The sequence below is a fragment of the Equus przewalskii genome, chromosome 5 (assembly GCF_037783145.1).
Source record: "Equus przewalskii isolate Varuska chromosome 5, EquPr2, whole genome shotgun sequence".
In the NCBI taxonomy this organism is placed as follows: Eukaryota; Metazoa; Chordata; class Mammalia; order Perissodactyla; family Equidae; genus Equus; species Equus przewalskii.
The window spans coordinates 19,605,181-20,145,797 of record NC_091835.1 but is presented as its reverse complement, the minus strand read 5'-3'; the positions used below and the strand labels follow the sequence as shown (position 1 = coordinate 20,145,797).

The 540,617-nt window shown below is 46.6% G+C and overlaps 8 protein-coding genes, 1 long non-coding RNA gene and 2 other non-coding genes across 28 annotated transcripts in view; 2 read left to right on the top strand and 9 right to left on the bottom strand.

The window, feature by feature from the left end:
- The window catches only part of ATG16L1 (autophagy related 16 like 1), a 37,647-nt gene extending 2,923 nt beyond the window's left edge, over window positions 1-34,724 (bottom strand). Inside the window, exons 1-17 of one of the 3 annotated variants that reach the window (XM_008527822.2) lie at window positions 34,401-34,724; window positions 30,337-30,430; window positions 26,005-26,110; window positions 25,180-25,253; window positions 24,021-24,272; window positions 19,905-19,970; window positions 17,421-17,507; window positions 16,703-16,759; window positions 16,433-16,483; window positions 15,702-15,804; window positions 12,510-12,615; window positions 9,041-9,111; window positions 8,294-8,365; window positions 3,028-3,148; window positions 2,651-2,756; window positions 389-538; window positions 217-264 (exon numbers count right to left, since the gene is read on the bottom strand). In XM_008527822.2, coding sequence (XP_008526044.2) covers window positions 217-264; window positions 389-538; window positions 2,651-2,756; window positions 3,028-3,148; window positions 8,294-8,365; window positions 9,041-9,111; window positions 12,510-12,615; window positions 15,702-15,804; window positions 16,433-16,483; window positions 16,703-16,759; window positions 17,421-17,507; window positions 19,905-19,970; window positions 24,021-24,272; window positions 25,180-25,253; window positions 26,005-26,110; window positions 30,337-30,430; window positions 34,401-34,515 — 1,679 coding nt within the window. In that variant the 5' untranslated portion in view covers window positions 34,516-34,724. The remainder of the gene's footprint in view (window positions 1-216; window positions 265-388; window positions 539-2,650; window positions 2,757-3,027; window positions 3,149-8,293; window positions 8,366-9,040; window positions 9,112-12,509; window positions 12,616-15,701; window positions 15,805-16,432; window positions 16,484-16,702; window positions 16,760-17,420; window positions 17,508-19,904; window positions 19,971-24,020; window positions 24,273-25,179; window positions 25,254-26,004; window positions 26,111-30,336; window positions 30,431-34,400) is intronic. The other 2 variants (XM_008527823.2, XM_008527824.2) reach the window with 2 other exon arrangements.
- Window positions 3,662-3,923, bottom strand: LOC139083734 (small Cajal body-specific RNA 6). The gene has a single exon (XR_011540641.1). It is a non-coding gene; the product is annotated as a small Cajal body-specific RNA 6 (non-coding RNA).
- Window positions 14,497-14,772, bottom strand: LOC139083736 (small Cajal body-specific RNA 6). The gene has a single exon (XR_011540642.1). It is a non-coding gene; the product is annotated as a small Cajal body-specific RNA 6 (non-coding RNA).
- A 21,041-nt stretch (window positions 34,725-55,765) lies between the features above and the next one.
- LOC139083680 (uncharacterized) lies at window positions 55,766-58,257 on the bottom strand. Its single transcript, XR_011540591.1, has 2 exons — window positions 58,057-58,257; window positions 55,766-56,235 (listed from the first exon to the last, which is right to left on the bottom strand). It is a non-coding gene; the product is annotated as an uncharacterized lncRNA (long non-coding RNA).
- A 2,015-nt stretch (window positions 58,258-60,272) lies between these two features.
- Window positions 60,273-183,378, bottom strand: INPP5D (inositol polyphosphate-5-phosphatase D). Its single transcript, XM_070618576.1, has 27 exons — window positions 181,754-183,378; window positions 165,744-165,807; window positions 131,079-131,229; window positions 128,607-128,778; window positions 124,624-124,764; window positions 116,186-116,273; window positions 111,970-112,050; window positions 111,762-111,833; window positions 110,543-110,666; window positions 101,490-101,596; window positions 99,329-99,431; window positions 97,185-97,381; window positions 96,609-96,726; window positions 92,845-92,941; window positions 92,128-92,266; window positions 89,485-89,593; window positions 89,232-89,320; window positions 84,778-84,859; window positions 80,863-80,952; window positions 78,486-78,599; window positions 77,210-77,292; window positions 74,319-74,406; window positions 71,188-71,337; window positions 68,783-68,882; window positions 66,509-66,775; window positions 62,444-63,029; window positions 60,273-61,425 (listed from the first exon to the last, which is right to left on the bottom strand). The coding sequence occupies exons 1-27, from the start codon at window positions 181,885-181,887 to the stop codon at window positions 61,423-61,425; spliced, it is 3,549 nt and encodes a 1,182-aa protein (XP_070474677.1). The 5' UTR covers window positions 181,888-183,378; the 3' UTR covers window positions 60,273-61,422.
- Window positions 183,379-195,766: 12,388 nt separating this feature from the next.
- Window positions 195,767-213,364, bottom strand: NEU2 (neuraminidase 2). Of its 2 annotated transcripts, XM_008527834.2 has the most exons (4): window positions 212,828-213,364; window positions 207,934-208,018; window positions 201,300-201,504; window positions 195,767-200,016 (listed from the first exon to the last, which is right to left on the bottom strand). In XM_008527834.2, exons 3-4 carry the CDS (start codon window positions 201,498-201,500, stop codon window positions 199,078-199,080), a joined length of 1,140 nt encoding a protein of 379 aa, XP_008526056.1. In that variant the 5' UTR covers window positions 201,501-201,504; window positions 207,934-208,018; window positions 212,828-213,364; the 3' UTR covers window positions 195,767-199,077. The 2 variants fall into 2 exon arrangements, with proteins under 2 accessions (XP_008526056.1, XP_008526053.1); XM_008527831.2 differs by lacking the exon at window positions 207,934-208,018 and having other exon boundaries at window positions 212,828-213,058.
- An 11,361-nt stretch (window positions 213,365-224,725) lies between these two features.
- On the top strand, window positions 224,726-328,420 carry NGEF (neuronal guanine nucleotide exchange factor). 6 transcript variants are annotated; one of them, XR_011539827.1, is made up of 16 exons: window positions 224,726-225,200; window positions 254,946-255,273; window positions 259,009-259,123; window positions 289,520-289,662; window positions 295,036-295,355; window positions 314,873-315,033; window positions 316,371-316,523; window positions 317,794-317,923; window positions 320,728-320,802; window positions 323,120-323,209; window positions 323,983-324,146; window positions 324,640-324,795; window positions 325,606-325,685; window positions 326,181-326,285; window positions 327,449-327,909; window positions 328,180-328,420. XR_011539827.1 is itself a non-coding variant. In XM_070618573.1 (15 exons), exons 2-15 carry the CDS (start codon window positions 255,021-255,023, stop codon window positions 327,637-327,639), a joined length of 2,136 nt encoding a protein of 711 aa, XP_070474674.1. In that variant the 5' UTR covers window positions 225,048-225,200; window positions 254,946-255,020; the 3' UTR covers window positions 327,640-328,420. The 6 variants fall into 6 exon arrangements, 4 of the variants coding, with proteins under 4 accessions (XP_070474674.1, XP_070474673.1, XP_070474675.1 ...); XM_070618573.1 differs by having other exon boundaries at window positions 225,048-225,200; window positions 327,449-328,420; XM_070618572.1 differs by having other exon boundaries at window positions 225,057-225,200; window positions 326,181-326,518; window positions 327,449-328,420.
- A 2,106-nt stretch (window positions 328,421-330,526) lies between these two features.
- Window positions 330,527-337,580, bottom strand: SNORC (secondary ossification center associated regulator of chondrocyte maturation). Its single transcript, XM_070618640.1, has 4 exons — window positions 337,445-337,580; window positions 336,992-337,154; window positions 330,757-330,939; window positions 330,527-330,681 (listed from the first exon to the last, which is right to left on the bottom strand). Exons 2-4 carry the CDS (start codon window positions 337,062-337,064, stop codon window positions 330,572-330,574), a joined length of 366 nt encoding a protein of 121 aa, XP_070474741.1. The 5' UTR covers window positions 337,065-337,154; window positions 337,445-337,580; the 3' UTR covers window positions 330,527-330,571.
- Window positions 337,581-348,523: 10,943 nt separating this feature from the next.
- GIGYF2 (GRB10 interacting GYF protein 2) lies at window positions 348,524-481,096 on the bottom strand. Of its 5 annotated transcripts, XM_070618635.1 has the most exons (31): window positions 480,966-481,046; window positions 480,028-480,066; window positions 477,658-477,727; window positions 475,919-475,984; window positions 455,368-455,451; window positions 438,558-438,687; window positions 437,533-437,628; window positions 432,660-432,771; window positions 428,139-428,250; window positions 427,246-427,286; window positions 403,848-404,027; window positions 399,967-400,184; window positions 399,716-399,878; window positions 399,437-399,625; window positions 395,955-396,151; window positions 394,797-394,956; window positions 388,448-388,614; window positions 386,046-386,137; window positions 384,619-384,726; window positions 383,479-383,579; window positions 381,638-381,738; window positions 379,551-379,712; window positions 378,198-378,356; window positions 375,207-375,443; window positions 363,871-363,993; window positions 360,523-360,729; window positions 360,189-360,394; window positions 358,844-358,998; window positions 356,829-357,031; window positions 354,314-354,461; window positions 348,524-350,362 (listed from the first exon to the last, which is right to left on the bottom strand). In XM_070618635.1, exons 5-31 carry the CDS (start codon window positions 455,406-455,408, stop codon window positions 350,295-350,297), a joined length of 3,876 nt encoding a protein of 1,291 aa, XP_070474736.1. In that variant the 5' UTR covers window positions 455,409-455,451; window positions 475,919-475,984; window positions 477,658-477,727; window positions 480,028-480,066; window positions 480,966-481,046; the 3' UTR covers window positions 348,524-350,294. The 5 variants fall into 5 exon arrangements, with proteins under 5 accessions (XP_070474736.1, XP_070474737.1, XP_070474738.1 ...); XM_070618636.1 differs by lacking the exon at window positions 480,028-480,066 and having other exon boundaries at window positions 354,314-354,458; window positions 480,966-481,096; XM_070618637.1 differs by lacking the exon at window positions 480,028-480,066 and having other exon boundaries at window positions 354,314-354,464; window positions 356,838-357,031; window positions 480,966-481,096.
- On the top strand, window positions 413,386-423,507 carry KCNJ13 (potassium inwardly rectifying channel subfamily J member 13). The gene is made up of 3 exons (XM_008541669.2): window positions 413,386-413,547; window positions 418,402-418,877; window positions 421,114-423,507. The coding sequence occupies exons 2-3, from the start codon at window positions 418,418-418,420 to the stop codon at window positions 421,734-421,736; spliced, it is 1,083 nt and encodes a 360-aa protein (XP_008539891.1). The 5' UTR covers window positions 413,386-413,547; window positions 418,402-418,417; the 3' UTR covers window positions 421,737-423,507.
- Window positions 481,097-491,233: 10,137 nt separating the features above from the next.
- EFHD1 (EF-hand domain family member D1) lies at window positions 491,234-530,230 on the bottom strand. 6 transcript variants are annotated; one of them, XM_070618571.1, is made up of 6 exons: window positions 528,329-528,427; window positions 522,388-522,543; window positions 520,912-521,038; window positions 505,628-505,775; window positions 498,376-498,510; window positions 491,234-492,566 (listed from the first exon to the last, which is right to left on the bottom strand). In XM_070618571.1, the coding sequence occupies exons 3-6, from the start codon at window positions 521,022-521,024 to the stop codon at window positions 492,432-492,434; spliced, it is 531 nt and encodes a 176-aa protein (XP_070474672.1). In that variant the 5' UTR covers window positions 521,025-521,038; window positions 522,388-522,543; window positions 528,329-528,427; the 3' UTR covers window positions 491,234-492,431. The 6 variants fall into 6 exon arrangements, with proteins under 6 accessions (XP_070474672.1, XP_070474671.1, XP_070474669.1 ...); XM_070618570.1 differs by lacking the exon at window positions 528,329-528,427 and adding an exon at window positions 527,935-528,047; XM_070618568.1 differs by lacking the exons at window positions 520,912-521,038; window positions 522,388-522,543; window positions 528,329-528,427 and adding exons at window positions 529,484-529,888; window positions 530,112-530,230.
- Window positions 530,231-540,617: the final 10,387 nt, after the last annotated feature.

The following is a 540,617-nucleotide window of genomic DNA, read 5'->3' as shown; positions in this document are numbered from 1 at the left end:
TTCATGCAACAACAAGGAGACACTAGAGAGAAAGGAGACAGTGACGGTGACCCCAGTACTGAACTTAACAGGTTCGCTCCTGGACACTCACTTGGGCTGAGACACCGTACTTGAGCTCACTCCCCCGTGGGAAAATGCCCACACTCTAACCTTGGACTGACCCAGGCTGGGGGGGGGAGGGGGGGGCGGGCCAGGGCAGGAAGCAGCACCACGAACCTGAACACAACTCTCGTCCAGTCAGAGCCGCACTTGAACCCAGGCGCGCTGAAACAGACGACAGGGCACTGTTACCCCGGGAGCAGCACACGCAGGACGTGAGGGCAGGGGCAGGGCCTCCGGCCATCATGCAGGCCTCAAGTGAAACCCAAACCAGCAGGCCCTCAGTTACCTAAAGGTCTGCCTGACCGCGTTTATCCGCAGGTCGATAATTTTCAGCAGGTCGTCACGGGAGCAGCTGAGGAGCTCAGTCCTTTCTGGGTTCAAGTCCAGGGCAGTGATCTTCCCCAGCAGCTCCATCTCTCGGACAACACTCTCTGATCTAAGAAAGAGATGCAAAGTCTGAGAAAATGTAACAGAGAAAGATCACAACTCTCACATTTTAACCAGGACGTTGTGCCATGGAGAAAAGCAGGGAAAAAGGCAATTCAACTAGAACGCGATACTCTTCAAGGGCGGGGAATGTGCGCCAACCTCACAAAAATAACGTCCGTGACCACTTTAATTAGTTTCCTGTCAACAGGTTCTATGGTAGTAGTTTTGAATACTACAACTCTGAACTGGGTAAGAATTAATTTCCTTGTCCATTTTGGGAATGACACAATTAACTGCCAATCAGAGCTTCTGATCAGCAGGAGCTAAGCATGGCCACTATCCCATTAGAGCTATTTCAGTTTCATCATTTCAACCCTTCTGGAGGCACACAAACTTGATCAGGTCTGGACTGTCTTACATGGAAGATGTGTGCTCTCCCGCAGGCTTCCTACCATTTGGAGTTCAGCTCAGGGGCCCTCCAAGGCCAGCTCAGTGACTCGCAGCATGGACCTGCGACTCCACGGCAGAGTCACCACCCTGAGTATCTCCTTCCTTTCATTCTCCCTGCTGCTCTCTGGGCCCCAGTACTCACCAGGTCTGTGACAGCAGTCCTGGGCAGGGCCCTGTTGCTGAGACAGCCAGAGGACGCACTGACCTCTTCTAGAGTCATTTTGCTGTAAGCTTTCAACGAAATTATTTCCTGCCTCAAACCTTAACTGAGTTTATCTTTTTATTGCTAAACACGTGGCTGGAAGCAAGCCACTCCACTTCCCTGGGACTAGAGAGTGTTCATCTGTCAAATCAGGGGTGGGCCAGGAGACTCCCAACATCCAGTTTAACTCTACAAAATTCCACGTTTCAGGTTCAAATTTCAGGTTTAAAAAAGCTAGCCAAAGGTTACGATTGCACCGTGAAGAGGTGTCTGGGAGCCCTTCTGAGCCGCATCTATAACCACAGGCTCTTCATGCCCCACTCTTCTGCCAATCAGATCACCCACTTATCTCCTAACCAAGAAGCCTCACCCTACTGGACTCCTCCTGCCACCCGACCCCTCCACGCCCCTAACTGTGGCTGGCATAGGGCTTTCCGGCTGGCTCGCTTTCTTCCCATTTCTGGCCGCTCCTCCCGGGGCAGCTCCCTAAGTGCTGGCCTCCCGTGGCTTTACGCGTCTTCAAGTAAGCCGTCCCCACGTCTTCAAAGGCCTCCTGCTCACTGAGGCCTTCTGATCTTTTCCTCCCATCCAGCTTCTCTCAAAAGTTCTGCTCCTGTTTTTCTGAACATCTATTAGAAACCACAAACTAATGTCCTGATCTGAACACGCTCTCTGCACCCCACCCCCATGTGTCCTGTATTCTCCGTCCTGCTTTACTTCCCGCTTCCTCACCCTCCACATCCAACTTCTCAATAAGCCCCGTCCAAATTCTCCCTCAACTGATGCCCCCTCCACTGCCTTGAGCTCAGATCCTCACTCACTCTTTACCATATCGCTGCTCCCCAACGCACCCTCTAAACTGCCACCAAACCCACTTGGCTCTGGGGAGCCATCCTTTGCAAAACACCCAATGGCTTACCAGATCAAGTCATTTACAAATGGCACAAAAAGCCTGTGGCAACCTGATCCCAACCCACTCTATTAGTCTCATCTGCCCGCCCTGACGTGCCCTCTCCAGCCACCCCCAGTGGCTCTGCTGTTCCGGTCGGGAACGTCTGTCAGGGCTTTTCTGCAACGTGAAGGCTGCTTGCCTGTCATTCTAATCCTGGGAGGCGCCCTCCACCATCCTAGACAAAGGAGCCCAGCTCTGCGTCAGCACACTGTGCAGACCCGGGTGTCTTGCCTGCCAGACTGCAATCGAAAGCACCTCCTACCGAGTCGTTCAACTGTGTGTATTTAGCAGCTGGGAAAGAGCCCAGTAAGTACACAGTGCATGCTCACAAGCGACGTGGAATGCAACAGTCGCTTCATGGTGAAGAACAGCACACGGTTAAGATAAACCTGAGCTGAAGCTCATTTCTGCCATTTCCGGGGAATTTAAAAACAACCCGTATACAAAGCATCATCATGGTTGTACCACGTACAGACCCCCTCATCTGCCTCCCCACCAACCTCTTGAGTATTTACCGGATGTCCCAGAAACGAATTTTCTTGTCAAAATGTCCACTCATTACACACTGCTCCGTGCAGACTATATCATTGCAGCTGGATCCTGCAAACACGGTCTTTATGCCTGAAAGAAAACCGAACACTGGTAATCAAGCAGAGGCCCCTCCATGGCTGTGCAGACAACATCCCGCCCTCTGACCCTGAGCAATTAGAACCACCCATTTGAATGAAGCCTCAGACATGAGACACTGTCACTGCCCCAGCGCCACTCTGAACATGAAACTGGACTTGAAATTCCCACTGAATCACACTAAAGGCAGGCTTTGACAGGAAACAAACACCTCCCTGGATACTGTCTCGTCATACAGATAGATAGAGAGAGTGAATTTCCTCACAGACTTTGCTGCGTAGATCCCAGAGTTTGAGGGTCCGGTCATGACTTCCAGAAACAATGCGCGCATTGTCCAGCAGGAACTTGGCCGACAGCACTTTGCCGCTGTGTCCGGTGAGTGTGTGCTGGGAGAGAGAAGAGGGCCAGGCTAAGCCTGGGGGCGCCACGTTGGGAGAGTCAGCTTCTCCGACGCCCCCAGATCCAGTCAGGAATGCTCAGAGAGGACAGGACGCTGGGGAAACACCCAGAAAGCCATCTCTGGGTGCTGTCCAGAAGTGAGTTATCAAGAGGAAGAGGATAAACCTCCTACCACAAATAACACTGAAAAAGAAAGTCCAACACTAGAAGTACAAATGCCACGTGTCCCCATCCTCAAAAAAAAGAGGGGCAGTGGGAGGACTTATTTGAAACAAGCTCTATTACAGACACCTGTCTGTACTGTTCTTGAAGCTTTTTTGTAAGTCTGGATTATATCAAATTATAAAATTCTAAAAGCCTAGATTTTACCCAGCGCCTCTGAAAGTCAGTTCCCTATCTAAAGTCAGAGTAGACAGGTTCCCTGCAGGCATAATTTACAAAAGGAAACATCAGGACTCTTTAAATAAACAATTAACCTCCCTGGGGGTTTTTCAATCAGAGGCCTCAGCTTGAACCTTCCGATCACAACCACAGATACCAGCACTGCCAACAATCAAATCCCTTCGTGACAAGCTGTGGGACGCCAACTACGCCATCGGCCCTGGGCTTGCCAAGAACACAGAACTGGGACCTCACGGAGTGTCAGCTGCCCCTTTGCCCATCAGAGCATCACTGGAGCCGGATGGAGAGAGGCATCTGGGGATGATGAAGACGCAAGGAGGGGACCTGGGGAGTCAGCCTTTTTACTACTCATCACTGACCTCTTTTCAACGTGGATCAACATGTTTATATGTGCAAAATTTCAAAGGCTCAGAAGGTATTCACTGACATTTGTTAATTAAAAAAAAAAAGGAAAGAAAAAAAGCCTTTAAAAGACTCTAATAGACTTCCCTGCAAGTGCTGACTTCCTGAGTTCCAACCCCCACTCTCGAGAGGCTCCTAGTTGTTAAACTTTGGAAACTGATCTTTCCCCTATGCGCAGTGGAGCGACTCCACGTTACACTAGAACAGAAAACTTAGGCCACATGGACTTCTCCCTTTTCAATGGGCGATGTCTGCAGATTCTAAGACTCATTTCTCCCACACTTAAACCTCTCTGAAACCGGAACAGCATCTTCCAACCGCTGCCAGCCAGGTGGCAGCTGTGCCAGAGCTGTGTGAAAACCTCCCGACCCTTCTGGTAAGATCAAGAATGCTCCAGCAACGAAGTGTACATTAAATACAGCACAGGAAGAATGATTCTGTGCAGTATAAGGCACTGTACAAATCACGGGGAGAGACAGAACAGGTATGTGTAAATTCAGTTCTACTTTAGTAAAGAACCATTTCATCATAAAATGCACTATCTTCTTTCTTACTACAAAAGGAAAATTACATTTCACAAACACAAGGAGGAAAAGACATTGCTCACAATGGGCTATGCGATTGCACTCATTTTACATACTCTAAATGCACATGTTAAAAGTTAATATTTCCATAAATTTCATGTGAAATATTCCGAAAATTTATCCATTGCTCTTTTGACATTATAGCTTAGGCAATTTTTCATGTGACAGCTGAAAGGGCATGGGCTTCGGGGTCACACTGATTTGACTTTGAACGCCCTGGGTCTCTAACATCTATGAGACTAAACCCGTCCTCAGGCTGTTTCAGTGAGGATGCAACACGGTGCCCTGTGACAAGGCACACAGCTGACAGCGTTATTTCTCTTCCTTTTTGCACACTCCCTCTTAAGAGTCTTCATAGCTACTTTAACAGCTAAATAATCTTCACGTGATGAGACCACAACTGAATTGAACTGTCCTTGGCCAGCACACACTTAGGTCACTTTCAAAGTTTCAGGATCACAAATGATGCTGTAATGAACATTTCTGAGCATACATCTCCCTCTTGACTTACTTCCTGGTGGACTAACGGACAAAGAAGAGAGACGTTTTTATTTCCTGGCGCTCCATACAGAACACGAGCTTGCTTCTGAAAAGGTCTGGACTCCTACTGATCTTGTTCTTGGTGGAAACCGAGTCCCCGCCTGAGGCCGACCAGGCTCCACCTCCATGCCCTCATCACCTGGAAGCCAGCCCTAACGGGGGCCACCTCTCCACATGACCGTCAGAGAAGGAGCAGAGCGGTTTCTCCACCCAGTGCCTCAAGTCACACCTTCGAGAGCAGCCAGGCAGTTCTGCACTATCCTTTTAGTTTTTTTAAGATTTCATTTTTCCTTTTTCTCCCCAAAGCCCCCCGGTACATAGCTGTGTATTTTTATTGTGGGTCCTTCTAGCTGTGGCATGTGGGACGCGGCCTCAGCATGGCCTGATGAGCGGTGTGTGCCATGTCCGCGCCCAGGATCTGAACTGGCGAAACCCTGGGCTGCCGAAGCAGAGTGAGTGAACTTCAGCACTCGGCCACGGGGTGGCCCCTGTCCTTTCGGATTTTGAAGGGAGTCTGTAACACCTGATACTGAAGAGTCCTCCAACAGACTCCTTTCAATCCTAGGCTGTTCCCAGGACACCTCCACTGAAAGCACGCTAAAGCACCCCCAAGCAGCTGCTCCCTGCATGCGAGTCTTTCCCAACACCACCGCTCCTCATAAAAGCTAAGGAGGCCCTGCCCAGGGCTTGGATCTGGAGTCTCAGAACATGGGTGTCCATTCATGTCCTCCAACATCCTCTGCTCACTGGGGTCTAAGCAGAAGCCAGAACCTCCCACCGCAGGGAGCCTTCTCACTTCCTGGAGGTGGGTAACAGCTCCCTGCACTTTCTCTGGGCATGGAGAACCTGTTTAAAAGGCCTCCTGATCTCCTTCAGACATTTACCGAGGGACAGGACACAGGTGGGAGCAGACAAGAGGCCCTCAAGACCAGCCAGTCCAGCAGACAAGCCCCAGCATCACCCCCCAGTTCGTCAGCCCACAGCCTGCACATGGTGCCCCAGCCGTGGAGAGCACCCTCTCCAGTGAAACTCATCCACCTCTGCAAGCTGGCCGAGTAGGAAAGCTTGCCACATGACCTGTCTCCCAGGTCTATCCTCCTGCCTCCTCCAGGGCCCCTTCTTGCTATTTCGGACCCAAAGGCTGATGCCCACCTAAAATATAAGGAAGGCTGCATGTTCGTCTTCACTAATTAGACAGATTTACTGTACCTCAGTCTAGGCTAACCCAGGCCAAGCAAACAGAGGAAAGAACACAGGCCTCAATTCCAATTCTCATCTTATTTGTTAACTGTGTGACTAGGTAATTTTATGGGCTTATCTGAGCCTCAGCTTCCTCATCTACCTACCCCACCTGGCTCCTCCTGAGGATTAAAGCTGTAGGTACACAATATACCTCAGAACTGGGTCAAACGCACAGAAGCCACTCAAGAAAAGTCCCTTCTCCTTTAGGCAAGAAACATCTGCAGAAGTACTCAACCCTGTCTTAAATGTCCAATAAGAGACAGACGCTTAAATCAAGGATGGCATACCGCAGGCCAGACTGGAATGCCGCCCTGAGAACAGGCTGGGCATCTTTTCCGCGTTTAGGGTGCAGATCTACAGGCCTCCCACTGAGACCTGTGCGAGCGTTGGCCAGATGGGAGCTGGTGCTTGAGCAGTCCTGGCCTGCCCGCAGGCCTCCACAGTCACCTCTCTGCGCCCTCATTCAGATGAGAACACAGGGCAGGCCCTTCAGCCTTCACGAGAGAACATCATGTTTGTCATCTTCATGTCTCATACTCTGCAAACCTAGCCCTGGACCTTCTTTCAACTAAGAATAAAGAATTACCACCATCTTTCAGGTATTGGCTAGCACCTAATACTGGTAATTTTGCATTTAGCTGCTTCAAGAAGATGGAAGGCCTAAGTGATGTTAACTGTGTCTCTAAGGATTTTTCCAGCTCCATCCCTACATCATCAAATCAGAACACCAGAAACCACCTAACGGACCATTCTAGCGCAGCCCCCGACAACCTCCCTGTAGATTTATCTTTAAGAAGTTCATCTCAACATCACGCCATTTTCCATGTGAGTTGATACACAAGAGCTTGTGTCAAACATTTTTTGGTAAAAAGCCTACCAATGTCAAGTTCATCCTCCATTTTCTCCTTCAGTAGCCTTTATTTAGTGAGCTGAAGTGAAGACTCCTTCAAGCTTAAGGAGAAAAGCATGTCCACATTAAGCTGTTTTTCATTAGAACAAGGCGATATAACCACCAAGTTTTGGTCTTCATCGCAGAATCCAAGAGACTCCTGGGCAGGTTTGGGTTCAGATGCAGATTTCCTGAACATCTGAGCCCCTTGTTCTCCCTTCCTGTACACTTTGTCTCCTAGCTTTTATTTCAGAGCTGTTTCTCTTTATCACAAGCGCATCCTATTATGTACTTACACGTCCTACTTTCCAGCTATACTCCGTTGGGTAATTGCTAAGTCTTGGAGCCCATAACAAACACAATTCATATGCTGGTGTTAAGATTGCTGAAGTTCAGCTAAAACTGGTAACTATCAAGTTTCTGGTTCCTATAAGCAGGAGTATCCCAAATCTTTCACAGAAATGTCAGTGTTTCCTACTGCAATTTTCTTGTTTGCTTTTTTGTGAGGAAGATTGGCCCTGAGCTAACACCTGCTGCCAAACTTCCTCTTTTTGCTTGAGGAAGATTGTTGCTGAGCTAACACCCGTGCCAATCTTCCTCTATTTAATGTGGGATGCTGCCACAGCATGGTCTAATGAGCAATGCTAGGTCCGTGCACAGGATCTGATCCTGCAAACCCCAGGCTGCCAAAGCAGAGTGCACAAACTTAACTACTATGCCAATGGGCTGGCCCTCCTACTGCAAATATTTTTAACTGAATCTTGGACAAAGTAAGAGTATAAAGTAGAAATACAAATTTTTCCAATGAGAAAAGGCAGGGGGAATCAAGTATGGTTTTCAGGAAAACACACACTATTCTCTTCATTAATCAACCTGCCACTTCCCACATTTTGTGCCCCAGTAACCACTTGAAGTTTGGAGATTATACTCTCGGCCCTCCCTACCCGCAGATGTGGAACCTGGGGACACAGAGGGCCAAGGGACTCGGGCATCAGTGGATTTTGGTATCCACAAGGGTCCCTGGTACCAATCCCCCTCAGACAACTGTACTAATTTTCTTAACTGCATCTTACCCGCAACCGATAATCATCCACAGTCCAGATTCGGCTTGCAAAATCATTTGAAGCTGCTAAGAGGTAAGATCCCTATAGGAATAAAGGGGGAAAACAAATTTTAGCCACAATAGTGGAATTCAGTTCACACAATACAAACTCCCCAAGAGTCAAGTCCAAGGAGCTCTAGATGCCCCAAACCATTCACCTGATCCCAACACCAGGCATTATCACTGGTGTGCTATCAAGTCCAGACCCTTCTGAGCTCACTCAGCCTCGCCTGAATGCTGCAGACCCTCCAGCTCAAAGTAGAACTCGTCCTCCCTTGTTCATTTTCCCCGCCACATTCATGAACAGCAAATGCTGGTTTTCTCTACACACTGTCAAAGCCGGAGAGCCCAGAGGCACTGACTCTCCCCTTGCCTCTCTTCCCAATTAACCCCTGGGAGACCTGCTCATCTCCAACACATCTAGCTAGACCCTCTCCTCTCACTTGCACTGCCCTGGCCCAAAGCGGGGCTTTTCTCAAGTCTGCAGACACTGACTGCTGGGTACCGCAGACCTGCCTGCCCCACCCAGGCTCCAACATGGTAATGGTCAGCATAGGATTTATAATCTACCTGCATCCTCCTCTAACACTGATTTGACTTAAGACAGAGCATAGCAGAAAAATCAGATGAGTTACGTTTAAATTTCAACAACGAGACATCTTAAACTATTTCTAAAAACCTCTAAACTTGCCTGTCTCCATGGGTATTAGATACTCACAGCACTGTCAAATTCAATGCTTGTAATGCCTGCGTTGCTGCCGGAGAGGGAACCCTTGAATTCACATTTGTCTGCATAAAAAGAAAGATTGAAGAAAGACAGAAAGGTAAAGCTAACAGGTAAGTTAAAACGGAGCACCTGAAATACAATGGGAGCCGATTACTTTGTTACAGAATCAAAAACAGCAAGACAGACTACTAGACAAAAATATACCATTCGTCAGTTTCGAAGAGCAAGGAAGATGGACGCAGAGGCAGAGCCTAGCATCCTGCACGTGTCCTTAAGCTGTTCCTTTCAAGAAACTTAGTGCCATAGATTCTCTTCACAAAGAGATAAGTGCAGGATTTTGAAAGCATGTCAACAGACCTAGAGGCTGAGTTTATTCAGTTCTGTTATTTCTCAGTAAAAATTTTTCTTTTTTGAAGATCAGCCCTGAGCTAACATCTGCCGCCAATCCTCCTCTTTTTGCTGAGGAAGACTGGCCCTGAGCTAACATCCGTGTCCCTCTTCCTCTACTTTATACGTGGGATGCCTGCCACAGCATGGCTTGCCAAGTGGTGCTGTGTCCGCACCTGGGATCCGAACGGGCGAACCCTGGGCCGCCGAAGCAGAACGTGCGCACTTAACTCCTGTGTCACTGGGCCGGACCCTCTCAGTAAAAATTTCTAATTTACAGAAATACATCTTTGAATTTGATCAGTATTTGTGTCAACTTAACAATCCCTTTTGTAGAGCCTGACCATTAAATTTTCAGAACCCAAGGTGTGGTAATTCTCATAAAGATCTGAAGAGAAATTTTTTCAGTTCTGTGTTACTGGCTAGTCATTAGAATGCCAGTAAAACTAGTCTGGAGTTTCTGGAATTTTTCGTTACACTTACTCTATCTCCAGGAACCATATGCTGGCAATCTAACTGCCTGCCAGGGCGCTCCCCGCTCTCTCCCCAGACCCGGCCACCCACTCCCGGGCCCTGCTGTCAGACATCTTTGGCCACCCACACGGGAACTCTAATGACGATGCAGGCACAAACTCAGAAGTGTAACAGTCACAATGACGATGTGATTAAGTTCCTTTTTTAAAGGGTAGCTTAAGGATGACCTATACAGACAAGCTAGGAAAACAACTAGGAAACCACTCTAATGAAATTCATAAAAGGGGCGCAACAGAATAGGGAACATTTCAGTGAATACTCAGTACCTCTAAATAGTAATAATGATATGAATGCTGGTTTGGAGCTGTCAAATACATTTTAGGGCCAGGATTATTAACCTGGTCAATGAACCCCTCCTCTCAATTTACTTGCAAAATATAGCAAATTTAATGCCTTCTCCTGGATCCTAGCTTTCATTAGATTTTCAAGAGTCAAAAAAAAAGTCACCCACTAATTAAGGTCTTCGTTTAGACTAGACCTTCACAGATAGAAAGATAACAGCAAATTCTAAGAAATACCTCTTTGGCTTATGCCCAAAATATCGGTCTATTTGTTTGGCAGTTAACACAATGCCAAAATGCAACAAATGACCCATAAATATCATTCTACACAAGAGACTGATCTCAGAAGACCAAGCTCCTTATTAAAGCTGTTTTATCTAGAAGGCGCCAGGGGAGACTGTCCATACCATCTGTATAAGTAATTCCCAATGTTTCTCCTTTTGACAGAATGAGCAAGGACACACGCTCTACTGGGTAGAAAGTGCCATTCATCTGATGTTTTTAAAGGGTAAAAAACAGGACCCCTGAACTATTCCATAAAAGGCCTCTTGGACTTGGTCTCTTTCAAGATTCAATAAATATTAGCCAAGGGGAAAACCCTGAAGACTCAGGAAGTCCTCTGTGGAAGAAAGGCCCTATAAAAAGCTAGGACATGACTAATATTTGTTCCTAAAGACTATAAAAAATGCTGCCAAACATTCTGTTATTTCTGTAGACCGAGTAGAAACATCTCAGTTTATTAACACAAACTCTGTTCTGGCACAAATTATGTCAATATTAATTTTGATTAGTGTTGATTTTCTCTTCAGCAGCAAAAAGACAAGCCTATTACTAAAGGTCGGTATCCCTAATTTTCTTACAGGTATTTTTACTGACCAAGGAGTAAAACAAAAATACCTCCAGCGTTTTCTCTATTGAATTGCAAGGCATAATCAAAACAATCCGCTTAGATTTTTAAAAACCAAATTGCATAAAATTCCTATTCTTATGATATGGATTCTAGCATTGTTTTCTGTAACAGTTTCAGCAGTGATCACTTATAAGGTGTTTCTGGGCACAACGCACACATTTTGATGGGCTTCAACCGGCTGTAACGGCCAGGGATTTAATTACTGAGTCACTTTCCTGAAAATCAAGGCCAGTGAAGACAAGTGTGGTGCTTTACTGATAATCTATTATAATCAAAGGGATAAGAGACTGCTTTTGCCCTGAACACGTCAAAAGCAGCAACCACGCGCTTCTTGAGCGGCTCCACAGCTCAGAGGAGGCCACAGTGGAAAGCGAGGGGCGCAGTCTGAACACCCAGCTCAGGTGCTGGTTCTACTGCTCCCTTGCCAAGGGAATCATTTACTAGCCACGGAAATCAAGCAACTACGGACAAGCAGTGCTTCAGAGTTTCTGTGCTTTCACCTAACAGGGGCGACGCCCACCTTTCTAATCACACAGGGCTCCTGAGATCAGAGGAAGTAACGTGGACACAGGCGCACTGCTGCTCTTTGTGGCCAGACAGTGAGCAGGTATGTGCTACAACTAGGCAAACCTGACAAAGTGGCTCCCATGGAAACCTTCGGCCTCACTGGTGACCTTGCTTTATTGAAAATACGTGTATACTTACATGAATCTCAAGAGGATGAAATTGGGCTATGCCCAGCTTCAGAATTCTGAGACAGGGTTTCATTAACTCCCATTTCCTGTTTTAATGCCATCCCATTTCTGAGTATCTGAGGTCATTTCTGAAACAAGGTCTAATCAACGAGACTGAGTCTTGAGCTTAGGGCCCTTGTCTGAGAAGCTGTTTGTTCAACACATTTTTCCTAGTGACACACCCCTCTTCTCTATTCCCAAGCTCAGATACGACTTGAGTCACTTTTTTCTAGGCTATGGCCGCTGGCATTATTAACTGCATAAAACACAGCTCAAAGCATAGTTCAATTATAGAGTCCATGACTAAGATTTTGTATTTTCCTTCTAAAACCAGTACTGTCTGGGAAGAGGTTCTGATCAGTATATATCTGAGAAAACACAAACACAAACCTATCCATAACTTAACAGCATTTTCCAGTCACTACTTGGAAACCGAGCAGACATCCACTCAGCTGTCAAGAGTGACTGAAATGGAATGATGCTTTGGTCCCATGATTCTTTACACAAAATGCTGGATGTTTTGAGAAGATGAGTGATTCAAAGAATGTGTGAAAGCAAAGTCACCCAGATGTCACCAACACAACTTCCTTCTGTGCACTCCGATGGCATCTCACCTCCAGACACTTCCCAAAGCTTAACCCTCCGATCCATGCCTCCTGTGGCCAGCAGCCGGGAACCTGGACTGAACTGCACAGCGTTCACCTCCCCGTCGTGAGCATCCTGCAAGACAAGCGTCTGTGTCAAACCCAATCACTGTCATTCCCAAGAGGACTGAGCCTGATACAAAGGAACACTTTGGACACCTAATCAAAGGTTAATAAACACCCGCCCTTACAGAGAGGGATCCAATCATAAACTGACTTGGATTCCTAGCCCAGTGTCCCCTAAGATTCTATGATCATTGTATTGTTTTTTTTTAAAGATTGGCACCTGAGCTAACATCTATTGTCAATCTTTTTTCTTCTTCTTCTTCTCCCACACCCCTCAGTACGTACTTATACAGTCTAGTTGCAGGTCTTTTTGCTCGGCTATGTGGGATGCCACCTCAGCATGGCCTGATGAGCGGTGCCACATCCACGCCCAGGATCTGAACCGGCAAAACCCCGGGTGGCCAAAGCGGAGAGTGCGAACTTAACCACTGGGCCACGGGGCAGGCCCCTGATCATTTTATTCTTACAGTTACTAACTGCCTAAAGCTTTTCTTTGCATTAATTTTATTTCTTCTAAAAATAATGCAACTTCAACCTATACTCTACTATGATCTCAACAGCTCAAAAGTAAACCTATGATTAAGTGCCTCTCTTTGGTCTCAAATGCATTAATACTACACACTAAACTACATATGTCAAGTATAGTATGGCTTCTCATGATAAAGCAAGCTTTTATGGCTTTCCGGAGTATATGCAATGCAGTCCAAACATGAGCAAATGCCAGTCCACTGCTTCCCCTCGGTATTATAGTGGGATTCTACGCAGCTCTTTCTGGAGACAACATGGCACTAATGCCTGCAAGCAGTGTGACCACTGCCAAGTTTCATAACTTCCCAAAGCCTCAGTCTGCCCATCTATTAAAAAAAGACTTTGTAAGGTTTGCAGCCTAAGACTGTGCCTGACTGTGAGTAGGTCTTCAATAAAAATAACGGGTTATTTTGGGAGAATTTAAATTCTTCAGAAGGAAATTTCTGAGACTAATATCCACCCTGGAACACATAATCTGAGAAGATGGCTTCTGTGTTCAGGATAAGAAGGGAAACCAAGTAAAAAGCATCCACTCTAGAATGGGAAGAGAATACTAGAAGATGTTGCCATAATCTCTCTCAGAAGACCACGGACACTGAACGATTTATGGATGAGACACAACCTCTGGGATTTGTTTTAAATTGCTGTAGCAGAAGGGGGACAGATACACGAAGATGGGCAAATGTGGCTCACTGAAGCCGCTGACTGGACGGTGGTACCTGGAAGTTCTTTCATCTCTACCTCTGCCTATAACTGAAAAATTCCATATTAAAAAGAAAAAAAAACCCAAGGAAAACGTGGATTATAAATATTAGATCATTAAACAGGTCATCAGGGGGCCGGCCCTGTGGCCTAGTGGTTAAGTTCAGCAGGCTCCTGCTTGGCAGCCCAGGTTCAGATCCCGGACTCGGACCTATACCACTTGTCAGTGGCCACGCTGTGGCGGCGACCCACATACACATGTACCACATGAAGACTGGCACAGATGTTACTTCAGGGCAAATCTTCCTCAAGCAAAAAGAGGAAGACTGGCAACAGATGTTACCTCATGGTGAATCTTCCTCAGCAAAGAAAAAAAAAAAAAGGTCATCAATCACATGCCTAAAAAATCATTTTGGGAAGATAAAATCTAATCTTCACATTTGCTTGGGACTGAAAAACTGTAAGATGCTTGAAATACTGAGAGTGTGACTCTATTAACTGACAGGGGAATAAGCAGCACTTTATTATTACTTTGCTTGGTGACCGGATTTCCCAGCCCCCTCTTGTGGCCCACTGCTCAAAAGCTGTAGGACAGGTCACCAAACCTTTACTCCCCGCAATTCCCTTCTTTTTCTTTTTTATGCTAACTTTCTAAGCAGGAGGTCTCAGATTGAAAACTTGAGATCATGCACCGTCACACCCAGGGCTGCCGCTCATCAATCTCCTGCAGAACTGGTTCTGTTGGATACTTGTCAGCTGTGACCCATTCTCTCTCAGAAACACATGCTGACAGAATCCCCAACTGTCAGCTGCTCCATTATCCCAGACACATGACTTCAGTGTGACAGGAGGAAAAAAATGGGCTGCTGGGAGTTGAGGGCAAGGAAGGGACTGTGACATGAAGTGCAATCAGACCTTTTACCAATCATCATCGACCTCCAGGAGCCCAGGCCCCTTAGGGAATCAGAGGAGCGGAGTGAGGACGAGAAGCAGCCTTAATGGCCCCCAGTCCAACTCTTCCTCCAGAGCAGACTCTCTTGACAATGTCCCAGATGGTCAATCGCTCAGCCAGTTCACTGTGTGGTCATATCTAATTATTAAAGTTCTTCCCTATGCTTGGAACTGAACACACCCCCATATAACTCCATCCACTTTTACAAGAAGTCTTCTCTCCGAAAGCTGGCTCCTCTGACTCACTCTACACAACCCAAGTCAGCCCAACTACCTGGGCTCTCTCTGCTTTTTCTGCTTCACCTTCCACCCCAAATCCCCCGACACATCTGCTAGGCCTGTCCAGGGACTCTACATGTCCCCAGGCTGGTTCAATCTCTGCTCCATCACCCTCGCTGGGATCGGATCATCCTTTAGTACCAGGAGGCAGCTCTGAACTCCAGCTGACAGCCCTGGTATCACAGTGGCTTCTGCTCAGGACTATGTCCTGATTCAAACCATATGCTCCTAATGGTCAGAGGTCATACAGATACAGGTGTAATTCAGGAAGCCAACAGCTGTCCTACTGGGCTTCCATAATAGACTGCCGTCTACGATCTCACTCTAAACTGGAGCCAACTGGTGACAACTGGATGAATTACTCCCCAATCTCTCACCATCCCTGATCAGTCTTCCCTTGCCCCATCTCTCATCGTACTGATCTCTCCCTCAGCCAGCCCTGTGTTAGGAAGAATGGTTGCAACAAGTTCCGTCCTCCACAAATATCAACCCCTTCCATCAGTCAGAGCCAACAGGTGTAAAGCCTGATAGAAATAGAACAATACAAGGCTTAGCTGCAGCAGTGGAAAGGATACTTTAATTGTCGGGCTGTTCCCATACGGAGCTTGGACAGGTTTGGGGATAAACCATACTCACAAAGACGCACAATGCAGTCGTTGGCACCCTCACTTCTTTACTAGAAGCAGGATGAGCATCCACGTTATCCTGGGGTGCTGGAAAGGAAGAGACAGAGCGCCTCCTGAGGAGTAACACGAAGGAGAACATTAGAGAGGACTGCCCAGGCTTACCGTCCGTCAAACCTCAGAAGGGACTCAAAGATGACCTTGGTCAACTGCTTCTTTTCCCTTCTCAACCCTTCAAACCACAGAACAATTCACCAAATTAGAAGCAGCCTCACTCAAATGACAGCTGCTAAGATAGCATATAACCTGCACGCTGCCTGCTAACTCACGGACTCCAAAAGTCAACACTGAAAAGCAGTCCTCAGGAACAGCTGCTTCCTCAGTCAATTAACTGCTAGAAAACTTTCTCAACAGAATGTAACTGCTAGCTCTGAGGAAGCTTGTTGGTATTTTTGTAAAACCACCTTGAGATGATTTCTATGCCTAGTTACAATCGTCCTCAGTATACACTTGTGGTCAAGGCGGAGTGGAACACATGCCAAAAGAAAGAGCAACGAGAGCGTGATTACTGCACAAGGAGCTCCATCAAATCGCCCTGCGCAGAGGGCAAACAGCAGTCCCAGCGACATGCAAAGCACCGGGTTAGCACAGGTACACTCGACGATCGAGGCAGTGAAGCGGTGATCAGTATGATTACCAACGACCCACACTTGCATGCTGGGCTAAGGAGGATAACGTTTTCACCTGGCAGCATCAGAAGAAGAGTGATGTCCCAAAAGGGGAGACTCGGACAGACTAGAGAGTCAGGCCAGAGATCAGCGCGCAGCGAGGTTAAGAGAAGGGAAGTTGAGGAAAAAAGGAAGAAGCTAAATGAAAAGCTGAAATCAAGGCATCTGTATACTCTGCACCACTGAAACTCTGGTGTACGTTTAAAAACGGTAATAAATCATGTACATATACTTAGGTATATTTACACACACAGTAACAAGGGAAGGCGAAGGTTTTCTAACCTACCCAAAGATATTAGTGATAGAATCCAGAAGGCCTCCAGCAGGCTGCGAGAGTCGCTTACTAAAGAGGAGGGGAGGATAGGTTTAAACCTTAGAAACACTTTGCCCAAATAATCAATCAATAAAAACAGTCCACAAAAATAGGTACCAGGGTGCATATTTTCCATTGAGTTCCCAAACCCCAGCCAAGAAACCCAACACAGTATTGAATCACCAGAAAACAGTGGGAAGGTAGGAGGGAAAACCCAGCTGGAAGTTTGAAAAGATACAAGGTTCCCTAGTGTTAAAATAATGTCCCTGGAAATAATGTTTTAGACAATGAAACTAACTGACCTAACCACGTCTGGCTGTCAATAACCAATCCCCATTCTTTTGGTCCTGCTTTAGCAAATAAAAAAAATCCTGGAGCTCAAGTATGAATGAAACAGGACGATCTAAACAATCACCCTGCCTGGGTTTAACTGTCCATCTTTCAGGAAGCCAGTACACTTTTTTCTGTTTACCGGCTAGTAGCAGCACTAAGGGACGGCTCGCCTACCTAAAGGTGACCTGAGACAGACAGGGACACTCAGGAAGTCACAATCCCTGTGGTTGTGCAGGAGGGGCCAGGTGTTCTAGCAACGGGGTCTGAGGGCATCAGACTGTCCTTCTGTTGTGTCCATGAACGTCCTCTGTCAAACTACAGCTCAAGCTCCCCTCTCAGGCCCAACCCGTCTACTTACGTGGCTGCCCTGCTGATGGCTCGCACGGGAGAGGTCTCCTCTGCATGATCGGTGGTTTCATCCACGATGACTTCAATGTCGTCATCCCTGGAAAGAAGGGTGAGAGGCCGAGTCTTTGATCCTGCTAAACAGGAGCTTTGTGATGAGTCTGTCCTGCCAAGGCCACACCATTTCCTAGTCACACACAGCCTACATGAGCTGGCTGTGGTGGTGACGGTTAAGAGGTCTCTGGAGAAAACGGAGGCACTGCCATGCTCTGAGCAACACAAGGAGGAAAGGTTTAACCTGTTCCAATCAAATCCAGAATTCCAACTGAAAATCACCTTAAATGTGAGCTTCTGATCCTTTTAGGTCTAAACACAGCTCCCACTTGGAAAGCAATCAAATAATGGCTTATTAAGTCTATAACCACTAACCAGTACCAACGTAGATTCTGCACATCAGAAGAAGTCTGGTTCGCAGCTGAAAGGCTCCTGCACGTGAACAAGTGGATGGCAGCCCTCATGATAAACAGTTCCCCTGAGATACGCTGAGCGGCACAGAGGATCGGTAGCGGTAGCTACGGAGTGCTAGGAAATGACAGTGTAGGGAGAAGGCCCAGGGGACTAAGAAAAGGGACTGTTAACAGGGCAGGGAAACTAACAGCTGCATTCACATCCCAGTCTTAAATATAACTTTAATAATAAAAACCAGGAGAGCGAAATCTAAACGCAGTTCATTGTTGCCTCTGGCTATTTTGTGCTTAAACACTAGTGCCTCTGACATTTGGGGAGCCCGTCACAGTTCACACGAAGTAATCAAGTGCTAGGAACACGCTCCTTTGCTGTTGTTTATCCCACCGGATGCAAAGCACTTCTGGAATTCCCCCTCCTCCCTGTTTTCCTGGTTGGAGGGAAGGCAAGTAATTATTTTGGTCTTAATGGACTCCCACCAAGTTGCAATCTGCATGGAGAAGTAAAATAACAAAATGTAATAACCTAAGACCATCTCACCTAATTTCCGGATTCATAAGAACCTGAAAGCAAGATTTTCCCAGGATTTATTATCTGGATTACGTAAATATAGACTTAAGAACTTGTTACCTAGCAAGTTAAACTAGGTCGAAGTAAACTTATTTTCCTTGGCTCTTGACTCTCAGATTCTGTGTAAGTGAACCCAGTCTTGGCCAGGATGCAGATGAGAACAAAGGCAGGCCTGAAGATACAGAACACGGCTGAGTGCTCCTTCCTTCTCGGCTGTGGTATGGGGCAGTCACTTGTGTTCACACAAGGGCGACAGCGGACCAGTGGAGACGGTGAGAGTGGCAAATCTTAGCTGAGCCCATGGAAAGGCTTTAAGATAGAATTTTACAGTCATAAAGGTACTTGGAACTGTGCAAAGGCCCAGGGCCATGAAAACCACAGGATGTGGCAACTGGTTATCAAAACCCATCAAAGATGTAAATGTCCTTTGCCCCAAAAACTCTACTCTCAGGGAAGCAAGAGATCAAGAACAGGCCTGTACAGTCTGATAGCCCTAGGTCTGCATCTTAGCTCAGCCCCTTCCTGTGTGATCTTGAGCAAGATGACTGACCTGTCTGTTATACCTACTCACCTGTTTATGCTGGCAAATAGGAGGCAGACAAATGCTGCTTTCGTAAGCTGTTATTTTTACGGAACCGACTCTCATTTCCAGGTCAATTATTTATTTACTCTGTAGTTTCGGGAAAATAGATGAGATTCATTTTCCACATCTGAGAGTATAGAAGAAATGTACATATGCTACATCTGAAGCAGAGGCTTGGTATAAGAGCCTTTGTTTTCTTATAAATGAAGAGCTTTGTCCGGTAGGCGACTCCTAACTGAATTTAAACCACTCTCCTCCATTTATAAGGAAGCAATCAACATTTAAAAAAATAGTGGATCATAATTCTAACACTATATTCCAGAATATATTTCAATAGAAAATACCTACTGAACTAGAGCAAAGGGAATTTAGTTATTAAAATATCCACCACTCTTAAAACAAAGCTTCAAATCTTAGGGAAGATCTTCCATCCCAACTCCAGATGAGAAAAAGCTCCAAACTGATTCAATTCCTTTTGTTCCAAGAGATCCTAGTTTTCACTTACGCTTCAGAAGTTTGTCCAAACCTCCACTTAAAGTCACAAACCAAGGAGAGAGCAAGAGAAAGAACCCAGGCCCAGCACTACACTGCAACAGCCCCAACGAGGGGCAGAAAACGGATCAACATGTCAACAGGAAGACAGTGATGCTGCCACTTGTTAAGGCTGCAGAAGTCAGAACTCATGCAGCTGATGAGGAGCATAAACTGGAACAACTTTCTGGAGGGTAATGAGTTTTTTAATTTTCTCCCTTAAACCTTCTGGCTTTCTTTCTCAGATCTACACAATGGTTTTATAGCAATAAAAATATTATAAAACTATTTAAAAAGAGCAAATCAAATTATTAAGAGCACAGTTTTGATTCATGTATCTCTACTTACTGTTCAACTGGTAGAGGTTCCTTTGCTGCTTCTGCAAGCTCTTTCTGTAGCCGGGCTTGGCGCCTCCTATTTTTAAGAAAGCCCATTATTTATGTCTGCTTAAAGAAAACATAGAGTTTTGGCTCTCAATAAACTACCAGTTCTGATAACACATTTGAATATTCAGTGCTTGTTAAATAACAGCTACCTTGGACAAAGACACCAAAGGCCCAAAGCCACGCCTGTAACATGAGCAGGGCTCCCATTACAAAGGACTGCAGAGCAAAGCCTGGAGGGATTATGTTATTAGAGAAAGCAGAGACCCAGCAAGGGAGACGCCTGCCTTCTGTGGGGACCCAGGCCCTCAGGACAGGAAGACCCATGCAGTTTATCCAGGGTCACTCACAGCCCACTTAGTTTTCTACAGCAAATCATCTTACACTAACATACCAAGAGCAAGAACAATAATAAAGATTTACTTAGAACTTCCTGGTACGTGGCACGGTTTTATTGTTTGACAGGTTTTAAGTTACTTTTTTAATCCTTATAACAATGCTTTGAGGTTAAGTTCTATTATTCCCATTTTACAGAGGAGGGAACTGAGGTACGGTGAGATTCCTGAACTGTCAAAGTGTACACAGCTTCCATTTACTAAGGCTGGACACCTCAGTCTCAGCTGTAGCAAAATTTTTCCGCAGTCAGCAGTCGCATCCGCTCTCCCCCCTCTCAGAACTATTTCTGGCTCTCCTTCCCAAGTCCTAAATTCAGCAGCTCCCTAATTTCTAACCTCGGCCTCGTTCTCTTTTCTGTGGCAGTTTCACCTCCAAGTGTGGCTTTACTCTCTTTGTGAAGGACCCCCAATCCAGAACGCTAGCACTGCTACTGAGCTCCAGTCAAGAATCCTGCTGGAATTTTTTTTAAAGCTTCTACCACAGTGATAATTCCCAAAATGAGGAAAAGTGCTCTGGGTGGCATATCAGAATCAGGAAGGGATGAGGTTGTAGCTTGAAAAAGTGCATTACACTCTTAATTTTATACCTGCAAGATGAAATGTAAGGGTTTTTGTTGGTTTGTTTTTGGTGAGAAAGATTGGCCATGAGCTAACATCTGTGTCCATCTTCCTCTATTTTGTATGTGGGATGCCGCCACATGGCTTGATGAGCAGTGTGTAGGTCCATGCCCAGGACCTGAACCTGGGAACCCCGGGCAGCAAAAGGGGAGCACATGAACTTAACCACTACGCCATAGGGCCAGCCCCTGAAAAGTAAGTTTTACAAGACAAACAACAAAAAATACAGCTTAACAAATTTTTCTTAGCTGGAATAGAAGACCTATGAACTATTTCTGAAGGAAAACCAGAATCTTAGTGGTAACACTCCTCTACCAGAAAGGCACCTGTCTGAAAAGGCGGATAAGGAGAGACCCAAGGTCACAGAGAGAAGACACACCTGCAGGCTGGCCTTCAGCTGAAAGGAAATGTCCTTCTTTAAGAGCTCACACATTCCCCGAGTATGTCTGCCACAGCAGCCACCGTGCCTGACTGTGGGGACACTCCTCAGCCTAATGAGGGGGGCAGAACATGAAGAGCTATTTCAAAACAGCGTGCTCTGCAAGGACCCAGGGAAACAAAGGCTGCTGGAAGGAGGACATCCAACCTGGGGGGTTGGCAGGAAGGGGCGAAGCTTCTGAGGAGGAGCAGAAGCCATCTGAGGGAAGGAATGAGGCAGAGAAGTCCCGTGCCTCACATCCCATTTTCATGAGAAAGTCTGAATTACTCTCCTGCTCCACTGTGGAGCTCAAAGCCGCCTCCTCAGCCTGCCCACTGCTCCCTCAAGCAGCTTTTCAATACGCAGCACGACAACTCCCAGGTAACCCTGCTGTCTTCACCACCCTCAGCTGCCTACGAGCTCCACGGCATAAGCCAGGCCATCTGACTGAAAGTAGACATGAGACAGAAAGAATACAAAAGTCATGTTTTCTTAACACAACAGAAACTTAAGAAAGTTAGAAAATATAGAAAAGTGTGAGAAAACAGAAACTATAATCTCGCCACCCAGAAATAACACTATTAACAATATAATTCCTTCTAATCTAACTCATGTAAAACATGGATGTTGTAGAACAAGATTTTATATTAACATTATATTAACTTATGTATTTTATTATACATATTAATATGTATTTACTATACATATACATACTGAGGGATACACTGCTTGTAATTTGTCACTTCCATGAATAATGTGCTAACACAAAATATTTGTGAACAAGTCTCATTACTTCCTTAGGACGAAGTCCAACAAGTTGGAACACTTTTCAGGCCCCCGGACATCCCCAAGTGCCCTTCAGGAGGTTGTAGCAGTGCCCTTTCCACCAGCAACATGAGGAGCCCTTTTCCCCGCCTTCTATGAATTACCTATGCCTTATGTCCACCTGTCTGAGTGCTCACCAATTCCTTACTTTATCCTAAGAATATTTATTTTATAATAGCATATCCTAGCTGACTGTTTTAGTGTTCTTTGATGTTAAGAAACCTAAAAATTTTATACAGTCCACTCTTTTTTTTTTTTGAGGAAGATTAGCCTTGAGCTAACATCTGCTGCCAATCCTCCTCTTTGTGCTGAGGAAGACTGGCCCTGAGCTAACATCCATGCCCATCTTCCTCTACTTTATGTGTGGGACACCTGCCACAGTATGGCTTTTGCCAAGCGATGCCATGTTCACACCCAGGATCGGAACTGGCAAACCCTGGGCCACCGAAGCAGAACCTGTGAACTTAACCTCACTGCGCCACCGGGCTGGCCCCGACAGTCCACTCTTTATTTCCATTACTTTGAAAGTTTAGAAAGCCCTCCAAAACTCCTCTTTAGGAATTTTTCATAAAATAGTCACGTTTTTTACTTCTACTTTATGGTTTCAGCTTTTCTACAAATTTTGAAATCTACTTGACTATATTATTTAGTAGGGTTAGTGCCCATTATTCTTCTTTAAGTCTTATTTTCAGTTATTCATTCCCTCAGATTAACTGCAATAATCTTTTCCAATTCTAAACTACTGGCGTGGGGATTTAAACTCTTAACGTTCTAATCTCTGTTGAACTCTTATTACTAGTTTCTCAGTTGGTTTTCTTAGATTTTCTAGGTGGATAATCATAACCTCTCCTTTATTCTAGTGACCCCGCATTTGGTGTCCTATCTGGTTGATCGGCCAAAACACCTCTCTGAGTCTCGAGAGGGCGCCCTTCCGTCTCCTGCTGCTGGTATTGACGGGCGCGTCTGGAGGAGGGCGCCCTTCCGTCTCCTGTTCCTGGTACTGATGGGCATGTCTGGAAGAGGGTGGCCCTTCACCGCCCATGTACTAGACTCTCTGGGGGGAATTTTCAACACACAATTCCCTCCATCCAGACTCCAACTCCAAGTGTCCTGGGTGGGAGGCTTCCCTGCTAAGTACACTACTGGCTCTTGGTTACAAACAGGTGTTTTTATTGAAAGGTACCACCCCCCCCCCCAGGTTAAGGGTTTTTATCAGAACTAGGAATTGAGTCTGAGCAAATGGCCTTTTTCGGATCTACCAAAGTGGTCATATAGTTTATCATCTAATGTGATACATATAATTGATTTCCCAACAAACCATCTTTTAATTCCTGGCATAAATCCTAGCAGTATTGCAGTCAATTTTTTTAAAAAGCACCACCAAATTTGATTTGGGAATTTCACATCTACATCCATGTGACGCTGGACTATAGCCTTCTTGTATACCAGCAAGATCAGAATTTTTGGTACAGGTCTGAGCAGTTTTATAAAATGGAGGGAAGGGCAATTCAATCTTTTTCTAATTTTGGTTTAATTTATATTGTTCAAGAATGAGCTTTTCTCCTTGAAACAATAGAACTCCTCACTGGCAAAAATAGTAGGAGCCAAAGCCCTCTGGGGAAGTAATCCTTTGCTGAGCTGTAAGAATGTTCTCATAAACCCCAATCTCCTTTATATCCACCAGTGCAATTTCTAGTTTTGTTAGTGTTTTCTGGTTTCCCCCCCGACCTGTAGTTAGAGCTGTCGGGTTTGTTTCCTTCCTTTCAAAGAACGAGGTTTTACTTTCCTAACACTGGACACCAGCAACTGTGCACTGAGCTCCCACCTTGAATCCTTCTCATTCTCTGCATTTAGGCGGTTGGCTTCCTGGGCTTTCTCGGCCATCCATCGGGTGACCAGCTCCTGGTTCTCCTCAGTGGTTTTCCTCAGTTTCTCCTCCAAGGCCGTAAAAGTGATCTGCAGGGCATCATATTCATCCTTCAGGGTCTGATTGGCTTTCTCAAGGTCCTGCAGCTTACTGCGCAGTTCTTGGCACTCTGTCTCTAGGTCAGAGATGGTCTGCAAGCATTCTGCAATTCTGAAAAGCATGATATGCAGAGGAGGGATGGGACCGTGCAGGAGGCTGGCACCGATGGCAGAGGGCCAGACCGGGTGCCCGAGCTGCGAACCTGGGCACCAACAATAACCTCAGCCATCACACAGGCATGACGTGGCACACTCATGTTTATCACATCTCACTTAGCTAAGCCCAGCCCCACTGGTTCACAGGACAAGCCCAACAGGAGAGGAAACACCTAGGGTGAAATTCATCCAGACTGACTAGTTAAAGCACCTTTCAAAAAGCAGGTTTGAAGAGGGAGCTTTCGATACTTAAACAGAGTGGTAATGGGGGCTTCAAAGGAGGCTGGCAATCCACCAGCTCCATCATTCCCTGCGTGAGAACATCTGAGCAAGTCCTCCACCTTTCCAAGCCTCTAGACACCCTGTTCTGCACAGTACGGAAAGAGGCACAGACGAAACCCAGACTCCCCTTCCAGCTCAAAGTCCTAGGACTGAGAGCCCCTGTTTATCTTGTCTATCAGGCTTCTCCCTGGTCAACAATAATCCTGCTCACAAACTCATCTCTGTTCCCAAAGGCCACACACTCGGACATCTTGGCACAATCTCTACCACACAAGATACCAGCCCCCATATGCAGTGGCCACAGGGAGAACCGTGAATGCCTCGGGGACACCTCCAAGGGCCAAGGTTACTTCCCAGGCGTATGCTGGGAACCTGGAGCCTGAGGGCACTGTCCCGGCCTCTCCCACCCTTGGAGCAGGTAGAACAGGATCCCAGCTGTGCACGCACAGAAAGGAAACTCTTGCTGAGTCCAGTGCGGCTACTGTTTGCCACCAGTCACCAGTGGCCCGCTCACAAGAGTACAGTAAAACAGGAGTTGTGATCCCAGAACCAGTCCCAAAAAAGGTGTCGTCTCTACTCACTTTGCTTCATTCATCTGCATCTCCCGGTCCTTCTGCTGCATTTGGTTATTCAGGTCAATCACCAACTGAGCTAACTTTGGAGTAAACAAGAACATTTTCATAAATTAGCACCTCAGTTGGGAACTAAGTAATAGTGGGTTATTTCATGTGTAAGAAAGAAATGTTGCCCGTGGGGTTGGGCCAAGGCGCCAAGAAGAAAGAAGCTGGGTGGCAGAGAGGAGCTGAAGGGCCTGGGTTCACTCACGGGAACAGTGTGTGCTGTTCGCCGCTGAGGGCAGCCTTGGGTGGGTGAGAAGTGCTCTAGGTGACCGCCAGGTTCCTGCTGAGGACACCTGTCTAGCCCTCCACCCTGGCAAACTATTCAGACTCTTCAGCTGATGAAATGATCCATTCAGCTGAACTGACAGTAAACTATTTTTTCATAATTTGCCATCAGACCACTGTCCAGAGTAAACACGGCCCAGGACTTAATCCTTTCTCATGAGTTTTTCTGAAACTGCAGGGTTCATTCTCAAAAGCTTATGAAGGTGTAAGACCTTCAGTGGCCCAAGCCTCCTTTCATTACAGTTTCTCCACTCGTACCTTTCACGCCATGTTGGAACATGACAACCGGGTAGTTATCTCAATAGCTGGACAAAAAATAACCTCTTACTGATGGAGGTAGAGACATCATATCTTTCCAGTTGTTTCATTTCCACAGATGGAGCTGATGATGCCATATGTAGCCAAGACAGCTGCAAATTCTAGTGGAAGGGCCTGCCCGCCCATCCTCCCCACCGCAGGACCCGCACAGAGCAGAGGACAGACGAGAGCAGCTATCTCTACCTCTCCACGTTTCTTGTGTAATTCAGTCAGTTCTTCCTGGTGTTTAATCCTCAGCTGGGCCATTTCCTGTAGCTGACTATCATTCCACGCACCGTCATGTCCAGGACTAAATCCCCAAACCAGGCAGATGAAAAGAACATCCAAAAAAAGAGAGGAAAAAAAAATCAGACCCCAAACCCCTTCAATCAGGCAGTGGAACAAGAACTTCAGAATTTCAAACCTTTACGTGACAACACAGCCACGAAAGCCATTCAATTCCTCCAGGCAAATGCAGTTTTAAGCCACTACAACCCTGAAGTAGAAAGTAGGACATATGAGGCCCGCGGTAAATAAGCCAACCACAACCCAAACCACCAGTCGTGTCAGCAATGAAGGACGGGTTCCAGAACGAAGTTTTGGTAAACAGGGAAGAGACAAGGAGGTCCACCTACTCGGTAAGTATCTGAGTGCCAACTATGTACCAGGCACGGTTCCTGGAGCTGGGGGGAAGGCAGCGAAGACAATCTGCTCTCACGCAGCTGACAGTCAGTGAAGAGCAGACAATGAACAGTGCATCCAGGTGGTCAGATGTGCTGTGAAGGAAAACTAAGCAGGGTAAAGAGGGGAACAGGGCGACAGGGCTCCCATCCTTTGGAGGGTAATCAAAGAAGGCTCCAAGAGGTGCCCCACGATTGGAGAGTGGATAGAAGCGAGGAACAAGTCACACCACCCCTGGGGGTGGAGCCCTTGTGAGCAGAGGAACAGTAAGTGTCGGAAAGGCCCGGAGGCAGCCACACAGCCAGTGTACTCAGGAGGAAGGGCGACTGGAGCCCCTGGCGCAGCAGGCGGTACGGGAGATGGGTCAGGGAGGGGTGGGGAGATCACGCGGAGCCTTAGAGTTCCTCTGAGGACCGTGGCTTTTACTACACACGACTGGAAGCCATTGGAGGGTTCTGAGCAGAGGAATGCCGGATCCAAGGGATCGCTATGTTGCTGGGTGGACGGCAGACTGCAGGCGGCACGGGTAGAGGCAGGGAGACCAGTTACAGGCTACCACACAGTGCAGACTCGAGAGGGCAGCTCCGATCAAGGTGGTGGCAGTGGAGGTGGGGAGATCGGGCAGATCCTAGCTAGATCGATTCTGAAGAGAGACCACAGAATTCGCCTTTGATGAGAGGTGGGGTATGAGAGAAAGATGACTCTAAGGCTTTCAGCCAGAGCAACGTTTCAGCCAGATGAAATGGAGGCGTCACCTCCTGAGAGGGGAAGAACGACGGGGAAGAGCAGGTCTCGGAGGCCTGAAGGATTCAGTGTGGACATCCAAGTGGGTATGTCTAGTGTGAACTGGATGTTAGAACCTGAACTTCAAATAAAGAGGTCCAGGCTAGAGACTGACATGTAAAAGCTGTCGGCAAACAGCTGTACCTGAGGCCATGGACTGAGTTCAGATGACCTCAAGAGTCAATGGAGTTTTGGAAACTCTGCAGGGGTTTGCACACTAAATCAGAAACAGCAGTAGATGAGTAGACCTGGGGATTCACAGTTTAGGAGAAGGGTTTGGGCTGGAGCTACAGATATGCATTATCAGACTATAGCGAGTAGCTGACACCATCATCCAGGGAAAGCAGAGAGAGAGAAGAGGAAAAAAGCTGGAAAACTACGATACCGGTATCTGAAGGGAGGGGAGAGAACCTCCTCCTCTACATGTCCTATCATAAATAAAGGGGGCAAAGGGGGCAGGATGATGCTCCCTCCTAATTTTATGCTTGATCTACACTAGTATTTACTACACGTTCTAAGCAAATATGTCACCCTCTGAGGCAACCCAGTGCTTTCTCAATCTCAGCCCATGATGCAGAAGCCAAGAGAATAAAGTGGAACATCCCTTCCAAGAAACCATCCTAATTAGGCAGAAGAACCAACAGGCCTGGGTGACTGACTGCATATGGCGATTAGAAGGACTAGAAATTATTTTCATCAAATCCCTTTATTTTAATGCAAAGCAATGTGGAATATGCAAAATGCAAAGCTGGTCCCTTCTTCCAAGGAGCTGGGATTCTAGAGAAGAGATTAAGGACAGCAGAGCAAGGTCACTCATTCCACAGCTCAAAGCCTCCTACCACTTCCAATCTTAATCACAATGAAGCCAAATTCCTTACAGGAGCCCACTAATAGCCTTCACCAGGGAGACAGACAAATCACCCAGAGGGCAGGTCTACACACAGAGTCCTGGGCCCACCCCAGGCGCAGCAGATGTGAGATAAGGCCAATCCCCTGTGTTTCCAACATGCCCTCGGGTGAGGCAGCTAACTCACAGGCACTCAGAGTGCCATGGACTGAAGCAGTGGTTCTCAGATAGTCAGACTCACCTAAAGGGTTTCTTAGAGCGAATTACTAGGCACCACTCCCAGAGTTTCTGATACAGTAGGTCTGGGGTGGGGCCCAAGATTTTGCATTTCTCACAATTTCCCAGATGCAGTCCAGGAAGCATACTTAGAAAACTATCAACTATTTCCAGGCTGAAGAGTTTAATCTATTCAGAAGCAAAGGGATTAAAACACTTAAGAGGGGAGTCAGATAACTGATGCAGATAAAGCTTTTTAAACAGGGTGTGTCTTAAGATTAATTAGGACAGAGGGGCAGGATTTAAGGAGAGACAGAAGGAGGGAGAAGAAAACCAATTAGGCACCCATCTTCCGTGGTGCACTATCACACTAGCATTGGCCTCCCCACTAGACTCAGTTACTTGAGCAAGGACTCTGCCTTGCTCCTCTCTGCAGCCTTAATGCACAGCTCACACTGCAGTCACCAAATGTCTGAGTGGACAAGACTCCTGCCTGCCACAGTCCAGGGATGAACACATAGATAATAAACCAAGGGGGTGGCAAAATTAACGTAAACTAAGAGACAGATGCACAGGAGACTGTGGGCAAAGCAGCAACGGGCCTGGGTGACCGACTGCGTGTGGGCAGGGGGAGGATACTGAGGGAAAAAGGAATCATCGATGACTTGTGGAAAATACGGATCCCATTAATAGAAACAAGGCAGTCAGGAGGAGAGGCCTGACTGTGGACACAAGTGTGCAGGAAAGGAAGGACCCCCAACTAAGGAGCTCTTATCACCCCAGTGATGTCCAGTCAAAGGAACTGTCAGATATAAGATACAGGAATAGTCACCGAGAGTCTAACCAGATAGAAGTAAAACGTTTTAAGTTTCCAATTGATTGAATTTAGATGAAAAAGGTAAAATGGCACTCTCTACACCTAAAATTGACCAAACACTACAACTACTATTTTCAATACTACGGAAGACCTCTCAGAGACACAGCCAGGCACGGTCTCCTGTGTTGTTACGAAGCAGGGACAGAACCTGGGCCGGGCCCTCCATCCGTCTTTCCCACTCTGGTCTGCCAGGAGATGTCCTCAGCAGATGAGGAAACATGGACGGCAGGTGCTTATACGGCAGATTCAGCTACAGGAATAAACACACCGCGCTATCCCTAGCATTTCTGGGTTTTTAAAAAAAAAAAAAAAAACCCTAAATTACTATCAACTTTATTTTCACAATTGCTAAATGTTAACTGATATGCAATACACCTAGGTAGATTTTAGAGCAATAATGGGTACCGTTCCCATACAAACCATCCAATTTAACGTGCAAACACGATGAACATACAGAAAAAGAGGGCAGTAAGACTCTAGAGTGACTCCATTTAAGCTGTTTTGATGAAGTCTGGCCTTCAGATTTTTTGAATCCTGACCCTCAAAAAAAAAATACAGTTTACAAGAAGAGCCCAAGTAAATACAGCAAACTCTCTATCACAAACACATAGGTGCATATTTAATGAAACAATACCCTTCCTATTACAATGCAGATTTTTCCTGTTCTTAACAAAAAAAGCTTCTTGCAACCTGCTAGTCTGATTTCACAATCTACTAAAATATGTTGAAAAACTGAACTACAGACCTATCTTGTATAAAAACCAATTCATGTTTCTGAGTCAATCAATCCTGCATTAACAAGATCCATGTAAATCTGCTTAAGAATGCTTACTTGTCTGATTATTTCGAAAAAGTGAACTCTGGTAGGCCAGAGGAGGAAGTGGCCTAGTTACCCACCTAAAGCAGCTTCTCAATCTTACAGCATTACGATCAGCCTTCTGGGTGGGCAGGGACCTTCAGAAAAACCATTTTAGTTACTTGGCTTCAGCAGTTCTTATTTGAAAGAAGCTGACAGAAACTGGAGCACAGAAACAGAACCTGGTTTGCTTCTGAGTTAGAGAAGTGGTAAGTGAACCGAGACAAATTTCAATTAAGGAGGAGATACAAGCAAGACAGGATAGTTTCAAAATACCTTATCTCATGCCTGTTTGGTGTGTCATGCTTGTCAGCTTGTAGCTTATGGGCCAGCACTGAATGAAGATCTGACTTCTCCAGCAACTTGTTATCTAAAAAAAAAAAAAAATCAAGTAATTTATTATAACCTATGTACACTTTATGTTTACTATCTTATAAAGATTCAGACTAAAAAATAACCAGAAGATGACTGAGTAGTTTTCACTTTTATTAGGTGTCAAAGTATCATGTACTGCACTTTGTCACCGATTGTAGCAATCGTCCAAAATGCAGACACGCACACTCCTTGGATATACCCCAGACTAGGCATGGGCAGCCCTGCCAAAGGAACCTGTGGGAATACCCCTGCAAGAATGTCCCCCTATTAAAGGCAGTCAAACATGCTTTCTACTCCCAGTCACCTATTTGTACCCCAGGAGGAAAAAGTAAAAAACATAGCAAAACACAATGTAAACATGAAATGCTATGCACCTCTCAGTAATACGAGAACTTTACCTTATTATTACATTTGGAAATTTTTAAAAAATTTTTCCTTTCTATCCCAAAGCCCCCCGGTACATAGTTGTGTATTTTTAGTTGTGCATCCATCCAGTTGCGGCATGCGGGATACTGCCCCAGCATGGCCTGATGAGTGGTGCCATGTCCGCGTCTAGGATTCGAACCGGTGAAACCCTCGGCCGCCTAAGCAGAGCATGTGAACCCAACCACTCGGCCATGGGGCCAGCCCCTACATTTGGAAAATTTAATTTTTAGATCAGGGCACTAGGGATACAAATAGGAACGAGAGGCCCTGACCTCAAGGAGCTCAATTTCTCGGATGGTTTCACAAGGGAAGATGACAGTCCAGGCAAGACTAGAAGAGTTGTCTAAATGGCCAGAAAGAAACGTTGGAGCCAACACACGCACGGGCAGGATGAGAAATTCAGACCTTTTCTCACTGGCAATGGGGAAATAAGAGATTTGACAAGCAGGCAGTGACATGAACAGGTATTTATTAGTAAGAAGTCAAACATCGGGCTGTGTAACGGTTAAGTTGGTACGCTCCTGCTTCAGTGGCCCAGGGTTTGCAGCTTCAGATTCCAGGTGCGCAGCTACACGTGGCTCATCAGGCCATGCTGCGGCGGCATCCCACACACAAAGGAGAGGAAGACTGGCAAGAGGTGTTAGCTCAGGGCCAATCTTCCTCACACAAAACAAAAAAGTCAAAGATCATTCTGAGGTTTCTTACTCAGGCAACTGGGCAGAAGATGCCAAGGTTGTCAGAGAACAACAAGAGTGGACAGCGTAAGGAAGAAAATGAGTTCTCTTTCTGAATGTGATAAATGTGAATTCCAATTCTTGCTAGAAATGACATGTAAGAATGACAGGCACACAGGGGGCCAGCAGGTCAGATGTGGATGGGAGTTACGCTAAGGAGAACAAGAAAGCAACCATGGGAAACTTGCAGAAAGGCTACACCTGATGGGGGTGTCACATCTCCCAAAAGTCTGAGATTAGAACTGCTCTAGAACAAAATTTTGATAGGGTTATGCCAGTGACTACTCTTGTTAGAGGAGCTTATCTTTTCTCTTTTTTTTTTTTTTTTAAAAGATTTTATTTTTCCTTTTTATCCCCAAAGCCCCCAGTACATAGTTGTATATTTTTAGCTGTGGGTCCTTCTAGCTGTGGCATGAGGGACGCCACCCCAGCATGGCCCGATGAGCGGCGACATGTCCGCGCCCAGGATCCGAACCAGTGAAACCCCAGGCCGCAGGAGCGGAGTGCGCAAACTTAACTACTTGGCCACGGGGCGGCCCATATCTTTCCTCTTAAAGTAGGACCCTCTTGAGTCCTACTTCTCCTTGATATCTGAAAACGGAACTCCTGGGCAGAAATAGAACGACTCTCTTCATCTCTATTAATTTAATGAATTAGCCCAGCAGAACAGGGAAGTGGTTTCAATCTTGGATATTCACCAGTGTCAAAGAATTCTAATAAGATCTTCAAAATGTTACACCAGAGCTGGGTGCCCTAGGATTACATTAGGTCTCTCAAAAGACACGAGGTATTCAAGAGGGATCCTTCCTACTAGTTCTTCTCACTAAGAAGAAGAATGGAGACCGAGGGAAGCCACTCCTGTCCCCACAGCCTCTCTTCAGGCTGACAGGCAGGAACTGCACAGGAAACACTGGGTTGAATGAGGGTCAGAGCGTGACTGGCCTGGGAAGGCTGGAACGAGGAGTGGGGGTGTTCCACAGTCAAACTTTGAAGTGATCTCTCTATTGTCAATCCCCAGCCTAAAGAGATTTTAACAGGCAGAAGTTGTCTTACTCTCCTGCCCCCGTAACTGGCTGTCACTCAGTCTCCTCTCCTAGCCCCTCAAGCACACACTAATCGCCTTTTAAAGCTATTTGAAGATGTGTTCCCTCTCTAGGATCCATTGCTCCCCACTTTTCTCCTGCATCCTCCCACCCCATCAATATGTCCATTTTCAATGCAGAAACACCATTCCACTTGTGTCAATGCAATTACAAACGCCTTCCGTTTATAGACAAGTACAGAGATGGCTTTGAAAGCACTCACACACTATTTTTATGAAGCAGGTAGGGCAGGTTTCACCCCCATTTTATAGATGCAGCAAATCAGACTCAGAAAGTAAGTGAAAGAATTAATAAAGGAGTGAGTGGAAGCACACCTTCAGCCCAATTTGCCTTGCAATGTGCACCAGCTTTTAAAGAACAGGCATTTAATAAACACCTGATGACCTGAGTGTACACAACCTATGAGAGCATCACGATTGAGCAAGAGAGGTTTCTTATGCTTCTGGCTTTCTGAAAGAGCACTTGTCTGCCAGGGCCTCTTAGAGTATAAGGAATGAGCACAACAGCGGAGCATCGTCCCCCTTTCTTACTATCTTTGTTAAGAGAACGGGCTCAGCGAAAAGCAAGGAAAGGACATTTCCCGGGGGGACCCAGTGAGAAAAGTAGATACCAAATGCCCAAGTTAGGAGCCATTAAGTCTGCGTTCAAATCCAGGCCCCACCATTAACCTGCTGTGCCTCCCTAGAGAACCTACTAATCTCTCTCAGCCTTGGTTTCCTCATGTGTGAAAACGGCAACAACAGGACCTACTTCATAGAATTTTCGAGAACATAAAGTGAAAAGCACATGCCAAATATTTGCCACAGCACTCAAACTTGTCTGCACATTAGAATTACCCGGGGAGCATCAAAAAAATACTGACACCTGTGTTCCAGCCCATATGCTGCGATTTAGTTGGTCCGGGCTTAATTTTTAAAAGATTCCCACGTGATTCTAAGGTGCAGCTAAATTTGGGAACCACTGATTTAGCACAATCTGAATTCAATAAAGGCAACCTATGACTGTGAATCCCATCATCAACATAACGTAAGAGACTTGTTAGGCTTACTTCAAGGGGTAGATGGAACCATAGGACCGAAGAGTACCCGTTTCTGCCCCCAAATGGGTCATGACCTACGGTAAGATTGGGGGGAGCGGCAAGGAAATGCTAAGACGTATCCAAGGGTACAAACGTTTTTGTACCCAAATTGCACCGGGAATGGGGGGGGGCACCATCTCTTTCATATAGAAGTTTTCAGTAACAGTAAAGACTATCACGTCCCTACTAAAAAAGGGTGTTAAGAGTCACATGTCTAACAGTCAAAGAACGCCAAGGTGGAGTTAGGACGAGAGGTCTGAGGAAATCAAGGCCGAACGTTTCATTACACTCAGAGCACGACGTTAACCGCGCGAGTCGATGCTTAAAATCAGCGCCTGTTTCAGTAACACGATGCGCGCAACGGGACGTTTCTGGAACCTGCCCATTTAAGTGCATCAGCACTGTGCGAGCTGCTGGGATTTACAAACAGAAGCATGAGCGGTGCCCGCCAGAGAAGAACACACAGCTCAGAAAAGGAAACCCTCTGCGGTCACCCCAAAGACAAAGTGAAGAGAAGAGGAAAAGATGTGAAAAGGGGTGGGGCGCCGGGGCAGCGCGGGGCTCGGCCCCGGGTTCCCGCCGGTGCCCCGCGTGCTTCTGCCCGACCGCCCGCCAGCTGCTCACACTGCAGGATGATCTCTTCGAACGCCTGCCTCTGCAGCCGGTCCCGCCGCCTCAGCTCCTCCGCGATGTGGCGCTTCCAGCGGGGAAAGTCGGCGGCGCGGAGGCCCGACGACATGTCGCGCGCTGCCCCGGCGCCTTAGCGCCACCAATCCGAGCGGAGGCTGGCGGCCGCGGCCCGCGGCATGAGGCTACCGGCGGGCGCGGGCCGGCAGCTTCAACACTCAGCTCCACGCACAGGCCGCCCCCGAGGCCATCCGGAACGGCCTTCCGGCTCCCGCCGGAAATGACTTTCGTGAGGACCGGAAGGCCCGCCTCCTCGCCGACGTCTTGCGCCCACGCACGCACGAGGCCGGCGCCAACGGAGGGCGCTCGCTAATGACGCCCTCCCGAGGCCGGAAACTCGCGGGGCAGAGAGGCGGCCGCTGGGAGGCGTTCGGGCCGCGCTGGAGGCTCAGCCCAGGGCGGGAAGGAGACAGGAAAGGGGCCGCTTCCGCCCGCCTGCTTGCCTTTCCGGCTCTGCTCTACCTCATTTTATATTTTCTTTCTTGGCCTGCCTCCCTTTTCTTCATCTCTCTTTGCAAGCAGAAGTGGGGTCCATCCCCACATTGTAACCGTGTGATCGTAGATGAGTGACAACCTCCCTAAGCCTCAGTTTCCTAATCTGTAAAATGAGGACCGTGATGATACGTACCCCACGGGGTTGCCGTGAGGACGAAAAGGCATAACCTATGTAAGGCAGTTAGCACTGTGCCTGGCACACGATGAGCCTAACTTTACCTGGACACCAGGTATCCTTCCTAGGTCGACCCGGAGTCTGGCCGCTTTAGCAAGAGCGACCCACTGACCTTGGAAACAGGTTTTTTGCAATGAAGAAATGGAATGCAAAGAACAGCTGAGAAAGAAGGGAAGAGATTGGCCATGTTAATCATTAGAAGCCTAGAAATTATCTGTGATCTCACAGTAAGTGGGTCCTTGGAAAGTAATCTAGGGGTGGGGATACACACAGGACTTTGAAAGAGGAAAAGGACAGTAGATGTTGAAAGGAGTCCATGGAAGATGCAGACTCCGGAGAAGATGGCGTTTGTCAACTCAGCGGAAGGGAAAACCACAATCTGTTATAGAATCATCTGAGCTCCATCTGCCTTTGACAAGTTAGTGAATTTACTGCAGGAAAATGGAACTGGACAAAGTAGGAGGCCAGAGGAGAGAAAAGGAATGTCAGAAACTGCCTTCTTTAATAGTGTGTCTCAGACCAGAGGGAGATCCTTCAGAGACAGTTAGGAAAGCCTTTCCTCTCCTATGGAGCCCCGGAGTGGGACAGCCAGGCGTCTAGAGCTGAGGTTACAGATATTTCGTTGGCCGTCAGTATGGTGTGATCTGAATTTGTGGAAAGGACTCATGGGGATCAGAAATAGAAGGGAATTCCTCACACGGTGAAGACAATTGAGAAGTAGGTTCTTAGAGTAGGCACAACAAGAGTGCCTCCAAATTTGATGGTGGTACCAATCTCAAAAGACTGTAGCCTCATATAGCATCAAACCTTGACCATTCAACATGCTAATTTCCCAGACAAGTTATGATTAAAATATGTTAATGAATTTTCAGAACTAGCAATTCCTCTTGTAGGGATTTATGCCAAGAAATATTTGAACAAATGTCCAGATAAAAAAAGTTGGTCATGCTATTTTTAATAATAGTGGAAAGTTGGAAGTAATCTGTAGATCCAACAATAAGAGATAGGTTTAATAACTGTATATTTATTGCTCAAAAAATATTCCTAATAAAAGCAGCATATGGAATGAATCCAATTTATGTAAAATAAGCGTGTTGGTGGCTCCTCGTAAGCAAAATTTGTTGAGTGAATAGGGAATATAGTTTCTAAGCTATGGATACTAAACTCTGCTAAATTCTGCCCTCTCCCTAACTCACCAGCTTTATCTGGTGCGCACTGCGCCCCACTGGGCCCTCTTACTCCCTTCTGTGCACCATGCTCCCTCCCATAGCAAGGCTTTTGGATTTACTGTGCTTCTCTTGGGTACACCCTTCCCTTCTGACTTCTCCAAGTTAATTCCTATGATTTAATGCTCAGCTCGACTGTCACTGCCTCACAACCTTCAGATAACAGACTTTCACGGCTAGGTCAGATCTCCCTCCTGCACGGAGAGGTTAAGTTACTTATCTGAGGACACCTCGCTAGTTAGTGGCAAGACCTAGGTTCAAACACAGACAGTTTGACTCTAGCGTCTGTGCCCGTAACCATTGCCCTCCACTGCTCTGTCTCTATTTCAGCTGACGTTGCAGTTTGGCTTGACTAGAATATGTAAAACAGAGAATAATTTGAAATGATATGTAATTAATTCTTAAATTAGCCAATAGGCAGGGCATCCCGGTGAAGAGCAAAGTCAGTGATGTGAAGGCCTCAGGTGTGTTCCCAGGACCTTGATGGGAGTGGCTGGAGGGGGGATGAGTAATAGGAAGGAGGAAGAAATGAGATTGTCTGAATATTCTGGAAACAGATTATGGATCTTAAGAGAACAGTTTTTCTTTTTGTTCTGGGAAATAATGAATGTCTAAAGGATTCAGCATGCTTTGCTGGAAAACAACATCTATGTTCCAGAAATGGATTCTGACTGCCTATAAGGGATGTAAGAGAAATATAAAATATCCCAAGATTCCTGCAGCAGTGTGTTAAGCAGTGCAAATTTGCTCACAGAAGAGTGGAAGAGGCATTGCCTGTCCAAGAACTTTCTTTGTGGAAAATCCAGTCTCACTAAAGCAAAGTATGAACAGATTTAACCTAACAGCATTTCCACTGCTAAAACGTTCCAGGAGATTTTCGCCTTAACCATCAGTGCCTCCGCATCCCGTCTGGGAGATCCTCTAGAGATGCTCCAGTTCTGAGAAATTCAAGACTCACTTTCAGATAATTGTCTTGTTTGCTCTTGTCCTTTCCTTTTGGTCTTCCTGATTTCCTCCATCTTTCAGTCAGATGGGAACAGTCTGGTCCTAGAGTGGATCAGGCTCAGGGGTGAGCTCCCCGTGGGAGACAACGATAGCCCAGGCTCAGATCCGGACCTCAAGGAGGTCACTCTTTGGCAAGGGAGATCCGCATCTATGAGTGTAAGGAATGTAAAGTAAAAGAGGGCCGGCCAGAAGGCAGTGCCAACAGATTTTCTTCTGTTCTTTTTTTCTCTTGCTTTTATTCCTTTCTAAAATACGATTTCTTCTTTTTAAAAAATTGCTCTTGATCTTTAATTCTTTTTTTTTTTTTGAGGAAGATTAGCCCTGAGCTAACATCTGCTGCCAATCCTCCTCTTTTTGCTGAGGAAGACTGACCCTGAGCCAACATCCATGCCCATCTTCCTCTACTTTATATATAAGACGCCTACCACAGCATGGCCTGCCAAGTGGTGCCGTGTCTGCACCCAGGATCCAAACTGGTGAACCCCAGGCCCGTCGAAGTGGAATGTGTGAACTTAACAGCTACGCCACCAGGCCAGCCCCGTGATTTTTAATTATTTCCACTCCTTTTCAGCTCTTGCCAAAATCTGATCACTAAAGGTGAGAGTAAACTAAGTTAACCGTGTGGCTGTGTTAACTGTCTGCTGTACAAACCTATTACCTGGTAGAACCAAAGGGTAGCCAAGAAACCAACCAACACAGGTTTTCAGACACTGATGATCCCTCCAAATGTGGTTTTTCGTGACAGTAATGATGCTCCCTTACAACCATATGTTGCCTGACATTTGGCTTTTCTCCGTTCTCCTTAGTATTGTTGCATTTGCCTATGTATGATACTACAGAAAAATCTCATTAGCAAGCATCTCTTTGAACATAGTAAATCACATGTAGGTCTTGTCCTCCACTCCATACGTGTGCTGACACTCAGATTTGATATTTTAATAATGACAGTGTCTGAGATGGGTGTTATCCTTATACCCCAATACAAGCATTATAGGAAAGTTCAACTTTCTTAGAGGAAGTCCCTGTTAACCCTTCTATGTGTTGGCGGCCAAGTATTGGGAGTGACACTGGAGTGGTCAAAATGACACGTCTAACCACCTGGGAATATGACTCCTGGCTAGAAAGTATGCGTGTTGAGGGGGGAGTTATCTCCCTTGTTTTGCTTCTTGGATCTTTAAAGAGATGGTAAAATTTCTCCCAGACACTACTGCCCTCTTCCGCTATCAATAATTGCTATCGTTTATTGAGTGATTTTTATATGCCGTGCACTGGGTTCTACAAGGATTAAAATATAGAATTCTCCCAGCACTGTAATGTAGGTGCTATTAACACTTCCTTTTACAGATGAGGAAACTGACACAGAGGTCAAGTAACTTGTCTGATGTCGCAGAGTTAGTAAGAGACATAACTCGGATTCATTGAGGAAAACTGGCAACAGAACCCACCCATTAAATCGTGGCACTGTGCCGTGTGTCAGGGTACCAGGGTTGTGACTGTTTTTTAGGATTAAATAGAGTATCAGTTAGAATACTTTTTTTTTTTTTGAGGAAGATTAGCCCTGAGCTAACTACCGCCAGTCCTCCTCTTTTTGCTGAGGAAGACTGGCCCTGAGCTAACATACATGCCCATCTTCTTCTACTTTATACGTGGGATGCCTACCACAGCATGGCTTTTGCCAAGCGGTGCCATGTCCGCACCCAGGATCCGAACCGGAGAACCCTGGGCCGCTGAGAAGCGGAACGTGCGCACGTAACTGCTGCGCCACCGGGCCGGCCCCTGTTAGAATACTTTTGATTGCAAGCATTAGAAGTGAAATTTGAGCTTCCTTAAGGGAAAGTGGGGGGTTATCAGGATATGAGGTGTTGCACAGAGCTGGTAGCAGGGATGTGGCTGGACACCAGGAATCACTGGAACCAGGACACAAATCCCATCAGAACACTCAGCCCTTTGCATCTGCTTCTCTCTGTAAATTGCTGCTTCCTTTTCCTCTTGTCTTGCAGCCCAGCTCTTTTTGTTTCCCAGCCCTCCCATCCTGATGGTGAAGAAATGGCTCCTTCAACATCTCCTCAGTACAAGCAAGCTGCATACTGAGCTGGTATCTCCGAACCCCAGTTCTTAATTCCTGGGAGAGGATTCCCATGGACCAGCAGATGCCCATATCTGACAATCAGGGTGGCAAAGGGGCGGGATCAGTCTTCCCTCCTCTGGATGCGGGAGGAGGGAACAGTTCCCAGAAGAAGGGAGATGTGGGACACATCATCTGTTCAGACTGCCCAGCTCCATTTCCCTCGTTGTTTTATTAACAGATTCCACCCTCCTGGCTACATTCATGGTATTTCCATGCCCCTTCGTGCAACAAATTGATCCCAGGAGTGGGCACAGGAAACCTTGCCAACCACTGTCTTCCATGGGGACTTTTAAACTAGATCTGGGAGAGCGGAACGATTTTCTCCTTTGGTTAGGAAGTCTGAGGATATGCAGCAGGATCCACTAGTGGCCATGCCCCCTCTGATGTCTCGTGAAAAGTTTAGTCTGAAAACAATGGAGCAAAGGCACAGGGAAAAGAGGAGACGAGAAAGCAAGAATCCTGATGGCGTTGCAGACCCTTGTTCCAGCCACTCCGGCAAGGAGCCCAGCCCTGTTCTCCTCCCAGTCTGGTTACGTGAACCAACACATTCCTGCCTTTCATTAAAGCTGGTTTACACTGGGGCTTTATTTTCGCCTGCCACCCAAGAATCCTGACTAACACAGCAGGCTAATACCAAGACGAATGGCATTGCCCCCACAGGTGGTCACTAAGTCAGGGTTTTCCCCTTTAAAATCTTGATGAAATGGGGAAGGACAATCCACTGCCCTTCTCACCATGCACTTTTCATGTTCACCAGCAATCCTCATCCAAATTCTCTGGGAAAAGTTTCTGGATCTGCGATCTCCTGAACTGCTGAGGAAGTTAAGCTGCCTCCTAAATACTAGTGTCTGTTGGTGATAGAAAAATTTTAATAACCCAAAGTTATAATTAGAAATATGAGAACAGACCTGGAATATTAGAAATTACTCTTGCCATGTGTTAGAAATATTTTCTCTTTCCCCCTAGAAAGAAAGTGAAGGGATACCATTTCCAAAAGCACTGTTCAAATGACTCACGAGATATTAATAGCTCTGCTGGGTGTCCCACCAACACTGGCTTCTCACGCAGGAGAATGGCACACAGCAGTGGAATAGGATTTTGGTTAAATACATAGTGCATGTGATGAGATTTTTTTTCTGAGGTTTTAAGTTGATTTTGTCTTTAAAAAGGCCTAAAATTGAAACAGCAATTTATTGGACTTGCTCCCCAAATCCAAATGCTAGGCGTTTTCCCTTTGGGAAGCCAATCCCCAAATAAGGAGGAACCAGCCAGGGGTACAGCATCCTACAGAGATGGGGCTCAGGACTGGCTGCTCTGTGGTGGGTGACTGTACATGCATTCCAGCTTTTTGAACAGAACCTCTTTTTTCCAATAAGGAAATTTTTCTATCCCAATGTACACACTGGACCTCAGTCTCTGTTAAAGATTCCTTAGAAATCCTTGGCATGGCCCCCTTAATTTTGTCGAGGACTACACATGGATAAATGGCTGCTCCACTAACCTGGGTAACCCCAGCACAGCGCTTGTTCTCCTGGAGCGGAAGCAGTCCAGTCCAGGGCAGAACGGTCTAGCCTGTGATGCCTACGTAGGATCTTGGAAATGTTCGGTTGTCCTTCCCAGCAGCTTCAGGTGGTCTAGTCCAGCCCTTGCAGAGTCTACCTTGAGGTGGAGATTCAGGAATGGCTCCTCTGGTCTTTCCAACTTGTCTCTGAGATCTCCCATGAGTCTTGGCCCTGCCCTGGACCTTGGGGGTGCACCACTTGACCAAATCTGGGGTGAAGTACCCCACACTCTCTTCCTTCCACAATCTCTCATTCTCTTTCTTCCCTCCCTCCAATTTAATTCTTTTTACCTTTTTTTTCCCTCAAGGCCCCATCTCCTTGGTGTCCAACACGACTTCTGCCCCCATGAAGATTAAGTTTATCAACCATTCTCTGCTCCATTCATTTCCTCAGTTAGGAGTATGTGTATGTGTTTGTGTGTGTGTGTGTGTTAGTATGTTGGAGGCAAAAGTAAGTGACCTTTCTGGTCTGGCCGGGAAGTGGGGCAGTGGGGAAGTATCTAAAAGACAATCAGATCTTTGATTCTTGCTAGCGAGCCCCCCATACCTTATTAAACTGTAAGATTCTATTTCTCTTTGCAGGTCTGACTTCTGTTACAGAAGCCCTGCCCCCACCCCATACCCATTACCTTAACCTTAAGTTAGGAGCTTCAAGAGGTGAGGAGAGGATGAGAGGAAAAGGAAAATACCCATTCTTTCATGCAAGCAAGAAGGAAAGTAAGATAGGGTCTGCAGATTTGTGAGCCTGAATGTCGATGGACCAATTTCGATGGGAATTAGGATGACAAGCAGCCCTAAGTCAGCATCCCTGTGTCAGTGGTACTTACCCCTTGTAGAAGTTAGGAGGGTTTTGTCTGCAAGCAATATAAACCTTAACTTGTAACTTAAACCAGGGGTCAGCAAACTCTGGGCCATGGGCCAAATCCAGCCTGCCTTCTGTTTTTGTACAGCCCTTGAGTTAAGGAGAGTTTTTACATTTTTAAAATAAAGGAGGGCCTATGTGTTGGCGTTGAACTTGTGCCTCTCAGATCTCCTACTGGGGAAGTGTAATGGACTGACACCCCAGCTGCTGTGCTCTGAATCCACCACCACAGTCCAGCATGTCCATGCTCCCATGGATGCCCCACCAATGGCCAAGCATGGCTGGGATGCTAAGGCAGGACTGCTTCTGAGACACGTGGGACTCCTCGCATGCCCCCAAATTTGTGTGCCCCCAAAATTCATGTGTTGGCGCCTTAACCCCCAATGTGATGGTGTGAGGAGGTGGGGCCTTTGGGAGGTGGTTAGGTCCTGAGGATGGAGCACTCATGAATGGGATTAGTGCCCTTATAAGAGGGGACACCTGAGAGATGACCTTTCTATCAGTGGCTGTCTGCAAACCAGGAAGAGGGCTCTCACCAGATTTAGAACCTGCTGGAAACTTAATCTTGGACTTGCTGGTTTCAAGAACTGTGAGAAATAAGTCTCTGTTATTTGAGGCCCCCCGTCTATGGTGTCTTGTTATAGCATCTGGAACTAAGACAGACGCCTCATTGGTCCTGCTGAAACTTCGTTAAAATGTACTGCAGGCTGACAATCTTCCTACCCAACCTCCTTTCTTCCCTCTTTCCTTCCCTGGATTCCGACCTGCATGGTGGTCTGACGGTTCTCCTAGCCTTGTCTGGCGACCCCGCCATCTTTCCTCCCAGGCATCTCCCTCAATAAATCTCCCGTATTGAATTCTCCTTGGCATGTGCTTCTCAGGGAACCAGAGGAGGCTGCTGTGAACCCCAAGTGCCAGGAGAAGGGTGGGAAGGAAGGAACCGCCAACTCTGCTGTAGACATTTGGGGGGGCCCTGCCCCTCCCCAAGTCTGTCCTCTTTCCCTCTAGTAACATCATGTGCCTGGGTGGTAATGTTTCTACCACGTGACTGGACCTTTCTGACCAATCATTCATTGGACAAGCAATGGACTCTTGACCCAAGCTGGGTCAAATTCCTTTTCCAGGGGTCTGAATGTGGGGAGCTGGACTTCAGGGTCTGGAGCAGCCACGCTGAGCCAAGGCAAAGCCAGGGAGACTGGCAATGCACAGAGGACCATCTGTGGGACAGGAGCAAGAAACAGGTGGGCAGAGGAAATGTCCAGGGAAGACCAGGGTCCAGGCAGGAGCCACCCGCAGCCCAACAGCCCTGTTCCCAGTGTGTGTGCCTGAGGCCTGCTCTTCTTTAGCTCTCCTTAGCCTTACGTTGCTTCATCTCCATCTGTGGCTGGTTTCTTTTCCTTGACTAAATGGAAATTTAGAATTTTACAGCAGGAAAATCCCTTAGACATAATTTTATGGCAGAGACTCAAAGCAGGAAATTTCCACCCCATCCTGCCTATCTTTGCCAAGATCTGAGGAAATGAACCCATGTTTCCTGGAAGTAGCACTGAGTGCAACTCCAGGCCCTAGGTCAGGCGTAGCGAGGCTCCCCAGCAGAGGGAAATTGGCGTTGCTGTGCCCTTTCTCAGGCCCTGATCCATGGTGGGGAGGTGACGGCCTCTCACACAGCAGTGGATAAGGGGAGACGTCTGCCTGCCGTTTCTCCCATATCTTAGGATGACCTCTCATGTGAGGGCCAAGAGGGCACGTCTCCTGCTCGGGATGAGTGGAACCTTCTCTGCTCCTCCCCAACATCCCTGCATCCCATGTCTCATGATTCCACAGCATCTCCGAGATCAACAGCTGAGATTTCGCTTTACCATGAGGAACCAAACAGCCTATTTCCGTTAATTTTTCCAAAGTAAATGAAGTCTGAGTAGACATTTTTATGAAGTCATCAGGAGGGCCTCTGCTACAGAGGTGCCACCTCCAGAAACTGGAAACTGCCGACAACCGTGTAAATAGCTTGCCTGATAAAAACTAAAAAAACAAAAACTTAAATCCCATTTGGGATGAACACGTGTTTTACGGGCTGAAGCTACTTTTTTTTTCACGAGTGAATGTCTTTCCTGAAAAATAAAGTATTCATTGTTGATGCATCTATTCTAGTTCAGACAGAAAAAAACTCCACAATTTTGGTTGATTTTTAGTGAGTGAAGTTCAAAGAGAAAGAAGATCAAGAGAATTCAGAGAATTTTTTAGATGGTTGTTTTGAATTTTGAAAATAGACTAGTTACTAACATGGCTCCATGTTAATAAGAGCCATGCACAGGAGGAAGTTTTTAGAACTATTGGAAACATGACCCAACTGTCAAAAGCACAAGAAATCAGCAATTCCAATTATGAAACTAAATGACAGTATTCTATTTGTCGGGCCACAGGGAAATGTGACAAAAATTGTCCTTGCATGCACGGGCGCATACACACACTCACACACAATGTTTTGTGAAGTCTGTGTCTGCCATATCTGGCATTTGTATCCCGGGGGAAATGGTTTGCATATTTTGATGCTGTATTCAGCTTCATCATCTGACTTATGGGCAAAGTCAACTTCAATGAAGAAAATGTGTGTAAGTGGCATTTCAGCCTGAGTTGATGGAGAATGTGGCAGCGTCCCACATACAAAATAGAGGAAGACTGGTCCAGTTGTTAGCTCAGGGCCAATCTTCACACACACAAAAAAAGTTGTCCTTGTGAAAGAAAGTTAAACCAAAGAAAAATTTTGAAGGAATCTGTCACCAGCTTTCATGAGTTTTCTCTCTCTCTCTCTCTTTCTTCCTTCTTAGTCCTGCTATAAACCCCTATGGCTGGTTTCAAAAGGCTTTTCTTACCTGAATTTCAGGTTATTTTGGTAGGATAGGGTTCTGACTCTAGTAGGTCGGAGGTTATGAAGATAGCAAAGTCTATAAATACATCTAGCACGTAGTTTTCCATTAGCCTTTACCACTTGACACTTCCGTGCATGTGTGGAAAGATTTTCTTCACCAGTTTGTTAGTACAGTACAAAATCTTTCCTAGTTAGATAGATGACAATCATGTCTGACTGTTGTTTTAATTTACATTTCTTTGGTTAAATTGAGCATTCTCCCATCTACCTGTTCATTCATCATTCATTCTCTTTTGGGTGATGTCTGTCTAATCCTCTGCCCGTTTTCTTTAGGCAAGAGATAAACAATTACCTGGGAATTGTTTGGGACAAGGCTAAGAACAGATGATTTTTGAAAAAGCATTTTTCTCAGCATTTGTCTAAGACACCTTCTTTGTAAGACAGACAAGACGTGCGTCTCAACTTGGTCCCTCAACTTCTGAGCGCATGCACGTTAGTAAGCATCCTCTAAGGAAACTGTGAAAATTCCTCACTTAGTGTTTATGAAGCATCGCCGTATCTGAGTTATTCCATATCTTAGCATTTCCATATCTTTGGATGAAAAGTTCTGCTACCTAAGCTATTATCATCAGGGTGGTCACACTTTTCCCAAGCTGAGACTTCTGAGGGAGGGTAAAGACAAAGTTGTTTTAGAAGAGCAAGTAGAAACTTCCCACCTTCTCAAGTACAGCAGGAGGGTGGAACAGCTTTGAGCCGCCACTCAGAGTACATTGTAATGAGGACTTTGCTTTCATTTGGACTCAAAAATGATACCATCCATGTCCTCCTGGAGGTGGGGGACTCCTCCTGTAGGCCCCACAACACGCCTACTGGCTGGGCTAGTGCCCTCTTACACCATCTATTTCTTTAGGCTCTTGACTTTCTCCCTTCTTTGGGTCAGGGACCCTTTGAGACTTAATTAATTAATTCAACAAGTATTTATTAAGTGCTTAGTATACGCCAAGCACTATTCACGGTGCTAAGGCTAGACCAGTATTTTTGTCCCTAAAGAGCTTTCCTTCTAATGGGGAGAGACAAGCCATAAACAACTGAACGGGGCCAGCCTGGTGGTGTAGTGGTTAAGTTCACATGTTCCACTTTAGTGGCCCAGGGTTTGCAGATTCAGATCCCAGGAGCGGATCTACACACTACTCATCAAGCCATGCTGTGGCGACATCCCACATACAAAATAGAGGAAGATTGGCAGATGTTAACTCAGGGCCAATCTTCCTCACCAAAAAATAAAATAAATCCAAAAACAACTGAACATACCAAAGAAGTAAATTATGCATGTGTAGGGTGGTGAGTACTGTGGACCAAAAGAAAAAGTGGAGCAGAGAAAGGGTGATGAGGAGGGGGTGGAGGTGCAATTTGCACATCAATAGGATGGCCGGGGTAGACTTCACTGAGAAGGTGAGGTTTTAGCAAAGACCTGAAGGAGGAAAGGGAGTGAGCTAAGAGGCTACCTAGGGGAGGAGCATTCTGCGCAGAGGGGTCAGCTAGAGCGGGCTCTGGAGCAGGTGCACTGGAGCCCAGCCGGTCCTCTTAGCAGCCAGTGCACCCGGCCCCTGCTGGAATGGGTGTTGGCTGCTAAAGGCTCACGAACTTCTCTGGAGGCTTGCCCTTGGCTGACCAGAGCTGGCTCCCCTCCTACAGATGCCTGGGAGGTGACCAGTAACTGACCGGTAGGAGGGGGCATAGGAGCCCAGTGCCCTTGCCTCTGAATGAGACGCTCTCTGTGATGTGATGTATGTTCTGGAGCTCTGCACAGGACAGACGGAGGCTAGACTCCTAAAACTACAGTTCTGCCTAACCTCTTCCCCTGAGCCATCCTGCTTCCCTTAATGCCTACCCTGCTGTCTGGACTGAGAGCATTTCCTCAATAAATCAATTGCACAAGAATCCCAGTCTTAGGCTCTGCTTCTAGGGAGCCCAGCCCAAGGCAGCCCTACGGCCAGAGCTTGCCTGATATGTCCGAAGCCCAGCAGGGAAGCCACTGTGGCTAGAGCATGCCTCCCCAGGAAATGTGCACACATACACACGTGCAGACCGTTCTGCCTGAGGCACTATGGAACCAGAGTCAGCCGCCACAGTGTCTTTCCGGGCCCTATCTAAGGGCTGCTAACCCTACTGTTGACTTCCTGATCCACCACCCATTTCTCCACAAAAGGGTTGGAAGGGGACCTCCTCAGATAGAGTTTTCTGTATTCAGTTAGGAAAAGCTGCCCATTTGCGTCTTTCTGAAGCTGCTTTCCTGAAAAATTACTGGATCCATTTCCTATGAACTGAGTTGAGTCCCCCTAGAAATTCATGTGTTGAATCGCTAACACCCAGCGGGACTGTATTTGGACATAGGGCTTTTGGAAAATAATTAAAGTTAAGCGAGGTCATAAGGATGGGGCCCTGATCCAATAGGATCGTTGATCTTATAAGAAGAGGAAGAGAGAGAGAGATTTTCCCTTTGTCCCTGCCATGTGAAGACACTGAGAACACAGCCGTCTGTGAACCAGGAACTGAACGGTACAGTGTTTTGTTATGGCGGTCTGAGCAGACCATCAAAACTACAAACCCATCAAAACCACTAAAGTCAGTTTGGGAAATTCTGGAGTTAGGTTTGTGAAGATTACTTTTCTGATCCACTTGGGAAACAGCTCCTGCAATGCCACCGCCCAGCTCCAAGGAGCCAAGCCAGGGTGTCCTTCAGCTTTGACAGAGGATTTGAGAACCAGGGGCACATCAGGATTCAACTTCCTTTTCTATTTCCATACTTAACCATAAGATGGAAGCATTGTAAAAGGTCTGAAGATGGAGACCAACGCAGACTTTTCTTAGAATTTTAATTATTTCCTGTGTAGCTGCTGTTCTGTGAATACAGAAGTAATCTCCTCTTGTATAGAAAATTCATTCTGAGAGGTAATTGGTTTATTTTTTTATGTAAAATGCTTAACCCACCTCCACATATCCTGGCATTACAACCAAACTCTTGACAAGGGATGGAAAGAACAGGTTTGGAGACTGGAGACTCAGCTCAGCGACTCGGCTCTCCACTTTTCTTGGGTGACTTCTGCCAAGTGCACCAACCTCCCTGACCCTCAGTTTCTTCCTCTATAAAATACACATAAGACCCACCCTACAGAGTATTGAGGATCAAGTCAGGAATGTGTATGACTGCATTTTTATTTGGTCCAAAGGCATCCAGTATTCTCACCTCTCTGAGCAATCCCTGAGGTGGGTAACCTGCTCTGTTTGTGTGAATTTACCTTGTTTGTGATTAGATTGTCATGTGGTCAGGCCAGGAGTTGAAGCGCTTAATCAGAGATACGCACCTGCCTCCAGGCCAGCGCTGAAAAGGATGCCTAGGTTGGGAGTCTGCTCACAGGTGAGGGAATAGGCAGGTACAGTGAGGGAGAAAGAGCACCTCCAGGAAAATGGACTAGTTAGTCCCCAGCTGGCTCCATCAGCATCACTTGGGCACTTGTTTAGAATGCATGTTCCCAGGTTTCACCTCCTCCCACCCGGAGCTGCTGAATCGGACTCTCTGTCTGTGGCCCCAGAGCCTGCATTTCTAAATGGGCTCCTCGAGCGATTCTTCCTACACCCAAGTTTGAGAAGCGCAGATCTGGTAGAGTTACATCAGGTTATATAGTCACTAACAGGTTCCTGTAGATTTTGTACCTAAGTTGTAAGTGAATGTTCTGAATGGTTTGCTTAGGATAGATTGCAGTTCAGTTATTCCCCACAATAAGCAGTATTCGTAGGCTACTTATTGAACAAAAAAATTGGAAGCTCATTATAGGTCATCTAGGATTAGTAATTACATTATATCAAATATTCCTCAAGTCCATATTATCACTACTCAGGTCCAATTAGGGTGATTTAAGAGGAACAATTGGAAACTCTTTTTACATTTATTCACTGAAAGTCAATTAAGTAAAAGAATAGGAGAGACCCGAAGTGTTAGTTAGAATCTGGGCATAATCAAAACTGTTGCATTATGAGTTCTGATAGTCGCTTTACTCCTTGGAGGTCTGAAGCCGAGATGCACAGCCAATTAAATGGCAACAAAACGTGTTGTGCAATGAACAGAGAGCAAAGGGCTCACTTAAATTTAGCATTCTGACTTCATTAAAAATTTTTATTCCAGCACATAGAACACGCTGTGAAAAAGAAATCAGAATGACATAACACAACCCCTCTGTCATCCGGGAGTCTATATTTAGAATCATTTCTAACTGTTTCTGCACCACTGGGACTGTGCAAAAGATTTTCCTTTTCATTATGTTACATTATGAACCAGAACCAAAAATTTAAGATGGCTAGTTTTAATATTTTTCGTTAACAACATATTGTTGAATGATATAATGCCAACGGCGAGAGAGAATGGGTAAAAAAACCCTGTTGTCCATATGCTTGCAGGATGAATAATAATTTCTTGAGTGGAAACAAGGCAAGAGTGAGTCTCAAAAACTATGAAATAGAGGAAAAACAGTGTCTCATGGTGGGGTTCAGTGAGGGCAAGGACGCAGTGCTGGACATCAGGTGTCATCCTCATGGATCTTTGAAGGGAGGGCTCCCAGAGCCCCATCATCTTGAGAAAGGCTGGCTCAAGAAGCTTCTGGGTACCAATAGGCGGCGCCACTATGTATTAACCATGATTTTTGCTTTTCATTTATTACCTCCAAGTGTGCCCTTACGTACATTTGTTACCCTTCCTGCAGATGACAGTCAGAGATGGTAACTGGCCTCAACCAACCAATGGCGAAGTTGGGATTTGAACCCAGCTCTGACTTCAAATCATTCCTCCACTTTATCTCTCACACCACTCTCCCTCCTCTGTGTCTGAATCATGTGCCCAGACCTTGGGACAGCATTTCCCCAAATGCGATGCCCTGAGCACCAGCATCAGAATGATCTGGAATGCTTGTTGAAATTCAGATTCCTAGGCACCACCCAGACCAAGGGAATCTGTCATTCTGACGGGCCTGGGAATCTGCAGTCTCATAAGTTCTCCAGGTGATTCTCACGCATAGCAAAGTTGGAGTGTCACTATTTTTGAGGAATCGAGAAGAAGCGCGAGATGCTCTGGCTGTCCTTCATGCTTTTATAGACCAGGTGGAGAGGGCGGCCCTTGTGAAACCAAAGCAAAACCTTCCATTTATTTTTGCATCATCTGCAGCGAATTGTGAAATATCAGCCTGGTTTCCACCTGGCGCTCAGTGTACTTTTGCGCCATCCTGCTTTGTGATGAGGTGGTATTTACTTGAGGAATCAAATCCTTCTATTAACATAAGCAAAACATAATTAGAAAAATCTGTTATAAAAACCATTCTGCTTTCCAAGCCAAATATAAATTACTTTGGAGTAAGTCATGCCAGGAATCCCACTTCATTAGTTCATGTAATTAAGAATGAGCGTCACGCCAGTTGCTGTCAATGTCTATTTTTCTTAATTGTTTGGGCATGTGCCCCCCACCCCATCTTTTACTCCCAATGTATGCATAGTTTGAAAGAGTTGCCGTCAAAAGATGATCTTAATTTTGAAGCAAGTTGGGCTGTTTTTTCTCCCTTTGCTCACCCTCCTCCCCATCCATTCGCTGCCCTTCCCAGTGTGTTCCTAGTCTGGAGGCTGAACCCTATGAGCAGTATCACCACCTGGGCTCCCTTACCCTGTGGCCTCTAGTTGGTTTGGCCAATGGGAAGAACCAGCGAGGGGTAAATGGGCAGGAGAAGAGGGAGGCCAAGGGGTTTTTAACCCAAATCCTTCTTTACTGTGCTTGGCTTCTTTCATGGCCGCAGCTTCTGGCAGGGGCCCCTCTTCCTGGGTCCAGCTCTCACTGCCTTGGGTAACACCAAGCCCTGTTCAGATCTATGGGAGGTGATGGCTTCCTGCTGTTGCTAGTCCCTGGGTGCCTCAGCATCCTTTTCTGGATCTCTTAACTCTGCCTGCACCTCTGTAAATAGTGTCTTCATGAGGATGTCCCTTGAGTGTGCCCTGTTTCCTACACAGTCAGGTGCACCATTTCTATTCATGGGTTATGTGCGCACAAAGATGTCTAGTCTATCCAAATTACTGGGCTAACTTGCAAATATAATTACTGAGTTAAAAAAGTTCTGGGTTTATTTTCAAATGTATAAATATACATTGTATACATGTACACACATATACATAAAAAACATTAAAGAGTGACAACCTAGCCCCTTCCAACTTCTTAAGGAGGAAAGACTTCGTTGGTTCCATTGAGGAAATTGACAGAGATGAACTATGGGGAAAGGGAAAAGGTGAGAGTCTAAATTTAACTTGATAAAAAAGGGATTGCATGAGCTAGGACAGAGAAAGGAAAGTGGAAAAGAATAGGTGTAGAGGTGGGTGGAGAGGGGAGGGAGGGGCAGGTAGAGAGGAGCGGGCAGCAGGGTGCCATGAAGTGTGGACACATGGTTCTTGGGGAGAGAAATGAGAATGAGGATTTTAAAGAAGCTTTCTGTGGATTGTGTAGTATGACTCCTCTCCTCACTGCCTATCAGTTGTGATCAACATTTCTCTTCAAGGCTGTGGGGTTTTAAAAGGTGTCTGTGAGTTCTTTGACACTTCTCCCATCAGAAGGTGGAATCTAATTCTCTTCCCCTGGAATGCGGGCTTACTTAAAAAGAATGAGGGAGGAGTTATTCTGTGTGACTTCAGAGGCTAGACATAGGTCTTCCAGCCATAACTGAGGTCCCAGCTGACAGCCTGCATTAACCACCAGACCTTTGAATGAATGACCCTTCAGATGGTTCCAGCCCCCAGCTTTCAAGCCCACCCAGTGATGGTGAATGGAGCTGGGACAAGCTGTCCCCAACAAGCTCTGCCCAAATTGCAGATTTGTGAGCCAAATAAGTGTTGTCGTTGTCTTAAGGCATGAAGTTTTGGAGCAGTTTGGTATGCAACAACAGTTGACTGGAACAAAGCTTTTACAGTCAATTTGGGTTTTTTAAACTGGCCTGAAGGTGGCCTAGCGTTTATCAGTGATAAGATGCTATGGAGAGAACAGTTTTTATCCTCTTAGCAGCCTTTCAAAAAATCTTTCTTAGGGAGAGTTATATATGTAATATTAGGATGAGCACCGTGTGACCAGCATGTGGGAGGTGCTTAATAAATTTATATTTTGGATGAGCAAAGAAGCCACGTGGAGTGGGGAGTGGGACCTTAGGGGGGATACTTCAGTAACAATAGCTATCAAGGGAGGGTTTTGATGCCTCTAAGGCACTCATTTAGCTCAGAACCTGGATAAGTAGATGATGTGAGTTTGGGTTGAAGCTCATTTGCTCTGTTTAATCGAGGAGGGAGCCAGGAGACAGCGCGATGGTGTATCTCTATGTAGGAGGAAGGAAAAATGAGTTTAAAAGCTACTAGTGGATTTTTCAGAGAGAAAACTATTTTTTTGTAGCAGAACGTTTTGGAGAGTGGTAGCTGTTTTGAAGTGATGACCCCTGAGACATGCCCACGATGGGCTTTGAGTGAGATGGAGAACCGTGTTGCTCAATAGGACGAAGCGAGAAGATTGTGGAGAGTTTCCAGCAGAGGGAGGGCCAGTGCAGGGGGCAGGGGGGCCTCAGAGAAAGTAGATCAGAGAGGAATTTCTGGTAGCCAGACGACTGAAGAGTTTTAAGGGCAAAGATGTCTAGTCGTTGTTTGTAAGTTGCTGGTTGTGATGTTCCGTGATGTAGCAACGATCCATTGCCCCAAATTTTCAGTGAAGTCTGTCTTACATGTGGATTTTTTTGATGGTGTTTTATGGAGCGACAGAATCAGGGCAGGGTCCAGCATGGGACAGGAAAGGGGCAAAAAGCCAGACTTATGGAGGAAATATGCATGTGAAACTGGAGACCACCAGAAGAAGCAGAAGAATCCCCTTCTAGAGATTAAAATATACATCTTTAACACTTCACAGTCTATTTAGAGTTAATATTGCCCATTTCACGTAAAATCTATAAACTTTGCAATCGTACAGCTCCATTTCCCACCCTCCTCTATGCTACAATTGTCATAAGTATTTCACCTATATGTTTTATAAACCCTAAAATGAAATGTTATAATTATTGCTTTACGCTCATATTTTAAAGAAATTAAGAGAAAAAAAGTCTTTTATATTTTTCCATAGATTTCCCATTTTCCATGCTTTTCCTTCCTTCCTGAAGATCTGAGGTTTCACCTATTGTCATAGCCCATCAGCCTAAAGAAATTCCTTTAGCATTTTTCAGGAGTAGATCTGATAGCAACAGATACTCTCAGTTTTCTTTGATCTGAAAATGCCTTTATTTCACCTTAGTTCTTGAAGGGTATTTTCACTGGGACTAGAATTCTGGGTTGACTTTTAAAAATGTCTATCGCTCTGCTAGATTTCCTATCTTTTTATTTATTTCAGGAGTATTTTCCTTTATGTCCTCAGGTGTCATAACATCCCATAACATCTTTGTCTGCTAATTCCAGTATCTGGGATGGAGTTGATCTCTGTGGCTTATTGTTTCTTTTGAGATAAGTCACATTTTGCAGATTCTGTTTATATGAGGCAATTTTGGATTGCATCCTGGACATTGTGAATAATAAATTGCAGATCCTCAGAATTCTGTTATGTTCCTGAAGAGTATTGACTGTTTTTTTTTTTTTAAGGCAATTAGTGTGGGTAAACTCGAACTACAAATTCTATTCCCCCTGAGATGTTAAATAACTTGTCCGAAGTCATGCAGCTAATAGGTAGCTAACTTTAGGTAACTTATGAGTTAAATGGAACTTTGACAAGGAATATTTACTTTTCTCAGTTTTCATTTATCTTTAAAAATTCTTCCCTAAAACAAGAACCCCCTTAGCTTCCATTTGGTTCTCTTTGTTGAGAAGCCAGAACTTGCAGTCTGATCTGCAGTGGTGTTATTTACCATCACCGCTCTTTGCTTGCTACAGGCTTGTACCTTATACATTCGAAGATGTAGTGCCTCATTCCAGCTGTGGAAGCACAGTAGTCCTCCGACTTCAGGGGAGGGAGCATTTACCTGGATCCTCAGATGGATGGACCAGGGTTAGGGCGGCCAGAAACAATTCAGGATTCTCGGTTAAATTTTAATACCAGATAAACATATATAAATTTTTAGCATAAATTATTTGAACCATACTTAGTGTAGAAACAAACGGAGGCCAATCAAAGGAGAAAAGCAAAGGTTATTTATTCAGAGCTCGCAGCCACCATCCCTGGCGTTTTGGCAGAGACTCACAGGCGGACACAGGATGGGGAGAACCTTCTGGTGGAAAAAGGGAAGGAGCCAGGTGTGCCCTGATGGGAGGCTGTGGGCCTGGGGAAGCTGGGAGTGGCCAATTAGAAGTGGGGCATTCCATGTGGCTGGTTAGGGGTGAATATTTGGCTTTCTCCAATTGATCCAAAGTTGGAAATGGGGACAAAAAAGAGGGAAGCTGTCAGTTATTAAAGCTCTGGCCATTTGGGGCAATTGTTACAGGGCTTGTGGTTTGGCTTCCTGCATGGTCATAGAGACAGCGGTCTGACTTACAGCCGGCTTCCTTCCTGCCCAGTTGCTGTAGATACAAGGCAGGCTGCTGCAGGTTGTGGGTCAGAGTTTTATTTTTGTGTATAGTCTGGCCACTGTCCATTGGTATATTCACGCTCTCATTATACCGTTTGGGATGTGCTTACACTGAGTATCTCTTCAGAGATTTCTCTCTGAGCACCCAAGAATGTCAGCCCAAAGGCACAGAGTAGCAATAGGAGAGGCCAGTGGCCGGTGGGCTGGCGTGATTCCAGGACTCTGTCCCGTAGTGCTGATCCTATGGGGTGATGGAGCAGACACATCAGTGCCCCACCCATGCCATTCCTGTCAGTCCCACCTCCCACGTGTGGATCTTCGGGCCTGAGAGCTCTCTCTGGCCGCTGGAGTTGTCTGTGCTGCATAAGTCGGAAGAGCTGAGGAATGAATGCCTCCCAGAGGTAGCCCTTCACTGGGGCTCGTGCGAGCTGGTGGGTAAGCACCCGCTCTGTCCTCTCTGGATGGAACAACGCAGGCATGTGCTCCACACTGGCATCCACCGATTAAGCCCCAGTTGGTCACCACAGCACCCTGCTCCTGGCGCATCCTTTCTTGGCTTCCTTCCTCTCCTGGTCTCAATTCCCTGCTCCCTTACTAGTGTTTCCTGGAGTTACTTCCAAACACTTTCTTTGCACTTGAGTCTTTGTCTCAGAGTCTGTTTCTGGGGAGCCCAAACTAATAAGACAGGTGGAAACTACCCAAGCCCAAATTGACCTCCTGGGAGTTTTAAATGTAGGACATCTCACAAAAGGGCCAGGACTGTGGACCAAGTAGGGACAAGAGGCAGCAGAGTGGTGAAGATGGTGGGTCTATCACGGAGGGAGGAAGAAACGCTGGCTTCTGATGGGATCTTGAGACGGGGGCCCCGGGCTGACTCTGAGCGTATGAGGGCCTTCTGTACCCTGACTGCTGAGGGGGCGTTATTGCCGTTCCCCTGAGGCAGGACTGTGCAACATCCTCACTCCCGTGCACCCTGGTGACAGACCCTATTCCCTGAGGTGATGCCCCACATCTTTGTCCCTTGAAATGGAAGGAGCCTAACAGGCCTGGCGATGTTTCTACAGATGTGTGGGGAGCACCTTCTTCCTCCCTGTTTCCTGCTTTTGGCTGCTGTTGTTAGGCGTTGAAATTAGGATCCTTATCTCCTTCGAGAATGAATAGCTCTTTCTCAGGGGAGGTGTAGTATGGCAGTTATTCATTTCCGGGGGTCATTTTCCCCTCCCCCTCCCCCATTGGGGCATTTGGCAATGTCTGGGGGGTGTACTGGCATCTAGTGGGCAGAGGCCAGGGATGCTGCTCAACATCCTATGATGCTCGGGACAGCCCTGCCGCAAAGAATGGTCTAGCCCCGAATGTCAATAATGCCGAGGCTGAGAAACTTTGCCCAGTGGTGAGAAGCCTTTTTCTTTATTTTTAGTTCTGGATGGGTTCCTTCTTCCAGGAGTTAACCTGAAAATTGGAACTTGCTTGAGCCAGGTCTGCTGTTGCTTTGTTCTAGTCCATCCATGGCCAAGCAGGATTGGGAAAGCATAGGAGGACCAGGGGAAGGAGCGAGAAGACTGGTGCTTATGGAGCCTTGCTGGCACCAGGTGCTGGAGCCGGGGCTGGGCTTGGCAGCTTGGGCTGGTTGGTGCCTAGTGCCTACGTCATTTCTGGCAGACACAGGGCATCCCAGGCATCATGGGCGCGTCCTGAGGGAGTGACCAGGCTAAGGCCATGCAGCTTTTCAGATTTGGAGCCAGGACCTGGCCCAAGAACCCAAGCATGAAGGAGTCACCCAGAAGAGGGTGTTGTGAATGGCAAAAACTTATAGGAGCTTCTACATAAGTGGCCTTTGTAGCAGCTGAGGCTGAAATGGAAACATGAAGAATTACATTGTTTTTGTCAGATCATCATGTCAATGACAACTCATGTATACTGAGGGTTCACGGACAGTCAAGGTTATTTATCACCAGTAGTTCGTTTAATTCTTACAAGGACCCCATGAGGCTGATGTCATTATTCTCTTCTTTTTACAGATGGAGAAAAGGAGGCAATGCCAGGTCAAGGACTTAGCCAAGGTCATACGGTGGGGCAGCGGTGGGGCTGAGATCTAAACCCAAGCAGTCTGACCCCAGAGCCCAAGACCCTCACCACTAAGGTAGTGATCCCTCTAAACACTAAATCATCAAACGTTTTCCCAGCTAAGTCTTGAAGGAAATTCGTCTCCCAGGGCTTTCGTCCGCAAACCTCTTACCACGTGGCCACAGAACTGTTAGCTGGGTGTTTGCCTCTTGTGGAAGATGGGGGTATTGCCTTATTCCTCCCGGGTGTTCACAGCCTGGCATGGAGCCTGGCACCTTTTGAGGGCATTTAGGCAATCCGGCTCCAGGATTTGTGCTTTTAGCCACCGGAACTGAACACTATTTTAAAATAACTAAAGCAAGACAAACCGTTTCTGGGGATATGCTCAAAATTAGGCAGGAAAATTGAATTTGCATCCCATGCAGTAAAACACGATTCCGTGTAATGCAGAGGGCGGCTCTTCTGTGTGCCCCTCCACCCCTACCCCCTCCTTCACAGGGCCACTGTCGGCTGCAGGTGGGAGGTCTCTGCCTGTCACTCACAGTCATCCAGCTCCTCCTCCTCCTCCCGGCTAGGCTGAGGCCAGCGCTTCATTCAAGGTGGCGCAAGTTCAGGTGGGCACCTGTACCTTTCACACCAGGTGCCTCAGCCTATTCTTGACCTTCCTAAACACATGGGCAGCACATCACTGTCTGCTCGAGTCCCTGTGGCCCCCCAGTCCCTGCAGGATGCAGCACGGGCTCGGAGTCATTTACTTGCTTAGGGAAGTAGGAAGAAGAAGCCGATGGAGGGAGAAACAGAGGTGCCGGAGCTGGGTCTCACGTGGGACAGGCGCATCCAGAACTGCCATTGGTCATGGGCTGTTGTGTGGTGACTGGAACTGGCAACACGTCCCGAACGGCAAGGAGCGCTGGCGGGCACTGCCCTTGAGCTGCGGCTGGGTGCCTTTCCAAGACTTGCCACGTCCGCTCCCACTGGCTCAGGCAATCTGAGCAGCTCTGGTCTGTGTAGCTAAAGCAGTCCTACTAGCCCCTGGCCTCTACTAGTCCCCTGGATTCAGCTACCCTCTCCTCAGCTTCATCTAGACCATCTGGCCTCAACTAGTCGCCCGTCTCCAACCTGCCCCTGGTTTCCTGCCTTGTTTAGTCATGCTCTTGACCACACCTGTGAGGCTTTCACCTACCTCCTTCTAGAACATTCCTACAGTCCCTGGAGGCCTCACTGCCTGCACCTTTTCCCTCCTGCTCCCTTACGATGATCTCCGAGGGGCCCTCCCATGCTGTCTCATCTCCCAGGCAGGGAGGGGGCTAACGACCAATGACTGACTAACCTAGTCAGCACAACCGCACCTGCAGAAGCCATCTTTCTCCCCGTCTTACAGACGAGGAGACTGAGGCTCAGAAAAGCTGAGGGCCAAGTACGAGATCAGATTTTTAGGAAATGAAAGACAAGACATTTAAACCCCATTCTGTCTGATCCCACAGCCCAGGATACACCACCCCTCCCCACCATGGGCCCCCTTAGTAAACGTGCTGGCCCCTACGGCCCAGCACATGCCACCAACATGTGGTTGAGGGAACGAAGGAAGACCCTGAGCTGTACACACCAGGTATGGAAGGACTCGCTGACAAGCCCAATGGTTTGGTCCCCTGTGACCTGAGAGAGAACCGACCAGTGCAGACGAGTCTCCCAAACAGAAAACAAGAAAACAAATTGTCCTGCACTCTTCCTGGCAGTGCTGGTCCTGGCACAGTGCAGATATTCCAAAAAGGGACCTTTCAGGGGGCGGGAGGGGGGAGTGCCACTCTCAGGCTGAGGGTGGGGTTGCCTATGCGGGTGAGACCAGACATTTGCATCATAAAGGGTCTCTCTGTTGGAGTGAAGGCTGGGAGCTGGGCTGCTGCCTTGCAGAAAGCTCTCAGGCCTTCAGATAGCTGCATCTCCATGGAAATTAGTTTGCCAGAGAAAGGAGCTATTTTAAGCCCATGCGGAGAAGACGAGAACCTGTAGGCTGGGGTTAGGGAAGGTAGCTGTGGGAGAGAGCTTTTCTGAATGACTCACTGATTTCCCTCCTATCGAGCTGGAAAAACTGGCATGGAAAAGCAAGCAAGACCCAGGATGGAGGGGGAGCCTGCAAGCCGACCCTTTTGCTGGGCCGAGGGCACCCAGTGCCGCAGCTGCCCCCAGGCCACGATGATGACAACACCTTCCCATTGGCATAGAATCTGCTGTTTTCAACCAGCTGTCATAGCATCATGCAAAGAAGGAAAATTTTGCTGCTTAAAAAGTGCGTGCAGCAGCTCCTGCAATCTCAGAGGGCGACAATTCAGCTTAGAGGGGTAGGGAGCAGCTTTGTAGGAAACTTGTTAATTAATCTGCCTTCTTGGTTAGGGCGCTGGATGAGGAGTAGCTGAAATGAAATAGAGGTGAATTCCTTAGGCGGTAAAGAGGTGGGAATTTCTAGGTCCCCCTCTCATCCTGCTGTAGGAAGGGGAATGGGGTGTTTGGGAGGCCTAGGGCCCCAAGAGATAGTGGTGGACCAGAGCCCAGGGAGAAAGGTGGTCAGGGACCCTGAGGGGTGGGCACAGGGCTGAGCAGTTGAAAAGACAAGGATGAAAATTCTTAAATGGCACTGTGCTTCCAGCTTCAGGCGTCGCAGTGGGCCCTGTGGTTCATGAACTCACAGTCAAAGCCCGGTTGGTGCTCAAACGGCCTCCTGGAGCTTCGGGGAGAGGAACAAGGGGCACCGTGCTTGCTCAGGCGACTGGAACTCAGAGCAAAAGTGATGGGGAGTGCAAGGTGCACCCCCCACTGCTGCCTCTGGGACCCCCTCAGGACTGGCGAGGAGGGCCTGGATGTCCATTCTAGGTGGGCATGGGAGCGCACGCTCTTTGCTCTTGCTGTGGCTGGGTAGCTGCAGGCACCTGGCAGCCCAGCATGGCAGCCACAGGCTTCCCCAGGTGCCACGGCCTCAATGCCCTGGGATGATGGATGTAGGGGGGTCGGCCTAAAGGATGTTTGGGTGTCTCCAGCTGTCCCTCCGCCCTGGCCCTTGGCCTATTGAGTCAGAAGGCTAGTGCCTGGGGCTCAAGTCGGGTTCGGTGGGGGGACTGGGAAGTGAGCCTGCAGGGCGAGGGGATCCCATCTGAGTTGGGTGAGGGGCTGCGGTTGCAGTGGGTTTTCAGCCCGGCCCCTGCTAGTCTCCACGTGCCATCGTTGAAGGGCACAGAATGGTTTGCTCCGTGGCTGTCAGGGGCACCACTCCCTCAAGCTCTGCCTGGTGTCCAGGCCTGGTGTCTGTGAACCAGAGCAGAGGCCAAGTACCCTGAGGTGGTGGGAACAGGAGCCCAGGCCACAGCACCCTGGAAGTGGGGCCAAGCAGAGCTCACACTGGCCTTCCGGGCTGGGGACTGCTGCTTGACCCATGGGCAATGCAAGCTGCCCCTGAAAGCAGGGAGCTGGGGGTCCACCACCTGGGGGTTGTTTATATCTGTTTCATTTCTGCAGTTTAGCAATGAACACTTGTAAAAGCCAGGAGGAACTTGTGGCTGCAGGACAGCTGGCGGTGGGGGGTGGAGGCGCAATGCTGGTGGAAGTTGGATGGCTAGAGAGTGCCTGGGGTCCCACAAGGATGTGTGGTGCTCTTCCTGGTCCGCGTCCAGCGTCAATCCGGTTCTCCGGAGTCCTTCCTGGACAGGGCAATGCTTGCCCATCGCCACCATGAGCCTTGACATCCTCCGCTGGTGGCTGCTCCTCAGTCCCAACAGCCTGGAAACATGCCTGTGGCTGAATGTCAGGAAAAAATGCCACACAGACGGGAGCTGAGAGAAAGGCACAATTTATTGGTCACACAGACTGACACACATGGGCTGTGGGGTGCGTACCCATCCTCCTTCACTCACGCACTCTTCTGGATCTGGTTTCCTACATTAATTCTGTTATGTCAAAAAGCAACACAAGAAAAGACATCACCAATCTATTCTCCTAGTAACCAAGGAAGCAGGGCCGAAAGCCATGGAGTCTGGAAAGGAAAGCCTACCCTGCTATGAGAGCTGGGAACTGAGATGCCAGCCGTGCCTGGCAGCCAGGCGGGAGAGCTTGGCTTTCAGGAGCAACAGCAAAGACTCTTCTATTAGCTTGATAAGTGTTGGGGGCTCTGCTCGACCCAGAGCCTGGTGGTGGCTGCCCATCTGGAGGAGGGCATGGGGGACCTGGCACGGGCCTGGGCATCTCTAGCCTGGGCTGAAGCCGGATCTTTCCCCCAGAGAGTGGGAGCTGATTTTCCCTCTCCTTCCAACTAAAGGACTGAGAGGACCCAGAGAGGTTGCTGCTCTCCACACCGGCTCTGTGGCATCCCCCCTGCTTTAGCTGAAGCAGCGGGCGTCACTGAAGCTAGACGAGGCCAGGTTCGCAGTACCCTAAATGAGCCACTCGCTCTTCAGCTCCCTACAGCTGGCCCCGTCTCACTCCAGGAGGGCACCGGCCTTCACGTTAATGCTCTGTCCAAACCACTCAGGACATAGCGTCCTGAACGGGGAGGTCTGGGAATGTGGTTTTGGTTGGCTGAAGAAGACTCAACTCAGAATGTTCGGAAAGCACTTAGCGGAGTACCTGGCACGAGGCGAGTGCTCGATACACGTAGCCATTATTATTATTAATATTATTATTATTATTTATATGTCCACCCAGAAATCCGCACTTGAATTCCTTTCTTCAAAATGGTGACCGGAACAAGGCTCTGGGGTCCCAAGTACCAAGATCAAGCTGGGGGCCCAGGTGTGCGGGTCGGCTGCTGTCCAGTGGGTGCGCTTGTCCTTCCAACCTTGGCACTTGGTGCCAAGTGTCGCAGCAGCGCACTCTGCTGAGCACGCAGAAGCTGGGTGGGAGGAGCCAGCAGGGGGTCCCGGGAGAGGGTCCGAGCGGCTTCGTGCTGCTCCTCTGGCTCCATCTCGCTGGCAGCTCCCCAGGGGCTTCACTGTGGGACAAGAGCAAAAGACAGTCAACGCCTTCATCCCACCAGGCCAGATTTAACTACAGGTCCCCGCGTGCCTGCACACTGTGGGCTACGTCGGGCTTCCTTTAACAGAGCGCCGAAAAGAGCCGCCACGCTAAGTACTTCAGATATGTTCTCATATACACGTACATATGTTGTATATATACACAGTATATAGGAAATGATACATAATGTATATATCCTATAGATACATTGTATATTTATATATACAAATATATAATGTATATTTACATTATAACATATAGTGATAATATATAGTAAGATTTACTCTTCCCTCTAAACCTATAAGGCTGGCCCATCAATAACTCCCCTTTTACAGACGAGTAAACTGAGGCTCAGGACATAGAGCCAGGAAGTGGGAGAGCTGGGATTCAAACCCAAGGCAGCCTGGCTCCAGAGTCTGTTCTTAACCACTACTTGTTTGCTCAGAAAGAAATCTATTTTATAGGAAGAATGGGGACATTGCAGCTGAAGTTTCCAAAATATTGGGAAAATTTGATGATAACGAAATATGTGATTTGAGCTCTTTGTATCTACGGAAGCTTATGCTATGGGTGGGCACACGAGGGCTCAGAGTTGATTGAAACCACTCCTTTAGCACTTTCAATGTAGGAGCAAGGACTGTGGGGACACACAGGCCTGGGTTCAGATCCTGACTCCACCCCCTTCCTCAAGGAGCCGCTTCCTGAACCACTGTTTCTCGGAACCCACTCCTGGGCCAGGTTGGCATATTATGCACATGCACGTGCACACACGCACTCACATGCATGAGAACCCATGTGCACTGGAGCACACTCCTGGGCGCGGTGGTTGTATCACATGCACGCACACATGCATGCATACACACTCACATGCACCCAAGCACACTCTTAGATGCGGCAATTGTATCACACACATGCACCATGTGCACCCGAGAGCCCTCCTGGGCATGGTGGTGGTATCACACCTGCACGCATGCGCACCACACCCCTGAGCGCACCTGCATGGCGGCCCTGGCGAGCGGTGGGTCCTCGGGCCGGGGCTTGCCGTGGTGGGGGAGCTCGGTGTTGTCGCGGTAGTCGCGGCCCTTGGAGTGCTGCAGGTGCAGGACAGCAGGGCTCTTGACCGGGAGGGGCGGCCGCTGCTGGCTCAGTTCCGACCTGGAAGGCTTGATGGGCCTCTTGGCGGGCACTGGGACTTGGGTGCCGGTGGGAGCCTTGGGCTTCCCCTGGCTCTTGTCCCCGCCCGCCGGGCGGCCGTCCGCGGACGATGAGCAGGTGAAGGAGCGGAGCCGGGGCGTGGGGCTGAGGAAGGGCGCTGGCGGGGGCACGGGCTTGCCTGTGCCCTTGTTGCCTTCGGTCTCCTGGGCTTTGGAGAGCAGGATGCTGGGCGACGAGATTCCTGGGTCCGGGCAGGGTGGGGGCTCCTTCCTTGGCATTTTGGGGGATTCCTGCTCTTTCCTGGGAACCAGCTTAGGGAAGGAACTCACAGACCCATAGAGCGGGTTCTCGAACATCTCGGGCTTGGTGAGCGGTGGGTCCTCCTGAGGCAAAGGTTCCGCCATATTCTTCCCCACGTCGCTGGGCCTGGAGGGGGAAAGAGGAGACATGCAGAAGAAACGCACATGGGGAATGTCTGCTTAACGGGTATAGGGTTTCCTTTGGGGTGATAAAAATGTTTTGGAGCTAGATAGAGGGGGTGGTTGCACAACACTGTGAATGTACTGAATGCCACCCAACTGTTCACTTTAAAATGGTTAATTTTAGGTTCTGTGAATTTCACTTCGATTAAAAAAGTTTTTTTAAATTGGAGAAGGTACTGTGTTACTCAGATGTTGATGATCTCGCAGGTAAGCCCAGTTCTTGCCTCGGAACTTTTCCGCCATAGAAACTGTTGACATCAGAGCATTAGGGAGCAAGGAGGGCTTTACCGAAGGGAAGAGCGGGGTTCCATGGCATCCCAAATATCAAAACCACCCCCTCAATGCTCACCAGAGAAGCCTGTCTTCCAGTCCCTGCCCCTCACTGCTGTTAACAGATCTCCCTTCCTGGCTTCCCCCCAAAATCCCACAGCCTCTCCTCTGCTGCCTCTGGCAAATTCTGTCCCAATGCTCAGGGGAACAGAATCCTTGCAGGTGACCAGATCTCCTCCTCAGTGACCACCTGTGCTACTCGAGGGTCCCAGGTCAAGGAGCTCCATTTAACAGAGGTGTAGGAGGCTCCTATGTGTGAGATGCTGCCCCAGGCACAGTGAGCCATGCAAAATCTGTGCTCAGGAGGCTAACATTTCCCAATTAACCCAGTATTCTTCCCAACGGAGTAAAGTCCTCTCCCTAGAGAGCCCCTGGGGGGGACGGTTTCCTTCACTTCCTCACATAGAGCCGGAGGGAACAAACAGCAGTCATGCTGAAAATACGAGGGAGCCTGGGGAGATGTGATCCATTACCGGGGAAAAGAGCCAGTAGCCAGAAAACAGGCCAGTCTGACTTCTGGGCAGAGAAGGAAGTGCATGCTGTAACCCAAAGTAGGTAAGAGCTGCTTTGTTTGTTTCCTGATTTATTACTGCTCTGAGTGAAGGTGATTTCCTTCTGAGCAAATCATGAGGACCAGGTATGGGGACACATTTTGCTTTCTGTCCAATGTCTTTATCTCCCAGGGGAGCATTCTGGGTTCTGGTTTCTGCAGAAAAGGAAGCTGTCATGAAGAAAATGCTGGTCCCTTGGAACCCACTGAACTGTTCAGGCCGTGACACCTCTTACTGATGGAATGTGTGCTGAAATGCTGCTCAGAAGTTGCTGAATGGCCAAGGCTAATAGACTCTCTGGGAAGAAGGTGTGGGCTCAGGGCACGGGGTGAGACGGCATCCTTGCACAGGAGCCAATGAGACAAGATGACGTGGGGTGTCAGGGAGGGTAGCCTTAGGGATGTGCCAAAGGGGGCTTGCCTGTAGACTCGGGTTTTGCTCATTACTCTTTGGAAAGACGTGGAAGCAGCTTCATAAGCAGAAACGTCAGGGCCTCGATCCAAGATTTTGGAAAGCCCCCCTGCCCCCCGCACCTCAGGCCATCCTCTGCACCCCCGTCTGGATCCTCAGAGACCTCTGCTATGAGTTAGCCCAGGGAGGAAGGTGAAGGAGGTACCAGTGGCACTGACTAGAAGTTTCTGATGAAGAGGCAAGGAGAAAAGAAAAATGCACGGCTGGACACCCGCAGCCCACTCTCAATGACTGAGATAGGAGGAGGGGCCTTGCCTCAGAGAATTCCATGCAGGGCGGGGAAGAGAACCCTGGAGGCGAGTCAAGTCTTCCCTCCAGGAGGGGGCTTCTCAGAGAGGGGAAGGCCCGGCGGGGGCAGGGGAAACCAGGGAGAAGCACAAAGATTCCTTTATAAGTCGTTTCCTTGACCAATGCTAACAAGGAACTGACTGCCATATAGGCCCCGGGGGTAGAATAAAGGAGCCAATATCCAGGGCACTGAGTTCATTCCTGTGGCCAAATGAGTCCCCTTTCCAGATTCTGGAGCATGTTCTTTCCTAAAGAAGTGAAGCATGAGCAGAGTCTGAGAAGGGCCTCTTTCTAATCACAGGACTGTAGTCCAGGCTGACCAGTCCAAGGCTTTTTTGGGACGCGGAATTTCTAGTGCTGAAATGGGGACAGTCTGGCAAACCGGGATGGCTGGTCACCCTACTTGGGTCTGCGGCAATGGAGGGAGGACACAGAGGGTGCTCCAACACCCCCTTTTCCACAGCCTTCGCTCAGGCTGAGCCAGGGGCCGGGAGCAGTAAAGAGGGCTGCAGGCAGGTGTGGAAGCTGCCGGCTTCTGGTATCTAATCACCTCCTTGGTGAGAAGGGAGCTTAGCACCTGACTCCGGGGCCCCTTGCCTACTTCTGCTCCCATCCTGAAGTTGTCACCCGTGAAACACATTCCCCGCCCAGTTCTAAGCTGTGTGCTGTGTTCCAGCTGTTAAGCACAAAGATACATTGACTTTGGGAACTCAAAAACATTCCACTTAATAAGCTCCGTGTTCTTTGCGGTTGTTTGCAGCTCCATTTCTTGGGGGTCACCAGAGATGACCTTCACCAGAGAGGCACATGACCACCCACCATACGGTGGCTTCTGTCCTCCTTTTTCCAGGGGAAGAAACTGAGGCTGTTTCTCCTTCCCCCATATTTCCTACAGAATGACCAGAATCCCAGAATATTATCAACAAATTCTGAAAACTAGAGGTACAGAGAGACGGCTGAACTCGGGGGCAGGCCTGTATATTTATCCTGTTCTCTCACGTCCTCTTCTCTTCCTCCAGCCCTTCCTTTCTTCCACTCATCTCTCCATTTTTTTTTTCTTTTTTTTTTAGAGAAAAAGCTTAAGAAATAAAATTGTAAACCGCCCCTCCATCCAGAGGACTGACAAGTGGCTGTGGCTTTGCCTGGCCAGGGCTCCTCCTCGGCTCCCATCCTCCTAGCACCTGCTGCCTGGACCAGTTCTAGACTCAGGTCAGCTTTCTCTAACTCCTGGTCTTTCTGGAAGTTTCAGAGCCAACCCCTTCCCTCTGCAGGCTAGCTGCTCTCCCTGCCTTTGGCGTTCCCACCCCCAGCTCCTGCTTTTTCTAATCATCCTCAACAGGACAGACGGAAAGTTGCACACGGGAACAGGTCCCCTCGTGCATGAGGAGAGGGAGGACCCTGGAGCTGGGGAGGCACAGCTACATGGAAATTCCCACCTCTGTTCCTTGCAGCCTCCATGGAGTAGGTCGTGCCTAAGGGTTCACTGGTTATAGAAATGCATTTTCCAATAAATGTAGTTTTTACAGGAGTGTGTTTTTCTTTGTCAGTATGTTTAAAATTGTGTATCCTATTTTAAAAAAATCTTTCAAGTTTACACCAATAGGGTAGGAACTGGAGATTTCCACACGCAGTTCTCGAGTGCTACCGTGTTCCAGACCATGAGGGTGAACCAGTGAGCAGAATGGACACACAAACCTGCCTTCACGCAACTTCCACTCCAGGGCCGGGTTTCCTGGTGGTGAAAACCAGGGCAGGGAGAGGTCTTGGTGAAGAGAAAGCTCACCTTGACTCCTGCGTCCTGGGGCCGGGGATTCGGCTTGTTGTCGAGGAGGAAAACTTCTTCGGTGATATGGGCGGCTGGGAGGGCGGTGTTGGTGGGCTCTCGCCCCTGCCAGGCCCCAGGGAGGAGTCCTTGAGCGGCTGGTCATAGCTCCATGCTGTGGGCTGCTGGTCGGGGGACAGGGTCTGCTTCATGTGCCCGAAGGGCGCCGCCCCTATGTAGCCGGGGTTGATAATTTCAGTGATGCTGGAGCCACCACACGGAGGCATCCTGCGGGGAGACACACAAAGTTGCACCTCAGGGCTCTCTTCCCTCCTCCGGGTCAGCACCAGCCTGAGGACAGTGTCCCCTGATGTCCCTCGGGGCCCCTGAGGTTCTCCTCAGCTACTTCACTTTTTGGTCAGGAGTCATTCATTCATTCATTCATTCATACAACAAAATAGTTACTGACTGCCTTGTAAGCACCAGGCCCTGGGGCAGGAGGAGGGAATGTGGTCATGAGCGAGGCAGCCATGGTCTCTGTTCTCAGGGAACCCACATCTGATGGGAAACATGAACAAAACAAGCTCAGTGACTGAGAGACACGGTATTTTGACAGTGCTGAAGTCTGACTGAGAGTAACCAAAGAGGCAGAGAAAGACCAGTTGAGGGTTGGGACCAACTGGGAGGGGGTGGCCAGAGAATGCCTAGCTGAGGAGACAAATAAGAGGGAAGGGAGGGGAGACAGTGGTCAGAGGAAGTGCAAAGGCCCTGAGGGGGGGGGCCTGACCTGTTCCAGGAACCATCTGAAGGCCTGTGAGCAAGCAGGGAGAAGGAAGGAGAGGCTGGCGAGGCTGGTGGGGCTGAGTGAGTGTGAGGGGAGGACAGGGTGGCACGGAGGTAGATGAAGAGCTCCATCTGGGACAGGTCAGCTTGCAGGTTTGTGTGTGAGGCATCAGAATGGAGATGGCCACGCGGTTGGAGTCACAGAGGTCAAGGCTGGAGCCTTGAAGGTGGGGGAGTCAGCTTAAGGCTGTCGAGGGGATGGCCCAGCCCTGGATGAGGTCACCCTAGGAGACACACACATTGGGCTACCTCTCAGAGATGGAAGGTTATCCTTTGTAAGGCAGTGCTCACATGAGAACTAACTAGTAGAGTTCTGAGTCTGTAGGTTATAATGCTCCCCAGTTCCCATCTGCTCAACCAGCCTGGTTCGGCACATCTCACCACCATCCGTAGACGCCTCCTTAAGAAATGTGATAATTCTAATATCAGTCAAATGGAAAACCATTTGTTGACCTACACTGATCCTGATTCTGGAGGCAAGCAGACATTTGAGAACTAGGAAGCCTTCACTGATGGGATAATAGTGGGAGAAAAAGATTGAAAGGGAATACCTTAGTGCCCAGGCTACAGCTGTCAGAAGCTGGAAGTGGACTGGGGAAGGGGCTGGAGAGCGGAGTTCCAGGGTCCTCAGGGGGTGGGGTGGGTGTGAGGGCGAGGGCTGGATGGCCAGGGAGCATGGGGCCGAAAGGAGAGGAGGAGTAAGCTGGGCTCTGCGGTGGCTTCTGGAACTCTGCTCTGGCTAACGGGCACAGCTTTGCCCCCTCGGCAGGGAGGCTGGCACAGAGACCGTGACAACCCTCCCTGGCTTGATTCTGGAACTTGAGACCACATCAGCGAGCTGAGGTGACCCTGCTCTTTGGGGACTGCTATCCCGTAGTAAGATGGACTTTAATGTCTGGATTCTTCCTAGTCCAGTCTCTGCCAAGAGCAACCTACATGCATTCTCCCCTAATGATTCTTCCCCGTAGTAAGAGGATGGGGTTTGTTGGCTACAGAGCCACGACTGCTGATGTCCCCTGTCCAGGGGAGACACGGCACCCATTCCATGCACTCATCTCTGCAGATGCTTCCTCCTGGACTGGGCATCTTTCCACTAGGCTGTGAGTTCCTGAGTCCAGGACTGCACCTAACTTGCCTTGGTTTCTCTGGAACCTGACACATAGTTGGTGCTCAACCAGTGTTTATTGCATGGAACTGAAGAGTCCAACACAGAAGGTTCTCCCAGGCCCCGTCATGGTCACGCCAACATCCCCAGAGCCGTGGGTTTGTCGTCAGAAGCCTCAGAGCTGGACAGCTCCTCTCCTGGCCAGAGCCTCCTCTCTCCTTCTGGGTTCCTTTCTCTGTCTCCACTTACCTTCTCCTGGGTCCCAGGTCTGCAAAGCCAGACTAGTGTGTAGTGATGCCCTGCAATCCCCATGCTCTACCTGTTGGCGGGTCCCCCACCCCCCATACCTGTTGGTGGGTTCCCACTGCTTCATGGGGTCGTGGCTGGTGAGGCTCTTCAGGGACTTGGGCCCACTGGACAACTCATCTCGCTCAGTCTTCACAAAGTCTGCAAGGAAAGGGCCAGGAAAGATCATGTGAGGGCCCAGAGCCCAGAGTTTGGCCAGGATGGAAGAGAGATTTCCATTGGCCAAAGCTGGACAGTGACTAACGGCTGCCTGGGGAGGCAGGCTAAGCAAGATGTTGAGGCCTCATGAGTTCAGTGATTGATTGGTCATGCCTGCCATGGCTCCAGAGGGAGGGGTGTTGGCCCGTGTGACGCAGAATTGTCGTATCCTGGGACATTTCTAACTTGTTGGTGTCAGCAAGGCATAAAACAGGCAAATATTTCTTGGCAGACCTGAATAAAATTTAACAAGCTTGCTCCACAAGAGCATTTGGACCCAAAGCCAACAGAGCGGCCAAGTGCCCCTCACCCCAACCCACAGTCCTGCTAGAGAAAGGAGCTCCCACAGGGCAGAAGGGGGAGCCACACCCATGGGAGGCAGCACCCGTGACGGCCCAGAGCCTGCCCAAGAGCCGAGGAGGCCAGAAGGTCCATATGCAGGGAGTCCTACTGTCTCGCTATTCACATGAGAGGCAGGAAGGACCCCATCACGTGTATGAATTCCAGCTTAGCAGTGGATGAACTTGCATTCTCACCTTGGGCTAACTGCTTACTGGGTACTTGATCTTCAGCCAACCCCTTAATCTCTCTGTGCCTCAGTTTCCCCATCTACCAAACAAGGATGATACTTGGCTGTCAGGGCTATTGTGAGAGATCAATGAGAGGACATTTCATACATTGTCCAACTGTATAAAGTTAAAGCCCAACTCATTTTAGGCATTGTTCCTGGACTGCTTTTGAGCAGGAATTAAAGCGAAGAGGAAAAGGAAAAAGAAAATCACCTGTTGCCTGTGTGAAAAGGAGGAAATGCCTGATCAATAAATTTTGAGCAGTTCTGTACTTCTCAGCTCTTTCCTTATTTCAAGCAGAGCGGTTTTAGCGTGATGGATACTATTGAGAAGGACACATGTTAATTGCCAACTTTCAAAATTTTATGCAGGATTCACAGAACATGACAAATTCCACTCTGGACACTTCCTTGAGTTCTCTCTCTGTTAGTGGGGTCTCTGGGGCACATTTCAATATTCTCACGCAACGGAGTAGGGACAATTCTTATATCGAAGAGATGCAGCATCTGAAACTGTCTGATGGGAACCAGCAGGGTCTTCTTTGGGGACAGAGAGGGGATGACTCCCTGAGCTTGGCATTTCACATGGGGTTAGGAACGCCTGTGATGAGCATTTGTTCCCAGGTGTTGCTGCTTTGGTGTCATTTCTGAAGGCCACGATAAACGCATCCTCCCAACAGCCAGCCAAAGTAAGCAAGTGGTGTTTAGCAGGCCAGAAAGATTTGAGTGCAAGTTAAAAGAGGTGTTGGGGACCCTCCCAGGGAAGATAGGGCGACAGGTGCTGCTATTTTGGAGGGTGGCTGGGGCTAGAGGAGGGAAAAGCCAAAGAAATGTGCTAAGGATGAGAACAGAGCTTCTAGATGCATATGGGGTGTGTGAAAGCAATCTGGAAGGTCCAGAAGCCCTGGGTGGGTACCACGAGGGCAGGGTGCAGGGTACGTATATATATATATATATATATGAGTGTGCACCATCCGGCCACGAGGAAGAACAGGGATCACATGGGAAATTTAAATTTCACCTGCAGCCATAGCTCCAGAAAGAGTTTCAGGGTTAGGGTTATTACACAATCTTGGTCCTTCTGGTGGAGGTGCTAATAAGGAGAGATAAGGCCTGAAAGACTGATGTAAGGTGAGAGCAGAGACCAGGAAAATTCACAAGCTTCACATCCTTAAAGACCTAAGTTAACTGGGGTCGGGGAAGGGTGATTTGTGACTGTGGGGCATTTTGGTTCTGCAGGGAATTTTTTTTTTTTGTGGCAAGGAGGATTGGCCCTGAGCTAACATCTATTGCCAATCCTCCTCTTTTTGCTTGAGGAAGATTGTCCCTGAGCTAATATCTGTGCCCATCTTCTTCTATTTTGTATGTGGGATGCTGCCACAGCGTGGCTGGATGAGCAGTGTGTAGGTCCATGCCCAGGATCCGAACCCACAAACCCTGGGCGGCTGAAGCGGAGTGCATGAACTTAACCACTATGCCACCGGGCCAGCCCCAGTAAGGAAATTCATGAGACAGTGAAGGGTTGGGCCAGACTGTCTCTTGGGATCCCTTCTGATACTGGGTTTCTGTTCTGAGGCCATGGCAGAGAGACTATTCCGCGGCTTTGCCAAGAGGAACTTCACTCCTGTCCCTAACCCAGCATCATAGATGGGGAGCAGGGTGGGGGTGGTGCCCACTTACCATAGAGCTTCTCCCTCATCTTGCCTTGTGAGGTCTGCAGCTTAATCTGGCCCCGGAAGTGACCCATCATCTCTCCGTGGTGGGTGAGAGGCGTGTGGATGGGCAGCAGCGTCTCCGTGGCCTCTAATCGGAGAGCAATGCAGCCCTCGCCTAGGGAGGTGGGGGGACACAGTCACGTCAAGACCCGGCCATTTCACAGGAGAAACTGCACATTCGGCTGGAGATTTAGCCCCACCACCCAAAGACGATCCTTCGAAACAACGGCCAAGGCAGGGATTATCAAATAAACCTTTTAGATTTTCTCAACAATTTGGGGAAAACATCTCAAACCTTGCGGCAAAAACCAGCTCCACGTGGGTTAGTCAATATAAAAAGAATTAAATCGTACAAAATCCAGCAGAAAAACGGAATGAAATATTAATCTGACTGCTGGAGGGAATAATAGCTTTCCAAGGTCTGAGCAATGTAAGAAAGGACAAAACAAGACTGACAGATAAGAGGATGTAAAAGTTTAAAACTTCTGCCCAGAGGAAAAAGCGAAAATGAAAAGGGGATTGGAGAGAGAACATTCCCTGCAGTGGGGGGATAGTCCTCAAACTCTTCAAAATCAAATCCCCTGCAGATAAATGGGCAGAGAACCCAAACAGACGTTGGGCACAAAAGAACTGTAGCTGGTTCATTTCAATAAATGGAAACTAGTGCAGCTTCCCAGCCATCAAAGATGCAAATTAAGGCAGCGCTCGGCAACTCTCTCACAGACGTGAAACTGGCACGAAATAGGAGAAAAAGAACACCCAGTGCCAGTAAGGACCTGGGAAACCTGTACACTTGGACAGGGTGGCATCAACCTGGCGACACAGACCCTTGACAGTGATCAGTTTGATAACAAGTGCCAAGAATCCCGAATATATTTATACGCTTTGATCCAGCAAACACGGCGACTTTTCCTAAAGAGATGATCCAAAAGAAAAAAAAATGTGGCTGAAGGAAAATAAAAGATGTTCACAAAAGAGATCAATCTCAGCGTTATTGATAACATTAACAGAAATAACTGGCAGAGCCTCCATAATAGTAATAAGGAATACTTTTGAAAATGAGGATACGGGAAATCCGTGGAATATTATGAAGCCATAAAAAGCAACAACCATGAAGTCTGTGTAGGAGGATCATGGAAAATGTGCATTATCTAATAATAAGTGAGGAGAGCAGAATATAACATGGTATCTTTGTGATGATTATAAATATAGAAATCTATGTATGTCTATGATGAGGATGGAAATTGGAAACCAAAATAAAAATGACTCTGGAGTGGGAATGAGACTGTCAGTTGACTTTTATTCTTTGTTATTACTATCACATGCTGTTTGTGAGCATGAATATCAAGAGGAAGAAATAAAGGAGGAATACGGTATTTGAAGAAGAAAGTGGAATCATTAAGACCTGTGTTCCTGTGTCCTGCCACTGAACCATCAAACATTCTGGCACCAACATGGATCCTTTCTCTCTGTCCCGTCACGAGGGACAGGAGATCCCGATCCAGGGCCAGCACACCGCTCTGGCTCTGCCTGCCCCCGCCCTGGCTCAGGGACCCTCTTTCCAGTGCTGCACTGGGAGTGGGTTGAAGAACATCGTTCTGGAGCTGGGCTGCCTGGGTTCAAGTCCAAGGTCACACAGTAGCTTGTCAAGTCACTCAGTGGCTGTGTGACCCTGGGCAAGTCCCCTTAAGTCCTCACCTCTGCAATGAACGTACGTACACCCCAGGGATTTTGGTGGAGTCTGCACAGTGTGGACCCACGCACACGGCGACCCTTGACATCTACAGCCTCTTTCTGTGTCCTGGCTTCCACCAATCGGCATTAAGCACCACCTTCAAATCCCTCCCAGGAAAACGAACACCCTCCCTGGAGCCAGGTTCGCATGCTCATCTGCCTCACGGCCTCTGCCTCCTCACCCCCATTCACTCCCTACCTGCCTGTGAACATTGCTCTCACCAAGTCCACACGTGGTCCCTGAGCCACTGGGTCTAAAGGACACTATTTGGTCGGCTCTCTCGGCCACGTTTGCTATCATAACCATGCCCTCTTCTCGAACCAACTCTGACAACGTCCCCAGCACCACAGCCCTTTGCTCTCCTCCCACTTCTCCGGCCGCGCCTTCTTAATCTCCTTTGCCTGCTCCACCACAGCTGACCGGGTTCAGGAAACGGAAACATTAACCCTGCTACAGAAACCAAGAGCGTGGGGCCATCCTCGACTCCCCTTGTTCCACAATTCCCATGGTCTAACAATTTCCCTTCTCAATTCCTCTCTGTTTTATCCTGCCTCTCCATTTTTACTGTCACTACTTTCATTCTGGCTCCCTCATCTCTTATCTTGATCGTTGCAAACACACATTCAAAGCTGATCATCTCACTGTCTTCCTTGATCTTCAGTGGCTCCCTTCCCGACTGCCCCCAGGATAAAGTAGCATTTACCCCTAGCCTGGCTCATAGGGAGCTGCCTGATCTGGCTCCTGCCTCCAGCCTCTCTCTGGCCGCTTGGCCCTCTCACTCCATGCTCTAGCCACACAGAATGTACCAAGCATAAGGCTCAACCTGACACTGGGCTGGAGCCACAGGCAGGCTGAAGAAGACGTTACAGAAAACGGTGTCTCTCTAGTAGGACAGTTGGTGGGGCCACAGGCTGCCACAAGCCTGCCTAGTCTGGGCACTGAGCCATGCTGGGCAGACCTGGGTTCAAATGAGGGCCCAGCCAATTAGTACTTGTATGACTTGGGAATGTCCCTTAACTTCTCTGAGACTCAGTTTACTCATCTACTAAATTGGGAGAACAGTATCTGCTTCATAAGGTCTTGTCGGGATTAAATTCAATCAGACCTGCAGAGCCCGTGGCCCAGAACCTGACACAGGAAAGGCTCAACGAACAGGAGGTGAGTGGCTGCTGGTGTGACTCCCAGAAGCCCGCTGGGGAGGGAAGGATGACTGACCGGCAATTGTCGCACCACCAGCCCTGGGATGGGGAAAGGAGTGGCAGGCGGACTTTGTGTGAAGGAGATGCCACCACCACCCTCACGTCAGAGGCCACCGGCCAACAGCAGGTGGGGCACCTGCAGCCGCTGTCCTGGGGTCTTACCATAGGATTCGTCGCTGTCGGAAGACTTAATGCTGATCAGGATGTGCTGGTCCAGCAGGTACTCGGGGTCGGAGATAATGGGCTTCAGCTGCAGAGAGACGGGCACAGCATGAGAGTCGACAGGTGGGGACCGGTGGGGGAGGGTTGCTGGCCCAGATGAGGGGAATGCTTGAGAAAAGAGGACTGTAGATATTCTTATTAAACAGATTCGAATCTCTGCTTTTCCTGCCCCCGAGAGCGGGAAGGAACCCATAGGTCCACACTATCCAGCAAGATGGGTTAACTTCCTTTCCTGTCTCCCCGTCACACTGCACCCCAGGCCCCAGGGAGAGGGCCTGATCCTCGCTCCATCGCCTCCCTTCTCTTCCTTCCCCTCCTTGGCAAACCCCAGGATCGTGGGGAGGGGGCCAGGCCAATTAGCAAATGGTAATGGGACCAGGAGCCAGGTCTGAATGCACCCCACTCCCCTCCCCTTGCTTCCTCGAGCAGAGAGCAGTCCCCTCCTCGGCCGTTCCAAGGACCACGGCTGCATCAGAGGTGGCACCGCAGGCCTGCCCTCCATCTGGCCAGGAGGGGGCCTCCGTGTCCACCCACAGCAGAGCCCCCCAGGTTGGCCTGGAGCATCCTGACAGGACAGATCCAGAATTCCAGCCTGTCCCCGACTTCCTGCTGCTCTGGCTAGGGGCATGTTTATGTCGGGCTTTGCACACTGGGGGAACCCAAACCTCACCAGCGTGGGGCCGGGTCCCCAAGCACAGGGAGGAGCTGTACGTGTGCACAAGCTCCTAGTGCTGGCTACATTGGTGACTTTTCCACAACTTCAGGCTGTTCCTCACGCTGACTCCAACACAGAGGGGCCTCCTAAAAGGGTCCTACGCTGCTCCAGGCTGGCCTCTTCCTTCCCACCCGCAAATACTGAGAGACCCCTTGTGCAGGCCTCTGGGCACCATATTGACTAACAGGGTCGACTCTATCTCCATTTGGAAAGTTCCAGAACAAATGAATGAAAATCACAGTGGGCGCTTTGGGGCATTCCAGGCTTTCAGGGCCACCAACCACTCGGTTCACTGACTTGTAGGGACGGCTGGCTGGAAGTTGGACCCAGGGCTGGGGTACTGTGGATGCGGGAAGACCCAGCTCTCCTGGGCAGCAGTGGGAACAGAATGGCAGACCTCTGAACAAGGCTGTCTGTGGGGGACAGAGTCACCATGGTGGGGGTGGGAGGTGGAGGGGAGGGCGCTTCTGTCTGGGCGCCTCGGTGGGGTTTTAGAGGGTGAAGAGAGAGGAGGCCATACATGACAGAGGCAGGGCGCAGGCTCAGGGAGCAGGAGGGAGTGAAGGCCCCCCTGAGGTGCTGTGTGAGCAGATGAGGCTGGAGAGTGAGGAGGGGGCTGGGAGCCGAGCTGAGGAGCTTGGGCTTGTCCCATGTGGTACCAGTGAGTTGACCGGATAAAGAGGGGGATGCCAGTATCAGAGGGGCATTCCAGAAAGATCCGTCAGGCTTCAGGATGCCTCAGCAAGAAGACAGGAGGGCTTGGAGACCCCCAGAAGGGGGCAGTGGGGTGGAGAGGAGGGGACAGAGGCAAGAGGAGGAGCGGGACTTTGTAGCATTTAGGAGGTGGGGACAAGGATGCCCTAGGGGTCCCTGGACTGGGCCAAGGGTGGCCCTGTGTGGACACTGGGATGCTGGTATATTTCCCTACTTGACTGAAGGAGGAAATAAGCCGGTTGGGTGCTGCATGGGAGAGGAGGAGCAAGGGCATGGGGAGGTAAGGCAGATGTCACCTTAGACTCCAGAGCCGCCAGGACTCAGATCCCTAAAAATAACCCCAAGACGGGGACTTCTGACAGCTACGCTCGAGCCTCACGGAGGACCAATCAGAACTGTACCCGAATTAGGAGATGCTCGTCTTCAGGCAGCTGCTTCTGAGATGATACGGCCTTCTTGTATGGCCCAAGAGTTGGCCCCAATCAACAATTATGCCAGCATGGTGGCCCAGCCGCCTGAAACCAGCCTGTCCACCCCAGCCTGAGGAGAGAACAGGTCCCTCCACCTGTAGAAGCCACCCTTTAAAACTCAGCTTGGGCATCACCTTCGAGAGAATCTTCCAGGAGAGCCCCCGAGACCCCCGCCCCGTGCGACAGATCTGCCCAGCCCTGGACTCCCCCTCTGCATACCCTCCATCATTATGTAACAAAGAAACAAGGTCCTACTCCACGGTGTACCCGGGATGAACTTTGAAAGTGTCCACTGTCAATTTAACATCACAGAAGCATTTGTGAGTTCCAGGTAGGAAACCATTTTTTCTGCAATAAAGACGGATGTGTTCCCCCTAAGGTTTGCCTACATGTTTTCAATGCGGGGCCACAGACACGTCAAGTTCTTTCTGCGTTCACGGCATTTGAGTAGGAGCCACTGGACTCCTCACAACTTTGCTTGATCCTCTGAGCCTGGGCTGAACAGGCAAAGGAGGATCACAGGGGAATCTGGGCCTTGGACATGGGTGCTGAGTCTGGCACTGCAGCTGTGTGATGGTAACAAACCTCTCTGGGATCTGCCTCAGTTTCCCTCTTTGCAAAGTCACATGGTTAACTGAGGAGATCTCTAGATCCTTTCTATGATCCGTTAGGGGAATTGAAATCCATTTAGGAATCTTGGGGCCGCAAGGCACAGGCCCAGCTGTAATGACTGCTGAAGAGTGTGTCTTAAACCGCCTCGAAAGAGAGCTCGCCCTAGGTGTCGGCACGAGGTCAGAGGTGGCCTCTTCTGCATTTGGCCAATGGGATTCCTGCTCCCTCTGGCCAGGCCTGGCTGGAGCTCTGCCACTGGCCAGCACCGCTGCCCTGGTGATTGCGAAATTCTCCCTGGGGACGTCCTGCTCTTGAATTACCTTTGGAAGGGTCTCTCCAAACTTCACCACCAACTCCCCTTCACTTCCTTCTTCATTTTCTCCTTCTTGACTCTTGACAAAGCCTGTTGGAGGACAAGAAGGCTGGCTTTCAGAAAACAGAACAGGAACCAGACAGAAAAGTCTCCTTGGGTTGTTCCACCCGGACCAGCGACGATGCTCTCCCTCCTCTTGTGTCTGTAGGGGCCTCAGCATCTTTAGGAGTCAGGCTGGTTGGGGATTCTGTTTTGGTGCAGGGGATGGTCATTTGCCAACACGGTTTAATTATTTTTAGGAGAATCAAAGTGATTCCCCTCCTTTTTGGCTCCTCTTTGCAACAAACCAGGCAACAAAGAAATCATCACCTCAGAGGCAAGGAGACTGGGAAACATGACAGCTCGTCCCACGCCACTCAAGATAGCAGCTTTTTGAAATGCTAATTTAAGCTGCCTAATATGCTGTTTCCATAGAAATGGATGCAAATGTCTCGACAGTTTATTAAAAACACCCGCATAAAATCCTCATCATTTTTGGAAGAGCTGTGCCCCTGCTCGGTGAACTGGGACCTAGGGACTTCACGGAGAAGGCGGGTCTGCCACCAGGACTGAGCCCGGGGTTGAGTTGGTGGCATGCCTCTTCCTGATTTCTGGAAGCATCCATCATCCCGCCACAAAATGCCTCGTCTCGTGGGGTTGATTCTGCACCCCCTACCCTCAGTATCCAGACCACCTCAGCGGAGCTAGAAACCACATGGATCTTCTCACCGTGTAACAGCTTTAGACAATATGCCTAGAAATGTCACCCAGAAAAGGTGTTTCTGAGTTTGTGCTAACTGTTGCTGGCCGAGAGAAGCCATCATCTCTAGCCTGCTTTCGGATGCTCCAGATCAGCTGGGAAAGATGCCTGGGATGAAAGAAAAAGAGGGCCTTGGGAAGAAGGGACGGCTGCCGGAAGCTGCTCAGGCCCCGGCACGGGCCTCCACTCGGCCTTGGGGGCAGGGAGAGCATCCAGCTGTCCAGTCGCCTAGAAGGAGCTGAGGGGCGCTGCATCAGTGACTGTTCTGTCCCTCGGCTAGAGCAGCAGCATTGCAGGCCACTGGGGGACCCCCCACAGGAACTGGCTGTCCCCTGTCCTCTCCACCCACGTCTCTGACCCCCCTTGTGGCCCATCCGTTGAGTCCTTCCCAGAGAGAGAAATGGGCAAAGCCATCAACGAAAAAGCATTTATGAGAAGATGTGCCTGCCCCAACCTAAAGGCAGTCCCACAGCTGGCCACTCACTCTCCAAGCAGCTCGAGTGCAACTCTAGGTAGAATTTGGTCTGCGACTTGGTCTTCAGTGTGGCGTAGCATCGGAGAAACTCGATCTGCCCTTGGCTGTCGACAGTCCCGGGGCCTGGAATGGGTGAGAACAGAGATTCGGTCCCACAACGTGCCTGGAGATGGAGCGTTGCAAACCAGCCCCCCAGCACCGAGCTCCTCCTGAGGGTCCAGGGAAGGTGACAGTCCAGGTGGGGGAACTTTCCCTGACATCCCACCACCCACAGTGAGCCCCTCGACGAAGGAAGAGCCTCTGACGAATCACAAGCTGGTGCAGAGCAGAGCGGGAGGAGCAAGGAGTGAAGAGCCCTGCCCTCAGCTTTGCTACTAAAGCAGCGTGAACGCCCTTGACCTCACTACCTCGGTCTCCCCGTTTGTTCCGGCACAGAGAGCTCGTGTGATGGCTCAGCCGCTCGGTACCCAAGTCTGTTCCGTTTCTGAGTTCAGGTAGGGAGGGACACCCGCTCTTCCTTCCCAGACATAGTTACCTCCACTCCTCACTCTCATTCACGCTCAGTTAACTTGCCTGTAACGCTATTCATTTAGATGACGCTCTTACAAGCGTCCTCAGGCTGACTTTGAACAAGTGTTGTCCTTCCATAGAAATTCTGAGCCACTTCAGAGCAAGGACGGACATTCCCTTCCTCTACGCCCCCCATCCTTCCTTCTTTCCTTTTTTTTTCCCCTCCAGCTTTACTGAGGAATAATGGACAAATATAATTAGTGTACAATGTGATGATTTGATAAATATATACAGTGTGGAATGACTACCAATATCAAGATAATTAACACATCTGCCACCTCACATGGTTGACTTTCTTGTGTGTATGGTGAGAAGGTTTAAGAACTACTCTCAGCAAATTTCAAGTATACAATACCGTATTATTACCTGTAATCACCATGCTGATATCGGATCCTCAGAACTTATTCATCCTGTAACCGAAAGCTTGTCCACTTCGACGTACATATCCTCATTCCCCCACCATTCTATTCTATTTCTATGAAATCAGCTTTTGTTTTTTTTAAGATTCCACACACAAGAGATATCCTAAGTACTCGTCCTCATCTGCTTGGCTTATTTCACTTCGCTTTCCTTTCTTTTTTCAAACCCCACAGCACCTAGGCCAGGCTCTGCTCAGGGAGACATTAAACCAACATTCAACCCAGGTAATTGGTATTTGTGAGCATGCACTCTGTGCTGACTTCCAATGGAAGGGAAGGAAGCTAAGCAACACTGAGGGTGCTGTGATGGTCTTCATCGAAAGTGGGACAGCATGGGCTATCCCATCAATGCTGCAGGAACTCAGAGGAAAGGAGAGATGGGTGGAAGCCAAAAAGGAAGTGGAAGGTTCTGGAAAGGCACAGTGGCTAGAGCTAGGAAGGAGACAAGATGGTGGGTCAAAGCTTTCACGGAGAGCGGAGGACACACTGCTGGGGCTGCAGACATTAGACCCAACAGCATGGAGAAGAGAGTCCAGGAAGACTGTCTCAGCCTCACCACGTCCCATGTGTGCAAAGGACGTAGAGTGATAAAGACTTTCCCAACCAATACAGGTTGGAACCACTTAGCCTTCCAAAATGAGCCTGGACTATCTGCCGACCACAGAAGTGGGGAGTGAGCAAAGAAGGTGACAACACGGCTGCCCAGTCACCCAGACCCAGGGCTGGACATGCCACAGAGAATACCCGGCCCGTGACGGGATGAGGGTAGCCCGGCGACCAGGGCTGAGCAGGATTATTTGAAAAATTACCTGCAAATCTAAGTATTATTTACTCTAGCATTTCCCAAAACTCAGTCCTCCACAGCCCATCTTCACAATTTTTACCATTTCCGCCTACCACGCACCTGCACTAACATTGACTTAATATTTTCTTTAAATAGACTCTGTTTTGGAACTTAAATAAATGCATTTAAATAAGAAAGTATATCACAAGACTAAATGGGAAACCAGTGTTGCTTGCCTTACACAGCTGAGACAAATTTAAAACATATTAAAATAAATGCATTACTAATAAATGTTTATCCATGGCCCACCCAGAATCATCTTTGGTGGCAGACACACTACACCTTGGAAAACATTTATTTACCCAACTTTAAAGACTGTATGAAAACCAAGGCTTAACAAGCTGTCATATTTGCCAGAGAGAGCAAGAAAATGCTCTGGACTGAAACCGTGATGTGGTTTGGATGTGAAGAGACCCGACCGACGGACTGAGGACTTGTCTGGAAGGATGGGCCTTCCTCTAACACAGAGGACTGACCGCTCTAACCAAAGATGAGTGCCCACAGCCTCCCATCTTTGTGGAGAACAGAGGGATGGACACCACCCACGACTTACCATTCTTGGAAACAAACTGGGAGGTGACTCCTGCCTCAAATGTGGCAAAAACAGGGCTGTGGTCACTCGTCATGATGTCGCTGGTGCTGCCTGCAGGGGAGGGAAGGCATTTCTGATTAAGGAAGGGGAAACTCTTCTGGTCAAGCCAAGGATGGCAAACCCAACTTACACTTAGGGAAAGTTTCACGGTTTTGCACCTGTCGTCCAGTTGGCCTTCCACAACCACGCTCAAGAGGCTCAGTAAAAGTGTATGACGTTGTCTCTTCTGTGACTAAAATATGCTTGTGCCAGTTTTTCCTAAGACTTGTGAGTTTTTAAATAGATCGTGGCGTGTGAACCGTGGAGGTTTTTCTGGTCTAAGCACTTTATTTTATTGATGAGGAGCCCACAGTCTAGAGTGGGGTGGGAATTTAAGGTCACTGAACCCATCAGTGAGAGAAATGGCACCTTCCTCTATCCCACAATGCCTTGCAGGGGCAGGAGGAGTGGAAGGTGACGATGTCTAGACACTGAGTGTAGACAACACGCTTAAGGAGCTTACAGCCTGGTTGAGAAGGGAAGGCAGCAGAGCATATATGAAGGGGCTAAGAGAGAACACAGTTCTAGAAATACTGAGTTCTAAGTGCCTTTGATACAGCCAGGGGCAGATGTCCGGCTGGGTACACAAGGATGGAGACTTATCTTTAGATTTGGAGTCATGAGTTTAGGTGGAAGCGGAAGCCGTGAGGATGTCTGGGCTCCAGAGGGAAGACATGAAGGATGAAAAGAGACAAAGATGAAACTCCAGGATACACCAGACATTAACGGGCAAAGGAGAAACGGCACAGGAGACCGAGAAGGCCACGAAACAGATTTATATCCTTTTCGATAAAGCTTTTACAAATCGGCAAGAAAAAGATCAACATGCCACCTCTCAACCAACCAAAGGATATGGCAGAAAATTCATAATGGCTAATAAGTGGGAAAAAAATGCTCACTCACTAACGACCGTCAGAAAGACAAATGGAAACAATGAAAGAGAAGACAACAATGAGATGGAAAGGACAGAGCAAGAAGAAGGAAGAAAGTGGGGATAGCGGGACTGGGGGAGAGGGAGGGACTAAGGGCCCAGGTGACAAGGTGAGCCAGGAAGGGAGGAGGGCTCCCCTTCTCTGAGACACGAGGGGAGAGGTGGGAGGGACAGCAGCCTAAAACACACTTGGACATGGGCAGGAAGGAGCCAGAGAGGGTCCAGTGCTGCGTGGAGCAGGAGAGGATGGAAGGAGGGGAACGGGGCTGGAAGCATGTGGTGGCAATGGAAGGGGGGGGTCTTCCAGTGAGAAGTGACAGGGTTGACAAGCAATTTAAAAAAAAAACAACTCTCAAAACATTTTAGATACGTATTGCAATATATATAATATATATGTAATATGTAATATTACATATACATATGATATATGTAATAGCAATAGTCCTGTACTAACTGGGCCCTGAGACCTCGGAGGTGACTGTCACCTGGGTCACCTCCCTGTAACCACACCCTGTGCATCCCCCCTCTCCCAGGGAGTCTGGGCTTGGCCATGGAACTTCCTTTGGCCAAAAGGACATTAGCAAATGTGAGGCAAGCAGAGACTTAAAAAAAAAAAAAGCACTTCTACATCTGGGACTTGCAGCTGGGAACCTTGGGGACCAGGAAGAAGCCTGGACTAGGCTGCTGGATGACAGCAGCTCATGGCCCCTCCCCAAAGCCAGCCAACCCTGGATGTGAGTGGACTCCGGCCTGCGTGTGCCCAGCCAACCCCAAACAGAGATGAGCTGCCCAAGTTCAGCCCAGAGAATCGTGAGCAAATAAATGGTTCTTGTTGGAAGCCACCAAGTCTTAGGGTAGTTGGTTACGCAGCAATAAATAACAGACACATCCTGTTTTTGTCAATCACCATAGGAAGACCCAGGCCCCCATGGGAACCCCCATTTCCTGAACTCTGGACATCCATTCCCTGTTCTTTCCCAGTTCCTTGTCTCTACACCCCTTCCCGACTCGTTAAACACTTCTACTGTGGCCTCTGCCACTCAGTGAAACATTATTAGCAGCATTCCCTTTATGTTCAACTTGCCCTTCACGTTCCAAGCCTGGCCCTTCTGGAAGACTCTGCAGCTCCAGGTGAGCTCTGGTTTCCTCTCCCTCCCTCATACGTGGGCCCAGAGCAGGGGAAGGCGTGTCCTCCTTGCTCCTCACCGCTACTTCCAGAACAATCTCCCTCCTTTTTCCTAAAACCTTCCATTATGGAGCCATTTTGAACGTCACATTTAGGTTTAAAAAGCGGTCATGCTATTAAGTCAGCACTTTCTCCTGAAGCTCTGCAGAGGCCAGCTGGAGGAGGCAGACAGTTCAGTCTTCCTAGAGAGGAGAACTGGCAGGACTCATGGAGTTGCAGGATGTGAGAAACAGCCACTGCTGAGAGAGGACTGGCGTGGCTGACCGCGGCGTCCAGGCCCGGGAGGGGTCAGGGGCCTGGAGAGCTCCGGCGTGGAGAGGGGCGAGAAGGGAGTACACAGGCGAGGAGGCTGCGGGACAAGGGTGGGATATGGGCCTCTGCGGGTTTTGCAGGTGGAAAAATTCCTTGGATGTGGCTGCGGGGTGGGTTGCCTTTCCGCACATCTAAGCTGTGTGAAGTTTGTCTAGTGAAGTCGCTTCTGGGAGACACAGCTTAGGAGCGAGGGGAGTGCAGGGTGCCTGTCTTAAACTATCCCAGAGGAGTTGCTTGGGTCCCTTCTGGACATGAGGAAGCACGCACAGAAGAAAATGGAAATCAGCTCAACTTTACGGGGCTGGAGTTAAATGTGGGAGTTTGTCGGCCCCCCAGAGACAGGGTGGGAATCACAAAGGTGGCCACTGGACAGAGTAAGCCCCCCTTCTCTGGGGGGTTTGGACAGGGCTGGAGGGCCACTGTGGGACAGGCCTGGGGTCCTGAGCAGCCCATTACAGGACCCTGGCCTGTGACTTGGTACATGAGGTGCATGCCGGCGACAAGGATGGCCCTCCTTTGGATGTCAGTCTGGGAATTTGCAATGTTTTAAAAATAATAACACAGTTCTGAGTCAAATGTTCAAAGCAATTCTGCTCTGTGAATTTTTAAGGACACAGAGCGGAGCGGTTCCAGATAATGGAAACTGACAAGCAGCTTTAGAGGAAGTCCCTGGAGCAATTAAGAATTCCTTCAGCAAATCTTAAATTTCTGGGGTCAACAATTATTTGTTTTGATAACTTTTCCATAATTATTTATTTTAATATTGCATATTCTGCCTTTTTCATTAATTTATCTTTAAATCTCCCCAAATACGTGTGTGTAACCTTAACGATACGTATAAGGTTGAACCATATGAATGTCCTATATTTGACTCTTTTTGACCTACAAAAATACCACTTTCGTATGGTTCAAACTTAATATGTTCTTTTCAAAAGAAAACTGGGATTTCTTTTAAACAGTGTCCCATAGGGGCCGGCCCGGTGGCTGAGTGATTAAATTTGAGCGCTCTGCTTTGGTGGTCCATGGTTTTGCCAGTTCGGATCCTGGGCGTGGACATGGCACCGCTCATCAGGCCATGCTGAGACGGCCTCCCACACGGAACAACCAGAAGGACCTACAACTAGAATATACACCTAGGTACTGGGGGGCTTTGGGGAGAAGAAGAAGAAAAAGAGGATTGGCAACAGATGTTAGCACAGGTGCCAATCTTTCAAAAAAAAAAGTATTCCCTAATTCAAATGTTTCCCAAACCAGGGGATATTTATTATGTTGCAGCCCACGATGGGGGAGGGTGCATCAATTCTCTTAGGTCACCTGACCAGGGTTGCAGGGAGTTCTCCCATTTCACGGACGGATGGACTGGAGCCCTTCAGTTTAGGGCAGTTGAACCTCCCACCTTGCCACTCACCATAGGACTGACACACCACGTGCACCAGGGGGTAGGACTTCCAGAGGACCCGGTCACACCAGGAAGGCAAGTTGTACTTCATCTGCAAACAGAGCCACAAGCTTTGTCAAATGCCTGCTATTTTTCATACGTGTCAGTAAAAGCAAAGATTAACTCGTGGCCTCTGTAATCCTTGAATTCATCTGCTGTTGGTTCTATAAAGAATTTCCCCATAGGTGACTTTAAACCCTTGTCACTTGCCTCAAGTTCCAACTCCACTGCCACGCCCCGCACATTCAGATGCCCTGGACTCATGTTGTAGAATAAGATTGATTCACCTGGCTGTGCTCCCTTACCTGTCCTCCTCATTATTTCAGAATCTCTTGTATTTTTACATTCTCTTACTTTTTTTCTGACTCAGAAGAACCCCACTACTTGTATTTTTCAACCCAGTCTGTGCTTATCTTTTCCAGCTACTTCCTTTAATAACACATTCCAGCCACTCTCCTATCTACCTATTCACACATCCATCCACTTATATACTTATCCATCCCTCCACCCATCCTCTTATTCATCCACCAACCCATCCATCCACCTATCCATCCATTTATCTATCCACTCATTCACACATCCATCCAGCCATCTACTTATCCATCCATCCACCCATCCATCCACATACCCATTCACACATGCATGCATGCATCCATCCATCCACGTACACATTCACACATGCATCCATCCATCCATTCATCCATCCACATACACATTCACACATCCATCCATCCATCCATCCACACATCCATCTAGCCATCCAACCATTCAAACAATATGGACTACAACGAGCCCTCTCCAGGCTACACTGGTGAGCAGGATGTCCACTGGGAGTGATAGACATGGCAAACTGGCAATGATAATAACCCTCCTTAATCAATATCCTTATCCCCTTCAGTTCTAACTCTTTCTCCTCTGCCTATCAACATAAAGGTACTCATTCTAAAAGAGCCCACCCCTGCCATCTCCCTCAACTACTTTTGTCTTCTTTTCACCAATTTTCTTTCAAGAATATTCTATTTTCACTGCCTCTACTTCTGAACCACCCATCTACTTTGTTTTTTAACTTGAGGTACAACTTGAATACAGTAAAGTGTACAAATCTTAAGAGTATAGCTGGAGGAATTTTTACATTTGTATACACCCATTTAACCACTACCCAGATCAAGACAGAGAAAATTTCCATCATTCCAAAGCTTCCCTCATGTCCTTTCCTTGTCAAGACCACCACCTCCCAGAGGTGAACAGTATTGTGACCAATGTCTCCACTGATTAACTTTGCCTCGTCTTGAACTTGTAAATGGACTCACTGAGTATATATTCTTTCCTGTCTGGCTTCTTTCACCCATGTTGTTGCTTGTAGGAGTTCTTTCATTTTATTGCTGTGGTTGCCTTCCCCTGTATGTATACACATTTATCTATTCTACTGTTGACGGAAGTAGGGTTATTCTCAGTGTTGGACACTGTGAACAAAGCTGCTATAAACATTCTTGTACCTGTCTTTTGGTGAACAAATGTACTCATCTCTCTTGGGTATTCAGCAAAGCGGAATTGCTGAATCATAGGGTAGATGCGTGTTTAGTTTCACAAATGCTGCCAAACTGTTACTTCTTAACATTGCAGTTCTCGGCATCGGCTGCCCCTGAGAGTTACCGGTGGAGCTTCACAAAGAGACAGAAAGCGGGGCCCCACCCCAGACCTATCGTCTCAGAGCCCCTGGGGATGAGGCCTGCACATCTGTATTCTGCAAAGCTCCACCAGTGATCCATCCACACCCTTGGTAAGGAGCCGCCCTATCCTCTTGAAGTCTGGATTTCACCTCCAAGACTCTGTGCAAACTGTTCTTTTCAAATGCACCTTTAACCTCTGGAGCACAAGTCCAGCCCCTTATGCAGGGTTCACAGGAATGGCCCACGTTCTCCTTGATTCACATTCCATACTGGTGACTACTGATTCCTGAGGGTCGCTCACGCTGCCCGGCTTCTGTGATACTGAGCTGCCTGGTTGGTCCTCCTGCCACCAACCTGAGCACTCTTTTTCTGTCTCCTGTGTTGTCTCTGCTTCTTCCTCTCATCTCTGAAGGTAGATGGTCCCCACATCTGTCCATAGCTCTTCCCTTCTCATCTTCCATGCCTTGACAACTCATCTACCCCTATCTTCTCTGTTCAGACAGCTCCCAAATCTATGACCCAGCCCTGGCATCTCTCTTGAGCATCAAGCTAGTATGTTCAACTGTTTTCTGGATGTTTTCTCTGAGATTTTCCACGAATGTTACATAAGTCTGAAAACAAGCTCTATTTTCTCCTCCAAGACAGCTCTGCTTCTGACTTTCCAGTTTTTATCAGTGTCAAACATGTCTACCAACATATCCTGATTTTCTCTTTTTCTTTCACTTTCATTATTTTTCCCGGTCCAGGCCCTAGTCATTTCTCAGTTGGAACCACCACACCGGCCTCCTCCTTGGTCCCCTGAATCATTCTCATCTTTACAACAGGGCAGACCAGTCTTCTCTATGTATCACTGTGACTTTAGAACTTTCAGTGCCTCCTGTTGTCACGGGCTAGTGACCCCAAGGAACTCAAGGGTGAGTTTCGATATTTTAACTTTTCCCAAATTCTTCTTTTTCCTGCTGTTATGTTAAGGAGATGCAATCACCAACCTCCCTGAACCAAACCAAGCCTCACCACAAGCTTTGCCTTATTTGAAATGCTAAGATTTCTCCAGGAGTAGCTTAGGCCTTATTCCCATAACCTGCGGTGTATGTGGAAGCGTGTTTCCCAACTGAGCCTGCGTAAGCGAATACCCACCTCTCCCTTTTGAATATTCATTCCCCATCCCAAATAAAGTTCCCTGCTTCCCTTTGTTTGGGGACACCAGGACTTTGGAAATGACTCCTCATGGTCTCCTATTTGCCGCATATATACTTTACTTTGTGAGACAACTGCTTCTTGGTGGAGGGTCTGGTTTAACTCACCAGGAGGGAACCCACTTTGGTTTCAGTAACCCTGTTGCCCATCAAATAGCTTTAAACGCCTAACCCGGCACCTAGGACCTCCCTTTCTCCCACTGCAGGCACCAGTCTGTTCCTCCTTATACTCAAGTCAAATGGGACCATCCCCTCGCCTCCCCCAAACGTGTCCCCATGGAACTGCCCTGACAGTGCCTTTAAACCAGGTGACCCCACTGACACAGGAGCCAGCGGACAGCTCTTGAGAGGGTGTCCTGCCCTGGGGGTCTCAGCCTGGTTCATGGCAGCAGCCACATCTTTTCTCCTCCTCTCAGCTTTTCGGTTTCTTCTCTTTACCTCCTGCTCTCTTCTGGCATCTCCCCAGCCCTTGGTCTTTCTCTCCCACTTCCAGTTCCCCACTTGCGCCTGAGGCCAGGTAATGCCCTGAACTCTCTCCGACAGCTTTTGCACTGCTCTCCATTTCCCTAGGCCTCCAGTGGCGCCGGAGGACTCACTGCTCCAGCACCTCTAACCCTCAGGGCCCCACCATGGGCTGGCTTCCCTGGGTTGGGCCCTGGGAGGTGACGGACACCAGAAATTCCTGCCTCGGCATCTGCTCTGGCAATTTTTTCCATCTTAAATAGATCAGCCCCCCTAACCCCACGTCATGTCTATTTGTCAAAATCCAAGATGTCCTTTGAGGTACCACAAATGGCCCTTCTTTAAGAAGACCCCCCCCCCCATCCTTCCCTGCCATAAACGGTCATTCCCTCTTCTGACGGCTCCTCACTGCATTTGGCATCAGTATATTCCTTCTGGTCACAGTTAGTTGCATATTTGGCTTGTGTTTCCTATTATCAACTCCTTGGGGGCAGACATCGCACTCATCTGATCTCCCACCACCCAGGGGAGTGCCCAGCCCACAATAGGTCATCAGTAAATACTGGTTGAATAGGAATAAATGAATGCTTTATTGCAGCTTTCCCCAAACATCATTCTTTGGAACACAATTAGCTTCATAAGCTATTAATTGGTATTCCATGACCAACCGTGTTTGGCACACAAATTCCTCATGGAGAACCACAATGCGCATAAACCCATAAAGGCTCCGATAAGTCCTGCAGTGAAGCTTGTTTAATGATGATTCCCTCAGCAGATTAGCAGGTATAGTTGATCAGAGGACTTAAAAAAAAAAGAGTTCCAGAACCCAGTTAAGGAAATAACACTTTAAATCCTCTCAAAATCTTAGAATATCTGGACAGAAGGTTGAGTCTGGTTGCCCAGTCTCTCCTTAGGGGAGGGTTTTGCTCCGTGACACAAATCAACATGGGATTTCTATTTTTTTCTGTCTTTTTTTATTGCCTAGTGGACAAGGACGCTCTTCATTTTCTGCTCATCTTTGTGGGAACAGACACAAGAGGGTGAGACGGGCAGGGGGTGGAGGTGGAGGGCAGGGGAGGCGTCTATGAGGACTCACCCCAGTGGCTTTCTGCTTAGTGTAGGCGTACTTGTCTCGAGTCAGTCTTTCAAAGCGGTAGGTGGGCGCGAACGTGATTTCTTCCTCCTCTGAAACCAGACAGAAACGTCGTTTTGGTTTTGACGCCCCCCATTTCACATCCGGTCAAGTTTCCTTCTTCTCCAGGCATGGTCGTTCCCCCATCAGGATATTTGGGGAAACGGGGACAGGACGAGGGCTGGCGAGGGCCGGGGAGAAGGGGTCGGGCTCTTACCAAAGTGCAGGAAAACCTTCTGCTCCTTCCTCTCCATGAGCAGCTGGTCGTGGGACAGGAGGTCCGCGTACTGCTGCTGCCTGATCTTCTGGATGATGGTCTCTGCCTCCTGGAGCAAGGACAGGGCCAGCCTGCCGGTGAGACGCCCCCTCCCGCCAGCGTAACAAGGAGGCGCCGCCACCCGTCTGCCCGCCGTGCCAGGACCCAGAGCCCCCCAACGCTGCCCCAGACCCTGGTCCCCGTGCTTCTTAGCACTCAACCGTTTTATACAGGAAATCCAGCGAGAGTGGTCAAATATCAACCCGATAACATAAGTTCCTGGCTGTTCCAAATTTGCAGAGGGACATTTTATTTTTCCAGACAGTCTTTTTTTTTTTCTTATTAAGGTTATGAAAGTTAACATCCTTGTGAAATTACAGTTGTACATCATTATTAGTCATGTTGTAGGTACACCACTTCACCCCTAGTGCCCTCCCCCCACCCCCCTTTCCCCTGGCAACACCGATCAGTTCTCTTTGTCCATATGTTAACTACCACCTATGAGTGGAGTCATACAGAGTTCGTCTTTCTCTGTCTGGCTTATTTCACTCAACATAATACCCTCAAGGTCTGTCCATGTTGTTGTGAATGGGACGACTTTGTCCTTTTTTATGGCTGAGTAGTATTCCATTGTGTATATATATATATATATACCATATCTTCTTTATCCAATCATCAGTTGCTGGGCACTTAGGTTGGTTCCATGACTTGGCTATTGTGAATAATGCTGCGATAAACATAGGGGTGCATGGGACTTTTGGAATTGCTGATTTCAGGTTCTTAGGATAGATACCCAGTAGTGGGATGGCTGGGTCATAAGGTATTTCTATTCTTAACTTTTTGAGGAATCTCCATACTGTTTTCCCTAGTGGCTGAACCAGTTTGCATTCCCACCAACAGTGTATGAGGGTTCCTTTTGCTCCACAGCCTCTCCAACATTTGTCACTCTTGGTTTTGGATATTTTTGCCATTCTAACAGGTGTAAGGTGATATCTTAGTGTAGTTTTGATTTACATTTCCCTGATGATTAGTGATGATGGGCATCTTTGCATGTGTCTATTGGCCATCCGTATATCTTCTTCGGAGAAATGTCTGTTCATGTCCCCTGCCCATTTTGTAATTGGGTTGTTTGATTTTTTTATTGTTGAGTTGTGTGAGTTCTTTGTATATTATGGAGATTAACCCTTTGTCGGATAAATAACTTGTGAATATCTTTTCCCAATTAGTGGGCTGTTTTTTTTGTTCCAGACTGTCTTTTAATATCATTTTTATTAACACTTCATTAGATAGGTAGGCATGTCTCCTACTCTTTCTTGTTCTCTCTGTGGGAACTGCGAGCCTGTTGGAAGGTCATGAAAGGATCTGGAACCCCAGCCCTCAGATCTGTGAGCATCAGGCCTCCCTGATCTGGGCTCGGACCCCGAGAGTCGGTGTGACACCAATGGGGCGTGCTGGCCTTGGAATCCAGCCGTCCTCTCTCCCTTGGCTTATGTTACCTCTGCTCTGGCGAATACACTTGGCTGAGCTCCTGGTGAGTGAATGGCTGTGACAGCCCCTTAGGCTGTGAAGGGGTGGGGGTGGGGAGGGTCCCTGTCCACCTCGCTCCCATCTTCCCACTCAGTCAGGAGGGCGAGAAGGAAAGCTGCCTGAGGAGCATCTTGGGAGGGACGGAGTGGTCGGGGAGGGTCAAAGGGCACAAACGGCCCCTACACTCCTCCTCAGTCTCTGCAGAGCCGCGAGGCCCAGAGGCGGCTGAGGGGTGTGGGGTGGCTGGGAAAACATCTGGGAAGTGGAGTCAGAAGGTCCAGGCTCAATCCCAACCATTGGAGATCTGTAACTGACCCAAGGCCGTTTTCCTAGCCTGTCTGTGCTCCAGGCTCTCCCTCTGCTGTAAGGTCAGTTCAGTTTCTGCCGACCTCCCCTCCACCCTCACAGGACGGCAGTGCAAAAGTGTTCCACATCTCTGTGAGACAGCGATGCAACGGGCTATTAACCAAGGCCTCTGGGCAGACAGGCACGGTTCTGCTCCCATGCCCGGGCCCTGTCTCATCTTTTAGAAGCACCAAAAAACAACCATGTCTGATTCGAGACACGTCCGGCAGCCATGCCCACCCACCCCCGCTTCCTGGGAAAGCCTTCACCCTCCCTGAGTGAACAAGGTCTCTGACCACTGCTCACGGGACCGGGTTGGGCATCCAACTTAAGGAATGTCTTCCTTAGGCTGGCAGATGACCTGTGATTTGGGGAGAAAATTGAGCTGGTCTCCTCAGATTCACCTGCCTTGGGGATTTGAGACCAACCAGCTGGAGGACCAGAGTGGCAGGTGGTGGTGAGGGGCAGCCAGGACAGTTATGTGGGATCTAGGTGTGAGCAGAGGTGAATCATACAGAAAGACTCCATAATGGAAACAGCATCGAGTCCCAGACGGGGAGTAGCTGCCTTGGCCCAGCTCGGTCTGTGGGGGTCCACGACCCTCTGCTCTGAGTGGACTCAAGGGAGCCTCTGTGTGCAGCCCAGCCCCGGGCAGAGAGCTCCTCACTCGGGGGGCAGCCACAGCCCCAGCCCCAGGCAGGCAACCCCAGCCCCACGCGGGCAGCTCCTTACCCAGGTGGGCAGCTCCACACGGTAGTTGAGGTCCCCGAGCCAGAAGAGGTGGGTGAAGCGGTGAGTGATGTTAAAGGGACTCAGTTTCTTGTCTCCCAGAGCCAGAAACCGGAGAATGTTCATATAGTTTTGGTTTCGCCTGATTAAATGAAAAAGCAGCCATTTAGCATGGGGTCGTTGGTTCCCTACTCCACCATGGGTGCTGGGGAGTGGGCGGGACCGAGACCTCAATCTCCAGCCCCTGCCACAGCAATCCACCCTTACGTGCCGGTGGGGCATGGCTGAGATGCAAAAGGGCCTTTTGGGCTGAACTGGGAACACAGGGCAGGGGCCCTGGGAGCATCTGCTCAGCAGGACTTCGGAATCAGGAATATTCTAGATGGCTGTCTTCATGACTGGGCCACCCAGAGGCAAAATGGACTTTGATCTGTAAGGTCCCCCAGATGAGATTTTCCCCTGGAGAAATGAAGGGGTATTGGGTGTCTACTAGGTTAATGATACAGGAAATGTCTGTTCTGTCCATCACGCAGGCTTTATCCACACGGAAGGTCACTCTTGTGCTAAAGCTGCCTTTAATGAGACCATGGAAAAAGCCCTTAGAGGCCAACAGGACCGGGTCCCAGCCTAGGGCTGGGCAGTCCTTATGGTATTGAGGGGGGTGAGGTCTACCTGGGCAAATGACCCCAATATAGGTTCTTGGGGGAGGAGTGCCCTTACCTGAGTTTCTTTTCGCTGCCGGAAGTCAAGTGGCTGTTGACAAATCCCAAAGAGGTCCCATTGAACATGAACGACACCCCCACAGCTCCCTTGTTCCCTAAAGAGGGAGGGAGAAGGAAGAAGTCAGAGTAACAAACAGGCAACCTTGCCACAGGGCAGGAGATGAAGATGAAGGAACCGTTTTAATAAAGAAGGAGAGAAGCAGGTGCGGGGAAGTGGAGAAGGAAGAAAAGAGAACAGGTTCCCTTGGGGTGGGAGATGCAACAGGTGACAGGGAGTCGGGGCTGAGATTCCTCCAGGACAACGAGAAAATGGGGTGAACGGCCAGCAGCCTCGGGGCTCTCCGTGGGGCTGAGGGAGGGGGCTGCTGGGGTGACCATCCCAGCATCTCTCTCTAAGGGGGCAATCAGTTACCCACCTGCCAAGCAGGCAGGATAACCAAAAGCAGCCAGAAGCCTTGGAAGGAAGATTCAGGAGGAAGGGGAGGCTGCAACTGGGTGGCTGACCTCCCACCCAGCTAACTCCAGGTTCCTGGGGAGACCAAAACGCTCACTGAGACCTCACTCTTTTTCCTGTAGAGTTTTAAGCTACCAACCAGGGGTTCTCAAAGTGTGTTCCCTGGACCAGCAGCATCAGCGTCACCCGAGAACTTGTCAGAAGTGCAAATTCTCAGGCCCCACCCTGGACCTGCTGACTCAGAAATTCTGGGGGTGGGGCCCCGTAATCTGTGTGTAACAAGTCCTCTAGGCCGGCGGTGGGCAAACGCTGGCCCCCTGCCAGCGAAAAATGGGTTTTACTTTTTAAAATAATAAAAAAAAAATCAAAAGAAGAATATTCTGTGACACGTTAAAATAAGATGAAATTCAAATTTCAGAGTCTGCAAATAACATTTTACAGGAACACAGCAACGCCCAGAGACAGAGTGGAGTCGTTGCGACAGAGGCTGCCTGAGCCACAAGGCCTAAAATCCTTATGACCTGGCCTTTTAGAGAAAAGAGTTTGCCAACCCCTGCTGTCAGGGGTTCTGACACATGGCAAAGTCTGAGAACCAACGCTGCCCAACACAGCAGCCATGAGCCCCACATACTGAGCACGTGACAGGCGGCTGGTCCAAACCGAGATGGGCCGTCAATGTTTCGTCGAAATTATAAGCCTCAGTAAGAAACTGAATGTGCAATATCCAAGTTTTTTATATTGAATACCTACTGAAATGATAATATTTTAATGTATGAGGTTTGATAAAGTATATTATTAAAATCGACTTCACCTGTTTCCTTTTAATGCGGCTACCACAACATTGACAACGACCTCGATGGCTCGCGCTCAGTCTGGCTGGACAGCACTGGGTAGGGCCTAAGCAAGAGGACCTTGGACACCACCAGAGCCTGCCTCTTTGGACCCGGGGGGAGCCGCAGCCCGGCCAGTGGTCCCCGCTCACTCTCCACTGCCCTGAGCATGACCAACAGCCCTGCTCCCCGCCCCCAGGAGGGCTCCCCTTTTGGCTTTCTCCCCCTCCTGCAGCATGGCCTGCATCTAAATCCCCGCCTACCACTTTCTTGTCGCTGGGCCTCCGACAGGTCAGGGAACATCACGGTGGCCTCCAGTATCTTGTCTATGAATGGGGTGAATGATGGTCCCTGACCCCACAAGCATTTGTGTTAAATGAGATAATACTCTTTTTTTTTTAAAGATTGGCACCTGAGCTAACATCTGTTGCCAATCTTTTATTTTTTCCTTCTTTCTCTCCCCAAAGCCCCCCAGTACATCGTTGTATATTCTAGTTGTGTGTCCTTCTAGTTGTGGCATGTGGGAGGCCACCTCAGCGTGGCCTGATGAGCGGTGCCATGTCCTTGCCCAGGATCTGAACCGGCGAAACCCTGGGCCGCTGAAGCAGAGGGCATGAACTTAACCACTCGGCCACGGGGCCGGCCCCATAAATGAGGTAACACTCTTAAAGCATTTAGCACATGGCCTTGTACAGGGTATACATGCTAAGAGGTCTTAGCTCTTTAAGATCAGTGTCCCAGCAGTCAACCAGCCTTCACCGAGCTCCCGCCCTGCACTGACCATGGCTGGGAGCCATGTTGGGGGAGCAATGGGGTAGAGGCCAGCCCCAGGGGAGGTGAAGGAGGGGCCGGTGCGTGGGAACTCCTCGCCTCCAAGCTGCCCTCCATCGGCCATAAAGCTTAGACTCTGTCCAGGCCTCCTGCCTCCCTCTCTGGCCTTACTCCCATCACCCACTGAAGCTGCAGCCCAGCGGCCTCAGGGCCCTTGCTTCACCATTTCTGCTGTGTGGAATGGTCTTCCCACACTGACCCCTCCTTACCCCTCAGACTCAAGTCCCAGTGCCCCTTCTCAGAGAGGCCCCTCGACCCCCCATCTCAAGAAGTACCTGGAACCCCTGTGCCCTACACACCACACACTCCTTTGCCAACACACTCACTCGCAGAAGCCATCCTGCTGCCTGTCTGTCCGCGAGAGCAGGCTCCTGTCTGCTGTGGTAACCAGCCAGAGCCTAGCACGGTGATGGGGCGGGGGTGGTGGGTACAGAGTTGCTCGGTCACAATGGAAGAGAGCTGGGGCAGCAGCCGGTGGCGAGGTCTGGCTGGGGAGCGGGTTCATCTCTTAATGGAAGGTTCAAGAATATCACACGCTGTTGGGAAGGGGCCAGTGGGAAGGAGGCAGGCAGCCCTGGCAGAGATGGAACAAAGTCTAGAAGGAGGTTCCTGGGCAGCAGAAGGGCGTGAGCTTCAGAGCAGAGCAGCCTCTGTGACAGGAAGGAAGGAGGGACAAGGGGGTGTGGACACGGGCAGTTTGCGGTTTGTCAGCAGAAAAGTTGAGCTTTTCATGTTCGATTGCCGCAATTATTCTGTTTCCTGTTATCTCGGGGCCTCTGTCCTGTCCCTGACTCCAACCAGCAGAAACCGCTGGCCTTGCCCTCAGCTCCACCCACGGCCCCTGTGTGGGTGCACCTGCCCACGCGCACTCATAGACTTGCACACTCACATTCGTACACCTATGCACACACTCATGCACAGGCTCACACACTCCCAAACACAACTCATAGACTCACACACACTCACGTACACACCCACACACAGACTCACACACTCCCAAACATGCACCCTCACACGCAGACTTACACATTCACTGACACACACACACACGTTCACACATGTTCATGGGTCCTCCCCTCTTATTTCAGTTCTCTGAAGCACTCTGATTGTCCCCACTGGCTCACAGCTGATACCACTGTTTCCAGATCCCATCCGAGTGGGTCCAGATCTAGACCAGGGGTTGGCAACCTACAGCCTGTGGGCCAAAAGGAACCCACAGCTGGTGCTTGTAAGCAAGGTTTCACGGAACACAGCCGAGCCCACTCATTCTCATGCTGTCTACCGGTGCTGCTGTGTGAGGGCTGCAGGGGTGAGGAGTTGCAGACGGCCTGCTAAGCCTGTAATATTTGCTATCTGACTCTTTACAGCAAGTCGGCCCACCCTTATTCTAGGTCCCGGATACTCAGGGCCAGCAGCACCAACACCACTGGAGCTTCTCGGAAACACGGAATGTCGGGCTTCCCCTGTAGCCGGGTCCCGATGTAGACCAGGTGATTAAGGCTGGGGGACAACCCTCCCAGCTTGCCCAACACTGAGGGGATCCCAGGACTTGAGACTCTCAGTTTTTAACCCAGGGAAGTCCCACTTGGCCCAGATGGGACGGACACACGAGGCAGCTTTGGAGAACATGGCCCCCTCCCTACTCACCCAGCGTGTTGGCGATGCCCGTCTTCACGTTGTCTGTGCAGATGTGGCTGATCCGGTTCTCGTGCTCCGGCTTGGCCAGCACCACGATGCGGATGTTCCAGAGGGTGTGGATGGCGATCTAGCAGGGAGGAAACATTGTGACCCTGGGCCACGGCACTGTGCTTGACCCCAGAGCAAGTGATTCACACCCAGCCCTCACCCTCCAGGTGTGGAGTATCTGCCTGTAATCCCAAAACTTCGGGGGACTCCTAATGATGCCCTAGAGAGGAGACACAGCATCTTAAAGATGAGAGTGAGGACTGACAAGATTTTAATGAAGGAAAGATGATCTATGAGCCCAGGCAGGGAAGAGAAAGCACTCCAGTGACTTTCAGCAATGCCCATGGGCCCCATCAATTTCTGAGTATATGTGCCCTCCTCTAGCCCTAGAAGGTGGGGGGCACCACTGAGCACCCAGGCGTCTTTGGAAGTTGAAAGCCGATAGGCTGAGCGCGCCCTTGCTCTGAGATGCTCCCAGCCGGTCTGGCGGAGCTCACTGCCCCAGAGTCCCACCCAGGGCCGTGGCCAGGTGCTCACTGTTTTAAAAGTCATGCTGGTGATTTCCTGAAGGGAGTGTTTGAGGATCTCCAGCCACTCCTTCTCTCCCAGGGGGTCCTCCTGGGTGCCGATCACGTAGATGTCGTGGGGGATGTAGTCAGCAGAGTCATCCCGCGTCTTCCCCTGCCCCTTGGAGAGAAACCAGGACGTGATCTTCTTGGGAGGGGGGGCGTTACCTTCAACAGCAAAACCCAACACCAAGTGAGTCAAACGTACATCAGTTTTGAAATTCAAATTCAAAACAGAGGTGGGGGGCAGCGTCAGGGGGTGGTCACATAGTCACTGAAAACCATTCAGGCCACCCAACGAAACACTTTAGGTGGAGAACTGGGTACCAATATCACCCAGGATGTCAGATAGGGTCAGAGGTCAGTTAAGTTTCTTTTTAAAGATAACGTTAAGTTTCAAAGACCAGGAACACCCGAAGATTCCATGTGGTGCCTTGAACTAGCTGCATGAGATGTCAAACACTGCCCCAGGCCTTGGGGCGACACTGGGAACTGAGACACAGTTCTGGAGGAATTTATATTCCACTGGCAAGACAGCCCAGCAGGCTGACAGGTTTAAGATGGAGGCTTCTAGCCCACAGTGGGAGACAACACTGGCTTCCTTGCAAAAGAGAAATCTTAGCCGAGAACAGAGAGATGTGCAGGTATTAGCCAGAGAAGTGGGGAGTCTGGAAACCCTCCTCCACCGCCATTTTGAAAAATGAGTTGAAGCAGCTCAATAAAGAACTGATGAAAGATTTATTTCTCCTTGCAATGCCCTTGAAGGTTGAGTAAAATTTTTCCCCAAAGACATAACCTTCTTGGCTCACAAGCACCAAGAAGCCGAGAACTGAAGTGCCTTGACCATTGCTGAGTTCTGTTCCCCTCTATGGTTCATGTTGGGTGCACAAGTGTTGGGGTCTGGTGGCCTCCTTTTGGGGAAACCCTCCCACCCCACCTAGTATAGTCAGCTCCTTCCACACTGTCTTCTGTGTGAAGGGCCCCTCCTGAAGTGGTGCGACAGGACGGCCTTAACCAGGCCCAGCCAAATCTAAGACCTCCAGGCTCACAGAGGAAACATCGGAAAGGGGGCCATGTGCCCACGTGTGTGAACACCAGAGGTGATGAAATCAGGCGGCCAATTAGAAACACTGGAGGGGATAGATGGGGACATGGGACCCCAGGGCACAGACCAGAGTCCTCCTTCAGTGCCACCGTGGCCCCTGGAATATCTGGGCATGAAGGCCTGGGGAGGGCCGGTGGCCGGTGGGATCAGGTAAGGAGATCTCCTGACCGCCCTCCAGGGAGCCTGGCCCATCCTCCACTCGGCTGACTGGCCAGGAGTCAGTACTGTGCTTTCATTCCAGGTGAGCCCCTGCCCCTCCACCGTGGGCTGCTGCTCACCCCCTCCTCCCCGACGCTGCTGGGCATTCTGTATCTACTTATTTTTTTATTTCTAGCTGAATACTTACACTCAACAATTACTTAGTATAACTTACATGTAGTATATAAAAATATATAAGTATATAGTAGGCATATTTAGTACAGTATATATTTGGTATATATTCAGTAGTTATTTCTAGCTGAACAGTTACACTAAATACTGAGTATAATTTATATTCAGTATAGTATATTTGTATTTTAGTATATACATATATATAACAGCATATATATTTAGCATAATTTGTATTTAGTATGTACGTATTTATTTCCAGCTAAATACCTATACTAAAAAAGTATTTATTATTTACATGAAATTCAACTTTAATTGGCCATCCGCTCTCTCTGTCTCATTCTGACAACCCCACTCAGGGAGAGTTCCTTATTCCAGGCCTGGGGTGCCCGGCGAGCAGCCTAAGGCTGGCAGATGTCCAGGAGCCCCTACACCTAGATATTCAGACTCTTTACTTAAAATTTTCCAATTTAGACACGCAAAGCGGCCCACTTCAGCTGCTCTTGGGATATGAGAATCCCAAAGCTCGTTTCTCCTGCTCGGTCTCAGGGACAGTGCGGAATTCCCTAGACAGGAGGCTGTGCAGGTGGGCTGGGGACAGTGGGTGGGGAGAGAGGATGCTAAGGCAGCCACGCAGAACCCAAGGAGAGGTGACGGGCGGCAGGGCAGGGATGTGGACCTACCCATGTTCCAGGTGCCGATGAAGATGGTGATCATGTCAGGCTCCGGCTGCTCCGAGTGCTTGTTCTTCATCTGCTGTAGGAGCTGGCAGAAGCCTTCTCTCTTCTAGGGATGGAAGGGCAGACAGACTCAGAAAGGCTTCTGCCTCCCTGCCCATTACACTTTCAAAGGACTTGGTCAGCTTCAAGAAAACTGAGAGCAGCGCAAATCAGTACGAACTTCCAGGAGAGGAATCTGGAAACACGTGTCCGGAGTCTTAAGAAGGTGGCTTCTCTTTGACTCAGCCATTCCTCTGCAAGGACCTGACTCTAAGAAAATAACCAGGAACCATACAAAGACCCAACCACATCACGGGGACTGCAGCACGTGTCAGTACAGAAAAGATTAGAAACAACCTTAATGTCCAATCTTAGGGGATGAATTCATAATTGTATCATGGGCCATCTATACACTAGAATACCATAGGGTTTTAAAATTTTCGTGCAGAAATACTTTATCAACAAGGATAGATGGTCAAAATATATTGTTAAGTACAAAAGGCCAGTTGACAAAACAGTATGAAGAGCATCACTGCATTTTTATCAAAAAAAAAAAAAAAATCGGGAAGGGTATAGTCCCAGCTTCCCTAGTGGTATACGGATGTATTTTAAACTTTTTGCTTATTTGTTACTTTTTCACCAATAAGAATAGATTACCTATGTAATGAAAGAAAATTTAAAGAAACCGATTAAAAAGAAAAGGACACATGAAGGCTGTCAGAACTTCCTCAATATTCCTCCCTTTATTTGCCTGGTACACAGGAGGCAGGCACAAAGCAGACGCAGCTCTCTCTTAGCTTACAGTCGAATAGGCCAGGTTGACTAAACAAGCGTGCACAAAATTTTAGGTTGTCCCTGGTGAAAAGACCAATTTTTGAGTGTTTCAGATCTACAAGGATGGCAATTTCACATGATTCAACCTAATAATGGCAAATCTCACTAAGTCTCCTAAGAAACAAACTTACAAAGATGTTATGATGGCTGTCTTTGTAGAAACCTACCCTTGGCTGGGGATGGCTTAAAATTCGGTGCCTGGGGCTGGCCCTGTGGCTTAGTGGTTAAGTTTGACGTGCTCTGCTTCCACAGCCCCAGTATGCAGGATTGGATCCCGGGTGCAGACCTACACCATGCATCGGCCATGCTGTGGTAGTGACCCACATACAAAATAGAGGAAGACTGGCACAGATGTTAGCTCAGGGCTAATCTTCCTCAGGAAAAGAAAAAATTCAATGCCTCAGTTTACCACTGTGTCTCGATCCTTCTGAGCTTGCAGCAATGGCAGAACTGGGTTTTGGACCTATGCCCATGTGCCCAGAATGCTGCCCAGTGAGATCTTTCTCTCTGCCTTCCTCTGCATCCTCGTTTCTCCCAGTCCCTTCTCTATCCTTTCTCTCAGTCCTTCCCACCCTCACAGCCAGCTCTGGACACCCCCCGGACCTCCCACTGGCCTCCCACAGTGCCTTGCTGCGTGGTCAGCCAACACCTGATGTGGTGGGAGCTTTGTGCCCTGAGGTCCATTTTCAGTGCCTCAAGGGAGCCGTACACTAGAGGATAAACAGGAAGGAGGTGATTGTGAGTTCTGGCCCCTGGGTAGCACATCAGAGGTGAGGGATCAGGTCACAGAGAACCCTGTCTCTGGCTCTACTCAGGTCCCACCTTGATGCCTGCAGACCCTGGGTTCTTCCCACCTCTTACCCACACCACCTCTTACTCCAGGAGCCCATCCTGGCAATGCATCCAACTTCTGCAGAGTGGGGCAAAGTGTGGAGATGAGGGAGTGCTGGTTGGGACTCAGATTCAAATCTGAGGTGCTCCAGCGTGCAGCCTAGCGAAGGGGAAGCCTCCCAATGGGGCTTGGGGCTGGATAAGATGCAGGGAATAAAGGATGCACCCTCTCAGGGGCAGGTGGCGTAGCAGAGGGGGAAGATGGAGCAGTGACTGCTCACATCCCAGCTGGCCTGGAACATGTCCCCTAACCCCTCTGGGTTCAGCTTTCCCAGGTGGGAAATTGGCTGTGAGAACTTAGCGAGCTGATGGAGCCAACTTGTGGGCACGTAGCAAAGCACAGGAAACGTGCGTCCCTCACTCCCTTCTCGGCCCCTCTTAGAAGTATATTGTCACTTACTTTGGAGTCAGCAAAAACGTATTCCTTCCGCAGGGTCTTCTCCTTCTCTGTTTCCACCAAAATCACCAACTTGTTCAGAAATTTCTGAGACTTGATGAGCTGCAGGACTTAAGACAAATGCAAGTTCGTTTATTCATTCATCCGCTCACTGCCCAGTGTGTTCAGTCTCCACTATATTCCAAGCAACTGACCAGCCTTCCCCACCTTTCCTGTCCCCAGGCTGAGCCCAGAATGGGTGTTAGTCTCCAGGTCCCTCAGGTCCCTTAGCTCCCAGCTGCTCTTCCAGGGAAGGGCTTATGTGTGAGAAGGGTGGTGCCTGGAACAAGCAAGAGGTGGCCTGGCCAGAGCAGAGACAGTGGGACTGTCCGTCTTTTTCATCTTCTTCCTTCCCTCCCTTCTCTTTATCCCTCACTCCTCCTCCTCCTCTTTCTTTCTTTCTTTTTTTTTTAATTGCTTCATCATCTCTAGTTCGTGGCATTGCTGCTGAGAAAATCAATGTCGTTCTGATGCCCCATGTGCAGAAGAGAGTTAACACGGCAGGTCTGGCTGTTATCCTGATGGGGAGATCTTTGGGGAGGGCTCCCAGGGTCCCCTGAACTGATGGGAGCTGCTCTCTGTGCCTGCGCTGTTGGTACAGACAGTGTGGTTCATGCCTAACACCCGTGTTCTTCCTGGGAGTCTGGAATCTGGGTAGTGCCAGGCAGAGGGTGCCTGCACGACCAGCCCCCGGTAAAATCCCCGAGTGCTGGGTCTCTAATGAGCATCCCTGGTGGACGACACTTCGCACGTGTTGTCACAGCCCGTTGGGGAAGGAATTAAGCACATCCTGTGTGATGGCATTGGGAGGGACTCCTGGGGTCCTGCACCTGGTGTCTCCTGGACTTCACCCTGGGCGCCCTTCCCTTGGCTGATTTTGCATCATATTCTTTTGTTTTAATAAATCACAGGTGCACGACGCCATGCTGAGTCTCGAGTCCTCCTGGCGAATCACTGAACTTGGAGGTGGTCCTGGCCGCCCCCCCACCCCGACCCCGGCATGGTCTGTAATCTACCTTTTGCCTTGAAGTTTTAGATCTTTCCTTTGAACCCAGGGTTGTAAGACTTTCCAAGTTTGTGTGCGCTCCAGGGCAGATCTGTTTCCCTCCATTGTGCTGGGCACCTGGGGGGCCATTTTCAATCTGGAAACTGGCGTTCTTCAGTCCAGAGAATTTTTCTTGTGTGGTTTCTTTAATGAATTTTCTCGCTGTTTCTCTGTTTTCTCACTGATGCTTGTTATCTTGGTATTGGATCTCCTGGATGGGTCTTCTAATTTTTAAAAAAATCTCTTCTCTCCTACTTTCCTTCACTTTCTCTTTTGTTCTGCCTTCTGGGAGCATTCCTTGACTTTCTCTCTCCACCTTTCCACTGAGTTTTTATTTTTCTAAGTTTCCTCTATAATGTTTCATAATGTTTTGTTTCCCTTTCTTCTTCTCCTTCCCTTCCCTCCGCCCTCCTCCTTCTTCACTTTTATTTTGTTCTCGAATGTTCCTTTTTGAACAGCATTCTGCTCCTGGTTCATGGTCCCGTTTCTTTCCATCTGCATAACTTGTCTCCTCCAGGTTTTTCACCTTTTTGCTTTTTTTTTTGCCTTGCACCTCACTGTCCCCTATTCTAGGGTCCCCTCCAGGGTCTGGTGATCCCTGGCTGAGAGTTCCCGCAGTGACGGTGGGGGTCTGTTGAGCAGGGCTTCTCCACTGGGTGGTCTCATGGGCTGACTCATGGGGAAACCTAATGGCAGCATCTTTAGATCTTTGCCCCTGAGCTGGTCACGTGTTCCAGAGAAAAATCTTCCTGCCTCCCACCTGGAGGGTGTGGGCTTGGCTGGCAGCATGCCTGGACCGGACAGGGATGAAGGCTGGGGTCTCAGCATCCAGAAAGAGACTGTTATTTAGTTCTCTATCGCCAGTAGGCTCCTTTGTCCTCATTAAGGCTGGCGTCCCCTCATCCTTTCCCTTCTCCAGAGAATAAACGTCCCATCTTCCGCCTAATGAGTGAGGGAAGCCACTGGCTGTGTGGAGCGGAGAGAGATCTGGTGCGTAGAACTCTTTTTAAAAAGATTTTCCTCTAAGCCTGCTGTTTATAACCCCATCTTCACCCCCACTCGAGGGGCCCCTGATGCTATCAATTCCTGCGCCCTTTGTGGGTTCTGTGGTATGAGTCAGCTGTCTCAGTTTTTCCTACTACACGCTTAAAATTTAGCTTTTTTGGTTTCCACAAGTCGGTTATTACTATCTGTCTGCTTTTTAGCATTCAGAACTTCGTTGCCATCATTTTCTCTCCTTCTCTTTGCCCTTGTGAGTTTTGCCTTTAGGAAGGGAACCGACAGTGTGTGCATTCAACCGCCACCTTGACCAGAAGTCTCACCGAGGGAAATTGTGGACATCCTGTGCTCTCAGAAATCCCTCCAGCCTCGTCAGCAGCCATAAAAGTCCCACGGCTTGATTCCCGCCGCTGCCAACCGGGACACCCCGAGACTTTTCCAAACATGCTACTATTACGCCACACCTCCTTCCCTCTGAATTTCTGGCTTTCCTTGACGTCCATTTGCAGGACCGTGTGGCTGCCCCCGAGATGGGACTGTGGGAACCTGGAATTGGCCACCCCAAGATATGTCTCTTTGGCATCAGGATTATTTGAGGCTGATTACTTTTGATAAACTGGGACAGGGAAGGAGGCTCTGAGGAATGGAACTTGCCCTTCCTTGGGACACATTTACATTTGTAAGGTAAATCTCTATCTGTAAAAGCTGCCTCCCTCTCTGTACCAGGAAGAAGAAAGGAGATGACCTTCTCTCTAAAAACTCTTAATCAATACCAAAGGCAAAGACTTAAATCTGCATTTTATTGTGCTAGTCTGGTAACCTCCTGTAACTGACTTCCCTCCCCCTCCCAACGCTGGCATCTCCTTAAAGATTAAGCATCTTTCTTTAGGCTGGGAACCGATTGCAGCGCTCATCTGTGACCCCCCAGCCCTAGGTAACACACCTGCCACCCTGCGGCGCTCACTGAGACAGCAGACCTATCTGCCGTTTCCATCAAGAGCTATGCTGACATAGCAACCTCGTGACTGTTGTAAAAGGGACATTTCAATCACATGTGAAACACCTTGTTTGGGGGTATATATCCACTATGTGCACCCCACTTTTTTGGTGCCCTTTCTTCCTTCGGGAAGAAAGGCCCAGGGCCATGGTTCCTCATAAAGCTTTGTTTAATTTTCTCTTGCTATTCTGTCTCATGTGAATTTAATTCATTCTCCGGCCAGACGAACCCCCATTTGGGGAGAGGAAATGTCCTCCTCCCCTACAGGACATTTTGCTTGACCAGGATTAGCGTTCTCCCAGGGCCGCTAAGTGACCCACTTGTCCCCACACCTAGTAGACAAGTCCCCATTGGCCTTGCCCCTCTGCATCTCATCCATCGGCAGGTCCGAGAAGTTCCACCTGCAAAACATTCACAATCTGTCCATCTTCCCAACCATCTCAAGCCACCAGCATCTCTTGCCTGGCCACTGTCATGGCCTCCTAATTGGTCTGTCTGTCTCCACCCACCCCCTGCCATAATTTATTCTCAGGAGAGCAGCCCGAGTTCATTTTAAAGTGGGATCACACCATGCCCCTGCTTAAAACCTCCTAACAGTGGCTCATTGCACTTAGGACGTACCCCAAGCTCAGGGGTCACTCAGGGTGACACTCAGGTGTCTGCTCAAATGGCACTCCTCTGTCATTGTCATGTCACCCAATCTAAATTTCCAGCCTAGAGTTTATGACTCCCTGGCACTCTCTTGTTTTATAGATTTGTGTCCTCACTTATTTTCTCCTCAACTCTTACTTGAATGTAACCTCTTTCAGAGCCAGGACCCCACCTGGTTCGTTCACTCCTGCATCCCCAGCGATGACCCATAGAGCTGCTCAGTGAGTGAATATATTACGATTTCCTCATACGGCAACTGGCTTCTCCTAAGCACAGAAGACCTTGATGCCAAAGCTACTAATAAACATGCTGACAGGAACAGGGCAAGGAACTCCAGCACCTGAGGCCAAAGATTTCTGCCGGGTGGACAGCACTTCACAGCAGCCACGATTCAAATTGACTGTGTCCGGGACAGGTAAGGACACGCCCTGTCCCGGTAGCCCTCACAACCCTACAGGAAGCCCCATTTTATGGATGCGGACCTTGAGGCTTCATGCAGTTAAGTAACTTACACATGGCCATACCGTTATTAAGCCATGGAGCCAGGACGTGAATCCAGTTTACCCGGAGCCCCTCACCCATGAAGCACACCGTCCCTCAGTGCCACTTATAAAGAAGACACCTGAGCACACAGCCGCAGGAACCGTGTTATTTCACGGGTCTAGAGTTCATGCATTCATTCAGTACATATGTATTGATCACCTACTCTCCGCCTAGCACCGTTCTAGACTCTAGCAATTTAACAGTGAATAAAAAAGACCCAGGTCTGGCCTCTGTGGAGCCCACCTTATTGGGGAGGGGGCAGGGATTTATGAGCAACCTTGCAAGCGCTCCAGCCAATTGGCAACCCGAGATGCACCTGCTGGGTACAAGGTCCTGTGATTCCATGGTGTGTAAGATAAAGACCCTTCTTGCTTTGGGGGAGGTAATTGTGTTCTGATGTGACAGATGCCAGGACAGAGGGTGAGCAGGGCTCCATCAGGACAGGAGCCAGGTAGGCCAGGCCCTCAGAGTCCAAGCTGGCAGGCTCTGGGCATCTACGCTTCTCACAAACCTGCCCCGTAATAATCCATTCTTGACTTAAGCTGGGTTTTTGGGGGGCCTCTCATCTCCACCTTGGCTCTTCTACCCATCCCTGATTGACGGCAACTTTCCAGCTGTCCAGAATTCCACAAATGTGTGTATTCACCCTCCAGCCCATGGGAGAACATCTCCAATCCTTACTTTGGCATTCAAGGCCCTGCCCACATCTGGGACCTCATCCCCCACTATTCCTCCCTCCAGGGCCACAAGTGACATGTGATTTCCTTAAAATCCTGTTCAATTCCTTGCACTTGTCATTCTCAGTCCAGATGCCTTCCCTTGCCTCATGGTTGGTGAACTCCTATTCATCCTTCAAAGCCCCCAGACAGAGCCATCGATATGGTGTTGTCTCCCAGCACCACCCCACAACAGAGCGAATCGGTCCTCCCTCAGGGCTCACCTTGCATCTGACGCACGTTCTTACACAGGCCCACCTGTCAGCTTTCACTTCTAAACTGCAAATTCTTTGAGGGAGTACTGTAACTCAGTGCTGGTCCTTGGAAGATGCTCAAAAGAAAAACGTCCATGGAATTAAACTGCCAAGAGCTCGCAGTGCTTCTCAGAACCCTGGGAGACATGTCTTTCAGCCCAGAAGCGTTGAGTTTTTTTATAGCCATCAGGCACTCTGACAATCTCTTCACTCATCTTAGGCTTCCATTTCCTCTTGTCAAAGTTGGGTCCACCCCTTTCAGTGGTAACTCATCCTCCACGACAGATAACAGCAAAGTGTGGTTCTAAGCTGATCACTTTCAACATGTTCCAGTCCTGCTCAGACCCTCAGTAAGTCCTGGTTTCTCCTGTCCAACTTGGCAGTGGACAGAGCGGCCCTATGATCTCAGCTCTGTGTGGATGACAGCTTGTCACACTCCAGGCTCTGGGGACTTCGCTTCCTGATCCATCCTCCTTGCCGCTCTGTTCTGCCTTCCTCAGTCACCTGGGAAGATGACCGTAATGATGGCAGTGCTGGGAGACAGTTTTATTGAGCATCTGCTGGATGCTGGGCACTGTGTACTTTGATGTTTACCCATTTAAGACTAAGCAGCCCTACAGGATGCTACTGTACCCATTGGACAGAAAAGTAAATTGAGGACCAGAGAGAGGGCAATAGGCCATAGGTACAGGTGGCTGAGCTGGGACTCAAGGCTGGGCTCCTCACACCTCCTGTGCTAGCTACACTCTTCCCCTTGCTCCATCCCATTTCCTGCAAAAGGCCGGTCCCCAGACTCCCATCCCTCCTGCTGCCCTGAGGGCAGCCCCTGGGCCTTGGTGCCACAGCCCAGGGGGGATTCAGGAGCAAGTGGTTGTAGGACGGGGCAGACCTCTCTCCCTGGCCTCTGCCTGGACATTTTGCCATGGGGCCAGCGCTGCTGCTGGGCACACGTGAGGTGCTGTCACACGCATTAGTTCATCTCTGCTCAGACAACCCTATGAGAAATCTCTTATTATTATCATTTCCATTTCACAGATGAGAAAATGGAGGCACAGAGAGGTTAAGTAACTAAGCCAACATGATACAGCTCGCAAGTGGCAGAGCCTAGATCTGAACCCGGGCAGCGTAGCCCCAGAGCCCACCTGTGCTTTTATCCTCTGTCCTATTGTGCCCAGCACAGGGTCTGGCACTGAGTCGGTGCCGAATATGACCTCCCTTCTCGCCCCTCTGGAGGTCCAACCCTAGGGGCTTCTAGGGGCAATGGGCATTATTTATAGGGCTTGGCTGTCAGGCCAGATATTTGCCAGCTGAATTGACAGCTCAGACAAACTTTCTGACGGGGTGAGGCTGTAGCGCGTGTCTTGGACCCTAGAGACCCGCGTGGGATGGATCCTGAGGTGCTGCCATTTGCCATCTCTGCTGGAGCCTGCTTCAGAGCTGGCGGTGCTGACCCAGGACAGTCTCTGAAGGCCACTCCACTCCTTGGGCTAAAGGCCGAGGGGGACAGTGTGGAAGTGCAGCCTGGGCTCCTTACAGGGCACCTGCGTGGCAAGGCTGGTGCATCAGGATTCTCTCAACTTTCCAACTCTGGCCATCGCCAATGGCAACTAGAACCTACTTCCAGAACATTCCACCCCACAGGCAGGCTTCTAACATAACCAGACGAGTCCTCTGCATCCATACAGCAGGAGAAAGAAAAGCTTCCAGCTCAGGGGCTTGAGTCCTTTTATATTTTTGGCCTGTGACCCCCAGGAAAAATGTTTCACATGATGACCCCAGGCACACAAATTTGTTATGTGTGTGCGTGCACATGTGTGTAACTCCAGCACGAGTTCATGAAAAAACGTTTACCTTTATTCTTCACAAAACCACTCTGATATTTTCTATTTTATCCTCTTTTGTTCTTTCTTTCTATTTTTTTTCTACTCCCATACTACTTTATTAAGAACAAAAGATGCTGATCATGCCTCGGATCGGCAGATAAAAGATAGGATGCCCAGCATTTTTCAGAAAAAGGAATAATTTTTTACAAGTATGCCTCAAATATGCCTGGGACACGTTTATACTAAAAAACTACTTGTTGTTTATCTGAAACTCAAATTTAACTGGGCATGCTGTATTTTTATGTGCTAAATCTCACACCTCTAGTTATGTGCTGCTAACCGGATTTTGAGACCCTCAAGAATGAAAAATACTGTCTGTAGACCAGAGGGTCTGAAAATGTCTTGAAATGGGATATAAGCTGTTGTGTAAAGATGGGAATTTCTTTCAGGGGAGAGTCCACAGCACTTTGCAGTGTCTCGGGGGACCTATTGGCCCCATACAAAAAGAACCACAGCACAGCAAGTGGTGACACCTGTCAGCCAGCTCAGGAAACTCAGGTGCTTTCCCAAGTCTTCTCGTCCCCACTGCTGGCAATCACCAGCCCATGTGGCCTCCGGCCGGGAGCTGGCATCTCCCTGCTCCTGAGATCCTGCTCGGCCTCCCTCACCTGGGCTCCTTGCCTGCCAGCCCCTGTGGGGACCAAATGCTGTGCGTCAACCAGACCTGGAACAGAGATGTCCTCTGAGCACCATCTCTCTCCTGCATCCCCTCAGTCCAGGCCGTGTGTAAGTCCTCCATCCCAGGCCAGCAAGGCCAACTCTTCCCACGGTCCAGAGGATGCCCCGTCTGAGCTGGCTTCTAGTAACTCGCATGTCCCCAGGCAGCGGGTGGCAGGGCCACATCTTGGCATTTTTCACTCCTCTGTGTTGCCATCCAAAGCCCAGCTGTCCTTTAGGGGTCGCTCCTCTGAGCCTCCCTCCAGGGCTCAGCCTTCCTTCTGAACCCTGGCCACACTGCCTGGCTGTCACTTGCCATCCTGCCCATCAGGGCTGCCAACTCAGTACTCTGCCCCCTCTAAACTGCCTTCCACCCCCGCTTACTCTCTACCGTTACCCTGTTTTGCTCAGAGCATTTACTCAGTAGCTGAAATCATCAAATCCATGTGGTTGAGTACTTATTGGCTGCTCAATGCATCGGAACGTAGATTCCAGGTAGGCAGAGGCCTCATCCATCCTGTTCACCCTGGATCCCCAGTGTCTTGCCCGCAGCAGCTTCTCCATAAGCATTTGGCATGTGAACATTTTCCATTTTATTCATGAACTCGATCATGTAAAATGCAAAACCTCTGTTGTCTAGATCGGCTTCTGCATGCTAGGCTCTTCCCTAACGAGCCTTATATGTCGATTATTCACTTGATCCTTATGATCCCCAGTTTACAGATGAGGAAACTGGGGCCCCGAGAGGTTAAGCAACATGTCCAAGGTCACACAGCTGCTCAGTGGCAGAACTGGGATGTGAATTTAGATAGCTTGGTTCCAGAGCGCATGTCCTTGAGCGCCACGCTAAACTGCTGTTTAGTCTATGCTACACTAAAGAAGCTTCCAGATTCTGTCAACAGCCCTTGTATGTGCAGCACCCTGGACCAGGCACCGAGAAGTGACTACACGTGTCAGTCTGGCTGTTAGTGGGGAAGAGCGCACATACGTGGAACTGCCACCAGGGGCAGGACATGCCCAGCGTAAGCTCATTTCCCCAGGTTCGGAGGAAGGAGAGAGAATGTACAGGGAAAACCTCATGAAGGAGGGGGCATGAGAGGTGGGCCCGAGAGCTGGGTAGGAGTTCCACAGGCGGGGTGAGGGGACGGTGGGTACCCCAGCACAGGGACGGGACATGCCTGGCAGGACTTGCTTTTCTGGTAGTCTGCCCCGACCAGTCATCAGTTAGGACACCAGCAGAATGAGAGCCCTGTGGGGGTGAGAGGGTCTTACTTTTCTTGTGGCTGTAGAACTTGTCCTCAGAACCATCCTTGGACTTCTTAATTATCAGTTTCCCAGACTCAACATCGACTTTCAGCTGCAATTTCTGAGGAATCCCGAGAGATTCTGACTTCACCTGCAAAGAGGAAGAGGAGGAGGAGGGGAAGGAGGAGCAGGAATGGGGAGGAGGAGGAGGAGCGGACGAGGGAGGAGGAAGAAGAGGAGGGGAGGAGGAAGAAGAGGAGGGGAGGGGAAGGAAGAGATGCTGGTCATCCCCTCTGCCTGGGCTTTCACGGTGCTGGCCCACAAGTCCCCTGTCTGTATGGCTGGGCGGCCCTTGGCTGGTCCAGCCCTGGAGTCCCGTGTGGGGCCATCGGGCTCCTATTTCCAAGCCTCCCTCACCCCAGCAGCACATGTCCACGTTTCCAAGGGCAGCTTCTGAGAATCGCTAAAATGTGGGAAGGAGCCCAGCTCATCCATTGTGTGCACGTCAGCTGTTCTGCCAACCGGTTTTATGGAGGAAACAGATGAACTACTGGAAACGGTTCATTCATTGCTGAATTTGACAACATTCATTAATCCGATGTATCATCCACTTCCAGAAAGGATGTTAGTAATAGATGTAAGCTCTTGGGCCTTGTTCCAACTAATAATTGAACACTTACTGATAATTAGGAGAAAAGATAAATGCTTAGACATGCTCAGAAAGTGGAACTGCGTCCTAACACAGAATTATCATCTGGGCTAGAAAGGACGTTGGGGTGAGCGTGGGGGCAACTCATCCTGTGTTTCTGAATGTGGGACCAGTGCTGGGCTGCGGGCACCAGATCTCTGAGGATCATTAAGAAAAACAAATCTCTGGGAATTTCTGAGAATGGAGATTCTAACTCAGTCACTCTCAGGAAAATCACGGGAATCGTATTTTTTTTCCTAATCCCCGCTTGAGGCACTATTTTGCTGCCCGTTTGGGGGCCCCCTGTTTGATGTCACTCACCGCCGCCATTTTGAGAAGGGCAGCTCTTCCCTGGGGAGCCTCGATGTGAAGGAGACTCCACAGAGTCATCTGGGTGCCCATCTAACATTTAACCATCTTCACAGGGAGGTGGTCCCACTCACCGCCATTATTGGCCATTGGGTTCCTTGTCCTTGTACAGTCGAGCCAAAAGCTTTCCTTCCACAGGGACCAGAACCCCGGCCCCCAACTGTAGAGGAGAGGGCCACAGTCACTTACCTCAAAGGTGACAGGTGGGATGAGCGAACGCCGGTGGGGAGACTCAGGACCCTCATGCAGCAAGGCCTTGACCTGTGGGCGTAAATGCATAGGGCTCTTCAGGCTGGGAGGTGAAGGAAGGAAGCACAGAGCCTGCACACCTGGGCATTCTCTGAGTGAAGAGGGGACCAAAGAGGAGCCCAGAGAAGTTGCAGGATCCCCCAAGTACCTTGTCTTCGATGGAGGACAGTAGACTTGTCAGTTGGCTGAGCTTGGCCACCATGTTGACGAGATTGGCCTCGCCAGGCACCTGGGAGGTGAGAAAAGAGCCCATAAGGACAATAGTCGGAGCGCCAGCTGCGGAAAGGCATCAAGCTGGGCATGCTCCATGCTTCACCTCATTTCATCCCCCAATAAACCCGGAAGGACTGTTATCATCCCCCTTTGCAGACGAGGACATCGGGGATATCTCAGTCATCTCAAAATTATCATGACCAAAAACCACATCTTCATTTCTTCTTCCCTCTAAATCGGCTTCTCCCCCAGTGCTTCTCCTCTCATGCACCCAGATGCTTAAACAAACCTCTGGGATTGGCCTTTACTGTTACCTTTCCTCCTCCTCCATCTACGGCATCCGTGCTCTGGCTCTACTTCTAAAATACAGCCAACCCCACTGCTTACGACCCTATTCTGGTTTCTTCCCGCTACCGGAAGGAAATTATCCAAACTCTGCACCCTGCCCCCCTTGGGGTCTTTATGATCTAGCCCTCACCCCAGCCACGCTCATCCTCACTTCTGAGCTGCCCGTGGCCTTGAGCTACACTTTCTGAGGAATCCCCAGAGACGTGGATTTCACCTGGGAAGGCCACCTCCTTGTCATTCAGTCTCAGATGCAGGAAGAGCCCTTCCTGACCGTGTTGGCCACAACAGCCACCAAACCCCCCACCGTGTTGCTTCACCACCACCCCGATCATCGCTGTGTTCTTAGTATGTATCCCCCGCTAGAACGTAAGTTCCAGGAGAATTGGGACCATGAGTACTGTGTTCACTGCTGGGCTTGGTGCTTAGAACGGCGCCTGGCCAGTGAGGGTGCTCAGTAAAGTTGTTCAATGCCTATCTGAGGCCCAGAGAGCTGAAGTTACTTGTCTGAAGCCACACAGCTAGTAAATGGCATAGCAAGACTTGAATCCATGTCTGCCTGGCACCAAGTCCATGATCTCAAGCATTTATTCACAGAACAAACATTTATGAAGCAGCTATTCTGGGCCAGATGTGCTACCAGGTGCTGGAGATGTCGAATTAACAAGATACCATCCCTGCCTTCCAGTAGGACAAGAAAATCAGACACCTGTATAACTTGAACATGGAGCAGAATGGAATGAGGCTCAACACCAACCACGTGACATCCCTTTACCCCACTCCTTGCTTAATGTCAGCCAGGCTGCACTTGCTTTTGACCTCAATTTTCCACCCAGCCACTTTAGGATACCACTGCCACCATCACTTGCATCGCCACCACTACACCCTCACCACGACCGCTATCACCTCCATTATCACCATCGCTCCACCAGCACCCACCACCCCCAACCACGACTCTCACCACCATCGTCACAGCAGTTAATATTGACCAACGCCTTCTCTCGGATTACTTCTTGGTTTTGCCCTTGAGCCCTAGTAAAGCTCGCCATCAGTCTGTGCTTATTACTGATCAGGGGAAAGGCTCGTGGGACCGCAGCTGAGACTTGGGTAAGGGCAGAGCAGTCAGGTCGTCAGTAGATGGGACTGGCAGGATCCCCTTGTTTTTCTCACAAAGAATGAAAAGGTGACGGATTCAAGCCTCCTCTTTCTCCTATGTGGACACCTGGAACGATCGCTTGCTGCGCAGGGCAGTCGCCTTGAAGTGTTAGGATGGTGTCTTCCCTCTTCTCTGAATCTGTGTCTTTTGGGGCAGGTTTGGCAAAAACTTAAAAAGTATAAATGAAGTTATTGACCAACCCGGACTTAGTTCTTGGAACAAATGGATTAAAACAATGCTGGAGCTTTGCCTGCCTGTCTGTCTTGGATCAGGCAGAACGCAGACGATGATCTGATGAGCTCTTATGCCCCGACACCACGCCAAGTATATTTAAATGTGTTCACCCATCTAATCTCCATGTGTATTGATTCTTCTAATCCTTGTTTTGCAGGTGGGGAAATTGAGTCAGAGTTGAGTCAACGTGTCCCAGGTTACACAGCTAGCATAGACCTGAGATTTGAATGTAGATAAGTCCAGTGGGTCTCAGCTGGTAGTGATTTTGCCCCCCAGGGGACATCTGACAATGTCTGGAGACATTTTGGATTGTCACAACTGGGGGAGGCTAATGGCATCCAGTGGGTAGCGGCCAGGATATGTTAAGTTCTACAGGGCACAGAACAGTCCCCCACAACAAAGAATGACCTAGCCCCAAAAGTCACCAATGTCAAGACTGAGGGCATAATTCACAGCTTAGCCTGGAAGTGGGCAAATTGATCTGAGCGCCACCTGTGGGTTGACATAAGCTGGCCCAGTGACTTGTTTGCTTTTCAGTTGAACCTTTCAAAGGAGGATGTGGGCTCAAAGGTTAGAGACTGTCTTGGGTCTCTCCCCAAACCTCAGGCCAGCAGTCTTTTTGCACCTCCCAGCAGTTCTCAGATAAATTCCACATGGGGCTGCAGGGGTCCCCATCTTGTCTCATCCACAGAAGGGGAAGGGTCAAATGTTGATCAGAGTCTACCCAGGTCAGAAGTCTCACACACGCCATTTCCCCTCCTCCTCACTTAGTCCAGAGTGTTGGGTACCACCACACCCATTTCGCTGATGAGGAAACTCAGGACCAGTGAGGGTGAGTCAGAGGTTTCTGATCCAGAGGCTTCATGCAGCCTCGGAACTCCCTCCTCGATTCGTGAACTTCTGAAGGCATCAAGAATGACCTTGTCTGCTTTTCCTTGAAACCCAGGGTCTCCTAAGGGAAGGTGGGAGCGAGAACCCTTTCTCTACATTTGCGTCTGGCAGCGCCTGCCATCCTGTCCAGCTCTGTCCTGCCACTGGACATCTTTTCATATGTATATGAAGTTGTACAAATGGAGCACACATACATTTTCTCAGTAAAGACATCTAACAAACAATTTGGGCAAAACTGAAGTCCCCCTTGGCCCAGCCCCCTTCCGCCCCGCCCCACCTCCCCGGCAGTGATCAGAGTAGCTCTTTGGGTATAAATCCTTCCGGTACGATTTCCACGCCTCAATTGCATCATGGTTTATAAGATTGCATCATGGTTTATATACGGTTCCGCCAGTTGCTTTTTTCACCCAACAGCACGCCCTGGAGATCTTTCCCCATCGGCGCACATACCTTAGAATAGAATTCTGCACCATACTTTCTTTAACCATCTCTCTACGTCTGTGTGGTTTCCAATGTTTTTGCTTTTAGAGACAAAGCCACAATAAACGTCTTTGTCAACATCTCGTGATGCAAATGTTTGGTTGTTAAGATAGCTGCCTACGGCTGCTTGAAGGATGCGTGTCACATTTTCATGCAAATGGCCAAACAGCTTTTCAGAAAACCCATTTCCACTCCCAACAGTGAGCGGTGAACACGCGTGAGTCCGACTCCCCACTTCCCAGCCAAGCCCTGACTCCGCCAGTCACCGTTTTGCCCATCTGATAGGCAAGCAGAGATCGCCCCACTTTGAAAGTCACTTTCCAGTCACGGAGGTGAGGTCGAACATCTTTTCATATGTATATTGGTCATTCCCAGTCCCTCTTTAGTAAAACAGCCTTTTATAGATCCTTTCTCCATTTAAAAAATTGGGCTGCTTTTACTTATTTGTAGAAGGTTTTAAAAAAAATTAATCCCTGGTCCCTTATATTTGTTGCAAGTACTCTCTCTCCAAATACTGCTTTTGCTTGTTTTTTGACTTTACTGATGACACCTTTTGACACATAGGTCTTTGCTCAATGGACAACTTGGCCTTGGCTCCCTGCCAGAATGTGAGCAGGTGTGCGAGGGGGGCGGGGGCGGAGGGACCTTCACTTTGCCTTTCCTGGGGCAAGGGGTGGCATCAAGCTTTTAGAAACCTCCTGTTTTTGTTTTTTCCAGTTTCTGATGAGAAGCGATGGGAAAACGCCCCGGCTTGGCTCATTCAGCACTAATATGTAGTTTGGCTGACGGGTGCGTGATTTGATATCTTTATTTCTCAAATCAGAATCAGGCAATGGAAATGCCTTACTGGGGGCGGGGGTTGGGGGAGGCACGGGTCCTGAGGCTCCCACTCCCCACCTCATGCTCTGGCTGTCCAAACAATGAAAGGCAGAGGGGGGTGGGGGGCTCCCTGAGCCCTCGGGACACTGTCTACCCACCTCCGCTCACCACCCCCACAACCCCCACCCCGCCCTGGTTTGTCAATCTCGTCTTTCCAACCCTTTACCTGAGGCCGTGGACGGAGGCCCGGGGAGAGCTGCTGGTCAAACACCCTCTGCAGAGACTCCAAGGATGGGAGAGTCCGGATGACTTCGCTGGGGGCAGGGGACAAGGTGAAGGTCACAGATTAGTGAGGACTTGGCTGAGCATTGCTCCAGCAGGAGATGCGGTCCCACCAGCTCTGGCCAAGGCTGGGATCCTCCCCAGAACAAGCCCGGGCAAAGATCCAGGCCTGCCAGCTCTGGCCCACCCCCCAGACTCCCCCCTTCCCGTCCCCCACCCTGGACGAAACTGGAGTCAGGATGCATAGACCTGGTTTACCTCTCTTTAGCCACACTCAGCTACGCAGCCCACAGAAAATTTGGATCTAGAATCCCAAAGCTATTTTGAAATCACTTAGGAGGCCACAGGTCCCAACCTTTAGTGTTTTTAAGAATCACACAGACACCAGAGTGTTAAAAATGCAAATTTCTGGGCCGAAACCTGGTTTGGTCTGGAATCTGCATTTTAAATGCGTGCCCCGGGGGCTTCCTGTGCTCACCATCCGCCTTCTGGTTCAAGTGCCCCCCAGCCACTGAGAAGGACGCTCTGGGAGACTTTCTTATCCAATCCATTGACAATTCCAATCCAAGCGCTTTGCTGTGTCTTTGTTCCTGTCTCATCTTTTTCTATTGTCTTCACATTATTTTCAGCATGGTGGGCAGACAATTTCGAGTTCTATTTTTCATTTATTATTATACCAAAGTGGTTCATATTTTTACATATTTACCATTCTAATGGTTTCAAAATACTCAAACCAAGTAAATGTGTCAAAGTCCACTGCTAGATCTTCCGGTTATTTTGGGAGCTTGGTGATTATAAGTAAAGGCTGCTCTGAACAGCTTCGTTCACATAGCTTTCCTTATTTTCAATTCCAGTTTGAGGATAACCAGGGACTATGGTTCTTGATCAGTAATGCCAAGCCATTGAGTGATGGTACCAATTACGGGGCCAGCAGTGCTGCTGGAGCCCGCTCATGCTGTGTGCTGTCTGAATTCTTTCTATTCTTTTCTTTTTCTTTTTCCTCTCTCTCTTTTAGAGAGTATAACACTGCATTTCAATATTGACAAGTTGATTTACATGTCTTCAGTTTCTCGAATGTTATAAGTGTGTTTCTACATGGTTGGTTTCTAGTGTATTTTTCTCTGTATAAGCTATGCTTGTCTATATCAGTTTTCTGTTGAGAATTTTGTTAGCATTTTTATACATTGGTACAAACTCTTCACCCATTGCTTTGCTTTTTATTTAATCTAGGTGTTGTAAGCATTTTTTTCCATTCTATCATTTTCATCGTAGGTGGGCTGGATCTCATTATAAAGTGATTTATAATTTTTTATTGTTCTGTTTTTCACCTTTTCCTCGGTAATTTTTTTGCTTACCTTAGTTAAAAATTCATCATCAGCATTTACTAGGGAGCAATTCTTGGCTCATTTTAAACTGGTTTCTTACTTACTCTTTTTAAAGCTATGTTATATATGGGTTTTTGTGGTTGTTATATATTTTTAATTCCTTACCTCATCTAGAATTTTTTTCTTTCTTTCTTTCTTTCTTCTTCTTTTTTTTTTTTTGCTGAGGAAGATTCGCCCTGAGCTAACATCTGTGCCAATCTTCCTCTGATTTTTGGTATGTGGGCCGCCAGCACAGCATAGCTGCTAACAGAGCAGTGTAGGTCAGCACCCCAGAACCAAACCTGGGCTGCTGAAGTGGAGCACACTGAACTTAACCACTAGGCAACCAGGGCTGGCCCTAAAATTTTTTTTAAGAATGTGGTAAAACTACGTTCATCTTTTTCCAGATTGCTATTCAGTCTCACTCAACAGCACTTGCTCTTTTTTCCCCGCAGTTCTCTTGGGCTCATCCATTGCAGGAGGTCTTCTTGAACACGGTAGGACTTGTTTCCAGGCTACTTATCACTCATTCAGCTGAAAGTCCGGAGCCCCCCGTGTGCACTAAACAATGCCGTGTTCCCAGATTTACGATATCTCACCATTGCAAGGATGGTGTTTGAGCCGACTGGCTTGAAGTGGTCATCCTAGGCCTCCACTGGCAGGGGAGAGGGAGGGAAGTGCTGGGCGGACAGGGTTCTGGGTTTCCATCCCCCTTCCACCAGAGCCACTCTGTGCATCTATTCACACAGCGGTATTCCATTTACACGGTCATTTTACAAAAGAATTCCAGGCTAAAAAAAAACTCGAAAGCACTAATTCAGAACATGTGTTAACACCAAATAGAGCTCCCTCATTGTTCTCCTTTTTCAAAATGCTATCCTAAAAACACAAATACACAAACACAAACTGAATCTGTTGGATTTTCTAAGAATAATGCTTTATTCCTTGTATTTGTAAACTTTGTAAAATTTTGAGAAATCTGACTGGCTCCCAGACGTGTCTGGAGGTGTTGGTTTAGGGTCGGAATAACCAATGACACATGGGAACTTCAGCTGGAAGATGTAAGAAGAACTGCCCTTATATACAGAAAGGATTTGTCCAGGGAAGTGACCGTCCGCAGGGGCCCTGGAAAACTCACCGAGCCTCCGGTCACCAGCTCAGGGGAAGCTGGAAGCAAAGACACAAAAGGCTGCAGTCCTGGGGCAGGTCAGACCCCAGAGACAGCTCAGAAGGAGCCTAGGCCCCCTGCACAGCCATCCCGGAAAGAAAGCCACCTCCCACCTGGGTCTCCAAGAGCTGGTCAGTTTCCCCAAGATTCCCATTCAGTTTCCGCTAGCCCGTCCAGTTTCTCTGAACCCAGAACTCCACGCTCAGAACGAGCAAGTCCTGGTGTTTTTTTCGTTTCCTTAATTTGTGCTTCCCCTATTTTTTGCTTCTTTTTCTCATCTTGCTTTAGCCAAAATTTCTCATACAGTATTAAATCATCAAGTGATAAAGGGCAACTCTTTTTCTTTTGTTAAAATGTTTTAAGGGAATGATTTTAATGTTTCCCTGTCAGGTGTAATTAGTTTTACATTGACACATAATGCATTATTAAGGAGATATCTTCTGTTTCCTTTTTTTAAATGATTTTTATAAATTAGAAATGATTTTTAAATTTGATCACATCTATTGAAACATCTATGCAAATGACTCCTTTCTCTCAATCTTCTGCTAAATTATGGTGTTTTCTTTACACTGACTCATCGTTGAAGTGATTTCTTAGATAAAGCCTACATTTTTCGTATCACTAAATTACAGTTGCTAGAATATTACTGAAATATTATACATTTATTTTAATAAGTGAAACTATATAGTTTTATTTCAGGCTATTATCTTGATGAGGTTTTTGGATTTGAATTATATTTTTCTTGAAGATTGATTAGGCAGTTTTTGTCCTTCAGGAGTGGTTTATAGATTATGATAATTTTTATTCTTTGAAACTTCAAACGAGGGCATGCATGGTGATTTTTTTTTAATTGTTTTTCTCCCTTTATTGATCTGCTGAAATCTATTGAAATATCAATGACATTAAGGCTTTGGGCACAGCAATTTTTAGGTTTCATATTATGTAAATATTTGTTCTATTTAATTATAATTTGAAGATTTAATAGCCATGTAATGGTGCATTGTATTCTTTATTGACTTGCGAATTTTTAACGCAGATTATTAAATCTCCTACATTTCTAATTTTAAAAATTTTCTTAATAGATTTTTTCCTAATTTATTCCTGTTTTTTATCTTACTATTTTCCTCCTATTCTCTTCCTTTCCACTTGTCGTTATTGTTCATTCACTCAATGGCGATTTCTGAAAGACTCTGCTCTGTTCACTGCTTTATCTCCAGCTCCTAGAACAGTGCCTGGCAGGTGGCCAGCATACATGTAATCTTTGTTCACAAATATTGAATAAACAAATGTTTCAAGTACTTTGCTGGATGCTGGAAGTAGCAAAGTGATGAGGACGTGACTCATGATGCTGTCAAGAGACTCACTGTCTGGATTCACTTTGTATGTTTGACTCATTTTTCTACGCCTCTTTTCATAATAGAGCATTTAAAGCTACGGCTTTTCCTCCAACTTGTGCTTTGGCTGCATCACACAGAGTTCTGATATACAGTTGTTGATTACTCTACTCTGTGCCCCCACATCTACCCCCTGTAAGCGATCATTGTGTCAGTTCCTTCCTTAATTCAGCTGAGATTTAGGAGACGATCTAAACATGTCCAGATGGTTGGGTGGTTGTGGTTAGTTTCGTTATTTATTTCTATTTTTATCATATTGTCTTCAGGGAATATAGAATGAACAATTTCACTTTGGGTGTATTCATACCCAGCTGCTCAGTAAGCTGCTGGGTTCTTATTTTTAGGATCATCAGCACTCTAAAATTTCTGGAAAAAAAATTCTTGGATCCTTTTTGAAGTAGAGATGCGTGATTAGTACATTTTCACAATTTGTTTTAAATCTGCAAGGACTCCCTGTGCTCTTGAAAGACGTCTAGGTTGAGTTAACCCCAAGTCAGTAGACTTTCCCTTGAAGGTATTGCTTCAGAATTCACATTGTATCATCAAGGAGTGTGCATACTATTAAATATTGTAATTTTTAACAGTAGTGATGCTGTTCCTAATTGGTTACTTTCTGAATTCATCTTCCCTGGTGGTTTAGGAACATCCTAAGAAGGGGTTTAGGTGTTGCTCTTGGTTGTTCTGATAACTGGATCTTTATGAGGTTTCTCAATACTTGGATTTAGCTCCTTTATGGGTCTGAAAAATTTTTTGTCTTTTATATATTGAGTCATCAATTATGCATCATTTTTTCCTGGTTCTTTGAGAGCCCATCCTACCAGCTATAAGTGGAATCTCTATGCCCTCTTTCCAAAGACTATCGATTTTTTATTGCACATTCTGTGCTCATGCTTCTTGGGTCCTCCTGCTTTTTTCTGTATATGCTTCCCTGAGACTCTGCTCTGTTTTGTGATTTGATTTTCAAATTTGACTTAAAAACTACAGGTTTATGTTATAGCTTCCAATGACACAGTTATAATGATGGTGAAGGATTTCTGTTTGGGGTTTATTTGTTTGTTTACTAAAACCTTTACCCTGCTCTCACTTAATGGATAAAACACCCTCTTCCACGCTTGGACATTTTATCTTAAAATGCCACTTGCAATCCTTCCCATTTCTCCATTCCAGCGGTTATCAAATATTTCCAGACTCTGGTGACTTTCTTCTTCTTCTCTGGAAACGTTTCTGTCGGGTTCCAGACAGCCTAACTTGGGGCTACAATCTTCCTCGAGCCTTTGTGCAGCTGAAGTGCTGTCTTTCAGATGCAGTACTGACGTCATAACGCCATTTTTGCAGACGAGGCCCTCGCACTGTTGCTCACTCCTCAGCTCTGTGCAGCCTTCCCACTCTCATCCTGGGTGTTTGTGTTGGGCCAAGTGGTCAGACCTAGCCACGCTTGGTGCCATCCTCTGCTCCCTGTTGCACCTCCTCCTCCTCTATCCCATCTCTACATGTTCAGCCTGAGTCCCCTTCTCTTTCACCCCCACTCCTCACTGTGGTGTCCTTAGCCCACTTGTCTCCCACCTTTAAGTGACAACTGCTTGCTGATGAATCCCAGGTGTATAACCCCAGTGCTGAGGTCTCCCAGGCTCTAACTTCCAGCACTAACTCCTTGGTTGGCAGCTCAGATGGCCAGATTCCTCATAGCAACTCAAGCCAATCGTAGCCCAGAGAGAGATCTCCCCACCTCCTCCAGCCCCTCCTCCTTGACTTTGACCTTTCAGTAACTGGCATCACCATCCACTCAGTTGCTCACACCAAAAACCTAAGGGTCACCCTCGATTCATCTTCCCTTCACCCTACCCCCCACCAGGCAGCAAGTCTGCCAGCTCTACCATCCACACATACCCCAGGTCACACCAGTTCTCAACACCCACATGCCTCCAAGCCCTCAGGGCATTACATTTAACTAATATCTATTAGCTGTTCCCATGTGCAGGCACTGTCTAAACCCCGGGACTCGGCAGGAAGCAAAACAGACACAGATTCCGCCTCTGCTCGCTTCCCTTCTGGCGGGCCACCATCATGCCACAACCACAGTAGCTCCGAACTGGTCTCCTGCTTTGGGTCTGCTTCCTGAGATCCATTCTCCACAGCCCGAACTCGGATCATGGCACAGTCCTGTCCAATCTCTACGGGGCCTGTGAGGCACACATGCTGTGGCTCCCATATTGCAAGGGATATACTTATACTAAAAACACATTTCCTATTTATCTGAAATTCAGTGAACTGGGCATCCTGCGTTTTTATTTGCTAAATCTAGCCACCCTATGCCTGTTTCTCCCCAACCTCCACTCCTAACAATTTCCTTCCCTCATTATGCTCCAGCCACACAGACTTTCTGTTTCTTGCAATCCTGCCTCAGGACCTTTGTACTTGGCATCCCTTTGCCGAATGGCTGGATGGCTAGCTCCCTCTTGTCACTGAGGTCCCAGCTCCATCACCACCTCAGAGAGGGCTCCTTGACCCCCAAAGGACACTGGCACCCTCCCACCCCATGTCTCTGTGTCTCTTTCTCCTGTTTTATTTTGTCATGATGCTTGCTAAAATCATCTTGGTTATTTACAGACTTAATCTACTGTTGCCCTCCTCACAGAGGCATCGGCCCCTGCAAGGTCTGCAAGAGCAGGGACCTTGTGCGTTGTGTTTATTGCCGTATCTGTGTCAGCACAGAGCTCAGAGGAGGCCCTCCGCACACACTTCTTAAGTAAGTAAAGGAATTAATGAACTGAAGACCTGTTGCAGTCAAAGCAGTCTAAAAACTATGAGTTTACAGTTAGTTTCATGGAACAACATCCACAGGGGCGGCAGGGGTGATGGGAAACGTAATTTTGTTCCTAAGATTTTCTAAAATTCCGTCCCTGGGTTAACAGTCTCTAAGCTTGGCTATCACTTTGCCTATGAAGGTGAAGACAACCAAAGTGTGCAGGGGGAATTTAGAACGTCACAGTGTCCCTAATTGTAACTGGACGTTAACTGTTCAGTAAACAGAGACATGGAACGGCTAGAAGCCGACACAATGTAGCAGAGAGGCAGGCATGTTGGAGAAGCTGCTGTCAGCATAAGGAAGAGGTGACCCAGATCCTACGAAAGTCCAGGTGGCAGTGCAGGCTTGGGGAAGGTGCCCATTGACTAGGGGAAGCTCAGGGCACAGACTTACAGGTACGTTTCCTCCTGGACAAGGAACAAGCAAAGAACTGGGTCTCCACTGGAGCAGAAATCAAAGCTTGTTAGCAGTCATCACGAAACTGTGTTTCTTAGAAAGTGCCATGTGTGCTTTCCCCAGTGATAAATGATTTGTAACAACAGCATCAAACGGAAAAATATCCCTCCGTGGAAATCTATAAAAATGATGGCTGTGGGTCCAACTGGCTGAAATTGCATTCATTGAAAGCCAATTCATTGAAATTAAACCCGACTGGCCAATTTGATGACTGCTCAATTTGTCAAAAGAAATTATTTGTCAAATTTACCAAATGTACGGATTGTGCTTTTAACAGCTTTTAAAAGGAAAGTTCAGTTTGATTACCGATGATGAAAGATTCTTTTTTTGCCTATTAGCTAAGCTAAGATGAATAAGGCACCAGAGAAACAGACAAGAGAATTTTGAAACTGCTGTCTGTGTAATAAAACACAAAACAGTATAGGCTGAAAAAACCTCACCCACATGAAACGCTATTTTTCCAACCAAAATGTTGACCTTTCATTTGTGATGGGATTTTTTTGGGCTCTTTATGATTTCTTTCAGATGCTTTTGACTGTTATTTTCTATTTTTTCAAGCATTTAAAATATTCTTCTGCCAATTCTTCAGATAGCATATCAGCTTTAATTTTGCACTTATAACAATTAAAATGTAATTAAACTTGAAATACATTTTAATATTAATTAAATTAAAACATAAAATCAAAAAAAATCTAAAAGAAACCGGAATTTTTGCCAATTGGTCATTCGATGAATTCAGTCTGGGAAAATTGAAGTTTTGGTGAATTGGCTCACTCTAAAAAAACTGCCACCCCTGGCAATGGTGGGACATCACCGCCCACACAGAAAATAGGCTGACTTTCATTTATTTCTTCGTGGTGCTCTTATGTGCTCGTTGAGTGTGTCGGCTGGAGCAAGAAGGAAGAAGAGCAGCCAGAGTCGTAAATGCTGGATCCTGAGCAGTGTGAAAGGGCTGGCAGTGTCCTCCTGCCCACTCCTTCCCATAGCAACTAGCCTCAAATTAACTTTAGTTAAAAAAAAAGGTATAGTTCAAATATCATGAAAACAAAACCTGAAAACAACGACAAAGATTTCTAAGCCCCTCCAACTGTGCAACTATTCTGCAGAGGTATTTGGACAGCCAGAGGTCACTCTATGAGCTGATTTCTTGGCCGGGGTGGCCCCTCCCTCCCACACCCCCGGGCCAGCCATTACCCATAGAGCTCCTTGCAAAGGAGCATGGTCAGTTTCTTGAGATGAGGGAGATTGCTGGAACCCGTCTTCACAAAATCAGAATCCAGGGCAAGCTGAGTGCTTAAATAATCTTGGATGGCTTTAAGATGCTCTTCTGGAAGCCTGGAAAAAATAGAAACATGCTTATCCTGTTCCTTTAGCCCCAAACACCAACAGTAACAAGAAGAATCAGTATTCTGAGAGCCTCGCCTGAGTCACCATCCTTCAGAACATCAGCACACCTGTATGTGCCCCTTGGTCTTACTGAATGGGTAGAGGACCAGGTCCGAGCAGGATTAAAGGGTGCCTCTTAACTGACCCATAGATTTTCTTCCCAAGATAAGACTTGGAAGGAAGTGATCTTGGTATAAACTTGGGCCCTCCAGGACCAGTTCAACTGACCCCATCTCCTATCAACAGAGTGATTAAGAATTTCCTTTCAGAAAATGTGCAAGGTCACATAGCCGGAGCACATGCAGAAGAAGAGATCTTGACCTGAAAGGACCTCAGGTCCAAAGATCCTCCTCCTCACAGAACCAGAGGACACGGACCCAACCGGAACTTGAAAGTCGGACTCTTATCAGAAGCGAGGGGTCCATCATTCAGGAAGATCTGGTGTTAAAAATTCCTTTCCCACCTCATCATAAATGTTTAAAACCTTACGATAAATGCTTGAAGCCCAGCAATCAAAGCCTGTCCCACCAGTGTTTCCACATGCCAGCCCGTTCTCCCTAACCTCTTAAATTTGCCCAAATCCTGAATCCGGGAAACAGATCTGAGGGCACACGCCCCCATCTCCCTGAGGGTCTATCTAGCAGAATAAAGCTGATTTCTCCCCTAAAAGCTGATGCTGTAATTAATTAGCTGTTTATGCGCATTGGGCAAGAGAACTCCAATTTTGTGTGGTAACATTGGCTGGAGACTGGGAAATGTTTATCCTTTAAAAAGGAGACAAAACAGCTTAGAAAATGGACCACGGACTTGTTCCCCTACCTCATCTATTCACAAAGACAGGATCTGAGGGCCAAGGGCTGCTCGAGTCTAGAGATGGCCAACGGCTCTAGCTCACATGCCAACTCTGAATTCACAGCCAAAGGCCACCTGGAGCTCGGTGTCCAGGAGGTTCTGAGTCTTCCCAGGCTCCATGGGGATGTCTCTGCGATGAGTGACAGGGCTGGGAACCCGGTGGGGGCAGCCCAGGTACCCTGCTCTTGCCCTCCAGGGTCTGGTCCAGCCCCATCAATATATGGATGAAGGGCATGTGACTGAGCAGGACTTGCTTACTGCACATGATGGCCCAGCAGAGGCTTAGCCCAGGGGCATCATGCCAGGGCTGCCACCTAGGTCTGGTCACACCTCTACATTCTATCTCCCTGCACTTTTTTTTCTGGATAACTTTTGAGTCTTTGTTCCTTTAATAATGAAAATTGCAATCTGAGCAAATATTTCCTGAGCGTAACGCACCAGTCACGCTGCTAAGCACTCAAGGCTCATTTTCTCCTTTAAGCCACAAATCAACGTTACAGGCAGATAGTATTATTATCTCTGTTTTACAAATGAGGAAACTGAGGCTCAAGGATGTTGCTTTACCTGTGTGAAAAAATTATTACAAGCCTTCGATATCTTTGTTCCAGCCTTGACATGTAAGCAAGTTGAAATTAGAGGTCACAGGTTTTTTCTGCGGGATTCTTGAAAGAATGAAGAGCTGTTGCTCTTAAGACTGGAAAGAAGTGGATTAGCCATTCTGACTTGTTTAGATTGAGAAGTCAGCAACTATTTACATACCGCTTCTCATAACATTTCAGTTTAATTTATACTTATTCTGGGTCTTGACATGGTAAAAATCCAGTTTCTGCTTAAGGGTGTTTTACTAAAAAGGACAAAAATCCCTCTTAGAGCATTAAGATACGTATTTTGACAGTTCTAACAACTATTGACTCGTAACTCTGAGAACACGAGTACTTGTTATAGGAAGCTATATTTGTTAAAATGTCTGTTGTAGAAAAGTGTCGACATAATGTAAGATGTAAACTCTGTTTATCCGAGAAGGTTGATTTTGCTCAGGAGTCTTGTAATAACCTATTAACTATGACCTAACTGATTAGATCTAATTAATTTGCACAAAAGACTATGCAGGTGTCTTATAATCAAAAAGAATCTAAAGGCTATTTCGCGGGTGAAATAGACTAACTTCAAGACACAAGGCAGAATCTGTTTTTCATGACCTGGAAGAGAACTAAGGGCAGGCACGGTGTCATCATGGTCCTTCTGCCCATGCTTCATTGACTCATCTGCATCTCCAAGCAGAAGGTTTAGGAAAGTTCCACTGCCATAATTAGCTAGGAAGCAAAACCAGAGAGAGCCGCTCCCCACCCCTCTCAGGAGGAAGCTTGGCTCCATGCCTCCTACTTCCCACGGGGCCCTGAGGCCTGAGGGAACATCCTCCACTCAAGAGGAGGGACTGACAAGGAGCTGGAGTTGATACAAGGTGTGGGAGAGTCGGGGGGAGTGGGCAGATGATCGGGCATCCTTGCCTGTTTCCCTAAGGAGTTCCTGCACGTAGCATCTAAACCTGGAGAGAACTAGAAACTCAAAGAAACCACGCGATGGGCTCTCCAGGGACTATTTTAATAAGCATTTGTTGTTTAGACACATATTTTGGGATAATCATGATAACATATCAACATATTCAAAACATTGGCTATTTAGCTGCTTGATAAGTAGCATGGGAGATTCAAGGAGCGTGCAGAGAATATAACCTGATGGGCCTGGGGAAGAATCTGAGGATATGTCAGGTGGGAATGAAAAACAACAGGTATCTTAGCAACCAGGTGGCTTATGTGTATCTCGGGCATTTCTTTTCTATTTTGCCAAATCTCAGGTAGGCCAGCAGCACGAGGAGTCTCAAATTGATCTTTCAAGTTGCATATGCTGCATTAGTCCTACCACTAAGATATTCTTTTTCTCACAAAGAAACAAAGAATGTTTTAAAATTATGAATGCATGGAAGTTACTGGGTACTAACTAATTAATTCATTCAACACGTATCTAGTGAGTGCCGGCTGTACGTCAGGCAATGTGCTGGGCACTGGGGACACAGTCCCCTCATAGAGCTTCCTTCTTGTTAAAGCCACCCCCTTGGCCTGTCTTGAAGTCAGGGTCTCTGATTTGCAAGACAACAAACACCCTTCCCAGGAGATACCCCACCGCCCATCACTCAGCCAGGGAAGTGCTGGGTCTGCTAAGGGAGAAGCAGGACCCTAGGGCAAAGAAGATGCAGAACCTTGTCAGTGTGGACCAGCAGGAGCCAGGATGGGACCACATATGGGACCAGATCCTGGGAACCCTGGATCAGAGCGAGGAGAACGTAAAGCATCAGAATGATTGCATTTCACACCTTCCACCGCAAAGAAAGGAGCGCCATGCTGTGTAGACTATGGAGTTCATACCACACAGGGAAATACTGCTCTGACCCATTTACTGATGACAAGGAAGGTGGCCCCCTTTGAGTGAGGCCCAGAGCAGGAAAGGGCTGTGTGGTGGGCCCAGGCCGCAGTGTAGGCAGCTCCTCTGCTTGGGCCATATGACTCAGCAGACCCCATGGCATTAGAGGAATCTGTGATGGGCAAAGATGCCATGTGCAGTTTGTGGCAAACCCCATTAAGGGAATCACATCGTGGGCCCCTAAAGTCTGGAGCACACCATGCCGTCTGCAGCAGAACCAGCTGTGTCATTCCAGACCCAGCTCCTGCCACGCTGTGGGGCCTGGTGGGGACGAGCATCTGAGCAAGGCCATGCAGTGCCCATGCGGCCAGAGCTGCCGCGGGAGCCGGGCTCCCTCAGACTCTATTGCAGCCCACCATGGAGTGGAAGGGGTGCCTTCGGGAGTGAGCGCAGAGTGAGCTGCTGGCGTGTTGTGGCGCCTGAGGCTGGCCTCGGAGGGGACCCTGCAGGTGGGGACTCACCCGCTGGTGTCCATGCTCTGCAGTCGCTGAAATAACGTCTCAGAGAGGCTCGGCCGGCTGACCTCGGTGGCTCTCAGATTGTCACTCAACAGAGGGACCTCCTTGGCCTCGCATGGCCCAGCTGATAAAGGGATGTTTCTCGGTGGCAGCTCCGGCGGAGACTGGATACTTTCTACCCAAGAGAAGAGCAAGAATGCCATTTGGACTAAGCACTAGCTTCTCTCAGGATCACCTGCCTACAGAGAGGGCCCTGTGGCCGACTCCCTGCGCCCTCTGTGCGGAGACCCTGCCCGACACACGAGGTCCAGGCCACTGTGCCCCATCTGTGCCCACACTGACCCTCCCATCCCCACTCCCTTGCCGACTCCCTGATTGGACAGGGAGCCTGCTGAGCGCAGGGACCTGGTCTTAGTGGTCTTTGGTCCCAGGCCCTAGCACAGTTTGTCCCACTGAGGCACTCAGCAGACACCTGTCATCTGGGGTCAGGTGGCTGTGCCAGGCAGGGCGGCTGGTTGGGCAGGTGGAGCCAGCAGCCTCAGGCAGCTCAGCTCGGGGCTGAGTCAGGGGCCCTGGACGCGGCAGAGGCCCAGTCCCCAGAACAGGAGGAGCGGGCCAAGGGGCAGGTAGGCCCCAGCCACACTGCTCTTCTCTCTCTCACTCCAGCACCCTGTCTCTGCCCTCTCTGCAGCCTCCGCCCTTCCTTCTCTCTCCCGCCAGCCCCTCCGAGACACATAAAAGAAACTGAGGGGGGTCCCTGAACCCAGAGAACTGAAATAGGAAACCAATGACTTGAACCCGGCCTGGGAGATGGGACTCCTGCCCACTTCCCTTTAGGAGAATGTCTGTCCCGCACGGTCCAGAGATGGGCAAGGGTTCTGAGCCCCTGGGGTCCAGGACCTCCTGCCTGAGCCTCTTCCCACACAGAATGGCTGCCCCATGGCCTGGTCACGGTGCTGCCCAGGGACACTCTCTTTAAAGGACGAGCTGTCACTCCCCACCCCACCCCCACCCCCCCCAGTCTGGGGTGCTGTAGACAGTTGCGAGTCTGCCTGGAGCCCCATGGGGACTGGCAGCACCCGAGGAGACCTGAGCCGAAGGAGACGCTTGGGCTGGGGGCGAATGTCGCGCTGCTCTGGGTCAAGCTGACAATTGGGCCTCATTTGGGGAAGTGAAGCCAGCAGTCACGAGATGAGACGGGGCTTCTCTCTCCAGCCCTTAGGGAGAGTGCAGCGCGGCGAGCTTTCTCCAGATGGCCATCCCCGGAGGGGAAAGCAGCCAGGCTGGCGGGGGGGGGGGGGGGGGGGGGGGGGGGGGGGGGGGGGGTGGGCAAGGGAAGGGAGGATGCCAGTGTGGGGGACATTTCTGAGGACAGCTCTTCAGCACCAAGGCCATCCCTGGGCCCCTGGGGACAACTGGGGGACGTGCAGCCGTGGGGCAATAAGGGACACGGGCTGCCTGGGTCCCTCTGAGCCTCCACGGAGCTGTAGTCCTTTGGAAACTCTGCCTGGCTCTCACCTTCTCCACAAGGGGGTGAGGATGCCCCACAGAGGTCAGCCACTCAAAGTGGGTGTTCAGGGAGAATTAGGAAGATGGACAGGTGGCCCACAAGCCTGCCCCCGGAGTGGGATGATAAGGGTGCCCAGCATGTGGCCGGCAGCGGCCTGCCAGGGACAGGCCGGGAGCCAGGCCAGGGACCTCGGCATCTCTGGTCTCATCTGCCCTCTCTTGGGGGCGACCCTGGAGGACCTGGTTGTTCCCAGGCTCTGGGATTTCAGAGGAGCCCTGACCAGTTGAGGGGTCAATTATGTTTCTCAGGGTTTTCTTTTAGGACATGAACTTTTGAGGGGAAAGGAGGGCCCCCCGGCTGAGCTCCCTTGCTGCCCTGCCTTTCCCTGTTGGTCTCTGTCCCTTCCCCCGACTCTCGCACACTTTTTAGGGGGTGTACTGTTTTTTCTTTCAATGATGATATAAAGAAACACCTTTTTCATCCTTCCAGTGAGGTGCAAGGATCTCCTCCTTCATTCTCTCCACAGTGAAATGCAGCTAATTATTTTGATGATGATGGTAGCTGCATTTATTGAGGGCTTACTATGTACTAGGCTCTAGGCTTTACATTCATGGACCCTTTTGATGACTCCCTGAGAGGTAAATATAAGTTTCACTGTCTCTTTAAGGGAAGTCTATGGTTCAGAGAGGTTAAGTAATCTACCCAAGGTCACACAGCTAAGAAGCTGGGGAGCAGAAAGCCCCACTCAGGTCTGTCTGACCCCAGAGCCTGTGTTCCCAACTTGTCCTTAACCACTGTGTCACCCTCTTTCCCTCTGATAATTGGACCCACTTAATCTACAAGCACTTGTGGTGAGAGAAACTCCCCAGGACTTCTCCGCCACGGTGCTGGCAGGGAAGGTTCCAGAAGGTACCTCTTGCCACAGGCAGCTGCCAGCCTCCTGCCCTCAGTCCATCCCTTCCTACCTGCATCCTCCTCTGGCTCATCGCCCGCATCCTCCTCCTCCAGGGGCACGGGGTATTGCAGGTGGGTCACCAGACCCATGTTCTCCTTCTTGTAAAACTCGATGAGCTGGTCCAGCTTGGTGAAGAACCTCATGGGGACGCCTTCGGATGCCTGAGGACAGAACCCCAAACAGAGGCACGTTTGAACCGGCTGGAACATCACCCAACCACAAAGGTCACCTGCCGCGGAGACCAGCGAGGCCGAGGGAGTGACCACGATCCAGAAAAAGCCCTGGACTCCTACGCGGTGTCTGCCCGACACACCCACACGCTCACACCCTGTAACCAGCAGCCCTAAGAACCAGTCTGCAAAAGGCACAAATAGGACACTTTTAAAGTTTTTTTTCTTTGTTTTTTTTTAACTTTTATTTTTAAAAGTATTTGGTTATACAAGTAATACATTTTTATAATGGCAAAATTAGAAAATACAGAATTTTTTTGAGAAGACATCATCTGTTGTCCCACAACCCCAAGAGACCTATTTTCAATAGTTTAGAATGTTTTTCTAAAATGTGTGTGTGTGTGTGTGTGTGTTTGATGCTGGCAGTTATTTTTATTTCTCCCCCTCCAAAGATAACTTATTTTTAAACAGAGGAAAACCTATTCTAGCAGTTGCTTTGCTTTTATTTTAATTTTTTTTCATTTGCTATAATTCTGTTTTATCAAAACTCAGAAAACGGTTGCGGAAGCACAAAAATCTTCCCTGATTTGTGTCTCTGTTGCTAATGACTGAGGAGCCTGTGGGTAATTCTGCTGAGCTGTTCAAATGCTCTGGGGCCAAGTCCCCTTCTGCTGTCCCTTGGCTCCAGCAAGAAATTTTAGGTGGTCGCTGGGCAGCCAGCCTCCCTCGCTGAGGCCCCGCCCACTGAGGCCCCACCCACACAGACACCCCGCCCACCTAGGTCTCGCCCAGCGGAGCCCCGCCCCTGTGGGTTTCTCCTGAGAGGGTATCAGGCAGCAGGGCAGGATGCAAGAGCTGTAAGCATCCTGCATCCTGATGAGTCTTAAGTTCTCATCAATGCTGTACCCTACAGTTCCTAACTCAACGTGTCCCAACATCCTGTCCATCCTCTTCCACCAATCACCTGCCCTGTCTCTCCGTGGTGTGTCCTGTCTCAAGGAATGGCACCCTCATCTCCCCACTGGCCCAGCCAGAAACCAGAAGCATCTTGGACTTTTCCCTCTCTCTGGCACAGAGGACAAAGGAGGACAGTGCGAAGCAGGACCGATCCAGCCAAGAAGATGCTGACTGGGGCTGCAGCCCTGTGGAGGGGGAAGATGTAACCAGGCTCCAGGGAGGAGCAGTGAGGCCGGGGCAGCTGGACAGGAGCAAGGGATCAAGCTGGTGGTGGGTCCAGGGATGAGCGCCAAGGAGGCGGCCCCCTCTGGGTGGGGCTTCCCTGGCCTTACGGGAGCACAGCACCCCGGGTCCTCACACTAAGTGCCTGTGATTCACACCCGTTATTATAACAACCATCACATCAGTGACAGTCACGGAAGTTTAAAATGAGTTGAGAAGGTGCCATCTTTGAAGTTGAAGGTCAGGGGTCCAACTGCTCCCCTGGGGGCTACTGTTGCCTTCTGGAGGAAGGAACTGGGACCACCGCACGTGGGAAAGAAGGCCACTAGGTAAATAAGGTTGGAAGGCCCAGCCAGGTTGGTGTACAAGAGGAGCCTGGGCTGATTGTGGCTGGATTGTCTTGACTGGCCCACCTTCAAGTCAGATGCCTATTGCTGCAGCATGGTCGGGACTGACGTGGGAGGCTGGGGATGGTGCCTCCCACCCCAGGTAAGTGGGATGGAGAGATCAGACGAGACAGGATGACCCAGACAGACATGGGTATCTGGGAACGGAGCCAGACTCAGACCTGTCCCTGCACCCTTGCTCGTGGGGTCAGCCCCAGTTGTACTGAGGATGCATTTGCCTTCAAGGAGAATCCGCTGCCATCTTTCACCTTGACTCAGGACTCTCCACTTGGCTTGTCTCTGCTTGTCTCTGTCTCTCTCTCCATGTGTATTTGTGTGTGCACGTGCGTTGTCCACATGTATCAATCTGTCCATGAGGGTATGTGCCTGTGTTTGAGTGTGTGGCTTAAGCTATGTAATAAATTCGTAGAGAGTTTAACAAAAGGTTTTTTTTTAAAAATTCTTTCTAATAAATTCCCTTGTTTTCCCAAAGCCCCATGTTAAGCAATCTCTTTCAAACATTATTGAACCAGAAATACCTGAGCAGTGGCAGCCAGGCCTTCTAAAAAGTAGCTTGAAGAGGTTCAAAGCCAAAAGTGAGCAGAATAAGAAAAATAATTTGACACGACACAAGATGGATGAACTCAGTTCAGATAAAGCCATCGTGGTAAGTGTCATCCTGCCAAGAATTTACAGCTGATGGATGACAAGCCATTAGGCATATGAAAAAAGGATATGAAAATCTCAAAGGAAGTCAAAGTGAAACGACTCCTGTGTGAGTCTGGAGAAGGGGCCGCGGCTGGAGGCCGTCTGGGGAACACGTGTTTGAGGGAGCACACGAGATATGAGATTTCAATGCACGGATGCGGTCACATTATTTTATGTACCACTAAAAAGGTAAAGCATAAACTGTGATACGCCATCAATTGTGGACCCATTCGATTTCAGAGATGTTAAATGTGAAAAAATAAGCATCTTGGAATTGATGAAATTTGCTGTGTACTCATTCTGCAGAGGAACAGGATGCTCTAAAATTAATCTAATCCCTACAGATCCAGCAAGGAGGGAGTTGGGCGAGAGGACCCAAAAGCCAGTGGCAGGAGCGGAGCGCTGTGGGCAAGACAAACTTGCCAGGACACTGCTTGTGCATGGACTGTTCACGGAGCCCGGGGAGCCTGGTGCACCATGGCTGCTGGCCGCCCGGGTGGCCCAGGTGCCCAGGAAGGTAAGGATGAGGGTTGAGTCCAACCTCAGGGACAGTGGCGCAGCCCGTCTAGGGGGCTGGGTGGGCAAGCCAGTGAATGGCCACTGAAAGGCACTGCTTGGGCGGGATGCCTTCCCACCCCTCCCCTACAGCTCACGGGGCGGAAGCCCCCAGGAAACGCATGGAGCTCTGCAGGGAGCAGGTCTGCAGGCAGCACATACCGCCTGAAGCGAAGACTTGCCGTGTGCATGGGGTCAGAAGGGAGCAGCCTGTCTCAAGGACCAGCGCACGCAGACGCACAGACACAGAGGAAATGGTGAAGGCAGGGCGCCCACTAGCCAGAGTTATGGTCTCCTTGGAGGAACTGTTCCCCAGAGGGTGTCCTCATCAGTCTTTGCCCTGGCACTGAAATGCAAAGGGTTTCATAGAGACTCCTTTGAGAACTTATGTTCAAAGCACATTCTAGAACAGGAACAGGAACAGGAAAAGGTCAGAGTGCCCAGGGCTATGGAAGCTCCTTAGCTGATCCAGACTGGGGGCGGGGGGGGGGGGTTGGGTAGGGGTGGGGGTGAGGCGTATAGTCTAGACAGCCGTGGGGGGCTCCATATGCACAGGGCAGAAGGGAACAGCCCAGCCGCAGTGCTCTCATTCCTAAGCTGGACCTAGAAAGGTCCCCTGTCAAGGCAGGACAGCCAAGAGGGCAGGGCGGTGTGGCCGGCGAGGGGGTGGGTCTGTGCACAGGGCAGCCGTATCTGGGCCGAGTCAAAGCTGAGTCAGGAGTCGGTGGACAGTGCATTGACCGTGGGCCCGCAGGAGCACTGGGTTCTTGTGGGGATGGGGGCCTGGTCAAGTCCATATCTGCCTGACTGTGCATCCATAGTCAGGGGCCGGCTCTGCTTACTGTTGTATCCTCCGATGGCACCGTATGGCCTGCCAATCGGAGCTGTTTGGCGATAGTGATGGATGGACCTGCTGCACTGGGTCAGGATGACAGCTGTGCGTTTAGAGCCAGGAGGAAGGATGGCCCGAGAGGACCCTGTGTGGGCCTGGGATAGGGGATGAAGAGAAATGGGGGGGCAGGGGAGGCAGCAGGAGGAGTACCCCCTCTCCCCAGCCCCGACCTGATCCCCCCAGTTGGAGCCTTTTCAACAATAAAATGTCAAATGTCGAGAAGAAGGTTGTCATGTGTATCAGTCAGGTCCTGGCAGGAAGCGGGTGTCAAGTTAAACTGGGGGATTTGGGAGAATTTAGCGGACGGGATGTAGGGATGTAAGAGGAAGGCAGCACCTCGCAGCTACCAAAGCAATTACCCCCCATGGGGGCAGCAGACGCAGGAACTCGGAGAGGGCTGGCAGGCAAGAGCTGTGGCCTTCTGTAGAGCCGACCCCTGGGACCTCCCATCTCCTGGCTGTGCCTCCCATCTGCCACCCAACTGCAAACCTGGGGCCAGGGAGCGGGTGAATCTGGGCTGGAACAGAAGACACACAGTACATCAGGTCCAGGGTGACGGGACGCCTGTGGGACAGGTGGGACAGCCAGGCCTGTGTGTTCTGCGTGCCTTGGCCAGGCTCCCAGCAGGAGGGGGACTGGCCACACTTCCGGGGAAGGGGGGCTGCCCTCCATGCTTAATGGTGGAGGCCTCCAGACTTCGTTCCTCATTCCGCAGCCGCTGCCTTCCTGAAGAGATTTATCAAGTCATTTTGAAACAGAGAAGGAAACCCTGAAGCCCCACATTGGGGGCGGGGGGGCTGCGAACGGGAGCCTTGCTCATCACAGACGTTCCCCGGGGGGGTGCCCATGGGTGACTGGATTTCTGCTCCGTGGCAACTCTCCCCCAACCAGGAAGGAATTCCTTCTCTCTTTGGCACATACCTAGAGCACACGACAGACAGCTTGATTTTGTGAAAGCAAAGAGCAGCATTTCCTACATTGTTAGTCTATTCACTTAATGGTGTGTACGCACAGAGCAGACGACCCTTCGGGGTTTGTGGTGTCAACAGAATGGACATGAACTTATCTCCATCACCGAAAGTCATGCAGAAAAACACGTGGTAAGAGTTAGTTCAGATTGTGAAACAAAATACCTATCTCTTCTCCAGTCTGTCATTAAAATCTCCAGGTTATGGAAAGTTCCAGGCACTTTCCAGCATGACCATTTCCGTGAGCCCCTCTAGACAGCTCCCTACAAAGCCCAGCTGTGTCTGCTTCCCCACAAGCTTGTAAGTCCTTGTGGGAAAGGGACCCTGCTTGGCTCAGCCAGCCTGTCATAGTCCCCCAAACCCCTTGCAGGCATAATGACAGCCCCCCCCCACACACACACACTGTTTGGCGAGACGTGCACATCACGTAAAACAGACCCCAGCATTGAAAAGTCATAGAAGGAAACGGATGTGGAATGCCAAGCTGGGCCTTTCAGGGAGGGGCCCCTTCACCCCATCACCTGGCGCCTGAGCTCACCCGGGTACCAAACTCCCAGAGAAGGTACAGAGTGAGGGGGAGGGTGGCCCTGAGTCCCAGGGTTTGGGGAGGGACAGCCAGCAGGATCTTTAAAACAAGGGACAGCTGAATGTCCGGTCTGTTGGAGGCCCAGGGCTGTGCACCCTGCGAGATGTGTTTCCAGAAATGGTTCTGAGGCTCTCACTTTCAGATGCTCTTCAGAGGAAGGGGGAGCACTGGAAGGCTGAACTTTCCCAAGGGGTAGCTTGAACTTCAGCACTGTCTGCTGTGTCTAAACGGGGAACTGAAACAGGGCTAGGGACTCGGGAGGAAGCGGGCACAGGCAGCCGAGGGGCAGCCGAGGGGCTCCGGGAGGACACTGCTGCAGGGCATGCGGCTCTGCCAGCCTTCCCTACAAAGGAAAGAGCACATACAATCGTTCTGGAAATTTTACAGATGATGGGAAAGTGTTAAAGAGAGGGGAGAAAAAAAGTCTGCTCGCTATCCCACTGCAGCAAAGCATTTCTTTCAAGTTCAAGGAGAAAGTCACTAAAAGGTCTTAAGCAGGGTGACAGTACCATTTGGCTGCCATGAAGAGAATGGCAGGGAGGGGTGAGGGATGGCTGGGGGCATTATTATTTCTATTTTCCTGGTGACGAGACCCTGGGCCCCTGGAGGCTGTGGAGGAAGTGTGCAGAGCTGGATTCAGCCCAGGCCCAGGGTTCCCACATCCCTGGAGGCACCACACTGATGCAGAGTGAGCATGGAATTTGGCTGTCCAGGCCCAGCCTCTGTGTTCTGGAACAGTCCCTCCCATCCCTGACAGCTCTGAAGCATTTCCTCCACTCACAGATCAGATTGGCAGGGGCTGCACGCCCCGTCCTGTCCACCTCTCATTGTCGCTGGGACCCACCTCCTCCTAGCCCTGCTCTGCCCTCTCCGGTCTCTGCCAGCCCCGGACATGCCTTCCTTGGTTTCCCTTCTGCCCTCAGGACTGTTCTCCCTCTTTAACCAGCTCCTCTCCCGCAAACCTCTTCCTAAGAATTGCAGACCTCAACGTGGGTGAAGAAGGGAGAGACAGAGAGACCAGACGGTGGGTCTCTCGGGTCTTTTGGGCCCTGCAGAGTTTGGATTTTGTTCTAAGAGTGATTTGGAGCCGCTAAAGGCTTTTAAAAGCTTGTGTGTGTGTGTGTGAGAGAGAGAAACTTGATAAGATTTACATTTTAAAAAACATCATGGACTATTGAATGGGGCAGGAGTGGAAGCTGGGGACCCCAGCACCTCCCCCCGCCCCGTGCTTGACCTGTGGAGGTGCAGTGGAGGGAGAGGGGCTGGACGGAGCTGGAACAGCCAGAGAGCTGCTTGTGAGAGACAGGGGGCCAGGGAGCTCACCCCAGATCTCCAGCTTTAGGGACCTGGTTGATGTCAGTGCCGGTTAGTGAGATGGGAGAGGCCGGCGCAGACAGGTTTGGGAAGATCTGGAGGCCAGCTTCAGATCCAGAAATCCCTCTCCAGCCATATGGCTGAGAATGGGCCCCAGGATATGTCTCCTGAAAAGTCAGCTCTTCCGCTTCCCCACCCTTCTCCTCTTTTCTTTAAAATATATTTATCCGTTTGTTTCCTTCCCCTTCTCTTCCTTGAAGTGGCCAGGAGCCAGCAGGGCTTCGGGGCTGGGGCCACAGAGGTGGTCGGCAGGCAGAGGATGCAGCTGGAACAAGGAAGTGGTCAGGGCCTTAGCAGCTGGCCTGGCTGGGGCAGGAGGCAGCAGAGACTGGCTACACACAGGGAAACGAGCAAAGGATGAAATATATGGAGAAATGGGAGCCAGTTTCTCACTGTCAGAGAGAGGAGCTAGGCTAGAATGAACTCGGTCTGCAGTGTCGCATCGGAAGGGGAGGCATCAGTGTGAACTCAGGGTTTTTACCACCTATAGGTAAACACCGATGCATGTGTGAGTGTGTAGGTGTGTACACACACATTTCACTGCTCTGTCTTCCGAGAGGACCTAGAAGCAACAACACCCCAGTTGCAACTAGCACATTGAAATACAACCCTCCACTAAAGAGAACCAGGCTCCTTGGAGAGACAGACGGTTCTAGGGCTGGGGCGGGAAAGGTGTAAGGTGGGCCTGGAACATCCATTACCCAGAAGGTAAGGAAAAGCTCAAAAAATGACAAGGATTTGTCAAAAAGATCCAGGAACCAGGAGACAACTGAAAGGACAGTTGAAAGGACCATCTGGCACAATTTCAGCATCAAAATGAATAATAAAAATAATTACAATTCATTGAATAAAATAGGAACTCATGAGTCTGTACTGATGTAAATAAGTGAGAAAGGAAAGCTCTTTCTCACGGTAGAATGCCGATTAATAACTGTCTAACGAGTGATGGGAAAAGTCACCTTTCAGCAACTGATTCAGGCAAGAATCAACGGATGCTAAAGATGCTGAAACTAGTGGGTGAGAGACTGAGGAGGGACGGGACATCTAGATAGTCTCAAAGCATCTCCCCACAGAATAGTTAATAATTTAAAAGGGAAAAATGGTAACTTGACAACGAGGACACCTGGCAGACACCACCTTAACCCAGTGACAAGGTTGACTTCGCGAGTAACAGGACAAAACGACATCGTGCGTCTCCTGAGATGAACGCGGAGAGCACAGCAGTGCCTCTGTGGTACCTGTGTCGGAAATGCAGCGCCTGGACCCAGTCAAGTGGAAACACCCGAAAACCCCAAATCAAGGCACGGCCTACAAAATTACTAGCCTGTTCTCTTCAAAGATGCCAAGGTCATGAAAGACGAGGAACTGTGCCCAGTACAGGGATGTGGTAATTACAAGTAACTAACACATAGTGCCCCCACCCCACCCACCAGCTGGTCCAGAGGCGGAGATTATAAGTAGAATATATAAATATAACAGTTACGTATTGCTATAAAGGGCATGGCTAAGACAACTGGAGAATTTTAAATGGTATCTAAAGATTAGGTGATACTATTTCATCAATGTTAATTTCCTGATTTTGACGATTGAACTGTGGGTATGTAGGGGAGAGGGCTCATCTTTAGGGAAAACACATCTTTAAGGTTAATGGGGCATTGCCAGCAACTTACTCTCCAATAATTCAGAATAATAATAATAATATGAGAGAGAGAGAATGATAAACTTCCAAGGCTAAAATGTACATTGGGGAAAGTGAGTGAAGGGTGCACAGGAATTCTTTCCACTCTTTTTAAAACTTTTATATGTCTGCAATTATTTTCAAAATAAATAGTGAAAAAGAAAAAAACAGTTTGGAAATGATCTATATCTTAATCTGGATGGTGGTTACATGTAAACATTTTTTTGAGCGTAATAAGAAAGATTTTTAAAAATTAGCTTATGTAACCCCACTCATTTAATTAACATGCACGCAAGAACACACACACACACACACACACAAACACACAAGGGAGTGGGGTTTAAAAGGCATGCTGTCTAAAAGTGTCAGATTTTTTTTTAAATGTACAAAAACATTCCTGGCCTATATACTTCTGCAGGTTTCTGTACAAAAATTACATCTTAGAAACATCTTCAACGTCAGATAATCGTAATAATACTGACGTACCAAGAATAGAAAGACAATCACAGAGAGTCCCTCAGCACGAGCGGGTGGAGGTGAGGTGGTGGCCACGGCCCCACAACAAGACACATGGCGGACGCAGCCTCTGGGCTGATGTGTGCGTTCTTGGGACTGACCAGAGGGGAGGGGCAGCGGGTTTTGTGGGCTGGGGCTGGACATCCAGGTGCACTGGGCATTGGGCGTGGCGGAGCTGGGTTCCTGGAAAGGTCCCATGCATCGGTGAGCAGGGCGGGTTTTATTTTGTGAGTGGGAGAGATGGGAGGCTGGAGGAGGAGGAAGAGGAGGGGCCTGGGGTAGATGTGGACACAGCTTCTGTTCTCTCCCAGGACCCAGGCACTTGGTTTAGATTCTGGGGTGGATGAGAGAGAGATGGAGACTGATGGCATGGAATTTGGGGGGAGCAGACCCTGGCAGACTGGTAGATGGGGCTTTTGGCCCCTGGTACAGAGCCCCAGGCCGGCACAGGAACCCTGGTGTTCTCGTGGTGCACAGGGGCCACACGAAGCTTCAAGTGTCCTGCCGCCACAGCCCGCACGAGCAGGAGCTGACACAGGAGAAGGGAACAGTATTCTGTGTGGCGCCTGCAGGTGGCCGGCCAGCAGAGGGCACATTTAGGGGTCCTCCAGAGTGTCTTAGAACTATTCATGGGACCTTTGAGGGGTCATTTTCTGGTAGGCAGGCTGCAGGTTGCTGGAGCTGCCATGTCTCGTGAATGGCCTGGTGTTGTGGCCTCATGGGGCTGGAAGGCTGTGAGCTGTAAATGGCACTAGGGAGGTGAGGGAAAAGGGGGCTGGTGCAGGTGGGACGTGGGCTCTTTGGGTCCCGGGGAGTGGGGTCTTGTTCGTCTTTCCTCAGGTCTTGTCTTGCAACAGTGAACAGTACCCTGTGTCAGCCACTCAGGACAAAGGACAGGTCACGGTGGCAAGAACACTGTTCCCCACCATGTGTCCTGTGCCAGGGGCAGAGGAGGTCCCTCTGAGGGCTCTCTGGCTCTTCCCAGGTGAGGATCCCACTCCCCAAAATGGAAGAAACTGGAACTGGGCCAGCGGTGTTAGGTATGTTATCTACTTTATATTGTATCTAACATCACAGGTGGGTGCCACAGCTCCATGCTACAGACAAGGAAACTGAGACTCAGATATGTTGAGCAACTTGCCTGGGTGGTCAGAGGCGTTGTCAGAAGAGCAGCACCCAGGGGGACGTTTCAAGATAAGAAAGAAGATAGGAGGCGGTGGGTGGGGACCCACAGGCTTTCTAGCTAGACAGGAGGGAGGGTACCAGACACAGGGAGCTGCCAGCTCGGGGTGGAACCAGGTGGTTAGAGATTCTCGGGCAGGCAGACTCAAGCCTGCAGCAGCTCAGTGGGTGGGCTGGGTGGTGTGAAACCCGGTACGTGGGAGAAGCTCGTATCCCGGGTGGCAGCAGGCCTGGCCTCTGCGCTGTGGTGGGCGGTGGGGGTGGGGGTGGAGGCGGCGAGGCTGGCACTTGCAATCTGTGGTCTCTGTCCTGTCTCCACTGGCTTGCCCCAAGGCAGAGTCCCCAAAGCCACATGTCTGAGGGCTTGGAAAGTGTGAAAGCCAACACCAGGCTTATTTAGAGTCTCGTATGTGCAGAAGAGGGTGATGCGGCAGCTCTGGGAGGAGGTAAGAAGCTTAAAGGAATAAAAGTGCAAACTGAGCGCCAAGCCTGTCCCAGCCCCACCCGCCAGCTGTGGCAGTGGGACATTGGCTCCAGCCCAACCGTGCTCATCCCCAGCTCCCTGGCGGGCACCAGCCAGCCCACTGGCCCTGTCTGCCCGGGTCCAGTAGGCCTGGCACTGGCAGGAGTGGGCTCTGTCTTACACCCAGCCAGCAGGCTGGAGTCTCCCATCCGCCTTGTTCCAACCAGCCCGCACATCCCAAAGAGGGTTCTTCAGCTTTTCTCTTGCCTTATTTTGGGCAGACTTCCCAGAACAGAACGGCTCGGGATGGGCTCTGTTCGCCTGCCAGTCTCTGTAATCGCTCCTAAATCCACACCCCACCCTTGATTCTCAGAGCTGATGTCCCCATTTCTCAACCCATGCTCCTTCCTTGGGCTTGTCATCCCCACCTCTCTACTTCTCAGTCCCTGCATCCTGTGGCCACTCCTCCCCAGGCTGGGTGTCCCCTCCTCCCCCACCAGCAGAGCCAGCGGCCCGCAGCGCTGCCTCCTGCCTTCTCCCACTGGGGAAACCCCCGGATGCCAGGTCATCTCCCATACTGGGCACTCACAGAGGCTTGTTCCACTCTGTCGCCTCTGAGCTGGGATCCCCATTGGGATGTTGAGATCATGAAGCCCCAAATCTCTGCCTTTCAGTCTCTGATATCTGTGCAGTGGGAGTCAAGTCGCTTGCTCTCCTCGCAGACTTGAGCGGCCTGTGAAGTGCTTTGAACTGCTCACATCAAAAGAGCTGCAGGCGGGAGGTCTGGGAAATTTACACCTCTGGCTGGTACTGAAATGACAGCTCTGAGAGGCATCGTCTGAGGTCTCTGTTGGTGTCACCACAGCTGGAGCGAGGGGCAGGGGATGACGATGCTCTGTCTGCCAGCACATGATCTGGGTGTTTAGATGGAGGACCCCCCCATCTGGGGAGAGGATGGGTCTTCTGTCAGTAGAGTCACAGTTGACAGCTAGAAACTATCCATCACACCCAGCATCACAGGGAGGTTGTCAGATAACTATGGAAATTGTTTCCAAGCTTTTTCCAAGAGCTCGTGTAAACAGAAGCCTGGATGACAAGGAAGGGGGGCTGGGGCAGAGGGCCCTCCCTGCCATTGAATCTTGTGGCCACACCCTTCATCCTGGCACCTTGCAACATCTTGCAGAGTGTGAAGAATTTACGTCTTTGCCCCACTGATGTTGGGCATGGCCATGCAACTTGCATCAACCAATGGATTATGGGCAAAAGCACCAGTTTCAAGCTCAGGGCTTACCGGGCTTGTGGGTTTCTGCTTGCCCCTCCTGGGTCCTGTGATCTGACATGAGAAGACATGCCCCAGGGAGCCTCTGGCCCTTCAGCACAGGCTGAGAATAAAGACATGAGGAGCAGACCTGGACCCAACCAAAAATCTGGAGTCCAGTCCAGTCCAGTCCTGCTGAGCCCAGGAGAGCCCGGCCTAGATCCCGCAAGCACAGCTGAGCCTCAGACCCAGGAGAGGAAGAGAAATGTTTGTTGTTATAAACTATGAAGATTTTTGAGCACTTGTTATGCAGCAAACACTGACAAATAGACATTTGAAGGGAAGAATGAACTTCTCCTGAGAGTCTTCCTCTTATTGAAACTTCATGACATGATTATCTCCGTTTACCCACGAGAAAGCTGAAGCTCCAAGAGATGAGGTGACTTGTCCAATGTCACACAACTTGTTTTGTCACCAGGACCCATCAAAGGGACACACCTTCAGGTTCCATGCCCTCATTCCCACCACATCAGCTCTCCAGCATCCCAGAGGCCACCACCCTTTGATCTTGTCCTCTGAGCAGCCTTCAGGACCCTCTGGGCCCACCATCTTTCTGATGAGCCTGAACCCCACTGTGGCCACCAGAGCTCCTGTCTGCACGGCACCCTGCACTCCCTGTACATCTGCAGGCCCTGAGTGTCCAAGCCACTAGCCAGGATCAGCTGCCCAGTCCACCCCCTGCGCCTGAGCAGGGCGGCCCATCAGACCAGCCACCACAGCCCCCACACATTGACCAACCTCTCGCCACACACCCCCCTCCCCACCCCCGGGCTCACTGTGGGCTTCTAGCAGGGACAAACCCAGACCCAGGCCTTGCCCGCAGTCTAGCAGAGAAGCAAGACATGGTACAGTAAACAGTTAAGTAAATAATTACAAGGTGCAGAGGGTGTGAGGAGAAGACCGTGCTCCGGGAGGGTGTTACAAGGGGACTCAGCTTGGTGGGTCAGGGAATTATTTTCCAGAGGACCAACACTTAAGCTGAGATGCCAAGGATGGATAGGAGTGGTCCAGGCAACAAGAGAGGGAAATGTCACGGCAGGAAGAGGGAGCAGCTTGTGCCAAGGATGGTGTTCATATAAATTTGTGGTTTCTAATCACAGTTATTAGGTCCTTATGGCACGCTGTTGCTGCCCTGCCCAATTCTCCCAGGATCCCTCTCCTGCTCTATGCTCCCATCCTCCTCTCTTCTAGCGCCTCTGTGCTTTGCTTCTGAAGGATTGAACCTGCAACCTTAGATGCTTCCCCTTGGGTGCTGGAGTCACCTCACTTATATGGAGATCCTGGAGAAAATGGAGAGTTCTATGTTCCCTGTGCCCATCCAAGTGGCCAGCGCACACCTGGAGTGTGTGTGCAAAAGCCCAGCTCTTTGCTTCGATGCAGGACAAGCCCCGAGGTGTAATTTACACTCCAGAGCTCCCTTAGGCTTCACCCCAAATTACACCTTTGCTTGGCTTCTCCCCTTCTCTGTCCTGCACCCCTTACTCTCTTGCAGGCTTCTCCTGGGAGCCTCTCTTTAGTGAAATACTGGTACCCACTCTCAGGGTCTGCTTCTGGAATAATTTGACCTATGACAGTCAGCTCCCCAAATCAATCCTTCGTTGGTCCATGTTGAGCCCTCTCTCAACAGGTGATGCGAGGATTTACCCTCATCCCTCAACCCAAGCCCCAAACAGCAGACGGTCTGGACCCCGACTTTATGGAGCAATTGATCAGACGTGAGGGCCTAGCTTCCTCTTCCTCTCCCTCCTCCCCCAAATGTGGCTGCTCACGAGGACCACCACCACCCTCCCTGCTCCCTGCCTCCTCTTTCCCACCCTGCCTTCTGCACGGACCATCCAAAACCCTACTCTGTAGCTGGGCCTCTGGTCCTGTGACTCCCTGAGCCAGCTCGAGGGGATATAGGATGCCCTAAATGAGGTTGGCCACACTCGGAAACTTGGTGTTTAAGTGACAAAATGCATCGCATATTTACCCCAGAGTTGAGAGTGAATGAATGAAAGTTTGACTATTTTTTCAGTATCCAAACAACCTTACTTAAGTTTCTCTTGGTCTTCCCATCTTGGAACAGGTGAAGAAACTGAGGCTCGGAAGGGCCAAATGACTTGCCCTGTAAGTGGCAGCCCCAGGACTTCAACCCCAGCCTCAGGTCCCTGGCTCTAAGCTCTGTGCTCCTGGCCTCTGAAAGGTTGCCGTCTTCCAGTTTCCCTGCCTGTGTGTTCTGGTACCTTTGGTACAAGGAAAGCCTGTTTTGAACTCCGTCTATAGGACTTTGTTTACTAATGGATCTTATATATTCAAACGCCCTCTCTCCCTCCATTCCTCCCTCCACATCTGTATTGTATAAAGAATCCTGGGAGTGTAGACGGGTGAAGCCAATCTGGAGAACAATCCCACACAATTTAGACAAATTAAATATAGGTATATTCTATGACCCAGCAATTTCACCCCTGGACGTACTCCTCAGGGCTTACAATAACCACCTATAGGATGGTCATCATAGGTTCGTTCATGCTGGCAGAGATTCGCAGGGAAACTGGGTGCCCATCATTGGGAGAGTGGACAAGGTAGAGTGTGGTCAAGGGGCACATGGGGTGTTATGCTGCAGCCAGAAGAAAAGATTTGACGTGTATGTTGCAACATGGTAGGATCTTGCAAAAGACCCTTGGGTGAAAAAAGTAGAAAACAGAATACGAGCTATGATATCACTTGAGTAAATGAAAAATGGACGCACACAACGCAACAATACACATTTTGTAAGAACGTAGTCAAATAAAAAGACACCCACTCAAATGGTTGCCTATTAAAGGGAGGGTTAGCCAAGTGCAGTATGGGGATAGAAGGGATTAAAACAGTATAAAGACATTGCTTTACAGTGAGCATGTGCTTTGGTTTTGATCATGTAGTCTGATTGTGAAAGATGAGTTCTCAGTTCTATGGTGGCCTCTCTGATTTGACCTGAATTAATTACAAAAATCTTCTGTCTCAGTTTCTTCCTGGTCAAGTGGGGAGGAAGGTGTGGGCAAGGGGAAGTAATATTTAGACAGAAAGCAGTGTGGCCCATAAGTACAAGCAGAAAATCTGAAGCCTGACACATTGAAATAGGCAGGGTGTGAGACACTAGGGAGAAGTGGGGACTGTGACACATTGGAGAAATGTCCCTTTAAAGGGATCAGCTTCCACTTAGCTCCAGTTATATCCCCATGGGGTCACATGGGACTAGAGTTGCCAGGATTTCAAAATATTCAAGAGAAGGTAAAAATCTAGATTCTTAGATGAAATCTCAAATTTTTTAATGCCTGCAACTAATTTTTAAAACACCGTGTCAGCCACCAATTCAAATCTTAGCCCCACCACCAACTAGTTGGGTGACCTCAAGTATGGTATTTCACTCTCCAAGGCTAAGCCAATTTCCTTGTCCATGAATGAAGCTTCTAAGATTTAGTCAGCCAGGTGTTTAAATGAGTTCATATGAGTCCAGGGCACGGCTCACAGTAAGAGCTGTTATCACCATGGAGAGCCTAGCTACGTGTTGAATATGCTAAGAGATCATCAACTTCTATTTTTCAGATGAGTCAATTAAGGAGTGGAAAATTAAGTAGAAGAGTTAGGTGGAAAAAATATCTTCCCCAAATGTGATGAAAAGGAACGGGTAAAATTGAATTAAAGTAACTTATAAATAAGCTTAAAGTTGAGGTTAAAAGGGCTTAAAGTAAAGCAGAACTGATTCTTGATCGTCTGACCCCTAACGAGCCACAGGAGTCTTTAATACAGACACTGACGGTTGCAGGGGCACACACATGCCCCGAGGGCACTAGCAGGTGGGAGCTGATGATACACGGGCCCCTCGTGTGCTGCTGCTGGCTCATGCCAGCTGGTGCCAATTTGTGCTGGCTCCATCTTCCCGGAACCCCAAGAGCTGGTTGTTAAATGTGGCCGCTCTGCTGGGAGCCAAGGTGAGAGGATTTACACCACGGCAATGGGCAAACACCGTACGTCAGGGCCTCGCTGTCTTCCCTGGAGAACTGGCTGTCAATGTCTGCCACTGATGAAGCCCAGCAACATTTACCACTTTGGCAGAATCATCCATGCAATTCTTAGAAGCCTGGCCTCATGTACACACTTCCATTTCCCTCTGCATGGCCCCAGTCTCTAGAAGCAACACTGGATCAGGAGAAAATACAGTCATGCATCGCTTAATGACGGGGATACATCTGGGAAATGTGCCATTAGGTGATTTCGTTGTTGTGCGAACACTGTAGAGTGTATTTACACAAACCTAGATGGTAAAGCTTACTGCACACCTAGGCTCTATGGTACTAACCTTAGGGGACCACCATCATATATGAGGTCCACAGTTGACCAAAACATCGTTGTGTGGTGCACGACTGTATCGTTGACACAAGATGGTTAATTATTCATCAAGGGGAACACGGAGGGAGATACTGTTCAGTGAGGAAAACATTTTTGCCCTAAAAATGGCAATGGCCCAGATCAAAACAGGAAGCTTCCAGCCTGTCTTGATGGGTAGGTGGGATTGTGGAAACTACGGGAAGCTGAAAAGGGACAGGAGCAAAGTGTTCTGTTGTCAAGATGTGGGGACAACTGTGAGTCTCTGGTTCCCCAGCCAGGCTCGCCCCGGACCTCTAGGGGGAAAAGGCTGAGTTTAGGCAGACAGGAGTGGACGGGCAGCCCGGGGTAAACATCGTGCCCTGCAGAGGAACCGAAAGTCACCGTTTGCAGGCTCCTGCTGCTCTGAGGAAGTGATCAAGGCACCCTCCATCATGGGACCGAAGCCCAAGGCAGAGGAGGGGCACGCAGCTATACCTGCTTCTACAAAATCCCAGCCTCATCCTGAGGAGGAGGGGAACTCGGAGTGAGAGAGCAACCTCGGGTGCTGACGAGCTGGGGCGGCGGGGGTTGGGGGGCGGTGCTGGCAGGTAGAGCAAAGAGGAGGGGGGTCAGGTGACTGAGGGCAGGCCAGGGAAGTCATGATTTTCACAATGCATAGGATGGGTTCTTCTGTAGTTTTCAGTTTAGAGAGCTCTGTGTCCATCCCAGAGAAGATTCTAGATCAGATTTCTAAAAGCGTGGGTTGTGAGATGTACCAAAGCAAGTAGCACCCCTAGGAGTTCACTGGGAACAGACCAAGTCAGGTGAACCTGTTTTTCTTATTTTATTTACAGAGTAGAGGCAAATGCATGTTTGCAAACCAAATAAATTAGATCATTTGTTGCCTCTGATGGAGATCACAGCGCAGTCGCCTACAGAGGTCAGGCAGGTGATGTAAGTGAGTGGAACAGGCTGGGAGTGAGGCAGTAGGGAGAGGTGGGGACTGTGGCACGTCAGAGAGAACTGCTTCATGGAAAGGGGGAAGCTTCCACTAGCTTCAGTTATCATGGGGTAATATAGGTCAAAGGTTATCAGATCCTCAGATTTTTCAAAAGAAGCTGAAAACTCAAAATGTTACATAAAAATCTCTGAACTTGTAAAAATGCTTTTTTAAATTTAAAATATTTTCTTCAATGCTTTTTATTTTATTTATTTATTTATTTTTGAGGAAGATTGGCCCTGAGCTAACACCTGTGCCCATCTTCCTCTATTTTTCATATGTGGGACACCACCTCAGCATGGCTTGATAAGCAGTGTTAGGTCCACGCCAGGGATATGAACCAGCAAACCCTGAACCTCCCAAGCAGAACGTGTGAACTTAACTGCTATGCCACTGTACCGGCCCCAAAAATGCTTTTAAGTGGTTGATAATTTTTAAAAACATATGTCAGGCAAATAGAACACTAAATTCAACACAGGGGCTACCAGTTTGTGGTCTTTGATATAAGAGATATAGATTTCAATGGAGCATATTGTGATATTCATCCGTGATTTTTTGTTGAGAACCACACGGAGGAACATAGCCCAGGGGGCGAAAACACTGCTGTCAGCCTGGACATGGGTTTCCGGTGCTGTGGGGTTCTCCCTCTCATTTACATCAGTGATTCAGACTAGGACCCGGGAGGTGGGCTTACCAATGTGTGGCTACCAGCAAGCGAGGAGGCATCTTAAATACGCTGGGTGACAAGTTGAAGCAGAGCTCAATGGGCTGGAGCAATGGGCTGGGGCAGAGAGAAGTCCCCATCGGGCACTGACCGCCTGGCTATACGTATCAGCTTTCCATCCACTCTGCCATTCCAGCTTGGGCACCATTTGGTTGATGCCCTCCTCTCGGCTCTCCCATCTGACTCCTTGTCTTTGATCTGCATCCTCCTCTCAGAGCAGAAATCAGAAGCAAGACAACACTGAATGCCATTGCCCCTGATCTGCGTCACCACACCACGGGTCCCAGCCAGCGCCAAACAAACCAAAGCAACTCCCCTCCCCACAAATCAAGGTATGGGAAAGAAGAGAGAAGTCTATCAACATTGGCAGGCATCAAGATCATGTCCTTAGAGAAGCCAAGAGAATACATTAAAAACATGACTAAAACGCATGAGATTATTCAGAAGGATAGGAAAGTGAAGCCTACAGAATCGTAATTTTCTTAGACATCTGCAAAACTCAATCAGAAAATGTCGTGGAGAAAACAGATTCTATTTGCCAAAGAAACTAAAACTATATCACACCCAGCAACAGGGAAGATTAAGAACTATATGGAGAAAATACAAAAGACAGCGTAAAAGATATAAAAACAAATCCGAATAAACAGACAGAGATGCCATGTTCCCAAACAGAAGGTCTCAACAGGATAAGGATGTGAGTTATCTTCTAATTAATGTATAAGTTCAATGTAATTACATAAAAATTCCAACTGGATTTTTAAGGGAACTTTATAAACTGATTATAAACTTCACCCAGAAGAGAAAAATGCATGGAAACCACAAAGAAATAAAGAGAAAAATAAATAGGAACCCTAGTCTACCTGATAGGAACACACACGATAAAGCCACAGTAATGAAAACACTATGGAACCGGGGCAAGAAAAGATTCATCAGTCAGGGGAACAGAAGAGTCTAAATTCAGATTAGGACCATGCATATGAGGGATTAGATTAGATTAGAGAATTTAGCACATAATATGATGGCCTTGTGAACCAACGGAAAAAGGACGGACTATCCAATATATGATATGGCTATCCATTGGGAGGATGGGATTATATTCCTTATTTTATGCCAAATATAAAAATAAATAAAGAGCTAAACATAAAATTATACTACGAAAGTGTAGGAAAAATGATATTTTCCCTGAATAAATAATATTGAGATGAGCGATTCACAAAACCCAGAATCTATAAATGACTACGTAATCCATAAAAGTCGCAAACTTCCATATGATGAGTGAACCATAAACAAAGTTTTTTTAAAAATGACAGGCTGGGAGAAAATATTTACACATAACTGACCCCCCAAAATTAATGTGCAAAATATATGAAGAGCTTTTTTAAATCAGAAAGATTTTTATAAAGGAAATAAAACTGAGAAAGAATAGAAATAGGCAATTCACAGGAAAAGAAATACAAATGGCCAATGCACATATGAAAATAAGCTTATCCTTTTTAATGAGGGAAATGCAAAATAAAATATTGAGATTGCATATTTCAACCACTGTGTGATAAAAATTACAGACACTGGTAATGTCCAGTATTGAGACGATTTGGGGACATGGTGGGTGCCAAATGACATTAGAGAGAGATGGCTCATTGGATGATGGCAGGGTGACTTGGCTGTGTCCACAATAAAAACATGCATTCCTTCAACCTAGTAATATTTTATCTTGAAGGAAATTTGCGCATGTGCACAGAGGCACACACAAGCCTTGCTTATTATAGCATTTGTTTTTGTAGCAATAATTTTAGAAAAGGGAAATTGTCTATATATCCATCTGTAGGAGGATGGTGAACCGTATTGCATGACAGTTAAGCACAAAGTTAAAACATAACAGTTAAAAAACTAGAGTTAACAGTACCGTGTTATATATTTGAAAGTTGCTACAAGAGTAGATTTAAAAGTTCTCATCACAAGAAAAAAATTTGTAACTATGTGTGTTGTTAACTAAACTTATTGTGGTAACCATGTCACAATACGTATCAAATCATTATGTTGTCCACCTAAAATGAATACGATATTATATATCAATTATATCTCAATTAAAAAAATAAATAAAATAGGCTCCCACCTCCCCCAAAAAAGCACAAAGATGTGTGAACTGACTTGGATAGATCTCAATGAGAAATTGCTAAGGAAAGAAAACAAATTGCAGGACAATAGGCACAGCATAATCCCACTTATTTTTACAAAGCCTGACATATTTGTAGAGGCTCATCTCTCTACGAAAATGCACAAAAAATGGCAAATGTCACACCATTGGCAGTGGCTGCCCCTGCGGAGGAGAGAGGGGTGTGGGGATGGTGAGGTCAGGCTTTCACTTTCTCCCTCTGCACTTCTGTTTTGTTTGAACACTTTTAAGAAGTATATTTATATTTCACTTGGGTTGAAAAAAAAAAAAAAAGGAAAATGAGAAAGAAAGATAACAGGACCTACCGCTTACAAGCAGACCTGCCTTCCTCCCAACAGGGGTCTTGATGCCCGGGGTCCCTCCGCCTGCAGCTGACCCGGAAGAGCTCCCGCCTGAGAAGAGCATTCCTGACCTGGGGACCTGCCTCGGAGACCCTATTCTTACTCACACAGCAGTGGCCGCCACCAGCAGGGCTGTACACAACTACAAATTAAAAAAAAAAAAAAAAAAAAAAATCCCCCCCACCACCCAGTTTTTGCCTTGAAGGGTTTAAATTCAGCACATATGCTTTTCCCAGACGGGCATCGGGAATAAAAGGTATTCTGTTTTTAAAACTAACTTTAAAATTGCTATTGTATGAGTATGGGGTTTTAATTTGGAGTGATGAGAATGTTCTGGAATTGGATAGAGACGGTGGTTGCAAAACACGGTGAATGTACTGAATGCCATGGAGTCATTCGCTTCAAAATGGTTCATTTTGTGTTACGTGAATTTCACCTCCACTAAAACCAGCAACTAACCAACCGACTCTGCCCGGCCCTCTGCAGTCTGCAGAACAGACTCCAAGCTCCCCAGCCCAGCATGCAAGCCCTTTTTCAATCAGGTCTCCACCTCCCCTTTCCCGGTCTTCTCTGCTGGGACTCCCATTTGGGACCCCAAGCTACGGCAACCTTCCCCCATACCTTCTGAGACGATCCCGTTTCCCGCAATGATAATTTTAATAAAGACAAGAAGTGAAATGTAAAAGAGAAAAAAAAATTATTGTTATAAAAGTTATATCTCTGCCACAGTTCAAAAAAATTAAGACAGCACCAAAGGGTATAAATTAGAACGCGGAAGCCTCCTTTTCTTATTGATAACCCCCAATGGCCCGAAAACCCCCATTCTCGTCCCACTGTTATGAGTTCCTTGGGTATCTTTCCCGTCACTCTGATGCATGTGCAATCCTGAGTGTATAATCTACCCTTAACAAACAACTCCCCAAATTCTCACAGTATAACAGCACACTGCAACTTCTTCTTGTTCTCTCTCTTTTTTTTTTTTTTGAGGAAGATTAGCCCTGAGCTAACTACTGCCAGTCTTCCTCTTTTTCTGCTGAGGAAGACTGGCCCTGAGCTAACATCCGTGCCCATCTTCCTCCACTTTATATGTGGGACGCCTACCACAGCATGGCTTGACAAGCGGTACCAGGTCTGCACCCAGGATCCGAACCGGTGAACTCCGGGCCGCCAAGAAGCAGAACGTGCGTACTTAACCGCTGTGCCACCGGGCCGGCCCCTTTCTTGTTCTGTTTTTAATTTTGGAGATATTTCCAACTTACTATGCACAGCTCTAATTTTTTAAACAACTGCATAGTCTTCCACTGGCCAGACCACAATTTATTTAAAGTCCCCTATTAATCACATGTAGGTTGTTTGCTGGTTCTTCTTGGTCCCCGATTTGAAGTGATGCTGTGGTGAATGTCCTTGTACATATCTTTGCCCATGTGACCTGCTGGACACAGTCCTGGAGCGGAGGGCATGCCTCGGGGGGCCCGGGCACTACGGATGTTCATGGATATTGGCAATTTGCTCACCGGAGCATTTGTCCCTATTTACACTCTATTTCCCCCACCTCTAAGCCAATCACTTGAGGATCTTGTTCGAATGCTAATTCTGAATCAGGAGGTCTGGGCCTGATTCGCTGCGTTTCTACTAAGCTCCCAGGTGATGCTGAGGCTGCTGGTCCGTGGGCCACTCTTTGAGTAGCAAGGCTCTCGGGCAGTGCTGTCCAATAGAAGTATAACGTGAGGCTTAAATGTAATTTCAACTTTCCTAGTAGCAACCTTAAAAAAAGTTTTTAAAACATCGGGTGAAGTTAATTTGATGAATATATTTTATTTAACCTAATATATCCCAAATATCAGGATTTCACTGTGCAATAAAAAGTTATTATGAGATATATTACATTCTTTTCTTCTTTGTACTAAGTCTTTGAACTCTGGTGTGTATTTTACACTTTGTACATCTCAGTCTGGACTAGCCACATTCCAAGGGCTCGATGGCCACATGTGGCCAGTGGCTGCCACATTACCCAGCTCTAGGGAACCTCTTGGTCTCTCCCGGGGAGGGGACCAGGGCAACATCTGTTTCTCGGACCCCAGGGAGTGCAGGGCTAGTAGAGTGGGAGGCAGAAGAGGGACGCTCAGGAGACGCTAGAGAGAACATATTCTTCAGCTAAGGGGAATGTTCCTGAAGCCGCCACGGGGCCGGCAGGAGGAGGGAGCCCTGGGCAGCACAAAGACTCCAAGTACGGATGCTATTATTAATGTTATTATTACTACCTGTTCCTAGGCAACATTCCCAATAACTTTATTTTTCCATTTTTTAAATTGATATATAACTGACATATAACATTATATTAGTTTCTGGAATACAATATAATGATTCGACATATGTGTCTATTTCGAAATGATCACCACAATAAATCTAGTTAACATCCATCACCACACATAGTTGAAAATTTTTTTCCCTGTGATGAAAACTTTTAAGATCCACTCTCCTAGCAACTGTCAAATATACAATACGGTATTATTAACTATAGCCACCATGCGATGCATTACATCCCCGGGACTTATTTATTTTAAACCTGGAAGCTTGTACCTTTTGACCGGCTTCACTTTTAAAGGGAATCACAGTGCACTGAAAATCGTGCATAGTTCGCTCTAGCCGACCAGGCCTGATACTATTAGTGCCGAATTTCTGCAACTCTTTTTCTCCCCAAAATATCAGAGGGCTGTCGACATTGACAAAATGCTTCAGTGAGCGCTCGATTTGCTTAACATAAAGTCACTAAGACTATTTTTAAGGTGCCAAATATATTACAGGTTCTAAAGTTAAATTTTAGAGAAACATATTTACATTGACCGTTTCCCAAGAAGCAAGGCCTATTTCAACGTCAGGGGATTTTATTTCCGTTTTGTGTTTTCGGTTTGAACTTCCTCACCCTCACTGATGACTTTCCTAAGAGAGAAAGCAGAGATGACAAATACTGATCTGCAGTAATCCTCCTTATTACCAAAAAAAGGACAGTGAGCTGAGAGAGTAATTCAGCGGGCCAAGCTGGGCTGTGTGAAGACGCAGACCTCACGCGGCACACAGATCAGAGTCTGCTTATTTCTCCATTTTCCTTGGGAATGCGTTCCTTGGTTTAGATGATTCTGCTGCTTTCTCTGTAACCATTTTCACCATGGGGTCGAAACCACGCCAGCAGGAATGTACCCTTTTAGATGCAAAACGCCAGGTGGCTGCGGGGTGCAGAGAGCTGGTTGTGGGGTAGGGAAGGGGAACACCAGAGACCATCACAGCCCTGGGGCTTCTCCGCCTGGCTCATCTGTCTCAGGTTTGAAGAGGGGGTGGGAGATGGGGGGAACGGGTGCTGTTGAGAGTCTCTAAGAGCTCCTCCACCTTCAATGGTTAACAGTTGCCTTTAAAATAGCCATTCCCTCCCCGCCTGCAACGAAGGAAGTTCAACTTGTTCACTGTTTCCATTTCCCCTTTTCTCTCTTCCCCCAAGCAAAGGGCCTGTGTTTAAGAGGCTGCCCGGATGAAACTCCTCTCCTTCAAGAATTTAACCACACATCTTTGGCAAAGCCGGGATACAAAGGGTATATATAATTGTCAAGGCTTGTGGATACTAAAGACCTGTACTAATCGTTGTCTTTCAAAAGCCTTCACAGTTCCAGGGGTCCCAAGAACTGGAGCGTTCTCAACTTCCCCATTGCCAGGAGCCGAGGAGGGATATTTTTATCCTTAATTACATATCTCCGAGACCTCTTCTTTCCAACTTGCTTCTTTCCTTTTTGTAAAACTCTCGAGGTTCTCCGGGGGAGACAGGAATGACAGCTGGCAGACAAGCTCTGTGTCCTCAGCCTGCGAGTCAGCCTGGAGAGGAGCTGCCTCCGGGAGATGAAGCCTGGGGCGGCCCCCTGATTGACTCTGCAGCTCGCCCCCAAACTCCCTGCCGCCCTCACTTCATCCCAGACCCTGTTCCTGCTGCACCCGCGGCGCCCCGACACCGCAGGGCGGCTTACGAAACAGCCGCCCTGAACAACCCCCTCTCCTAAACCTCTGTTGATGTCACTGTTAGACGAGGAATCGTAGAGTTTTAGAGCATGAAGGCATTGGGAGGTCTCTAGACCATTGTCCTCCTTTTAGAAGTAAAGAAATAGAAAAGAATTTCCTGCCTCGCTCGTTTTGCAAATTTACCCCTTCATTCAATCAGTTAGCAAATATTTGTTGAGGACCTACTACGTGCCAGGGGTTCTTCTAGGAGCTGTAGATAAAGTGGGAGCAAGACAGACAAGGTCTTAGCTCCCCTGGGTCTTACATCCTCGTGGTGGAGACGGAAGACAGAGGGAGTCAAGAAATCACGAAGATAGTTGCTGTGGGGGGCAGAACAACAACCCTTCAAAGCTGTCCACGTCCTGGTCCTGTAACCTGTGAAGATGTCCTGTTACATGGCATGCGGGAATTAAGATCGCTAATGTGCTGATCTCGATATAGGCAGATTATCCTGAATTTTTCAGGTGGTCTCAAGCTAATGCCAAGGGTCCCCTTAAGGGAAAGGGAAGGCGGAAGAGTCAGAAGCAGAGAGACGGCATGGTGAAAAGCCTTGACCAGCCATTGCTGGCTTTAGTGATAGAGAAATGGGCCACGAGCCAAGGAATGCAGGTGGCCCCTAGGAACTGGAAAAGGCAAGAAAACAGCTTTTCCCCCAGAGCCTCCAGAAAGGAACACATCCCTGCTGACACCTCGAACTGTAAGGTGATAAATTTGTGTTATTTTTAAACCACTGCATTTGTGGTAATTTGTTACAGTGGCAATAATAGCGTTGCAGATGGTGATAAGGGCTACGAGGAAAAATACAAAAGTAGATGATGGAGAATGACGATTGGGGGTAGGACGTGACTCCAGATGAGGGGAACTGGGATAATGTCAGGGCGGTCAGTTACATGGTGATCTGGGGGGACAGAGTCCTAAGCAGAGGGCAGGGCAAGTCCAAAGATCCTGGGGCAGGGAGGAGCTTGGTGTTCTCAGGAGGAGCTATCTCCTTGGTGCTTTCCCAGGGAGAGAGAGCCACGCCATTGTCTGGTTTCCCGGGAAGCCAATGGTCTCTCCCGCAGACTTCTGAGTAACCTTCAAATCTACTTGTGTGAATGTCTGATTTCCCTCTTTGAAGTCCCCGTGTCCTGTTCTTGTCACAGCGTGAGGTTCTGGGGCCTCTTCTCAGAGTGTATGTTTGCCAGAGACATTTGGATTTTGGAAAACACACTTCATCTCAAGCCTTCAGAAGCTTTTCCCTGAGGTCACAAGGGAGCATAATGACAGGGTCAGCCTCCCGGGGTTTCTTGACTCGCACAGTCAGGAGCAGCTGGAACGAAGGGACTCTGGGTACTCCCTACTCTCTTACGACCAATCTCTTTGTAAAAATGACAAACTGATCACCTACTAATTAATTCAGTGTTGGGGGGACAAATTTGGATTTTTCTATCCCGAGATTGCTCAAAATGGGGTACACCTCTGCCAAGAACAGGGGGCTTAAGGTTAACCTCGAAACGTTCCTGAGCACCAAGTGGTAAACAGAAGCACCCATCTCCAGCCGAGTCCACCAGAGCCTTTTATTCAATGAGTGGTCGCGAACCTTCTGTCCTGTACCAGGCTCTGGGGCAGACACAGAGGCAGAGGAGACCCTCACCCTTGTTCCTGAGGCTCCCACAGCTCACCGGGGGGGACAGACAGGGGCCGAGGACCACCCATCATGGCAAGGGTGCGGTAGCGGGAAGAGAGGAAGTGTGTGGGGAGCCCAGAAGAAGGAGCAGGCTCCCCCCATGACTTTTTTGAAGGATTGGCTGGGCTGTTCATTTCCTCTCATTTGAGGGGAGCTCCTTTCACTGTGGAAGTCTCCTGCAACACCCCTACTTCAAGATATATAAATTTGAGGCTCAGGTGATAATCTTGAGAGTTGCTTGTCATTGGTCTCTAAACTGAATATCCCATGAGGGCAGAGACTGTGTCCATGAGGTTGACTGTTGTACCCCCATTGCCCAATGAATATATGCTGAGTGAATGAGCAGAGGAGCCAACAGCCAGGGGGAATCTCTGAGCTGGGTCATGATGACCCTCAGGGTATGGTCAGGAGATATGGCTGTAAGACTGGCTGGACTAGGCTGAAAAGTAGGGTCATCTTGAGCCTCCCTCAGGAAGGTTAATGGCTCACATCCATACCACTCACAGCTGGTTCCACAGCTGGGGCCAACCTTCAGTTAAACATGGGGGCAGCATCAGACTCGGTCTGGCACCCACCTCCCAGTGGGGGCCCCAGGCTCTGGGTGCCTCAGTGACTAACAGCCAAGCCAAAGAGAGGCAGGGCGGCCTGGCCCTCAAGCCGCAGCATGGCAGGTCAAATGGCATCCCCAGTCTGTCACTGACTAGTTGTATGAACCAAGCAACAGTTTATCCCATCCGAGCCTTGGTCTCCTCGTATTTAAAATGGGAATAATAATAATGCCTCCCCACCTAAGATTAAACTAAAGAACTTATATCAAGTGCCTGGCTCCTAATGAGGGATCAATAAATGGGGGCAATGGTGAAATGGGATGATGAGGTAGGCCCCATGGGAGTTGTGGGACCTGCCGCTCGACCCCTTCAGCATCCTCACGGCTCTCTTTTATTGCTGCCTTGTGGGACCCCAGACACCAGCCCCCTGCCCTGACGCCCTGCCTCTGTCTTTCCCAGTTCTTCAAGACTGGGTGACACAGACTCAGTGAGCAGGCACGGGACAATCCCAGTTCTCTGGTAGGTCCCAACACAGACAGGACAGAGAGGCCCCAGCTTGGTCCCTCTTACCCCCCTTTCTGCTCCTGGGCTGTAGTCTGGGGCCAATCAGGATTCCTGGCCCCTCGTTCTTCTTCCAAGTCCCCCTGACTATCTTGTACCAATCCCAGGACTCCTGAGTCTTTTGCGTCCCCAAGTCTCAGCACTTTCTCCCTCCCCTGCGCCCAGCATCCTCCATCCTTGGCCAGTCCACAGGCCCGGGTTTCTGCCCGGGTGTTGCTTAGCTGACTGACCTTGGTGCCTCTCTCCTCCCTTACTCTTTATTGTAAAACAATCATTCACTGAGTCCTGCACACGTCAGGCACTGTGCTGCGTGCTGCACACCAGCCATCTCTTACAGTCCTGGAAACTTCCCGACGTGAGAAGTGCCGCCATTATCCCAACATTTCAGACGAGGACACAGACGCCAGAGAGAACAAGACCCAGAGGAAGCCTTCTCTGACGATGCTACTGCAGGAACTCGTAAAATATTCTGGGAAGCATCTCAGACATCCTCAGATGGATGTAAAAAGGCAATGACCCCGGAGTGAAAACCCACAAGAAGAGAACAGGAAAGATGAACAGACCATAGGACCGGTTAAAGAGGGAGATCAGCCAGATAAGGCAGGCTTGCACCAAAATGACAAACTTGATGGTGACATTAAAATCCAGGTTGGAGGGAGTTACAGCAAACCCAAGACTGAGGAACAGAACACCCTGCCCAGCAGGCAGAGGAAATTGACCAAGGCATGAAAAACAAGAGCGACAAGTCAACAGATACGGTGGATGCAGTGCAGACCCAATTTAGGAACGATAACTGCAACCAGGGCGAAACCAGTCACGATCGTAAATGAAACACGTGGCTCCTTTATATTCCTAAGGGTGGCAGCAGAATTAATTCATTCAAGAAATATTGATTGAGTGCCCACTATACGCCAGGAACAGTTCTAGGACAGACAAAAAATAAATAAATTAAGTAATAAGTATATAAAGTCAGGTAGTTACAAGTGCCACGAAGAAGGTGGAGCAGGGTGAGGGGCTAGGGGGTGACAGGTGGGGGGCAGGCAGATATTTTTATGGGGTAAACAGGGGAGGCCTCACGGGGTGAGGTGTGTTCTTAGAGGAAAGGCTCTTTTCTGTTGGGTGACTTTAAGTGGCCTCTTGCATATCAGAAGGTTAGAACCAGGACCTGACATTGAAGGGCGAAGTTGAGAGGAGCCAAACCCATTCTGCAATAAGCAAGTAATTGATAAAATATTGATTCGTTTTTGTGCATTTTCTAGTTTGAGATGGAGAAAGGGAGGTTGAAGCCCCGGATGTTTGCTATGGAGACACGTCACAGGAGATGTCTGGGAGGGCTGGGAGCCGGTCCTGGCAACGTGGTGCAGGCCACAGCTAAGAAGAGGGCAGAGTCAGGGACTACGTGTGTCAGACCGTGGTTTGTGGGCTTTGGGTGCAGTGAAACTTGACATTCAGTTGACAATGTTCATTTTCTGCTTTGCAATTCCCCTAAGATAGTCCAAACCTTTGCATGTTGAGATACTTTTACCTGCAGGCAACTAAAAACCCTAATTCAACTACTTGAACAAAAAGGAATTAATTATCTCACAAAACAGGAAGTCTGGGGGCAGGGCAGTGAACAGGCTGGTTAGTTCTGCTCAGTTAATTCAATGGCATCATCGAGGACCCAGGTTCATGTCATCTTTCTGCTCTGCCCTCTCTCTCCAGCTACCTCTCCTCTTGGTTGCAACATGGCAGCAGCAGCTCCAGCTATCACATGCTATGACAGTTTCCAAAGGTAGGAAAGAGACCATTTCATTCTTGTGTCTCTTTCTAAGACAAATAAACCTTCCCATGCCTAAACCACCAACCACAGCTGGTATTGGTCCCATGTGAGCTCTGCTTTAGGCAACGAAGAGGAAATGGGCCCAGGTCCTGGGGCAAGGTGGACCGGAAGGCTCTGGAGCACGAGAAGAAGGGACAAGATGGCCAGGGGGGCTGGGGAGAAAGTAAAGGCAGTCATTTGGAGGCAGAGATGACAAGTAGAAACCACAAGAGCTGGAATAAAAACTTAACTCAAAGAACAAACAGAAGAAAAGTCTTTGGAGACAAGACCCAAGTTTGCAAAGTGAACAGGCTGTACACATTCCAGGAACTATCGATGAAAGGGAAAATGATGAAAGTGGAAAAGAATTCCCAGCAGCTTCGAAGCAGAAAAAGAAAAAGAAAAAAACTGGTTCCCTGTGACGGAACCAGTGCCAGTTAGGCTGTGGATTCTGTATTCTGGGGCCATTTGTGATAACTTCTGAAGACAGTGGAACAACACCGCTATAGAATTCTGGGGGAAAACTCGGTCCCCAAGAATTTTATCTCCATCAAATTCCCTTTTGAGTGTCAAGGCAACTGGAAGATGTTTTGAGATAATTAGAAGCTTGGAAGACAGACCTGTCCACGCTCTACAGCAGACAGAAATAGAAAAAGTAAAATGCAGTCTTCTTGAATGTGCAGACTACAATGGCATAAGGGAAATGTCTGGCCACTGTGGACCCACCCCAGGCCTGCTGTGGACCCCCACCAGGCCCGCTGCCCTCGGTGTGGCCATGGAGTACTGCAGGGCGGCCCGGGCACGGTACGGCTTCTGTCGCCTGTGCCTTTTCTGCTCCCTCTTGTTGTGCAATGTCAGGAAGTGTGTGTTAGAGGCACATCCTTCGCCCCGCGGCTCAGACGGAATCTTTACCTCACTTGGTGACCACTCAGAACAATAACAGCTGCCACCCTCTTCCTGAGCTTAATAACAATGGCTCAACCGTTTACCCTCCCGGACACTTGTGACGGAACAGCTTTAAGAAAGTTGTTTTGTTTTCTTTCTCCAAAAGCCACACAGCCCAGGGCGACATGACAGCCACCTTCGGGGACCAGGAACTGAGTCATGAGTCTCTCACCCGAATGGCTGGAGCCACCGGGTTTTTCTTCTAAATCGGGAAAGAACACCGAAAGAGTCTGCGAGGCAGATGGTTTCAGATTCCCTCTTCACCTGCACTGCGTTAAACCCATGCGGGTTCCTGTCTTGACTTAAACAGTCAATATCCTGGATCCTGTCTCAACCAAAAGAAAAAGACAGGAAGTTCACAGCGAATGGCGACGTGACAGGGGACCAGGGGTGGTTTTTATTTTCTGCTTTCTTCTTCTTGGTAGGAAGGATGTCAGAAAAAGAGCGAGGGGCGAAAGGTTGTAGGAGTGTAGCGGAGGGCCCCATTTATTAGGACTGCAGCCTTGGGTTTGGGGCGGCCACTTATGTGCCGGCTCTGAGGGCCTCCCCTCGCTGGCGCTCAAGCTGGCCCAGCAGGATGCTGGTACTGCCTCCAACTGGTCCTTGATCTCCCGGCGGGGGCAGGGGGCAAGGTGGGGAGGGTCATTTCAAAAGGGTCACTTCCCTTTCCAAGTCAGGAAAAGAGTTGGGGCTTTATAGGAAACCCGCTCTCTTGGTGCTGGAGACTCAGGCCTAAGGGGTTGGGCCCACCCGCCTTCCTCCCGCCTCACACAGTGCTCAGAGGGCTGCCCATGTCCAAGGACCAGCAGCCCAGGCTCCAATCTAGAAGGTTCTCAGCACCTGAGGGTCAGAGCAGCTGTTGAACAACTACTTAACAATTCCACTGGCTGCTGAGACCGGCAAATCCACAGCTCAAGGAGCAGAGCTGAGGGAGACTGACGGCCACAAAATCTGGCCTCCTTCCCGCCACCCCAGGCACTGCCTAGAATCTTCTAGAACATGGTCTATCTCCCTCCGTCACCCTCTGCTGTCTCTTTGTCCTGAGCCCTCTCTTCTCAACTCATTTTCCTCCATTCTTCCTTCCTCCCTCCGCTGAGCACCAGGTAGAACCGGCCTGTGTTGGTTAGCAGACACGATGGTTTTGCTTGATGTCTGCTCCCTCTCACAGTGAATAAAGACAGTGATGGTGGCAGGTGGCGGCTCCCCCATGCCGGCCACTCACCTGGGCTGGGTATTTTATCTATAGTGTATCATTGAGTCCCAACCACAGCCCTGGGAGGCATGTGTGGGATTTCCATTTTCCAGCAGAGTTTAGTCCTCGCCCAAGGCTGCAGGGCTGGCAAAATCTGGACTTGAATCAGCTGGGCATGGAGGGGTCTGGTCTTAGCTCCCAGTACCTCACTGACTTACCACAAGGGCCAAATGCCGTTTGTGACCAACGTTATCTACAGCCTCTCTCTGTGAAAGTCTATATCGCCCTGCCTCCTCGTCCTCCTGGGGCAGTCCATCCTCCTCCAGGGGATCCAAAACCCAGCCAGGGTGGGACACACTTTCTGGGGTCCAAGAAAGAAGGTTTGGCTGGGGCGATCTGGAGACCTGCGTGTGAGCCCCAACTTCTGCAGGTCTCAGCTGCGTTCATGCTTAAAATAAAGGTGTCAAATGAAGTCACAGTTCACATCCTTCCTTCTCATTTCTGATTTTTCGTAAGTCTGAGAAAGATGGAGTGAGGGAGTAAGGTCACCAGGTATCAAGATCACCCTTCTTTCTGACCGAATAGGGCTGTCAGGGGCCACGGCGCACAGACCGACTTCACGAGGACACTCGGCGAAGAACAAAGATGGAGTGGCTGTTCGGTTTCTCAGAAAGACAGAAGCCCCAGGGAGAAGAGCTAAGGTAATTAAAATAAGAAAGCGATTGGAGCCTTTGGTGCTTTACTTGGCAACGTTTCAGGCCAGATTCTTATTTTGGGGAGCCTCATATCTGGTGGCACTGAACAGACTCAGGTGTAAGGAATGAGTTATTTAGAAACTGTGGCTAAGCTCAGAAAAGAGTATGAGGTTTTGCTTCAACATGAAAAGAGGAACTCGCCTTAAAATAAGCAGCCATCGATAATTGCCAGAGCTCCGTCAGATCTCAGACTTCGCCTAAGCTGGCGCCTGCTGTCATTTGCTCCTCAGTAGACATCTCTCGTTATTCTAGCGAGGTGTTGTATTTTTATGGGAAGGCGTAACCTCAGGAGTGGAAACTTCCCCAGGCCCGCCTGGGCCTCACGGCTCTCTGGACCCTGGCTACCTTGCGTTGGCTACCAAGGAGGTCACAGCCTCAGTGCTGGGTTTGGAGCAGACACGTCCAACAGGGCAACAGCTCTTCTACGAAACCTGCCTGCTTGTCACCCTAGTTGAGCGTGGGCCTCAGGTGACCACACTCTGCCTCCACAACTTGACCTCCATCTCCGAGTGGGCGAGCACCTGCTCCCAGACAGCCGATTCATACACAGAATGTGGCCACTGAAGAGAACGCCGTTGGTGGTGGAGCCAATTAGACTCGCTCTTGGGACTGGTAACTGAGAAGTGAGCCTGTTGGTGGGAGACAAGCAGACCCACAGAGAAGGGCTGAGCCGTGGCAGGTAGCATCCAACCCTCTGGGCCCGGGCCCTGGGCCCTGTCCTTCCGTGTCCCGTGCATCTCCATAAAGGCTGCAGGAGCACACGCTGCCACGGCAGCAAGGGTGTAAAGATGGGAGGGAAGAGATGCTAGACACAGTCTATACGTTTACAAGCTGTGGGTACAAACCCAGTACAAGAAGCCACAAAGTCATGTCTTTTCCAGCTTAAGGCCTAGTCATACTTAAAGTCTTCTTCCCTTTGAAGGAATAGAAGAAACCACAAGGGGAAAAAAGATCAAAAGCGTCGACCAACTTTCAACTTAAGAGACTTCAGACTCCTTTCAGCAAACCACCCGTCAAGGATGCCAACCCAGCTGGGAAAGTTCACACAGTCTCAGACTTGGAAAAAATGCCATGGAGGCCCACCGCCTGCCCCACGCGGGCCTCCCCTCGGGCCGCCACGTCCCTGACAGTGAGAAGCCCACAGGAGGGACAGCCATTCCCATGATAGGCAGCTGTCAAGTACTTGAAAGGACAGTCTCACACTGTGTGTGCCGACATTTGCTCCTGGTGACCATGCTGAGACATGTGGGCACCCAGATCAGCTAAAAACATTTAAGTGGATTCTCCTTAGATACGGGTGCAGATGCACAGACGGGAAGGACAAAGAAGCCAGAAGTAACACTCAGCCTGACCTCCACGGGGTGGAGCCATTCTGCTTGGGCCCAAACTTGCATCTTTCATGGAAGCCCTTCAGCAAATAGCCCCAACCTCCTGAGAAGGCAGCTTTGTGAGCACCTGGGCTGGCTCAAGCATGCCCCTGAGGGTGTCACTCTTTGTCCCCAGTGGCTCATTGAAATGAGTCTCCCCAGAGGCATTCCAATCAACACAGCTTCTCTCTCTTGACAGGTTTCCAGTGACTTGTGCCCAGGGACCTGCCTATTGTCCTCCCCTTGAGTCCAGCTCTCTTTCCGCTACTGCATCCTAATTCTGCACAAAATTCATCTTTCTCTTCAGGTTTTGGAATTAGAGATTGTTCCCCTCCTCTCTCCTTCCACTGCCACTTTCTGTTCTGCTAAACTCCACAGACCCTGTCACCGCTCCTCTATGACACGGTGTCGCAATCTTTGTCCATCCCAGCTGCGCTGCTCTGCACGTGGGTGCCCTTCACCTGTTGCTGCCTCTCACCATGGTCCCGAGAACTGAGTGTGGCTCTTCTGCCCACACTGAGAACACTGATAGTGTCACCTCCTTCGTTCTGCCCACCCCTCATGCTCTCTTAATGCAACCGGATAAAAATAGCTCCCCGGGCCTCCACGTCACTCGGTTGTCACACACTGTGGTCGCACAAAGCCCGTGGTGTTTGTCACACAAACTGTGCATAGGATGGCCTTCCCAGACTTGGACTGGTGCAGCCGATTTTTCTTTCAAGTTTAACGGCAAGTTTTACTCATATGGGACTTTAATGGCAAAATCAGATGCCACGAGCGTCGGCCTTTGACAGAAGAGGTCTCTACGAACGGAGAGATACTGCTTCGTGCCAATCTTTGGGCCGTCTTCGAGCCCCTCAGAAAATGCGGTCTGTCCTCCTGCAATTCCCTCCTTCTCGCCTTCCTGGTCCACTTACTCCTCTGAGCGCAATGAAGAAAATAACCAACAAGCCACATCCCTCTTCCTTCATCTCTGGGCATCTCCCTTCACCATCGTTTTCCCTTCACAGCCAGGAACACAAATGATGTCTGTCATGCCCGCTCCATCATGCCACGGAGTGGGGTCACTTTGCAGGGTCACAGTTCACCCGCTAAGCCAGCCCCACCCATGGGCTTCTAGGAGAAAGACATGCTCAGCCAGGCCTTTATGTCCAGGCTGCTCAGCGCACGTGCTTTCTTCTCTTCTTCCCCTTTTTCACTTTCTCTGCCAATACAGGCTCCAGACAGGCTCAGCTTTCTAGTTTGTGGAGGTCTTACCTGAACGGTGAATTTATCCTCTTCGTTGGGCAGAATTCTGTACGTGTAAACGCAATTCCGATACCTGAAATAGACCAAGGATTTTATTAGATCCCGTGTGGGAAAATTCTTTTTTTCTGGTGACTGAAAAGACGAGACTTCCTGCCACGGCTCGAGGAAGCTTGGCGTGAAGTCTCTGCGCTTTGGAGCCGACCCCGTTCTGAGGTGGAGATCCATCTCAAACAGCCTGGCCTGAGGGGCTGCTTGTCCCTTCCCCACCCCTTCAGCACCCAAGGAGCTTCAGGAAAAGGCGGATGGGGTCTTTTGGGTGTGATTTACAGGGGCGCTTGACAGCCATGTGGCCCGATCTAAAGAATTCCGCCATCTGGAAGGGCTTCCTCAATATCTGAGCTGTCATGTTGGCCAAAAGAATAGAGCTAGAGGGGGTGTTTCAAGAAGAAGGAAGACTCCAGTGGGGCTGAACAAGGTGGTGACATGCCGAGTGGGTGTTGGGCACAGCCACAGAGAGGGGCCACACTGGCCAATGCAAAGTTTGCTCAGCTTTGGGTGGAGCATCACTCTTCTGATGAGGTCCCCCCACACCCTGTGGCTTCCTTCCCTGGAGACTTTGCCCCATAGGTTCATTTTCCCAAAAGTCAGCCACCATCCCTGCAGAGACCTGGATTTTCCCCAGTAGCTGGTTAGTGCGTCTTAGGGTTGCTTCTAACAAGGAAACGCTAGAGGTCCCAGATTCTCTCCTTTTTCTAGAAACTCTACCTTCCTCCAGTTCAGGGGTCCCCGGTGTGAGGAGAAGGAGGAGCTACTTTTTTCCTTTCCTAAAATCTTTGAGAGGAAGGGGAAATTGTCAAGTCTGAGGACCTTGTGGGCACATTGGTGGGTGGTCCAGCCCGCAGAGGGCCTGGTGGCAGGAGATGGCCATGGAAGTCCACTGGCTCTGCCGCTGAGCCCAGAGGCATAGGAGTTTGGGGAATGCTATTGAAGTCTTATACTTTTAGTTAAACTGCTGGTCTGTCCTCTCAGCACCATAATCTCCTCCCATTTCCTCCACTTGGTCTTCTTCTCCTGAACCTTGAAAACTTACCCACCCACACTCCAGCTCAACAGATACTCACATTGTTTCTGCAATCAAGACAACGCTTCCTCACAAAAGTTTCACTTATCTAGGTCTTCACGTGTGCCCGGCACTTCACTAAGCATTTATATATGTCATTGCTTATTAGACAGTAGTTTAAAAATTTTAAGACCACACAGAAAGATATAAAATGAAAAATAAATATCTCTTTCCCCTGCTCCTGTGAGTTTCTCTTCTTAGATTTACTACTCCTTTTTGTAAATCATTTCAGAACTTTTTTTTTCTGGTAAGGAGAATTGGCCCTGAGCTAACATCTGTTGCCAATCTTTCTATTTTTGCTTGAGGAAGATTGTCCCTGAGCCAACAACCATGCCAATCTTCTTCTATTTTGTATGTGGGATGCTGTCACAGCATGGCTTGATGAGCCGTGTGTAGGTCTGTGGCCGGGATCCGAACCTGCGAACCCCAGGCTGCCGAAGTGGAGCACACGAACTTAACCACTGGGCTACCAGGTTGGCCTCCAGTACTTTTAAACATATGCACAAACTGATACATGCATATCTTTTAAAATGCAAATAATATCTTACGTATATACATTGCTCCGAAATTTGCTTTTTCACCAAAAAAAAATCTTAGAGGTCTTCCCAGGTGGTGTTCCACCGTGGGGTGGTACGGTCATTTATTTCACTGGATGGCAGTGATGGACAGGGAGATATCTTCAGCTTTTTACTGTTATAAGTAATGCTTCAGGGAACATCTCTGTCCCCATATCTTGTGTATATTGGGGAATTCATGGTTTTAGTTTCCCCATCAGTAAAATGGGACAATCAAAACCAACATCTACCTGTTGTTGTGTAGATTAAGTGACAACGTAGGACAAGCATTTAGCATAGTGCTTGGGACACAGTGCACACTACACGTGCTGACATTTAATAGTGCTTGTGGATAAATCGCTAGAAGGAGAACACCTGGGTTACAAGACATGGACACTTTATATTTTGATAGAAACTAACAATTGCCTTCCAGTGAGGTTGTGTCATTTTTTTCTCCTGCTAACCGGATATGAAAGTGTCGATTTCCGCACACCCTGCCAACTGTCTGTTATCAGTCATTTTAATCTTTGCAAATCTGAGAGGTGAAAGAAAAATGATAGCTGGCTTCAATTTGCCTTTATGAGAAAGGTTGAACATGTTCTCATCTGTTTCACTATTTGCGTTTCTTTTTCCATGAATTTCTTTTCATGTCTTTGGCTCACTTTTTTGTTTTTGATCATCTTTTGTTTATTTGTAAGACTTTAATATAGTCTACAATATGTTTTGGAGTGATTAATTTTTAACAGTGTTTGTTGATTGCTTTTTTTTTAAGCAGTGTAGAAGTTTTACAATTTTATGTGGTCAATTTGACAGCCTTTTATGGCTTTTGAATCTATGAGTGTTGAGAGAAAGTTTTGGAGAATGTTTTGGGTAATGTTTTTCACTTCCACATGTCTCTTCATTTCTCAGAGGAATGTTTCTGTTTCTCTCTTCCTCTCGTCCCTTTAATTCACATCTTTCTGCTCGCTGTCCTGTTTCCAGAGCCTGGATCAACACCACAATCGGCTTCTCTCGGCCATGGCAAGGATGAGCCCCTAGCACAGCAGCACCTCACCTGCCGGAGACGGAGACGTCCCGGGAAACAAGGACCACCCCGCAACCCCAGCCTGACTCTTCCACTCTCATCACTTCCAGCCTCAACTCCTTTGCAGAGCCTGAAGGCAAATGCCAGCTCACCCTGCTGTGCTCTTATCTTTCACCGCTCCATTCTCATGACACTTCCTCCTGTTGATATGCAAACGCAGCCAGGGTGAGAATAGTCTCTTCTTTGGCTGAGGACAGCTAATTTGTGGAAGAGCTCGGGCAGGCCCAAAACATCAGCTTGTACACAAAGAGAGAACAGAGAGTCACAAGAAGAGGGACAGGGACAGCCACACAGAACAGGAAGGTCCCTTAGATAATCAAGAGCAACAAACAAGTGTTACGGCTTTTTCAAAGATATTCTAGAAACACTGGAACAAAGAAACAGCTCCATATTACTCAAACAGATCAGAATTCAAAAGCAGGTGCAATAGGAAGTAAGGATATTTTCCCTTTAGACAGTAACATCTCAGCATCTCCAATGCATGGGGCCGGATATACCGTCTCCTGGGGTCAAATCAGTTTAGATCTTCAAGGGAAAACGTGGGTTACCCCCACCACCACACAACCCATGGAGAGTAGTGGTTCCCAACTGCATGCCATGGGTGCTGAGGGCTCTGCGGGGAGCTGGTGGGGGCACTCCTTGGGCTCCCCCACTCCCCAGAAGCTGCACTTCACTCTGGTCCTATATGCAAACACATACACACATCTATATGCGTGCATGTGCATATACAGATAGGAACACACATATACATACGTGTGCACGCACACACACAGAGCCATAGTATACACACATGTGTGTTACATACACATACAGGCACACATATAGATACACAATACACACATGCATATGTATGTACACATACATATTTATAACATACATACATCCATGTGCATATACAGATACTAATATACACATATACGTACATGTGTGTGTACACACACAGATATGTAATATACACATATACATGTACATACATACACATAAAAGTCTTACATACAAAATGTTCAAAGCAAATATTCCACAACTAATGCAAATAGAATGCTACCCAGACAACATGCTTGTTGCTATCTGGGGCAATGGGTCCTCTCCAGCCTATTCCCAGCTCTCTGTGGTGGTTTAGTAACAATTTAGCATGCTAACACTGGTTTCCAGCTGCTACTTCTTCCACTGACTGGGTCACGTTTCAGGCCAATTGCGTTAGGAGTATTCCCACTGAAGACCCGGTTTGGGATGGCGCTAGGCCAGGAGCACGTACTTCTGCTACCAAAAGAGATCGCTTCAATCTCAAATGAAGTGGGGCTTACAGCAAATTTCCCATGAGACTCCTGACAGCTGCTGGGTGACGACAGGTGCGTACACTGTGCTAAGCAGGAAGATGCTTCCCCTGGGAAGGGCATTTCCAGATCAACCGTAATATGGTTCGATGTTTTACTCGAACGTAAGAGGACAAGCAAACACAAGTAGGAAATGCCGTGGCATTTTATTTATTCTCTCAGGTAAATATTACTATTTCTGGATGACCATTCCTAGCCAAACAAACACTGACAAGATTGCCCAGAAACATCCTTTACCATGGTGAGCCTCACAGAGACAGAAAGAGAGAAATCAAACTCTAAAGTTCAAGAACCTCGTTAGTGTTTCTGTCTCGCTCTGCTGATCAGTTTAGCACGCTCCTATAATTGTTTTTAAATCCCTCTGTAACTATCAAGGGTTTTCTCATCATGTGTTACAGACTTCTGGACAAGATGGGCTGGGAGCACCAGAGTTGGAAACTGCATTCGAAAAAGCCACTTGGATCAACGTAGAAATGAGAGAAAATGTACGTCACTCCTAGGAACCAAGGGTGTTCACCATTCACCACCAAAACCTCAAAGAATCCCAGCCAAAGAGAGTAAGAAAACGGATAAATTGAAAGAGGCCATTAGTCCAGAAGAGAGAAGGCAGGAGGAGGCAGCCCACGTAGACAGGTGAGAGGTGAGGTGAGGCAGCCAGGTGCTGTCGGGGGCCTGCTGAGCACCCTGCCCCAGCAGCATGGGGATCCAGCGAGTCGTTCCTTGCATGAGACCCCTGGGAGGGAGCCCACTCCTCCGTGCACCACACCACCCCCTCATCACCTGCCTCCGTCTTCTGGATCTTGGATCAAGGGGCTCCCCACCCCATCCCTGCCAGTCCTCTTTTATTTTGGAAGAGGATTGGGACATAAACCCACTCCAATCTCTAAAAGAATCTGATCCAATTTTTCCCAACAGTTCTTTGTTGAAAAAGAAAAATCACCAGACTTATGAAAAACGATCGCCGCTCAAAAAGAAGGGGCACCATTTCTCTAAGGACTCAAAGGTGTTCCCTTCATCTTACATAACATCACTGCAAAAAGGAAAAAGAAAAAAAGACATCCTGGAGAAGTCTGTTGTGTGAACTCACTAAGATTTAAGAGCCCACTGCCTCTCTGAAGCTGGAAATCTCAATTGTGAAAATTGAGTGAACTGAGACAAGGAAAGTGGATCAGCAGTGAAGAGCCTGGAGTTCTAGAGTCGGCATTAGACACGACAAGAGAGGCAGGAAATAGCAGCTTACGTACCAGAGAAAGTTAACAAGGAAGAAGACAAACTCGAGAAGGTCAGTACCGAAGGAAAAGACAGATTTTACAGTGAGAGGGAAGATGAGAAATATAGAAAACAGATCTCTGTCCTCAAATATATACACCATAAGCGTTCCTGCAAGGACAGGTAATTTTTTTAATATGAAAACAAAAAGCAGACTAGGTAAATAAATCTAAGAGCATATGACCTGAAAAGTAGAAAAATTAAATGGACAACACTTTGACAAATAGAATAAAGAAAAAGAAACGCAAGTGAGCTGGATAGTCTCCTTTTATCCTCTCCCCTTGCAACCAACCAGACCCACTCTATCCTTCTCCACCTGCCCTGTGTCCGAGAGGCTGACCTGTGTGGGCTGCTTCACCCAGGTTTGGCCAATGGGAGGCATTGGGAGAGGGAGAGGAGGAGGCGATGGGGGTGTTTGTTCCCCTGACCCCAACCTGCCTGCTGCAGATCAGCAGGGCCTGAGTTCCTCCACTGGAGGCCACAGCTCAAGTCAGATGGCTTGGTGACACAGCCCTGTCCCCTGCCTCTTCAGGTCCAGGAGTGGGAATGGATTCCCATGGTTGCTGGCTCCAGGCTGCTTCACCATCCCTAGGCATAGCATCCCTTTGGAATATGCCATCTATTTCCTGCTGGGATCCTTGCCACACAAGTAAACAAAAGTAGAAATGCGAAAAGGAAGATAGCAACAGCAATAGAAGAGAAACCTCAAAACTATAGAAAACCAAGCGTAATTGTATGCCTGAAAATTTGAAAATCTCAACAAATGGACTATTCACTGAAAATATATATAGCTTATCAAAAGTGACTTGATGGAAGGTAAAAAACAAGAATGAATGAATACCAATGAAGAAACTGAAGTAAATACTAAGAATCATCTCCACAAACAGATCTGAGGAAAAGCAGCTTTACCAAAATTTTTTCAATATTTCAAAAAATCAGATAATGATGATGCTACATAAATATCTTCAGGGTATTTTATAAAACTTACATGACTCTTAAACTATAATATGACCCAAATCATAGAAATAACCTCACCTATGAATATATGTGCAAAAATCCTGAATAAAATTCAGGATACAATGGAAAGTTATCATAATCTAGAATACTTCATTTTAATCATGCAAAAATGGTTAATATTATAAAATCTATAAAATTAAGCTATTATAACAGAAAATCAAATGAGGGAAACAACATAATCATCTCAACAGATATCAGAAAGCATTTGATAAAATTCAATACTCAGTCCTTCAAAACTGTTTACAAAACCAGAGAAAGACAGCTCCTTCTTTGACATGACAAAAAGCAACAACTTTTATCAAGTGCAAACTATGTGTCAGATGCTGTATCAAGCCCTTCCCAGGCAGTAACATGCTAGATCCTCACAGTACTTCTCCCCAAGGTGGATATTGTCTCTTCCCAATGTCCTCCACTGTAGAAATACTGGCCAATGTAATAAGTTACGAAATCTGAATAAGAGTAATCAGCATTTGGAAAGTAGACCACAAAATGATCATAATTTGTATATGATATGATTGTCTATCAAGAAAGTCCAAGAGAAGCAAATGGAAAACAATTTGAGGTAGTGAGGCATGAGTTAAGCCACAGAATAACAGGCAATTTTATAAAATCTGTAACTTCCTTGTATGTTATCAGTTGCTACAACTATAGGGGAATAAGTACCATTCCTAACTGTAACAAAATTATAAAATAATCAGAAGTAATCATAACAAGAAATATGCAGGATCTATATGAAGAAAAGTACAAAATTTAAAATAATAGAGATAGCTATGTATTTTTTTTAAAGATTGGCACCTGAGCTAATATCTGTTGCCAAGCTTTTTTTTTCTTCTTCTCCCCAAAGCCCCCCAGGACATAGTTGTATATTCCAGTTGTAGGTCCTTCGAGTTCTGCTATGTGGGACGCCACCACAAAATGGCTTGATGAGCGGTGCCATGTCCGTGCCCAGGATCCAAACTAGTGAAACCCTGGGTCGCTGAAGAGGAGAATGCGAACTTAACCACTCGGCCATGGGGCCAGCCCCGAGATAGCTATATTTGTTGTTAAGACAATAATACTATACTGTCCCTTTCCACAAGTTGTATTATGGATTTCATGCAATTCCAATCAAAGTCCCAATAGTGCTTTTTCCAACTTGACAAAATTCTTATCTAGTTGACCTGGAAGAATACTTGAAAACAATACACGTGAAAATCCTAAAGTAAAATAGTTTATAAAATTGTGGTAATGCACTTGGTATGATATTGGTGTAAGAAAAGCAGACATCCGTGGAACAGGGTGCACAGGCAAGAAAGAGGCATAGAAAACTTAGCATATGGTAAAAGAGGACTCACAAAGGGAAAGGGATAAATTACTCAGTAAGAGGTTGTGAGAAAGATGGTCACTTGAGACAAAGACACCTAAATCTTAGTCTTAAACCATTCATTAAATTAATTCCAGAGAGATTAAAGTGTTCAATGCTAAAAAAAAAAAAAATCCAAACAAAAAACCAATAACATCTTCATCTGTTTTTGCTAAATTCTGTGCTAAGCACGTGATCTACACTTTTCATTCAATCTGCCCAGCAACACTACTACATTAGTCTTCTCAGCTCTGGTTTTCAGATGAGGAAACCAATGCTCTGCGGAATTAGACAACAAGCCAGAGGTTGCACACACAGAGTCATCCTTAGCCTGAGTCTATACAGCTTCAAAGACCCTGACCCAACCCTCTTGCCTCCCACAGGAAGAGGGGAGAATCGAATTTCTATGCACAGAGGGACTCTCTACACTGAAAAGCAAAGGGGAAAAAAATCACAAAAGAAAAAGATTGTTAGACATTATGAAAATTCCCACTCTCTGAATGTCAAAAAAAATCATAAAGTTGAAAGGCAAACCACAGTGAAAATATTCACAACAAGCGTGATGCAAGGAATTCGTGCAAATAGGTAAGGGAAAAACTGCAGCTTCAAACGAAAAATGGCAAAGAGAATTGAACAGACCATTCACAAAAGAGGAAATTATGAAGGTCCATAATCTACTAACCAAGCTGGCCATGATCACAGTCCAGAAAGGCAGATCAAAATGAGCAGAATCAACCACCTTTCACCTTACAACTTAAAAACTTTTTTTTTTAAATGAAAATATTCAGAATAGGGAGACTGGAATGAGGTGGGCACTCTTGTATTGCTTACCGGAGCATAAATTGGAACAAAATTCCTGGAAAGCAATTTGTCATTCCGTATCAAGAGCCTTAAATACATCCCTATCCTTTGATCCAGTAATTCCACTCCTGAGAATCTATAACCGGAAGTGTCACATTTCTGCACAAAAACCTTCATCACTATCATATTTATAACAACAAAACACTCTTGGTAACTCAAATGTCTGACGAGAGAAGAATCATTTTGTAATTATGGTCCAACATGTATTAGAATTTTGTGCACCCATTAAATATGATATTTAGGGAGAAATTCTAACTAAATGGGAAAATGCTATAGCTGTTAGAAGACACAGCCTAGAACTATGTGGTTTTATTTCTATATATTATGGAAATTTTACATATACATGGAGAGAGAGGGAGAAATAGAGAATGAGGAGATGCACCAACAAATTAACAGATTTATGTTAGTCTCTCAGTGATTGGGAGATTATTTTCTTTCTTTCCACTTCGTGCTCTTTGTCTGTTATACTGAATTCTGTTTTTTTTAAGTTACTTGAAAGAAAGCTGAACTGTTTATCAGAAGATCTTTGTCACTTCTACTTTGCCACTGACGTTTGTGATGGCCTCAGCGAGACTCTCTCTGGAGAGCGGGCTCCTGATTGGCAAGCCAGGGGGAAGGACCGGCTGATCCTTTGGGGTTATTTATAATAACTAATTGAACCTGAAATGTTTGGGTCCTTGTACTTGTTAACAGAATGTTTCTCTAATCAGTGGGGGCAAAGGGAGTGTGAAATGAGCAGGAGAAAGAGGAAGGATCTGGTCCCACAGAGTTACAGGCTTGTTGTCCCCACCTCCCAGGGGTCCTGGGCTGCCTGTGGCCGTCAACACGCAGTCCCCACCTCATGGAGCATGCTGCGCTCTTCCTAGCTTCCTGAGACCTGTGGGCCTTTAGTCCCCTTAGTATCTTGCTCCTCAGTTGGAACCAGTTAGTCACTCTCAAGACGGCCTCCATTTCTTCTCGACTTTGTCTTCACTCTACCTGGTTTTCTTCAGTGGTTCTTCCTGGCATCCGTACCTCTCTCCCTCAGGCCTCCAGGCACTCAGCCCTGACCCCAGCAGCCACCGGCCACTCATGCGTCATTGAGTCCTCTTCCTGCCTCATCTCTTTGAGTACTTCCTCTGAGGAGGCCCCACATGACAGCTCAGTGTCTCCCGGAGGCTCCTGCAGCCTCTAGGAAGTTCCAGAAGTGACACGCTGCCTCTGCTCTCCTTTCTCTTTCTGTGGAATTTCCTTCACAGATGGGTCCTATACTTCTCTGCTTCCAAGACGTCACTACTCACTTGTTAGCTTGTAAAAAATAACGGTCGGCATTTAGTGAGTACTGACCATGTGCCAGCCTTGGGTTATACATGTTGCCCACACTCTCCCATTTTATCCTCTCAATAATTTGATGACAACAACAGAAAGACAACTCAATTTTTTAAGTGGGCAAAGGATATGAATTGACATTTTGCCAAAGAAGATACACAAATGGACAATAAACACATGAAAAGATGTGCAAAAATATTAATCATGAGAGAAGTGTAAATCAAAGTCACAATTAGATGTCACTTCACACCCACTGGGATGGCTATTATCAAAAAGATAATAACAAGTGTTGGTGGGGACGTGGAAAAATTCGAACCCTGAGTCACCACTGATGGCAACGTAAAATGGTGCAGCTGCTGTGGAAAACAGTTTGGCGGTTCCACAAAAAGTTAAACATAGGATTACCACGTGACCCAGCAGTTCCGCCCGAGACAGTTGAAAATATACGTCCATGTAAAACTTGTACATGAATGTTCATAGCAGCATTACTCATAATAGCCCAAACGTGGAAATAACCCAAATGCCCATCACTGATGAATGGAGAAATAAAATGTGGTGTATCCATACCATGGGCTACGATTTAGCCATAAAAAGGAACGATTCATGCCACAACATGGGTGACCCTCGAAAGCATTATACCAGGTGAAAGATGCCAGACACAAACACCACATATTGTATGCTTTCATTTATATGAAATACGCAGAGTGGGCAAATCTATAGAGACAGAAAGTAGATTAGTGGTTGCCAAGGGGTGGAGGAGGGGGAACAGGAAGTGAGTACTAATGGGTACAGGGTTTCTTTTGGGGATGATGAAAATGTTCTGGAATTAGATAGTGGTGATGGTTGCACAACATTGTGAATGTACTAAACACCACCGAATTGTACACTGTGCAAAGGGTGATTTTACAGGATGTGAGTTATACCTCAATAAAAAAAATTAACCCAACGAGCGGGCATTTCACCAATGAGGATGTTGGGTGGGCACAGGGAGGTTCACATCTTGCAAATACTAGAACTCACATCAGTTCTGATCAACCACACAAGGCTTGCCTCTAAGGACTGAGTCACATGGCGTCAATTAGGGAGGGGAGAGCAGACGTCCTCCATCGCTGGGGCAGAGAGGAAGGCCTGGGGGAGCACCACGTCTCATCGCGATGTTTGGGTTCACACGCCAGGAGACGGGACCATTCCATGGAGAAGCACTGATGGCCGGCCGCAGGTAAATTCAACCTGTCAGGTAGCGAAGCTTGCAAAACACACCAAAGCTGGAGCCTACCCTGGTTCTGGATGGATTGCTCTGGGGCACTGGGCATGGGCACCAAAAACCTGGAGACACTCAGCTTTAGCACCGTGGTTCTGAGTCACTTCACACAGAAGACACCATCAGTCAGTTAAATACATAGGCCTTCCTGGGCACACCGCTCCCTCCTGGTCTTGCACACACAAAGGAAACTCCAAAGAATTGACCTGGGACAACCTCTTACGTAAACTGGATTTCAGAAGCCCATGATACTCCTGGCTACTGTCTGTGCCAGCGTTTTTCCACATTTTCTGTCAATACTAGATACGAAAAACAGCGCTTTTCTGTGCATTTGCCCAAAAGTAATGAATGAGCAGGGTAAACTTTACTGAAACTTTGAAAGAGCACTGGAGGAAGCAGGGTTATGTCACACCCATTCGTACCACAGTCACTGGCTTTACACCTCTCCTGTCCTTCTTTGTGACTCCATCACCAGGGGTCTCGTCTCAAGGCCTCCTGACCCCACACATACCCAGGCTTGCTGGCTCTTCTCTCTTTGTGCCTCCCAAGAACAGCATGAGTTCAAGTCCCGGCCCTGCCACTGTTCGTCCTGTAAACGTGGCATGTTACCCAACTTCTCTGGGCCTCGCTTTCCTCTTCTGTAAAGTGGAGGAACAATAATACTTCCTCCAAAGGCCATTGTGGACCATGAGTTAATATGAGTGAAGAGCCTAGAACGGTGCCTGGCACACAGTAAGACCTTTATAAGTCTTTTGCTATTATTTTTAGGCAGAAGAGGTTAGCAACCACCTTTTGTTAGCAGAGCAAAGCTTGGGGCCTGCTCTACCTCAAGTGCTGTCACACTCTTTCTTCCCAAGTAGAATGCCTTCTCAGAGGGGACTTTTGGTGACTAAATGTCCTTCTTGTGCTTCTTCATCTTTCTGGCTGTGCTGACAAGGTCACCAAGTCCAGGCTGCCTGGTATACTGTCCCCGGCAAGGAGACTGTTCCAGACACTGTAGGTGGGCCTGGGCAGCTCATGGAAGGCCATGTGCTGGGGGAGACCAACACTGCCTCCCTCCCACAGCTGGCTGGACCAGGCGCTGGTTTCTGAGCCAAAGGCAGCCCACGCCTGCCCCCTCCCTCATGAGGGAAGCCGACTGTCTCCAGTGTGGTTTGGTAGGAACACCACCCAGCTGGGCAGCTCCATATTGGATGGTGGCTGACGGCCCCAGTCATATGTAGGCTCTCTCGGGGCCTGGGTTTCCTTACAGAGAGGGCATCCCCTACATGCTGGGCTATGGTTCTAGTTCTGCCCGGGTATGGGAAAGCCGGCCCCTGCTGACCCATGGCCCCTTGCATGGATGGACCCCCATCCCCAAAGGCATATCTCTTCTCTGCAGCACAAAGCCCCTGATGGTTGTGCTGGCCCCTACGTGGAAGTACAGTCCTGGCAAGAGAGGAGGGAAAGGGCTTGATGGCCTCTTAGCATCCTCCATCCAAGATGGGCTGGACGTCCCCCTCAAGGTGCCCCCGTGGACCCCCTACAGCAGAGCCGACTCTGCTGGTGGGTTTGAGGGGGGCCAGGTAAGCATGACATAGGCCCTATCCCAAAGAGCTCACTGTCCCTCGTGTTCTCAAGTCCTTTGCCACAAGTTGGCAGAGCTGGAAACCTTGTGGTCAGCTGCCTGGGTTCTTCCCCTGCCAGCTCTCTATGCCCTGAGGTCGGTCTGCGGGGTCCCCCTAAATTGTGGCTTTCTGCGTTGCTGAGGAGAGACCTGAGCTTTCCCACCCTGTGGCGTCGGCGGGGCTGACCTCTGGAGAGGAAATGCGGGTTTCCTAGGGGTGGAGGTGCGTTCTCAAGTCACGTGGGCGGCGCCACTCTGAGCCCTTGTGTTCGAGCCTCCCTCGCTCCCCTCCCTAGTTCCATTTAAATAGTCAAATCCCGTCCTCCTCCTCAGTAGGAAGGCCCGATGGAGCTGCGCTCAGTTCCTGGAGCTCCAAACACACCTGCCTAAACCAGCAGTTGGAGGTCCCCCACTGTCCCCTCACTCACCCGGGGTGCCTGGGAAGAGGCTCCAGCCCACTGGGGCCCAGGCAGGGTGAGATCTGGGCACCCCGGGCCAAAAGGTATTTTTCGGTATGGATATTTCTAGAGCCGGGGGCCAGTCTCCGCGGCTTCCTTCTGCAGTCCTGGCTCCCTTTTTAGAGCAGGGTCATTAAAAGGTCCTGGCCCCACAGCTGCACCACGCAGGGGCCCTGAGCTCTCGGCTGACTTCCAGAGAGACAGAAGAGGGGACTTTCAGAGGCCTGTCGCTTCTGAAACTGAGGATAGCCCGGCAGTGCTTCACCCCGTCAGGGTCCCCACCGCCAGGCTGTAGATCAGGACAGTGTGGCGCATTCCCCAGTTCACAGGGGACACAGAAAACCGAGGATGGTGGAGACTGTCTCTTAGGAAGTTAAATCTATGTGATTTAAAGGACTGGCTTTTTTTTTTCTAAAGGAGTATGTCCTTCCTGTCTTTTTAGTGTTAAAGGATGCTTTCTTTCACGAAATGAGCCGTTGGAAGGTGGTAGCTGGTTGTCTTTCATTTAGTTAGTTTTTACTTTTTATGTTTCTTTAACTAGCAAAATTAAGGATGGTGGCAGGAGGGGGTCTCCCGGGTTTTTGGAATGGTTGGTGGTCCATGGTATCCCATGACCCACAGTGGCTCCTGATCCTACAGGAAGGGTGGCTTCCCCCACAGAGTGGAGGAGAAAGGGGAGCCCAGGGTGAGGGTCTGGCTGAGGGGAGGGGCTCCCCAAGAAGGGCTCTAAGACCTGGTGGTGGGGCCAAAGTGGTCTCGGGGATGAGAGACTGAGGAGACGTCCAGGCCCGGGCTAAGAGGGTGGTGGACATCTGTGCGCACCATCCCTAAGGTGCAGACCCCTCCCATCTGCCGAGGCTCTGAGAGCGACTCAGTGCAGACGAGGGGAGGGGAGGAGAGATGGAGGAATGAATACTGGAAACCAGGCCTGGGTCCCCATTGGTCACCAGCCAGCAGGGCAGTGTGGACAAAGACCTTGACCTCTCAGGACTCTGTCTGCTCACCTGCAAAGGCAGAAGCTGTCGGCCTAGAGGTTCCCCAGGCCTCTTCCAGCTCTGCCTCTGGCTTGCCGTGATGCTGCCGGTTTGGAGTCAGAGAGACCCACGTTCCGCGACTGCAGCCTGGGCATGGCCACAGTGCCCTGGTCAAAGGGCTGCTGTGAAGGTTAGCGAGCTGGAACCAGGGAGCTCTCAGCACACAGAAAACACCCAACTGGATCAGCCCTCCACCAAGGTCCCGCCGGGACAGGAGAGAAATCCACATGGGCTGACTAGAGTCGGATTGAAATCTCCCCACTGTTTCTAAGGCCCTGTTGGCGGGTCCCCATGGGGGCAGTGCCTGCTGGGAAGTCTGGGCTTATGTCGCTTGCCCTGAGCGTGAGAGTGGGGGGCACAGGAAGCCGACCTAGGGAGATTGGGCTCCTGACGAAGTCAGACCTCAGACCGGTTGGCCAACTGCGAGCCTGAGTTGTTTTCTAGATGCTCCCAGCTGGTTCTTGTAAACACCCTGGCTTCTCTTGCTGTGACCCGGAACCTACGTTCACACCCAGCTTGACAAGGGCAGGAGTGGGGTGGCAGAGTCTTGTCTGGGTGCAGCCTCTGGGGGAAGAAGGCCTTGGTTTTGACTGTCATCGCTCGCTTAACCTGTCTGAACCTCAGTTTCCTCATCTGCAAAGTGGGGCAATAACAGGACCTGCCCTTCAGGCTGTCGTGAAGATGAAAGAGGATAACATAGGACAGATGCTTAGGGTCAATTCTCAAAACAGGTCTGTATTCAGTGACCCGCCTCCGCTCCTGCCTGGACAGGGCAGGGCCCTGCCTGCTCCGGGGGACCTTCCTGCAGGCCCAGGGCGGCTACCTCAGAGGTGCAGCTGGACACACCGTTCCCCAATGGCGCCCTGGCACTGCCCGAGGCCCGAGGGGGAATGGATCAGGCTGCAGGGATGACGGCCTCCTTCGGACATCGGTCAAGAAGGCTGTTTGAAAAAGGAACCTTCAGCAAGCGGCTGGTTCCTCGGTTGTTAGGACAACCGGTGCATTCAGCAACACCTCTGAGCCCGGGAGCAGGGGGCGTCGATGGTGGCAGAGGCCCAAAGGGGAGGGGACGCAGCTGAGTGCCAAGGCGGGGAGAGAAGAGGCTCTCGCTGTCGGTGATGGTGACTTCCTCTGCTCTCAGGGCCTGAATGCAACTTCTGGGTGAACTGAAAGTCCTCTCTTGAGTGAACACTCCCCATATTCGTTGCTCCCCAAATGATAGCTTCCTCTAAGGGCCCTAAGCCTGGGCACAGGACGGGTCTCCTTTTGTCACATCTGCTCTTCCATGAGGGTTTCCAAACTAGACGTCTTTCACCGACACCCGAGCTGACCGAGCCGCTTTCCAACACACCCACCACCACTTCACCCTGGTGGGCCCCAGCCCTGAGCTTCTGCCGACCTCAGAGAGCCCCAACCCCCTTCTCCTGGCCCCCAGAACCCCAGGAAAGCCCCCGGCACTGTGGCTCACGGGCAGCTGGGGTGTGCGACCAGGCCCCAGGGTGGCTCTGGAGGGCTCCACCACTGCAAAACCCAAACGCCAAGGCCAGCGGGTCCACAATGGGCCCCAGCTGGACCCACCAACAACCCCAGGGAGTGTGCGAGTCAGAGCACTCCAGCTCATGACATGAAAACAACCCATCCCAGTGCCAGGCCCCTGGTTAAGCCCCCGGCTGGCGTCCTGTTTCCCTAGTGGCACCTCCATCATCTCTGTGCCTGGACAGGAGAGGTTGGGCCGGGGGTGGAGGGGCCGGGTGGGGACCACTGTACTTACAGCACGCACAGCGCATACGCCCGGGAGATGGACTCGCTGGCCCGCACGAGGAAACTCCCGTCCTTGCCCGTCCTGGAGAGCAGCTCCTCAGCCTTAGAGCGGGTGATGTTGCCATGGTTCCAGCAGGGGACCATGGTGGCCGTGGGCCTCCTAGGGCCGGGGTGGCAGCCACCCCCAGGACCGACGTGCCACTGAGGGCCTCTGAGGCCCCTGCTCGGCAACCTGGATGTGCCGTCTGTCCCCAGTTGGTTGGCCCGGCTGCTGCCACCAGCTCACTGACCGACTTCCTGTTTCAGCACTCAACGAGGGAAAGGAAACGAGCTGCAGAGAACTTCCTCATTGCAGAGCCCAAGCGAGAGAGAGAGAGCCGGCTGGTCCTCCACCTTCCCACCCCGCCCACCCCCTGCCCGCTGCCCCCTCCCCGGCCTCTCCCGCCCTTTCTCTTTCCTTTAATGGGTCTCAGTCCCCAGAGGGCCAAACGTCAGCTGGGGAACTGTCCGCCCCTTTGGCATCAGGAGGCTCATGGCTGACTTCTGAAATGTGGCCTAGCAGCCGTGGACGGGCCAAAGCAGTGGCCATTCCGGGGCCTGTCCCGATGCCCACAGGGGATGGCCCCACCCTGGACAGACTCTGCCCTTCTGCTCCACCCCAGGGCTTTTCAACTCTCCTCCCCGGCCCTCTGTCTAAAATACCCAGAGAACAGGGGCTCACACAGCAGACCCTTCTGCGTGAGGACAAGGCCGACCCCCAGGACAGAGCCAGGCTGAGGGGCAGGGGTAAAGTCGAGCCCCCTCCCCATACTGGAGACTCATAGCCATCCAGACACCACGCAGCCCTGGGAGCTGGGAAGACCTGGGTGACACCACCCGAGGGCTCCGAGGGCCCAGGTGACAGCTCTGTGACACCTTTATACTCATCCTCATGGGAGCGTGAATGTGGGCTGGGTTTTCCTCTCTGGGTCTTTCCAGGACACTCGGGAAGCCCACACTTCCCCACGGGCAAGCAGGCCCCCTGGCCAAGGGTGATGTTGCTTCCTGCATCCTACTTCTCAGCAGAGGTGGGGTGGCCAGTGGGCCTGCGCCTCCTCCGAGGCTGAGCATGGCCGTGCTTGCCCACGGCTCAAGGGGGAGCTGCCTCCCACGGGCCACCATCCAGGATCAGCACATTCTGAGGGCTCCAAAGTGGATGCCCACCCTCTTTGGATCCCAGACCGAGTGCTCTCCGTCTTTGGGTCAGGCCCAGCAGGGTGAAGGGGCAAGTGCTGACCTGTTGCACAAGGAGTGGCCCCCCAGTCCCCCATCCAGGCCTCGCCTCCCAGATTGGACAGCGGAACCCCCTCCAGGGGCCTGAGCCAGGCAAGCCTCCATGGGAACCCAGCTCCTCTGCATTCTTCTTCTCCAGGCTTCTTCTCTCTCTGAGCTGCGGTTTCCTTTTCTCCACCTTGAGGAAAGTTGCCCCTAAAGATGCTCATCTGTGCAGGGAGCCCAGCACCTCCCACTGCAGCAGCACATGCAGCAGGTGATTCTGAGCCAGCAAAGTGCTCTCATCCTGGCGGACTGACCGCAACCCGCTTCTGAGGACAAGAGCAGAGAGGCCCGGCTTCAGGCCTTCTCTGGGCTCCAAGTGAAGTTCCCTTCCGTAACTCAAGCCCTTTTGGTAACTCCCCTGTCCACACCCCCACTTCCCAAAGCCAGTTCCTCCCCAGGCTGCTCTGAGCTTCCTCTCCCCTGATGACTGTCCCCTCCCCTGACTCCTCCCACTGGCCCCAAGGGCTAAACTCCCAAACCTTCAGCAAATATGAATCAAGGGCCCTCTGGGCAGGCCCTGACCTAGATGTGGGGACACGGGTGGGTCTAAGAGCTGGCCTCCATACTCTGGCCTTCCCGAAGCCAGCTGGGCCCTGGGGATGCAGATGCCCCAGCAGCCGCCGTGGAGGCCTCTCTTTCCCTTGTCCCCACCTCAGCTCCATGTCGTGCCCACACTCCCATCATATACTTTGCACCCTTCTCCTCGCTTCCCTGCAGATCTCCACCAACTTCCGCATTGCTCTCCGCCTCCAAGTCCCCTGGTCTCTCTAGAGTCCACCAGAAGGAGCCTGGTACTTGACCAGCTCATCCCTAGCGACCCTCCACCACGTCCAGGACTCTCCCACTTGTTCCTGTCTTCCCGCACACTCTCCAGCTTCCCACCCTCCTTCTCCCACACCTCTGTTCCACTGAGTCCTACATCTCAGCAGAGTCGAGGGGAGGGCGGGAGGCAGCGAGACTGTCCTTGCCATCTGACTCCAGTGTGATTTCCCTTTGATGCACACAACACACACATGATACACACAACACACATGACACATACATGACACACACACACAACACAAACGTTTCCCTAATTCTTAAGGCCCATTCCATCTTCCTTTCCTTCCCAACCCAACTGCCTGAACCATCTGACATGGTCCGCTTCCTTGTGCCCCTGCCCTTCTGCCCCCGCCCTTCTGCCCCCCACATTCAGAAAACCCCAACATCTAGGTCAGGGCTGCCCTTATGGTGGTGTCTGGGGCCTGGGTAAATATTTTTTGTAGGGCCCCGTCTATATAAACAATTTAATTAAAAATGGTATTATGAAATTCATGGCCCCATGGGAGGTATAGTGATTTATCAATGAAGATTTAGAATAATGGACAGACAGGAGGTAATTATGTATATGTTCAACGTCCCATCAGCACACTTGAAGAGTCTTCGCGATGTCCAGGTCCTCTCGATGTCCAGGTCCTCTCTTCCTGTTCAGGTCCCGTTGATTGTCAAATGACCATTCCTGGTTGATGTCGCATCTTGTACAGCGAGAGGAGGGCAGCCATGCTGCTTTAGTCAGGACGCTGTGGCTCTTCAGAACTGGGTCATTTTGACAACACATAGATCTTCTTCTTGCTTCTGTGTTTCCTATTCCCATTTGTTTATCGCTAGTTACATCTTTACCAGTAACACTGCTTCATCCCTGTGCCGCCCGCGTACACTGGTCTCCAGCGATTCCCTCTGAGGTTGTTCCTTTGCTTTGTTGATAACCGCAAATGCCTATCTTATCCAGAGCATGCAGGAAAATGTTAACGACAATTCATTTTCTGGTCATGTTAATGCTACTGTTCTGAATTTTATAGCATGAAGGTAGAACAACACATCTTCCAACCATCTGCTCTTGAACTTTTAGGCTGTAATCACCACATCCCTGTATTGTGATCTCTTCCAATGATGACGGCACCCCTGCCCTCCACAGCCCCCTTCTCAAAGAATATCCATGCCGCACCTGGCATGATTAAGAGCATCCTGGAGAACTCGACCTCAGTTGACTGGAGGAGCTCATAAGTGTTGTAGGGCAATGGTCTCCAGAGCCATTGGAGGACTCGACAGTGCCTGATACCCACACGGGAGCTTCCAGAGGGGATGGAGTGACTGTCCAGGTGCTGTTGGCGGGGAGGCAGAAGGTAAAGGACGTCTGCCACCTTCCCTGTCACCCTCAGTGCTATTGAACGGAGGCACCACCGTGGGTAGAGCACTGTAGGTGAACGCGACCGGTAGGCCCTCACATGGTGTGGTCAAGGATTGGCCATGGACCATTCACAGCCCAGAGCCCTCAACTCGTCTCATATCTGACATAAGAGTCATCCCATATCAGGATCTCAGCATCATTCTAGAGGCCCAAATTTGTGCCATCGCACAAAAGAAATACCACACTGGTCAGAAGGAGTGACCTGCTCCCCAGGGGGCTCCCTTGAGCTACACCTAGCCATGGGCCTCCAGAAAGATCCCAAAGGCTTGAGTCTCAGAGCTCCTTGGGGCATCTGGTCAATCCTACATGTAGGACAGAGGGTTGGAAAGCAGCTGAAGAGGAAAAGTGTGGTCAGGGCTTATGTGGGCCCAGGACCAGGCTGGGGCACCCCATCCAACTGCACTGCCAGCCCTGGTCAATCCCAAGCACTGGAGGGGGCTTGGAAATTTTCTAGGAAGTCAGGGCAGTGAGCAGCATCAGGGTGGTCTGGCAGGTACCGGGTCATGGGCACTTGGCCATCTCTAGAAGCTCTGGGAAGAACAGACAAAACCTCAGTGTTGAAGAAATGAGCTTACATGGCAGGCACCAAGGCATAGGAGGGATTCTGTTTCTGAAAACTCATGTCAGGTCAGGTCCCAGGGACAGACTAGAACTTTCCATCTGAGCCCCAGGACAGCATCAGGGTAGGCTAGGAGAGAGGTATAATTCGGACCACGATTAAGACACTCGTCCAGGGTCCTTCCACCCTGGACAGGAAGCAGAGGGGTCTGAGAAGGGGCTGAGCTGGGAGATGGACCGTGAAGTCCCGGCTGCAGGGACGAGGGGTGGGGGAGGAGGTAGAGATGCAGAGTTACTCCACACATGACCGGGCAGTATTTCTGAGTATTAATCATCATGCTTCCCTCCCCGTCCTGTGCTCACTGAAGCCCTTTACTGTACCCCAGGGCTCCCCACTCCCTACCAGCCTGGACAGACAGGTGAGTGTCCCCCACTGGTTCCTACAGAGCCGGGAGGATGAAAGTGGTAACACTGAGTCCCCGAAAGCAAAGGAAGCTGTGATAGTCAATTTTGTGTATCTACTTGGCTGGGCCACAGAATCCAGATATTTGGTCAAGCATTACTCTAGACGTTTCTATGAAGACATTTTTAGGTGTGGTTAGCATTTCAACCAGTAGACTCTGAGTGAAGAAGATTACCTTCCATGTTGTGGGCTGGCCTCACCCAATCAGTTGAAAACCTTAACAGAAAAAGACTGAGGTTCCCAAAGAAGAGGGAATTCACTCTGCAGATGGCTTTCAGACTCCAACTGCAGCATCGACTCCTCCGTGGGTCTCCAGCCTGCCAGCCCATCCTGCAGGTTTTTGACTTGCCAGCCTCCAAATCACATGAACCAATTCCCTAAAATAAATCTCTCTCTCTCTCTCTGTCTATATATATACACATTCTATTGGCACTACTTCTCTGCAGAACTCTGACTAATACAGAAGGAAATACTGGACTATGAAGTTCGGAAGCTGCTCACTGGCGGGTATAAACAGAAGTGAACTTCCCTCACCTCCAGACCTGATAAAAAGGTATCTTGAGCTGGAGAAGGGGATGGGGTGGCCACTCACAGAGGACCAGCGGAGGACCAGGAGGCCTGAGCCTCCCGTGATCCAGCACCATCCTTCCCAGTGCCAGGGGGCCCAGGGCAAGTGGGCCAGACCTCCATCAGGAAGGAGTGACAGGCTCCTCTGTCCTGAGAATGTACCCTGCCCCCACTGCCACCCCCCGCAATCAAAGCCAAAGATGCTTACTGTTGACGCGGGGGGAGGGAGGGGTCCCAGTCTCTGATCAGATCTGCCCAGCTGGAGATCTCCTGCAGAGCTGGGGCGCCTCCAAACATAACCAGGATCATACCTCCTGACCCTCAGCCAGGAAGGAAGGGCTCCTCCCTCTTCAGCCCCGTCTCTCCCAGCCTACCCTCCTCAGTTTCTTTTGAGGTTCCATCAGGATGCCTGGCACCACCTGCCTGCCTTCTCCTCACGGGGAGTCTGGGCTCCACTTCTGCTGCGGGTGTCTTCAAGGTGGCCTTTCCAGATCCTCTCCCCCGACCGCTCAGACACACGTTTGGTTCAGTGGGCCTCTGCACGCTTGGCTGGGCTCCTCACAGGCCCACGAGCCTGAGGCCTCCCAGGGCCTGGGGCATCCTGAGAGGTGGGACACCAGGTCTTAGCACACAGCACGGTTCACCCTCTTTCCTCCTGACGTCTCTGATCACTCTGTTCCAGAGCTGTAATGACCCTGAATGACACACCCAGGAGCGAGGCGGGGGCCAGCTCTGCCACAAATATCTCACGTCTGAATCTCAGCTTGAGTCTCTCTGAAGGAGGTAGTAACACCTCCGCCGAGGGGCGGGTCTGAAGTTAGGGAAGGTGCCCCGCGCCCGGTGAGGGCTCTGGACTGGGCGGGTCCGACTGGTGCCGGAAGGGTGGGGCCTCGGTGGGCTCCAGCAGCCAGCGGCGTCAGACCCTCGACATTGGTTTAACAATCCCGGTTTGAAAGACAACAGGATTCTGCAAAAGCGCTGTTCACCTGCGACTAAAAATAACCAGAATGGGTCAGCTTCCGAGCCGGTGATTTCCCGCCACCAGGGGGAGCCTCGAACTCTGGCCTCCATCATTGAGTCGGCGTTGTCACTTTCCAAGAGCCCAACTCTCCTGTGCCCACAGTAGCAACGCCCACAGGGACGGAGGCGATTTCCCAAGGCGTCCAAGGGCCCACGGAGTCCATGACTGTGCTCAAGGATGCCCGTGAATACCAAAGACCCGGCAGCGAGCGGCTCTCCCCTTCACCGAAGATGCTGGAAACTCGAATGGGCTTGAACTGCAACAAGGAGAATTCGGCTTGACTTTGGAAAGAATCGAGTAAGGAAGAATCGCATCTACAAAAGTAACTTGTGTCTCTTTCCGATATTTTTAAGGGCACGGGAAAATATTCGTAATACAATGGCAAGTTAAAAAAAGAAAAAAAAATCAAGAGAGAGATTGGAGATGTTGAGTCCAACTATGGAAAAAACTTTCTCTCAGGAAATCATTGAACATGAAGAGTGCTGAGTTAGGTGGCATATCCACGAGCAATCTTTTTTCTTCCTTCTATATTCCCAGATCTCCTTTACAACCACACACTACTTTTTTACAATAAAAATTAAATAAATAAAAAGACAACCCCAGTTCCAGAAGGTGTTTGTGAAATCCTGGAGGCTTTATGTGGAGAGCTGGTTGCATGCATTCCAGGAGACACCTCCCTTGGCGCCCGCCCCTCAGGACTCATAAGGAAGAGACTGACTCTTTCTCTTTAACCTTTTTTGTTTTTTGTAATTGAAAAGTAGTACATGCACATAGCAAAAATTCAAGCAACACAATGAAAATAAAGTTTTCCTGCCAGCCCAGACCCCATTCCCTTTGTCCCAGGGCCAGCATCTTGTGCTTTCTTGCAAAACTTTCTGTGCATGTGTAACATATTTTTGCAAGGCCTCTTTTCTTTTTCACTCTGTTGTACAGCTTGCTTTTTTCACTTAGTATTTCTGAGCATTTCCTGGAGCTTTTTTGTAACTACCACATTCTTTTTAAAGCCAGCATGCTATCGCGTGCCATAGTGCAGCGCATTGAACCAAACTCCTTCTGATGGACACTTAGATTGTTTCCGGTGCTTGCTGTTATAAACCACGCCACAATGCACACACTAGCCGTGTGTCTTTGGGCCCCGTGCAGTCAGTGTATCTGCAAGATAAATCCTAGAAGAGCAACTAGGAGTCAAAAGTTTGTGCATTTTTAGTTTTGACCGATTCCGCCATCTTGTCTTCTAAAGTGGTTACACCAATTGCTTATACCCACTGTGTATAGGAATCAGGGCTCACGATTTCCTTCAGCCCAGAGGGACAATTCTGGAGTGTCCCACTTTAGGAAAGTGACATGGATGAAAATCCTGCTTATGAAATAGGTTTTTAAAAAGCAGGCCTAGCTCACTCGTGTTACAAAAGGATTCTTGACTTTCATCACAGTGTTCATTTAAAAATGAGCTGTCCCCTTATATTTATATGATTTGAATTTTTAAAAAAACGTATACATTCCCTTTCCAAGAAAACTGCCTGGGCGTGTTTCCTGGGCTGAACATGAAAACGTGAAGAGGCTGGCCCGCTGGCCTCGGAGGAGGTCTGTGAAGCTTTGCATCTTGCTTGTACCAAGCCCACACCTGGTGTGTAAAGCGAGGCTCTGGGATAGCCCCCACGTACCTGTGTTGTCATAGCAACCGCCCCCTCCTGACTGTCTTCCCCTTGGGTCAGATTTGCCAAACTCTGGAGACAGCAACTCTCCAGCCCCAAGCCAAGCCCTCAGCCACCCACCGCCTGCTGCTGACACGTGCCACACTGCCCAGGCTCCTGCACCACCTCCAGCCTCAGTTCTGGCCCCGGACCCTTCCCAAGCCTGAATCACGACAACTCTCCCTTGGCAGGGCCTGTTACTGCGTTTCCTAAATGCATTTTCTGCCAACAGCCACTCGCTTTCCGAGGCAATTGCGTGTCAACTGCTTCCCAGCTTCTTATTCTGCTCCTCTTCCTCTTTGCTCTCAACAGCCAGCGGCTTTCTTAACTGATGTACCAAAACCATAAACCAAGGAAGCCCACCCTGTAGGTTCCAGCCTCATTCCCACCAGAATCTTGCGACTTCTTCCTCCTGCGTGGCTGCCCCTGGGTCTCAGGAAGCCCCAGGTTTTCCTGACTACATCCTTGCCGTTGGATCGGCTCCTAAAACTGCATGAAAGTCACCTCTGAAATGCCCCTCCACCCCTGCTCTTCCTTCCACCATCCCTGCCACCCTCTGCTCCCACTGCATCCCCTCTTCCAGGCTGCCGGAAGCACAGGCTTTTTCTATTACTCTTGCTGAATATCGAATATTGTCCCTCCTCTTTGAGCCCCCGGAGCCCCCACGACTGTTGCCGGCTCTTCTCTCAGAGCGTTTTCCTGTCATCAATTGCAGTGTCTTTTATGCACCTCTCTCATCTTCTCATCAGATTATCACATTCTCGAGAGTCCACATTTGTCTTTTCATCCCTCACGGCTGTAGCATCGGCCCACACGCCATGTAGTAGGTATCTCAGTCAGCTCAGACTGCCACAACAAAATAGCACAGACGGGGCGTCTTCAACGACAGCCATTTATTTCCTCGCAGTTCTGGAGGGTCCAAGATCAGGGGGCAGCAGGGGCGGGTCCTGGTGAGGGCCCTCTTCCTGCCTGGAGACGGCCGCCTTCTCCTGTGTCCTCCCATGGCCCTGCCTCAGTACATGCACGTGGAGAGAGACGTCTCTTCCTCCTCTTATAAGGCCGCCAGCCCTATAGGATTAGGACCCCACCCTTATGATCTCATTTAATCTTAATTACCTCCTAAAAACCCTATCTCCAAATACAGTCACATTAGGGGTTAGGGTTTGAACATGTGGATTTAGAGGGAAACAATTCAGTCCATAGCAGTACTCTAATACTTGCTAAATTATGACAATAGCTAATGTCTATCACCTACTATGTGTAAGACATTGTGCTAAGCTCTCAGCATGAATTACCTCACTCATGATACCCCATAACATATGTCTTATTATTATCCCCATTTTGTTTGTTGGTTGGTGCCATTAAGTGGATTCTGACTCCCAGTGACCCTGTGGACAGTAGAGCGGAAGGAACCCTGTCCAGTCTTTTGGTGACATCCGCTCACCTTCTGGTGCCGTATCAGACAACAGTCTGCTGCTATTCCTAGGGTTTTCTTGGCCAGTTTTGTTGGAAGTGGGTGGCCAGGTCCTTCTTCCTAGTCTGTCTAGTCTGGAAGCTCCACTGAAGCCTGTCCACCTTGGGTGACACTGCTGGTATTTGAAATACATGTGGTATAGCTTTCAGCATCACAGCAACACGCAACCACTACAGTATGAGAACTGACAGACAGGTGGTGTGGTTCCCTGACCAGGAAACAAGCCCAGACCCAGGTGGTGAGAGTGCCGAATCTTAACCTAGACCACAGTGCTGGCTATTGCCAGGGCTCCGGAGAAATTGAGACCCAGAGAGGTTAAATAATTCATCTGCAAGTTAGTGACAGATCTGAGATTCTAGCTCATGTCTGCTTGATCTTATAACCATTGTAGGGGAGGAAGACATTTCCTCTCCCCACTGTGGGTTCTTCTGGCCGGAGAATGAATTAAATTCACGTGAGACAGAATAACAGGAGAAAATTAAACAAAGCTTTATAACATGTATACATGGGAGAGGTCAGGCAAGCTGAGCAACTTGCCAAAATGGCTGAAGCCACCACCTTAAATACCATCTTCAGCTAACAACAAAGGAGGATGTTGGGGGTGGAGGGGGAGTCGATCCTGGGAGATTACCACACAAGTACAGTAAACAAATGCATATTTAAGTCCTTGCCTTTGGCATTGATAAAGAGTTTCTAGAGATAAGTTCATCCCCCCTTCTTCCTGGTACAGAGAGGGAGACACCTTTACAGATGGAGATTTCCTTTACAATGTAAACGTCTCTTAACAAAGGATAAGTAAATTCTACTCCTCAGAGCCTCCTTCCCATCTGCAGTTTTTAAAAGTAACCAGCCTAAAATAATCCTCATGTCAAAGAGACATAGCTTGGGGTGGCCAATTCCCGTCCCCCACACCGCTATGCATGCTACACACTTTGAGTTTGGTGAGCCCCAAATTCTGTGCTGGACTCAAATTGTTAGGCCCATTCCTTTGCCCCTTTCACCTAGCTTAGCACCAGGACAAACCCACAGCTCCCAACCAGCATGGTGGCCAGCATCCTCTGGACATCCTCTCTGCCTTCCCTGTTGGCTGCCCTCAAAGCCTGTGTTTTTCCAGTTGACCTCACTTGCCTGCCTCACCTCCCCACGTTCCCCAGAGCAGCTCACTTCAAGAAGTCATCAAGAAATAAACCCCTCACTTTTCTGCTCACAAACAGTAGAGGGGTCTCCCAGGCCTCCTTCAAATGTGTCCCCATCTGCCTCTAGCCCCATCATTCTCCGTACCTCCCCTGGGTTCCCTCGTCACCCTGCTGGGACAGCTCCCAAAGCCACGCTGACTCTTCTGGATTTTCTCCTTCTCCTCCTCCTCACCCTACAAGCAGGCTTAAGATTTTTCCATCTTAAAACAAGGACAGCAACAACTTTTTCTGTCAGTGGTTCTCAGCCTTGGCTGTGCATTTGAAAGATCCCACCCTAGGCCAATTAAATAGGAATCTCTCGGGTGGCGCCTGGACATCCCTTGGCTGGTCCAGTGGGCCACCACGACTGAGAATCAGCTTCCACCTGCTTCCTTCCAGCTTGGGTATCACCCTGTCTTTTCACCTTAACTAAGACCTTTTTGAATAAATTGTCCTCATTCATTGTCACAGTGTCACCGCCTCCCACTGAAGCCTTCTCATCAAGATCTCCAACGAGTTCTTTCTCCCAACATCCTCGCTGTAGCCTGCCCGACAGCCCTCTCCTGCCTTTCTGGAATTCTTCTAATTCACGGCCTCCTCTTTTGTCTAGCCCATGCTTTCCAGGGCCTTTTCCCCACTATGCCTTCCAAATCCGCATTTCTAGCCTTGACCCCATTCTTGAGTTCCCATCCGCACTTCCTGCTGCCAAGGTGGATAGCCCGTGGACACTAGAGCCCCACCTCATCTGAGTTTTCCATCTTTACACCAAAAACCTGTTCTTCCACAGGTATCGCCTATCTAGACTCCTGTCACCAAACCACCCAGTCTCCCAGGATCCCAATGACATATTCATCCTCATCCACCTCCTGTGGGCTGCAGAGCCATAGAAACTTCCGGAATCCACTCCCTTCAATGCACCCCCACTGCCCCAGCTTCATTCCACTCTTGCATAGTTTGTCTCCGGGACTTTTCACGAGGGCCTTTACTAACCCACCCTCCCTCAGGCTCCTTCCTACTCCGCCCACATCTCTCACTCTGTCCTCATTTCTACCGGGGTTCTCTTTCTAAAATGAAAATCGGGGTCAGCCGCGCCTCCCAGTGAGACCCCCTGAGATCTTTCCTCTGTGGTAGGAATGAATGCCAACTCCCCGGCAGGTCCCACCAAGCCCTTCAAAGTCCACACCTTTCCTGATCTTCTCCTCCTTCTCCCATACCCACTCTGGGCTCCAGTATGACCAAATCAGTACCTTGATGTGTCCATTCCTTCATTCATTCATTTAACAAATACTGACCAAGAGCCTGCCAGGTGACCAGACCCCAGGGATGCAGCAGGGAGCAACACCCCTGTCCTCCTGGAGCTTACACCCTGTGCTGGGACTTCTCGCCCTGTGCTGTGACACGTCCACCAGGCAGGAAAGGGCAGCCTCAGGCACTTGACCTCCTGCTCAGCCACTTACCAGAAGTGGCTTAATCCTCCTCTGCCTCAGTTTCTTCCTCTGTAAGATGGGGATGAGAACGAGGCAGTAATCTGCCCCATGGGGTTATCGTGAGGATAAATGCATGAACACCTGCTGAGGGCTCAGAACATTGCCTGGCGCACAGTCAGGCCTCAACAGACATTTGCTTTGTTTAGTACCCTAGCTTACTGCCAAACACCTGATGGGGAGTCAATGAACCTTTTCTAGTTGGGCCCTTCTGACCTCTGTGATTCTAGAACTTTCTGTGTGTGTCTACCTCTGGTCTTTCACCTAGATTATAAAGCACATCAGAGAGAAAGCAGGAACCATGACTTATGAATTAAAGAATAAATGCATGACTTAATTTTTCTGGGTGCTCAGGTGCTTAAAATTATAAAAGAAGAAAGCCATTTCAGGGCATTTTACCTCATAATGGGGAGTTGTGCTTGACGTTTGTGAACAACACATTTCAAGAGATCTCAAATGTTCATCTTGGACTCAGCAATTCAATTTATAGAAATAATCACAGATGAGGACCAAGATTTACTCACAAAGAGGTTCACGTCAGTGTATTTATAACAGAATAAAAACGGAAGTAACTTCAATTTCTAATACTCGAGGAATGGTTAATAACTCACAGTATGTCTCTTTGACACACTATTTTGCAAGAAAATAACATGGAGGAAATGCTTATGATATCATGTCAAGTAGGAGAGAAAAACGTCATCCTATATCAATTTTGCAGCGTGATTTCAGTTTGGGGAAAAAAAGAAAAGTTCACAGGTAAAAGACCAGAAGAACATGTGAGTCTGCTTAGTGGAATTATGGTATTTTTTTCCAGCTTCTTTGTGCTTCCAAATGTTTGGCATCTCTTAGTTTGAAACCCTCCTCTAAAAACAGTACAAAAATGAATTTCAAGAAAGGAACACCTTGCCAAAAGTATAGTCAGCTTCGTCACTGCTCAGAGCTGTGTGATTAGAGTATTGCAGTTAAGTCTTAGATTCCTTCCTTTCGTCTTCACATGGAGGGGTTGAGACGCGGGGACCGAGTGGTCCCAGCGCTGAAATCTCAAGATGAAGAACAGGGCCCTTTGAAGGCTGAGCTCCCCGACTCCTCCTGGCTCTGCATGAATTGCCGCCTTCTTAGGTACGCCGGCCTGGTGAGTCTGTAGACCGGGGCTGACAGCCAAGCTGCCATCTCCCTGCCCTCTCTGGTGAGAGGATGAGGGAAAGCCAGGGGAGGTGGCACAGTGCCCAGGGGCTGAGGGAACAGGCTCTGGGGACAGGCCAAGCAGAGCTCCACATCCCAGAACCCAGACGCACAGACCCCTTTGCATTTCTTGGATGTTCAGACAGAGACGATGGAAACAACTCAGAACAGATGCACGAACACTAATCTGGGCTCAGAAAACCCAGTTGCTCTCCTGGCCCTGCCTCTAACTGGCTGTGTGGTCTGGAGGAAGTCATGAGACCTCACGGGACCCTCTTTCATCCCCCTGTCAACTGAGTAGGCCGGACTTAGACTTCAAGGTCACTTCCATCTCTAAAGGGCTAACGTTTTGTGTCTTGCTATGTGTGGCCTTACCTCTAAGAATGGACAAGCGTCAGTTAGTCTTTGTGGCCGCCATGTTGCCCCCAGTTAATCTCGGCTGTGCAGAGAGGGGGTCTCTCCTGAGACAGTAGATGTCCTCTGTTAGCACCACTGGCTTTAGCAGACGACCCCGCCTGCTCTGCTCCCAGGGCCAGGCTCTGGGCTTTCCGAAGTGACCACCCTGGACAGGCCCCAAGCCCTCTCTCTCCTCTCCCAAGCCTCACATGACTCAGCAGGGGCCCTCTTGACCTCTACCATCCCCCGCATCAGAGGAGGGCCTCTCCTGCCTGGAACTGCAAGGTATTTTGGGGAGGAGACTGGTACAGGTGTCCAGCCAGGAGGTCAGTTTAGGAGACACGGTCTTTCATGGCAGATGTTAGCTCAGGGCCAATCTTCCTCACCAAAAAAAAGAAGAAAAAATTCCACTCCAAAGTTTTAAAACTCAATATAATATATTGATTTGGAGGTTTAACTAGCAAATCCACTACTCAGTTCAACATTTATTTTTTATTGAGGCATAACATACATACAGGAAGGTACACAAATCTTGCGTGTACAGCTCATTGAATATTTACATATGAATTACCCTCCTAACCAGCACCAGATCAAACAGAATGTTTCCAGCACCCAGAAGTCCCCTTCTAGCCCCTTCCCAGGGAATAGCTCTCCTCCACCAGAAATAGCCACTATCCTGACTTCGAGACCATACACTGGTTTTGCCTGCTCTTGAACTGCATATAAATAGAATCGTGAAGTGTGTATTCTTTTGAGTCTGGCTTCTTTTACTCAATATAATGTCTGAAAATCATCAGTGCTACTGTGTATGGCCATAGTTCGTTCTTTCACTGTGGTATAATATTCCATTGCATGAAAATTCCCCAATTCAGTTATCCATTCTTATTTTTGATTGACATTTGGGTTGTTTCCAGCTTGGGACTCTTATGAATGACGCTGCTGTGAACATCCAAAGCTGTCTTTACAGCTATTTGCACTCCTTTCTCTTGGCTACTTCTTCAGAGTGGCGTTGTTGGGTCATAGATTATTTGTATGTTCAGTTTTAGTAGATACTACCAAATAGCTTCCCAAAGTGGTTGTACCAGTTACACTTCCTCCAGAGATGTATGAGAGTTCTGGTTGCCTCACATCCTTGCCAATACTTGCTGCTGTCAATCTTTTTAAATGTAGTCATTCTTGTGGGTATCTCACGGTTTTAATTTGCATTTCCTTGAGGGTTTAGCAGGCTTTAAGATATCCTCTTTTGTGAAGTGCCTGTCCAAGCCTTTTGCTATTTTCATTGGATTGTTTATCTTTTTCTTATTGATTTGTAGGAGCTCTTTATATAATCAGGATATGAGTCTTTTGTCAGATATGTGTATTATAAGTATCTTCGCCCCATCTATGGCTTTTCTTCTCACTCTCTTAGTGGTGTCTTTTGATGAGTAGATCAGTTCAGCTTTAACCAAATCAACTGCTACTTTTTTTCCCACTCACATCAGAAGACCTTGGCATTGTATATGTTTAGAACTAGAAGGAACTTTAGAGATCATCTGTGCCAGTAAGTCTTGATCCTTAAGTCCACTAGAATAACTTGAGGGGCTTTTGAAAAAAATACCCACGCCTGGGCCTCACCATCAGAAATTCTGGATCAGTTGGTCACGGGTGGAGGCTGGACATCAGCAGGATTTAAAAGCTCCCCTGGGAATTCTAACAGGAAGTTGGAATCAAGACCTTTGTGACTGGAGAGAGTCTAAGAGAGTGACGTTCTGCTTGGCAGTGGCCAGATGTCCTATCCCATTCCTGCCTTATCTCAAGACCCTTCAGAGATGATTGGCTCTTCCAGGGTAGCTCGCGGAGGCCAGCCCCTGGCACAGTCTTTGGTGGGTCTTTCTCTCTTAAACCTCTCAGTTTGCCTGGGACGGTCCTGGTTAGTGCCCAATGTCTTGGTGTAAATATTAATAGCATCCTCCTGTCACTCTTGATGTGGATAATACACTATAGGGACACCCTAGCTTTAAGCCTTTTGAGGGTGCACTGCCCTTGCCCACATGCCCTCGTCCTCGCCCTCCTGACTGGGCCTCAGCTACTCCCCTATTGCAGCTACCTTTGCGGGGTTTGGAAGACACCACGTTGGCATCCTCAACACAGAGGGGTCTCTCTTTCCATCTCAGCAATGATCAGGCCTCGATTCCTCATCCTTCCAGCTGGATTTCTTAAAATCCCACACAGAGAAGCAGCACCGAGATAGGAGGCGGGTGCCAGGAACCACACCCAGAACCGAAGCTGCACCCCCAGCTCCCCACAGGGAAGATTCCCTTTAACCACCTCCTGGCCCCACGGAGACGCAGCTCAACTGCAAGGACCCATGACTGTTGTCGTTGACGTCCTGTCACCAAACTGCTAGAAGGATCCAATCAGTAGTAGGAGAGTTGATTAGAGGGGCTCTGATGGGGGTTGGGGGGCAAGTCTGTTCTTCCGCAGAGTCATGTGACAAAGGTCCCCAAAGACCCGGGAGGTCAGAGAGGTGTCTGCCTCCTCCACCCAGGCCAGGCCCCCTCTCAGGTTGTTATCCGGCTTCCTATATGACAAGAACTACACAAGCACAGCACCTCCCCTTTGCCTCCACATGGTGACACCCCTGTCACCACAAACACTGAGTGCCCTAGAGCAGCTCCACCCCATAGAGGCACGTCCAACAGCCCAACCCCTCCTGCCCCCTCCATTCTTCTGAGTTATCTGATTCATCTGAATTTCACCTCTACTTTTAGCCAAGTCACCTATACAAAAATAACTTAGGATGACTGTAGTGGTTGAATGGTGGCCCCAAAAATATACACCCATGTCCCAACCTCCAGGACCTGTGAATGTGACACTATTTAGAAAGGAGTCCTTGCAGATGTAATTAAGTGAAGGATCACCCTGGATTATCTGGGTGCATCCTAAATCCAATGACAAAAGTCCTTATAAAAGACAGAAGAGAAAACAGGGGAAAGAGGACAAAGCCACTCGAAGACAGAGCATCAAAGTGATGGAACCATGAGCCAAGGAACCCCTGGGGTCACCAGAAGCTGGGGAGGTCAGGAATCATTCTCCCCCGGAGCCTTCGGAGGGAGCACAGACCCGCAGACACCTGATTTTGCACATCTAGCCTCCAGAGCTATGAAAGAATACATTTTGTTGTTTTATACCACCAAATTTGTGTTAACTTGTCACAGCAGCCCTGGGAAACTAAGACAATGACTCAAGCTAGCTTAATTTTCCTAGGTCCTGCTTTTCCTCCCTATGAAGCTGTTCCCCATGCTGTCTGCTCTAAAGCATTTTCAAGAAGACACACACACGCACACACCCCTCTTCTCATTTACGTCTCTGTCTCAGCCCTTCCCCAGGAACACAATGTGAGCATTTCCCAGGAAGAAGTGGGTCGGACAAGATAATTTATCAAGACCTGCGCAAAGGCTGGGGCCGTGGGGAGCAGGCAGGTTGAGCTGTGCAGAGCAACAGCCACCGTGCCGAGCTCTCTGCGCCCTGCCTGACACGGGGCTCCGGGAAGTCACATTCCTTCGGTTTCTGGGCTGAAAATAGAATCCTCTGAGAAGACTGAAACAAGAAAAGAGGAAAAGAGCCGAGAGGCAGACCTCTCTGCACACTTTCAGCGAAGGGAACCCAGGGCTGGTGTCCACAGTGCACAGGGCGCTGGGAGAAAAGGAAAATCATCAGCCTCTGAGTTGGGGTGTGAAAGAAGAGATGGAGGCTCCAGGCCAGTGGTGGTCCTTCTTGGACAGCATGCGGTGGGCTCACTGAGGCAGAAACTCCGCTGGGAAGGCTTGTTTCAGGGTGAACATGAGGAAGATGATCTCCTCGTAATTATTTGATTCGTACAGACATGCAAACTGGGGTGACCCATCCGGGCCGGCACCCATGCTCTGGAGATCTGAGTAAGCGCAGCTGCCCTTGGCCAGCAGAGTGGGCTCCGACCAGGCCGTGGGGGCCAGGGGCCACTTGTTGAGGTACACGCCCAGGTTGGATCTCTGCCGGGAGTCAGTGGGGTGGGTGTACAGCAGCCACTTGTCTGAGAAGTCTGACTGAACTGTGGGGTTGGGAAAGCTGACGATGCTCCCCTGGCAGCCTTGGGGAGGTTCCGCAAGCTTTGTCACTAGTTGGATCTCCTTGAAATCCAGCCCATCGTTGTTGCTCTCAGCCTGGACCCTGGCTCGGAGCGGACTTCTAGCGTTCAGATACACCACCCTCTGTTTTGTACTCCCGACCTCAGCCACTTGGCACTCCAGGGTGTCCTGGGCCACAAAGTTCCCTCTTTGCCACGTGTGCCCATGGTCGTGGCTGATGAAGCAGACAGCGAAGGGGGCAGGCCTGTGGCGGGGGTGAAGGTTCCGGTAAGCGTAAGCAGGCACCACCAGACTCTGTGACTCGTTGTGCAGCTGCAGACAGTGTCCCGGGCCCAGCGCAAAAGTGGCCCATTCCTTGTAGGCCGAGCCAATGATGGAGTCAGTGACGTCTCTGGCGGGGCTCCAGGACCTCCCGTGGTCGGTGCTGGTGACTTGGCACAGCCGTGTCACGTTGACCCTGGTGTGGAGCTGGTGGCGCTCGGAGACCTGCCCGGGGATGGCAATGAAGAAGAGGAAGAGGGTCCCCGTCTTCTTGTCATACAAGGGGCTCGGGTTCATGGACCGGTGGCCCTCCAGCTGGGCTTGGGTCACCACCTCCTCAGCGTGCCACTGGATGGGAGGAGAAAGGAAGAAACAGCAGCATAGCATTGAACCGGCCAGTGACTGTGACAGGAGCAGTGCTCTGGGGGGCTTCTTGTCTCATGGGGTTAGAACCAAAGATGCTCAAAGAGAATTCTTCATCCAGCGCTCATCCATCCTGACAGCACCTCCCCAGAGCTGGCAGAGCCAGGGCTCCACCTCGCTCCCTCCCTGCAGCTCACTCTTCGTTTGAATGGCTGTTGCTTCCGTTCCCACCAACATACGTTACAGAGCACCTACAATGTGCCAGACGTAATACCCAAGATACAAAAGTGATTCAGGCACGAGCCATTCCCAGCTTCATCCTGGTTCTTTCAACTTACCAGCTCCTTCCAGCTTCTCATTCTTGCAAAGTAAAGCCCTAGCAGTAACTACAATAGTCTGGCCAGCGTGGGACAGAATATGACCATCACCTTCCATCTTCTATAAATCATACTCTATTAATGCAGCCTAGGAGGGACAGTACCATGACACTAGGACTCACACTGAGCTTCAACAATCCCTGGGTCTATGTCATATATGCTGCAGCTAGGACATCTATCCCCATTCATTAACAGCTATCCCCCATGAGTGATTCTCAGGGTAGACACTGTGCCCAGAGCCTAACATCCATTATCTTGTCTAATCCTAACCCTAACTCCTGAGGGACAGGTGTTATTAGCTCTGTCTTACATCTGGAGAATGAGAGGTTCAGGTAGGGTAGGTGAGTTGCCCAAGGCCTTACCTCTGGCAAGCAGTGGAACTAGGACTTGAACCCAGGTTCATGGAATAATGACCACAAAACAACGATAATAATATTAAGCCCTTCATATATGAGAAGCCAGCCTTGGATGTCTTCGTCGAAATGAATTACTTGATCTACATGCTGTAACTTCAGGACATGAGCAATCACCCCAACCCTTACTCTGCTCCCCAGGTTAATTTTATTCAAAGATACAACCCCCCATGTGATACTGGATTACTCCTCCCTCAGGTTCTCAGTGATACAGGGAAACTTTTCCAAACTTCGGTGTCCCTGAATGACTGTCCAGTCATGCCATAAAGCAGATGTAGCCAGGCCAGCTGGACTTGTTCATGGTAAACCCACGTGAGGTCCAATTGATCAGGTAGGCACACCTTCTCTGCCCCATCCCTGATAGGTTCCTCTTGAATTTCAATGTATCTTTTACCTCTATCCCCCAGGCCTCAGCCATCTAAGGATGGAATGGTCCATGTATTCTTGGTGGAGTGATTCTAGCCTCATCCTGCCTTACCAGGACCCGGTGGGTGGCCACATCATAGCTTCCTTTGCGCAGGGCAATCAGCTCTGCATGTTCATCCCTCTTGTCCCTCCGCTTTTCTGCAAAGGCCAGCAGGGTCTTCTGCTGAGGCAGGTAGAGCAGAGCAGGGATTCTGTAGGCATGGGCTCCGGACTGGAACACTTTCTCCTTCTGCAGGATGGGGCAGGATGCCATGGGGCTTGGGAGAGAGCACAAGAAGAGGAAATGAGCCCCCTGCAGTCACATCCTGAGATGGGGCCAGAGCTATCCTTCAAGGTAGGTGGTGCTCACCCCACAGGTGAGCCGACTGATGTCGAAATGGCCTCTCCTCGTCCTGTTGCCACGAAAAGGGCACGATTGTCTCACCACAAGACAAAAGCCAATCATCAAGAGGCAAGATGGTGATAGAGAAAGGGAATTTATTTATTTCCTCGCTTATTATTTTTCTTGTGTGTGAGGAAGATTGGCCCTGAGCTAACATCTGTTGGCAATCTTCCTCTTTTTGCTTGAGGAACATTGTCACTGAGATAACATCTATGCCAATCTTCCTCTTTGTTATGTGGGATGCTACCACATTGTGACTTGAAGAGTGGTGCTAGGTCCACACCCAGGATCCAAATTTGTGAACCCCAGGCCACAGAAGCAGAGCACATGGACTTAACCCCTACAGAAAGGGCATTTATTAAGGAATAAGCTAGCAAATTACAAGATGGGGGACTAGCATCCTAAAGAACCATTTTGAGGGGGGCACAGAATCTTGAAGTAGTTACATAGGCCAGTGGGTTATAGGGGAGAGGGTTAGGGATGTTGACCCTCTGGTGTTACAGACTGGGAGTTGCCACAACAGATATTTCAATTGTCATGGATATCAGCATAGAATCTCTGTCCAGGGGTCTTCATATCCTTAGGGAGCTCAAAGGAACAAAGTTACCATCTTATCGCAGCTGGGAGGGGCCATAAAATCTACAGAGCCTGTACATCTCCTGGAGGGTGCATATCCAGCTGGGTTAGTTAATCAGAGGTTATTCAAAGTTATAGTATGGTTTCTTTTCTACAACGTGGCTTCCCTTATGTCAATCTTTGTGTTGAGCTGGTATCAATTCCCCCCTTTTTTTGTTCATTCCTCAATCTTTAGGGATACCCTGCTGATGAGAGGCATAGATTGTTCCATCTCATTGAACCAGTCTCTTAGTAAGACTGCGCTGAATGTGGGCTCCCAAAGTTAGGCTTCTATTGTGTAAGCAAGTAACCAGATGTTTAATAAGAAGCATTTCTAGAGAAACAAAAAGAAAAATAAGATTAATGGCAGGAGCAAATTATAAACCAGTTTCTGAGCCCAGGGGTCAGACAGTCAAAAAGATCTCTAGATGTGAGAGTCAAAGCAGCTTTCGCAGTTTGAAATGTCTCTGGTGATGTCATCAGGTGTTCAGGTATCTTTCTGAGTGGCGTACAGAGCAACAGATGTGAATCTTTAGAAAGTTTACATCAAGTTGTCCAGCTTAAGTTTGCAAAGCTTCAGGAAAAAGGGCAAATTCAGTTCTCAATGATTCCAAGTGAAAATGATGGAAAAGATTGAAAACATTAGTTTGGAGATTTGTAGCCAGATATTTTAGGAAACTAGAAGAATTCAAGATCCACTCCAGTTTAAAGATATAAAACAAAACCTCAAAGACAATTATCAGAACTAGAACCTAATATCCATGAATGTGTACTATAGTTTCTATTGAAACATAACTTTTCTCTTTAAAACTACCCTCATTTTTACCAATGATAGCCAAATGAAGACTCGTTGCTTGGCAAAATAAGTCTAGTTTAAATAAACTTGGCCCAATTATTTATGTAAGTACAGCAAGAATAGCAATTGATCATATAGGCTCTTTTAAATTTGCTGGAACTTTTTATAAGGAATCTAAGACTGAACTTTAAAGGCCTCTGAGGCCAGGAAAACCAAAACAAAGACTTGTCATTGGACTCTTCCTGAAATACTTTAGATTTGGGTGGATTTCTCTCTTCTCTTGAGGTTCCTTGCATCTGTCAGGGAAGTGACCTTCTTTACTCACCTGATAAGGTTGCTAGGAACACTGCAAGCAAGGTACCAAGCCAATATTTCCAGGTGGCTTTATTCCATAAAGTCAACTTTTGTTCATCAAAAGCTGCCTGGTCATATCTGAGTCTGCATGTTTCTCTCAAATATGACATTCCTGTCAAAGATTTAGTAATATAACCAATGCTTCCAATTGTGACCTGCTATGAAGACAACAGATTCTTATTGATCTTATGCAAATAACTGTATTGCCATGAAAACAATACTCACTCACTAAGAGTTTCCAAATTCTGGAGGGATCAGGTAGGGAGAAAAAAAGATAAATGTTTCAATTCTGCTTGCAAAGGTATTATTGTACCATATTTCCCTAAATCACACTTAGCTTAAATCTGGGAAAAACGAAACACCAAAAAACCAGCAATATCTCAAATGAAGTCATTAAAATTATAATCATCCTCATCAGTTCATTCAGCCCTGTGTAATTGATTCTTGATTTTAATCTCCTGTTAGCAGTTTCATGAAGTCATCAGTTTCTCTGTAAGAGTTCTGTAATTTCTTACCCAGTTCAGTTTTATGATCTGAAAGTTTATCAGAAACCTGTATTCTAGAGAAAGTGTCAGAGTCCTTTCCATGAATCTCTCTGAAGATGAAACATATTTGCAAAAGCATCAGAGTAAAACAATCTGCAAATAACACTAAAAAATGGCAATTGATAAAGACACTTAGCTATTTTGGTGACATACAACACTTTGAGATAATAACGAGAATTATGACCTACAACCAGGACAGATCAGAATTTTTTGAATGTTAAATAATTTTTTAAACACTTATATTAATAACATTTAGCCACACTATATAACCTGGGAAAGCTTATCATCATCATTTGATAATGCTTCTCATGTAATTTAACATACCAAATAAGTCTAATTAGTTAGTATCTTCCTCTTTATAGAAAGATAGAAAAAAATTCTTTGAGAAGTCCCAGGGCTGATTTGAAATTCTCAAAGTTTCCCTTTTTTAAGTCAAAAGAAAGACTTTAATTTGGGGGGAAGTTCATCAAAAATATCAAAAAAGTTTCAAAATGCTTTCTCAAATAGGAAACAATTCTTAGTTATCCATTCAATCAAACCGACAAGAGACACAGTCGAAAAACCCTTATAGGAAGACCTCAGTCTTTTTAAACATAGGAAATTATTTTAAGAAAACATAGATTTTCTATCTTTTAGGTAGACTTACTGAAAAATAAAGAAAAACCTTTTATATCCTCTTTTCAAGAGCAGGCTAAAAGTTCAAGAAAATTATCTTTTTAAGAGAGAAAGCCAAATTCTAATTTTTCGCAAGCTTACCTTTGATATTTAAATTTATTTACTTAATTAAATTCATTTCAATCTTAGCCAACTTGACCATGCACAACTCTTTCCTCAGGTTCCTCTTCCACAAACCTTCTATAGCTTCCTTTTTTTACATTCAGAATTTGTCCCATGCCTTCTTTCTTCCCTCCTAGTACTTTAGGACAAATTTATCTTTCTTAATAAAACAAGCAAAAATATTTTCATTCTTGATACCTTCTTTAATGAAAACATACATCTTACTTTCCTTGAATACAAATATGTTTTCCTTATTAATTTTTAGTAGCTTTAATCACATACATTAACTAGAATTCTTAACCCTTACAGACCTTTATTTTTAGTGAAAACTAAGAAGTAAGCAATTATGAACTGTCTTTTACATTAGCAATCTGTGTCTTGACAAGTTTATAAACACTTTTCATAATTTCTAGAAACATGCTGCTTCATAGTACAACTTTTAATAAAATACAAGACAAATTCAGTAATAGACCCAAACATCTTTTAGTTTCTTTGTAATAAGATGCCAAAAGTAGATAAACTTAGACATGTTTAGCAATAATGTTTCAGAATTTTATCTTATTTGAAAATGACCCATATATTCAATGAATTTTCTATCACTTAATTTCACCTAGAAAAACTTCAAGTTACCAGAGAGATTTTGGAAGTTATCTTAAATATACATGCTATAACACATAATTATTGTTAAAATTATATCTATAGACTATCTCACTTACATTTGACCATTTGTTTGTAACAATCGTATTTAGATTACTCACAAAAATTTTACATGACACTAAAACAGTTAGTTATCATCTTAAGTTGTTTTAAGTACATACATTGTAACACATAATCATTGTTAAAAAGTTTCCCCCCAAATTTTACCTTTTTTACATTTATTTAGTTTACCTGTTTCCAGTAATTACTTAGATTGCCTATAAAGACTTTGAGACATCACACAAAATCAGTTATCATTCTAAGCTATTATTTTGCTGACAAATTTGTAACAGGGATGACATGAGCTCATTTGACTAGTAAACCCAGGCTGTATGTCTGCATCATACCCAATGCTGAAAACTCTGAGGACGTGCCTATTTTAATCAAACCAACAAACTTAAATAAGCTTTTACTTATTGAAGATTACTTCATATCACATTAACTTGAAAGACATTTGCGTTAGTTCCCATTACATTTAGAAATAACTTATATCAGTGCTTACTTTAAGCCAATTGAATAGAGCTCTTTAGAAATTATACCATCCAGAGACAAGATATTACACACACACACACACATATATTCATATAGACACACGTACACAGAAACTCCACAGCTATTGTTTTTAAATTGTTGCCATGAACACAAGACTCTTGAGTTATGAATCCAGATTTTGTTTTAAGCCTTTTTACTAATACTTGTGGAAAAGACACTCAAGATGCTGGATTTTTGGTGAAGGGGCTCTTATGGCCATTTTTCTTTCCTTTTTCCTTTTTTTTTTCCCCCCCTTCAGTCCTAGGAATTAGCAATGGGCTAGATAGTCCCTGGAGGGTTTGCAAGCTCTTTGAGATAAGGGAAATGGGTGGTATCTGAACGGCCTTTAGAGCCGGAGTTCTAGTCTTGCAAGGATTTTTTTTAAGGACAGTTGCTCTAATTCCTCAGAAACTGGGTTGTAACTTAAATGACATTATAGGTTGATCTACCTGTCTGACTACATCGTCCCTGGTTGCTCAGTTCTATTTTAACTTAAGGAAGAAGGCCTGGAAAGAAAATTCCTAGTAGGCTCTGAATATCAGCTTCCAGTTTGGCCAAATTTCTGATCATAGGTTGCTAAATCCTTTCAAATATCTTGTCAAGTTTCCGCTGAGACAAACAGTAACCATACCTGGGTGTATTGAACAGCAGTTTCCCAGAAAATCTCTGAATCTTGTTCACTCAGGGAGGAGCTCATTTTGGGGCCCTGCTTCCAAGGTAGATTATGGGATGTCCATAAAATCTTTTCTTTTAGGTAACTGTTATAACTTAATTTTCCATTAGCTTTCTGCAACTAAACTTTCAATAAGGTTATTTTGGATTTTAAGTCTTTACTTTGAAGTGCACTTGTAAATGATCTTATCTAATGGAATGTTCCTTCTATTGCCAAAGTAATTCCCCTGAAGCCAACAGCCATTTTGTAGGACCCTTAGCCACAAGTGGGAGTGCAACCTGCATTTCTGTATGACCACCTCTGCTTGCAAAATAGGGGCAAGCACATTTTTGTCCTACCATATTTTGGGAAGCACCCCTCGCCCCCCAACCTAACAATTATCAAGCCAGGCCTTTGGGACACAAAACAAGCTGGGTAAGATTCTGCTGTTCTCTGCAAACATTTACAGCTCCTGGAACCATTTGGTCAAAAGGTGGAGCCCTTGACTCTTTCAAGCTTAAAGATTTTTCCTTGTTCCTTGGTTTCGAGGCTCAAAAAGAGCTCAAAATGGCCACTGTAATTTTGAATTATCCCAGATTATCTTGCCAGCTGTTTAGTTATCCCCATTTTAGGGGGATTTTTCTCAAGGTGGCCACAACAAACACGGTAATTTCTAGAGAGAGCTTGTTACGATCAGTGAGAAACTCAGTCCCCAAACAGCCAATTTTAATAAATAAAACAGTCAGACAGAGACAAACATGAACAGACACCAAGATCCAATTCTCCGGGACTGGAACCCAGAGCTTGGGACTCTAAGCCAATCCTTTTGAGCATCCCGGTGGCTGTAACCCTTTCACATTGTCTCCCTTCAACCAGTAATCCTAGCCTTGGGACTTTAACCCAGCAAAAAAATCTCCCCAGTGGGGCCTCTAACCCACAATCCTGATGAGATATTAGACAATTTTAAACACAAGCATGTTTTAATGAGATTGCTCACCCAAAAGGTGTCTGATCCTGGAGCTTCCTACAAACACAGATACAGAAAAACCAGACACCAGTGAACGCATTCTCAGATTTCAGGTAAAAAGTCCTACAACTATTCACATTGCAAAATGCACACCCAGATGCTCCTGCCATGAATGTAGACGGAGGGGCAGGGAATCCTCAGGCATCTCGGAGGCCACTTACCCTATTCCTGATTGAGCCTGTGGACGCGCAGATGTAGCTGTTTCTCTTCCTACCACAGTCAGCAATAGGAGGCAGCCAGCATCAGTACAGAGGAGCAGGAAAAGCAGATCCCCAAGACAAAGAAAGCCACAGCAGCTGATCAGGACTTACCCAACAGGTCGCCCGTCCAAGGTCAACTGGCTGCAAGCAGGAGTTAAAGTCCCACCAGAGTTGCCAAAAGAACAAGATCTGCTCACTGTAGGACAAAAGCCAGTCGTCAAGAGGCAAGATTGTGGCAGAAAAAGGGCATTTATTAATAAGCAGACAAATCAGAAGATGGGGGACAAGCTTCCTAGAGAATCATCTTAAGGGAGCACAGAATCTTGAACAGTTATATAGGCCAGTGGGTTGTAGGGGAGAGGGTTAGGAATGTTGACGCTCTGGTGTTACAGACTGGGAGTCACCACACCAGTTATTTCAATTGTCATGGATATCAGCATAGAATCTCTTTCCAGGGGTCATCACATTTCTGGGGAGCTCAAAAGAGCAAAGTTATCACCTTATCGCAGCTGAGAGGGACCATAAAAATCTACAGAGCATGTATGTCTCCTGGAGGGCTGCTGGGTGAGTTAACCAGAGGTCATTCAAAGTTACAGTATGGTTTCTTTTCTACAATATGGCTTCCCTTATGTCAACCTTGTGTTGAGCTGGTGTCAGTCCGGCATGGGGCTCATCCCCTTTCATTACATTCCAAGACCCTGTCTACCAATTCTTCATGTGCCTCCCATGGAGTTTGGTAGCACTCTGTCCATGAGACATCGAGGAGGGAGTAACTGGAAAAGCGTATTTTGTGTCATATTTTTATTGTAAGTTAACAAACCTCCGTATGACGGATCTGTGATAACCTTCAACTCTTCTGCCAAACCTGACACATCAATCAATGCTAAATCTTGGGTAGGATAGGAACGCTCGCCGAGTAGCATTCTGCAGCTGTCCAACTGCCAGAAAATGACACATAGGAGCTTTTTATAACTCCAGAGCCCTAGAAAGTTGCCTTAGAAAGAAAGAAAAAGAAGGAGGGGGGTGGAATTTCAAGGCTCTCCTCCCCAGGCTGCCTGAGGCTAAGACCCAGCTGCCCCCACCATGTGGGCTCCACTGCTGGGGCAGGGAGGGGATGGAAGACAGGCTCCTGACAGCTCCCTCGGGCTGGGAGGGTCCTCCAGAGGTGTAAGGAAATAAAAATAAAAAATAAGTATTCGGCCAAAATGGGCTGGGAGGACCAGAGATAACTCGGTGACCGTGGGTGAGAGTGGTCCTCATGCCAGGGTCCCCTTCAGGAGGATTTACTCCCAGCTGTAGGGAGTGCTGGCTGCAGAGCAGATGGCCTTCAGCCGTCAGCTCTGAGGAGGAGGAACAGGACTGCCATCAGCTGAAAAGAGCCTTGTCCTGGCCATACCCCAGGAAGGGCTGCATCTGATGACTGGCCTGCCCAGAATATAAAGACCCAGCCCCCTTGTCTTAACTCCGATGCTCTAAAGGGCCAGTGCAGTGCAGGGTTCCCACAGCTCAGCCAAGGCTTCCATAAGGGGCACCCAGCAATTCCTCTGCAGTGTACCCTTTCATACTGCATGCGTTTTCTCCTACCTCATATATGTATTATCTATTTAAAACTTAATTTAACATTTTTGAGAAATAAATGCAACCTATCAGTATTTTATTCAATCCATAATGAATATTATTGTTAGGACAATGTAACAAAATAAAATTAACAAGGATGTATGGTGCACAAGGTAACAACGTGCGATTGCCTAATCGTGGGGGGAAGAACTAAGTCTTCATGACAGAATTGAGACCTGCAAACTGCATCCAAGGAAACAGGGCCCCACAGACATAACAGAGGCTAGATTGAAACTTTGTTACGAATGGTAGATCGGAAAGAATCAAACATGATTCAAAATAAAAATGAAAATGAGGATGAAAGGTGAAGTTTAACAGTATTTTCTAGAAAATTGATCAAAGCTTGGCTTAAGCTCTTGGGTATTGACCTAGGAGTGGAATTCTATGTGTAACCGTTTGAGGAGCTGCCAGCCTGTTTCCACATCAGCTGCAGCGTTTTATTCCCCACCAGCAGCAACTGAGGGTTGATCGCTCCACATCCTCATCAACACTGGCTATCACATCTTTTGGATAATAGCCATCCTAGTGGGAGGGAAGTGGTACCTCCCTGTGGATTGATTTGCATTTCTCTATGACTAAGGATACTGAGCATCTTTGCACGTGCTTATTGGCCATCGGAGCTGGGTTTTAGCCTGGAGGCAACAGGAAGATTTCACATTTGTTTAGGCGAGGGAGTGATCTAACCTGATTTAACTTTTTAGGAAGTCCCTCTCTTGGCTTCTGGGCACAGGAGGCAGAAGGTGAGTCGCTTGCAATTTTCCAGGTAGGATCAAGTAAAAGCCTGGATGAAGCAGAGACTGTGACAACAGAAAGAGGAGCCCAGCTCTTAGAGACGGGAAGCAGCAGAATTAGCATGATTTCGAGGGCAAATTAGGGAGGAATTGAGAACGCCCCAGTTTAAAGTATTCTAAATTAATTTCCATAGCATCTGTGACTGTTTTCCAGATTCCTCCTTTAGACTCTGATCTCCTTTAGGGCGGGGACGAATATATTCATTCTTATAGCAAATATTTACCGTGTTCCTACCTTGTGCCCCCCGTCGTTCTAGGAACTTGGAACGCTTTGTGAATAAAACAGAGATCCCTGGACTCATGGAGTTTGTGTCCTAGTGCCGATGGGAGGGTTACTGTTATTGCCAAATACCAAACGGTGCTTGCTAGGACCAGGACCTGTCTGAGCACTGGATGGGGTGGCCTTATTTGACCCCCAAACGCCTGCCCTCTGTAAAACCCGTGAGGCTGAGAGCGATGCCCCTGTGGAAGAGAAGTCGGGGTGGAGCAGGAAGGCTGTGGACGCGTGCTAACCCCACTCCCCACCCGCTGCTAACCTCTGTAAGTAAGTATTTGTCCCATGTGTATTTAGAGCCAAAGCTAGCACAGGAGGAGAGGAAGTGGAGCAAAACGGGGACCTCTGTGTCACCTCAAGGTTCTCTATTCTCAGCAACTCAGCGCCGGCCCAAACTCGCATACCCGCTGACAATACCAATCCCCAAAGGTCTCCATAATAATAACAACAAACACTTAAGAGGCCCTTACAAAGTGTTGGGCACTTTTTATGTGTTCTACAACACTTTAAAAATTTTTTGTGAATTATATTTACAAATTTTGTTATTTACAATACAATTTACAAACATTCGGTCACTTAATCCCCATGAAGTAGGCACTATTATTATCCCATTGTACCGAGGGGGAAACTGAGCCCACCCAACCCTTAAGGGTCAGAGCTGGGACTAAAGCTTCTAACCCCGTGCAGCACTGCCTCCAAGAGGAGTTCTGGGAAATGCCAGCTTCCTGCAGCTCATTGCATTTCCAGCGGTGCTCGAGTACCTGGTGTAGGTAGCTGGCCCACCTGGATCTGGCTCTGGCCCAAACAGCTTGAGACTGATGTGGGAAGAGAAGTGAATTAGGAGTCAAAAAAATCAGATTCTGGTCCTAGGACCACTCCTAACAGGTGGTGTATCTTTGGGCAAGAACCTACCTCCCTGGGATCTGTGTCCCCACCAGGCAAGAAGGGAGCGGTAGGAGGTGAGGGTACAGGCCCTGCCATCTCCAGTGTGGGGGCTGAGCTGGAACCTGCTTCCTGGAGGAGGGGTGGGCGGGGTCTTCAGCACAGCCCAGGCTCACACTCCAGGCAATCAGAGAGACGACTCTGTCAGGTTGAACCATGAGAAACTGCCATTTTCTAGGCTACCAGTGTCTGCTGTGACTTGTGGCCTTGTGGGTGCCAAACTAGAGCGAAGCATCTTACGCAAGGAAGCTCACGCCTCCCCACACGGCCCCCGAGGCCAGCTTTAGCTCTGCCATCTCAGAGGTGGGGAAACTGAGAAGTGGGTCAGGGAAGCAGCAGATGGCTTCCCCGAGTCGGTGGTGGAGGTGGGTGGTTTTGAGCCTGGCACTGCTGGATTCCAGAACCCGTGTTCCCAACCACTGGGCTCTCCTGCCATGAGACCCACAGCTGGGACTCAGGTCTGAAAGGCTTCCTCAGAAAAGGTGAGTAGTGGAGGGTCCCTGCCCACCTTCTTTCTCTCCTGTTGGGAGCACAACCTCGTGGGCACCTTTCAAACCCAGAGGCCTTGCTGCCAGCATTCACTTGCCCCTTCACTTCAGGAAGATGCTTTAGCAATTTACAAATCCATATTGAACACCTCCTAGGGACCAGGCAGCAGACAAACAGATAAACCCTGGTCCCTGCCCTCTGGGAGCCCATAACAATAAGTGAGAGCTGATAATTCTGATAATTCTGGGGAGCAAGAAGGATGTGCACTTTGCAGCTTTTCCCAGAGGAATAGCCCTTGTTCTTGGGATCAGTTTTGGGTGGAACACTTGCCTGTGGGCTTCCACATTGAAACAATGCCATCTCTCCAAAGGGCAGGCAGCCGGCTGCATCTGGCCTGCCAACAGCACCAGCAAAGCAAGCCCACGGGGCAACAAGCCTGAAGCTTGGGCGGCCTCCTTCCCCAAGAAAAGCCCATTTTCAGTAGGTTCATCAACTCAGCTTGGGAACAGGACTTTGCTGGGATTCCTGCCCCACACTGAGAGGAGCTCTCTTGACTCCCACACCGCTCCAGGACCACTGAGCATCCTTCTGGAAGTTCAAACCAAGAAATAACTTGACCAAGAATAATTGGGCCGAATTAGGAGTTTTCCTGAGCTGGCTGACCTGAGCCTCCTCCCCACATGCCCCATCCAATGTGTCCTCTGGACACCCCAAAAACAGAGTGGGGGCCATATCATGACGTTGAGGGGCGATGAGCTGGCATGCTCTTTAAGCTCGCCCTCGTCTGAGGCCTTCCAAATATCGCACCATCACTTTATAATGACCGAGTTCAGAAGAACTCTTGTTTATGTCAACAAAGGAGCAGGGGTGTCAATTCCAAGAAAAGCCGTACCTCAAGGAGAGTGTTCCAAGTCGGATCTCCGGGCCTGGGTGGGAAGTCAGTGTGGGTGAGCAGAGGCAGTGGAACCCAGTTCCAGAAGAAGAAGAGTGCAGCTCCTGCATCCCCCCGGGCTTGCCTCAAGGCTCATGGCCTCCTCTGTTGGGTCTGTGTCTATGTAAACCTAAGAGAGGGCACAACTTCTGCCGCCCACTCATCTGCCGACCTGCTTCAGGGCTATGTCAGGGTACAGGCCCAGCCCTGACCCAGTTAGGACGCTCCCTCTCATTAGTCCAGCTGTCTACACAGTCATGCTGAATCAGAATGAACTCAGGCAGCCTGAGTCAAGCTCACATCTTAAATGGATGCATCCAGCAAGTGTGTGCACGGCAGGGATCCGAATTCCCAGGGGCTGGGAGAGTCTGGAAGTGCAGGGAGAAGGAAGAGCAGAGGCTGGAGCCTGGCAGGACTCAGCTCCTCTTCTGGCTTTGCCAGGGCCAGCTGGGTGAGCAAGGCAACTTTCTTGACCTCTTGGGACCTCAGTTTCCTCCTCTGAAAAATGGGAACAAAAATATTATGGTAGACCCCAAGCTTTGTGAGAGCAGACAGCATCACTCATCTGCTACTCCAACCCAGCATCAAGAGCATTTCCGATACATCATTGGTACTCCATCAGTATTCATCAATTGAATGAATGGATGATGTTGCCTTTCCAGGCAGGGCAGATGACCTGGGGATTGCAAGAGAAAACCCATCTAAATCTCTTAACACAGCATCTGGCACGTGGCAGAGACGCAGTAGATGCTAGTACCTGGTAAGGTACTTTTCTTCTGTACCCACCACAACCACTCTAAGGTTCCTTGAGCCGTGAGCTCATCCCCAGGAGAAAGAGTCATTTGCTGCACAGGGCCAGAAAATATAACCCACCTCACCCCAGTCCACTGCCAGACAGCATGCGTGAGGCTGCAGAAGCTGGGAAAATCAAAAGGCAGCCCAGTTCAGGTCAAAGTGCACTTCTTGTCTTAGTCTGGAACCAGGGGGTTAAGGGAGGTCCTCCTCATTTGGATCTCTTCCCTCCATTGGACAAAGTCCTTTCGCAGCATCTTCAGCTCTCGACAGTTCCCGTGCCTCAAGTACACACACACCTTGGCACCTGTTTCCTGGGAGGTCAGCTCTGCTTTGCTGTCCCCGACCCCCCCATCAGAGTCCCCCTGGATGGCCAATTCTGGGCCCCTTGTAGCTGCTGTGGTCTAGCCCTCTCACCAGTTCTCAGAGAGAAAGTCACAGCCTGACCTCAGGATTTATCTTTGAAAACCCCACCCAAAGGCCAACCCATGTGAACACCCCAATAAACCCAGACCCCCGGCCGTGACTCACGCCCACGGGAGGTCTGGGAATCACCTGGAAGTTGATGCCTTCACAACCTTGTTGTTCTCCAGCGAATTCACTGGGCCACAGAAGAGGGATGTTAAAAGTGAGTGAAGTGTAGGGGTAAGAGATCACCAAAGAAACTGTGACACATCCATAAAACGGAACGTTAGGCAGCCGATTAATTAAAATCCTGTTTTAAAGACTAGATAAGGCTGGGACAGTGTGAAGTATGAAAAGTAGGATAGAAGATGGCAGATAAAGTAAGATCCCACTTCTACAAATGTGTATCTTATGTACTCAAAAGTCGGTATTAAAAAATAAACAAAAATTACATCCAAATATATATTGTTCTGCTCCCAAAACTTAGCACAGTGTCTGGAACAAAATAGATACCCAGTAAATATCTACTAAATGTAGAATGAATAAATAAATATTACCAGTAATAAATTTTAACTAGTGGGATTATAAGTGATGTTTATTACCTCCTTGCACTCTTCCAGGTATATATGAATATTATTATTTTAAAAAGACATTATTTAAAAAATAATGGTAAGTAATATAATGAAAGGCTTGAACGTGTGGCTTATTATTGCCTATTTAACTCCATCCGAGCCAGATCATCCAGTGCGGAAATATGGTTTCAAAAGGGCCTAAAGAGCTTCTAAAAATGGGCTTGACTGAGCAGACAAATTTAACTTACATTTGACTCCAAAGGATCAATTGATTAAGTGTTCAAAAATATTCATCGAACACATCCTATGTAGGCAGCACCATGCTAACTTGGGGAGGAGATGGAGAGAAAGACCACGGATGAGGTCCCAGGGCTCTCCGTGCTTATTACTGATGTGGGAGAAAAAAGACCAGCATACAAGGAACGGAGGCCAGTGAAGGCAGGGACCCAGTAATGGGGGCAGACTGAGATGGTGACAGTGATTTAGGGCAAGGGCAAGGGCAAGTGGTGAGAACAGGTGCAGCAAGGAAGACTTCCTGGAGGAAGGTGTATGACCTGGGCTAGGCCGGGAAAAAAAGTAAAATGTACAAAGCAGAGATAGAACATTCTAGCAAGAAAGCACAGGGCCTGGCACATAGTGAGTGCTCAGTTTGAGTCAGAGGAGGTGAGGAAAGAAGCAGAGAGGTGAACCCACATGGACGGGACAGTGCCTGGCTTGCCAGGACAATTATTCCTTTGAAAGTAACCTATTTTCTCTCTGATGGCTTTCATGATTTTTCTTTATCTTTGGTGTTCTGCAATTCCACTATGGATCGTCCAAGTTGAATTCACTTTTTGGGGGGGAGGGGGGCGATGATTAGCCCTGAGCTAACTGCTGCCAATCCTCCTCTTTTTGCTCAGGAAGACTGGCCCTGAGCTAACATCCATGCCCACCTCCCTCTACTTTATATGTGGGATGCCTACCACAGCATGGCATGCCAAGCGGTGCCATGTCCGCACCCGGGATCTGAACCGGCAAACCCAGGGCCGCCAAGAAGCAGAACGTGCGAGCTTTACCGCTGCGCCACTGGGTCAGTCCCTGAATTCACTTTTATTTACCTTGCCTAGGACTCACCATGCTTTTTCAAACTCAGAATTCGTGCCTTTCTTCAGTTCTGAAAATTTCTCAGTCATTACTTCTTTGAATGTTGCTTCTCCTCCACTTTCTATTCTCTCCTTCAGAACAGCTTATTAAATGCATATTGCATTTTCTTGATTTGTTCTCCAAATGTCTTTGACTTATTTTTCATTGTCCATCTCTTTGCTTCCTGGTGCTTCTTTCTGGGTGATTTTCTCAGATATATCCTCCAAATCACTAAATCTAGAATTGTGACTAGCTAATCTTTTTTTAATGCAATATTTTTATTTATACAATTTCTACTTAGTTCTTCTTTGAATCTACTTTTATAAAAATTAATTTCCTCAACACTAAAAAGAAATGAGCTATGAAGCTATGAAAAGACATGGAGGAAACTTACATGCTTATTACTAAGTGCAAGAAGCCAGTCTGAAAAGGCTACAAACTGTATGTTTCCAATTACTTGACATTCTGGAAAAGGCAGAACTATAGAGACAGTAAAAAGATCAGTGGTTGCCAGGGGTGAAGGAGTAAGAAGGGAGAGATGAGTAGATGAAGCACAGAGGGTTTTAGGGCAGTGAAAATACTCTGTACGGTACCATAATGGTGAATACATGTCATTATACATTTGTCCAAACCCATAGCATGTACAACATCAAGAGTGAACCGTAACGTAAACTATGGACTTGGGGTGATTATTATGTGTCAATGTAGCTTCATCAGTTGTAATAAATGCACCAGTCTGGTGGATGATGTTAATAAGTGGGGAGGCTCTGCATGTGTAAGGTCAGGGGGTATATGGGAAATCTCTGTACCTTCCCTTCAGTTTGGCTGCAAACCTAAAACCGCTCTAAAGAAATGAAGTCTTAATTTAAAAAAATAATTGCCTATTCTTGTTTTATAGATTTTCCTTCATCTCTTTAAGCACCTTAAACATACTTATTTTTTCTTTAGTCTCTCTTTATATTATTCCATTTTTTCTATTTCCTCATGTGTCAACTCTCCCATTTTTGTGGGATGCTTTTCTTCATATCAGACTTCCTCAAATGTTTTATAATTTGTCATGATCATGTTTTAATAATTTATATTCATTTATGTTCTTCCTATTAATCTCCTTCAAATGTTTTATAATTTGTGTGTGTGAGCTCATCTTTAGTGGGAATTATCTTTTGGGGGTAGTGGGGAAGGTTTTCCCACTAGCACCCCAGATTGTGGATGCCACCCCATAGTTGTCTCTACCTAAGTCTTAAAGGCTCACGGTTTCTCAACTTTTTTCCTCAGATTATATCTTAGAGTTTCTGTACTCCATGAGCGGCAAAAGCTTGGATCCCATGTGCAAACCCAGCTCGTTCTCCATTTTCTTGTAGGTGTTTCTATTTCTGTCCATGGTCTAGGACATCTTTTTACTTCTGAGTCACAATCTTTCTTCAAACTTCTGCTGTATTTACGTTCAAAGCTTCAATTTTTGTTCCCCCACAGCTGTTAATTTAAAATAAACACATACCCAAGGTATGTGTGTAAGGGTCCCTAAAGAACTAGCTCACCAGGGAGGATAAAGAATTGCCTAAGAATCACCTATTCATGTATGGCACCTGGAGATTTATTTGTCTTACTTTTGAGATCAAATACATATTTATATTACACATATATGATATATCATATATATATATATATACTCAACATTCTCTGTGTTCAGGAAAATTCATGCAACCTTCGGCAAGCTATTTAATGTCTATATGTCTGGCTTCCTCATCATAAGACTGTAGTGATGATTAAACAAGTTAATTCATGGAAAGCGCTTAGAACTGAGACAGGCCCAGAGGTGGTCAAGAAATGTTATGATAATTATTCAGGTTCTGCTCAGTTCTTTTTCTTGACCAGTCCTAGTCCATCCCTTTATAAATTCCAAATATACGTTTTAAATAACCACAATGATTTTGTTTAACTTCAAACATTTAAATTCCTCTCCTCTCGCCACTCCCAACAGCAAACTCAATGCAGGAAGTTGTTAGATAACCTGAAAAAGAAATTCTTTTATAATGAATTAAACTTATTCTTCTTGAATATCCAATTCCTGCCCATGCGCAATTATAACAATCAGTTTCAAACAATTGATTTACTATTATTAAGTCTATTAATGATCTATCAAAAATTATCACCTGGAAAACATCACAAAAGCTTCTGGTCAAGGGCATCTCAGGCCTTCAAAGGGATTTCCCAGGGTCTTAGTCCATTTGGGCAGCCATAACAAAATACCATAGACTCAGGGGCTTATAAGCAACAGAAATTTCTTTCTCACACAGAAATCGTGGTCTGCAGGCCAGATGTGGCCCTGTGAGGGTATTGCTTTGAACTGCATGCACAGTGTTTGGGGGAGTTCTGGCAACATTTAAACAAAAAATACAGATTTTTACCTTAAAAAAAATCGGAAAATGGGGCAACCCTGAGCCCACATTCCCTGATGTCAAGTATTGGCTAGACGGGGGCAGCAGCTGCCCTTCAGATGGGGCACCGGCTCCTCACAGTCCCCACCAGACCACTTTCTTTCTGATGACTCTGCCTTCTTCACCCTGGTTTAGGTCCTTTGTTTCAGATCTTTAAAAACGGGTAATATTTCTCTCCCAGCAGTTGGTTTTTACTGGTTTCGGGCCACTGCTCACCGTTTTTAGTAACTCTCTCGACCTGGCCTTGTGCTCTCACTCGGGAGCACACGCTGATATACACTCCCATCTGTCCCTGGGGAGCTCTTCTTTCTATTGCTGGCAATTCCTTACCTGGGGTGGGACCTACCTGAGCTGACGCTCCTGCCTGACTCCACCCCCCCATTCCTGATTGGCCGGTGCCTGCCCTGAGAGCCATGTGTTTGCCTCGGTTTCTTCAGGCTGTGGGGGCCAGGTCGCCTGGTGGGAAGACCATTAACAACCCCATTTTACTCTAGATGTAAGAGCTTTAATCTGTAATAAAGGTGGCACTTCATCCTCAAAAAAAAAAAGAAGAAAGAAATTTCTTTCTCACAGTTCTGGAGGCGAAGTCCAAGATCAAGGTGCCAGCAGATTTGGTGTCTGATGAGAGCCCGCTTCCTGGTCCACTGGAATGCTCCGCCCTCATGACCGAATCACTTCCCACAGGCCCCGCCTCCTAACATCAATGCTTTGGGGGTTAATTTTCAACATAAGAATTTTGAGGGGGCATAAGCATTCACTCTACGGCACTCAGTATCATCCAAGAAGATTCCTATAGCAGAACAGCAAACGGTCATGAAAAAGAACGAAGGATTTTTTAAAGTGCTGAATTGGAAAACAACCAAGACAATAGATAGAGAACAGTACATGCTGTGGTCCTGCTTAAGTAAAACAAAAGGTATGGGGTGTGTGTGTGTGTGTGTGTGAGAGAGAGAGAGAGAGATTCTGTATAGATAGAACGTTTCTGGAAGAGCACTCATGAGACGGTTCACAGAGGTTATGTAAAATGTTTTTGAGTGAGAAAGTGGCAAGATCACGACTGTGTTGGCAGGTTCACATGGCAGAGGGAGTGGGATGTAGCAGCAAGGACTGGAAGCAACTGGGAGAGACTGAAGCCAGGGAGCTGTTTCAAGGACGTTGTGCTGGTCCTAGTAAGAGACACTGAGGGCCTGTGCTGAAGCAGTAAGATGGAGGGGAGAAGAAAGGAAATTAGCCTCACTTTTGAGGTGCTGTCAATGGTACCCAGGGCCTGGCACAGCATCTACATCTATTAGATGCTCAACAAATGTGCCAAATGGATGGTCTCCCATGCAAAAGACTTACACTTCGAGCTCCCCAAGAATCCGCTGGGCACCTCAAGGCGCAATCCCAAGACCCTGTCACCCTCTTCTCAGAGTTCACTCCCCCAGCCCTGGGCCCTAGGGAGCAGGGTGAGGAGATGGGGCCACAGGCAGATGAGGCCAGGGCCATGTTTCCCTTGTGTCCCTTCTGGGCCTGCCTACCCAGAGCGTGGAACCAGTTCCTGCTCTGCCCCACCGCCCTCGCTCCACCAGGCACCCTGCCAACAGGCTGCTTTCCTGCAGGCACAGCCTGAGCTGGGCTCTGTGCATATGAGGCAGGAGAGGGGTGTCTAGAAAAAGCTGTGGGCCCTGCTCCCCATAGAAGCTAAGAGGAGACAGGAAAATTAGTAATGAGAAAGGGGGAAAGACAGCCTAGAACATCAGATGCAGGCATGCATCACATCATGGCGTTTTGGTCAATAACGGACCTCATGAACAACTGTGGTCTCATAAGATTATAATGGAGCTGAAAAATCCCTACTGCCTAGTGACGTCATAGCAGTCCTACCGTTGTAGCCCAATACGTTACTCACGTGTTTGTGGTGATGCTGGTGTAAACAAACCTAGGGCTCTGCCAGTCATATAAAAGTACAGTACATACAATTACACTTAGTTACACACATAATACTTGATAATGATAATAACGACTATGTTACTGGTGTATGTATTTACTATACTATACTTTTTACTGTTACTTTAGAGTGTACACTTTCTACTTATTAAAAAAAAGTTAACTGTAAAACAGTAGGTCATGTTACACCAGAAGCAGCCTCATACATCTTGTGTTTACCGCGTCTCTTGATTACACTATTTTCTCTTGTGCTTGATTTAATCTCTTGTTGTTTTGTTCATGACGGCCCCTAAGTGTACAGAATCCACTGCTAATGTTGCCACTAAGAGGTCACATTGAATGATTGACCTGGAAATGAAATTAAAAGTGACTGAGGACTATGAAGGTGGAAAAGCAGTAGTGGTTGTTGCTCGCCAGTCAGGCGTGCCCCATTCCACCCTAGCTATGATCTTGAAGAACAAGAACAAAGGGACAGAAGCTGTTAAAGGGTCCACTTCATTGAAGGCAACAAGACTAGCAAAAAGTAGAAAAGGGCCTGTGGCAGACGTGGAGAAACTTCTAATGACCGAGACTGAAGACCACACACAGGTGTCCCTCTCAGCACCATGAGGATCACGGCCACAGCAAAAAGTTGGTCTGTGATGTTGAAAGAAAAGGCTGCCCCCGCCTATGATGTTGAGTTTACTGCTAGCTCTGGGTGGTTTATGTGACTCCAGAGTCATTATTCATCACACCATGTGAAAGTGAGGGGTGAGTCTGCGAGCGCTGATGTGGAGGCAGCTGAAGAATTGTTGGAAACTCTAGATAAGCTGATGGTGGAGGAAAATTACTGTCAGAGCAAATATTCAATATGCATAGAGCCTCCCTCTTCTGGAAATGGATGCCTGAAAGGACTTTCATCCATAAGGAGGCCAAGTCAATGTGGGTTTCAAGGCGTTTGAGGACAGGATAACTCTCCTGCTTGGGGGTAATGTTGCAGGTGACAAATTGACACCCTTTGTGATCTGGCACAGTGAGAACCCCAGGGCCTTCAAGCATAGCAAGAGGCACACATTGCCAGTGTATTAAAGGGGCAATAAGAAGTCATGGATGACTCAGCTCCTCTCCCAAGGTGCCCTCCTGAATTGCTGTGCCAGCAAAATGAAGTACTGCTTCAAGAATAACGTAGCTTTCAAGATTTAGCTTATTGTTGATAATGCTCCCAGACATCCTCCTTTTATTGGTGATCATCTCAATATCAAAGCGGCATTTCTGCCTCCAAACACCACTTCTTTGATCCAACCAATGGATCGAGGTGTTATAAAAACTTCTAAGGCCTGCTACCGCCCGAGGAGGACCTTTGCCCAGGCTATTGCCACAAATAAGGAAGACACTGATGCAATTACGGAAAGATTACAACATCTGTCACCACATCAGGAACCTTGCTTGGGCTTGTAGTGATGTCACCAAGGAGTGTATGGATGGCATCTGGAAGAAGATACTTAAGAGGCTCATCATGACTTCAAAGGACCTGCCAAGGATGTGGAGGTTGCAAAAGTCAACAAGGCTGAGGTTGAGATGGCAGACACCTTCAACCCGGGTGTGGACGAGGATGACATTGAGGAGCTCCTAGAGGGGGTTCCTGAGGAATTTACTAATGAGGACTTGTTGGAACTGGAACAGGAATGCACAGCTGAAGAAGAGGCAACTGCAGGAGAAGAAAAATAAGAACCTCCAAGAAAATTCACAGTGGAGGGTTTAGCAGAAGCTTCTGCAGACCTCAACAAGCTCCTTAAAAAGCTTGAAAACATGGACCCCCAACCCCGAAAGGTTATCATCAATAGAGAGGAATGTTCATGGTGCATTATCTGCTTATCAGCAACTCTGTGATGAAAAAAAGAAACCAAGCAAACCACCACGGACATATTTCTGAAGAGTGACACTTCCTCATGAATAGTCTCAGGCAGGTCCTTCAGGAGGTGTTCCAGAAGAAGCCCTTGTCATCATAGGAGGCGACAGCTCCATGCGTGTCATTGCTCCTGAAGACCTTCCAGTGGGACGAGATGTGGAGTGGAAGACAGTGATACTGATGATCCTGAGCCTGCGTAGACCTCGGTTAATGCGTGTGTGTCTTTGTTTTTTTTTTAAAGATTTTATTTTTCCTTTTTTTCTCCCAAAGCCCCCCGGTACATAGTTGTGTATTTTTAGTTGTAGCTCCTTCTAGATGTGGCATGTGGGACGCCGCCTCAGCATGGCTGGATGAGTGGTGCCATGTCTGCGCCCAGGAATCGAACCGACGAAACACTGGGCCGCCTGCAGCAGAGCGCGCGAACTTAACCACTCGGCCACGGGGCCGGCCCCTGTATCTTTGTTTTTAACAAAAAAGTTTAAAAGGTAGAAAACAAAAATATTTAAAAATAGAAAAAAGCTTATAGAATAAGGATACAAAGATAAAATATTCTTGTATAGCTGTGCAATATGTTTGTGTTTTAAGCTAAGTGTCATTACAAAAGAGTCAAAAAGCTAAAAAAGTTTATAAGGTAAGAAAGTTACAATAAGCTAAAGTTAATTTATTACTGAAGAAAGAAAAATATTTTTTATAAATTTAGCCTCACCAGTGCACAGTGTTTGTAAAGCCGACGGTAGTTACAGCAGCGTCCTTGCCCTCACATTTACGCACCGCTCGCTCACCGACTCACCCAGAGCAGCTTCCAGTCCTGCAGCCTCCTCGTGGTAAGTGCCCTATACAGTGTAGCATTTTTTCTCTTTTATACTGCATTTTTACTGTACCTTTTCTTTGTTTAGATACACAAATACTTACCACTGTGTTACAGTTGCCTACAGTATTCAGTACTGTAACATGCTGTACAGGTTTGTAGCCCAGGAGCAATAGGCTGAACCATGTACCCTAGGTGTGTAGTAGGCTATACCATCTAGGTTGTGTAAGTGCACTCTGTGATGTTTGCACAACGACGAAGTTGCCTAATGACGCGCTTCTCAGAACGTATCCCCGTCGTTGAGTGATGCGTGACCGATGTAACCCTGTACACACCCACACACTCACACATGCATGTGCGTGCACTGGCTACCATAACCCTTTGCACTTAGGAGGTGCTTGAAATAGATTTTATAAATAAGTGAGATGATGAAAAGAGAGTGAGCAGGAGGATAAGGAATCTCAGAAATGTGGCATATGAGGACCAGTTAAAGGAAAGAACTGACGCCCCTGAAAAATAGAACATTCAGTAGACACCTCCCCAAACCCCACATCTGTGAAAGCTTTATTGAGAGCCTTTGATGGTGAGGAACCATGTGGGGAAGAGGGAATAATTGAATTTATTCAAGTATCTTCTGAGCCTAATGTGGGGTCTGGCTTATAGTGTCCTGATCAAATATATGTTGAATGAATGAAGGGATGGATAGATGGATGGATAGATGATGGATGGATGGAAGGATGGATGGACGGATGGGTGGAAGGATGGATGGATGGATGGATGATGGATGGATGATGGATGGATGGATGGATGATGGATGATGGATGGATGATGGATGGATGATGGATGGATGGATGGATGATGGATGGATGATGGATGGATGCGTAAGAGACTGTTCCTATCTGGCTTTCAGAGGCAGAACTGAAACCAATGTTTTATGGCAATCAGATGGCTGTGGTAGACAGCTTTCAAAAGTAGCCCTCACTGATCCCTAGCTCCTGGTATTCTCACCTTTGTGCAATCCCCTACCTTTGAGTGTAGGCTGTACCTGATGACTCCCTCCTAATGAGTAGAATACTGCAAAGTGATGGGACGTTACTTCCGTGAGTAGATTACGGAAGATGGGGACTTCCATCTTCCTGGAGTATCTCTGTTGCACACATTGGTGACAAGCTGTCATAGTGGAGAGGCCCACAGAGTGACCTTGGACCAACAGTCAGCAAGGGGCTGAGGCCCTCAGTCCAACAGCCTACAGGAACTGCCTGCTACCAACAACCTCGTCCGCGTGGAAGGAGCTCCTTCTCCGTGGGGCTCTGAGGTAGGATCCCAGCCCCGCCGGCATCTTGATTGCAGCCCGTGAGAGACCCTGAGCAGAGAATCCAGATTCCTAACTCACAGAACTATGAGACAACAAATGTGGGTTGTTTTGAGCCACTGTGTTTTGGGCTAATCTGTTGCCAGCAATAGATAGCTAATACAATGGCTGATTTGAATTTAACATAAAAATGGACATTCTGGCAATTAAACCTGGAAAATGATGGTAGTGGTTAAGAGGCCAGGTTTTGGTACCAACTGGCCTGTTTTTGAATCCTGGATCCCCAACTTACTAGCTGTGTGGCTTTGGGCAAGATGATCAACTTCTCTGAGCCTCTGTTTCTGCATCTTTAAAATGGGCATAATTCTGTGCTCATAGAGATAACACAAGGATTACATGAAGCGATTATGTAAATTACTAGGCACAGTGCCTGTCACTGAATGGAAGGTAGCTGTTAGCAGTAATGATAATAATAGAAATAATAAAGGAGCAAGTTCCGTCCCAAAGCAGCGAGGGTCCCGTAGCAGGAAGTGATCAGGCTGAGGCCAGGTGGCCACGTGCAGGAAGTGAATGGAACCCTAGAGGACCCCAACGGCCTTCCCAAGCCTCAGATTTGAGTGCTATGTGGCTGCCTGGCCATTACCAAGGGCAGGAGGATCCGGTGTGCTGAGGGGCCATCTGGGTTACCTTAAACCAGGGTGCAGTGCGCTCTTCCCAGCCTACCGTGGCTAGTACCCTCCCCTTCTACACGACCTCTGGGTCAGGTCTGTGGCCACCTACCTGGCTGGCCCCATGGAGCCCAGGAAGGTAAACACCCAGCCAGGAAGTGACTGTCACGGGCATGCGGCCAGTGCCGGGCAGAGGCGGGTCTGAAGGTCAGAAACGCTTCCCAGGGAGCCTTTTCCAGGAGAGGACACAGCGTTTGGAGGCGGGCTCCCTGGGACAGAGCAGAAGGTGTGCAAATCTTGCTGGGGACACACTGGCCTCCTCTGAGGCCCCGGACGGGACAGCGGACAGGAGAGGAAGGGCCATTGAGGGGCCCCACCCCCAGGAGCTCCTCTGTGGCAGGTGAGCAAATGGTTTCGGTATTTTTTTAATGAAATGAGATGAAGCAAGAGATGGAATGGAGGTTGCAGCCAGGGGAGGATTGGAAAGACCCCAGGCAGGTGTGTGAAGGGAAAAGAGACCACCATTCATTGAGAAAGAGCTCCAAGAGAGAAGACAGCCGCCGATTTCACTGGCAAGATAGAGTCTAGTCTTGCCTTCCGCACTTTCCCCGCTGGGACTCAGTTTCACCATCTGTGAATTGGGGTAATGATTCCTTCCGGGCTCCTCTCCTGTGACGGCTATGGGGGCAAGTGAGATAAACAGGGCTGGCTAGATAATTTGCAGGCCCCCATGCTAAATGAATATTTGGGGTCCTTTGTGCAAAAATTATTAAGAATTTCAAGAGTTAAGAATTTTAAGGGGCCTGCCCCGTGGCTGAGTGGTTAAATTTGCACGCTCCGCTTCAGCAGCCTGGGGTTTCACCAGTTTGGATCCTGGGCACAGACATGGCATCACTCATCAGGCCGTGCTGAGGTAGCGTCCCACATAGCACAACCAGAAGGACCTACAACTAGAATATACAACTATGTACTGGGGGGGCTTTGGGGGGAAGAGGGAAAAAAACTGAAGACGTTAGCTCAAGAGCCACTCTTTAAAAAAAAAACAGAATTTAAAAATAATTAAGAAAGACAACAGCAGAGGTTTAAACCAAGTGAGAGCCTGTATGACTGCACAGGTCACATGCCCACGGCACCAGCCCTGATCATAAATGTCTATGTACACTATGAAGTCCTAAATGAAATGTGATTACTGCTGCCCTGGGCTCAAATCTCAGGAAGCACACTTGGGGAACGGAAATCACAGCCGTGAAGGGACACCTCACTGCAATGCTGCCATTGCCCCCTGGAGCTCAGGGTCCCATCGCAAAAGGACAAAAGGCCCCGCCCCTCAGAACCTTCCGGACTTGGGCACCTGGCTGGCATCGAGCCAAAGCGTGGTGTGACTCAAATGCCTGGGACACTGTTTTTTTAGATGTGGTGGTGGGAAGTTCTTTTCTTCTATTTTGACTTAAGATTTGGGCTGTTCACACAGTCACTGGCCAAATGGAACTGGAACTTAGGGTTCCTGTCATTTCAATGGCTTGCAGTGTTCTGTCGATTACCCACATGTTTTAGCCATTTGGAAAAATGCTTGTGTTAATGCAGTAAGGCCACTGGTGGGAATGTTCCAACCCCCTTTGTCACATCTTTGTCCTCCTCCCCTTCTCCCTCTCCATTTTTCCACTTGGATTTTCTCTGTCCTTATCCTTCCTGCCACATCTCCGGCTGCCTTGCCACTGCTTAGCCTTCTGGAGAAACTAGCATCTCCGTGGGTATCTTAAGCTTTCTGGCCCATGAAAGAAGACAATAGACCATCTCTCTCCACTCCACTCTCAGCCCGCCCCCCAGAATCCAAATAGTCTTGGAAACTCCTCCCTTGGAAGGGCTGCCTGCAGGAGAGGCAAGGATGACACCAATGACAGCGAGAGGCCACAGCTTCCTGCCCCGGCGGCCAGAGATGGAGAGAGACAATTATTTTGAGAACTTCCCCTGGCCTGTGGGTGATCTGTCTGGCCTTGGCAAGGGCAGCCTAGGAAGCAGACACCAGAGGGTGAACCAGCCCAGAGGCTCGGAGCAGGAAGCCAAATCTAATGGCCGCACCCTTCTGGCCCCACTGCGGACACCAGAGCCACTGTTTATCTCAGCGGCCAGTGAACCCACCAGCCCTAAACCAGACATCCCATCGCCCAGGACGGTGCCCTTTCCCCACCTTTGTGAGCCCATTGCCTCCCTAAGTAAGGAGTCAGTTCTGATGCTCTGAGGTTGCCCCCAGCACCACCTGGGAACAGCAAAATTCCTTCCTTTATTCCTTCATTAAATAATTGCCAAGCACCTTGGGCAGGTGAGGGTTTGAAGAGCGGCTGGGGGCACAGGGGGGATGAGGGTGGGACACTCAGGCTAGCAGAAGAAAACTGGAACCCTAAGGCCCCAGGGCCAGGGCCCAGTTAGAGGCTCCCTCCATGAGTGGGGCACAGAACAGGAGCCCTGCAGGCAATGGGGATGGCAGAAGCAGAGGCATGGACTTGGCAAAGCATGAAGCCCGTTTAAAGGATGCTGGTGGGGCAGGTTTGCTGGAACAGAGGGAAGGTGGAGAGAGGTGGCCCCAATCCACGATGTCTGGACCCCAGAGGCTCCCAGAGATCACAGAGGAGGTCTGAATGGCCAACGTGTCTCATGGGGCACTCACCCCTCACTTCCATACTCCAGCTTTACCCGAGTCACCTTCACTGTCGGCTGAGGTTTGTGCACCAGCACCGGTGTCTCCCACAGCTAGAAGCTCCGACTGTGACTTATACAGGTCTTTGATGAGTTTAAAAATGACGCACTGACTCATTATTATTTAATTAGTATGTTTCCTATCACAGACAAACCCTTCAAAACACACACTCGCCAGAAGACAAGTAGCTTGGATAGTGCCTTAAAAGGCTCGGAGAAGCCTGGGAGCCACTGGGGCAGAGACCAGCCAGGATAAGGAAGGAAGGCAAGCTGGGCCTGAGGACCTTGACCCCCAGGTCCTATCAGGGAGTGACAAGGGTCAGTCCAGAGTGTCTGACTCGGGGAGCATTGATCAATCCCACGTACAAGTTATTACGACGCGCTTGTCGCAGAATTTCAGTCCACTGTCATAGTCAGCTCCTTGTAGACTGACTCCTGAGAGGACACCTCATTCAGCCAGTCAGTAAATATTTGCTGCATGCCCACCCTGGGCCAGCAGTGATAAGAGGTGAAAAGATGGATAAACCCCATTCCCCTCTCCCAAGCTCCCCACTTTCTTTCCAGGCTCCTCAGCTGCCTCCGCCCCCTTTGTTACTATCCAAATAAGTAGATAAAGAAAACTCGATGTCCTACCCACAGCTGATTCATATGGGGTTCCCGAGCCAAAACAGATTCCCATGAAATCCCACTAATGGGACGAAAAACTTCCAAATATTTTAAGTTTATAAAACCCTGGCGTAACGGGCTTTGTTTTTCACAATGTTCTATAGACGTAAGCCCACTCCTTAACGTGAGTACATCTATAAAGATATTTTTTGCTCTCGTTTGAGTGATAAAAACATCCCTCGGTGGATTCTTGAATGCTGGAGGAAAGCCTTCTTCTCTGCCAAGCTCCTTTTTAGGAAGTTAGCTTTGAACTTGAAGATGATTTTAAGGTTCTTTGTTTCTGAATTAAAAGGCATCTGGCACGTGGACCATTTTTCCTGTTGCCTGAGATGTCAGAGCAGTTGCCTGGAACTTTCTGTCTGTGGTTTTCTGGCCTCTTTGGAACAGGAGTCAAGATCAAAGCCACTTGTAGTTGGCCAACTTGGGTTCTAAGTCAAGGGTAAGACGTGGACAGATTCTAGCTCGGGGTCAAGATGAAGCCATTTTGATGCCCAATCTAGGTGTCCACATAGGCTATGTTTAAAAAAACATAGCTGATTTTTGTATTCATTGGCAAAATATCCCAGAAATTGCCAAAATAAAGTAGCATGAGTGGATGTACAGCGTCTTTCAACTACAAGCACAGGCTGTGGAGGCCAACGTGGCCCTCTTGTAACTGCCTGGCCTCAGGCTGGGTCACTGTCTACTTTTATCCCTCTCTGAATTCTCTATAATCTTACCAGGCTGTTTGCTCAGGAAAGGCTGTTCACTTTAAGTTAGGATGTGCTAAATTAAAGATGCTGAGAAATAGTTTAGAAATCATGCTCTTAACCGCTGTGCCAGAGCCAGGCTGCCTCTACCACTTGCTGGCTGTGTGACCTTGGCAGAGTCAGTTAACCTCTCTGAACTTTCCATGCCCTCTTCTGTAAAAATGGGGGACGTGGGACAAGGGCAGATCGTGTAGGGTGGCTCTGAGTGCTCCATGAGATGATGACTATAAAGCTCTTGGCAGTCATGAATTTTAGCTATTATTATCGCGATAGACCTTGAGAAAGAAAACAGATCCTTATTTCTGATAGCAAAGGTGACTTCAAGCAACAGAGCAAGAATTGATCAGTTCCCATAGTTAGAGAATTGAGCACTAAACGCGACCGTGTACACGAGAACCCTCAAACATAAAGAGAACTGCTGTCCTTTGAAGGGTTCCCTCAACTGCTCCAAGTGCCCTTAGCCTGGCCAACTTTGGAAAATTCCCTTCCTTCGATGGCGCCATTCAGGTCTGCCTGCCATCAGCTGGCAAGACTGTACACCCGCCAGAGCCCCCCTGAGGTGTCAACGCTTTGGACCCAAAGGTTATTTCCCTCCAGGGAATAATATTTCGTGATAAGTGTAGGCATTTTTCCCTGGCAAAACCCTGATGCTCAAAATTTTTAAGAAATTAGTTTGGTAAATGCTGATATGGAAGGCATTGGAGGAAATCCGTGATGGACGAACCTCAGAGATTTAGGTTCCATCTATAAGAAGAGTGTATGAGCTTTCTATGGCAGCTGTAACAGATGACCACACACTTAGCACCTGGAAACAGCACAAATGCATCATCTTACAGTTCTGGAAGACACAGGTCCGCGGTGGGTCTCACTGGGCTGACATCTAGGTGTGAGAAGGGCTGCAGTCCTTATGGTGGCTCTGGGAGAATCTGTCCCTTGCCTTTTCCAGCTTCTAGAGGCCGCCCACATTCCTCGCCTCGTGGCCTCTTCCTCCATCTGCAAAGCCAGCAGCTGGGCACGGCGCCTTCAATTCTCTCTCTGACCCTCCTGCCTCCCTCTTACAAGGACCCTTGTGATTACATCGAACCCACCCGGACAGTTCAGGATAATCTCCTCATCTCAAAATCCTTGACTTCATCACATCTGCTAAGTTCCTTTTGCCATACAAGGTAATGCAGTCCCGGGTCCCAGGTATTGGGATGTGAACATGTTGGGCGGGAGGGGCATTGTTCATGGAACCACAAAGAGATGCCAGAGTTTCCTTAAATACATCTTTGACACGTTTGGAAGCAACGGATGACTTTCTGAGATTTTTTTAAATTGCTAGAGCCATGTAATCAAAAGTAAGATATAACGTGCCATATAGATGGTTTGCAAGGAGCTTCACATAATGTTCATGTTTATATAGATATGTATTTTTTAAGTTTGGTTGACAAACGCTGGATCAATGCGTCTGCTGTTTTTGTTGAAACTCCCTAGTAGTCCCAGTGCTTATATCTGAGACCCCGCCCTCCCCAGCCAGTCTGAACACGCCAAAAGGGTGTTTCTGCCCAGCCCCAAGCAGTCCGAGGCCCAAATAGGTTGTTCTGTGGCACCTCTGGGTTTAGCTCTTTCAGAGAAGGGGGTGTGGTGGAAGCACATGGTCATTCGAACCTTGGAGGAGCCGTCCGGGGTCAGGAAAGCTGTACCTCCCCACTGAGAAGCTGGACGGAAGCACATGGTGGTGTGCCTGCTTCCCGCTGATTCCGGGGCTGTGCCTATGGTGTGTAGGGACGGCCCGATGGGCACTGCTCCCTTACTCCAGCCCCTACTCGGGGACACATCTAAGGAGCTGTCTTGCCAGCTCCAGCTGACCCTGCTGTAACCACAGGACACTCTGAGCCCCGTGACGGGCACTCCAGGGAACAGCATGGGGATGGGGGAGGGGGAAGCCTGCAGGTTCAGGTCAGGCTGACGGGGTTTTCCCATCAGCCCAGGGATGATGAGGAAATTGAGTGCGCGGTTCTGGCAGTCCAAGGGCTGACCAGCTTATTGGCCAGTCTCCCAGAAGCGGCAGATAGGAGCCATCCACGTGTTGGCTCTGAGCCATGCTAATGGCTACCTGGAGAATCTATTGAGGACAAGGCCAAATCTAGGCCTAAAGGTGAAGAGTGCCACTATTGATTAGTAATGTCTGTCATGGCAAAGGACTAGGAAAAGGTGGTCCATGTTCACCTGGCCTGCCATTCCCAGTGGGGAGGAAGGCTTTGCATGCAGACAGATGCTTGGGAACACAGGAAAAAGGCATGCCTTCTCATCTATGGACAGCTAATCTTCGACAAAGGAGCAGAGGGCCTACAATGGAGAAAAGAAAGTCTCTTCAACAAATGGTGCTGGGAAAACTGGACAGCCACATGCAAAAGATGGAAAATTGACCATTCTTTTTCACCACACACCAAAATAAACTCAAAATGGATCAAAGACCTAAAGATTAGGCCGGAAACAATAAGTCTTCTAGAAGAGAATATAGGCAGTACACTCTTTGACATCAGTTTCAAAAGAATCTTTTCGGACACTATAACTCCTCAGTTGAGGGAAACAGTAGAAAGAATAAACAAATGGGACTTCATCAGACTAAAGAGCTTCTTCAAGGCAAGGGAAAACAGGATTGAAACAAAAAAACAGCTCACTAATTGGGAAAAAATATTTACAAGCCACTTATCCGACAAAGGGTTAATCTCCATAATATACAAAGAACTCATACAGCTTAACAACGAGAAAACAAACAACCCGATCAAAGGCAAGCCTTCTCTGTGTGACCCTGAGCAGGTCTGCTGGTGTAGTCTCTGCTTCCTCATCTTTAAAATGAGAGAGACCAGCCCTTTCCAGCTCCCCCAGAGGATGATGGGGCTGCAAATGGAAACGGGTGTCTCCCATCACAAACCACCTGAGCCTTCATCTGTGGGGCCGAAGTCCGAGGGGCTGGCCCTGAGACGTTCCTTGGGCCACCACTCTCACCTTAGTGAGAGGGCCTGGGAGTCCTTCCTGGACTGGCGTTGGTCTGAGCCTGTGTCTCACCCCCACGGGCCCTGCTCTGCCTGGAGGAATCACATCCACTTGGGTCTGGGGGGCGAGAGCCTGGAAAAAGTGAGCCGGCTAGAGAGACTTAGTGTGTGAGGGGTGAGGCGGCAGCAGCCCCAGTCCCGGGAGCAGGTGGCAGAGGTGAGGCAGAGTGGCTGGGACTCGGGGAGGCGTCTTGGTCCTGGGGGTCCAGGGGCAGCTCGTGCTCCCAGGTGGGAGCTGACATCCAGCACCCGGCCCACAGGAAGTGCTCCATAAAAATAATTCAATGAGTGACTCCAGGTTTTGGGAAAGGGGCTGGGAGAAAGCCTGTGTCAGCCCAACGTCCACACAGCCCTAAGGAGAGACCCCTGGGCAGAACCACGGAAGGGAAACCAAGGTGAGGCCCAGCCTCGTAAACAGCATGGGAGGGGGGTGCTGAGACAGAGAGGGGAAGGTGGGGCCGGATGAGAATGGGGTAGGGAACTGGGTTTTACCCTAAGCCTTCTAAGACTTCTAAGCAGGGGGACGACATGGTGCAATTGACGTTGTACTTCAAAGGACCAGGTTTGGGCATTTCCTGGGGTTTCTGGCAATTCCCTCATTTTTCTGCCCTGAGTCCAGATGAGCATCCTCCACTAGAGTCTAGAAGGAGAAGAGGGTCCTGGTCCCTGGAGGGTTGTGCAGGTTCCAGGGACAGAAGGGCACATCCTCACCTAGATGGGCCTTGAGTGAAGACACCAGGACGAGCGAGGGAGGAGGGAAACAGCGCTGGAGGGGAAGCAGCCTCAAGAGAAGGTTGTGGCTCTTCCAATGGCATGCTCAGATGTGAAGATGCCAGGAGAGATGAGAAGGTGGGAGGGGAACGGGGGTAGCAGGGAGGGGTCCTGGGGAAGGCGAGGGTGGGGGGTGCAGAGCCCTGAGGAGGAAGGAAGAGGACGGCAGGGGCAGGCAGGATGGCAGAGGGCACGGGTACAGAGCTCTCGTCTGCTGTTTGAGACAAGGCCGGCGGGGCAGAGGCAGGCAGGCAGATGGGGATCCGGAGAAGGCAGATGCGGTCACTGCAGAGAGCACAGGGGGCACTCGCCAGAGAAATGAAGGTGGCCCGCTGGCCTGTCTTGCACAGTGACTGTGAATGGACTGTGACATCTGTCTGCCCTCCCCCGGGGGAGGTCATAAAACGTCAACATACATTAAATCCTGGGTTGTTGGAACAAAAGGGAACTCGGGGGTGGGTGGGCGCACAGCAGGGGCCAAGCTGGAGCAGCAACCCCAGCCTGGGGCAAGACCTCAGACATTGGGTAAACGTGATTTGAGCATCCACAGTTGTGCCAAATTCCAGGGGATCAGAGCACCCCACAGGGGGTCTTGGGTGGGGGCCTAGCCCCCTGTAGCCCAAGGAGACCTCAATGGGGCGCGTGCTCTTCCTATTGTGACGGTCGGGTCCGCTTGACCCTCGCCCCTGGGCTGAGCCCTTGCACCTTTGCATCCCCGGGCTGGCACGGGGCATGTGCATGCTCAGTGAGTATTTGCTGGATAGAGGAAGGGCTCAGTGGATGAACAGAAGTCTCCGTGGACTTCACTGGGGGTGGACTGTGCGTGGACGGGCTTCTGAGGCCCCCAGGAATGAGCCGGGCCCTAGAGGACAGCACATGGAGGAGCAGGAGGGCGAGGCAGGGCTGGCACCAGGTGGGGCCGCAGACATGCACCCGAGGGTCAGTGTGAGCTGAAAGCCAGGCAGGAGCCCAGTCAGGAGGGCTGAGAGGAGAGGCTGAGAGGAGAGGCTGAGTCGGGAGAAGCTTGGATTCAGGAAGGATCAGAAACACACAGGGATGCAGGCTCTGGTGAGAGAGCGCCCAGTGTTGCTGTGGTCTGGGAGTTGGGCAGCACACCGGGGCAGCCCCTAGCTGGGTCCTGGAGGATCTCCTTGGTGTGAGGAGGCCCCAAACACCCACCAGAGCCCTTCTGTATGCCTTGGATATGCTCTGCCAACCTGGCAGGCTTTGGGTTATTTATGATTAAAGAGTATGGATTCACGAACACAAGCAAGCAAGCTTCAGGGATGGGATGGCAGGAACTTGAGAAAGCAGTGGCTCTTTACCCTTTTGGAGTCTTCGTGAAAGCCTTGGACCCTTGTTACAACACGGCAGGGCTGGCCCACTCCACCCCCAGGGCCTCTACATGAGTCAGTCTCAGGGGGGCCCAAGAATCTGCATTTCTTAAAAGCTGCCAAAGCCGCTGCTGCTGGAAGTTGACCATATTTTGAGAAGCGTTGGCATACAGAGGTGAGGAAGCCTTAGTTTAGGACAAAAATGAACTGTGTGGTGTCTGGTTCATCCCGGTCATTTCCATTCAGTGTTTCTGGAAGGTCAATCACTTACTTTCCACATTTACCGTTTTTAACATATTTATGTACCACCTGTGCTATTAATATTTTCTACTGATTGGCTTTAAATTAAATTCTCAACTTATTTATTTTTATCCTAAGCATTAATATCTATGAAGTCACAGTTTCGATGTGTTAATTGGAATTTTTTCTAAGACACATAACTATTAATTTTATGAATGTTCAACTGACGTGTCTCCTAAAACCAGCTCACAGCCACTGGTTGGACCCCACACAGCTGCAAGGAGAATGGGGACTATGTAGTTTCATCCAAATTCTATGAATGTTATAGACGAGAGAGTTGAAAGAAACCACAGCACCTCAACATCTCTGTCATTATTGTTTGTTTTTTAAAAGAATCTCCCTCTTGAATAACTTGTTCACAAACCAAAAGAGAAATCCTGGCCTTTCTGCCCCTGGCTCTGGGGAAGGGGCTGGCCTGAGTCACCTCCCTCCTTCCTCAGAACCTGCGGGGAGACCCCAGGATCACGCGAGGAGGTGGACAAAGGCACTGAATGCTTCCGGCACTGCACAAATGACAGAGCGTTCCAGAAGGAAACAGAGAAGCCAAAGGAGGGGCACTTTGGGGATGGTGAGGGCTGTCGGGAAATTCCATCCTGCCTGCTCTCTTGGGCCCCAAGCAAGGGAGCCATGTCTGTCTCATGACCTACCGCCTAGCATGGTGTGGACAGAGCCGTGCCGTCTCAACGAGTGAGTGGACGGAGCTCACTGAGGACGCAGGGACGCAACTGACCTGTCCAACTTCATGTCCTACATTGGAGTGTTGGAAATCTAGATGTGCCACAAACAGGGAAGTCCAGCTTGGGGCCACAGGAAGTAACACACAGGAATCCCGTCAAGCAAGGATAAGCAAAAAATTTTAAGAGATTTTATTGGAAAAATATAAGATCCTGAAGGGCAAAATGAATACTGCGGCCTGTGAGGGCTGGGAACCAGGAATGGGAAAGGGGGAAGCGACACGTCCCTGCCCTCTTCCTCTCTCCCTCCCTGGGCTCTCATTCTTCTGCTTTGCTCTGTCTCTCTCCAGACCTGCTGCCCCTGCTGCACGTACACCTGGCCGGTCCCGGCCAATTCAGAACAGCTCCCCACCCCGACACAGCCCAGGGCCTCCTGCTAACCAGCCTCGTCTCCATCTCAATTCTCATCTCTCAGAGAAGGAATCCAGTCACCCCAGCCCAGCCTCTGGCTTCATTCCTCCTGGGTCAAAGGTCCATTCTGTTTGGTCAGCTATGGCCTGGGGCTGGAGGTGGTGGCAGGCAAGGTCCCCCCTTCCAGGGCTGAGGATGGAGCCAACTCTCCAGGAAGGGGTTTCAGAGCACGAGGGAAGGATGGCTACCTTCTGCTACAAATACGGTTCCCCAGAGCCATTTGGAGGAATCAGGTTGGGTTTGAGATTTTCCCAACCAGAGATGCAACTCTCCTTCATTCCTCTGCCAGTTGTCAGGAACGGAATGTTTCATAAGATAACGAAGAGAGACTTCTCACTCTCTCTCCTGGTGCACACACCCAGGAAAGGCCACAGGAGGACACATCAAGAAGGCCAGGAAGAGTGTTCTCCCCAAAACCCGACCATACTACGCCCTCATCTCGGACTTCAGCCTCCAGAACTGCGGGAAAAGAAGGGTCTGTTGTGCAAGCCACCCAGCGTGCGGTGTTTTCCTAAGGAAGCCCGAGCTCACCAAGACAGCAACACTGGTCTTGTCATTTTTAGCAGACCTTTTTATAAATCCTCTAGGATATGGGTTCATAGATGGGTTCACAGCAACTCCAGCATGCCAATGGCCCACAACCAGAACCCCACAAAGACCCAGTGTGGAACGTGCAGCTTCCTACACAGCAATCTTCCTGTCTGGCTATGGGAACGACACTGCCCCCTTTCATGCAGAGTCTGTTTTGCAATGTGACTGGGAGCTGGCAGCCCCGGCCGGCCGCCCTCTGGCCGAGTCCAGCAGACCTTGGCCCACAGAGGGGTGGGAGCTTGCCAAGGGTGGTGGCTGGCTGAGGCGGCTCACCCTAGAAGGAGTGGTCCTTGTCCCCAGCTCACTGCTTCCTCTTTCTCAGAGCCTGTCTGATGGCAGGAAAACCCTAAAAGAGGGTCAGCTTCTGAAAATTAGGTAAAAGTTCTCTTAATGACAGGAAAACACTGCAGCTGCTGGCTCCCACTTCACTTGGAGAAATTAGGTTAAGCCGTCGCCTCCCCCAACCCCCAGCTGAGAGTGGCTGCTGTCACCAATGTGCCCAGAGGGGACAAGACTCCCAGGAGCTGCCACCAGCCAGTCCCCGGAGACAAGGCATAGATTTCGCTGGGACAAAGCCGAGGCTCCGATGGACCCTCGATTCACTTTTTTCCAACTCTATACCTGCTTTTCCTATTGAACGTTACATACGTTTTACATTCTTGGATTCTTTTTACACCAAAAAGTAAAAACAATTTAAATAAGCGGATCACGCATTTAGTTGCAAAGAGGGAAATGAGCAGCCTGGGAGCATCGTTATGGAGTATCGTTACGGCGTGTTGATGGGGTGCCAGGCACCGTCGTCTCCCTTAATCCCTGCGCGATCTCTGCACACATGAGAGACGTTTCCAGAAGGAAAGAGAAGCCAGAGGAGGGGTGCACTCATGTTTGGGGTGATGGGGGATGTTAGGAAATTCCTTCCCACCTGTTTTCTGGGGCTCTGAGCGTGTGAGGAAATGGGACCCCCCAAGGACTGCCAGTTCAACCCCAAGCTGAGGGCTGGGTAGGTGCCGTCACCCTACAGACAGGAGGCTGACGATGGAGGGAGTGTTTCGGATCCAAGAAACCCATCCCCAGAGCCCTACCAGGACGTGCTGGAAGGGTTCACCTTCTCTCACCTCCCGCTCCAGCGGTACTGCGGCGTCAGCCTGACTTAGACATCAGAGGAAGGGAGAAGACCACCCAACATGTGCTGGGCTGCACAAGAAGCGAGTGAGTAGGAGGCCACCCACCCACCACTCACTGAGAAGCCTGGGAAGAGCTGTCATTCTCAGGTGGGAACTGTGGGCCATCGCCACGTCGAGGAGGACCCCCTGCACCAGGCTGGAGCCCCTGCTCCTCAACGGCCCAGGCCCCCTGTGAAGAAGCCCCCACACAGTGTGGAGGGACAGGTTTGCTGAACAGAGAGCAGCCCGTGTGATGGGAGTCACTGGGAGCCTGATGGCTCAGCCCCCAGAGAGAGCAGGGACATCCATCCTGGCGTCTGGCTTTGTCCCCTGCTGTGCACTCTGTCCCTGACATTTGTTCTGTGATAAGGGCAGCCTTGCTCCCTAAGCACACACTCTGCCTCAGCAGGCATTCTCTCCACCCTCCCCTGTGTCACTGCGGCCACTCGTTTCCTCCCAGGGGCACTGCAGGGCTCTGGGACCTGCAGGACTTGGGTTCGAATCCTGCCTCAGCCACTACCTCAGCTGTGTGATCTTGTGCAAATGACGGAGCCCCTCTGAGCTTCAGATTCCTCATCTCCAAATGTGACTAATCCCAGTCCCCCCACCCCACACAGGGCTGTGTGAGGATCAGATGAGTTCAAAGGCAAGTGCCTGAAACAAGACAACTGCTGATTCCCTCTGGGAAGCGAGAACACAATGTCTGCGGCACAGGGCAGTTCCTCTCTGGGTGGAGTCTGTCTCAGTCACCGCCTTCCTGCCCATCACCGTTGTCCTCAGCACTTCCAGCTGACCTGCCCTGTGGCCCATGTCCTCTCCAGAGACCAAGGGGGAGGGCGGCTTCAGGTGACCAGGAGCCTCCCCCTGTCCCATTAGGGCAGCCCCTCCCAGAGGCAGGTGAGGAGTCGCAGCCTGTGGGTGCCCCTGTGGGTGGCCGCACCCTGCCTCCAGGCAGAGACTCAGGCCACAAGATACGGCTGCATCTGGGAAGAACAGACAGTGAAAGCCCCGAAAGCAGATGAGATCCCTCAAGAGGGAGTGATGGGAGTAGAGAGGGCGAGGCTGGAAGAGGAGTGGACGGGATGCATTAGCAGGGAGGCAGGGTGAAGCAGGGCGCCGGGAGCCTCGCTCACATGCGACTGAAGCCCCGAGGAGGACAGACATTGGAGAGAAGAAGAGGAAAGTGAGGTCCTCGCCTAAGCCCCCTCTGAGGGCTGGGGATGGCCTGGTGTCAGGTGGGTGGCTGGAGGAGGGAAGGAGCCGACAGGTGCTGTGTGCAGCAGGACGCTGGGGGCCTTCTGGCCAGGATGTGACCAGTTTACATCCAGAAATCTCCACTGTGTCCTGCCCACTCCTGAAGGAGCCTAGAGGCCCGAAGAATTGAAATCGCAGCTGTCCCTGTCAGGAACAGGACAGCAGAGAAATGAAACCCTCTCTCTGGCCCGGCTGATGACTAACAACAGAGGCCAGCGTCAGCTCAGGACACGGCCTGGTCTTCTGCCCTGGCCCTGGGAACGCCAGCTCCGGCCTCCACTCGGCCCATCCCTCTGCCACGCCTGTGGGTCAGTTGCCCCTCAGTGATTTCTGGAATCTACAATAATGACAAGCCCAGGCTCCTTTTTCAGAGGAAAGGGGATGTGCCAGATTAAAGGAGGTGGTCCCTAGACCAGCAACGGCAGCAACTGAGAACTTCTGAGAAATACAAACCCCCGGGCCCCGCCCCAACCTCCTGAATCAGAAGCTCTGGGGGAGGCGGGTGATCTGTGTTTGAACTGCCCAGATGATTCTGAAGCCACCAGCCAAGTGGATGCATCTCCCCAGCCAAATGCCCCGGGAGGAAGTCAGACACAAAAGAGAACACTGAACGATTCCATTTACATAAAGTACCCAGAGAGGCAACGCTAAACCATGCTGTTAGAGGTCAGAGGTCAGAGGTTATCCTTGGGGGCAGAGGAAGAGAAGGGGCATACAGACTTTCTGGAGTGGTGGTGGTGATGTTCTCCTGGGTCTGGGTGTTGGGTACACAAGTGTGTACACAGTCAGCGATCTGTACACTTACATATGAGCACTGTCTGTATTCTGCTATACTTAAATTTTTTTAAAAAAGAATTTAACTATATGAAAGGGTAAAACGGAAGCGTGGCCTCCTCTTCATTGTATGGCCTAGTGATTGGTTGAAATCCCTCAGGAACGACCCCGGGGTCTGTCCCCTTGCTCCAAAGTGTAAAAGTTGGGCATTCTTTTATCCTTGGCCAATAAGGTTTTATGAATTCAACCTGAAAGTGGCCTCAAGAGACAATAGGACAAGCTGGCGAATTAAAACCAGAAAGAAGAGCTGTGGGTCCATATGTCTAATACTAACGCCGCCACTTTGGGTAAATGCTGCTGCTCCCACCTTTTTCCTGGTTTATAGATAATCTTTGCAGAGAACGAGCTGCCTCATTCAATTACCTGGGTGGATATTTCACAAAGAGTTTACCTTGGAGGGGATACCAGGAAGCAATGTTGAGCAAGGCAAGACATTCTGTGAATGTTTCACTCTGATGTCGGGGGTGGGATGGAGGCCAAAAGAAGAATCTTGCACCACCTGCCAAGGAATTTTCCAGGCTGGACGTGTCAAGACCTTGACACCATAGAACGGAGCTCTGTGGCTCCATCTCGTATCTGCTGGTGGGCTAGAGTAGATTCGAGCAATGTGCTTTATGAGGATAATCTTGACTCTCCTGGAGAAATACCATCCCCTCATTTCCCTGAAGGGTGTCAACTCCCCACAAACCCCTAGTCGACTCTGACTCAGTAGTTTACAGGCAACACAGACAAGCCACCCCTATATGCTTATCCAGGAGCAGGATCTGAAGATGATCCCACCGAATATTTACCAAACACTCCACTGAGGGGAAGATGGAGAGTCTCTGTCTCCTTCCAAAACTGCTCTAGAATCCCCCACCCACGATCAGACGGAAGCCTGCACCGTGTCACCCTGAAGAATGGTTTCTGGCTGGTTGTGTTTTTGTGTGAAGCCCACACTGACCGAGGCACAAAGCAAGAGTCTTAAGAAACCTGTTTGCATGTGGGTGTGCGAGCTTTGTAGGTCCAGGAGAGAGACCACCCTACTGGAACCAACAGCCCGGGGTCCATGGATAATGGAGGACACTCTCTAAAATGCATGTACCTGGGATCCACTTCAGCCTTACTCAGTCCACAATCTGGACATGGTGCCCAGGAAACTATATATTTAACTAGCTCTTAAAAGTTTGAAAATCACTGCATGGCAGCACCCTCTGCCATAAAAGTCCTTGATAGAAATCTCTTAGCTGGCCTTAGTGCTAACACGATTTCTCCTGAGCAATTGGTTGATCTTTCTCCCTGACTGCAGTAGAATGAGGCACTGCTGTGTTTCCTCTTTTCACCTTGACTGCTAGGAGGCTCAGGGCAAGAGTCTTTGCAACAGGAATTTTTAGCTTTATCCCCCACTAAATTTTATGTCCCCTTTCTTCTATATTTTTCTTTCTTTTGTCCTTTCTTAAATTTATCTGCTGTGTTGGATAAGTGAGCTGTAAGTATAAACATGTATTATATTTTGCATGATAACGCATAAAGAAAACAGCTACCCCACGTTGAGAGCCAGCACCAGGCATCCTTGAATTCGTCCCAGGACTTGGGTAACACTTGTCCTCCCAACATGACAGTTGAGGACAAGAGGCCCCAAGGGGAAGCCATGTGCCCAACTCATGCAACCACTCAACCAAAGATCTCAACACCTATACTGCTTTTCCAGGGTGTATGGCAAGATTTGGAAACCGTTTAATTCCTTCTCAGAATGGCCCACTCTTTGAAGAAAACAGTTAAAGCTTTAACATCTTTGGAGTTTATTTAGGGAATTTATTTTGAGGATCTAAACTGATATTTTTCCCAAACTGCTAACCAACATTGCAAATTTTTATTGAAACCCTCCCTTTTTAATAACAATTTTATTGAGATATGATTCACATTCTACACAATTCACCCTTTTAAAATACACAATTCAATGAGTTTGAGTATGTTCACAGAATCATGCAACCATCATCACAATCAATTTTAGAATATTTTCATCATCTCCCCCAAAGAAATCCCATCCCCATTAGCAGTCACCCACTCCCCACTCCCCACAACCCTTCCAGCCCTAGGCAACCACTAATCTACTTTCTGTCTCTGTGGATTTGCCTGTACTGGATAGTTCATGTAAATGAAATCAGACAATATGTGGTCCTTTGTGACTGGCTTCTTTCACTTAGCAAAATGTTTTCAAGTTTCATTCACGTTGTAGCACGTATTGATACTTAATTTCTTTTCATGGCTGAATAATATTCCATTGTGAGAATATACCATATTTTATTTATCCATTCATCAGTTGATAGGTATCTGGGTTGCTTCCACTTTTTTCCTGTTATAAATAATGCTGCTGTGAATATTCATATACAGCTTTTTGTGTGGACATGTGTTTGCATTTCTCTTGGGAATATACTTAGGAATGGAATGGCTAGGTCCTTTGGTAATTCTATGTTTAATCTTTTGAGGAACTGCCAGATTATTTTCCAAAATGCCTGCACCATTTTACATTCCCATCAGTAGTGTATAGGATTCCAATTTCTCTACATCCTCACCAAGATTTGTAATTATCTGTCTTTTTGATTATAGCCAACCTAGTGGATATGAAGTAATATCACACTGTGGTTCTGATTTGCATTTCCCTGATGACTAATGATGTTGAGCAAGTTTTCATGTGCTTATTGGCCATTTGTATAACTTCTTTGGAAAAACGTCTATTCAGATCCTTTGCCATATTTTTATTGGGTTATCTTCTTATTCTTGAGTTGTATGAGTTCTTTATATAGTCTAGATATAAGATCCTTATCAGATACATGATTTGCAAAAGTTTTCTTCTATTTTGTGAGCTGTTTTTTCAATTTCTTGATGATATTCTTTGAAGCACAAAAATTTTTAATTTTGGTCGTGTCCAATTCTTTTTTCCTTTTGTTGCTTGTGCTTTTGGTGTCACATGTAAGAAACCATTGCCTAATCCAATGTCAAGAAGATTTACACCTATGTTTTCTGCTAATAGTTTTATAGTTTTTGCTCTTATATTTAGGTCTTCGATCCATTTTGAGTTAATTTTTGTATATGGTGTGAGGTAGAGATGCAAATGCATCCTTTTGCATGTGGATACTTAGCTGTCCCAACACCATTTGTTGAAAAGACTCTTCTTTTCCCATTGAATGGTCTTGGCACCCACGTCAAAAATTAATTGACCACAGATTTACTGGTTTACTTATGGATTCTCAATTCTATTCCATTGACCTATATGTCTATCCTTGTGTCAGTACCACACTGTCTTGATTACTGTTGCTATATAGTAAGTCTTGAAATCAGGAAGTGTGAGCCCAACTTTACTCTTCTTTTTCAAGATTGTTTTGGCATCGGTCTCTTGAATTTCCATGTGAATTTGATGATTGGTTTATTAATTCCTGCAAAAAAGCAAGCTAGGATTTGGATTTGGGTTGTGTCAAATATGGAGATCAATTTGGGGAGTAATACCATCTTAATATTAATTCTTCTGATCCATGAAAATGGAATGTCTTTCCATCTATTTAACTCTTCTTTAGTTTCTTTAAATAATATTTTGTAGTTTTCAGAATATAAATTTTGTGCTTTTTTGTTAAATTTATATTCCTAATTTTTTTGATGATACTGTAAATAGAATTATTTTCTTAATTTCATTTCTGATATGTTCATTCTTACTGTATAAAAATGCAATAGGTTTTTGTGTATTGATCTTGTATCCTGAAACCTTGCTGAACTTGTTTATTTCTAACAGTTTTTTTTTAGGAGATTCCTTAGGATTTTCTAAATACAAAATCATGTCATCTGTGAATAAAGACAGTTTTACTCCTTCCTTTCCAATCTGAATATCTTCTATTTCTTTTTCTGGACTAATTGCCCTGGCTAGAACCTCCATTACAATGTCAAATTGTAGTGGTGAGAGTGGGCATCCTTATCTTCTTCCCAATCTTATAGGAAAACGTCCAGTCTTTCACAATTAATTACAATATTAGCAGTGGCATTTTCATAGATGCCCTTTATCAAATTGAGGAAGTTTTCTTCCATACCTGGTTTGTTGATTATTTTTATTATAAAGAAGTATTGAATTCTGTCAAATGCTGTTTGAAGTCAAATGTCCATTGAGATGATAATGTAGTTTTTGTCTTTTATTTTATTGGTATGGTGCATAATATTAGTTGATTTTTGCATGTTAAACCAACCTTGCATTCCTGGAATAAATTCTACTTGGTCATGGTGTATAATCCTTTTTATATATCAGTTTGCAAGTATTTTGTTGAGGTCTTTTCCATCTACTTTAATTATTAGTTAATTACATTAATTATTAATTAATTAGGAGATAGTAGTCTATGATTTCTTTCCTTGTGATGTTTTTGCCTGGTTTTTTAATCCCTCCATTTTTTATGCTTGTGATGCCTCTTCTATAAAATAACATTTTTGTAGATAAAAATTCATTTCTGGGCTAGCCATTCTGTTTCATTGATTGACTACCCTGTGCCAGTACCACATTCCTTTAATTACTGCAGCATCTTATGATACTTAGAGGAAGTAGACTCTGTTTACTACCTACATTTCTCAAAAAATTTGAGCTAACCTTGCCTGTCTATCCTGAAGATGAACTTCATTATCATTTTATCAAAACATTCCAATGTGGTTTTTTTAATTAGAATTTTTTTCATTGGAATGGCACCAAAACTATATATCATCTTGGTGAGAATTGGCATATTTAAAATTTTCCATTTTCCCATCCAAGAAAAGCCCATGATTCTCTAAATGTCCAAGTCTCCTTTCATCTCTCAAGCTTTTCCTTTACATAGGTTGCTTGTATTTATTAATGCAGTTACCCTGTGTTTTCTGGTTTTGTTACTACTATGATTGGACTCTCTATACTTTCTTGTTATTGTTGAATCTATCCTATTCTGGCCTTGGGCTGAATTCTTTGTAATTCCAATAGTTTCAGTTGGTTCTTTTTGGTTCTCTAGGCATGTAGATCATATCAGCTGCAAATGATGATTATTTCATCTTTCTATCTGATAATATTTATGTCTCAGACCCCAAGAAACATGTCACTAGTGATGAGTGCAGTATTCTGCTCTGAATTTCCAACCTCACTGTATTTTGGATGTGCACAGTGCTCTTTATCGTGATGAATTTTCCTTCTAGTCTCACTTTTAAAGGTCTTTCCTGGAGATTGGTATTTAATTTTGTCACTACCCCACTGATGTGTTATATTGTACTAAGACTTCCTACTGATTATGAAATTGCCTCCGTTTTATTTAACTCACTCTGAGAACATTTTAATTAGGGAATTAAAACATCTCATTTAACAGTGCATCCTTATCCCATATCCGATTTTTTGGGAAATCTCGAGTTTTGAAGGTATAAACATAAAACAGCTTTATTTTTCCCCATCCCGGCTACCAGCTGGCCTCTGTCCAAACACACTGCCCTGCTCCATGGCAAGGCTCCTGGGGGATTCTTGGTCAGATCCCATAACTTCCCTGTCTCCTTCAGTTTTTAGAAGTGATTCATTTCTATATTTAAGATTCTGTCCTTTTCACTTTTTCTCAAGAGATTTATCTATTTAATTTTTCAATAGGTTAATACATTGACATAGCTTTTTACAAATTTTTTAAAATATTAAAAGAGATGTAGTCTTAGGTCGTCTTCCCTTCCATCCCTATTCTCTATCTGCCCAGTCTCCCTCTTCTAATAAAAAAAGATATACGCAACCATTGATACCCATTTCTGAGAACTCCTCTCAGAAGCTGAATATATTTCCCCCTTGCACCCTTGTACACTGACGGAAACATCATATGTCATACATACTCTTCTGCTCTTGTTTTTGTGTTTTTTGAGATATCCTAAGATCCTTTCTGGATCAGTATATGGAGCTGCCTCTTTCTTGCTTTTACAACTGCATCTTCTTGCATTGATGGAAAAGTAGAATTTCCTACTTGGTGTGAGCAGCTCCTGACGGAGACATTGTAGTGTCTTCAGTGGTTTGCTCCCAGACAGTGCTACAGTGGGTCACCTGCACACAGACCACGCCCCATGTGTGCAAGCAGATCCATGGGCCAAATTCCTGCAGGTGGGGTGGCTGGCACTTGATAAACGTTGCCAAACTGCCCCAACGGGGGGGAAATCAACAGAAAATCCCACCAACAATGATGGGCGTTGCCTGTTGTCCCTCAGCCTTACCAACCACTTTTCAAACTTGTGATTTTTTGCCAATTACAGGTGACAAAGGGATCTCACTGTGGTTTGGGTTTCCTTTTCTCTTATGAGACATGAAGTTGAACATCTTTCACAGGTTTTTCAAGAGTGATTTGTATTTCCTTTTCTGTGAACTCTCCGTTCATATCCTTTGCCCATTTCAGCCACGTTCAGTTTCCAAAGTTCAACCTCATGCTATTCAAAGTTCCTCTCCCCTCCCTCTAACACAGGCTAGATTATCTGGGGGGTGAGGGATGATCTGGCCCCTGGGGTGATGAGGCGGCAGGGATTGGCAAGCCGAGGTCTCCTTCCACGGCTGGCTGCGTGCCCATGATAGGAGGCATCCCTCTGGTCCAGCCTGGCTCTGACACCTCAGCTGATGGGTTTGTCGGAGGCTGTCTTGGGCTTGTGTACATCTGCATCTCTTCGCCTTCCCATCCCTCTCAGAGAGGCCACCACATCTCCCTCTGGACCCAGAGGTACATGCATGCTCCCAACCCTTTCTCCAGCTTGGGCATCCCATTGCTGGGCCTAGTGGCTCCCTCAGCAGCCCTCCCACCCCTACTGCTTGCTAACCTCTGGGCTCCAAGGAAGCTCAGGAACTCCCTGCTAGGACCCTCCCCTTCTTGCAGGAACCCGGGGCTTTTCCAAGGCTCCCTTGGAACCACTTTCCTCTGTATGGAATATGGTACCCAAAAAGCCAAGCTCCTCCCCTCTTCCTCCTCTTGTTTTATCAAGGCGGAGTACAGGGAGGGGGCACGCCTCCTTCAGAAATCCCTCCAGGGTGCTGGCTGACTCAGGCTGCAGCAGAAATTTGAACAGAACTAAGCCGTGTTTGTCCTGAGTGATAATTCCAAAATGACGGGAAAAATCCTGCTCGACATCCGATGACGCTTCCACACCTTGTTTTATGATTTCTCCTTTACATATTTCTCTTCTAATTTTTCTCTCTTTTTTTGATGAGTAAGATTGTCACTGAGCTAACATCTGTGCCCATCTTCTATTTTATGTGGGATGCTACCACAGCGTGGCTTGACGAGTGGTGCGGTCTGCACCTGGGATCCGAGCCTGCCAACCCCAGACCACCAAAGCAGAGCACGCAAACTTAACCACTATACCACCAGGCCACCCCTCCAATTTTGCCTTTTCATTTATAAACTATGTACATAGATTTTCCAGAACTTGAAAGCACAAGTCAGTCATCAGAGATGCTTCCTAATGCTAATTAGCACATTTGGTGGAAGAGCCTGCTGGTCCTGGCATAAACTCTGTTCTTAATTTTAGCTTCCGGGGCAGTGGTGGCTGTCTTTCTGTTGTAGCATCTGCGCTGTGATCTTAGGGGGAAGCTGGGAGCAGGCATCTCACCCAAGAGTTTGCTCTGTTCTTCTGACGATAAAGGACGAATTTCCAGACTCTCCACATGTGCCAGAAAGAGAGTGGGAAGGAGTGTGTGGATCAGACCCCCAGCCATGGGGAGGGGAGGGTTCTATTCCTGGCTGTTTAAGCTCCATGACCCGGGCAAGCTCCCGCCCCTCCAGCAAAGGGGATGTGGCCAGAGGATCTGAGCATCTTCCCAGCCCTCCCTGTCTACTCTGCCAGTCTTTCATTTCCTCATTTCTTGTTGCCTGCTTACACCAAGCACCTACTATGTGCAGAAATGGTGAGGACCTCCAAATGATTACTTATTCTTGTGCTCAGAGCCCTCGGTTCCTTGAAGAGCAGCTTTAAAAATTCCATCATCTGCAACTTTTCTGTAAACCTGAAGTTAAAGATTGGGGCTGGCCTAGTGGTGTAGTAATTAAGTTTGAGTGCTCTGCTTTGGCGGCCTGGGGTTTGCAGGTTCAAATCCCAGGTGTGGACCTACACACGGCTCATCAAGCCATGCTGTGGAGGCATCCCACATGGAAAACAGAGGAAGATTGGCGTGGATGTTAGCTCAGGGCCAATCTTCCTCACCAAGAAAATAAATAAAAAATAAAGTTAAATTGTTTGTTTTGTTCTAAAGTTCCATCATCTGAAGTTTCTCTGCCATCGCCTGCAGGCTTCTTCACCCGGGGTCCTCTCAGATGACCTCCGCCATCACCCACTGCCACGGCTCAGTCATGCTTTGTCTTCTGAGATTCATGCTCCGCTTGTAATCCCTCTTCTGACATATGCTTGTCACTAACCATTTGCCAACAGGAACATCTAGTTTGTTCTTTGAGCCTTTGGCTTTCTTCTTCCCTCACCGGCTTTCTTCATGTTGTAGACTATACACGTAAATAGATAGATGTCGATACATGTCCCTCCACTTTGGGATTCAAACACCCTCCTGTAACCAAGAAACGTGTTCAACCTCTCTGCACCACCGTCTGTGCCCTGGTTCAGAACTGGTGTCACCCATTTCTGCCACAGCATCAGGAAAGCGTGTGTGACACACTTGGTCTGTCATGGTCTACCTAGTCTCGTGCATGAATTTTGTCACCGTGTCCAACCCACTTCCCATCTTTTGTGTGCATGGCCCAGGCTGCCAGGATGCATCACTGATGGTGGCATGGCGGGAAGAGAGTGGCTCCAGAGTCGAGAGCCCGGCAGGAACTCAGCAGCCACCTGGCCCTGAGAATGTTCCTTATTTCACCCTGTTCCATTGTTCACCTCTAAAGAGATCTTGTTTGGATTAGAAACCATGATTGCTAAGTTGGTTCTCAGTGAGTGGTTACTGTAATTAGTATTAAAGCTTCCAGCTCAAGTTCTGGTTCGTTTGGACCCTGTCACAACGGACCATTTTCAAGTCCAGCTTCCTGCCAGATGCACCATCTCTCTCTGCTCTCAGGCCCAGCTGCTCCCCCAGACTCTGCCCACTGCTTCCTTCCCAGTGTGTCACTGCAACACAGCCTTGAAGGAAAACCAGGGATCATCTCTACTTTTCTCCCTGTTGAGCCAAAACAAGCCGACAAATCCGGTGTGGGAATTTACCTTCCATCATGCCTGGAGCTGGCTCTCTGGCTTCCTTCAGGGTCTGCTCAAGCCTCCTCTCAGAGGCCCCTACCTACCCCAACTCCCTCCCTCCTTCCCCCTCAGTAATGGCTGTCCTCCCCATGGCCAGTTATTCTACCCCTCTGTCCGTTATTCCAGCCCCTCCCCTCAGTCATTCCAGCCCCTCCCCTCAGTCATTGTAGCCCCTCCCCTCAGTCATTCCAGCCCCTCCCCTCAGTCATTCCAGCCCCTCCCCTCAGTCATTCCAGCCCCTCCCCTCAGTCATTGTAGCCCCTCCCCTCAGTCATTCCAGCCCCTCCCCTCAGTCATTCCAGCCCCTCCCCTCAGTCATTCCAGCCCCTCCCCTCAGTCATTCCAGCCCCTCCCCTCAGTCATTCCAGCCCCTCCCCTCAGTCATTCCAGCCCCTCCCCTCAGTCATTGTAGCCCCTCCCCTCAGTCATTCCAGCCCCTCCCCTCAGTCATTCCAGCCCCTCCCCTCAGTCATTCCAGCCCCTCCCCTCAGTCATTCCAGCCCCTCCCCTCAGTCATTCCAGCCCCTCCCCTCAGTCATTCTAGCCCCTCCCCTCAGTCATTCCAGCCCCTTCCCCTCAGTCATTCCAGCCCCTTCCCCCAGTTATTCATCTGTTTTCCCCTCTGCTATCAAAAATCCTCTCTAGATTTCCCCCTTTGCTCTAGAAAAAAAGAAAGAAACCTTTGTTGTTCATGGCCCAAGGCAAACACTGCCCTTTACCTGGGAGGAGAGGAAGGGACCAACTCTGGGACCAGGAGTGAAAGTGGAAATGATGCAGGAAACCTGGGATGAGTCGGCCCTGCCACCCTCTTGGGGGGGGCGGTCCCATCTTCCCGTGGAGAACAGCCTGCCCTGTGGCAGCACATTCGAGCCCTTCCCCTTGTCACAGCCACAGCTAAGGTGGCTTCATTCTCCTACCTCCTTCAGGCCACATTCCCCGCGCCCCCGCACCCCCGAGACAGCTAGCACAGCCCAGTTACCAGAGCCCTGGGCCCCCTCCCTGAAGACAAAAGCGGGGCCTTCAGCGTGGTCCTGTTGAGAATCCTCCCCAAGTGTCCCTGCCAGGAGCGGCAGGGCCTGCCCTGTATAACCGGTGCTCTGCTGAGCCCGGGCCTGAGCCCAGGGCCCAGCTCCAGGCACTGACCTCGGCAGCCCTCTGGGGTGTCCTCATCAGCCAGGGAGTAAAGCGCCCCCATCCAAGGCTTCCGTGATCTGCTGCTCACCCCAGCACCCCCACCCCCAACTGCCCTCCTTGTTCATAACTTGCCTCCTTGCCTTGTACTCTCTGTTCCCCCCGTGGCCCCTATGAACAGCCCGAAGGCCGGATCTGTCTTCCTGGGCCATCCCGGCCCCCAGAGGGGCCTGCTTCAGAGCGGCGCTCAGCTCCCTCAGCCTTGTTTGTGCATGCCCTCAGGCCCTGCGGAGGATCCTTCCTCCATGTCTCTTGTTTTCCACCATCTCTCCCTCCCCCCACTTCATTCTCTTGTAAGGGGCAGAATGGGACAGTGGAGGGACAGCCCCTGCTTTAGCCCTCTTTGCCCCCTCTCCTGACACCCCCTCCTCCTACCTGCCCCAGCCCTGCCCCCCATCAGGACTTCTGTCTGCCTCTGACCTGCAGCAACACGGCCCAGAACTGTCCAGAGTGAGGGGCAGCACCCGGAGCTCCCTAGTGCACCCGTTCCCACACCTGCTGAGGGCCTGCTGAGGTCCTGCACCCCCAGGACTTTGCTCAAGGCTGGTCCAAGGACTTGTCGCATGGGCATCTCAGGCCCCACCCTGCACCTCCTGAGTCAGAATCTGCATCTTAACAAGAGCTCCGCGATGACTGGCGCATGGACAGATGTCTGAGAAGCCCTGGTCCAGGGGACACACAGCCCCCAACCCCACGCCCACCATGCCATTGTCCTCTTACCCCCAGCAGCTGGTTTGGGTTGCCAGAGCTGGGCTTATGACCATCTTCTCCCTTGACTCCCCACCACTTTCTCCCGTGTCCTGACCTCCCAGGCCACTGACTCATGCAGGGAGGCACCCTGGCCCTCAGCCCAACCCCCGGAGGTTTAACAGTCACTCTTGGCTCATGTGTCTGAAGCCACATAGCTTGCACTGAGAGCAGACTAGAACCCCTGCTCCTGTCTCTGATTCATCCAGGCCAGCCTGCAGCCAATCTTTCAACAGCAGGTTTTGACCACATCACATGGGTCTCAGGTTCCCCCCCCTAAAAAAGTGAGACAGACATGGTGTGGCCCTCGCCGTACCATTTACCAGGGCTATGACACTGGGCAAGTTATCAGAGCTCTCTGACTTGCAGCTTCTTCGTCTGTAAAATGGGGGTGATTATCACATCGACCTCAGGCAGCCAATTCATCCATTTTTTCATGGTTGTAAACATCAAAAGTTTAAGGAGTGGTGGTGTGGCCAGGCCAGCAGGTGCCAGACGTGGACAACATGCCAGCAATGCTTGCTGAGTGACTGAGTGAATGAATGAATGAACGCTGTGCAAATGCAGCTTCCCCATAAGCCTTTCCCCTTCCAATCACACAGCTACTCCCATGCACTTCCACCCTGAAGCCACCTGGAACAGAAAGACATGAGGAGTTTAAGAAAAACATTAGAAGATGGGGGGGGGTGGAGTTGGGGCAAGAGAGCTGTCAGACTTTCCAGCAGTTAATGGATATAGAAGAATTGGAGCGATTATAAAAATATTTCAGATGGAGAACATATTTGCCTGAAATAGGCAATAATTGAGGCAGAATTAGAGATTTCTTTTAGACCGTTTGACAAATTCTTCGTGTGTGTATGTGTGTGTGGTCTTAATGATGGAATCCACTTTCTCAGGGTTTCAGACACCCCTCACTAAAGAGAATGACAAGGATGGTTTGAGAGCAATCCCCAGGGCTCTTGTCATGCCCTCTGTGGGCTCTCTGAGCCTCCCTACATCATGGAATTTGAGAGCCAGCTAATTTCCTGGACGAGAAACTGAGGCCCTGACCTGCCCGGTGTAAGCAAGTGATTACAGGCAGCAGGAAACAGAGATTCGAACCCAGGTCCCCCGACTCCCAGCCAAGTGCCCATCACAATACATGGTGCAGGCTTCCGTGGGTTCCTAACACCGCACAAACATTGGTGGTTAGTGGTGATACAACAGGGTTGGATGGCAAACGCGTCCCGCGAACCAAAGGAAGCCAGATGCCAAGGGCTACCTACCAGGTCGTTCCATCTACAGGACAGTCAGGAAAAGACAAGCCGGAGGAACGAATACAGCAGAGTGGCACCAGGGGCTGGGGGTGCAGGAGGGAACTTTCGGGGTGATGGAATGTCCTGCATCTCAGTTGTAGTGCTTACATGAACTCTATGTGTTTGTCAAAACTCCCAGAACTGTACACTAACAAGGACAAATTCTACTGTATGAAAATTATACCCCAATTTTTAAAAAATGCAGCCTAAAATAATAATGGTGATGTAATAACCCGAAATGTCACAAAACAGCCTGTGTTCAACGCCACGACAGGGAGGCCCTGGAGACGCCCGGTGGTCAGAGCAGGCGACGCCCTGTCCCTGACAGTCAGGCGGCTCTGGTCAAGGATTCCCCACGCAGACTCTCCTCCTGGGCGGTTCCCCAACGGCACATCCCCGATCCAGCATGCTCCAACCCCGAGCTGGCCTCGCTCCTGCTTCCCTGACGGGCAGTGAGTGGCACTGGCCTGCTCAGCTACCCTGGTCCACACCCGGCCGCTGGGACTGCCCCCTCTCCACTCCTTCCAAAGCCACCATGAGTCACTGATTCTGTCTTTCCTCTTGCACGTCTTCCCCACCCGGGCCCCCCTGGTCTCGGCACTCACCTGCCACAGCTGGGTGATACCTGAGTGATAACTGCCCTCTGTCCTTGGTCCCCCAGTCCAGCCTGTCCAGAGCTTCTGAGATCCTGCCACCTCCTAGCTCCCGGTCATCAAGGATGCATAGGAACTCCCTGACCGGGTTCAGAGACCTCCACAGACGAGCCCCAACACACAGTTAACTCCTGCATTACTCACCGCCCAGTGGGACCTCTGCCCACTTGCTGCCCCCTCTCAACCCTCAGCTGAGAACAGGAGGCTGAGAATAGGGAGCAAGAGAAAGGAGATGGAAGGAGAGGTTAGGGCGGTAGGTCAGAGTCACTGAATCCTAAAATCCCAACAGCCTCCATCTGGACACCTCCAGGGACGGGGAATTCACTCTCCCCAAAGCAGTCGTTCCATGTTTGGATGGCTCTGAAATCCAAAGCTGAAATCTGCCCTCTCCTGTGGTCCTAATTCCACCCCTTCTCTGCCCCAGGCCCCAGGGAGCAGATGTGACACCCTGGACCTCATCCCTCCTGGGGCTTCTCTGCACATCCCTCCAGCCACTATTTGGATGGGCGGCTTTCCCGAAGAGCTCAGGGCAGGGGGTCCCCCACTCACCTGGCGGGGATGGAAACCTCTCACTCTCTCGTTCTAGGGTGTGGCCCCAGCACAGTGTAGTTTTCATTGTAACCACATCCCCTTGTTGACTCAGGTTAAACTTGCTGTGAATGGAAATCACCCACACTGCCCGCAAGCTGTGGGTTCCTTGCCACGTTTATAATAAACGTCGCTTATTATAATAAGGAGTACCTGGGAGGGACGTCCAGCACCTAAATGTGACCTCTTAGCCTCTGCACTCTCCTTTCCAGAGACCTGAAACAGCAGCATTTGTCTCCAAGGCAAAAGACCTCTCTGATGACACGGTGCACACACCCTGGCTTGTAAGGATCAGAACACAGACGCTGGGGCTGCAAGTGGTGTGCTGGGGTCCCACAGCTGAGCATGGCAGTGAAGGAGCTCCCCAGGCCCCCACAAGCCCGGGCAGCACCCTTGCACCTGGCCAAGCTGCCCCAAGGCAGGCTCTTGTCTCAGTGCTCGGTTCTGCTTGGCTGATTACTCATGGGCAGGGGCATTGATCGAATGTCACCAGACCTGCAGGCAGGTAGGAAAGGAGGCAGTACCCCAGGGCGAACCGTGTGCATCTATGTCATTAGGTAGCTGGTTCCAGGAACCAGAATGGTCCCGAAATCTCCCCTACCCAGAAAGTCCTCATTCCTGCCTTAGAAAAACAAGGGTATTCTCTGCCTGGGGCAGGGGAAGCCCACGCCCTTCGTGAATATTCTAAGATCACCTGACCTGAAATCACCAGTGTGTGTTTGGACTGGGGTGGGGGGAAGAAAGGGCGTTTGGGAACTCACCCATGAGGGCCTCCAAAGGGAGGGGCTTGGAGTAACCAGGACATCTGGCTGTAAGCAGAGGGGTGCAGTGAGAAATGGGGGTGCCCTCAAGTGTAGCCCCCCATTCTCTCCATTTTACAGAAGAAAACAGAGATAGAAGAGGTGATTCTCAAGCTTTCCTGAGTCTCTGACCCCCTTGAGAACACGGTGGAAGTTCTGCACCTGTAATCAAGAAAAATGTATATGCACATACACACCTCTGCATATGATTTATGTAGCCCCTAAAGCCTCTGAAGTCCATGGGACTCTAGGTTCTGAATCCTCAAATGGGTGGGAAGCCACAAAGAATTCTTAGCTTGGCTTCTCCATCTAACCTGCTGTCCTACCAGCCTATGACCCACTCAAAGGACCCACATGGTGCCTCACCCCTCTGACAGACTCTCCCCTGAAAGGAGGCCTATGATGAGAGGGAAATGGGGTTTGCCTGGACAGCCCTGGTGCATTCCTATTTACCCCTTTTTCCTATGAAAAGTGTCCTGGTTCTGATGCTATCTTCCTCAGTCCCCTCAGAGGGAGGTAACCAAGCTGTTGCTCCAGTTAGCAGGGCAGCTGTGGGATGGGACTGGGACTGGCTTGTTGTTCCCACAGCTGCCATACGACATTGTCCTATCAGAGAGGGCCATCAGCAGGTGACAAGAGGTTTGTCCTTGTGGAGTTCAAGTTTTCCCATCTCTAATTTCCCACTGCGGAACCTGTCACTCACTCATAGGCTTTCCTGTCACTCGTTTTCCTGTGACTCTCCCTTCTCGTGTCCGTGCATCTTCCCTTCCCTCGCTCTGGTTCCCCGAGTTCCCCTCGCTGTTTCTGCTCCTCCTCATCTCTTCAATCATTCCGAAAATGTTTAACTTGAAAATTAGTTCTACAAGCCACTTTAAACATTTTCCCCCAAAGTGCATCCTATGAATAGAATAAACAAACCTCAATTACGAGACGATACATGAATGCCTCCAAATTGCAGTGGTTAAACTGTAATTTTCACTGACAAAGACGCAGTCAACAGGATGCTGAGATTATTCCAAATTTCATCAAATCTGTATGGGAGTGGAATTCCATGCTCTGAATGGAATAGTTAGCCTGATGACCCTGACTGAAAATTGTTCTCTTTCTATTCTAAAGCGCTCAAACCCCATGAAGCTGGGAGAGGTTATTGATCTCCAGTCATTCTGCTGAGGAACGATCGGATTTATTTCCATGGAGACCAAGGAACCTGAAGATTGGGAAAAGCCCCAGAAGAAATCATCGGTGAGTGGTTCCTGGGAAAATGATGATGAACCGACCAAGATGAGACCTGAGTTACTCTCAGAAGAAGAGAAGACGCCCCACGCTGACCAGGAGATCCAAGACAAAGAACCCCGTCATAATGCCCCAATTCAGAGAAACTCCATCTTCAATCGAACCATCAGACGCAGAACCAGACCCAGACCAAACAGCGGGCAGCTGGCAGGTCAGTACCAGGGACAGCTGTCACAGCCATTCCTCAGCATCCTGTTGGAGTCATCAGGGCTGAAAGGCCCTCGTTAAATGAAGGGAGAATAAGAGGCATTGAAAATTATCACGGGCAGACCCAATAAGGTGGAACATTTTGAAGCCGTTATCTAAAGAACTCAAATTCCCCCAATATGATGACGTGGATACTTCAGCAGAAAGTGTTGCCCCAAATTATACAATAAGACTGGCTTCTGTTTAAAGGAGATGTCTTGTGCTAGGACTCAGTATACACCTTGCTCCCACCATGCAACCCGGGAGGGAGGCTGGGAGCCCTGCTCGTTGGGGGATAACTGGGAACATGAGTTGCCTGAGTGGTGAGGTTCCATCTTGTTCTGTCACTGATGCCACAATGGCCAGAGTTTCTGCTGCCCTGAGAATACGTGACATGAATACCTTGGGAAGAGCTTGGCAGCAGGATTCCGCAATCTTTAAACCACCAGTTCCCAGCACATTTTATCTGCACAAAGTATGTTTGTTGAGCAGAATAAAGTTCAGAAGCTTCTACAATGGGGAATGTCAGAGCTGCAGACCCCTCTCCTGGTGACTTGCCCAGAGGGCTGGGCGGGCAGCGTTCTGGGGTTGTGGTGTGTGCAGGAGTTCCATAGCCCCCGGGGGTTCTGTAGCTGTCATCAGACAGATGTCACGGGACAGAGAATGTGCTACCCTGAGTGTGCTGGAGGTGGCAGCCGCTGCTTTAGCTCCAGGGGCTTCACTGACTCAGTCAAAAGCACTCATCAACCTCTGCATCAGGCAGCCTCTGCCACATGTTAAACCACCCTTAAGCCATGGAGACAAAGCAACAATATTCATTATTTCTCCTGATTCTGGGGGTTGACTGGGTGGCTCCTATGTCTGGGCCACTTTGTCTGACCTCTGCGGTCAGCTGGTGACTCATCTGGGGTCGGAAGGTCAAGGACAGCCTCTCTGGCCTCTCTGGTGGCTAGTGAGCTCGTTGGTCCAAGTGGGGCCTCAGCTGGGACGCCTGTTTCTGCTCCACGTGGCCTCGCACCCTCCAGCAGGCTAGCTCGGGCTTGTTCACATGGCAGCTGGGCTCCCCAAGAGCAAGAGCAGAAGCCACCAGGCCTCTTGAGACTGGACTCAGAACCCACACTGTCACTTCTACCACAGTCCATTGGTCCAAGCAGCTCACAGGGCCAGCGCAGATAAAAACAGATGGAGAAACTGACTCTGCTGCTTGACGGGAGGAGAGGCAAAGAATATGTGGTTGTTTGCCATCTACCCCAAACACTATCAACATTATGTGTCGAGTACCTTGCTAGGAAAGAGGAAAACAATGATTGAAATACTATACTCATGAGAGCTGGGTGGCTGGTACTTTATATTACTCTCTAAACTTTTGTGTATGTTTGAAATTTTCCATAAATTGAAAGTTGAAAACACCTACTCCCACACAAAGAAAGTGGGAGTCTCTGCCCGTGAGGAACCCATAATATCGTAATGATGTCATTTTACAGCAAGCAATGTGTCAAAGTTTACAAGAGAGGTAAAAGCAAAGAACTAGATCCTTCTGGTGGTCCTCCAAAGAAGATGATACTTTAGGTGCATCTTGAAAGATGGTTAAGGACACGGCCAGAGAGAGAATAGGAACTAACCTGGCTGAACACTTGTACGTGCTCAGTGGTTATGCCATGTAAGCATTTCAAGGACGTCCTTACCACATCCATTTTACAGATTTTAAAAAGGAACAACTGAGGCCCAGAGAGATTAAGTCACTTACCCCAGATCACACAGCTAGTAAGCGGTACAGCGTGAACCAGAGTTCAGACCTTTCTAGTCCCAAAGCCTGTGCGGATGCAGAAGGGAGTTAGAGAAAGTCTGTCCAACAGAAATATGATACAAGCCACACATGTCATTTAAAATTTTCCAGGGACCCCACTAAAAAAGTAAATAGAATTGGGTAAAATTCATTTTAACAATGTATTTTATTTCCCCAAGGACATCCAAAACATTATCATTTCATCATGCAGTCAATAATCAACATAAAAATTAGTAATGAGATATTTTGCATTCTTCTTTTTTTTACATTATCTTTGAAACGTGTTGAGTATTTTACACCTACAGGCCCTCTCAATCCGCATGCTAAATTTTAACTGGAAATATTTGATCTGGATTTAGATTTCATAAAATGTACAGTCAGAAAAGTAGATTTACATACTCAGATTGTTCCAAATATCCTTAAAAGTTTTCCAATAACTGAATTCAGTATCAGTTTTTACATTCAAATTTAAGTTAAGTTAAGAAAATAAGGAATTTCCTTCCTCAGTCACACCAGCCACATTTCAAGTGCGTAAGAGCCACATGTGGCCAGCGGCCGACCCATCGGACAGCACAGCGTTACAGCGTTGCCAGCAGAGAGAAAAGCAGATCCAGCTGCCCAGGTTGGGGGTTGGGGGCGTCTCTCTGAGCAGGAGAAAAGGAGGGTGCAGCTGTGTCTGAGATGAGCCTGGAGAAATGGGGTCGATGGGGAAAGAGCCTCAAGTTCATGGCCTCCAAGCTGAGTCGAGAATGCTGACGGCAGTGTCGACTAGAAAAGCAGTCACTTCACATCCTGCCATCCCCAGAGGTGCCATTTATGTCCAGACCATGAATATTTTCATCAGACTCACAGTTTTCCTTTTAAAGGGACTGCCTCCGTTCACCTCCCTGGAGTGAACTCCCCAAGACAGCCCAGAGCTTCTTGATCGAGAGTCTGAGAAAATGCTCTCCTCGGCTCTGCCCTGGAGGAGCAGACAACACGGGCCACCGGCACCCGGCTGCCCTGGTCCACTTCCTAACAACCAAAGACGGCTCGCGCTCTGGGTGCGCGGTTTGCGATGTGGGCCTGGAAGAGAACACATTCCCCATCCCGTCTGCTCAGTGGGTACCCTCTCAAAGTCACGTGACCCCACCTATGGGCGATCTGACACTCCAGGGGAGGTGACTTGACTTATTATTTAATATTGATTAGGACTCAGACACTGTAAAGTTCGATGTTAAAAAATGGAAGAGTTGGGGGCCGGCCCGGTGGCTCAGCAGTTAAGTTCTCACGTTCTGCTTCGGCAGCCCGGGGTTCACTGGTTCAGATCCCGGGTATGGACATGGCACTGCTTGGCACGCCATGCTGTGGTAGGCATCCCACATAGAAAGTAGAGGAAGACAGGCATGGATGTTAGCTCAGGGCCAGTCATCCTCAGCAAAAAGAGGAGGAGTGGCAGCAGATGTTAGCTCAGGGCTAATCTTCCTCAAAAAAAAAATAAAAAAAGATTGAAGAGTTGCAAATGATTTTTGTCTAGTAGAAACAATAACACCCATGGTTAAGTTTTCATCGCCGAATAGGACATTAACCAGGTTTGTACCTGTTTGCAATCTCATTTCGAGTATTCTTGTTTCCACTGGTGATGTATGCATGCATGTTTTTGTGCGTGTGCACACATATGTGTATGTGTGTGGGGGGTGCATGGATATGAAGTTTCTTGTATCATAATTATAATTTCCTAGAGATGGCACCCCTGCTCACCAAATACAGCACAAGGTGTGACAAATTCCCCTTCAGGGGCACGAGAGGAAGAACATCTCTCTTCACTCCACTTCCTTGCCCTCCCGGGAGAAGTCACCACTAGTCACAGAGAGACTTGTCTGAAAAGGGGGAGATGCACATTTTCTAACTCACCACTTTTCTTAAATGTCACAGATTCGCTGGAAAATGGGAAATCTGTAAATAAGCCCCTGACCGTGAATTTCCCCCAAAGCGGAGCGCCTCCCTGGAGAATACCAAACAGGACAGACCCAGGAGCCAAGAGGATAAGGTGAGAGACAGCAAATCGCAAGGAGGGGCGGGCAATGAAAAGACGGAGCAGAGACCGTTGCTGCAAAGTCTTGACGGGGCTACGAGAGTGTCCTGTGTTTAAAAAAATGGGAACTCAGGGGCCAGCCCAGTGGTGTAGTGACTATGTTCGTGTGCCCTGCTTCAGTGCGGGGGTTCACAGGTTTGGATCCCTGGTGCAGACCTAGCACCACTCATCAAGCCACACTGTGGTGATGTCCCACCTACAAAATAGAGAAAGACTGACACAGATGTTAGCTCAGCAACAATCTTCCTCAGCAAAAAAAAAGTGAATCGGTGAAGAGAAAATGCATCATGGTTCTTAATAAAGTATTGTGACATATGAACCCAAAATCTTAAAAAAAAAAAAAGGTAACTTTTAGTTGCTCATGTTAAAAAACAATCTCCATAATCTCCTTTAAAAAAAATAACCATTGTTACCCTTTATCACAAAACTGGCAAACTGTAGACATTACATACATTGAGAAGTAGAAGAGAAAAGATAAATCATTCTATTACCACCACCCAGAGAGGTTTTTAACATATTGTAACTGTTTCAAGTCTTTTTTTTTTTTTTTTTTGGCTGAGGAAGATTAGCCCTGAGTTAACATCTGTGCCAATCCTCCTCTATTTTGTATGTGGGATGCCCCCACAGCATGGCCACCAATGAGTGGTATAGGTCTGTGCCTGGGATCCGAACCCATGAACCCAGGCTGCCGAAGCAGAGTGTGCCAAACTTAACCACTATGCCAGGGGCCAGCCCATCAAGTCGTTTATTCCTCTCTGTTTTATGTATATTTTCTCTTCATAAAACGGGATCTTCCTGTACATCGTCTTGCAACCTACTTAATGGTATATCACAAATACCTCTCCATGTTCCTAAATATTGTTCTACACACTCATTTAATGGCTATAACATAATCTATAGTATGACTGCATTGTGGTTCATTAATCAGGCTCCTGTTGTTGGATATTTGGGTATTGGATCAGTTTGGAGTGAATTTAGCTGCTTGTAACCAAAAAAAACCAAATAATACAGCTTCACGAAACAGAGGTCTACTTGGCTCTTGTGTGAAAGAAGCCTGGATGGTTGTGACAGTAGCTCCTTCACGCCTTCAGAGACCCAGGCTTCTAGCTTCTACTCTGCCCTCTGTCAAGATGACTGCCAGAGCTCCAGCCATCAGAGCCACAGTTCAGGTGGAGGGAAGAAGGAAGCGGGGGGCACATGCTAGCCTAGTCTGCCCTCCTTTTAAGGAGCTTCCCTGAAGCTACCCAACAATTGGCACTTACATCTCCTTGGCCAAAACTCGGTCACACCTGTGAGGAAGCTGGGAAATGTGTGCGTCTTTTTAAAATCAAGTCTGTTTCTGCCAATCCCCATCCCTCCATAAATTGGTCCCATGAGTAAGGAAGACAGGGGAATAGATATGGGAGGAGACAGCAATCTCTGACTCTAGGGAGTTTCCGGTTTTTGCTATTTTGTAAGCCACACTATGATAACTATCATGATGATAAAATCCTGATGCCCATCCCTCGTTATTTCCTAAGTTAAATTCCTAGAAATGTCATACTCTCTACAAATCCCTGGAGAGTTACAGGAAAACAGTGTTTCCATGTTGCGCTGGGGAAGTCTGGCTGAGGCATCCAGAACAGGTGGCAAGCTCTATTCTGCTTCCTGACATAGCCTTGCCCACAGGGCTTCAATATACATATATATAAAGTGACAGGGACCTATTTTACTATGTGTAATCAGATAGTAAGAGCAACTGCTCCCTGTTGCCCCCAATTTGGCTTAAGCCCCAAGAGCTGAGAACACCGCTATAAATGTCTGGCCACCTACACGGGACACTCCAAGAGACGGTGAAGTCACCCTCAGCTCATCCCCCACATCGAGGGGTCTGCAGAAGCAATAGCACAAATATTTGATGACCAGGACCCAACACTGGAGCAAGAGTCCCAGAGGGGCAGAGGAAGGGCCCTGGGAGGGGGAAAGGAGGGGACTCAGACCGTGGATATTTCCCAATCGACACATAAATGTTCCCATATTTTAACAGTCATTGAAGAGGGGTAAGGAGACCTTCCAGGTTTTATCTGGAGGGAATTGTCAGGGTCCTGTGAGCAGTCCACTCCTTCCCACGGGGGTCTCACCCTTGTTGGGCTCCCCGCTGGGCTCTCTGGTAGGTTTTCTGAACTGGGTTTCTATGGCAAGCGAAGTCATAATGCACCTGCTATGAAAAAGTTTTCTAGAAAAAAACCTCCTGATGGGCTGTCAAGCTCTGAGGGCTTTGAGTTACTGCTTCCGTAGGTAAAATCCAAAATACGAGTTTCTCCTGGGATATGTTACCATCTAGCGTCACTGAGCCTCTCCATCAGTGTCTGTTTGACGCGGACATCTGGGGAACCAGTGTGTGCCGTGCAAATGGGACATCCATTCTCTTCTGTTCTGCTCACTCTTCATTCCACTAGCACCACAGCAGTCAGAGGCTCCAACCTGTTATTTGTGAAAAGTAATTTAATCCCAGCTCTTGCCCACACCTGTGTCCCTATCTTCATATACTGTGTCCCTTGTACAAAGTGCCACGGTCGATTTTGAGCATCTCTTGTTCAGTTTCGGGTGTCTCTTTCCCAATGCCTTTCGTCATCCATTCCCGTTGAAGTCCCTCTTACTCTAAGCCAGGAAAACAATTCTCTTTCTCTTTGCTTGATTTGTGCATGTAAATGCAGGCTTCATGATCTACATTTAACAGCCAAAAAGAAAAAAAGAAAGAAAGAAAAGAACCCCACATGGTACAAAGACTGGAAACCACTGAAGAAAGATTGGAGTGTTTATCTCATGCAGGGTCCCAAATATCTGACCCCTCTTTTTTGTAATTGTCACTATAGGTAGTATTTTCATAAAAGCAATTTTAATAGTACTTATTGAAGGAAATTTTACAACAAAATGTGCAAATCTCGGGTATACAGCTCGAGGAATGTATGAGTCAGCTTGGGCTGCCAGAACAAAACACCACAAACTGGATGCTGAAGGAACAGAAATTTATTCCTCACAGTCCTGGGGGCTGGAAGCCCCAGATCAGGGTGCCAGCAGGGTTGGGTTGTGGGAAGGCTCTCTTCCTGGCTTGTAGACATTCCCACTGGGTCCTCCCACGGCGGAGGGAGAGAGGAAGCAAGCTCTGGTCTTTTCCTCTTCATGAGGGTCCCACCCTCATGACCTCGTTTAAACCTAGTTACCTCCCAAAGGCCCCATCTCCAAACACCATCACATTGGGGGGTTAGGGCTGCAACGCATGAATTTGGGGTGAGGGGACACAATTCAGTCCATAACAATGAACTTTCACATGCATATACATGCCGTTGACCATCAGCTGGAGCAAGATCTAGAACATTTCCATTGCCCCAGGAGGCACCCTGACACTTTTCCAGACAATATCCGACCCTCGCAGACATAACCATCTTCTGATTTCTGTCACCAGTAGAGCAGTTTTGCTGGTTCTTGAACCACATAAATGGGATCACACAGTGCGTACCCTATGGTGTCTGACTTCTTTTACTCAACATAATATCTTTGAGATTCATCAATGTGTGAGCATCAGAGTGTTCTTTTTATTGCTGAGAAGTATTACCACAATTTGCTCATCATCCTTCTGTTGATGGATATTTGGATCTTTCCTAGTTTTCAAACGATTATAAATAAAGTTGCTGTGAACGTTCTTAGACAAGTCTTTTTGTGGATGTATGCGCTCATTTCTCTGGGGTTTGTACCCAAGAGTGGAATTTCTGGGTCTTAGGAAATAGGTGTATATTTAACTTTATTAGAAACAGCCAAATAATTTCTGAAAGTTTCTCAGTTGTACTATTTCACACTCCTGCCTGCAAGGTATCAAAGTTCCACTTGCTCCAGATTCTCACCAATGCTCAGAATTGCCGGTCTTTGCGACTGTATTCAGTTTAATATATTGTAGTTTCTCACTGTGCTTTCAATTTGCATTTCCCTGATGCCTCACTATGTTGAATATCTTTTCATATATTCATCGGCTATTCATGTATCTTCTTTTGTGAAGTTTCTGTTGAAGTCTTTTGCCCATTAATTATTTATTCATTCTTTTAATTTGTAGGAGTTCTTTACAGATCTTGACTACAAGTCCTTGATCTGATATATGTATTGCAAATATGTTCTACCAGTCTATGGCCTTGCCTTTTAATTTTCCTGTCTTTTAATGAGCAGAAATTTTCTATTTTTGATGAAGACGAATTTATCAATTTTCTCTGTTATTGTTTGTCCTTTTCTAGCCTATCTAAGAAATATTTGACTACTTCAAAGTCACAAAGATATTCTCCTATGTTTTTCTTATAGACGTTTTATACTTCTAGCTTTCACATTTAGGTCTATGTCCATATGGATACCCAGTTGCTCTGGCATCATTTATTAAAAAGAACTTCTGTTCCCCCAGTGAATTGCCCTGGTGCCCCCCCAAATCCACTGACTGAAGACACTTGGATCTTTTCTGGACTTTCATTCTGTTTCGTTGATCTAATTGTCTTTCCTCATGCCAATATCACACTGTCTTAAATACTGTAGCTTTATGCTAAGTCTTAAAATCTGGTAGTGTAAACCATCCTACTTTGTTCTTTTTTAAAGTCATCTTGCCTATTTTAGGTCCTTTGCATTTCCATATCAATTTTAGACTCTATTTGTCAATTTCTACTCCAAAAAAAGTCTGCTAGGATTTTGATTCAGATTGCATTTTCTCTATAGATAAATTTGGAGATCATTGACAACTGAATATTGGCACCTTAAATTGTTCAATCTTTGAACATGTCCTAACTTGCCATTTATTTAAATATTCCTTAAATTAATCCAGCAATGACTTGTAGTTTTTAGTATAGAGATTTACAAATATGTTAATTACATTTATTCCTAGGTATTAAATGTTTTTTTTTTAAAGATTCGCACCTGAGCTAACAACTGTTGTTAATCTTTTTTTTTTTCTCTCCTGCTTTATCTCCCCAACCCCCCCAGTACATAGCTGTATATCTTAGTTGCAGGTCCTTCTAGTTGTGGGATGTGAGATGCCACGTCAACGTGGCCTGACAAGCAAGGCCATGTCCGCTCCCAGGATCCGAACCTGGGCTGCCACAGCGGAGCGCACGAACTTAACCTCTCGGCCATGGAGCAGGCCCCTAAATGTTTTTGATCCCATTTTAAATGCCAGTGTTTCATAATTTCATTTTTCAATTGTTTATTGGCAGTATGCTTAAATGCAATTAATTTTTGCATGCTCACTTGGAATCCTGTGACCATGATAAATTCGCTTACCAGTTCTAATTGTTTGTATATTCCTTTGGATTTTCTAGGCACACCATCCTGCCATCTGTGATTAAAGATAGTTTTGCTTCTTTCTTTCCAATCTTCATGCCTCCCGTTTGTTTTTTCTTGCCTTATTGCGCCAGTAAGGACTTCCATTACAATGTTGAATAGAAGTGGAAACAGTCTGTATCCTTGTCTCATTCCCTGGTCATGCTGCTTTGATTGCAAAGATCAGAGCCTGTTCACATTTGTTCAAGTAAAAGGGGCATATTGTAAGGATACCTTATATCCAAATATAAGAGATGAAGTCTAGCCCTACAGGAAGGGAAAAGCCATGGGGAACCACGGCCACCTTCTCCCTTGTCCGGGGGTCATGGGGCCCGCTCCTCTCTGCTTTTCTCTGTGGACTATTCTCTTCTGCCTACTGCTCACACCAACTTCTTCTCTCTGCCTGTCAGCTTGCCCATGACCCAATATGGTGATCATAGCCAGTATGACCTTTCAGCTTGGCTCTCCACAGCCAATGGGGACTTCCTTTTGTGTCTCTTAGAAAGAAAGAATTTCTAAGGAAAAGAATCTGGTTGGCCAGCCTTGGGTCAGGTGCTTATCTCTGGACCAATCCCCTAAGAGAACAGGAGGCAGGGTTAATGGGGCCCTTCCCACTTCCTCAGCGGGAGCTTGTTTGGGAGAACTTTTGAGAAGGATGTGAAGGAGACTCAGGCACCCAAAATATACCTGGTGTAGTTAGAGTCTCGGTCTCCCACACAAGAGAATGCCAAAGGGGACTTGGGTGAGCTGAGAAGCGGCAGAATGGAGACAGGAGCAGTAAAGGCTGGAGACAGCAGATGAGAGGACTGAGGTCGTCAGAGACCCAGAACACACAACAGCCCAGGAACCAGTCCTACATTTGCAAGAAGCTTGGAGGGTGCTGATACGGAGCATGTGATGTTCTTCTTAGTGGTCAGTGCCTATCCTCAGAGGTTCCAGAATTGTCCGCAGCTCACCCAAAGGTGTTGCACAAGTCCTCTTCCATAGGACAATGGCAGGGGGGTCATGGTGCTGCTGGGCAGCGCGGGAGCACAATTACTGTAGACAGATGTGCTATAAAGAGGGGTACAGGGAAGGAACTCACGTTCATTGAGGGTCTTTATGTGTACCATCTTTTTAAAGTCTCTTATCATTATCCCCATTTCACAGATAAGAAAACTAAGACTCAAAAAGGTTAGTCACTAGCCTAAGGTTGCACAGCTAGAGAGACAGCCAGACCACGAACCCAGAGGCTTCCATTCCACATCCCATGATTTCCCACTCCCTCGGCTGCGTAGCAGGAGGCAATTCTATTGTCTCGAGCTGGGTGGTCACAGGTGAGCGCAGCAATCAGTTCCTAGCCTAAGGAGAGATGCTTAATCCTGAAGGAAGGCAGTCCCAGGAGGCTACCAGACAAGCACAATAAAATGCAGATTTAAGTCCTTGCCTTTGTCACTGATTAAGAGTTTCTAGAGAGAAGGTCATCTCCTTTCTTCTTCCTGGTACAGAGAGGGAGGCACCTTTTACAATAGAGATTTACCTTACAAATGTAAATGTGTCCTAAGGAAGGGCAAGTTCCATTCCTCAGAGCCTCCTTCCCTGTTCCAGCTTATCAAAAGCACTCAGCCTCAAATAATCCTGATGCCAAAGAGACATATCTTGGGGTGGCCTATTTCAGGTCCCCACGCCACCTTACCTGAATCCAGTTTCAAGGAAACACTGTAGGAGGGAAAGTTTAAAACACAATCAGGGATGGGGCCGGCCCCGGGGCCGAGTGGTTAAGTTCACTCGCTCCGCTTTGGCGGCCCAGGGTTTCACCAGTTCGGATCCCGGGCGCAGACATGGCACTGCTCATCAGGCCATGCTGAGGCAGTGTCCCACATGCCACAACTAGAAGGACCCACAACTAAAATATACAACTATGTACTGAGGAGATTTGGGGAGAAGAAAAAGAAGAATAAAAAAGATTGGCAACAGATGTTAGCTCAGGGCCAATCTTAAACAGAAATAAAAATAAAACACAATCAGGGAAATTTGAACATGGATCAAATATTTGATGGATGTTAAGAAATTATTAATTTTCTTAGGAGCGTTAATAGTATTATGATCGTTTTCTAAGCCCGTATCTTGTAGAGATACATTCTGAAATATTTTGGATGAAATGATAGGATGTCTAGGATTTACTCCAGAATAATCCAGGCCCAGGAAGGAGTGGGTGGGAGTAGAGATCAAAGAAGATAAGCCATGAATCGATAACTGCTGACGCTGGCGAGAAGTATTCTGTCTACTTTAGTATATGTTGGAAATCTTCCATAATAAAAAGTTTAATTTTTATTATGTTTACTTTTTGAAAGCTTTTATTTTAAAAATTAAAAAGGCAGGAGCTGAAGTAAAGAGACCCTTCAGCCCCCACCCCCATCCTCCTGCCGGGGGCCTCCTTTCCAGGAGGTTGGGCAGAATCATCCACTGCTCTCGCCACTGATCATGGTGGCCTGGGGGACATCGACTGCAGGGTCCTTGAAGGCAGGACTGTGCGGAGTTTTGTTCCCTCCTGAGCACTTAGCACATGTCTGACACACCCCAAGCACTCAGTGTTTGCAAACGGTAGATGAATGAATGAATGAGCGCAGATTCCCTGGGCAGAGGTTGCAATCTGGGAACTTGAAGACACATCTGTGCAGACAGGTCCAATAGTGGCCCAGGACTGTGCACACCAAGGCTCTTGCAAAGCCACATCACAGCGGTCACCAGGACCAGGATGGATTATACTCCTTGCAGCTCTCTAACTGGGAGGGGTCGGCCTGCCCAGCCACCTTTTGGAAATAACCCACTTCCCCCCCCTCCCCCGCCCCAGTAGGACAGGAGACCCAGTGCCCCCAGCACTAACAATGCAAATGAAGCGTCGTAAATTAATTTCCTCTCTGGCATCCCTCCACCTGGGGACTGGCTGAGGCCGGGGCATTCCCCCCAAGTCTGTAGACCGTCAGCAAAGGACACTAGAGTATCCGAAGGATCTCAAGCCACTCGGACATGGTGACTGAACAGGTTTAGATTTTCTCTCTCCGAAATTGTTTCTATTCTTACCCTGTCTCAGAATGAATATAACCACGTCTTATGTTTCACAGCTTATGCAGCTAATTTCGTATACTTTTGACAGCTATATCTTATTTTCAGCAGTCCTAAACTCTTTCCCCTGGTTAGGAAGCTGAAGGAGCGTATTGCCCACGAGGCCTTTCGGTTGTGGGCTGCATAGCAAGCGGCTCTTCCAGGCCAGGAACTGAGGTGGGCTTGGCCTTGGGTGGGCGTGGTCTGGAGATGGGCGTGTCCTTGTGGTGGGCGTGGCCCGCAGCTGTCCGTCCTCCCTCCCAGGCCCAGAGGTGACCAGAGGAACTCAGATGTCAAGGGGTCAGCTGGACCGCCTCTTGGACTTGCCGGCTTTTTAAACATTTGAAATAATCATAATAAAACAACAATAATAATAGGCTTTGGGCTGAGCTTGGAGCATGCGTTTTACCTACTCATAATTGCATCTTTAGTGTTTTAAACTGTTGACATTTTCGCACTTGTTAAATTGTCCATTTGAGTCTATTTTGCCTTGTTTTGGTTATTCTGGTTGCTCTATCATTCTTCTCGTTTTTAAGCTTTCTTACCTTGTCCTTTTGCTTTCCTTCTTATTTTCCCTCTATTATAATCGCCTTTTAAATGTTTTCCTTTTGCTTTTTACCTTTATAGTTATTACCACTATTAAAATTCAGTGCTTCTGGCTTTGCTCTAATGTCAAATCCCTTTATCTTAGGGACTTAAATCCCTAAGCTTCTGGGGCTTTGAGAGTTTTCACTTATTGTTTTATTCCCTATTCCTTTTTAGCTATAATCCTTCCTATGTCCTTTTATTTTGTCCGCTGGACTGTTTATAACCATAACTTGTCAGTAACCTAATTTTGGTTTTTAAACTATTATTTTATTGGTTCTGTCTATCCTGTACCCACAATGTTAATTATTCTGTTTCCTTTGTAAGTCATAATTTTGTATCTTATTGGTTGTATTTTTTTCTAATTCTTTTGACTTCTTAATTTAAAAACCTTTACTTGATGGTCTGGCTCTGGGGAGGACATGGAAGCCAGGGCGAGTGGACCCAGGAAGCCTGTTTCTCTCGGCTTCAAGATTCAACCCGCTCTGACCTTAGGAGGCCCAAGAGGGTCCTCGAACAGGCAAGACATCAGAGAGGTTCAGAGCGGGTCTTGAGTGCTGGATGGTCCTCATACCAGCGTGCAGCCCTGGGTAAAGAAATTCTTACTCTTCCCACGACTCCATCACGTCACACAGACAGGACCCAGCACATACAAGCACGCGATAAACTACATCTGTTCTTGGGGGAGGTCACAGAAGAACATATAGAGTGGGGTTTCATTTTGTAAAATTCAAGAACCTGCCAACTGACAAGGTAGTCTGCCCGAGATGCCAAACCTGAAGAGAATCAAAGAAAACATCAGGAAAAACCAAATCGAGAAACATTCTCCAAAATGGTTGGCCTGAAATCTTTGAGTGCCAAGGTTACAAATGCCAAGCAGAGACTGAGGAACCATTCCAGATTGAAGGCAACCAAAGGGGCTGGACACCCGGACAGGGCGGGTGACCGGGATTGGATCTTTTTGCTGTAAAGGACATTATTGGGACAATAGGTGAAATTTGAGCATGAGTTCACAATAATGGATCAGTGTTAACTTCCTGACTTTGGTGCTTGTATTTGGGTTATAAAGGAGCTGGTCCTTGGTTGTAGGAAATACACACTAAAAAGTGTCATCAGGTCAGTAACTGAGTCTCCAATGGCTCAGGAAAAGTACTGTACTTGCAATTTTTGAGATTCTTTCAAAATGTAAAAAGATAGTAGTAATTGAAATATCTTGAGGGAAAATAAAAGATTGCAGGCTCTAGATCTGGACTCTGGAGCTTGGCTCTTGCTCTATCCTTTACTAGGTGTGACCTTAGGCAACTGACCCAGCCTTTCTTTGTCTCAGTTTGCTCATCTCTAAATTGGGGATATTAATAATGCTTCTCTCACTGGAGGCATTCTGAAGAAAACAGTAAGTTAACACCTGTAAAGTGCTGAGAACAATGATGGGTACCCAACACGTTACCCGTGATTATGTCTCAACGATTTGAAAGTGCTCTCCCTTCAGGACCTTTGCACATGCTGCTGCTTCCCCTACCCCCACTGTTGCCTGGATAGTTCCTATTCATCCTTCATCCTTAGCTTCTTCCAGAAAGCCCTCCCTGACCCACCACCCCTCCCTCATACTTCCTGCCTCAGGCTGTGGTAGGTACTCCTCTCTTGAGCTTTCTTTGTGCCGTGCAATATCCCTATCATATAATAGTGTATAATTTCTTGATGACTTATCTGTCTGTTCTATTAGATGAATAAGGCTCAAGGGCTGGGCTGACGTCTTTATTCACTGTCATATCCCCAGGCCTAAGACAGTTGATGAATAAATGAATGAATGAATGACCTGGGTGCATGCCTCTCAGTCATAGAGTCTAGAATGAAGTACTCTTTTCTTTTTGGTAAGGAAGATTGGCCTTGAGCTAACATCTGTTGCCAATCTTCTTCTATTTAGTATGTGGGACGCCAACACAGCATGGCTTGATGAGCAGTGTGTAGGTCCATGCCTGGGATCCAAACCCATGAACCCCGGGCCGCCAAAGTGCAGCAGGTGAACCCAACCACTACACAACCAGGCCAGCCCCTGAAGTACACATTTTTAAGTTGAGGATGTGATTCCAGGGCCCAACTCTAGAGGGCACCATTCACAGTGCCATCTATGTAAAAGGTACCCCTGGAGGTGGGCAGGGCACCATCTGAGCTCTGTACCCACCAGCCCTGACCAGAGATGAGTAGTCGCCTTCACAGACCATCTGTTCTGTTACCCCTATATCAATAGGAAGAATGAACTGTTTTTGTGGTTAGCTGATCTAAAACAAAAATCATTACTTTTGGTAGATGCTTCACCCCTGTAAACTGGAGGAATCCATTCATCTATATATTCATTCATTCATGTGTTCGCTCACATAATGAATATTTATTGAGCACCTTTGCTGTTCCAAGTGCTGATTTCTATCAGAAAACTCCTTATTTGGTGACTCGGGGGGACGGTTAGCAACCACTTCCCATGGCAGCTTCCCCAAAGCCTCAATACCCTCAAAGCCAGGGTCCAGGAGCCTGTTGATGGGCCTTGGCTGTGCGGCTGTGATGCGTTCCTGCTTGGCAAGGTTTCCGGGCCCCACTCACCTCAGTCATGCTCCACAGAGGGAACTACGGCCTCAACTGCACACGTCCGGGAGCAAAGCCAGACTGCTCTTCCAGGAAAGAGTCTGGCCCTGGGCACGTCATCTGCGGGCAGGAGTCAGGGATACTGAGAGTTTTGTCCCACTTCCTGATCTTCCTGAAAGGATGTAATGTCAACCATCCTCTGGCCCTATGTGTGCATTCGTTCATGCATGCATTTTGAGCATGCTGGTTGTGCAGGCGTAGCTGTCTCAAATTTACACTATCAATGTCAAGAGGCAGATACACCAATCCCTTTTCAAACGTGGAGTGATCAAAGCGATTGATCATGTTTCTGAGACTTTCCAGCAGAAAGATGGCAAAGTAAGAAAACAGAAACCCCCAAAAACGTTGTTTGGCAAATAACACCATTTCCTGTAGAAACTGACATGTGAAGTTAACTAAGCTATGATTAGAAAAACACCGTAATCACTGTAAGAGTAATCAATATCTCCGTTAAAGGTACTAGACACTCTGAGAGATCGTCTTCCCCAAACCCGGGAACTTATGTCTGCTGGTGGGGAAACCAGTGCTCAAGAAAAGAAAGTGAATGCCGACGAGCAAAAAGTTTCTGAAATTTATAGGTCTGACCCCACTCTACAGAGTTGTGAGAAATCAAGGGAAAAATGCATGGAAAACATTTAAAACAGTGCTTGTCACATAAGGTGGCTGGTAAATAAGTGTCTGCCGGGGTTAGAACAGCTTGAATTTCCTCTGCAATGCTTATATTAATCAACATGATGCTTATGCATTGTCCTTGCATTTATATTCATATTTCCAGTTGCCATTAGCCTTACTCTGGCTTTATTTGTAAAGAGCTGCCTTAATCCCCACGCAGAGCACGTACAATCCAGGTCCTTGCCTGAGGCTTCAGTCCCAGCCTGTGTCCATGGAGCCTTCTGGAGGGCGTGAAGGCCTTGCCCCCATTGATCCTCTTGGTCATCTGGGTTTTATCCCTGGACTGCGCCAGGCCCTCCCGGGACTTTATCATTTTGTACTTTCTCTCCGCCTTTCAACTCTGGCAGTACAGCCTCCACGGGGTCTTATTTCACTATCTTGGCTCTATATTGTGTATATAGAGAGAAAGAGATTCTAAAAAACTGATGCTCAAAATTTGCTGTTACACTGACTATAGCAACACCATTGAGCATGTTAGCCTTCATACAGTACAAGAATCCATGGGAGAAATGGCTTGTTTTGCCTGTAAACAATGTACTGGGATTTCCATTGCTCTTAAGGAACAGGCCTGGGGGGGGGGGGGGCGCAGGCAATAGAGACAGAAAAGAGCAAGCCATGTGGCCCTCAACACCCTGGTGGGACCCAAGACCAGACAGCACGCGGGGTCCTGAAAGGCAGCATTCGACCTCCCCCCATCCTTTTGTCTCTCTGACGTGGGTAATTGGCACTGTTGGCCTCTTAAATTCTGACACTGCCGGTCAGGCAACTATAAAACCTCTAAGTTAAGATTTCGACTCTGCGCTGTAGAACAATAGCATGCTCTATTTTGGCCAAGTTTAATTATTGTGCCTGGAGTCAAGTCTTCCCAGGTTGCAAAGTCATGTGTCTGCCAAGAGAAGGCTGTCACGCCTGGACAGGGGACAGAGAGCTAAGGACCTGTGTGTGAGCGAAAGAAATGAGATGGCTGGATTTGGGTTCGAGGCGAGACATCAAATCACAGGTGACTCCTTTTACAGAAAGAGTGTTATATCTAAAGGGGGGCGCTGCACGGTGTGGGAGGATGCAGCCCGCCTGAGAGGGCAAAAGGGACAGCAGCTGCAGCAGAAACACCTCAGTGTCTTTGTCCACCTGGAGTCTTTGCTTTGGCGAGTGTCAAACTCACAGATGGGACAGGAGCACTGGTTGTCCTCAGAACTTTCTGGAAAAAAGCTGAAGCAATCTGTGAGAGCCCACCTCCAAGATGGCCCCCAGTGACCCCGCCACTCGGGATTCATGCTCTCCCATTGAGTGTGGGATACACTTCATGACCACCTTCAACCTGACAGGTGGACGTTCTGGTGTGTGAATTGGAGTCAAGGTCATACAAAGCAGTGGGCATTGGTGTCCCTCTTGTGGCTCTCTTGCTCTGGAAAGCCAGCTTCCATGTCACAAGGATGCTCAGAAGGCAGCCCAAGGAAAGGCCCACAGGGTGAGAAAATGGGGCCAATGGCCATGTGAATGAGTCTGGAGGGAGAGCCTCCAGGCCTGGCCAGCAGCTGGACTGCAGCCTCACGAGAGACCCTGAGCCAGAACCACGGGCTCCCTGACCTGCAGAAGTTCCATGAGAGATGAAATGTTGCTGAAAGCTGCAAGGTCTTGGGCTCATTCGTTACACAGCAATAGATAACTGCTACACTGAGATCATCCTATAAATTAGAACAGAAAGTGAATTCGGTAAAATCTACTTATACACATCAGACGCCATGCAAAACGCTCAGCATCCAGTGCCTCTGACCCCACCGGCCTCTCTCCTGTTCTCGTGCCTAGTGTTTATCTGCCCCACTGCCATACACACACACACACATAGGGCACAGCCCGTAGGCATGACTGGCTGTTGTCAAAGTATGAAATTCCAGCTTCCTTGTCACAAGTGGGGACTAACTCTGAGGGGCTCCAGTGCCCCCTGTGGGAGCAGCTGAAACTGGGACTCTGCCTGAAACCACTCCTTCGGTTGCCATCCTCTCCCGGTGCTGCCTCCCTGCTCCCTCGCTCCTTTCTCCTGGGAGCTCTTCCTTAACGAATCATCTGTGCTCGACCCACGTTAAAGATCCCCCACGTTAAAATCCAGCCTCCTCAGAAAAAGACAAGTAAAGATGCCATGTGTCACTGAAATTTCCTCTTAACGTTATCCTCCATTCCCACGATTAAGAAAAATTTAAAGAAAGAAAATATGTTTACAACGTTAAAGATGTAATTTCTCCAGTAATTTTTCTAAAATTATTTACTAGGCCTCTATTATGTGAAAGGCAATAAAATAAACTCTTCAGAGACTCTAAATAACGCGCTCTCGAAGAGCAATCTTTTCAGAAACTGTCATTATCATATTCTCAGCATTTTGTTGGGTGACGTTGTGGGGTTCCCACACGGTGATGGTCTGAAGTCAGTCACAGCCGGCCGCGTGCTGGAGCCACGGTGGGTGCTGAGGCCTGGCCGCCGATCCGGGCTTTGCAGATAGCGGATGCTCAAGAGTCACTCGTGGAAGAAATTAATTACCGAATAGTCAGCCGTCCACGTAGATTTGTCAGCTCTTCTGCCCTTTTTTTCCTGAAGTTGTGGTGATGTCATCATATGTTTGTGAAAGAGAGACTGAACCGGCAGGCAAGGCAAGTCTGGTTTTGATGGCGACAGTTTCAGATCAAATTGTGTCAGACAGGGGAAGAGAGACAGGCAGTGGTGACAGGACCTCCTGGAAGTGACCTGAGCCCACAGCAACGGTTCGGGATTGAAGAGCCTCCCTCAGCCCCTCGTGTGTCCAAGGAGAGGTCTCACCCATGGCTGTCCTTCCTGTAAAATCGCAATACAACCGTCTGGCCTGCCTGAAGGCAGAGGCTGGACCAAAAGACCCTGGGAGGCTCCTCCCTGCCCGCCCCCACCCCAGCCCTCGACCCTCGACCCTCGACCCTCGTCTCTGGGCTGAGTGAGAGGGATGGTGAGATACCCAGCACACTGCCCACTTCTCCAGTGGGAAAGGGACCAGGAGCAGGGGGCTGCAGAGCCCACCCCACTGCCCATCACTCAGCACCCATCAGCCCTCACTGATACTGTGAGTCACACATCCTTCAGAAATATGCTCCTTTCTACAAAATGGGCCGTGTTAAAAAAAAAAACTCATAAACAACACGGCACACTGTATGTACAAATCAGTTAAAAAAAATACATCCTAAAATTAAAACAAGTAAAAGGCATGAAAAGATTATTTGCAAAAGAAGGACACAGGGGCTGGGCCAGTGGCAAGTGGTTAGGTTCACGTGCTTGGCTTCAGCGGACCAGGGTTCTCAGGTTCAGATCCCCCACACGGACCCAGCACCACTCATCAAGCCATGCTGTGGTGGTGACCCACAAACAAAATAGAAGAAGGTTGCCGCCACAGATGTCAGTTTAGCAGCAATCTCTTCCTCAAGCAAAAAAGAGGAAGATTGGCAACAGATGTTAGCTCAGGGCCAGCCTTCCTCACCAAAAAAAAAAAAAGAAGAAGAAGAAGGATACAAAATGATCATAAACAAACAACAACAACAAAAATCCACTTCACTAGTATAGAAATAAATGTAAAATAGGACAAGATATCATTCTTCATGCATTAAATTGGCACACTGTTTAAAATTCTAATACTGACTACTGGAAAGAATGCAGAGAGAGACAGGGGTGGGGTTTAAACCAGTATAACCTTTTGTAATTTCATAATATATGTGAAAGGCAACAAAAATCCTCTTAATCTTTAACCAAGAGTCTATCCTGAAAAAAAAATCAGAAATCAGATGAAGATGTTTATCACTGAGCGATTTATACTTCATTGTGTCACACGGATGCTTCTTGGGCATCTACCATGATCCAGGCTTTGCCCCAGGTACTGGGGGTCCAGCAGTGAACACAGGGGACCAAAAGCTTTGCCTTCATGGGGCTTACATTCCAGTGGGTCCCGGCACCCCAGGGCTCTCCCGGTGGGTGAGCTGACTGTCAAGTCCACCTCATTCCCTCAGCCCAAACTCAATATCCTGTACCTTACATCTGACGACATTTAAACTTGATTGTTAAACCAAATGTGCCATTTCTCTAAATGCTTTTTTCCTTTCCCTCAAATTTTTATAAAGAAAAAATTTAGACATGCAGGAAAATTGTAACGATAGTACAATGAACCACTAAACCACGTGAAAGTAAATTGCAGGTATCATAACAACACTTCAGCCCTAAATATCCAGCCTGCAGCTCCTAAGACTAAGAACGTTCTTCTACTCAATCACCATGCCATTATCACACTTAAGGAAACTCAAAAAGACAAAAAAAAAAAAAAAAAGGAAATTCACAATCATCCCATAATCTCTCTAATATCCAGTCTATATTCAGATTTCCCCCTATTGTCCCAAAAATGTCTTGCCAGCTGGGATTTGTCAATCAATATCTCATCAAGTTGCAAACCCTGCCTTCGTCGGTTTGCTGTGTTTGGACTCCTGTAATCTAAACAGTCTCCCCGATTTGTTTTCCATGACCGACTACTTGAAAATCCAGGCTTATTGATTGTGGAATGGCCCCCATTGTGGATTTGTCTGACTGCTTCCTCACGTGGTGTTTTAACTGGTTCCTTCACTCCCTGTGTTTCCTTTAAACTGCAAGGCAAAGCCGGATGCTTAGTTAGATTCAGGTTAAACACTTGAGCAAGAACGCATGCAGGTGATGTGTGCTTCCGAATGCATCCCATCAGGAGGCTCTGATGTCAGCTGGCCCGCTATTCCTGATGCTAAATTTGATCGTTTGGTTAATTCAGAAGCTGCCAGATTGCTCCGAAGCAAAGGTACAATTTTTCCTTTTGGAGCTGACAAGTTGTCTGTAAAGTGTTAGTTTGAGACTCTGTAAATATCCTCTTTCCCATTAACCTTTCACTCAGGGGCTTTTAACATCCATTAATGATCCTTCCTGAATCAACCATTACATTGGGAATTGCAAAAGGGGAAAGTTCTAGTGTTCCTTCTGCTTATCTCAGTTGCTTTTCTTCTGTGAAGAAGACCCTTTGTTTTTTCATTTGTTTTATTTGTTTTCGAGTATCACTATGGATTCATGGTGGGTTTTGTTTTTGTTTTTGTTTTAGTTCGGTGTGTTTTAATCCGTTACTATCATATTCTTTTTGATGCTCAAACTGTCACAAATGTAGCCAGTAGGAGCCCTTTAAGCTGGCTACTGCATCCTTTGATAGATGCTCTCCTATCTTTGGATACTTCCTTGCTTTTTGACACAACAAGATACTTTATATACTTTCTATATCCTAGACCTGGAGTTAGCCATTTTTCCAAGAAGCCCTAGCTCCTTTCAGTGGAGAACGGTATTTGGAAACCAAGATCTGGGGACTATCTTGTGCTCATTACCACCGGCTGATTTCTAGACCGTTTCAGTGGACAGAGCTGGGAAAGCGCATGGGTTCATAAGAACGCCTTCAATTCCAATCCATCACACAGCGCTCCTCCTTACTCTCCCCATTCCGTGTTTTCATCTTCCTTTTCTAAAAGCGAGGACCTTGGTCCTCAACGCATTGTAGGATATTTCTCTGTTCTACAAATACACGCAGTTTCACAATTACTCTGCCTATACCCAAACCCACAACAAATCTACTGTATCCGTTTCCTGGGGCTGCCGTAACAAAGGACCACAAACTGGGCGCTTGAAAACAACAGAAACTTGTTCCCCCACAGTCCTGGAGACCCGAAGTCCATAATCAAGGTGTTGGCAGGGCCACATTCCCTCTGAAGGCTGTGGGGGAGTCTGTCCACGTCCCTCTCCTAGTTTCTGGTGGTTGCCAGTAACTGTGGTTGTTCTTAGCTTGTGAAAGCATCACTCCAATCTTTACCAACATCTTCACAAAGCTTTTCCTGTCTGGGTGTTTCTGTGTCTCTGCGTCCAAACCTCCTTCTCCTTATAAAGACACCAGTCACTGGATTAGAGCCCACCCTAATCCAGTGTGACATTATCCTAATCAATTACATCTGCAAAGAGCCTATTTCCAAACCACTCACATTCAAAGGTACCAGGAGTTAGGACTTTGATATATCTTTCTTTTAATATAATTTTTTTTTTTTTTTTTTTTTTGGCGAGGAAGGTTGGCCCTGAGCTAACATCTGTTGCTAATCTTCCTCTTTTTGCTTGAGGAAGGTTGGCCCTGAGCTAACATCTGTTGCTAATCTTCCTCTTTTTGCTCAAGGAAGATTGGCCCTGACCTAACATCTATGCCAGTCTTCCTCTATTTTGTATAAGGGATGCCACCACAGCACGGCTTGATGAGCAGTGTGGAGGTCTGCGCCCAGGATCTGAACCTGCTAACCCCAGGCCACTGAAGCTGAGCACGTAAACTTAACCATTACGCCACCAGGTCAGCCCCTCAACGTATCAACACAATTCAGCCCACAACACGTCCTAAGTAAAGTTGAAGACGTCTTTGCTTTTTTCAGTCCTAGAAGAGATCTCAGCAGTGGTATAAAGACAAAGGACTACATCCAAAACTACTTGAATCAATTTTTTTTCTGTGTGGTTACGTTATCAATTTGATAATTACTTAGGTTCATTTGTTTATGTTTCTTTTCAATGCTAAGATTTGATTTTTTCCCCATGTTTTTAGATTTTTAAAAATTATTTGAATATGTAAAACATCTATGTGATTTACAAGTCAAAACTGTATAAAAAGGTACACTCAGAAAGTCTTACCATCTACGCCAACTCTGGAAGTAACCATCTTTACAAGTTTCTCCTTTTCTTTCCTGTGTTTCTTTCTGGGAGAAAAAAGTGTGTGCATAACTATATAACCTCTTCTTTTGCTCACATCCTGCATATGCTCTTTCATACGTCGCTTCTTTCACATAACACTGGAAATCCTCCCAATTCAGAAACACCTTCCTCACTGTCATTTGTATGGCTGCATAGTATTCCGTCATGTGACTAGCATAGTGTCTTCAACCAATCCCCCTTGGACAGGTATGTAGGTTGTTTCCAATATTTTGCTATCAAAAATAATGCCACAGCGAATGACCTTGCACCTATCTTGTTTTGCATTTCAGGGCAAGTCTTCAGGGTAAATTCTTAGAAATGGAAATGCTGGGTGAAAGGGTAAATGCCTGTTGTCTTGGTGCATTTGGGCTGCTATAACAGAATACCGTGGACTGAGTGGTTGATAAACAACAGACGTTTATTTCTCACAGCTTAGGAAGCTGGGAAGTCCAAGACCAAGGTGCCCGCCAATTTGGTGTCTGGTGAGGGCCTGCTTCCTGGTTCACAGATGGCTGTCTTCCCACTGTCTTCACACAGTGCAAGGAGCAAGGGAGCTCTCTGCGGGCTCTTTCCTAAGGGCACTAATCCCATTCATGAGGACTCCACCCTTGTGACCTAATCACCTCCCTAAGGCCCCATCTCCTAATACCATCACCTTGAGGGGTAGGATTTCAGCATATTACTTTGGGGAGGACACAAACCTTCCGTCCATCGCACACATGTGCTTCTGTTGGTTACAGCCAAGTTCCCTTTCCTAAGGGGTTGGACAATTTTGCTCTTCCATCAGCAATGAGTGCCGGTTTCCGCTAAAGATTTTCATCTCAGTAGTAACAATGGATTTCAATCCAGACAGTTTAGAGTGTTCCATCTTTAAGACAAGCACACAATCGATGGAGAGTCAGAGCGTGTGAGGTGCTGAAACTGAGGGCCTCGGGTTAAAGAGAGAACATTGTGTATTCTAAGGTGTTCTCAATGGGAAGGGATTTTTCCATTCTGTTTTGTCATTTCTCTGACTCACTGTGAGAAAGTGCTCCCCTCTCCTGGTAAGAATCCATCATTTCTTAGAGGAAACACTCAATTGATGACAGTTTAGAGCCTCTTTCTTTTTTAAGAACAAATGCTAATTTCAAGTGGAAGAATGTGTTTCCCTCAAGTTTACGACCCTCCTCTGAGACCCTTACAAAATAGCCTCCTGATGAAGAAGAAAAGAGACTATTAAGGACCATCTTTTTACCCTGAGACTAACAGAGAAACAGGCCTAGAGATCCCACTGACTCAGTGACAAATAAAACCTACTCCAAGGGCTGAGCAACATTTTAGAAACAGCAATAATTTAGCACGCAATCTTCACAGCATGGAAAGAATGAGGCACAGGTTTAAAATTAGGAAGAGAAGCATCCACTGGTCAGCTCGGGGAAGGGCGAACAGGAAACAGATAAAGAAAGAAAAGTGAAATTTCACTTCTTTGCCAGTAATCTGCTTTTTCCCCCAGATAATAATGGTACTTTAGTTAAAGGTGCATTCACCTTTTAAGGGAGTAGCAAGAAGAGGAGGTTTGTGTTTAGCAGATGAAAGGAAAAGGGTTTGTAGGATGTTTCTACGACTGTAATTTCCCGAGAGGCACGGGGATGGTACCAAAGGCACGTCTGTGTGCCTTCAAACCTCCTTCAACTCCGCCTCCATTCAGAAAATGCGTCTCAAGTCTCCAGGATGTCCAAGGTCTCCGCCCACGCAGCAGTGGAGGTGGCATTAAACAGGCTGAATCCTGTCTCCGTGCACAGGCCAGTAGGACAGAGAATTAACGCTCCAGGAAAGTGATCAAGGCGTAAGAGAAGCCCTGGTGAAGAGTGACAGTGAGCAAATACAACCAGCTCTGGCAAGGGATGGGAGGTGGGCTTCATGGAGGAGGCAGCAGTTGAGCCACTGCAGGTGAGATCTAGCCACGCAGGAGGGCAGGGAAGGGCTTGTGTGTGTCAGGGCTACCTGCCTTTCATGGGGGGCAGTGATTTCCTGGATGAATCCTTTGATGGGACCAAGACTTCAGTGAAAAAGAAGAAGCCTTCTGGTTAGGAGTCCCACATGTGGATTTATGGAAGGAATTTCTGGGAAAGGGATTATTTTTAGAACCAGGCAGATTAGAACATCAGGTAAGCGCTTTAATTTTAGAGATGCCAGGAAGTAATCTACTGTAAAATTTGAAATCGTCATTCTTTGGAAACTGAAGAGGTTTTTAGAAGAGAGACTTACGTAATGAACTGCAGTGTTTCCCCCACAAGGACATCTGGAGACTACAAAACGGCTCAGCCCCTTTTCTGGGTTCATCAGGATCCCCTACGGTTCCGTGAATGCCTGAAACTCACGCTCTAAGTTGATGCACATTAAGAGATTGATACTGTTTTTTAAAGTACATTTTTCCCTTATTACATAAGTGACACGTTTATTGTCTAAAAAAATTTTTAAACAGATACAAGTAAAAAGAGGAAGATTCTCTCAGATTCTAACCAATCAACTACAAGCACTAGGAAATGTTTTTGACGGTCATTCATCCAGCCCTTTTCAAGTATATTGGAATGCTTAAAATTCCACATATAGAAGTCTGTTTATAAACGAAATAAGACCATGCCACCATCCAGTTTGGGAATCCACTTTTCTTTTCAGTATACTTTGGGCATCTTTCCAGATTCTTAAATATTTTCTCAACCACTTTTAATGGTATTCCACTTCGGAGATATGTCATAATTTAAATAGTCATCTCCCGTTATTGTGCATTCAGGTTCCTCCAAATATTTCACTGTTCTCAATCACACGATAATAAATACCGTTTTTGCTAATTTTTCCCCACGGATTCTTATAGTTTGTTAAGATATATTCCTAGAAGTAAAATCTCTTTGCCAAAGAGTATGAACACCTGCAGATTTATGGGACGAGTTGTCAAAGTGCCCTCCAGAAAGGTTGTATCAGTTCACACTCCCGTCCCCAGAGGCAAAAGACACCGTCCCTGCCTTGGCTAACACTGGCTGTTCATTTTTTAACCTCTTTGATTGCTGTGTGTCTGACATGTTTTTGAAATAGCGTGCTTTCTCTTTATAATAGCATTCATTCATTTTGTGCTAATTTTACACCGTGGTCACCAGTTCCCTTATTAGAGTCTTCAAAATAGAAATACCAATGGTAGTCAAAAGCTTTGAGTTCCTGAGAAGAGAGGCATTTTTGTCAACATTATGATGAGCAGCGGGGACCTGGAACTGGCCACATTATCTTGTGGTCCACCTCGTCTGTGTCTCCACCAGTCTCATAAAGTGGCCAGTCTCCACCAGAGACACATTGGTCTTTTTACGAGACTCGAAATCCTTGAACGTTTAGTCCTGGCAACTCAACAAAGAACATTCTTTCCACTGGATGTTGGGGGGGGGGGGGTGGTTTGTTTCGATAGAAAATGAAAAGTTATCATGCAGCTTGCTTCTTGTTATAGAAAATACTTCTCTAAAACCCAGCTATTTGCAATTTGCAAAGGACAACGTGCGGACAATTTCTAATTATTCATTTTGTTAGCTACATGCTATTCCTTCAAGGCTACTTTGTTTACGAATGGACATCTTTTCTTTCTTGTTTCATCCCTTAAACAGTTCCGCTATTTGGTTAATGGTTAAGGCAATACCTTCTCCATCACAATGGTGAATGTATTTTACTGTTAAAAGTGGGCTTCCTAAATAATAATAACAGGAGGTTGGCCCCATGGCCAAGTGGTTGAGTCCATGCGCTCCACTTAGGCAGGCCACGGTTTCGCCTGTTTGGATCCTGGGCAAGGATATGGCACCACTCATCAGGCCATGCTGAGGTGGCGTCCCACATAGCAGAGCCAGAATGACCTACAACTATGTACTGGGGGTCTCTGGGGAAAAGAAGGAAAAAAAAAAAAAAAAAAGACTGGCAACAGATGTTAGCTCAGGTGGCAATCTTTAGAAAAAAATAATAATAATATAATTTTCTATGTGTAGAGTATACTAGAGGACACACCATATATGGGATTAAATTAGGTCTACCTATATAGTTTAGAAGGTAATTTAAAATGAATAGATCTCTGTGGAAGGGAGTGTGAATCCCTTTACAGCTTGAGTTCCAATTAAGAGTATATAAACCCCAATGGTCACAGCCTAAAATGTGAATTAGGTATACCTAGGCAACTCCTAATTTCATTTTCCGCAGACTTCATCCTCAACATATATTGGAAATAACAGTAGTTTTCCTTAAGTCCCCCTTGTTTCAGGTTGCTCCTATTGATGAAAAGCCTATGACATCACCCACAGCCCAAATCCTCAGGCACTATGTGTCCCAGGCTTCTAGGAATATTCCAAAGAAACCCTCATCCTAGGCCCTCTCTCATTTCCACAGTTTCAGACAAACCCACAAGCATTGTAGCATCTTACCCATGAGTTATTTTGGGGAGGCTGTTTTGAGAAATACATTTCTATCAAGGCCACACAATTGTCTGCATCTCATAACTGAAGATATGGCCACCATTTGTCCCAGCCTTTTAAGGACACTATGAGGACACACAAGCCATCAAAATGCTTTGGAAATTCCAACCTTCCACTAGCCAAGCAACATCATCCAGTCTGCCTCTCACACTTGGAAGTGGAGCAAAGCTTGGCCACCTAATTTCGACTCTGCAAATGTATTCAGCATAGCAATAGCAAATCTTTAGCAATTAAGCCCTAAGACTTCAACGCCTTCTTCCCATAATCATTGAAACCTATCCGACACTAGTGTATCTCCTTAACCCAGACAAAGGTTTGTATGCATCTCTTCATTCCTCTGGACTTTTCCCTATTTAACCAAAACTATAACAACTGTCCTCCATAGCAACCACATCGAAAAAGAGCAAAAACAAAAGCAAAACACTCCTCGCTTCACCAAAACAGTGCATCCAGTGTTAATGGGTTTTTTGACTCACCACAACAGATCACGGTTCCCTCCTCCAAGCTTGAGGCACCAGTTCCAGAAGGCTGCTCATTTCCAAAGTGGTCAACTAAAGAAACATCTTCATTGACCAAAGAAGGGCAAGATATAGCACCAAAGGAATGCCAGTGTGACCCTCAATAACTGTAGAAGAAAGACCGAACCCAGGCACATGTCAACATGATGCCTACCCACTTCCCCATATTTACTTATTCACCAGCTATTTCCTGATGCCTCCTGGATGTGCTGGATGCTGGGGATGCAGAGATAAATGACATCTTCATAGCTGCCTGCAAAAATCTCAGGTCCATTGGGACGAGAAACTGTGCAAAGAGGCGTTAACAGAGCAATACCAACAGAGCAAAGGGCAGGGCCACGGGAGCTCTCAGGGTGACCCAGCTTTCCTCTGGGCAGCTCCAGCCTGGACCGCATATTGACACCATTAGCAACCAATGACCAGCAAAGTACTGGGGAGTCACTGAAGACAAGAGATGTGTGGAATCAGATACGTTTGAGGAAAATTAACCTGGCAGCTGTGTAGGGCCGACTAAGGGAGAGAAAAAGAAGATGGAGCCCTCAAAAACTGCCCTCAAGAAAGGACCCTCACCTCAGGTCATCTGGCACCAACAACGGGATGAGCTGATGAAGACGAGGCCTTTCGGTTTAGAAGTGACATGAGACGGGGAAAGGTAGTGATCCCAATGGGGATGGCAGAACCAGATTCACAGACGTCTTGACAGGGCTGAAGCAACGTTAAAACCTAACAAGATGAAATTTAACAGAATAAACCAACTCTTCACTTGGGAGAAAAAAAAACAAACATTAAAAAGTAAGGAAGGACAGCCATCAGAGAAATGTCGTCACTGTACTCTAAATCAGAATAGAGGCTTGTGAGGTTAGGGCACAGCGCACAAGATCACCCTCACTTCTGACACCAACTGCAGAATTCGGGGGTCCCCAAGACCACTCTTGGGTTCAAAAATTCACTAGAAGGACTCAGAACTCACCAAAAGCTGTGAAACTCACTACTATGGTTTATTACAGTGAAAAGCTACAGGTTCAATCAGCCAAGGAAGAGATGCACGGGACAGAGTCCAGAAAAGTTCCACTTGGATCTTCCAGTTCTCTTGTCCTTGTGGAGACATGGACAGTTCAAATATTCCCTGGCAACAATGTGAGACAATACTGACAACCAGGGAAGCTCACCTGAGCCTTGGTGTCCAGAGTTTTTATTGGGGCTCCATCACCTAGAACTGACTGGCCACCCAGGTGGCTGACCTCAGTCTTTGGCCCTCTGGAGGCTGAGCTATTATCACATGGACCAAAGCCCCCACCTTACCTGGTGTGGCCCCAACCCCCCAGGTAAGCAAAGACACTCTTGTCAGACATGACATTCCAACGGCTTAGAGATTGCCCAGGAACCCAGGGCAAGACCAGACCTCTCTTTGGGTAAGATCAAAGTCTTTACTACACAGGGCTAAGCTGATTATGTTTTGGGTTTTTTTGGAGGAAGATCAGCCCTGAGCTAACATCTGCCAATCCTCCTCTTTTTGCTGAGGAAGACTGGCCCTGGGCTAACATCCATGCCCACCTTCCTCTACTTTATATGTGGGACGCCTACCACAGCATGGCTTGCCAAACAGTGCCATGTCCGCACCCAGGATCTGAACTGGCAAACCCCAGGCCGCCAAAGTGGAACGTGCACACTTAACCACTGCGCCACCAGGCTGGCCCCCCGATTATGTTTTTAACTTATTTCTATAAGAGGTTACAATCCCACAATTACAAATTACTCTCCTGATAAAAAGTAAGGAAAGATTTCCACCTGACCAGTAAAACACTTCCAGCCACACAACAGAACAACCTACTTTCAGAAAGTCTCCTTGTGGAGAAATCTTTTTATCCATCAAGTATGGGTTTCTGGTTTTCTTGGAGTGAGACAGGCTACATCTTGTCCTTTTCCTAACTTTCTTCCCAGATTTTGGGGGTCCATCTCACCCTTGAGGCTGTGGATTTACTGCTGGTGCTGCCTGTGCGGTTTAAATTTGCCAATTTTCAAAGCAACCAGAAAAGTCTTTTGAGAGTGACGAAAATAAACTACTATGTTTATGGATTTAAAAAATACAGTTAATTAAAATCTATCAAGCACCTGTTTCTCGAAGTTTCTAATATATATTCGAGGCATAACTGCTCACTAAAAAAAAAAAAATCCAAGTCATTTTCCTACTAGATTTAAGAATACAAATGTGTTTTAACATGTCTGGTGACACACCATATGACCTTAAAAATATTTAGTATCAGTGAACAGAAATTTGCAGTTCCTTCATCACACACAACACAGTCTTGACTTACCAACAGATGCTCCCCAAATCTGCCATTAGCCAGCTGTGTGATCTTGGGCTTGTCATTTTAAGACTCCGTTTCTGCTTCTTTTTCCATAAAATGACGTGTCGGACCAAACCATTCCTAAGCTTTATCAATTCCTTCGCAATAAAGTAATATTTTATAAACACAAATGAGGACTCCTGAGGCCTGAGGTTGCTACACAAACAAGAAGCCACTTTGTTTCCAATATTTACCTTTTATAACTTAAAGGGAGAAATAAACAATCTTTAGATAAAATATATACAATAACTAAATATTTTTTGAAACATATCAGTAATTCCTTCACAAAACAAACACTTATAGAACGTCTATTATGCACTAATCAGGTATAAATACTTGAAATATTTATCAATATTTTATTTTGTGAATGATTCTGAGCAAAATGTTGCTGAAATGGAGATTTTAGTAACAGTCGGCCCAATAAGCACTAAAAATGATAGGAAATAGAACATGGGGAATTCAGCTTAAGGTTCTATGCCTTCAGAACTCAGTGACTTTCTAAACTGATTTTGTAATTAGGAGGATATTTTTAGCTTATTTTTCATTGGAAGGTCTTATTATACTCATCTTAATATATGTAATTTCACTTGAATATTTTCTGATTTAAAAAAACGAATGAATCTTTTCCCCCGGGTGCAGCAAAGTGTGAAAGAAACAGCTTCCATTTCTTGTTACATCGAATTTAAGGGGTGGTGACACCACGCAAAGCCGTAGGTCCTAGTGACCTTGTGACTGCCCACACAGTGAGCTTCCTGGGACCCCCAATGAAGGATGAGTAAGACATGAGGGTACCCACCCTGGAGGAGCCCATCCTTAGGGTAAGGATGGCCCTATTCACAGAGAATTAGAGTGCCAGGCAATGCTGCTGGTTATACAGGGGAAAGGGCCTGGTGGGGATACCCCAGGGCACCTCGACCCGGAAGGGTGAGGACTTTGCGGGGGCGAGAGGAAGAGTCCTAGCACAGGGAACAGCTCTTGCAAAAGTCCAGAGCCTGGAAAAGTGTGCGGCGAATGAGAAGAGCCGGTGAGGGCCGTGTCCCTGAGGAAGCCAGCAAGGAGCAGGACACCTGGTGAAGAGCTAGTGACAGAGCCAGGATGCTGGCCTTCAGACTCTGGGAGTGGGACTCCAATGCAGGTTTTTAAGCAGAGGAGGGGCAGGAGCAGACCCATAGTTTAGGAAGGGAACAGAGCGAAGGATGGCCTGGGGTGAGTCCAAATGCTGAGGGGGGCGCTGCTTTGAAGGACTTTGGGGATCCAGGGGGCTCGTGAGGCATTGACCTGTGGGGTGACAGGTCGTACAGGAGAAGTTGAGGCCGGCTCTCATGTTCTGCCTGGCTCCTGGTTGGCTGCTGGTGGCGGTGGGGTAACACGAGTGTGCTTGGCAGAGTGTTTAAAAGATGTCCAGGCTGAGATGGCCAGTGAGCAGGTGAAAATGTGCATCTCAGCAGAGGGCTGGAGACACTGAAATGAGTCAAGGCCGAGCAGCGCTTGGCTCGGAAAAAGAGAAGGCCACGTGGTTGTCGCACAAATATTCAGAGGCCTTAAGGGCAAGAGGAGATCAGTCTGTCCACTCAGGCCCCTGGAGGGGAACTAGGGCTAAGGGCAAAGGTTGTGAACTGGATTTCAGTGAAAACGAGCACCTTTTCCTGGAGTCAGAGCTCGGGGAAGATGGGACGGGCTGGGGCCTTGGGAATGCGCCCGCTGATGTCTGGGGAGGGGAGTTCCCTCCAGGCAAAGAGTGCCCTCTTCTAAGCTGCTTTCCTTCCTTTGCCCCCACGTTCAAGACTGCCATGTTCGCAACTGTCTTGTTCAAGACGCTGGCTAAGGAATCGATGAAAGCCAACCTACTAACTAGTAACAGAACCCCTCCCACCAGGAGTATTTGCATCCAAAACCGGGGGATTTCTTCCTTTAAACAAATGCCCCGTGGGTGGAATGTGCAGAGGAAGGGCTTTCCTTTGCTCTGCACTCTACTCCCAACCCCCAGGCATCCTCAGACCCTAAGCCTAGGGCCTGGCCCGGGCCCACAGAAGCAGACTGCTGTCCCCATGTGCCCTGGATCCCCAAGGTCCTTCAAAGGGAAGTCCATCAAGGGGAGCAGGGGGCCCGGCCTCAGAAAAGGACACCGGGGAGCATGCCAGTTGTCTTGCTGGATGAAAATCTCCCTGGATTTCCACGTCACACCAGATCACTCATGCTCCATTCGACTCCAGTAACGGATTTTTGCTTGCTTTCTGTATCCGGAAGTAGACTGACCTGGCTAACACGAAGGTGCAGGCCCCAAGAGTCAATGTGACCGGGCAGGGAAATCGGGTGGAGGTTTGGGGGCACTTTGCCTCTCCTCCTGTCGCTCCCCTATACCCATCCCGGGCCGCCAGGGCCTCAAGGTGGCTGAGGGCACCCAGAAGAGGCCTTCGTGTCGCCCCCTCTCCACTGTCAGGAGCGGGAGTGCAGGGGCTCTCTGAGACCCCAGTCTCTGCCTCGGACTCCCTCGGGGCACCTCCAGCGAGGACTCACTCCCCCGAGGTTGGGCCCGAGGCGGCAGAGGCGGGGGTCCCGGCGCCGGTCCTGTGGGGGACCGCAGAGGATGCGCGGCGTGAGCGAGGCAGAGGTTCGAGGGCGCATGGGGCCGAGGGTCCCCTCGCCCGTACCTTTCAAGTTCGCCCCGCGAGCTGCTGGGGTCCGGCCGCATGGCGAGGAGGGGGCAGGAAGGCGAAGGCGCAGCTCGCCGGTCCCACCGGTCCTGCCTCCGCCCTCTCCCCGGCGGGGCGCGGCCGCGGCGGGGAGGGAGGCGTGGGCAGGGAGGGAGGGCCCGGGGCGCAGTCGGTGCCCTCGGGCCTGGGTCGCGCCCAGCCCCGGCTCTCCCGCCCCGCCGCCGCCCGGCCTCGCCCCCGCCGCGCGCGCCCTGCCGCCTCCCCCGTTGCCGTGGCAACCCCGGGAGCCTCCAGGCGCACGCCCGCCCGCCCGCCCGCCTGCGGGAGCGCTCGGCAGCGGCGGCCGCGGCAGCTCCGGCTCCAGCCGCGCGCGCTGAGACCCCGCTCCGGAGCCCGCTCGTCGCCCCCGGCCCGGCCCTCGGCCCCCAGCACGGCCCCCCACCCGGCCCCAGTGCCCGCCCGGCCGCCGGCCCCCATGGAGCTGCTGGCCGCAGCCTTCAGCGCCGCCTGCGCCGTGGACCACGACAGCTCCACCTCGGAGAGCGACGCGCGCGACTCGGTGGCGGGACACCTGCCCGGCAGGTGAGGACGGGCGGCCGTCCGGACCCCCGCGCGCCGCCCCCGCGCGCCCCTCGCCCCAGCTTGTCTCCCGGGCCGCCGACACCGACCCGCGCGGCCTATCCCCAGCCCCCGGCCCCGCCGCCCGCGGCCCCCGTCGTGCCGGCACCCGGCCTGGGGTGGGGTGCGTCCCCACCCCGGCCTCCGACCCCCCGAGGCCTGCCCCGGGCCGCCCCCTGTGCCCTCTCCCGGGCGCCCTGGGCGCGCGCGTCCCGCTCGGTGCCCCCTCTCCGCGCCGCGTGGCCCTGGGACGGGAGGATCGCGACCCGAAGGGGGCCGGGGGCCGGGTGACAGCGAGCGGCGCGGGGTGCGCAGCGCGGGCTGGGCTCCCGGCCGCGGGACCCGTCGGGGCGGCCGGTCGGCGCCGCGGAGCGGGCAGGGCGCGCCAAGTTTCCGACGGCCGCCGGCGAGCTCTGAAAACATGAAGGTTTGGGCGGGCTGGGGTGGGAATGAATCACTCGGTCGCGCCCTGGTGCTGTGACAAAAAGGGCCTGTGGGGCCCTCCTGGCCGGAGGGGGGGCGGCGGCCACGGGCCCGGGCAGGGTCCAGCTGGCCAGGGCCGCCTGTGCGGACGCCTCTCGCAAGCTGGCCAAGGTGTGTCGTTGCTTAAAAATAACCGGTCCCCGCGCCTCCTTCTCTCTGGCAGCGAGTCGTCCTCCACCCCGGGAAATGGGGCCACGCCCGAGGAGTGCCCGGCCCTCGCTGACAGCCCCACCACGCTCACCGAGGCCCTGCAGATGATTCGCCCCATTCCCGCCGACTCCTGGAGGAACCTCATTGAGCAAATAGGTGGGTGTCCCGGCGGCGGCGCTGCTTCGAGGGGGAAATGAGGCTTCCTGGTGGACTCGGAGCGGCCCCCTGCTCGGGAGATGCTGTTGGGTTTCTGTGAGCGAATGCATCTGCTGTGGCTAAGGCACGTTTTTGACATAGTTGGTTCTAACTGGTTCCATAGGCTAAACTGCCGCCTTTTCGTAGTGCTGTCTAATGAGGCTTTAGCAAGTGGATTTCTATCCTGCTCTCTCCAGAGAGGTCTACCCGCCTAGCCTTTCCTGGGGGAGGGCTCTCTGTCCCCTCGTCCCTTCTGCCTGAGAGACAAGGGTGCGGGGAGAGGGGCGCTGCCCGGCCTGGGAGGGGCCTGGGGAAGACCTGGCAAGAGAGGGGAGCCTGCCAGGGGTGATTCTGGAGACAGCCAGGCTGACTGGTGCTATTCAAGAAGAGGAGGCAGTGGGCGCCTTGCACAGGGGAGGGAAAGGGAAAGTGGAGACGGCTGGGAGCCCCAGAGCCCCCGGGTTGGGAAGGGAGGCCTGGCTTCACCTGCCCTTCCGGGATCAGCGCCTGGAGGTGGGGGGCGCAGCCTGCGCGTGTCCAGCTCCCGCAGAAGCCCCGTGAACGCAGACAGGGAAGTGGGGAGGCGTCCCGAGAACTCCGGCGCTTGCACTGAGAAGTCAAACATTGCCAATGACATCAAACTAGTTCTTCTGTCATCACCAGAGGTGGTGGTGAAAGGATAATTGGAGTTCTGTCCCCAGCTGCTTAGAAAATCGTTTTGTTCTTTAGTGTTGTCAGAGCAGCCGACGGTCTATTCGTTAAAGTAAAAATTGAGGTTTGGGAATTTTCTTCCCTGCGTACATCATTACTGTCCTCCATCCCGAACACTCAGACAGACAGGAAGTGTCCGTAACGGAAGTGGAGCTTCCACTGCCTGGGAGATCCTGCCCGTGGGAGACTCTTGGGCATCCTCCTGTCCCTGGCGGAGGTTTTTCCAAGCTGAAGCCTGCAAGGAGCTGAGCCTTGCTCGCTGAGTGGGTGGAGCACACCCTGCGTTGTTGGGCTGCGTTGACTCCAGGAATTCTGTTCCCGCGGCCCGCTGTGTGTCAGGCCAGGGGGTGGCAGCTCTTCCCCTTGTTTGCTGGGGGAATGGAGAGGGGCTGCTCTGAAAGCCCCTTTCTCCGGGCTCCCTGCCACATGGTCCTTCACCGTGAGGAGGGCCAGCTCTGTCCTGGCCCACGCTGGAAGCCTTGACTTCCGCCCTCCTGAAAGGGATCCTCTTTGGGTAAGATCAGTGTCCTGATGGGAAAGAAATGGGGTGGGTGCAGGGAGCTCAAGGAGAGAGGGGCTCCTGTGTGCGTCATGGGCGTGTGGAGACCCCTTGCCGGAGACGGCAGGACCAGTCGGGCCAGTGGCCTAAGCTCGAAGCCGGGAGTCAGGGGCCCTGAGCTCCGGGACCTGCTGCCCTTGGCCATCAGTTTCCTCCTGTTGGAAACAGCGGAGACTGACCCCCCGAGTCTTCCTCCCGCTGTCCCTGCCACAATGTGCGGATATGATGGCGAACATCTGTTTCTGGCTCCTGGGCTGGATCCAAGGCTAGGTGCTCGAGAGACGTGTTGAATGACAGCACAGAGCTGTGGCTGCCTTCGTCTCACCTCCTTCATGGTAGACTTGAGTGCTGCACTAAGCAGAGTCCTGTGACAGCCCTGCCAGCTCTCAGCTCGAGGAATGAAGTGAATTCTGTGCCAGGTATCAGGAAAGGAGGGCAGGTTCCTAAAGATGCAGTGGAATTCAAGGGGGAAGAAAGAGGAATGAATATAGGCGTTTAGAGACCACTGTGCTGGATTCTGCAGTGGCTCCCACCGAGGCCAGAACAGATTATGCCAGGATAATGTGTGACACGGTCTACAACTGTCGTGACAGACCACAGACCCTGAGACCCTGTGACTGGGGTGTGGGGTTTGTGTGTGGTGCACACGCAAGCTGTTGTTGTCTCTGACACCTAATGAATGCTTGCACATCGAAGGTGCTCACTAAAATATAAACAGATTCCCTGCCCTTTAGCAGTTCCTATTGGAAGGAGTCAAAGACAATAAATTATTCTCTTCGGCAGGTGAGATGTTGAATGACGCCGGGGGCTTTGTCAGGAGGAGCTGGGAGTTCACCGTCTTTTGAGGGCAGCACAGCCAGCCTGGTAGAGATCATTTTAATTCGGAGAGATGGGCACTGAGCCTTCGAATTCTGCATGGATATAATACCATGTGCAGAGTTTTACAGGCAAAGTTAACTCCCATATAAAGTTGTGCTTGCTGAATGTCCAAAACATAAGACAGGAAAACATAATCTATAAACAGAACACTGAGTACAGAAATTTAATCAGATAACACATGGTTCCTCAGGTAAAGCTACTCTATTTCTATTGTAATCTGAATTTTAAGACTAATAAAATTAAGCGGGTTATGAAAAATGATTATGCAGTGTGTCAGATACCTCCTTGTAATCACAGTAACTCCAGGAAAATTGGTGTTTAAATTCGTATTCTAAATCCTTCAGAAAGAAGTATGAAGTTTTGAGAAAATTCTAAAATTACTTGTATTGAGAGTCTTTGGCTGAAAGTAACAGAATATCCAGTAAAAAGTGACCTTAAACAATAGAAATATTCTATCTCAGTTAATGAATCCAGAGGTGAGAAGTTCTGGAGTTGGTTCCTTCAGCCAAGCAATCACCCAGCTCCTTTCCTTCCACCATTCAGAATTCGTATCGCAAGATGGCTGCCACTGCTCCAGGCATCACATCCTCAAGCAGCCATGTGTAAAAGCAAAAATGGGCAGTTTGTCTTCAAGTGTCTATTGGGGAGGGACATCTTTCTGAGAAGCCCTTCTCAAAATGTAAGATAGCCCCTTATTCTCCTTGGCTAGGTTGTGTCACATGCTCATGTCTAAACCCCCCAGTGGCAAGAGGAAGGGAACTCTCCCAGTAGGTTTTGATAGGTCAAAATTCACTCACTTCCCTGAGCACAGAATGGGTCAGCACCCAAACAAAACCCCTCCCCCGCCAGCTGGGAAGAAAGGGTGCGAGGGGATCGAGGAGAGGCAGCCAACAGTGTCTGCCACAAAGAGATTTCAGAAATATTATTTTCAACCCAACTACCCCCACTCCTGATATTTTCATCTCTTTTCAGCATATGTATGACAGCGTGATGTTGGAGATAGTATGTACCAGGATCAGCCAACTGTAGGATACATAAGACATATTTTTGAACCTTCTAAAAGATGCCAAATTAGTGAGACAATTTGGTGAGGCTTGGAAACCATATTTTTAAAAGGTGTTCAATTCAACAAATATTTGAGTTCCTACTATGTGGGAGGCGCTGTGCTAAGCATTGCAAAGTGAATCTAAGTCGACTCGTGGAAACCAGGTTTCTTTAAACCTCTGTAAAAAGCATGGGAGTCACAGGGGAATAATTGGTGTGACGTTGGCAACAGTAATTATATCTTATGTCTATGACTAGACCAATTTACGTAGTGAGGTGAGACCTCTGTCTTCATGGATCTTCCATCTGGATTGCATTGAGCTCAGACTTCCGTTTTCTTTCTCATTCCTTCGTCAAATTAACTCCATGCTATATTCGGCAGGATTGTAACATTGTCAGATCACAGCATCTTAATTTTTTAAAGTAAATGCTGTACTTAACATAAAGGCTTTATAATTTAGCATTGGGGGCATGGGAGGTCAACTAATTTAATCCACATGGTGCATTTATTTGGTTCCTATTTATGAATTTATCCAGCCACATTCAGGATTTCAAAGTGAGTCTGTTTTCTTTCCTTTCTTTTTCTACTCTTTAGATATATGTAACAATTAGATGAAAAAGGAATAATAGCTAACGTTTGTATTGCACTGTAAGAGAAAGTGCTTGGGGCCGGCCCCGTGGCCTAGTGGTTAAGTTTGGCATGCTCCACTTTGGTGGCCCAGGTTCGGTTCCCTACACCACTCATTGGCAGCCATGCTGTGGCGGCAACCCACATACAAAATAGAGGAGGATTGGCACAGATGTTAGCTCAGGGCCAATCTTCCTCAGAAACAAAAAAGAGAGAGAAAGTGCTTTACAAGTGGTACGTTTATCCCCATTAGAACTTTCCTGGGAAGACCATCTTTGTTTTAGACATAGACTGACTGATGTCAAGGGGCCCTGACTGCTCTCCAGACCAGTATGTCCCACTGCCCACTGGACCTCCCCACCTGGGTACCCTCAGCACCTGGATCTCCCCACCACCCCCATCCCCCAGTCAGACCCTCCTCCTGTGTTCCTGGCCTCCTTGTATGGGGCCACAAGATGGTGTGGCCAAGCTGGTCACCAGAATATCATTCGTGACCCAGCACGAGCCAGTCACCGGCACCCATCTTCTCCTTATCTCTGACCCCTCCATCCCTCTGCCACCACTAATGTTCAGGCCTCCACCACACTCGCCTGGAGAATTGTCACCGCCCCTTTCTTCCCATCAGTGGTCCTCCTGAATTGTAGCCCAGAGCTGCTTGCCTGAGGTCTCTTGACGCCTCCTTCTTGCCTACGGGATAGACTGTCACCTCCATAGCACAGCAGGCAGATAAGACCCCTGAGGTCTGACCCCCTCTCCTCCCAGCCTCACTGCCGGCAGGATTCTCCCCCTTCCCCCCTTCCCCTCTCCCTGGGCCGGGACTCCCCTCACCACAGAAACTTTTCTGCTCCTCTGCCCCGCAGCCGGGATGTCGGAAATGGGCTTGTCCCTATGGAGGTGCCACGTTTCTGCTGATTCACCTGCACCCCCAAATCTCCTCGGAGACTTAGAATGCATTTATTTCGAGTACAATTGGTCAGGGACAGAAGTCTGAAATTGCAGAAGCAAAAAAACGGGAATGTTTCCCATTTGAATCGTAAAGTGGATGAAATATTGGTTTTTCCTTCAAAACGAGAATTTACAAGGGCTCCCGTTTCGAAAATGAATGTACTTGAGTTTTAATAGTGAAGCATTTAAGGCTCTGGAAAGTGTCCTGTTGGGATGTAGAAACATAATTGGGACATTTCCGTCAACTCTGCACACATTGGTTATTAACACATCAAGTTCCAGAGTCTCGTGGTTTGCCAAGGATGTGTGGGAAAAGCCTATATTTGGATTTTGAACCAGTTCAGGGATTTCTTTATTCTCTGTTGGAAAAAACCTTATGCGTGCTGAGCCTTCCCAAGAAATGAAGACGTGGCAGTGGGTCAGTGGCGTGGAGGGTCTGGCTTTCTCTGTATGTTTCTAGGCGGAGCATTTGCCCTTGATAAGAAGGCAAAGCCTGGACTTAGGGATCCAGAAAGATCTTCACCCAAAACGTTTTTCTTGTCTTCGTTACGATTCTCTTTGATTCCAGGGCTCCTGTATCAGGAATACCGAGATAAATCAACGCTCCAAGAAATTGAAACCAGGAGGCAACAGGATGCACAAATACATGCCAATGTCCACGGCTCGCCAGCCGGCCAGGAGACTCCAGAGGAGGAGGAGGAGGAGGAAGAGGAGGAGGAGGAGGAGGAGGAAGAGGAGCCGGCCAGCCCCCCGGAGAGGAGGGCTCTGCCCCAGATCTGCCTGCTCAGTAACCCCCACTCGCGGTTCAACCTCTGGCAGGACCTCCCGGAGATCCAGAGCAGCGGGGTGCTGGAGATCCTCCAGCCCGAGGAGATCAGGCTGCAGGAGGTAACGGCGGCCCCAGCCTGGGAGCTTCGGTTCAGTACAGGGGTTTTACCCCATGGGGCGGGGCTTCCTCCGTGTGCGAGGCTCGGGGCTGGCTCCCCAGAGGAGTTACAGGCGGGGTTTACCCATCTAGAATGTGCAGGAAAATTCACATGATTTCGCAGGCAGCTAAAGATGATACCTAGTACCTTCTGGGACGGCTGGGACGGCTCAACCCCAGTACTGGGTGTTCTCAGCATTGCTACTTTGTTACATAGTAAGGTTGCAGGCTTTGCATCTCTGTTGTTGTTGTTGGGAATTTCCGTGGCCCGTGTGAGTGGTACCGCACTGGCAGGTGCTGAACTTGTTGTGACTGAGATCGCGCCAGTCTGTGGCTTCCTCTTCACTCGCGTCTTACCCTGCAACTTTGTGTTGGAGTCCCTTGAACCTTGGGTGAGTGGGGGCTCTGCAAGAAAACCCTCGGGATGCCCACCCCTCCCGAAACGGTGCAGAAATCTGGGGCTTGTGTCTCCCCGCATCATTTGATGGTCCGGGCTGACTTTGCTGGTCAAGAGGCTGAGGCAGTATCATTGATTTGCCTGATGGTTTGTTGCTGGCAGGGAGAAATAATCAATTAAAAATGAACAGTAACTGGGGCCGCCTGGTAGCGCTGTGGTTAAGTTCACACGTTCCACTTCCGAGGCCCGGGATTTGCAGGTTTGGATCCCAGGTCTGGACTGCTTGGCAAGCCATGTGGTGGCAGGTATCCCAGATACAAAGTAGAGGAAGGTGGGCACGGATGTTAGCTCAGGGCCAATCTTCCTCAGCAAAAAGAGGAGGATTAGTAGCAGATGTTAGCTCAGGGCTAATCTTCCTGAGGAAAAAAAAAAAGGAACAGTAACGGGGGCTGGCTCTGTGGCATAGTGGTTAAGTTCTCATGCTCCACTTTGGCAGCCCTGGGTTCACAGATTTGGATCCCGGGTGCGGACTGACACACCGCTCATCAAGCCATGCTGTGGTGGCATCCCACATACAAGATAGAGGAAGATGGGCACAGATGTTAGCTCAGCAACCAATCTTCCTCACCACAAAGAAACAAAACAAACAAAAAACAGTAACAGAAATGAGAAGCTAAGAAATCTAGGTGCTCATTTTAGTTGAACAAAGATTATTTGGGCATAGAAGGAAAATCTGTGGTTTGGAAAGACAAGAGTATGGTCAACAGGAAGGAGAGAGAAGGGCAAGAGAAATGTGAATTTGCAAGTGAGTGTCCATTGTGGAATTTAAAAAGAGGGGAAAATGAAGAGATTTGGGGTTTTTTATCTCGTTCGATCCAATTCCATCATCCCTCCCCTCTCGGGCTCCCTCTTGCCCTCACCCCCCTCAATCACATGCTCCTTCAAGCCCGTGCTTGAACTCACTCCTTGTCGTACTCGTGACTCCAGACGTTCTGTCCTTCTGTATCCGCTGTTACTCCTGGGCTACTGTCTAGAGAGATGTCGCTCTTGTTTATCTAAAAGGCAGAGCTATAAACCACACAGTTAATGAGCAGGACCGAGAAGAGTTCCCGACCAGGGTCACCTAACCCACATCGGGTTGTACGATGCAGTTGCCACCAGGGAAAGTCTTGATAAAGCTTGACCTTGAACGGCCACCTGGGGTTCACCTGCGTCCTGCCCGGTAGGTAGAATCAGGAGAAATTGGTTTAAACTTTGACATCCTTTGTGACTCCTGGGCAGTGGTTTGTAAATGGCTGCATCAAGAGGTTTTCAGGAACCTTCTGATGTAAATAATGCCTAATTATCAGCTCCTGATGTAGCTTCTCCCAGTTTCCCACTGAAATACTCAGGAGGAGACCTTAAGGAAGCCTCTTGCTCCCACCAGAAACGAAGACGCAGAGTCGGTCCTCCGCTGAGGCAGATGGAGCCTGACCGAGAAGAGCTAGGCAGGCTTTGCCACTGAAAGCCACCGTGCAGAAGATGCCGGAAGTCATGGCGAAATCCCCCTGTGGTTGGCCATCCCACCTGTCAGAGACCAGGTCCCCCCAGCCACGGACAGGGCCGTCATCCCTAATGTGGACTTTCATATAAATGGAATTATACAAGACTCTTTTGCATTTGGCTTCTTTCACACAGTATTATCACCATGGGGCCTTTCTTTTACTCCTCAGAACAAGGAAAAGAGTCCAGTTTCTGGGGGGGGAATACTTATTTTTTTGCCATGATAATTAGAGGAATAGAGGTTTAAAATACTTCGGAAAGCTTAGAGATAAACTGGAGTAGAACTTAAAACGTGGTATAAACCTTCTACAACATAAGCAAAGCTGAAAACAGAGCCTGTGTAATAAAAGGGAACTAAACAGTAAAAAAGCACAAAAATGGGGCTGGCCCCATAGTGGTTAGGTTTGCATGCTCTGCTTCAGCAGCCCGGGGTTTGCAAGTTTGGATCCCAAGTGTGGACCTAGCACCGCTTGTCAAGCCATGCTGTGGTGGTGTCCCACATAAAATAGAGGAAGATTAGCACAGATGTTAGCTCAGGGCCACTTTTCCTCACCAAAAAAAAAAAAAAAAAGTGCCGATCTGATTTTGGAGTTTAGACAGTTAGGAAGACTCTTAAGTGCAAAAGTCTTACAGATTTTTATGTATCCCCCCATATCTGACACTTGTCTTATTCAACAGCAGTTTGATTGGGGTTTTGGTTTTTAGCAACTTGCCTTTACTGGACTCTTAGAGTTTTCAGCTCAGTTTTCATAAAAACAACTCCCCTTGCACTGAAAATTCTTTGGTTTTTGTCGTTAAAGGACGTAATTGCATAGCAAGTACAACCGGCTTGAATAAGTTTCAGGATGAGCACAAGGTTCTCACAGGTGGGGAGAGGAGTGTGCGGGTGGCCAGGAGAGCAGCCGGCTGCCCCGACCCGATCCTCAGAGCCTCGCGCAGCTTTGCAGGGAACAGTGCAGGCGAGCGTCGGTCGCTGGAGCTTGGTTAGGAGGGTTTTCTCTGTGTGCATCTTCGTGCTGGCGTGTGAGGCCGTAGCTGTGGATACAGGCGTGGATGTGGCATCGCCGGTCAGAAGTGAAGGGCGTTCTAAATGGGGGTGGATACTGCCACAGTGCCATTCGAAAAGGCAGCACAAATTTCACACCGCTCCAGCAGTGAGAGAAAGCCCGTGTCAGGCACCCTCCCTGGCCCGTTAGCAAACTTCTTCATCCATCACTCTGACCTGTGAGATGAGACATCATATCTTGTTTTAACCTGCCCCGTCCTTGATGACTAGTAAATTGAGCATCTTGTCATATGCTCATTGGCTGTTTCCACTTCTTGGTCTATGAGTGGCCTGTTCATATCCTTTGCCCTTTTTTTCTGTTGCGTTGTTTATATTTATCTTCTTGAGTGATAGCAGCTTTTTATACATTCTGGATATTAAATTTTCAAATGTTTTCTCCCGCAGTAGAGTAGAGGGGAAGCAATGTATCATGGTGATTGTGCACCCAGGCACTGGAGCCCAGCTGCCTAGGTGTAGTCCCAGTTCTGCTACTTCTTAGCTGTGTGACCTTGGGCAAGTAACTTAACTTCTCTGTGCCTCCATCGCCTTGTCTGTAAAGTTAGGGTAATCACGTCACAGGGCTGTGAAGATTAAATGCGTTAATACAGATAAAGAGCTGGTGACCGGCGGACTTGATTGAGCACATACTTGCCTTCTTGCTTTGTTTGCGGAATCTTTTGTCACATAAAAATCTTTTTTTCATCTTTATAGAAAGTCTGGCGGTCTTTTTATGTTTTTAAACCTAATCTTCTGGCCGTTGTGTCTTACGATTCGGAAGGGCATTCCCAAGAGGTACACCTGACAATGAAAAGGTCAGTAGTAGAAACTATTATGAACGACAAAAGAGAGCAGAATGTCAGGAAGAGCAGAAGATGCCACACACGCTACACTGTTTTTGTACGAGTGGGTATAACGGGGTTGGAGGGGATCTGAAAAAAATCATGAGGTTGATTTAAAATGCTTTTACTGAACTTTGTACTCTCGAAACAGCACTGCCCACTGTGGCAGCCACCGGCCACTGTGGCCATGGAACGCTTGACACATGGCTAGTCCTAACTGAGATGGGTCGTAGGTGTAAGACACACTCCAAAGTTTGAAGACTTAGGACAAAGGAAAAGAAGGTAAACTATCTCATTAATAATTCATTAGTAATTTTTACATTAGTTGCATGTTGATATGAATATTTTGGATATATTGGATTAAATTACATATATTAAAATTTCTCAGTTTCTTTTTACCTTTTTTAATGTGGTGACTACAAAATTTTAAAATGTATTTGAGACTCACATTATATTTCTGCTGGACAGCACTGGACTAAAGAGAAGCAATCGTTTATTTTCCAGTGTCCATAAACACCACCAAAAAAGTGGTTGTATATTAAGCCATAATAAAAAGTTCAGTAAATATTTATTAAAATTGTACAGGCCATAATCTCTCACTACAGTGCAGCGAAACCAGAAAATAAATTTAAACAGCATAAAAACCTCCAACAGAAATGTTGAAAATGCTCCTAACCTTTGTGATCGGAAAACAAATTTTATAATTGCAGATTATTCAAAGATAATGATGAGGATACTACATTTTTAAACATATGGAATGCTGCCGAAGCCACATTTGGACAAAAATTCACAACCTTCCATGCTTTAATTATTAAATAAGGAATAAATGCAAAATTAAATGAGCTAAGATGTCAGCTTGAGACGTTAAGGGGAAAACACACTCCTAAGGGAAAGCAGATAGGGTAGAGATGCAGAAAGATATGTACAAGTGGTGATGAGATCATTTTCTAGGAAAATATAAGCTACCAAAAATTGACTCAAAAATAAAAATTTTTAAAACACCAGAATATGCCAGGAACCAAAAAAAAAATCATCTACAAAGAGCTATTGCACCCGAGGTGACTGAGTTGTGCCAAATGGTCAAACCACAGAAGAGTCCCATGTTACTTAGAATGTTCTAGAACAGCGCTTTTCAGCAGATCTTTTTTCGATGATGGAATTGTTCTATATCTGCACCTCCAATAGTCACTAGCCACATATGGCTATTGAGCACTTGAAATGTGGCTAGTGCAACTGAGGAACGAATGTTTAATTCTACTTAATTTAAACTAACTTAAATTTAAATAGCCACGTGTCGCTACTGCACTGGCCAGTGCAAGTCTGGAAGAGACATCTTCAAACTTTCCTTAAAGGGCCACGCAGTCAATATTTTAGTCTTTGCAGACCGCATGGCCTCTCTCAAACCTCTCGGCACGCCATTGTAATGTGACAGCAACAAATAGACAACATGTAAAGGAAAGGCTAGAGCTGTGTCCCGATAAAACATTATTTACGGTTACAAGTGGCCAGCCCATGGGCCATAGCTTGCGGACCCCTAGTCTTGAGCATGGAAAAGAGGGAGATAAGCAAATTGTTTGAAGGTAATACAATATTAGTAACCAAATCTGATAATTTGGAGCACATATACATTAAAACAAAATCCACAATTAGACTTCAACCCTCCTCTCTCAGTAATCAGTAGGAGACATAAAATCGATAAAGATATAGAAGGAGTGAACGCCATCAACCAGCTGGGACTAATTACTGTTTACAGAACACTCAACACATTTCTTCAAGTGCACGTGGGACGTTCACCAAGATAGACCATAACACACTTTAACATCTTTAAGAGAATTGAAATCCTACAAAGTATGCTCTCGGTCCGTAACGGAATTAAGCTAGAAATCAATGACATAAAGATTCCAAACCCTTGGAAATTAAAGCGTTATTTCTAAATAATCCCTGAGTTGGAAAGAAGGCTCAGAGGATGTTAGAAATAAATTAACTGTCCCTATTTACAGATGACACGATGTCTACATAGAAATCTCGAGGAATCTATAAAAAGACTCAAGAACTAATAATAATCATACACACTGGCTAAAGAAAGAGAAAAGTTAAAATACAATATACCAAGTGCCGGTGTGAGTGTGGAACAACTAGGCTCTCACACATTGCTGGTGGGATGATGAAAGGGCACAGCGGCTCTGAAGAAGAGTTGTCAGTTTCTTATCAAGTGAAATATACACTTGCCATCCACCCAGCAATCCCAGTGTTTACCCAGAGCAGTGTCTCCACAGCAGCGGTATTGGCATGTGGGGTGGATCGTGCTTCCTTGTGGGGGCTCCCCTGTGCAGTGTAGGAGGTTTAGCAGCATCCCTGGCCGCTGCTACTAGATGCCGGGAGCTCCCCTACACCCAGTTGTGCCCCAAAAATGTCTCCAGACCTAGCTGATGTCCCCTGGGGAGCAAAGATAGTTCCTGGTGGAGAACCACTGCCCTAGAGAAGTTCAGATTCCTACAAAAACCTGCACATGAATGTTGACAGCAGCTCTATCCAGAATTGCCCAAAACTGGACACAACCCAAATGTCCTTTGTCAGATAGATAAGCAGAGTCTGGAACATCCGTACAGTGGCATGCTACTCAGTAATAAAAAGAAATGCACAATTGATACACACACTTAGATGGATCTCAAGGGCATTTTGCTGAGTGAAAGAAATCAGAAAGGTTGCAAACTATTCCATTTATATTCCATTTATTCCATTTCTATGACGTTCTGAACAAGACAAAGCTATAGTGACAGAGCATCTCGATGGTTGCCCGGGCGAGGGACGGAGGAGGATGTGGCTAGAACAGGATAGCACAGGGAGGATTTTTGGAGTGATGGAAATGTTGTGTGTCCTGGTTGTTGTGTTGGTTACGAGAATCTGTGCGTGTGTTAAAATTCATAGAACTGTACACCCCCGAAAAAGGCAATTTTACTGTTTGTTAATTGTAAAAAGTAAAACATTGTAAAAAGGGTTGAATGTCTACATTTTGCTCAGCCCAACAAAATCAGTACTCGTCTCCTCCCCACCAAGCAAAACAAGGCATAAATCTGTCTCATTGTGAATTAAGGCAAAAATTTGTGTAAAACAGGGGCTGGCCTGGTGGCGCAGCAGTTAAGTTCATGCGCTCTGCTTCGGCGGCCCAGGGTTCGCTGGTTTGGATCCCAGGCGTGGACCTGGCACCGTTTGTCAAGCCATGCTGAGGCAGGTGTCCCACAGAAAGTAGAGGAAGATGGGCACGGATGTTAACTCGGCCACTCTTCCTCAGCAAAAAGAGGAGGATTGGCAGTAGATGTTAGCTCAGGGCTAATTTTCCTCAAAAAAAAAAATTGCATAAAACGTGAGAAAATCAAATCTGGAGATATATTAAAAGAATAACATACATTGAGCACATATAAATTAATGCAAAGATGGTTAATGTTTGGGATCAAAATTTATCACATTGATAGGCCAGAGGAGAAAAATACTGTGATCTTCAAAGAGGTTGAAAAGGGCAGTAGTACAACTGTTACCATGTAAACAAAACTCAGAAAGATGGTTTCTGAAATTTATAAAGACTGTCTCAGATCCCTAACCAACATCATACTTAATGAAGAATTGTTGGTGGCAGTAAAGATGGGACAACGATGCTTGCCAACACTGATCTTGCTTTGGAAGCTCCAGCCCATGCAACAAGACAAGAAAAGGAATAGGAGATAAAGCCATAAAGAAGGAAAGTCAAAACCATCCTTATTTGACAATGGCGACTGCCTACTTAAAAAACCCAAGTTAGTCAAAAACACTGGCTCTAATAAGGCAGTTCAGGGAGGTGGTGGGTTATAAGATAAACATGCAAAGATTAGTTGATTTTTTGTACATCAGCAAGACCCAGGTTAAAGCAATTAGCAAGCTCTATCAATGAGAAAAAGGTGAGCACCCCAAAGGAAAATGAGCAAACTAGTTCTCAGAAAAAGTTCAAATGGCCATGGATTAAATGAAAAGAGGAAAAAAGTCAGACTCACTGGTAATCAAAGAGTTTCCAAATTAACAACATTGAGGCACAGGCTTTTCAAAATGGCAAAGACTTTTAAATATATATACATTTAAAACCTAGTCTGGGGGGATTTCTAAATGAGCACTCTGGAACCCAGCTGATAGGAAGAGTATAGCAATATTTGTAACAAAACTCGTACAAGAATCTGTTTGTACACTGCCTAGTGTTTCTATTCCTAGAGATCAATCTTGAAAAATAATCAGAGATGTGCACACTTATTTATTAGGATGTCATTCCAGCAAAAATTAGGGGAAGAAGTGAGGAAGAAACCTACGTGCCCAACGATGGAGGAATTGTTTAGTAGGCTCGTGTACGGCTATGCAAAGACACAACCACTAAACAACATGTTTTCAAAGAATGAAATAGGTGAATATTCATGACACATTACATTTTTAAAAGGCAAGATACAACATTACATCTATAGTAGAACGGGCATAGTAAATAGGGATATTTTATTTCCTTTATACATTTTTGTAATTTCCAATCAATCAGATAAAGATATTTAAATAAATTAGGATAAGTTAATGAATTTCAATAAATACAGTCACGTGCAGTAGTGAATAACATGGACACACGGGCTTCAATATGTGTTGCTCTGAGTTTTCGTAGTCTGACTTTTCATATTTATTCGAAGGAGCTTAATGTGAGTTTCTGTTTTGTGAGTACCTGGCAGTGGATGCTATCCTGAGATCTTCGGATTTTGTGTTCCAAATGAGCGATCGTCGTCATTGGGTCATCTTTCCATTTACCAAAGCAAGCCAGGCGACTTCCACTGCCAGCTCAATCTGTTGTTGGAACATCTCTTTTTCTTTGCAAAAGCAGCAGCTCGCAATGAACCACTGTCCACCCGAGGAAAATACCCCAAAGTGATGGCCTTTTGGTAGGTCCAAATCTTCATCAATCATGGAAGAGTCAGGATTTAAGAACAAAATTGTATATTTTTCTCCTCTTTAAGTAAAAATGAGGTAGCTGGGATCGGAAAGTGTTGTCCTAGATGTCGTGCAGGATTTTCTTGGTTTAGTGTTTTTTTAACTTATTCTGAAGCTCTTGGTTCCCGCTCTCCTCTTTGGAATGGTTCTTGAGTTATTGATTGAGAACACAATGGTCTGGGAAAATAATTAGACCCATATTCAAATTACAAAGTTAGCAAGGAGGCAGTGTAGACAGGGGAGGGTGTTCAAAGGGGCGGCAGGGAGGACCCCTCTGGAAGGTGGTGGAGCATGGAATTGTCCTGAAAGGAGAATAAAAAAGCAAGAAGGAGGGACTGTGGAGGGGTGGGGACAGTCACTACTGGTGACAAAACAACAGAGACTACCTGATTCTCGCCGCACCTGACACGGGTGTCGTGAGAAATAAAGGAGAACCCGGAGGGGCCGTCCCCCGCACGGCACCTGGAGCAGCCTTGCCTGCGGCTGGCATGGGTTGTGTCCCCAGCATGTGCCAGGAGCCCTTCTAGGCAAAGGGGATAGAAAAAGACAGACTCGCCACCATCCTGCTCCTGGTGAGCTGGGTGTGCAGAGCTCGGAAAATGAGCTGGGAATATTTTGAGCATCTCCACGGAAACAGGGACACACGTATGCTCATATGGGGCGGCGCAGCCCCGGCATGCCCAGACACGACTTCAGCTTCGTCCTGCGGGGAGGGAGAAGGGAGGGGACCCAGCCATCGCCCTGTGCCGACCTTTCCAGGGATCCGTCAAGTTATGGTGTAACTCAGTCTGAGTCTGCTCAGCCTCTGACATCAGAGTTGTATTTTTGTCGTTTTTCAACCCGTTTTCACAAGGTATAACGTCAAGGTATTTCCATTTTTTTCCACAACAATACTGTTTCAGAAGGAAATTACTTAAGGTTTTTCATAGGATGTGCCTCTATCAAAAAATTAAATCGCAATTGTTATTTTATTTGCCAACTTTCATTGCATCATGTATTTGTCCCTTTAGGATAAACCCTAACAATTCAGCAAATTAGTCCCAAATTGAGAGGGGGCAGGGATTTTTGCCCCGTGGTTTAAGACAGACAATGGCCATCACACAAAACATCACATATCTCCTGCTCGATTTGATTTCGAAAGCAAGCACCTATAACTAATTTCACAAAGTGACAATGTTAGCGTTTATTGTTTTTAAAATGAATCTTTTGGGTAAATAATTCACACAACTGATATAAAGTTCAGAAGAGCAAACAGATTTGCAATGAAAGAAAGTTCCCGCCACCCGTGATTCTCACGGCCATTGCGCGTGCGCGCGCGCGTGTGTGTGTGTGTGTGTGTGTATGTGTGACACAAATGGTAAATTCCCATGCACATTGTATAAATCTTTCCATATCGGCCTAAGCAGGTGCCCCATTCTTCATCTTTTTTCTTTTTTCTTTTTGGTGGCTTTATAGGGCTCCATTGTTTATGACATTCCGTAATTTACATAACCAGTCCCCTGTTGATGGATATTTGCAGTTGGAAATGTTGTGTGTCAAGGATGTTCGTTGCAGCATTGTTTATAACACAGAAGGCTGATATCTGTACAATGGGATACTATGGGAATTGCTAAGTGGAATTGTTGGGTTAAAGGCTGCATGTTTTTTTAAGTTTCGAGAAGATACTGCCAAATGGTCTTTGCACTCCAGCCACATATGAGTGTGCACGTTCCCCATCCCCAATATGGGGCATCATCCAACACTTTTTTTTTTTTTTTTTTGAGAATGATTAGCCCTGAGCTAACATCTGCTGCCAATCGTCCTCTTTTTGCTGAGGAAGACTGGCCCTGAGCTAACATCCATGCCCATCTGCCTCTACTTTATACGTGGGACACCTGTGACAGCATGGCTTGCCAAGCGGTGCCACGTCCGCACCCAGGATCCGAACCAGCGAACCCCCGGCCGCCAAAGCGGAACGTGTGCGCTTAACCACTGCGCCACCAGGCCGGCCCTCATCCAACACTTTTATCCCAACCAACGTCCTAGATGATAAATGCTATCTCCTGTGGTTTTCATTTGCATTTCTCTTGCTGTGAGTGAGGCTGAGCATCTTTTCAGCCATGTGTCTTTTTAAAGTTACACTTATTTTAGTATGTCCTTTTTTTCATGAATTATCTCATTAACCAGGTCATCTTGAAGAAACTTAACAGTTGGCTCTCATGACATGTGTGAGCTGGCTGGGGCTTGGGTTCGGTCTGCTGGTGGTGTGGGGGCCTCCCCCAGACCCCCCAGCACCTGCGCACAAGCTCAAATTTCATTTGTGACCCCTCGTCCCGCAGCAACACTGGGAGGTAGTTGTCGTCACCCCATGTGACAGCTGAGGCCCTGAGGCCCCGTGGACTCACTCAGCCTTGGCCTCGCTTGCGTTTCCCGCGTGGACTAGAGAGCTCACTGCAGCGGATCAGCACCCAGGCTCTGAAATCCCACTTCATCCTCGTTATTCGGGGAAGACGTGCTCTAGGGGCTTCTTAACGCAAAGCTTTCTAGCATCACTTCCTTCCCCCCTACGGCCTGTGGGGTTTGAATTACTGTACCAGCTGCAGAGGCGAGGCAGAGCTCGATGCTAATTCTCCCAGCGTGGCAGCTGCCAGCAGAAAAATGACTCTGAGAGCCCCAGAGGAGAGAGCAGGCGCTGCCTTTGGTCGAAGGCTGCCCCTTCCCCTGGCTCTGCCGACACCCCCAGAGGAGAGAGGAGACAGTGGTCGCTCCTGGACAGACAGCCTGCCTGAGCGACTGGGGCGGCATCAGGCATTTGGGGGCCTCTGGCTGGTCTTTGGGGTCTGTGGGGTCCACAGGGGCTGAGCATTGTGAGCACAAGGCCCAGCTTTCAGCAGATTCAGATGGCCATGACTCCCAGCAGCACATGGGGGGCACAGAGCCTGGACTGTGGGGTCTGAACCAAAGTGTCAACAGGCAATGTCCCACAGCCTCCAAGGCAGCCTGAGCTGGAGGAGGGACACCCCAAACCCTTGGCATTCTGGCCCAGCTTTCTCTCCGCCCCCTCGCCCCTCCAGGCAGAAGCAAGCGCTCCAACAGCAAAGTCAGCCCTAGCAGGTGCCCTGAAGCTGAGGACTCAGGGTGACCATGTGGAAGAAAAGTGTGTGCAGAGGCTTTGGGGCTGCGGGCCCCCGCCCTGTGCACCAGGGGTCCTCAGACTCTGCCGAGCCCCAGAATGACCTGGGTGTCTTGGTAAAAGACGGGAGATACGTGGGTCCGGGAGAAGCCTGGGAATCTGCATTTTTTCACAAATCCCTGCAATCAGGGGACCAGGCTGGCTTTTTTTTTTCTTTTTGCCTGTCTAACTCGTATCAGTTCTTTGACTCAGCCCCTTCCAGAAGCCTTCCCTGGCTCTGCATCTCTCCCCACTGCCAGTTCGAGGCCCCCTCCCCGGTTTCCCACTTCACTGTGAGCATCGCCACTGAGCTGTAATTGACTGCGCAAGCCGCATCCTCAGCGGTGTATCTGTGTCCCTCTGTGTCCCCAGCATCGAGCCCTGCCACTTTCTGGAGGTGGCTCGGGGCACATGTTTGTGAGCTGAGAAGGGCTGGACAGCATCACGGACCCTGGTCCCCCAGCACTGTGATCTCCTGAGCTGGTGGTTTCCAGTGGGTTTTCAGGTTTTGGTCATCTCGGGATCCCCAGTGCCCGGCAGCACCCAGCTCTTAGTTGGTGCTCAGTAAACATTCAGAGCACAGAAGTTTGGGTGCCTGCTGCACCGGGGGGCCAAGACTTTTAGGGAGCCATCCAGGATAGGAGATGGCATCGGACATCCAGCCCAGCAGGAACCAGGCAAGAAGGATGAACGACAGATGCCGCCAGCAGTGCCTTGTCGATGGACGCAGACTGCCCCGGAGGAGGAGAGGCTGGGGAGCTGGGCCTCTGGTGGAAGTTACGAGTCGGTGGGTATTCCTAACCTGCCTGTATGATCGCCTGACCGGCCGCCAGGACTGGTTCTCTTGAGTGGTAGCTGAGAGGATTTCCCTTTTAACAAACGTATTTTTAAGCACCTACTTGAAAGCACCATGTAAAGCTAAAGAGATGATTAAGAACCTGGAAAGAGCCTGTATTCCAGTGTTGGGGGGTGGGGAGGGCCTTCTGCATCACAGCAGACCGACCAGCGAGGGGCTGGGGCAGCGGCCTGGCGCCACGCGCGGGAAAACCTTGGCATTTGTGTGGAAGGCCGTCTTGTGGCAGAGTGGTCGAGGCACAGAGCCCTGGGGTCGGAAGGATGGGAGTACAAACCTTAGCTCTGTGGCTCACAGTCTGTGTGGCCTCAGCACTCTCTTTCCACAGTGAGGACAGTCGAGCAACCTCCAGGGTAGTGAGGACCGAGTCAGGTGACACGTTGGAAGCATTACGCCAGACACATCTTAAGTATTCAGTGAATGGCAGCTCTTATTGCTATTTGCACCCTGGTACCATTTATCTCTGAAAACCCTGCATAGACAAGTGGAGAGGACAAGGACATTCACGGCCACCATTTACCAATTAAGTGCCACACCCGTCGATGTGTCTCGGACAGGAATGGAATGACTAGGAGAGAAATGCAGCCGAGGGTTTCCTGGACTCAGAGAATGAGGCTCCAGTCTGGCAGAGGGGCAGCGGGGAACGGCCAGCACTTCAAGCAAAACAGCCTTTCTCTCCGCGGTGCAGCTGTTTTGGAAGCAGCACACGCTGTTTATGGAACATCAGTAAGCAGTCGTCAGTCTGGTCTGAGTGTCCCCAGGGCCGCGGTGCCTGCGGCAGAGAACGTCTCATTTCTCTCGACTCTGGCCCTCGGCCTCGTTTACAGCAGTTTGGAAGAACGTCTGACTGTGCCTTGGTGAGAGGCGGGTGTCCTGCATCAGGAGGGGCCTTCTGCACTCACCCCTCAGCCCACGGTCTGGTCAGAGGGGCCGTGAAGGTGGCGTGGACTGACGTCTGGCCTGGGGGATGGAAGGGGACAGAGTTCTTGGAGGCGGATGGGAAATCTGGAGGAGCCTCAGCCAGCCCAGTTGCCACGACAGAACGCCTCAGGCTGGGAGCTGAACAACAGACGTTTGCTTCCCACGGCTCTGGAGGCTGGGAGGCTGAGATCGGGGGCAGCAGGGTTGGTGTCTGGTGAGGACTCCCTCCTTGGCTGGCAGACGGCCGTCTTCTCACTGTGACCTCCTGTGGCCTCTCCTCTGTGCACGTGCATCTCTCGTGTGCCTTCCTCTTCCTAAAAGGACACCGTCCTGTTGGAGTAGGGCCCCACTGTATGACCTCGTTTAACCTTAATTACCTCTTCCAAGGCCCCGTCTCCGAATGCAGACACATTGCGGGTTAGGGCGTCAACATAGGAATTTTGAGGGACACAGTTCAATCCATAACAGGGGATAAAATGCAGGCTACCTGAGAAGATTGTTCCGTCCCCTTCGTCCACTCAGATGGGAGCTCAGACCAGGCACCGTGGACAGTCCCTCCTGAGAAGGAGCCTCCTGGACACAGTGGACGACAACGGCAGCAGAGGGAAGTGGCGGGGCAGCTCCAGTCCACAGAGGTGGCTCTGGTGACTCAGGCCACACGACACCGTGGTGATAAACAGAAGGTTATGGCAGCAGAGACAGCTGTGGCTCATTGACACCAAAGTCAAGGAAGCCGAGAACAATCCAAACCAGGGTGGGCCGTGCCGCGTGGGGGCTCCACGGCGAGTCCTGATCCATGGGAGACAGCGTGGGTGAGGAGCCAGACGGGGAATCGTTCAGCCCTGAGCTCTGCTGGGGCTGGAACGACGAAGGACTGACATGATGGGAGGGCGGGAGCGGGGGTGGACAGGTGAGGGGGCTCACCCAGCTGCACAGTGAGGACCCACGTCGGACAATGAAGTACCACAAGCAGAATCGTCTTAGATCACAGGAAATTGTGGATCAGTAAACTGAGCTGTTATAGTTTGCATTCTTTGTGTCTTTGGGGCTGGTGTCTTGCCTTCCTCGCTCAGAAGCATGCTGTGTTTCCTCCAGACTTTTCTTGGGGTCCCTGCTTCCTCTACCACCCCCCTTGCTGATGAGTCAGGTCCAGGAGGGGCCTAACTCTGGGCCACTCCAGTCCTGAGGCCACGTGAGGTCACTGAACCCGCCAGCACCCTAGCCTGCAATGCGCTGGGGGAGGGTCCTGGCTCTGCGTGTCTATGGGGTGTGTTCCCTCCAGTGGGCGGCAGTGCTGGCTGGGGTCTGCAGTCGTGGACGTCTCTGGACTCCCCCGGGGAGGGGGAGATGCTCACCAGTGGAAGCTAACCCCCGGCAGCTTGTCCGAGACTGCGTGGTGACTGTCCCAGTGGTTTCTCTGGTATGTTGTTTCCTTTCTTTGGAGAAAAGTCTAAGTGTACTGAGAAATATATGACCTGGTGCTTACGGAGCGTGGTGGGGTGAACTGTGGGAAGACAGGCTTGGCTTCTCGGCCACAGGCCACTTTGGGAAGTGGCCAAAACAGGAGCTCAGGAGCAGCGACTCTCCCTGGACTCGTGAAGGTGCAGCCGTGTGGTTCTGGCCCAGACGGTGGTCAGTGGGGATGGACATACAAATGTAGATGGGAGCCTGTCATTCCTACATGACACCCTCCAGTGGTCTGGCTGCCTCCCCCACTCTCCCCCTCCCACTCTGCCACCCCATCCTCCGCCCACACCAGGTGCCCACATCCCTTCTCTGCACAGGCGTTTGAGCCCCAGGCAAGGGGCTTTCTTGTCAAACTCTGGGACTCAGCCTCAATGTCACCTCCTGGAACAGCCCTCCTGGCCGGAGCTGCATCCCGTGAAGCGCAGCCCTATGAAGGCAGCGCCCAGATGCCAGGTGGATAATGATCCCAGTCATCCACAAGGCGCTTTGAGACGGGCCGGCTCCAGGCTGAGCACTTTCTGCTGGGGACTGTGGCTCCCGTTCTGCACACATGGAAACTGAAGGTTAGCGGGACGAAGCAGCTCTCGTTCATGGCAGACATCTGGCTGGCGCCCAGGCTGAAGCCTTGACCGCGTGCTGCTCAGCTGCCCGTGGTGGACGCCAGGCCCATCACAGCCTCGCCGACTGCACGGCCATCTGGCCTGACCCCTCGGAAGACACATCTGGATTGACCGGATCCTCCCTTCCGCAAAGAACCCAGGCGGGAGCGGGCTTAGCCCTAGCGCTGTGGGAAAGGCCGAGACACGCAACCTGATTACGGGCAGATGGGGTGGAGCGCCCCGGCAGACCAGCTGTGATTCATGAAATGTGGGTCCCTCTGAGTCCCCCGAGGATGACGATCCTGTGTGAGCCCAGCACCAGGGCGCTTGCGCAGCCCCATGGTAGCAGGGAGGGGCCTTAGCCAGCCCCCCGCCGAGCAGCGCTGGGATGTAGGTGCTGTTTATCAAGGAGGGATTTCCTGTGGAAGTAACCCCCACACTCACTCTCACACACACTCACACACGCATATACACACTCACACTCTCACACAATCACCTACCCCTATACATTCACACACTCACGTCTGCACGCTCACATTCACATATACACTCGTACACTCATTCATATATACACACTCATACACATTCATATATACATGCTCATATACTCAGTCACAGTCTCACACACACGCACACACTCACACACACATCCTCCCGTCTGCTCCGCAGCACCCCTCACCCCTGCCCGGGTGCCTTCCGCTCCGTCTGCTGTCCCTGCTCCTCCAGGAGGTGAGCTCTGCGGTGGTGGCAGGGAGTTTCCATGGTCACCCTGAGGGCCTGGTGGCCTAGGCCAGCGCTCGGCAAACGTTTGTGGAACGAACGCAACAGATGGATAAGTGAATGAATGAACGAGTAGGGCCTGGATCCCTGTCGGCTCCACACTGCCAGGCAAAGGCTCGAGTGACAGAGTGAAAACAATATTGATGAGGAAAAGACAACCATATTGATGTGGCAAATAATTTGACGTGTAAAATGAAGACTTTCTGGAAAATGAAACTTCCCAGATGACTAACCACCTGCCAGCGGGGCGAGGGGGTGCGTGCTGTGGGGGACAGGCTCAGCCAGGACCAGTTAGGGGCATGTCAGCAGCGGAAAGCTCACCTGTCCCCACCTAGCTGCCCCTGATCCCTTGTTCCCCCAGAGATCAGGACAAAGATGCCATCAGCTCAGGGGACACCGAGCAGGGTGGCAGGTCCCTGCACAGTCCCAGGCACACCTAACAGTGGTCACTCAGGGAGACGTGGTCTACTGGACATGCCTGTCTCCTCGGGGCTGCATTTGACGTGCGGTACTTTTTTTCTCTCTCGGTACCTGTTACGCTCATCCGTATCAGCTGGGGGTGGGGTGTGCAGGTTTAGTTATATTTGCTTAGAACTTGCGAGCTGTAATGGCTTGACATTTTCTTAAGAAACTTAAATTTAGCAGCAGGAACTTGATTCCATTTCAGCATCTGTAACAGAGAGGCTTCTGGAAACTTCCTGCCCGTTGGAGTCTCCGTCTTGCCAGGCAGGGCTGGGGTAGACGCAGACAGCACGAGGGTGGGTGGGTCCTTGCTCTGTGCTGGGGCCGCTGCTCTGCCATTAGTGAGGCCGGTGCGATGTGCTTTGCATGGCTTCGTATTTTTGAGTAGATCATCAGCCGTGACTTGGGGACAATTACGGAGAGGCCACCAGCTCATTTCAGAGCCTCATCTTATTGTCACTGTCTTGAGGGAGGTACAGGCGCGAGGGGACCAGGCGGCTTCTCCCTGCTGTTGGTGGCCCAGGGTCTCTAATTGGTGGGCCACCCCCGGAGTGATGTCCCTGTGAACTTTCTCACCCGTGCTGGGCAGCCTCATGCAATTGGGTGCCCCCGACTTACCAAAATGTCACTTATTGTAAAGCGGTTTACCAGGCCAGCTGTTTGTCCGAGCTTTGCGTGGAAGCAGCAGAGTGGCTGCGCGGCAGGGGCCTGCAGACACCATTTCACCCCAGCTGTGCCTGCGTCTGACACAGCAGGGGTGGGGTAGTGGCAGAGCCCAGAACTCAGAAAAATTGGGTTGAATCTCTGCACTTCCACCATCCAGTGGCGTGACTTTGGGGCATTACCTAACCTCTGTATCTGTTCCCTCTTGGTGAAGTGGGAGCTTCTGTGTGTCCTTCCTTCCTGTGAGGGTTAAATGAGACGGAGCCTCGTGTGTTTGGAGCCACGCGAGCCCCTCCCTTCCTCCTCCCCTTCACTCTCTCCCTTCCCATCTCCTCTCCTTCCTAACGCCTGAAGCTCAGCTTTCATTGCCGGAGCCTGGAGTCCTGGATCAGGGTTCTGACCCACGGGGAGGGTGGAAGAGCCGGGACCCAAAGGGAGTGAGATGTGGGCTGGGCAGGACACTGGGGGAGGGACCCAAGCCCCTGTGCTCATCACTGCTCTGTCTTTCCATCCCTCTGTCTGTCTGTTTCCTGGGGCTGACGTCTCAAAGGACCACAAACTGGGGGCTTAAAGCAACAGGAATTTATTCTCACCCAGTTGTAGAGCCCAGAAGCCTGACATCAAGGTGTCGGCAGGGCCACGCTCTCCCGAAGGCTCCGGGGAATCCTCGGGCCTTTTGCAGCTTCCTGCGGCTCCAGGCCTTCCTTGACTTGCGGCTGCACCCCTCCCGTCTGTGTCACGTCTCCCTCCACCTCTCTCTTAAAAAGACACCCGTCCCTGGGTTTAGAGCCGGTCCTAACCCCAGAGGCTCTCCTGACCTTGACATCCTTAACTACATCTGGAAAAACCCTTTTTCCAAATAAGGTCACATTCACAGGTGCCTTAAGTGAGGATGTCGACACAGCTTTTGGGGGGTCTACAATTCACACCACGACGCTGTCCCTTCTGGGCAGCCACTGTGGAACCTGAGCCCGCCCTTGGTGGAGGAGAGGGGGGGTGATGGGGGAGGAAGGTGAGGGGTCCCAGGGTGGTCTCAGGAGGGGCTGTGATCCGTTGTCTGTGCTTCACAGGATGATGCTCCAGAGGACCGAGCTTGGCTTAGTTTTGTTGGTTTCTAGGCTCCACAGTCAGGGAATAATCACAATATGGGATAAAGCTGCCTCCAAAAAGTGTGTTAGAGTATGGATTTCTTTCTCTCTTTTCCAAAATGAAATTGCCTTACCGATTACATGATGAGATCAGACCACGAAAGAAGTAAGACAGGCTCATTTTTCAATTTTCAGACAATTTAAAGGGTAAAAAAGGAAAGAGTAACAGTCACCCTCAAATTCCACCCCATGCCGGTGCCTGTGGTCAACATGGTGGCCCATTTCCTTCCAGATATCTTTCTGGGCATGTGGAAGGGGAGTCCCTCTCCTGATGACTTACACGCCCACCCTGCACCAGGAAACACACCCGGCTCACCCTTAGCCGCTGTCAGGGCTCCTTTTGTTTTGCCTTGTTCGTGTCTCGGACATTAGGCTGCCTCCAGTTTCACCACAGTCAGCCACGAGAGCTTCCCCTCCAAGGGTGTGGCCGCTGGACCTGTCACCAACGTCCGGAAGCCCCTTCCTGCAGGCACCCTTCCCAACACAGGCCTCGGCATGCATCTTTCTTGACTTTTCAAACCATTGCCAAGCCTCCCTTTGCGTCTCTGTCTGAGAATGGGGCAGGCACCCTCCTGGAGGGTGAGTCCTTGGTGGTGACGGCTGCTGTGCCCCATGTCCCCGACGCAGGCCATGTTCGAGTTGGTCACCTCCGAGGCATCCTACTACAAAAGCCTGAGCCTGCTCGTGTCCCACTTCATGGAGAACGAGCGGCTGAAGAAGATGCTGCACCCGTCCGAGGCGCACATCCTCTTCTCCAATGTCCTGGACGTCATGGCCGTCAGCGAGCGGTGAGCCACCCACTCAGGGCCCTCTGGGGCCTGGCTTCCAGAACCTTCTCTCCTCACCTGGGGCACAGCTGAAGCGGGTGGCGAGTGCTCATTACACTGGCTTCTCTACTTTTTTTGTTTGGAATTTTCTATGATAAGATGTAAGTAAATATGTAAACCCAAACATCTACCACCTCTCCCAGTGGGGTAGCCAGTCACGTCCCCCTGGATAGGCCTGCTATCTGCAGGTCCCTTCCCGCCAGCACAAGGGCTCCGTGTGTCGGGCAGTCAGGCTGGTCTGTGGTGAGGCTCACGACCGGGTCCCGGATGTCCATGTAAGCGGTTCTTTATCCCAACGTCATCAAGCCGTGGCTTGGTGAGTGCAGGGCCCCGAGACCCCCTGGGGGCCGGTGCAGAGCATGGTCCGGGATTCGTGCTCTGTCCTCCAGTTCGATGGCGTGCGCCACAGCTCGTGGCCGTGCTTACTAGAACTGTGCTTTTGTTTTGCCCCTATGAAGGATGAGATGAGCTTAAGTGGCGGAGGAAAAGACTTCTGTTAATTGACTCTTGCAAAGAAGAAATGAATTCCAACCGTCTTGTTAGGACAAAAGATCCGTTTATCGTTTTCACTGGAGGCTGTAGAGTTTTGCAGCTCAAAGTGCAAAGCTCAGCTTTTGGAGCAGCTGCTCCAGCCTTGTGAGTTCAGATGTGAAACTGAGGTGCGGCAGAGCAGGGGCCCTTCCCCAGCAGTAGGAGCCTCTCCACCCCCGTGGGGTGCACCCTGGGAGCTGCTGGGTGGGTCCCTCCTCCACACGGACAGCCCACCTTTCTGTTCGCAGTCTGCCACCTCCTTGTGGCAGCCCCGCCCGGTGGGCTGCAGAGGAGAGAGCTGACTGAGACCAGAGCGGCCTCGGAGACCCCTTGGCCTCTGTTGCTTTACCCTCACTGGGGGAGAGCTGTCTTTTTATTTGCCTATTTATCTTTTATTATGGAAAATTCCAAGCATGCAGAAGTAGAGACACCAGTGTAAGGAGCCCACGCTTCAGCATCAAGGTTCACCCACATCCGCCACCCACGGGATCCTTCTGAAGCAACCCCCCACCGTCATTTCATTTCATCTGTAAACACATCAGTAGGTATCTAAAAGATAAGGTCTCCCTCTGTTTTAAAAAGACTCCTAGCGCTATTATCCACCCAAAAAACTGAACAAATAATTCCTTGACATGACCAAATGTGCCGCCCGTGCTGGGATCTCATTGTGTCCTGTTTGTCGGTTTGTCTGAGCCAGGCCCCTCGGTGGGGATGCATCCTGAGTCTCCCCACCCAGGCACCCTGAACCCGACCCCTGCCTCCCGCAGGTTCCTCCTGGAGCTGGAGCGCCGGATGGAGGAGAACATTGTCATCTCGGATGTGTGCGACATCGTGCACCATTACGCAGCCAACCACTTCTCCGTCTATATCACCTACGTCAGCAACCAGACATACCAGGAGCGGACCTACAAGCAGCTGCTGTGAGTGTGCCCAGGCCGCGGGGCCGTGACCTGGCACAGCCAAGGGCGTGGGGGGGGCGGTCCTTGGACCTCTGCTTTCCCAGGGTGGTATGCAAGCCCAGCACATTCCAGGGCTTTCGGTGTCACTCGAGAAATGTTGACCCCAGGACAGTCAGCCACGGCTCCCACGGGTCCTGTGTGCAGGACGGCCATGCAGAGCTCTGTGAGGTTTAGAAAAGAGAGTCTGAGGCCGAGAGGGTAACATCTCAAGGCCCAGGACGTCAGAAAGCGGTTTGAACTGGAGACAAAGGCAAGAATGGGGCGAGCGGTAGTCTTTTTGCTGGTTATCCAGCAACGCCCCAGAATTTCTTGCTCGTCTGCCCACGTGGTAAACTTAATTGGGGTTTCGATTGCTGAGATAATTTCTCATCAACTTGCCTCTTTCGAATTCTTCACGTTTCTGTGCCACGCTTCGACGACAGTGTAACCAGTGAGGTATTCTTAGCCGACTCGGGAGCCCCAGCAGACTCCCCGAGCCTCACGTCTAAACGTTACACTTCGCTGGGCCTTTCCGTCAAGACGCGTTGTTAACTGTGGACGTTTTAAAGCTCGAGTCTTCGGGGGTTTGTGTATTTTATGTTTCATTGAAAATTGAGATTTGAGGGAATCAGGATGCCATTTTTGAGGACAAACATTGAGAAGACGAGCATGCAGGAGAATCAGAATCGAGATATTCCAGAGGGGGCGGGCCCCGCGAGTGTAGACCGTCTGGGCCTGGGGAAAGGGCAGAGTGCTGTGACCCTGATGACGCACAGTCGGTGGCCTGGGTCCGATCCCCCACAGTCATTCCCCGGAGCCCTCGTCCCTGTGGACCCGGCCCCCTGCCGAGTTGGGCTGCACACGAGATGCCTGCCTGGCAGGAGTAGCTCAGGTTCTCCCTCTGTCACCGCCAGCGTGCTGCCTGTTCCCGTCCCTCCGCGGGTTCACCTTGCCGCGGTGTCCTGCTGGGTAAATCATTGACTGTGTGTCCGATTCATAGTCTTGGGCACGCAAGGAATCCTTGCCTCCCGCACACGACATATTCGGCTAAGTCTCCATGGGCCAGGCGTGTGAAGCCATGATGGCTATGTGACTTGGACACGATCAGTTAATTTTCCAGAAAAAAGAAGAGATCAGCGTGTTTTCCATGCCCGTGGGCTGTCTGGGTCTTCTGAGGCTCTGGATGGGGAGGGAGCGCCCCCATTCGTGCCGCCTGCGAGCCAGAGACCCACTCTCACGTCTGTGTCCCCAGCCAGGAGAAGGCAGCCTTCCGGGAGCTGATTGCGCAGCTGGAGCTCGACCCCAAGTGCAGGGGGCTGCCCCTCTCCTCTTTCCTCATCCTGCCTTTCCAGAGGATCACGCGCCTCAAGCTCTTGGTCCAGGTACCGGCCTCTCCCCCTAGCCATGCACCCCAGACTTGGGCATGCTTCTGCTGCCTCAGACCGTTCCCTTTGCTCATTCCCCGTCTCTGCTAGCTTTCTAGGAAGTCCATTTGTTCCACAAATCCTAAATAAGCTTCCACTGTGTGCCAAGCGGTACGGGACCCAGCCCCTGCTCCCAGGGAGCCACTTTCTGAGGGTGGAGATTGACAAACAGACACGGCCCGGAAGTGGTCATGACTGCGAGGACAGTGAAACAGTGTGACACAACAGGGGGTGAATGCCTAGCCACTGCCAGTTGGGGGACAGGAGACGCTCTTGAACGAGTGACAATTAAGCTAAGACTTGGCTGTTAGGGAAGAGCCATTCAGGTGACAGGGGACTGCTTGTGCAAAGGTCCTGGGGCAGCTGGAAGGTGAGCAGTGAGCTGGGGGAACATGACGGAAGGGAGTGAGTGTGGAGACGTGGGCAGAGACCAACCAGAGGGCCTACAGGGCTGATATGACACAGGCTCTATCCTCAGTGTGATGGGAGGCACCTGGCCTGACTGACATTTGTAAGAGCTCACAGTGGCTGCCCTGTGGAGAGAGACAGGCGGGAGAGCAAGAGTGAAGTGAGGGAGGGTTAGGAAGCAATTCGAGAAAAAAAGATGGCTTGGCAGGGCCTAGGGGGCAGATCCTGGAGGAAAATCAGTGACCTGAGACGTGGACTTGCCACTGTGGAGTGAGAGGGAAGGAAAGGAATCTTCTAGCTCGAGCGACTCAGGAGATGCTGCCGTCTCCCAAGGTGGGGCGACCGGGTCGGGGCTGTCAGGGTTTGAGCTTGAACTGCCTGAGTTTGAGATGACTTTGAGCAGTTGGCCATCCAGGTGTAGAGTTAAAGGGGGCAGTCAGGGCGGGAACTCTGGGCGTCGAGGTGGCAGTTAATCCGAGAGACCTCCCAGGAAAGAGAAAGGGCTCCCGACACCCGGCCCTGGGACGCCATCCCAAGAAGGAACAGCAGTGAGGGAGGACGCGGACTCAGGGAGCTGGGGTCAGGTGGCCTGGAGAGGATGAGATTTCCTGAAAGGGGGGCTCCAAGGAGCCACAGACCCCTGTGCCTGCCGCATGCTGGTGGGCGTGTTCACCCCCGTCCTGAGCGGAGGGAACCCACCAAGCAGATGAAGTGGATGGTGTGGACCCACTGTGGCTCTGAGGGGAATGAGCTGAGATGGTGACCTGTGAGCCATAGTTAGAGGAGGTCAGAGGTCAGGCAGGTGGGAGACCAAAGGCCGTGGGGAGAAGCAGCGTGGTGGGGAGGAGAGGTCGGAGCCGCCCCAGGAGGAAGGGGCTCATGGCCAGAGACCAAAGAAACTGGTGTCGGAAGAAGCCACTCCCGGGGTGGCAGGTGAGAGCACTGTGGGAACACAGCGAGGGCGACCCCATGTCACAGGATGCTGGGGAATGAAGGAGTCACGGGTGAATTTTGTTTTTAACTTGGAAAAACTGAATCAGAAGATAGTCACGTTTCCTAATGATGCAGAGAGAAAACGTTTTAAGAAATTTTATAGGAAAAGAGCATATATGGACATACAAAAATCTAACTTTTGTCTGATGACAACCAACAAAGCAAAGGTCAAGACCTACCTTAACGTTGTCATGAGGAAAACAGTGGAACGGGGGTGGGGGGAGCCCGGGCGGGCTGGGGGGCTGCCAGGGAAGGTTCAGAGGAAGCGTGTTTGGGGGGGAAGCCGGGGTGAGGGCCTTCCAGGGAGAAATGCCAGTCATTGCATAAGGTGGGGTACAGGGGCCCCCAGAGAGGCAGCTGGCATGGGGGGCACGTGCACCATCCCATCTGAGGCCACGAGCAGGACCCACCTAGTTGGATGGGAGCTTCATTCCAATGGGAAAAGGTGGAGCCTGAGCCTGCTCATGAGAGATAGATTTGGGAGTAAGGGGACCGTTACCGACAGGGTTTGGTGGCCCCACGTCGGTGAGGGAGGCCCCAGGAGGGGCTGAGATGACCCTGGGTCTCTGACGTGGCAGCGGGGTAGGGCGAGACAGGCAGTGGGAGGGGTCTAGGTCCTGTCTGGAGCCCAGGAGAGAGGTGCTGGAGACGTTTGTGGGGCAGCCATCGCACGCGGCAGGTGGAGGCGGGTGGGTTGTGCTCAGATGCACCCAAACCTCCTTACGGGACAAAAGCAGATCAGAAAATCTGGGCCCGGTGAGGACGGCTAGGCAGAGACCGTGTGCAGTCTGGAGGGTGAGGCAGACTTGCAATTTACAGACAGAGACAAGATGAGCATCATTTTCTGTTAATTCAAGAAAATGGAACCATTAGAAAAAAGACATTTTTATCAATAAGAATGGAGTTAACAAAGCCTCGGGGTCATTGTGACTTGCCTTCAACTGACGATCCCAGAGGACAGGGTGGGGAAGCCCCTGGTGCCCACCGTGAGCGTTGGGCTCCCCCTGGGGACAGGGCTGGCCCTGGGCATCCCTGCCTGCTCCACCAGCACATGGTGGCCTCCTCTGCTTTGACCTGCATTGAACTTGGTCCCCATGGTTAATCCTCTTGGGAGGCTTTGACTCCTGGCGCGCATTTTAGAGCCAGGCAAGGCTTTGGGTCAGGATGCTCAGCCCTCGGCCCGGCTGAGGGTTCTCCTGCCCTCTGTCCGTCACCTGGTCGGGGTTTTTGTACATGGATGTCACAGCCACGTGAGGCTGTTAGGACCGGTGCAGCAAGGAGGCCACCACTGCAAGGCAGGGTGGAGAGGGGAGGAGAGGCTGTTCGTGACCAATATTAATGCAGGCTTTCCCTGCGCTCAGAACATCCTGAAGAGAGTGGAAGAGAGGTCTGAGCGCGAATGCACCGCCTTGGACGCTCACAAAGAACTGGAACTGGTGAGTCGTGCTTCTTTCTTGCTTCCCGATGACCTGCTTTCCTCATCTGGACCCGCCTTCCTGCTTCTGCTCCCTCGTGTGTCAGTGTGTCTTTGGGAAATGCAAAATCGTTTTACTGTTTACTTTTGCAATCCAGAAAAGTCACTGGGTCTAAAACATACGTCGGTGTGGCCTGAGCAGGGTGCAATGTCCTCATTCTCCACTCCGGGCTGTTGGTGTGCCCGGGGTGGAGGAGGCAGCTGCCGGGCACTCTGTACCCGTGTTGACCTCTGCTGCTGCCCTCAGGCTGGTCTCTCTCATCAGCTGCTCACCACAGGCGTCTGGGGCGCTCCAGAGAGCCCACGCTTGTCCTTGCCTGTTTCTGGTGTCTTCCCACCTGTGACACCTGCTGACGCTGGCTCTGGCCGTCCCTGTGCCCTGACACAGCCTGCCCCATGCATTTCTCCTCCTCCGTGCCTCTGCCCTTCTCTCGGGCGGCCCCTCCCCTCTCTCTGTGGAAGGACACACTGGCCCTGCCAAGCCCATCTCCGCGCCTGGTCCTCGGAGAGAAGCGTTCCTCCTGAAAGTCCCCTGCAGAGTAGGGGTCATGCAGGAGGGGTCAGAGAATGTGTCTGTTCTCAGTGCTGGGCTAACGTGGATCCTTCTGTCTTAAAGCACTGGCTCGTGTGTTTGGCTCCTGGTGTCAGCTGGAGCTGAGAGCCGGCTCCTGGCAGCTGTGCGAGGGCGATGTTGTCGTGCTAGTGATCCGTGATGGACGGGAGCCTGGTGCTCTCGTTCCGGCAGCAGCAGCTTAGTAAAAGGACTAGGCCCGTGGGCGTCTGATGGTGGGTCTAAGCCACGTGGAGCCAAGAGGACTTCTTAAGTCATTTTCCCCCGGCCTCTCCTCATGTCCGTTACTCAGACCAGTTGGCCACCAAAATCCTTCTGGCACCCTTTGAATACTGGGGGGAAACAGCGCTCCCGTCATAGCCTCGTGGGGAAAGGCTGGAGCCTCGAGCCGGCTGGTCAGGGAGGGCCAGTGACTGGGAGTGGGGCAGCATCTTTGGGCCGTCTGCCCACCCCCGGAACTCACATATCTGATCCGACGGGAATCCATTCTGGCCCCCACCGGGCAGCTGGCCACACTGAGCCCCAGAAGGCGAGTCCAGTGATGCCACGGCCTGGGAGAGGCCCACATGCTCCAAGGGCTTTTCCTGTGGTCAGCTGGGGCCAGGCGAACACTTTCTATTCCTTAAGTTCTTTTCCACCATCGTCTCTCTTTTTTTCTCCTTGTAATGAAAGTGTTCTCTTGTTTCTCATAGTTTACTTTTTTAAAAAAAATAAAGGTAGGTTTTTTTCTAATGCGTAAAAGTAATTGCTGCTCAATTCCAAAAAAAAAAACACAAAGTGCTCGTAAGTAAAAAGATGATGGTAAAGATCAGTTATCCCACACGCCCTGCTGACGTGCTGGGGCGTGCCCTTCCAGACCTCTTTCTAAACAGACACCTGCACACACAACTGTATTCTTTGCAAAAAGGGATTGTGGTTTATAAGCCAGCTTTGCTCTCCATTCTAGTGCATGCAAAATTATTGCAATTTTTAATGATTTCATAGAACAGGGTTATACAGATATATTAGCATCAGTCCCAGTTGGTGGACATTTAGGTTGGTGACAGTTTTCCTCATTCTAAGCTACACTGCCAGGAACATCGTTGTGCAGACATCTTTGGGCACCGTCCTCATGCACGACTGCTGAGTGCCTGCCGGGGCCGGGCTCTGTTCTAAACACCCGTGATCCGGTGTGGAATGTTGGTTTTTCCACGTGAGTCCCCAGAAGTCCCAGTTAATGCGATTTACTGGGCCTCTCGGTACGTGGGCTGCCTCCAGGAAGGTGGGGAATCTGCTCTCCCCTACAGCGGGTGACAGGGCCCATGTCCCCACAGCTTGGCCAGCCTGGAGCCTTGTCTGCCTGCCTCTTCCAATCTGACAGATGGGAAAGGACATCTAATTGTTTCAATTCACTTTCTAGGTGATGCGAGGGGTCGGCATCCTCTTTTATGTTCCCTGGGGTTTACTTCCAAGTGAGGACAAGGCCACTAACTTTCTCCACCAGAACCGAGAGCCATACCTAACAGCCTGACAGGTTTTCCAACTGGCCTTTTTTCCAGAAGGTGCTGGAGAAAGGAGCTGCTGTCCTTTTGAGACTGGCCAGTCTCAGCTGTGGGCACAGTGTCGGGTCCCAGTGGTTGTTTAGCCCTTTGGGACCTGAGTGGACAGAAGGAAGTGGCCAGTGACAGCTGGCTGCCGGTGGCCTGACGTGTCCTCCTTCGTGTCCCAGGTGGTAAAATCATGCAACGAGGGCGTCAGGAAAATGAGCCGCACGGAGCAGATGATCAGCATTCAGAAGAAGATGGAGTTTAAGATCAAGGTGAGCCTGCTCCCGTCCACCTGTCCTGGCCCAGCCCAGCCGGCTGGAGCATTGGTCACTGGCCAGGCCTGCTGAATGCCACCCTTGGGTCTCAGTGCAGTGTCACGTCCACCGAGGCCCCGCCTGTCCCGGTCACCAGGCTCCATCACACCGGCCTAGACTATCTCCCTAGAGACTGTGGGCAGGGACCCGGGAGCCGCCTGCCCGAGTCTGGATCCTGCTCTCATTTACTGGCTGTGTGACCTTGAGCATGAAGTACATGACAGGGACTGTTCCAGGGACTCTCCAGTCTGGGGGATTTGAAAATCTTCTCCCCCAACTTTACCTAAAGGTTCAGGCATCAGTGAGCCCGCAGGGCCGTACGGCCTGGGTTTCTGGTCACCCTGGGTGTGGGAGCCAAGCCCCAATCGAGGATGCAGACGTGGCCTTCTGGGCCCCCCATGGAGCTCCTCCTGCCAGGCTGCCCGCCCTTGAGCCCCAGAGTGGGGACCCCAGACTGGGCCTCTTGGCCCCGTGGTACCCAGTTCTCTCCTCTCCCTGTGAACCCAACCCCTCCCCTGATTCTGCATCACACAGGCCGAGCGTGGTGAGGGGATGACGACACACACACAGAGGCGCCCACACCCACGCACATGTGTGCACAGACACATACAGTACACATGGATACGCTTAGACACATATACACAGCAGCACAGTGAGGGCCGCGGGGGAGCCTCTGGGAGGCGCGTGGAGGGCCACGCCGTCTGACACTGCCCCCCCCGCCCCCCGCCCAGTCGGTGCCCATCATCTCCCACTCCCGCTGGCTGCTGAAGCAGGGCGAGCTGCAGCAGATGTCAGGCCCCAAGACATCCCGGACCCTGCGGACCAAGAAGCTCTTCCAGGATATTTACCTCTTCCTCTTCAACGACCTGCTGGTGATCTGCCGGCAGATCCCGGGGTGAGCTGGCCTGAGCGGGGCATCGGCGGTTGGCGGCCGGCACGGGGAGGGCGGCATGGAGAGGACAGGGTTATCTGTGGCCGGGGGTCGGACGGCAGGGTGGCGGGAGAGAGGTCGGGCTTTGATTGGGGTTTAAAGGGCTGCTCCATTCTTGTCCAGCTTTGGGCCTTTGGGCAAGCTTATTTAAAGCTCCTGAGCCTCAGTTTCCCCTCCTGTTGAGCGAGGGTTTCACTCCTTGGATATGGGGAGCCCAGCTCAGTGCATGCACTGTCGGAGCTCAGTAGAGGGGTGACTGCAACATCGTTGGTGCTAGTCCCGTGTCCACTGGCCACACCAAGGGAGGGGTTCAGGTGGGGGGCTTTCAGAAGGAGGTGAGGAGTGGCCAGAGCAGTGGGGTCAGTCCTGCTGGCTGGCTGGGGTTGGGGGCGGATCCCCCGGAACCCCCGGGTCTCCTTGGGACTCACACGCCTGCCCGGCCACCCTTGGTCCCCAGAGACAAGTACCAGGTGTTTGACTCGGCCCCACGGGGCCTGCTCCGCGTGGAGGAGCTGGAGGACCAGGGCCAGACGCTGGCTAACGTGTTCATCCTGCGGCTGCTCGAGAATGCCGATGACCGGGAGGCCACCTACATGCTGAAGGCATCCTCACAGTGAGTGCCCAGGGCCACCCGCACCCTGTGACCCCCACCTGAGGCGCTCCGAGTCTCCTTCCAGGTGGAGCCGGCTCCAGGGCTCCGCACCCACTGTCCTTCCTGCCCCCAGACCCTGCAGGGAGTTAGGGTCCAAGTGTGGGGCTGTTGGGGGGGTGGCTGCACTTGCTGGGGGTGCACGTGTGCACACGTGTGTATGTATGTGTGCACGTGTGTGCGTGTGCACGTGTGTGTCTTCCCTCTGGGCCTCAGACTCTAGCTGGGCCCCATGAGATGTAGAACCCTTGGGCCATGCTTACTGGTGAGCCCCTATTGCTGTGTGGCCTCAGGGCCACCTCATCACCTCTCTGAGCAGCCAGGCCACCTACCCTGCAGCCCAGCCTCTGAGAGGAACAGACGAGATGGGTGTGGGGAGAGGCTTTGTGGCCGTGGGGCCCAGCACCTGAAATACAGGGGCTCTATGTGCAGACCAGGCCCCCCCAGACTCACAGGTGTTGCCCTCCCCATCTCCATCCAGTTCTCAACGCCTGGGGCAGGTGGGGAGGCATGTCCGCCTTCCCCAGTGTACACTTCCCACAGGCAGTGGCTTCAGGGCAGCCGGCCTGCACTCTGTTGAGGTGTCAAGGGGGGCTGGCCCTCACCAACAGACTTTAAAGCTGGGGAGACTATATAGGGCTCCCCCTCTGTGCGTCCCCGCCGGATTCTGGGCACTCTCCTGCCGTAGCCCCAGGTGGGGCTCAGGACCCAGTGGCCAGCTCGGTGGTGGCTGTGGCTCCACGGTTGAACATGTGTCCTCTCCCAATGTCCCAGGAGCGAGATGAAGCGGTGGATGACCTCGCTGGCCCCCAACCGGAGAACCAAGTTTGTGTCCTTCACGTCCCGGCTGCTGGGTAAGTGGTCCGGTGGGCAGGGGGCACCTGCTGGGCGGGGCAGCCAAGGCCGTGGTGGCATCAGGTCCTTGCATCCACCCGAAGGGCTGGGCTTCCAGGCCAGTGTCCCAGAGGCCCGCGTGGCCTCCGGGAAGCTGCTGGGCCTGCCTGAGGGTCCTCTCTACAAGTGCCAGCTCAGTAGCCGATAGAGGACATGGGCGTAGCCTGAGCTTGGCGAACATTTGGAGGGTTAAGGAAGAAATAAAAGTCACTGGGTCTTAAGTGACAGCTACCGAGTGGAAACCAAGAGGGATTTGGGCCCAGATCATCATTTCTTTGCAGCCACACCCTCCCCCTCGCAGGAGCCATTTGGCGGATGCTGTGGAGTCTTGCGTTGCTCCTCAGACGGGCAACGCGTCCCTGCTCACTGCCGGGGTGTCGAGGGTTTGCCTGCGCACCGGGCAGGGCAGGTGACACAGTGATGAGGGCATGCCACCTCCCTCTCCCCTCCCCCAGACTGCCCCCAGGTCCAGTGTGTGCACCCGTACGTGGCCCAGCAGCCAGATGAACTGACGCTGGAGCTGGCCGACATCCTGAACATCCTGGAGAAGACTGAGGATGGTGAGGCCCGGGGCTGGCGCATCTCCCGCTCGGGGCCCCCGGGATGCCCAGTGCCTCTGCTGTCCTCTCCTGGAGCTCCAAGGTCTGCCCTCCCCCTTAGCACTAGGCCCGAGCGCCCAGCTCCACGTCCCCTTCACCTCGTGCCACCCTGGCCTGGGCCCACCAAGCACAAAGGGAGGCGTGATGGCCGGGAACACCCTGACCCTGACCCTGGACTTGCAACAAGCTTCCAGGTGAGCCTGTGACCACCAGGCTCAGAGCCCCGTGTGGGCCAAGCAGCCACCCACCCAGCCCCTGCCACCCCTGCTGTGGGCATCAGTGCCAAACGAGGTTCGCCCCCCAACCCCCAAAAATTGACCCCTTATCTCTACATCAATTGCTCCTAATCAGAATCCCCCCAAAATGCCCCAAGCATCTCCCTCCCCCACCCCCTCCTCTCCTTCAAGGTCCTGGCTGGAAGGCCTCAGGCTGGTACCTCCAGGGCAGGCCGTTTCCGCTGTTCCCAAATCCCAGGGGCTTGCCCTGCACTGGAAGAGCAGGGGCCTCTCCCCTCCCCTCGGAGGAATACACAGCCCGGCCCCCCTCCCGCGTGGCCTGCAGAGTGGGCCCGCAGACCCTGGTCTTAGCCCTGCCCTGGGACCTGTCAGTGACACGGTGATCTCAGGGGGAGGGAAGGAGGGCCAGGGCCCTCTGCTGGTGTCGGCCAGTTGATGATGGCCACCTTCAGCTGACCCCCCAGCTCTCCAGGGAGGGCTGCCCAAAAAGAGGGTGGTGGTGAGCTTCCAGGCTGGGTAACCAAGTGGTCAGCTCCCACCCGCACCAGCGCCCTGGGACCCGGCCCTTGGGGTCTCCTGGCCTCATCCAGGATTGCTGAGGGCTTGGGAATGGGTTCCGAAGGCAATGCATTTAGAGCACGCTTGTTCTGTCATGGCCTGTGCACACACACTATGCTCCTGAGGAGGGCGTCCGGGTGGCATGTGGGGTACAAACCGGGTCTGAGCATCTCCGGCAGGAGTTTTCGGAGCAGGGCCCTCTGGAGAGGTCGGCTGGCCCTCCCGCGCCTCCCTCGCTCTGCTCCCCACCCAGACGGGAGCCCCGGCCTGCAGGGAGGCCCAGCCTGCACCCCTGCGAGAGTGCCTGACCCCCGTCCCCTCCCCACGCAGGGTGGATCTTTGGCGAGCGTCTGCACGACCAGGAGAGAGGCTGGTTCCCCAGCAACATGACTGAGGAGATCTTGAATCCCAAGATCCGGTCCCAGAACCTCAAAGAGTGTTTCCGTGTCCATAAGATGGACGACCCTCAGCGCAGCCAGAATAAGGACCGCAGGAAGCTGGGCAGCCGAAATCGGCAATGACCCCTGGCCCCCAGCCTGGCGGGGATGCGGGTGAACCCCGATGGATGGTGGAGGGGCTCTGGGGAAGGCCAGTGCCTCCCCAGGCGCAGGGGGTGACCGGGGCGCCCAGTGCAGGAGCCACCCCGGCCCTCGTCCCTGCCACGTGGTGCGTGCTCGTGTGTCCTGGCCCCTCACTCCCACGCTGGAGGAGGGGAGCCCACGTGTCTGCTCTGCTGCATCTGTAAACGGGAAAGTATATTTTAAACAGTATTACACCATCACTCCCTCCGGGCTCTTAGAGGGGGTGGCGGGGGTTGGCATGCTCCGGGGGCCTCCCCAGGCCCTGGAAGAGGCCCCAGACCCAGGATGTCCTTGGCTGAGGGCAGGTGCGAAGGTGATGATTGTCATTACCCCCTGCACGTGCCCTGTCTTCCCCAGAAGCTGTCAGAATCCACCAGGCGCGCAGGTGGACCACCCCTGCCCAGTGAGCTTGATGGGCAGCCCTTGGTCGTGATTCAAAGAACTGAGGGACCAACCGCCTCTGTCCACCCCCTCCCCAAGCCTCGCCAGCCTCTGGCTGCACGGCCAGGCCCTGCCTCCTGGCAGGCCTACCAGAGCTTGGCTGAGGGCCCATGCGTCTCTGGCTCCCTGACAGGCTGGATGTAACTTGTGTCTCTGACCCTTTAGGAGCCCAGGTGTTGTAAGGAATGACTTGGTCACTGCATTCTGTATCGGTTATGGTTCCGAGAAAAGCAAATATCATTTTTGGCTGCATTAAAAGAAGCATCATGTACAAAATAAAGGAGGTGAAAGTCTACTCTTTATTGCCCTGGGTGCACACAGGAATCAGGTGTTTGCTTCTGCACAGGGAGAGGGGAGCCCCCTTCAAGGTCAGTGGAGGAGGCGTGTCCAGGGAGGGGGATGAGGAGGCTTTGGGTGAAGGGGGAAGCTGCCGGGCTTGGGGCCTCAGGATGGAAGTGGATTGGGGCCTCCACTAGTGGAAGGACTTCAGAAACAGAAGAAGACTTCTGAGGGAGTTGGGGATGCCCTTCTGCTGCAGTGGAAGCGAGAAGGCAGGTTGGAGAGACCATGGCGGGACTGCAGTCGTCCCACAGGAGCTGACCACTGGGCGTGGGGCTGGTCTTCCTACCTGGCCAGTCACTGGCCTGGACCATTCCTCCTGCCTTCCTAGAAGTAGCCCGTTACCCTGAGGCTGCAGCTCCTGCCCCAGCCCAGCTGGCCCTCAGAGCTACCCCCGACCCCGACCCCTCCCTTCAGTCCTGGAACGTGGAGGCCCCTGACTCTGACCCCACCCTGCCCTGCCTGCCTGGGACACCCTCTTTCTTCCAGGAGATGTTAGAAGCCCATGATTCAGATCAAGCGGCACTTGGTAGCATCTTCCCACAGGCCGTAGCACTGCTCTCGGTGTCTTCAGACCTCAGATCCTTTGAGAACTGAGTGGATCCCTGGAAGATGCATTCATGTGCAACACACGGGTTCAGCTGGAGAGGGACCCCCGTCCCAGTAAGGGACGCCTCTGTGCTGCACCCCAGCAGGCAGTGCCTACCCCTGAGTCTCCCAGGAGTAGGGGGAGGGGGAGATGGGCCGTTTCTGAGCCCCACGCTGCTCCTGGGGTGGGGGTCAGGGGAGGAAGGGTGGGAGGTGGCCGCTGGTCCTGGCCGTGGTCCAGCTTTTCTTTTTGAAGCTGAGAAACAGCATCCTGACCTGGATCATCCGTTGTAATGAGGGCTTTGGCTGCTGGAGGTTATGTGAATGGAAATAATTTAAACAGTTTCATGAAAACTGGTCAGTTTTATAGCAGGCCTTCGCAAGCAGAAAGTTTTAACCCCTGATGTGTTTGGGGAGTGTGTGTGGGCACCGCGTGCGCCCATCTGGAGTGTCCAGGAGGAGGAAACTGGTCTTAGCTGGAACAGGTGTAGCCAGGAGCTCAGGGACACCAAGGAGGCCGAGGCAGCTGCTGGAGACGGGGGTGAAAAACAGCAGGAGGAGGAGCGCCCCCTCCACCAGGCCCCACCCGTGGGGTCCTCCCAGCCGCCCATCAGGGGCGTTTGCAGACAGTCCCCGCTCCGGGCCTTCCGGGACGGGGTTCTGACTCCCGTGCGGCGCCCAGAGCAGCTCAGCCGCTACTTTAAATCGCTCTGTTATAAAAGGTAGGCGTCCTGGGAAGTGTGGGAGACGGAGGGCAGGACCGAGGACGAGGACGGAGCGCCAGGACCGAGCTGGGGCAGGGGTGCAGGCTGGGCGGTTCCCACCCCTCCCTCAGCACCCTCCCGCCCCCAGCGCGGGGCTGAAGCGGGGAGAGTTGAGCTTGAAAAGGCTTTTTGTTTTCTTTCTGTAAACACACGAGCCGGCCGGCCGACCGTGTGGAGGCTCCCGCGACGCCCCTGTCACCCTCAGCCCGACCCCAGCCAGGCCTGGGAGGCCGCCTGGGACTGGGGGGCGACAGCGGGGTCGGGGAGCGGGGATAGGGCCACAGCTGCAGGGCTTCACCCCTCGGCGCGTCCTGCTCCTGGGGCTTCCTGGGGGAGAGGGGTCCCCAGGGGTCCTGAGGGTGCAGGGCTGGGGCTCCGAGCCCACAGATGGGGCCCTCGCCCCCAAATAACCCGGCCTCGGGTTGGGAGCGCCGACGGCCCTCCGCACCAGCAGACAGCCTCACCCCGGCCCCACCCCCAGCCCTGGCCCCGCCTCCTCCCCGCCCCCGGCCCCGCCTCTCCCCTCCGCCTCTCCCCCCACCCGCCCGCCAGCCCCGCGCACGCGCACGGCGCGCGCACTCGTGGCTCCCGCCGGCGCCCGAGCGCACGCGCACACAGGCGCACGTGTCGCGCGCTGTCGCCCGGCCCGCTCACCGCGCCCGCGCCGACACACTCGAGACACGGGGCGCGCAGGGGTGAGTCGGGCTGCGCCGCGTCTGGGCGCGGCCCCTTTATTCGCTTCAGGAGGCGGAAAACTTTCTCAGCGCGACGACCACGAGCGCCAGCACCACGCAGGTGGCCAGCAGGGCGGCGATGACGATGGCCGCGATGGCGCCGGGCCCCAGCGAGCCTGCGGAGGACGGAGGGCCGTCAGCCGCGGCCCCGGCGCCCTCTCCCCTCCCCGGCCTCCCGGCCCCGCCCGTACCGCCGCCCTGGTCCAGGCGCTCCCCCGCCGTGCTGTCCTCGGGGCCCGGCGCGGCCGTGGGGGCCGGGGGGCCGGTGGCCGCGGGCTCGTGGGCGGGGCTGGAGCTCTCCGGGGGACCCTCTCCCGACGGCAGCTCGGCGGGCTCGTTCCACAGGGTGGGCGCGGGCTCCTGCGGGCCCTCGGCTGCAAGGCCAAGGACAGGCGCTGGGGGCCGGGCGGCAGGGACGTCGCCCCCGCGGTTACCAGCTGGGAGGTGGCGCCGTGCGCGAGGCGCTGGGGCTCTGCACTACCGCAGCCCCTCTATTTCACAGAGCCCCCCCACGGGGGCCAGGCTGCCTCCAGCCCAAGCGAGGACAGATTGATTGGGGTGGAGGCGGGGAGTAGGGACCAACGGGCCCTCTCAGAAAACGGCTGGGAGAGCCCTGGGCGGGCAGCAGAGGCAGGGCGACCCGGGCCACACCCAGGACCTCCGGCAGGTGCTTTGCCTCTCCCGGCAGAGCCTGGGGTCCCCCATCTGAACCGGGGAACTCTGTAGGCCTGGGGGAAGTGACACTTGTGAGGGTCCCCCTCCCCCTGCAGGGCAGACAGGTCAGCCTTCACCCTGGAGAAGAGGCCAGGAAAGTGAGGCAGTGCCCCTCCGGGAACTGGGGTCCCTGTCCCCCCCGCGCCCCGTGAGGAGCCACTGCCACAGGAGGTGGGACCTTGTGGGGGAGAGGAGAGGCCCACCCCACACCCCAAGGGCAGTGGCCCTAACCTGAGCAAAGCCATGCAGCCCACGAGACACAGGGTCTGGCACATGCACGTGTACACTCGCACACACATGCGTCTGAGGCTGAAAGGCCCAGGGGCCCCCGTATCCTAAGAAACTGTAATGCCAGCACATCGCTGCCTCCAGACAGCAGGCCCGAGGGGTGGGCAGGGGTGTCTGCGGTCAATATAAGGGGAGCCCCAGGAAAGGGTGGGCGGGGATCCCCCCCCCCACAAGCTGGGGCTCAGTCCGCTCATTAGTCCCTGGGCAGCTTTTCCTCAGGAGCCTTTCTCTGCTCGTGGGTTGGGGGTTAGCAGGGTTTGGGGTACCCAGGGGCAGGCTGACAGGTCTGCATGATACCCCTGCTCCGTACCCCACCCCAACCTCAGTCAGCCCATCCTTTCTCCAGGATCCTGGCCTGAGGAGACCCAGAGCAGCACCCCAATGCTGGGGGCCTCCCCACCCGAGCCCTGACCGTCAGCTTTGGTGGGGTCACGCCTGCCTGTGCCAAATCTCGATTGTGATCCAGGAATGCTCAGCCCCCCCCAGGAACCAGCCCCTAGAATGGGTCTAGTGGGTGTCACGACATGCCATCCTGCCTCCCGCTGCCCTACGGCTGGGACCGTGTGGCCCTGCTTCAGAGCCCAGAAAACCAAGGCTTAGCTGGGCCTTGGCGCTAGAGCTACTCGGGGTTTGAAGCCCCTAGACAATGCAGTAGTGGGTGTGCTTCCCAGGAAGCTCCCAGGAAAGTTGTGGTTTGGTTAACGCAGCCCTGGCTGGCCCACCTGCAAGTCCCGGGGGCACCTTTCACCCCTGCGGGCTCCAGCCCTGAGAGCTCCCCCTGGGCCCAGACAAGCCAGACCCACGCCCCGCCTCCAGGCTCACAGCTCCTGGAGAGGGGAATGCTCTGGGAAGACACAAAGGTGTTCCTGGGGCTTTCCTGCCAACAGTGTCCGCTTGAGCCAAATAGTAGGAGACATTAGCTAAACCCAGATTCGGGGTCAGTCTGAAAATACCTGGGTTTTCAGAAATGTCAAGCTCATGAAAAACAAAGGTTGAGGAATTATTCCAGATTAGAGACTAAGGAGATGTGACAACTGACTGCAACGTATGTTCCTGGAAGGGGGGTGGGGGCTGCTCTCTAAAGACATGATGGGGGTCCGTGGGTGAAGTGTGAGTGAGGCCGTGGTTTAGTTCTGTGTCGATGTTCATTTCCTGATGGGGATGACTGGTTCTTGTTTCGTAAGAATATCCTCATTCTTGGGAGTATTTAGGGACAAAGGGGCCTGGTGGCTGCGCTTGCCCTCAGAGGGCTCAGCATTCAGACAGATAGGTGGGTGTGCAGACAGGCAGGAAGACAGAAGAGCGAATGTGTTGGTCATTGTTGAAGCCGGGTAAATAGTCTACTGGAGCTCATTGGGGTATTCTCTCAACTTTTCTGTCAACTTAACATCTTTTCACGATAGAATTTCATGAAGTCCTGGGCTCCACAGGCCCTGCCCCTGCATCTCTGCCGGGTCAGCTCTGAGGCAGGCAGGGAGCACTGTCACATTCCCCATGGCTTCCCAGGCTGGCGCCCCTTTTCAGAAACACCCCTGACAAGGAGGCCTCCTGGGGCGGAAGGCCCCTGCACCCAGTGGGGGAAACTGCCCTCTCGCAGGGCCCAAGGCTGAACCGCAGTGCTGGTGTCTGGGGGCCACTCTGGCCCCCCACCAACTGCGAAGACCACCCTGTGAGCAGGGGGCAAGTGACCCTGTCAGGCCTCCCTTGTCGCTGCCTGGAGGGCAGGAGTCTGCAGCGATGCAGCCACCTGGAAGGCTTCAGGCCCCAGCCGTGCTTGCCTCAGGCTCCCAGGGCGCTGGGCAGAGAAAAGGCCTGAGTGTCCCCACTGCTTGCCAGGCCCTGAGGTCCAGGGCTCTCGAACTGCCTGTCTCTCCAGATAAATGGACAAACCACTGGCCCCCACTTGCTCACCACACAGCCAAGACAGAGGCAGGCAGGCACCTCCCTGTCCCACCACTGCCAGCCAAAGCTCACCTCCAACTGCCAGGCACCTGGCCAGGAAGCCGCCTCTGGACCACCAGGTACCCGGCCCAGCCGACCTGGGCAGTGTCTGGGGAACAAGCCCAGAACTCAGGAGGAGGAGGGACAGGCCCCACTGCCCATAAGAGGGCAGGGACTCACTCCCTGGAACCAGCCAGGCCCAGGTGAGCAGGCCCCCTCTGCTGTTAGCTGGAGTCTGGGAGCATCTCGGGCCCCTCTGAGTGGGCACTCGGGGGGCACACCCAGGCCTTCTCTCCATCTGTCCCAGTGACCCAGCCTCCCTCTCCTGCTCCCCCAGAAGCCTGAACCCTCCCAGCCAGACACACTGGCCCAGGCCGCCTTGTCCCTGCTGCACACACCCCACTCCGGCCCCTCTTCCAAGACCCAGCCAGTCCCTGAACCTTCAAGGGGCTAGACCCATGGGCTTCCAAATCAAGAGGGCTGCATCCAAACCCTGGCTCCATCACGCCTCACCCGGGACCCAGCAGACTTTCGCCCCCCAACTTTACTTCCTGACCAGGGAAACGGGTTGGACCATGCCTCTCTCAGCCCACACCAGTTGGTAACTGTAGCTCTCATCGCCATCGCCAGCTGCTACCTGGGCCCTGATGGCCCCTCTGCCCTGGGCGACAGGGCAGGACACAGGCCAGGCCACTCCGTGTGCTGTGCATCTGCTGCAGCTGACTGTCACAGGAGACCCTCGAGGGCTGGTCCAGGACTCATGTGCACCCAAGGAGCCAGGGCCCCAGGGGCCAGCCAGCTCCCTGCAGCCCATGCGGGGGCCCCAGTGCATGCACAGGCTAGAACTGTAGCCTGGCCTCATCCACGAGCCTCCAGCAGAGGAGGCACAGCCGCCGGGGAGGCCAAAGCATTGTCTTAGCCTCATCTCCGTGTCTGCATTTTCTCAATTTGCTGTGGTCAGAGGGGGAGACAAAGCTTACAGACAATAACCCACCCACTCCCAGAATCCATTGGGGGAGCTGTGGACAGAGATGGATGTCAGGGAGTGTGCCAGCATCAGGCCTCGTCTAGGATGGGGGAGATGGGGCAGGAAATGCCAGGCAGAGGGCCGCGTGAGCAAAGGCATGGCGGATGGTCCTCTGGGCACGGAAGGCGGGCAGTGAGCTGGCCGCAGGGACGCTACGTGAGGACAGAGAAGGAGTAGGATTGAGGAGGACTGATGATGACACTCCAACTCCAAGGACCAGAGTAAGCAACGTCCTGCGACTCCGAGCTCTGACGGAGGAAACGAGGAGAAGAGCGGGGGGCCTTGTGACAGCTCCCAGGCCAGGGCACCACGGGCTCTCCCCCAGCCACAACGCGCCAGCCGCCCTGCCTTTCGGTAAATAAGTTTGTTTAACGCTCACTCTGACCACAGGGCCCCGAGGCCAGGCGCCCGTGCTCACAGACGGTCTTTGTGCGGGCCATGAAGGGCCTTTTCATCCCCACCCTGGCCTCCCGCCCGCTCAACCTGGCCTGCTCCCCCCGCCCCAGTAGCCCGGCCACAGGAGACCAGCAGGGAGGGCAGCAGGTCGGGCCTGGCCCTCAGCCACAGGGCCGCTCCTTCCCGGCCTGCCTGCTCCGGGCCCCCATCCGCCGAGCAGCCGGCAGGGGCTGCCAGCCTGGGACACACCTGCTCAGAGCCTCCAGCCCAGGCGGGGTGGCCCAAGTCCTCCCAAGCGCCCTCCCTCCCAGAAGGGCAGGAAGAATGACAGCCAGCCGGAGCCCCAAAGGCTCCGGGGTGGAGTTGGCCTGCCTGCTCTCGGTGGGACACGTGGAGGGGGGTGAGGCCAGGCGTGGTCCCGCGACGCCAAACACGAGGCTGTCCCCAGGCATTCCTGTGGCGGCAGACGAAGCCCGCCCACCCAGGCTGTGTACGCACAGACTGATCCAGGGCCTCTGGCCGGCGGCCCGGCTGGGAGAGCTGGCTGCTCAGGGAGAGAGAGACTGGACAGGAGCTGTCTGGGCAGCCCCAGACCCTGGCAGGCGGGCCAGCACCTCCACCTCCACCCACCTTGACCACCAGGAGGGAGAAGCATTTCACTGGGGAGCAGGTGGGGGAGCTGCAAGGATCACAGCCCCAGGGTGCCCACTCTAGAAGATGCCATCCTACACTTTAGGTCACTTCCCCAATTCCTGGGGCACCACGCCAGCCCCCTGGCTTGCCCAACTATCACCTCTCCCACCAGAAGAGAGGCTAGACACTTTTCCAGCCTTCATGCAGAGGCAGGTCTGCCCTGAGACCACCCTGCACCCAGCGGAGCGGCTGGGGATGTGTACACACATTCCCCTAACATTTACTGGGCACCGCCAGATGCCCGGCCCGGCCTGAAGGCTCCTGTCTCTGACCGTAGTAGGCCTGCAGTTCCCCTCGAGGGAGGCAGAGGCACAGGGAGGTTGAGAATCAGCCAGCAGGAGGCAGAGCTAGAAGCAAAGGCAGGCTGCAAGCTTCTTCCTGGGCATCTAGAGAGAGGCTGGCAGGCCCAGGGGCTCCTTCCCATGGCCCATTTCTTCCCGGTGTGTGAGCCTGCTTATGTGGCTGTCCCACCAGCCTCACACACACTCCCCTGAAGCCCATGCTGCAGAGAGGGTCTGCAGGGGGCCCCCATCCGCACGTTTCTTCAGCCCCGGAGGCCCCAGGGGCCCTGAAACACTTCTCCTTTGACCCACCTCATGGCCAACAGAAATGGCTTCCTTCCAGGAGAAAGACCACTAGTGACCCGTCTGTGCCTTTTCTCTCTCAGGCTTCGAAGCCGGCCTGGGCCAGCCCCTCAGTGCAGAGCCGCCCAGGACTGGGGCTGAGGTCCCAGGAGCCTACCCTCCCCGCGTCTGTTGGGACCCTCCTTCTTGCCAAACCCTAGAGCCAGCTATTTTGGCTCCGGTGCAGAGCCTAAATCTAGCCTCCTCACGGGTTTGCGGAGGGGTCTGGGGCCCTGTACTCCCTCTGGACTTCTTCCCGAGATAGGAAGAGTACCTGGGTCTTCAGTCTTAGAGAACATTTCAGAAGACCAGCAGGGAAGGGCTTGCAGGGTTTGGAAAGTAAACAGCAGGTCTCTGAGGCCTTCTGTCCAGGGGCCTGGGGCCTCTGGCCCCTCAGCCACTTGCCCTGTGCCTGATGCCCCCTACTGACTCCCAGATGCAGAAGCCTTCAGATTTTAGGTGCTGGAGTCATTCCCATGTCCCCCAGGCAGCCAACGTCCCTGGCCCTGCTCCCCACATCGCCCTCCTACTTCAAAGGCCATGGTCCCCATGGCTCACGACTCCTCGAGACATCCAACACAGCTCCTAGCAGCCCTTCTCAGGGGAGCCCTCCCCAGAATCACCCCAAATGGCCACCCTGTCTCCTGTGAAGGGCTTCCGCCCAGCGGGCACTGGAGAATCTGGCCCAAGGTGCTTCTTGGCCCCAGGAGGCTGGTGGCAGCAAAGTGGAGGGAGCACCCTTACCTGTGAGCACCGCAGGGGCCAGGACCCCGGAGAGGAGCAGCAGCGCCATGCGCAGGGCCAGACAGAGAGCCATCCTGGCCCGGAGTGAGTGAGGCAGGCGAGCGGGATGCTCCGAGGACTGAGCTGGTAAACTTGAGGGCGGCGGGCGAGAGGTATCAAAGGGCTGGGAAGGGTTTTCATCAATGCAAACTCTGTCCTCCTGGGACACCGCGCCCGCCCCCCACACACACAAGCACACACGCGCGCGCACACACACACACACACACACACACACAGAGCAAAGCTTACAGAACGGACCGCTTTCCTGAACTCCAGAGCAGCCCCACCCTCGGAGAGGGAAAGAGGAAATTGCTCCCTTTCGCTCTCTTCTCTCCTCTCTCTCTCTCACACATTCACACACACACACAAGCACACACTCACTCCTGGGCCACTGGAAGTGAGAGATTCTCAAACCTCCACGTCCAAGTTTCACCCAGGGAACTTGAAAAGTTGAAATGTCTCCGGCACTATTTCAGTGGGTCGTGGATGGGCCCAGGAATCTGCATCTTATTGCCCGTGGCCCAGGCTCGGGATGCCTGGCCCTAGGCGGTCAGCCTGAGCGCCCAGCTCTGCTCACTTGTGGGCTCTGGAGGCCCAGCTGGGAGTGGGCGCTCAACAGCGCTCATTCAAGAAGCACTTTTATAGCAGTTTCAGTCCAAACCCTCTGGCAGCTCTAGGCTCTTTCCAGAAAAGCCCATGTGATGAAACGCCCTGTGTCTCTTCTTGCTCTCTGTTCTCCTGGATGCCTAAGACTTGAAATACCCACCATGTGCTCATGACATGTGCTTCCAGCCCAGGCCGGCCCAGAACATGAGCCCCACTGCCCACGTCCCCCCGACAGCTCCACAGGTGTCTAACGAGATCTCCAACTCAACGTGTCCAAAAAAGACCTGGGCTCCCCCCCTCCCCAGTCCTGCTCAGTCAATGGAACCCCAGTCCCCCACCTTCCAGATGTCCTAGTCACACCATTAAAAGTCACCCAAAGTCTCTCTCTTTCCTTACTCCCCACGTCTAATCGCTCAGAAACTACGGCCAACACCCTCTACTTCACACCCTTCGTGGTTTCCCACTGCTCCTAGGAAAAAAAAAAAACCTAACAGCTTGCACTTGGCCCTGCTCACCTCCCCCCTACTGCTCACTATGCTCTGGGCCACTGGCCTTGACTAGGTTCCTCCAACACACCAAACTGGCTCCTGCCTCAGGGCCTTTGCACTTGCTGTCCCCACTCAGAGAAAGCAGTCCCTCAGCTCATTATGTGGCTACCTCCTTATCACCATTCAGGTCTCAGCTCTGGTCAGTCAGACCTCCATCCACTCATCACATCACTTTTAATTTCTTCTTAGTGCTTATATTTATATGAAACTCTCATTTCTTTCTTTTCGTTGTCAATTTTTTTTTTTTTTTGAGGAAGATTAGCCGTGAGCTAACTACTGCCAGTCCTTTTTTTTTTTTTTTTTTTTTTGCTGAGGAAGCCTGGCCCTGAGCTAACATCTGTGCCCATCTTCCTCTACTTTATACGTGGGACACCTACCCAGCATGGCTTTTGCCAAGTGGTGCCATGTCCACACCCGGGATCCGAACTGGCAAACCCCAGGCCACCGAGAAGTGGAACGTGCAAACTTAACCACTGTGCCACTGGGCCGGCCCCTCATTGTTAATTTTTTGAGGGACAACATGTACTGTGAAGTGCACAGATCTTATGTTTGCAGCTTCGCGAACTTTCATACATGTACACACCTGTGTAAACACAACCCAGTCTAGAGAGAACATTGCCAGCACACCAGCAGCACCCTCCTGCCCCTCCCCAGTCAGTTCCCTCAAAGTGCCATTCTGTCTCCCATCACCACAAATGAGTTTGCCCACTCTTGAACTTCACATAAGTGGAATCATATGATATGCACTCTTGTCTGAGATTCCTCCTCACTGTCGCACGTAGCAGTGGCTCATTCGTTTTCCTTGCCGAATACTACTCAGTTGTATGAATATGCCACATCTTATCCATTCTTTTATCCTCTTTGTCCATTTATTTAACCATGTCATTGGGGTTATTTCCAGGTCTGAACTTTTATTCAGCTGCTATGAGTATTCTTGTACCTGTCTTTTGGTGGACATACACACTAATTCCTCTTGGTTATATATCTAAAGAGAGAATTGCTAGGTCAGAGAGTAGGTATAGTGTTTGGATTCTGTAGATGCTGCCAAGCAGTTTTGCATGGTGTTTGTTCCAATTTATACTCTCATCAGCTGTATGAGACTTCCAGTTCCTCCACTTATCAATATCACTATCTGGCATTGCCTGTTTATTTCCGGTTGTTCCAATAGGTCTGTAGTGGTGTCTCATTGTGGTTGCATTTCCATGACTAATAAAGCTGGACACCTTTTCATGTTTATGGACACAAGAATATCCTCTCGTGAAGGGTCTGCTCAATTTTTTTGCCTCTACATTAGGGTGGAATCTCTTTTTACATTTATTTTTACAAGTTGTGTATCCCAGATAAAAAACCTTTGTCAGAGAGATGTAATGGTGCCTTTAGATGAAGCGTTCATTGGTTGTCTGTCTGTCCCCACCGTGTGTCCTGTAAGTCCCAGGACTGCAGGGGCTGTGTTTTGCTCACTGATGCATTTCCAGAACCTAGCATCATGCCCAGCACACAGCAGGAACTTAAGGTTTGGATTCAATCAGTTGGGGTTTCTGGGATAGATTTAACATTGAGCATCTTCTTACTTGCTCAGTTCATTTGCTGGTGCTGCTGGTTTGCTCTCTGTCTCCCACCCTCACCTTTCTGTGCCCAGCAATGTAATGTAGCAACATAATGTAGAGTCAGAGCCACAAATCACACTCCTGAGACCTGCTTTCCAGCTGACTTCCTGTTAGCATCTGCCAGTGGGAGGCACTGGAAGGTGGGAGGGAAGAAGTGACTCTCTTTTTGCTTCAGATTTCTGACAGCATCTCTGGCAGTAGCAGCAGCACTGGCTACAATAACATCAATGACAAAGGGTCAGGTGGTGGTGGCTCAGGGGTGCCACAGAGGGCTGGAAGTGCTGGCTCCTGGATCCTCATCAGGCAGCTGAATGCCAACCCCACAAGCTTAGTGGACAGTGCTCTGGCCTCAGAGCTTCTGCCCTTCTAGCCCAGGCTGGTGTCAGTTTCTGAGTCCCCTTACCTTCTCTCTTTTGCTCCTTCAGTCCTTTAAACAGCCTTATGACAAATTCCTATATTCAATCTCTTCTGTCTGAAATACCTAGAGTGAACTCTGTTTCCTAGTCAGACACTGACCAATACAGTGCTTAGCACCTGGAACAGTCCCAGGAAACAGACCCTGAGAGAGATGTTTCTGAGTTTGGTTTGCCACCCTATTTGAGCCTGAATGCAGGGAAGAACCCACTGGCAGAGGAAAATGAGATCTGGTAACACATGGCATGCCATACGGTAGGACTTGTGGTTGTTTAGCATGAAGTGCCTATTGAAGACAAGGCTTAAAGGACCAAGTAGATGCTCTACTTGATGTTTAAGTAGTGATGACGATCAAAAGGAAAGGGAAGTGCACTGGCTGCTTTTTATTGCATTGGGTGCTCCTGCAAAACAACTACTTCAAGGCTTTAAATTCTAAGGTCAAGGTATGATCAGAGAACTAGAGCATTTCTTTGGCACTCTTTAAAAAAATCTCTCCTATTTCTTGTAGATACAGGGCATAAATTCAGCTCCCAAATTTGCACAGGCTACAGAATTACAGTCTTAAATTTGAATTCACAGCCATGCAATTCTCTCAGGTGAAATTTATGGCACTGATTGGGAAGGAGTGAGACCTTGAGGTTTGGAATGAGGATATTTGGGTAGACTCAAACCAACCTGAGAGTCTTCTACTCACAAATCCTCTCTTGCAGAAGCAGCAGGCTCTTCTCCTCTGTCTGAAGACAATAGCCTTTTCTGGTCTGAATAATAAATAAACTCATCTGGTAGGTTCCCTTGCAAGAGGATGCCTGCTCTCAAGACCCACCCTGACAAACCCTCATTGCCTCCATATCCATGACTAGAGTCAAGGCAACAAGTACCAAGTCTGACCCGGGAGGAAACAAGTACACACTAAAACAATTGCCAATTCATGCTAGCAATAAATTAGTAAGAGAATACTAAGTAAGATTTTGCTAATTTATATTAATAGAAACCTGGAGGATATGTGTAGGAATGAATTCTAAGGTGTTAGACTAAAGGGATATGATGTGATGTGACATTAGATCAGGCCGGATGCATCCACAGGGGTGTGCTTAGTGGATCTTCTGAACTCAGTGTTTTAGCTTAAGTATCCAGAAGCAGCTCTAACAGTTTGGCTGGTTGACTCACACCTAGCTCAAGAGCAGCCTAGATTCAATAAGACTAAGAAGCCGGCTGTAATGAAAAGCAGGGAAGCCAAAGACTTAGGAAAGAAGGAATGTTCAAATGCATTTATCTTAGGTGACTCCCACCTTCCCCACCCCTACCAAGTCTTCAGTAGGCCCCAAAGCACACTCCCTTCACAGAGGCATTGAGAGAGACGCTGGTAGGAGAAGATGAGCATCTTTGAAAAGATATGTGGTGTGTGTTCTCTTTGCCCAGGGCTGATGATGGCATCACTGATTTCAATGGGAACAAAGTGATTCTAAAGCAGCAGAGGCCAAGTGGCAGCAGTGAACTCTCAAAGACAAGGTGGATGCAAATACTGCAATGAACGGCAAACACAAAGTGGCCATCAGAATGTTTTGACCCCAGGAATAAAATAGATGGGCAGCTTACTAATGCATTACTTGATATACAAAAAGGGACAAATGAGCAGAAATCTGTACTTACTACAATGGAATGTCAAGCTTCTCACCTAGTTCCCAGACCCAGAATCTCTTGACAGGAAGGGAGGAGACATTTCATTAAGGACTCTGCAAGACGGCCACAAGTATAAACAGTAAATCTTCCTCCCAATCTTCCCCAAAGGTATTGGCAGCCATACCCCAGGGCAGCTGTGCGCTGGGAAAAGGAAGATACCCATATCTTCAGGCATCACTGGACTCGGGCTCTCTGTTGACACTCATCTCTGGATACCCAGAATGCCACTGTGTTCACCAATCAAAGTGAGAGCTTATGGAAGTCAAGTGATAGATGGAGTTTTGGCCTGAATCCACCTCAGTGGATGTGAAGTAGGGAGGGGCAGGCTGCCAAGGGGCAGGAGTGGGCGACTGAGAACCCATCCTGGGAGGGCAGAACCATGTGTAAGCCAAGGTTCCAAGCCCCTGATGCATGCCCCATTATTCCATCAGACTTCACTTACAAAAGACAAATTCAAGGTAAAACTATTAAGAAATTCAAGACAGTAAATTCTATTTCAAATGACTAATAAACCACAGTAAAGCAAGAAAAATGGCAATGCACTCTCAGACCAAAGTCTAAATTACAAAGATTATCTGCATGATTAAGTTTGTACATATGTGTTTTTGTAATGTTGGAGGTGTATCTTTAAACAAATAGTGAATTCCAGTTAGAAAGTTTGTTTTTCACAGTAAGATGGGTTACCAATTATTAAACCACCTTGGTGTATTCTAGGATTGAGCAAATAAGGAAATATATTTAGGATAATGGGAGATTTTCGATCGGTTTCTGAACACCATTCCCCACTAAAAGCAACCAAGGCTCCCTGGAGAAATGGCTAATTCCAAATCTTGGAAAGGAGTAGTAGATGATGAGTCTAGAATATCTCATGCCAAGGCAAGGAAGTGCTCAAGGAATGATGGGGATATGGCAAAAGGACGCAGAAGCCAACTGGGAGGGGCTCCAAATGGACAATTTGTGCACTAAAAATAGTATCAGATTATAACGTATAATGTGTGCACTTGGGTGTGTGTGTGTAAAGCTCTTCCTTATGGTAGAATGCTAATAAATGTAAAAGCAAAGGCTGGCAAACACGTTAGTAACTGTTCAAGCAAGAATCATCAATGGCTCCTCTAACTAGTGGATCAAAGTTTGATAAGGAACTGGATATTTACATAGTCTCATTTACATAAAGAGAAAAATCATTATAGTGGAGAAACCTGGCAGACACCGCCTTAACCAAGTGATTAAAGTTAACACTGCCAGCAATGGTTCAACCCGGCACGTGTCTCCTGATGGGGCGCACTGAGGATGTACCACTCCTGTAGCATTCCTGCCCAACCGCATAATCTCAACTAAATCCGGAGAAAACACCAGGCAAATCCAAAGTGAGGACATTCTACAAGATAATAGCCTTTACCCTGAAAAAATGTCAAGATAGGAAAGACAAAGACACAGCAACTGTTCCAGATTAGAGGAGACTCGAAACATGACAACTAAATACACAGTGACCATGGATGGCAACCTGCACCTTTTTGTTTTTCCGTAAAAAAGACATTAGCAGAATAACTGGTGAAGTATGAATGAAGCCTGGATATTAACTAATAGTATTGTATCACTTATTTCCTAATTTTAATAATTGTACTGTGGTTATGTAAGAAAATGTCCTTGTTTCAAGGAAATACATCCTGAAATGTTTAGGGATATGAGACATGATGTCTGTAGCTTACTCTCAAGTGGTTCATTAAAAAAAAGTTACTGAGAGTCATTATTGAGTCATCAAGAAAAAATAAAGCAGATACGGTAAAATGTTAGCAATTGGAGAATCTGGGTGAAAGTTATGTGGGAGTTCTTTCTACTGTTTTTGCAAGTTTTCTTTAGGTTTAAAATTTATCAAAATGAAAACTCCTCCCTCCTCAAAAGACAAATCATTATTTTTCAATGACTAACGAAATAGACTCAGGCAATGATCATCGATGAATGTCTAAAACTGCTACATGAAAGATCAGTAGAACTTTTACAATGGGTGAACAACCTGGTAGCAACAGAACATACTGATGAGTTTTGACATGAGTACAAATGGGAACAGTATTGCCTGCCAACATGACTGATGTGACGGACAGAACATAAAAACGGGACAAACAGACAGTAGTGCCTGCCGACACGACCAATGTGATAGACAGTATGTACCCACACCACCAATTACGTCTTCTTGGAGGGGGAGGGGAGAATCTGAATTTCATCAAGCCTCCAGATGTGACTAATAATTTACAGAAAATGTGGGGGAGGTGAACAAATTGACACCATAAGTGTACCCCCTCTTGAATTCAGAATATAGGATGTTCTGTGGATAAATGATAAACTCAATTTTTTTGGAGTGGGGGGGACTGGTAAGACTAAAAGAGACTTAAACATATCAACCAAATGCAACCCATGAACCTCACTTTGATTTCTTTTGGCTGGGGAAGATTAGCCCTGAGCTAACATCTGTGCCAATCTTCTTCTATTTTATATGTGGGTTGCCACCACAGCGTGGTTGATGAGTGATGGAGGTCTATGCCTGAGATCTGAACTCATGAACCTGGGCCACTGAAGTGGACAGCACCGAACTCAACCACTAGGCCATGGGGCCAGCCCTTTTTTCTATTTCTGTTGATTGAACATTTAGGGTGGTTTCTGTTTGATGATGGGACCCTGACCTGCTTAAGGCTTAATTTCACATTACCAAAGAAAGTCAGAAAATCCAGGTGAGTCTCTTGCTCCCCTATATGGGGCTCACCATGCCTGTGTTTCGACAGGGGTCTGCTTCAGTAAAACTGAAAAGGACATTTGTCGTGCACTGTCGAAGTGCACAGTCTTGTGTCCACACAGACACAAGAGCTAAACTCACAAACACCAAGTGTCAGCAGCATGCTGCAAGGACGGGCAGCTGCACACGCAGACCACACTTGCACGTTCAGGAGGCAAGAGCTGAAGGAAACCTCACAGGTGAGCTGGGCCGGTGGCTCCCCTATCAGGCTGTTTAGAACCAGGTGGCGCACTTAAAAATAATTCCCAACGCTGGGGCCTCCCCCAAATTAGAAACTCTGGATATGGAGCTCAGGACTGACTTTTGCTTCAAGTTCCTCAGATGATCTGGAGCAACCCCCTGATCTGACAGGCAAGGAAACAGAGGCCGAGAGACAGGACAGGAAGGACTGGTTAATGATGAGGCTGGTGCTAATATCCCATCTCCTGGAACCCACCCCATAGTGCCTCCCTGAGGACTCCTCCTTTGCAGTAATTTTAAGATGTCTAAGAGGGAGGTTAACCCTATTTAATATGCTCTACTGAGCCTGTACTTGAGCCCACAAACTCCCTTCCCCCTTGCAAAATGGCCTACACAGAGAATTTATCAAGCATTCATGTGCTGGGCACTGTACTGAAATGTGCAATTACATTTTCAGTTATTGATCACAACTACCTGATAGTTCCTATTTCACAGGTGGGGAAACAAATACTTGCCCAAAGTCAGTCATCGCATCAATCTTCAAATCTTACAGCTTGACTCTAGGACCCCCATTCAAGAAACCAAGACCTAGATTCTGGGTAGCACTGGGAGACACAGCAAGGTAGGGCCCCTGGAAACTGCTCCGGGTTCCGGCTCTGCACGAGAATGGACACCAGAGCGTGCTCTGAGCCCCTGCACCGGAAGAGGATGAGGGCCTTGTCTTACAGGCCAGACTCCGGCAGCTGCTGGAATTCCTTTCCCACAGTCAATGCGCACAAACTCAACTCTCCCAAACTTTCCCCATTTCAAAACAGAAGAGAATGATGGTGTAGAGAGACTGCTGTCAATGCAATATCCATTCTCCCCATTTCTTAGAAACAGAATGCCAGAGGTATTTGGGGTGGCAAAGCACTCAACTAAAACCCCCAAATTTCCCACCTTTCTTGCAACTGTCGTATGTATCTATATTCTGGCTGATAAGAGTTAAGAGTTGAGTAGGGCTCCCCAAAAAGCTCCTTAAAGGTGGCCGACTGAGCAGGGCAGCGTGCTCTTTTGCCTCACCTAACTCCTTCCTCTTGCCTAGAATATGGGCAGGATGGTTGGTGCTCTAGCAGTCAGCTTGGACCATGAGTGACCTTGAGGATGGAAGCCACAATCAGGATGGTGCAACAGAAAAACCTGGGTCCCTGAGCCACCACACCAGCCTTGGACTGATGACCTCGGATTTCACTTGAGAAACAAACTATCTTAAGTCATTGTTACTTTGCGTCTTCTGTTATAAGCAACCAAACCTAATACTGCCCCACTGTTTTCAGGACCATTTCTCATGCTAAAGGAGGAATTCAAAGAAAAAAGCAATTTGCTGTCAAGATAAATTAATCTACCCCTCCTACATTTGTTAGGACAAGTGAACAATCTTTAAGAAATGATGTCTCTGCTTCTTAAAACCAGCTGGATTTACTGATGTTGAAGCTATCGTTGAGTTCCATCCCCATGATAGCATCACTGTGCCAGCTACGAAAGTGGCAGGGCAGAAAGTACGTAAAGAGTTCACTTCTCTCCTCTTGCTTCCCAGCATCTATGTGCCGTTTCTTCTATACAGTGAAGCATAGCTATGGTTGTTTCTTTACTTGCAAAACATTCCCACTGATTAATCCCTGGAGGAAAACTCTCCCCTCGAAGGCTCCATGTTCCCAGTCCGGAGGCGGCAGTACCAAAAGCGGTATGGGCCCGTCATGCTCAGGGCATCGGACGACATCCATAAAATGAACAGCACACATCTGGCAGATTCACAGTTCCCAGGCTCCCCACGGTCCCAGCAAGCACTTCCTCACAGGGAATCGCCTGCACTCAAGCACAGCCAAAGCCTCCTCCAGAGCTGGGCTTTCTTTTTTTGTTTCAAGAGACCCATCAACTATGAGGCCACCTTCCATTTGGAATATGCTCTTGGTTGCACCTTACTTTATTTATAGCACATGCCTGCTGCTCTTCTGATGAAGTTCTACTTCCCATATGGGAAGCAGAGCAGAGAAATAGGTTTGTTCCACAAGGGCACTTCTCTTTACCAGAGTCATACACATACTTTTAATTTTCATTAATGTAGAAAGGGGCATTTTGTATAAAATAAATTTCTTCAGCTGATCAATTTAAAAATAACATATATGACACACACACTCTCTCTCTCTCTATATACACTATATATATATATTTATTAAATGGTTGTCCTAAAAGAAAATAATTTAAAATAAAGCCAGAAGTACAATTATCTACCCTGAAATTAAAGAGAAAAAAAAAATCCCTCCACTTAGAGCCAATGAAAACAAAGTTCCTTGATTTATATGTATAAACTCATTTTATGCAGATGTTTTCTGAAAACGGCCATAACAGTATCTCCCATCTCAGATGTTCTTCTAACAATGCCACCTTACTACTCCTCCCATCAAAGGGGATGGGGATGTTCCCAACCCCTTGACTATGAGTGGGCTTGTGACTACTTTGACAGAATATAGTGTCAAAGGAGTGACACTGTGTGATTTCTGAGTTTAGGTCAGAAAGGTGATGCAGCCTCTGCCCAGTTCTCTGGGGGAAGCCAGCTGCCACCTAAGTCCATCTACCCAGAAGCTGCCATGGTGGAGAGGACATACACATTTCCTTTAACCATCAACCCAGCTGAGTCCCCACCAGACGGCCAGCCTCAACTGCCAGTCTGGTCATCTAGCCTTCCTAAGATTGTAGCCCCAGCTGATATCTGACCACAACTAGACGAGACACCATGGAAGAACCGCCCAGCTGAGCCCTTCCCAAAGTCCCGACTCAGAAAACTACCAAAAAAGAAGGGTTGTTGTAAGCCAGCTTGGGGGTAAATTGTCCTGCAGCAACAGTAACCAGAATACCTACTATCTTGGGGAAAGTCTTCATCTTGGCGAAAGTCTTCATTATCAAACTACCTTGACTGGGTATGTTTTAAAATCTCTCAACGAAAATAACTGGAAGCAAACAGTGTACAAAACAAATACTTTAAAACTCAGGAACAGTTCAGATAATTTGGAAATAAATTTACAGAAAGGAGTAAGAATGTAGTGGCTGGAAGTGAAAGGGTGAGGAACTGAGAATGTGAAAAAGAGATCAGAACTGATTCAGAAACAAACATTCCTAGGGAAGAGTGGCTTCTTTCCACTAAGTGGGAAATTCCTCAGGTAGGAGCAAGGCACCCAGTTAAACAAATGGAATGTTCCATGACCAAAATGACTTTGCTCCCTCCAATCTGCCTACCCTGCCCCCAAATGTTAGTGTTTTATTTATTTTTATTTTCCCTGAACAAGCACACAGTAGAGTCTAGTTTGGAAGGTGTGGGTAGGCTTTAGAGGGACACATTCAGGGGTGTGTCTGTGGTGTGAGGGCAGGAGACGATCCCCAGGCCAGCAGAAAGGGACAGTCAAAGAAGGAAAGACATCTGGTCAAACTTACCCATGTTTATCTTGACCTTAAATTCTCAAATACAGAACCAGCCAGTGTTCCACAGCCTGGCAGAGGAAGCCACAGCTGCCTCCATGTCTCGGGTGCTCATGTGTCTGGAGCTTTTCCATAGAACCAAGAGAACAGTTTAGTGCAAAACTCAGCCTTGACAAAGGCGAGTACAAGAGGTACGCTCACATAGAATACCACGAAGTTTTATTTAAGTTCTTTTTTATTTTCCTCCACACTGGCAAAAGTTCCGAGGGAGCTTAAAGTTTTGTAAACATTTTAACTATCCCTCTTCCCCACCCCCCACTTTTTGAATTTACAAAGCAAAGGAGAGTAGGAGTCCCAATTTTAAATGGTTCCCCATCTCCTCATGCTATTTAATCCAAAAACTATATACAAGTTTGTAGCAGTCTCTGTATAGTTATTGTACATGTTTAGGAGGGAGGGAGGCAAGAAGGGATAGGGAGAATGGTGATCCAAAAGAATAAAAATAGAAACCAAATATAATCATCCAAAACCAAACCGCTCTCAGAGCAACTCCAGCCTTCTTCAGGCAGTGACGACAGAAAGAAAGGTGCTCTACCAGAAGCCACCGAACCACAGCACTTCTCACACAGGGATGGATGGCCCGATGGCTCCAGACCAAAGTGTGATTGGCAATTCCACGTGATGTTCTGTGGGGGCTGCTGGAGGCAGGAAGAGGATTTGTTTATAAATAGGGCTTGGACACGTTTATGTTCGAAGTGAAGGGGTGTTAGGAGGCCATGGCTAGAAGCCGGAAGCAGGCTTCTGTCGCCCGTTCTCTCCCATCCCCTCCCCCACTGCATTCTCCTGTATAGTGGTTTCCAAGGACGAAGCTCTTAAAGATGGTCAGGTTTTGTATGTTCTCTTTTCAGAAAAGGCAAGTAACTTGCCATTCCAGAATCTTTAAACAAAACCTTTTCGGGGCCACAGCAAGACACACACGCAATGCTCTGAGGAACCAGATGAAATTCCAGGCTTTTATCAGAAGCAAAAGTTTATCCCTATCCAAAATGAAATTATACAAATTCATACATATGGTAAAGATCCTAGCTGCCTCTTAAACGAGACAAATTTTCAGCAGAAAGGCCCAAAACAAACTGGTCCTAGTCCTCTGAAGTAAAAATATTTATGGGAAAAATCAGTTTTTGTAAGAAAGAAAAATTAAGAATAAGTCCCTCTCCCAGGCCACAGGGTTTCCTTTGTCCAATCAGGTTGGAGTATGCCAGGGGAGAAGTCAGCTTGTTTGGAAGTCACTATCTAATGAAGAAAAAATGAATTCTTTCTCCGAAAGGATGCTCAGAAAGAACAGGTGAGGGGTGTGCAACATCAAACCAATCCAATCTAAACTCCACCCCACTCAGGGTCTCTTTGATGCAATCCCAAAGTTAGCAGTGGCAATGCAACCTTCAGACTGGGAAAGCTCTGACTGTCTCTGTTGGACACTCAAGTCACAGTCCATGGGCGTTTTGTTGTTGGCCAAGGTCTGTTACCATTAACTCTCTTCATGATTGCACCATTTAGACCCCTTGCCCTTATGGGGAGTGGGGGAGGGGGGAGACAAAAAGAAGAAGAAAAACAAAATAGAAGGAAAAAAGTGACAAGAGGAAGTAAATTGCTATTGGCAGATCCCAACACACTTTCTGGGAGACAGCAGATGAAATCACGGCACAGTAAACAGGTGCTGCCCAAAATCAGCCTTGTTGGGGAGTGATCCCCACTGCCACCCCCGAGACACAGGGTCCGGTCCACTTATCTACAGTCTGAAATGCTCACCAACAAAAACGGTTTAAAGAATCTTGGACACAAAGGGCTAGAAGAAAAAGCCTGAGATGATCGGTTCTGTGATTTGTTGCAGAGTGATAGAGAGTAAATGGTGAGGAAGAGTTGTGTCCAAAGGTGGAGAATCCATGGTCAGCAGAGAGGAGAGGGAAGGCCAGGCCACGGGCAGGTGCTCAGTAGTCATCCAGAGTCTCGATTTCACCCATATTGAGTCGCTCCGATGAAGCATTGACTGAAAAGCCTGCAGGAAGAGATTGGCAATGAGTGACCACACCCAGACAGCAAGTGGCTCAAACTCCAGGCAGTTGGCTGGAATATGTCTCTTGCTTTTGAGCAGACCACAGGGGTACTCAAGGGAGGGAGAAGGAAGAAGGATAAAGGTCAGAGCAGCAGTTTTCTGTCCTTCCAATGAGAGATTCTTTGCTTTTATTTTATTTCTTAGGATTCTGGTATAATTTAATCATAGAAAAGAAAAAACAGCATCACTGCTTAAAAGGAATAGCAAACCACTGCCTTAAGACAATCCTGAGAGTACCCTAGGGTGTAAGTGTGCATTAAGGCCCGGCCAGGCTGGCCCGGAGGGAAAGCTCATTCAGAAGACACACCTTCAAAGAAATGGGGGTGGGGGGAGGGCAAGAACAACACTCACTATTGGAAATACACTTCCCCCCAGGGCTCAAAAACTTGGTCAAAGTGCTGGCCAAGAGGTTTTCTCTTCAGGGGTAGAGAAAGGGAAAGGCAGACCTCCTACAAGATCCTTAGAGCTCTCAGATGTTCTATCACAGAGCAGACAGCACAAAAAGATTGGAAGACTTTATTCAACTCAATCTACTTTAAGTAGACCTGAAAAATGTAATCTGGCCTAAAAAAGTAGTTAGGAGCATGGCCATTGCAGGCAACAAGCCGTACTCACACCACCAGTGATGTCTGAAACCTAATGCCAGCAGCCAAAGGTATGTAATTTTTCAATAAACTCCATAATCAGAGATTCATAAAAGTACTATTAACAGGCCCTCCTTGGCATGATTGACTCTCAAAACACTTTTAGTTCATCTACCCTAAACGAAACCCCAAACTGTGTCAGCTGCTGCTGGAACAGCAGAAAACAAGCAGACGACGCTCTCCAGTCTAAAAGCAGTGCTGTGAATATTATTACTTAAGTTTTCTCTCCCTCCTTTTTGTTCTTTAATATTCAAGTTTTCAAATAAGTACACATTTTAAATGTACCAATAATAAACAAAAATGCCTTACATAATAAAAACAGCTTAACTATACTATGATCTTGACTCAAAAATAACCTGATCTGAAAACATAAACATGCCTATTTATTAGCCAAGTGAGCTGTGGTACAAGTTGCTGGGAGGCCTAATATTGGGAGAGGCCAGGACTCCAAACCCCACCCGGAGTTCCACCCATCAACTCTGCTCCCATAGCCCACAAGACGTTTTTTTGTTGAAAATAATGAAAGGCTTAGTGTTCATATTTTCAAATAACGATTTAATTAGGTAAGTCTAAAAACCTAAGGCCAAACAGTCTATGAAATGAACTATTACTCTATTCTGAAGCAGGTTTTTCTTTGACTTCACATATATCTCAAGAACAGATGAAATGTGATAAAAATAATAATGAGCTACATGCAATAAAAGTGGAAATGAAATAAAAATACAAACTAAATTTTAACCATGTAAAGACAGGAAGGGAGAAGCAGCTGGGGTCATAAAAAAAGTTACTTATTCATTGCCCTAACATGTTGATTCCCAGGCTTTTGGCAGACAGGGTCTCACTGACCTGTCATAGAAACCCAGTAAGGCAGGCCCTTCTCCTCCCCAGGTGACAGAAGGTAAAGTTCTGGGATATAATGAAACCCAAGGCAACACACATCAGGATTTAAGCCTAGTCTGCTTGGCTCTAAAGACTACATTCTGTAAAGGTCAGAACAACAGACTCTCTCTCACATGACTTCTTTAAGGTTTGAGAGACTGTTCTTAAAAGTATGACTGGAGAAAAAAATGTTATTGTGTGTGTATATTTATCATATCCAAGTATAGGATGCTTCTTCACAATGGTACCTGATAGCTCTAAAAACTAGAGACAGGCACAAGAGTACAATGGAGAATATGCTCATTAAAATGAGGCGGGGCCCCCTGATGGTTTGTTTTAGAAGCAAAATTCTCTTTTGATCAATGATTACTTTCTCAACGGATGTTTTTGGATCAAATTAGAATCTGTTTTCTCACTCTGTGCATTGCGAACTGGGAGTGATGGATATTTATTAATTTTTCTCAATCTGTAAATCAGTAAGGCATCTATCAATTAAAAAATAATAATAAATGAAAATGAGTTTGAGGTAAGGGGCAGAAATTAGTAACTATTAGCGGAATTTCCAAAGGGAGACTGAGGTGAGCGGAAATTTTCCTGAAATGGCCAGGTGGGCGCCCACTCCGGTGAGCTGCCTCCATACGTGGCTGCACTGTCACTTCCCTTCTATCTGTTTGCCTTCTTCTAGATACACAGATTACTTAGCCTCTACTCCCAGAACAACTCGCTCTCACTCCTCTGAAGGGATTTTAAGTCCCTTTCTGTCTTGGGCCTGCAGTAGGAGATGGGGTCAGGTGGAATCTTTAATCCAAAGAGCGGTACGTCATTTCAGAGGCAGCTTTTCTCTGAGAGCCCACCCTCCAGTGCCACAGCTAAAGAGCAAAGGCATTCTTACCTAGAACCCACACAATTAGCATTCAGGGAACACTTTCAAATCTATATTCACCTATTTATGTCAAAACTGGATAACATTTTGGACAATTCCATCTATCCTTACCATAAACTTTCGAGATAGGCAAAAGAAAACAGAATTTCACCAGATTTCTATGTTCCCAGGTGGCTTTCAGGTACCATTCCAAAGGGCAACCCTCAAAGTCAGGTTTCTGTTCCTTACATTTTGGTTTCTCCAGGACAGAAAACCTCTGAAGGAAAGGATGGAGTCTACCAAGGGCAGAGGAGGGCTGCAACCTACCTCTTGCTGTTGCTGTCAGTTCTTTCACGTGGGCATCTCCATTGGAGGTCTCACAGTCATTTCACATTCAACTCACCCAACACTTAATCACCGCACCATTTCCCCATAAGCCTGCTCCACTTCCCAGTACTTAGCATGTTAGCAAATGGCAACACTATCCATCCTGCTGCCCAAATCTTTCCTTTCTCCTTGTCCAGCTAATTCTATCCCCTAAATTTCTGAAATCTATCTAATTCCTCTCCATCTCCAATAACAAAACCCTATTTTAGGCCACTAGTATCTTTCATCTGGTCTATACTACAGCCTCCTAACTTGGCCAACACCCCAACCTGCCATCTTGCCAATATAATTGTTCTATTCCAGACAGCATGGTTTTACAATAGCCTATTTTAAGTTCATAAATAGAGAATAATTTTAATTTCATCATTGTCTGTAGGTTGTTGGGGCAATTTAACAAACACAGGCAGCCCATCAGCTTTGTCTATGCTGTTTATTCCAGAAACACCATTCCCCTATCCTTCCTGCCAAGGCCCCATTTCAGGGGTCACCTTTTCCATGAAGCTGCCTTGCATGAAGACACTGGTCCTCGATACTAGACAAGAATAGCTGTGAGGAGCAGAGGAGAATGGAAAGAAAACAGGCCTGCTCTCAAAGCCCAGTCCCACTGCTGAAGAGCTGTATTCTAGATCCTCTAGGCCTTGTTTACTCATTAGGAAAACTGGAACATCACCGCACAATGCAGAGTAATTCTGAGACTCATGTGACATATAAGTAGTGGATATCAACAAATATTGGTTCTTTTCTTTGAACGCTTGATTGGATTTATGGGGTACTTCCACATAAATCAGCACTGAAGTTTTTAAACAACTTTTATTGTTCTCCAGTAGCACTACTTGCCAACTAAATTGAAAGGAAATTCATATTAAATATGAAACAAGGCTTTAAAGTTTAGAGCATCATACAATATAAATTACTTGTCTTACACCCTATATAGTACCTGAGACACAGCTCTTGCCTTGAGATGCCCAGTGAATACTACTTATTTTGAACTGGTTAAAAAAATTAATTTTGCTAAGAAACAGTTCCCTTCATAAACCAACATCCCACCATGGGACTCAATACATTAAGTGCCATAACAAGCACCCCCCGAATTCCTGGCTGAGACTTTAGGCCTGCGCTCACCTAATAAACTGGGATCTGCTCGGACCATCTTCTGCTTTTTCTTCTTCTTGCCACTTTGTACGGCTTCAAAATTGGATTGTTGGTTGTTGCTCTGATTGGTCTGAAACACTGAATGGAGTGCACTGTGGTTCATCCCCCACACAGGCTCCTGTGAAATAAGATGGCACAACTGAGGTCACACGGTGGATGCAGGCTTGGCCACCCTAAGAAAATGGTTGATTTCCCCTCACCATATGAAGAATGAGTTTAAAAACAGAAAGCCTATCATGGATTCTGGTAATAGTGAAACCAAGAGCAGTCCACTATGGTGCCCTTTTCCTTCACTTAGATTCCGACATCCCATTTAAGCTCTATGCCTCCACAAGGCCTGTCCTGGTAACTCCACGTGTCCACCGTGCTGTGAGAACACGGTGGTCAAAACCTCTTGAGTATACATGGATCTGTCATCCACTAGGAAATTAAATATACAGCAAATAATCACAAAGAGACCTCTGCACTCTGGCAATTTACACCCCTCACCCACCCAAAGTGGAAGGTTCCTTTCTTCTCTGGGCCCCCGGACAGAGAGGACAAGCTGCACACCAGCTGGCAACATGTTACCAAACAAAGTTAATATCATGTACTTTATTCCTATTGGCAATCCGAGAAGGAAGCTGGTCAAAAAAATATTATCCATACACTTTCCACTAATTGGTTGAACTATGAAATAGTCTATCAATCGTTCACACATACTTGTTGCTCTTATTAGAGTAATTAATTTTAAATTGGGATCAGATTCAATGAACCAGTTGAAGGCATGGGTAGTGGTAGCGGGGGAGGGAGGAGTGGGAAAGAACACTGGAAGGATAGGCCTGGCTGTGGTGTGCTGGGCCTCCCGCTTCCTATTTCAGCACACAGAGGTGGCCATTTCACCAAGCAAGAGCCTTCTGTCTTCTCCTGAATCCTTAAAATCCAGTGTTGTTCATGCTTACATCTTTCACTTTCCTTCAGTGGATCCCTGTTAGCCCATCTACCCAAATGGATTTTAAATGCCCTGTACCTCACTGTATCTTACATATCCCCAGAAGTGACCTGTAACAAACATTATCTCTAGTAGAAGAATTATAGGATTAAAGGACATGAACATTCTTTTTTTTTTAAGATTGGCACCTGAGCTAACATCTGTTGCCAATCTTCCCTTTTTTCCCCCTTCTTCCTCTTCTCCCCAAAGCCCCCCGGTACACAGTTGTATACTGTAGTTGCGGTCCTTCTGGTTGTGCTTTGTGGGACACTGCCTCAGCATGGCCTGTTGAGTCGTGCCATGTCCATGCCTAGGATCCAAACTGGTGAAACCCTGGGCCGCCAATGTGGAGCGTGTGAACTTAACCACTCGGCAACAAGGCCGGCCCCAGGATATGAATATTCTTAGGCCTCCCCATGAGCTTTACCAATCTGTCTTTCAGAAAACTCGTACAACCAATCCTCATTATTCAGATTCCATATTCCCGAATTCGCTTCCTCACTATAATGCGTAACCCCAAAAACGATCCTTGTAGTGCTTCTGTGGTCATTCTGGACACACACAGGTACACAGTAGTGAAAAATTTGAGTTGCCCAAGGCACACATTCCCACTTGAGACAGAACAGGACAATATTCTGCCTCCTTGTCTCAGCTCTCATATCGTCAAAAAGCATCTTTTTAAGTCTATTTAGTGTCATGTTTTTCACAATTTTAAGCTTTTTGTTGGTGATTTCATTGTTTAAAATGGTCCCCAAGTGTTAAATGCTGCCTACTGTTTCTAAGTGCAAGGAGGCTGTGACATGCCTTTATGGACAAAATATATGTGTCAGATAAGCTTCATTTGAACATGAGTTACATAGTGCAATCGGCAGCCGAGTTCAGTGGTAATAAATCAACAATATATTAAATAAGGCATCTTTAAACAGAAATGCACACAAAACACGGTTACATAGTGATTGGCTGAGAAAAACGTGACGAGAAGTTTGTAGAAACCTACCCCTGTATTTCCTCTAGGAAACAGTTCAGTATTCGCTAATTCACTGTTGTCAGTGACCTCACAGAACATAACTACCACAAATAAAGAGAATTGGCTGCACCTTACATCCTCAGCCACAACACACGAAATGTCTGGCATGCTGCAGTGCTGTCAGTACTGGATACAGTGTATCCTGAGCACTGGACATTTAACATTTGTAGGTTTTAACTATTCAAAACCAAATTTATGGGTCTGTGGCAAGTTGGAATTTGCAATTTGATTCAGACACATACATGAACCAAGAAAAACGGGGCCGTTGTGCCTAACAGAGAAAGAATGGTTATATTTGCTATTTGGGAAATTCACAAAGGTCTCTGGACATGTAATTTGAAAGTATCAAGTCTACCACATTTTAAAAAGCTTTGGTCATTTGATGTAAACAATGGTGTCTTTGTTTGCACTTTCACTTCTCTGGTTGTCAACATTTCCAGGTATTAATACTCCCTCTCGGGGCGCTGCGCCCCTCTGCTGCCTCATACCTGCTGCTGCTGCTGCTGCTGCTGCTGCTGCTGCTGCTGCTGCTGCTGCTGCTGCCGCTGGCTGGCTTTCTGTTTGGCACGGCGCTCCAGGAACTGCTTGGCAAACTCCTTGGCCTCTGAGGTGTCTCCTAAATAGGCCCTGATATAATCATGGACCTCATAAGGAGATTCTACTTCTTTGAGGAAGGAAACAAATGTCGGAACTGCAGCACGAGGGAGGAGAAGACAAAGAGTAACAATGAAATATCACACACAAAAAATCAGTTTTCGTTTTCAATGTATTGTCACACCTAATACAGACAATGACAGAAACTTGAAAAGTATGCAGCTATTATGTTAAATATTTTTTAATCTACTCTGTAGAAATGGTGAGGGGAAGCCGCTATCATTGCAATGCCCAAAATTATCTGAAATAGTATAGAGTCAAACAAAGACAGATCATGCATGTTTAGTTTTACTAAATGTTATGTTGGTAGAAACTAAATGTTACGTTAATTGAAACAAGTGCTTGCCTAGACTGAAGCTATTTGGAGATTCATTCTTTCTTTTCTTAAATTCAATCAATATTTTTTTTTTTTTTTTAAAGATTGGCACCTGAGCTAACAACTGTTGCCAATCTCTTTTTTTTTTTCCTGCTTTATCTCCCCAAACCCCCCCAGTACATAGTTGTATATCTTAGTTGCAGGTCCTTCTAGTTGTGGGATGTGGGACGCCACCTCAACGTGGCCTGACGAGCGGTGCCATGTCCGCGCCCAGGATCCAAACGCTGGGCCGCCACAGGAGAGCAAGCGAACTTAACCACTCGGCCACGGAGCCGGCCCCCTCAAAATTTATTAAATGCTATAATGTGTGCCTGGCACCATGACAGATACTAAAGATAAAGCCATACCCTCCTTTCACTTCACTGAGACATCACACGTTTAGAGAGAAGTCAAATGGAACATGCAAGCAGTGTGGTGTAGGAGGAAAGCACAAGTATCAGAGTTAGACAGATATGGGCTTAAAACCTGACTCTGAAATTTGCTGGCTGTGTGACCTTGATGAGTTCCTTAACCATTCTGAGCCTCCGTTTCCTAATTTATAAAATGGGGATAATATCACCTATGTTGCAATGGTATCTTATAAAATTGCTACAAAAATTTAAAAACTGGGATAACACATGTTAATCCCTAGAAAGTGCCTAGCACATGGTAGGTGCTTAATGGATGGCAGCCATTACTCTTATTTACTATCGTTTTCTCTGGCTGTTTCAGATCATTAGATATTGTTACAACACTGCAAGGGAACTCTTTAATTCCTTTACTGCTCCGTTTTTAAGAGATCCTTGGTTTCAGACAAGACATGCAAAGCGGACTAGTTCAACAGAGCCTATCAGTTATGGTAACCCCTTCCACACCAAGCTGACCCATCTCTGTTCAAACATCCGGAGGTGAGGGAGGAACTCACTTCCATCTAAGCAGAGAATTCTCTTTGTGAACAGCTAATAGTTAGCAAGTTTTTCTTCAAATTGTGCTGAAACCTTTTCACTTCCACACATTGGTCCTAGTGTTCTCCCACACAGATTAAGTCTACTTGCTCTGTCACATGATTCCCACCCCCGCCCCAAAGGAGGAAGGGAGAGATCTCACACCACCTCAACCTTCTCCTGCCCTGGTTGACCTTTGTTCCCCTATAAGTTACCTTCCTTAGGACTTGGTCTGGCTGGCAATGTCCCCCATAAAATGAGCAGCATGGAACTATGACCACCTCTGTCCTGTACAGCATACGACAGCCTGAGATAACATTTACTTTTTGGCAACCACTGATAACCTATTCGAGCAGAGTATTACAGGACTTTTCTCACAAGTCATACTATACACAATACTACTAAAGAGTCAAGTTCTTACAGCAGGTGCAGGACTTCACCTCCTTGAGATGTCACCTCCTGAGTTGTGGCCCATAATTCCAGTTTGCCAACTCCTCTGTGGGTTCTGCTCTGCCATTCTACATGCTGGGTTTCCCTCCCCAGTTCTTACCATCCAAGTTATTTGCCGTATTAAGGGCGTGAAGCATCTGTTCACACCACTGGGTAAATCCATCTTGGGCTTTATTTACTCCCTGAAAGAGCTTCAGCAACTTTTCTTCTTCTTCTACTTTCTTATTCTGCCGGTTAGACACACCTACAGATTTACTAAAGCAAAACAATAGGGCGATATTATAGTCCCGGAAACTGTCACTGTATGATTATACTACACCACCATAAACAGATAATGTCTTGGCAACACTGGATGGCTGACCAGAAATCCAATGCTTGGCTCCAAGAAAGAAAAAAAAAACAAAATTCAAATATTTGGATTTGCGGGGGGGGGGGGGGGGGTGGTTACCCAATAACCTCTTAAAAATCCATCCTGAACTAGTACATTCTAGTTTGTGAATATAGGGCTTCTTTTCAGAGAAATAATTAAATTATTTCTATATGTCCTTCTGTACTTTTTAATTTTGCTAAGCCTCAGTTTTCTCATCTGTAAAATAGTACTAACTGCTTTGGGTTATCACAAGGAATAAAGACATTGTACACAAAGGGAGAGCACAGTGCCTGGCAAAGATGCTCAATAAACTGACGGATATTTAGGGTCCTCCTCACAAGGTGTTAGGCCCTCAAGCGAGAAGAAACAATCTGACAACACTACCATTTATTAAGTAGTTACTATGTGCCAGGCACTTTACTGACTACTTCAGGTGTATTCATTTAATCTCTCCAGCTACACTCAGGAAGTTGTTGTTATCTTCATTTTACAGATGAGGGAACTGAGGCTCAAAGAGTTTCCCTTTTGCCCAAGGTCACACAGCTAATAAGTGGTAGTGCTGGGATCTGAGTTGATGTATTTAACACTAAAATCCATGCTCATTCAACAGCACTATATACTTAAGGAAAGAAAGATGAAGGCAAAATGTAACTAATTTGTCATAAAAATAAATAGGCTCAAGGCCATTACAGAGGTGTTTATAATACTCATTATAGTATAAGTAACTTAAAAATATAAACTAGGAAAAAAATGCTAAGGTCTAGAGAATACCTTAGAGAAATGTTCAACAACAACAACAACGAAAATATACTATTCCTAGTATTTATTAAGTGGTTACCACGTGACAGGTAATGGACTAAGTGCCCAGCAGCAGAAGGAGCTCCTAGTCATAACATAGATGTGTTTCCAGGGGGAGGAAAGCAATCACTAAACTATGACCTCACGTGCTTGTACACAGATGAAAATAAGAAAAAACTAAATAACTACCTTTCCCTGCCCAGCCAATATCCCACTCTTCATATGCCCCATCCCCCAACCCACCAAGGAACAGAGGTTTGATCATTTTGAGCCCTACCTGAGACTGGCGTTGTTTTTATTTTTATTTGTTGAATTCCTAGGTCCCACCTCTTTCACTGCATCATCCCAGAATCCCATGTTGGAGTTTTTAGTGTCAGCATTACTCCAGATACTACTGACTAGGTCAGATGCCCACTGGTTAGGGGGACCAGTATTTATTGAGCCCCAAACAGAATTCCCAATGCTGGTGTGCAGGTTGGAATGCTGTTAAAGAAAAAGAGACAAATGATTATGGTTAACAATATTAAAAGATAAAAAGAGAGTCCACAATAGTCAGAAAAGATAACTTATAACATCATCCATCCAACGACTGCTTAGGAAAAGCAACCTACCGTACTATTCCGGGCTCTATTTGGCTGCTGGTGCTGCTGCTGCTGCTGCTGCTGCTTCTGCATTTGCCTGGCTTCTTCCTGTTGTATCTCCAGAAGAGACTTCGTGGTACCTGCGGGTTTGCTGACATTCCCCCAACCTGAGAGTTTCTGTTGTTGCTGCTGCTGTTGCTGGAGAGCTTTCATCAATTCCCTCTGCTGGCGCCTTTGCTGTTGCACAAAAATAGAAGCTAGCCCAGGATCTGGTTTTATAGTTACAAATATCCAGTATACTAAATGGAATGCAAATACACAGTAGCTATACAAAACTAAACACTTGACAGGGTTAACTCTTTTGCTGCAAATAAAGATTTAAACTGCCAGAGGTACCTAAGAGGAGAATAAAAAGATCAAACGCAGAATTACTTCTTAAAAACTAAGTAGGGCTTTTGGTTAAGCACAGAAATGAAATACCTATGTTTACTTCCCAAAGCCCTACCCATATTACAGAAAAATATATATATATATATATATTTAAAAGCATAAACCTCATACGGACAAAGAGAACAAAACAGATTTTAAAAGCTGGAAAGCAGACAAATGATAGCCAATATAACACACCCAGTAAGGTGAAACCTAGGTAAAGGAAGCTCAGAAACAGGCCAATTCATGCAGAAAGCTCAGGAACTAGAGGTATGGGTATCTCCAACAGAAGATGGGCTGAAAGTCTGTAAACAGCAGAAGTAGACCCCAGACTACCTCCTCTACCTGATGCAGTTGGGCAGCCATCTCTCCCTCTAGCCAGCAGAAAACTAAAACTTCCTCTTTAGAGAGCCTGAGCCAGATTGATACATTAATCTATGGGGAAGCTGACCCAGCAAAGGAGAATACAACTAGAGATACTAAAATACGGGGGAAACTGCACCAACAGAAGAGTCCAGCCAGAGACCATTACAGCAAAGCTCAATGAGATATCGTATACAGAAGGGCCCCCTCACCCACAGTTTTACTTTCTGTGGTTCCAGTTACCCGTGGTCAATCAAGGTCCAGAAGCAGGTGATTCTCCCTCTGATGTGCTGTCAGAAGGTCAATAGTAACCTAAGGCTATGTCACAATGACTACACCATTCACCTCACTTCATCTCATCATGTAGGCGTTTTATCATCTCCCACCATCACAAGAAGGGTAAGTACCGTACAATAAGATATTTTGAGAGAGAGACCACACATTCACATAACTTTTATTACAATATATTGTTATAACTGTTCTATTTTATTTCCAGCTATTGTTGTTAATCTCTTACTGTGCCTAATTTATAAATTAAACTTCATCACAACTACGTACGTGTAGGAAAAAATACATATAGGAAAAAATCAGTACTATGCACAGTTTCAGGCATCCACTGGGGGTCTTGGAACGTATCCCTCTGGATAAGGGGGACTACTGTATACGAGAACCTCCCATCAGCTTTTTAGTGCCTTATCCTAAATATGAAGAAAAAGTCCATGATCAACAGACATGTGACATAAGGTTCCAAGGTAAAAGCCAAAGACCAAGTCAAACAAACAAAATTCAGTGGGACAGAAATGAGACAGAGGGAAACAGGAGCTAGTTTTCCAAAAAGCTATCAGTAAGTAATATTCTTAAGAGAGATAAGATGGTGCCTTCAATGAAACAAGAATAAGAGGCTATTGAAAGAAACCATTAGAGATCAAAATAAGGACTCAGAGAAATTTAAAATAAAATAGCGTACATTAAAAGTTCAGTAGAAGGACTGAAAGGTAAGATTGAGGAAATGCCCCATCAAAAAAGATAAAAAGACCAAGATGGAAAACAGGAGATAAAATATGAGAAAATAAAAATCAGTCCAGGAGGGTAGCATGCAAATGATAAGAATGACAACCGCTGCTCAACAACCCAGGAGAGGCCAGATCTGAATAGATTAGAGGGTCCTGGATAGGACACCTCCAGAGAAAAGATGAAATAAAACTATCTTAGGTTCCCCTATGTGAGAAGTATCTATTGAGTGGCATTTTATACCTTTTGAAGGATACAGGAAGACTTAATGGTTCAAAGAAAATTAATCAAATGAAAACATAATGATGCAATGATTAACTTCTGACAAAAAGAGGAAGAGGAAAAGATCTGTGATCCCAACTCTAATGACCACTATTATCTTTCTTTTATTCAGCAGAGACCAAAATTATTGGAACACTTTCTAGCCTTGAGGGGAGAAGATATACTCTGTATCCACTTGTTGATAAGATTTTAGAAAAGAAAAATGATTTCAGAGAAAGTACAGTCTTTTTTTTTTTAAGAGGGTGATAAATAAGGTAATTTTTAGGTGAGGAAACATTTTAACTTGTTGGATGACGTCAAGCACACTACATGGTGAATATGTACAGACAATTCCCACTTCTCTTTGTGTACCCAGGGCCTTTGGTGAATCATAACACCCAGATTCAAAACTGACAACTAGCATTCTCTAACAGACTGACTGCTCTGACTCACATCAGGTCCACATAAAGCACTTTCTTCAAGCCAAGACTCACGCCACCTTTTCGGAGAGGCTTTCCCAGCCTGCACTACCTAAAACTACACAACCAATCACTACCACCACCAACACCAGCCCCAACCCTCAATCCTCTCTCTAGCCCCCTTCCCGCTTTCTCTCTCTCACTGGCACTTAATCCTCTTCTAGTACGTCCTATGTTTTACTTAATTTTTATTGTACATGTCCCCTCAACTAGAGGTTAAGCTTTACGAAAGCAGAGAATTTTGTCTGTTTTAGACTCAGCTACATCCCCAGACTCTAATTATCACTGAGTAGTACTCAGCAAATATCTAACGGATGGATGGATGGATGGATGGATGAATACAGCACCTAAAGGCACACTGAACCAAACCATTTTACTTATTCATTGTCTCCCGTCTGTCAAGAACTGTGTTCTTCCTTTTTTTCCTCCCTTTCACTCTTTTGTATCCTTCCTATCCAAATGATGAACTACAGGATACAGACTTACCAGCAGAGAGACTTTATTTCTGTCATATTTTAAGTTTATAAAAGGATGTTTAGAATGCACAAAACTCACCCACAATTCTGAAAAACCCACATAGTTTTATTTATGAGCTATCCTCTCAAGAGCTGTGGTAAAATGTCTAAGGTAACTGAACATTTATGTTACCCAGTCTTAATGTTATTCCTATTAAATCCCTCAAATTTGCCAGAGTGACCAAATTATAGGTTACCGAGTTTCATAATGAATACCAATTCTGACCACGATAACTATCTCGAGTAACAACTGACCCATAATGCACACCAGCTCTTCTGGAGCACCGTTTGACCAGACCACTGTTAGTTTGAAAATTTACCTCTTCTCGAAGCTGCCGTTCTCGTTCTTCTTCTAGTTTTTGGATTTCAGCCAGAGACAGTGTTGCCTGGGACTGACACGCTGTTGTATTGGACTGCTGGCCCCATGTTGAAGAAGAGGGAAGCTAACGAAAAAGGAAGGCAGGAGAGTTCATGAGGAACTGTGGACAGGAAACAAAGAGGCAATAATGCACAACGCACAGCCAGAATATTCACGTTTCCCCCATCCATTTACAGTACTGAATGAAAGTTTCCTTCTTCAATCCTTTTACACACTATTCTCCCAGTCAGTTAGCTTATTTTACTTACATTTTTTGTCACTACCCCAAACCTGAGATTTTAAAACTCAAAACACACACAATACACTTTTATTTGATCTGCCATTTTGGAATTGCAAATTTGTCACATCTGGCATTGATATATACAAGCAATACAGAGCCATGAAGAGAAAGGAGTAAACAAAACAATCACTAAATTTTTAATCCAAGGAGGCAATAAAGGACATGATGTTACCTTCCAGGGTAAGGGTAAGGACAAGATTTTTGAAGGGAGAGCTGAGGTGGGCAGCTATTGAAAGATACCAGGCATGAAAGTCTCAATTAGTCTTTTATCAAAGAGAGTTAACAAGGCTACAGCTTCCAGTCATGAGCACTATACTGTTTTTAATGAATAATTCTGTTTTTCCTATCCCTTGAAATTACTGACTAAAATAAGAGTGTAAATAGCTGGGTCCTGAATAACTAAAGTTCTCAAAAACTTGATTATTCTAAGGGAATCTCTTGGTCTTTCTAGGCCAGAAAAAGATACAAATTGCAAGATATGTTATGGCTCTTAAAAACAACAAGAAACAAATCTAACCAGACTTAAGATATGTTTAATAAAAATAAGACATAAGCATGGATTAAAACAAACAAAATGCCGAAGAGTCCCAAAAGAGAACGGCTCTACAGTAGAAACCTCTAAGCCTGGAACTGATGGGATAAGAGTACAAATGGCTTAAACTGTCACTGATATCACCAAACAGCTCTCCAACGAGTACCCTCAACAGTACTGAATGCAATCGATCCTTGACCTTTATTGGCCAATGTGACGGGTAGTAGGGGCACTTCTCTCAAAACACACCTGTGCTGGAGTCCAGGAGGGGTGCAGAGGGAAGCTAAGCGAGAAAGATGGGGGACTAGGCAGGCAAAGTTGACCGCAAACTCTTTTCCTCCAAAGGAAATGATATATGTGGAAGGCGCTTATCAAGATCAAATAAGCCAACAGCTCTCAAACATGGCAGCATCACCCGGGGGGGAACTTTAAAAACGCAGATGCCCTGGCCCCCACTGAATGAATCAGAAGATCCAAAGGTGAAGCCAGAGAATTTGCATATTTTTGCAATTCTGATGCAGATACAATCAGCCAGTAATCACTAATGTTGTCTAAAATCCCAGTGGATGTGTCACCCAGCCATGCCCAGGAACCAACCCCAGTTCTCTTCAGTAGAACCTCAGCCAGCACCAGGCACAGATGTGCCAACCCCTGAGATGGCCTATTCCCCTTGCAGGCACCTCTGAGATCCTTCCCATTACTGTGCCAAAATACACTCCACTGGCCTTTTTGTTCATGATTCATGGGTCTGCTCTCTGGAGTAATGCACAACAAATCTAAGTCTTCTTCACATGAGAGACAAACTGTAGATAGCTATCATTTTCCTTAGTCTTACTTGTACATAGGAAATAATCTCCCATCACTCCATCAACATTGCCTCAGGGCATTTTCCAGTTGAACCAACATCCTGTACTGCCCACTCAGAGAACTGCCGTTTGTCAATATGCTTTTCAGAACAACTCTCTCCCAAATCAGAAGCAAACAGTAGGGAATTTGGCACATTTTGTGACTCCTGAATGCCTAATATCCTTCATTGATTAAAAAAACTTACTCCTTTTCTTTTCTGCCCTGACATTGCTACCTTAACTTTTTAAAAAAACAATTGTGTCCCACTTTCAGTATGACAGCACCAGGAGCTCTATGGACCCACTCCTCAGTAAAACTGATGAAAATTACTTTTCAAAAACCATTTAAAGCCTCGGGAAATTGTCTTACGGGAATGCAGAAAATGAAGAAACATTTCTTCAGGAAAATCTGCTAAAAACAAAGTCTGTGGTACTTGCACCAAGACCCACTGAGTCGCAAATCCCAGCTCAGCCAGCCAGAAACTCCACTCCAGATGAGTGCAGCCAAGAACACAGGCCTCCCTCTCCTCCCCTCTCAGCTGCCAGTTAGTGCTGCCTTCCTGGAAAGAGTGCAACATCAGCATTTCTCATTCTGGCTCCAGCTACCCTGCTGTAAAGCTGGAGTTACAGGAAAGTACAGGTGAGAGGTGGGGGCCCCTTTCTTATGCCTCGTGCCCCCTTGTGGGATGGAAACTACCTTGAACACAGTGTACTTAGACTATAGGACCCTGACTGCCACTGCCCTAGCTCAAAAGGCAGAGGTTCCATGACACCAGGAGACGCAAGCCATGAAGACCTGAGGCTGCTGCCCTTCCCCAAGGGCTCAACTCCTAAAGCAGGGGTGTCACTCAGAGAAAAGCACACCATTGCTCCCAGCTCCAGAGCTGTGACTCAGGGATTTTTGCCCAGGGATGGAGGTGGGGCAAAGAGACTGGAATACAGAGAGTTCTAAACCTCTTCCGAAGAAACTGACTTCATTTGCAACACAGTGTGGAGGACGAGGAGTTTAAGCCTAAGGGTACCTTCAAAAAACATGGAGGTTGGAGTGAAAGGCAACCTGGAGAAGAATAGTAGATTCATTGGAGATACAGCCTAAACTGCAGGTCACTACTTAGTCTCAGAGAACCAAGGAAAGAGCTGGAAGAAGTCCTCCAGGGGTCAGAACACATCTCAAACATAGACCTCAGGAAGCATCTCTTCAAAGCCTAATTTTGATTAGATCAGTCTAGCTATTTATGCCCCAAGGTACTTTTGAGAACAATAGAGCAATCCAGCTAGCAATTAGTGGAGCTCAGCTGGATATGGAAAAAGATTCTCAAAGAGAGCTTAGCCAAAACCACTGTCATCCTAGAGTGACTGTGGGCATATCCAATGCTGCAGTCTCAGAGGAACACCAGCAGAAGCTTCACACTACTGCAAAGAGGAGGAGGGAAATGGGACTTCACTAAACTAATCCAGCTAGTCACAAAATAAATAATAACAATGGGAGGGGAGCGGCAGTGGGGGAGAGACACCAATACCTAGTACCCAGAGTTGCTACAATGTATTATCAAAAAAGTCCAGATTCCAACAAAAAATTATAAGACATGTAAAGAAACAATAAAGTATGACCTATATACCAGGGAAAAAGTTGGCAAAAGAAACTGCCTGTGAGTGCAATCAGATATCAGATTTAACAAAGATGTCAGTCTTGTTCAGAGAACTAAAGGAAACCATGATTAAAGTAGTAAAGGAAGCCATGATAACAATGTCACATCAAATAAAGAACATCAACAAAAGATAGAGATTATTTTTAAAAGGACCAAAAGGAAATTCTGGAGCTCAAAAGCACAATAAATGAAATGAAAAATCACTAGAAGAGCTCAACAATCTATCTGAACTGGCAAAAGAAAGAAAGTGAACTTGAAGACAGATCAACAGAGACTACACAAACCAAACAACACAGAGAAAAAAAGAATGAAGAAAAATGAAGAGAGACTTAGAGAAATGTGAGCGATCACTGAGTGCACCAACATATGGGTAACATAAGTACAAGAAGGAGAGGAGTGAGAAGAGCAGAAATCCTGGGTGAAATCTTCTCAAATTTACTGAAAAACATTCATCCACACATCCAGGAAGCTTAACAAACTCTAAGCAGGATAAACTCAAAGAGGTCCACAAGCAGATATTATCATAGTAAAAACGCTGAAAGCCAAAAACAAGGAGAAAATCTTGAAAGTACCAAAAGGAAAAACAAATTCTCACTTACAAGGAAATCCCAATAAAATCAACAGCTGACTTCCCATCAGAAACAATGGAGGTCAGAAGGCAGTGGATAATTTATTCAAAGTCCTCAAAGAGCAAAAACTGTCAGCAAGAATTCTATACCCAGTAAAGCTATCTTTCAAAAATGAAGGTGAAATAAAGACATTCCCACACAAATTCAGAGACTTTGTTGCTAAGAGACTTACCTTACAAGACATATTAAAGGAAGTTCTTCAGGCTGAAAGCAAGTGACCCCAGCAAGGAATGTGAATCCACAAAGAGCACCAATGAAAGTAATTACGTAATTATAAAAGATAGTAATACATGCATATTTCTTCTTTCTTCTCCTAACTGATTTTAAAAAGCAACTGTAGGGGCCGGCCCTGTGGCATAGTGGTTAAATTCAGTGCACTCTGCTTTGGTGGCCCGGGTTCACAGGTTCAGATCCCAGGCATGGACCTACACCACTCATCAGCCATGCTGTGGTGGCAACCCCCATATAAAGTTGAGGAAGACTGACACAGATGTTAACTCAGGGCTAGTCTTTGTCAAACAAAAAAAGAGGAAGATGGGCAACAGATGTTAGCTCAGAGCTGATCTTCCTCAGCAAAAAAATTAATGAAAAAGAAAAGCAACTGTATAAAACAATGTATATGTATGGTTGGGCCTATAACATATAGAAATCTAACATGTTTGCCATAAACAACACAATAGAGGTAAGTGGGAACAAAGCTGTACTGTGCTAAGTAAATGACTCTCTATGGTAACTTGAATCCACAGGGACAAATGAAGAGAAGTAGAAATGATAAAGTTACAGAATAAAAGCTTTACGTATATATCGTTCTTTTTCTCTATATATAAAGTAACAGTGTGTTACTGTGTTTATAACACTTACAGATATAACATTATAACAAACTACAAAAACGGGGAAAAGAGAATAGAGCTGTAAGAGAGTAGTGTTTCTATGTCAAACTAGAATTAATTAAGAATAAATCTGAAGTTGATTCTCATAAATTAAGATGTATATGATAAGCCCTACAGCAACTATTAAGGAAATAACTAAAAATAAATATATATAGATGAAAATCAGTAAAGAAATTAAAATGCTACATTAGAAAATACTTAATGTGGAAAAAAAAGAAGCAGTAAAGGAGGAATAGAGAAACAAAAAGGAGAGACATAAAAAACAAAGTAAAATGGCAGGCATAAATCCAACTATACCAATAATATTAAATGTGAATGGATTAAAGAATCCAATCAAAGGGCAGAAATTATCAGGCTAGATAAAAAAATAAGATCCACTTACATTATTGTCTACAAGAGACAATTTATATTCAAAGATATAAACAGATTGGAAGTAAAAAGATGGAAAAAGATACATCAGGCAAACAGCAACAATAAGAAAGCTAGAGTTGCTATACCATTACCAGACAAAACATACTTTAAAACAAAAAAATGTTACTAGCGATAAAGAGGAATTTTATGACAATCCAGCAGGAAGATTTAACAATTATAAACTTATACGCACCTAATAACAGAGTACCAAAACACACGAAGAAAGGAACAGCAGAAATAAAGGAGACCTAGACAATTCAACAATAATACTTAAGACATGTCAATACTCTACTTTCAATAATGGACAAAACAACTTGTGGAAGATCAACAAGGAACCAGACGACCTGAACAAGACTATAAACCTACTAGACCTAACAGACATCTATAGAACACTCAACAAAAGTACAATATACATTCTTCTCAAATGAACATGGAACATTTGCCAAGATAGACCTAAAGAAAGTAAAACTGTATGCAAGAAGTAAACCTTCATGCTAAGACATAAAATCAACTTCAATAATTTATTGAAAAGAATAGAAATAATACAAAGTATGTTCTCTGATCACAACTGAATGAAACTAGAATGAGTAAAAGAAAGAAATTTTGGAAGCTCACAATAAGTGGAAACTAAAACACTTCCTAAATAACCAATGGGTCAAAGAGGAAATCAAAACTTATGGGTAGCAGCTAAAGCAATACTTATAGGGAAATTTATAATTGCAAATGCCTATACTGAGAAAAAGACAAATCTCAAATGAATAAACTTTCTACCTTAAGATACTTTAAAAAAAAAAAAAGAGCAAACTGAAAGCAAGCAGAAGGAAAGAAAGAATAAAGATCAAAGAAAAGAAAAACAGAGGAAAAAAAATCACTGAAACCAAAAACTGGTTCTTTGGAAAGATCAACAAAATTGACTTAGCTTCATCATCCAAGAAAAAAGGAGAGAAGACTCAAATTACTACAATCAGAAATGAAATATGGACATTACTACTGATCTTATAGAAATAAAAAAGGAATACAAAGGAATAGTCTGAACAGCTGTTTGCCAATCAATTAGATAATCTAGATGAAAAAGACAGATTTCTATAAAGATACAAACTACCAAAATAACTCAAGAAGAAAGAGACAATCTAAATAGACCTGTAAGAAGTAAAGACAGTGATCAAAAAACTATCCATAAAGAAAAGTCCAGTCCCGGATGGCTTCACCACTGAATTCCACCATTTTAAAGAATAAAGACGAAATAACACCAATTCTTTACAAACTCTTCCCCCAAAAAAACAGAAGAGGAGGGAATATTCCCCAATTCATTCTTCAAGGCCAGTATTATCCTGACTCCAAAAGCAAAGACATTACAAGAAGAGAGAGATGGGGGAAAAAAAACTATAGACCAGTATCTCTTATGGACACAAAAATCCTCACCAAATACTAACAAACAAAATCCAGCAACATATACAAAAAGAATTATATACCAAGTAGGATTTAGCCCAGGAACCCAAAGTTGGCTTAACATCTGAAAATCAGTTAACATAATACACTATACAGATAGAATGAAAATAAAAACCACATAATCATCTCAATACACACAAAGCATTTAACAAATCCAACACCCTTTCCCAATAAAAATGCTCAACAAGGAAGAAATAGGGAAAAACCCTACAACTAACAAGAAATTTAATGGTGAAAGATTGAATGCCTACCCCCCACCCCAAGATCAGGAAAAAAACAAGGATATTCGCACTTGCCATTTCTATTAAACATTGTACTGAAGGTTCTAGCCAGGGCAAATAGGCAAGGAAAAGAAATAAAAGATTGGTAAGGAAGAAGTAAAACTACCTCAGTTTGTAGATGACCTGATCTTGCATACAGAAAATCCTAATAAATCCACTAAGAAACTATTAACTAACAAACCAGATCAGTAAGATTGCAAAATAAAAGCTCAATATAAAAAAAATTGTATATCTATACACTTCAACAATCTGAAAATTTTGAAAACTCCATTTACAATAGCATCTAAAAGGAGAAAATACTCAAGAATAAATTCAACAAAAGAAGTACAAAAGTTACACTCTGAAAAGTGTATAACATTGAAAGAAATTCAAGAAGATCTAAATAAATAGAAAAAATATCTGATATTTATGGATCAAAAGACTTAAGGTTGTTAAGATGGCAAAACTCCCCAAACTGATCTACAGAATCAACGCAATCCCTACCTGAATCCCAGCTGGATGATTCGCAGAAACTGACAAGCTCATTCTAAAATTCATACGGAATTGAAAGAGACCCAGAATAGCTGAAACAATATGCAAATAAAAAAGAACAAAGTTGGAAGACTCATATTTCCTGATTTCAAAACTTACTACAAAGCAACAGTAATATCAAGACAGAGTGTTAATGGTATAATGAAAGACATAGGGAGCATTTGAATAGAATTCAGAGTCCAGAAATGAACCCATATGTCTCTGGTGAACTGATTTTCAACAAGAGTCCCATGGTCATTCAGTGGACAAAGAAGAGTCTTTTCAACAAATGGTGCTAGGACAACTGGATAGTCTCATGCAAAAGAATGAAGTCCAACCTTTAACTCACACAATTTATAAAAATTAATTCAAAATGGATCAAAGACCTAAATGTAACAGCTAAAACTACAAAAGTCTGAGAAGAAAACATAAGAGTTAATCTTCATGACCTCTGATTTGGCAATGAATTCTTAGGCCTGACAGCAAAAATACAAGCAATAAAAGAAAAAATAGATAAATTAGACTATCAAAATTAAAAAGTTTTGTGTATCAAAGGATACTATCAAAGAAGTGAAAAGACAACCCAAATAATATTCTTAAATCATACATCTGATAAGGGACTTATATCTAGAATATATAAGGAATTTTTATAATTCAATAATAAAAGGACAAATAACACAGTTGAAAAATAGCCCAAGGATCTGAATAGACATTTCTCCACAGAAGATACACAAATGACCAATAAACACATGAAAAGATACCCCACATCATCAGTCATCAGGGAAATAGAAACCAAAACCACAAGGAGGTATCACTTCACACCTACTAGGACGGCTATAATCAAACAGTCAGGTAACACAGGTTGATGAGGATGTGGAGAAGCTTGAACTCTCACACACTGAACATAAAACGGTGCAGCCACTTGGGAGAAAGCCCAGCAGTTCCTCAAACCCTTAAACCCATCGTTATCACATGACCCAGAAATTCCACTCTTAGGTACATACATCCACATACAAAGGCCCGTATACGAATCTTTATAGCAGTAGTATACAGCCGAAAGGCAGAAATAGCTCAAATGTCCGTCAACTAATGAATGGATACACAAAACTTCACATATCCATACAACGGAGTATTATTCAGTCATAAAAGGAACGAAGGGCTGATACATGCTACAGCAATGAGTGACCCTTCGAAACACTACGCCAAGTGAAAGCAGTCAGTCACAAAAGACCACTTATTATATGATTCCATTTATCTGAAATGTCTAGAATAGGCAAATCTATAAAGACAGAAAGTAGATTACGGCTATCTCACAGCTGGGGAAACTAGGGGGTAGGGTGTGACAGCTAAAAGGGGTTTTTTTTGCAGGGGGTGTGGGTAATGAAAACATTCTAAAATCCACTGTGTTGAGATAGCTGCACACGTGTGTGAATATACTAAAAACCACTGAAGTGTATACCTTAACTGGTTGGATTGTATGGTATGTGAACTATATCTCAATAAAGCTGTCTTAAAAAAACTTGCTTTTTCTCACGAGAGCTTTTAGCAATTCCTCATAACCATCTTGAGTTCTTTATTTTCATTCAGAATGTTTATCTATAAAATATCTTTACAGTTTTTATTGGAGAATAAGATTGAGGCCAAAACCAGACACGCGAAAGACAGAGACCAAAAACTTAGAGATCTGGAAGTTTCCCATGCCTTTGTCTTCCCCCTTTACCCCCATATTCTGATCAGTCACCATATCCTGTGATGTGGCCTCTTATGAAAGTCTTCTGACAGCGTCTTCAGGGCCCTGGAGCCACAGACACATGAGTTCTAATACATGGCTCTGCTATCAACTCTCAGCTGGACCCAAGGCAGCGACTCAGCTTCTTAACGTTTCTCCTCGCTAAAACACAGGTAGCCACCTAAGCTTTGTAAGGATGGTTGTGAAGAAGAAATGATGTAACATATGGAAGCTGTTGAGTATAGTGTTTAACACAAAGCAAGCAATCAATAGTGGTGCCTCCAACTCCTTTCCAATCCCACCATCACTAGGCCTAGATCAAGCCTTTCTCTTCCTAGCCTGGACAACTCCATCAGTCCCCTCTCAACTGGTCCGCTGACCTCCACTTTTTTCCTTTCAAGTCCATCTTCCATCTTAGCTCTCAAAGTGACTTATATGCTCCTGCAAATCTGAGGGTGCTATTTCCTAGCTGAAAATATTTCAGTGGCCTACTCTATTTTACATACCTCTTTAAGTCCTAATTCTTTTTCTTTTTTTTTTTTTTTGCTGAGGAAGATTCACCCTGAGCTAACATCTGTGCCCATCTTCCTCTATTTTGCAGTATGTGGGCTGCCAGCACAGCATGGCAGCTAAGAGAGCAGCCACTAAGAGAACCAAACCTGGGCCGCTGAAGCGGAACACGCTGGACTTAACCACTAGGCCACTGGGGCTGGCCCAAGTCCTAATTCTTTAATAAGGTATATACAGCCCATGGTGATATGGACCCTGCCCACACCTATCTCATACCTCACTCTCCAGCAACAGTAACCTGTTGTATAAACTCCCCCAGAGCACGGTGTTTCTTAACTTCATTCCCCTGCCTCACCCTATGTCTCCTGTCTCATAAAGTCCCTCCATTCTCCAAAAACTGCCTGCTTGGCTTTTTCTTTTTTTAAATTTTCCCTCCCCAATGACTCAATTTAGAAGCTATCTTTTTTCAGGAAGCCTTTCCAAACTTTCCAGGTGGACAGTGGTTCTCACGTTTTAGCCAGCACTGGAATCCCCTGGAAGGCTTGTTCAAACACAGACTGCTGGGTCCCACTCTCAAGAGATCTGATTCAGTAGGTCTGGGGTGGGACCCGAGAATTTGCATTCCTAACAAATTCTCAGGTGATCACACCCTGAGAACTACTGCCCAATACCACCTCTCTCACCACATGCACCACACTGTATTCTAAGTTCCTGCTTCTATGTCTTTATCACGTGAGCTCCCTCAACACAGGGGACACAAAGTCTTATGGCTAACCACAGCCCCCATGTGAAGTTAGGCAGAGCCTGCCAATAATCTGCTCCTCCCTTCCCAGGTACTCCAATTTCATCAACAGTTCCACTACTTTCCCAGTCACTGAAGGCTTACTATCTAGGAGGCATCCCAGCTTCTGCTTTTGTCCCTCAGATCCAGACTGTCACTAAGTCTTGCTGATTGCTATGAAGCCAATTCTCTCCCTCTGGCCTTCTTATTCATTCTCACCACCACCATCATACTCTCTTTACTGGTCTCCCAGCCTTCACTTTCTACTTATTTCAAATAATGCTCTGAATCCTCCTAAAACAACACTTTGCATTAATCACCTCAATCCAGCTTTCAATAAACCCCCCCAGTCGGCTGTGTGCCAAGCCCTGTATGGCATTTCCCATTTACACATCCAAATGTTTCCATCTCTGGCTTTCGTTAGTCCGTGAGCTCTCTGAGGGCAGTTGCCTTGTCTCATTTCCCTCGTCTCAGCAGTGCTGAAGTAGCACAGAAGAGGCATTCCAGTTTACTGAGCTGCACAAAATTTATGAATCAAAGAGATTTACTTGGTTTTGCCTGCATCACTGCTCATGTCCTACCTTCTTTATTTATTCTTCTCTTGTTTAAATGCCTAACACAAAGTACATTCACCATATTATACTTGGTTGATCAAACCAACCATAGCAGTATCATTTAACAATAAGAAAAGTACACTGTTTTGCTGCTACTCGTCCTGCCAGCATCTAGCTAGCTAAGAAACATCAGCAAGTAGTTCCTCTGGGCAGTGTCCAGGCTTTACCTTCATCTGTGCCAGCTGCTGCTGCTGCTGCTGCTGCTGCAGCCTCCGAAGAGCCTCCTGCTGCTGCTGCCTCTGCCGCATTAACTCCTTCTGCCGCTGCAGCTCCAGCTCTTTCCTCTTCCGCTCCTCCTCCTCATGCCGGAGTCTGGCTGCCTCCTCTTCCATTCGCAGCCGGTTCTCCTCTAACCGACGCTGGGCTTCTTCCTCTTCCCGGGCCCATTTTGCAGCCTCCTCTTCCTTCCCAGAAGGAAAAGTAAGAGAGAATAAAAATTGTGTTTCAAAAAAAAAGCAAACCTGAATCACTTTTGAAGGTTTCTGTCAAAAAGCTATGGAAGTGACAGAAAAAGCAAAAAGCCTAGCAAGCTTAAGGATAAAATTTTAATTTGCAAATTTCTACATAAAAGGAATGCCACTTTGAACATCTGTGGAAAGTACTGATCTCTAACAGATCACCACCAACTGCAGTGAAGTCTCTAGAAACTGCTCAAACACTGAGGCAGAGCAGACCTTTCGGGATGCTGAGTATAGGGAGCTGTCAGGATCTTGTCAGGATACTGATGACCAGAAAACCCTCAGCCAGTTCTGGACCAAAGCAACTTCACAAGACCACTTAATCCCATCCTTGGCTCTCACCCCTTGCGGCCCACAGGCCCCTGGGAAGATCTCTCCTCGACCATCCTGCACCCCTCCACTACTTTTTCCCATACCCTGGTTCATTTTCCTTCTGCTTCCCTCGCTCAAAACCATTCCACTGTGTCCTCTGGAACTCTCCTCACCTTCCGTCGCAAAGTCGTATACCCCACCTGCAACACTCTGTCTTTTCCAGATAGTACATTCCCCTTCATTCTCCAGAACTCAGGGCAGATGTCAGCCACTCTACGAGGACTTCCCTGGCCTTCAGAGGTACACTTCCCCTATACCTTTTGATTATGCCTTGTCCTCCTCTCTCCATTTGCTCCCAGCCCATCTGTGGCAGCAACTGTTTCTACCGATCCAGCAACCACTCCTTTCAGGCTTCTTCCTTGCAGACAGAGCCTCCTATCACATCAGAGGTTTAAAATGACACATTTTGCTTTTTAAGCTTCCAACGTAACTGGGAACACCTGATTTAGGTTCTGATTTAGGCCAGAGGGATGCTTCCAGAAAAGATACTCTTCCCAGACAAAAGGAAAGAAGTGTAAGAAAAGGGCAACTCCATTTTTGGAGGAAGTTGTACAAGGGTATGGTATCTGAAATTTCTAACCATGAAGTGAAAACTCTGAACTCAAAAATCAACACACCAAGAGATGGTAGAGCAGAACTGTGCAAAGGACCTGGATCCTTACGACATCGCGGAGTCACTGAGGTCGTGCGTAACTGCCTTAACTTCCAGACCTCCTTGATATGTGAGGCAATGAGGTTATCTATTGTTAAAGCCACTCTAAGGTGCGTATTTTGATTTTTCAGCTGCAAGTATCCTAACTGTGATATTTATTTCCTGTATAATCATCACCCACACAGTCCGTGAGCTTCTTGAGGACTGAAACAATTACTTAAAAGTTTTTTTGTACTCCACCAGGAAACAAGCACAGTAACTGGCATACAGTACATTAAGTAAATAATATTAACTGTCACATGAATAAACCAAAGAATGAATCAGTACACAGTCTAACCTGGAAGCTTTCTACCTCTAACAGAATTTAGGGGCTAGCCCTGGTGGCCTAAGTTCGGTTCCTGGGTAGAGACCTACACCATCTGTCTGTCAGTGGCGATGCTGTGGAGGCTCACATACGAAAAAGAGGAAGACTGGCAGCAGACCTTAGCTCACGGTGAAACTGCCTCAGCAAAAAGCAAAAAACAGAAGAATTTATGAATCAAAGAGATTCAATTAAGAACTTAGGCAAAAGCAGGTAAACTCCAGCTTTGTGTCAATCTAACCAACAAACAAAAATCTGCATCCGTTAAGTGTGGAGTGCACATAGTGACTTCCTCCCAAAGAGTGGCATATAGGGGAAGAGAATAACCTTACAGTGGAGAAACCTGATGAGCACTAGTGCAGCCTGGGGAGCAAGTCCACATCAGCAGTCACAAATCATGCTGGGAACGTGTACTCGATAGAACATGAGGAAAATGGCACTCTGTCGTCTTCCATTCAAAAACCTATAACTCCAGTCTAATCACGAGGAAAACTTCAGACAAATTTCAGTAGAGGGTTACCCTACAATATACTGACCAGTATTCCTTAAAACGGTCAAAGTCATCAAAATCAAGGAAAGCCTCAGAAGTTTCTCACAGCCAAGAAGCAGCTAAGGAGACATGACAACTAAATCTAATATTTTGAATGGGGTCCTGGAACAGAAAAAGGGCATTAGGGAAAAAGTGAGGGACTGTCAAGGAACTATGGGCTTTAGTTAATGATAATGCATCAATACTGGTCTATCGTAACAAATGTACCACACTAATGTAAGACCACAATAGGGGAAATTGTACTATTATCCCAATTTTTCTGGAAATCTAATACTCTTCTAAAAGTAAAGTCTACTAATAAAAAAGTCTATCTATGTTCTTAAACATTAAAATTAAATGCTTTTGGGGTTCTGGCTGCCTGTAATGGCAGAATGGAACTAGCGGTGACTGTTGCATAGCTTTGTGAATTTATTAAGCAGCCCTGAATTGTGCACTTTAAAAAAGTGAATTGGGGAGTACCCTCAGGCAAAAAGTTGTCAATTTGCAGATGTCACATTTGGCTTTTTAAGGGTAGGCCTTCGATTTCTCTCTGGTGTTCTGTTTTTTCGTTTGTTTTGCTTCTTTCATATTTTTAGACTTTATAATTACATGTGCAACAGTTATTACAAAAGTAGTAAGAATTAGTTAAATCTCTTTTGGTAATTTTCAGCAACCTGAAAAAGTTTTAGATAGGCTATCCTACACCTATCCTAATACCCTAACACTTTTCCAATCATTAACTTCTAGCTTCAAAGAAGGAATGAGGAGAGGAAACCACGTGGTCACCTGCTTGCGTAACAATTCTTCCTGCTTCCGCCTTTCTTCCTCTTCTCTTCTCCTCTCCTCTAGTCTTCTAAGAGCTTCTTCTTGCTGTTGTCTTTCTTCTTCTTCTCGCTGTCGCCTTAATGCAATTTCTTGCTCCCTCTGGCGTCGCAAAGCCTCTTCCTAAATTAAAGAAAGGGTGTGTGTGTGTGTGTGTGTGAGAGAGAGAAACCCTGGGTTTCAATTACATTACATCATAATTTAAAAAGGAATAGGCCACGTGCTAAGACTCTCTTAACAGTAAATATAAAAAGTATATAAGCAGGATACAGAGCAAAAAGTATGCATGTGAGCCAGGGGGTAGACACATTAAGAGTTAAAATAACTTGTATTTGAAGTATGAGTAGTTAAATTGCACTACACTGTGAAGTCTATCCTGGTTTCTATATTAGCTATATCATTTACTGAAACCCTAGAAAAGGCTACGTTAGGACTCAGGCTTTGGTTTCTCCATTGGTACCATTAGCCCCTATTTTTTAATCAACTGAGAACCTAAGGCATAGAGGCCAAATCAACACAGGCACCAAAGATGCCTGGTGAGGCAGGAATAAGTTCTCCAGTCAGATGTACTGAGTAAAGCTTTGTGTCCTAGAACACATTCTGAAGAATAAAAGTCCCACAGATATTAAGTATGCAGAAAAGGGTGCCACTGTCAAAATAATTCAGGAAATATTGAGCAACACAGAATGAACAGATTTCCTTGCTGCAACACTTCTTAGAGCCCTTATATGCTAATGTAAAGTATGACTAAGACATATTAGTCCTTCTAATCTAATCTCGGCATGGACCTTTTTGTTTTTCACAAAGTACCCCTGTGGCCAACAAGTAGGAAATGTGAGGTAAAGGCTAGACTTTAGGCTTTTAGAGTGATTCAATCAGGATCTTTAAAAATCTCAGTATAAAAATGGGCCAAGCACATGAATAGAGAATTTCCTAAAAAGAAATACAAATGGGCAAAAAATATGAAAAATATTCAACGTCACTGGTTACAAACACTTAAGCAAAGACTTAATTACTTCTGAAATCTAACTGGTTTATGAAACACCAAGAAATAAGCAAAAAAAAATCAATTCCAATGATTTGCTAGGACTGAAGAGCATCCCTCCAGCGGGTGTTAGTAGATAACAGACATTTTTTCTAAAGGGAAGTGAGTCTCCTAAAATTCTAACCTAATCCCAATCCTGCTGTTAGCTCCCTGTCAGCCTCAGGAAAAGCATCTCCCAGATAGCTATGGCCTAAGAAATGATGGGCGTGAGCAAGATACCCTGCAGGGCCTCCTCGACACTAATCCTACGGTGGGAGCTCTCAGAGGTATACCTGTTTCCTACGGGCAAGCTCTTCTTCCTCCCGCCTTTTCCTTTCTTCCTCCTGCTGTCTCCGAAGAATTTCCTCCTGTTGTCTCCGGAGTTCCTCTTGCCTCTTTCGCTCCTCCTCTTCCCGTTTTGCCCTCATTTCTGCCTCTCTTCTCTCCTGCTCCAGCTGTGATTACACAAGAGGACTCTTAGAAACTTGAAGCCAAGCACAGGAACACTCCAACATCACTGCCCAGTACAGTGAGGAGAAGCTAAATGTGCAGACGCTACCATTCACCCAGCTACTGGTACTGCAAATGGGTGGTAAAACCTCTGTGAGAGCTGTGAGCTCTGATACGTCCCAGTAATAATCACAACTTTAACGCTCTTCTAAGTTGAATGCACTCACCCCGCTTTTACCGACCTCCTCTCTCCACATTACCACTATACCACATCTCCTCGATGTGGGAGAAAAAGTGGCCAATATGAGACTAATATACGAATTCTTTTGGGATGGCATCTCTTTGCTCAGCCCTACAAAGGATTTTCTGACTGAAGATCTAACAGTGAGTCTCTAAGATTTAACAGCAATGTTGTGAAGCTGCGAGTGTGAAGAATTATAGAATTCTTTAAAATTTGACGACCAACCACTTGACAAATTCTATCATGTATACTTCCTAAATACTAGTCAAATCCAGCACCTAGTCTCCAGTCCCACTGCCACAGGTATAGTTCAGGCCTTCACTTTCTCATCCACTTTCCTAAGAGTCTCTTATCTGGTTTCCCAGCACCCAGTTTTGCCCACATTCTCCAGCTCAACATCTAACCTCCACCAAAAAAAGCACTCCCTGGCTTACATTTAACACCACCTTTCACCCAAAAAAGAAATCCTAACTCTTTAACATGACATGTGCAAGGATCCTAATGACTGGGCTGTCTCATCTTTAGCCTCTTCTCTCATCATTTATTGCTCAGCCACACCAAGGTTCCATGCCAAACCAAATTACTTAGCTGTTTCCTAAGCCAGTAGTTCTCGTACACTTCTGAGCCTTTAGAAGTGTTGTTTCCTTCAACAGCAATTTAATTTTCATCTCCTCCTACTCTGTCAACCCGAAACTCTTCAACTGGGCTAAATCCTACTATCCTTCACGTAAAATTAGTTCAGGTTGTACTGTTCATCTACAGTGTCATCTAATTCCTGATCCCTACCTCTCCTATCTGGGTAGCTGGGCCATGTACTTTCTTGACCAACCTGTAATTATAAGTGTTACTGCTTGTCATTCCCTGCCCCCAACACGCAGACACAAGACTGCAAGCTCTTATCTTTCATCATCTATGTGTTCCCAGCACAAAGCACTGGGGAATTAGAACACACTCAACAATCGTTTGAATTATGGTCTCTTAATTCCTTTATGGAGACAGACCCTGACCATCAACCCTTTCCACATTCTGGGCACTCTAAGGAGACTGTCACTACCTTAAGAGATAAGAATTTATTAAGTATAAAATAGGAACAAGATTCTCTCAAAGGCATGAGAACCCAGAAATCATTACAATGACGTCACGTGTTGACAAACATCCTCTTCTGGCAAGTACTAAAACCAAAATTCAAGATTCCTAGCTCTTCCAGAAGATGTGAATGGAACACAAGATAGAATATTAATGTTGGGCTTTTCAGTTGTATGTCTGAGGACATAAGAAATGTAAATAAACACCACTATAAAGATTCAGCATAGGAACTCAAGCCACAGATCAAGGGTCTAATAAGCAATGTAGTAGATATTTTCTTATGGTCTTAGTATTTGTAATAAGTGTTTCTAGCACGAACAACGTAACTAAAATGTACATGTGACCATGATCATTAATGTATCAACCAATCAATTTTAATTTAATTGATTTAATTTAAACTTGTTAATTTTAATTCCATTTTGAGGTCTTTTTTGGAAGAAGAGGGCACAGTAAGGATAGAATATGAATGTGCTTACACCAACTAAGTAGCAGTAAATTAAAAGGAAAAAAGTATAGCTAGCTAAAGAGAGAGACACATTACTAAACCACTGCCTGTGTCCTGCAGCTGGAAGGCATGCACTGCCGGGGAAGAGTGTTTCACACCTTTGCAGCTTTGGCCTTCTCCATCTGCTGAAGCTGCTCAAGGGCAGGTCCTGGGGTCGTGGTGTCAAGGGGAAGATCCCACACACTACCACCTTCCCAAACTGTAAGACAATGAGGAAAAAAAAGTGAGGGATGCCAGAGCTTACACACATGGTCACATATCCATAAGCATAACGAAAACAGCTGTTTCTCTGTCCCTGAACACGCTCCATCATATGCATCTGTTCAGCTTTTAAGTACACTCAACTGCCAGTGGGCTCTAAATTTATATCAATACCCTTCAACACATCTAGAAGGAAAAAAAAGTACCAGGCATTTATTGGGGAACTAATTTCATCCTCAAAAACCCCTGTAGGATATCTGTTCATATCCCCATTTTTACAGATGAACAGGCTAAGAGTCAGAGGTGGTTTTGCAACATTCCCAAGGTCACAAGGAAACATATGGCCATGCCAGGATTTAAATCCCAGTACACTAGATCCCAAAGCCCACAGTATTTCCAGCAGCCATACAACCGCTCGCTCACTGCACACCACATGGAGAATGGGGTTAAGAGATGTATAGCTGTGACACTAGAGAGAACTAAGTGCTTACATAATATTGTGAATATATTAAACGCCACTAAATTGTTCATTTAAAAATGATTAATTTTATGTTATGTGAACAAAAGAGGAAGAGAGAAAAAGAAGTACAGATGGAGCTGAGGTGGCCCTGGAAAGGCCCACAGGTCTCACAAATGACAATGGTCCTGCTGACCAGAAAGGCCGCACAAGTTCAGATGTGGAAGTTAACAAGCAGATAAAGACTTCTGAGTCTGTTTTCCTATTGCCAGAAAGGTTCGCCGGCACCGCCTTTCAGAATTCTCTATTTCCTACATTCTTATTACAGTCTATTTGTGAACTGTAAGTTGTATAAAACCAATGGACTACTTGTAAATGAACTATAACCCGTCTGTATAAAACCAATGGACTATTTGACTTCATTACACCCAAAGAAACAAGTTGTTTAATACGGTCCTTAGGAATAGTTTCCAAAAAACTGGAGAGTATTTGAACACCCTTACTATAAATGGATACCAAGAGAAAATAAGGTGCACACAGCATGGAAAGTTGACGAGGGAGGATCATCATTCCTTCTCCTGCCATAATCCCCAGGGTCAACGTTAGCAAGAGACCTACAGCCTGAACGGCTCAATGGCTCTAAGGAAAATCCATCAATGCCCATGGTTCCTGAGAATTTTCAACACCAACTCTAACCTCCTGTAAGAACTATCCACAGACAGTTCAAACTACCCACCTCTGCAGGTACCAGACCTTAAGAAACAGAAGTGCTCCAGCAATATCGAGACTTTTAAAAACTCCTAGCCCCAAATTTTCTAATTTGATGCAAAAATATCAGAGAATGAGGTAAGGTGTACACTTCAAAGCAGGCTTTTTTCTTCCCCAAAATTCTGGGTATCTGCAGTGTTAAGCTATATATCAACCTTTCACTCAAAAGAATAGATCATCATTACTTATGTTTTTACTTATGCTTTTTTTCACCCTAGGAGAAGAGATCAAAACATTTAAAAGACTTTTCTACCTGATTAGAGCAACATCAAAACGAGAGACTGACTCAAATTCAAGAAATTTATCTACTAAATAATTTCTATCAAATCCTTAACAGTGTATTTTCAATAATACTTTCAATCTTTTGCTGGAGTCCATTAAAAAAATGGGACTTTTTGTTAATATTCAATACAAAATGGGTCAAAAAACTGATTTATTTTTTTAAAATTGAATGATAAAGTTATTAGAGTCTAAATCCTTGGAGCTACACTAACGTCCAATCCAAGTTCTCACCTGTAGGCTGCGAGGCTGGCGGCTGAAGCTCCCAGATAGAACCAGTATCTGGCACTGACACAGACCTAGTTACTGAGGGAATGACGTTCTGATCAGATATTCTGCAAAAGGGAAATAAAAAAATTAACTTGTTCTTGTCATTTGCAAAAATAGATAAAGAGGAATTTCTGGATTATCTGCAGGTTTTCCAGATTATTTGGCCACAAAAGTTCTTCACTGTTTCAACTAAAACGTGATACTACCAAAGCATTTAGGAGAGGAACAAAGAGAGGCCCAATAATTGCACTTCTGGACTCAGTTTTAGCAAATATTGATTTCCAAATAATGGATATACAGCTGCCTCAAATAACGGATATACAGCTGTCTCAAAAAATCCAAAACATCTGAATAAGAGTCATGGAGGCAGCATGTTATAACGCAAAAACCCACAGACTGTAAGTCGAAAAGTCTGCAATTTAGTTCTGTCACTTAAGTTTTCCATGTATTATGTCAACCAAGTCCTTCAGCCTCTCGGAATCCTGGTTTGCCCAACTGTAAAATGGAGACCTTACCACCGAACCTGCCTACCTCACAGGATGGCTTCTGGCTCAAAAGCGAAATGTAAAATGGTTCGGTGAAATTGGATGATAAAGTTTTTAAGAGAAGTGACTGATACCTTTCTCTAGGAGATACAACACATATTACCCTAAATGATAATCTGAAACAGCAGAAATTTAAGACTTCTCACATAATTTCCTTTTCCTTAGACCTACTCTAATGGCTTTTGGGTTCTAGAAAATTACAACCCTGTGTGGCACTGTTAATATCTTTCTGGTGATATCACAGGTAAAAATGAGATTACACTTCAAGACTATAATTTTTTTGTTGTTGGTTCCATAAGACTACACTACTTCTCAAGTGTTCTTAGTATATTCTTTGGTTATTATTCCAGATCTATCCTCTGAGTAAAAAGACCAAACAAATGCTTTATAAGCAGCTTAGTATTTTTAAAACTATATTCTGTTTTTACACACAACACACAGTTATGTGTTATGTGTGGGTATTCTGATACCAGAGTTCACACATTATACCAAAATTTCCTTTTCTTCTCTTTCTTTAATACACACACACAATGTGACACATCATAGAATGATCACCAACCTCATCTTTAGTGCCTGGAACTGTTGGAGAAGAAGTGCCAACTGTTGCTGCTGCTGAGAAGACAGGGCTGCTTTCTGTTGTTGAGCCAAAACCTGTGCATACTGTTGTCTTCAAAAAGTAAAATAAAGTGGTAACCTGTCTATCTGCATTTAGTTCATTTTACTGAGACTGAAAGACAAAGTTCAGTCCACCACCCCCCAAAAACAATTCAAACAGCTATTTAAATATATTTTTATAATTCTTCATAATAATAGTCACACAGAAAATTCTATACTTCATTCTAGAAAGAACTGAACTTATAAATGACACGCTTCTGAGTGAAAGAGGACAGCCCAAAAGTCACAACATGTCAAAAACTGGCAAACTCCCTCAAGACAATAATAGTCTTTTATCACAAAAGTGAAAAAAAAAAAAAAAAAAAGCCCCACACATTCAAACTAATAGCTATTTCCACATGAAGCACCCTTTGCAAAAATAAAATCCCTTGTATAAAAACTCTCAATTTTATGTTTCAGCTTAGAAATTTGAGGTAAGATTTTCTTTAGTAGATCAGAGGTGGACAAATTTTTTTCTGTTAAGAGCCAGACAGTAAGTATTTCTGGCTTTGCAGGCCATACTCAACTACCACGCAATTCTGCCACTGTGATGCTAAAGCAGCCACAGATAACACACAAACAAGTGTGTTCCAATAAAATTCTGCTTACAAAAACACACAGCAGATTGGTTTGCCAATCTCTGCACCAGATAACAGCAAATCTTACTACTTCTACGAAAAGGACACACAACCTAAGTGACTCTTCATCACTCCACGCCACTACTAACTGCATAAACTTGTACTTCTTTCCTGCCCTCTCATCTATGTTCTTTGTGGCATTCAAAGTTGAGCCATTGAAGAGGCACTTAGTTCTTAAAATGTTTGCTGATTCTTGCTTTAGGAGCTAAAGAGCTTGCAAAATTATAGTTATGTCATCTTCTGCAAACTTCTGGTATTTGAGAAGTAAGACATGACCAAACTTAGAATGTATAGTGGTAACACGGCATTAGTTAGGTGACTGAGGTATCCTATAAACTTTCAGCTCTTGGGACAGCCTGGTGGCACAGCGGTTAATTGCGCACATTCCACTTCAGCGGCCTGGGGTTCACCGGTTCGGATCCCGGGTGCGGACATGGCACTGCTTGGCAAAAGCCATGCTGTGGTAGGCGTCCCACATATAAAGGAGAGGAAGATGGGCACGGATGTTAGCTCAGGGCCAGTCTTCCCCAGCAAAAAGAGGAGGGTTGGTGGCAGATGTTAGCTCAGGGCTAATCTTCCTCAAAAAAAAACAAAAACTTTGAGCTCTCTGGTGTAAAAGATGAAAGCTGGGAGCAGATTGTTTCTAAAGGCCCTCTTGGTGCTGCAGTACACCCTACTGCATTACTGCTCTTACTGTATTAGGAACTGCTGGTACTGGAGGTGCTGCATCTGGTACAATGCCGTGAGTTCCTGCTGCCTGGTCAGTCGTTCCTGGTCCAACTCTCCCTGGGAGTAAGGGGTAGGGGAAAAAATATCACTGAATAAATTGCAAAGAGCCTAAAAGCCATTTAGTACGTACATTTGAAAGCAAAATGAATCCCAGAGCTTCACATCCCACTCCACCTCTATGCCAAAATGCTTAACTATAAAACCTCAGTCATCTTTAAAAACTAAATGGTGCCATCTAATGGAAAAAGGGGGTGTCTGCATTATAAGAGACTCCCTAAGGTGGGAAAGGGTCCTCATCTTAGCTGCTGTTCTCCCCTCCTGCCCTTAAAGCTGAATTGTTGTACTATATTCCAGAGTTGTTATGGTAACTGAAACAATGTATAATTCTCCTAATATTAAAAGTGATTTATAAATTTGGTTATCATGTAGAAATAAGAGAAATGGAACAAAACAGAGGAGTAAAATTATCTAAAGGTTAAAAGAAATGTTATGGTAAGAATTTTATAATGGTACATAATGAATACAGGGAGCAAGCCTATGTCTTCTTAAAGATGATGAAAAATTTTAAATTTATCAGAATATAAAAGAACTTTGAAAACTAAAACTCTTTACCCCAAAATTAGGTGTTTCTATTGCTATTAATACATCGTGAGTTATAAAAAATAAGCTGTAGTAACACCCTGCTTTTTAGCTTATCTTTCAAATAACATGGCTGGAATTTAAATTTTACAAAGCTGAAAGTGGGAAAAAGAATGAAATGTGAACTGTAAGATAGAAAGAAAAGCGTAAGGGTGACATAGACTAAACTTAGGTAAATCATTAGTGAATAGTTTATCTGTTCATTGTACACTGATTACAGTTTGGAATAAAACATTTCATATGCAATTTCTTGGGGTGGGCATCATCTGAAATTCAGGGATATTTTTCATGCTCATTAAATATTAGAGGATATAGAAGCTACACTAGCTTAATGTAGAATTTCTACATGAAGACCCAGGTTTCAAGATATATTCATCATCAAGGTGAACTCTCTTATCAGTGCTATTCAGGGCAAAGGCAACAGCTGACAAGCAGCAGAGCTTCCCATGGTTTTTCCCCTTAGGCGGGTCTGATTGAGGCTCAGCCCCAACAAGCGGACTAGAGTAAGAATGCCACACTCCAAATGATAAACTTGCAGCTCTGAAACATGCAAGATAAAAATTCATCCCAATTTCAGAAAAGTGAAATAAGGCTCAAAGTTGGTATGTAAGTTAAATTTACATACCATAATACACAGTATAACTCTTCTTTGGATTTATGAAAGAAACGTCAGAAATAATTCCCATCACCTAGGAATCTTCACTGCTCTCCGGACTATAGGAGGTCTCAATCTATCAGTGGATTGCGAAATCAATTACTGGGTCAAGACCAACATTTACATGTTTAAAAGAAAAGAAACTCAACAGAAGATATGTGCATGGCACAAAATGTTTTGTGAAACTTGTTTCACATATATAGAGAGCACGCTATGAATGTACAGAGTAGTGATGTAAAATTCATTTTTCTTTACTATGAGTCATGGTCAAAAACGTTTGACTGCCTCTGTTCTCACCTATGAACTTCCCTGACTACAGAGGTTGTGTCTTATCTTCATCTCATAAGAACCTACCACAAGGCCTGGCATGGGCCCTTGGTACATGGTTGATGAATAAATCAGTGGTGGATGTTACTGTAGAAATCCAGTGTTCACACTAAAGGTTTCTGACTATCGCCACTTTCAACTCTGGCCAGCCACCAGCCACCCCACCCTGGAGAAGGAAAAGTGAGGCACAGATCTGAAGCCCTCCAAAACTCTACAGGGAGAGGCCCAGGAGCAGCTGCAAAGGAGTTAGACAGTAACATCTGCTTAAGGTAAACCTCAAATTTAGGAGCTTTATGAGTCAGAAAGCGAGAGGCAAATGGAGGGAGGGTAGGGCGGAGAATGTGCATTCTCACAAGAGGCAGTAAGGTCCACTAAGTCAACAGTGTTGAAGCACAGCAGACAAAGGTGAAAGCTCTGATATGAACTTAGAGAGGTAAGGTGCCAGAACATGCAGGACCAGGTAAGACGCTGTTCTTCATTCTGCAGCTGCTGGAGAGCCACTGAAGGATTCTGTTTCTTCAGAGTGTGTGAGCTTGTGAAGAGGACGGGCACAGGCATTTAAGTTTTGAAAAAATCATTATAGCTAGGTATGCAGTCTCCTATTCAGACTTCCCATTGCCATTTCAATTACTTTCAAAGAACTACAGTTTCTCCCTCACTAGATGTAACACCTGGGTTGTGTGTACAAAGAGGAGCAAGCGCTTCTGCATCCAGTATGTGTTCTGGGTGAGCTGTAAAGTACTTACCATGTGAGGAGGGGGAGCTGGACCAGGAGAAAAGGGAACCCTTCCCCACATCTTCATGATGTCACCAAGAGGTTGGAAGCTTTCATCACATGCTCTCTTCACCAATAAAGACATAGTAAAATAGCCCGCCTGAAACCACTCAGCCATCTCCTGATTATTGAAGGGACCTATAATAATACCAATTAGACAGAAAGGCAATAAGAATCCTTTCAGGCTAAAGAGGAAAAATATATTTCCTGGGTCTGATCCTCATCCAGAGGTAACAATTTGTTTCAAGTGGCAGCTATCATATATTTTGTACGACATCTTAATTTAATTCATCTCTAAAGGTGGTGAAAAGGCTTCTAACTAATAAAACGTAACTTTTTTTTTTTTTTTGAGGAAGATTAGCCCTGAGCTGACAACTGCTGCCAATCCCCTTTTTTGCTGAGAAAGACTGGCTCTGAGCTGACATCGGTGCCCATCTCCCTCTACTTTATACATGGTACGCCTGCCCCAGCATGGCTTGACAAGCGGTGCACAGGTCTGCGCCCGGGATCCAAACCGGCAAACCCCAGGCTGCTGAAGCGGAACATGCAAACTTAACCACTGCACCACCAGACCAGCCCCAGAAACAATTTTGAAATAAGCCTTATATCTACACATCCCAAATTCTTAGCAGTGCTTTTATCATTTTAAGAAGCCTAACTGTCTCCACTTCACTCAATCTCTACAATTCACTTGTCAGAAAAGTATAATGAAACTGAAAAGAGGTAGTATTTGTTAGACTTTATATCACTTAAGCATAGAGAATATAAACATGCAGGGCTGAATATGCTCTTCTCTAATTTTCATTTTCTGCCAGAGATTATTGAAGTTTAGGCAAAATATAAATAATAATCAGTTAAATTAAGACAAACTATAATTTATTTATCTAGGTAAAACTAAATCTGGCCTTGGTAGGGGGGTAAAAACTAACATTCTTTAGATGCTTTACAATAGAAAATAAATATTTTATACATAAAATTAACAAACAAACTCTCATCAATAACAATTCATTCATTCAGCAAATATTTACTGAACACCAATGGTATGCGTCCAGACAGTGGGGATACAGCAGCAAACAAAACAAAGCCCTGGAACTTCTACTTCCAAGAAGATGGAGTAGATGTCCTTTTCCCTGCTTCTCCTGCTAAATACAACTAAAAACGCTGGCCAATATATATAAAACAAACAAAAGAAGACTCAGAAAGGTGGAGAAGGTAGACTGACTAGGGGCCTTGGGGCCTGAGGAATCACATGGTGGTGAATTCCCTGGGTTTTCATTTTACCTCATATATCCCAGATCTGGAGCTGAAAAGGCCAGCAACAAGAAAACATGACCCAATATATACAATTAAAAGCATGACCCAACTACATGCTGTCTACAAGAAAGTCTCTTCAAATCTAACAATGCAGGCAGGTTCAAAGTCAAAGGACAGAAAAAGATGTACCATGAAAATATTAACCAAAAGAAAGCTAGAGTGGCTGCATTAATATTTGATAAAGTAGACTTCAGAGCAAGGAAAGTTACCAGAGACAGAGAGCTATATTATATAATAATAAAGGATCAGTCCACCAACAAGACAGAGCAACCATAAAAGTGTATGCACCAAACAACAAAGCTGCAAAATATGGGAAGCAAAATCTGATAGCTGAAAAGAGAAACAGACAAATCCACAATTATAGTTGAAGACTTCAACACTCCTCTCTCAACAATCGATAGAACAACCAGACAGAAAATCAGCAAGATTATAAACCTCAACACCACCATCAACCAACAAGAGCTAATTGATATTTATAACACTCAAAAGACACATTCTTTTCAAGCACTCACAGAACTGAGAGCAAAACAGAATCTAATCTGGGCCATAATAAATCTCACTAAGTTTTTAAAAATTGAAATCATACATAGCATGTTCTTCAACCACAAAAGAATCAAACAGAAATCATACACAGAAAGATATCAGAAAAATTTCCAAACACTTGGAAACTAAACAATACACTTCTAAATAATCCTGGGTAAAAGTGGATGAATGAAAATACTTATATCAAAAATTTGTGGTACACAGTCAAAGAAGTGCTGAGAAATTTACAGTATTAAATTACATTAGAAAAAAGGAAAAGTCTCAAATCAATAATATAAGCTCTCACCTCAAAAACCTAAAAAAAGCAAAATAAGCCCCAAGAAGCAGATGATAAAGACAAGAAACCAATGAAACCGAAAACAAAAGTAGTCAGAAAAACCAATGAAACAAAGCTGAATCTTTGAAAAGACTGGTAAAATTAACAAATCTCCAGCAAAACTGATAAAGAGAAAAAGAGACATGAACAAATTACCAATAACAGGAATGAAATGGGGGATTATCACTACAGAACCTTCAGATATCAAAAACATAAGAAGGGAATACTTTTATCAAAAAGATAAGGGAAAACTATCAAAAAAGATTAAAAGGGAATATTCCATACACATAAATTTGACATCTTAGATGAAATGGATCAATTCATCAAAAAACAGAAAACTACCACAATTCACCCATATTAAATAGGTAATTTAAACAGCCCTGTAACTATTAAGGATATTGAATTTGTAACTTTAAAATTCTCAAAAAGAAGTCTCTAGAGGGTTTCACTGGAGAACTCTGCCAAACATTTAAAGAACTGACACCAATTCTAAACAATCTTTTCCAGAAAATAGAAGGGGAGAGAATAATTCCCATTTTATTTTATAAAGCTATTATTACCCTGATACCAAAAACCAGATAGAATACCAAAACAAAACAAAACAAAACAACATTCCTCATGAATATAGATACAAAAATCCTTAAGAAAATATTACCAAATAGAATTCAGCAATATATAGAAAGAAGTATACATCATGATCTATTGGAGTTTATTACAAGAATGCAAAGCTGGTTCAATACTCAAAAACCAATCAATGTAATCCACCATATTAAGTGGCTAAAGAAGAAAAATCATATGATCACATCAACAGATGCAGAAAAAGCATTTGAAAAAATCCAATACCCAATCAGAGAAACTCTCAAAAAACAGGGTACTTCCTCACCTTGATAAATAGCATCTACAAAAACCTAGCAGCTAAAATTACACTTCATTATTAAAGACTGAATGTGTTCCTCCTAAGATAGAAACAGAGAAAACAAAGCAAGTCTGTCTGCTCTCACTCCTCTTTATTCAACACAGTGTTGGAATATACAATAAGGCAACAAAAAGAAAGAAAAGGAATACAGATAGGAAATGAAAAAATAAAACTGTCCCTATTTGAAGATGACAATAATGTCTACCTAGAAAATCCTATGAAACCTAACAAAAAACAAAGAAAACTCCTAGAACCAATGAGTTCAGCAAGGTCACAGAGTAAAGACAAATATCTGAACTTCAATTCTATATACTAGTAATGAATGCACAGACACTGAAAATAAAATTTACAATTGCTCAAAAACAAAAACGCAAATACTTAGGTTTAAATCTAATAAAACATGTGTAGAGTCTATGCTGAAAACGATACAGCGCTGACAAAAAAAAACAAAGATCTAAGTAAACTGAGAGACATATCATGTTCATGGATTGGAAAACAACATGGGAAAGAGGTCAATTCTCTTCAAAACAATATAAAGGTTTAACATAATTCCTATTAAAATCTCAGAAAGAGTTTTGGTAAATATAGACAAGATTATTCTAAAATTTGTATGATTTTCAAGGAATTAGAAAAACTAAAAACTATTTTGAAAAAAATATGAACAGAGATAAATCATTCTACCCCATGTCAAGACTTCTTATATAGCTACAGTAATCAAGACTGTGTGGTACTGGTGGAGAGACAGACACATAGATCGATGGAAGAGAATAAAGAATCCAGAAACAGACCAACACAAATATGCTCAGTTGAATTTTGACTAAGGTGCAAAAACAAGTCAAAGGAAGAAACAGAGTCTTTTCAACAAAAGGTCCCAGAGCAACTGGACATCCATGGGCAAAAAAATATACCGACATAAGTCCCACACCTTAGAGAAAAATCAACTCAAAATGGATCACAGAATTGCGTGTCAAACACAAAAAAAAATTTTTTTTGGAAAAAACATAGCAAAAAAATCTTTGGGGGCTGGTCCAGTGGTGTAGCGGTTAACTTCACGAGCTCTGCTTTGGTGGCCTGGGGTTCACTGGTTCAGATCCTGGGCGTGGACCTACACACCACTCATCAAGCCATGCTGTGGCAGCACCCCACATAGAAGAACTAGAAGGACTTACAACTATGTACTAGGGTTTTGGGGAGAAAAAAAAAAAAGACAAAGATTGGCAACAGACATTAGCTCAGTGTCAATCTACCTCACCAAAAAAGTATACCTTTAAAAAAACAAAAAAAAATATATCTTTGGGATCTGAAGCTAGGCAAAGAGTTCCTCTTAGACTTAATACCAAAAGTAGAATCCATAAAAGGAAAAAATTTATCTATTGGACTCCATCAAAATTTAAAACTTTTGCTCTGTGAAACTCTGTTAAGAGGATAAAAAGATACAGACTGGGAGAAAATATTTGCAAGCCACTCATCTAACCAAGGGCTATTATCTAGAACATATAAAAGAACTCTCAAAACTCAAAAGTAAAAAAAGCAAACAATCCAATTAGAACACGGGCAAAAAACATGAGACATTTTACTGAAGAGGACAAACAGCCAATAAGCACATGAAAAGATGTTCAACATCATCAGTTATTAGGGAAATGCAAATTAAAAACTACAATGAGATGTCACTACACATCTGTCAGAATGGCTAAAACAAAAAATAGCAACATCAAATACTATCAAGGATGTGGAAAAACTGGATCACTCATAGATTGCTGGTGGGAATACAAAAAGGTACAGCCCCTCTGAAAAACAGTTTGGCAGTTTCCTAAAAGAAACTAAACATGTGATCACCATACAACCCAGCAACTGCACTCCTGGACATTTATCTCAGAGGGATGAAAGACTATTGTTCACACAAAAACCTATCCATGAATGTTTAACAGCTTTAATATAATAGCCAAAAACTGAAACAACTCAGATGCCGTTCACAGGTGAATGGTTAAACAAACTATGATATATTCACATCTTGGAATACTACTCAGCAAACAAAAAGAAACAAACTATTGATATATACAACAATCTGGATGAATCTCCAGAGAATTATGCTGAGAGAAAAAAGTCACTGTTACATATTGTATGATTCCATTTATACATTCTTGAAATGAAAAAATATAAAAATGGAGAACAGATTAAGGGTCGCTAAGGGTTAAGGAGTGGGTGTTAAGTGGGAGGGAAATGCACGTGGCTATAAAAGGCAACATGAGGGATCCCTAATGAAATGGAAATGTTCTGAATCTTGACTGTATCAATGTCAATATCCTGGTTGTTGATGTTGTACTATAGTTTTGCAAGAGGTTACCACTGGGGGAAAATGGGTAAAGGGTACATGGAATCTGGTATTATTTCTTACAACTGCATGTGAAGCTACAATTATCTCAAAGTAAATTTAATTAAAACACGCAGCCCTGCTGTTGTGCACCTTACATTCTACAGGGGTGTAAACAGATCATGAACAAAATATACAAAGTGCCAGGTAGCAACAGATGCTGTGAAGAAGAATAAAGCAGGGGAAGGGGACTGAGAGTGAAAACGGAATTATTACATTGGAGAGAGGCCACAGGGTGTACTTGGTAAAACACTATCATGAAACTGGCACTAATATAAATCAACAACCAATTTCAGATTATAATCAAAGATTTCAAAAGCAGAAACAAAGAATCAACAAATGTCCTTTGCAGCATTCTCTCCCCATTCTAACGTTTTAAGGGATTTGTTGATAATATGCTACTATCTTTTCTCAGACATTTTTAATAGTTCTTTATCATTTATGATATCAACTTCACTGAAGCGAAACATTCACGCGAGGTCTTCCAAGACTGCTGCCGTCACCTGTTTACGGTAGGGAGACTGAAGTAAAGAGAGGGTAACAAACTCACCTGCCTAGTTAACCAGCTGGGATGTCAGCACTGAGGGAGTCTTTAGCATTTTGTTTACACCTTTATCCTATTACTAATCACATTCCGCCTTGTATTCAAATTATTTTCATTGGACTCTCCCTCCCTCCAGTGAAATTGTAAAGTACTATGGGTAGAGCCTATAAAATGCCTTCTATATATATAAAGAAAGCCCATAGCATTGACTTCTTTTTCTACTATTACGCAAATTAACATTAAATAATCACCATCTTACAGAATCTGGAGGTAATGGTAGACACTCCTGTACTTAAAGTAGAACGGAACAACCTACCTTGAATTTCTCCCTGAGGATCTTTGTAATACCACTTCTGCATTGCTTCATGCATCAGTGGAACTGAGACTCCCTTAGCTCTGTGCTCCTGCAGTTTTGATGCCAATCTCTCATCATCTAGTGCACTGTCCTGGAGATAAGCCACCATCTTCTCAGCTTGCTAATAGAAAAACAAAAAGAATGCATTGCGGAAACAAATGATCCTAAATTAGTACTTGTACACATAATAAAAATGCCTATCCTTTTTTTGACCTCTGAAAGGCATTATGCAAGGCCTATTTGATCTACGAAAGGCATTATGCAGGGAACACAGCAGACAACAATTTAATTCTTCCAACAATGCCATGAAATAGGTACTATCCCCATTTTACAGGGGGGAAACTAAGGCTCAGAAAGGTCAAGTCTTGCTCAAGGTCTCAAAATTATTAAGCAAACCAAACTGAGATTAAAACACAAACTTGTATGGATCAAAGCCCAAGCTTCTAATCAATACACTAATAGAGTACTTTTTAAACTAATAAGCCATTGGTCAATCCTAAATTGTATTAACTAAACCTGTAAAAACATGAGTGTTAACAGAACAGAAGGCTCAATTAATGAAAATAAAATCTTCTACAAGTTTTACTAAGACATTGTCCCCCTTCTTCAACATTTCTTGCCACAATCACTCCACCCTGAAGGAAAGAGTTTCTTGTGTAGAAAGCAAGCTATCATTTACTTTACATAGAAACAATAGTATATACAATCTTAGGGAAATCTAGAGACATGAATAAGATGTTAATATCCTGAGGGTTTAACTATTTTCCCTGTCACATCTTAGGCAAAACACACAGAAGACACAAGTGCCCATCCACAGCTGCTTGTATTCGCCATTTTTGGCATTCCATTAATTTCCAAAAAGAAAAAAGAAAAGCAAACAGCTAAGGGCAACCTCAGAAGAGCAAAAAATAACCTGACATAATGACTACTACATAGCAGAAACTTATAAGCATGAAATGATTTAAAAGACAATTATTCACACAAATAAATACTAGACATACAAACTTTTCCAGTACTAAAATATAATGCACAAAAGTTCCAGTTTTGAATGTTCATTTAATGCTTTCTAATTTTTATGGCAGTTTGAGAGGAGAAACAAAGAATTACATGATTTTTTACCTGCTCCAAATGTTTGAGACCCTCTTCATCATCTGGCTCTGTGGAAACACTGCCCATACCAGGAGCACCTACGACCGGCGTTTCAACTGGCCGGAGGGCAGGACTAGGACTGGGAACAGGAGGTGGAAGTATGAGAAGAGGAGAGGCTGTATCTGAAGGAATCTGTGACAGGGGTTGCTGGACATCAGGAACCATTTCTAGAGGAAGAAAGTGTGGACACATGAAAACCCTTTAAAGGACAGAGACTCTCACAAGGGATAACTCTACATTATCAAGTTGGGCAACTTGCTAAATGGACTCAACAGAAATGTGAACTGTGTCAGGAACACTGCAGCTACTTCTTACAGAGAAGTTTAGTATTCCTCCCTAGAATGACAGATGTACTTCCCTAGAATGACAAAATCTAAGGATGAAAAGGTATCCAGAAGGGCCTTCTACAGTGCATACTGTGTGGTAGTGCATCCACCCAATAGTTATAGGTCTGTCTCTTGAAAACACTCAGAAAGTCTAATCCTTTCTTTATAGCATGTCTCCAAAGAGTAAAGACAGTTAACAAAGCACTGCAAATCTTCTCAAAGATGTCATATCTCATCATCAAAACCTTTATTAAAAATATCTGCAATTATCTTGAATAAGTACCTATTTCAAGTCATAATTAATCTAATTGAATACATTACATTTTGTAGGATAACAAAAAGCACTTGGAGTCTGCCAGTGCAGTGCAAGGACATTCTTCTCACTAAGAATAAAGACTGCAAAAGAGGTTCTGTCTTGGTTCCTATTTCTAACCTCTCAGTACGCAGGCTCTTAAGAAGGAAAGGGGAATGGAAGTAATTAGATACAACTGCAGATTCCCCTTTGAAACCTTGTTTGTTCAATTACAGACAGCTTCTCCAAATTCCTGTTCCTCTCACTTTCCTTCCTTTGCCAAACTTCTTAAAAAAAAAAAGACGACAGTCTAGGGGCCGGCCTGGTGGCACAACGGTTAAGTTCGCACATTCCGCTTCTTGGCGGCCCGGGGTTTGCCGGTTCGGATCCCGGGTGTGGACATGGCACCGCTTGGCAAAAGCCGTGCTGTGGTAGGCATCCCATGTAAAAAGTAGGGAAGATGGGCATGGATGTTAGCTCAGGGCCAGTCTTCCTCAGCAAAAAAAGAGGAGGATTGGCAGTAGTTAGCTCAGGGCTGATCTTCCTCAAAAAAAAAAAAAAAAGGGACAGCCTATACAAGCTGTCTCCACTTCACCACCACCCCCACCTGCTGCAAGGTGACTTACACTCTCACGCCTCCAGCAAAGCTTCCCTCCTAAAGATAAGCAGTGACCCAAAGTCAGCAAATCCAACAGTGTTTCCTAGTCCTCACCATCCAACCTCAGTAGTGTGTGACACAATCCACCCAATGCTAAACTGAAACATTCTCCTTCCTTAGCCTTTCCGCACTCTGCTCTACTCTTGCCTCTGAAGATTTTTCTCTGGCTCTTCTTCATCTGCCCTCTAAAAACAGGAATTACCCAAAGTTCTGTTCTTAGCCCACTTACTTTTCTTCTCACCTCTAACAAGTATATGTAATCTTTCAGATTTCATCTCCTCTCAAACCCTGAACTCTTCCCATCTAGCTATAGTCTCTCACTCACAAGTGCTCTCTGGCCATCTCTACCTAATTCCTCATCAACACATCAGAATCAATGTTCAAAACTGAAATTTTTCTCTCCCCTCCCAAACGTGCTCCTTAACCTCCACTCTCCTTTTCTATTAATGGTACTGCAATCCTCTCAGGCATCTCGCTCATCTTTGACTCTTCCCGCTTTGCCCTGATATACAAGCAGTGACTATGTCCTGCCAGTTTCTACTTTCAAATCTCATCTGCTAGTACCCTTCCCTTACAGGTGCACTGCCTACATGACAGTGACTGCTCAGGAGCCCAACAGGTCACACTGCAGCCCAGCTGTCATCACAACAATCTAGCCTACACACAGCTGTCAAATCCATGTTCCAACCATGTTTCCCACTATCCTCCTTTTCACACCACATACTTCATCTAAATAAAAACAGGAGCTGATTCCTGCCCACACCGGGATCAGTCTCACTTCCTCACTTCAGCTCTGCTACCCAGTACTGGAATGCCCTCTCCCAATTCATCCAGCTACACCTGCTTCGAAATTCTTCTTATTATTCCAAGACGAGCTGGAAGACACTTACTCCCTGAAGCATTCCAAGAGTCCACCAATTGTGAGTTCGTATCATTATTTTTGGCCTATATTACTGATATACACATACTTTATCTCCCCAATAGACTATAAATATATAAAGTTTCAATCTTTAATGCACATCTATGAGGCTTTCTCAAAACATGCATGTCGGGACACCATTCCTAAAATCTCCCAGAATAAGGTCTTAGGCATGTGCATTCAAGAGAATGAACCACAAATAATTTAGGGGTACATAATAACTGAAAAATGACTATTACAAATTAAACAGGCCTCAAAACATGCAAGTCCCACAGTGTCTGACATATACATAGTAGAGATTCAAATACTTGCTGAATTCATTCATTCAGCTTTGTTCTAGATATAAACTGAAAAGAAATCTTTGGTTCAAGTCCTCAAAATATTAGTCTATTGGGCAAAAAAGAAAATAAACAGACCTCTGTAATACTGTATTTCTATGTTAGAAATAGTGCTGGTTGGGAGCCTGGGATGGGAGAGAGTTTCAGGTACAGAGAGCAGTATGTGCGAGGGCACCAAGGCAAGAGAACAAGGCAAATTTCAGGACCTAACAGGCTGTGAGTCTGGTGGACAGAGTACGAAGGAGATAGAGACTGGCGCTGCAACTGCACGGAGGGAAGCAAATGCAGATCACATAAGGTCTCATAGGCCATGTTAAAGGGTGTGAATTCTTATGGTGAATGAATCAGTTAACCCTTCAACATCAGACACTACAATGTCATTTTTAATTATGCACAAGAAAAAACAGAAAGGAATATTAATGTTGCCTACTAAGATATATGAGCAATTTAAAATCAACACAGTGACACTGGAGGAGGAGATATACTTTAAGCTTATTCTCTAGCAAAGGTGACGGGACTTCCACAGATTCATCCATGTTCTTTTTGGCCTCTTGTGGAATAATGGCATTTTGCTTTGTTATCTGGACATACATATAGCCACCACGTGAAAGGAAGGTACCTGTCTGATGTGGGAACCAAACCACTGCAGAGGATCCCAAACCCAATTTGCTCGACTGATGCCAGGGTGTCTGTGTGAAAAGACCCTAGGACGTGAGATTCCTGAGGTCCACCCTTGCTTCTTCTAACCCTGTTTTGGTGAATTCTGGGATGGACACATATGTGGGAAACAGTGTTTGACCAGGTTAATGGTAAAATAATCTATTCCATTAATTCACCACTAGAATAGAAGCCTATCTTATCCGTGATCACTGGCCCCAGTAGAAGCCTATTTAGCTTGTCGACTCTCATAAATACATACCGTCCCCTCTGCTGGGCACTTTGGTTGGCAGATTATTTTCTGTCCGACTCTCTTCTTCAGCTTTTTCTGTTTGTTCAGTTTTGGATTCCTCTTTCCTCTCAAATTGTGGTGCTTCCTGAGGCTGATGGTCTGAAGGAGTACCTGGCCTAGCAGATGATGATGAGGTTTGGGGTGTTTCCTCACTAGCTTCTGTAACATGAAGTAATCTTAAATTACCAACTTAAGAAACTTTTGGTTTGATGGGAAAAAAAAAAGGTAGAAGACAAAAATGAGCCTTACCAACTCCTAGTCTCTCTGTCTTCTCTCCCTCTTTGTTATTTGTCTTATCGGGTTCTTTGGCTTCTTCATTATGGCTACTCTCGGAGTCAGAGCACTCCTCCCCTTCCTCCACAGGCCGGAAGTCCATCTCCTGCTCTTCAGGAATAGGCTCTTTCTGTACTTTCTGTAGCAAGAAAAAAAGCCAAAGATTAAGAGCATATTTGGATTTGGTAGGTCAGTGACTGTCATGACATTTAAAACAAACTTCTTACCTTTAGAGAGAGGAATGCTCCAGATGAGTCAAATGTGCCCATTTCTTCTTCAGCATCCTCTAAGCACCATTCAGGCAAGCTATCCCTGTCATCATCTATGCTTCCACTGCCGGAGCGCACCCTTCGGTAACCCCGTTCATCATCCCGATCTCGAAAATCAAACTCAAACCTTCGCCGTCGTTCCATGTGTTCCCGCCAGCCTGCAGAACGAGGGCCATCTGGGATGAGGAGGAGGACACAAACCTTAGGAAAGTTTTATGAAAGCATTTGGAAAAAAAATCATGGATAGGAAATAGATGAGAAAACAAGCGACAGCAAACTCAAGTGAATCAATCCACTAAAGAGAAAATTAGGTACATTAAATGAAGTCCAGAGCTCAGCATATATATACCATCACTAACGAAAATAGCAGTTATCGTCATTAAGTACTGAGCCAGACAACATATTCTAAAGCTTTTAAAGATAAATTTAAAACAAATCACTTTTAAAGGACACTTTATTCAAAGTATCTACTTTTAATAAGCTTTAGGTATCTTATTGAAAGGTTGATTAGCCTCTCAAGTGGCCTTCTCCAAGCCCAGATGTACAGCACTGAATACCTTTCCATCCTAAAGTCCACGCTTTCCCTTTGGCAGGTCTTAAAGCATTTTCTTTACTCTCAAGAAAATATCATTCTTTATGGGTAAGATCAGCCCCCTGTGTCAATTCATAATATCAAACTCATATGCCTACTTGCTAGTGCCAAGATCCCATTTGTAATTCTGACTCCCAATAAGAAGTCATGGAATTACAGCACTAACATATGTCAGAGATTTTATATAACCCTCTATCCTAATTTCACAGTTTAAGAAACAAAAATTATTCTGACAGCAGAAGTAACTTGCATAACGGCAAAGCAGAACTACAATCCAATCCTGCATCCTCTACTGCTTTTTCCACAATAACATGCTTACTCTCCTTTCCCTTTTCTCTCATCTCTTAACTCTCCCTAGGGAGTTTTTATTTCTGTATAATACCCCCAGGGACATTCCTAAATCCACCCTAACATACTTCTTGTTACATCTACTTTCCAACAGAAAAAGGCTGCCTAAGAATAAAAAAATCCTAGCTAAGGTATTTTTTCCAAAAAAAAGAGGGAGACTCTCGTTAAAATCTGACAAACCTGAGTCTAAAATAATCTTAAAAAGAGAGGCAAGTTTTAACCTAGTAGAATTTTCTATCCTTGACTGCTTTCCCCTTAGGACACAGACAAAAGAAATGAGGCCAAAGTTAAATATTCTTACTACCGAGGCCCAATTTGCTAAACCAGTAATCTAAAAATCAAACTGAAAACCAAAGCGCAAAATGTAAAAATGCCAAATGCAGACAGTATCTCGAGAATAAGCCGCTCAGGGAAAGGTGAGAAAATATTCCCACACCCCCACCCTCTATTCACAACAACCAAAGACTATTTACCACCTTCTATGAAAACTATGGAATTTTACACCCAGATTGCTTTAACATAAATCTGGGGTCACTACTCAAAAGAAGTACTCATGATCAAACGCTAGATTCCACAGTACTCTGTCTATTACCAACATTTCTAAACCGTCTGTGAGCATGCACTTTAATAGGATCTATCCTGCTTGGCATCTGGCTCAGGTTTCCCTCTTACTGAATTTCCTAAATTCAGCTCGCAAAGCGGATACGTAGCAGTCCTCAGGGCCCCCAACTCCACACACATCCAGCAACGAGCCCTACCTTAATAAAACTACATCCCGTAATTCTGTTGTTGTCTTACCAACAGTTAATAAAATTTTATTCACAAAATTAAATGTGACAATCAACGTACATCTATAGCTTATCAAGATTGACCACTGCTTTATAGACCTTATATCAGAGCTAAAGTTTGACACTTTTCACAAGATAAAATCAGTCAAAATCACTATATTTAAAATTTTAATCAAATTCTAACAAAGATTAACTAAAATCTAAGAAATGTCAAGAGTAATTTATAACAACCAATATAATCAGATAATTTTAATATGCTGGGTTGAAAAAGTAGTGGTATTCTTGTTTAAAAATGCATATTTACAGCGTCTTTTCAGCCACATATATCTTTATAGCCCCCAAACTGTCTTTCAAAAATATAGAGATAAAATATTTTGGAAAACTGTCAAGTTGATGTCAAAACTGACATGAAAGTCAAATACTAGGAAGAAATACTTAGAAAAGACTAAAAAAAGACAATATATATTCAAAATCTAAGTTGTTGGTGAGGACAGTCAGTGGCAGAATATAACACTAAAGTTTTACTTCGACTCCCTTTAACAGAATCAACATCAGACATTTGTGCTCAGAAACACTGCTCATCTTCCAAAACATTCACCTTGTTTGTTTTTGATCAGCTGGAATTTTTCTTCTCGCTCAGCCCAGATCCTGTCCATTCTTTTACTGAACGCTTGTTGAGAACATAGTCTACGAACCCTTCTGCGTACAGGCAAGCTCAGCACAAAATGCCGTGACGCCTTGAAGAGAACTATAACATTTGGTTGCCCAGGACCCAGACTGATGAGAACCGCCTGGATAACTGTGATGTAAACAATGACTACTGATGACAGGCAGCCATGAGGAGTTGGCGTAAAAGCCTCATAAGTCTACCCAAAGATGAACTTTACTATGTTTCTACCTACTCACAACTCCATAAAGCACTCTAAATGTAATGCTTACTCAGACCAACACCTAGTGGTTTTGCTAATAACTTGGTATTAAAAAGTAAATGAAAGCAGTTATTATAACTTACTCTATCAAAGGTAAGTTTCCTTGGCATATGGTTGATAAAACAACATTATACACATGAAATTCAGAAGACATGTATACACACTTCTTATGCTTCAGTGCTGCATGACCCGACGGTTCAAACTACAGTGGCATCTGATTATCACGAGACATGGAATCAGCACTTTGGTAGGGGATGAACTTTGACACAAAGCACCAGTGTCTTCAATTACCAGCATATCTAATGTCAGGGAAGAATAGTCTGAAGCTTTCTTAAGAGTCAAACAGAACAACTTACAAAACCACTAATTACTACTATTCTCTCTTCTTTTTCTAAAGTTAGAGGGACAAAAGAATGAACCTGTGATTATGTTTTTGACCTGGGTTTAAAGTTTATTCTTCAAATAAACATAAATCACATTTTCAGGACCAAAAGAAAATCCTTTCAGGTTTTTTGTCGTTTTTTTTTTTTTTGAGGAAGATAAGCCCTGAGCTACCATCTGCTGTCAATCCTCCTCTTTTTGCTGAGGAAGACTGGCCCTGAGCTAACATCCATGCCCATCTTCCTCTACTTTATATGTGGGACACCTGCCACAGCATGGCTTGCCAAGCGGTGCCATGTCCACACCCGCGATCCGAACCAGCAAACCCAGGGCCACCAAAGTGGAACGTGCAAACTTAACCGCTGAGCCACCAGGCCGGCCCCGAATAAATCCTTTCTTATGCAGGAAAGGAAACCATTTTTGAGGGAGCACATGTTCCTAAGTGAGCATATAATTATACACTTAAAAGTTTTAAAGCATACTGAAAAAAGACTCAAAGTCTTAGTTAGACAAAACCAAATGAAACCCTCTCTCATTTTTGCAGTTGAAGGCAGCTGCTTCCCATTAAACCACACTATTTGCCTCAGAAAAATAAAAGCGATTTTAATCAACTGAATAGATGTGGGGAATTTTTAGGTTGAACCTTGCTGTAGTGATAAGACTGAGTGTAATGACATAAATAATATAATATTATGACTTTTTTTTCTTTACCGATTTATGCTTCCTGCTTAATCACTAACATTTTCCACCACATCCTCACTTATTTCAGTCCCATGTGTTTTGACTCATCAGAACTCTTACCAGGACTGTGAGGCCGCCACCTTTCTCCATCCCTTCTTGATCCAGCCAGGCGCCAACCTCCATCTTCATCTTCTCCATTTTGTTCCTCTCTAAAAATACGCCAATTTTCACTTTCTGAGCGTATAAATTCATGCTTTCTCCCCACTGATGTCGGTCCACCTTCCTCAAAATTTGGTCTCCCTGTAGAGAAAATAAGTAAACATGAGCCTTGGCTAGCAAGGATTCTGAAAACAGACTTGAGTGCTCAAAACAAGCTTTTCTGCAAATGTGTCCATGTCAATGTTTGGACAGTATAAATAAAGTAGCTAGAGAAAATGCATATATTATTAGACACGTTTCTTAAAGCTGAATGTTCATAGACTTGGTAATTACTTTTTAAACAAAAACAGTATGTGCATTAAAAAAAAAAAGAGCATCCAATGAAAAGTTAACCAACCTTCCCTACACAAGACCCCAGAGTCTCACCACTCGAAAAGTAACCACCATTGATAGTTTCTTACAAAGCCTTCCAAAACTATCTGCGGCTATACCCACGCATGCATACATACAGATCCCTCATTCACACTCACGTAACACCACCCTCAGAACAGTGTATATATTGTTTTGTACCCCTGCTGTTTTCACTTAACAGGTATCTTGGCAATCCTTCTTTACCAGCACATATTTCCTTTTTTTTGATCATTTGATATTTTTAATTATATGATGTACCTTAATTTATTTAATCAACTCAAAAATAAAGACTATAGAGAGCTATAATTTTTCACTTACTCTAGCACCTAGTACATTATAGGTATACAACAAATTGCTTTTGAACAGAATTCAAAGCTAAGCTGTCTAACCCGATGCAACTCAAGTTATACTAACAGTAAAAGAGGGCCTGGTATACCAACTAAACTAAATTGGTACCTTCAAAGGAAAAATTCTAAACTGTGCAAAAATTCTTTAGTTACCATCCCACATAAGCTAACATATATGATTCATAACAGATTATACAAAATCTGACATTAAAGTAGTTGAAAATCCAGAACATATACTGATGTCCTCAGTCTAGAATAATAAAAGTTATATACTCTCTCAGTGATAACCTCAATTCTTTTCATTAAATCATACTAAAAGGGAAAAAAATGAGGAAATTCTAATTTCTGGTCATCCTCTTATATTTCATTTCACATGTATTAAGATTCAACATCCTCATTGCCCAAATGGTTGTTGGGTTGTTAGCAGGTATTATTCTATTAAAGGATAAAATATCTTGGTGGGGGGGGGCAATTATTTCCTGGGCTAACCACTATCTGCTTTATTATGGTAGGCAGTCTCTAAAATAGCCCCCAACAATCCCTGCTTTTCTTGTCTTTGTTTAATCTCCTTGCCTTAAGTGTGGGCTGGACTTACTGTCACACTCCTAACAAACAATACAGCACAAGTGATGAGATGTCACTTCCAACATAAGCTAAAAACAACAATGGCTTCCATCTTAGCTGCTCTCTCTGAGGGAATTCAGCTGCCATGTTGTGAAGCACCCGTATGAGCAGCCCACATGGCAAAGAAGTCAGGCTTGCCAACAGCCACATAAGTGAGCTTGGAAGTGGATCCGACCCCAGCTGAGTCTTGAGATGACTGCAGCTCTGACTGACACTGTGATTGCAGCCTCACGAGACCCAGGACAGAACCACCTAGCTACGTTGCTCCCTCCTTGCCCACAGAAACTGAGATGATAAATGTTTACTGTTTGCAGCCACTAAGTTTTGGGGGTAATTTCTTACACAGCCATAGTAATAAAAACACTCATTCAACTGATTTAACCTTCATAACAATCCTCAGTATTAGAAGTTATTCTTCCCATTTTATAGCAGAGAATATTGAGGCTCAAAAAAATAACTCAGGAGAATTGTCCAAAATTACACAGACTATTTAAATGGCATGGATAGGATTCAAATGTTAATCTTCTGACTCATTCAACAAATATTTATTGCACACTAAGTGTCAAGTTTTATGGATTCAAGTATAGACATATTCCATGTCTGCGCTTCAAATTAAAAGGGTTAGAAGATCTTCCGGGCTCTCTTGCTCAAAATAAAGGGGACAGTTCATTTTACATCCAATATTAAGACGATGAAAAATGTAGTTATACTTACAAAAGAGAAACAAACTTAAAACAAAGAAATCCCTAATGTACATAAACTGATAAATGATGGGAAATGGCTTTTAACTCAAGTACTCATTCAGTCATAAGTAATACGTGACAGACACTGTGCAATGATTTGGGAATACAGTGGTAACCTTACATGAAGGATGAGCTAGTGGAAACACTCGTTTTCATCTTTTTTTACACTAAGCCTTCAAAAAAGTAACGAATGTACCAAAGTAAGCAAAATAGCACTAAAGGGAAAATGCTTAACTCATCAAAAACTGGTCATTATAGTATTTTCTAACAGATAAGCTGCAAAAAATAAAAGTTACTAAAAATAAAAATACTAGTAATTCCTCGATCTTAGAAACAAAACTCTTATTTATCTGTGGTTAGCTTTTGCATAACTTTATATTTTTACATAGTTGCAATCAGTATGCTCACTATTTTTAATCTACTTTTCAACTATGATAGCAAATACTTCTTTGTGATTACACATCTCCCTACTACTACTACTGGGTATATACCAGGTATACCTTGTTGCAGTTGCATAATTAGATTATTCTCCACTGGACATGTACTTTACAACTAATATTTTGAGAACTATATATAATGAGGCAAGAAATATCTGTTTGCCTATGTGTCTTGCTTTTCTGAACTATTTCTTCTGAAAAGAACTTCAAAAAGTGAAATTACTAGGTCAAATGACAGACTTCATACATTGACATACCTTCCCCCTCAAAGTAAAGTGTCAAACCACCACATCACTTTACATTATCAACACTAATTGCTGCTATCCTTTTAAAACTCCTTTACTAGTTGTAAAATGGTATACTAATGCTCAAATATGAATTTTTCGTATTAAAGATTTTTCATGCTGTTTACTGACTTTATTTCCCTTTATATGAAATATTTGTTTGCATTTTTTCCTAAACTAACAGCTTCTTTACCTTTGTAAGTGTCAAGTCCTACATACACTTTTCATATTAGTACCTAGGAATAAGAAAAATATAAAGGGCAGGATAGGGTAAAAATAGCAAAACTAGAGGAAGAAAAAAATCTAGCTTTTCTACTGACTGAAAACCATTTTGTAGTTCTCAGCCAGTCAGAAAATCTGTACCTCACAAAGTTTGAATGATTATTTACGCAATTCCTTGTTCCAAAAAAGATCTGAGGTGAAAATTCTGAAGATAAAGACAAGCACGGTAGCAAAGAAAGGTCTTGGATTTAAAATTCTGGCTGCAATTCTGATCTATACACTTTGACTAAAGAAGACCCAACTCCTAATGTGAAAGTGGGGTGGGTGTGTGTGCGCGCGTGCACACGTGGGGGTGCGTGTATGCATGTGTTGAGGTGAAGCCACCTGAATTTACATGAACACTAGCCCATTCTAGTTCAAAAATTCTATAATAAAGTAGTTCAGAATATGTTACTAAATGCTTGTTTCCATAGAATAATTCCTAAAAACTGCAATGTACTTTTTGATACATCAAATATTGCATAATGAATAACTGCAACAGAAAGATCTAGGTGACAACTTCTCCAGTAAAGGAAGGAAAACCAAAATAAGTAATATAATTCTGACACGCCAAACATCTTCCACATGTAAATGCAAGGGAGGTGGAGTTTCGCCTTCAGGGGTCACTGTCATTTTCATAAGAGAAGGGTGAAAAGGATTCAACAACTTTTGAATGGACTTCACTCATCTTTTCCCTCTACCTTTAAGAAAACTTACTATGGAAGTATAACATTCTTACCAAAAGTACGCAAACCACAAATATACAATTCAAAGAGTTTTCATAAAGCAAATATGTCCTACGATTTAAAAAAAGAAAAAGGATATTTGGAACCCTCAAACGTCTTCATGTCCTCCCAATCAGCCCTTCCCCCAAAGTAAGCACTATCCTGACTTCTAACCTCAAAGATTAGTTTTGCCTGCTTTCAAACTTTTTATATAAATGGAATATTCATTTATGTCTGGCTACTTTCGCTGAACATTATGGGAGATTCATCCACACTGTTACAGAGAACAGTAACCTGTTCTTTTGCACTGCTGTACAGATTCTCATTGTATGAAAAGATCACAATGCATTACTCTACTCTACTGCTGACTTAGGTTATTTCTAGTTTTTTGCTATTACAAATTGTGCTCCTATGAAGATTCTTGATATGAAACTTGGTGAGCATATGTTTGCATTTCTGTTGGTATTTACAGAGCAGTGAAATTGCTGGGTAATAAGGTATATTCAATATTCCTAAGTACTACCAATTATTTTCCCAGATTAATAGTACTGCTTTACCATTTTTTTGCTTGTTGGTTTTACTCAAACCTCTAACAAACATTATCATGAATGCCTCCTCTATGGACAAACACAATTAAAGACACAGGATTAAAAATAAAGAAAAGAATTAGCCATAGACCTACCCTCTAGGCCCACAGGCCAGGGACACACAAGTGAATTAATAACTTAATAAACTTGAGTTGACAAAACGCACTGATGTATCGCATCTGATCCTCATAATAACCACAAGAGTTAAGTCAAACATTATCAACTCTATTTGTTCCTGTGAAGAAACAAATACCTGGAGGGGGGTTTCCTGAGGTCATATACCTAAGTAGTGACCAAATCAGAAGCAGAACCTAGGTATTCAAATGCCTGACCCAGGGCTTACTTACAAATTAAACCCATCAGAAGCAGCCAGAAATTCTACAAAAACTTAAGTAGGAAGAGGAAGATCTGGGATCTAAGTGTGACAAGCTCTAAAAGGGCAACAGGCATACCATGAGTGGAACATCTTGGGGAGACAGACTGTCAACATCCCTAAAAGTGGAAGGATGGAACTAAATTTGTTAATTTTCCAGCAGAAATGATGTTAAAATATAAACCCCTAAAAAACTGTTAAGACCAACTTCTTCAATATAAAAATTTTACTCCAGAAATTATTTTGAGGGGGAAAAAATGACTTCAAGCACCATCTAATAAAATATACACTTCCAATTACTACCAATATAACTAAAAGTTACATTGCATGCAAGAATTGCTCTAAAACATTATAAAATAAATCCTTTATAACCTAAATGATTACTGTAGACTGGTATTTTTTTTCTTTTTTTTTTTCTTTTTAAAGATTGGCACCTGGGCTAACAACTGTTGCCAATCTTCCTTTTTTTTCCCTGCTTTATCTCCCCAAACCCCCCCCTGTACACAGCTATATATCTTAGTTGCATGTCCTTCTAGTTGTGGGATGCGGGAAGCCACCTCAGGGTGGCCTGACGAGTGGTGCCATGTCCGTGCCCAGGATCCGAACCTTGGGCTGCGGCAGCGGAGCGCGGGAACTTAACCACTTGGCCACGGAGCCGGCCCCTAGACTTGTATTTTTGTAAACCTGGGGGGGTGAAGGTGTCAAAGAGAACTTCATCTGTATAATCTAAGTTAAAAATACATATATATTTGTGTTATTACTGATATAATTTAAAATAAATGACAAATATTAAAGTCATTTATGGGCATCTTAAAGAGAACATCTAAAGTTCCTTTTATGTCTAAAAATTCTAGGACTCCACAGTGATCAGGGCTAGTGAGGGACAACCACATGGCCTTTCTCAGCATTTAAAATCAAAGTCTTCCTCATTCTATAACATCAGCCCCATGAGAAAGTTGAGCGAGCAAATATTTTAGTTGACCTCTTTTTTAAATCTTAACAGATTAACTCATAAACAAGATTATTTAAAAGAAAATGTAATTGAATAATTTACAAGTTAATGCCTGAACCAAATATTCCTAACCTATAGTCAATAAATGAGCTTGTGGGTTAGGAATCCTTGAACTGGAACCACATATTATGCTAGCATGCCTTTTACTTTTTTCAGAAAAAAGGGTCTATGGTTTTTGTCAATCTTAAAAGTATCTATGACCTTCAAAAGGTCACAAAAGAAACACAAACTTAAGATGTATTTTTTTATGTATAAGAAAAAATATAACTGAACTCTATATATACACTATCTGTGGTTTTGGGCATCCCCTGGGTGTGTTGGAACATATTCCCCATTGATAAGGGGACTACTACACTCATTTAAATAATCTCATGTAAAATGCTGGATGCATGTTTAGTTACCTAAGTGGAATTATGTTATAGACCTTATTTGGTTGGTTTGGCACACCTCCCTGCTTATGCTTCCTTGGTGATGGACACCTAGGTTGGTTCCCTACTGACCCAGATAATGCTATAAAGAATTTGAAAAGGAAGATTTCCTTTTTCAAGCAATTATACTATCTTTATGGAGGGGCCTAGCTATTCTCACTTCTTCTCTCGAAATACGCTTAGTACCAAACTTCAGTCTCTTGAGCATTACTGTTGCTTAAGGACCTCACGTACACACACTGAGAAGGGTAAGATTACTTACCCTCCACGAAAAAAACATTTTTTTCTATTCAATATAGTAAACATGACTGTTTTGTGAGCAAACTATACTATCTGTATAATACATGTTACGTCCTTACATCAACAGTAACTCAAGATGTATAAAAAGTGCTAAAATACGTATGTACTACATATATAAATATTTTCCTCAATGGCAGTAAATACCTGGTTGTTTGAGTCTTAATGTATTAAGTCTGAATAGGATTCTTCTAAAAATAAAGTTAAATTAAAATGCAGTATTGGTTTTAGTCTGGTCTAATTGAGTGGACTTCCTAAGGAGAAAGAGCAGTAAAAGGGCACCTGTGTGCATGTTTGACACACAGCCAAAAATGGTGTTTATGGAAAACTTCAGATGGAGCAAAGAGGCACTCAGCCAACAAAATCTACAGCTGCGAGACTTGGAACTTACAAGTGCCCAAACTCCAAAAGCAAAAGTGGAATTATGGGACAGACTTTGAAGCTTGTTTATGTGCAAATTTCTCTAATGAGTAACTTTGTAGTCCTTCATTCAGATATATATTCTCTGATCAACACTAAAAATATTTTCTAATACCAGAGAAAACAGTGAAAGGAAATCCCATTCAAGTGTTGACATTTACTTTTTTTTTAATTACTTGTAAACAAAACTCAGGGTGGTTAGGATGGAGTAGTTTAAATTCTATATCCAGAGATTTGCAACTTTTCTCCCATCCTAACCCCCGAAGGGTAACAATGTTCCACTGGTTAACATGGGTCCTGAAAACTAGCAGTTCATGGCTGCAAGGGAGACTGGAGGGGCTGCAGCATATCAGAATCTCTTTGAAAAACCATCTCATGTGGTTTGAATACGCCCCATAGCCCTTACAGGCTCATCCTAGTCGTCTGCTGGCATACACCCAGACGCTGCCGGAAATCTCTGGGGAAGACAATCAGTAGGTGGGCTTGAGGGCAAAACTGGAAACCTAAATATACGGTGTAAGAGTGAACACTGGAGATCAGGTAAAGGCTTAAAGTGGGAGATTATCTACGTACATAGGCAGGACATTGCGCTCAAACTAAAGGTTTTGTTGTTTTCAAGGACAACGTGGTACAACTATGAATTATATACTAGATTACTTCAACTAGAAAGAAAATCAAACGCCTTTAGGGGCAGAGAATTGAATTTAATAAAGAGTAATGTACCTGGTTTGGGCACCTTGCTTAATCATTGTAAGTTTTAATAAAAATAAATGAATCAATGAACAGATACCTAGTATTTATGTTCATTCACAGAAGAGATGTTTTAGAGCCATCTCCAAATGAAAGCACTAATTGTATTTAGATGGGAGGGCCCATGTGTTTTAGGGTGAAGTCGGTATATCATCTATGCCAGTATCAGTTTAATCTCAGCTGACCTGGCAACCTCAACCGGAAATGAATTTAACTGCTCAGGCTATTATAATGAGAGTGCTATGCTCCTGAGTGGGCACTCCAGAGCTGGTCTACAATATCCATACAATTACCAATAGAGAGTTAGCAATTAGGAATCACTGTCTAATAGACCATAGCAGACTTTCAAATTGTAGAAATTCAGAAAGCTGAACACTCCTTCACTTGCCAAATCATTTTTGCCTCCATATATTCTGAAACAGAATATATTATGGAAAGAGCTTCTAAGTTTGGTAAAATCCTTCACTATCTTGCTTACTATAACGTCTATCTAAGACACAGGGCAGACACTCCGGTACTTCTGCTTTCTGAAAGGCAGTGTTACACTATATTTACTCTGGCTTTTTTCCCCCCAGTCAGCTAACCAGCAACTGATATAAAGTATAATTCCTACCAGTACACGCAGGGAACAAGCATTACATACAAGTCTCTCCTTTATGCTTCTACCTTCTCTAGTTATGAAGGTCAAAGTTTCCAATGCTGTGTCTGAACTTGTATTGAAATCTTCGGCATTAATAAAACAAAGAAGGAATTAATATTTTTTTTAATTGTAGCGGGAGGAAAAGGAATCTACAAAGGCGGATTTCACTTTCTAAGTAGCATTATATTGGTCTACATTAATAATTTTCCCAGCAGGCCTTCCATGATTTTACTTTGAACAATCACAGCCTTTGTTTCCCCGATCCTCTTACATGTGACATTTGATCAAAGTTTTAAAATCAGCAGCTAACGGAGGTGGAGAAAAGTACCGTTCAGTAAGGCATTATTCAAAGCCATCCCACAGCTCATTTTGAGGTTGCTACAAACTGGCTCACAGGCGTTTTCCAGCTAATCACTATTTAGACGTTAAGTTAAATGCTCTGTACCCTGAACACTAAGTTTTACTGCTTGTCATCATACTTCTCAGGGAAACTTCCCCTAAATATTACTAAAGCATACCTAAGACCATCAGTTCTTCACATAGGTGTGTTTTTTAACCATAAGTACAAGTACAAGGTACCAAACGATTAGTTTATTCTTATTCAAGGTCTCTGTACATAGCCTTAAAAAAAAAAAAAAAAAAAGTCTGCCTCCTTGCCCCACCCCAAAAAAGATTTCAGGTAACTAAGTTACCTACATTACTAGTTCTAGAATTAGTGGTAGCCATTCTGATGAGATGGGATATGCAAAAAAAACTAGTAAAATCAATTCATTAATTCATACCTACAAGTCCTTATCCAAGGAAATCTTCCCCAAAGAAATGGAGAAAAAAACATCAGTAAAGGAAATCTCTCACACTTCAGCACGCTATATAAGGTAAGACGGCCGAAAGGAAATCTTGCAGGGAATTTTATCCCTTTGAACTTTTAAATAAACTCTTAAGTAAGATTATGAAAATTTACTAAAGACCGGTCCTGATTAGAGAGAAAAAATGCACCCCTTCTCCAAGTCAGTTCTGGAGGCTTTCTCCAGAGTTTTTAAGGTTTGTGTTGGGTAAAGAAAGACCTCCTAACAAACCAGCATTCTTTTCCACATGATCAGAGCTAATTGGCCCCCCTGCAGACTAAGTGACCAATCACATCAGCTTCAGCTGAAAGCAGCCCTCACGACATTATAAACAGAGGAATGTGAACGGTAAGCCCAGTCCAAGAGGAGAACCCACAAAATAGACTTGTAGATTAAAATTACCTCATCAAAAAGACAGACTCCAAAAGTTTCCTCAAGACCTACCTGAGCATACAGGCTGACCCAGCAAAAGAACTGGTGAGTACATGAAATAATATTCATTCTTATTTCTTTCCTTAAGGGGAACAGAGACAGAAACTGATTGGCAAATAGAGACAGAGCTAGATATTGCCAATAGAATTTTAAAACAAAGACATTACTTACAGGGTCATACATTAAGGTTCTTTATTCTTTTTCCTTAAATTTTAGAAATAGAATAATAGCCCTTCTGAAAGCATTACTGGAAATTTTCTTAATTGTTTATTAAATGTATACTAATTCTCCATTATAATATAGAAATGAGTAGAAGAGAAAGGCCCTAGAAAAAAATTCAGAGGCCTTTTAAAAAATATATCTTCCTCTTTTGGAAAGGCTTAAAGAAATCCAAAATGAACATACCAAAAAAAAAATCACTTTTTTATTTTTTTAATCCGTGAAAAAAGTGATGAGTATCCTAATTTTAAATTCTTTTTAAGCATGGAATTATTACTGAAATTAGATGCTTCTGCAAATAAGAAATTAAAATATCAAAGAATCCCTGAGCTTATATAATAGTTAGAATGCACACTGTTTGCCCTAATTACGGAAGCAAGGGAGATGATTCTAAGACTCTCTACAGTCTTCAAGTGTTTACACCAGACTTGAACAAACTTAGTAATACTGTAAGCATTTAACATTTGTAGTTATAGTCTATATAGTAACTGTTTAATATGAACTACATCACTACATTACAACATGGTAACAAAAGACATAATTTTAAGTGCTACAACCTAAAGAGTAGAATGAACCCATTATTCTGGCATCAAATGAAGCAACCAAACTATCACTTTTATAAAGTACTATTTTTCCACCAACAGTTTATAAATGGGCAAATATTTTACAGCCCACACACAGAGATACAAGTCAACCTTCCCAAGCTTCAATTCTACTTTCTACTGGGATCACTTGATGAGAATCATATAAATACAAACCAAGACAAATACATTCAAAAAGTACTTGTATGCCTGTGGAGATATGAAAATTACTTGGAAACATAATAGTATAAACATAACATCTGTCTATCAGACACTTTTAAATCTGATGGAAAGAAAATCTACATGTATCAGGCAACAATAATACAATTTTTTAAATACCATACAAGCAGACATAAAATCATATAGAAAAAAAGAAAAAATCATGCAGGAAATTTCTATCAGCTGAAGGAAATGGTACTAAGTTTACAAACATGCAGGGTTTTTAGGGATCATGTTATTGCCCTCTTTTCTTTCTTTCTTTTTTTAATATAAGGAAGCCTGGCCAAAGAGATTGCTCGTCCAAACTGACGCAGGTAGGTAACCAATAGAGCCAGGGCCTGGAGGGCTGGATTACCCACCTTGTCTTCATTGTACTAAACCACACTGACTACATGAGTCCAAAGAATAGACTTATTCAGGCTAATCTGTTAAGTGGGGATCAAAATCTTACTTCTCACAACTACTTCACTTCCCAACACAATCTAAACAAGATCTAACAAGGTTTTATATATAAAAAAGGTACTGCTTCACTGTTTTGATATTAGCCTTTTGACTTCCCTGTTCACAGGTTTCTCCATGGGTTTAGTTATTTAGTTGCAAGAGAAAAAAGGATGAAATTGTAAAAGTCTAGAACAAGAGTGCTACAAAAGTACAGGTTAACAAGTAACATCCCTGAAAAGACCTAAATGAGAATAATTAATTTTGTTGGCTATAGTATGTATAGAAAGGCTATCTCACTAGATAATGAATTTTAGAACTTTAATAAAGTAGGCTGAAAATCAAGAAGAAGAATGGAGCTTTCTTACCCTAAAAGTATCCTGAAACAGTAAGTAACCAGTGGTTCCATAAATGGAACAAGCACTAGTGTACAGGTCCACGGTGGGCATTTTCACATAGGCAGGAAACAAGAAACAATAAAACACAATGCCGTGGACAACGCAGAACCATGCAGTGGTTCACAACCTTTGTGAGAGCAGCCAACTATCCTTTACTGATAGAGCCTTCTTCCTCTTCAAGTGTCAAAATGTCTTTTCTTTTATAAAATTATGATGATAGTATTGTATTTTTTCAATTATTTTCTCACCTGGCAGAATACAAATTTGGCAACACTACGTGAGAAGAACGCCCTTCTCCGTGTTTTAATTCTACTGGTCTACGGAATCCAAGACTAGACTGTGTAATAACTCTGACTGTACTAATCTTCAAATCTTCTAAGATGTCTTCCTTAACTGGAAACATATTTCCTGCCTACAAATCACAGGTTTGAACCTAAGCATTCCTGAAGAACAAATATTCTGTGGTGGCTCTTGAACAAAACTAGTCAAATGGAACACTGTGTTTCATGAAAGCTAACCAGGGTCAAAATGTCTATTTTTGAGGCAATACAGCACTGACTCTGGACTCTGGACTCAGTGTGGAGTTCACCACCACTTTGTGACCTTAGGAAACTTACTAGGTCTCAATTTTACTATCTGTAAAATGGGAATAATAACAGTACTTATTACTGGGAAAATTAAGAAACATCATTAATAACAAAAAAGCAAGTAATACTTACTGAGAAATTACTTTGTGCCAGGCATTGCCTATTGGCCTCACATGAGTTAACACATGTGAAGTGTTTGGTATGATTCCTAGTACAGAATAAACAATATATCTTAGCTATTATTATTAACTGTTACTGTTGTAAGAATCATGTATAAAATTAACAATGGTTTAAAGTAGATACTTGAGACAGTTATGGGGACAAGAAGAACACCTACTAAAGGAGCTAAAAATCTGGTTGTCAAAGACTATTTTGTGAATGCAATACCAATCATCTGGGGAAAGACTTTTATTTCACCAAACTCTCTAAAGAGACACCTTCTTCTAGTAAAAAATTAACCAGCTGTGAAGTCAGCCAGATTTGGATAATAATTCAAATAATCCAAGGCCCCCATCTGCCTTGTGTAGGTTTCTTTTATCTGTCTGATCCTTGGTGATCTGATGTGAAAAATGGGCTAATAATGTCTATCTTGCTGACATACCAAAGAATTAAAGATAACGCCATATGAAAGCACCTAGCACAGTGCCTATGAATATTCTGTTGTTGCTGTTATGATTTCCAAAAGGGCAGAGATCAGGTCTCCTAAAACATTTAAAGAATCTAGCAAAATGAGTCATTAAACAGCTGTATGAAGAAAAAAAAATACACTAAATAAAATGATAATGACAACTTGTTAGGATGACAAATTATAAAACATGAATACCCTAATATTTTTTTAAGTTTATAATATGAAACCAAAATGGCCATCTAATCTAAATAAATTTAAAAAATCAATAAATGTTACATTAGCCTGAGGACGAAAGGAAAAGTATATACCCAGCTGGTCAATGTCCAGTTCCAAAACACAGGAAGGCAGTCTCCAAAGCCCCAGTGTCCCTAGACACAGGAAGGACCCGGCAAACCCAAGCAACAACCTAGCTCCACAGGCCTCCCGTCCCCTTCTTAAGCGTCACTGTCATTCAAAAGGTAGGAAGGGGATATGCAACAGTGCCAAGCGCATCTACTTCTGAAGGAAGAAAGAAGGAAAAGAGTCAAATATAAACTCCTAGGACTGGCTTGTGGCAAACAAGAGAGGTGCACTCAGGGAAGTGAAGCTGCATTTTCCATTCTGTTCCTGGTGGCCTCTACACACTTGTCATATGCAAGGATGGTCACATGGAAAGCACACATTAGACTCCACTCATCACACAGAGAAAAGTCTAACCACTGATGAAAATGGTTTATAGTGAAAAGCTAATTATATTATCTTTTAAAAATTGCCATTTAATGTCTTAATGATTATTTTAGTTCATTAAACTTGAAACTTTTTCTTCTGATTTATTTTCAAAACTAGTATTATCTAGGAATCTCTACCTGGAATTTTTTATTTTGCCAAGAAAATAATTTTCTCTCCACTTCACAATCTAATCAGAATCTAGAATATTCAAAAGGGCAGCAAGCCATCTAGAATATTCAAAAGGGCAGCAAGCCATCAGCCAGGGAAGGAAAGACTCCATGAATATGGTCACAAAGCAACAACAACAAATAAAATCTAATCACAAAACTTTCAATAGGCTAATTATAAAGCATACATTAGAACTATGGATCTCTAGGGTCCAGCACCATGGCCTAGTACTTAAGTTCGGTGTGCTTTGCTTAGGCAGCCCAGGTTTGGTTCCCAGGAGCAGAGCTACACCACTCGTTGGCAGCCATGCTGTGGTGATAATCTGTATACAAAACAGAGGAAGACTGGCACAGATGTCAGCTAAGGGCAAATTTTCCTCAGCAAAAAAAAAAAAAAAATCTCTCTAAAAGCTTAGTCTTGTCCCAGCACTAAGATTGACTTCAAACATTTGCAGACAGTTTAACATTACATTTCGAAATGATTTCTATTTATTTACACAGAGGAACACATATATTTAACATTCCTTTTAATGTTACAAACTATTAATTAGTTATGAAAAGTTATTTAGACATCATGTTTAGTCAAATTAATAAATACCTGATGCCTGGACTTGTATAAAAGAAAGATACATGGGGTCAAAAAGACATGAACCATAATCCCAACCCTCACGGATTTTAATATACACTTGGAAATGTTAAAATGCCAGAAAATATTTTAACAGTCATTCATGGAAACAGTAAGAGATATCCTAAGGTAACCCATCATTAGCTATCAATGAATGACTTAGTAAATGCCCCCTTACGTAACGAGAAATGAGAGACAGGTGTCAGACTGGGAAAGCCTGCCCAGTAGTCAGTGAAGCATTCCAAAGATGTTACAAGGTGACGGAGATCTCAGAATTTAATATTAACTATAAAACAGTTAAGGGCTCACTAATTTACTCTTGCTTTCAGAGATTTACAGCCTGAGATGGATGGCAGTAATTGCAAAGTCATTGCTCCTCTCCTAACTAAGAGATACCGGAGGATGGTCACCAAGGATGGCCACAGCACACTCCAAATGGACGGCGCTCAAAGAGGTCTTGCCTATCTCCGAGATGCCTGGGGAATCCTAATGGACATGCGCTGGCGCTGGATGATGTTGGTCTTTTCTGCTTCTTTTGTTATCCACTGGCTTGTCTTTGCAGTGCTCTGGTATGTGCTAGCTGAGATGAATGGTGATCTGGAACTAGATCATGATGCCCCGCCTGAAAACCACACTATCTGTGTTAAGTATATCACCAGTTTCACAGCTGCATTCTCCTTCTCCCTGGAGACACAACTGACAATCGGTTATGGTACCATGTTCCCCAGTGGTGACTGTCCAAGTGCAATCGCCCTACTTGCCATACAAATGCTCCTAGGCCTCATGCTAGAGGCTTTCATCACAGGTAACTGTTTTTGTTCTTAAAAAAATTACAAATGTTTTGGAAAGGATACAGTCAGTTATAAGCTACTGTGTTAAAGGATAATTTTTTTGCATTATTAGCAGGTAACGCCTGAGATCGAAAAGAAAGAGTCTAGGGCCAAATGATAAGAAAATTACAGGAGAAATTATAAGAAACTTGATCCTATACTTAGATTTTACCTATTGGAACTTCTTAAGAAAAAAGGGATCACTATGACACTAACTTGTAGCAACATCTTATGCCAAAAAAATATTAACAAAAGGTCTAAAAGGAATTTTTCAGAGAAGCTAAATATTTTGTTAAATAAGTGGATAAGTTCAACGCATATTTTGACAGTCATTTTACCTAACAGAGGAATTTGATTTTTTTTCTTTACTGGGCTAGAATTTTCTCCTTTGAGTTCATCTTTTCAACACTGACTCAATACTATTGAGCCCTGAGTACCATAGTCAGCATTACATGTTAGAGAACAAATATACACATCCTTAGCAAAATGCACTGGCAATATGGCCAAAGATTCTGAAATTCTGCTTATAAACCTGATAATACATAAGACTCTTTCCTCTAATAAAGAAGGGCTACCGTAATTTTATAAGTAACATATACAATTAAAAAATAAAAAAACAAAAACAAAAAGAAAACCTGGTTTTAACACACTACCCAATAATAATGTGAGAAGGTAAGCAACAGGCCATAAGAAGGATGATCTGGAATGAAGTCCCAGGGTGCTACTAACTGGCTCTATAACCTGTAAAAAAAAAAAATCACTTAACCTTTACAACAAGAGTCCTTAAGCTGGAGTAGTCATTAAATAACATTTAGGGGATCTGTGGACTTAGACAGGAAAAACTTGCAACTTTTTTCACTAACCTCTAACTAAAATTTGACACTTCCTTTGATTATAAATGTAGGCAACAAAAAACAATAGCATCAGCAATACCTGTAACTTTGATACAAACAGAAATTACAGATATGCTTATATCACACTAAGGTACTTCGAAATTACTAACCCCACCACTATATTTTGTTATTTAATATATTAATAAAGCACACATAGGGGGCCGGCCCAGTGGTGCAGCGGTTAAGTGCACATGTTCCACTTCAGTGGCCTGGGGTTGGCTGGTTCAGATCCTGGGTGCGGACATGGCACCACTTGGCAAGCCATGCTGTGGCAGGCATCCCACATAGAAAGTAGAGGAAGATGGGCACGGATGTTAGCTCAGGGCCAGTCTTCCTCAGGAGGAAAAAAAAAGCACATATAGTACTATATTACAATTTTTTAAAAGTTTAATTGGATTTCAATATATTTGATTTCTTTTGTATATATTTTATTTTTATGCATTTAAAGTATAATTCTGATAAGAGAGCCATAGATCTCACCAGTCTGCCAACAAGGTCTGTGGCACAAAAGCGGTTTAAAAAAAAACCCTGTTCCAGGGGCCAGCCCATGGCCCAGTGACTGAGTTTGCAGGCTCCACTTCAGCAGCCCAGGGTTTTGCCGGTTCAGTTCCTGGCATGGACCTAGCACTGCTCATCAAGTAATGCTGAGGCAGTGTCCCACATAGCAGAGCCAGAAGTACCTGCAACTAGAATACACAACTATGTACTGGGGGGCTTTGGGGAAAAGAAGGAGGAAAAAAAGCCGAAACAAAACCCTGATCCATGTAGCTCGAGGGCACAAGGAGGATGCGCTTGAAAGGTGCACTGAAATCACCTTAGAGCCAGAGCCTAAACTTGTACAAAAAGTCTGCACAAGTTTCAAAGTTAAAACAATTCTTCAATGTAACACGCATTCTAATGATCCCCTCCCCGCACCAAATCATTCTACTCCGAATCTAATCTCTACTTCAACTTGAAGTAATCTGGTTGCGAGTAAATTGCATTTATTTTCTGTTACCTTTTTTTTTAAGTAGGGCAGGAATATAGGAAATGACCATTCTTTAACTTTATAAAAAACTAAAGGATAAAGTTTTACATTTCTATGTAACAAAATGAATTTTGCTTATCCATTTTGAAATCATAGTTTTTAAATAAGAATAGATGTAAATTCTCAGGCAAATGAGACTACCCAAATTAACAATGAGTTCAATTCCTGACTTATTTGGAAGGCAGAGCACCAAGAAATATATAACTATTTGATATATCCTTCTCATTTAGAAAAGGTATTAATCTTTAAAGTGTTCATTCTAAAAAAAAAATTCAATGATTTCTAATTTAGGTGCCTTTGTGGCGAAGATTGCCCGGCCAAAAAATCGCGCTTTCTCAATTCGTTTTACTGATTTAGCAGTAGTAGCTCACACAGATGGCAAACCTACTCTGATTTTCCAAGTGGCCAACACTCGACCTAGCCCTCTAACCAGTGTTCGGGTCTCAGCTGTACTCTATCAGGAAAGAGAAAACGGCAAACTCTACCAGACCAGTGTGGATTTCCACCTTGATGGCATCAGTTCTGAGGAATGTCCATTCTTTATCTTTCCACTAACCTACTATCACTCCATTACACCATCGAGTCCTCTGGCTACTCTGCTCCAGCGTGAAAATCCTCCCCACTTTGAATTAGTTGTGTTCCTTTCAGCAATGCAGGAAGGCACTGGAGAAATATGCCAAAGGAGGACATCCTACCTACCCTCCGAGATCATGTTACATCACTGTTTTGCATCTCTGTTGACCCGAAGTTCCAAAGGTGAATATCAAATCAAGATGGAGAATTTTGACAAGATTGTTCCTGAACTTCCAACTCCTCTGGTCTCTAAGAGCCCAAACAGGACTGATCTGGACATCCGTATCAATGGACAAAGCATTGACAATTTTCAGATCTCTGAAACAGGACTGACAGAGTAAGACGTGTCCACAGCATCCTATTTTTTAATGTATTAAATATACCCAGCCAATTACGCAGCCACTTCTCCTTCATCACATCTCATGTTTTCTTTTTTCTCAATGCTGATTACATCTCTCTGATTACATCATGGTGATCAAGACTATGCCCATAAAAAATGGCTAACAATATACATTCTGGAAATATAACAATCTACTTTACAAAGTTTGTGTTTGTGGTTATCTGCTGAATCAATGCATCTCAACATGACAGGTATTTATACAGAAATGTTATTGATGAATTTATAAGGATGTGGTATGATACCAGTAATGAAGGTAAAATGGACAGTGAAGTTTAACAAGCTGAACTCTTAAAAAAATCAACTATAAATCTCTCAATTTCATCTGCAAGTTGAAGCAACAGTCTAGTTGCAAACATAGCTCCCTGGGTAGAATGATGATTTCACAATATTTAGTGAACATCCTTTTAAAACTGTTATTTTTTTCAAGACAACAAAAATAATTCCTTTGGTTCTTTATACTACAAAACTGGGGTAAGTATTACTCCCTTGATTTTTAACAGCTAAGAACAAAAATTCACAGAAAAAGAGCAAAGTACAGATTTATACACAATTCTAAAAGCATTTGAGAATGACACCCAAACATATATAGATGTTCACATATTTGTGGCAGACACTGATCAGAGCAAATAAGACAAGCTCCAGCCTGAATGGAACATATAGGGTGGTATTTTCGGAAAGGAGATGAAAAATCATATCTACCTTAAAGCTACCCTGCACAATAATCAAATAGTGATTTAAAAATTATAATAAACTATTCATCTGAATGGCTTCCAACCTAAATAAAAATATTCCCTTCCTACCTATGATTCATTCATTCAATGGTATAAAAAACCATGACAGCTCTAAATAACTCATAAATGTAAATATATTTAAGTTTTTGTAGATATGAAAGTTTAGTTAAATATAATTCAACTAGGGAAAAAATCTATAATAGATAAAGCAAAAATAATCAGGCAACAAAGTATTTTCAAATCCAAATTCCTGTTTCCAACTTCAAATAGTTTTTTCTATAAAAACAAAATGAGTGTTTGTTCACCAGTAGGAGGCTGGACTAGATGAACTCTATTCTTTCTTTCCAAATCTAATACTCCATGAAAATTATGCTTTCTCTGCTTCACTTTTTATTTTACATATACCAAGATGAACCCTTTCCCTTACTTCCAGTTTAAGACTATCCTCTGTATACTTCTCATTTCAATAAAAAAAAATCAAACTGTCCCCAAAGAAAATAAGAACCAAAAAAGTCACCCTATCGGGTTTCAAACAGATTTGTGGCTGTTCTTTTCTGAAATTTCCCTTATTCAGGTTTATGTGGGAAAAGTGAAACATTAACCCTCCCCACTGGTGATGACTCTCACAGGAATCATCTCTCGAAATAAATACTAGCTGAGTAAAGGCAAGCAGTTGTGAAGAGCAGGGCACCGCAGCAAGTCACGTTTTTCTACCCTTTGACCAAAAGGAAAAGAAAATAAAGAAGAACTTTGGAGTGGTCTAAGACTGATAATAGCAGAAGAATGTCAAGGACACAGAAACTTAACTATTCTGAACTTTGGCTGTTTGAAAATCTTAAGCATTCTTAAGTATTAGCCAGATGACAGATTTGTTTTTTCCAACCCAAGACTGCTGTAACATATATAGACAGCAAGAATTCTTATTTCTATAATAAAGTAATAAGATTCAGCTAACCTGTGAAAATAAAGTGTTACTGAAGATTTACATGGTATGTTTTTTCCTAAGAGCTTCATGCCACTCACACGGATCACAATTCCAACAGTTAGGTGAAGCTGCCCAAAGTGACACAGGGAGTGAGCGAGACCCGGGATGAGCCTCACTACAGGCGAGGCGTGCTCCCCATTCAGTCAGATGAGTCCCACGGCACAGTGTTTATACATAACTCTGCATCTGAAAACCAGATGCGACTTCCCCACACACACCCTAAGAGAACGTTGTTACGTATACTAATGCTATCTAATAAATGTTTCACAAAGAACAACTCAGAAATACAATCAAAAACTTTTATCTAGGGGGTTGAAAGCTTCTGAAAGCACCGTTCATACTTCTTTCACTTCAAAGAATCACAATTTCTACACTAAAAATTAAGTTCCCTGTAAAGACACCATTACCCTTTCAGGAGAATGGAGTGCAAATGGAAAGAGAGGGAAATTTCTGGGATGTGGGAAGGGCAGCTCTAACTCCTGGCTGAACAGCTCACTCATCTGGGCCACCTGGGAGCTGAGTGATGGTATGTCAAATACATGATCAGGAAGACCATGTTGGAACGAACCTAAAAAGTGCTTCTGGAAACCAATACAGATAGTATGACAGTCCCAACAAACTGGAGACAAGTAGTTACTAAACATCATAAGGCCTAGTTTTATATATATACAAGCCCATATTACCAACTGCCAGCAGCAGCCTAATAACCAAAAATTGCTATGTCTACATCCAAGTATTTCACACCAAAATGCACTAATTGGTATCACACTGGGCTGAACCTACTGGTATCATCTGGACCATTTTTTATTTTTTAATGATCTTTTAATTTCATCCTATCAGAATCATACTACAAGATGATCACTGGAACTGGTCTCCCCTATGGAGCAATCAATTCCTACTGAGTAAGAATTATAAGTCCAATATCACAGGCCTTTTTCTGCCTCCATGTTATCTCATAAGTGTTCGAGGGGGTTATGCACGATTCTTAGCGAGATGTCTTTAATTCCACCCATTTCTCTCCATATAAGAAGCATATAGATAAGAACCATTTCTAATTTTAAAAAGAACAAATCATTCTGGAACCTTCAGTACTCAGAATTTCTTAATTAGATGTCATAGGACAACTCATAACTGATCAATACATCAGTGTGTCCCAAAAAACTAGTTTAGTATTGCTGTTCTTGAAGAGTATAAAATACAGTTATGAGCAATTTTTTTAAAAGCTACAGTATTTTCAACAAAAGTGTATTACTTACAAAAAGAGAAGCAGAGAATCATTAGCACAGTTAATAAAGTAAAATAAGCGTGTTATCAAAAAGCATTCAATAAAACTCAATATGATATATTTGAATATACATATGTGAAAATTGCCCTGGTATTTTAGTAGGGAAAACTTTCTTAATATTCTTAACCACTTCACATCAATTTTAGTTTTATGGAACTTGCCTTTTCAAAGATGTACCTATGGAATGCAAAGAAAAGAACCTACACTCTTTGTTGAGGGTGGCTGGGGAATTACCCTAATTGAATTAATAGTTAATATATGAGGATGGCAAATAATGATGAAAAGGAAATTTACACTCATCTAATCCAAACTAGCAAAGTGCAACTGTGTGTCAAATAGTTAAAATCAAGCTATTCTCATGACAGGAACTGACTACTTTCCCAAGGCAACCCAAGCCATTTTCAGACAACTCTAATTATTAGATTGTGTCAAATATCTGCCTCCTTAAACCTGCCCTTTAGACTCACACAGATCACATCTGATTCCTCTTTCACAAGATAGGAAAGCAAATATTTGCATAGAGTGACCCTATAAACCCTTCTCTCCACTCTGACCAATCTTGTCTCCTACGTAAACAGCCTCATTTCCTTGATGCATTCCCCATCACAGGGATTCAAATGCCCCAACCATCCTACTCCAATGTATGGATCCTTTCAAGGTGTGGCCCAGTGTTGAACACAATCTTTAAGCTGTCCTGTGATAACCTAAAAGGCTGCGGGCCTCTCTATCACGTGACTCACAGAGGACACTGTAGCTCCAGTAAACACTGCAGCCGGGCACCATCACACTGTTGATCAACATCAAGCACAAGTCAGCTGAGAGGGCTGTGCCAGCAACTGCTGTTATACAAGCACTCCATACATTAGATTCTAGAGTTTATTTACCTGAGACTTTGCATTTTCTGCGGTTAAACTTCCATCTGATTATATCTGGTCTCTTGTTCCACCTTAATTCTGATCCCAAGTCCCAAGTGTTCCACTCTATAGCTCTCTCTCTAGACACTGAATAATTTGAAAATCTGATCACACACCAACGTCATCATCCAAAGAAAAGGAGTAATTATTCAGCACTTAGCACAAAGCCTATCATATGAGTAGGAATTCAGTAACTGTTGAACAGATAAATGAGTCCATATACCCTTATTTAATCCTAAAACTTCAGTAGCGCATATCACCTTCACTTATTATGAGCCTATTCAATACCTGAGAGCTTAGATTATCAGTGATTTTCTCATTCCAAACCCTGTACTCTTTAAACAACTGCTCATTGCCTCTCCATATTCACTGGCAAAAGTATTGAATCAGACAAGGATGGAAGCAGAGGTACTGACAAGTCCCCCAGGATCATACTTATCCAATAGTCTACAATTTGAGTAAAGCCATTCAACTAGCAATAAGTTATCCACCCAGACTGTTCCAAATTTCTTCATGCTATACTCATTTAATAGTTTTTCGTTAATATAAATATACCTGATTATCCCCAATGCCATGTTAATGAATAAGAAATGTAAATAATTGATATGTTAAAAAGAGTTTGATATGGAAACAGCGATGCAAAGTTGACTGTTATAACTACTTAGTTTTTAAAAAAATCTGCAAATCAGTCTGTGAACAATATTTACATATTTAACATATGGTTTTGAGATGTGTTTACCACCGTCAGATACAATTATGCTCTGGAGAACTTTTCTGGTACTTCTAGGAATTTGGAACTTGTATGGTAATTTTCCTAACTCCAATGTTACTACAAACTGGCATTTTTTTCTCTCAGACATTAATACCCACTGGCAGTTTGTAAGGCAGTGCCTTTAAGCAGTCAGAAAATCCATCTTAACATTATAGATTCTTTAATATAAACCACAGTTAATTCACCACAAACACCAAAACACTGTTCTCTTACTATGTTCCTTCAGTAGCTACCTTAACTATGTAATTTATTTTGACTGTTCTCATCTCAAAATAAGAAAAAAAGAAAGACTACATCAAAAGGACCAGGTGAATAAATGACTGAAGCAAGAAGATTCAGAGTTTTAGCCTTTTCTCTCAGATACAAAAGCAAAACTTTTAGCATTCTCTCTCTCTCTTCTCGCCTGTGAAATGCTAGCTACATGTGAAAAGGAGTTAACAGATTGGTTCTTAACTTGAAATTTCAGTTCACAACACAGGCTTAAATACAAATATATGCCTTGCCGAGAACACACAGACCTAAAAAGTTAATAAATCAAGCAAATCCTAATGGCTGTACTCATCATCCCTGATTTCATGCAACAGAGCCCTCAAATAACCAGGGGATCTTAAATGCAAGCAATGTTACAACTCCATCTACTGGAGAAGTGCGGGTAACTGCGTCGATTTTTAATAAACGTATCTTTATGTGTGAGCCTTGTTAAGAACTAGTAGTGTCATGGATCTCCAGCTAAAAATACTTGAAAACACTAAGAAAACCTTACCTACATCTTTTCGTCCTGGTTTTTCAAAACGTCTGTCACCCCTAGAAAAGATAAAATAAGTTTCAAACAAGATTTGAGAATAATATATAGATTTCCCAGCCCTGACATCCACTTTTCTGTATTTCGTTAAAGCATTTCTTTCTTTTTCAAATTATCAAACAAATACACGGCTATTGCCTAAGATTTGGAAGATACAGAAAAGCATCAAGATAAAAACAAAAAATATCTGCCATCTCACCCACCAAAAAAGCTAGCTTCTACTGACCCAGAGATATTATTTTCTTAAATTAGATATATGCTTTATTTTAGATATATGCTATTCATAGTTTTATATACTGCTTTTAGAATGTGGTTTCCTACATCACTAAATATTTTCAAAATCATCCTAACTTTACTGGTTATATTGTATTCTACTGTGTAGCTATACCATTATATAAAAAACCACGCTGATTAAGCTGTCTGATTGTTTCCAATTATTTGATACTATAGATATCATCACAGTAGACATCTTTGTGTACACACCCCTGTGAAACTGCCCTCATTCATCTTGATAGACTTCATATAAAGTCACAAACAATATAGAGAAGATGCTTTAATAGCAACAAACAACAAAATGTCAATGCTTCCCACTGAATGCTAATCAAATAGCAACTCTAATTACTAAAAATCTATGTTGGCACTAACATATTAACCTATTTATCTAGAATGCTTCTTCCTCTAAATAATGAATACTTAAAAGCTTCTTACATAAAACTTGACATCAATAATTAACAGCATTAAAAAAAATGAAACCTTGTAATTGTACAAAGAGGCTTCTCTTCTGCAGAAAGCAGAAAGACATGAGTTTTTTACACCAAGAAACCTTTATACCAAGATGTGGATCCTTTAGTTACCTTTCCTCCCAGCTCTGCGACCTATGCATTTCTCTGCCACCTCCTCGACCAAACACACCCTCTACTTCATCAAAGCTTCTTTGGTAGAAACCACATTCACCTCTGCCTCTGCCTGAAAATAAGAAAAAAGAAAAAATGATAGTCAGGAGTCAACATCTGGCACACGTTTAACACCAAAGATTAATCTTTAAAGTTCTGTCTCTATACAAAGCAAGATGTCTATATTTAATCATTTAGCAGGGCCCAATGGATCTTTACCCGTGAGACCAACGACAGCAATGAAGTAGCTAGACCACAGCAGGGTGAAAGAAACAAGTTAGAAAGTCCCAGTCCTGAACAAGAAACAGTGTCAATATTAAGCTTTTTAATAAAAAGTTTAATAGTGAAATTCTAAGAAGATCAGTAAACCTTTACTCCAAATTAAACCTTTTATTGGATTATTTTCAACAAAAAGAGAAGATTTGGAGAGTTTGAGAAGAGCACAGATAAAGTACAAAAGCCAAGCACAAATGTTAAAATAACTTCTCTAACTCCAGAGAAAGGATAATTTAATAGGGCCAACTCTAAAATATCCATTTTGTGAACTGACTCCTTAAAGATATTCTACAGCAACCAAAGGCACTCCTGGCTCAGATCTTGAAGTAAGGAAAGCATCAGGACTCAATCTGAACCACAGAGCTGGTAAGAGTGTGTGGATGTAGGGATCTAGAACCTCTAGTGGGTCAAGTGTAAACTGGCCTTTACTGAAGGTAATCTGGTTAAACCTATCAAAATTTGACTCAACAACTGTAACTAGAATTTATCCTAACAGAAAGACTTGCACAAATATGCAAATACATATGTATGAAGATGTTCACTGCAATTAAAAAACCAGAAACAACCCACTCAAAAAAGGACTGGCTGAATAAATTCTGATAAAACAATTCAGTAGAATCCTATGAAGCCAGAGAAGATAAAGTACTGATGTTAAAAGAAATCTACATTATTCTGTTGAATGACAAAAGCATGCCAAAGAACAATACATATAAAAATGACTCCATTTATATAAATGATATAGCAGCATAGTTAGGGTCAGGAAGGATATACATCCAACTGCTGGCTCTAGGAGTAGAAGGCAGTATGCACTTTCAGCTTTATACTTTCCACACAGTGTGAGCATTTCCCAGCTAATGTGTACCACTTCTATCCAACACATAGGTTAGAAAATTAGAGGAGGGTGGTGGGAGTCTAGGGATCTATTTATATCTAGAGGAAATCTTAGGCATCATCCCTGGCTTCTCCAACAGTATAAAACCAGCCAAAGAAAAATGTGATGAATCTTGAATAAAAGCCTAAATGCATTCCAAAGCTAAATACGATTGAATTAAATAATTATTTCAACTATCCATGCAGTATTTCTACTTTTTGGTTAAAATTTATCAACAACTGACTCAGAATACAGTATACTTTTTTATGCCCTTATTATGAAATATGCAAATAATGCACAGAATTGTAGGTGGGTAATTTTAGGAACAATGGGTACTCTCTTAACTAGTCCAAGTATCTATTTCTTCATCTGTAAAATGGAAGTGAGGACTAGGGTTGAACTATAATTATCTTAAAGTTAGCTTCCAATTGAGTCAACTGAACTTTAAGTCAACTCCCAGTTTCAGTACTTATCTGCTTAGGAAATGTATACATTTTATTTAAGAGCCTAAAACAGTGTAATGCAAACTGTTATAAAACACTGCAGTGATCCCCTATAATGATGATTTAGGGTGAAAGAAAAAAAAGCCCCCTGTCCTTTTAGAGAAGAATTTTCTCAGGAAAACCATTAAGAACACAGCACCCTGAAAAAGTGCTTTATTCTGGAAACATGAATATAAAAAATAGCCTTCAGGTTGCCAGAAAAACAAGCAAACCACAGACAAAATATATTCTGCCAGTTATGACTAGTATGGGCACCGGTCCTCCTTATGGGACTGAAGCTTTCTAAGTGAGCACATAAAAAGAATCCGATTCTAGAGCAGTTGAGCATGTAAAACATAAGGAACAATCTTCAAAGTACAAGACCCATAATCATCTACAAATGCAGTTCTCATATAAGAAGGAGCAAGAGGGGCTGGCCCCGTGGCCGAGTGGTTAAGTTTGCGCGCTCCGCTGCAGGCGGCCCAGTGTTTCGTTGGTTCGAATCCTGGGCGCAGACACGGCACTGCTCATCAAACCACGCTGAGGCAGCGTCCCACATGCCACAACTAGAAGGACCCACAACGAAGAATATACAACTATGTACCAGGGGGCTTTGGGGAGAAAAAGGAAAAAATAAAAATCTTTACAAAAAAAAAAAAAAAGAAGGAGGAGCAAGAAATATGACATGATGAATCCTTCATAAGCTAAACTGAAGGACTGTCCTATTGCCTGAGATCTCACCCTATTCTTTTAGGGGATTAAACTCTACTTCCTTTTAATGATGATGAAGACAGTGGCAGACAGTCGTATGGATCTGCTTTGTTATTACACGTCTTAACCAGATAAAATAGAAAGATGACAATTTTATGTTGTTTCTTCATCCATTTATTTGTTTAAATTTTACTAGTTCATGATATTTAGAAGTCTGGAAATTAGTCGATTTCACATCAAAGTTTTCTCAAGTTGGAAAGAGCTAGGATAATCATCTAATGTTAGCTGTGCCCATGCAAGAGAAAAGCCACAATAACCATTATTTAACCAACAGGTTAAAATTAAGTAACAAGTGAAGAAAACAAAACCACAGATTAATGGTCTTACAAGACCATTAAAAAGAATCATGGTTGGAAAATGACGTTACACATATTTTTCACAAAGTTGGTTCATTCATTTGACTAGTTTCACGCCATTCTTTAACGTCAATGTTAATTAAGTCACTGCTTTCATCACATTATCTATCTTTTATACATGCCCTGTTTTAATGCTGAACATAAGAGTTCCATCCTATGTGATAATCCTACACTTAAAAAAAACCAGGAAGCCAGGAGAAATTCATCGAATCCTTCACTTGTTTCTTGATATGAAATTTTTTTTAAAGCCTATTTAGAGAGATTGGTTGGGATTTGCAACACACAAAGTCGGTGGTCACTTGAGGCACATAAAACAGCTAGCCTGTGGGCCATAGTTCTTGATTAATAAGCCCTCTCTATGACTTGCCCTGAAAAGCACTAGAAGCAAAGCTGCCTGGGTGTAACCTCTCCTTGCTGTCAGCCCACCAGAGGAAAACACAGGAAACATCCAAAGTGCCAGGCCAGAGCCATCACCACAATACCACCACACCACCACAAGGCAGATCTCAGACAAACTCTGGACAGATGGAACCTAACTGCACGTGGGAATCTGAAGGGCCTGTGGAGGTTTTGAAGCACACACACGCCTAAAGCTCACCACCCAGAGTTTCACTGCAGAGGTACTTCTTCTAAGTTTCATAGATGATTCTAGCAACTCCCTAGGTTAGAAACCACCATTCTAGAGACTGACAAATTCAGAAGAAAAAACACGTACAACTCGTTAATAGTACTTGGCCTACCAGTGGAGTTTTGGCTTCATTACTCACAACACCTGCACTCCCACATTCTGAACAGACTACTGAAAGAAACCTCTTCACAGGAATGAACAATTGAATACAGTCTCTATAAAGACCAGGTATAAATTACTCTATTCATAAGGCACAACTTTAAGGAAAAAGAATTTAGATGTTCCACACTCAGGATCCTGCCAATCTGGCTGGTGCAATACGTCTAGGCAATGGCCTCTGTCTTTGGAGACGCCCAATTCTTCCATTTCTAAAGCACCTCTTAAAAAAAATTACAAGGTATGTTTATACGAACGCTATGATTTAACCAACTTAGAGTAAATGCTCAAGTAAATGTTTATATTACGAACAACAAGAATTCCCTTATGTAACAGAAAATCAACGAACCCAAAACAGGGAGCAGCTATCAAAGAAAGAAGCAACATGGAAATAAGGATTATTCGTCTAAGACAAGACACACATCTATAAAACTATACGTTAAGTAAATGACTGCTGCATAATTATTTTTTGTTCTACCCCCTAAAATAGCCCTAGTACTGATGAGACAGGTTTTACTAAAGCCTCCCTCTGGCTGGGGACACTCTTGGCAGATGGCCTTATACAGAAACCCTGTGTCATGGACACCTGCAAGAACTTCGGTGCTGCTCCAGTAGCTAAGGCACTTCAGGAAGCTCTGGCTGTCAAAGTGTAAGGCTCCCTGGGGACAAGGAATATGGATAACGAAGATTTTCCAAAGTTAACTAGTACCATTTTGAATCCTTCACACTCAATCTCTATGCTAGAATTGCCTTCCTCTGCTCCAAATCAGGGACTGTAGAGAGGTACACTGAGAAATGGTTCAGAAAACAAATGTTCAGGACATTCAGTATGCAGTTAACATCAAAGAGCAGTTTTTTAAAAATCGAGTATTAAAACATTTTTAAAGTGATTTCCCTATCCTCCTCCTCCTCTGTTATTACTTTTTGCACATGAAAGCTCACCTCGCCCTCTTGAAGAACTTCGACCTCTAGGAGCCCCCACCACTGTTCCTCCTCCTCCTCGTCCTGTCAGTCTCAGGACAGCAGCACTATTTACAGACATGGAAAAGTTTCTCTGCCAAGAAAAAAGAAAAAAATGGATAAAACAGACAAAACGGCATGTTGCTTCTCCCCACATCCCAAGACTACATAAAATGGCATCTAGTTACTAATAGCAATGGGAAATCATAACTATAGACATACTAAGATGATCCAAAACCTGATTTTAGCCAAAAATCTCAAATTAACATTTCAGATCAACAAACACCGACAACCAACGCCTTATACTATGTTAGGTTTTGTGAAGAAATATTAAACAAACAAACTCTAAATGTTGTATGTATCCGGAAGCAGAAAGGGTAAATATGCATCATAACAGAGAAAACTTGGTAAAAGAGATCTGCTTTGAAAGGGTCCTTTAACTAGTGAAAAGTGGAAATAAGAGAGAGTCACAAAAAGGTCTGAATCAAGAGGAGCACGATAAACAGAAAAAACAATCATTTGTGCTTCATTCTGCTCACCAATGTGAATTAGCAACTTCGTGTAGTATTTGTTCATGACAGGAATCAGAAATCAGAAATGATGGGGAAGAGCCAAATAAGAATCTACATAAGACCCACCATCTTAATGGAACAGGGGAAGGAATGCTTGGAAAAAAACACCACCCCAATCACTCAGTCATTAGCCTGCACTTGTACCCACAGTCAATCTGGAATAGGATCAAGAACAAGATAGTAGTGGGTGGGCATCCTTCAAACACGAAAAGGAAGACTCGGAGGCCTGGGAGCCAAAAGTATGTTTAGTCACACTTCTGGATAAATGGAATATATAGGGCTTAGGAAACAGTAAAGCAAGAAGCAATTACAAAAATCTTGAAAAATGATCCATAAAGTACAAAACTCCTGGATATTTGAAGGAGAACTTCACAAGACGGTTTTAAACTCACAAAACTTGGAATATATCTTTACCTGAATACTTTCTAGACACTTAGATCCTAACAGACATTTGTGCAAAAGCGCAGAGAGGTGTGGTACAACACCTCTGTACAGGAAAATACAACTGGGGCCTGGCTGTAGCCAAGGGCCCTCCCGGCAGAAGGGCAAGAAGTGAGGCTTAAGAATTGGACTGAAAAGAATCCTGCATTTTTAACCAATATTTTACATACAAATTGTTTTCCACTGTAAAGTCCTGATTTGCTGTTTTGACCCAAAATCACCTGAAATGTGATGTCTATATCTCTTCTGAAGAAATTAACAACCAACTGGTTAAAAATTTCTACTTTCATTATTGAATTTCTTGTTTTAATATATTGGTTCATTTTCTCATTAACTGTCTCATTACCTGTCTTTTCACAATTTTATTCAATACAATTTATTCAGGTAAATTTTAGAAATTTATCAATGTAAATAAGTTTTCTTTAAGTTTTATAGGTGTATAATCATATAATCAAATAACTTCAAAACTGAAAACTTAGGATGTAATTGATTAACTAAAAATTAGAGGAAGATACCCAACTTGAAAACATTTATTTCAAACTATATTTTAATAAAACAATAAAAAACTGGTTGAAATAAATGCATTAACTAACCTTTTGTCAAAGAATACCCAGTGGAGTTATTGAAAAATGACTCTAAAAACACAATTAAGCAAGACTGAAGTCCAAAAATCTAGATTAATATATTCTAACATTGGAAAAACACAGGTAAGGGCTAATTGCATTATGTGTATGCCAGGATCCCATGTATTGAACACCTCACTACCAAACTATCACACGGGTGAAACTCAAAGGCACCCAGCTATAGGTTTTTCACTGGTAGTATAAAGAAATAGAACTGATTTTTGTGTGTTGATCCTGTACCCTACAACCGTGTTGAATTCATTTATTAGTGCTAATGGTTTTGTTGTGGATTCTTTAGGATTTTTTATATGTAAGCTGTTATCTACAAATAGAGACAGTTTTACTTCTTCCCTTCCAATTGGATGTCTTTTATTTCTTCTTCTCACCTAACTGCTCTGGCCAGAACTTCCAACACAATATTGGATATCAGTAGTGGAAGTAGGCATCCTTGTCTTGTTCCCGATCTTAGGAGAAAAGCTTTCAGTCTTTCACCATCGAGTATGTTATTAGCTGTGGGTTTTCATAAATGCCCTTAATCATACTGATGAAGTTCCTTTCTATTTCTAGTTCACTGAGCGTTTTAACACAAGAGGGTACTGAATTTTGTCAACTGCTTGTTCTGCGTCAATTGAGATGATCAAGTGGTTTTTTTCCTTTGTTCTATTAATATGGTATATTACACTGATTTTCTTACGTTGCACCATCCTTGCATTCTGGGGATAAATCCCACTTGGTCATGGTGTATAATTCTTTCAATATACTGTTGGATTCAATCTGTACTGGTATATTTTAACAACTAAAGATATACAAACAAAACAGACTACAATAAAACATAATGTTAATAAATAATTATCTCTACACAGTGAGTTTAGGGGTGAGATTTTCTTCTTTATACTCTTCTGTATTTTCTACAATGAATACGAATACCTTTTATAATAAAAAGTATTTTATTTATTTTAAAGAATACATAAAGAAATCGTAAAAGTAACATGAAAGACAATTCAGTAGAATAGGTAAAGGACGTGGGCAAATCAAAAACCATAATAGGCCATAAGCATTTGAAAAGATGCTCAACCTCATTAGTAACTAGTGAAATACAAATCAAAAACAATTATCAAAGCCATCACTTAGGCCAAAATTTAAAAACCAAGAGTTGGAGGGTTGAGTAAAAATGAGACCTCTCATATACTGCTAGTGAGAGTGCAAAACTGGCAAGTCAATACAAAAACTAATGTGGTAATACCCAGTAATGTTTTTAAAAAATGCGAAGAACCAAAACCCAACAATTCCACTTTTATAACATGTTATAAGAATGCTTAGTGCAGTATAATCTGTAATAGTAAAAAGTGAAAACTTAAATATCCAACCAGAAGAGACTGGAAAAAAAACTGTAGATTTTCTCACATATGGAATACTACACAGCAGAGATGAACAAATTAAAGCTATGTGTATCAACACAGATAAACCTAAAAATCATTATTAAAAGAAAAAAGCAAGCTGCAGAATAAAAACTATGCCACATAATAAAAGCATGCTATCTTCAACACAAAATTTATTGCCCTATAAAATAAGACATTTATGGCATACCAATACACAAACATGTAATGAAAATATTAAGACATGAAAGAGAAAAGTAATCCAATTGATAGTAAGGAAAGGAAGAAAGGGGTACACGCCAGGCAGTGTCAACTGTATGAGAAATCTCATTTCTTAAAACAAAAAAAGACACACAAATATATCATAATTGTAAGATTTGATATATCTGAATAGTAAATATACTGGTGTTTATAATACTATTTTCTATACTTGTCTATTTAAAATAATTCATAATAAAAATATTTTTAAGAAAAATTAAACCAAAATACAGCCAGATAACAGTTTTTTTGAAAAAGAAATTTGTCAATTTTGTGGGTAATCACTAGAGACAGGATCCTTTCTTTCCTGTGTACTCTTCACAGCAATAAACACCTTCTGGTTAATGAAAATATCTGCTGATAACCATAGATGATAGTGGATTTCATGAATAAATACAGAAGTAGTCTGATTTAGAAGAAACTATAAACAAATAAAAATTGCTTACGAAAATGTGCTGAAAATCATCAAGGGTTAATATCACCCCTTTCTTAGAACTTAACATAATTCTAATAGTTTGTTTTTTTTTTTGAGGAAGACTAGCCCTGAGCTAACATCTGCTGCCAATCCTCCTCTTTTTGCTGAGGAAGATTGGCCCTGACCTAACATCCATGCCCACCTTCCTCTATTTTATATGTGAACGCCTGCCACAGCATGGCATGATAAGTGGTGCATATGTCCATGCCCTGGATCCGAAACAGCAAACCTCAGGCTGCTGAAGCAGAGTCCATGAGCTTAACTGTTGCACCACCCAGCAGAGTTCTTTTAATAAACTTTTCTTTCTTCATAGAGTGACTTCCTCATGCAAAATACGGTAAGTGTAGAGGAAACATCCAGAGTTGTCAGAAAAAGTAATGATGAAAACAGATAGTGGTGACAGTTATACAACTCTGTGAATATACTAAAAAACAGTGAATTGCATGCTTTAAAAGCGTAAATTTTATGGCATGTGAATTACGTCTCAATAAAGTTGTTTTTTTAAAAAAAAATAGTGATGATGATTCTCCAAAGTGACATTCCAGCATTCCGACAAAGCTCTTATTTTTCCATTTTAATACAATCACAATTTATTATTTATCTTTGGACATAGTGAACCAGAAAAGGACAACACAAAATCTGCTACTTTCCAGCCCAAAAATCTAACTTTCTCACACTATCATAAAAACAACTGGTGACAGAAGAGCACATTCTTAACCACATCTTCAGCTCAAGCTCTACATCATCCTTTAGTGGCAGAACGCATTGGTGAGAATTCAGGTCGCCAACTACTTCTGAAAAGACCCCCTTCCCCCAAAATAACTCTTTCTCTCCAGTCAAATAAGTTACAAGGGATGGTTCACATAGTCCTTAAGGACCCAGACACGTTCATCACTACATAACACTCAACAGTTTCAGATCTAAAGCAGAGTCGAATCAGCTGAGAGAGAGGCATCCACATAGTAAGAAAGAGAAGAAAGCAGACCTGTGGGGATACAGAATACTCCTTAGGGCCTACGTATTGGGGCCTACGTAGGAATAGCTTTCCATTTTCATGCCTCAGTGGGAAGGAACAAGGGTTTGACCTGGGGCTCAAAGCTAGGCACAAACCTGTTCTTCTTCTGTAAAGGGTACAAGAGCCAACGGTGGCAGGGGCTCCTCCTGTAGGATAGGCAGAAATTCTTTATCGAGAAGATCTGAAGGTATCTGTGTGACCAAACACAAGACCATCAGATTGATGCTATCCCTCCAATTACAAGAAGAGAAACACTCTTCTGTCTATCTGATGCTGATTATCATAAATACGTTATAAATATGTAGCTTATTCAGCCAATTAACTTCAGTGGTACTTACACATTCTGAGAGGGTCAAATAACAACCACCCCAGTCACCCTCCCTGTCCTCACATCAGACTACCATTTTCGGATCTGATACATAGCACTAACTCTGGTATTCTACAGGGCACAGTCGAAGAGTAAAGATCACCACATTTAACTCTACATAGAGGTGGTGAGGAGAGTTTTATAAGAAATTTTATCTGTCCTTCATTAAAATCTGAGATTCTGAATCCATTAATAAAATTAAAGAGTATATTTAAAAAATAGAAAATATTTCTCACTAGTCACATAATAAAAGCATACTTTACACTGTTTGAGTTTTAATCATTTATAAGTGACACAAATATAACATCACATTTAACATCCTCACTCCACTAAAATTTTTATATTTAACTCAAAAAGGGAAAGAACAAGAGAAGCAGCAACTCTTCTCACTCCTCACTCCTAGGTAGAAAGAATGAGAGGTGCGATAAAGAAAGGAGAAATTCTTCCTGTCTCAGCCATCAAGCTGGGATAGAGAGACATGAAAGAGGTAGAGAGGAAATTAGCTGACAAAGTATTAAGCGCTGACTATTCTGTTTCCATGAAGCTTTCTACTCCTGTAATGAAATCTCAGGTCTTCTCTAAAATATACAGAGTACACTATACTTAGAAAAGCCTCTCTTAACTACTGCAGGTTTCAAAGCAGGAAAAAAGGTAAGATAGAGAGAAAAACCATGGGTAGTTCATATACCAATACATCACTGCACATACCCTGAAATCTTATTCATAATTCTGAACTCGTTCCTACTTTCTTACCTTGTTGTCTTTAAGGAAAAGTGCTAACATTTCTTCTCTGCCATAACGATAGTCTGCTAATTTATACTTCGGCAATGCGGGAGACAGAGGAGGGGATGTAATGCTCCCACCACTGGACAGAGCTCGGAGCCTAGAACAGGAAAGAGACAGAATATAAAAATGTAGCGTCAAATATTGTGGCACTATGGACTTTCTATTTTTATATAATATACTATAAAAATCTTCACTTTAGTTCTTTAAAAGAACAGAAAGAGGGGGTGGCCCGGTGGCACAGCGGTTAAGAGCACACGTTCCACTTTGGCGGCCCGGGGTTCGCTGGTTCGGATCCTGGGTGTGGACATGGCACCACTTGGCAAGCCATGCTGTGGTAAGCATCCCACATATAAAGTAGAGGAAGATGGGCATGGATGTTAGCTCAGGGCCAGTCTTCCTCAGCAAAAAGAGGAGGATTGGCAGCAGTTAGCTCAGGGCTAATCTTCCTCAAAAAAAAAGAAAAGAAAAAGAAGAAAAAGAAAAATACAGAAGCTTATAAAAAGATACTTTTATATAATACATATAAACCTTCAAATAGGTTTATACTGTTTAAGAACACATAAAAAAACATAGTAAAAGCATAGAAACAAACATGAATTGGCAAATACAAAATTCAGGATAAGTTTGTATCTGCAAAGGGAAGGAGAGTATAAAGGGTGCTTTTATTATTCCTACAATGTTTTTTGCAGCTTGGTGCTGCATACATGGATGTTCATTACAATTTATACTTTTATATGCCTGCAATATTTCATAATCCATTTAATGAAAGCAATTAATGATCAGTTTAGAGAATCAGAAAATGTAGTCAAGAGTGAAGTACAAACAGAAAAAATACAAAAGCTGTATTTACTGCTAAGAAGAAAAAAACATATATATACTCTAAGCTGGTAATAGCAGTTCTCTCTAACAAATGGAACTGGGGAACTTCTTGTTTAATTTTATAAGATGTTTTTATTAAAAAAAGATGGGGGTGGGGACCTCAGCAAAAAATGGCAAGAGTAAGATCCTACTGCAACACTGTGTTCAACAGCAAGTGGGAAAACTACTTTCGGGAGTAGTTGATATCTGCGGGCTGCCCGAAGTCTATAAGTAAGAGATACGAAGGGTAAAAGGGACCACGGTGCTTTAATGCAGCAGTTCTGCCCAAAGGAAAATTCCACAGAAGCATTAAACTATACCCCCCAAATTGCTAAGTTTTACTCACAAAAGCAAAAAAGAGGGGAATGATCTACTAATCACACATTAAAAAATAAAAAGGCCAAGCACAGTAAATACTTGCATAGTATTCAAAAATGGCAGAAAAAATAGTATATGCATAATAAATATAAAAATGCGTTTACATGAAGAAAGTAATACAAAAAAAATATGTATTAGTAAAGTGAGGCTGCAGGGGTTTTTTTCAATGTTTCTACCTACTGTCTCCACTTATTTCTTTTTAACATTACACACATTTTGAACATAAATAAAAGTACCAAGAACATAACGAACTCCAGTGTACCAAACACCCAGCCTCCAACCCAATAATCCATGGCCAACCCTGCTCCTGCTACCGCCCCATCAAACCCTCCACTTATATTATTTTGAAGGAAATCTTTGGCATTGAAGATTTTTTGAAAGTAATTATTTTATCTTTGAAGTAAAGTTATTTCATCTGTAAAAATTTCAAAATGTTATCTCTAAAGGATAAGGATTTTTTTTAAGTCTGGATTTCGCTGATTTTCTCTGTGATACAGGTTAACACGTCTCTCAGTTCTCTGCATTTCTCATAAATTGGTGACTGGATGTCAAGACCTGATCAGATTTGGCAAGATTTCCACGTGGTGATGCGTATCCACCAGAAGGCACAGACTGCCCGGTTGATTTTATGAGGCTGGCAGTCCCTGAAGACCGATGTTTAGATCCCCAAGTTCACTATGGTTTCAGGGTGACTTTATTCTATCATCCCTTCTTTATTTATTAGCTGGATTATTTCTACAAAGAGAAACTTCCCTCTTATAATATTTGGTATTGTTACCCAATAGTGTAGTTCATATAGGAAAGGAAAGAAAAAAGTCTTTATTCTTTCTTATTTATCAGTTTTCAAAATAATGACTTGCATCCTCCAACGGTAACAAATTATTTTTCATTAGTGTATTTCAATTCACTGCAATTATTCTTCACAATGCTCAAACTGTCTCATCTTCGAACAGTGAGAGACTCTTCAGGTTGACTCCTGGGTCCTTTTGACACAACCCTAGTAGTCTTTAACAGCTTCTTTTCTATCTGGTATGTCAAAATGTTCCAGGCTCAGCTTGTATTATTTCTTGCCTCAGACCCAGAAGCAACCATTTCTCCAGGGAGCCTGAGTCTCTTTAGTATATATAAAGACCACAATCTTTGTATATACACAATCTTTAGTATATATAAAGACCACGGTGCTAGGTGTGCTCATTGCTACTGGGTTGGTCTTTTGTCTTCTTTCCAATTATTCTCAGACTTAGAGGTCATTTAGTCCAACTCCTATAAAACAAGTTAAAAACTACGTAAGAAAACAACATGCCCACAAAGGAGCAATCCTTCTACCACTGAAGGACCTTCCAAGAAACTGCTTTCCACCAAATTCATGTAAAGTTGGACTCTTTCCAACTTTTTCTTTGAAAAAGTGGAACTAATATCCACTGAGAACCAAGACTTGGAATTTTACATACACATTACTTCATTTAATCTCATTTAAGCTTCACAACAACTCCAATAAAACAGATGAGAAAAATGAAACCGAGGGTTAAACAACTTGCCCACAGTCACAGCCAGCAGAACAAAGATTCAAACCTGGATTTTTACGACTAAAAAGACCAAGATCTTTCCAACAATGAGGTCTCAACTTTTTATTTAAAATGGCCAATGATTATTCTGCCAAACATTAGTTGTAAAATATACGTACATATTTTTACAAATTATTTTAAGATATTTTTCTTATACTGACCCAACATGCTCCCCAATAGTTTCTACCACTAGAGGGCTCATCTAAGCCCTCTTTCAAGTGAACATCATTCCAGTATCGGCAAATAGAAACCAGAGACTTTAGCCTCCTCATGGCTCAACATCCCTACTTTCTTCCTCCGTTCCTCACGAGTTTCAAATCCACTCACCATTCTGGGTCCCTTCCAGTGAACCCTCCTCAAAGGCTTTCCAATGTTAGGGACAGAACACTTCTTACAGGCACCAAACCTATTAAGAGTAACATGACCAGAGTGCATTTTCAAGAGGTTCCTCCAGCTACTGTAAAGAGAACAGGCCAAGGCAAGCTGAGAGTAATTCAAACTAAGAGAAGACGGCAGCCTGAATTAGGATAGTGGTTGTGCTCTACTCAATAATCAACAAATCCTATTCCAAGTCCCTCTTCACCTACAGATATTTGGGTAATAGCCCTCCCTAAAAGCCCACCACTGATTTTTACCGCCTCTAAGATCTCGCTCCATACAACCGTCTCTCACAGAAACTCAATCCCTATTTGCTTTCCTCTCAAGTCTCTAAATACTGTATCTAAGAGTGGTTTAAAACTCCTTTGATGCAGCATCCTCCTCCAGCTATGTGCAGTGCTCATCTTTCCTCTTCATTTCAGAAATGTCTCCATGTCCTCACTTCCCAGTCACTCCAAAAGCCAATGCAACCTGGCTTCTCCCCTACTGCTCCTCTGGTCTAGCAAAGTTCATCAATAAGCACAACACTACATCCAAGGGAAAATTGTCTATTCTTATTCCTTCATCTTCCTGGCCACACTGAGATCTGTTTAACACAGAAGGCCCAGTGGGGCTTCTAAAACCCCACGATAGCCCAAAATCTTCACTTGTTAACTACTGTCCAAAATCCAAACTTCAGCTTATAAAAGCAATTTAGAATGTCAATGTAGACATATGAAGGTGTGGGAATCAAACAGTACTTCTGTGTAAGCTCATGATTCTCAATTCCATATTGACCTCTCCCCTAAAGAGTCAAGCTTTCATACAATGCCAAAAACCCTACTCATCAGCTTATTCATCCCAACCCCCTTCATCACCTGTACAGTCATGCATCACTTAATGACAGGATATGTCCTGAGAAATGTGTTAGGGGATTTCCTCGTTGTGCGAACATCAGAGTGTACTTACACAAACCTAGATGGTTGAACCTACTACACACCTAGGCTATATGGTACTAATCTCATGGGACCACTGTTGTACATGCAGCCCATTATTGACCGAAACGTCGTTATACAGCACATGACTGTATTCCCAAAGGCAGGTGAGGATACCATCATCTACTCAGCCACTGGATTAAGAGTCTAGGAATCATCCTTTACTCCTCACTTTCTACCATCTGCCATACCCAATTACTATGTCCCACCAGTGTTAAATTCTAAATCTCTCAAGCCATGCCCTGATCGACTATTTCCTACCTGTACTGCTGCAACAGCATCCTAAAGGATCTAACTAGTCATAGTCCATCCTCCACACTACAAGTTGTTCATTTCAAATGCAAATCTGAATAAAATGCTCCCTTGTTAACAATTCTTCACTGGCATACCATAATCAAATAAAATCAAAGCTTCTTAACATAGAAGGGCCATCTCCAAGCTCATCTCTCCCACACTTCACATTACAGTAAAGGCAAACCTCTTGGAGTCCCTCTCTTAAACCTGCAGTTTCTTGCCCCCTTGTCTTTACACATGCCCTTTCTGCTGTTAGGAATATTTTTTCTAAGCATTTTCACCGGCAGGGATGGCGGGACTGCTGGGGAGAAGAGAGGTTAAGTGCAAAGGATGAGATGGAAGAGAAGAGAGACAAAATGAGGGAGATGGGAGACCAGAAAGCGAGCAAAAGGGAGAAAAGGAGAGAGATCTAGATTCTCGGGGCCTTGGCTAGACACAAGTACCTGCCTAGCCTTCATAGGACTAACTGCCGAGTGGAAGAAAAAGCTCATCAACTCAATAGTCATACAAATGGACATATAGCTATCGAAGGATTCTAGAGAAAACTTGATCCAATCTACATTTTAAGATTACTCTGGCTGCTGTGGGGAGAATAATTAGAAGGAAAGTTAAGAATGGAAGCCAGGAAACATCAGGAGGCCACTGCTCCAACAGTTTATGTCAGAGACAGTCATGGCTTACACTAGGGTAGCGGCAATGAAAATGGAGAGAAATGAACATATTCAAGAGATTTTGGAGATGAAATTGATACAACATTGTGATGGATTATGCAGGGACAGAGAAGTAAAAGAAAATATCTCAGATAACTCCTAGACTTTTGGCTTGAGTGAACGGGCACACTGTGATATTAAGATGAAATAAAAAGGGCAAAACTCATGAGCTCAGTTTTGGAAAAGTATGAAGGATAAGAAACCTACAGGCATCAAATAAGCAGCTGAATATCCTTTATTTGCATTATACTTCCTTTACAGCACTGACATTATAGTGAAATTATTTAGTGTCAGCTTCTCCACTAAATAATTCAAAAGTAGGTACCATGTCCTTTTCTTCTTGTTGCCTAATGGCATCTAACTCAAGACACAAAACATACGAGGCACTTGATAAAATGTTTTCTAAATGAATCTTAATATTCTCTTCTAAAATACACCCTTGGATAACACCTAATTTACTATCCCTTCAGATCACATAGACATCTTTTACTCTTTCTGAAAACTGGGACTATTAATGCATTCCCTCCTCCAGAACATCTCTCATTTTCCCCACAACTCCATAAAGATTATGGCTAGTAACCTAACCATCTCAGACTTGCATTCTCTTGCCCCGATTTCCCTCCCATAAGGTTTGAATGCCTTCATTCAACATTTACTAAATGCCTACGTGCAGCACACTAAGTTAAACATCAGGCTCACCAAAACTGAGAAATACAGTGCCTTTCTTAATGCAATTGGTTCTTTTCTGAGTAAGGTAAACACATAAAGAGACACACCACAAAGTCATGACTACTTTACCATAGGTATATGCAAAGTGCTTCAGGAGAAACAGAAGTGCCTCACCCTTTTTTGAAAGGAGAGACCTGGGAAAACTTCCTAAGGCCACTGAGACGAAACAGAGGAAGCTCCAAAGGAGGTTCCTTGGCTCCTGCCCCACAAAGCCAGGTAACTGGCTGCAATTATTCCCCTATAATAAATTCCTTTATTATCTAGATTTTTCTAAAATTTTTGATCCTCAAAATGAAAAAAATAAATAAAACAAGTATAATGAATTTGTTTTGTTTTTAAAATGTCTTGAGGTATACATACAAACATCTGCAAAGAAAAAAGAATAGGGGGAAACAAACAAAAAGTTAGCAGTGGTTCTTTGGGTAGCACAACTAAGTGTAACTTAGATCTTTTCTTTTTATACTGTTGTTTCCTCCAAGGTTTTCTGGAATGAGCTTGACTTATTTTGTTACTGGGACTACCAACAAAAAATTCTAAAAAAGCTAAATCTACCAGATTTAGAACTAAAAAAAATTTTTTCTTAAGGTAGCACTGAAGTGGAAAGGGGGAGAGCCAAGATGGCGCCGTGAGTAGTCCTCTTTGTCTCTCGCCCTTCGAGTCTACAATTATTTGGACACTTATCGCTTGACAAAGGATATCCAGACAGCATCTCAGGACGTCTGAGACACCCACGCGACTATACATCGGAAGGCGGATGGACTTTCCTCCGGGAGGATGTGGAAATAGGTGAAAACTCTCCGACCCCGACGGGCAGCCTAGTACCCGCAAGCGGCTTTCTTCCAACGGACGCCCCAGAGGATCCACACACATCTAGGGCAGGAGCGAGAACACAACAGAGGAGCGATGGTGGAAACAGGTGACCAGAACCCTACCTAAACCCCCCGCAATTACTCCTAAACGCAGAGGGAAACTTTGGAGTTGCACACCTGAGCCCGCGGGGAGAGTCTCTCCCCGCCATTGGCGGGGAGACCCAGCCTGGTGCTCGAGGCGCCCGGAGGGTCCCAGAGAGAGACACGGAGGGCACGGAGGTCTCCCAGCTGCCGTTGCCCGCCCCGTGGGACTAGGGATTGCCAGAGATCTCGGAGAGGACCGGGGCTGGGGGAACTTTCAAAGGCCGGTTCGGCGACCCGGAGGGGAAGCGCCGGAGCTCCGCCCGGGCAGCAGACAAAACTCTCTGTGTGCCGTTAGCAGAGGGGCCACGCTGAGCACTCACGGCTCCGGGAGAGGCCCGGAGAGAATCCCAGAGGGCGGGGCGACCCCCAGCTGCTGTTGCCCGCCCCGTGGGGCTAGGGATTGCCGGAGATCTCGGAGAGGACCGGGGCGGGGGAACTTTCAAAGGCCGGTTCGGCGACCCGGAGGGGAAGCGCCGGAGCTCCGCCAGGCAGCAGACAAAACTCTCTGTCTGCCATTAGCAGAGGGGCCACGCCCAGCATTCAGGGCTCCGGGAGAGGCCCGGAGAGAATCCCAGAGGGCGGGGCGACCCCCAGCTGCCGTTGCCCACCCCGTGAGGCTAGGGATTGCCGGAGATCTCGGAGAGGACTGGGGCTGGAGAGAGTTCCAGAGACCCAGCTTAGTAGCCTAGGGGGAAACCCTACAGGCTCACAGCAGCCTTAGGGAAAGCCTCTGCACAGCACCAGTAGAAGGCACCCAGCCGCCAGCCACAAGGCTGGAAGACCCCAGGGCAAAAGCAGCATAGCTAGGTGTACTAACCACAGACTGTAGAAGATGCCAATAGCTCTCCTGTGACCCATAGAGGACAAGTGAGATTTGGTGGGTGCCGACAGCAACGGAGCGACAAATATAAGTAATCCCACCCCTGGCCGCTGGAAAAGCCCATAACACCGTTGCAGACCCCAAGGAGAGAGCGCATCTAGGTGGGCAACAACAGTAGGCACCTGCAGCCTGAAGCCCCCCTGTGACGGCCCCCACGGCAGAGGAGGGAATCCAAAGGGCCACTGTGGCTACGAAGAGGGGCCCAGGCCCAGTTAGCAACTACGGACAGGGTTCCTGGTTGGTGAAGTATAAACAGCTGCTCCCCCCACCGCAGCAGCTGAAACAAGTGAAAGGAGCAACTAAACTCTATCTCCATGCGGAGGCACAAATCAACATCATCAAGCAATATGAAAAAATACATTAAATCTCCAGAACAGAAAGAAAGTAACAAATACACAGAAAACAATCCCAAAGAAAATGAGATATATAACCTAAATGATGATGACTTCAAAACAGCCATCATTAGGATTCTCAATGAGTTAAGAGAGAATTCTGACCGACAACTCAACGAGTTCAGGAGCTATGTCACAAAAGAGTTTGATACGATAAAGAAGAACCAAACAGAAATATTGGAAATGAAGAACACAATAGAGGAGATTAAGAAAAATCTAGATGCTCTGAACAGTAGGGCCGATAATATGGAGGAAAGAATTAGCAATTTGGAAGATGGCAATATAGAATTGCTGCACGCAGAGGAGGAGAGAGAAGCAAGACTTAAAAGAAATGAAGAAACTCTCCGAGAATTATCAGACACAATTAGGAGATGCAACGTAAGGATTATAGGTATACCAGAGGGAGAAGAGAAGGAGAAAGGGGCAGAAAACCTATTCAAAGAAATAATGGCTGAGAACTTCCCAAATCTGGTGAGGGAGATGGATCTTCAGGTGACAGAAGCCAATAGATCTCCAAACTTTATCAATGCAAGAAGACCAACTCCACGGCATATAGTAGTGAAGCTAGCAAAAGTCAACGACAAGGAGAAAATATTAAGGACAGCCAGGCAAAAGAAACTAACCTACAAAGGAACCCCCATCAGGCTATCAGCAGATTTCTCAGCAGAAACTTTACAGGCTAGAAGAGAGTGGAATGATATATTCAAAAATCTGAAGGACAAAAACCTACAGCCGAGAATTCTCTACCCAGCGAAAATATCCTTCAAATACGATGGAGAAATAAAAACTTTCCCAGATAAACAAAAATTAAGGGAGTTCATTGCCACAAAACCTCCTCTTCAGGAAATCCTCAGGAAAACCCTCATTCCTGAAAAATCCAAAAAAGGAAAGGGGCTACAAAACCAAGAGCAGAGGAGATAAGTAGAAGGACAACAACAGAGAGTAGCAGCTCTACATCAGAACAGATTAAACCATGGGACGAGAAACAAAGGAAACTGAAGAAAACCGGAAAACAAGACACAAAATGGTAGTGGTAGGTCCCCACGTCTCAATAATCACTCTAAATGTAAACGGATTGAACTCCCCAATCAAAAGACACAGAGTGGCAGGATGGATCAAAGAACAAGATCCAACAATATGCTGCCTCCAGGAAACACACCTCAGCCCCAAAGACAAACACAGACTCAGAGTGAAGGGATGGAGAACAATACTCCAAGCTAATAATGAACAAAAGAAAGCAGGTGTCGCTATACTAATATCAGACAAGGTAGATTTCAAAGCAAAACAGATAAAGAAAGACAAAGAGGGACAGTATATAATGATAAAAGGGACTCTCCACCAAGAAGACATAACACTTATAAATATATACGCACCCAACACAGGAGCACCAAAATTTGTAAAGCAACTCTTAATAGAACTAAAAGAAGACATCAACAACAATACAATAATAGTAGGGGACCTCAACACACCATTAACACCAATGGACAGAACATCCAGACAGAAAATCAACAAGGAAATAATAGAATTAAATGAAAAATTAGACCAGATGGACTTAATAGATATATATAGAACACTTCATCCAAAAACAGCAGGTTACACATTCTTCTCAAGTGCACATGGAACATTCTCAAGGATTGACCATATTTTGGGAACCAAAGCAAACATCAATAAATACAAGAGAGTTGAAATAATATCAAGCATCTTTTCTGATCATAACGCTATTAAACTAGAAATCAACTACAAGAAAAAAGCAGAGAAAGGTGCAAAAATGTGGAGACTAAACAACACGCTTCTCAACAAACAATGGATCATTGAAGAAATTAAAGAAGAATTCAAATATTATCTGGAGACAAATGAAAATGAGAACACGACATACCAAATCATTTGGGATGCAGCAAAAGCAATCCGAAGAGGGAAACTCATCGCAATACAGGCTCACCTCACTAAACAAGAAAAAGCTCACGTAAGCAACCTCAAACGACACCTAACAGAACTAGAAAAAGAAGAACAAACAAGGCCCAGAGTCAGTAGAAGGAGGGAAATAATAAAAATAAGAGCAGAAATAAACGATATTGAAACAAAAAAGACAATAGAAAGGATCAATGAAACAAAGAGTTGGTTCTTCGAAAGAATTAACAAAATTGACAAACCCCTAGCCAGACTCACCAAGAAAAGAAGAGAGAAATCGCAAATTAATAAAATCAGGAATGACAGAGGAGAAATCACAACAGATACCAATGAAATACAAGAGATCATAAGAGAATACTATGAAAAACTATATGCCAACAAATTGAACAACCTGGAAGAAATGGACAAATTCCTAGACTCCTACAATCTCCCCAAACTGAATCAGGAAGAAATGGAGAATCTGAATAGACCAATCACAAGTAAGGAAATAGAAACGGTAATCAAAAACCTCCCCAAAAATAAGAGTCCAGGACCAGACGGCTTCTCTGGAGAATTCTACCAAACATTCAAAGAAGACTTAATACCTATTCTCCTCAAACTGTTCCAGAAAATTGAGAAAGATGGAGAACTCCCTAACACATTCTATGAAGCCAACATCACTCTGATCCCCAAACCTGACAAGGACAACACAAAGAAGGAGAACTACAGGCCGATATCACTGATGAACATAGATGCAAAAATCCTCAACAAAATTTTGGCTAACCGATTACAGCAATACATCAAAAAGATTATACACCATGATCAAGTGGGATTTATACCAGGGACACAGGGATGGTTCAACATCCGCAAGTCAATCAACGTGATACACTACCATCAACAAAATGAAAACCAAAAACCACATGATCATCTCAATAGATGCAGAGAAAGCATTCGACAAGATCCAACACCCATTTATGATAAAAACCCTCAGTAAAATGGGTATAGAAGGAAAGTACCTCAACATAATAAAGGCCATATATGATAGACCCACAGCCAACATCATACTCAATGGACAAAAGCTGAAAGCCATCCCTCTGAGGACAGGAACAAGACAAGGGTGCCCACTTTCACCACTCCTATTCAACATAGTTCTGGAGGTGCTGGCCAGAGCAATTCGGCAGGAAAAAGAAATAAAAGGAATCCAAATAGGTAACGAAGAAGTAAAACTCTCGTTGTTTGCAGACGACATGATCTTATACATAGAAAACCCCAAAGAATCCACAGAAAAACTATTAGAAATAATCAACAACTACAGCAAAGTAGCAGGGTATAAAATTAACGTGCATAAATCAGTAGCATTTCTATACACTAACAATAAACTAACAGAAAAAGAACTCAAGAACTCTATCCCATTCACAATCGCAACGAAAAGAATAAAATACCTTGGGATAAACTTAACCAAGGAAGTGAAGGATCTATACAATGAAAACTACAAGACTTTCTTGAAAGAAATAGGCGATGACATAAAGAGATGGAAAAACATTCCTTGCACATGGATTGGAAGAATAAACATAGTTAAAATGTCCATACTACCTAAAGCAATATACAGGTTCAATGCTATCCCAATCAGAATCCCAAGAACATTCTTCACAGAAATTGAACAAACAATCCTAAAATTCATATGGGGCAACAAAAGACCGCGAATTGCTAAAGCAGTCCTGAGCAAGAAAAACAAAGCCGGCGGAATCACAATCCCCGATTTCAAAACATACTACAAAGCTACAGTGATCAAAACAGCATGGTACTGGTACAAAAACAGGTCCACAGATCAATGGAACAGAATTGAAAGCCCAGAGATAAAACCACACATCTATGGACAGCTAATCTTCGACAAAGGAGCAGAGGGCCTACAATGGAGAAAAGAAAGTCTCTTCAACAAATGGTGCTGGGAAAACTGGACAGCCACATGCAAAAGATTGAAAATTGACCATTCTTTTTCACCACACACCAAAATAAACTCAAAATGGATCAAAGACCTAAAGATTAGGCCTGAGACAATAAGTCTTTTGGAAGAGAATATAGGCAGTACACTCTTTGACATCAGTTTCAAAAGAATCTTTTCGGACACTGTAACTCCTCAGTTGAGGGAAACAACAGAAAGAATAAACAAATGGGACTTCATCAGACTAAAGAGCTTCTTCAAGGCAAGGGAAAACAGAATTGAAACAAAAAAACAGCTCACTAATTGGGAAAAAATATTTACAAGCCACTTATCCGACAAAGGGTTAATCTCCATAATATACAAAGAACTCACACTGCTTAACAACAAAAAAACAAACAACCCGATCAAAAAATGGGCAGAGGACATGAACAGACATTTCTCAAAAGAAGATATGAATATGGCCAATAGACACATGAAAAGATGTTCATCATCGCTAATCATCAGGGAAATGCAAATCAAAACTACACTAAGATATCACCTTACCCCCGTTAGATTGGCAAAAACATCCAAAACCAAGAACGACAAATGTTGGAGAGGTTGTGGAGAAAGAGGAACCCTCATACACTGTTGGTGGGAATGCAAACTGGTACAGCCACTATGGAAAACAGTATGGAGATTTCTCAAAAAGTTAAAAATAGAAATACCCTATGACCCAGCCATCCCATTACTGGGTATCTATCCTAAGAACCTGATAACAGATATCTCAAGAGTCCGTTGCACCCCTATGTTCATTGCAGCATTATTTACAATAGCCAAGACGTGGAACCAGCCTACATGCCCAGAAACTGATGACTGGATAAAGAAGATGTGGTATATATACACAATGGAATACTACTCAGCCATAAAAAAAGACGAAATTGGCCCATTCACAACAACGTGGATGGACCTCGAGGGCATTATGTTAAGCGAAATAAGTCAGTCAGAGAAAGACGATCTCTATATGACTCCACTCATAGGTGGAAATTAGTATATTGAGAAGGAGATCTGATCGGTGGTTACCAGGGAAAAGGGGGGGTGGGGGGAGGGTACGAAGGGGGAAGTGGTTTACCCACAACATGACTAACAAAAATGTACAACTGAAATCTCACAAGGTTGTAATCTATCATAACATTAATAAAAAAATATATAAATAAAAAAAATGAAAGCAAACTATAAAAAAAAAAAAGGTAGTACTGAAGTGTTTTGTCAAGGGTGAATTAAACAGGCAAGGGTGGAAATTAAATTCATATAATCTTTCTGGTAGTCCATCTGTTAATGTATCATCCAAAACCTTAAAAAAGAAACTTTTGACTTAATAATTCCACTTCCTAGAAATTATTCCAAAGTAAATAATCAGCAATACAAACAAAACTGTTCAGGGATGTGCATACATATTTACAACAGCAAAACATTAAAAACAACTTTACTTTCCAACAATTTATTCATTCATTTCACAACTATTTATTGAATCCTACTATGCGCTAACCACTGCAGCTACAGCAGTGAACAAACTATACAAAAATCGAGACCAAAATACCTGCCCTCAATGGGGTGGACAGTCTAGTGGGGACTGGAGAATGGAATATAAATAATAAAGAAAATAAAGGAGTAATATATTTGGCATGTTATGTTTTGATACAGACCATGAAGAAAAAATTAAACAGAAAAGGGAGATAGGGAGTAAAGGGGAGGTGTTATATAGATGGTCGAGAAAGGTCTAAGGTGATGACATCTGAGTAAAGATTATTGTTTCATATCTATAATTGTTTTACTTCTCTATTAAATCTATCACATCCTTTTAAACTGCTTTGGCAATTATGTAATATATTTCTTTATTCTAAATATAGAGATAGGCTAAGACCTAATGATTCCACAGATATACCTTAAAAAGTCCACGCTTAAAGTCATTCCTGGTCTGACTCTACTATAATTTTTAATGCACTCCCATCTGCTATCCCAGGTATAAAGAAATCTCTTCATTTTGCCCATCGTTCATTGATCATTGCGTCATCATAAAAACAACAGTCTTAGTAAACAGAACACAGTATCACTAACGTTTCTGTATGGTTCAGTGACACACTGACTCAATGTAATCACTCTAAGCTTTGATTCTCAAGTGTTGTGGACAGAGCTGCTTATTCCAAGTTTCACAATGACTGTAGTGTTACATGCAGCAAAACACAGCAGCAGTCTCTATTCATACTGCAGCTTTCCAGCTCAGGGCTGAGTTACTTACGGGTCTCACATACTCCCTTTGCCAGAAGGAATACTGATAGCTGGTACAAAAAAGGCAATGTGCCTGCTTACACCTCCCCAGTTTATCAGCATTTCAGATGACTAAGGGAAGGCTCCTAAACTCCAATGCCTGCAGGGTAACAATTAAGTAAAGCTACTGCTTAAGCACGGTCCTGGTAACTGTCCTCTGCCAAAGTCACCTCAATTCAAATTTTGTGTAAAATTCTGGGCTCATCAAACAAAACACCATCAAACAAAACTTCAGAGTACCAATGAAAAGGATGTATAAGACGTTATGGATAGACTGGGTCAATGACACACTGAAATGACTTTGGAACCCAGGGTTTAGGGTAGAGGCCAGCAAACTTTTTTCTGTAAAGGGCCAGAGAATAAATGTTTAAGCTTTTCGCACCGGATGGACTCTGTTGTAACTAACTCAATCTTGCTACCGTAGTGTGAAAGCAGCCAGGTAATATGGAAACGAATGGGTGGCTGTGTTACAGTAAAAGTTTACTTACAGAAACTTTATTTACAGTCCCACAGGCCATAGTTTGTCAACCCACGGTATAAGGCATCAGGAGTTTTTTTTCTTTTGTTTTGGCTAAATTCCTAGTGTTGCCTTTTTGTTACTTCTTACTACAGGGATATTGAAAAAAAAAAACTTCCTTAAATTAGCTGATGATTTTAATCATGTTTTTACAAAGAAAGAGACAAGAGGGTGAGTAAATACAAAAGAGAAGCAGTTACAAAGTCTAGATAAAGGCAGAGAGCTGCACACAAAATGGTTTAGAAAGTGAGCCATATGAATCTAAATCCACCTGATAAAGGAAGTTAGTAAGATGTGAATAAAGATTTAACTATAAGCTGGGGCCGGCCTGGTGGCGCAGCGGTGAAGTGTGCACATTTCACTTCTCGGCGGCCCGGGGTTCGCCAGTTCGGATCCCGGGTGCGGACATGGCACCGCTTGGCAAAAGCCGTGCTGTGGTAGGTGTCCCACATATAAAGCAGAGGAAGATGGGCATGGATGTTAACTCAGGGCCAATCTTCTCCAGCAAAAAGAGGAGGACTGGCAGCAGTTAGCTCAGGGCTAATCTTCCTCAAGAATAAACAAATAAATAAATAAATAAATAAAAAAGATTTAACTACAAGAATGTTCACAAAAAATATTTTTATAGTAATGAAAAACTGAGAACATCCTATATAAGCTACATCTAAAAGACCAGTTAAATAAATGATGATACATCATACAATGCAACCATTTAAAATAAAATATTTATTGATAAAAAAGCTGGTTTTGATGTGGTTATGTTTTAAAAGCAGGTTACAAAATTGAAATTGAATGTACAGTATGATCTCATTTTTGTGAAAATAAATGTATATACACAAACAAGCATACATAAAACCACCTGGAAACACACACCAATGTATTTACAGTGGTTATCATGAGTGCCGAAATTATGGTAATTCTATCTTTTTCTGACTTACTTGTAATTTCTAATTTTTCTAGAAACATATTGATTTGGTAATTAGAATATTGTTTTTAAAATATAAAATAATAACTAAAACAGGTGCAGCATTACTTAAGCCAACATTTCCGAAACAAACTCTCAAAAGATGAGTTCATCAGTTCTCAGAACTTCAAATAGTGATTCCTCCTCAGTCTCCAAATGCTAGCTATAAGGGCCAAGAAAATTTAGGAGTCACATATAAAATAAATAAATATCATAAGGTAAGTTAATAAGAGCTCTCAAATAAGAAGTTACTACAGGGAGTCTGCATCACTTATCAAACCACCACCATCTGAAACAATCAAGAATGCTTAAGACACGATTCCAATTTATCTACTTTATATACTGCCTCCAGTTCAAGGTTTGAATGGAAAAAACAACTATCATTATTCATGCCACTGATGAGAGGATCTTCAATCACCAACTTTGGGGAAAAAGGAAGGAGGGTTGGGGGAAGTCACACTACAATTTGATGGATCTCAAAATTCCATGAGAATTCCATATTCGGGGTCCAAACACATCTGTAAGAGACTCAAAGGTCAATTAATTGTTATTATGCTACACCAATCCCAGATGGGCCACTGTTAATAGCCAGTATAATTCTAGACCACCTGCCTAGCCCATCGATAAACTAAAATTCAAACAATAATTCAATAAAAACTATTTTTCAAGTAAGTCTATGAACAGCATTCACAAAGCAACACTGTAGCAGAAAACATACACACATAAAAATGTTACATATATAAAATTGTATATGCACCTATACAAGGGTGCAACCATAAAAGTAAATCATTTGCTAGGGTGTTGGGACTGTGGGGAGTTTTAATTCCATTATCATTACAAAATCAGACCAAGAAAATTTTTTAAATAGAGTACAGAATGCAGTGATCAACCAAATATAATTTACTCCTAGACTAGTTACATTGTTTTCAAACAGGCACACAAAGCAAAGTCTGAAAAACATGCACATTTATAAACCACCCAACACCTGTACAAATGTCTTACTCCCATACTAGTCATCCGGTATCAAACAGGATGAAATTCTGAAAACTCACCATTCAGGCCCAAAGTTCAGCGTCTGCGTTTCCGCTGCCATTCTTTTCCGTATTTTTACAATAGATTTTTATTTGTGGAGAAATCTGTTAAAGAGAAAAATATCTCCATACAGTTAGTGAGGATTAAATGCAGAATTCTAGCCCAGAAAGAATAGCTCAAGAGTATGTTTTGCTTATGTTCCTCTCAACCAGAGTCAACAGAATGAGAGTTCTGACTCCCTGTTTATGACAATACAGCAGGCAAAGTGAAATGAATAAAGCCACCCTCACATTCTAATTCATCATCTTTTGATGTTTATTGGGGGAAAGGAGGCATAGTACGAGAAGAAGCTGGTGAGACTGGTGGGAGCTGACCATGCAGGGAGCTAGGAACCAAATTAAGGATTTTCTTCTTTAGCCTTAGAGCAATGGGGAGTGAATGAAGGGTACTAGCTTTATATTTTAATTTAAATTACTCCCTTGAAATGGCCTCCCATCACCAAGACGTACATCAAAGATTCTTAAAATAACACATCTCCACCTTACCTATCTGACAGCTTCCATTACAATTTTCCCTACTTTCTGCTTAGCACTTTATGTTCTAGTGATTCTTTAAAAAATTATCTTGGACCATCAAATTAAAATAATAAGCTAATGAGTTTCATAAGTGACCCTTCAAAAGCAATTTCAAGATATCAGACCTTAAAGTGAGATAAGTCAGACAGGGAAAAACAAATACTGTATGACATTACCTACATGTGGAATCTAAAAAAGCCAAATTCAGAGAAACAGAGAGTCAAGTGATGGTTACCAGTGGTTAGAAAGTAGGAGAAAGGAGGAGATATTCGTCAAAGGGTATAAACTCTTCCAGTTATAAGATCAGCAAAATCTAGGGAGCTAACGTACAGCACGGAGATTATAGCTAGCAATACTGTATTATACACTTGAAAGTTGCTGAAGAGTAAATCTTAAATGTTCTTGCCACAAAAAACAAATGGTAATTATGTGACGGGATGGAGGTGTTAGGTAAGGCTATGGTGGTAATTATACTGCAATATAGAAATGTATCAAATCAACACACTGCACACCTAAACTTATACAATGTTATATGTCAATAATGTCTCAATAAAGCCAAAAAAGATATCAGAGCTTAGAAAATGAAGAATATTGTAAGCAGTGTAAAGATACTGCAAATCTCTCCAAGATACATCACATCACCCTGTTAATTTTATTTAAAAGGTCTAAGAATAATAAACCAGAAATTGGTTTAAAATGCAGAAAAGGCAAAATGAAAGTGTGCTAACAGCCATAATCATTTATCTGCCCCGCTCCTGGAAGATATTTCTAGCCCTCTATCAACCATGTGGGCTCCAGGGAGATTCCTATGTTCAACTTAACCCTGATTCCCTGCAGCATGCACACCAGACTCAAGCTGAGATCAACTTAGTGCCCCCCTCCCTATCTCTTAAGCAACTGATGATGCAAAAAAAAATCAGACACACGTTCTTTCACATTTTAACCTCTCTGAAATTAGAAAGCATTTTAATCAAAAATACCAAGTTACAAATGCTACTGGTCTGATGGGAGTTGTGTCACAGTTGTCACTGTCTGCACAAGGGTAAAACTTGGTCATAGCTGCTCAGTCATCCTTTCAACTGTGTTGTCGCTAGTACCCATTTCTACCTGCTGCTTAAAAGTCTTCAAAAGATTATAATATGATCCTAAATTGAGATGAAATGTTATTGTGTAATAGAAAGGAAAGAAAATACGGCCAGGGGATATTAGTGCACCAACTCCTCATTGGAGAAAGGATTGCAAGTGCTTCACAGAACCTGAGAAAGAAAAAAAACACACCCAGACGAAGCCTGTTATGGTTTGCTACTGAGACTTGACATGGCACAAGCCACGTGGCCACATGCAGCAGCCCTGAAGTATTTAAAGAGGGAAAAATTAAACAGATTAGATTGCTCTGAAGATCTTCACAAGCACCAAATCACTGAATTTTAAATTGATGAGAACCCATACCACACAATAAAAGTCTACCAGACTTAACTGCTAAATCAGTTTAAAAGAACTCTGTGACAGAATTTACTTCGCCCGCCCTATGATTTCTTTCTTAGTAATACATAAACTGAGGAATCTCACAATGGAGGCATGCTGGATTCAATTAAATTATGGTACATCCCAACTGAAATGACTCGTCAAGGTAGTGATGATCAGACCCCAGGTAAGACATCCACTGTAAATTAAGACAGGTATACTGCTTACAAATTAGCCCTGTGGCCTCATTTAGTATAAATCAATTCAGTGTACTTTTAAAAAGTATGTGGACCTACCTGACTAATAAACAGACCTGTAGAGACTACATCAACAGTAAGATTTTGTTGAAATACAAACATCTTGAAGGAGCGTTTTTACCATTTCAAACTCCATCTAACCAAACATTTTATACTCTTATGGGACTTAGACCCTGGGAAAACGGCTCTGAATTTACAAAGCAAGTCAAGCTCTGAACCAGACTGAATTTATAACACACGAATTTCAATTAAAAACTGACTTATTTGATATTTGTGAAAATACTAAAATCACTCAGAGATTTAATTTTGTTTCCACTTTCAATTACTACTACAGGGCCATCACATATGACCACACAGGTCGTGGAAGCACAAAACTCCAGGGACACCATTACCACAAAGGATGCAAGTGGAGCCCCTAGAGTTGTGTAGTGCATACCTGCCCAACTGCAGGCAGCAGTCCTGAATTACAAGAAAAGCCCTGGACTTGGGCAGCATGTAAAGAACAACAGCAAGGTGATCCTGTTCCAGTCCTCTTTATCACTCCACCTACCTACCTTTAGGTCGTGCCAAACTACCATACTGTACAAACATCAAAAGCTCCTAAGTTTTTTTAATGCCTTGAGCTGGGAACCTAACTACCATTTACAACATGTTTTCCATAAGATTACTTCCTAATGCAAAGATTTCTGGAGAACTCTTAAGAACCTAAGAATAATAATCCAAGAGATGTAATTACCAACTAAAGAGACCTACACTGCGCAAAATGGTGCTCTGCTCGTTCTCCTTTACAAATTAAAGCAGGAAATCTAAGAGTTATGATCGTTGAACAAATCTAATTTAAACACTTAAAATACTGCAATCTCCAATTCTGAATTCCCCACCCCAAATTGCTCCTTCCAAACCAATTTAAATGAGCTCAGTTCTAATGTATTTATATGTACTGGAGGGATTGTCTTACATCATGCCTCTGAATTATAAATTAGTTGGAATGGAAACTGGGCCTTATTTCTCAATTGTCCTAAGGACGCAGTGAGGTATTGAAATGAGCGAAGTTTCGCCACCATTTAACCACCACAGAGCTAAACGTTTTCAACTCAAACTCCCAGGAGACTTGTGATCATTAGAAAACAGCTCTGAATTCTTACAGCACGTCAGGATTTGAACCAGACTCTGGAGGCCGTGCTCCCACCATGCTCTTCTGCCTCTCTAGATTGCCGTTTCTTCAAACTATGCCCTCCTTTTTCCTCCATGAACAGCACTATGCTATCTTTTACCTATCTTCATTTCCTTCCTACTTAGTCACCATTCCCCAAAAGTTTCTCTTCTTTTCTAACTTTCCTATGCTGAGGAAAATATCTAAACTCTGTCTAGATATTGTCTTGAACCTTTTTTTTAAATCTACAATGGTGTTCTCTACTAACACTTAGGGTAGAACTATGTCTGCTAAATCATAGGGAAGCATGCAGGGAGTGGGGGTGTCACAACAATAACAAAGAAAAATTCTCCCACAAATTTCTAAATTGCTCCCCCCTCCCAAGGAAAGACTTTCACCCCTGCTGTGAATTACAGATTTGATTTTTTTCTCTCATGAACTATGTGGCACGCCTCGTGGATATCTATCTCATCAACAACTGATCCAGGTACTACTGTTTTCACAGTTCATGGTCAGCCAGGCTCAAAAGCCCAGAGTCATCTGAAACTCCATCCTCTTCTCTCTCTCTCGTATCTACTAATTTTGTCTCATATTTGGTCAATTCCTCTTTCAAGATTCCTCCTGCATTCTCCTTTCACTATAGTCAAACTTTTGTTAACTCATGTCTGCATTATCACAATAAAATTTCTAATTTGCTTCCCTGACTCAGCCTCTAACCACTCACATCCAACAAGATCAATCTTCATAAAGTATCACTCTGGTCATGCCTACCCCTCTTTAAAATAGTCAATACTTTGTATGATCAAAACTCCTAGCATTTTCGGTTCCTATCAATCTGACAACCCGTAGCTCCTCAACTCAATCTCCTACTGTTTCACCTCCAAACTCCAAGCCAAATGAGAACTTTCTACTCTTCACTGCATTCTCCTTCTGTGGTTCTGCTCATGCCATTCCTTTTCCTGAGAAGGCCTGCCCTCCCTCCCTTAGAATGGCCTGTAACAAACCAAGGATCCTATTAAAATACCTACTTGATAAAATATTTCCCTAAGTAGAAAAAAAATGCTGCTCCCTCTGGAAAGGAAAATCTAAACAGAGGATGCAGTACTAGGATGGAATCTATAGGATTCAATACTGGGGGTGGGGTGCTTTTTGAATCTGTTTATAAAGCTTGAAAGGAAGGAGAAAATAGAAAAAGAAACAAATTTGGGAGGAAGGACACTTATGGTTTTGGACAATATGAATTCCAGGTGCCTGAGAAGACACCCAAAAGACGGTAATATGGTCTTTTGAACTCCAGTGTAGAGTCAGAATGGGAAGACAGAGATTTGGAAATGAATCTACAGAGTTGCAACCAAAAACTGAATGAAACTACCCCCAAAACAGAAATCAAGAAGGGACAAGCTCAAGCTACAAGAACAAAGCCTCAGCAAACATTGTGCAGGAGGATACATGAAGAAAGAGAAAGACCACGTGGTTACGTATCTCTAACCCCAACCTTTCACCTGAACTCAAATGCACTGACTCTAGCTTTCTCCACATTCACTCTTTCTAAAAGAGAACTCATACTACCTCCAGTAAGCAAGCAATCACTCTCCCCTCCCATCCATTCCCAACCCCCAAGGCACAAACGTTACTAGCCTAGTGTGTATGCCTGCATGCCTCTCTTCCCATTCTGACAAACATATATTCACACATAAGTGATGGGGAGGGGGCATTAGTTATTTGCTTTTACAAAACTAGAATCATATATTTTATGCCTTTCTTTCTTATTGTATTTGCATGGACAAACATCTACTAAATATATGAAGAATAAACTCGGTGTTTTTAAAAGCTGTACAATGTTCCATAGAAATGGATGACTTTCAGTTTTTTGCCACTATAAACAATCCTGCAATAAACAACCTTCTATGTTCATGTTTCTACTCCCATTGCACAGATTTCCAAAGACACAGTTGTTGATCTAAAACAATGTATAATAAACATGCTCTCTTGATTTAATGTGAAGTTCATCAGTAATTTCAGTAGAATACACATTGTACATTTAAGAAGTTTCACATTGCTATTTTTAACTTTTCACCTAAATAGATCCTGACAACCACCTAGATTTTAAGCTTTTAAAAGACAAGGGGTGGCTGGCCCCGTGGCCGAGTGGTTAAGTTCATGCGCTCTGCTTTGGCAGCCCAGGGTTTTGCCAGTTCGAACCCTGGGTGTGGACATGGCACTGCTCATCAAGCCATGCTGAGGCGGCGTTCCACATGCCACAACTAGAAAGACCCCCAACTAAAAATACACAACTATGTACCAGGGGGCTTTGGGAGAAAAAGGAAAAACAAAACCTTAAAAAAAAAAAAAAGACAAGAGGTCCATACTGAACTTTTGTAAACTCATTCAGAATGATGACAGTGGTTACACACAGCAAGCATTCAAATACATGTTAAGTGAAGTTCAGACTCAGATTACAAGAATATGCTAAAGGTTTAAAAAAGAAAAAAAAACTATTGATCAAGACCAATTTCGCATCCCAAAAGTCTGCTCAAGCAACAAGAGTTCTAAACCACATGTGAACAAATCAGTTTCCAAAAATAACAGGTGCCATTCATTTTCCCTGAGTCTGAAAGCAAAGTCCAATGGCTACCATTCCTTTGAAAGGGCTGGTATAACTTAAAGAAGAAAATTTCATAGAAGCTAAAACAAGAAAGGATTGTAAAATCGTATCAGTATTCAAGTCAAAAAACATCTATCAAAAGCCTACTAAGTGTCAGTCCCTGCTAAGCCCTGGGGATATAAAGGCACTGCACTCAAGAAACTCTAGAGCTCACAAGAGGGAAACAATCTTCAACAGTACAGCATGAGGCTGCAGATGAGGGCCAGGGAGGGCTCACAGAGGAAGCAATAGACGTAGCATGGAATGAAGTCCCAGAAGCAAGGGAACAGCCTAACAGAGCCCAAGAAGTGCCAGCAGTTCATGTCCACTGCCACCTACAAGAACAAGCTACAGGGGTGGGACTGCAGGGGCTGAACCGTGGGGGGTGCATAATCAACGTTAAAAGTCAGATGCAACCCTTACTATATGCAAGACATCTGAAGACAGTTAAACCAGAACTGACTTATCTATTTTACAATTAGGAAATTCCTAAACAGAAGACTAACATAATAGATCATTTTTTAACTTGAAAATATTTTAGATTACATACAGAGAAATTTTTTTGAAAAACACATATGTTTATATGTTCTTAAAAGCATAGAACATTTGTGGAATACACAAGAAACCTATGATACGCTTCCAGGGAGGGTGCCCGGGGGTAGAAAGTGGGCAAGAGCTATTTTTTATTTTTCATTGTGTCATCCTCTTGCACTTTTGAACATCTTCTCACATGGATCTTTAAACCAATTTTAAACAGTAAAATTCCGTTGACAGTACTAATAGAACAAATACAAATGAACAGCCCAACTGACTTGTTGTAGTGAAATTTTATCAAATTTAAATGCTGCTAAAGATGGAATTCTTATTTGCAAGATCACAAATCAAAAGGATACGGGACCTCTTTCTTTCTTTTATATTTTGCTCTTTTCCAAATTTTCAACAAGGGGCATTTATTGGGGGGCGGGAGTCCACTCCCATCTGACTTATTTTTTAAACTCAAAATTGCAAAAAGTTGAAAGCCGTTATTACTAGTGGCTGCCCAAAGGGACACAGGATCCCAGTCCTGAGCTCTGCCAGCCTCTCAACTTTTAAAACTAAACCCAAGTGTTTCTACAGAGTAACACACTTACTTCATAGACAGAAATAAATGACTACAAGGTTAGGTTTTCTATAAAATATTTTCTAAAAATTCCATAAAATATTTTCTGTGATCCAATAAAAAAAAATCTGATGGATTCTGGTAACACTTTCTGATAATTCTTAACCAGATTACCTGAATACAATAGGGACAAGGAATACAGTGACAATCCCTGACCTCAAAGTGTCAATTTAATAAAAAAGTAATTGATTAAAAAAGGCACTAATAATTACAATGTGATAAGGACTATACCGAACTATTCAAAGTAAACTCTGGGGGGAATCCTGGGGAGGTGACCCTAAAAAGAGAGGAAGTAACACTTAAGATCTGTTAACTCATAATACCTGCTAGCATTTACTGTGAGCTTACTACGTGCTTATGAAGAGTTCAAAGTGCTTCACATGGAGGCTCTTAATTTGAGACAGATACTTCAGCTGCACTTTGTAAATGAGGAAATGAGGCACAGGGAAGTTTCACAGTTTGCCCAAGGTCAACCCATACAATGTGGACTCTAAAAACTGAAACTACTAAGAATGAGACAAAGTCTATAAGAATAAGGGGAGAGAGAGGAAGGTGGAGGGAATCTGGAAGGACAAAGCTAGGTTGTTTGGGGAGATTATCCATTTTTAAAAACTACAGTGAAGACTGGTAAAGCAGTGGCCATATCACAGAAGTCTTTGTATTTTATACCCAAAGGGCAATGGAAAGCTATGAAAAGATTTGGGCAAGAAAGTATCTGAAATGAAATCTGCACTGCAGAAAGATCATTCAGGCTATCAGGAGGAGAATGAATTAGCAAGAGCTAAACAGAAAGGAGGCATGATAGAAATCCAGCAGATACCATGAAAACCAAATCTAAAATACTAGTAGAGAAGAGGGATGTTATAATAACTATATGCACTGACATGAAAAGATGTCAACAATATAATATATTAAGTGTTAAAAGCAGGTTTAAAATACAGAGAATATAATTACACTCAACACATTTTAAAATACATTCTTAGTGGGTATATATAGATATGCCCCAAGTAAATATGTTAATATTTACTCCTGAATGGTGGAATTACAGGTAATTCTTCTCCTAGTAAGTTTCTAATTTGTTTATACAACAAAGATAGTATTGGCATGATTTTTGTTAAGTGGAAAAATTCAAAAGTTTCAAATATTGAGGTCAAAAAAGAAAAAGTCAGGAAAGTCTTCACTGGCTTCCACAATGAAGTCATTGGTGACCTGTAGAGTCAATTACAGAAGTGTGGTGGGGGACAAAGCCAGATTTCAGTGGGATGAGGAGTGGGTGGGAGGTGAGAAAGGTATGATTACAAATGCAGTCAACGCTTTCTAAAATCTCAGCTGTGAAAAGGTGAAGAAAAATGAAATAGAGTGGAAAGAAAATTTCCATTTTTATTTTAGATGAAAATATCCTAATGGAAAAGTACTAGTAGAATCAAAATGTGAAGAAACAATTTAATTCAAATATGATGGAAGTGAAAGTCTCTGAGAAGGCAGGACAGAGGGGTTTCAGAGAACAAAAGGAAAAAGACCCTTTACTCCTATCCACTTGTGGCAAGAGGAAAGTAGATCCAAATGACTTAGAATGCCTCCAAGGTTATTTTTGTGAGTTGTTTTCTTTTGCGGGGATAAGAGAATTCACATTTGATGGCCTCAGTTTCCTCAGATAAGCAGGCATATCACAGAGAAGATAACAGAGAAAGGTTTGAGAAGAAAGAAGAAATGGCTAGCTGCTGTGACCTACAATGGTGGTGTGTTTCGGGTTTTTGTTTTTTTTTTTTTTTAGTGAGGAAAACTGGCCCTGAGCTAACATCTGTTGCCAATCCTCCTCTTTTTTGCTTGAGGCCCACAAACCCTGGGCCTCTGAAGCAGAGCTTGCGAACTTAACCACTACATCACTGGGCTGGCCTCATGTTGTTGTTTTTTAAAATAAACTTTATTTAGGAATAATTACAGATTCACAGAAAGTTACAAAGATATTACAGACAGTTCCCTCAGTTTCCCCTAAAGTAAACAACTTACATTACCACAGTACATTTGTCAAAACCAAGAAACCAACATTGGTACATCACCATTAACTAAACTCCAGAGTTTATTCAGATTACACCAGTTTTTCACACAATGTCCTTGCTCTGTTCCAGGATCTAATCCAGGATACCACATTGCAGCTAACTGCAGTAGTTCTGAAGGCCCAGTCAAGATGGAGATGGCACCTATCTGCATGATTGTGGGCTCCTTTCTCCAACACAGCAGCCTGGGTACAGGGCAGAGAGGGCTGACAACAGGACCGAACCAGGGTTAGGGTTTTGTCAGCTCAGTGAACGGAAGAATAAGAGGGTAAAGTGGAGGGTGCTGGCAAAAGTGTGATTTAGGCACAATGGGGAAGAAAGTAAAAACAGAAGAGAGTTTACAAATTTGAGATGTTAGTAACATCAAAACATAGGTGTAGTAGGAATAAAAATGAAAGTACTAGAAGAATTAGAGGTGGAGGCAAGTCAAGGAACCAGAGCCTGGGATGATTGGATGGGTCATCACACGGACTCTGAAGTCACCTCAGGATAATGGCAGAGGGGAGAGAAGACAATGAATCAAAGGATGAGACCACAAGATCTGACCTGATAATGAGGGGAACAGAAAGTTCTATTGTCAGACAGTGTGAACTTCAGAGGAAAAGAGATTCTGCATAAAGATGGAGGAATAATGGCGAGGGTGACTATACATCATCTATCATCTAAACCAGAAAACGTTTGTGTGAAAGGGGTGTTAATAATTACACAGAGACGATAAAAACCAGCACGTGAATGGAAAAGGATGAAGATCCTGATTCCACCTGCTAATGCACCTACCACTGTGCAGGAAAACGTATTGGGAACACTGGAGAGCTAAAGGGAAGGTAAAACTATCAGGGCAAGACAGGCTTCAATTACCTCAACAACACTGGAAAACATCAACAGTTTAACACGTGGAGAGGTTTAACACAAAAATGACATTTCAGACACATCAGTAGAAAGGTCTTGCAAAGGAATGAAACCATCAGAGACCAGGTCAAGGGGAGAAGAAACTAAGAGTGATATGAAGATGAGGCTCCAAAAAGGATGAATAACCACATGGAGACAGATGATGATAACACATGGCAAAGTGGAATTATTCTCGGAAAACTAGCCTAGTCTTAGCATCTCTGAAATATAGAAGCACTCAAACCTTTGAGGAAGGAGTCAGAAAAGGACATAAAGTGAACATACTGGCATAAGGTGCTTCTGAGAAAATATCCGCAAAATATTCTGTTAGTTCTGAGACTGCCCTATTAGTTGATCTTTCTCGTGCTGAAAGCAACTGTGACGGTGCAGATGAGAAGGCTCTCACCTCTCTCCTCTGCCCTTTTCCTCCTCTGGCTACTCCAATTCTAAGGATAAGGACCTGTGACAAAGGTCTATCCTCAAATCTTACAGAGAGTTGACTTTAAAACAGCTGAGAGAATATTTCTACATAACCACTATTTCAGACTTTATCCATTATTCATATGCCTTATAAGTGAATTCGAGTAATATATTCCTTCTGCAATTAATACAAGGAAGTTAGGCTTCTTCAATAAACTGCATCCTGTATTTGACAATGAATGTGATATAATCTGGCCTTTCTGTCAACTTCTTAAAAACTCTGAGCTAATTTAGCCCTCACTAGCAATTATTTTATCTCCGATTACCAGTATAATTATTTTTCTTTTTCTCTATATATTTTTCCAGTTTTCCTGGCTTCCTCAGTCCTCTTTGGGACCTCATCTATCACTGTGTATGTGAGTACATGCTCAAGGAAGAAGAGAGAAGAAATCAATCTAGATTTTTTTTAAATTTTTTTTAAAGATTGGCACCTGTGCTAACATCTGTTGCCAATCTTTTTTTGCCTTCTTTCTCTTCTTCTTCTCCCCAAAGCACCCCCGGTACACAGTTATGTATTCTAGTTGTGAGTGTCTCTGGTTGTGCTATGTGGGACACTGCCTCAGCACGGCTTCATGAGCAGTGCCATGTCCACGCCCAGGACCCAAACTAGCGAAACCCTGGGCCACTGAAACGGATCGCGCGAACTTAAGCACTCGGCCACAGGGCTGGCCCCCTAGCTCCTTCTTATTGTTGGGTTCGCAACACAGAAAAGGGAAACCTTGGGGCTGGCCCCGTGGTCGAGTGGTTAAGTTCGCGCTCCGCTGCAGGCGGTCCAGTGTTTCGTTGGTTCGAATCCTGGGCGCGGACATGGCACTGCTCATCAAACCACGCTGAGGCAGCATCCCACATGCCACAACTAGAAGGACCCACAACGAAGAATATACAACTATGTACCAGGGGGCTTTGGGGAGAAAAAGGAAAAAAATAAAATCTTTAAAAAAAAAAAAAGAAAAGGGAAACCATGGCCTCTCAGATCTTAAGTCTACCATTTTCTCACAACCTGGCACAGTATTGAGGAGCCAGACGACTTCTGGGCACACACACTCACTATCAACACAAAGGAGCTGCAGGTGTATATAGTAAGTCCCGTCTGGACGAACACAGCAAGGAAAAGCTGAATCAGAATCCTGCACAGTGGGTGACAGTTCAACTCTGAGAGTATTTCCTGACACTGCCTCCGAAGAGAAGTCTCAAATTGATTAGCTACTACTATTCCACTAACAATTCAAAAGATATACTCCTTGGAAAACCCTCTGAATCTTTCTTATAAAAATTATCTGCTACTACAAATCTCCATTTCCTGGGTATGTAAAACTTACCCAGAAAAAGACTATGGCAAATCTAGGATGGAGCTCAGCCAGCCCTATGCACAGGCAGCCAACAAGACTAACAGAGAATGAACATCAAGGAATCTGAATCTGCCCTTACACTTCCTTACCTCCATTCTCTCAAAAGCAGAAAAGAGAGCTATTTCCCTAGCATTCATCACATATACCAAATAAATAGTTCTGGCCCACCAGCCAGCTACTACTTTTACTTTAGCCAGATCTGGATTAAGATAACACAAGATTAATAACTCCATTAATGTAAATTAGTTCAACCACTTCAGAAAACAGTTTGGCAGTATCTATCAAATCTAAATATACGACTACCTCATCATCCCATAATCTACTGCTAAACACACACTCAAGGGAAACCTCTACCAAAAGACAAGTATATGATATTCATAGTAGCTTTATTCACATTACCAAAAACTGACATTTGGTTGTCATGTTCATCAATGCAAACGACCATCAAGAGGTGAACGAATAGGGGCTGGCCCGGTGGTGTAGTGGTTAGGTTCAGTGCACTCTGCTTTGGCGGCCCAGGTTTGCAGGTTCAGATCCTGGGTGTGGACCTACACCACTCGTCAGCCATGCTGTAGTGGCAACCCATATGCAAAACAGAGGAAGACTAGCATGGATGTTAGCTCAGGGCAAATCTTCCTCAAGCAAAAGGAGGAGAATTGGCAACAGATGTTAGCTCAGGGTGAATATTCCTCAGCAAAAAAAAAAAGAGGTGAATGAGTAAACAAACTATAACGCAGCTTCCAGGCTGGTGAACACAAAAAGATGTGGAAAGGGTGTCACATCAGAGAGAGCCCTGAAGCTCCACACCCCTTCCCACAATACCTTGCCCAATGCACGGTGTTGCATCTGGCTGTTCCCAAGTTAGAAAACAATATTAATAACAAGACAAACTGACACCACATGCCTCCTGATGTGATGCACTGAGAAAGACATAGCATTACTTATATTCCTGACAATAATGCATAAACTGAAACTAATCCTGAAAAAAAATCAGATAAACCCAAATTGACACACATAAAATCAATCGACTGTACTCTTCAAAAATATGAATATCATAAAAGACAAAGGCTGAGGAACCATCCCAGATTATGGGAGACTAGAGGGAGAGAAAAACTAAGTGCAAGTACGATTCTTAATTCCATCCTGAACCAACAAAAAATATGCTATAAGAGACACTGAAGAGACAATTAGAATAATCTGAATAGAACCATGAATTAGATAATATTATCAATTTTAACTTTCAAGATTCTGAAATTTTTACTGATTATATAAAAATTATATACATACATACATGCATGTATGGAAAAACAAAAAACAGACAGAAAATGAATGATAAAGCAAATGTGAGAAAATGTTAAAAACCAGTGACCAAACGGGTCAATGGCAATACAAAAATTCTTAGTAATTTTTTGCAACTTTTCTGTAAGTTTGAAATTATTTCAAAATAAACTTTAAAAAAATTGCAGTACATTCATACAATGAAATACTGCTCAGCAATAAAAAGGAAAAGAACCAATACTGTGTGAATCTCAGAGACGTCACGTTCAGCAAAAGCAGCCAGCCACCAAAGAATATATACTGTATGATTCCTTTTACATGATGTACAATAGGTAAAATAATTAATGGTGACAGAGTCAGAAAATTGCTCACCATGGCAAGTAGGGACTGAATGGGAGAGAGAAAAGGGAACCTTTTGGGGTGCTGGAAATGTTCACCATCTTGATCTAGGTGGTAATTACAGAAGTATATACATATGTAAAAAATTTTTCCAACTATACACTTCAGATATGTGCACATATTTACTATATTTTATACCTCAATTTAAAAAGGTTAAAATAAACCATAAATAAATTAGTTAGAAAAAAAGCACAATTAAAAACTTTAGTGGACAAACACCATAATATTCATACCTTGGAATATTCTCAGCAATAAAAAAATGAATTACTGATACATGTAGCAAGATGAATGAGTCACAGACATTATGCTAAGCAAAAGAAGCCAAACCCAAAAAGAATACATACTAAATGATTCCATTTATATAAAATTCCAGAAGAGGCAAAATTAATCTATAGTCACAGAAGAGAAATCAGTTGGGGGGGAGGGGAAATGACTGGAACAAAAAGCAGGAGGAAACTTCTGGGACTGAGGAAAATGTTACACATCTTAATAGTGCTAATGGTTACAAGTATATACATTTGTCAAAACTCATCAAAATGTACACTTCATATGAGTGCACTTAAAATGAAGGCATTTTATGGTATATAAATTATAACTCAAAAAAGTTTATTTTTAAAAAGACTAAGCTTACTAAAAAGCAATGAATCCCAAAACTAGCGTTTTATATTTCTTTTATGTTAAATCACCTTTCTTTAAATCTGTTAAAATAGATGTTAAAAATAGTTTTGGATAAAATTTAAAACTGAGGAGCATGGGCTAGAACTGTGCTGTCTTATAAAGTACCCATTAGCCACATGTGGCTATCTCAAGTTAAATCAGTTAAAATTAACTAAAATTTAAAATTCAGTTCCTCAAGGGGGCAGAGGGACAGCACTTTACAGTGAACAAACATGACAAGGTATCAGTCAACCAAGTATGCAGGTCAACATTAACAGTGATGAATCATGTTACAGTACGTGCTCTTGATATGATGTAATGAAAACAGCACTTTACCTCTGTGGTCTTCCTCTCCAAAACCCATAACCCCAAACTAAATCATGAGAAAAACACCAAATTCCAATAGGAAGGCATTCTACAAAATACTTAAGTGTAGTCCTCAAAACTGTCAAGATTGTTAAAAACAGGGAAGTCTGAGAAACTGTCACAGCCAAGAGGAGCCTATGGATACCTGACTAAATGCAATGTGGGATCCCGGATGGGATCCTGCACCAGCAAAGAAAAGCTAGGTAAAACTAAGGAAACGTGAATGCACTATGGACTTTAGTTAATAACAATGTACCAATATTGGCTCATTAGTTTTAACAAATATACCACAGCAATATAAGATGTTAATAATAAGCGAAACTGGTATAGTATACATGGGAGCTTTCTGTACATACTATCTTCTCAATTTCTCTGCAAATCTAAAACTCTTCTTAACAATAAAGCCTACTATAAAAATAAGAGAATTTGAGTCGTGATAAAAAGTGAAGTTTTTCTTACATTTAAAAAAATGCAGTTCCTCAGTCACTCTAACCACATTTCAAGTGCTCCACAGCCATATGCAGGTAGTGGCTACAGTATTTGACAGTACAGGGCCAGCCCAGTGACACACCAGTTAAGTTCGCACACACCAGTTTGGTGGCCTGGGGTTCACCAGTTCAAATCCCAGGTACAGACCTAGCACCGCTTATCAAGCCATGCTGTAGCAGGCATCCCACATATAAACTAGAGGAAGATGGGCACAGATGTTAGCTCAGGGCCAGTCTTCCTCAAAAAAAAAATCTTCCCAGTATTTGACAGAGAAGATTTATAGAACATTTCCATCACAGCAGAAAGTTTTATTGGACAGTACTGGTGCAGAAGACTTTTTATAGGACTATTACAGAAGACTATAACTAATCGCAACTTAGGAACAAATCGCTATCTACTCAGTACTAAAAGCCCTCTCTGAAATCTAAAAACCCTCAATGATATGTTTATGCCAGTTTCTACTTCAAATTACTTTATTTAAAAAAAAAAAATCAATGTTAACATATATATAAATGTAACACTGAAAAACCACTTCACTTCCCAGAGTAGCAATTCTCAAAGTACTATCTTCTGAAACTCTTTCAAGGTATCCAGGATATCAAAACTATTTTTATAATAATACTAAGATATTATTTGCATTTTTCACTGTGTTGGCACTGCACTGATCCAGCAAAGTAGTGATGGGTGAAACTGCTGGCACCTTAGCATCATTCAAGTTAATGGCACCAAACTGTACTAGCAGTCATTCTATTCTTCACTGCCACATGCCATAGCCTCACAAGAGGGGAAAAAAGTCAGTTTTACTTAAGAATGCCCTTGACAAAGCAGTTAAAACTATTAATTTTATTAATCTTGATCCCTGCATACACACGTTTTTAATGTTCTACATGATGAAATGGTAAGTGTGCATAAAGCACTTCTGGTGCATACCAAAGTCTCAAAGAAAGGCACTTATTTCACTGTTTTGAGTTGCAAGCTCAACTAGCTGTTTCTTTTCATGGACCATCACTTTGACTTGAAAGAACAGCTGACACATAAATATGGTTATCCAGACCCGGGTATTTCACAGATTTTTTTCAAAAATGAACAAAGTGACAGTCATTTCAAGGAAAACAATTGACAGTACTTGTTGCCAATTACAGTATTTGAGCTTTCGAGCAAAAATTAGAATTTTGGAAAACTTCTATTCACCATCATGAGCTTGGTGAACTTTCCAGTACTTCGACTTTCCCAGTACTTAAAGGCTTTTCTGATGGTGTTGATATTAATAAATGGGATTTTTTGATACTATATAACATAAAATATCCATTCAAAGTTCAAGACAGACCAATGGATTTTAATGAGTACAGAAAATGCATTGATATAATTCAGATTTCACATTGCAACTAACCTTTAAAAACTATTTGTCGAATTTTACTGTAATATTGAAGAATATCTGCAATGATCTGAAAAGCTCTTAAAACATTCTTTCCTTTTCCAACTACATAATATCTTTGTGAGGATGAGTTTCCTTCACGTACTTCAACCAAAGTAATAAACAGCAATGGATTGAACGCAGAAGCAGATATGAGAATCCAGCTGCCTTCTACAAAGCAAGACATAAAAGCAATTTGCAAAAAGGTAAAACAATGCCACTCCTGTCACCAAATGTTTTAGAAAAATGAGTATTTTTCATTAAAAATGTTTATGTTAACATGTTAATGAGATTATTCTTAAGTAAATTAATAAATCATTTTAAATTTCTCAATATAGATAGCTATAACTAAAAATAAAAGCTTTTTGAGGTTCTCTAACTTTAAAGAGGGTAAAGGAGCCCTAAGATCAAAAAGTTGAGAACATATATCTCAGAGGGAAAAACGACAAATAAAAGAAATACATAAATTAACTCAGAACATACATACATACCCTGGAAAGCATATCAAGGGGCACAAACTATCACTGACAAGAACACCAAGATACAAAATGGGACGCTCAAAAAGTATCTAGTGTTTTAGGGGGCCAGCCCCATGGCTGAGTGGTTAAGTGCACACGCTTCGCTTCAGCAGCCCAGGGTTTTACCAGTTCGGATCCCGGGCGCGGACATAGCACCACTCATAAGGCCATGCTGAGGCAGCATCCCACATGCCGTAACTAGAAGGACCCACAACTAAAAACACGCAACTATGTACTAGGGGGTATTGGGGAGAAAAAGGAAAACTAAAATCTTTAAAAAAAAAAACGTTATGTTGCCTTTTAAAATCCTATCTTTTCCAAGGACACAGAGACTTCACATTTTGAAATTTCCTTATGTGATGTTTTGATTGCCTCTGCCACTGGCTGTAAGCCCCATGAAGACAGGACCTAGTGCGTTTTGCTCAGCACTAGAGCTAGCGCAATACTTGGCACAAAGCAGTATTCAGATGTAAGTTGGAATGAAAACAAAAAGACAAAAGACTCAGGAACAGAACCCACTGACATCTCTATTCAAATTATAAAGATGAAATTTTACAATCAAAATTTAACTATTTACAAAATAATCATCATCATAAAAGCTACGACTCATTGAGGGCCTATTTACTATGTGCCAGGCATTATACTGGGCATCTTAGATTTTTAATTCCCACAACCACCATGGGATACACTTTACAGGTAAGGAAAACAAGGCTCCAAGAGGTCAACTCATTTAAGTTACAGATAATAAGTGACAGAAAATTAAACCCACATTTCTCCGCTTAAAACACCACAAGCTTTTCACTACATACTGATATACTGCTCAACACTGCCTGGCTACCTTTTTTTCCCATTTCCTTGCAATTTTCATAGGAATTCATTTTGTGGAGTCACTTTTTCTCCTTTTCCCAGTCTCCCACTCCATTCCACTACCCTCCACCCTTAACCCTTTGCATCACTCAATTGGGCAATACAGTAAGCCCTCTGGTTAGTGAAGAGTACATATACACTCTATCAGAAACTTCATTAACATTGGTGGAAGTAGTACACTAAAAAAGAGTACAGAATATGAATTAAGGCTCTCTGGCCCACTGATCTTGCAGGATGGCTTCACATCCAGTTACTCAACTGGCCATGATTTGGGCAACAACACCTCGATTCCCAAGGGGCTAACTAGGAGAGCCCGGGGATGTGGCCATCTGTTCACAGCGTGAGCCACGATTTACCCATTAGAAAGTATCAAGACAGTACCTCTGCCAATTCCTTGTCAGTCTTAGCAACCAAAGGACCACTACTGAAGAGACCAGAGCTCCCAAGACTTCCTCCAGGCCCACAAGAACTTGAATAAAAGGAGCTTTGTTCCCAAACAACACATTGACCACAATAGCACTATAAGAAAAAAAGCTATTACTGTTACTATCATTCTTCCCACTGCTTCTGAACAATATGTAAATGTCTCCCCTTTTTTCCCCCCTTATGTAAAAGGAGAACAAAATTAGCAACCAGTAAACTATTCCAGGAAAAATTACAATGCCATAAACATTATCATGTCATTTGATAATCTCACCACAAGCCAATGTTTCCCAGAGAGGGATCCCCAGAGGCTGTGGAAGTTTTACATTGATTATGTGGAAATCTTTTTAAACCTCACAAAGCCCTGAATAAGCCTTACCTCAACATCCAGATTAAAGAAAACATATGATATGGAAAAGGACTCTTCTAATTTAAAAATGAATTCAACTGCAAAGTGCTAAAGAAAGTTTGGCTGAAAAAAAAGTATCATAGGAAGTCACACCTGTGGCCTGTCATTCGCTACATCACTCTATAATAGATCACTTTTCTTAGTAATCCCTAGGCTTTGCACCCAAAATCTCAAGATACTAATATACTAACATAAGACTTAAGTAATAAAAAATTACTTAAGCAATTAGATGTCATCAAGTAACTACAAGCAACAAAAAAAATAAATACAGTCATGCGCCATGTAACGATGCTGCGGTCAAGAACGGACTGCACATACGACCGTGGTCCTGTAAGATCAGTACTAAAGAGCCAAGGTGTGAAGTGGGCTCTGCCATGGTTTGTAGAAGCACACTTCATGACATTCGTACGACAGAATCACCTAACAATGCACTTCTCCCAACATATGCATCCCTGTTCTGACACGGGACTGTAAACAGGACTTTAAAATGCTCCGTGGAAAAAACTAAAGTTTGCTTCAATATTACCTAATAATTCTAGAACACTGTCTCACTGATCCTTTTGAAAGCCCCTGCTACCACTCAAATAATGTGAGTATACGTTCACATACAGAAGTCACACATTTCAAATTCTCTATAGCTTCCTAATATTCAAGGGTTGCTTAATACTGTAAAAAGTACCCAGAAATTAAAATTTATAAAAGCAATCAATGAAAAATAAGCAATGAATTTTTCCACAAACTAAGCCTCTCATTTGCGTATGTTCATTTGCTAAACCTTTATCCCAGATACTCCCCTGAACTCCCCAAATCAAGAACTTTTGCTAAAACACTGCACTAGGAAGTTCCAACAAGTATGATAGGTGAGATCTCCTGGCCTCATTCACCAAAAGATATGCACATATTTTAACTCTTCAGGACACATAAACTGAAACTGCCGAGCTATATACACAAAGCTTTTCTAGGAAAAGGAAAAACATCTAGAAGCTTCTGTGGGATTCTGCCTAGAATAGCCAACACTCCACCTTCTCTGAGACTTGCCCCCATCCTTAGGAGTGGAACCTTTCAGCTAACTTTGTTTGCACTTCTAGACTTCAACCCCATGGTCATACTAATTGGACCAATGATGGAGAACTAGATCAAGTTCAACCAATCAAATTTTCCCTCCCAGGAATTTGAAATGTGGACACTGAGGTAGGAACCAACTGGCCTAGTAGCACTACAGCTTGAGTTCATGTATGGCTTCAGGAAAATTGCAGTGGCAATATTCTTCCATGTGTTTGTTAAAGCAGAAAAAGCCAGACTGTGGAAAGACAACTAAATCAGGACAAAAAGAGACACGAGGACACCGACCAGCCAGTAGGGAGAAAAATGCCTCTGGACTACCTTGGCTCCTGAATGCTTCCCAGTTTCTGATTCATGTCCTTCATGAAGCCAACTTCTCTTGGGCTCTTTAAGATACCTCCTTACCCCTGCACCTAAAGCATTCCTGTTTCATGCCATCAAAAATCATTACGACAGTTTACGACCCAAATTTACACAAGGATCAGCACAGAAAGGGTAGGATTATTCTTATCATACATAAGGTATCTGAGCAGTATCACAGAAATTGTTCTATTCACTGCCTATAACCTCAGGAGAAATAATAGGACAAAAATAACCAAAACCTTAAAAGCAAAAATCATGTTTGCATAAGCCCTCAGCTTTGCGCTTCCCTTCAACACTCACCTGTTCAAAAGTACTGCCGGTTCACAGCAGGAGGTTTGAGTAGACGATGTTCAGGTCCTTTTAACACTGCAAATAATAAAAGTATTAAAGTAAATACCCAGCATTCTCTTAGGAAACTTTAAAAACATAATTTTTTATCATGAATATGTTTTACAGGAAATGGATTCCAAACCTGGTTGAAATATTAGAATCACTTGGTATGCTTGTAGACTAGATTCCCTGTCCTAACATCTAGAGGGTCTCTCTCAGCAGCTATTGAGGGGAACTGAAAATTACACATTTTTAACAAAAGTTCTAAGTGATTCTGATGAAGCTAACAAATGAGCACCACTATAGGGTTTCAGGAAAGTGATTATTTGGGGTTTTCATTCAAACGCACATAGAGATTTGGCATTAACTTTTTTAAACTATCTGAGAAAAACAACAGCTGGCAACAGAGCAATACAATATGTATCCTATGGAAATAATCAGTGAGCCCCAAGAAGAATGACCACTGCCAAAATGTCCAAGGAGCAAAGCTCCAGGTGAGCTTTCAATTGCAAAATAACAAACTTCTTTTAATGCTCTGTTGAGACAGTAGCTTAAAAATCCACAAAATGATATTTCAACAGACAGGGTGTGGACCGAACACAATAGTCTCAAGTGGTTTCTTAGCTAAAATCAAATGATGCTTTGAATGCTGCCACTAAAGAGTCAAAAAACGATAATTAAAAATTAAAGTTGAGGAGCCAGCCTGGTGGCACAGCGGTTAAGTGCACATGTTCCGCTTCTCGGCAGCCTGGGGTTCACCAGTTCGGATCCCAGGTGCGGACACGGCACCGCTTGGCAAGCCATGCTGTGGTAGGCGGCCCATATATAAAGTAGAGGAAGATGGGCACGGATGTTAGCTCAGGGCCAGTCTTCCTCCGTGAAAAAAGGAGGACTGGCAGCAGTTAGCTCAGGGCTAATCCTCCTCAAAAAAAAAAAAAAAAATTAAAGTTGACAATTTTACTAATAGCAAGAAAGCAACTCAAGAAAGTCACTTCCACCTTTGATTTAATTTTGCAAAAAAAGAGCCATGTTATAACGTCCAAAAGATCATCCAACTCTCCCCACTACACTCTACTTTTTATAAGCGCAGGCAGAAAAAAAGAGGGGAGAACTAGATAACAAACTCTTCTCTGCGTCTAACTCAAGAGAACAATCTCTAGGGTACCTCCTATTATAAGTACTTAAGTCCAAGTTCAATGAAACTCTGTAGTTAACAAGAAAATATAAAATTGTGTTCCTTATCATTTGAAGTAGGGAAGTATGTAATACTTAGAAAACATGTTTAAAAAATTAATTTTGGCCACTTAAGAGAATACTCTTGTTTCTCAAACTTTTCCCCTCTTCTCCCTCAACCTCACACAAAATTATGAACAATTCAACAAAGGTATCATTTTGCATTCCTGTATAATTAATCTAGTATATTTCTCAGTCATTTGAGAGCATAAAAAAATGAAAAAATGATAATGTCAAGAAATATTAGGATTCTAACGATAAGGAAGTTGCCTGTGGAGTAAAAATCTACTTCTATCTTTAAAGATACACAATTCTTCAGGGCATTAAAAATGAATGGAAATCTCAGGACTTTATCACCACAAAATTCTAGCGGAGGGCAAGGAGGAAATAATAGCTTGTGTTCAGAATTTTACAAAGACAAACAAATACTATTAAGGCAATTCAAACTGTTGAAGGAAAATGGACATTTAACTTGCCTCTAAGATACCTGGATTAACACCAACAAAGGCTGTAGATTCAACCTAATGAGACTGGTCCCACTATAATCTATAAGAAATAGAATAAAACAGAAAGTACTGAAAATTTAGTCAGCAAGGGCTAATGGAGAACTGCAAATGAAGTCAGTCTTTGAAAATGGCACAAATCAGAGATCTTTTAAAAGGGCAAGCATAAGAGGGACAGTAATCATCTTTTCACCCCGAAAGGTTCTCCCAGATTGCAATCACTATCAATAGTGTCATCTTCCAGTGTGAAGGTCAACAAAAAGACAATAGACATATGGAGTATTAAAATGCAGAGTCATGAGAACAAATGAGCTGATATGACATCAAAGACATTATAATTTGGAAATGTCATTTTGAAAATTCAACAAAGGAACAAGAGAGAACAAGGCTATTCGTTAAAAACACTACCTCATCACTATGTCACCATTTAGCCAAGGAGCTCCACTCACACCCTCAAGTTCTATTTCCTATCTTCTCATGATTTTCAGGCAAACCTATGACAATTTATTTCTCACACATGCAACTCACCAGCAAAAGCATTTCAAAATCAAAATATTAAATTCCTCAACTGAATTAAAATGAAAGAGGATATGTATGAAAGCTCAGTAATAAGAATATGGAGGTAAGCTGGAAAGAAATCAGAGAAATTTTCTTTCCAAAGAAAACAGCCTATTAAGTAGCAAATTAATTGGAAAACTAGTCTGAAAGGTAAAAGTGTAGGAATAAAAAATGCAGCACAGAAAGCTCTACACATGCAAAATGCTATAAAAGATATACCAACAAATGAGTGGAATAGTCCCTGAGCAATTTAAAATTAGGCTGGACAGCAGAGAGATAATTAAGAGGAATTCTGCACTAACGATATTAAGTACAACGTGAGTTAATACACTGATTCCACCTTCCTTTCAGGTTCTATTCCTTAATGATCTATGTCTAAACTTCAAAGGAAATTCATTTCCCTACATTTTCAAATATTCTGAAGTATTCCAAAGATCCCCTTCTTACAAAAGCAATTCTTTTTGAAAAATCCTTTTAGGCAGTTTATCATCAATCTCATTTAAAAACTTACTTTTGAGAAGGATATTTCATGACAACTTCTTGAAATATGAGCATCATATTTATATGAGCTCCTGAATTTTTCCAAATCAGGCTGGGGGTGTCATGGGGAGGGAAGTGGGTTGGCCATACTGGCCCAAATTTCCAGAATATGATTTCCCTTTCTAAGAGTCTCAAGAAATGTGGGAAAAGATTCCAGGACACTGGCTAACCCCTCTCATCTCCTAGTACCAACGAGCTAGGTACACAATTCCTACTAGCCTCCCTCTGACTTGTGGCTCTCCAGCTAGGCTAACCTCCACACTTTTCCCAGCCACACCAGATCTGCTCCCACTTCAGTCTGTGCCTCAGCATCTTAGCCCTCACTTCTGGAGCCTGGAACATGCCTCCTCCATAGAGCACAGGAACAGCTTTCACCTGTGTCAGGCCTTTCCTCAAATGTTCGATTTTCCATGAGACCTTCCTGGGCCTGAAAATTAACCCTCCCCCAACTTCCTATTATCCTATTTCCCTGTCTCAGTTTTTTCCACATCACTTACCACTACACTATATATTTTACCTAAGATTTTATTTATCTGTCTAGAAATGAGCTCCAAGGAGACAGGAAATTCTTGGTCTGTTTTGCTCCAAGCACACAACAGTGTAGTAGGGTCTCAATATCTGTCAAATAAATGAATGCATGAATGAATGAATAAGTGAACGAAAGCACATGGTCCCTTCTCTCTCCTCAGTGTCAAAATTCTAAAATGCTTGTCAACTACAGAAAAGGTGTGATACTCTTTCTTTTCTAGTGAATCACCACCATGACCAGTGTATTCCTTGGTGTTAAATGTCGAAGAAAGGATTGCGTGGCATTTTTCCAGAAACATGCCACTTCTAAATCTTTTTTTCTAGTGTCCTCTACTGATGTCAACATCTGATGTAACAGAAAAGAACACACGAATTCCAGGTGGAGCACTCTCAAAGCTGCTACACTAACTAGTAAAACACACAAAAACAACAATGAATGAGAGAACGCATTTGTGCTCTTATCAAAATGGACAAACTCCGTAAGGCCAGAGCTGCACATATTAGAAAAACGAAGGTGAAGATACAGAAAGGATGACACAAAAAAAATTTCTAATGTCGCAAGTCATTAAATTCTAAAAGAGAAAGACTACGTAAGTAAAGATTATCTGCCCTGCACACAACACTGGGAATCAAAACTGCCTATAACACTGGCTAAGAAGCCGTGCACAGGTCCTGGCCCCTTCCTCAATTTCTTGCCAGTTAAGTTGCAATACTTACCTTTCTTACAGAGAGAGTAGGCGTGCTTAAGTGCTTTGACTTTCAGGGAAAGGAAGTATTAAAAAAGAGAAAGAAAGAAAGAAAAAAGTGGTATATAAATGCAAAGCAACGTTATTGCTTCCCAAACACGGTCAGACAACCTGCTTCTTGCACACCCCCGTCCCTGGTCGCCTGATTTACTGGTTCGGCCACAAAACTGAAATCTTCAGAGTGCTTCGTGGGAAAGTGCTGACACTTAAGGCCAATGCCCATTTATTCCAACCTGATGGGAACATTAGGCTCCCACAGCTGCCACGGGCTCTACTTTGCCCGACCTCGGTCCCGGGTCCCGATCATGGCCCCACCTCGCCTGGGGCCTGGTCCAGACCCAGTCCTCTGGCCGTGGAAGGAGGCTGCCCAGGGCAGATGCTCGGTGAGGAAGGCCAGGGCGAACCTCCCAGGGGCCAGGTGTGGGGAGGAGGGCCGGCGGGAGCAGCTGTCTGGCCGCAGCAGCTGTTCCCCGGGCACCCCGAGGCTGGGCGAGCGGGCGGGCGGCCCCGAGAAGCAGGTAGCCGATGGCGAGCCCTCCGGCCCCGAGCAAGCCGGCCTGACACTGCCCACCCGCCACCCTCCTCGCTTCCCCGGCACCCCCGCGATGCCCACGGCCCGGGAGGAGGGGGCGCCCGGGCGCCGCGGCCGAGACGCGCCCGGGCCCGGCGTGGCCCCCGCCGGGGAGGAGGCTCCCTCCGGCCCCGCACCTGACCTGTCCCCTCGCCTGACGCCCGACCGGCCGCGGCCGCAGCCGGGGCGGCCTGTGGGTGCCCATGCGGCGGGGCCGGGGCCGCCCAGGGCGAGGGGGACGCGAGCGCGGGCGGCAGGCCTTGGCGGCCCGGCGGGGGCGGCGGAGCCGGGGCGCGGAGCCGGGCCGGGCGGGGGAGCGAGACGGAGCGACTGGTTACCTGCGGTCCGGGACAGGGAGTCTCTCAGAACCCAAGTCAGTCCTCAGCCTCAACAACACAAGATGGCCGACACGTCGCCACGCGCGTCACGTGACAGCGCGCGCGTCCGCCACGCCCCCTGCTCCGCCCCCGCCACGCCCCGCCTCTCTCCCTGCTCCTTCAGCCTCCCACGACATCCTTCCTTTCCGCTGCTCCCGCCCCTTTTCCCGGGACACGCCCCCTCCCGAGCCCCGGATGTCAGGCTGGAGGAGGCGGGGTGGCGGCAGGGCGCAGGCGCGTGAGGGTGGCGGGGCCGGGGACCCTGGTCTGTCCTTGGGTTGAGTCGAGTTGGTGTCCAGAGTTGGACCCGGGCCGAGGCACCCTGTGACTCACCGTCCTAGGCGCCCAATCCAGAGTCCGTTCGCGGTTCAAAAAAATTGCATCATGGACGAGCTGATTTTCCAAACTAGAACTTTTCCACAGCTTTCCGTCCAGCATTTCCTGCCCATTTGCCATGCTAGAGAAAATGGGGAAGCGACAGATGCTCAAGTTCAAAGCAGTTTCTCTACTTGTTAACGGTTCTGGTAGAACTGGGAATTCATTCTAGAGTCTTTGGAATGTGACAGCTGGGAAGGACTTAAGAGCTCTGACCCCCTCCTAGTGCATCCGGGGCTGTAACACGTTTGCCTAAAAATCTCCCATTTGGGGTTTGCCAGATAAAGTACAGGACGCCCAGCAATACAGGGGACATACACTAAAAAATTATTCGTTGTTTTTCTGAAGTTCTAATTTTAGCTGGGCGTCCTGTATCTTTATTTGCTGAATCTGGCAACTCTACTCTTCTCAGGTCATCCCCTTCTTTCCTTGTGCCTCAATATCTCCTTTTTCTTTTCACAGGATCCTTCCCATCAGCTTTTAATAGTATTCAAATGTCTTCCATCTTAAAATTTATTTATTTATATTTTTTTTGGTGAGGAAGATTGGCCCTGAGCTAACATCTGTGCCGATCTTGCTCTATTTTGCATATGGGATGCTGCCACAGCACAGCTTGATAAGCAGTTTGCCTAGGATCAGACCATGAACCCTGGGGCTCTGAAGCAGAGTGCGTGAACCCAATGAATACACCCGCAACCTGGCTGGCCCCTTAAAATTTAACTTTAAAAACTACAGTTACCCCTCCAACTACCTCCCTACTGTTTATTCCTTTTCAAAGCCAAACTACACAGGAAAGCTATTTATACACTCTTTCCCAATTCCCACACCTGGGCGAGTAATCATTAACTATTCTAGTGTGGCTACTCCCATCCACCTATTGCTTATCCTAAGGACACCTCAACCTACAAGTTGATGACTGGAGTTTTTCAGCCCTTATCTTGGCTTAGCACTTCCCCGTCTTCAACATGATTGACCACTCCCTATTTTCTGAAATACTTTTTTCCTTGGGCTTTATGCCCTTGCTCCGAGTGTGGTCTGTGGACCAGCAGCATCAGCATCATTTGGAAGCTTGTCAGCAATGCAGAATCTCAAATGAGCCCTTCACGTTCTGCCGAACTCTCGACCTTCTATCGTCCATATTGTTCCTCTCCCCTTCCTCTTTCTCCCCTGAACTTAATGCTCCAGATGTGTTATTCTGGAGGGTCCTTAAATATGCCATTCTGGGGGCTGGCCCCATGGCCAAGTGGTTAAGTCTGCGCACTCCGCTTCAGCAGCCCAGGGTTTAGCCAGTTTGGATCCTGGGTGTGGACATGGCACTGCTCATCAGGCCATGTTGAGGAGCCATCCCACATGCCGCAACTAGAAGGACCCACAACTAAAAAAAATATGTACAACTATCTACTGGGGGGATTTGGGGAGAAAAAGCAGGAAAAAAAAAAGATTGACAACAGTTGTTAGCTCAGGTGCCAATCTAAAAATATATATATATATATGCCATTCTGTTTAAACCCTTGCCCATTCGGTTCCCTCTCGTTACAATGCCATTTCCAACACTTATCCCAATTCTCACCAACCTGCATAACTCTTACTCATCTTTAAAAGCATAAATCATACGTTACTGCCTCTGTGAAGCTTTCTTTAACCCTCTCCCGTAGACAGAAGAACTCACCCCTTGAACTGTCACTTTTAAGAAAAGTAATCCTAATGCTTGTCTTGTGCTACCCACCATTAGCACTTTACTTGCATTCTCTCTTATAACCCTGGCCATAATGCTACAGAGTAGGACAGAAAGCCAGCCAGTCACCAGAGAAAAGCACTTACATTCTCCACATGTCAGCCAGGACTTCCTAGCCCAGGCTGGCTGATGGCAGAGCCCATGTCCCTAACCAGCTTGGCATGCCACCTCTCTGATGTTATGCTACCTGTATATACCTGTGCCTGTAATTATATGTGTATAATTAAGGTATAATTCACATACAGTAACATTTAGCATTTTTAATGTGCAGTTCTGCAACTTTTGACAAATGCACACAGGTTGTGTGTAACTCGCACTAAAATCAAGGTATGGAACAATCCCATCACCCACAGAAGTTCCCCCAGTGACCCTTTGTCATTAGCCCTAACCCCGCCAGCCAGCCCGACACCACTGTTCTGTTTTCTGTCCTTATAGGATAGCACTTCTTTTTCATTGCTGAGTAGTATTTCCTTGTATGTGTGCACTATATTTGTTTATCCATTCTCCAGGTGAAGAACATCTGGGTTGTTTCCAATTTGGAGAGATTATTAATAAAGCTGCTATAAATATTCACATGCAGATATTTGTGTGAACATAGATTTTTGTTTCACTTGGGTAAATATCTAGGAATGGGATTGGTGGTTACTGGTGTTTGTAGAAATGCCAAACTATTTTTCAGAGTGTCTTAGCTGTATTTTTAGCTGTAAACTGTAAGCTTCCAGAGAACAGGAACCGACTCTGAGGGATGATGATGATGCTGACGAAAGCCAACAAAATCCCGTGCTTTTAACCATTACATATACTGTGTTATTCAACTTTGCATCCTCAGCAGCTGGCACTGTCTTAGCACACAGTAGACACTCAATAAATACCTATAGAATCAAATAAATTCTTGACTGCTCCCCAGAAAGGGTGCTTTCCTCTTCCCATTTTACTCACTCTGTCTCTCCAATGTTTCATTAAATCGTGGTTTTAAAATTGCGACAGTAGACTGATGCCTGCCCTACTTAGAGATAATAACAAAGTTTCAGCTTTGTTGCATCATTGATAGAAATAAGGAAGTTGAGAATAACAGATCAATGGGGGGAGAGAGAGTAAGGAGTTCAGCCCGAAATGAGTTTAACGTGTAATGAATGTAGGTTGATCAACTGTGACAGATTGTATTTTTCTAAAGATGGCAGCAACAATAGCTTCCATCCAAGATACTGCTCTAGAACCTTGCCACTGCCCTTTCCAGAGGTAGAGTCTAATGCCCCTCTGCTCAGACCCTTGTAGCCCATAGAATGGGGTGGAAGTGAAACGAAGTGACTGCCAATGCTAGATCATAAAGGTGATAGAGTTTCTACCTTGTTTCCTCAAACAGTCTCTTTTGAAGCAAGAGCTGCCATATAGTAAGTCCAAATGCCCTGAGACAGCTATTCTGTTAGGAAGCCCAGACCACAAGGAGAGGCCCATGTAGTTGCCCCCTTCAACAGCCCCAGCTGAAGTCCCAGCGTCAACAACCAGACATTTGAGTGAAAAATGCCACCAGATGATTCTACCCCAGTTGTTGAGTCACCCCCAGGCGACTTGGGTCCAAATCCAAGACATCATGAAGCAAGGACAAGCATCCTCACTGTGTCTTGTCTGAATTCCTGACCCATCAATTCCATGAGCATAATAAAATGGTTGTTGTAAGCCACTAAGTTTTGCAGTTATTTGTTACAGTGCAATAGTGACTGGAACACCGTTGTTATGGAGCAAATTATGTTCCCTGAAAAGATATGTTGGCATCCTTACCTCAGAATGTACCCCAGAATGTGACCTTATTTGGAGACAGTGTCTTTAAGAGGTAATTGAGCTAAAATGAGGTCATTAGGGTGGGCCATAATTCAATACGACTGGTGTCCTTATGAAAAGGAGAAATGTAGACACAGTCATGCACAGAGGGAGAACTCCATGTAAAGATGAAGGCAGAGAAACACGTCATGCTTCTACAAACCAAGGAGCACCAAAGATTGCCAGCAGACCACCAGAAGCTAAGAGAGGCATAGGACAGATTCCTCCCCACAGCCCTCTGGAGAAACCAACCCTGCTGACACATTAATCTTGGGCTTCTATCCTCCAGATAGTCCTGCACTATCTGGGGGACAGACAAAAATAGAAGAAATAAAAAAGCAATAAAAAAGAAGAAAGTACTGAAACATGAAACTGTATGTCTGAATCTCAAAAGCAGGTCCTCTTGTCCCAAGAGGACAAGGTGTAGCTGGTGGACAGAGAGCAGTTACGAGTAGGACCAGGCTTGAAGCAGGAGCCAGTCTCAGAACAGAGGGAGTGAGAGATTGACTGGCAATGCCAAATCTGCAGTGTTGTCCGGTAGTCTAGGGCTGGGGAAATGGCCACGGAATTGGTGACTGGAAGTGTCTCCAGATGCAGACGTTTGAATGTGGATAAAAAGGGAGGACGGATTCGTTAGTGGAGAGGGCAGTGGCCACTCAGATTGGGGAGAGTAATGGAGAGTGTTGGGCACACAACTGAAAACCAAATAAAAAAACACGGGGAAGAAGAAAGTGTGGGAAGACACGGAGCCAGAGAGCTGAGCAGACATTGACGAAGGCTGCTCAGATGATAACTATGGAAACAGATCCATTTTTATGTTTAAAAACATTTTTTATTATAAAAGTACTTGCATATTTTAAGTGCTTTTCTCATTTCCAACCTCCGGGTGGATACCAAGAAAACTAAATCATAAAAACTCTCTTGGAATACAATAAATGTATCTTTTCACGTAAACGCCCCACAGTGCATCCCAAAATGTTATTCGTTTTCTCTCAAGTTTTTTTGCAGATTTAGGATTTCATATTTCAGCTGTCTCAGAGAGTTCCCACATAAAAAAGCAATAAAAAAGTGTTCAACTGCTCTTCTCACTCTCTTTGTAGTCAGAGAATCCTCTCTCTTTTTTGTCAACTGTTGTTAACAGTAGTGGTAGTAAAGCAAGACATGTTTATGGTTTTAAAATTTTTAGAGTTTGAAAACATATAAAGGAAAAAGTTTAGTTCCCCCCCTAGACTTACCCAGGACCCTCAGTTTCTCCTCCCCTCAGATAACCCACTCTTGACAGTTTCTTGTGTAGTTTTCTCCAATATATCGCATGCATAAACAAGTATGACGTGCTTCTTCCTTCCCAGCATCACCAAATGCTGAGGATACAGGGGCTGCCCCCAAACCCGCTCAGCCACTGACCTTATGCAGCTTAGACTACATCGGCAGAGACACAGCGTTATCTCTTTCATGTAAAACAAAACAAAACACCTGAGCCTTACTATGCATGCGGCTCTGCGCCTGACCTTTTTCCAAGAAACAATATGCCTTTCAGTCCTCCACAGTTTTTTCAATGGCTGCCTAGCAGTGTCCATTTGCATGTCTGTACTGTAATATGCTTGATGGATGCTCTGCTGATAAATATCCTGATTGTTTGCGGTATTTTTGCTATTACAAACGAGGCGGTGATGAGTATCCCTTTAAACATACCCTTGTTCGTGTTTATATTTACCTATGGGGTAAATTCCCGGCAGTAAAATCCTGGGTCAAAGCTCATAAGCATCTCTGCAGTGGACATCTGCCTCTCTCACCACTGTTCTGCATCTGAAATACTTTCCCACGTTTGGGAAAAATAAGAATCTTGGTGAGAGGCAGAGTTGCTTCCCTTTACAGAAAACAAACAGTCCAGACACCATGCCTTCCCACCCCCAGCACGTGGGCACGTGACTGTGCTGAGCCTCAGACTCTGGCTCTGGAGCAAGGACCTGAAGAAGCAGGGCATCCCAAAGTTCTGGTCAGCCAGGGCAGTGGCACCATGCCTGGCTGGTTCCCATGGTGTGTTTTTGGCTGCCATCCCAGCCGCCTGGCCTCCTGCCTATTTTCTTAGCCTGGCCCCCCAAGCTGCTGGTGATTCTGTGAGCTCCTCAATGTCTTTTCGATCAATTCCTCTTCTGCTTAAATCAGTCCAACTTAGATTCAGTTATTAGCAATTAAGGGCCTGACTGATTCTGTAGTAGCCAGCCTCCAAGATGGCGCCCAATGATTCTCATCAGTTGGGTTGACCTGTGTAACCAGTAGGATGTTGAGGAAATGACAGAGTCTGATTTCTGAAGCCAGGTCTTAAAACGCATTGTGGCTTACATCTGCTCTCTTGTGTCATTTACTTTGAGGGAGATCAGCTGCCACATTGTGAGGATGCTCAAGCAGCCCAGTGGAGAGGCTCATACAGCAAGTGACGGAGGCCTCCAGCCAACAGCCAGAACCAACCTGTGAACCGCATGAATGAGGCACCTTGGAAGCAGACCTCACAGCCCCAGCCAAGCCTTCAGGTGACCAGAGCCCCAACTGGAATTTTGACTGCAGCCTCATGAGACACTCTGAACTAGAACCACCCAGCTAAACTGCTTCTGGAATCCTGACCCTCAGAAGCTGTGAAATAGTAAATGTTAATTATTGTTTTAAGCCACTAGGTTATGGGATGACTTATTAAAGCAAAAATAAATAGCTAACTCAGCCATAAAAAAGAATGAAATCTCTCCGTTTGAGACAACATAGATCGACCTAGAGAGTATTATACTAAGTAAAATAATTCAGACAGAGACAGACAAATACCACATGACTTCACTTATATGTGGAATCTAAAAAGCAAAACAAATGAACAAACAAGACAAAACAGAAACAAACTCATAGATACAAAGAACAAACTGGTGGTCACCAGAAGGGAGCAGGGGTAGAGGGATAGGCGAAATGGGTGAAGGGGATTGAGAGGTACAAACTTCCAGTTATAAAATAAATAAGTTATGCAGATGTAATGTACAACATAGGGATTATAGTCAATAATATCATAATAACTTTGAGTGGTGACACATGGTTACTAGACTTGTCACAGTGATCATTTCATAATGTATATAATGTCAAATCACTATGTTGTATGCCCGAAACTAACATAATATTGTATGTCAACTATACTCCAATTAAAACAAAACAAAACAAAAATAACTAATACAGATACAATTTTTAATTTTAACAGTCTACCAAATTGCCCTTCAAAAAGACAACAGCAACATGCGTTCCCACCAACACAACATGGCAGAAGTGATTGGTTTCGGAAAGGAAAGGAGGGGAGCAGGAAACCGACTCTTGATAAAGCCTCATCCTCAGTACCTCCCTAAATTACAGAACCCTAGGCTGGCTCCCTAGGACCCCACCACCACCGCAGGACCCGGAGGGTAGTTACAGAAACATTGTTCTAGTACAGGCAGGCTGCTGGACAGGGACATGACCAGAATCTGGCCTGGTAGAGAGGCAGGGTCAACAAGGAGAAATCTGAGCAGGGACAAGGCCACAGATGTCAGGTCACATGATTGCCAGCTGCAGGGGGTGTGGCAGGTGAGCAGGCAGATTGGCAGAAATCTACCCAGGCTGGTTGGGAAAGGGGCCTCAAAAGAACAGAGAAGCTGAGTGACTGGGCATCTGCACTTGGGGCCAAGGCAACAGCCAGAGCTGAGCGTTTCTGGGCCACTCTGGCTTGGGATCCCTTGCACGTGACTTTAGAGACCCAGGGCTCAGGAGATGACAGAACTGCAGTAGTGGAGGGTGGAAAATAGGAGGGGACAGTTATGTCCCAGGCACTAACTATAAGCCAGGTGTGTAGTCTGCCAGGTAGACAATCATTGTGCCCATTTTACAGGTAAGGAAACTGAGGCTCAGTGAGGCTAAGTTATCAGCTAGTGTCTGACTCCAAATGCCATTACATCACACAGCCTCCAGGGCAGAGGCAGACCTGATCTGTTCTGTTTGTTTTCCCTATTGCTCAGTCAAAGGAGGGTTGGAGAATAGACTCATCACTTTTCCAGTAAGAAGGATGGCCCCACAATCTCTGCTGTCCTCACTTTCAGAGCTGTCCCCTCAGGCCAGGCTCCCATGTCAGGATGCTTAGAAGGTCCTTGAGTCAGTGGCAGTGGTCCTCTCTTGCCCATCTCTGTCTGCTCCAACAAACTTGGTACGTCCTTGTGAAACAGACATGCAAGGGGCGCCTGTCACATGCTGGGCAGCATTCTAGGCCCTCGGCAGTAGGCTAGGGGCAGAGTTTCTGCCCTTCAAAGAGTTCATAGTCCAAAGGAGGAGGATGAGAAATGGAGAGAAAGATACTGCATAATGCCATAGGATTCCAGTAGAGAAAAACTCAGGGTGAAATAGGAACCCTGAGAAGCAGGACCTCACATAGCCTGGGAGCATCAGGAGAGCTCCCAGAAGATAATCTCTGAGCTGAGTCATAAACAACGGGAAGAGTAGTTTGCCACGGGAAGGGAGGGAGGGAATGCCAGGCAGAGGAAGCAGCGTGTGCAAAAGCCTGGAGGAGTGGCGCTTTCTAGGAGCTGCTAGGGACCGTGTATTCATGGAGTGTGCAGTTTGGAAGCATAGAGGGGAGAGGAGGGGGAAGAGATGGGGCAGGAGAGGTGAGCAGGGACCAGATCCTGAAAATGAGGAGCCAAAAATTGAAGGGGAGGTGTTAGGAACAGTGCGCAGTTTATAAAGATTATTCTAGCTGCAGAGTGGACAATCGGGGTAAACTGAGAGAGGGAAACCACTTAGGGGGTCACTGTAGAGACCCAAGAAAACCAATGAAGGCCAAGGCCATGGAGATGAGGACTGTAGGGGAGAGGTGCAAAGGGAACCTCTACGGGACTTCATGACCAAGAGGAGCAAAGAAGTCCTGTCTCTGGTCTTTGTAGTTATGAGACCCGATATTTGTCCTTCTTTGTCTGAGGTCCTTTTGTGTTACATTTTCTATCATTTGCAATCAAGAGTTGTTAGCTCTTCCACTGGCCTAGCTGTGCAGAGAGGCGAAAGGATATTTGAAGTAATTACGCTGTTGTCTCCACTCCTTCCTTCTTCTTTCTTTTTTTTAACTAGTAGACTTTTATAGAGCAGTTTTAGGTTTCAGAAAAACTTAGCAGAAAGTGTAGAGTTTCCCTATACCTCTCTCACCATTCCCCCTCCGGATTCCCCTATTATTAATATCTTGCCTTAGTGGGGTATATTAGTCACAACTGATGCGCCCATATTGATAACATTATTAACTAAAGGCCATAGTTCACATTAGGGTCCAGTCTTGTGTTGTACTTTCTATAGGTTTTGACAAATGTGTTATGACCATTATAGTATCATACAGAATAAGTTCCACTGCTCTAAAAGTCCCCTGCGCTCCACCTATTCATCCCTCCTTCCCTTCTACCCATGACAACCTCTGATCTTTTCATTGTCTTTATAGTTGCCTTTTCGAGAATGTCACATAGTTGCGATCATACAGTATGTTACCTTTCCAGATTGGCTTTTTTCACTTAGCAACATGCAGTTGTTTCCTCCATGTCTTTTTGTGACTCAATAGCTCATTATATTTTATTGCTCAATAATATTTCTTTTCATTGCAGAATTAACATTTCATTGTGTGGATGTACCACAGTTTGTTTATCCAGTCACCTGTTGAACACCTTGGTTGCTTCCAATTTGGGGCAATTATGAATAAAGCTGCTATACACATTCACGCACAGGTTTTCGTGTGGACAAAGCTCCTTTGCTCAGTTGGATAAGTACCAAGAAACATGACTGCTGGATCGTATGGTGAGAGCGTCTCCATTCCTTTTTCAAGTCCACTTCCTGTGGTGAGGAGGTTTGGAGGGTGACCCTACCTGGAAAAATGATGCCCGAGAATCACAGATCTAGGGTTCGTGCAGAAACAGAAATGATCTTCCCAGGGGAGCTAAGGGTGTTCTCTTAGGAGAGGGGTCCTTACCAGGGTCCCTCAAATACCCTGGAATTGTACACGGGAGGGAGGGGTTGTTGGCTTTCATCAGAGTTTCAAGGGGTCTAGGAAGCAAGAGAAATTAACCTACAGATTTTACTTGCAGCTGAAAGAATTCTCAGCGACGGAAAGGGGAAGAGAAGCTGACACACAACCTCTAGTTACCCTCTAGGTACCACTTCTAACTCCACTTCGGGGACTTGGTGTCAAATGGGACCCTGGGCTGGATGTGGCCCCCACAGAAAATACTTGTGTCTCTCCCCCAATTCAAAAAACACTAGAAGCACACTGATGTGATGGCCAAGTCCATTTGCTCTGTTTATTTAAAAAGAAACAGCTGTAAGGTAGAAATGCAGATATTTTCTTTATTGTAAAGACAGCAGTTACAAAAGAGAAGTAATAAATATGATGTTAGGAATTACTTTTCAAAATACAACCAACCGCTGCATTCGTGAGCAATCCCAAGAACTCACAACATAGAAAAATCTGTGCTGGCAGTAGGAACACCTTCACCCCAACGCCTAGGACCAGATGGTGGAAACTGGCTAGATGATGAGGACGGTCATGACTCGGGGGGATTTTGAAAGGCTCTGGGTTTGTCCCTTGGGAGTGTCAGGGGTCTACTGTAATATAATTTGCATAGAATCATGTAGAACAGAAATTCTTCTACTCATTAATATTACTTCTAAGTATTCTTTCATTCTTACAGTTAAGTAGCACAGTCTTTAAGAGTAGAAAAAAAAGGCTGAAAAGGGAAGAAATGAATGGAGGGGGATAAAGAGGGTGGAGGATATGGGGGTTGCTAAGAGGACAGGAGAAAGTGATGGGAAAAACAGAACTTCCTATCTTTTCTCTATTGCGTGTCATCTCAGTGGCATGCCACGCCCACTGTTGGAGAGGGGGCAGTGGTCCAGCCTGGCTCTCCTTAAACCTCACCATCATCAAAGGACAGAAGAAGATGCAAAAGCAACTGACAGAATCAGGCTCAGCCTGAGAACCAGGAAGCTGAATGAGAAACAAAGAGGAGGCGGACATGCCGGAGAGAGGTGCAGAGAATAATTACCCAAGGACACGGCAGCATTTAGCATCATAGCCCTCCAGGGACTATCTCCTCTGAGGACCACCAAAGAAGGAAGTATCTGTACAAATTAACCCAGCAGGCCACTCTTCAACATGGAATGGTAAAGGGCCAAGGCACAAGTAGAGGGTGCCAAGTAGAGGCACGTTCTGGCTACAGAGAAGGACAGAGGCAGGTGGGCAGGAGAGAGAGGCGAGGGGGCTGTTGGCTCATCCTAGGAGCGCCAGGAAGGGGCCTCCACACTGGGATGAGAGGCATCTCCTGTCACCCCTATGAGGCTAAGGAGTTTGCATTGGGCAGTGGGTGCGGAGGCTGGTTAGGGTGACGGGTCAGCAGGAGTGAGGATGCCTGGCCAGCTCTCGCAGCTGGGGCATCCGTGAGGCACAGCGGTGGACGGAGGTCAAGGTTGCCTGACTATGCACTGAAAGCAGCCTTGAGTTCTCGGAAGGCCGCCTGGCGGAGCCTCCTCTTCTCTTCCTCCTGCTTCCTCTCATCTTGTTCGGCTTTTAGCTCAGCTTCAAACTTACTGGCAGAGGACAAGGCTTGGACCTGCAGGGGAACAGCAAAAACCGACCAATAGAGTGAGAGAGGGGAAGAGAAACTTGGAGATGGAGCAGCCCATCAAACAGAACTCGGTTTTCTTGAGCTGTGTGAAATGGACACCTAGTCCTGCTGGGGACAGGACGCCCCAGCAAACACTCCTTCCTTTGGTCTTCCAAAGTTTGCCTTCTGTTACCCAGGACACCATCGCTTTCTTTGCTGCTGTGCTACAAGTGGTCCTAGCTGCTGGGGTGGGTCCTTCCACTTCACTTCTGTTCCAGGATACTGTTTAACATCCCTGCCTAAATATCCATTTCTACTCTCTACCTTCAATTTCACAATAATATTGTTTAGTTTCAGGGAAAACATAAACAAAAACAAAATGAACTCCCTCCTGGGATTTTAATTGGGATCTCACCCATCTGCCCTTGGCAAAAGGATATCTTTACAATACACAGTTTTCCCTGAATGCCTCGGGTTTGGTGTTGGTTTGGTTGTTGGGTTTTTTTTTTTTTTTTTTTTTGGTGAGGAAGATTGGCCCTGAGTGAATATCTGTTGCCAATCTTCCTCGTTTTGCTTGAGGAAGATTGTGCCTGAGCTAACATCTATGCCAATCTTCCTCTATTTTGTATGTGGGATGCTGCCACAGTGTGGCTTGATGAACAGTGTCTGCGTCCAGGATCCAAACCTGAGAACCCTGGGCCACTGAAGTGGAGCACACAAACTTAACCACTACGCCATTGACCGGCCCCCGAATACCTCGGTTTTTATTCAATACTGCTTTTATGTTACCTGCTAAAACTTTTTAACCTCTCTAAATCAATCATTCTAAACTTACTTCCAAATATTACATGTGTTTGTTGGTGTTGTGCATGGGATTTGGTGCCTTTTCTTTTTTAAACCTAATTTATCTTCAATAAGACTGTATCAGACAAATCCATCTTAAAATCCTCTAATCTAGAACAGATTCTCTTTTTCTGTCCGTGTCTCATCAATTTGGTAAAATTTCCAAACACATTGGGCGTGTACATTATTTTAATAGAGACTGCTGAATTGCTCTCCAAAGCAGCTGTTTGAATTTACACCCCCACCGTCACAGAATGCAAGTATTCATTTCCACACGACCTTGCCAACGCTTATCACTAACTTCTTTCCTGTTTGCCCATCTGATAGACAAAAAAATTGGCACTTTCCTTTATTTCCTCTTTGGTGAATTACCCATTTGTATCCTTTGCCCGTTTTTGTATTCAGCTGGTTTTTTTCCCTTTAATTTGCAATTCTTTATATAATTTAGGTCTTAGCCCCTTGTTATACATTTTTCAGTTACTTTCAGCCAGTTCTTTGCTTTCTTTTAACTTTAAGGTATCTTGGGCCATACAAATATTTAAAATTTGGATATAATCAAAGTTTTCAACCATTTCCTTTCTGGCTTTTGTATTTTATATCATGTTTAAGAAGGGCTTCTATACCACCAAGGTTGTAAACCCATTTTCCTGTATTTTCTTCTGATACATTTATGGTTTTATTTTCAAATTAAGCTCTTTTAACTCACCTGCAATTTATTTTAGTGAGGAAGTATAAAGTGAGACTTTACTTAATGTTCCTAAGTGGATAGCCAATTGTTGCAACACCTGTCATTGAAGAGCCCGTTATTTTCCGACTGATTTGAAAATGATCTTTTTCATATACTAAATTCCCACATGAAGGAGATCTGTTTTTATTGTTTCCTATCCTGTTCCACTACCTGATTTGTTTATTCCTGTAACCATACAACATTATTTAATATTATTGTTTTACAGGATGCCTTGATATTTATAAGGAAAGTAAATATTATTTTATCATGTTGAAGAAGCATATTGTTTTCTTATTTGTAGCTCTGCATTAGGGAAGAAGGGGATACAAGATATTGAGGGTCACAGAATAACCTCTTCCACACACGTCCGTTGCTAAGCCAACCCCTCACAAGGGCTGGAAAATCATTACTCCGATTGGGCTCTCTCTCCTGGAGCCCAGGGTGGGGTCAGTGCCTCCTAGATCTTTTGGACATGTGCCAGGGGAGCATCTCATAGGAAGAGAGAAGGGAGGAAAAGGATGCTTCATGGACACCCATCCACACAGACCACAGGAGCTATCTTCAGGAGATATGAGTTGAAACCCAAGAACTAGGGGACATTGACTAATAGTGGAAACATAATGGTGACTGGACTGTGGGGAAGGAAATAACCAGAGACACAAGGAAACCCTGGAGAAAATCTTATTTTGGAGGAGGAGCAATTTCAGGAAGAGAGTAAATCAGATGAGGCAAGAGCAAAGGTCTTGGGTGCAGCAAACGGGTGCGTGGAGATTTTTGAGAGTCCAGGTTCACTGTGGAGAGCAGACTGCAATCGGGTAAGAGGTGAATGGGAACTGAAGGGGAGGAGCCTACTGGGTGGGCACACGGATCCCCAGGAAAAAAGGCATCTTGTAGCTCCCAGGCAGCCGGGTGTGGCCACGTTATGTCCAACAGGACGTGAGCAGAAACTGTCCGCAACCAACACTGTGCTTTTCGAACAACAGGACATGCCTTTCTCTTGCCTGAAGTCACCTCAAACTTAACAGTAAAACTCAGTTTGTAACTTTTCCTCCTCAAACCATTTCCATTCTGGGGGTGGGGGTGGGGGTCCTGTCTTGATTTAAAAAAATACCATGTGGTTCGCTCACCACACAGCTTCACAAGCCTAGTGGCATCTCACTTCCCACCTCCCATCAAGTGGTCATAAATACCAAGAGTTCTACAGTTTGGGATTCATCTCCACCTCCTCCCCAGCCCCATTGGCACTACCTTCAATGAACCTACAGTTCTTCTCCAGACATCTACGGAAGGCTCCCTGAGTCCAGCCTCTCCCCAGGCAAGTCTGTTCCCGTAGTGCCCACTGCTGATCACGTCAAGGTCCCGCTCAAACACCTCTGAGGGCCTCGGGGCCTGCAGCTATGCTTTCCAAGCCTGGCTGTGCATTGGATCCACCAGCAGAGCTCGTTCAACTCCACATTTCCTGGGCGCCACCCCGGAGAAATCCCAGGTAGATCTGGGTGAGGCCTGGGAAGCTGGTCTGCAGACAATTCTGCTGGTCAGCAGGCTGGGGAAGGCCCGACTTGTAGGGGAGCCCAGACCTCCCTGTCCAATTGCATCCAGTGTGGGCAGGAGCCAGCCTCCGACACTCCTGACCTCCCCCATGCCTTGGAGCCTTTGCTCTTGCCGTTCCCACGCAGGCACGCCTTCCCTTCCTTGATTACAAGGTGAATCCCCATTCATCTCTGAACACCTGTCACAAATGTCAGCTCCTTTATGGCCCTCTCCCAAATTCAAGTGATGATGCCCTCCATTCGTCATTCACGCAAACGTTTACTGAGGGCCATTATACGCCAGGCACTGTAATTACGAAGATAATACACCCACTCTGCCTTTGAGTCTGGGTGAGGAGGCAGACATATAAACATGACAAGTTCACAAAGTTTTATTGGTATTCTTTTCATCTTTTCTCCTGGTTATAAAAATAAGGCACACATGTTATAAAACACTACAAAAATATAAAAAATACGTCCCTCAGACATAACTATTACTAATACTTTGGTATACAATTACCCAGGTTGTACTTAATATTTAGCAAAATGGGGTTTCAAACACACTGTTTTGCTTAATTCATTTGGACACCTGTCCACACATACAAGCAGCTACAGGATGTGCAAATGTGTGGGTACACCACAGCGGACTCCACTCCCTGGGGATGGAAGTTTCGATTGTTTCCGATTTTTCTCTATTACCAACAATGCTGTACAAAAATTCTTGTCTATACATCTATGTGCATTTGCATGTGTGTCTCTGAAGCATAAAATCCTAGAGGCAGAATTCCAGAGGCGAAAGATATGAAATGTGTTCAGCTAGCCCCAAACCACTTTCCAAAAAGTTGGGTCAATTTGTACTCTTACCACAAGTGTCCAAGAACACCTTGAACAAATAAATTATCAGACCACTTCCACTTGTAATAGAGGCATGCAGAAGAAGATGGACTTTCTAGGCAAGGATAATCATGGAAAACAGCCAAGAAGAGGCAACACTTTACGGTAGGTCCCAAAGAATGAGTAGAGTTCTCTAGAAGAGGCATTTGGATGGGGCATTGCAGGCAGAGGAAGCAACAGGTACTGAGGCCAGTTGTGAAAAGCTTGGCAGCACTTGAAGAAATGCACAGAGGGTAGATGAGGCTGGAGTGGGGATCAGAGCCAGACTCTATCAGGTCTGGAATGCCCAGATAAGACTTTCCTGGTGATTTCCTATGGACTTTGACAAGAGCACTTGGCACACTGCCCTGCAGGGGTGGACTGGAAACAGGGTCCTGCTAAGTTGGGGTCTCAATCCCAGGCCCCTGCCCAAGGCATCACAGGGGATGTGCAAGTATTGACTCAATCGATGAACCGAGAGGACCCATCCCACCAGAAGTCACCATTGCCTCCTCTCTACTTCCTCCCTGTCAAGGCTGAGAGTTTGTTTTCAAAGACTGGGGAGGACAGAAGTGTGGGCTACTACACGCTTGTCCAGGAGTTGTATCTCCTTGCTTAACGTGGTGCCTGGCCTTGTCAGAGCTGGGTCAAATCAGTGTCAAGTCACAAAGGAAGGAACCGACCACTTTCAGGATTGGACACACGATGCTGGCCTTGAGGCGCCATGAGCGGCTGGCCTGTCCCTGAAGCTGTCAGAGGACAGCAGCAGGAATCCAGGCATGAAGAGCCCACCACACTCATGGTTTACATTCTGGCAGAAAGACGGAATCTGCCTCCAAGCAGCATCCCAGAGAAGTGAGAAGAGAGTCCTGCTTAGGGGCCGAGCAGGCTGGGATATGTCACCAAGGACACTTTGCCTCTGGGTAAACTCCTAGAATAAGCCAAAACTCCCCAAGGGGCTGGCTCCTGCCTGGAGTGCAGGGAGTCGCAACAGCCCATGTTATGTACAGAGTGCTCATGGTGAGCTAGGCACTTGCTAAACACTATATATACATGAACTCAACTAATCCTCATGGCCATCCTCTCATCTCTCCCATTGTACACATGAGGAAACTGAGGCACAGACAGGAAACAGGGTCAGTAAGTGGAGGAGGCAGAAGCTGAACCCAGGCAGCCTTACCCGCTGCACTGCACTGCTGTGGTTGACAGGGAATTTGGAGGGCTCTCCTGATCTCTCTTCCTACAGAGGTGCTCTATGGAGATGAAAATGACAGCACCCAAGAAGGGGGAGGCTTTCGATGAATGCTCAGTGACTGGATGGACGCATGTATGAATGGAAGCACCTAGAAGGGCTCTGGGACTCTGTGCTGGAGATTCCTTCCCAACCCCCAACACCGTCAATGGAGCAAATACCAATTCAGGACAAGACACTGAGGCTCCCTCCTCTGGCCCCAATATGCACTCATTTGTGCACAGGCATTTAAGACGCAAACGTGGAGGGAGCTGCATAAGCGACTCAACTGTGCTTTGGGGTAGAGAGGAACTCTTCAGGAAAGCCTGGATTGAGAGGTCATCTGGGAGCACTGTACCAGCAAATCCTTCTGAATCTGAAACCAGGATCAAATGCATTAACCACTTGGTTGTGTTTCTGTCTTGTTTTCAATTTTCAGATTACACGAAGACCCACTCTCATTTGCCCGCAATCACACATGATATGTGCATCTTAAGCTCTTGCTGTTCTGCTTGTCCTGAGAGTGTTAATAGGTGAGTCACTGCCTGGGAGCTCCTGTCGGGCAGGACAGAGGGAGGGAGCGACTGTGCTGCACAGGAAGGAGGCACATACCTTGGCTTCAAAGAAGTCCTTGGCACCTTTGACGCCCTCCAGGGCAACATTGATCTCGGAGAGCTTCGCCAGCGCCATCAGCCCGCTGTCCTCCTGGAGCTCCCCCGCTGCGGCCTTGTGGAATATGAGCAAGAACTGCACAGAAAGACGGATTCGCTTCAGAGTCGACCTCCCGGAGAGATTTACAACAATCCCGCCTAGCCAAAGCTAAATTCATTACTGCCAAGCCTATAAAAAAAGGGTGTAAATGTGTGCGTGTGACCAATTATTTTTTCCCTTATCACACTGTCAAAAATGAAAACGTGCCCATTTTTCACAAGGAAATGGGCACGTTCCTATCTAGCTGATGAGAGTATAAATTGATTCAGACTTTTTGGAGGGCACTTTGGAACTATTTATCAAGAATAAAATGCTTTGACCCTCCCAAACATTAATTCCACTGCTGGGAATCTATCCCTCAGAGACATTTACACAGCAGTATAAGAAGCATTATCTGTAAAAGCAAAAAATTGCCAATTGTCCTATTTACAGCCGTGAAAGAAAAACTCCAACAGACTTGTATGTACTATTTTTTTAAACTAAATAATTTAATATTTCTGATTTTTTTCTATTTTGAGGAAGATTAGCCCAGAGCTAATATCTGCTGCCAATCCTCCTCTTTTTGCTGAGGAAGACTGGCCCTGAGCTAACATCCGTGCCCATCTTCCTCTACTTTATATGTGGGATGCCTGCCACAGCATGGCTTGCCAAGCGGGGCCATGTCCGCACCTGGGATTCGAACCCGTGAACCCCAGGCCACCGAAGCAGAACCTGCGAACTTAACTGCTGCGCCACCGGGCCGGCCCCTCTGATGTTTTTTAATCATTCTTATTTTCCATTTGTGTCTCATTTTTGTATTTGATTGTTTACTTTTCTTAGTGTTTTCTAAGAGATCTTTATAGAACCTGTATGTTTCAAATCCTTTAGATCTGTCACTTGCCTTTTAATTTTGTTTATGATAATTTTTGACTTTCAAAAATTTTGTATAAACTCTACCAGTCTTTTTCTTTTCTCTCACCAGTGTCATGCTTAGAAAAACCTTTCTTACCACCAAGGTTACAGAAACAATCGCTTATGTTTTGGTCTACTTTTTTTTTAACATGTAAATATTTAATCTCTGAAATTTATTCTGATCTATCATGTGAGGTTGATCATTAACCTTATTTTCTTCCAAATGGTTAGTTAGTAATCCCCACATCATTTATTGAATAATCCATCTTCTTCCTCTAGATTCAAAAATGTGATCTGAAAGAATGCATCTTTAAAGCCAACTTGTACTAAAGCCTCCAGAGAATACACTTTTAAGTAAATAAATAGGCCAAGCTGAAAAGGCAGGACCTTCGTCTTCCCATCCTTCTCCCCCAAGACAATTTTATGGCTTTTTACTTCTCTTCTTTAAAGAATTTTTGTGAATTTGTCAAGCAACCGCTCTCCAACTTCTACAGTTATTTTTTCATATGGAAAGAATATAAATTGATGCATTCCGAGTCATCGAAGTAAGAGGTTTCTCCAGGTTTTCTGGTGCTACCTAGAATACGTGTGCCTAACAGGAAATTTCAGGTTTTCAGGGTTTTTTTTCATGACCCTCTCTTCTAAAAAATGGCTCCCCCAAGGGAAAAGAACATTACCTAAAGTAGAGCGGGAAGTTAAACAACTTCGGCAGACTTTCCAAATGCCAACTTGGGTGTCTTTTACTACCAAGACTCTTAATCCCCAAAGGGAAGTGTTTCATGAAGAGAAAGTCTTGCCTCCAGCACCACCACTCCCAAACACCTTGCTAATAAGCCTTTCTTTGTAATTCTTGCTTCAGGGTCCTAACTCCACCGTGGATATTGCCAAACACAAAGCAAGAGATGAAGCGAGATGCTCAAAGACTTGTAGCTTTGCAGAGGCGACGGCCGTCAGCTTGTTCGGACACAAATGCTACATTCACCCACCTGCAGCTTCAAATTCTCTCACTAGAGGCCAGCAAAGACCCAGTTTGCTGCAGGCTATTGGAGCCGGAACAGTGGTTCTAGAGGTCTCGGAAAACAAGCCTGTTGAAAGAGGTGAGGCCCCCCAAGAATAGGATGGAGGGCAAAGGGAATGGGAGGCCAGTTTAGGTCAAGCTCTCACAGAAGAGACTGAAGCAGCAAAGATCAGGGCTTTAAATATGAGCCAGGCAAGGAGGGAAGGAGTCAAGTACCTGTCCCTTGGTACCCTGCCCATCCTTAAAGCATTTAGTTACAGAAGCCCTCCCCACCATTGCTCCATAAGGCGAACACAAAACAGGTAGCCCCTCCACCCAGCCATTCTCCTGGGCCCAGGGAGGCAGCTCAGGGAAGATGGAGCAGCGCCTCCCGCCTAGCAACAATCCAAGTGGTCTCGGGGGCTCTCTCACACCTACAGCGGAGATGGCAACGTTCCTCCACATTTGCAGAAGGGCTTACAGTATTCCTCACGGGTCTTTTAACCAGAGCAGATCCTGGCCATGTGTGATCATTCTCACTCTGCCAGCTCAGCAAATGACCAACAGCAGCCCTGTCATAACTTAGGGGTCCCCCTGCCCCAGCCAGTTAAAGAAGAAGAAAAAAAAAATCCAGCTCAACCTGAAAATGTTCAGCCTTCCAGAAAGCATGCCAGACATTCCCATTTAATTTTATTACAATCACCAACCCCCGAATGACAATTTCTCCAACCAGCCAGCCTTGTTTGTCTTCCTATTTATAGCCCACAAAGACTGGTATGTTGCAGAGAATTGGAAAGTGTCCTGGCTGTGACTATGAGCAAAGGGGAGGGAGGGGGAGGAGAAGCAGAAAACAAAGAAACAGACAGAGAACTAACACAGCTGAAAAGCAACTTCAGATACAAACTGTCAATTGCTTCAGATAAATTTGAGGAAATTTTTAATTTCATGGCTCTGACTGGTGATGCCAACACTGCCCCTGTATTAGTTAAAGCTCTCAGATGGCAAGTGACAGAAACAAACTTGTTGGCTTAAGCAAAAAGAAGGTATTCATTATATAAAAAGGATATCTTGAAAACCCAAGGGCAAAATACAGCGACCTGGAAGAGGAGTGGAAGTGGGAGAGGCAGTGCTCTTGGGGTTAGAGACAGCCTTCCTCTGTAGCTCTCGGGTCTGGGCCTCATGATAGAGAACAGACGCCCTACTCTTGAGTTACTCCTCCAGGAACCGCCACCTGCAGGACCAATTCACCCAGATTGGCCAGGGTCCCTCCGTGGTCCAATCAATTCCACTGCATCTGTCTCAGTTCTGCTTTGAGATGGAATGGAATTAGTGAGCACCATGAGGAAAAGAGAGGCCGATATTAGGTCTTCGCTGTCTGCTTCCGAAGGAGAATGAGGTGAGGACGGCCTGGAGTCCAATTCCAGAGCCTCAGAGCTACGGAGGTAGAATCGTGAACATTTGATCCACCCTTATGACTTCTTGTACGTGTCTGTACACATACACACACAAACCATAAATGCAAACACTCCTATTTTATGTACAGTTCCATAATCTGCTTTTGTCCCTATTTTTTTCTTCCTCTTCTTCTCCCCAAAGTCCCCCAGTACATAGTTCTTCATTCTATTTGCAGATTCTTCTGGGTCTGCTATGTGGGATGCTACCTCAGCACGGCCTGATGAGTAGTGCCATGTCCATGCCCAGGATCCGAACTGGCAAAACCCCAGGCTGCCGAAGTGGAGTGCGCCCCCATCTCTACTTTTTATGTTGTCAATATTTGTTCTCTGGTCCTGAAAAACTGTGCTGCATCATCATTTTTGACAACATCTGTACCAATCTCCCTGTATCTTGTATGCAGGATGCCCCCACAGTGTGGCTTGATGAGTGGTGTGTAGGTCTGCACCCGGGATCTGAACCAGTGAACCCCAGGCCGCCAAAGCAGAGAATGTGAACTTAACTACTACGCTCCCAGGCTGGCCTCCTGCATCATTTTTAACAGTTCCATGTATGCCATTTTCTAAAATGCCCATAGTGTGTATGTATTATTTTTATAATTGGAAAAGAAATGGTTTGAAAGAAAGATCAATTCCCTTGTATGCTGGGGAAAAGCAGCAAGATAGTACTTAATGGAGACATACCTTCTGTATCAAAGAGCGGATGTGACATGCTTTGGTCAAGCTAATCCAAAGAGAAAGAAAAGGAGCACATTCATTAAGCACCTACTAAATGCCAGGTTGTGAGGAAAGAACTGTAGAAGTAAGCAATTTTGTCTACCTGGCAACCCCTGCCCCATGTGATGATGGTGGGGCTGTTGACCATGGCGCCCTATGGCACATGACTGGACTCAGCCAATCACAGTACCCTGAATGCAACGATTGGTCCACAAGATGTGCATGTGTCTAGTAGGGCCAATCAGAGGCCTTCTTCTGGGATAAAGACACCCTCTATTCCCCAGGGTTGCTAAGCTTGGGCAACATAACCTGGAGCTGCTAGCAGCCATCTTGGCAGGCCCCAGGGACAACATCTTACGTGGAAGGAGAAGATGAGGTGGACATAGAAGAAAGCACAGGGGGCTGGCCCCATGGCTGAGTGGTCGGGTTCGTGTGTTTCGCTTCAGCAGTCTGTGGTTCGCCAGTTTGGATCCTGGGCATGGACGTGCACACCATTCATCAAGCCATGCTGTGGTGGCATCCCACATAAGAACTAGAATGACATACAACTAGGATATACAACTATGTACTGGGGCTTTGGGGAGAAAACAAAAAAAAAGAGGAAGATTGGCAACAGATGGTAGCTCAGGGCCAATCTTCCTCACCAAAAAAAAAAAGAATAGAAAAAAGAAGAAAGCAGAGTCAAGATACGGCAAGAGCAAGACCCTAGATTACTTGTATGTAAAGCACTTCCATTTCATCTCCCAGGTATGTGAGCCAATAGTTGTCAGTTCTTTTCTTGTTAGTTGGCATTCTCTTTCCATCACTTGCGACCAAGAGTTCTAACTGATACAGGCACAGAAAGAGAACTTCGTTCTTGCAACAGTCCTGAGGGAACGCTATTAACTAACATCCCAACTTAAAGACAGAAAAACTGAGGCTCAGAAGTAAAATAACTTGCTCAAGTTACACAGCTCTGAGGGGCAGATGGAGGGCTGACTGGAAGCCCCTCGACATTACAGAAGCACAGCACTGGCCCACTAGCGGCTTACAACACCAGCGGAAACCATCAGTGAAACACAGTCAACATCGCTTAATGACGGGGACACGTTCTGAGAAATGCGTCATTAGGTGATTTCACCTGTGTGTGAACATCACAGAGCGCACTTCCACAAATCTAGATGGTACAGCTACTACACACCTAGACTCTATGGTACTTATCTTATGGGACCACCGTCATATATGTGGTCCATCATTGACCGAAATGTCATTACGTGGCGCGTGGCTGTACCTAAAGCAGGAGGGTGGGCTGTGGAGTAGTAATGGCAAATGTGTCTACACTTCCAAGTCCTGCACCTTTAGGTACAACTGCTAGAGATGGGACCACAATGGGGCTCTGAGCTGACAAAGACTGAATGTGAATGTCACCGAAGCTTTGTAGGCGGGTTGAGAACCCACAACAGGAACCCTCTGGAGATTGCCAAGCCTCCGATGTCCACTGTCTGCAGGAAATGGGCAAACCAGCAGCTAACCCAAAGCTTACCAAGCATCTTGGACTCAGGGAGGAGCGTGTTCGGAGGGCCTCTCAGTAAAAAGCGGGGGAGGATCGTGTCTTAGCTCAGTTGGTGACTTGCACAGACCTCCAAACACCCTCTCGATTTCTGTGTCCCAGAGGTCACCACTTTGCACAGAAGCTGCTTCCCCAGCATTACAGGGCTTCACCAAGGCAAAAGCTTTTACTTTTGATCCCCCAGGGGAACCTGCGTTGGACAGAGTCAGTGCCCAGCATGATGCACGAATGATACGAAGGAACCAAATGAGAGGCGATGAAGCCAGAGGGGCAGCTGTGAAGCCAGAGACAAGAGGAGGCTGTGTGTCACAGAAGCTGCAACACACGCCCAGCCCTGAGTAGGGGCCTGATTTCAGGCGGGTGCCAAGCCTTTCAGCCGTCTATCTCCTTAGCTCTGAAATGAGAAGCCTGGACTAGATTATCCTGAGGGTTATGCCCAACACAGGCTTTCCGTGATCTTCTATCTCCACGTCTGCTGGTTCAGGAAAGGAAGAGACAGGAGAATCTGGAGTTGATTCCTGGGCAGTGAGAAGCAAGGCTGGTTTTGTCACAGCTGGGCAGGGGACGCATGGCTGCCAGTTCAGCTAGAGACCCCCAGGAAGAGCATCCAACAGCCGTCAGTAGCCTGGACAGAAGACGAGTACATGGCCGAAGTTCTCGCCATCAGAAACCAGGACTCCAGCGCTCCACCATTTCTGGAACAACCAAGGTTAGACACCAGGAAGCAAGGACAGACCTCTCTTCTCTCAGCTCCCGAGGGCCCAGCTGAGACAGGCCTGGTTCTCAGTATGCAGCAGCTGGACTAATGCTCTGAGCATTGAGCCAGACGTCACCAAAGTTATTCTAATACCAGGTCACACTGACACATGTAGAGGCCTTTTAACAAAACTCAAACAGACAAAGCATGGAATTCTCTTCCTTACGGAGCTGCATCCATGGCATGGAAGAAACCCAATGGCTCTGAGACTCTTTCCCAAAATAGAAATGGCTTTATCATCAAGGTTCTACCCATTTAAGCATCAGGCTATGAATCTACATACACCCTTCCAGGAAGACATCTGTGTACACAAAATTTCGCCTGCAATTTCAGGGGTTCAAAGACGAAAAAGCCCACGGAGGAGGGGAGCCCATGGGCAAGAGCAAGACCCTTTATTTAACTGCTTTTTTAAAAATGATTTTTAAATTCTTAGTGTAAAAATTAAAAGTTTTAATATATAAAAAAATAGAAATTATAAAACCATCAAACTTTTGCACCCACAAATATCCACCATGAATATTTTGGTGAACATCCTTCCAGATTTGTCAACCCTTACCGGTTTGTACCCAAATGAGGTCATCCTCCCCACAGTGACTTTCAATCTGCTTACTGAGCCTTTTCCCACGCCAGCACGGCAATTCATTAGCTCTTTAAAGATATTTTTAAAAGCAGGATTGTAAGTTAAACATCCAATCAGCACCCTAAGAAGCCAAAGCCAGGGGACTGTAAATCTGAGGGTCCTCTCGGGGCACTCCCCCTCCAGGGGCTCAGGGCCAGCAGGACGCAGGTACCTCACGGAAGCTGAGTTTGCCGTCGAAGTCCTCATCCACCTCCTTGATCATGCTCTTCAGGCCCAGGTGGGTCTGGGGAGCCCCCAGCTTCTCCATCATCAGCTTCAGTTCCATCAGGTCGATGAAGCCGTCCCGTCCAGCATCGTACCTGCGAGGTCAAAGGAAGGATGCTGGTGAGGGATGGCCAGAGCCAGGATGGAAGGACACTTGTTACTCCCCCAAACGTGTCGTTCTTTTGGCCTCATTTATTGAAAAATGATTCAAACACCTCCTGCTTTGCAGGGCCCACCTGGTCACCGCATCAGACGGGACCCTCTTCTCGAAACACCTTTGGGTTCTGCACAATCTGATTCAAAGTGGATCTTGTGCCACCCGGTTGTTTTCATGTCTTTTATCTCCTACCTAGGCCGTAAGTTTCTCAAAGACGAAAAACATGCCAGTTTACCTTTACTTCCCCAGTTTTGGTCAACAAACATCGACAGAACCTCCTGATCTAGACAAGAGCATCCTACACACCCACTGCATCCACACGGAGTGACTGGGAATTCCAGAAGCCTCCTCATGGGTCTCTGCCACCCCCATTTCCACGGACCCCTCCGTTCGTCCTCCTGGTCTCCTGTCTGTGGAAGCTGGTTCCCATCCTTGCACGTGGCTGTGAATCAGCCCCGGTCTGGTTTTGTGCTTTGTCCTGTGGCTCATTCATTCAGCCTCCAACTCTGAAGAGTCACATATGTGTGAGTGACTGTTGAGAGGGGACCTGTCTTTACCCTCTTGGCCGAGGTTTGGCCACAGAGCCAGCACCTCTGCTGGCTGTTCCTCCAGCCCCCCAAACGCCCGCCTGGAAACAAACCCAGCCTCACTACGATGGGGGATCCCGGCCCTGCCCTCTATTCCCGAGTGCCTGGGCCAGCCCCGTGGGAGTCTTCTTCAGCCTTCTGCCGGCCACTCCATCCCTCCCTCTTCTCTACACACGTGGGCAGATACAGTGTTTTCTCACAGACTCCCTGGCTCCCCTCCCTTCCAGTCCATCCTATTTTTCGTAACCCAGAGATGGCTTGTTGCTCAGGTATGAACACCTTGTTTTAAAAAACAAATCAGTTTACACTAGCCAAAGGGTGGAAACAACCCTAGTATCCATGGAAAGATGAATGGATATACAAAATGTGGTATATCCATACAATGGAATGTGGTATATATTTATACAATAGAATATTATTTCAATAAAAGGGCTGGCCCCGTGGCCAAGTGGTTAAGTTCGCATGCTCCACTTTGGCAGCCCGGGGTTTTGCCAGTTTGGATCCTGGGTGTGGACCTGGCACCACTCATCAGGCCCTGCTGGGGCAGCGTCCTACATAGCACAACCAGAGGCACTCACAACTAGAATATACAACTATGTACTGAGGGGTTTTGGGGAGAAGAAGAAGAAAAAGAAAGAAAATAAGAAGATTGGCAACAGATGTTAGCTCAGGTGCCAATCTTTAAAAAAAAAAAAAAAGAAAGAAAGGAATGAAATTCTGATGCATGCCACAATATGGACGAACCTTGACACCATTATGCTAGGGTTGAAGAAAGCCAGACACAAAAGGACAAGTACTGCATAATCCCACTCATATCCCCAGAATAGCCAAACTCATAGAGACAGAAAGTAGAGCAGTGGTTGCCAGGGGCTGAGGGGAAGGGGGAGAGGGGAGTTGTTGTTTCATGGGTAGAGTGTCAGTTTGGGATAAGGAAAAGGTTCTGGAGACAGATGGTGGCGAAGGATGCCCAAGAATGTGAATACGCACTGAACTGTAACTTATATGGTCAAGATGGTAAATTTTATATGCATTTTGCCATAATAAAAAAGTTAAATAAATAAACAAATCAGGCTTCTTCATGATCTATCGCCCCCTCCAACAACAACAAAACCCCACCATTGTTGGAAACCATACCATCATCTACCAAGAAATGTAGCCTGTGGGCAACCAGAAATCTCGCTCCGGGGGCTGGTGGTATTCAGAGCCCATGCGGTCGGGCTGGAGAGGAGGCCCAGTTCTCCCCAATGTGCTCGGTGCCAGCTGCAGTGGCCAGCTCATGCCATTCCTCCCACACAGGACACCCCCTCCCTGCTCTTCTCGGTGCCCTTTCTGTGCCCCAGAGCTCTGGGAGCTGCCCCCTTCCTCTTCTGAGCTCCACAGCACCCATTGTCTATCCTCCTCTGGTGCTCGCCTGATGTCACCTCCCTCTGCTGAATATTTTCTAACTCCAGCAGCTCTGTGCTCCCAGCGGGCACTGCTCCTTGCCTGGAAGATTTATACTGCAAGGCACGAAAGGATGCAGATGAGACCCCCTGGAGGTCTGCTGGTGAGCTCTGAGGACTCAACACCAAGACAGGTTTTCCAAGTCTGGAAATGAGCAAGGGGCTCCTGGGTTTCCAGGAAGTGGGCAGAGCATAGGAATCACAGATGGACCAGCCCAGGATGTAGTATTAGCAAAGGATGGTTTGTGAGCACTTAAAAAGGAAGCGATGAGTGCCATGGACTCACTGAAAACGACTCAGGGATGGGCCTCAGTTTACTTCTTTTTAAAATAACAGCTTTATTGAGATATAATTTACATACCATAAAATTCACTCTTTTAAATTATACAATTCAGTGACTTTTAGTATATTCACAAAGTTGTGCAGCTATCATCACTAATGAATTCTGGAACATTTTCATCACCCCAAAAAGAAATCCATACCCAGTAGCAGTCATTCCGCAGCCCACTCTCCCCCACCTACCCAGCCCCTAGCAACTACTAGTTTGCTTTCTGTCTCTATGGATTTGCTTATTCTGGACATTTCATATAAATGGAATCATATGATATGTGGCCTTTCGTGTCTGGCTTCTTTCACTGAGCATAATGTTTTCAAGGTTCGCCCATGTTGTAGCATATATCGATCAGTCCTTTATTCCTTTTTTTTTTTTTTAAGATTTTATTTTTTCCTTTTTCTCCCCAAAGCCCCCCGGTACATAGTTGTGTATTCTTCGTTGTGGGTTCCTCTAGTTGTGGCATGTGGGACGCTGCCTCAGCGTGGTCTGACGAGCAGTGCCATGTCCGCGCCCAGGATTCGAACCGACGAAACACTGGGCCGCCTGCAGCGGAGCGCGCGAACTTAACCACTCGGCCACGGGGCCAGCCCCTCGATCAGTCCTTTATTCCTTTTTATTTATTGCTGAATGTTACTCTATTGTATAACCCTACCATATTTTATTTATCCACTCATCACTTGATGGACATTTGAGTTTTTTCCACTTTTTGGCTGTTATGAACATTCGTGTCCAAGCTTTGGATATCTTTCCATTTCCCTTGGGTATATATTCAGGAGTGGGATCGCTGGGTTGTACGCTCATTTGCTTTTGAAACAAGGTTGTCAAAGCGATTCAACAGAAAACCATAGCTGACTTGATGTCTTTGCCAGGGTCAGCAAGGCCATTCTATTAGGCTTCTGGGGGAAAGATAAACAGGTACAGATGCCCATACAATTAGGCGAATTGGCTGTTAGTTATAGGGCCACCTAGAAAGGGGCCAACTATCAGATTTGCTGGTGACAAAAAGTTGGAGCAGAATTTTGGCCCAAAAGCTCTCAGCCAGCTGGTATGACGTCCAGGAATAAAATATAGCAAGGAAGAATGCAAGGTGCTAAATATAGAATTTCCATATGATCCAGCAATTCCTCTTCTGGGTAGACACCCAAAGGGACTGAAAGCAGGGACTCAAACACATATTTCTTTGTACACAGTATTCATAGCAGCATTATTCACAATGGCTAAAGATGGAAACAACCCAAGTGCCTATTGATGGATGAATAGATAAGTAAATGTGGTATATACTTACAGTGGAACATTATTCAGCCTTAAAAAGGGAGGAAATTCTGACACATGCTACAACATGGACAAACCTTGAAGACATTCTGCTAAGTGAAAGAAGGCAGACACAAAAGGACAAATACTGTGTCATCCCACTTCACGAGGGATGCAGAATAGTCAGATTCATGGAGGCAGAAAGCAGAATGGCAGTGGCCACGGGCTGGGGGAAGAGGGGAACGGGGAGTTATTATTTAATTGTTATTCTTAGAGTTTCAGTTTTACAAGATGAAAACAGCTATGGAGCTGGATCGCGGTGGTGGCTGCACACCAATGTGAACGGACTTGACGTCACTGAACTGTACACTTAAAAATGGGTAAAATGTGGCCCCGTGGCAGAGTGGTTAAGTTCGCGCGCTCCGCTAACGCTGCAGGCGGCCCAGTGTTTCGTTGGTTCGAATCCTGGGTGCGGACATGGCACTGCTCATCAGACCACGCTGAGGCAGCGTCCCACATGCCACAACTAGAAGGACCCACAACGAAATATACAACTATGTACCGGGGGGCTTTGGGGAGAAAAATAAAATCTTTAAAAAAAAAAAAATGGGTAAAATGGTAAATCTCACGTTATATGTATCTCACCACAATTCAAAACCAAAAAGGCAAGATCCTGAAACTAAGTCACCCAAACTGACTTTGCAAGTCCAGGCTTTGAGGGAACCAGAGCATAGCGGCAGGTGCAATGACATCTGGAGATCTGCAATCCAGCAGTCTCTCTCCCCTTATCCACTGGAGAGATGTTCCAAGACCCCAGTGGACGCCTGAAACCACGGATAGTATCAAATCCTATAGATACTATGTTTTTTCCTATACGTACATACCTATGATAAGTTTTAATTTATAAATTACGCACAGAAAGAGATTAACAACAATAACTAATAATAAAATAGAACAATTGTAACACTATACAGGCATACCTCATTTTATGGCACTTTGCATACACTGCATTTTTTACAAGACCCTCCACCAGCAAAAAGACCATGACTTGCTAGAGGCTCAGATGATGGTTAGCATTTTTCAGTAATACAATATTTTTTAATTAAGGTGTGTACATTGTTTTTTTAGACATAATACTATTGCACACTTAACAGACTATAGTGTAGACCTAACTTTTATATGCACTGGGAAACCAGAATATTTGTGTGACTCGCTTTACTGTGTTATTTGCTTTGCTGTGACGGTCTGGAACTGAACCCACAATATCTCTGAGGTATGCCTGTCCTGTAATAAAAGTTACCCTAATCTTAGCAACCTCAGCATACAATTTATTTTCTTTCCTTAAGAGGAAAACTTTCGCCTTTTCACTTAAAGGAAGCATTTTAAGCTTCTCTGTGGCATATCCGAATTGCCAGCATTATTACTCTCGCACTTTGGGGCCATCATTAAGGAAAATAAGAGTTACTTGAACACAAGCACTGCAATACTGCGAAAGCAGATCTGATAACCGAGACGGCTACTAAGTGACTAGCGGGCAGGTAGCGGATACAGCGTGGATCTGCTGGACAAAGGGATGATTCACGTCCAGGGAGGGACAGCAAGAGATTTCATCACGCTACTCAGAACGGCGCACAATTGAAAACCTATGAATTGTTTATTTCTGGAATTTTCTATTTAATATTTTCGGACCGTGGTTGACCACAGATAACTGAAACCACAGAAAGCAAAATCGCAGATAAGAGGGGCTGTACTATAGGGGGTTGAGGGTGCTGCCAAAAACCCAGGGGGTGAAATCATGGCGGCAAGAATGAAGTCTCAAGACCCGAACGAAGGGAGTCACAGTCCTCCCCACCCCATGACAGTCTGCTCCATTCCAGGTCAACTCCATACTTTGGGGGACATGGGCCTGGTCAGTGGGGGGCACCCAAGAGTGAATGGACTTAAGACCCCACGCAAAAATGGGAGTAGAAGGAACCGGGAGCATTCGGCTCTGGGAAGCAGAGAGCTATCTTGAGATTATGCATTTAAACTTCCCAGAAACATTCCCAAAGAACATCCAAAACTGGGCTCTGTGCGTGGACAGGACAGAGATGGGCTGTAGCCAACACAAGGAAGAGGTTTCTGGCAAAAACAGCCGACTAGCAGGAGACCTGAGGTAAGGAGAGCTCTTACAAACAGGGTAGGGGGATGGTCTCTGTTACAGGGAGTCCTAGTCAAGGCAAACAGGCTTCTTTAGTGTGGAACTTTCCAGAACCTTCCATATGGTCATGTGTCTGAAACTTATGAGAGGGAAACAGAGCACAGAGACTCCTCTGACCACATAATCCTCTGTGTTTGGGGATTTTCCACTGGAGAAGGCACAAATTGGCAATCTAGTGTTCCAAGGAAAACACTTTGGGAAACACTTCCCAGGGGAAGTCAATGTCAGAAGGACAGCCAGCTAAACAACCACAACGGTCCCCTCCATGCCGAGATTTTGAGTAAATGTCCTCTGCCCCCTGCTCAGTGCACAGTGCATGTTCCAACGTTGGTTGCAGAAGAGAAGACTGAAGCCATGAAGGATGGTGCACTCAAGATGCGACTCAGTCGGGGCAGAAGCAGAGTGCTAGGGTCTGAATGCAGAGAAAGGGGAGAAAGTGGAGGGAGGAAGGGAGCAGCTGAAAAGCTTGGGTGCAAAGAGAGGGGAGAGCCCCAGGAACAGGACACAAACTGGGACGAGGATGGAGGAGGTCAGAAAAGGTCAAGAAAGAAGGTAGGAATTTGTGGGGGAAGGAAAGACCCGGGAGCCCCACTCACCTAACCTAGGGTCAGCACAGCCTCCCCAGCCCCAAGGGGCTGTCCACATGGGCACATGGGGTCCTGCACAGGGAGGAGCTTTCCTTCAGAAACAAGGGAGGGGCTCGGAGGAGTTATCCTCCTATTTCTCTTCTGGGGTTCTGATCGAGAGAGTCAAGAAGGTCTGGAAACCCTTTCCGTTAGGCCTTCCAGCCTGAAACATTCTCCAGACCTAATAAAAGGGACAAATGTGTCTGAAAAGGCCTCCACAAAGTCTGGGTGACAGGTAAAGGAATTCCAATTTCTTTAAATGGGCAGGGAAACTTGGTTCGACTCCCTTGGTGAGCACGTACGTGGAAGCAGGAGCCCCCAGCCGCAGTGCGGGAATCCCAGAGAGAGGACAGGGACAAAGCTGAGCCCAGTGCAAGCCCTGTTCATGTCCTGCCGGGAGCCACCAGCTTGGCACAGGAATAAAGCCAGCGTGCAGACGTGGAGGGGCCATCTCCAAGGCAGAGCGGGGCAGGGAAGGAGGTCAGGAGCCACCACCGCCTTCACTCCCAAGGACTCGGTAAGGACTGCTTCCCTTTGTTCCTGCCTTGATGCACTGGCCAAGTGCCACATCCAAGTCCTGGGGGGACTATAAAGTGACCACATTAGCAGCACCCTCACCCCTCCCCGTGGAGCGGGGATTTACAACCCAGAAGCGCATCCTCCCCTCTTCAAGGTCACCGTCTGTGAGGTTTGTCCACAGTCCTTTCCTCCAGGGCCTGGATTCGCAAGACAGGCAGGAAAAACCTCCCGGGTCCCCTTCATCATCTTCCTGTTTTATCTGCTCCTCTCAAAGCATCCTATGACCACATGTGCAGTGCACACAATGGGATTCAAAGCGCCTAATGACTAAAACCGGTCTGCTCTGCAGTTCCCAACGCATTGTCTCATGTACCAATCCTTTTCATCTTTACAACAGGCCTGTGAAGAATTAATAGGAGCCACCTGGGCTTACTGTTTGTTGAGAGCTTGCTGAGGGCCAGACGCTGTGCGAAGTCACCTCGTTTAATTCAGCAGTGCTGTGAAGTGGTCATTAGTCACCCCGCTGGAGAGATGGTGAAAGCTGAAGTCCCGGCGAAACCAACTCCTTTGGATCAGCACTAACCTGGGACTTCCGAGCAGGCGCTTGGCTTTACATGGGAGCAGGGAAGGCAAGGATGATCGTTAACTCAGTCTACACTATGAGCCCCTCAACTCAGTGGGGGCAGTGGGTAGAGTGCATACTCGGTGTCCCAACCAACAGACCACCGTTGTAACTGTGAGATTACACTTTTGACCATTTAGATCTGAAGACTATGCAGAAACGAAAGGAGCCACGTTGCTGAGTCCCGAATGTATGTGGATTCTGATTCGGTCTCAGAGCATCACGCCGCAGACTGCCCACATACACAAAGTCATTAATTTTTGACCAAGAGAATACCCATGTTGCCATCTTACAAACATGTGGAGAGACAGTCTCACCAGCCACGCCCTTCAATAGATTTCATCTGATGTAACTCTCCAACACTCTCAGGATATAGCACTGTTAGGCTGATGGAGGTCAACCAGCCCAAGGTCACTAGGCCCCGGGGAGGTTAGCCAGGCAGACCCCAGCCTGATGCCCAAGCCTGAAGCCTGACCCTGGGGCTGGGCACCACACCACCAGAGGTAGGTTTTGGGGAAAGAAGACTGGATATCATGTCAGACCTTACAGAACCAAGGCTGGCCCTCCAGTGACAGTTAACAGAGACAAATTAGCAAAAGCTGAGGCAGAGAGACGGTTCCTGAGGAAGTAAGGTATTAAAAAGATAAAAGCTTTTCTGGAGGTTGTAGGACTACACCATTCCAGAATCCCAGGGTGGGTGCAGCTGCAGGAAGCTGAGGGTGAGGGCCCTGGGCAGAGGTTGGCCCGGGGGCAACACACCCTTCCCCTGCTCAGAGTTCCTCTCTTCAAGCACCTATAGCGGGAAGACCCCTTTAGACAAGGCCATCTGCAAACAGGTGACGTTTACTCCAAACTTTTGGGCCTCTGGGCAAGGCGAATGCAGATTACTTGTTTCCTTCATTCTGGAAACCTCCTTTTTGTCATCGTTCCCCCCACCCTCCCAATGAAAATGCAATCACATCCCTCAAAATCTAGGATCCACGCTCGAGGACAGGAAACAACACCTAGAATAGCCTGCCCAGGTCAAGCCCACCTGCATGGCCAGCTGGCAGGGCCACCCGCCAGCACCTCCCTGGCACAGATGGCCCTTCCCAGGCTGGGGGTGTGCCAGCAGGCCCCAGGGGAACCCACAATGGGGAGGCCTGGGGAGAGAGGGAGGCCCCAGCCCAGTGAGGCCCCACAGGGCCCCAGTCCTGGACCCATCTGGGGCTCTCTTTCTCGCTACAAGCCTGGCCTCAACCGCATTCCGCCTCCCCTATTCAAACATTTAAGACATTTCCCTTTCCTTCCCACAGTTTACATCTTTCAAATGCTTGCAGGCTTACTGGGGCTCCCTTAAGCCCTTGGCTCCCCCCACCACCATCTGAGCTCCTTATACCAGTTCTTTTCTATAATTTAAATTTTAACCCAGAGTTTTCTTATTACAGGCAACCCAGGCTATTAAAGAAAAACCACCCATAAGCCCAAGACCTCACACCCTTATTTGTTCCTGGGCCCTCCTTCTAGTCCTCTGGACTGGTGGCCTTTGCCCATGTTTCTGCTCTAAGACGTCCTCAGCCCCTTTCCTCTTTGTACTCCCCAGGAGGGAGACTCCAGTCTCATCAGCACTGGGATGTCCTGCGGACACAGCGGGTTCAAGCCCAGCCTGCCCTCCCTTGGGGGAGACTTGGGCCGGTGGTCCCCCTGCAGACGGACGGAGTCTAACAGGACAGAGAGGCTGTGCCTGCCGGTGGTAGAGGAGCCGAAGGGGACAACACGCCATCCCCAGCCCTGGCCCCACCAGCAATCAAGGAGAGGAGCTATTTTTAAAGGCAGTACCTGTCTGCAGCAGTGGAGAGGAGGCCGACAGCCCCCAGGGCTTCTGCTCTGGGGAGCCGCCCACGCCCAGTGGGGCCTCAAACAGCTCACCATCTGCAGCATTCTGGGGAAAGCCCAGATCCACAGGCTGCCGAATAAAATTCCCTCTCGCTGAGTCTTCAGGAAGCCGGTGCCCAGAAGAGGATCAGGTCTGCCTTCCATGGGCTTAGTTCCCCCCACACTTTCCTGACGGGGGCCCTCACTGCGCAGTGGGGTGGCCTGGGGTGAGATGGCCTGTGATCCCCCGTTATGGGCCCACAGCTGTGCGTGCCTGTGACCTGGGAAAGCCCCCGGCCTGGGGAAAGGGGCCCACCGTCCCCCTCACCCCACCCATGGGACAGCAGCAAGGCAGCAGGGGCCGGGTTCCAGTGTCCACCCAGTGCTGAGCCCCTCCTTGTTCCCTGCCTCACTTGCTCTCTCAGCTTCCACGGGCAGGGCCCCTGGGTTTTCTTGGTTTTCACTTCGCCAGAATAATCTTGCCATTAAGGAAGAAAGAAGCCGGCCAGCCTTTGTCTGCCTGAGGCCCGGCCATCAGAAACCCCCCAGGGATCCCTCAGAGGGAGCTTCTCAGGAGGATGGCAGTGCCCCAGAAAATGCCTTAGTGTTTGGGGGGCTCGCCTGTGCCTCAGAGACCAGCAGGACCTCGGAACGCCCTTGCTTCTCTTTACATAGAGGGGCTTTGTCTGGAAATCATGCCCCACCTTTTCAAACAGGCAGGCGCTGGCTACTCAAAGTGTGGCCCCTGCACCAGCAGCCTCACGGTCACCCAGGACTGATGGAAAAGCAGAATCTCAGGTCCCTCCCCAGAGCTGCTGAATCAGAGCCTGCATTTTCACAAGATCTCTCGGGCCCAGGCACTTTCAAGTTGGAGGGCCCAGGCACTTTCAAGTTGGAGACGGGCACTGTGCCAGACTTTCCCCAAAGCAGGTGGCCTTTCCCAGGGCCCTCGGGTTCTCCCTGCGGGTGTCCCTAATTGTGCCTGTCCAGGTGAGGGTCAGGACTTCCCTGAGGCCATGGGACTGTCCCTCCTCCGTGCTTCCCTTCCTGCCTGTTCTCTGGGTTTCTGGTTTCCCAGCCTTTGTGCAGGTCCTCTCTAGCTGACAAATCAACTGCTCCTCCTTCCTGCCTGCCTTCCTTCCGATTTGCTGCAGGCTGGGAAACCAGATTCTGAAAAGTGTTACAATTGCTTGGAAAGTAAGAGCAAGGAGGCTCTGAGGAAGGGCCCAGGGACTCTGGGGAGTTAAGTACAAAAGCTTGAGCCCAGAGTCTGATTTCCAATCAGGATGCTCCCGGCCAGCTTGCCAGTGAGCTCCCAGCTCTCCCTGAGAGCCATTCACTCGCTCACTCACCACCTGGCTCCCGTCTACCTGGGGCCTCTCCAGAGCAGAGGAGAGCACAAAGACCGGTCCCAGTGGGCAGGCAGAGGTCCAGAGAGACAGGTGAGCTGTGATAAGGCCGGAACTTGGGCAGAGCTGGAGCCGAGGGAGGTGGCTGGGACAGGGGACCAGGAACTAACTGGAGCAAACGTGCAGAGCCACCGAGGGAGCCACTGTCACCAGTCTAGTCCAGAGGTGCCAGAATGTCCCCGAAGGGGGCATGGGGCCAGCTCCCACAAGGCATTCTGGGAAAGTTGTGTCTTCCTAAGGGCAATGGGGCAGGGGCGACACAACGACAAGCTCCAAAGAGTTTGAAGCAGAGAAGTGACAGCAGATTGCCATTTCAGGAAAATCTCTCAGCTCGGTGTGCAGGATGGATTTTTCTGGGGATGAGTGAGCAGACTAAGACAGGGGCCCAGTTGGGGAGCACGCAATGGTCCTAACCATGGAGGGATGCAGGGAGGGCGATGGTGAGGTGAGGGCGTCACTAGGTGAGCTGAGCGCCAGCATCACCTGTTCTGTGCACAGCCAGTGCTGCGGGGGCCCACTTCTGGCAAATAGCCTTCCTTTTCTGGGAAGAGGCCAACATCATTGCAAGCTACAGGAGACCCGTGGAGGCTGGATCCCCCCCCCCCCCACCAGCCACAGCGCCCTGTATTTCCATACATGGTGTCTGGAAGTTCATAAAGAAAGGAGGGAGGCAGGGCAGAGCTGAAGCGCCCCCTCATTGCCACAGAGCACCCACTATGTGCTCAGCACCTTGTAAGACAGCAGAGGGGGTGCAGAGCCCGGTAGCCGCTACCCGGGCCTTCAAGACAAGCAGGGAAATCCGCTTTGTCCCAAATGTATGCAGGGAGAGTGGCCACAGGGACAGTGGCTCACTGCACCCAGCTCCCCCAGCCTCATGCCCACAAACTGGCTGCCATACACAAGGAGGTTTTGTCCCCTGCTGATGCCAGCCACCCAGAGTGGAAACAAACAAACCAGCCCCCATGTCCACCCCAAAGGAACATCCCAGTGACAACAAGATAACAGGTCAGTAATGAGCTATCAGCCAGAACTAAAATGAGTAACAGGACAGGCTTCCCGTGGGAAACCTGCCCTGAGCAATCCCTGATGGGGAGGTGGGGGGCTGAAAGGGCTCTTTTCATCAGGGATGTCGAAATGAGCAGGGTCGGTTCTCTGCTGGGAAGGTGCAGAAATGGGGTGTCTCCCCTTGGCTCACAACACTTCCTATAAAAGTCCTGAGAGAGGGGCCCCCAAGTCCAGGAGTCAGGGGAAATGGCCGGGGGGAGGCGCAGGTCTTGGGGAAAGCCAGGGGCCACAGGCCCAGCTGAAGCGGACAGTGGGGGACTCGGCCATCCCTCCAAACAGGAAGGAAGAGCACCCCGGCTGCCAGCCTCTGGGCCTGAGTCTCCATCTCCCCACACCGCTTCCCTGCCAGCCAGTCCTTTTCCCGTGTTCCTCCTCTGGGCTGGCACTACCTTAAATCCCGCAGCCGGGCTGGGGGCCCAGGGACCTGCAGCTCCCTCAGTGGAAAGAAGATGGGCTGGCACCGAGTGACCTAATTAAGGCTGTGACTGCACACCGAGTGGTCACGCGATCTTGGGGACAACCTGAGAAGGTGGTCACTTATTTTTTTCCACATCTCACTTACAGCCGTGTGCCCGTGTGCCATGTAGTCGGCGGCACTACCGGAGGGAACTCACAAACCTCCCATTCTCTAGACAGCCCCGGGGGCCGAAGCTTCCCTGGGCAGTAATTAGGGCCTCAGTGCAGCTCCAGAGGCAGCGCCCAGACCCTCTACAGGGGTCACGGCAGCCCGGTCCTGGGCCCACACCGGGATGGGCGTGGGAACTGGAGGAAGATGTTAGCCACACTCAACCACAAAGACCGTCCCTTGGAGTGGGGAGGGAACCTACAAGAAATGACAATAATTGGACAGACCTAAGTACAATCAATTGGCAATCGGGGGTATGAGAGAGGGGCTGTGGGGGGCCATCATCCCAGCAGGAGTAGGGCCAGGCTGAGGGGGACCAGCGAGAGAGAAAAATGCAGCACCCAGTTGGGACTGACCTTGCGGGTCATTATGAGGAGTCTGGCATTTGTCCCATGGGTGCTAAGAAGCTACTGAATATTGTATGTTGCCCCCAACCCACAAAGGCTTCTGAAGAAGAAAGCAAGGTAACGAGATCTGGGCTCCAGCAGGAAGTCACCACAAGTAGGATGGATGGGGGAGGCCAGGTGCCTCAGGCCTGGGGCGGGTAGTCCAGCGAGGCCTGGAGGTCAGGCAGCCTGCAGAGGCCGTGCCACCCATGGCCCCACCTGGCCATGCAGTGGGGCGTGTCAAGGATGGCTGAGATCTGGAGGTGGGAACGACACTAATGAGAATGGCTTTTGGCACAGGGGACAAGAGCACAGGCCACCTGGGTTCAAATCCCAGCTCCACGACTTATACCATGTGTGACGCTGGGAAGTTACCCAACTCTGTGCCTCAGTTTCCTCATCTGTAAAATGGGCGGTGATAACAGCACCCACCTCATAGGTTTATGATGTGAAAATGCTAAGAGCAGTGTCTGCACCCCGGTGCTCTGTAAGTGGCTGTTAGGTGGTGTCAGGGGAGCCCAGGGCTCAATGAAGTCGGCCCTTGTAGGCAGGGTGGGGGGAGCACGGGGCATTTAGGGAGGGGACAGAGACCCTGTCACCGAGGCCAAGCTGGGCAGAGCTGGGCAAGATTGGGGCCAGCACCTCTCTGAGTCCATAACAGTGCTCCCCAGGTCCCCGTCAGCACAGAGCTGAGACGGTCAGCAGGCAGATCTTGTCTGTAGAGGGCCGATGGCCAGGGACTGCCGTCCCAGGCACCACCAGTGTTGAATGAGCCATGCCAGGTCGGGCTGGGGGTTCCCCAGAGCTGTCTGACCCCAGGGCTGGGATCAGCTGCAGCCCTCGGGTCCCTCTGCCATTCCCACCAGGATGGGGAGCAGGGGCCAGCGTGGGCACGTGGCAGTTTGTAAGTCCCGAACGATGCTCCCACTTCCTGCACGCCTGATCCAGGCTGGCAGAGGGCTAAGGGCGTACTGCCAACTACAGGCAGCCACACCCCCGGCAGAGGTAGGGGTCCCCACTTTGGAATCAGAGCCCGGCACAGCTGGAAGGAGTCCACTGCTCTCCTGCCCTGTCCCCACGGCTCCAGTAACTGGCCACGAGGAGCTGCTGCTGTCACTGGCCCCCCAGACCTCACGTCCAAAACCAAAGATTTGACTTTCATTCAGCAACACAGGGGCAGCTAGGCTGAGACTGAAAGAAAATAAAACCAGGCCCGGATACTCCCTGACACTCCCCCGCCCACTTCTACCAGGACTTGTGCAAAGGCCTCCAGACCGAGAGAGGGGCCCTTAGCAACAGAACCCCAGGCAGCCGCTACAAGGAAGGAGACCCCTCAATGCAGGGTGACTCCTCCCCGCCTCCCCATCTGGAGATTCTTCTGAAAGGAGAGGAAATTAGAGGCACATGACCCATGATGAGAAAGAGAATAAAGGAGGTTTGGGGAGGGGGGCTAGGGAGAAGGAAGGGTGCCAGCAAACAGTTCTGAAAGTCAGAAAGCAGGCGGGGGTGTAACTGGTCAATCTGCCCAAGGAAGCCAGGTGGGCCCTCCAAACCCAGAGGTGGAGTGGCAGGCTGCAGCAATGCCAGGCTCTCTGTAAGATGGGAGGGCTACTTGAGGCAAAAGCAGCGGATTTATTGAAAGTTGGCCTAGGGGACAGTTGACATAGACACGCATGTCCCACCCCCAACCCCAAATACACACACAGCACTCCCAGCTGCCAGGGATCTACAACGACAAAGAGAGACATCATAGGGGCTCTCAACTAAAATGGCGGAAGTGAGTGTCCCAGAGGAAGGACCTCTGCTTTTAGGCATTCGGGAGCCCCCGTGGATGGGCTGCTCCCCATCTGGTCTCCAGAAGCCAAGCTTACCATCTAAAAGTCCATCCCATGTACACAAAGCACAAAGGGACACAAGAGAGCCACAGGACACTGCTCAGGAAGAGGCCAAAAAGGGACACTGTTGGGGCCAACCCCTCCCTTGCTCACGTACAGAACCCCCATTTTGGGCAAGTACTTGCCCCTCAGGGAAAGGCACCCAATCATGGTCCAATCATGGTCATCACCTCCTTCCGGGCAGCCAGTGGCTGGGTGGGCCCATGACCCAGTGCTGGCCAATGAGATGCCAGAGTAGATGTGATGTGGGGAAACTCACCATCTTGTACCAGCCCACAGATGAAGCCGACACGAAGACTGGTGGGGTGCAGGGGAGGACTGAACCCGAGTCCTTGCTGACAGCAGCAGCCAACCATGCCCAAGGGCCACCATTGACCTCTGGACTCCTGTTAGGTGAGATGATGCATTTCTTTATGGATCAGCGAGTTCAGGACAGGGTTTTCCACCACTTGAGCCAAAGGTCTCAACTAATACACGTCACAAGGCATATACGGTCTCAACATTTGTATTTAAGAACAGGCACCTGACCCGTTGGTGATGATCCTCTGGGAAGAGAGCAACATAGGACTCCACTCTCCAAGTTGCAAATATCTTCACAATTTTACAAGAAATTTTAAGCAAAGAATGTAATGCTTTCATAATGAAAAATAATTAAGTTTTCTTTAAATTGTGAGATTCTAATCTTTTTCCCTCCAAACCAGTGGGGCTCAACTTTGGGGAAATGGGCCATAATCCCCCCCTGAGAAGGTAGGTCTCCCCAGCAACTGTGTGCTCACAGCTGGATACCTGATGCCAGAGGGTCCATGGATTTGAGGTGAAGACCCCCTGCTCCAACCATGGGGCTCAAGGAGGCAGACACCCAAGGCTGAGGTCCCCGTGCCACCAAGTCAGCTTTCATTGTTCCTCTTCTTCTGGAGTTCTTAAGCCCCTCTTGACCACAGTCTGGCTCACACACACCTGGACCACCTCTCGGGGGAAGTAACACCAAGGCAGCCCTTCGGAGGATGCAGAATGTCTCCCTGGGGACCCCTGCTGCGGGTGCCAGCTGCCCAGCCCCCTTCATTGGCAGGAGGAGCAGATGCATTTGCCGCTCCCGCTTCAGCACTGATCTTCCCAAAGAAACTCTGGGGTCCTGGAGCTCCAGCCTCACTCTGCTGCCTGCTTCTGCCTCTGTCTCTTTCCCCGTTGGGAGCTGAGGTCTGCCCAGTGACGGGGGAAAGGCCGAGAAGTGAGGAAAGGGTTGAGTAAGACCACCAACAGATTCACAGTGCTCAGGATTCAGAAGATTCCAAAATAACCGCCTAGCTGAGGCTGGCCAACTATAGCCTGCAGGCCAAATCCTGCTCACCAACTGTTACTGGAGTACAGCCATGCCATTTACACATTAACCGTGGCTGCTTTCTATCACAATGGCAGAGTTGAGAGTGGCAAAGAGACCCTGGGGCCCACAGGCCAAATAGGTTCATCCAACACACCTTTAGAGATCCACTGGCCCAGGCACGCCATGAAACTACACATGGTGTAGCCCCGCGAAAACCAGACCCCCTCAAATTTAAGGAAGAAGGTATTTCTATTCACTAGCGAGACTTGGGGGTACCACAGGGCGGAGAGTATAAATTAAGTTAGGGTCCTTTGGATCTTATGGCTTTGGAACCAGGCATTTGTTAACTAATCTTGCAAGGGAGAAAAGGAAAAGGACATTTTTTGCTTAATGTGAGATTTTAATGTCACTCACTTTCAAATTTAATCACTCAATTTCAAATTCCCATCACTCAAGTTCTCATAAAATGCGATGGCTCTGGAATGGCGAGAGTGGAGGAGACTTCAGAGAGAGAGAAAGGAACTGTGGGCAGGCCTTCCGGCTCCTCCTACATCGCGTTCATCACACAAGCTGGGCAAACAAAACAACCAGTGCTTAGCTTAAACTAGTCTAAGACATATTCCAAGTCACAGTCCTTCTGCCAGAGACCAAGGCCCCAAACAGAAGTCAGCCAGGGTTCTGGCTGAACGCCCCCCGGGGATTCAAATGAGCCTGGCTTCTCTTGCCCTACCCTCCGCCCAGAACAGTCAGACGTGCAAAATCCAGGGCAGGCGAGGGACTCTCACATCTGTGGTGGACCAAGGTGGACTGAAGCTACTATCGGAGTCAGAGGCTCTGGCCCTGCTGTAAGGAAAAAGCACTTAACTTCCATTGATGCCCATCTGCCTTTCCCATCTTTGAAGTCAGTTCACTCAAAAGAGCAGGATGAGAATGGGCGAGTGCCTCACCGCTACCACCCCCATCTCCCATGCTCCCACCCCCCAAACTCCTTATTAATATGGCTCATTTCACCTCTTTGGCAAATTGCTGGCCCTCCAATTCTACACCCCTTTCTCCCTCCCTCAGAGAGGAGTGTAAGGAGGAGGCAAGGAAATGAGGGGAGGGGGTGATGAGAAAGAAGAGTTCCACGACAACCTCATCTTTTCGGGGTTCAGTGGTGATGCGGGAATCGGGTGACCTCATCGTTTCAGATTCTTAACAAAAGGCCAACTTTCTCGGAGCCGAACGCTCCTCTCCCACCCTCTCTTTGGGGAATTGAAACACAAGCTTTTAGTGTGCTGCAGAAACATCACAGGGGCACATTAAGATGCTGCGTTCGAGGCCGGCCTCTAAGTGGCGGCCCTCATCACCTCCCTTTGAAACAGGCCCCTGGATAAGCCGGGGTAATTAAAATTTCCTGTCTAACCTTGACCGCTCGGCCAGCTCAGATTACAGCCCTGGACACACACTGGAGAGTCAGTTTCTTCTGGGCCCTCCCCACTTTTCCTTCAAAATCAGGCCACGATTCTCTTGGCCCAGGCTATCCAGTAACATGCTTGGAAGCCGAGAGGGAACTTTCTCTGGCAGTGCTGATGACGCCTCCGGCTTCCCACACTCATTAGAAAATTCTCTTTCTTCTACCGCGCCCCATTTAGGAGTGGGGACACAAAGACAAGTGACCCCACTCCCAGAACCCCACAGGCTCACGGGCTGGGAAGGGTCCGGTTTTGTTTTTTTTAACTTGAAAAGGTAAGAAATCCTGAAGCAAAATGCTTTTAAGTAGGAAAATCAAATGTGAAAGAGCAAACCACGTTTTGCAGTATCTGCACAAATCTTTCAGGCTCCGAAAAAAAAGAAAGAATGGGTGTACTTTGTACGGGTCAAGTCACGTTCCGAATGAACTCAGAGGCGACATCAGAATCTGGATCCAGAGACTCGGATTAAAGGTGAAATTCTTGCTGAAAGTAAGTGCACTCCTGGCACAAGCAGGGGGTTTTCTGTTGGTTTTGTTTCTTGACATCAGATGGCAACTCCCTTCAAGTTACGATTGGGCTTTGGCATGACTGGCCCCCTTCTCCTGGGGGCGGGAGTCATGCCAGCTCTGCTTTAAGTCTCCGAAGTTCCTAAACCTAAGGGCCTCCTGGGGGGACTCCCCCCACCTCCACCCCCCCACCCCCGGTCCACATACTGTCAGGAGGTGACGAGTACCCTCACCGTGCCGCATGGGCTGGGCATCTCTGCTCACTCACAGTGATGGGTTGAATAGGGTCCCCCCAAAAATTCACAGCCACCCAGAACCTCAGAATGCGACCTTATTCAGAAATAGGGTCTTTGCAGATGTAATACATTAAATGAAGGTGAAGTCATACTAGATTGGGGTGGGCCCCAAATCCAATGACTAGCGTCCTTATAAGAAGGCCATACGAAGACACACACACAAGGAGAACACCATGGGACTATGGAGGCCGCGGGGAGGGTGATGCGTCTATAAACCAAGGATGCCAAGGATTGCTGGGATGACCAGAAGCTAGGAGACAGGAAGGAAGGATGCTTCCCAGAGCCTCCGGGCAAGCACGGCCCTGTGACACCTTGATTTCAGATTCCAGCCTCCAGAACCGTGAGAGAGGAAGTTTCTGTTGTTTTAAGCTGCGCAGTTTGTGGTACTTTGTTGCGGCAGCCCCAGGACACTCATCCACTCACCCAGCACCGGGGCCAGCAAGTCCGTTCAACAGAGCCCGGGCGGGGGCGCAAGCCGAGCAGGGCGCAGCCCCAGGGGGACCAGTTACTCACCAAGTGGCCAGGTCGCCATGCCACAGCTCAAACCGCAGGGGAAATCAACTTCAAAGGATAAACCAGACATTGCAAAGTGTTTGTGAATTACTCAACGCGAAACGGCGACACAAAATTAGCACATCCACCAAAACTACAGATATGTGACACTCTGAAAGTTCGTGATGTAAACCTACTGGGCCCTCACCACGGGCCAAGCACTGAACTAACTGCTTCACATATCTTAATTGATTTAATCCCACAAGGCAGGTAGTATTCTGGCCCCACTTGACAGATGGGGAAACTGAGGCACAGGGCTTTTCCGTACCCTGACCAAAGTAACCTTCCAGGTAGCTTGTGGTAGTGTGAGAGTCTGAACCCAGGAAGTGTGGCTCCCAAGTTCATGTTAACAGCTCTCGACACGGCTCCTGCAAGGGATAAAATGTGGAAAGTCACTCGACGGAAACAAGTTGATGCACTATATGTTCTTTGGGATTTTTAACATGTTTTCGTTTTTTATTTATTTAAGCAAAGAAACCAAAGGAAAAAGAAAAATGGAGGCAGAGACCATGCTTCAACTGGGGCAGAAGTGTGGTAATGACCAGCTGCTGGCTAGATGGGGTGCTGCCATAGCTGATACACTCACAGGGCAGCGAGAAGACTCAGAGAGGGGTCAGCGTATGTGGGGCTCCTCCGGGCAGCATAGGAGCCCGGGAGGCCCCCACAGGGGTTTCCTTGAGGGGCCGTCAGCCAGTGGCCAAGGCAGCTGCAGATAAGGGTCAGTGCAGAGTAGGTGTGGGGAGGAGGATGCCAGCAATTCAGTTTTCAAGATCACCTACCCAGACGCAGCTTTTCATTTCTCTTTTACTAAGTCATGCAGTTAATAAAAAAAGTCATGCAGGACAGCAGGAAGAGGAAAGCACGAAAGAGAGTCGGCAGGGAATCTGGGCTGGGCCATGAGCTAAGCAGGGACCAATGAGCTCATCAGCAGGCTGAGGAGGGCCAGCCACAGGACAGGCGGCACTGCCAGCCCCGGACAGGTGGCAAATCCACAAATGCCAAGCCCCACAGCAGCCTTCTGGTGGGAGGGCGGCCCACGTTCTGCCCCAGCCTGGGCCAGGAAGCAGGGTACAGGCAGCCCCCCAGGCTGACGGGCTCGGGCAGAGAGCCAGAGCCAGACGGTCGCCCAGAAGGAACTCATAGCGGCTGGAAGAGGGGTACCCCGGGGGGTGGCAGAGGGGCTGGGCTGACCTAGTGACCACACACACATCAGGGCCCCTTCATAAGAATGAGGGTTTGTCCATCAGCTGGAGTCACCGCCACGTGCCGGGTACCGAGGGTGGATGAGGGCTAAAACCAGAGCTGCGTCAGAGGTGTCCAGGCGACAAAACCTCCCAGGCTCGGGAGCTCCTGACTCTGGTGGGGTGGGGACAGCGAAGTTTCAGCTGCCTCCCAGGTGGAGGAAACTGGGCAGAAGCACCTGAGGGGGAAACCAACGGGCTCAGCTGGAGGATGCTGAGCCTGTGGAAGCTCAGGGGGTGGGGGCCAAGGAATCCCTGTTTTTAATACAGGGCGTGGGCAGCCTGAAAGGGGGGCAGGGAGGTCCAGACAGGGACACAGGGCCCGGAGCTAAAGTCGAGGGATGGTTTTCACCAAGGACCGGGTCTGTCACATGCCAACTTGTCCCCCATTCCTCTCAGTTCTCACAAAACCCTGAGAAAGGAACTATGGCCTCATTTTACAGATGAAAAGACTCAAGTGGTTATGAAACTTGCCTGCTAATGACCCTAGAATGAGGAAGCTATGTCCCCACTCTCCCCAGACTCATGAGGGATAATTGGGTCTTTTTTTTTTTTTTTAAGATTGGCACCTGAGCTAACATCTGTTGCCAACCTTTTTTTTTCCTTCTTCTCTGCAAAGCCCCCCAGTACATAGTTGTATATTCTACTTGCAGGTTCTTCTATTTGTCGCATGTGGGACGCTGCCTCAGCATGGCCTGATGAGTGGTGCCATGTCTGTGCCCAGGATCCAAACCGGTGAAACCCTGGGCCACTGAAGCAGAGGGCGGGAACTTAACCACTCGGCCACGGGCCATGGGGCTGGCCCCGGATAATCGGGTCTTGACGCCAGGTTTAAGGGGGGCCTTTTCAATTACTGTCGGGTAAGGAAGGAAGTATCCCCTAGTGGCCCCTGGCAGCCGCAGCAGCCCCCTGGCCCTCGTGAGAAGGTGGGATGTGCGCCCATTTCACCAGCCAGAAAACGAAGGCTCGGCGGGATGATGTAGCTTGCCCTAGGTCACAGGTCCTGGGCCCTGTCTGACGCTCTGCCTCTCTGGCTCCAAAGGCGACACTGTTTCCCCTGCCGCACTGGTGCTACCAGCCGCTGCTCAGCTAACTCTAACAGGAGTAGCAGCTTTGCCTCTCTGCCTTCTAGGACACGGGGATGATCCCCGGGAGGCTTTCTTTGCAACAGCTTGTGCCTTGGATCCCACTGCCTGCTGATGGGAGCTCAGGATGCTCACGGCCAAGGTGAGCAAAGCAGCAGGCCCGAGCTGGACCACAGCCAGGGTCCCGGATGGAGCTGTGAAGGTCATTCACAGCCACCAGGACATGTCCCTCTTTCCTCAGCAGGAGCCCCCAGAGGTGCCTGTGAAAGCCATTCTTCCCCTCTGCTGTGCCCTGCTAGGGGCAGGGCTGCGCTCCCACTGCAGGGGGGCACGTGGCTCAGGCCTGGCCAGTGAGACCAAGAATTCCCCTGCCACAGTAGTTGGTTCAGGGCCAATACGAAACAATAGTAAAGCTACAAAAAAAGAGACACGCACACAATAAGCCCTTTGCTGTGGTTACTCTTTCCCACTGGACTTCCTGGAGCTGCTGTGGCCACACTGCCACCACCAGGGATAAGCCACCTGAGAATGGGGACAGCACAGAGAAGAAACTGACTTAAGAAAAAGAGAAGCTAAGCACTGATGGCATTATCTGAGCTCCTAGATCCAGCCATACCTGACACCAGAATCTTTCTAGTTTTACAAGCCAATTAATCTCCTTTTTGTTTATGCCAATTTTGGTTGAAAGTGACAGAAAACCCAACCTAGAATTCAGACAGATGCAGTAGTTCTGGAGAAAGAAGTACCACGCACAGGCCACACTGCCAGCTCTGTTGGGACCCCACACCACACACGGCCATCCCTTTAGCTTGACTCTATTCTGGTACCTGCTTCCTCACCGATGCCACCGTGCTTGGTCTCCCAAGACCCTCTGGCTGTGTGGACTCCCTTTATCATTCTTAAGCAGCCAACTAGCAAACTTATCCTTTCAAAGATTGTTCTGCAGAAAAAAGTAATAGTAATGAAAATAAGAAAATAAAAGAAACCCAAGTCACCACAAAGCAACCTGACGACAAAGGTCCCCAAGACGCCCTGCCTGAATTGAGCCCGACTGGAGTCAACTGCTGGAGTGGGAGTAGCCATGCCGAGCAGTCTTCGCGTGAAAGGCACAACCTCGAATCAATCAAAGGGGCTCTGTCAAACCACTGACCGTCTCCCTCCTGGTGGCGCGCATTCCTTTGCCCTAACTCAGCCTTCCTTAATTGCCCCAACTAGACCCACCAGGTGGGAAGACCGGAGAATAGCGCCTGGAACGGCGAAATCGGGGCGTCGGGGAGGCCAGGCAGGCGCGGCGGCTCGGGGTGCCAGCCTCTGCCGACCACTTCGCCGGGGCTGGGGCTGGACCACAGCCCAGCCTCAGGAAGGGACCGAGGCTCCGTCCACACAGTGCCGGCCACAGCGCCTTTAAATAGAACCTCCACGCGGAGGACAAACACATTCCAAGCGCTTTTTAAAACGCCCCAAGCATGACCTGGCCGGCGGCCTCCGCTCCCCCGGGCATTTTTCCGGTCGTGGCCCAATTCTGGAAATAATATTAATAGCTCGGTTAGGAGCTTACGGTGTGCAAAACGCTTCACGGCCTTAAAAGGCAGGGACGATTAATGCCCCCACTCTGCAGATGAGGAAACTGAGGCCCAGGGAGCTCCCAGGCTGCAAGGCAAACTAGCGGGGGCTCTCGAGGCTGCCTCCGTCGCCCGGGTTTGGGGCTTACACAGCAGGACAGGAATGAGCCCCCCGGGACCGGCTGCCAGCTGCCATGTCCGGTTCGGACGGGCGCCTCCTGCCCGGAAGGCAAGGACGCTCTCGCTCCAGGAACGTTCTGATCTTTCGCTACGAGTTGAACAAACTCCCGGTTCTCAGCCTCTGTTGGTACATCAGACCTGAGCAGTAGCCAAGGAGAACTTTCCTCTTTTGTTTTAAAAGGTAAAAGGACAACAGGGCTAATTTCTCCCTTGGGAGCTAAAGCTGGCAGGTGAGGCGCGGCGCGCCTAGGTTTCCTAGAAGTTGCGCTCGGGATAAATCTCGGAACAAGCCGGCGGAGGGGGCGAGAGGGGCCGTCGGGATCCCGCGAGCCTGGGACTCGGACTCGCCTGCCCCAGGGGAACTTCTGAGCTCGGTCCGGGAGAGCTGCGGCGCCGGCTCCGGCTCTCAGGGTCCCAGCCCGGCCGGTCCCCCCACGGCGCCGGGATAGGCTGGGAGCGCGCAGGATGGGGGCGTCGGGTTAAATGCTAAGTGCACCCCCAGAACTCCCGCACTGTCCCACCAATGCGGGGCCCGGGACTCGGGACGCGCCGCCACCTCCCGCCTCCCTCCCTCCCGCGTCCGGGGCGCAGGGTCCTCGGGGGCGCACGGCGCAGGGCTTCGCGGGGTGCTCACAGTTTGAACATGTTCTCCAGGTCCTTGATGAGGCGGCGGCTGAACTCCGGGAACTCGGTGTAGGGGTTGAAGACCTTGCAGCGGCGGGGCCGCGCCGCGCCCTCGTTGATGTCCAGCCGTCGGCTCAGCTTCGCGCTCAGCTCGGCGTCGGCGCTGGCCAGGGGCGCGCGGGCGGCGGGTTCGGGCTCCGGCTCCGGGGCCGCCGCGGCGCAGGGCGCGGGCTGGGGACCGCCCTCCTCCGCCTCCTCGCGCTGCAGTCGCCGCTGCAGCTTGCGCGCTAGCTCCTCGCTGGCCATGGCGGCGGATCTGGGACGCGGGGACGCGGGACCCGGCGCGGGGGCTGGGCGGACGGCGTGCTCCTCGCAGGCTCGCGGCTCTACGACACTCTGTCCAGGCGGCTGGGACCTGGCGGTTGGGTGGAGCCGCGGGCGAGGGAAGGGGGCGGGCGGGGCGGAGCCGCCGCTTTAAGGAGGTGCCAGGACTCGGGGACCGCCCGCCACGCCAGAGGCCACAGGTGTCTGCGCGTCCCGGGGACGTCGACCCGCTCCCCCTTCCCCGGGGCTCCGGCCTGGAGACTGACCGTCCCCCGGGACCGGGCGTGGACGCCCCCACCCCGCTCAACTCTGACCTTGCCGCCCGCGTGCGCTCCGGGGGAGCCCGGGGATGCTGCGGTCCCCAGGGGAATGGCAGCGGGAAAAGGTTTCTCGACCGACCGATCGGGGGGTTCCTTTCCCGTCCCCCAGAAGTGCCCCGACTGGAGGCGCTCGCGGCCCGGGACGGGCTGGGGTTAGGGGGAGCCCAGCGCCCTCGGGCGACCTCCACGCGTCCCCGTAGCTGGGAGTGGCACCCACTGGTCGCGAGGTCTGGGCGTGGGAGACGCCCGCAGGGAGCGAGGGGAGGGGACGGCTGCGTTTCAAACACTCATTGAGAAGAAATGTTTCCAAAACATACTAAAAATACCGAAAACACACAATCAAACAGAAAAAGAATAAGCAAGTGAGACCGAACTGCTGGTTCGCCCTGAGGTAAGACGCCAGCGCGGCGTCGGGGGCTGCGACATTTTCTGTGAAACACACAGGGAGGAAAAGAAAAAGAAGCTTGAAAATAAGAAATAAAGCAGCATTTTGAACCAGAGGGTAAAAACAAGTGCAGTCACGCTCCCTAAGGAAGGCTGATGCGGGTGGCTGTGACGTCAGCCGAGCCCTGGGGAGGATCTCGTCAACACTGGTCTGCCCCTGCCCGCAGCCTCTGCCCTGACCGCCTCGGTGGCTGCTGACCTGGGCCGTGTCCGCGACCCTGCCAGGCTGTGGGCTCCCAGGTCACAGAGAGGCCCCGGCAGGGATTCCCGCATCTGTAAAGCCCTAGTGGGGAAAAAATGTTAAAAAAAAAAAAAGGTGTTAGAGAAAATATTAAGTTTTTAAATAAAGGCATCAAATAAAATCTTTTAAACGTCCCTACTAAACAAATTGATGTGGTTCTGCAAACGCAGCCTTTATGCTTGAAATGGCAATTGCTAGACTCCTTCAAATACATCACTGGGTGCTCCCCTTCCTGACCTGGTGGTGTGACTAGCTTTGCTATGCTGTCACTTCTGTTTTGAACACTTTAAGTGACACATTTCGCACATACACCAAAAAAAGATTTAAAATTCTTAATGGTCTCCATCAACAAGAAACTTTGCATGAGCAGGTAATAAGAAACGTAAACAATCATTTTACATACTAAAATTTACCACACCTCATGTTAAATTTAAAGAATCTAATAGCTCTTCCTTTTGTTTCATCTGCAAATATAATGTTAAAATTCTCATATTAACGAGAGTGGATTTTGAATGCAGTTCAACTTTTTCATTTAAGTGCTTCCAAATGAGGAAGCACTGTTTTTTTTTTAGAGGTTTGTTGAGCTGTCATTAATATACAAAAGCCTGCATGTATCTAATATATACAATTTGATGAGTTTGGACATGCGCAAACACCCACAACACCATTACCACAGTCAAGACAGTAAACACATCCCTCCCAAAGTTTCTTTGCACCCCTTTGGTTTTTGGGATTTTTTGGTGAGAACATTTAACATGAAATTTACCCTCTTAATAAATTTTAAAGAGCACAGTGCCATGTTGTTAACTACAGGCTCTGTGTTGCACAGCGGATCTCTAAGGAAGCACTTTCCATAACATGCATGTATAATATGAGCTGTCACCTGGGTGCCACTCAAAAGGCACTTCCCCTGCAAGGGGCAGAGTTTGGGGGCTGTGCCCGCCAGGGACCTCCCAAGTCTCCCCTCCACTGAGGTAGGGGCAGAGGATGGAACACCTCCTAAACTGTACCCACTCCTGGCAGCAAAGCAGCAGATACCCGTGATGCTCCCCAGGCCACCCCTGGCCACCCCGAGGAACGCAGTCTCAGTATGTCACTAGTGACCCGAGGTGGCCACAGTCATGGCCACCGCTGGAAAAGCCCTGCTCTCCATCTCCAGCGTCCAGCTGGGTGCCTGGCAAAGGACTCCAAACCTGACTGCTGATTGATGGGCCAGTGTCAGTATTGCTGTGCCAGTACGATCCATGTTTTGCAAAATAAATTTCAATGTACGGGGAAAAAAAAGACTAAAGAGAAAGGACCAAATTAACAGCTGTAAATGCTGGGAGTCAGATCATTTTCATTCTTTTTTAATTCCTGTTTTTCTGAATTTTCTACAAGGAATATATGAAACAGCTAAAATCAGAAAAGAAATGCTGTTGCTTAAAATGAAGACGTACAGGAGGGCCGATGTTCCGGCTGTTGAGCAGCTGAAAGAGTTTCCCCTCGTGTCATCCTCTGAGCTCATTTATTTCACTAACAATCCTCTGGGGAGCTACAGGAGGCTCTGCATTTCATAGGGAAAATCAGGCCAGTGTTTTAACTCCAAGACGTCTTGTTCAGTAGTTTATTGCTGTGTAACAAACCGTCCCCAAATCTAGTGGTTCCAAACGACATTTGCTTTGCTTACAAATCTGCAATTTGGGTAGAACTTTATAAGAAAATCTCTTCTGTGCTCCACTTGGCGTAGGCCGGGCAGCTCCAAGGCAGGGGGCGGGAATGATGTGTAGACTCGTTTCCTCCCAGGTACAGGGTTGAGACTGGAGGATGGTTGGCCCTTCACTGGGGCTGTTGGTTGGAACAACCACACAAGGACTCTCCTGGGCTGGGCTTCCTCACAACATGGTCACTGGGTTCCAAGGGCGGGGCTCCAAAGAGGGAGAGTCAGGGAGAAGCTGTATCGCCTTTTACGATGCAGGCTTAAGATGCCATAGCTGAACTCTATTGGCCACGGCAGTCACGAAGGAGAGGAAACATGGATCATCGCCTCTCAATGGAGGAGTGCCGACGACACATCTAACAGCAGCGTGTGAGATGGCATATATTCTACTGTGACCATCTTTGGGAAACACAATTTGCCAGCTCTCCCTTTGAAAATTCCTGCAGGAGAGAGTCTCTTCCAGTTCTGTGGCATCTGGGCAAGAACAGATCTGTCCTTCGGCCCAGAATCCTGTGCCCTCTGGGGAGTGTTGACCTGCAAGTGCCAAAGATGTCAGAATGAACTAAATTCCAGAAAAGGAGAACCTTCCAAGTGAGCAGAAACCTGGGGCTGCTTCCATCCCTGGAGGCATTCTGTGCCACTTGTCTTCGCAGTATCATCAACTTCCTTAACAGAATCTCAGGGCTTTGATTTGTTTTAGAGGAAAAGGTTTAGTAGGCAGCATTGCCTTCCTCCTAAGGGGCCTCGCCCTCTCTCCATCGTCCTCCGCTCACTCACCCAGGCAGGAGGGATTGGTCTAAAACAGTGCCGTCCAACAGAAATAGAAAGCGCAATTTTATTTGTAATTTTGTATTTTAAATTTTCTAGTAGCCACAGCTAAAGAAGTAATACAGGTGAAATTAATTTTAATAATGTAGTTTCTTTAACCCAATATATGCCAAATACTATCATCTCAATACGTAATCAACATAAAAATATTAAAGAGATATTCTGCATTATTTAATTTCATACCAAGGCTTCAAAATTTGGGGTGTATGTTACCCTTCTCATCTCACTTCAAACTAGCGGGATAAGATAACCTTTTGGACTCTAAGAATCATAAACTATTCTGGCTCTTCCCTTTAGACAGAACCAGGAACCCTCTGTCATGGGGACAGAAGTGGGAGGAGAAGAAGAGTGATATAAATCCTGGCTCTATCACTCAGTGGCTGTGTGACTTGAGTAAGCTACTTAACCTCTCTGAATTTCTGTTTCCTCATATATACAACAGAGGTGATGTACCCACAAGATGTACAAGGATGTTGTGATGACCAATTGCACTTAAAGCACTTAATAGGGGTTGAGTTAATGTCACCCTGTTGCTATAGGCTCAGCACAGGTGGTGGCTGAGGCTGGGGGTGGAAGAAATGAGCTCCAGCCACAGGGCATGCTCTCTGCCCTCCAGCTTTCCCTTCCACACCAACTAAGCCAGTTTGGTGGGGGGAGCGTCTTGCAGCCCTCACCCACGTTCCTGCCAGGCAGACAGCAGCTCAGCGCTTCATGATTTCAAAGGCCCACACGGGTCAGCGTGGTTTGGAGACACCAGAGAGTCATAGTGCTGCCACACCAACGACTTCTAGTTTGATTTCGAGAAAGTCTTGCTCTTAGCAACTCCTTTACCCACTCCAAATCGGCCGTGCGGCTCAGCGCTTCCTCCCTCTCCTCCTCTCCATCCTTGCCCCTCCCTCTCAGAGAATCCCCGCTGCAGATTCCTCCTGTATTTTTAAGCTGATCAACTCTGCCCCTCCAGCCCCTCCCTCAAACTTGGGTCTGAGTCTTTGCGTTTCTAAGGGTTTGGCTGGTGCTTGGGAACCGTGGTTTAGACAAAGGCCGGTGGGTCTCGAGACAAACAGGGATGGTTTGGTTCTTCCCAACCACCGCTGTAACAAATGTCCCCTATTTACAGTTTCAATTTAAGAATGGTCCCTTGCAAGGAAAAGATTTAACATGTGAACTGGAAGAAAATGTCTTCAACAAATGCAACAAAGTATCCAGAATCTTAGGGGGAGCTCCTGAAAAATAATAATAAAAAGAAAAACATGGGGCGGCCTGGTGGCACAGCGGTTAAGTTCGCACATTCTGCTTTGGCAGCCGGGGTTTGCCGGTTCAGATCCTGGGTGCGGACATGGCACGGCTTGGCAAGCCACGCTGTGGTAGGCGTCCCACATATAAAGTAGAGGAAGATGGGCGTGGATCTGAGCTCAGGGCCAGTCTTCTTCAGCAAAAAGAGGACGATTGGCAGCAGATGTTAGCTCAGGGCTGATCTTCCTCAAAAAGAAAAAAAAAAAGCTATTTATTACACCAACATTCCCAGCAAACAGACATAAAACAGCTCAGACAACTTATTCTATAAGTTTGATGAAGTCTCCAGTCCTGGCTCGTGTCCTTTTTAGGAGATCTAACCACACCCGCCACCAGACGTGGACCCACATCCTCGAGACTGAATTCCTCTTCTTACTTATGATCAGCATCAAACAAACAGAAATCGTCCTAAAACAATGGCTGAAAACTAGTCCATTAAAGATGACGCCTCAGGGGCAGCTTACAAGCTTTGCTGGATTCCGATGTCCTGTGCTGTATCGGTGCGGAAGGATTTTAAACGATTTTAATCTATCTACATATCCTTTTTTTTTTTTAGGAAGATTAGCCCTGAGCTAACATCCGTGCCCATCTTCCTCTCCTTTCTATGTGGGACGCCTACCACAGCGTGGCTTGCCAAGCGGTGCCACGTCCCACCTGGGATCTGAACCTGCGAACCCCTGGTCGCTGAAGCGGAATGTGCACACATAACCACTGCGCCATCGGCGGCCCCTCATCTACATTATCTTGAATATCAGTAATTTTAATTTCACCAATGACAGCCCATTTTTAACATTCATCAATTTAGTCAATGACCTGCTGTATTCACCGATTTTTTTTATTTTTTATTTTTATTGAGGTAACATTGGTTTATAACATTATAGAAATTTCAGGTGTACATCGTTATATTTCGATTTCCGTGTAGATTACAGCATGCTCACCACCCAGAGACTAACTACCATCCATCACTGTACGCCTGTGCCTTTTGGCCCCTTTTGCCCTCCTCCCTCCCACCTTCCCGTCTGGTAACCACCAATGTGTTCTCTGTATCTATGGGGTTGTTTGTTGTTGTTGTTTTTATCTTCCATCTATGACGTGGAAGTGAAATCATATGGTATTTGACTTTCTCCCTCTGACTTATTTCCCTTAGCATAATACCCTCAAGGTCCTTCCATGTTGTCTCAAGAGGCAAGATTTCATCTTTTTTTTAATGTCTAAGTAGTATTCTATTGTGCATATATACCACATCTTTCATCCATTCATCCATTGATGGGCACTGGAGTTGACTCCAAGTCTTGGCTATTGTGAATAATACTGCAATGAATATGGGGGTGCAAATATCTTTTTGACTTAGTGTCTCATGTTCTTTGGATAAATACCCAGCAGTGGAATAGCTGGATCGTATGGTAGTTCTATTCTTAATTTTTGTGGAGGCTCCATACGGTTTTCCATAGTGGCTGCACCAGTTTGCATTCCCACTAGCACTGTATGAAGGGTCCCTTTTCTCCACATCCTCTCCAACACTTGCTATTTGTTGTCTAGTTAATTATAGCAATTCAGATGGGTGAGAGGTGATATCTCATTGAAGTTTTGATTTGTATTTCGCTAATAATTAGTGATATTGAATATCTTTTCATGTGTCTGTTGACCATCTATATATCTTCCTTAGAAAAATGTCTGTTCAGATCCTTTGCCCATTTTTTAATTGTATTGTTTGGGGTTTTTTTGTTGAGTTGTACGAGTTCTTTATAAGTTTTGGATATTAACCCCTTATCAGATTCATGATTTGAAAATATCTTCTCCCAATTGTCATGTTGTCTTTTTGTTTTGTTGATGGTTTCCTTTACTGTGCAGAAGCTTTTTAGTCTGATGTAGTCCCATACGTTTATTTTTCGTTTCATTTCCCTTGCTGAGTAGACAGGGTATTCAAAAAGATACTGCGAAGACCCATGTCAAAGAGTGTACTGACCATGTTTTCTTCTAGGAGTTTTATGGCTTCAGGTCTTACATTCAAGTCTTCAGTCTATTTTGAGTTGTGTATGATGTAAGATAATGGTGTACTTTCATTCTTTTGCTTGTGGCTGTCCAGTTTTGCCAACACCATTTTTCATTTTTCTGAGGAAGACTGGCCCTGAGCTAACATCCATGCCCATCTTCCTCTACTTTTTTTAATACGTGGGACACCTACCACAGCATGGCTTGCCAAGTGGTGCCATGTCCGCACCCGGGATCTGAACCGGTGAACCCCAGGCCACCGAAGTGGAATGTGCGTACCCAACCACTGCACCACCAGGCCGGGCCCCCAACACCATTTATTGAAGAGACTTTCCTTTCTCCATTGTATGTTGTTGGTTCCTTTGTCAAAGATTAGCTGTCCATAGATGTGTGGTTTTATTTCTGAGCTCTTGATTCTGTTCCATTGATCTATGTGTCTGTTTTTGTGCCAGTACCATGCTGTTTTGGTTACTATAGCTTTGTAGTATATTTTGAAGTCAGGGATTGTGATGCCTCCACCTTTGTCCTTTTTTCTCAGGATTGCTTTGGGTATTCAGGGTCTTTTACTGTTCCATATGAATTTCAGAATTCTTTGTTCTAGTTCTGTAAAGAATATCATTGGTATTCTGATTGGGATTGTATTGAATCTGTAGGTTGCTTTAGGCAATATGAACATTTTAACTATGTTTATTCTTCCAACCCATGAGCATGGAATATCTTTCCATTTCTTTCTTTTTTTTTTTGGGAAGATTAGCCCTGAACTAACATCTGCTGCCAATCCTCCTCTTTTTTTTGCTGAGGAAGATTGGCCCTGAGCTAACATCTGTGCCCATCTTCCTCCACTTTATCTGTGGGACGCCTACCACAGCATGGCTTGCCAAGCGGTGCCATGTCTGCACCTGGGATCCGAACCAGTGAACCCTGGGTGACCAAAGCGGAACATGCGAATTTAACTGCTGTGCCACTGGGCCGGCCCCTCTTTCCATTTCTTTATGTCTTCTTCGATTTCTTTCAATAATGTCTTATAGTTTTCAATGTATAGGTCTTTCACCTCCTTGGTTAAGTTTGTTCCTAGATATTTTATTCTTTTTATTGTAATTGTAAATGGGATGTATTCTTGACTTCTCTTTCTGCTAGTTCATTATTAGTGTATAGAAATGCGACTGATTTTGTAAGTTGATTTTGTACCCTGCAACTTTGCTGTAGTTGTTGATTATTTCTAATAGTTTTCGATATATAGAATCATGTTGTCCACAAACAGTGAGAGTTTTACTTCTTTCTTTCCAATTTGGATGCCTTTTATTTCTTTTTCTTGCCTAATTGCTCTGGTCAAAACCTCCAGGAGCCGGCCCTGTAGCCAAGTGGTTGGGTTCACGTGCTCTGCTTTGGTGGCAGGGATTTCGCTGGTTCAGATCCTGGGTGCAGACATGGCACTGCTCATCAGGCCACGCTGGGGCAGCGTCCCACATGCCACAGTTAGAAGGACCCACAATAAAAATATACAACTATGTACTGGGGGGCTTTGAGGAGAAAAAGGAAAAATAAAATCTTTAAAATAAACAAACAAACAAAAGACCTCCAGTACTATGTTGAATAGGAGTGGTGAGAGTGGGCACTCTTGTCTTGTTCCTGTTCTGAGAGGGATGGCTTTCAGTTTTTGTCCATTGAGTACAATGTTGGCTGTGGGTTTGTCATATATGGCCTTTATTATGTTGAGGTCCTTTCCTTCTATACCCATTTTGTTGAGTGTTTTTATCATAAATGGAGGTTGGATCTTGTCAAATGCTTTCTCTGCATCTATTGAGAAGATCATGTGATTTTTATTCCTCATTTTATTGCTGTGGTGTATCACATTGATTGATTTGTGGATGTTGAACCATCCCTGTGGCTCTGATATAAGTCCCACTTGATCATGGTGTATGATTTTTCTAATGTATTGCTGTATTCAATTTAACAATGTTTTGTTGAGGACTTTTGCATCTATGTTCATCAGCAGTATTGGCCTGTGATTTTCCTTCTTTGTGTTTTCCTTGTCTGGTTTTGGTATCAGGGTAACGTTGGTCTCATAGAATGTTAGGAAGGATTCTGCCTTCTTCAATTTTTTGGAATAGTTTGAGAAGGATAAGTATTAAATCTTCTATGAATGTTTGGTAGAATTCTCTAGAGAAGCCATCTGGTCCTGGACTTTTGTTTTTTGGGAGATTTTTGATTACTGTTTCAATCACTTTATTTGTGATTGGTCTATTCAGATTCTCTATTTCTTCTTGATTCAGTTTTGGGAGCCTGTATGAGTCTAAGAATTTATCCCTGTGGCATTATTCACAATAGCAAAGACCTGGAAGCAACCTAGGTGCCCATCAAGGGACGAATGGATAAATAAGATGTAGTATATATACACAATGGAATACTACTACTCAGCCATAAAAAATGATGAAATCTGGCCATTTCTGACAACATGGAAGGACAGTGAGGGTATTATGCTAAGTAAAATAAGTCAGAGTCACTCATAAGTAGAAGATGAAAAAACAACAAACAATCACATAGAGACAGAGATGGGTTCAAGCCTTGCCTTGTTTCTCAACATATGGTCTATCTTTGAGAATGTTCCATGTGCACTTGAGAAGTATGTATATTCTGCTGGTTTTGGATGGAATGTTCTCTATATATCTACTTGTCCATCTGGTCTAGTATTTCACTTAAGCTGAGTGTTTCCTTGTTGATTTTCTGTCTGGATAATCTATCCATTGATGTAAGTGGGGTATTGAGGTCCACTACTATTTTTGTGCTGCTGTCAATTTCTCCCTTTTAAGTCTGTTAATAGCTGCTTTATATACTTTGGTGCTCCTGTGTTAGGTGCATATATATTCATAAGTGTTATGTCCTCTTGGTGGAATGTCCATTTTGTCATCATATACTGCCCCTCTTTGTCTCTCATTGTCTTTTTTATGTTGAATTCTGCTTTGTCTGATATAAGTATGGCAAAACCTGCTTTTGCTCGTCATTTGCTTGGAGTATCATCTTCCATCCCTTCACTCTGAGCCTGTTTGTCTTTACAGCTGAGATGTGTTTCCTGGAGGCAGCATATTTTTGGGTCTTGTTTTTTAATCCATACACCCACTCTGTCTTTTGATTGGAGAATTCAATCCATTTACATTTAGAGTGATTATTGATAAATGAGGGGTTAATAATGCCATTTTATCTCTTATTTTCCAGTTGTTCTATATTTCCATTGTTTCTTTTCCCTTGTATTTCTGACTGCCATTTCAGTTTGTTAGTTTTCTGTGATGGTTTTTGTCAGTTTTCTCTTTATTTATGATTTGTGGCTCTGCTCTGATTTTTTGTTTAGTGGTTACCATGAGGCTTATATAAAAGATCTCATAGATGGGATAGTCCTTTTTCTGATAGCCTCTTATCTCCATTAGCCTAAGCAGGTTCCATCCCTAACTGCTTCCCCTTCTGAGTTATTGTTGTCACAAATTGTTCTTTTCTGTGTGGGTGAGTTTGTGACTAAATTGAAGAGCTTATAGTTATTTTTGATGCTTTTCTTCCCTTTGTCTTTCATGTTATAATTAAGTGTTTACTCACCTGTTCTGATATAGAGCTGCAATTTTCTGATTTTGTCTGTGTATTTATCTCCTTGCTCAAAGTTTGTAAACCTTTCTTTTTTAGTTTCAGATGGGAGGGCTCCTTTCAATGTTTATCTCTTTTTTTTTAAGATTTTCTTTTGCCTTTTTGTCCCCAAAGCCCCCTGGTACATAGTTCTGTATTTTTAGCTGTAGGTTTTTCTAGTTGTGGCATGTGGGATGCCACCTCAGCATGGCTTGATGAGCAGTGCCATGTCCATGCCCAGGATCCAAACCAGCGAAACCCTGGGCCACCGAAGCAGAGTGCATGAACTCAACCACTCAGCCACGGGGCTGGCCCCTCGATGTTTCTTGTAAGGGAGGTCTAGTGGTGATGAACTCCTTCAGCTTCTGTTTATCTCAGAAAGCTTTTATTTCTT

Excerpts from the sequence above, each read along its gene's own strand:
- INPP5D (XM_070618576.1), bottom strand. The coding sequence starts at position 181,887 with ATGGTCCCCTGCTGGAACCATGGCAACATCACCCGCTCTAAGGCTGAG. Across the intron at positions 111,834-111,969 it reads TGTCCTCCATCGAAGACAAG|GTCAAGGCCTTGCTGCATGA; the intron begins GTACTTGGGGGA and ends TTACGCCCACAG. Across the intron at positions 71,338-74,318 it reads CGACAGCGACGAATCCTATG|GCGAGGGCTGCATTGCTCTC; the intron begins GTAAGACCCCAG and ends CCACCTCCCTAG.
- NEU2 (XM_008527831.2), bottom strand. The coding sequence starts at position 212,937 with ATGCAGGAGCTGCACTCTTCTTCTTCTGGAACTGGGTTCCACTGCCTC. Across the intron at positions 201,505-212,827 it reads CTTGGAACACTCTCCTTGAG|CCCCATGGCATCCTGCCCCA; the intron begins GTACGGCTTTTC and ends CTCTCTCCCAAG. Across the intron at positions 200,017-201,299 it reads TGGCCACCCACCGGGTCCTG|TGGCACGCTGAGGAGGTGGT; the intron begins GTAAGGCAGGAT and ends CCTCCCATCCAG.
- NGEF (XM_070618572.1), top strand. The coding sequence starts at position 255,021 with ATGGAGACCAAGGAACCTGAAGATTGGGAAAAGCCCCAGAAGAAATCA. Across the intron at positions 315,034-316,370 it reads GTCATGGCCGTCAGCGAGCG|GTTCCTCCTGGAGCTGGAGC; the intron begins GTGAGCCACCCA and ends TGCCTCCCGCAG. Across the intron at positions 316,524-317,793 it reads CGGACCTACAAGCAGCTGCT|CCAGGAGAAGGCAGCCTTCC; the intron begins GTGAGTGTGCCC and ends CTGTGTCCCCAG.
- SNORC (XM_070618640.1), bottom strand. The coding sequence starts at position 337,064 with ATGGCTCTCTGTCTGGCCCTGCGCATGGCGCTGCTGCTCCTCTCCGGG. Across the intron at positions 330,940-336,991 it reads GGCCCCTGCGGTGCTCACAG|CCGAGGGCCCGCAGGAGCCC; the intron begins GTAAGGGTGCTC and ends TTGGCCTTGCAG. Across the intron at positions 330,682-330,756 it reads GCGCCTGGACCAGGGCGGCG|GCTCGCTGGGGCCCGGCGCC; the intron begins GTACGGGCGGGG and ends CGTCCTCCGCAG.
- KCNJ13 (XM_008541669.2), top strand. The coding sequence starts at position 418,418 with ATGGATGGCAGTAATTGCAAAGTCATTGCTCCTCTCCTAACTAAGAGA. Across the intron at positions 418,878-421,113 it reads GCTAGAGGCTTTCATCACAG|GTGCCTTTGTGGCGAAGATT; the intron begins GTAACTGTTTTT and ends TTTCTAATTTAG.
- GIGYF2 (XM_070618635.1), bottom strand. The coding sequence starts at position 455,408 with ATGGCAGCGGAAACGCAGACGCTGAACTTTGGGCCTGAATG. Across the intron at positions 386,138-388,447 it reads CAGCTCCCCCTCCTCACATG|GGAGAGTTGGACCAGGAACG; the intron begins GTAAGTACTTTA and ends CCTTACTCCCAG. Across the intron at positions 360,730-363,870 it reads AACGGCAGCTTCGAGAAGAG|CAAAGGCGCCAGCAGAGGGA; the intron begins GTAAATTTTCAA and ends TTTGTGCAACAG.
- EFHD1 (XM_070618566.1), bottom strand. The coding sequence starts at position 521,736 with ATGCATCTGCTCCTCCTGCCAATGAAGGGGGCTGGGCAGCTGGCACCC. Across the intron at positions 505,776-520,911 it reads CTGTGGGCTGGTACAAGATG|GTACGATGCTGGACGGGACG; the intron begins GTGAGTTTCCCC and ends TTGACCTCGCAG. Across the intron at positions 498,511-505,627 it reads GCAAACTCAGCTTCCGTGAG|TTCTTGCTCATATTCCACAA; the intron begins GTACCTGCGTCC and ends CTTTCTGTGCAG.